Source organism: Rhinolophus sinicus, linkage group LG05 (assembly GCF_036562045.2).
Source record: "Rhinolophus sinicus isolate RSC01 linkage group LG05, ASM3656204v1, whole genome shotgun sequence".
Classification (NCBI taxonomy): domain Eukaryota; kingdom Metazoa; phylum Chordata; class Mammalia; order Chiroptera; family Rhinolophidae; genus Rhinolophus; species Rhinolophus sinicus.
In genome coordinates this window covers 171,456,088-172,020,058 of record NC_133755.1, presented here as the reverse complement: position 1 = coordinate 172,020,058, position 563,971 = coordinate 171,456,088, and the positions used below count along the sequence as shown (strand labels likewise).

Sequence of the window (563,971 nt, the reverse complement as noted above, 5' to 3'; positions counted from 1 at the left end):
ATTTTATATACATATATATATTTAGAAGAAGTGAAGTACAGCACTAGGAATAGAGGCAGTGGAAACGTAACGGCTGTGTGCGATCTCAGAGGGGTAGTAGATGGGTGGTGGGGGGTTATCACTGAGTGAGGGATATAAATGATAAATGTTTAAATATTACATTGTATTGTACACCTAAAACTAATAAAAAGGTAAAAAAATAAATAGAAAATAACTAATTATTTCCCATTTATTATTCTTTGATTGATTGATTGATTGATTCCTAACCCTTTATTCATGTACCATAAATAAGGACATATAAGAAAAAACTATCTTGATTTTAGCACAAACACTCTAATGACTCTTGTGTTTTCTTCTCAAAAACTATTTGGAAATAAAATCTCTTAAATTGGAGAGGATCTTAGGATCTAGCAACCTTCTTTTCAGCCCTAATGAGGAAGCTTTAATTTTTTGTCTTCAGAGTAGATCTTCTATGTCTCCTGTTAAATGCTGCTTTCCACAAGTGGTCCTCTGAGTGAGTAGCTTTTATTGTTAGGCATCTTTTCTTTACATAGAGATAAACTCTTGCCTTAGAACTTTCTCTATCATGGAATCCTAAATATTGAAGTTTTGCTAGAATTAGTACAATTTTTGATGTTGACAATTTGTGCAACAGAAAGTAAGTATGTGATTGGGTCATCCTGGCTTGTTGCAACCTCTGCACATAAACATCATGGACAGCTGCAAGAGCTGCAGTGAGTCAGGCTGGAGGAAGCCATGACACGTGGAAACCTGCAGTGCTATGCTGTAGAAATAGCTCCATGGAGACACAAAAATAAAAATTTTTACTTCAGAGATTCATTTTCTAAAATAAAACTCAATAAAATGAACTCACCTGTCATTTCCAGCAATGGTATTTGGCAAGATGTCAGTTTTTCTTAGTGTTAGTAAAGCTTCATCACGATCAATTGCTCCTTCAAATGGTGTGCTGTAACCCAACATGTTAATTAAAAGACAATAGAAGTAGAACACATCCCTTTCTCAGAAGACATCTGATTTTGCAATCATTTGAAACAGACACTGAAAATCTTGTGAAGTACCACCCATTAAAAAATGTGGATAGAATAATTGACAATGGCTTCTATGGTTTATGAGAGTATTAATAGTAAAATTTTGGTTTATTCCTTAATATAGATGTCATACAACTTTTACAAGCTGTGTGTCCTACGCATAAGAGCTACTCAGTTCAACCCTATCTGAGCATTCAGCAAATACACGTCCTCTGTGATGTCTTTGGTTTGCAAAGTTAAATCCTATAAGAATAAAGATTTTATATAATACAGAAACTTTGAAGCATTTTTACTATTCCATATGAAAACTGCAAGCAATTTGCATATTTCTTGATGTTTAGTATCATTTGGCTCAAACATTTCTTGAGAGCTGGATATTAACTGCTTGTATTTCTCTAAATTTCTAAAATTTATCTCAAAATTCAACTTGGTGTTACACATTTCTTTGTATTGATCAATTCCAAAAAATCCATCTTTCAATAGTTACGCAGGTTCAATGAATTTCGTGAGCCTTCAGGTTTCTAATCGTATGTATTAAGAATCATATTGACATGATGGGGAAAATTTACATAATATATCAACCAAATATTTAAATAAATAATACAAATATTTTAAAAAGTGAGTTGTTCAATATAACAGAAAGGAAATTGTCTTTTAGATAAACATGGAATGTTCAACTGAATTGAAAGAGTACTTACTTCAGAAAAGGTGCTTCGAAAAGAGGCCAAGCCAGCATTTGTGAGAAGAGCACGCTGAAAAGAGTCAGGCGCACAAGGAGCTGGGGCTTCCTTCGGGTTTCCATCTCTGCACCGCAGAAGGGAGAGAGTCACATCAGGTTTTTCAACCACAATGTCTCCAGACAGGTAATTCTTTTTTTTTAATTTATTGAGGTAACATTTGTTAATAACATTATGTGAGTTTCAGGTGTCCCATTCTCTAACACATCATTTATATATTCTGTGCTCACTACCCAAAGTCTAGTCTCAGTCTGTCACCATATATTTCACCCCTTTACCCCTCTTCATCCTCCCCCACGTCCTTTAGCCTCTGGTAACCATCATACTGCTGCCTACGTCTATGACTTTCCTTTTATTCTTGTCCATTTGTTGCTTCTGTTTTATGTCCCACATATGAGTAAAATCTTATGGTTCTGGTCCTTTCCTCTCTGACTCTTTTCACTGAGCATGATACTCGCAAGATCCAACCATGTTGTCCAAAATGGCACTATTTCATCATTTTTTATGGCAGAGTAGTATTCCACTTTTTATATGTACCGCTACTTCTTTATCCAATCAACTCTTGAAAGACAGTTAGATCGTTTCTATGTGTTGGCCACCGTTAGTAATGCTGCAATGAACTTACGGGTACATACATCTTTACAAACAAGTGTTGTCAATTTTTCGGGGTAGATACACAGGAATCCTGAGTGTCTAGCAGAAGTTTCTAAAGCTTCTTGGAAGTTTGGGAAATAACTTGCAAGATTTATTTCATCTTATAGGAACAGTTAAAGGCAGTATGATTCCTTTTTAAATCAAGTGGATTTCTCTTGGTGACAAGTGCTTGAATAAAAATTGGGATTTTTTTCAACAGCTGCCGATCTCTCACCAGGCACATAGTTGGCTCAAGTACATACTGAATGCCACATTCATATGGAACTAGGAGGAATACAATGGAACATATCCTGATTGCAGAGTCATCGCATTCAAGTTTAGTACGTTTTCTAACAGTTTCAAAAAACGGATTGTACTTCTCCTTTAAGTTTTGCATCTGATAATATAAAACTGGGGTTTGTCTATTAGCACACAAATTGTATTTTATATACATTTATTTTTCTGCTTTTAATTGTAGATGTTACTGGGAACCTATTTCCTTACATATGGGTTTGAACAATTTTACTAAATTAGTAGTGAAAATCAATACCAAGAAATCACTGACCCACATATTACCATTGAAATAATTTTTGTCACCAAAAGTAAAATATATTTAAAATAGAATATACTTTATACATCTAACCCACATACACATTATATTTCCAAATAATTTATAGGTATAAACTTAAAAATTCAAGGTCTCTTTCTCTGTCTATAAAAATCATGGCATTTCAACTTAAAGTGAAAAATAAATGTTCTCTAGATTTATATAAACAACAAATGACATAGAAAGAACAGCACTTAAAAAATGAGTGTAAACTTCTAAAGTAAATGTACCCAAAGATCTCTTCAGTCAAAAATTTATATTCAAGCAAAAAGAAAAAATATATATACTTGAATGTATGACTTAAAAAAAAAACAGTCAGCATTGACTAAAAGAGCAAGCAGGTTAACTATCTGCAAACACAAATAATTCAGGAAACCCCTTCACATGTGGGGCATGAGACATTTCTCTACTTACCAGCCAACCTGAAAGCTTGTCTTTGGTTCCACCAGTTTTCTGCCCTCAAAGCTGGACCAGAACCTCGTCCTGGTAAGGGTTGGTATTATTGCCAGCAGCTGCTTTGCACTCTACCCTGACCAGCATTTCAAGGCCCCTCATTTTATAGGGTTGTGCTTAGGGCTGAGCAATCACAAAGCTCTCTGAAATACGTCACAGCTGTGCTCTCACGGGATGAATAGGACTAGAGGTTCTTGTTCAATTGTCCTTATATCTGATTTATATATTTATAGTGAGTGACTTAAGATGTAACAGATAAAGAGGAGAGTTTCTCTTCTTTAAATAACAAAAGGTACTAAGTTTCATGTGAAATGTTTTAATCTTTAATCAGCAATAATGATACAGGAGAATGAATAATGTTATAGCCAGGACACTGGGCTTCCTTCAGAAAATAAGAACGTTATGTAAAGGAATAGATTTAGAAAGCAACAAATACTTATGTCCATGATGCTTACAAGTATAGAATTCTTCTTTATTATAAAACATGAAATATCCTTATGCTTTGTGGGGACAGAACCCCAGAGAGTAGTTTACAGGCTCTCGGCCTCACGTGAAGGGGTACTGGCTCAGGTTTTGAATGGCCATCGGCTGTGGCTGATTGGCCGTCGGCTGTGGCCGGTTAGCCAATTGGCCGCTGGTATAACTGCTGTGGCTACGAAGGACTGCCGAGGAGCCGAGCAGAGCCGAGCAGAGCCGAGCAGAGCCGAAGAGAGCGGAAGAGGAGAGCCGAGAGAGAGGAACAGAGGAGAGAGTGGAGAAGAGTCGTCGGTCGGTCGGTTGGCGGAAAAGCGGCCAGCAGGTCTGCGTCCGGTGGGCCCAGCCTCCAGTGAGACCGTGGTGGTATGGCTCCCCTACCTATGGCTCCGTGGGTGTTTTTTTTCAGCCTCACCATATCCTGCGTTCTTGTGTGGGGAGCGGGAGCAGAGACCCCGCAGGCCGCCCCGCCTGAAAGATGGCGGGGCGAGAAGGCCTCCCCACGACAAATGGTGCAGCGAGCAGGGTCTCCCGCGCAGTGAGCAGGGTCTCCCCCACGACATGCCTTTTTTATTTTTATGCCGTTCATTTAGATCCTGATTCATGTCATCGTTCTTGAGATCTATCCTAATTTTAAAATCCTCTAGAAGGAATTTTCCATCTTTCTGTCCTTAATTCCTCTACGTAGAAACTAACCCAGTATGAGTTTCAAAGAGTCTCAGAGCTTGTGCAACATGACACGGATGTCAAAAGCAGGAGGAGCACGAGTTAGAATATCACCTTTCCCGATACACAGTCACACACACAATCTCTGTGACTCAAAAGGAAATTGCCAGACTTCTACCTCAAGGGGATTCGAAGCATATTCCTATTTAGAGTTTATACCCATCATTGTTGTAAGTCCTTGTACTGCGCAGTGATTTAGTTTCTCCCCCACTGCAGAACACACGCCCACACCCACAACCACAGCAACTTTGAACGTTTCCAGCTCAATCACCTGACACGTGGTCACAAAGAACTAGTTGGAAAGCATTTATAGAAATGAAGTATTTATCAAACCTCAGTATAGAGTACTGAGCTTTGATAAATACCTAATTTCTACTGGTAGACTTTGGTTTTTTTTTCACTTTGGCATGTTTTATTTTTCTTTATTTTTTATTAGTTTCATGTGTGAAAAACAACATCATAGTTAGACTTTTACAGCACTCACACATTTATAACCCCCCTCCCCCAATCTACTACCCCTCTGATATAGCCGTTACAATTCCATTGACTGTATTCCCTATGCTGTACTCTACATCCCATGACATTATACCAAGGGTGCCAAAAAAAGGTATACACATAACTTGTATTCATCTTTTGCTATCGGTATATAATATGAATATTACAATTTTAGTACAGGTTTTTTGTCCTTTCTTCATATGTCTGTACATTTTTTGGCACCCTCTGTGTGTGTGTGTGTGTATTTAATTATAGATGATACCCCTTGTTATTAAGCTTCAGCTTCAGGTATGCAGTGCAGTGCTCAGACATCTACACACTCCATGAAGTGGTCTCCCTAATAAGACAAATGCCCATCAGACCCCCTACAAATTTTTACAATATTATTGATTATATTCCCCAAACTGTCTTTCGTATCCCCATGCCTGTACTGTGATTACTATTTTGAACTTTAGATCCCTTTATGTTCTCCAGCCATCCCCACCCCCTCACCCCCGATTTAGCAACCCTCAGGTTTTTTCCCCTATATCTATGAGTCTATTTCTGGTTTGTGTGTTCACTCCTTCTGTTCTTTATATTCCACATAAAGTGAGAACATATAGTATTTATCTTTCTCTGTCAGACTTATTTCATTTAGCATAATATTCTCTAGGTCCATCCAAGTCATTGCAAATGGTAATACTTCATTCTTCTTTATGGCCGAGTAATACTCCATTGAATAAGTGTACCACAATTTCTTTACCAATCCTGTATCAATGGGTATTTCAGTTGTTTATATATCTTGGCTGTTGTGAATAGCACTGCAATAAACGTATTTGTCATGTTGATGATTACCATTCTAACTGGGGTGAGGTTATACCTCATTGTGGTTTTTATTTGCATTTCTTTGATGATTAGTGATGTTGAGCATTTTTTCATATGTGTATTTGCCATTTGTATGTCCTCTTTGGAGAAATTTCTCTACAGGTCCTCTGCCCATTTTTCCATTGGGTTGTTTCTTTGTTTTTTTGTTGAGTTGTATGAGTTCATAGTATATTTTGGATAGTAGTCCCTTATCAGAGGTACTGTTCGCAAAAATCTTCTCCCATTCAGTTGGTTGTCTCTTTATTTAAACCTTCTTTTTCATAATTTTGAGCATTGATTTTACTATGTTCATTTATTTTTCTTTTATAATGATTAGTTCAATCACCTTTTTTTTTCTAATGCTACAATTGTGCATTAATATTTTTCTTTATTCTACTTTCAATTCTCTTCTAGAGATGATAAGGTGTAACATCCAAACCATATGTCTTCTCAAGCTCATTAATTAAACTGAATATCACAAGCACCAATTGTTTTAATCTTGGGCTATTTGAGAATTTTTGATAATGAGTGGTAGAAGTTTCACATTTTGCAAAAATAGAAAAAAATCTTAAAATTCATGTAGAACCACGAAAGACCAATAAAGCCAAAGTGATCTTATAAAACAACAAAGCTGGAGTCATTACACGCCCTGATTTCAAAATAAATTACAAAGTTACAGTAATTAAAACAGAATGGTACTAGCATAAAGATAGATCAATAGACCAATAGAAAAAAATAGAGATCCCACAAATAATAAGTACGCAGTTAAGTGATGATTGAAAAAGGTAACAATGGCAACAGATCATCTCTTGAACTAATGGTGTTGGGAAAATTGAATATCCACATGCAAAGTTTAGAAATGATATTGGAATACCTATTTACACCATACAAAAAATCTGCTCAAAATGGATTATAGACTTAAATAAGACCTTGAAGTGTAAAATCCCAGGAAGATTATATAGGGGAAGACCTTCTTGACATGAGATGGCAATGATTTTCCGAATATAACACAAAAATCACAGGCATCAAAAGCATTAATAGAGAAGTGGGACTCCATCAAACTAAAAAGCTATTTCAGATTAACAGATAGAAAAGCAACCTATAGAATTGTAACCAAATCCAAGTTTATATTCCCAGCAAACAACAAAACCAAAACTGAAGCAAGGGGTATGCAACAAAGAAAAGAGTTGAGTTCCGGAGTCATCAAAATGAGGAGAAAGGAGGAAAACTCAAATCCAGTCTTCCCAAAACAGGAAAGATATGGGGTTTAAGGGGTTCGAAGGGCAAATTCACGTGCAAAGGGAGAGCTATTGATTCTCAATCTGATAGGGGAAGTGAGTGATTTGAGGTGGAGGGCAGGTCCCCAGGATTCCTGAGTCACTTCTGAGTTGCCTTGGCATCTAAGAAGGCATCTCCTGTGAGTGTAGACTTCTTGGAGCCTGAGGTTCTTCCTTCCTGTTATCTTTACATTCGGCCAGTCTCCTGATTCCTGCAGAACAAAGTGATACTACCTTTCAATCACTCAAGCATAGCTTTGTTATCTATCATTATATTTTCTGGAACTGACCTTTGCTTGCAAAAGCACATTAACTAGGATTACACCAAAAAACCCAAAGCCTTCACTGGAATTAAGAACAAAGTTTCTACATTTTTATCCTTAACTTTAAATTTTAACCTTTTAGCTAAAATGTGTACTCAGAAGAAGAGAAAATTTTGCAAACTATATATCTGAAAGGGGTTAATTTTCAAAATATAACCACTATATCTGAAACACCACAGATACACAACACACACACACACACACCCCACAGAAAGTGTGAACCTTCTCAAAAAGTGGAATTTACATTTACACCTACAATTCTCTGAATTAATATGATCCACAAAAGATTATATCAACACAAATTTGTCATATTGTTATTCAGTTTCCAAATATTTTTCTAGTTAGAAACAACTTGGCAGTCACATCCCACAATTTGGTAAAACACAAACAATTTAAGAAATAAAATGTTTATTTTTCATTTTTTTAAATTATAGTGTTTCATCTTAATGTTTTAAAATAACATTACTATAATTGCCCCTGCATGGAACCAGCTTATGCTATCAATTATAATTGACCATTTTGCTTTAACTCTGAAGGTATATTTTCAAGTTAACACTCCTCTAATTAGCTACATAAAGTGGAAATGGGAATGTTCTCAGTTCTATTCCATTACTCTTCACAACATGCACACAATTTCAGACTTACCCTTCTTTGATAAATTCTCGTTTTTGACACATGCCTGCTGCTCAAAACCTGTATCTCATTCATCTCTACTCAACTTTACAAGAATATGACTGAAGTTTCTTTATCTGTATATTTAGGTAAGAAGAAAATGTCTGTGGAGTATACGACGTCTGACACTTAAATTCTTGTACTTGTCAGCATGCCCTTGCATTGGCAGCACTGTACAAACCACTTGGTCAGGTTTCATAACGTTGGCATATCAATGTCTCACAGCTGTTTGTATTTATGGGTGGTGGTGTCTTGCTGAGTGATGTTCATTATTGTTATGTGCTTTGTGTGCCATTGTGAGAACTTCTGAGCTTGAATTAGAGCAAAGAACAAACGTTAAATTTATTGTTAAACTTGGCAAGAGTGGAAGTGAAATCAGGAACATGTAAGTCCAAGTTTATGGGAATAACTCCATGAAGAAAACGACAGTGTACAAATGGATTAAATGGTTTTCTAAGGGGAGAGCATACGTCACTGATGAAGACAGGTTAGGATGCCCAGTAACAGGCAGAACTGATGAAAACATTGCAAAAGTTCTTGGAATTGTGCTTCAAAACCATCGGGTGATTGTGATAAACATAGCAGACCAAGGAAACATCCATGGAGAAACAGTTAGGAAAATCTTAACTGAAAATCTTGGCATGAGAAAGCTGTGTGCAAAAATGGTCCCAAAGGATCCTTTTCATCATGACAATGCACCAGCTCATGTGACACTGTATGTGAGAGATTTTATAGACAGTACACAAGTAACTGTATTGGAACTCCCTCCTTACTCACCTGATCTGACTTCCAATGACTTGTTTCTTTACCCGAAGATAAAGGAAATATTGAGCGGAAACCATTTTGATGACATTCAGGACATCAAGGGTAGTTCGACATCAGATCTGAGCCCATTCCAGAAAAAGAGCTCCAAAATTGCTTTAAAGTCTGGACTAGGTGCTGGTGTCGGGGCACAGCTTCCCAAGGGGAGTACTTTGAAGGTGAACATAATGATATTCAGCAATGAGGTGTGTAGCACTTTTCTAGGATGAGTTCACGACCTTAATTGTCAGACCTTGTAAACTGCGAGTAATGGCACATGTATTTCCTTAGAAGTTAAGTTACAATATATGCAATGGGAACTTATAGCTCAAAGAGTCTAGGTTTTGTTACCATAAATGTAATTAAAATGTCAATTAAGAAATATAGCTTAAAAAGTTTGACCTGTGTGTCGAAGGCCTAACGGAAAGAAAATCAAAGAGACAAAAAAGAAATCTTGGGAAATAAACGCGTATATGAATTTTCTGTCACTGGAACAAATGAGGTTAACATGTGGGTAAGACAAGAAGCAGAGAGACATGCCCTGGTGTGTGAAGCCACAAGTCTATAGGCAACAGAAGAACCCAAGAGAAAGAAGCAAAATTATGAAACCAGAGCGAGTGTCGAAGAAAGAGAGAGAGAAAAAAAAAGCACATTGTGTGGGGCAAAATGAGAAAAGTTAAAGTATGAAAGGAGACTCGTCTGGCTGGAGACTTACATTACATGAGGCAAAAGAGAAGCAACAAGGAAATGTTTTCTCTCTAATAATGGAGGAGAGAAAGCTGTCAAAAGAGGATTATGAAAAGACAGATTCTTTTCATGTGTCTTTTCCCCTCTCTCTCCTTTCAAACAAGTGCACCTGCTCTCAGTTAACCAGAGAAGATACCATTTGAGATGGAGCCTGAAACAAGAATAGGCAAATACATAATTGGAGTGTAGTTTTCTAAAATCTATATCTACTAAAATGTGTGGCTACAAGGGCTCAGGAATTCACAGATATTATTATAGAATTGTCCGTCTCTTATCTTTGAGATAGCCTGTAGAATAGAGTTTCTGTATCTGAAAACCAGAAACAGTGTGGTGTGTGTTCATTTAATATTAAGACAATATATGTTAATATATAGTTGTTACTTACATAAACACAGAAGAAAATATGTAACTGCATATTAGATTGGATAGATTCAATTTAATTCTTACAAAGATGTTACAAAACTAAGTATTGGAATTTATCACCCCCAAAAGCTGTAAATATAAAATTGGTTAGGCTATCAGGAAACATTTTAAGAGTTAATTTGCCATGTTAGTAACTGATTATCAAGGAGCGTTTTGTGCCTTTCACAAGAGAATATGGTCTCAAACTGACAAATTCAACAAATTATTAATAATTAGATATTCTAGAACAGTTCAGATGCTGTAGAATATGCATTTATTGAGGACTGAAATAGGCATGTAGCCAGATCTCACAAGAAGTATAATGTAGGAAAAGTAAAAATGACTTTTCTGATATTTCTTTGATTATGTTCTCCCATTGAGGTTCTCCTTTCTCTTACTCTCAAACTTCTGTTTATCAGATAGAAGTCTTCTTGTTTTGATTAGCCGTGACTCATTTTTTATTTTTAAATTATCTCTAATACTGTAGGTAATTTGTTTGATTTTAATACAACATTTCTGTTAAATTTTATTTTCACTTAGGCAATTTTACAGTCTAAGAGCATTTTCTTTACTGTTCCTGCATCAAATCCGTGTTTTACTTATGCAATATTTTCAGATTATCTTTAAGACTTTGTTTTTATTCTTTGCCATTTCTTTTTCAGCCATATTCTTTTTTTTTTTAAAGTTGGCCCTTTCTTCAAGTTTTCCTCAAATACCTGGAGATCCTTGATTGTTCACTCATATTCAATATTTCTAATAGAACCTGCAACCATTAACTTTGGTCTGTTTGGAAAATTTATAAACGAAAGAAGAAAAAAAAGGAAGGAAAGGAGGAAAGAAGGAAAAGAAAACAGAGAAAAGAGAAACTAGAATGTCTGAGGTCACTGTCTGTAGACAGTTATTGGTGGTCGTTTTCTTTTTAGGCTGTGCTGGAAGGGAGCCATTGTAACGATGGCTTCCCATCTCATTCGCAAAGAGAAGCAAAGCTTTGCTCTGACCTGTGATTTAACATGCAGTCCCGTTCCTTAAAACTTCTCTGACGTTCTCTCTTACAATGTACTTTAATAATTCTCCATTCAGTCAAATTGACCTCCTCTCTGTTCCTTATAATATTAGGTAAGTCCCAAGCTCAGGGCTTTTGCATGTGGAATTCCTTCTGTCTAGAATGATCTTCCCATGGATACTCGAAGGTCATTCTTTCTGGGCTTTTGTTTTCAAGTACACCTTATGGTGAGGCCTACTCTTGGACCTCCATCTTAAATTTGAAACCTTTTGTTTTTTAACACTTAATACCTTCTTTCTGTGCAATAATTTCTGTCCTCAGAACTCATTATTTTCCAACAGAATATGTATTTTCCGTAACTATTTTCTTCTCATCCGTTTCCTTCAATGCAATGTAAGCTCTATGCAGACAGAATTTTGCATGTGTTTTGTTCAGTGTTGTATCACCAGAATATAGAACAGTGCTGAGCACATAGTAGTTTCCTTATAAATACTTGTTTACAAAACCAGTATGTGATTTTTACTTTTCACAGCAGCAGCATATAAATTTGTGAACGAAGACGTCTTCCTTGGAACACTTTTTTTACTTGTATTACAAAACTGCACACTTTCTTATTTCTATCCTTTCACTTGCTCTTTCTTTCATTTATTTTACCCCATTTTTGCTTAATATCCCAGCCTATTAACGATGAAGAACCTCAGAGTGATGGGCTGAACTGTGTCCCCCCAAATTGAATTGCTGAACTGCTAAAACCGAGTACCTCAGAATGTGGCCTTATTTAGAGATAGGTGATTTTTTACAGAGGAAACCGAGTAGATATGGTCATTAGCATGGGCCCTGATCCATTATGCCAGGTTTCCTCCTGAAAAGGGGAAATTGGAGACACACACACATACATACATGCAAACTCACGCCAACAGGGACAACAACATGTGAAGTTTAAGGCAGAGCGTAGTGATGCTTCCACAGGTCAAGAATTCCCAGCAAAGTACCAGAAGCCAGGGAGTGGCATGGGTCAGATAGTCCTTCTCAGTCGTCAGAAGGGTAAAACATGGATTTTGGACATCTACTTCCGAACTGAGAGAAAATAACTTCTGAAGTTTAAGCCCCCATTCTGTGGTCCTTTGTTGTGGCAGCCGAGTGAATGAACCTACCCAGGGATCATGTGTTGAGATGCTTTGTCAGCTACAATTGGTCCTTTGGTAATTTAATGATTGTACCTTTAAATCTCATTATATACTGAAGTCTCCCAACTGTGTCTTCAACACAGCATCTCCTCAGGACTCCTCAGGTGTGTCTCCAACCCTATTCAGCATTGGCTTAGAAATCTCCAAATCTGAACTCCTCATCTTGTGGTGGAAGCTCCTTCCTCCCATCGTGTTCATCCTTCAAGTTGCTCGGGTGATTTACCTGGAAACATTCTGGACCTTGCTCTTTCATATCCTCAATCTATAAGCAAATTATGTCTCAAGACGTATTCAGACTCTACTGCTCCCCACCTGCACTGTCTGTGCCCTGGTAGCCACCGTCGTGTTTCACCTGATTCGTGGCAGTAGGCTCCTCGTTTCTGTCCGTGTTTCCATCCCTAGCACCCCTCCAGGCTTTCACCCTATTCCCAATGTAGCAGCCTGAATGACCCTATATAATAGAATTCAGATAATGTCACAGCCTGTCCCAAACTCTGTACCATCTCCTCATCTCAGGCCTCAAGTCCTTCCATAGCCTGTGAGGCCCCACAGGTCTGGCCCTTGGTGACGTCTCTCACCTCATCTCCTGCTCAGCCCTTTCCAGTGCACACGGCTCCGGCCGCACTGCCCTCCTTGCTGTCTAGATACACCAGGACCATTCCTTGCCGGGACTTGCTGTTCCCTCTGCCCAGAACCCAACTCTCAGATATCTACATGGCACATCAGAGGCATTCAATATACAGTTCTTGAAAGTATAGGAAAGAAGTTGAAAAGCATTTACATTAATACAATCAGATAAAGTTGTTTAGATGGACACTCAAATTGCACTACTGCTATGCCCCCATTGGATCTTTATAAATTCCCTTTGTGTAAATTACGTCTGGAGGTTTTCTATTTTCACTGCAACGCTTTGTATAGAAAAGTCACTTAAATGTTTAATATTTTGTAAATCAGGTATTTAAAAAACTATTAGTCTACTTCACCTCAACATGTGTACACCACTTTGCAATTACTTGTAGTTCTACTCTCCTTAAGTAGACATCTTTTCTAATTGTAGAAAAGGAAAGAAGCAATGCTTTGCTTTGTGATGATATTGATTCTTCGTTAATGGTTGGGCTCTTTCTGACTCCCACTACTCTATCATTTCTTTAAGCTTTCTTTGTAAGAATTCAAGATGCATAGCTTGAGCTCTGAAAAGAAAACACCCCCACATAAAAATATGTTTCGCTGGTTTTATATTAATAGAACCACCATTTTTGTCAGGGCACATAAAACAAACACTAAACAAAAGATTCCCTGGCCTCCTTTGCAAATGACTGTCACCATAAGACTATGTTCTCCTCAAGGGGATGTTACCATAAGATATCAGGTGTTGCCATGCAGCAGCCTATCCATCTGTCTCCTTGTACCTGCTGCCCCCAAAGAAAGGAGAGTCTGTGAGACGGATCCTTTCAGGGTCTTTGCTTCCCTTTTGTGCTTATACCTTATGTCTCCCCGTTTGGCCATAGAAAGATGGCTGGTCAGCCAATGAAGAATAAGATTCCCCATGGTGGGGGACATCTTAAGCCAGGCGCAGTCAAGTGGGACCAACAGGAGAATTCAAGGGGTTCATAGAGGTGGGCACAGACCCCCCACCTTCCCCAGGCTAAGGAAAACCTCAGCCTCTGTGGCTACATTCCTTCCCAAAACCTGCAAGGGAAGAGATTCAATGATGTGCTCTCCATCTATTCATATGCATGTAGGTTTTGTCCCTTGGGGAAGTACACACATCCTGAGACTTATGGTTCAGCTGCCTGCAGGCAAGTGTGATTGGCTTGGATCAGTTTCCTATTATGATGTGTGGGATTCACAGATCTTGAGATTGACAAGCTTTATCTCCTTTACTTCCCCACCTAACTAATAAAAGCTAGTGCTGGCCTGTGCTCAGTCCTTGAGGCTGCACATAGCTTAGCCCAGCTTAAACTCTATTCATGGCTACTGCCTTTTCTTAACCCTGCGCTGCCCTCCTCGCTCCCCACAACTCTCATCGCGCAGGATGAGACAATCAGCCAAACGGTACATCAGCCATGTACTCCTTCCTTTCTTTTTTCTTTTTATCTTTTTTTCCCTGTCTCTTCTTCCACCTGCTCCAAAAATGCAGATATGATGGCTGGAACTCCAGCTGCAACTTTGGATCATGAGGAGAAGGGCCGTGCCCTAGGAGATGATAGGTGACCTGCAAGGGGTTTAGATTTCTGAGGACTTCATGGAACTGAACCATCATACTATCCCTTGACATTTTATCTTTTGCCCAGTTTGAGAGAGGAATTTCTCTCTCACGTAAGTCTCTGTTTTTTAGAATGAGCACATAATAAAACATTCAAATAGTCCTACTTTACATATTATAAAAACTATCTAGTGCCTACACCTTTAGTGCTAAAACAAGGTACCTTCATAGCCTTTAAATTAATGATACATTAGAAAGTGTGTGCAATGACAATCAAAGGTCTTTATTTTCTACATATAATTTCATGGAATCATTTTAGGAAAACAGTTGTGTCTCCAAATAGACCTTCATTGATGGTAATTTGAAAGCATTCTTTGGCTGATTATGGCAAAACACAAAATATTACTGAAAAACAAATGCTCCATGGAGTTTACATTCTACACATTCTTAACATATCATGAAAGAAATGTCCAGTGTCAGAAGCAGAGGCCATTCTCTTTCATTGCAACACTACATCAGAAGAGAGCCTTTGGCAGTTAGAGATCCAAATTTGAGAGACTGTTAATCCCATTCAAAAGAGTTTGCCTGCTAATAGGGGAATGCATAACATTTTTGAAACTCTTTTTTGAAGAAATAATTTTTGTTTTTTTTATATTTTCTTAGACAATTTGAGGTTCATTTAACACAGCATTCCATCTGCTTAATATTCAAATTTGGAGACACTGATTATGTGCTCCACTCTTATGAATAGTTAAGTACACTTTATAAATAAACACATCAATGTTTCTCTATGACTACCCTTCTATAAAGCCTCGTATAATTGGAATTAACTTGGTGTTCACTTGTCATTAAGTACATCTTTGTTAGAAAAGATACACAGCCTCTGGAATCCCAGGATTTTCATGAGTTAAAGGCAATTTTAAGAACTCTTAAATAATATTTGCAATGTAAGCAACAGTTATCACCTTGGAATAAAATGAGGCACAACATGAAACATACAGCACTTTATTTGTTATGATTTGAAGGCATTTCTTGAATTACTTAGGTAGAAATCAAAGTATCATTACTTCACCTAATCATTTTTCTTCAAAAATTCTGAAAAAGAAAGAATTGGTATGTAAGTATAAAAATATTTTTTTTAGCATATTAGTTTCATTCATTCTCCACTCACTTGATACACACCAGTTTCTCTTTGCCCCTTGTCAATAGCCTGTGACAGGAGATTGTATTCTGTGTTATCAAAAAGGTGTCTTCAAAAAGAGTGTTTGTCACAAATGGAACTGCAATGTGAAGGGACTCTAAGGTTACTCATTAATAGTTACCCATTTGTACTTTTCACAAATGGTTGACCCACAAGTTTTTCTGTCAAAATAATTTCTCCAATGCTACCCATTCAGAAAGAAACAGAAACAATGGAGGATGCAATCTCATAAATGATGAAATAACTTTAGAAAAATTGAGTGATGTATCCTCCTTTATATTTTAGTATGTATTGTATTTCTTAACTTAATGGAGAAGATTTCTTCTTATAAACAGTTTTTCAAGAAGCTATGTGAGATTAACTTTTTTTGTTTTGAGCAAAGGTACTTGTTTGTCTGAATATACTTTTATAATAATGAGTGGGGGGGTACAGAGCCCCTGACCTTGTATCTCTGTTAGAGGTGATTGAGTAATCAGTGGACAGAAGCAACCAATGGTGCAGGTGTCTTTCCAGACACCCTGTCCACTCTTGAGCACTCTCATGAAAACCTGAGATATTTGCTCCAGGAACTGAAGAAAGACCATTAATTGTCTTCAGTCTCAGCTCATGCAGTTTAATCTCTTTGACCAAGTCAGACCTAGTTGGAGTCCTGCCTACCTTCATGTTTTACAAATAAAATTTTTATATAACCCACCCATTCCCTTTCATTTTATGTACTATCTTTGGCAGCTCTCACGCTGTTACAGATGAGCTCTGTAGTTGTAATGGAAACTGTATAGGCCACAAAGCCAAAAATATTTACTGCATAGCCTTTAAAGAAAAGTGTTGCCAACCTCTGATACAGTGATGACTAAGCACTTGCAAAGTCTCGTGAACCTTTTTTATGGGCTAATGTCAACCTTAAAGCAGGTCAGGTTAGAATTATGTCTTGTATTCCTGTACCTCTTTTTTTTTTTTAAATTAAATTTATTGGGGTGACAATTGTTAGTAAAATTACATAGATTTCAGGTGTACAATTCTGTATTACATCATCTATAAATCCCATTGTGTGTTCACCACCCAGAGTCAGTTCTCCTTCCGTCACCATATATTCGATCCCCCTTACCCTCATCTCCCACCCCCCACCTCCCACCCCCCTTACCCTCTGGCTGTACCTCTTAAAACCACTGTGATAACAAGTTTATCAATTAAGAAATGGGGGGGAAAAAAAAACTGATTGCATTGTCTCTTCTCAAAACACATTTTACAATAACTGCTATTGGAGTCATAGTACCTTCATTCACTTTATAGGTGAAACCTAAATTGGACTTTTCTGCAGGAAGTTTACCGTATTTCAGGAATACAATTAGACCCAGAGTACCTTTGTGTTTTCACAATAATGAGTCATACTGTAATTTGGTCATATTTCCTGTACTTCAGTGAGGTGCTAGCAGTCAATTGTGGGACTAAATCTTCAATAATAAAAACAGCATGGCTGGATTCCCCAAAGAAAGCCAGGGTTTCTCATTAATGTGAGTCAGTGTCTTCTGAGTTATAACTTGACAGAAGGATAGGAATACATCCATGCAAACTCAACAAAACCAAACTGTTTCCTCCTTCTTAGCTTTCTCTCTTAGGTGATCACCAGCCTGCATGAATCCTTTTAAGCTGTCTACTGGCTTGGGGTTCTCTTCAGGCAGAAGTATCCTTCTCACATGAGGTCTCATTGTGAGAACTCTAGTATTTCTTCCTAAGTGACTCTTCCCTACTTAACATAACTGAATGATTGCTGTAAGAATAAAATACGAACACACACATATACCCACCCCTGGGGAGTTTTTCCATGTATCTTTCTTCCATTTATCTTTCTGTGCATTTCTGAATAGTCTGGCTCATTCCTGCCAACCAGAAAGAGACATTGTGCATGTTAAGGCTCTTAGAAGACAAAGCATCTAAAGAAGATATAATGTGTGACCTATGTTATTATCTGTGCTCTATAAAGTGCTCTGGGGGCTAAATATTGATCTTTGAGGTTAGCTTTTATCTATCAATTGTTCTTCAGCTTTAAAGTAGCTATAACAGTTCGACACAATTATAATTGGGGGTGGGGGGAAGACAGTCATCTTGTCTGAACTCACCCATCCAGGATTGTGCTTAGTACTCATCATCTAAACAAAAATAATTGGAATAAAAAGAGAGATCACCCCACTTCCTGTTATTGTTCTCCAATATCTATGTTTAAATGTCAGCACTTTTGACAAAACCTGTTTCCAAATTCAGACTAGATACCTCTACACTCATAATTTTTAACTCTAAAGTCACAGTAGAATCAGCTGGGGAGCCCTAGAAAATACCAACGCCTGGAACCATACCACTAGAGGCACTAATTTCCTGGCCAGACATCAGTATTTTAACAATTCTCCAGGGAGTCTAAAGGCAGCCAAGGTTGAAAATTACCGCTCACAGAGTGTAGATAGATAGTGAGGCAGAGAGATAGATAAGTGTCCATTATGTAGCTTCTATTTTGAAAGTCATTTATAATTTCTCGTTTTACCAAGTTGTCTCTTTTTTTACCTAGCACGACGAATGTTCTCCAAGAGTGGCCTCAGAGCCTTTTGCTTTTCAATAAGTTCAATTCGGTCAGTGAACGTATCATCTGCGTGACGTTTGGTCGTACCATTGTCCTCTGAGATGTTATCGCTGTGAAATGTGAGGAAACAGAAATCAGAGAAGTTTAACAAGAAATGGTATATATAACAAAGTTCCAAATATTTTGGTGTCAGATAAAAAGGAATTCCAACACCCAACTCATTTTCTTTCACAACAATTCTAAAAGAAAAATATACCTAAACCTAAAAATAGAGGAACCAGGAATAATCCAACACATTTTGGCATTCTCTGGGAATGTGTTAAACCACATTCTGTAGTACATGATCAAATACTTAATAAAATATTAGAAATGGGTGAATATTTGAAGTTCTTTTCTGCCATTAGGAGGAAATTTCTTTAAAAATAAGTGCATTTAAAAAAAGCTTTTCTCCTAAATTGTATCTAGTAAATATTCAGCTATTGTCCAGTGAAAGAGAATCTTCCAAAGCTTGGTTTGAGCAAGAATTTAAAAAACAAGTACTATGGTTAACCCTAAAATTTGCTTCAGTTTATACTATGTCTTATTTTTACTGTGTCTACTTCAATTTGATTGCAGGATTCACAAATGATTGCTCTTTACAAAAATAAGTTTGTCTGAACCAGTGAGTATGATATTACTAGAAAGCCTGATTTTATAATGCATGGGCCTTGTATATTTCATTGAAGAATATGCATTAATTTTTACCTAAATTGAATATTATCAAGAGTTATCAATTTGGAACAAAGGAAATAAATTGTGATCAGTGCAAATATAATTTGTTGATTAAACAATCATAACATGTTTGGAAAAAATAATAAATTCTCTTTACCTATCTCCTTTTGCAATAAAGGATTCAGCGTTTCTTTTGGCAGAAAGTTGTCCCAAGAGTCTTTTATAGTCACTGGTTAAAATTTCTTCAGTGTGTCTGGCATTCCTAAAATAAGGAAGAAAGTATAACCATTATTTTAAAAAGGTTTTTCTCCATATTGTTTTGGCTCAATGAATAAGAGAGAAACTAACCACCAGCTTATTATGAAAGTTTCTTGTGAAAACTTAAGTCCAGAAGGATTTCTTAAAATCCTAAAAAAATAGATTTTTTAGTGATTTATATCAAAACATTTTCCATATTTCTGTCCCAAAATGTTGAAGAATTAAAGTAATAAGCTTTTTTAGAGTTATACCTCATTGTAAAAGCTCATTGATAGAATCTTTCAAACTAAACCTTCTCTGATATATATTGGTGTGAGAAATAGAACATGTTTAAATTAGTTCTTGCCTGATCATGCACTATACACCTGAAGCTGAAGCTGAAGAATAATGAATGTCAACTACAATTTTATATACATATATATATTTAGAAGAAGTGAAGTACAGCACTAGGAATAGAGGCAGTGGAAACGTAACGGCTGTGTGCGATCTCAGAGGGGTAGTAGATGGGTGGTGGGGGGTTATCACTGAGTGAGGGATATAAATAATAAATGTTTAACTATTACATTGTATTGTACACCTGAAACTAATAAAAAAGTAAAAAAAATAAATGGAAAATAATTAAATTATTTCCTATTTTTAATCTTTGATTGATTGATTGATTCCTAACCCTTTATTCATGTACCCTAAATAAGGACATATAAGAAAAAACTATCCTGATTTTAGCACAAACACTCTAATGACTTTTGTCTTTTCTTCTCAAAAACTATTTGGAAATAAAATCTCTTAAATTGGAGAGGATCTTAGGATCTATCAACCTTCTTTTCAGCCCTAATGAGGAAGCTTTAATTTTTTGTCTTCAGTATAGACCTTCTCTGTCTCCTGTTAAATGCTGCTTTTCACAAGTGTTTCTCTGAGTGAGTAGCGTTTATTATTAGGCATCTTTTCTTTACATAGAGATAAACTCTTGCCTTAGAACTTCCTGTATCATGGAATCCTAAATATTGAAGTTTTACTAGAATTAGTACAATTTTTTTTTTTTTTAATTGGGGAAGGGGAACAGGACTTTATTGAGGAACAGTGTGTATTTTCAGGCCTTTTTTCCAAGTCAAGTTGTTGTCTTTTCAATCTTAGTTGTGGAGGGTGCAGTTCAGCTCGAGGTCCAGTTGCCGTTTTCTAGTTGCAGGGGGCGCAGCCCACCATCCCTTGCGGGAGTCGAACCGGCAACCTTGCGGTTGAGAGGACGCGCTCCAACCAACTGAGCCATCAGTGAGCTCAGCCACAGCTCAGCTCAAGGTGCCGTTTTCAATTTTAGTTGCAGGGAGCGCTACCCACCATCCCTTGCAAGGAGTTGAACGGAAAACCTTGTGGTTGAGCCCACTGGCCCATGTGGGAATCGAACCAGGAGCCTTCAGAGTTAGGAGCATGGAGCTCTAACCGCCTGAGTCACCGGGCCGGCCTGAATTAGTACAATTTTTGATATTGACAATTTGTGCAACAGAATGTAATGAGTGATGGCTCATCCTGGCCTGTTGCTACCTCTGCACATGAACATCATGGATAGCTGCAAGAGCTGCAGTAAGTCAGGCTGGAGGAAGCCATGACACGTGGAAACCTGCAGTGTTATGCTGTAGGAATAGCTTCATGGAGACACAAAAATAAAAATTTATACTTCAGAGATACATTTTTTAAAGTAAAACTCAATAAAATGAACTCACCTGTCATTTCCAGCAAAAGTATTTGGCAAGATGTCAGTTTTTCTTAGTGTTAGTAAAGCTTCATTACGATCAATTGCTCCTTCAAATGGTGTGCTGTAACCCAACATGTTAATTAAAAGACAATAGAAGTAGAACACATCCCTTTCTCAGAAGACATCTGATTTTACAATCATTTGAAATAGACACTCAAAATCTTGTGAAGTACCACCCATTAAAAAATGTGGATAGAATAATTGACAATGGCTTCTATGGCTTATGAGAGTATTAATAGTAAAATTTTGGTTTATTCCTTAATATAGATGTCATACAACTTTTACAAGCTGTGTGTCCTAGGCATAAGAGCTACACAGTTCAACCCTATCTGAGCATTCAGCAAATACATGTCCTCCATGATGTCTTCGCTTTGCAAAGTTAAATCCTATAAGAAGAAAGATTTTATATAGAAACTTTGAAGCATTTTTACTATTCCATATGAAAACTGCAAGCAATTTGCATATTTCTTGATGTTTAGTATCATTTGGCTCAAACATTTCTTGAGAGCTGGATATTAACTGCTTGTATTTCTCTAAATTTCTAAAATTTACCTCAAAATTCAACTTGGTGTTATACATTTCTTTGTATTGATCAATTCCAAAGAATCCATCTTTGAATAGTTATGCAGGTTCAATGAATTTTGTGAGCCTTCAGGTTTCTAATCGTATGTATTAACAATCATCTTGACATGATGGGGAAAATTTACATAACATATCAACCAGATATTTAAATAAATAATACAAATATTTTAAAAAGTGAGTTGTTCAATATAACAGAAAGGAAATTGTCTTTTAGATAAACATGGAATGTTCAAATGAATTGAAAGAGAACTTACTTCAGAAAAGGTGCTTCGAAAAGAGGCCAAGCCAGCATTTGTGAGAAGAGCACGCTGAAAAGAGTCAGGCGCACAAGGAGCTGGGGCTTCCTTCGGGTTTCCATCTCTGCACCGCAGAAGGGAGAGAGTCACATCAGATTTTTCAACCACAATGTCTCCAGACAGGTAATTCTTTTCTTTTTTTTTTCAATTTATTGATGTAACATTGGTTAATAGCATCATGTAAGTTTCAGGTGTCCAATTCTCTAAGATGTCACCCTTATACTGAATTGTGTGCTCACAACCTAAAATCTAGTCTCAGTCTGTCACCATATATTTGACCCCTTGCCCCATGTTCATCCGCACCCCACGCCCTTTAGCCTCTGGTAACCACATACTGCTGCCTACGTCTATGACTTTGCTTGTTTTCCTTGTCCATTTGTTGCTTCTGTTTTATGTCCCACATATGAGTGAAATCTTATGGTTCTGGTCCTTTCCTCTTTGACTCTTTTCACTGAGCATGATACTCTCAAGATCCAACCATGTTGTCCAAAATGGCACTATTTCATCATTTTTTATGGCAGAGTAGTAGTCCACTGTTTATATGTACCAGTACTTCTTTATCCAATCAACTCTTGAAAGATAGTTAGATCTTTCTATGTGTTGGCCACCATTAGTAATGCTGCAATGAACTTACGGGTACATACATCTTTACAAACAAGTGTTTTCAATTTTTCGGGGCAGATACACAGGAATCCTGAGTGTCTAGCAGAAGTTTCTAAAGCTTCTTGCAAGTTTGGGAAATAACTTGCAAGATTTATTTCATCTTATAAGAACAGCTAAAGGCAGTATGATTCCTTTTTAAATCAAGTGGATTTCTCTTGGTGACAAGTGCTTGAATAAAAATTAAGAATTTTTTCAACAGTTGCCGATCTCTCACCAGGCACATAGTTGGCTCAAGTACATACTGAATGCCACATTCATATGGAACTAGGAGGAATACAATGGAACATATCCTGATTACAGAGTCATAGCATTCAAGTTTAGTACGTTTTCTAACAGTTTCGAAAAACGGATTGTACTTCTCCTCTAGGTTTTGCATCTGATAATATAAAACTGGGGTTTGTCTATTAGCATAAAAATTGTATTTTATATACATTTATTTTTCTGCTTTTAATTGTAGATGTTACTGGGAACCTATTTCCTTACATATGGGTTTGAACAATTTTACTAAATTAGTAGTGAAAATCAATACCAAGAAATCACTGACCCACATATTACCATTGAAATAATTTTTGTCACCAAAAGTAAAATGTATTTAAAATAGAATATACTTTATACATCTAATCCACATACACATTATATTTCCAAATAATTTCTAGGTAGACACTTAAAAATTCAAGGTCTCTTTCTCTGTCTATAAAAATCATGGCATTTCAACTTAAAGTGAAAAATAAATGTTCTATAGATTTATATAAACAACAAATGTCAGAAAGAACAGCACTTATACCACGAGTGTAGACTTCTAAAGTAAATGTACCCAAGAATCACTTCAGTCAAAATTTATATTCAAGCAAAAAGAAAAAATACATATACTTGAATGCATTACTTAAAAAAAAAAAAAAGTCAGCATTGACTAAAAGAGCAAGCAGGGAAAGTATCTGCCAACACAAATAATTCAGGAAACCCCTTCACATGTGGGCATGAGACATTTCTCTACTTACCAGCCAACCGGAAAGCTTGTCTTTGGTTCCACCAGTTCTCTGCCCTCAAAGCTGAACCAGAACCTCGTCCTGGCTAAGGGTTGGTATTATTGCCAGCAGCTGCTTAGCACTCTACCCTGACCAGCATTTCAAGGTCCTTCATTTTATAGGGTTGTGCTTAGGGCTGAGCAATCACAAAGCTCTCTGAAATACGTCACAGCTGTGCTCCCCCAGGATGAATAGGACTAGAGGTTCTTGTTCAATTGTCCTTATATCTGATTTATATATTTATAGTGAGTGACTTACGATGTAACAGATAAAGAGGAGAGTTTCTCTTCTTTAAATAACAAAAGGTACTAAGTTTCATGTGAAATGTTTTAATCTTTAATCAGCAATAATGATACAGGAGAATGAATAATGTTATACCCAGGACACTGGGCTTCCTTCAGAAAATAAGAATTTTACGTTCATGAATAGATTCAGAAATCAACAAATACTTATGTCCATGATCTGTAGAAATGTATAATTCTCATTAATTACAAAGCATCAATTCTTCTAATTCCTGTTTTTGTTTTTATGCCGTTCATGTAGATCCTGATTCATGTCATCTTTCTTGAGCTCTATCCTAATTTTAGAAGCATCTAGAAGTAATTTTCCATCTTTCTGTTATTAAATACTTCTATGTTGAAACTAACCCATTATGAGTTTCAAAAATGGTTGGATATCATATGACATTCACACTGATGTAAAACATAGGAGTACTGCTATAGAAAAATCACAATTTCCAATGCACTTTTGCAGACACAATCTCAAATGATTTAAAAACTAAATTACCACACTGTCTATCTCAAGGGGATTCAAATTTTATTCCTATTTAGAACTTATACCCATCATTGTTATAAGTCCTTCTTTGAACTATGCAGAGTGATTTTGTTCCTCCCCCATTCCAGAACACACTCCACAGCAGCTTTTGAAGATTTACAACTCAATCACTTGACATGTGATAGCAAAGAACAAGTTGGAAAGCATTTATAGAGTATGTGCTTGGATAAATAATTTCTATTCGTGGGCTTTTAACTCAAAGTAGTTTACTTAGCATACATTCATCCAGAGTTTAAGTGGCAAATGCAGCCACTTGGAAAACTCTATGGACAACAGCGAAATGCCATCTTTCCTTTTATGTTTTCAAATTTCCAGTGTGTGTATTCTTTTACATGTTTGTTTGTAAGTTCTTTAAGGGACAACAGCTCTAAAGCCCCTTTCTTCTACAATAAAATCTTAGTATCCATTTGATTCATTCAAAGTCAGACTGATCCAGTAAAGGAATATCCTGCTAGGTTTAGTCATATTTTCTAATTCCATTACAAGAAAAATTAAATGAATTAAATTTCAAAATATCTGGAAATTTGTTTTCCAGTTGACAGCTCTGACTTAAGCCAGAGTTCCTGTGGCTTAATTCCAGGAAATCTTTTTTCACCAGAGTATTACAAACTAGAAGTTGGAATGTTTCTCATATGGAATTTTTTTAGCCTTAGCTCTTCACCACCCAATTCTCAGCGAAGCAATTTTACTTAAGAACAGCAACAGTGAGGTAAGTTGGTGGAGAGCACAGAAAAATGAATGCTAAATAATAAGCGAAATCCCCCCCCAAAAAAAAGACATAAAAGTTGATTATTATTTGGTGTAAAGAGGCCTGTAGTAATCCCTAAAACTAGCTACAGTAGATTTTTCCAATGGTAAAGGCTGTTTCTCTCATTTTAATAATAAAAGACCAAACTAAAGAGAAATAATTCAATTTATTACCAGATAAAAAGAAACTAAAGAACTGTATTCTTTCCTATGAACTTAAACTAGAAAGCAAAATTGAATTTGAAAATGAGATCATAGCACCATCTGCAGGTTCAAAGTCTTAATTCACAGAACTTTTTTTGAAATGTGTTTCTTTGTTTTCTATCAAGGAAATGGACGCAAATCAAAGTTCCTTTAACCAGATAAAGTATGGATGGTTTCAGAAAAACAAACAAGGGAAAAAATACTCTAAATTGATCCTGAATACTTTAGTATAAAACTCGTTAAATACAAATGTGAACTTTCTGTTTAAATCTGCTTTTTTCTTACTTTGACATATCTTTCAATAATTTTCCCCATCTTTAGCAAAACTTATTTTCTCCCTAACACTTTTCAGTCAAGTGATGTTTATAAGAACATCATTTGTTCACACAGTTAGAACAAATCTCCAAGAACCTTCTTGTACAGATAAGTTAGCCAATGTCCAGAAAGTTGATGTAATGCTTGCAAGGTCACGCTTGTGGTTAATTACAAATATGATATTGAAAGCTAGGTCTTCTGCTCTTCATTTAGCTTTTTTTCCATTAAGAACTGATGATATTCTCAAGATCCATCCATGTTGTCACAAATGGCATTATTTCATCTTCCCTTATGGCAGTATAGTATTCCACTGTGTATTTATACCACATCTTCTTTATCCATTCATCTATTGAAGGACACTTTGGTGTCTCCATGTCTCGGCCACTGTAAATAAAGCTACAGTGATGCTAAGTGAAATCAGTCAGACAGAAAAAGTCGAGAACCATATGATTTCACTGATATGTGGGATACGCAACTTACAACAACAAAAGTACAAGACAAGCAAATAAAGAAATAAAAACTCATAGGCACAGACAAGAAGTTTAGTGGTTACCAGAAGGTAAGGGGGAGGGGTGGTAGATGAGGGTAAACGTCATCAAATATGTAGTGATGGAAGGAGAACTGACTCTGGGTGGTGAACACACAATGTAATGTATAGATGATGTTAACAGAATTGCTATTATAGATTTAATGCTGCAGAGGTGCTCTCCTGCCTCCTTGTGTGACAGCATTGTCACCTTACTCAGCCTAACTCACACTCAGCCTATCCTCTCTCTGCCAGGTTCATCCTGAGGAGGCAGGTGTAGATCAGAGGTCTGCAAACTGCTGGCTTGAGCCACATCTGGCTCAACTCTCTGGTTTTTACATCTCTCAGGCTAAGAAGGAAGTCTATATTTTTTCAAAGACTGAAAAACATCAGAAGAGAAATAATATTTTGTGACATTTGAAAATGATATGAAAGTTAAATGTCAGTGTCCATAGGTAAAGTTTTATTGAAACATCAGATATGTATCGTCTATGGCTGCTTTTGTGCTTCAATGGCCAAGTTGAGTAGTTGCGCAGGGATTACAGTCCACAAAGCCTAAAATGCTTCCTTTACTAGTTGGCCCCTCACAGAAATGTTTTGTCAGTGTCTGGTCTAGAGCCTCCCATTTGGGAAGGTACTTAAGTCATGTTTACCCTAATATTCTTAAGTTCTATAACTTTCAGAAACTTGTATTAGGAAATATATGCATATTTGTGCAATGTTAATATAAACTATGTATAAATAATGATTGTTTCATAATGATTAACTCAATCTCCCTTTTTTCCTCAAGCTACAATTATGTTTTTATATTTTTCTTTTTATTATTTTTAATTCTCTTCTAGAGAAAATAAGGTGTAACTTCAAAGCCGTATGTCTTCTCACAGCTCATTAACTAAATTCCAGAATCTGAAACACCAGTTATTTTGATCTTTAAACAAACTTTTGTTTATTATTTTAGAATGATATTCTTAAATTTACTGTAGTTATTTAAACTCATCAGCAGCACTACTTCTCCTTATAGAACCCATATTTTACTGTTATTAATCAATAACCATGCACTTTAGTGATTTTTCTTCCATGACAAGAACATGGTTTCAACAAATATCATCAAAGATGCTTGTTTTCCCTTGGTCTGTAATCTAATCGGATAGTTAATATACGCGTATCACTCAGTTTTGTGGTTCTGAATAATATCTCTGTATATTGTACAGAAAAAAATCTTGGATGGATAATTGTCTGAGATCTTATACTTCCAAAAATACCATTCTATTGTTTTACATACAAATGACACATTGCTGAGTGTTTAGGTTAAGGTCTTTTTTCCTTTTAGTTACCAGACCATGCAATGACATTGATATTTGTAATGAGGTTCAAAGAGGTCCCGATTTTAATGCCATTGAAAGCAAGTTTTCTTTGCATGATGGCTGGAGGAAATTTTTACCCTTAAAGTTTAAAAATGTCGCCAGACTATGTGTAAGTGCTGACTTCTTATGACTGATTTTGATTGCAATATCAAAGACACTCCGCATATCCAATGGTATTATTTTGTAGTGTACATCGTGACTTTGACTATAAAACCTTTTTCATATTCTGTTTTCTTTCTTGGTAATTCCTATTATTTGCATGTTAACTTCCCATATTGTATCATTCATACTTGTCATTTTTCAATCTCATTCTCTTCATCTGTTATTTTCATTCGTATTTGTTATTTTATCATTTTCCTATCCATTTTGATACAATTGATTCTTCTATATCCTGCTTCCAATAGAAATCTTACTTGTTCTCTTACAAAAATAATTGTAATCTCTTCTTATAGCTGTGATGCTTTGTTTTATTTCCCTAAAAATACCCGTTGCCCTAAAATACTGTACCTTGTAAACTGGATCTATTTCTAGGGTAAATATTTGGTCCACGGTTTTTCTTCCTTCTTTCTTTTCTTTGCTTCAGAATTATCACATTGCTCTAGAATATTTATTTCTGACTTCTTTATGATTCATTTAAAAATCGGATCAATTTAAGAGGAAAAGGCAACATGGGCCCTTGCTTCCAAATTCTCTTTGGTCAAATAACAACAGAATGCGCTTCCGCCTCATCCCCTACATTCCTTGTCAGGGTCTGATTTTTCAGTAGTATATTTTAGAGCGTACATTACCAAAATCATTCTAATGCAGAAAGAAGTTAACAAGCATATCCCTTAAATTCAGAATTGAGGAATACAGTTATTTACCCTCTACCATTACTTTAAATAAAGTGCTTCTCCAAGGTATTACATTAGAACAGAAGAAATAGAGGCATTGCTTTGACCAATGAAAGCACAAAAGACTTTCAAATTCAGAGGATAATTTTGGATTAACACTTAGTAAAATAAGTAATAATGTCTGGTGTCTGTTTCCTTACAGTTTTTACTTAAAGTTTGTGTGACTTGATTTCATATATATATATATATATATATATATATATATATATATGAATTTATATATCTATAAATATATATATATGATTTCATAAATATATATACATATATATATATATATATATATATATATATATATATATATAGTTAGTTAGTTAATGCTTTAATTTTTCTGGCAATTATTTTTCTGTGTAGTATGAGGTAGGGATTGAAAAATAATTGTTCCCATACATTTATTAAGTATTCCATCTACTGACCTGAAATCTCACCTTCATTATGTGGCATTTAATGCATGTATATTTGGCTTACTTTCTGAATTTTATTCTATTAATCCTTCTATTCAGTTACTGGTATTTCACCATTTTAAATACTGATGCTCTGTAATACATTTTTTATTATTCCCTTGGTAAATCTTGGAGAGGTAAGAATTTTTACAAAAGTATTGGTATTTTGAAATATCAGTTTTGTTGTGTTTGGGAGAGCACATTCATTTTACCAGGTGTGACAATTAGGTTTGTGAACTTGTCACTGTGTGCTTATATTGGCAACACTGTACCAGCAGCTCGGTAAGGTTTCAAAACCTTGGTATATCAGGGTCTCACAGCTGTATTCATGTTGACATGTAGTGGTGTCTTGCTGAGTGACATGCTTTATTGTTGTTGTGAATTTTGTGTTTGTTAATTGGATTGATTGTCTTTTTGTTGTTGAGTTGTATGAGTTTCTTATATATTTTAGATATTAGCCCCTTATCAGAGGCATTGTTTGCAAATATCTTCTCCCATTCAGTTGGCTGCCTGTTTTGTTTATGGGGTTTTTTGCTGTGCAGAAGATGTTCAGTTTGATATAGTCCCATTGATTTATTTTAGCTTTTACTTCACTTGTCTTGAGGTCAAATTCATAAAATCCTCTTTGAACCTAAGGTCCATTAATTTAGCACCTATGCTTTCTTCTATGCAGTTAATTGTTCAGGTATTATGTTTAGGTCTTTGATCCACTTTGAGTTAATTTTGGTCTAGTTTCATTCTTTTGCACGTGGTTTTCCAATTTTCCCAGCACCATTTATTGAAGATTCTTTTCTCCATTGTATGTTTTTGGCTACTTTGTCAAAAATTATCTGTCCGTATTTATGTGGGTCTATTTCTGGGTTTTTTATTCTATTCCATTGGTCTGCGTGTCAGTTTTTTCCACCAATACCATGCTATTTTGATTATTGTTGCCCTGTAGTACAAGCTGACATCAGGGAATGTGATACCTTCAGCATTATTCTTTCTTAAGGTTGCTTTGGCTATTTGGGTCTTTTGTGATTCCATAAAAATCTGATGATTTTTTTTTTATATTTCTTTTAAAAATGCCATTTGGATTTTGATGAGGAATGCATTAAATCTGTATATTGCCTTGGGTAATATGGCTATTTGAACTAAGTTGATTCTTCCAATCCATGAACTCGAAATATCTTTCCATTTCTTTGTGTCTTCTTCAATTTCTTTTAAAAGTGTGTTACAGTTTTCAGTGTATTGGTAATTCACATCCTTTGTTAAGTTTGTTCCTAGGTATTTTATTCTTTTTGTTGCAATTGCAAAAGGAATTTTCTTTTTTAATTTCTTTTTCTGAGATTTCATTGTTAGTATATAGGAATGCAATAGATTTTTGTACATTGATAAAGCCAGCAACTTTACTGTATTTGTTTATTGTTTCTAATAGCTTTTTGGTGGAGTCCTTGGGATTTTCTATATAAAGAATCATGTCATCTGTAAAAAGCGACGATTTAACTTCTTCATTTCTAATTTGGATGCCTTTTATTTCTTTCTCTTGCCTGATTACTCTGGCAAGGACTTCCAACACTATGTTGAATAGCAAAGGGGATGGGGGACAGCCCTGTCGTGTTCCTGAACATAGGGTGAAGGGCTTCAGTTTTTTGCTGTTAATTGTGATATTAGCTGAGGGCTTATCATATATGGCCATTATTATGTTAAGTTGTTTCCTTCTATAACCATTTTATTAAGTGTTTTAGTCATAAATAATGTCATATATCTTTCAAATGCTTTTTCTATATCTATTGATATAATCATATGATTTTTACCTTTAATTTTGTTTATGTGATGTATCACATTGATCAATTTGCGTATGTTGAACCATGCTTGTGTCTCTGGGATGAATCCTACTTGATCAAGATTCATCTTTATAATCTTTTTAATGCATTGTTGCATTCGATTTGCTAGAATTTTGTTTAGCATTTTTGCATCTCTATTCGTCAGAGACATTGGTCTGTAATTTCCTTTTATGTGTGTTATCCTTACCAGGTTTTGGTATCAAGGTAATGTTGGCCTCAAAAAATCAATTAGAAAGTATTGCCTCTTCTTCAATTTTTTGGAAGAATTTGAGGAGGATAAGTGTTAGATCCTCTTTGAATGTTTGGTAGAATTCACTAGTGAAGCCATCTGGTCCCGGACTTTTGCTTTTGGGAAGGTTTTGGATGACTCATTCAATTTCCTTAATGTTGATCGGTCTGTTTAGATTTTCCAGTTCTTCGTGATTCAGCCTAGGGCGGGTATATGTTTCTAGGAACTTGTCCATTTTTTCTAGGTTATTGATTTGGTGGCATATAGTCCTTCATAGTATTCTTGGATGATCCTTTGTATTTCTGTGGCATCCATGGTAACTTCTCTGCTTTCATTTCTGGTTTCATTTATTTGTGTCTTTTCTCTTTTTATTTTAGTGAGTTTAGCCAAGGGTTTGTCAATTTTGTTAATCTTTTCAAAGAACCAGTTCTTTGTTGCATTAATTTTTTCTATTGTCTTTTTGTTCTCTATTTCATTTAGTTCTGCTCTGATTTTTATTATTTCCTTCCTTCTGCTGATTTTGGGTTTCATTTCTTTCTTCTTTTTCTAGTTCTTTAAGTTGTAATATTATGTTATTTATCTGGGATTTTTCTTGTTTGTTGAGAGAGGCCTGTAATGATATAAATTTCCCTCTTATTACTGCTTCTGCTACATCCCAATAATTTTGATAGGATGTATTTTCATTCTAATTTGTTTCTATGTATCTTTTGATCACTCCTCTTATTTATTCTTTGACCTAGTTGTTCTTTAAAAGCATGTCATTTAATCTCCACATATTTATGGTTTTTCCTGCTTTCTTTTTTGCAATTGATAGCCAGTTTCAAAGTCTTGTGATCAGAGAATATGCTTGGTATGATTTTAATCTTCTTAAATTTGCTGAGGTTAGTTTTATGTCCCATAATGTGGGACATAATTCTATCCTTCAGAATGTTCCATGTGCGCTAGAAAAGAATGCATAGTCTGATGTTCTATGGTGAAGTGCTCTATAAATGTCAGTTATGTCTATTTGACTAATGTGTCATTTATGGCTTATATTTCCTTATTTATTTTCTGTTTGGATGATCTATCCATAGATGACAATGATGTATTTAGGTCCCCTACTATAATATAATTGTATTTTGGCCACTTTCTCCCTTTAGTTCTGTTAACAGTTGCACTGTATATTTCGGTGCTCCCTGATTGGGAGAATATATATTGATGAGTATTATATTTTCTTGTTTTATTGTCCTCTTTAGAATTATGAAATGTTTGTCTTTGTCTCTTATTTCCTTTTTTATCCTGAAGTCTGTTTCATCTGATATAAGTATGAATAACCTGCTCTTCTCTGAATACCATTTGCTTGGAGTACCAATTTCCACCTTCCATTTTGAGTCTATATTTGTCCTTGTAGCTGAGATGCATCTCTTGGAGGCAGCATATGGTTGGATTTTGTTTTTTGATCCAATCTGCTACTCTGTGCCTTCTTATTGGTGGGTTCAGTTCATTTACATTTAGGATGATTATTGATCTGTGAGGATGTCCTATTACTCTATCTCTGGTTTTCTGGTGGCTCAGTGTCTCCATTTTGTTTGTTTGTTTGTTTGTTTTTGTTTTGTTTCCCTTGTTGCTACTGTCTGTTATTTCAGTGTGGTGGTATTCTATGAGTTTTCCTCTATTTCTTCTTTTTTATGTTACATATTTCAGTTCTGGAATTATTTTTTTGAGTGGTTAATATTAAGTTTATGTAAAAGAAAGTTTCATGTTTATAGTAGTCTTTTTTCTTTGGCATACTTCTTATCTCTATTTCCCTTTGCAGGTTCAGACCTTTACTCTCTCCCTTTTCATGTTTTTGTTGTCACTCATTATCCCTACTTATGTTATGAGTTGATTTCTGAGTTGCAGTAGCAAGCTGTCTTTTTCCTTTTTTTTTAATGTTTTTTCTTTCTTTTTCTTCTTTACCCTTTATGTTATGTTTAAGTGTGAAAGCCCTATTTTGTGGAGGGGTTGCCATTTCCTGCTTTTGTCTGTCTGTTTGTAATACTACTCATGGTTTTGTATTCTTTTGATTTTTTTATTTCCAGTCAAATATCCTCCCTCAGTTTTTCTTATAATGCCAGTTGTACGTTAGAAAATTCCCTCAGCTTCTTTATGTCTGGAAAGATCTTTATTCCTCCTTCATATCTAAAGGATATCTTTGCTGGATATATTATTCTTGGCTCATAATTTCTCTCTTTCAATAGTTTAAATATTTGATTCCACTCTCTTCTGGCTTGTAGAGTTTCTGCTGACAAATCTGATAATAATCTAATGGACTTTCCTTTGTAGGTTACTGTCTTCTTTTCCCTGGCTGCCTTGAGGATTCTTTTTTTGTCTTAATTTTTGACACTTTCAATACAATGTGCCTTGGAAAAGGACTGTTGGGATTGAGGTAATTAGAAGTTCAGTTTGGTTCTCGGGTTCGAGGATCCAGTTCTTTCCACAAGTTTGGGAAGTTCTCATTAACTGATTAATGGCAACTATCAACCCATAGTTGTCTTGATCGTACAGTTCCTTCCCTTTTGCTGAAATTAGTTGCACTGTGAGTTGAGTCTGTGGCTACAGGACTGATGCTGAAGTTCTCAGGGTTGTAGATATTTTATTCTGTAATCTGATACTGCTACCATTTCTTCTGGGCCCGCTTCTAACACTGGGAGGATGTAGGTGGGGCAAGCTCTGGGAGGGTGGAAGGGAGGCAGCCAGGCCCCATGTCCTTGTTTTCTGTTTTCTGGTTGGCAGTGAGGGCTTAAACCACAGTTCTCACCAGAGATCTCTGTCCCAAACACTGGGTTCAGCTATTTATGTGCTGATCCCTCAGGCAGGACTGTGGGCTGCAGCCTGGATTCCTCCCTCTCTGGAGACCACAGAGTAGCTCAGCCTACATCCTGTGGCCCTGTGGCCTGCACTTTCTCTGCACTTTCCCATTCCTTCCTCCCCTGCTTGCCCAATTTGCTGAACTTCAGATGATTCGATGCGCAGGTCTCTTATATGTGCTTGTGTGCTGTGTAGGGAATCCTTTGTTGAATCACAGCTGTTCAATTTGTTGTTACTTCCAGGAGAGATTTCAAGAAGCCACTGCTCATGCCGCCATTTCTGTGATGTCACGTCAGAAATCAAATTCTTAAAAACTCTATTATAGCTTAAAATTATTTCAAGTGTTATTATTAAAGAGAACGAAAATTAAAAGTAGTAATCCTCAAGTGAATTCTGTAAGTAACTTGGAGATAAAATATTAGTTGTCCTACCTCATGAGAATCAAATATTATGTGATATTGAATTTTGTAATTATGTTGCGTATAACTTTTCATTTTATATTTCCTTTAATATTATATCACCAACAGTTTTCCAAGTCACTGCAAAGTCTTTAATGTGGTGATTCCACATATGATTCTGCGTGGTAAACATATAATATTTCAGATGTTTTGTTTATCATTGTAAATACTATGGATTTCTTTCTGATTACTACATTTTACTTCTCTTGATTTCTTTCTTTAGAGTAGATTCCCAGGAGTGGTATTGCTGAGCTAAAGGTCATGGGCAAGGTTTCTTTTATTTCCAAATTTTGTTCAATAAGGCAACCACAGGAGAGTACAAACACATTGGCTAGGGAAGGATGAGCATGGGTCTAGAGGGAGGAGATAGAAAAGTGTTCATTGAGTGAAGATGAACTGGGAAGGGGGCAAGAAAAAAAGAAGGGTACACACAGGAGTTATAAAGAGAAAGAGAAGTCTTCACAATTTTGCTTTGGGCTAGCCTTGCCATGAGCTTTCTTTCTCTAGTGTATTAGTTCATAACTTGTATTCATACCAGGAATAAGACAGGGATCACACAACTTATGATAGAAAGAAATAAAATTTTAAGTTGAAAAAAAATGGACAATGATCAAAGAAAATCACAAAGCTTTGGAATTTTCAGGAATCTTCTGATTTGAAGGGATTGTACAAGTCATTTACACTGAAATTTCCCTAAAGCATAACATTACTTAGGCCATTATTGAGGTATGGAAAATGAGATCAAAGGAACTTCAGTAATTTGTCCATGGTTACAAATGACAGAACAGGAACAGGAACCAGGAACTAAGGTCTCTGTCATGTAAATCCTGCATTCTCTTCTTTACACCATGTTCTAAATGATTCTCCCCTAGTAAGCATCCATAGAGTTATTGTTTCTGCCTCAATTGGATTAAATTCAAGAGCAAGGACTCTCAAAAAAGACTGAAAAATAATAATTTAAGAAGTATGAGAAGGCATGGGAGAATGGTGTCCTAGATTCCAAAAACGGAGATTTGAGAGAGTATGAGATTATTCAGTACCATATGCTGAAGAGTGATCAGTACCATATGCTGGGTTGAGAATGGATTTTCACTAATAGATTTAGATGGTATTTCACTTTTGGGCTGTCCCTGATAAATTAGAACAGTAACAGGTTTTTTTTGTTGTTGTTGTTTCTTTTTCTTTTTTGGTATGAAGGAACAAAAGCAATACTGGAAACACTTGAAGGATAGATGTGTTCAAAGAAAAGATGAGAGAAGGTAGAGATGACTCTTACATGGAAATTTAGTCATGAGGGTAGGGAGGCAGATAATGTTGTTTAAGGAGGAGTTTGGGTTTCTTGAAAATTTTTTTTTTTTTCATTTTATTTAGCATGTCAGTGATTACCTCCCTCTTTGAGATTTTTAAGGAGTTTTTATTAATGGCTTAATTAAACACAGGCATTTTCGTTTTTGCATAGAGCATTATAGACTTGGAGAATTGTAGCACTGTTACGCATAGAAGTGTAACAATTTCCAAAATGATTCTTTAATGAAAGCACTTTAATGAAGGCATTCTTTAATGAATGGGACTTCAGTGGTCCCACTGAATGGCTTCAGTGCTGGAGGGACAATATTTGGGAATTGGAGCTCTACTACACCTATTCATAAGCCAGAAACTACACACAATTATCCATCCTCTTAATTTCCTTATTTTTATTGCCACATTTTTATTTGTTTCTCAAATCACACATAAATGTATTAATGGTTCTATATTAAAAATTGCTTCTGTGCTAAAGATTATGCTGGCACTGAGTAGGGAGGAAACATGTAGGTAGAATTATGGGAGTTCAAGATATTATTGTATAGGATTTCTGGTCAAGATGGTGGAGTAGGAAAAGACTATACTTGCCTCCTCTCATGACCACATCAAAATTACAACTAAACTACCGAATAGCTATCATTGAGAATTGCCTAAAGTCTAGCTCAAGCATACCAACATTCAGATTATAGTGGTACCAGAAGGAGAAGAGAGAGGGGAAGGAATTAAAAACCTATTTGAAGTAAACCTATTTGAAGAAATAATGATGGAAAACTTTCCTAACCTGGTGAAGGAAATAAATATACAAGCCCAGGATGTGCAGAGAGTCCCAAACAAAATGAATGCAAAGAGGCCCACACCAAGATATATCATAAGTAAAATTCCAAAGGTTAAAGACACAAAATCTTAAAAACAGCAAGAGAAAAGCAGTTAGTTACCTACAAGGGAGCTTCCATAAGAGTAACAGCTAATTTCTCAACATAAGCTTTGTAGGCCAAAAGGGATTGGCAGGAAATATTCAATGTGATGGAAAGCAAGGACCTACAACCAATATCACTATACCCAGCAAGGCTGTCATTTAGAATCAAAGGACCAGTAAAGAGCTTCCCACACAAGAAAAGGCTAAAGGAGTTCATCACCACCAAACCAATATTATAAGAAATGTTAGAGGGACTTCTAGAAGAAGAATAAATAGAAAGAGGAGGAGGAAGAGAAGAAAAAGAAGAAAGAGGAAGAAGGAGAAGAAGAAGAAGAAGAAGAAGAAGAAGAAGAAGAAGAAGAAGAAGAAGAAGAAGAAGAAGAAGAAAGAAATTGCAATAATTACATATATAGCAACAATTACTTTAAATGGAAATGGATTAAATGTCCTAATCAAATGATATGGTGGCTGAATGGATAAGAAAACAAGACCCTTATGTATGCTGCCTACAAGAGACTCACTTCAGATGGAAAGATGCACACAGAATGAAAGTAAAGGGATGGGAAAAGATATTTGATAAAAATGGAAATTAAAAACAAACAAACAAACAAACAACACTGGGGTAGCAATACTATGCCAGACAAAATAGACTTTACAACAAAGGCTATAACAAGAGACAAAGAAGGACGTAGTAATCTCACTTCTGGATATTTATCTGAAGAAACCCAAAACACTACTTCAAAGGGGCATGTGCATCCATAAGTTCATTACAGCATTATTTACAATAGCCAAGATATGGAGGCAGCCTGGGTGACCATCAATGGATAAATGGATAAAGAGGTAGTGGAAATGCACATTGGGACAGCCACTATGGAAAACAGTATGGAGCTTCCTTGAAAATTTAAGAATGGAATTATCATACCACTCAACAATTCCTCTTCTGAGTATATACCCAAAAATATTTTAAAACACTTCTCCATAAAGATATGTACCCCTATGTTCATTGCAGCATTATTCACGGTGGCCAAGACATGGAAACAACTAAGGTGTCCTTCAGTAGAGGATTAGATAAAGAAGATATGGTATATATTCAAAGGAATATTTCTCAGCCATAAAAAAAGATAAAACACTGCCATTTATGACACATAGATGGATCCTGAGGTTATCATGCAAGTGAAATAAGTCAGGCAGAAAAAGTCGAGAACCATATGACTTCACTCATATGTGGGATATAAAACTGAAAGCAACAAATGAGCAAGACAAAAAACAAAAACTTATAGACACAAGCAACAGAGGGTAAGGGGGTGGGAAGTGGTAAAAGAGGGTAAATGGGTCAAATATATGGTGATGGAAGGAGAATTGACTCTGGGTGATGAACACATAATGCAATATATAGATGATGTATTATAGAATTGTACACTTGAAACCTATATAATTTTACTAACCAATGTCATGCCAATAAACTTAATAAAAACAAAAATGTTAAATAAAAATAAAGAGGTGGTATATGCATGTAATACAATGGAATATTAGTCAGCCATAAAACAGGATAAAATTTTGCCATCTGTAACAACATGGATGAACCTATAGAGTATTGTGCTGAATGGAGTAAGTTAGAGAGAGAAAGACAAATGCCATATTATTTCACTTATATGTGAAACCTAAAGAACAAAATAAACAAATGAAGAAGAAACAAACGCATAGATACCAAGAACAACTTGAGGGTTGCCTGATGGGAGGAGGGTTGGGGGAATGGGTGTAAAAGGGGAAGGGAGAAAGAAGTACAAATTGACAGTTACAAAATAGTCAGGGGGATGTAGGGTACAGTATAACAATATAGTCAATAATATTGTAATCACTATGTGTGGCATCAGATGGTTACTAATGTATCGGGGTTATATAGATGTCGAATCACTATGTTTACACCTGAAATGATTATAATATCTTATGTCAACTGTAATTGAAAAATAATAAAGTACGTATTTAATAAAAAGATGCTATTGTCTATCTCTGAAGACACACCAAAAAAAGCTGCAGAGCTTAGCAATTTAAAACATGTAAAACCACAGTGTTCAGTAGGAAACATCATATTCTTTATCCATAGAGATTAAATTAGCTACAAGTTCAGATAAAAGGGCCAGAAATGAAGGCTGCAGCAAATTACATACCCAAGAGAGTAAACATAATAGACCCTAGAAAGAGAATCTTATTGCAGAAACAATGTCAGAGGAATAGAAAAGAAAGACAGAATGCAGGCTATTGAATATTACTTAGATCTTAAGTATGACATCCTTCAGGATGTTTATGTGACTAGAGACACATCCTGCCTGGAAATGCATATATTTTAATATATAATAAAAAATAAAGTATGTTGTTTAACTTTCTAAGATTGTGGAATGACAGTTTGGTCCTTGACTGGAGGGAGAGCAAGATGATAAACTGGTTTTCTCTGAGGGATTAAACAGATGTAAATCCAACGCAGAGTAATCGAAAAGAAAAAAAAAATCTGCCATGTGTAAATGACAATGGCATCTTTTGGCGTTGAATATATGGTGTAGGCCACCAACTTGCCAGCTCTCTCATTAAATTTAAACCTCACAGGCAGCACCTTCTGAGTAAAATGTGTCTCTGTGAGAGGAGGGAACCCGTTTCCACCCCTCATTGAGCAGGACAGGTCTGGTGTATGTCTCCTGCACACTGGCGTGCGTGTTGCTAGCTTTGCAGGCAAAGGGAAACACTTCAGAAAACTCATGCTGTTTCTCCAATTAATTTATTTCACGTTGTCTGTGCTTAGATTCTTAAGAAAGAAAAAAATATATACCATGTGTTCTTTAAACCACATTTCTTAATGTAATTTGCCAAATCACCCCAGCGAGTAAGGGACATACATGTTTCCTTGTTTCTTGTTCTGATTTTTAATTTAGATTTATAGATCGAAGATGCTGGTCTTAGGTGGTGGTGTGAGTGGGGTGACAGGTTAGTTTTGTATCAGGCTTGAGGAATGCCACGTAGTTAAGAAACATCCCTAAGACCCTATAAACCCCAGAGTGAGTAATAAATAAAAAGGCTTATCTTTTTTGAATCCTCTAGAGAACTATAGCAAAACAAACATAAGATTTGTTGTCATTTCTGAATCATCTAAGCCTGAAATGAAGTAATTCCCTTTATCTTGAGAATTCTCTTGAATACGGACCCATTTAGCATCTACAAAGTCTGCATTTTTAACTCATGCATCATACTCCTTAGACAAGGGAAATAATCTTTTATTTGAGGAAGTACTTTGTTTTTTTTATTTTGTTTTGTTTTTTCTTGCCAGTTGAAGCAAGTCCTTGTTAGAAGAGACTAAAGCTTGGTGCTAAAACTCACATCTGAATTTCCTGTTATCAAACAGATAGCACCATCAAACAGGACTCAGGTTCAAAACTGAGAATATCTCAGAATGAGATTCTCTGGGTGAGAATATGAAAAGCTGATAGCAACAAATGAGCAAGAAACACAAATAAACAAAAACTCACAGATACAGACAATAGTTTAGTGGTTACCAGACAGTAAGGGAGGAGGGGGGAGATCGAAGAGTGAAAAGGGGTCAAATATATGAAGTTTGACAATTAAGTTCATGAACTCATCCTAAGAAAAGTGCTACATACCTCATTGCTGAATATCACCATGGTCACCTTTGAAGTACTCCCCTTGGGAAGCTATGCACTGATACCAGTGCCTAGTCCACCCCTCAAAGCAATTTTGGAACTCTTTTCTGGAATGGCCATCAGAGCTGTCGTCGTATTACCACTGATATCTGAATGTCATCAAAATGTCTTCCTTTCAATATTTCCTTTATTTTTCAGTAAAGAAAGAAGTCATTGGGGGTCATATCAGGTGAGCAGGGAGGGTGTTCCAATACAGTTATTTGTTCACTGGCTAAAAACTCCCTCACAGACAGTGCCATGTGAGGTGGTACATTGTCGTGATGCAAGAGCCATGAATTGTTGGCAAAAAGTTCAGGTTGTTTTCATCTTTTTCATGCAGCATTTTCAGCAATTCCAAATAGTAAACTTGGTTAACTGTTTGTCTAGTTAGTACAAATTCATAATGAATCTTCCCTCTGATATCAAGAAAGGTTAGCAATATTACTGCAATAAGTTCGCGAACTTAATTGTCAGTCTGTATGGTTATCAAAGGAGAACTGACTCTGGGTGGTGAACACACAATGCAATATACAGATGATGTATTATAGAATTGTACACTTGACACGTATGTAGTTTTACTAACCAATATCACCCCAATATACTTAATAAATATTTTAAAAATACAGTAGATTATTTCAGTAAGTTCTCAGGAAATATTGTGTCTCTCATTAAATGTCCCATTCTGAATGGAAATCTGAAAACAATTGGGCCCTGTCAAGGCTGAGGGACTGCACCAAGAATTCACTTCTTCTTCACTAGTTCCACAGACATATCTAAAAACAAACAAACAAACAAACTCAAATGAAAAACAGAAGCTCAAAAACTGTCCCTAAACCCCACGTGCACCTCCGGCCACCATCCTATGTCTGATTGTGTGCTTGACACCCAAGCGTCTTGAAAGTGAATTTGTCCTCAGTGTCTGGTATGTGCTCATAGCCTTAGCAACTCTGAGGGAAGCAGGGGATATTACACTCATCACCAAGCATTGCTCTAGACTTTTAAACCTACTATGAATCCTTAAAAATATTTTTCTTTAGAAAAAAAAAAGGCATATGCCTAATTTTATTAATAGGGAATACATTTTAAAGGCCCAAGACCAAAAGATGACACAAATTGAAGCTCCATTTCTTTAGAACAAGAGAAATTCTCTATTTTGAGATGAGTAATATTTTCTGCCTTTATTTTTCCACCATGAACTGGAGAAGACACAAAGGGTTCTGCTTAGAGCCCTATGTTTGTGACTTAGCTGGCACCCGGAAATGGCATTCATCTATGAAAGAAGCTAGTTACTGCCCAATTAGTTCACTCACATTTGTGATAGGGATGGAGAATTTAAAATGGTTACCCTAACATGTTATAAACAGAATCTGTGCAATGAGACTCGAATAGCAGAAATTTCATTGTGTTGGGTCATCAAATTTGAGCCCCGAGAAGATAAAAGTTTGAAGTAGTAAGATATGGAATCATTTTTTTTACAACTTCTCAAAAGTAATTGTGTCTAAAGGTTTCTCACTCTCAACCCAGCACTCTTTCCTGCTTTTCCATAGTTAAGTGATTTGATAATCACTACTTGTACTTTTCTTTCCACCGTGTTCATTAACCCAGGTTACTTTTATCAGAAAAAACAAACCTTAAGTGATTTCATATATATATATATATCTTTACAGTATTGTTGAGCATTTAACTTGTACAATTTCAATTACATTTATTCCCTCTTTTTGGCAATTAAAATAATGTAGAATATATTTAACATATGTAGTCTGTTATGGTAAGTACAATATATTGATCAATCCATTTTCAATATAGGTTTATATATATGAATATATAATATAATGAACAAGGTATAATGGACATTGTGGGTATTCTATGACACTTGTCCCTTTGAGAAGTCAGCATCAGTGGGAAGGAAAAACTCTTCATTTTGGAACAGAAGCATCTTACTGTTGACAGTAGTGGGGGCTTTGAAGTCTATTAAAAAGTCTCTAATAGTAAAATAATAATATCAACTTTATTTTATGTTTACTCAAGTTACCAGTTAAGTGACTGAAAATGAGCTAGTGCATTGAGCAAATATTTGCATGTATTATTCTTTTCCAATTAAATAACTTCACCCATTGTATCAATCTTGAGTATTTACTCAATGAGACATTAGTTGACGACTCTCTGATCTTTGAAATACAGGTAAGTTTGCCTTGACTTCTTCTCCACCCAATGTATGCCCTTTAAAAGTCTAAAGTTCCCCTAAAATTTCTGTGAATTCTACTAGAGTGGGAGTTGATGACACATAAAATGTATGTGCACCTTGGGCTTCAAACACCTGCACTGATCAAGTTAATTCAAAGCATGAGTCATCTGACCATCTCAGAAGCTCTGTCTCTGGGCAACATATTGATTCAAACAAAATTTATCTTAATACTGCTGTCTATGACCCCTCCCTCTAAACTATTCTTTGGATCTTTGGACATAGAATAGGCATTGCAATAATTTGATAGAGGAGGAGGGAGAAATGGTCAACGTTGCAATACATTAACATAGTTACTGTAGTTCTTAAAAGTCCTTTAATTGCCCCAACTCGGAGTGTTGTGTTCTTCCTGTAACTCTCCAAATAGTGCCCAGATCCATGACTTCTTTCTCTTCCTGCTGCTCTTTTCTCTCTCTCATTTTCTCCCTTTCTCAAAGTATTTAAACAAAAACAACATGGATGGATCTCGAGATCATTATGTTAAGCAAAATAAGTCAGACAGAAAAAGTCGAGAACCATGTGATTTCACTGATATGTGGGATATAAAACTGAAAACAGCAAAGGAACAGGACAAACAAATAAAGAAACAAAAATTCATAGACACAGACAACAGTTTAGTGATTAACAGAGGGTAAGGAGGGGTAGATGAGGTGGTAGTTGAGGGTAAACGAGATCAAATATATGGTGATGGAAGGAGAACTGACTCTGGGTGGTGAACACACAATGTGATATATAGATGATGTATTACAGAATTGTACACTTGAAACCTATATAACTTTACTAACCATTGTCACCCCAATAAACTTTAATTTAAAAAAAGAAAAAAAAACCATAAAAACGAACCACTCTGCTATAAAGCAGTTTGCCCATTTCTCATGTTGCCTTGATTCCTAATCATACCTAGGCTTAGGTCTCATCTTTTACCAAAATTGTTCTGGGCATTCACCTATACAGAGAGTGCTACTTCTCTCAAAATAATTTATATGACAAATAATGAAGTTGTAAAAATTTCACCAGCAAATCCTCCTTTTCCATCCCCCTTCTTATAAAAAGATCAACTCTCTGGGTAATATTAGAGTTTTCCAAAATGAGATGGTGAGCATACAATTTCCCCATATTCTTTAGTTTGTGAGTGAATAGCTTATTAGTAAGAGCCTGTTCCAAACATTACCTTATGAGATATATGGCTGTTCATTTCATTTGGATTTAACAAGATATAAGGGATGGTAATTGTATATGAAGAATTGGTTAAAAAGTAAAATACATCACTACACGTTATTCACAAAGTTCATACACCCAGAATTTATTCTTTATTCAATATAGATGGCCGATTTTTACTAAGCCTATTTTTAATTATGACTCTCTCTCATGGACAGAAATGATTCCTTCTATATTCATATCACTTCCCTATGGTTCATAGCTATCCTTTATGCTGGACATAAGCAGACTACTGAATCACAGTTCAAACTAGAGTGCTCAGACAGACAAACCTACAAGATATTGTCTTATCTAGAGACATAAAAATGATATCTTCATGTGGCTCTTTGATCGTCATCAACCAGGACTCAAGAAGTAACGGCTTGTGTTTTTCTGTTAAGATATAATAGAGAAACTTTGCTAATGGTTAAAGACCTGTGAAAGAAAAGCCAAAGATGGTGAGAGCAAAACAATAATAATGGGTCTGGGACGTCAAAAAGAGCAATAAAAGGAGGATGTGGCTATGACAGATGAGACACTAGATAAATTTATGAAATTATAGAATGCATAATTGTTAAAAGAATATATAAAGTTAAGAACATAAAAACTTGCCAACAGTTGCTATATGAGTAGTGTTTAAAAGTACAATTTGAGAGAAGGTGGCTTGGTTTTCCCTTCTGGCCCCAGCAGTTATAAGCAGGGTGATTTGGGGCAGCTTAAGTTACCTCTCAGCGACTCAGTTTCTTCATCTATATAATGGGGACAATAATAAGATCTTCCTTATAGATGAAATCAGTAATGCAAATAATTAAGCAAGAACTTAGACATATGAAAAAATTTTCAACATCACTAATTATCAGAGAATTGCAAATAAAAACCACAATGAGACATCACTTCACACCAGTTAGACTGGCTATCATCAACAAGACAAATAATAACAAGTGTTGGAGAGGCTGTGAAGAAAAAGGAACCCTCATACACTGTTGGTGGGAATGCAGATTGGTGCAGCCGCTATGGAAGGCAGTGTGGAGGTTCCTCAAAAAATTAGGATTACAATTGCTATATGACCCAGCAATCCCTCTCCTGGATATCTACCCCCCAAAAAATCTGAAAACATTTATCCATGAAGATATATGTGCTCCTATGTTCATTTCAGATGTATTTACTGTGGCCAAGACATGAAAATAACCAAAGTGTCCTTTGATAGATGATTGGGTAAAGAAGATGTGTGATATATACACAATGGAATACTATTCTGCCATACGAAAAGATGAAATACTGCCATTTGCAACAACATGGATGGAACTTGAGATTATTATGCTAAGCGAAATAAGTCAGACAGAAAAAGTAGAGAACTATCTGATTTCACCATATGTGGGATATAAAACTGAAAACAACAAAGGAATAAGACAATCAAATGAAGAAACAAAAACTCATAGACAATAGTTTAGTGGTTACCAGAGGTTAAGGGTGAGGAGAGTAGTAGATGAGGGTAAAGAGGATCAAATATATGGTGATGGAAGGAGAACTGCCTCTGGGTGGTGAACACACAATGGGATTTATAGATGATGTATTACAGAATTGTACACCTGAAACCTATGTAACTTTACTAACCATTGTCACCCCAATAGACTTTAATTAAAAAGAAAAAAGAACAAAAAAAAAGAGAACTTGGAACAAAGAAGAGCTTGAAAAATATTGTTATTATTCTGGCACCAATAATGAAAATGTAGCCAGATTATACAATTATGCATCTTATGTGTATAGTTTCCTTTTGTTTGGTTTTATCAGGAATACAATTAACCACAGGGAACTAGTGGTTTCACATCGCTGTCTTAGAGCCTCTAAAACAGGCACTATTGTTGTTCAAATGGAATTTCTACACACTTCTAGCAGAAACACTGATTTCCCTGCCATACCTAACTTCTGTGATCAGTTAATTTGCTTCATTCACAGGCCCTAGAAGAGAATTTCTCTTTGAAAAGTCTGTTTTTCCTGTTCCTGTCAACACATGCAGGTGAAGTTCTTTAGCTCCTTTAGTGTATGCGGTCTTTCCTCCCTTGTGTAGACCCAGAACTTCCCAGGAGTGTCGTGTGGATATTTAACCCTGTTTGTCTCTCTGCTGGCTATGAGGAGAGGAGAGGGCAGATCCACAGTAAGACAACCATTAATTGTTTTGTGAAATGTCTCACCTGTGATCTCTGCATGGCTTTCAATAAAAGGCCCAGGGGGGAATCCTGAGGTTCAAGGTCATCAAGAGCGACATCGTCATAAATGTCAGATCCTGCTTCTTCCTTGTCAGAGCCAGGCTTTGGCGTAGGACAACAATCTAAGTTCAGAAGTAAGTCCCCTTCGAACATTTGTCATTTTTCCCATTAGATAAAGTACCTGGTCTCCAGGTCTGTTTGCCACCCGTCTGCAAGAGATGAGAGTTTCTGTCAGTGCAAGTAAGGCTCCTCCTAACTGTCACACTTGAGGTTGTGGGTTAGTATACCTGAGCCTGTCCTCTTTAATACACCAGTGGCATTTATCCAATTCTATAGTCTTTAGTTATTAGTTATTAACTTGAAGTTCTCAAATGTTAGCAACATTTCACTAGCCAGGCCACCTCCTTCCATCTCTTTCCTGGCACAGTTCACCACAAGTGAAGTATTGGTAATTCCTCTGTTGTAGTGTGTCGTCACTATCAAAAGTCTGCCTTCCGTGAGGGATGGTGCCCTGATTGCCATTTGGCCTATGAGTTGGTCCACTTCCAGAATTCCATTCTTAGAATCTGCTTCCCAGGTCCACTTCTTATACCAACTGTCTTGGGTAGAATTTCCTCAAGTCAAACCCTGAGACAGATATCCTTACAAGAGTGATGTGTAGAAGAATATTCTAGGAGGAAGGGACTAAAGGAAGTAGGGTAGGAAGAAAGCTGAGAAAGGAGGTAATGTTGGCTAGAAATGGTCTTCAGTCTATCTGTTGCCATGAAGGGCTTTAAAATGGGACTCATACCCTAGAGTTGGCTCAATCTTATCACAAAGGATCTGGTCTTTTGTCCTCTTGGATTCATCAGTCATTAACCTCTGGCTGTCTTCTGAGAGCAAGGAGTAGTGACCAGTTAGTAGAGGCAGCACCCACTCAGCCGAGGGCAACTCTCAAGCAATGGGTGCAACAGTGAGGTGAGTAGCCAACCATCACAGCAACTGGAAGATGGGTAATGGACTAGTGATCTGGTGGGTCCCAATAGCATCATTACAGATTCCATGGTGCCGACCCCAAGCTACTCCAGTCTTCATTGATTTCCCCCAGCTCATAACTCCCCTACCCTTGTAGTCCGTTCTTCACAGGTTGTTTAAATGGGTGCATTTCACTATGCATATCAATAATTTTATATATGATACTCGATTCACCCAACTCTATTTCTTGGCATTTGAGGGGCAAGACTTGGGTAATGCATTTGATTTTTCTCACAGTTTAAGTCATAGTGTGAACCAAGGGGTTGAAACATAATTCACACTCAGTGATTAGTGGAGTTGACAGAGAACCTATGGTGTATAATTGTTAATTGTATGCTTCTTTTAAGCATATAATACATGCTTTACTGATTAGAGACCAACAAAAACTGAATGAAATTAAAAGAAATTGAAAATTAAAATTCAATTGAAAAACATGACTGAATAATGGAAATTCTATATTGATAAGGATCAATCATTTCACACAGTAGATAAAATATTTGAAGAAGTGACACCAAAACAAATATCCATTGGGTAAACTGTAAAACATAAAGGGTAAAAGACATTATATTTTTAAAATTCTGAAAACACTATGTCTTATAATTGCTTGCATTTGCTTAAGATAAGCAGGATTTTTCCTTGTGTTGAACAAAAGATAGGAAAGTAAAATGATTACTCTCTTTTTAAAGAAAGCAAACAGAAATGGAGAATCATCCAGAATATATGAGTCAATTTTGGTAGAGAATGCTAATGTTCTAAAAGACTCAGAAATTAGCACACCTCTACACTAGAATAGGTACTATTCAACATAATAGAAGGGGAACATTGTAAATACAATCATGTAATTCATAAGTGCTTCTCATTTGACCTTTTAAACAGTTAAATATTTTAGACATTGAGGCAAATCTTCAATGAGACTCAAATGCATTATTTAGGTGAGCAGGTGTTTGTTTCTGTAGTCATTTAAAAACCTCTCAGTGTAGAAACAAAGGAAATGTGTTTGGCTCACAAAGAACAGTTTTAACCACCACTACCATAGTGTAATCACATAAATATGATTTTCTTTAGCTGTTGCCTTTCCAAACCCCAATTCTATGTGTTCCTATCTCAGTCCTCAAGGTAAGAAATTGAAGTGAAAATAGAAAGTGATTTTCTGTTTCAGTATCTCTAAGACACTGGGCAGAAGCGGCAGAGGCCACACAGCAAAATAGTACTATCAGTAAAGAGTTTCATGCATATTTGCAAAGAACACAGCATGGCTTCAGTATATGAAGGTCCCAGGAAGTCAGAGCCAATTTTGTCACATGAAGACTTTAGTTGAGCAGCAGCGGTCAGCTTCAGCAGACAGTGGCTACACTCCAGTGGGCACAACCTGCCCATGGCCCCACTATAAGGTTAAGAGAAGTGAATGGAGAGCTCACATGAGATATTTCCCAGGGTTTCCACAAAAATCTTAGAAGCAAGACTGCAAATAATCCCTAGAGACCCAGAGATTTTCCAAATACTAGAGTCTATATCAATTAGGCTTTTCTGTTTGGAAACTAGTGACTCAGGTAATGCAACAGAAAAGAAACCCATCAGAGCAACGAGGTGGGATGTGGGGGCGGGTACCTCACAAAATCAAGTGGAATACAGGAGAACTGGGCAGGAACAAGTACACCTCTGACTTAGAGACTGTGTTTAACAGGACATTACACTGTATACAATGGGCAAAAAAAAATTCTCCCAAAGCGATATTGAGGTGTTATTCTAATATTAGGCATATGTTGGTGGCGATAGTGGGAAGGTATTAGAACCACTGAAGTTTAGTTAATTGTTAGCACATTTAAAATAAATTCACATGGAACACCAAAGAAAAAGTTACAAAGGTTAGAGCCCACAGTGACCAAAGGGTGGGAAATGAAGTCAATGAAAGGGAAAGATAGGGGAGGCAGAGCAAAACGGATTATAAGTGGGGAGAAAAAAAAAAACAGAACTGGAAACCAGTTTTTTCAAGCTCCTAAATACCAATGTGATATATTTGAGCATAGGGACCAGGTTTTATTCATATTTATTTTCAGAGATTACTTCTGCACAATTATATAGTACATAGAAAGTTCTACAAATTTGTGCTGAATTAATGGTGAATAAATGAATAAGTGAATAAATAAATGAGTAAATGGATGGATGGATGGATGGATGGATGGATAAATGAATAGAAGATAGGTAAATAAAAATGCTAATTTTGATGAAATCCAACAATCTTCCAATAGAAACAGATGAAAGTACTAGGTTAGGATGTCCCCGTTAGAGCAGAGATCTAATAGTTAAGGTGGCGCCATTAGGTTAGCTACAAGGCAACTTGTTGAGCACACTTCAATTCCTAAGATGTCTTTTAGAAATTGTAAGAAATCAGTTTTTCTTCAATTCTGTGCTCTCACAAAACACAGTTGGTCAGCCTCAAACAACATGTGTTATTGAGGAGTCATGATTTCAGTGACATGGCTTTGGAAAATGACCCAAAAGACATCCACATCCTTTCGTCTTCTAAAATCATCCATAATTGGTGTCCAGACTCTGTTGCTATCCTCTCCCCCAGAAGGATTTCCAGAATTATAGCTAGATAACCTCATAAAAGCATTCAAAATACCCCTAAATTTTGACAGGAAATGGAAAATTGACCCACTTCCTTCATGGAAATCTTGGTGAAATTGCCACAACTCAGCAAGGATCATTATTATGTTTTAAGTGTTCTATTAGAAGATTTGCTATTTTGGGAAAGGAAAAGAGAAAGACTGCAATAACTAATCCTATGTAATGAAAATCTTTGGAGTCAGATTGTGTGATTTTGAGTCTTATAGCAAAGTTATACTTGTTACCTTTTAAAAAATCTATGCAATTCTGGCTTCATCTCAGCTTGTGGTTTTTAATGTGACATTTTCAACAGACCAACTAGAATGATTTTTTTTTTTAAATATAATATACATAATGATTTTTAGCATCCATTTGTAAGTACCTCTTTCACTGCTCTTCAGGAAATTGTTACATCTTGGCTTAAGTAAGGCTAACGGGAATATTGTGAGCATTAATTGAAAACATAGTTAATAGTAATTAAAAAAAAAACTAACATTATTGCACACTCGTTATATTCCAGGAGCCATGCTTATGCCCTGAGACTCAACAAAATGCTATCCATTTCTGTGGGGACCTATGTGTTTCAGGTATCAGTCTGCAATCTAGAAAAGGTGACATTAAATAATTCCTTAAGATTTTCTTCTATATTTTTGAACTGTTGCACGCTATGGTTCAGCACATGCTATGTGCCACATGTATATATTTCTAAGATCCTCACAACACTTTTGAAGCACATAACTTGAAAGTAGCTTCATGACATATAATAACAGGTAAGCCTAACATTTTAGTGAGTATCAGTAATCTGATTTCTAGGTTTGTCAGAAAGCCCATGATTATAGAGATACAACAGGACTGAGGAGGTGCCTTGGGCCAAAGTGGGAGGCAGTGGGTAGAGGAGACTATCTGATTGATGCTCTTTGGCAAATGTGTACACCCCTGCTTAACTTTGCAGTGTATGTGACCACAGTCCAACCCTCTAATACTGACATTACTCTCTATATGATTTTGTGGTGCATGTGTCCAGGATCCAAAACATCAGTGAGCTGTCTTGGACGGGTGATGTAAGAAAGTGAGCTGAATTACCTCCTGCTGCTAGAAAGCCAGAGAAGTCAGATCTAGGCATGGATATTCCAACAGCACCTATAGATAACAGATGGAGCCACAGGTTTCCATGAGAGATTCTTCCCCCACAGACACTCCTAAGTGGGTGCTGGCACTCTCTCACCACCATCAAGCCTTAAGAAATTGTGTGACAACCCCTAACACAGATCACAGGGCTCTAACTCATTTCCTATCATGCTGCAATTCCTCTGGCAATGTCTGCTGCAGCCATCCCAGCCTTTCTTATTTTCTTACTTCTTTCTCCAACCTTTATCTATCCCTATTCTCAGAGGCTCTCCAATAGTTCATCCGTCACCCTGGAAGTTGCCCTACTTTTTGAATTAGGTCTGCTAAAGAAAAAAATTCAACAAAGTAAATTTGAAGATATAGTTGGGTGGTACACTAACATTTGCATTTCTCTCTTCTCTTCCCTTCTCTTTCTCTTTCTTCTTACCTTTCTTCCGCAAATATTTACTGGACAACTATATGCCACTTTTCCAGGCCCTGGGGATACACTAGTAAACGAAACAGATTTTTTAAAAATATTGCTATCATAGAGCTTGATTCTACTTCAGCTCTCCTCTCCTTTCTTCTTTTCTAGAATCATATTTTAGAGATAGAATTGGGGTTTTTGGTGGGCGTGACAGTTAAGAATCTTAGTTCCAAAGCAATTAAAACACAAATAAATGACTTCTACATATCAGCTTAGTGCTGGGCCTAAAGAATTCCTTTAAATTTCCCCAAGTTTTGTCTAAACATTCATCATCACTCATGAAGACATGTCTCAAACTCTCAGGGATAATTGAGAAAAACTGCATTAAAGAATAGGATAATGGTTAAGATCATGGGATTTTAAATAAAATTCAAAATGAGCTCTGTTATACCCTGCTGTGTGACCCAGGGGAAACAATTACAGGATGTGCCTGGTAGGGTGTGTCTCTAGGCAGCCTGTAGGCTCTGGGCTCTAGAGTTGGAGACAAAAACACAGTGTAAGATGGAGAACCTAACAACAAATCATTTCATAATATACATTGTGGCCTCAGCTTCACTTATGCTGTCCACTGGGGGAGGGAGGGAGGGAAGGGAAGTGAAACATCTATTTTTTTTTAAAAGTTTTTTTTTTTTTTTTAATTTTTTAGGCTCTTTTAATTGCATGTGAATTAACATTAGGCCTACCTCCATGCAAGTCAACTAAAATCACCTAAATTCCCAACAACATTAAATTGTTATGTTGACAACATTGTAAGTGCTTACTAGCATAGAGGATGCACTGGAAATTTTTAAAAAAATATTTCATTGGGGAAGGGGAACAGGACTTTATTGGGGAACAGTGTGTATATCCAGGACTTTTTTGCAAGTCAAGTTGTTGTCCCTTCAATCCCAGCCGTGGAGGGCGCAGCTCAGCTCCAGGTCCAGTTGCCGTTGTTAGTTGCAGGGAGAGCTGTCTACCATCCCTTGCAGGAGTCGAGGAATCAAATCGGCAACCTTGTGGTTGAGAGCCCCTGCTCCAACCAACTGAGCTATCCGGGAGATCAGTGGCAGCTCAGCTCAAGGCGCCCTGCTCTATCTTAGTTGCAGGGGGTGGAGCCCACCATCACTTGCAGGAGTCGAGGAATCGAACCAGCAACCTTGTGGTTGAGAGCCCACTGGCTCATATGGGAATTGAACCAGCAGCCTTCAGTGTTAGGAGCACGGAGCTCCAACCACCTGAGCCACCGGGCCGGCCCTGGAAATTTTAATGAGTATGTTGCAAGTCATGAGTGTGATTAACAAATTCCATGAACATTTGAGAGTATAAATACTTATGATATGCAATATTTATGTTCCCTTTAGGCATCATTATGTATTCCTATGTAAGTAATTTTATAACCCATATATCTAGAAAGGATCAAAGATATTCAAATGTGTTTATGCTTAATTTAATTCAAAATATTTATATTATATTTATTCTCAAACTTACAAATAAGGATTATATGAAACTAATTACCAGAACAAAAAATATTAAATATAATTCTTTAAAATAGAGATTGGCTTCAAATATTACATGATAACTTTGTAAGTACACACTGTAAAAATATATACATGAGTTTACATAAAATTTGAAACTATTAACTTTTCTATATGTAATTATAACTGATCTTAATTCACTAATTTGCTATTAAAAAAAACACTTTAAACAATGTATTGAATTAAGTACTAAGCACTGTGCATTCACAAAGGAAACAATATCTCCCCCTCAAACAAGGAAAATAATAAAGTAATGTATATGTAACTGGAAGAGCAGATTAATCTGTACAAGAACCTTCAGGGAATAAAGTTAAAGAGTATGTGAATTTTATGTTTATTGTTATTAGCTCTTTCCAGTTCGAGGATAATACAAACAGAGCTGCTAAGAACATTCTTGCCCATATCTGGTGGTAGACATGTGCAAAAGTTTATTTTTATTGTCTTCTTTCCCTTTCGAGGGTTTATAGTACCAAGTTGAATAGAAATAATCACTTTGAGCATCTCTGCCATGTTCTTAATTTTATTTTACTATTATTTTTTATTTTTGCCAAAATGTATTAAGTGCTACCCACCATGCAGTGTATAGCTACATAGCATATCAATTAGGCATCATGACAATTTTGATACAGATACCTTAATAAGTTTCATTTTTTGACATTCAATATCATTTTATGTTAACATCAGGTGTACAGCCTAGTGATTAGACATTTATATAATTTAAGAAGTGATCCCCCTGACTAGTCTAGTACCCACCTAACACTATGCGTAGTTATTACCATATTATTTACTATATTCCCTGTGCTTTACATCCCCATGACTATTTGGTAACTACCAATTTGCATTTATTAATCCCTTTACCTCTTTCATCCTACCCCCCAACCCCTCCCAACTATCACCCCAATAGATCTAGTACCCATCTGAAACCCTATATAGTTATTACAATATTACTGACTGTATCCCTATGCTGTACCCTACTTCCCCATAACTACTTTTTAACAACCAATTTGTACTTAATCCCTTCCCCACATCCCCAACCCCCTCCCATCTGGCTACCATCAAAATGTTTCCTGTATCTATGAGTTTATTTCTGTTTTGTTTGTTAATTTTGTTCTTAGATTCCAAATATTAGCAAAATCACATGGCATCTGTCTTTCTCTGTCTGCAATACTCCACTTAGCACAACACCCTCCAGGTCCATCCATGCTGCTGCAGATGACAAGAACCTATTCCCTTCCTAGGCCGAGCAATATTCCATTGTACATATGTACCACCTTCGCTTTATTCTTCCATTGGCAGACAACCAGGCTGCCTCCAATCTTAGCCATTGTAAACAATGCTGCAATGAATATATGGATAGACATGTCCCCTCAAAGTAACTTGGGTTTCTTCGGATAAATACCCTGAAGTGGGATTACTGGGTCCTTCATTGTACCTTCTTGTAGCCTTTGTTTTAAAGTCTCTTTTGTTTAGTATGAATATTACCACCTATTTTTTCATTTCCATTTTTATGAAATATCTTTTTCCATCCCTTTACTTTTTGTCTGTATGTGTGTCTTTCATTTTGAGGTGAGTCTCTTGTAGGCAGCATACGTAAGGGTTTTGTTTTATTATACATTCAGCCATCCAATATCTTTTGAGTGGAGCATTTCGTCCATTTGCATTGAAAGTACTCGTTGATAGATATGTAGTTATTGCTATTTTATTATTCATAATTTTGACTTTTTTCCATCTTAAAGAAGTCCCTCTAAGATTCCTTGTAATACTGGTTTGGTGATGATGAACTCCTTTAGCTTTTTCTTGTCTGGGAAGCTCTTTATCTGTCCTTCGATTTTAAATGATAGCCTTGCTGGCTATCATTAGCAGTCTTGGTTGTGGGGCCTTGCTTTTCATCACATTGAATATTTTGTGCTAATCCCTTCTGGCCTGCAAAGTTTTGGTTGAGGAATCAGTTGACAGTCTTATGGGAACTCCCTTATAAGTTACTAGTTGCCTTTCTCTTGTTGCTTTTAGGATTCTTTCTTTGTCTTTCACCTTTGTCATTTTAATTATAATGTGTCTTGGTGTGGGTGTGTTTGGATTCATCTTGTTTGTGATTCTGTGCTTCCTGGGCTTGTATGTCTATTTCCTTTGCCTGGTTAGGAAAGAGTTCAGTTATTGTTTCTTCAAATAGTTTCTCAATCCCTTGCTTTCTCTCTTCTTCTGGTACCCCTGTGATGCAAATGTTGTTACACTTGATGTTGTCCCAGAAATCTCTTAAACTATCCTCATTTTTGTTTTTTTGTTTTTTTTGATTCTTTTGTTATTTTTGCTGTTCCAATTGGGTGTTGTATACTAACTTGTCTTCCAAATTGCTGGTTCATTCCTCTGCTTCACCAAATCTGTTGATGTTACCTTGTAGTACATTCTTCATTTTAGTTATTGTATACTTCACTTCTGACTGGTTCTTTTTTATGCTTTCTTTGTCCTTTTTATGCTTCCAATCCCTTTGTTGAAGTTCTTACTAAGCTCCTTGAGCATCCTTATAAACATTGTTTTGCACTCTGTCTCTCGTAGGTTGCTTGTCTCCATTTCGTTTAGTTCTTTTCCTGGATTTTCCTCCTGTTCTTTCATTTTAGATGTATTTCTTTGTGTCCTCATTTTGGCTGCCTCTCTGTGTTTCTCTGTGTTAGGTAGATCTGCTTTGTCTCCCAGCCTTAGCTGGGTGGCCTTATGTAGTAGGTGTCCTGTGGGGCCCAGTGGCAGTCTCCCTGGTCACCTGAACCAGGAGCTACCAGAGTGTCCCCATGTGTGGGCTGTGTGAGCTCTCCTGTTATAGTTGAGCCTTGATTGCTATTGGCATGTCAGTGGGTGGGACTGACCCTCAGGCTGACTGGCAGTGGGGTTTGACCTCGTCCACAGCTTATGGGCTGCTGTGTAAGGGACTTATGTCATGGAGCGGGATTCACCACAGCGGACTCTGGTGCCTGTTGAAACTGCAATTTGTGTGTGCCGCTTTTCGGGCTAATCAGGCAGTGATCTGCTGTGGCCTAAAGCCAACTTCCAAGTGTGTTTGTTCTGGGCACTCTTGGGAGGGGCTCCAGTGCAGGCCCAGGTCAGCGACTGCTGTGACTGGCCAGGGGCTACCTGCTAGGAGATACAAAGTGATCTGCAGTTGTTTGTTGACTGTGTTACAGATGGAGACACTTGGGAGAGGCCAAGCTGCAAACCAAGGATGGCTGCCACCAGTACCATGCCTGGGGTAGCTCCACAAAATGTCAGGACATCCAGAGGCCTGCTGCCACCTGCCAGTTCTCTTAAGGTTCAGCCTGTGATAAAGCCTCATGCAGTATGCGAGTTAAGTGAGACAGGGTCTCAGGGAGTCACTAGAGTGAGAAGAGTTGTGGTCAACAGGTAAACGTAGATTCTGGTTTGGTGCCAGTACTGGGCCTGGAGCTACTCAACAAAAGTATCAGAGCACACCGAGCAGTCACTGCCTGCCTGGGGCTCTCGGACTCCAATAGTTTTCCAAGAAAGAGTGCAATGAGGGAGGTGCTAGCTGCTTGCAGAGAAAGTGCCTCCAGCTGTGTGCAAATTAGGTGAGATGGGGTCTCAGCTGAGTCAACAGGGCAAAGCAGCAGAGCTCACCAGGCCAATCAGATTGAGATTTGGCCTGAGGAGGTGGGCTCAACATAGGAAAGGTGGTGCCTGCTTGTCGGTTGGCTGTGCAGAAAGAGTATCCCTCACAGGGAAAACGCTGACTGTCCTTCACTCCTCCCTCTGAAGCTTCAGTCTGCCCCCTGTATGTCTCTGAGGCACCCCGAGTCACCGTCCCTCCGCTGGAGCCCAAGGTGAGTGCCTGTGAGCGAGTGACTACATGCCGGCTCTTCAAGAGGACGTTTGGGTTTCCCACAGGTTTCCAGCCCACCTGAACAAGCAGAATCCCCACTGTTTTTCATAGCCAGATGTTGTGGGGACTCTTCTTCCTGGCACCAATACTCTGAGCTGGGGAGTCTGGTGTGGGCCTCCAGGGGGAACCTCCGTGACCAAGATGTCCCTCCTGATCTCAACCACCACAGGGAGGTTTGGGTCTGTTCCGTGTCTCAACCCCCCTATAAGTCGTGATGTGGCTGCTTCTTTATATTTTTAGTTATAGGACTTCTGTTTGGCTAGACCTCAGATGGTTCTCCAGGTTGATTTTTCCATAATTTAGTTGTAATTTTAATGTGCTCACAGAGGGATGCAGGCACAGTCTTACTCTATTCTGCCATCATGGATGTCTCTGACATGTTCTTACTTTTTGAAAAGGATACTTCTAATGTCTTCCCATTGAGAATGATGTACTGTGGGTTTTCAGCATATAACTTTTACCAAATTACATATTTCTATTTTGTTAAATTCTTAAAATTATAAATGGGTACTGGAAATTATCAAATGCTTATGGGATCTATTATACGGTTTTAGGTGCTTTGACCTGTTAATGTGGTGCATGGCATTTTTAGGTTAATATTATAACATTGTTCCATTCCTGGTATAAACCCAGCTTAATCAATTTGTGTTACCCCTTCTTACATACAGATGGATTTGGTTTGCTAATATTTTATTTGGGATTTTGCATTTATGTTCATGAGTGATATTGGTCTATTATTGTGTTCCGTTATGTGCTTTTTATCTAATTTTCTTACCAGAAGTAATGACTTCATAAATGAATTGAGTAGTGGAAGTTTTTGTTATAGTCTCTGGAAATTTATTTAAGACAGGAGTGATCTTTCCTTTGAGTGTTTGGTGGAATGAAAATCTGCAATACCTTGGGTCTGGGGTTTCCTTTATGAAATTATATTTGTCTTAGTCATCTGGGGCTGCCACAGCAAGAACCATAAAATAATAGGTCACTTAAACAACATAAATTTATTTTCTCACTGTTCTGAAGGATAGAAGTCCAAGATGAAGGTGCCAGCATGGTTGGTTTTTGATGAGCCCTCTTCCTCACTTGTAGACAGCTTTCTTGCTGTGTCCTCACATGGCAGAAAAAAGAAAAAGCCATCTCTCTGAAATATCTTCTTATAAGGGCACCAATCCTATCATGAGGGCCCCACCCTTATGACCTCATCTAACCCTAAATTACCTCCCCAAGTCCCAGTCTCCAAACACCATCACAGTGGGGATTAGAGCTTCAACATATGATTTACTTTTTGAGGGGTACACAAACTTTCAGTCCATAACAATGTTTAAAAAGGATTTTAATTTCCTTAATAATTATAAGGCCATTTGTTCTATTTCTACATTAATATGTTTTGGAAAATTATACTTTCTAGTAATCTGTCCATTATGCCTATGGTTTCAAATTTATTGGCATAGAAGATGCTCTTCCTATTTTCTTCTTATATGTTTAATCACTTTTCTATGTGCAATTGGTTTCTCCTTTGCATGCCTAGTATTTTGTACATGACTTTGTACTTATTTCTTCTTTTCTGGATTAGTATTGCCAGAGATTTTAGACAGGAATTTAGTTCTTTTCAGAAAAAAAGAACTAAACATAATAGGAAAACTGGATAAATTCAATGTCATCAAAATTAATAGTATCTGTCCATGAAATGACAATGTTTTGGAAAAGGATAGGCAAGCTTCAGACTCAGGACAATTATTTGCTATACATATATCCTCCAAAAATACTTACATCCAGAATATATATTCCTATAAATCAATAATAAAAAGTCAAAAAATGCAAAAAAAAAAAAATATGGGCTAAATACCTGAATAAACACTTCACAAAAGAATATATAAGGATAAACAAAAAGCACACACAAAAAAGGTATTCACATTATTAGTCATCAGGAAAATGCCTTTTAGAGTTACCCTACCATGGTCTGTCCTGTTTCTTTCATTAACTCTGATTTTTCAACTACATCTTTCTCTTCAATTTCAATTATGCCTTGAAAGTATAATTATAATTTATTGTATGCTTATTCCTTATATAATGTCAGTATAGAATTCTGGACTAACCCTATGACCTAAATTTGGCCCAAAGTCTTGGTGTGTTTGACCAATAACATGCTTTGTAAGAAAAATTCTGTAAACTCCTTTATATAGGATCTTCTGTCTCCAATAGATCAAAATTCCCACCAGTCTCTATACTATAATAGTATGTGAATTCTCATATGTGAAGATCAGACAATTAAGTTCGTGAACTTTTCACCATGTAAGCAAACTGGGGAAAGTTCGCAAACTTGATTGTCCAATCTTCGTATTTATTTTAACTATCTGACCCTTGAAATCACTTGAATTTGAGACCCTTAATGTTTTAGGACTGAATTTTCTCAGCACTTACTTAGATCTGGCTGATGGTTTCCTTCAGGCAATGGTAAATTTATAAGGTGGGAACTGGAAAGAATGATTCTGTCTTTGCAAAGGTTTGAGGTTCCAAGGGCCTTCTCGCTGAGGCCTACCAATAGGAGAGGGGGCAGGAAGGACTCCAGAGGTTCATAAGCTTCCCTCAGAGCAGGACAATCTGAGAGAACTAGTCAATCCTCCTGCACTGTGAGAAGGTAGCCATTCTATTCAAACTCCTGAGATCACTCAGAAGGCAGTAGGGCTGACTTATCTAATTCAGAGGAGAGTAAGAATGTGGGTGAGATGTTATCCCCACAATTTGCCCCATTCCCACAAACCTGACCCCGAAGTTGAGCTTTGCCTCAGTCTCACCTCTACTTGACTATGCAGACAAGCCATTCAGGTACTGTTTATAGACTATATCCCTTCTAATCAACAGATATGGGAAACATTTCATGGAATTCTATATTCTTGTGTAGCCTCAGAGAGTAGTAGGTAGAGGCAGGAAGACTGCAGTGATTGTGAGAATTCAATTATTGTCAAATTTCCCCAAATCCTTTTAATTCTCTGATATCCCCTCTTATTGGTCCACAGCTTTGTGTCTTTGTTTTATTTTCTTTTGTTTCTTTGAAACACTCTCATTAAATGTCTGAGACGATCAACAAAGTTAACTCGTTCACACTTTGTTTTGTTGGAACAGGGAATTTGGAATCTGAAATGGTCTTGGTACACAGTGCTATTGATGAGAACACTGGGTTTGACTATATATTAAAGCATGTGTTTAAAATAATTTTAATGTATGATTTACCACATATTTCCTATATAATTTCTTTGTTTTAATTTTGGCTCTAGTGATAATTGTGGCTCTAGTAATAATTTTGGCTCTAGTATTAATTTGGGTCTAGTAATAATTCATGAATTAAAATGAGTTCATTATAATGAGATAAAGCAGGATGAACTCATGTTGAATAATCACAAATTCCCAAGCATTTTTCTGTGCTCTGAATCATGGTTAGAATCTGAGACTGGTTTCCTTTTTATCTGAGATGAATTATGCATTTCACACGTGAATTACTTTCACTGATAATTTTCTTTTCCCAAAATCCTATTCTGTTATTTCTTTGCCAGCATTTCAGGAATAATAAGTGAGAGATATATATGGAAAATCTAAGTATAGAATAGAGATCCATTTTTGTGAACGCTTGTAGCTGTGTTTCAGGAAATAATAAATGCTGAGAGTCAATATTTGCTAGGTGTTAGTTAAACTGAAGCCAGGATCAGCTATTTCTGTCTCTGAGTTGATCTATGAGTGGTAAGAATAAGCAAGGGATCTTTGCAGTTAAACGTGGGGCAGCAATGGATTGTTGACCAAAGCTGAGGCAGGCCCTTGAGGCCATTCAACTCCCTTCTGGGCAGAAGTTCTGGCCCAGTGTTGGCAAAAGGACCAGAGAAAGGTCACCGCACCGAGAGACCAAACAGAAGCCCTGCCTCTGGCAGCTCCGAACTGCAGAATGGCCCTGGGGAGGGAGCCCTGCTGCAAACAGGCTCCCACTGTAGTACCCTCAGTGTTTGATTCCTGGCAAAGTTCACCTTGCTTTGGGCCTGCCAGCAGCTGGAGACGTGCAGTGCTGTTTCTAAGCATTCATTTCAGTGTCCTGAAGCTAAAGTTATTCTCGTGCATTCCAGGTGGGAGACTGATGTCCTCACGAATCCTTGATTCAGTGGTGACCTGGCTCCATTCTTTCTTGTAGTATCCCAAACCTTAAGCAGGTGAAAATGGAGAAGGTGCTAAAATTGTGTCCACCCATGAATCACATGCTGACATGACGTGCAGGCACGTAGGTTGCTCTGCTGCATTGTTCTCCGTGGTTCTGGGACAGGCCTGGCTCTCAGTTCTATTCTGATACTTCATCTTCACAGTCAGACTGGTCCTTCATTGTCAAACCCAAGAATGAGTTCCTGGTTGCCAGTGAGGACAGATAGGGACATCAGAAGGTATAGAACGTTCCTAAGCATTCATCTTCACACTCCAAAGCCATTCCATCACATGGGCTAGCACTTTCCCAACACTGGGAAGACCAAGGAACAATTGCATGTGTTATTGGCTTGTCACCCACCCCTTTAGAGTTGTTTTCCTTCTCATAGTAGGAACTAGAGGAAGAATCAGCAATTAGCATTTTGCTTGTCACAAACGCACAGTGAGTAATGACACTGATTTTCTAGTTTATTCAATTGCTAAGGGGTGGAAGGTGTTGGTCACCTGGATGTTACCCACTGAGAAACAGTCTCTCCTGTTTAGCCCCTGACATTAGTACCCCACTGAGAGCCAGGGGCTAAGAACACATTTGCTATTTCTGCTGTATTATTTGTTCCAATACAGCTGCTATCATGGGTCCTTATGTGTTACTTCCCAAAAGAAAGTATGAACCTTGGCAAAAATTCAAATTTACCTTTTCACCTTCAATTCACTGAATTAATATAATCCATAAAGATTATATATATACAAATTTGTCATAATGTTATTCAGTTTCCAAACATTTTTCCAGTTAGAAACAACTTGGCAGTTATATCCCACAGTTGAGTAAACAACATTCAATTTGAGAATAAAATACTTATATTTCATTTTTAAAAAATCATTATATCATTTCAGCAAAATGTTTTAAAATAACATTACTGTAATAGCTCCTACATGGACCCCAACTTTTGCTATCACCTATTATTTTTCATCTTGCTTTTACTTTGCAGGTATATTTTCAGGCTAACACCCCTCTAATCAGCTACTTAACCCTAAAATGGGAATTTTCTCACTTCTGTTCCATTAATTTTATCTTCATTACCTGCACACAATTTCAGACTTACTCTTATTTGATGAATTATCTTTTTTGACATATACCTGCTGCTCCAAACCTCTATCTCATTCATCTCTACTCAAGTTTACAAGAATAAGATGGAAGTTTCTTTATCTGTATATTAAGGTAAGGAGAAAATGTCTTTGAAATAAAAACTAAGAGTAATGCCACAATTATTTCCTTAGATGTAAGTTATTTCCATTACATTCAATGGCAACTTCTAGCTCAAAGATTCTAGGTTTTTTAACCAGAAAGATAATTAAAACGTTAATTAAGAAATATAGCTTAACGAGTGTGACCTGTGTGTCTAAGGCCTAATAGGAAGAAAATCAAAGACAGAAAGAAATCTTGGGAGATGGACACGTATAGGAATTTTCTGCCACTGGAACAAATGAGGTTAACATGCGGGTAAGACAAGAAGCAGAGAGACATGCCCTGGTGCGTGAAGCCACAAGTCTATAGGCAACAGAAGAGCCAGAGAGAAAGAAGCAAAATTATGAAACCAGGGCGAGTGTCCAAGGAGGAGAAAAAGAAAGAGCACAATTGTGTGGGGTAAAAATGAGAAAAGTTAAAGTATGAAAGGAGATGCATCTTGCAGGAGACTTGCAATTACATGAGGCAAAAGAGAAAGAATAAGGAAATGTTTTCTCTCTGATAGTGGAGGAGAGAAAGCTGTCAACAGAGGATTGTGAAAACGCAGATGCTTTTCATGTCTTTTCCCCTCTCTGTCCTTTCAAACAATTGCAGCTGCTATCAGTTAACCAGAGAGGGCACCATTTGAGTTTGGAGCCCGAAACAAGAATAGGCAAATAAATAATTGGAGTGTAGTTTTCTAAAATCTAGATCTACTGAAATGTGTGGCTCCAAGAGTCTGAGGAATTCACAGATATTATTATAGAATTGTTAGTCTCTCTTTGCGATACCCCATAGAATGGAGTCTGTATCTGAAACTCTTATTCCCCTTTATCTTTTCATACCTTTTAAAAATATTTCAATTACAGTTTACATTCATTATTATTTATATTAATTTCAGATTTATAGCATAGTGGTTAGACATTTATATAATTGAAGAAGTGATCCCCCTGACTAGTCTAGTATCCACATGGCACTATACATATTTATTATCATATCATTGATTATATTCCTATAGTTTACATCCCTGTGCCTATTTTATAACTATCAATTTGTATTTCTTAATCCCTTTATCTTTTTCTCTCACCCCCAACTCCCCTCCCATCTTGCAACCATCAAAATGTTCTCTGTATCTATGAATTTATTTCTATTTACTTTATTTTGTTCTTTAGTTTCCAATTATAAATGAAATCATATGACATTTGCCTTTCACTGTCTAACTTACTACACTCAGCACAATACCCTATAGGTCTGTCCATTGTCACCCATGGCAAGATTCCATTATTTCTAATGGCTGAGTAATATTCCAGTATATATATATATATATATATATATATATATATATATATATATATATATATATCACCTCTGCCTTATACATTCATCCATTCAGGTTGCCTTCGTATCTTGGCTTATGTAAATAATGCTACAGTGAACGTGTGGATGAACACATCCTCTCAAAGTAGCATTTTCGGTTTCTTTGGCTACATACCCAGAAATTGGATTACTGGGTCCTTCTTTGTCTCTTCTTATAGCCTTTTTTTTGAAATCTATTTTGTCTGGTATAAGTATTGCTTTTTTTTTTTCTTTCCCGTTTTCATGGAGTAAGTTTTTCCGTCCCTTTACTTTCAACCTCTGTGTGTCTTTTGATCTGAAGTGATTCTTTGGTAGGCAGCATATGTAAGGGTCTTGTTTTCTTATTCATTCAGCCACCCAATGAATTTTGACTGAAGCATTCAATCCATTTCCATTTAAAATAATTGTTGATATGTAGTTATTACAATTTTATTATTTATGTTTTTGATTTTTTATATATATATTTTTTTGTCTTAAAGACGTTCCTCTAAGATTCCTTGTGATGCTAGTTTAGTGGTGATGAACTCCTTTAGTTTTTTTGTTGTCTGGGAAGCTCTTTATCTGTCCTTCGATTCTAAATGATAGCTTTGCTGGGTAGAGTAATTTTGGTTGTAGGTCCTGACTTTTCACCACTTTGAATATTTCAGGCCAATCCCTTTTGGCCTGCAAACTTTCTGTTGAGAAATCAGCTGACAGTTTTATGGGAGCTCCCTTGTAGGTAACTAACTGCTTTTCTCTTGCTGCTTTTAAGATTCTTTCTTTGTCTTTAACCTTTGGCATTTTAATTTTGATGTGTCTTGTTGTGGGCCTCTTTGGGTTCATCTTGTTTGGGACTCTGAGTTTTTTGAGCTTGTATAGCCATTTCCTTCACCAAGTTAGGAACGTTTTCCATCATTATTTCTTCAAATAGGTTTCAATTCCTTGCTCTCTCTCTCTTCTTCTTCTGGTACCCCAATCATGAGAATGTTGGTACACTTGATATTATCCCAGACAGCCCTTAAATTGACCTCACTTTTTTGGATTCTTTTTTCTTTTTGTTGTCTGAATGGGTGTTTTTTGCTGCTTTATCTTCTAAATAGCTGATTCTGTCCTCTACTTCACCTAATCTACTGTTTATTCCCTGGAATGTATTCTTCATTTCAGTTATTGTCTTCTTTATTTCTGACCGCTTTTTTTAAAATATGTTTTCTATCTCCATTTTATGTTTCCTATCTCTTTGTCAAAGTTCTTCCTGAGCTCCCTGAGCATTTTTATATCCAGTGTTTTCAACTCTGCATGTGGTAGATTGCTTGTCTCAATTTTGTTTAGTTTTTGTTCTGGAGCTTTGTTCTATTCTTTTATTTGGGATATGTTTCTTTGTTTTTCCATTTTGGCTTCCTTCCTGTGTTTGTTTCTATGTAGGGCTGCTATGTCTCCCTGTCTTAGTAGAGTGACCATATGTAGTAGGTGTGTTGTGAGGCTCAATGGCACAGTCTCTCTTATCACCAGAGCTGGGTGCCTCAGGTGTGTCCCTTGTATGGGTTGTGTGTGCCTTCCTGTTGTAGTTTAGCCTTGGTTGCTGTTTGCACATCAATGGGCAGGATTGACCCTCAGGCTGATTCATTGTGAGGACTGGCCATGACCATAGTGGAGGAGCTGTTGTGCAGGGGCTGACCTTGCAAAGCAAGATTCATTTTAATGGGGCTCTGGTGCCTGCTCACTCTGCCCTTTGGGCCTGTCATCCTTGGAGGTAGCCAGGTGAGTCTCCAGCTTGCTTTCAAGATGGCCATTGGGTGCCAGTCCCGGGGCTTCCTGGGAGGGGCCCTGCTGCAGGCCAAGTTCAGCCACAGCCTGTGCCCTGCCCTGGGCCAGCTGCCATGAGCCACAAAGCAATCCAGAGGTGGGCACCACCTGAGCTGTGCTTGGATGGGGCCTTGAGAAGCCAACCTGTGAACCAAGGCCAATTGTCACTAGTACTGGGTTTAGGGCTGCTCAGCCAGAGGTATGGGACACACTGAAGGCACATGCTGCTTGTTTGGTTTTGGTCAACCTTTGAGAGACTTCAGCAAAGTCTGCAGCCTGAGAAAAGGCAGGCAGTTTGTACTAGAAAGCCACTGGAAGCAGCTTGAGTGTGCCCGAAAGTTGGGTGGGTATGGTCTCAAATCACCTGGGCATGGTGAACAAAAAGTGTTAGCCAGCTTGATGGAGACTCAGATATGGCAGTTGCTTACAGCTACACACTGGGAGTGGGGAAGGCTCCACAAAGAAACAATGGCTTTTGCCAGCTTCTCCATCAGGGAGAAAGCTGCCCCACCAGCCCTCACACTGAGGCCAGACAACTCACTTCCTCACCATATGCCCCTGTCACTTTTTGAGCTGCTGCCCCACTGCTGGAGCTCAGAGCCAGTGATTCTGTGGGTGAGTAAGTCTGTGTATGGTCCCTTTTTAGAGGAGCACCTGGGAGTGCAGCTGACCTCCAGTTCACTCAGCCAAAAACTCCAATGGTTTTCACAACCAGACATTATGGGAACTTTTCTCCAAGGCACTAGAACCCTAGTGTTGTGCTGGGATACCTTGCTCTTTTCTGGATGACTCAAAGCCAAGCTATCCCTACTAATTTTTAAAGGTAACATGTGAGTGTGAAACCAGCCCATTCCGCAACTCTACCCCTCCTACTAGTCTTGAGGTGGCTTCTTCTTTGTGTCCTTAGTTGTAGGGCTTTGGTTCAGCAAGATTTCAGGTCATTGTCAATGATGGTTGTTCTGTGGTTTAGTTGTAATTGACATGGTCATGAGAGAAGGTAAGCACATTTACCTACTCCATCATCTTGACCAAATATCCCTCTGTCCATTCTAAAATTGGATTGTTTGTTCTTTTGTTGTTGAGTTGTATGAGCTCTTCATATATTTTGCATATTAGCCCATTATCGGGGTGTTATTTGAAAATACTTTCTCCCATTAAGTTGTTTGCCTGTTTGTTTTGTTGATGGTTTCTTTTGTTGTATAGAAGCTTTTCAGTCTGATATAGTCTCATTCATTTATTTTTGCTTTTACTTCCCTGGTCCTTGAGGTCAAATTTATAAAATCCTTTCTAAACCCAATGTCCATAAGTGTAGTACCTATGCTTTCTTCTGCACAATTTATTGTTTCAGGTATTATAAGCAATCCCTATCGAAATCCCAATGGTATTTTTTAAAGAAATAGAACAAAAAAAAAAATCATCAAATTTGTATGGAATCACAAAAGATCCCAAACAACTAAACAAATTCTAAGAAAAAAAGAATATGGTTGAAGCTATCATACTCCCTGACTTAAATTATACTGTAAAGTGATGGTAATCAAAGCAGCATGGTATTGGCAGAATAACAGACACACTAACCAATGGAACAGAATTAAGAGACCAGAAATAAACCCACATATATATGGGCAGATTATTTTCAACAAAGTAGCCAAAAGCATACAGTGGATAAAAGAAAATCTGTTCAATAAATGGTGGTGGGAAAATTGGAAAGACATGTGCAAAAGAATGGAACTAGTTTGCTATCTGTCACCATATATGAAAATTAACTCAAAATGGGTCAAAGACCTAAACTATTTCATTTTTTAAAACTTTTGCACATCTCCAATATCTCCTCCCTTTCCATACTTTCAGCTATTTCCCAGATAAAGACATAATCAAAGGCATCATTTTATCAGTTCCTAACCCCTCATCTATCCATTCAAACCCCTTGGTCTCCAACACTCTGCCTGTTACTTTGGTTGACAAGTGCTTGTCCCATGCAAATTTTAACCTCTCTACTGGTGTATCATCCATTTCCTTTGTCCTCTCAAGGACATGTCTCAAACAAAATCTCCCTTTACTTACAGCATCACCATAGTTTCCTCTCTTGGACCTTTCCCTTCAGCATACAAACATGCTTTTGGTATTTATCCCACATAAAAACAAATTACTCGGTCTCTCTTTCCCCACCAGACCCCTTTTCTTCACTCACCTAGGCAGGACAATACCTCAAGGACTTGTCAATATTTATAATATAGATAACTCCTTCCCTGTTCTCTTAAACCCATTCCAACCAAGCTTTCAGCCACATTACTCCACCAATACTATTATTATGAAGGTCACTAATAGCAATAAATTCTGTTAATGATTCCACCTCATTAAAAACAAAACCAAAGTTTTGCTAAGACCTATGATGTAATATGTGGCCTGGTTCCTCATAACTTCTCTGATATTCTCTCCTATGTCATATCTTAATCATTCTCCCATCATCCAAATTCACTTCCTTTCTATTCCTCAAAATACTAGGTAAGCCCCAACCTCCGGAGTTTTGCATCTGGAGTTCCTTCTCTCTGATCTTTCCATAGAGATTCATAGCTGATTTCTTTTAGGGTTTTTCTCAAATTCGCCATCTTGTGAAGCCTATCCTGGAAATCTCATCTAGAATTGCAACCTTTTGGTTAAACACTTAATTTCCTCTTTCTATGCATTAATTTGTCTTCTTAGTGCTTATTACTTTCTAACTTAATATGAATTGTCCTTAAGTATTTTTTTTGTTGTTGTTGTTGTTATCCATTTCTCTCATTAGAATGTAAGCTCCATGTGGGCAGGATTTTGGTCTCTTTTGGTCACTGTTGTATCATCAGAACCCAGAACAGTGCTGGGCATGTGGTAGCTTCCTTATAAATACTTGTTTAAAAATACCAATAAGTGATTCATATTTACACAGCAGCAGCACGTAAATTTGTTAATGATGCCTTCTTTCATGAAAAACTTCCTTTACTTGTTTTCAAGAACTACACACTTTCTATTTTTCTACCATTTCACTATCTTCTTTCACTCTTTTTTACCCTATTTGTTCCACAACATCCCAACTATTAATGTTGGAGAGCCTCAGTGTGTAGGCTGAACTGTATCCCCTGAAATTCATATGAACCAGTACCTCAGAATGTGATCTTTTTGGGGGATAAGGTCTTTACAGGGGTACCTGAGTTAGAATGAGGTCATTAGCATGGGCGCTAATCAAGTCTAACAGGTGGCCTCCTGAAAGAAGAAAATACAAGCATGCACACACACAAACAGGGGCAACATCATGTGAAGAACAAGACACAGATCATGGTGATGCTTCCACAAGTGAAGGATTTCCAGCAAAGTACTAGAAGCCAGTGAGGGGCATGGGTCAGATGGTCCTTCACAGTCATCGGAAAGGGAGAACCTTGATTTCAGTGACCTGTCTCAAAAACTGAAAGAAAATAATTTATGTTTAAGCCCCCCATTCAGTGATCCTTTGTTATGGCAGCCCAGAGATCTTCTACTGAGATTTATTTTCAGCCCTTTTGGTCTCTTGGTGATCTCATGATTGTGCCTTTAAATCTCATATATATACTGAAGTCTCCCAACTGTTTGTCTTCAGCACAGCATCTCCTCAGGACTCCTCAGGTGTGTCTCCAACTCTATTCAGCATCAGCTTTCAAATGTCCAAATCTGAACTCCTCATCCTGTGCTGGAAGCTCCTTCCTCCCATCTTGTCCATCCTTCAAGTTGCTCAGGTGATTTACCTGGGAAACATTCTGGACTTTGCTGTTTCATATCCTCAATCTATAAGCAAATAATGTGACTCACTCTCAAGACATATTCAGATTCCACTGCTCCCCACCTGCGCTGTCTGTGCCCTGGTAGCCACCGTCGTGTTTCACCTGATTCGTGGCAGTAGCCTCCTCGTTTGTCTCCGTGTTTCCATCCCTAGCACCCCTCCAGCCCTTCACCCTATTCCCAATATAGCAGCCTGAATGACCCTATAAAAAAGAGTTTAGAGAATGTCACATTCTTGTCCCAAACTCCGTACCATCTCCTCATCTCAGTCCTCGACTCTTCCATAGCCTGTGAGGCCCCACGAGGTCTGGTCATTGGTGACGTCTCTCACCTCATCTCCTGCTCAGCCATTTCCAGTGCACACGGCTCCGGCTGACTGCCCTCCTTGCTGTCTAGATACGCCGTGACCCTTTCTCATTGGAACTTGCTGTTCCCTCTGCCCAGAATCCAACTCTCAGATATCTACATTGCATATCAGAGGCATTGAATACATAGTTCTTGAAAGAATAGAAAGTCATTGAAAAGCATTTATATAAATTAAATGAAATATAATTCTTCAGATTCACAATCAAACTGCACTACTACTATGACCCCATTTGATCTTTTTTTTAACTTATTGGGGTGACAATTGTTAGTAAAATTACATAGTTTTCAGGTGTACAATTCTGTATTACATCATCTATAAATCCCATTGTGTGTTCACCACCCAGAGTCAGTTCTCCTTCCATCACCATATATTTTATCTCCCTTACCCTCATCTCCCATCCCCCACCGCCCTTACCCTCTGGTAACCACTAAACTATTGTCTGTGTCTATGAGTTTTTGTTTCTCATTTGTTTGTCTTGTTCTTTTCTTGTTTTTGGTTTATATACCACATATCAGTGAAATCACATGGTTCTCCGCTTTTTCTGTCTGACTTATTTCGCTCAGCATTACACTCTCAAGATCCATCCATGTTGTCACAAATGTTCCTATATCATCTTTTCTTACCGCTGAATAGTATTCCATTGTGTATATATACCACAAGTTCTTTATCCATTCATCTATCGAAGGACATTTTGGTTGTTTCCATGTTTTGGCCACCGTAAACAAAGCTGCAATGAACATTGGAGCACACGTGTCTTTATATATAAATGTTTTCAGATTTTTTGGGTAGATACCCAGGAGAGGGATTGCTGGGTTATATGGTAATTATATTCGTAATTTTTTGAGGAACCTCCACACTGCTTTCCATAGCGGCTGCACCAATCTGCATTCCCACCAACAGTGTATGAGGGTTCCTTTTTCTCCACAGCCTCTCCAACACTTGTTACTATTTGTCTTGTTGATGATAGCCATTCTGACTGGGGTGAGGTGATATCTCACTGTGGTTTTTATCTGCATTTCTCTGATGATTAGTGATGTTGAACATTTTTTCATATGTCAATTTGCCATCTGTATGTCCTCTTTGGAGAAATGTCTCTTCAGGTCCTGTGCCCATTTTTCAATTGGGTTGTTTGTTTTTTTGTTGTTGAGTTTCATGAGATCGTTGTATATTTTGGATACTAGCCCCTTATTGGAGGCACTGTTTGCAAAAATCTTCTCCTATTCAGTTGGTTTCCTCTTTATTTTGTCGATGGTTTCTTTTGCTGTGCAGAAGCTTTTAAGTTTCATACAGTCCCATTCATTTACTTTAACTTTTACTTCCATTGCCTTTGGAGTCAAATTCATAAAATGCTCTTTGAACCCAAGGCCCATAAGTTTAGTACCTATATTTTCTTCTATGCAGTTTACTGTGTCAGGTCTTATACTTAAGTCTTTGATCCATTTTCAATTAATTTTGGTACCTGGTGACAGACAGCAGTCCAGTTTCATTCTTTTGCACGTGGCTATCCAATTCTGCCAGCACCATTTATTGAAGAGGCTGTCTTTCCTCTATTGTATGTTTTTAGCTTCTTTGTCAAAAATTATCTGTCCATACTTATGTGGTTTTATTTCTGGGTTCTCAATTCTATTCCATTGGTCTATGTGTCTGTTTTTCTGCCAATATCATGCTCTTTTGATTATTGTAGCCCCGTAGTACAAGCTAAAGTCAGGGAGTGTTATACCTCCAGCATTGTTCTTTTCTCTTAAGATTGCTTTGGCTATCCGGGGTCTTTTGTGGTTCCAAACAAATCTGATGATTTTTTGTTCTATTTCTTTAAAAAATGACATTGGGATTTTGATGGGGATTGCATTGAATCTGCATATTGCTTTGGGTAATATGGCCATTTTAACTATGTTGATTCTTCCAATCCATGAGCACGGACTATCTTTCCATTTCTTTGTGTCTTCTTCAATTTCTTTCAAAAATGTCTTATAGTTTTCAGCATATAGGTCCTTCACATCCTTGGTTAAGTTTATTCCTAGATATTTTGTTATTTTTGCTGCAATTGCAAAAGGAATTGTTTTTTGTATTCTTTTTCTGAGATTTCATTGTTAGTATATAGGAATGCAATGGACTTTTGTACATTGATTTTGTAGCGAGCAACTTTACTGTATTCGTTGATTGTTTCTAAATTTCTTGCATGTAAATAACATCTGGAAGTTTTCAGTTTTCACTGCAGTGCTTTGCATAACAAAGTCACTTAAATATTTAATAACTTGTGAAGTCAGATATGAAATAAAGCTATAATTAGTCCAATTATACCTCAACTTGTGTAAACTGCTGTGCAATTATTTGTAGCTCTAGATTAGTCTTTCCTTATATAGCCATTTTTTGTAACTGTAGCGAAGGAAAGTGATCAAAGCTTTCTCTTGTGATGATATTGATTCTTCAGTAATGGTTAGGATTTTTCTGATTCCCACTTTTTCTATCATTTCTTTAAGCCTTCTTGGTAAGTATTTAAGATCCACAGACTAAGATTTAAAAAAAAAATATACCACCACATAAGTTTAGTGTTAATCTTGTTTTATATTAACAGTACCACAGTTTATGACTGGGTACATGGAAAATACACACACACACATACAGACACACACACACACACAGAACACACGCACAAACACAAACATTCACCAGCTTTGTTTTCAAGTGACTGTGATCAGTCAATTAGCTGTGCAATAGATGTTCTAGTCAGGGGGTGTTAGCATAAGATGACAGTTAAAAGAACCAGCATGCAGTCTTTACTTCCTTTTTTTCATGACCCTTTTTTCATTCTGCTCTCTAGACTGCAGGTATGATGGCTGGAACTCTAGCTGAAATTTTGGATGAGGAGAAGGGCCACACCATAGAAGATGAAAGGTAACCTGGAAGGGTTTTAGATTTCTGAGGGCTTCATGGAACACAACCATTATAGTAACTGCTGACTTTTTATGTCTGGCCTTATGTTAGGAAGAAAATTATATCTTATTTAAGTCACCGTATTTTAGAACTCACCCGACATCCGACACAGTCCTACTTTAAACATCATAAAAACTTTCTGGTGCTTGTAAATTTAGAGATGAAACAACCTACTTCCGCATCATTTAAAAGAATCAGACAATAGAAAGTGTTTGCAATGATAATCAAAGTCTTTATTTTCTATATTTAATTTCTTACAATCATTTTAGGAAAATAGTTGTGTCTCCAAGTGTATGTTCACTGATGGAAGCTGCTACGATCAAAGCGTTCTTTGAGTGATTATTGAAAAAAAAATATTACTGAAAACAAATGCTCCACTCAGTTTACATTCTACACATACTTAACACAGCATAAAAGAAAGATCCAGTGTCAGAAGCAGAGGCCATTCTCCTTCATTGAAACACTACCTCAGAAGAGAGTCTTTGGCAATAAGAGATTTAAATTTGAGAGACTGTTAATCCCATTGAAAATAAAGCTTGCCTTGTGATGTGGGAATACATAACATTTTTAAAAACATCTTTTTAATGAATGTATTTTTTATTTTGTTGGAATTCTCATAGAAATTTTCAGGTTTGATTAATACAGCATTCCATCTGCTTAACATTCAAATTTGGACACACTGATTATCTGCTCCACTCTTCTGAATAGTTAAGTGTGCTCTATGAATAAACACATCAATTATGTTCTATTACTACCCTTCCATAAAGCCTCATATAATTGGAATTAACCTAGTATTTTCTTATCACTAAATATATTTTTGTTAGAAAGGATACACAGCATATGAAATTACAGGATTTTCACTATTTAAAGACAAATTTAAGAACTATCAAATAATATTTGCAATATTAACATCACAGTTATTACATTAGAATAAATAAATCACACCATTCACAACAGAGTATTTTATTTGGTGTTAATATTGAAGATGTTTCTTGAATTACTTATGTAGAACTCAAAATATAATTACTTCACCTAATCATTGTTCTTCGAAAATTCTGAAAAAGAAAAAATTGTTATATAAGTGTAAAAATATTTTTATTTATAGCATGTTAGTTTCATTCATTCTCCACTCACTTGATACACACCAGTTTCTCTTTGCCCCCTGTCAACAATCTGTGTTAGATTGTGTTGTGTAATATCAGGAGGGCATCTTCCAAAGGACTGTTTGTCACAAATGGAACTGCAATGTGAAGGGGCTCTCTGGTTAGTCATTAACAATCACCCATTTGTAATTTTCACAGGTGATTGACTCACAAGGTTTTCTGTCAAAATAGTTTATCCAGTCCTACCCATTCAAAAAAGAAACACAACAAAAAATGGAGGATGGAATCTCATAAATGATCAAACAACTTAAAAATCCTGTGTGATTTATCCTTCTTTATGTCTTAGTGTGCATTGTATTTCTTAATTTAGTGGAGAGGACTTCTTCTTATAAACTTTTTATTTAAAGAAGCTACATGGGATTGACTTTCTTTTTTGAGCGAAGGGACTCATTTCTCTGAAATATCCTTTTTATAATAATGGATATTTATCTTTTATCTCTGTTAGAGGTGAAGGGTAATCAGTGGACAGAAGCAACCAGTGGTGCACGTGTCCTCCCAGACACCCTGTCCACTCTTGAGCACTCTCATGAAAACCTGAGATATTTGCTGGAGCAACTGAAACTTGAATTGTCTTCAAGCTTGGGTCTATTTTAATCTCCTTGACCTAGTCACGGTTGCAGTCCAACACAAACCTTCACCTTTTACAAATAAAATTTTATTTGTAAAACAGCCACTCCTATCATTTACATATTATCTTGGCTTTGATGCTACAATAGCAGATGTGAGTACTTGTAATGTAAACCACAGAGCCCACAAACCCAAAAATATTTATTCCATAGACATTAGAGAAAAATTTTGTCAACCTCTCATATAATTATAATACAAAATTTATTTAAGCATTTACCTAGTATTATAAATATATTTTTATAAGCTAATGTAAACATTAAATACTCAGGAGAGAAATATGCCTTGTATCCATTTGCACATAAAAGCAACTGTGATAAGAAGTTTATTACTTAACAAAGCAAGAAACCTAGTCATGTTTTCTCTTCTCAATAATTATTTTACAGTGAATATTATTGAGGTCATAGTACCACATTCACTTTATAGGTAAAATAACCTAAATTGGACTTTTGCTCTAGGAAGTTTGCTATATTTCAAGGAATACAATTAGACCCAGAGTGATGTGGTATTTTCACAATAGCAAGCCATGCTGTAATTTGGTGGTATTTCCTGTACTTCAGTGAGGTACTAGCCATGAATTGTGGGACTAAATCTTCAATTAATAAAAGCAGCATGGCTGGATTCTCCAAAGAAAGCCAGTGTTTATCATTAGTATGAGTCAGTCTCCTTTGTGTTGTATCTCAATAGAAGGATAGGAATGCATCTTAGTAAAGTAGGAGATACCAAACTGTTCACTTATCGTGAGCTCTCTTGTTGCGTGATCAGAATCATTTTTAGGTGTATACTGGCTTGGGGTTCTCTTCAGGTAGAAGTATCCTACTTAGATGCGGTCTTATTGTGAGAACTCTAAGATGTGTCTTACCAAATTACTCTTATCTACTTAAATAATTGGATGCTTGCTATAAGAACATAGTAAGAATACACAGATATACCCACCACTGGGAAGTTGTCACCAGCTTTGCGTAAAGAACTTTTTCATCATTTTTCTAAATCTTCAAGAAAATCAGGAGATTCTCCCTCAGTGCTGAAGACCAGAAAAAGAAAATTGTTCATGTTCAGGCTCTTAGATGAGAAAACATCTAAGGAAATAATAATCCGTGACCTAAACTATCATTTGTCCTATGTAAAGTGCTCTGGAGACTAAAAAAAAAATAAAAAATGATCTTTTAGGTTAGTTATTACGCATGAATTATTCTTAAAGTGCCTAAAATTCTTCTTGCACAATTAGCATCTGGTGAGCAAAGAGAGACATCCTGTCTGACCTCACCCAACCAAAATTGTCCTTAATACCATCAAACCAAAATAATTGGAATAAAAGGAGAGATCACCCCACTTGCTGTTATTGTTCTCCAATATCAAACAGCTCAGAGAGATACATTTACCAGAATCTGAGAAGACAAAAGAACCCATGGCTTAGTTTAGTAAAATAAGGTTTTGCATATGCACATAAAGGGAGTTCCATGTGATACCAAATTGCTAATTGAATGTGCTTTACCTATTTTAAAAATTGATGCTTTTGATAAAACTTGTTTCCAGATTTAGACTAGAATTCATCATTTTTAACCCTGGAGGCACAACAGAATCAACTGGGGAGCCCTAGAAAATACCAATGTCTAGAGCCATACCTCTAGAGGCACTAATTTCCTGGCAATGAGTTTTGGGTAAGGCCAGACATCAGTATTTTAACAATTCTCCAGGGGAGTCTAATGGCAGCCAAGGTTGAAAATTACTGCTTCAGAATGTAGATAGAGAGATAAGTCTTCATTTGTAGCTTCTCTTTTGAAAGTAATTTATAATTTCTCATTTTAACAAGGTTTCTGTTTCTTTACCTCCTCTTTCCATTCAGAATGGAGTTCAAGTATTTCTTTACAGCCATTTGTTTTCGAAGGCGGGTATAATTGTCAGTGAAAACTGCATCCGAGTGGCGTTTGATTAGTCCCAGATCCTCTGAGATGTTATTGCTAAGAAGTGTGAGCAAAGAGAAACCGAAAAGTTTTAACAAGTAATTATAAATATGCCAAAGTTCCCAATTTCTTGGAGTCAGATAAAAAGGAATTCCAACACCCACCTCATTTTCTATCACAATAATACTAAAGGAAAAATACACCTAAACCTAAAAATTGGGGAGTAAGGTATAATTCAACACATTTTGGCAATTTCTGGGAGTGTCTTAACACACATTCGGTACTAACTGAGCAAATAATTTATTTAAAAAACATATAAAGGGAGAATATTTGAAGTTGTATTCTGCCATTGAGAAGAAAAGTTCACTAGAAATAAATGAGTCTTTAGAATCTATGCCACCTGCATAGTGCCATCCAAATATTCAGCTATTTGTCATTTAAAGAAAGAATCTTCTGATTCTTGGTTTGTGCAGGAAGTTAAAACATAAGTACTACGGTTAACCCTAAAATTTGCTTTAGTTTATACTATGTCTTATTTTTTACTGTCTCTAGTTCAATTTGATGGTGGATTTACAAACAATTGCTATTTACTAAAATAAGTGTGTCTGAACTAGTGAGTATGCTATTACTAGAAAGCCTTATTTCCTAATGCATGGGCCTTGTATATTTTTTGAAGAATATAAATTATATTTTAACTGAAATGAATATTATCAAGAGTCATCAATTTGGAACAAAGTAAATAAATTGTTAACAGTGAAAATATATTTTATATTATTGTTAACAATGAAAATACAGATTAAATAAGCATAATATGTTTGATAAAAATCATAAATTCTCTTTACCTATCTGGTTTTCCAACAAGGGCCTCAAGGTATTTTTTGGCAGAAAGTTGACCCAAGAGTTTACTAAAGTCATTAGTGAGAAATCCATCAGCATATCTGGCATTCCTAAAATGAGGAAAAAAGAATAACCATTGTTTGGAAAATAGTTTTCTAAAATAGTTAAGCCAATTACATTAAGCCAATAACTTTGGCTTAATGAAGAAGAAAGAAACTCATCAGCTTATTATGAAAGCTTCTTATGCAAACCTAACTCAAAAGAAGGTTTCCTAACAACCTAATAAAAGCTATTTTCTTGTCGCTTATATCAAGATATATTCTATATTTTTAGTCCAAAATGTTGAAAAATTAAAGAAATTGGCTTTTGGTGAAGTATATCTCAATATTAAAAACCTTCCCTGATAAAATCTATAAAACTCATCCTTCTCTAAAAAATATTGGTGGGAGAAATATACTTAAATTAGTATGTGTGTAACGTATGTATGTATGTGTGTATGTATGTATTATACTTTATTTCTCCTACCTTCCATAAAATAGTTGCAGAGGGAAAATATCCTGATTTGTAGTGAAACCTCTATTATACCTTTTGCTATTCTTCTGCCAAAATATCTGGAAGCAAAATCTCTTAAATTGGAGAGGCACTTAGGGCCTGTCAAATAACTTTTCTGTCCTAATGAGGAAGCTTTTATACTTTGCCTTCAGTATAGAGCTACTCTGTCCTTAAATGCTACTCTTGACAAATGTGTTTGTGAATAAGTAGCTTTTATTATTAGGCATCTTTTCTTTACATAGATATGAAACTCTTGCCTCAGAACTTCCTCTATCATGGAATCCTAAATGCTGAAGTTTTACTAGAATCGATACAATCTTGATGTTGACAGTTTGTGTAACAGAAAGTAAGTGAGTGATGGCTCATCCTGGCTTGCTGCTACCTCTGCACATGAACGTCATGGACAGCTGCAAGAGCTGCAGTAAGTCAGACTGGAGGAAGCCATGACAGGTGGAAACCTACAGTGCTATGCTGCAGGAATAGCTTCATGGAGACGCAAAAATGAAACATTTATACTTCAGAGATACATTTTCTAAAATAAAACTCAATTAACATTAACTCACTTGTCATTTTCAGCAAATGCATTTGGCAAGACGTCAGTGTCTGCTTTTAATGAAGTTTGGTCAAGTTCATTTGCTCCTTCAAATGGTATTCTGTCACCCATGGAAAAAGACAGTAGAAGTAGAATACATTCCTTTCTCAGAAGACAGTGCTTATATTTTACAATAATTTGAAATAAGACACTCAAAATCTTGGAAAGTATCACCCATTTTAAAAATATGGATAGCATAATTGACAATAGCGTTTATGGTTTATGAAAGTATTAAGAGTAAAATTTTGTTTATCCTATAATATACATGCCATACAACTTTCACAAGTTGTATGCCCTAAGCGTAAGAGGTACTAATTCAATCCTATGTGAACATTAAGTGAAGTACGTGTCCTCCGTAATGTTTTCGCTTTACAAAGTTAAATCCTACAAGAAGAAAGATTTTTATACAAAATAGAAACTTGGAAAATTTTGAATGTTCTAGGTGAGAACTGGAAGCAATTTGTATATTTGTTGATGTTTAGCATCATTTGGCTCAAATTTTTCTCGGTAGCTGAGTATTAACTGCTTTTCTTTCTCTAGGTTCCCGAATTTTACTTCAAAGATTTACCTTAGTCTGATAGGTTTCTTTGCATTGAACAAGTCCAAAGAATCTATCCATCTCTGAATAGTTACTCAAGTTCAATGAATTTTATGGACCTTTTGGTTTCTATTCTTATATATTAATATATTTTAATAAGGACTGAATAATGCTTCACTGAAAGACTAAGAATAGTCATGCATATACATGGAATATGACTATATGAATGCATACACATTTTGAACACAAGCTCACTGTTAAAATTATGTTCATGTGTGTGTATTTTCTCTTTTATGGTAAACCTCCAAGGAATATATTGGCTCCTGGGCTTTTGTGTGTCTTTTGGTGATTTGGTAGTTGGTATTCAGTAACAAATAACCCTCTTTGAGTATGAAGACTAGTGATCAATGCAAACTTTAGTATTTTTATCATTGTTCACCTGTGGTGATATAACCATTCAGACAGAATCATTCTGTTTAGTTATCAAAGCAACATAGATCTGGCTTTAAGCAGACTTCATGCAGAAAAGTAATGGCTAAGAAATTATTCATTCTATTGAGCATATGTCTACCTTGAGCAAAGAATCAGGAATGGGAAAATAGCGATGAAATAATTATTTTACTCTGAAATATCGTGGTGCTTATAAACCAGAAGGACAAATCAAACTAATTTAGTTTTCATTTACTGTTTATTTCTTTGCCATGAATTTATTTTGTCTCAGATAAAGCTTTAAATAGAAGTTGTGTTATGATTTATGAATTTTAAATTTGAAGTACATCATAGGGAACAGTACACTAAGGATTTTGCATTAAAGCCAAGTACATTAAAAGTCACTCATTGGGTCAGGGTGTCTCAGTAGATCAATTATCCCATGATTTTTAATATTGGCAAATCGATTCTGCCTAGATTGAATCCAACACAATTTTGTACATGTTTCATTAATCAACTACTAATCTTATGATTATTTACTGATTGATCATGAAAATGAACTAGAATGATGTTGACAACTAAACACCTGTTTTCCATCAGAAACTATCTGAACTGAGATGACACGGGATAAACCTCATTACTTGTCTAAAACTGGTTTTGGATGAATAGAAAGCCAAATCCTCCTTCTGCCTTGTTTGGAAACGTAACCTCCCCTCTCTGTAATACTAGTCATTGACTCTGTCTCTCATTCCTGAGAGCCAATTCTTAGACTCAGAATAATCATGTTGACCTGATACTGAAAAAACTTGCTTAACACATCAACCAAATACTTAACTAAATAAATAATACACAATTTTTAAAAATTGTTTTATCCAAAATAATAGAAAGGAAATTCTCATTAGCTGAAGATGGATTGTTCAACTGTTTGAATTGAAAGAGAACTTACCTCAAAGAAGGTGCTTCGAAAAGAGGCCATGCCAGCATTTGTGAGAAGAGCACGCTGAAGAGTATCAGGCGTACAAAAAGCTGGGGCTTCCCTCTGGATTCCATTTCTGAACCTCGGAAGGGAGAGAGTCACATCAGATTTTCTAAACACGATGTCACCAGCAAGGGAATTCTGAGTGTCTAGTAGTAATTTCTGAAGGCTCTTGCAGAGTTTGGAAAAAGTAATTTTCATCTTATAGAAAGCGTTAAACAGCAATGTGAACACTTTTTAAATCAAGACGATTTCCTTGGTGACAGATACTTGAATAAAACAGAATCCTTTTCAACTGCTGCCAACTTTCCTAGGCACATAGTTGTTCTAAGTAAATACAGAATGCCACACTCTCATAGTGCTGGGAAAACCCTAGAGACCATTTCCTCATAGTAGAGTTGTGCTATTCAAGTGTACTATCTTTTCTAACTAAAGAAATATCTTCAAAAAACTAATTGTTTCTTCTATTTCAAGTTTTTGTGTCTGATTAATATAAAGCTAGGGTATCATACATTGAATAATGTGTGTGTATATATGTATATATAAATGTGTATATATATATCAGTTTAAAATTATTTCATATAAGCATTTATTTTTCCTCTTTTAATTGTAAATATTACTGTGAACTTGTTTATTTATGCCTGAGTTTGAACAACTTACCCTAATTAATAGTAAAAGTCAATACCAAAAAATCATTGAATCACATATTACCATTGAAATAGTTTTTTGTTACAAAAAGAATTACATGTTAAAAACAAAGTTTGTGTTTTTTACATTTAATCCACTTACACATTATATTTCAAAATAGTTTCTAGATAGAAACTTAGGAGTTCAAGGTCTTTTTCTCTATGTCACATGTTGGTTATGTAAACCTAAAATAACAGCACTTAAAAAAAATGTTAAAAACTTCAAAAACAAATGTACCCACTGAACCCTTCAGTCAAAAATTAATATACAAGCAAAAAACAAACAAACAAATAAACAAAAAACCCACCACTTTAGTGCATTATTAAAAAAAAAAAACAGAATTGAGTAAAAGCAAGCAGGGAAAGCATCTTTGAACCAAATGAATTCAGAAAATGCATTCGTATGTGAGAAGTTGAGGCATTTCTACACTTACCAGGTAAATTGAGAAATTTGTCTTTTTGTTGTTATAAAGGAAGAATGCTGTAAAAATATTTTCAAGAGAGAAAAAAATTAATATGCCCAGAGAAAAGTTCCAGAGGCAGGAAGAGATAAAAAGAAGAAGGGTTAAATTTTCACTTACCTCGCCTAGGAGTAATCCTGCAAGGCTTTCTGTTCAGGGGAATACTGGAGCTGTCTCAGGTGCTGAAGTCCTGTGAGGCCGAGAAAGGCTCCACCAGTTCTCTGCCCTTAGAGCTGAACCAGAACTTGGTCCTGGCTAGGGATTGGTATTATTGCCAGCAGCTGCTTTGCACTCTACCCTGACCAGCATTTCAAAGCCCCTCATTTTATAGGGCTCGTGCTTAGGGCTGAGCAATCACAAAGCTCTCTGAAACACGTCACAGCTGTACTCCCACGGGATGAATAGGACTAGAAGTTCTTGTTTAATTGTTATTATATCCGATTTATATAAATATATAGTGAATAACTTCAAGATGTAAAAGAGAGGAAATTTACTTTCTTTAAACAAAAACAGATACCAAGTTTAATGTGAAATATTTTAATCTTTATTTAGCAGTAATAAAATAAAAGAATGATTAATGTTATAGCCAGGGTCACTGGGGTTCTTCAGAAAATAAGAAATTCATTTGCAGAAATAGATTCAGAAAACAACAAACACTTATGTTCATAATGCTTGCAAATGTATAATTCTCTTTTATTACAAAGCATCAATTCTCCTAAAATCTTCTTTTTACTTTTATGCTCTCTGTGTTGGTCCTGGTTTATGTCATCTTTTTGAGACCTACCATAATTTTAAAAACATCTAGAAAACATTTTTCATCTTTCCATTATTTTATTTCCTTTGTGTGGAAACTAATCCCAGTATAAGAGCTTCAAAAAGGCTCGGAGCTCATGTAACATGGATACTGATGGAAAAGTAGAAGGAATACTGTTGTAGAATATCACCGTTCCCAACACACACTCACATACACAATCTCAAAAACAAAATGATCAGACTTCTGCATCAAGGCAATTGTATTTCTCTTCCCTTTCCAAAATTATACCCATTTTTAAAAGTCCTTGTACTATGCAGAGTGATTTTGTTTCTTCCCCATTCCTAAACACACTCCCATACCCACAGCACCTTTTGAAGATTTCCAACTCAGTTGACAGGTGGTCGCAAAAAACAAGTTGGAAAGCATTTATAGAGTACCGAGCTTTAATAACTGCTTAAAGTTATTAAAGTTATCTGTTTCTCAGTTTTTTACTCAAAGTAGCTTACTTAGCATACGTTCCATCCAGAGTTTAAGCTACAAATGCCACCACATGGAAAACTCTATGGACAACAAAGTAAAATGTCATCTTTCCTTTTATTTTTTCAAATTTTCCATGTGTGTATTCTTTTGCATGTGTTTATAAGCCCCTCTAGGGACAATGGCTCTAAAGACTATTTCTTTCTTCTACTTTGAAATTTTAGTATCTATTTGCTTCATTCAAAGTCAGACTGATCCAGTAAAAGAATATCCTGCTAGGCTTAGTCATATTTTCTAATCCCGTTACAAGAAAAATTAAATGAATTAAATTTCAAAATGTCTGGAAATTTGTTTCCCAGTTGACAGCTCTGACTTAAGCCAGAGTTCCTGTGGCTTAATTCCAGGAAATCTTTTTTTTTTTTTCCACCTGATTATTACAAACTAGATGTTGAAAATGTTCTCATATGAATTTTATTTTTTATCTTTAGCTCTTCATCACCCAAATCTCAGTGAAGAAATTTTATTTAAGAGCAGCAACAGCAAAGTAAGTTGGTTCAACATCACAGAAAAATGGATGCTAAATAATAAACACAAAAAACCCAAAAGAAAAAAAACATAAAAGTTTATTATTATTTGGTCTAATAAATCACTTACCATTTCCAAAGAGTAAATAGATACAGGAGATTTTTCCAAAGGTAAAGACAGTTTTTTCCCATAATAGTAAAATGCATAACTAAAGAGAAATAATTATTTTTTTTTTACTTCTGGATACAAAGTAACTAAAAAACTGCATTTTTCCTATGAATTTAAACTAGAAAGCAAAACTGAATTTTAAAATGGAATCGTAGCACCATCTGCAGGTTCAAAATTTTAATTCACAGATATTGTATTTTATTTTATTTTTTATTAGTATAAGACCCTAGGTCTTTTTCAAGTTTTTTATTACATTTATTGAGGTGGCATTGGTTAGTAAAAGTATATAGGTTTAATGTGTGCATTTCTATAATATATCATCTATATGTTGCATTGTGTGTTCACCAACCAGACTCAGTTCTTCCATTGCCACATATTTGAACCCTTTTCCCTTTTCTACCACAGCCTCCAATAACCACTCAACACTTATCTGTGACTATGAGTTTTTGTTTGTTTGTTTATCTTGTCTGTTTGTCAATTTTGATTTTTATATCCTACATGTAAATGAAATCATATGGTTCTTAACTTTTTTCTGTCTGACTTATTTCACTTAGCATGATAATGTCAAGATCGATCCATGTTGTTGCAAAGGGCAGTATTTCATCTTTTCTTATGGCCACTATTCCATTGTATATATGTACCGCATTCCATTTATCCAATTATCTATCAAAGGACACTTTGGTTGTTTCCATCTTGGAGCCACTGTGAATAATGCTACAGTGAACATAGGGGAACATATATCTTTATGGATAAATGTTTTTAGATTTTTGAGGTAGATACCCAGAAGAGGGATTACTGGATTGTATGGTAATTCTATTTTTAATTTTTTGAGGAACCTCCATACTCTTTTCCATAGTGGCTGTACCAATTTACATTCCTACCAGCAGTGTATAAGTGTTCCTTTTAGTCCGCAACCTCTCTAACAGTTGTTATTATTTATCTTGTTGATAATAGCCATTTTAAAGATGTGAAGTGGTATCTATGTGTGTTTTTGATTTGCAATTCTCTAATAGCTACTGAAGTTGAGCAATTTTTCACAGATCTGTTGGCCTTTTGTATGTCTTCTTGGGAGAAGTGTTTGTTTAGGACCTCTGGCCATTTTTTAATTGAATTTTTTGTTTTTTGTTTTTGAGTTGTATGAGTTCTTTATATATTTTGGATATTAGCCCCTTACCAAATGTGTTGTTTGCAAATATCTTCTCCCATTCAGTTGGTTGCCTCTCTGTTTTGTGGATGACCTTAGTTGCTGTGCAGATGCTTTTTAGTTTGTGGGATATAGTCCCATTCATTTATTTTTGCTTTTATTCCCCTTGCCTTTGAGGTGAAATTCATAAAATCCTCCGTGAACCCAAGGTCTGTATGTTTAGTACCTATACTTTATTCTATGCAAGCTATTGTTTCAGGTTTTATGTTTAGGTGTTTAATCCGTTTTGAGTTAGTTTTGGTGTGTAGTGACAGATAGCAGTCTAGTTTAATTCATTTGCATGTGGTTTTCCAATTTTCCCAGCATTGTTTATTGAAAGACTTTTTTTTCTATCTATTGTATGCATTTGTCTCCTTTCTCAAAAGTTATCTGCCCATATATATGTGGGTTTATTTCTAAGTTTCCAGTTCAATTCCATTGGTCTGTGTGTCAGTTTTAATGCCAGTACCATGTTGTTTTACTTATTGTATAATTTCCAGTCAGGGAATGTGATACTTCTAACCTTTTTCTTTTTTCTCAGGATTGCTTTGGCTATTCAGGGTCTTTTGTGATTCCGTACAAATCTGATGATTTTTTTGTTCTATTTCTTTAAAAACTGCCATTGGAATTTTGATAAGGGATTACATTAAATCTGCATATTGCTTTGGGAAATATGGCTGTTTTAACTATGTTGATTCTTCCAACCCATGAACACAGAATATCTTTCCATTTCTTTGTGGCTTCTTCACTTTCTTTTAATAATGTCTTATAGTTTTCAGTGTATAGTTCCTTCACATCCTTTGTTAAGTTTATTCCTAGATGTTTTATTCTTTTTGTTGCAATTGCAAAAGGAATTATTTTCTTCAATTTTTCCTGAAATTTCATTGTTAGTATATAGGAATTCAATGGATTTTTGTACGTTGACTGTGTAGCCAGCAACTTTACTGTATTCGTTTATTTTTTCTAATAGTTTTTGGTGGAGTCTTTAGAATTTTCTATATAAAGAATCATGTCATCTGTGAAAAGTGACAATTCGACTTCAACATTCCCAATTTGGATGCCTTTTATTTATTTATCTTGCCTGATTGCTCCTGGTAGGACTTCCAATATTTTTTTGATTATCAGTGGTGACAAGAGACATGCCTGTCTTCTTTTTGATTGTAGAGGAAAAGAAAAGTGTTTCAATCATAAATGGATGTTGTATCTTGTCAAATGCTTTTTCTTAGCTATTGATATGATCATATAGTTTTTATCCTTTATTTTGTTTATGTGGTATATCACAGTGAGAGATTTGGACATATTGAACTATTGGGTGCCTCTGAAATGAACCCCACTTGATTATGATATATGTTTTTAATGTATGATCCAAAAATATGGTGAATGTTTAAATAAAAAAATCTTACAATAAAAGACATATTGCCATTAATCCCCCTCAAAGTAACTCCCCTTCTCTTCAAACACACTTATCCCATTGTTCTTGCCACCTTCTGAAGCAGTTCTGGAAGTCCTCTTTCGTGAGTGTCTTTAGTTGTGCTATTGTGGCTGCTTTAATGTCCTGAATCGATTCAAAACGTTTACCTTTCATGGTCATTTTGACTTTGGAGAAGAGCAAGAAGTTGCACGGTGCCAGATCTGGTGAATAAGCAGGATGAGGACACACCACAATGTTTTTATTTGACAGAAATTGCCATATACCAGAAGTGATGTGTGACATGGATCATTGTAATGATGAAGGATGAAGACACTCACAAAGAGTGTCTTTACTGTAATTACTTTTTAAAATTTAAACATACACCATATCTAATGCTCAGACCTCACATTGTTGTATTTGATTTGCTAATATTTTTGCTTAGGATTTTTGCATCTGTATTCATTAGAGGTATTGGTCTGCAGTGTTTTTTTTTGTGTGTGTTATCCTTACCAGGTTTTGGTTTTAGGTTAATGTTGGCCTCATAAAATGAGTTAGAAAGTATTGCCTGTTCTTCAACTATTTGGAAGAGTTTGAGGAGGACGGGTATTAAGTCGTCTTTGGTAGAATTCACTAAAAGTGTGTTTTGTCTATTTTATTTCATGGAAAATGATGCAAATCAGACATCCTTTAACCAAACAAACTATAGATACTTCCAGGAGAAAAAAAAAAAACACATAAGAAAAAACATGTAGTTGATTTAATCCTGAATGCTTTACTATAAAACTCAGTAAATACAAGTATGAATTTATTGCTTACATCTGCTTTTTTCCTATTTTGACATATTTTTCAAAAATATTCCTACTTCTTTAGCAAAACTTATTTTTTACCTTAAGGCTTCGGAGCAGAGTGGTATTTGTAAGAACTATCATTCATTTATACAGACAGAGAAAGAAAACTGGAATTCTAGACTAAAACATACTGAATATAGGGAAGTCAGGTGGAAAGGGTTTTGAGCTCAGGAGACAGGCAGAAACCCAGATTCACCCTGTTTTCCTCAGTGCAAGAGCTAAGAGAGGGTCCCTATCGCTATTATAGATGAAATGCTGCAGAGGTGCTCTCCTGCCTCCTTGTGTGACAGCATTGTCACCTTACCCAGCCTAACTCACACTCGGCCTATCCTCTCTCTGCCAGGCTCATCCTGAGGGGGTAGGTGTAGATCAGAAGTCTGCAAAATGCTTGGCTTGAGCCACATCTGGATCAACTCTCTGGTTTTTACATGACTCAAGCTAAGAAGGGAGTCTATATTTTTTTAAAGACTGAAAAACATTAGAAGAGAACTAATATTTTGTGACATGTGAAAATGAGATGTCACTGTCCATAAGTAAAGTTTTACTGAAACATGGAAATGCTTATCAGATATCTATCGTCTATGGCTGCTTTGGTGTGGCAATGGCCAAGATGAATAGTTGTGCAGGGATTACAGCCTGTGAAGCCTAAAATGCTTCCTTTACTAGTTGGCCCTTCACAGTAATGCTTTGTCAGTGTCTGGTCTAGAGCCTCCCATTTGGGAAGGTACTTAAGAAGTCATGTTTATTTCAATCTTATTAAGTCCTATAGCTTTCAAATACATGCATTTTTACATATATGAGGTCTGACAATTAAGTTCCTGAACTTGTTGCAACGATGTTGCTAACTTTTTCTTGATATAAGAGAGATTATTCATTATGAATTTGTACCAACTGGACAAACAGTTAACCAACTTTACTATTTTAAAGAGCTGAAAAGGCTGCATGAAAAAGTTAGACAAAAACGAACTGAACTTTTTGCTAACAATTCATAGCTCTTGCATCACAACAATGCACCAGCTCGCATGGCACTGTCTGTGAGGGAGTTTTTAGCCAGTAAACAAATAACTGTATTGGAACACCCTCCCTACTCACCTGATCTGGCCCCCAATGACTTCTTTCTTTACCCAAAGATAAAGGAAATATCAAAAGGAAGACGTTTTAATGACATTCAGGACATCAAGTGTAATATGATGACATCTCTGATGGCCATTCCAGAAAAAGAGTTCTAAAATTGCTTTGAAAGGTGGACTAGGCGCTGGCTTTGGTGCATGGCTTCCCAAGGGAGTACTTTGAATGTGACCATAGTGATATTCAGCAATGAGGTATGTAGCATTTTTTTCTAGGATGAGTTTGTGAACTTACTTGTCAGACCTCGTATGTGGTTTTAGCATTAAACTATGTGCAAATAATACAATATATGCATATGTTTGTAATATATATACATATATACATGTATACATACATGTATACATTTAATATCATAAGTGTATACATATATATATATATGTATATATACAATATTTGTCTGGGATGGTAAAAAGAATCAAAAGTATGATATATTTAAATATTACATATTATACTTTTAATCCTTTCTACTTAGAAAATTTGGATTTCGTTCCATTATTCTTTTATTCTCATATTGATGATATAATGAAAATAATTTTATAATAAGGTCAATTTTTCATTTAAAATCACCTACTATGTTTCATTCTGCACTTTAAAAATGTGTTAATGAATGATAAGAAATTAGACACATAATGATTTAAATGACATAACTGACAACAATCTTTCCCTTAGTTCCAGAACCCAATCACCTCTCCCACTTACTGATGCTGAAATTTAATAGAAAATTATTCCTTTGTTTCAGAATTTTCTTGTTTTAACCAAATGAATGTAGAAAGAATATGTATTAAATTCTGTGAATTATTTATACATTATCTTAGGGTTATATTTATCAGATAATTTTATGACAGTAGATTTTAGAGGAAAAGCTGTAGAGAAATCACCAGAGCATATATTTCTGGGGTACAGGAGCTTTAAAATAAGTTGTTAAAGATTTAAGAACAAATGTCATCAACTTTACAATGTCATCTGTCATTGTCGTTCATGCACCTTGACACACACACACGTACCATACACACATTCAATGTAAACAGGTTTTAACTGGATGACGTCCACTAGTTCCGGATCAGAACACATCACTTCAACAAGGAGAGGGAGAGTTGTCTTTGGAGAAAATGGAAATGATGATATCCAGTTAATGGATTTTTACCTTGAAGAACGCTGAAGTCTACATGTGAGAGTGAAAGAGTTCGCAAGAATGTTTACTGAGAGAATTCTCATGTCTGCTGCCCCACTGAGTCCATTCAACCTGGACCAGGGAAGAGCTTCTGAGATGGGGAAGAGAAAAAGTTATTAGATGGGAAGAAGGCAACCGTCTGCCCCTAAGTTAGTGGGAGTTTATGGTAGGGCTGAAGGGATGATGGCAGAGCCTTACCCTATTAATCTTGGGGACTAAACAGTAAAGGCTACCTTGTCATATTTCTCATCTGATTTCCAACAGCCAACAATAAACAAACAGTCTTAGCCCTGGTAAAGGAGGAAGTAGATAAACCTGAAGGACAATATATCCCCATCACCTTCCTTGGGAAGCCCCTAAGTGCCCTCCAGGGAGTAAAGAATAGAAAGAGCGTTCCTATCTTTAACCAAGGGCCAGACCTTGCCCTGGACCAGAGGAAACTGCACATCTCAGTGGATGACAGCATGGCCCAGAGCATCTCCTGAGGACCCACAGGCAGCCTCCCAGGTATCATGTTGTTATATACACTTTAAGAAGCTTAGATGATGCTCTGAGGAAAAGAGGGGGGCAGCAAATCCTGAAGTGACAGAATTGAACCATTATTGTGTTTACCCAGGAATGACTAGGAATATATTTTCTGTGGAATGGAGGATCCAGATAGAAGTTGAGTTGGAGAAAAGTTTTAAAACTAGAATTGTGCATTATGCTATGTGGCTTGTGAGAATCCGTTTTTGCTATTGCTCTACAAATGACCTTGAGTTTTCTGTGCTCATACTTTGCCTAGGAGGAGCCTTTGCAGGACCGTGTATTCTACTTAGTATCAGATTCAATATATAAGTGACTATGAGATAGAGGCCTGGTAACTTGGAGACTCATCTGAGAAAAAGACCTGCTTTACGTCTTCCTCCAACTACTCTGTCCTTCATCGTTCTAGCTGGTCCCCAGACTTGGCATCTGGTTTCCTCCTTAGGCTTTCTCAGCCCATTCCTTGGCCTTCAGGCTCTCAGCATTTCTGTTTTGTTTGAACTAAGTCCTCTATGACCTGCCAGTACAAGTGAGTTTTACTTGCTCTCAGGACAGACCTGAACCCACAGGTTGGAAACCCAGGAGACCTCCTCTAGTTGACTATCCCCCAGGTGCCTCTTTAGAGCTTCTCTCTTCTCTTCTTCACTCTGCTTGTTTCCCCCTAGATTCTCACCTCCAGATCCATCATGCCCTGTGGTCCCCTGGTTTCTGTTTGGACTTAGGCAATGGGAAGAGTGTCAGGAAATTAAAGGGACCAGAGATTAAAGGAAAGACAGTTCTCATATTTATTCCCATGGACTATGTTTTGGAAGAGGCTACATTCCTCCTCCAAGACTGAGATTCTGTAGTTGGCTTGTCAACTGCAGCCTTAGAAGTGCCAACTCTTCCTGCTGAGGCTAGTCCCTGGGTCCTTTACCACCTCATTTGTTCTTTTTTTTTTTCTTTTGCCCCTTCTTCCGCCCCCCTTCCCCCCCATTCTGGTTCAAGCAGTTGTTTCTCAGTCTAATTGTGGAGGACACAGCTCCCTAGCCCATGCTGGTATTATGAGCTTTGCACTCTCCCAGCTGAGCCAGTCAGTCGCCGGTCATCAGTCAGTAGCTCACAGCAGCTCACGCCAGCTGCCAATCACTCATGATGGCTGTTGGCCACTCATGGCGGCACATGGCAGCCCGTGGCAGCTCACGCCAAACTCCAGCTATTCATGGCAGCCCAGCTCCAGGGAGAGCTGTTGTTCACAGTCTTAGCTGTAGAGGGCGCAGGTCACTGGCCCATGTGGGAATCAAACCAGCGACTTCGGCATTAGGAGCACAGCGTTCCAATCACCTGAGCCACCGGCCAGGCCTGGTTCTTAACATCTTTATTAAACTCTTCTCCATTAACTTTTGGGGGAGATATTTGTGACCTGCTGAGTCCCCACCTGGAGCACTCCCACTACTGCACGTGAACTCACATTTGCAAGAATATCTGGAGACATTTAATTTTAAGATTCAATAGCTTTCGAAGGGCTGCTCCTTTCTAAAGTTTTAATACTTTTAATTCAATTTGGGAGATTCCTTAGAATAATCAATGTGGAAACTTGGAGATAGGTCACTCTAGCCTTGAGCAGGTCTGTCAGAGGGTGAGCAATTAGTATTTGAAGAGTTTGGCTGAAACACACATATACTAGAAGCCCATTCAGACCCCTGATGCCACTCAAGTCCCTCCAGGAAAAGAGGCTGGATTCACTGCTAACACATGGCAGGCAGAAAGGTCAACGTGCTGCCAGAAGCCAAACATCAAATCCTGACAGAGGTCTTTGCAGGGAGTAGCAGAACGGACCTGGGGAAGGAGAAGCTGGGCAACCTTGGCCTCCACCTCTCCAGGTCTCCTGGTGCCGCATTCTCAGGAAAGAAAACGTCACTGTCTAGGAAGCAGGAGCTGTGGCTATTTGATAAGCTCTGTTTTTTTCTTAGTCATCTTTCTAATATCCTGTATCTGTACTCATTTTACTTCCTAGTCTCTTCCTAGACTGAGAGACTGATACCCTCTTTGACTCACAAAAGCCGTATGTTTAGCTGGAAATAATGTAAGGTAATTTAGTCCTACATCTTCATTTTGAGGCATTATAACAATCAATTGTCCAACAAGGCAAGTGACTTCCAATGAGTAGCAGAGCTGGGATTGGGACACTTTTTTCTCTCTCCAAGTTCACTGACATGTTGCTGGATTGTGAAGCCAGCAAATCTGCAACCCACAGAATGGAGAAAGTGCCTTAAACCAAAGTGAAAAGAAACAGAGAGGATGAGGGTGTGAATACCTGACTGTTGTGATCTTATGGGGTTCCCACAGACACTTGAGTATGTGTATTGATGGTATTAATAGACAGTGACATCCGGTGATTTCCATTTGTTTGGACATAGTTCTTGTGCCAAATAATAACCAAATGAAACTGTGTTGAGTCATATGAGAATTGCTTCCCAGGTGTACACTGGTCACTTTATGGCTCCAGGGCCTCTAGAAACAGCAGGCAGAGAGAGAGAGAAAGCCAATCCCTCCCCGTTCTTTTATCGTAACAGTTCTGAGCTTAAATATTAGATAGAAAGAAACTCTTTCATTTCACTTTTTATTTTATTTAGGGACACAGAGTTGAAAAGCTAAACAGTGTCTCTGATCTCAGGTAGAGTAAAAAACAAATAAAAATACAGGCATTGAATAAATGATTATAAGATGGGTTGACCCAAGAAGTACTACAGTGTATTATGAAAGCTGGAGGAGGTTTTTCTGAGGAAGGTATATCAAAGCTGAGATTTGTTGAATGAGTGAAACTTGGCTTAAAATATATATATACACACATATGTATGTACATATGTATGTATATATATACATATATACATATATACATATATACATATATATTTTTAGATAGATAGAGATATATAGATATATTTTTCTCTACTGTTATATATATGTATATATACATATACATGTATATATATGTGTGTGTGTATATATATATATATATATATATATATATATATATATATATATATATATATATATATGTTATGGAAGAATATCCCAGTTATAGCAAGTGAAAGAAAGAAAGAAAGAAAGAAAGAAAGAAAGAGAAAGAAAGGAAGGAAGGAAGGAAGGAAGGAAGGAAGAAAGGAGTTTGAGAAGGCCTGGAGGTGTGGCATAAGTGAGAAATTGATGCAGGGCCTCATCCTAAGGGAAGGAAAGCCAGTAAGTGGGGGCATGAGGTGAGCTGGTATGTGTTTTTAAAGGATCACTCTGTCCTCCATATCCCGTAACTATATATATATATATATATATATATATATATATATATATATATATATATATATATCAAGTTATAGTTGACATACGGAATCTGGAGTACAGCATAGGTAATAGAGACAATGGAATTGTAATAGATATATATGATGTCAGAGGAGCAATAGATTGTGAGGGCTGAGATGTCTAACTAGTACATTGTTTTGTACACCTGAAACTAATAAAAAAAGACCACTCTGGCTGCTCTACAGAGTACAGGGCAAGTACTGCATGCAGAAGGGCAATATATTAGTGATAAAGACTAGCATTCCAGGTCCAGAGGACGTGAAAGCAGATTTTCTCCCTCAGGATGAGATCTTTGACATATACTTCAAGTCACAGAATGCGAGGAAAATACAAGCCAACTTGATGCTGCCTCCCAGTGCACAGTAGGAGTACAAGGGGAGACGCTTCAGTCAGAAAGGGGATTCAGTTCAGGCTGAGTTCAGTGTGGGCTAAGGGGATAGTCACTGGGCTGAGTGGTGGGCGTGCTCCTGCACCCTCTCACCCCAGAGAGCTGGGTCCTTTGTCTCGTACAGAACTTTCCTTACCAGGTGCACAGGCTCTGCCTAGGCCTGTGTGTGCTGGACAGTTAGCCATTCTCTGCTCCTTTTCCCACAACCAGCTGGGTGGGTCTCTTACTCTTTTCCAGGTGGCAAGGCATGAAGGGGGGGCAGCTCATTGACCTGAGGGTGAGGGGCAGTCAATGGTCGCAGTGGCCAGATTGACCTGCGGGTGATGGACACTCAGCAGTCGGACTGGCTGGCTGGTCAGTGTCAGAGCCCCCTGGGCAAGAACAGCTCCCCAGTCCTCAAAGGCTCACATCTAACAGGGCGTCACTCATGTACGTTTGTTTCACAGTCATGGAACAGGTGTTTATGTTCAAACTGCTCTATTTCAGTCAAACTGCATTAGCAGCTTTGATAACTGATGCTTGTAGGATTTGAATATTATATTGAACAGTTTTCTAAAACACAGAGAGAAAATTTGAAGACAACGGTATTTTGTGGTAGTGAGTCTGTGTGGATGGGAGTTGCCTAAAAGGGCCTAGGCCACTGGGTAGTTTTCCCAGTAACCCCTCTCAGAGCAACCACTTAGCCGGTGGTGCAGGTGAGAACGTCATGGAGGCTTTTGTAAGGTGGTGGCACTGGATGGGTTACGTCATGACTGGAAATAGAGGAGACAGAAGAGAACCCAGGAGGTTTCTCAGATTTCTAGCTTGAACCGTCTGCGTGCTGGTGGCCTCCAATAAAATATGGAACAAGGAGAAGGAACTGATTGGTTCTTGGTGAGGTTAGGTGGGGAGAATGAAGATTACAAATTTAGTCTTGGACATGCTGAGTTTAAGGAGCTGTAAGTCACGTGGTACAAATGGAGGGTAAATGCGAGGATATATGGAATGGGAGTTCAAAAGAAAAATATGAGCAGGAGATACATCAGATTCAGCAACTTGAGTGAGGTAATTAGATTAGATGACTAGATTAGTAATCTAAGGGGGTAGATTAGATTACTAAGGAGAAAATGCAGAGAGAAGCAAGAGGAGAGATCTGCATAGAAGCCTGAGGCAGTCTGTGATTTATCACTAGGTGTAGGACAAGTGAAAATAAGACTGTTCATGATGTAGGATAAAAAACAAAGAATATGGGATTTAATGGAAGCTACTTTTTTTAAGATGATCAATAATATTGACTATTTCCAAGAGTTCAAATTAGAAACTTTAGATAAAATTTTTGGACACAGAGACATACATTTTGCAAGCAATTTATCTTAATATATTGTTCCAGGAAATTGCATTGCTCAAAGCCAGGCAGTCTGTGAGTGATTTATTGAACTTTTCCTTTGTAATGTTCATGATAAGTTTTTTTTTTTTTTATATTACACCTGCTTTAAAAATATTCACATTTAACTTTGTAACCCACTACATAAAGTTTTGGGGGTTTTAAAATTAATTCATTTGGATTATACCCAACATTATTTTCTAAAAAAATCTTTATGTTTCCCAGGAATTCTCCCTAGGCTTACCTCCCAGTATATATGAAGTAGGTTTCTCTACCAATTAGTTTTAAACCAGTGCCTCAACTTTCATAAGAGGAGGTCAAGCCTTCCCTCGTGAGCTGCTCATACAACATGTGTTCTCTTTCTTTAGTGGACATAATATTTTTCATTGTGAGAAGTAGGTCAAGGGAACAACCTAAAAACTGACCAGATATACTTTTGAAAAGCTCATTAAGAAAAAGCTATTCGTAATGGACACACAGCCTCTTTATTTCTATAAATTTGTGGTTCTCAATCTTTTCTGAAGTTAAGGTCCTTCTGATACGAGTTACAAACCCTGTCCTCTGATAAACCCGTCCACGCCCATGCAGGTCCAATTGTGTACACAGTGTGAACGATTCCTAGAACTCTTCTTTCAAAGTTTATTTATCAAATCCATTTGGGTTCTCGAAACTGATTGAAAAGATTTGTTCAAGATACTCCAAACATCTCCCAAGGTCACTGAGGAGCTGCTTACCTCGGTAACACTGTGGCATTTGCCCCAAAAGGTTTATTTTCATTGATTATTTTTTGATGATGACAACTGCGTAAGTTAAGACACATGCCCGTACAAACTCCTTGCTGTAATTATCCTTAGTGTATTGTCGAGGGCTTTGTTCATTACATCACACAGGATCCTGTTTAGGATAAACTTCAAATCAGAAATTACTGTGCTTCTCCTGGAAAAATGATTTGCCTTTATTTTATGAGTGCTCTGCATCATCTGTCTGTTTATATTCCTTTCTTCAAATTTACAGTTAGAAAGCTAAGAGACAAATCTGTGGCCCTTTGCTGATAAGTGTTTAGGATGTAAGACTGTTTGTGAGCGCTAACTTCATTACTGGCTCCACTTGACTTCTTCTGGGCTGTAACTTTATCATCGATGTCTTATTGGTGTTATCTATTTAGAAACCCTTTCATAAATTCTGTATAACAATTCAAAGAAGGCGGAAAGATGGAATAAAGGAATGCAAGGAAAAAAAGTTTTTTATTTTTTAAGGATGGCGGCTCTCACAGTGGCCCGTGTGGGGATCAAACCGGCAACCGTGGTGTCATTAGTACCACACTCTAACCACCCTAAAAAAAACCTTTTTTAAATGCTATATTCCCTTGCATTCAATTTCTTTCAAAGAAAGCAATACATTAAATATTTAACTCTAATATATACTTTAAAGTTTAATAAGACTTTAAAATTTTTAAATTAAAACTGAAAAAAGTAATAAAAATCATTTTGTTAATCCATGTGTTCCATTGGTGGCTACAAAGTCTCAATTACCAAAACTTTTTTTTTTTTACTATAAAACATTTAATTTGTTTTTTATTATTGAAACTTTCAAATATATGAAAGAGTTAGAGAAAATGGTATCCTGAACACTCGTGAAGCCTTCACCTGGATTTTAAAATGGTCAATATTCTGCCATATTTGCTTCTCTCATTTTTCTTCTGTTAAAGTATTTTAGAGTAAATACCAGGCATAAAAGACGCAATGAATTCTTACCCTATACGAAGTCAATATGAAAGGGCATACAGACAAAATTTTTTTGTAAACCAGAAAACAGAGAAATCCACATAACTAAATGACATATTCACAGTGACTAGCACACATGACTTAGGGGATAAGCATATATTTGTAGGAAGCAAAACAAAGCTTTCACGAGATGATTAGATGAATTTAGGTTGTTTCTGCATCTGTCATGTGGCAAATGAAAACACATCGTGTTCCGTGTCACCCATTTTAGACACATATAATGATGCTATTACAAATGTAGTCCCATCATTACTGAAGGCAACTGACACGATGCTGGTGGGTACCAATGGAACCGGCACAGTTGCTTTTTGTTAAATGAATCCCAAATATTTACAAATCCATCAGAACCACCTGTGGCAAATGTATTGGAGATGGTGTGAAGGGAAATGGCGTTGGCTGGGTGAATATGCTCAAAATTATTGTCTTTGAGTCTATGACACTTGAACACATGCTTCGTCTTTTGTACCTCTGAGGTTGGGTCCAAGTATCCAACTGCCTCTCAACCTTCTGTAGAGCTTAGTACATAACCCTGCTTGTTTGGAAATGCTCGTAGGCAGCCAGGTTGGGACTTCAGGCTGGACTCCTAGCGCTGCTGCTCGTAGCCCATGTTCCCTGAGTTCCACATGAAAGTTTCGGCCTGCCAGACGCTGAAAGCATCTACTATACCTTTTCAGGCTGAGAGAAGGTCCCAGCATCACAAGAAGTTCTGTGATCCCACAGTGAACTGTCTAATCCCAACTCCCAGTAACCATCATATTCACTTCTGGACAACATTCACCACATCTGATGGGACATCATGAGTTCCCACAAGATTCTTGATCAGTGTTCAAATCATGCATTTCCGATTGATGGTCTAATCCCCCACTCCAGGCACGCATTGGGTTGTAGAACGCACTGTCCAGGACAGGGCCCTTTTGTTGGTCCTTGGGCCACAAGGAATTGGCTGGCACATTGTGGAGATGCCTGGATGTGTTCCAGGAGGAGTCCTAAAGCAACTGGTGTTGTGGCCGAGCTTCACTGAGGAGATGCCATCCTCAGGTGGCTGGTTCAGCTGGAACATATTAGAACCAATCAGCTCAGCCGCCTCTCAGAAGCAGCTTTCTCACACTGGCTGCCTTCTTGCTTCCATCAGCAATTAAAATGTCACCTCTATGTATTTTAGTATGCATCTCTGAAAACTAAACTTGTTTCTACATAATCACAATAACATTTTTCCTAACAAAATGCATGATACTCTCCTAATATCACCAATTACCTAGTTTATCTTCAAATTTCCCAGTTATCCTACCCCCCAAAATACGTTTTATAACTGTCAAAACTTCTTAACCTTAGAATGTACGAGCTAAGCATACTCAGAGTTCCTCTTCACCTCAAATTAGCCATTTTGTTTCCCTCTAGATGCCAACATGCATGGGTATAGCTAAATGGTTAGTAAACATGAAATGATTCAATTGATCATATTGTGATCCCATTCAGTAGCAAGAGTTAACTGTAGACTGTTTAAATGATTAATAAAAATTATCCTCTAGGGTAATTTCAGCTTTCAATGTTACTATAAAATAAAGTGTCATTTATTATGAAATATCCAAAGGTTCCATTAATTTAAAATAATATGCATTAATTTTTTAAAAATAGGCTTACTGTACCAAAAACTTAGTAATTTACAGTGTTTATAACTTTGAAATAAAGTAAAGCTTCTCTTCCAGTTCTTTCAACAATGCTAAACAGTGTTACTCTTTTAATATTTGATTATGTTCTCTGCCCCCCTTTTAAAAAACTGGATTCTGTGTTAATAATTTACACCAGGCCTTGTATAATTTTCTGTTCCTATTGAGCATAGTCTTAACTCTTTCATGTGCTTTAGAAATATTAGAGATAAATTTCCTTTTAAAAATTTTCTTTCAGCAGCATTACCTCATAAGCAATTGCCTAATTTTATAAAGCATCTGTATATCAGGGATCTGGCAAATGTTTTATTTTTAAAAACAAATTTCCAGTAAATTCAGTTTTCAGTTTACACTTATGAAGTCAAAATGTCAACATGACTCAAAAACAATACATTAAATTGCAAGTGAACTTTACAGATTTGATTTGGTAAAGATAGCACAAGATTCAATGAGACCGTGTGTCTACAGTGTGCCTGAGTGAGCAGTCAGAGGACGTTCAGGAAGATAACGTCAAAGGCCAGACCCACATCACTTATGCAAAGATCTTGCGGTGGAATTAACTTAATAGAATGAAACTTTTTTTTTTTTCCCAAAAAAAAAAAAAATGTCAAAGCATGTGGGGAATCTTACTGCAGTATCTTCTGCAATGAGAATTTTAGTAAGGAATAAACTGTGGAAAAGCATGCACTTAGGAATAAGGCAGAGGAAAAATAAGTCACTACACACAGGTTCCGTCTTCTATTTCTACCCCGAATGAATACCACTTATGACTTTTCCCCTCTCGTCAGTTTCTGGTCAATGGAAGTTTCTGGACAAAGGTTAAAATTATGTCAAGCAACACATTTATTCTTGATGTTTCTTACACACGAGCATCTCTCCACTCCAAGACCTTTTGGAAGGGGTTTGAACAACAAATTCTACACTTGTCCAGGAGCAATAAATTTAATGAAGTAGAAGATTTATTCTGGGGAGTTGGACGGCTGAAAGCCTTGGAATATATGATCCAGATTTTGAAACTGAGATACAACGTGGCAGTCTTTAAGCCATCAGTTGGCATTCCACATTCAGTTCTTACAAGAAATACATAGTCGAGGAAGGGGAAGCCATTAAGACCAGCTAACTCCTTCCAAAGGATGGTGCTGACTCCCACCTGGCATTTCACGTCACAAGAAAAGCAGAACCAGGACAAGTCACGATGGTATTCTGGCAAAAGACTGATGGGTTTTGTTTCTAATTTTTAGGAACTATGCACTTTACGCCAGTCGATTTTTACAGCAAAATTATCTAAACACCAAGATGTCAATACAAAGAGGCATTTCTGGAGTGATGGAACAAGGAACTCTGAAAATGATGTCCTTTATGAAAATAATGTAAACACTGGGATAAAAAAAATGTAATATTTTCAGTACTCTGGAAATAAAGCAAAGACTTGCAACAACCCAAGGAGCATTTATTTAAGAAAAACAACTGAATAAACAGTGGGCCATGTGGCATTTATCTTACCTATTCTCAGATCCTTCTTGGCAGTTCCACAGTAGCCTTGAAAATCATCAGCTTTGCAACCGCAGTATCTGTGAAAACTAGCAGCCTGATAGTCACTGGAGAAGTCAAAATGGGTTTTATTGGGGAAAAACACAGCGGGATAGTAATTAGAGTGACAAAAGCATATTTTATTCGGGGGGAGGAGTATGGAAATAGAGGAAAAGAGACCTCAGTATAAAAATGGGCTCAATTCTCAACAGTAAGGGAAAGTGGGAATTTATAGCCAAGGAACAGAGTGGGTGTCAGTGGATGGAAAATTACTAAGAGTAAACATTAGGGGTAAAGGAGGAATTCTGAGTAAACTGGCCTCACAAGATTCTTACCAAAGCAGGCCAGGGAGATCAGACATCACCTGAGGAGACGGTGAAGGACAAGAAATTTGGTTAGATATTAAGAGTGACTATGCCTGACCACTGCACAGTACACCTGAAGCTGAACAATATTGTATGTCAACTACAATTTTTATATATATATATATATTCATGGGATGTGGAGTACAGCCTAGGGAATAGAGTCAATGTAATTGTAATCGATGTATATGTCAGAATGGCAATAGATTGAGGGAGGGTTATCATTTTGTGAGTGGTGTAAATGTCTAACTATTACATTGTTTCGTACACCTAAAACTAATTTTTTAAAAAAGAGTGATCACACAGCAAGGGTAGAGGATTGTGGGTAAACTTACTTAACAGGATTATTGCTAAACTGGACAATACAAAGACAAACATGAAGGCTTAAAAGCCATGGCCTAGTTGAGAGGAGAGTTTAAGGGAGCAGAGCAGAGTTTGGTCAAGGAAAGAATCTTTGTCACTTAAGAGCTTCTCAAAACGCCCCATGCCCAGAGAATAGTAATGATTTGACCTCACTGGTAGCTCCCCGAAAGCTCCATTCACAGGGTGTGCCTGTATACTGCCTCATTCAGAGCTCACTCAACCCTAACCCAAGCTCTAACCCTGAGCCTAACCCTAACCCTAACACTAACCCTAATCCTATCCCTAACCACTGTCTGGCTCTTTGCATCAATTAGGGACAACTCTGAAATGCCATCATAGCTCTCTCCACAGGATTAGTTGGGGCCTGTATTGGAAATACCACTCATTTTAACCTCTTCTCAGCTATCCTGTTCCCTCACTCATTCACAGCTATTCACTCCTGAATCTCCCCAACTCTGTCAAAATTTCTGCCCACAAATCACTAGTTCAGAGTCTGTTTCCAAGGGACCCCAACTTAAAATAGAAGTATTGATAATGCCAGAGAGAGAAAGGGTATTTGAAGCAGTAAGATCATTAAGAAGACAAAGGGAATGGAATTAAATGCACAAGTGGAATCTTGATGGAAAAAAGAGATTTTTTTTTTTTTTTTTCCATTTTGATAAGCAGGTTGGAGGGGATAGGGACAGGTGGGGGATCTTTGACTGAAAGTCATAATAAGACTGTGACAAATGGAAGAATTGTTCCATTAAGAAAGTTATGATACTGGGAGTATGTGCTGGCCAACCAAGTCAAATATGTGTCCCCTACAAGTGGAATTCAAGAGCAGAAAAATAAATCAGAAAGGGCTGGAAACCAGAGAGCTAGATAGGTATGGGGAAAACAACGAAATTCGCTCTCTGTCTTCCCACTCCAATAATCTTTTCTTTCTTTCTTTTTTTTTTTTTTTTTTTCTGATAATCTGCTTTCCTTTCTCTCTTCCTACTTTGTTTATTTACCCTGGCCAAATTTATACTACCCATTTCACCTTTTATTTCCCCATGACCTCTGGTTCTAACTCCTGTTTTATAATTTATAATTCCTCTTTGATATCTGCTTGGCTGTAGGTCACCAGACTTTTCTGTATGAGCATTTGCAGAATATGATCAATGTCAGAGTTTAGAGATTTGGGTTGATTTTTGTTTCAGGGACAGTAAGCATGTTAAATTTGCATTCAGCCCCCTCTGATTGTAAGTTTAAATCCCAACTCATCTCATCAATCAAAACATGACAGGACAACCTCCAGGTCAAGAGTCCATTCTTAGTCCAATGAAGCTGTTAAATAAGTTTGGGTTTGGGGGTAGGGTTGTTTTGTATGCTGTCTACTCAGTGGGGACTTTGTTTTAATAATCCTAAGGCACCTGAGTAGTAAGTTATCATATGAAATTTTATAACAGTTAGAATTACTTTCCTAGGTTAAATACTTATAATCCTCAAATAATGTTCTCATTTTACATTTACATGGCTAAAGTACATTTCAGAAAAAATATATTTCCAAGGACATACTGGCCGTTTTATCTCTTAATTTTGAAAATTAGCTGGTCCTTTGTGCTTTTCCATTGAGATACTAATCTTTCACAGTAAAACATTCAATCTACATGAAGGCTAACTTAGTGAGCAAATATTACTTACCTTCATGATTTGTCTTTTAGTAGTGTTTAATAGCACCCCTCCCACCCCAAAGTAATGTTTTACCATTTTTCTTTATTTTTTAAAAATAGCTTTACAGAGACTCCCACCTCTAGACACAATAGATAAAAGGGATAAGATTTACCCTCTGACCACAAACAAACTATAAAACTGAACGTACTGGGCAACAGGCAGCATGTGAGTTTGATAACAGAAAGAAGGAAAACAAATGATGTAAGCCCTACAATCACATCAGATTTCCTTTTGAGGACACTTCCCAGAGCAGGGGAGGAACGCAAGCTGGGCACAGGAGTCTTACAGAGTTGAGGAGAGAATTCAGAGGTAAGGGGGCTGAGAGAGCTGCCCCTTGTGGCTACAAAGTTATTACACGGCAGGAACAAACTAGATCAAAACTCTTTCTGACTTGGGGGGTGAATAAATATTATAAAACATTAAAAATCGATTAAGTTGAATTCATCAAAATGGAGAAATTGTGTTCTTTGAAATGCACATGAACAAAATGAAAAAGCAAGCCAAATTTGGGAGAAAACATTTTCCAATACACATATATAATAAAGCACTTTTATGTAGATGACACAAAGAGCTCTCAAATTTCTATAATAAGATAGCACAGTTTTTAAAAAGTGGCACAATATTTGAGAAGATACTTTACCAAAAAAATACTACACAAATGACCAATAAGCACAATAAATGTTGCAGAGAAACGTTACACAATAAACGTTGCAGAGAATCAGAAAAATGTTAGTTAAAACAAAAATGAGATAACACAATAAATTACCAGAATGGCTGAAAAGAAAAAGGAGAAGGAGAAGAGGAAGAAAAGTATTGATGAGAACATGGAATAAGTGGAATTCTCATATTGCTAGTGGAAATTTAAAATGGTACAGCAATTTTGGAAAATAATTTAGCAATTTCTTACAGAGTTAAACATAGACCTCTGATACAAGCCAACAGTGCTGTTCTGAGATATTTATCCAAGAGAAATCAAAACATAGGCCTTGTATTCATTTCTTATGGTTGCTATAACAAATTCCCACAAACATGGTGGCTTGTTACAACAGAAATGTATTCTCTCACAGATGAGGAGGCCAAAAGTTGAAAATCTTATTACTGGGCTGAAAAAAAAGTGCTCACAGGGCTGCTTTTCCTCCAGAAGTTCTAGGAGACAATCCATCCTTTGCCTCTTCCAGGTTCTGGTGGCTGCTGGCATTCCTCAGCTTGTGGTAGCATCACTCCAATATTCAAGGCCAGCATCTTCAAATCTTTTTCTGCTCTGTCTTCACATTCCCTTCTCTTTCCTGTGTGTGTGTGTGTGTGTGTGTGTGTGTGTGTGTGTGTGTGTATTGAGAGAGAGAGAGAGAGAGAGAGAGAGAACCCTCTCTGCCTTTCCTTTTTTAAAAATTTATTTCCAACTACAACTCACATATGTTATGTTAGTTTGGGTGTAAAGCATAGTGACCAGATATTTCTATACCTTACAAAGTGATCACCCCGATAAGTTTAGTACCCATCTGAAACCATACATAGTTATTAAAATATTGTTGATTGTATTTCCTATATTCCCTAAGCTGTGCTTTACATCCCCGTGACCATTTTTACAACTGGCAGTTTGTACTTCTTAATGCTTTCATCCTTGCTTCCCAACCCCCTCTCATTTGCTGACCATCAATTTGTTCTCTGTACCTAAGAGTTTGTTTCTGTTTTGTTTGTTTATTTATTTGCTTTTTGAGATTCTACATATAAAATGCAATATGTTTTATTGTAATTAATCAAATCTCAGTGAAGTTGACTTCAAATATAGATTTTACATAAATAAGATTTGTTCATTTAAAAAAATTAAACTTCAAAATTAAAAAAGAATCTGATCTCCCACTACCCAAATTCACTTATGATATTTATCCATTTTTATTGCATGCTTTTATTTCATTTTAATGTTTACATGTCTTATCCGTTTTGAATTTATTTTAATATGAGTAAGAGATTTTTTTTACCTATGGCCATCCAGTTTCCCCAAAAATATTTGTTGTATAATCAATTTTTCTCAATTATTAAAAATTCCACTTTCATTATAACTAATTTTCCACATGTAACTACTTCTATTTCTGTATTGTTTATTCTGTTCAGCCACTTTGTACACTTTCCTTTGATTTTTTGCATTATTTTAAAATTATTTTAGCTTTAATAATATTTTGATATCCAGTAGTCCAAGTCTTTTCTCATTACTCTTCTTTCTCAGAATTTTGAAGACTTTGTTTCTGCACTTTTATTTCCATATGACTTTCTATCTTCATCTAAATTAAAAGGCAAAAAAAATATGACAGGATTCTGACTAAAATAGCTTTGAACATATTATTTTTTTTAGGTATAAAATGTCTTAAAATACCGAGGCTTCTTATCCATAAATAAAGCACATCTTCCACATATATCCAATATTCTTTTGTATCCCTCATGATGTCTGTAGTTTGTTTTATAAAGATATTTCTAGTGCTTTGTTACTTGCTACCTAAGGCTCAAAGTAATGTATACCCTCATTGGGATTATGCTTTTTAATATTGTAAAGTAATACACTTTATCCTAGTTCACGTTTCATCTTGAATTCAACTTTTTCTGATATTGATAATAGGTATACTCTAATATACCTTTGCCTAGGATTTTACTTTCAACTTTTCTGAATCACTTCATTTTAGGCAAGATTTACAATTGGCTTAATATTGAAATTTTTTTTGTCCACTAGAAGTGTGCTATTTGTGTGTGTTTATATCCCTTGTGTTTATTTTTGTAAAGAATGAAATTTATTTTATTTTAATTATGACATTTTACGCTTTTGTTTTTTACTTTTCATTGTTATTTCCTTTCTTCTCTATCATGTACTACACAATCTACTCTTTATTTGTTTACATACATTTTTTTCCTAAGATAGATACTCTATATTTAATTTTTGTAGCAGTTGCTAATATGATTTCTCACAATATGATTATACCCATATTTCTCAATTTATCAGCTTCAGAAATAAAGCAGTATGTGTTAAATACCTGCTTAGTTATAAACCTTTTTGGTGAATTCTAATCTAACTCAATGTGGTTTACATAAAAATGGGAATTTATCAGAAAGCTATTATAGTATCTATCTAGTGGGATCCAAGAATGATTTCACTGCTCATGCCATAGAAAGGAGAGGGATGTAAGTAGCTTTCAGGAGCTCCTGGGACTACGAATTGCAAAGCTATTGGCAATTCCATGTTGTTTTGTTTTGTCTTGTTTTATTTTGTTTTGTTTTGTTTTGTGCTTCTCTTTGTGTATCAGTTTAATTTATTTCTTACCATATGGGAAAAAATAGCTTTTCAATTTTATTTCTTACAGTTAAGCCATCTGAGAGATATTGGTTTGACTTCCTCGGGTTCTCTACTACAAAGGGTCACCAGATTTGCCTAATCAGATAACCCTCTCCTGGACCAACGGATGAGGTTACATTTGATGCAGTGATTGTTCCAGCCATTATCACATGGGTAGGTAGTCACGGGAGGCCATGTGGTATTCAGAATGGCAGGGTTTTTGGCAGACAAAACAGTGTGTCCTATACTCTCAAGATGGGAAAACTATCTCTCTTTTGCCCCCATCACCCAGTAACTTAGGAGTTGTGGAAATTTCTGGCTTTATTTTTCCCCTAGTACCTGATCAACATTCTGTTTTATGTTAAATAAAAAAAGAAAAGATGCATAACGTGTAGAGAGAAGCAAACATAAGAGACAGAGAGAAAGATGCTTGGTATTTGAATCCACGATTGCAGTCTATTTTGTTTGCTTCTTAAGCCTGGCTCCCTCCCTTTTGGAGTCTCCTGCAGAAACTATGATCATCTGACATCTGAAAGGGTCACTGTGGAAAGCTAATACAGGGAAAGCTCTACCCAAATCTCTGATACCCAACTACAGTGTGGTTGAATCTCCACCTTATTTTTGCAGTGTCTTCATCTACCATCACAATCTTGCCAGAGAGTTTAACAAATGTAAAACACAGTGCTTTGTGATGCTAATAAATCAGCCTCTACTTGCCCTAAAAGTAGGTACTTCTGTAGATAGATCTCCAGCTTTTTTCTTGTGGTTTTCATATGTTGCTAGGGCTCTTTTTCTTAATTTAAGAAAATTTATTTCTGTTTCAAGACATGAATGTGTTAGGTAAAGTCCCAAATAAACCAATAGGCCTTCCTAGCGATATCGCTCCATCTATAAGGTAATCCACATCAAAGAAAGATGTTTTAGAGAGGAACAAATTACATGTATATATTTCTCTGAAGGTATAAAGACAGTTTGTCTTCAGACTTCAACAGCCTCTGATAGAAAGCCTGTTAAAGGAAAAAATGGCACTTCTGGGCAAAGTAACTTTTGAGCTCTGTCAAATCTGTCCATTAGTGACTCTTTGAAGTAGCGTGGGCTTAACCTTTCCAACAGCCTGCTCATGTTCCAGTGCTTATCTTTCCAGATTTAGTATTTACATTGCCTATTGGAGTTTTCTCCATTTATCTGATTTGCTGCAATATCATATGTGTCACTGAGCTGGAAAGTGCATGCTGTCTTGGTGTCCCTTGTGAATCTTAACAGATATCTACTATATCTTGTTCCTATTCTTTGTGGATTTTTTTTTTTTTTTTTTAAGAAAGCAAGAAAAGGTTTATTGAAAGTTAGGCAACGAGGATGCCCATGGCAGTCTGAGGATTCTTAATAGGAGCTTTCAGTTTCCCTTACTTTCAATGCACATAGCATTTGCCTTTCTATTTCAGATTTTTATGTCCATTTTCACTAGTGAATTTCATAATGTCTCTCTCGTAATGATTTTCCCGTACGAGTTCTGTATGTAAAGATCGTTAACTGTTTGTCATGCATTTTGTCAGTATTCTCTGTCTTTGAACAAACATCTTAGGCTGCTCCACAATACCCTGAATACCTTTACTCTGGGACTCCCATGACCACCTGGCTATTTGGTTTCTGTTACTTACTAGCTGCCAGCCCGAGTTCCGCCTATCTTATTGTGGCCATTAATACAATTTAACTTGCAGTCATCCCACGGTCGGCTTTTAGCTAAGCTGGGGCTTACCTAGAAAGCTTGATTTTTTTTCTATGGACCTTATTTATTCATGGAGCTCCCGTACTCTGGAAATCCCACAATTCATAAAAGTCTCTATTTCTGCATTTGGTTTTCAGGAGTCTCAAAGTGAAGGCTACAACTTGCAAGGACTCCTGGCTGCAGTGACACACACTAGCCCTGAAGTGCTAGCTCCTGTTGGTCAGGCACTGTGGAACTAAGGTCTATCCTTTCCACAACATACCTTACAAGAGCCACCATGGATGCAAGTGGGCTTACATGACTGCTCTCTATTTGACTTAGATGATCAGAGAGGGCAGAAATCTGTTCTTTATTCATGGCTTTACCTCTTGGAATCACTCTAAAGCTATGGCTACAATTCTCAGAGCTCTTCATTAACTGTAGAGTCTGAACCACAGAGTCAGAAATAGCAAGCATTTTACTACCACAAAGCTGAGACTGCTTACTTTCCAAATCAGATTAGGCAAATGTCTTTTGCCTTCCTGTATTTTACCTGCATAGGGACACACCTACAGTGTGTGAGGCTCTGGGTAAATACTTTTTTGCAGGGCCCTATCTTGTTTTAACACATTGCTTAAAAATGTTGTACGAAGTTCTTGGGCACATGTGAGGGACAGTGATTTTTCCACAAATATTTTAAATAAGTTGAAAAGAAGTACTTGAGTGGTTGTTTATCATCCAATTAATGCACATGAAGATTCTTCATTCTCAGTGACCCCAAATCAGCACATTAGCATCACTCTCGTTGTCCAAAATGTGATCCCACGAAAGAAATATGCCCGAATCAACAGAAGGTGTCTGATTGCCAGGCTATCCTCCTGTAATGCCACCCCACCATGAAAACCCAAGAAGCCCCATAAATAAGAGCTGTGGAGCTCCTTGGACATCTGGTGAACCCCACACAAGGGATAGAGGATCAAAGAGCACCCTAGAGGGAAGAAACATGGACCAGGTCCTACTGGGTTCTGGTCCAGGCTCAGGGCACCCTAGCCAGACGGCTAGTCCTACACACTAAGTTGTGATTTAGAAAATTTCAAGGAAGGTATTCCAAAGTCTGGGGCCTCTGGCAACCTGGAGCAGGGATCCACTTGCTTGGGTCAGGGCAGAACTATCCCAGTATATACATGCTAAGGGTCTATTTCTCATCACCTGCTCCTTGAACTGGTTTGCAGGTTAATTTCTTTCAAGTTGTAGAGTCATAAAAATATACAAGTCACCGTAAGTAATGGGAGTTTATTAAAAGGCTGCTGCAACTTCATAAGTTATATAAATGTCTAACCACTATGCTTTATACCTGAAACTAATATAATATTGAATGTCAACTATAATTGAAAAATTATTATTTTTTTAGTTTTCAAAAGCATGCTGCAGCATTTCTGCCCCAGATCTCTGCTGTTTTAGTGTCACTTTCCCCCTTGTGGCTGCTGGCAATTCTCCTATACTCTTTCCTCATCCCAACCTACGTCAGCCCAAACCAGGAAATCTAATTTGGTCAGTTGCTCACCATCTGATATGGAATGTTCTGGTCCCGTTACGCCTGGCTAGTAGAACAGTATTGGTCTCCCAAAAAGGCCATCGCCGTTTTCCTCAATAGAAACTGTGCATCAATCAAGTATTAGGAGGCTTCAGGATCTGTCCAGTGCAAAGTTCTTGATATGTTTTATCAGACTGTCTTCCAAAAGGGCAGCCCCAATTTACCTTGCCACCAGAAACGTGTGAGAGCACTCCTTTCTTAGTATATTTGTCAATGACGAAGAGACTCATTCTTTTATAAATGGTCAGCTAAGGTGGTAGACAGAAATGCTAGGGTATTGTTTAAATGTATTGTGTGATTTCTTAATAGTAATACTAGTTATCGCATCATATACTCTTTCATCAGTTAAATTTTCTACTTGTGAATTATTTGTTTTGTTCCTTTACTCCTTTGTCAACTCAGAACTGAGTGTCTTCATGTCTATTTCTGTGCGCTAATCATAATTTAAAGATAGTGGCCATTTGTTACTATGGTGCATCTTTTCTTATCTCCTCCTCTCTCTCTCCCTCGTCTTATTTTCCTTCTCCTGCCCCCTTCCTCGCCCTCTATTTTCTCCTTCCTGTTTTTTTCCTCTCATTTTAAAACTATGGATTAGTTTATCTTTTGATGAACATAATTTCAGAATTTTTCAAATAATCAAAACTATTAATATTTGTCTTTGTAATTTTTCCATCCTTTTGGCTCTTAAATAGAGTTCCTTTTATAATTTATAGGTTTCCTAACATTTAAAATGTCTCTAGTTTTAATATTTCTTTGACTTAAAATGTTTATTTTAACACATAGATCAGAAGGAGCAAAATGGGTAAAGGTGGTCAAAAAATACAAATATCCAGTTATAAAATAAATAAGCCCTGGAGATGTAATTACAACATGGTGACTATAGTTAAAAATTCTATATTGTATATTAGAAAGTTGCTAAGAGAATAGAACTTAAAAGTTCTCATCATAAAAAAAAATTGTAGCTATGTAAGGTGATGAATACAAACTAGACTTATGGTGATCATTTTGAAATATATACATACATCAAATTATTATGTTGTACACCTGAAACTAATACAATGGTATATATCAAATATATCTCAATAAAAAAGTTTATTCTCCAAACAGTTAATTAAATAATCTTAGAATTATTTGTTCATATAGTGAAGTAAGAACCTATATTAAAGCTTTTTAATAAATAAGTTATTTTACATCTCTATTAATGCAATGACAAATTCTGTTCCATTTATTTGTGACGTCACCCTTTTTCTTTCATACATTTTTATATAAAATAGTGTTTGTGTCTCAGAAACAGAGAATGGAATAGACTTTATTAAAATGCCAAAGTAAATGGAAGATATTCACAGATTACTCAACAAATAACCTATGTCTCAAAAGTGACATCAGTTTAACTTTATTTCATAATCAAGGAAACATTTCAAATAAAAAATATAACTAAAAAAGTCTCCAGTTTTTGCTTTAATTTCACATTTTATATGTTGCACAATATTTACAAGAGGGAGGAGACAATAATTCTAAAAGATGACTAAATTCACCAGAAGATTTCTGCTTTTATTTTCTAATTTGTGAGACAGAAATCAGTTTTTATTCCCAATATAAAATCTAGATAAAACCCATAAACTTTGCTTACTTCCCATGTTAAACATTAAGGATTTCATACAAGCAAAAGATAGTCTTGTTACTAAGTTAATGATCTCCTGAAATCTTAAAAACAACTTAAAACAAATTGGTTATCCTGTGAGCCTTTTTGTTTTTCTCTTTTCTTTTTCCTTCCTCCTTCCTTCCTTCCTTCCTTCCTTCTTTGCTTCCTTTCCTTCTTTCTTTCATTCATTCTTTTTTTCTTTCTTCCTGGTATATTGTATTAGAGAGCATCTATCTATAGACATCATTAAGAATAATTACAATAATTATCCTTGAGGGATAATAAAAAATATAAGTAAATAGAAATAAGGAAAGAAAATGCTCTACAAAATCTCTGTTATATAAAAATTATTACATTCTTGAGCCATATTCAGACAGTATTAGCTGGGACCACTGCATTGCAGAAAGTAAAATAAGAATACTTTTTTTTTTTTCACTGAAAATCCTAATCTTCAGAAAAACAAAGAGCAACATAAGCTAAATATTTACCATGTCAGAAATAAACCACAGGACTTTTGCGTCATTATCCAGTGAACTTGTGTCCTTAAATGAAAAAAGGATCGTTAGGCATTTGGGTCACTGAAGCTCTTTGGTACCCACATTTGGGGAATGTACCTTTCATTAAAAGGATGGCCATTTGTGGAAGTGGACTCCTTATACAACTGCACCAAGGACCATGTAGCATGGTTTAATCATTGTACAAAGACACGTCACAGAATCTGAGGGGGAAAATCATAGAGATACAAATGAGGGATGATGCCTAATGAGTCAATCCAGGAAAGAATGTTCTTCATGGCGGTAACATCTATTTCTATGACAAACTTAGTCCCCACTGACCCTTACTTATTTGTCTATGAATTTAAAGAGTAAGGTCCCTAGGTAAAGTGCTTTCCCAGTTGCTAGATTTAAATCTAAAAAGTAGAATTTACCCCTTAAGAAAAATGTAAGCTCAGTGTTAAAGTTTGTTTTTAGGTCAAATGTGTTGGATTTACAGTTGTTGCTTTTCTAACAACATAACGACAGTGAAGAAAAGTAAAATTATCATGTTAGTAAATCCAAGGATTCTGCCTCAGTGATGTGGATAACTGTTCTTAGGCAAAGCACAAAACTCTGTGTTAAATTTGAAGCATCTTGTAATGTAGCTTCCTTTTCTTTATTCCCATACGTCTCAAAAATGAGTGGAATCAAGAAACTTCAGAATCTTCTATTTTCTGTCATTTTGTGCCCACATAATCCATTAAAAATCCAAATTGTAAAATGGTTCACTTTTCATTCTAAAGAAGGTGAAATCAAAATTCCTTTGGACAGAAAAAAAAATTTAAGTTACACTGATTTTTTTCCCCCTTTATAATCACATTGGATAATGAAGATTAGAAACTGCAAATACCTTGTCTTTATTTTAATCTAAAATATATATGCTATATCACTGCTGATTCTTAGATTAGAATCACTACCTTTAATAATCCTTACATTGAATACAAAATATATAAATATACAACTATTTGAGAAAATATTACTTTTTTTGTGAGACAAGGAAAAATGTGATCAAAGAAAATATGTTTTACATCGTAATGTCCAACTTGCATGAGCATATTTCACCTTGGGAACTCATCAGTCATGTGTCCTCAAAATTCTGTTTAGTCTATTTAGACTATCCCTTCAAGAACAGACAAAATAAAAAAGAAACAAATTAAAAATGAAAGCACCCTACTCAGGAATCTGGGAATGCCTTCATGATCAACTCATAGGGAGGTGGGGGCGGTGGTGAAAAGCCAGCTCGAAGACTGTTACTGGACCAGTGGAAATCAGGACGGCTCAGGCTACGAGTAGTGTCGATGGTGGAAGAGGTACTGGAAGAAGGAAGCGTCATCAGCTGACTGTCAGTTTCCACAGGAAGTGGTGGACTTTGCAGAAATGGGTGGAAAGTTGAAGCTCTGAAGCTTGATTTTCTTGGAAAAGAATTTCCTTGTTCCAGGGAAGCTTGTCGCTGGAAAGTGAGACTGGCCAGGCTGAGGTTGCTTCGACGTTCACAGCCACTGTGGCGGTAAAAGCCAGTCCTGTTTAGGCCGTGAGTGTAAGAAGACCTAGACCGCCGACTTGAACTCCACTGTGAGATGCGGGCACTGGCTCTTCTTCGAGACAGACATACAAGCAGAGCCCAGATAAATCCTCCAATGACAAGCCCAATTGCCATGGACACTGTGAAGGATATTATAAGCTCATCTGAAACAAACAAACAAAAACAAACAAACAAAAAATAGGTAATTTGATTTGTAAATAGGGACTCAACTGAAAACACAGGGCAGAGTACAAAAAGTAACTATGACATGAAACACATGATTCATTTAAATAGTTTTTAAGTTAGGGAAATAGAAGATGGTACTAGGTGGATGTGAATAAATAGAAAGTGTTTGTTTCCATTTATTTAAACAAAAAGACATAAAATAGTATTTTCAGCTGTAGCACTCCATGTTGCTTACATTATTTTATTAATTTTAAGAAATCAGTAATAAAAATAGTCTCAGTTTTTTAAAAAGGCCACTATTTGGCTTATAAAATTTTTATAAGGTTGCAAATGTAGTCCAGAAATTATTTTGATATGAGTTACTGTAGTAACTAATGTGCCAAAAATGATAAAGAATTTCGTAATCATATTGACTGTGTATTTTCCTTTGTCTCTGCTCATCAAACTAACTGATGTCTCCCACCTGCGGGCTTCATGATGTCTCACTTCCTGTGCTCATTCTGAGACAGGAAGTGCTGGGGCAGAACCACCTGGTGGGCTGACTGATTTATGTTAGATTTCCTGAAATTCTCGACTGTCACATATTTCTGACTCATTGATGGCATGACCTATGCAGACTACTGGCCTCTTTCTTGGTCCCCAAGTTCTAGTTCATGCTGCTGTCATGCCCTTGTTTTGATAATAAAATTCCTGTCCTCTGAATTTCCACAGAATCTCTGCTCTACATTAGTATCCTTCAATTCACTGAACTTGTATTTGTTCAGATTTCCTGTTCTGGTGAGGGAGATCTATTTTGAGTACTTGGATAGAGATCCATTTTGAGTATTTGGATAGAGACTCAAGATCCATTTTGAGTATTGCCTTTTGGATAGAGACTCCTAAATTTCATTAACAAAAATTGGTTACTGTTAAATAGAGGGGTAAGCTATCTTATCTGATTATCTAAGGATTCTGTATTGAGAGAGTCATGACTAGAAATTAGCTAATTGGAGTGTTGAGACGGGGTAATAAACAAACAAAACAAGGAGGGGCTGAAAATGCTTTGAAGTTCCTCCCATGAAGAGGTAGAATCTGTTTCCCTACCCTGTGAATCTGGGCTGGCTTCATGACTTGCTTTCACCAATGGAATGTTATGGAAATGATTCTGTGCAAGTCTGAGCCTCCAGAGGCCTTTCAGCTCCCACCACTCTACTCTTGGGAATCCTGCAATTGTTAGCATATGTACAAATCTAAGCAGGCCTGTTGGTTGGTGAGAGATATATGGCTCAGTTAACCCTATTGCCCCGTCCAAGAGCCTGGTAATTTTCAAACATGAAAGGGATCACCTAGATAATTCAGATGCTACTCAACACCAAAACTGAGTGTGACACATGAGCAAAAATCAACAGAAAACCCATTAAGCTGATCCTGGCCCAAACTGCCAACCCACAGAATTGTGAACTAAAATAAATGATCATTTTAAGTCACTGTGTTTTGAGATGAATTATTACACAACAAGAGCTAATTGATTCAGGATTCCCAACTCATCTCTATCTCTAACATGTTGTGTGATTTTTAGGTAATTTGTTTAGACTCATTGATTTTTATTATTTTAAACGGAGTTATTTTATGATTGCCATGGTGTTTTTTTTTTTCCAGTTTATTGTTGTAATCTATGACAATATATAGAAAATCTATAATCCAGAAAAAAAAAAAAAGCCAATGTTAATAGGTACCTAAGAATAATTATTACTTCTTAATTTTAGCATATATTTAGTATATTTCCACCTTTTATTTTCACATTTATCTCCTATTGAAAGACTATATTTTTGGGTTTTGCTTTCACAGTTATCTCTACAAATGTTTATATCAAAGTCTTCTAAGACAATTTTTTATATCAAATCTAAACAGTACATTTTCATAATAGGAAGATGACTGCTGAATTACAAGATGATTTAGGAAAAATTTGTTAGACCCAGTATTGTTCTTACAAAATGTGTCTCACAAAAATAATATTGAGTCATGTCCATAACATTCAATCTCTTGAGATAAGGATTTCATTGAGTTAGGCTCTATCTGGCAAAAGCAAATAAAGTCAAAACATGAAATTAGCCTTTTTAGTAATACAGTAAAATTCCAGATTAATTTCTAACTATCAGTGCCTCAAATATTTGGAACCTAAAAGAGAAGTTACAGGAATTCAGGATTGCCAAGGCATTGGCAGCAATGTAAATCAGAATTTCCTGACATTTCCTCCAAAAAAGAATAGAGAACAACAAAATTCACAAATAAAACTATACAAAAATCCTTGCCTTCAACATAATTAGAAGACAAAGAACATGCAATTTCAAGTTACCTAAAAAATGAACAGATTAAACACAGATACAGATACCAATACATTTTCTCCCAGGCTTCTACCACAAGCTTTCATGGAGAGGGAAGGCAATTCTGGAAAAACTGAAAATAATGAAAAGGTAGTCTGGTTCCTGAGCACACTTACTATAGGAAAGGCACTTTCAAGTACATATGGGAAACAATGAGGAGGCAGTCTTAGAAGCAATCCCTCCCTGAGGAAGAAGAGGGTAAAGAATCTAGTACCAAAAGATCACATCTCTCATATGATTCCATTTACATGAAATGTCCAGAACAGACAGAACTATGGAGATAGAAAGTAAATTAATGATTGTCTAGGACTAAGGGAGAGGTAGGAGGGAATGGGACTCACTGCTACGGGAACCAGATTTCTTTTTGAAGGACAGAATGTTCTCAGATTAGATTGTAGTGAAGGTCACGCAACTCTGTGACGATAATAAAGACCATTTCATTGTACCCTTTAAGTGGGTGAATTATAGGACATGTGGATTATATCTCAATAAAGCTATTTAAAAACAAGAAAGAAAGAAAAGGAGAGGTGTTTTTCGGAAGTCACACAATGAAGGAGAAAAGAGGGACGAGCAAGGGGGAAATTTAGGATCCTTCAAGACAGAAGAAAATTAAAAACAGTCAAATAACTCTCAATCCCACTTCCACGTCCACACTCTAAAAATAAAAATCAACCAGTACAAACACCATACTTTGTCATACTGAGGAAAGGAGAAATCTAGAATGATTCCCAGGATTCTGGTGTGGGCAGCCAAGGGAGAATTCCAGATTTGATAGCCTGTTATGAACAAAAATACTTGGGAAATTGTGGTAAAGCAATATTATGTATTCTGTAGTCATACTTCCCTGAATCAACAGCCTCCGCAGGAGAATTTTGAATATCAATCACTTCAGATATCGATAGAATCAGAGATACGGGGTTTTGGCTAAAACAAACTCAAAAATGCCTTGGCTCAAACTTCTTATTGTCTTGATATTGAAAGAATCTAAGGTTTGTGTGGTATAACTAACATTTGATTTATTTTGATAATTGAAGACTGACCACTAGCACTGGTCAGGGGACTATTGCTTTCACTCATGTGGGACATAAACCGAGAAGACAGATACTCAGGTTCCCAAAGTATATGCCCTTGCTTTTGTGGATAAGCTTATGTAACCACTAGGGCCTGACTGAGGAACCTAAATATCTCAGGATATAAGCAGGTGTAGTAAATGAGACCAAAGAGATACATTCACTTTATTTCAACTAAGTGGAGATGAAAACCAGGATCTCGAAGCAGATTCAGTTACCCAACAAAAGTATTTGAAGGTTCCAAGAGCTCCTGTACATGGTCTCAATGTATCTATTTCCCCTTTAAACCTTCCTATAACTGTCTCTTCTGACAAATGTTCCCAGTGGTTTATCTATCGTAATAAATAACATCAGGTTCAAATTCAGGAAAATAATTAGAAACTTAAAAAGTATAGGATCAAAAGAAAATAAGTTCTTGTCTATTAAAGTGATTGAGAAAACTAACAAAGACAACCAAAATACATGGAGTCAGACGTACATTTATGTGCCAGATGACTGTTTGATTTCCAAAATATTGTTCTGATATAAGAAAACAAGGGTCATTTCCGAACTCCAGTAGACGAGTTGTTAAAGAATATGTTCCACCACCAAAAGATTCTTAAATGACAAATTTTTGTGACACTAAAACTAGAATTATATTCCCAGGAGAATAAATAAATAGATTTTAAATGATTATTCTCTATGGCCTGATAATATCTCTATCTGACACTGTAAATCTAGTGTCTGTGCCCAACATTTAGGGAAATGGCAAGCAGAATAGAAAATTATGACTCAAAATATATGATTATGATAAATAAAATCATATTATACAGATGTCTGAAAAGGATTAAATTATAAATTTTAAATGTATGTGGGAATTATGAGAATAATATATACACATTAATAATAAATTTTGAATGAATATAAAATAAGGTAAGAAAGAGTTACAGATGTTACAAAATTACATAGAAAAAAATATTATAGTGCCTTGGATATGGATTTGCTTAATCTTTGTTGTTCAATTGAGTGCACATGCCATGAAAATGACATCCCTATCCATAAATTCAGTTAAATATCTATTTTAGAAATAATTGCACTAATTCTTATGTCCTTGTTACATGTGCAGAATGTTTTAATAGTTACAAATGATAATAACATAAGACTCTCTCTAGGACTTCCTGAAAAATATGGTAAAAAGCTTATCTATCTTGTTAAGCTCCCTTAAATACAAACTGCAAAAATAAGTGTGGAAATGCAGAAAAGCAACAAGAAAGAAAGGTCAAGAGTCACAGTTATAATAGCCTGCTCCAAAGTGGTCTTCCATAGGATTCTTTTTGTTTAAAGGGAATGATTTTTCTGACCCAAACTGTAGAATCCAGAAAAAAACATGTAATAAACACAACGTCTATTGGCTATACAGCTTTAAATTTTCACATGTAGAATTCAATTCTGGTCGACTTCTGACAATAAATTTCAGGAGCCTTTCTTAAAAACCTACTACTATAAAAGCAAATGTACCTGAAAAAATACATTTGTTCAGATATTCTTTTTTTGAGGACAGTTTGTCTTATTTCTCAACAATCTTAGGGAAAGAAAAATGAGCCATAAGTTTATTTCGTATAATTACAGTATAATGCAACTAATGAGAAGAAACAATTGCTTTTTAAAAATGCAGCTATTCCTTGGAAGGCAAAAGAAATAAACTCTAAAATCAGTAAAGTATGGCATATAAATTAGGTATTGTTATCCTAACTTGTAACATGTATCGATACAACTCACAAGGGCCTGACGGCCCGTAAGTCCCCAATGAGCGATGACGATTATTATAATGCTTGCACAACTTACCCACGTCGTTTGGTCTACCTTGGCCTAATGACAACAGTCACTGTACTACCTTCCAATTCTGAGATTCTAATATTGAATCTGGGTTTTAGTAAAGCTACTCAATACCTCAAATTCTTTCTATCAGTATTAAAATTTAGTAGAGGTCACCATCTAGTGGCCTTCAGTTGAACTGTTCCAATATCTGAAAAGTGATTTTTTGACAACAGAACGTTCACAAAATCCTTTGTAATTTTAAGAATCATAAACTTAGCTATGACCCAAGCAGGCTATGCTGTCCCTGGTGCCCTACAATATAAAGGAGAATGGTTCTGGCAATAAGATGTAGGCAAAAGGTTTTTAGAGAGAATAATATTTAGGGCAAAGAAAACTTCATTAATTCCAAGAATTTAAACAAAGAGTAAGTATTTTCTATGTGTAATTCATCTGCCAGAAAATCCCAATGTGTTCCATTTTCACAATACCTGTATATCCAGAATTCAACTTCTTACTAACTACTCTGCCACCTCCCTGGTCCAAGTGACATCATCTTTGACCTGGAATATGGCCATGGCCTTCTCTCTGGTCTTCCTGTTTCTATCCTTGCAGGAAGATAGGATAGGAATCTATCCTATTCTCCCCGAATACACTCTATTCTCAATATAGTAGCCAGACTGAACCTTTGAAAATGTAATCTCAAATCGCATCACTTTTCTGTTCTAAACCCTCTGTTTCTTGAATAAAAGCAAACTCCTAAAGATGGCCTTAAAGTTCCAACATGAGCTGTTACTATTTATCTGCGCTCATTTCCACTGTCCTGCTGCTCAGTGAACTCTGTCTACACTGCCTTCTTTGCCAGTCCTTAAACACTCCAGACGTGCTCCTGACTTAGGGCCATGCACTAATTGTAACTTACTCCTGAAGTCCTTTCCCCAGCTACCTGTATGGATAATTTCAGGGTTTTGATCCTATGTCCACTGCCATGTGAAATGCACCTAAAACCACATTTAGAGGAAAATGTATAGCTCTAGATGCATGCATTTAAAAAGAAGAAAGTATGAAAAATCAGTGATTTAAGCTTCCGTATCAACAAGCTTGCAAAAGACAACTAAATAAAACATAAGTAGAATACAGTAAATAAGAGAACACAGAATTTTATGACAGATAAAAAGCGACACACAAAAATGAAAGAAAAAGTGAGAACCAAATGTGGTTTCCAAAAATAATAATAAAGATTGATAAACTACTGATTGGAATGACCATGAAGGGAAGGAGGAAAGGGGGTTGGGGGGCAGGAAAGCGAGAGAGAGAGAGAGAGAGAGAGAGAGAGAGAGAGAGAGAGAGAATGAATTACCACCCAATATCAAGAACAAAGAAGATAACACTAAAACAGATTATGTAGGCATTTGAAACATGAAAATAAAATTCCAAGTAAGCTTTTGCAGACTACACTTATACATTAAAATACTCTGTATACTAGAAGTAAATTATTGGGAAATGTAATTATGATATTATAATAGCATCATTAATCATAGACTAAATATACACTGAATTCTTTAAATACTTTTGTGTATTTGAACATTGTCATAGTAATATATTGGAAAAAACATATGAGAGAGTATTATGAATAACTTTAAGATAATATATTTGGAAATTTAATTCAAATTGGCAAATTCCTGGAAAACACAAATTACCCTAAATTATAGAAAAATCAATAGAATATTTGAGTAGTCCACTATTGTTAAAGAAATTGACTCTGTCATTTGAAACGTTCCTATTAAACATACTACTGATAATTACACTGTTGAATTTTTTCAAACATTTAGAAATAAACAAGGACTATCTTACACAAACTTTAGCAGATAATAGAAAACCAGGGAACCCTTCCCAGCCTGTTTTAGGAGACTTGCATGACATTGACATCAAAACCTGACAAGGCTGTTGCAAGACAAGACTGTTACAGGCAAATTTGTCTCATGAACATAGATGCAGAAGTTTAAGGTCAGGGACTTATTAAATGAGATAGCTTTCTAAGCTCCCCCCACCCCTACTGAGTCACAGTTTCTGAACATGGAGTCCAGTGAGAAATGAAATTTCAAGAGTCTCTCTGCATAATTCAGAGGCAGCACTTTTAAAGGCAAGCCTTTGCAGATACTTACTTTTCAAACTTTCCAGTTAACTGAAATAAGAGAAATAATTAGTAGGCAGTTAACATGCAATAATGCATAGATGTCCAAGAGTTTTCAAATACAAGTTAAAGATAGGCATTTGAAATACGCAGTATTTGCTTGGTGCTCAGGAAGCAGGAATCCAGAGACCATCATTGTGATGTATGTCCAGCCCATAAGCTCGCTCCCTCCTGACTCCTCTAGGAAAACCCTACCCCCATCTGCTAGGGTATCTCTAGGAGCCATGGTTATTCTGGAGGAAGACGAATCAGATTGTGAGACTTTAACAAAGGTTTTCTCTCCTTGACAGCACCTGACTCTCCAGCAAATCAATTCACAATTATTTTGGAGAGGATTAGTGTTGTTAGAAAAAGTCGCTGTTCAGAATTACTAACTGTATTGTTAAGTGTATACAATAGATGATAATCTTGAAAACTGATTGTTTACTGCAATCATGAGGCATTTTGAAAGAGACAAGAGTGTTTTATTTGTTACTGTTTGTTATTGTTTCAAAATGCTAAGAGCCTACAGGACTCAACAAGATATCTTTTTACCTGAAACAGTATTGGAAGGTATAAACTGCTGCCTATAAGTCATGTCTTAGTCAACTCAGGCTGCTGTAACAAAATACCATAGACTGGGTGACTTAAACAACAAACATTTATTTCTCACAGTTCTGGAGGCTAAAAAGTTCAAGACCAAGATGTCAGCATGGTCAGGTTCTGGGGAGAGCCTACCTTCTGGCTTGCAGATGACTACCTTCCCACCATGTCATCACATGGCCTTTCCTCTGTGCATGTGTGGAGAGGGAGAGGGGGCAAGGTCTGTCCCTCTTCCTATAAGGCCACTAATCCCATCAATGAGTGTCCCACCCTCCCTCATGACCTAATCTAAGCCTAATTACCTCCCAAAGGCCCCATCTCGAAACACAGTCACATTGCAGGTTCAAGCTTCAACATGTGACTGGGGAGTGGGAAACAGACATTCGGTCCATAACTCGTCAGGGTCAGAGGACGAGTTTTGGGAAAACAAGGAGAAAAGCTAAAAGTATGTGACCAGTAAAGTTTTTGGAGAAGAAACCATCATTCCATCCCTGCCTGTGATGAGCTACAGATCAATTTAGGGAATCCCAGAGAACTGGTGCTTGTTGGCAGCTTCTTTGAGTCCAGATGAGGAAGATGGCAAGCCCCCTGAGAAACCCTGGGTGCCTGAAGAGCAGAGAAGGAGTCAGGGTCGGGGTGGATGCTAGTACATCCAGGTCTAAGGCACCTGACACACTTTAGGAAGCTCCAATGTTAGGAAGCTCCCTCAGCTCCAGGTTATAGGAGAGCAGTCATGATTTTCTGAGGCAGATGGAAGAGCTAGTAGACCAGAGGGGCCTTAAAGAAAGCAAAAACCATGCTGTTAGCAAAATCTGCATAGACCACATAGCCTGATTTTTTTACAAGCCTTCAGCAGTGGAGGCAAGAAGGAAAAAGGGCAACGCCCCCACAGCAATGAGAAACGTTAGTATATGTCAGCAGGGGCCAGAACTTGACCAAGAACCAAAGGTCCTCTCCTTCCAGAACCCTGATAGTACATGATCCCTCCCCCCACACTCCATTTCCTTTCCAACCTTAGAGAAAAAGTCTTAGGGAAGAGGAAAGTGGGGAGACCTAATTTCATGAAATTGAGAACTATTGTGTTAAACGAGTTCGAACTTTTACATTGCCGATCAAAATTTTACACAAATCTTTCTCAAGCCATTCCCTTCTCTACAAACATGGCTTGTATGTATTTGTGCAGATTTGCTGATCACATTTCACCTGAACTCCCTGAAATGCTCGTTTTGCCTTATTTGTATCCTAGCACCTAACACATTGCCTATCATATAATGGGTAGCCAGTCAGTGCATCTGAGTAAACAAATGAACTGAATAGATAAATACACGAGTGAATGAGTTAGTGAGTGAATGAAGGAAAAATGAATGACTAAAATGTCTTTCCCGATTTGAATCTTATCTGACCTTCTAGGAACAGATTACAGCCCTCATTTTTTTTTTTTTTTTTTTCAAAGAAGGATTTAGGGACCATTTCTGGTCTAGTTTTGAAAATCCATAATATATTATCAATCATTGACATTTTACGATATGTTATCTTGTGTTATTCCATAACAATACAGGCACTTGTTTGCATATATATGGGCACATAATCTCCTCCCAGAGGGTAATCTTCTTGAGGACAGACGTTGTTGGAGAGGATTCATCGAGATGAACACGCAAGTTGCTGAGCCAATAATGCTAGCCAAAGACATACACAATGCTAACCAAAAGAGAAAACCCACGTGGTAAGGCAGGACGTATAGCCACAGCTACCATGTGTCTTCTTTAGGACTCTAAGGACCAAAAGGGTAATCAAGTTTAAGGATACTTCTCTATTTCACAGCAGGGTGCAGCAAACTCACAGGTTATGTTTCCTGCTGCTTTCATGGGGAATGTTTACAGTGAAGGGAAATGCATGAAAGACAGCAAAAGATACAAGGTGGTCTTCAGTTGTGTTGTCACTCCCAAGCAGATTTTGCTGCCCACCCTTGCCCGAATTACTTTAATGCTGGCAAGTTTAGTACGTTTTCATGGGTGATTACTATGAAAATGCTAGCCATCATGATTGGTAATAACCTGCTATCACTACCTTAATTTTTAGCATTCAGTAAAGTAAACCAAGAGAATTATATTTGGAGAACAACATTTTATGCAGCTTAAGTATGTTAAGTTTGGGAAAATGATACAATTCAATATATAAGTTTTATTTTTCTAAGCTAGTCTTTAATTCTCTGAATTCAAAGTGCCAAGCAGACAATTGATTTTGGAAGCAATAGACAATGCATTGCACTACACTTCACAAGATTTTCAAAATAATATGTTTGGGAAGTCAGTGATCAAAATAGATATCAATTTAGATACAAATAAAAAATAAAAATAAAAAGATGGACATTTATATTTTAGAAAATTTTATATATGTTTACATTTTTGCATTTTACACTGAATATTTTTCACTTCAGAAGAAATAATGTGACTTTTCAGATGTTTTTCCCAATCATCAAACATTGTATCTGCTCAGCACATTTGTGCTGGTTTTGTCAATGCTTGTCAATATAATGCTCCCCTTCCAGGTTTTCATTATTTTTATCTATTTTTCTGTTGTAGTCACATACTAAGACAAACAAACACGAGGAACTATCTTTGGAATGGTAACTTTGAATTCTTTCTCAAGAACGGATTTCCATATTAAAAATAAACCTATCAGTTTTAAGATTGGTAACTGGACTCCAATTAAACATTTGCTCTCACTGGATCAAGTTTATTTCGTGACTATCATCCCTGTTTTAGTGGATAATGATTTCCTTAAGTGAACCTGAAATTTAGCTTTTAATGGTCTGAAAAAAATAGATTTGGCTTTTGTAGCTGAATGTTTGCAATAAGAGTCACTTTACTTTTGAATACCTTTATATAGCTACTTATTTTTGTAATGATAAGTTTAGGGTAAACACACACTAGCTGTTTTTCAGCACGTGTGTAGCCCATTCACTTTCTCTGTAAATGAGGAAACTAAGAAGTATTGTAACCAGTATGTATAATTAGACATCTACAAGTCAAAACCTTACTATCTGTTGGTGTCTCCCTAGATTAATTTATTACCAAGCCATCCTTTTCGATATGCAAGCATAATTTATTTTCTTCTTCTTAATTTTGTTATATAATTAGATTAGAATGTTCACTAATATCTCTCCTTTTCAAACACGAAGCAAACATAAATGGTTGATGGTAAAAAAGAATTAATTCTTTTCATATAACTTTCTGTGATGGTGGATAAGTAGGTGAGGCTGTTAAAACAGTCCGCCAGGGCTGCTTCCTTTTCACCTCACGGTTCCCAGATGTCCCCTTGAATCACATCAGAAAGTCTGAAATAGTTCTCTCAGAGGATGAAAAACTTGTTCTGGACTAGTAAGTATGAATACTGATCTCTTCAAAAGCTCCATTTCTGGATGTAACGCAAATTGCCTTTATTTTTAAAAATTCCCTGAACCCCAGAGTACATGTCAGTGTCCTTCTTCCTTGTACCTTTAGCCTTGAACAACTGGTAATTTGGGCCTCCATCCTGCTGCCAATGCTTGACTAGTACCTCTGTCTGAATTCAGTCAAGAAGTCCTTTTGTGTTCTTTGTTTTTCGGCCCGTGATAGGCTTTCTTTGGATTGTTATATGTGATATTATCTCCACGCAACTTTCTCTATTACAGTTTTTTCCTCTAATTTCATGATATGATTCCTTATTTCATCTATGTTATCATACTCCTTAAGTATAGATTTGTCATTTAGATTCACTCAGGAAATTAAAGAGTATAACATTGACAATGTAAGTTCAAATAACCTCTATAGAAATTATTGGTTTCATTAAATAAAATACATCATCTATAACCTTAAAACAAACAAAACTTAATTTTCCAACAAAATTCACATTAACATATTCCAAAAAGCAATTACTTTCACCTTATTATTTCCTCATTTTTATTCTTATTATTATCTAATTATATCTTGTAACACCAGCCCACATCTGTATTTGTTGCCCAGATTCTTCTTGAGTGTCTTCATAGCCCACTTTAAAGACATTTTATGGGAATATATTTGTTATAATCAATCTATAAAAACACAGTTTACAGCAAACAAAATGTCTCAGAGATATCCAATCTTTTAGTAAATAATGCAGGCCATGTCTCTGCATCCTCATTTTACATTAAAAGCAGTTAAAGAAAATATCTTACCCCAAAAGTTTTCTGGCAATGAACTCCCTGAACTTGCTGTGTTATTAGCCATAATATCCACAAGAAATAGAAGAGAGAGAAGAAAAAAAGAAAGAAAGAAAGAAAAGCCAGTATATCCAAAAGAAGCACTTTGTTTCTATGTCTTTGTGGTTCAGCAGAAGAATACTAATTTTCACACAACCCCTCATATACGTGTGTTTGCATAAAAGGAAACAAGTGTATCATGTTTCCTGCTTTTATACTCAAATTAGCAACTGTTTTTCTTATCTTGGAATTCCACATGGTTCCTGAGACACAGAACAATTTCCTTCTCGTCATTTCCTCAGCTAAATTACAGAATACACTCCTCTTGGCAACGTCCAAACGGCTCTTGGGATAAGGGACTTTTTTCTCTTGTCCTTTCCCCATCTCCTACTGACATACAGAAGAACATTCCAAACTCTCAGCTACAGCATTTTGGGTTAAATTTGTGTAGGATAGAGAACTAGACTGCTTTCCAACGTTTGAAAATTCTATTTACATAGCAAGTTACGGAGCGGAAAAGCTCTTCAGAAATCCATCTTCTGTTCAAGTACAATTAATTTTGATACCTATTCTTTATAAATCTCAGTTACTCATTAAAATTCTTAACATGGCTCTTGCTCTATGTGGCACATTAGTTTAGAAATGTTACTTCCTTCATTTTATAAATATTTATCTAAAATGTAATTTATATTTAATTTTTTAAATTAAAATTGTTATTTAAACATGAAAACTAGAGTTTTGACAGTGAGGGAACCCATTAAAATCAAGTAGGAGAAACACAAAGGCAGACATTTGATTCTACAGAATTTTAAATGCTGTAGCATAGAGTACAATGGTCACAGGAATTTTTTCCTTATGGAGCGGTCTTAGAGCCGTGCTGACTTTGGTACTGTACATGAAAGTATGACAACAATTTTACTAAGCAGAGAGTAGGAAGCAAGGTAGAAAGCACAACATAAACAAAAGACAGGAATTATAATTATTCCCCGTGAGGATATTCCAGCCATGACGATAGGGTATGGAAAGTGTGGCTATAGGAAAGAATTATATGAGACTTTTCAGGAGATGTAGGTTAGTTAAAATTTCAAGTTTGTTTTTTTTTTTTTTTCTGCAAGATTTATTAGGTTAGACTCGATCTTCTGAGCATTGGGAAGTTATTGGAAGTAGGAGTAACTGTGCCAAAATACCCTTAATAACTACACTAAACTGTATTCAGAAATCTGGTTTCCTCAATCTGAATAACTCTAGCATTAACTCTTGTATAACTTGCATTCACTCTGTCATTAGAATTTAATTTAGCATGAAGCAGTAATCATCTTTGTCAAGGAACATACTCCTGAGTAGCTGTCAGAAAATCTGAAAAAATGAATATGAACTTTTTACAATATTAATTTTTGCAGTCCTAATTCTCTAAAAACTAGGTTGTTTCTGTTCACTCTCTTAACATTGCTAGATTTACATTAACTGTAAGTGTACTGGAAATTAAAATATAGATGACCTCAAGGAGAGTAATAGAATGTTACAGAAAATATAGACATCATTGAGCAAATGTGAAGACTTACCTCTATAATATTCTTGCTAAGGTTTGTTTTCCATATAATCAAGTAAATAAAATACTCATATTATTGCTTAAGGAAAGTTAAAAAATGGGGGCTCACATTTTAGAAGTTGCCTGTAGTTTTTAATATTTCTGGACAAAATTTGTAGAAGTAGAAATTTTAAAAACCATCTTATTTCTGAAAAAAATATAATGTGGATAAAAGTATATTGAAATACTTCTAAATTCTTCTAGAAACGTGGAATAGGATTCTTCAATTACTATAGGTATTTTAAAATACTCTTTTGGTTGTGTTACAGGCTACCCGATTCAATAAATGCTACTTTCACAAACTGATACATTTTATTTTAAAAATTATGTGGATTGCATTTGCCTTAAAATAACAAACTAAATGAGTAGAATAGATGAGTCTGTCTTTGTCAAAACTGGCTTCTGTGCAGAAACACAGCTCGTTCCATCTCAGGGCTGGGATAAAGGCTGAGACTTCCTTTCTTTGTTTCATATTTAATCATCCAGATTTTCTCCCAACATATTTTCACTTTTGCAGATGGTCAGAACCCAATCAAAACCCTGAAGAAAAATTGTTTCCTATCAATTTATGATCCAGGAATAGTCTTCTTTTCTGTTAACAGTGTGTTGATAGCATTAGTTCTTATCTGTGTACGTAATTTGCTTGGTAAGGATTCGCACTGTTCTTTGGCAGAGATCCATGTAAATGAATTTATGTCTGTGTGATTTTCGAGTCTCATGACTTATAATGCCAAAACAGGAAGTGAATTTTTATCTTTATAGAAATGTTAGGTCTGCTTTTCTACTGTTCATTATTTCACAAGTTGGGTCTTTAGATGTGGATTCTCCTGTAGTCATAAAATATGTGTAGAGGTTTGTTCTTCCTTCAGGTAGTCACAGGACTCACTCCCTCCCTTCATCCAGGTCTTTACCTTATCACCAAACATTCCATAAGCGCCTTGTCTAAAGTGTTCCCACTGAACCATTCTCTCTCTTCTGACCCTGCATTATCAGTTTCTTCAGAGCACCTATCACTCCCTGACATTATGCTATACATGTTTTTGCCTTTTTTTTTTTTTTTTTGGTCTCTTCCATGAGAAGTTAAGTCCCGTGAGGAGAGGAACTTTATTCATCAACAAGCTCTTAATAAATATTTGTTCAGTAAGGAATAAAATAATTCCAAGGAATCTGAAGATGAAAGTATATAAAACATTCCAAGTCAGGTTAATAAAACATGTCACTTATCACTTAATAACAAAAGTTAAAAGTATCTATTAATAGGCATTCAATATTTTTAAAGTTTGAGTTATAACTTGATATAGTCAAAGAATACAGAAGAACACTGTCACACTTAAGAGAAGATAGACATTTGACTTTAAACTTGCTTTTTTTAACTTTATCTTTTAAAACTATCAAGGGTTTTATTCTTCCTCATATTAAATTGATCCAAGCAATTTACTTAAACTGAGAATAACCTCAGAACATATAAGAATTGCCTACAAAAAATAAAACTTTAAATCTTTAAAATTTTTTTTTAAAACCCAGTTTTTAAAAATTAACTTGGGAGATAAAGTAAAATGTAAACATTTTAACATATGCCTTTCTTCTTCTTTTTTCACATGGTGTGGGAGTTGGTCTTCTTTTTCCTTTCTCCCTAAATTCATTCCGTGTGGTAGAAGGATGACAAAACTAAGAAAGACCAAAAACAGAAGTCAGGTTATGTTGCTAGGATTTAGATTTTACAAATTGTAGTGCAGATAACAATCATTTCCTGGGGTTCGGGGGTAGTAGTTTTCCTAAGTATTACTAAATAAGCGTCTGAATGTCTGAGTGAGGCTGTGGTGAGTGACAGTCAGACTAGAGGGAGGTCACTAGCAGGTGAACAGTGAGAGGCAGAGCCCTGCACTTGGCGTGGTAGAAGAGAGGCAAGAGGGAAGCAGCCAAGAGCAGGTCAGAGAGAACCCAGCCTAAGAAGGACTTAGCACACTGTTGTTGGTTCTGAGATGTAGGTGCTATGTGCAAGGGGACACCTCAGCTGACAGCCAGCAAGGAAGTGGGGAGCTCAGCCCCGCATCCACCGAGAACTGAATTCAGCCAACAACCTAAATGAGCTTGGAAGCAGATTCTCTCGAGAACCTCCCTTTGTAAAGGGTGCATGTCTGTTGACATCTTGATTTCAGTCCGAAGAGACCTGGAACAGAGACATTGGTTGAACCACATTGTGACTAGGCTTCTGACCCTGGGAACAGATTATTTCCAAAGGAACTCAGTTCCTCTAAAAACTGAGCTGACATGGTAACAATAGAAAACAGAAGACAGTGGAATAGTTGTCTTCAAAGTTCTGAGAGAAAAAAATAAACTGTCTACCTATAGGCAGCTGAGTGCACAGTGAACCTGTAATTTCAAGGATAAAAGTGAAATACAAACATTTTCTGGAAAACAAATGTTGAGTGATTTTATTATCCTAAGTTAATTACTAAAGAATTAAGCTCAGAAGGAAGGAAAATTATTCTAGAGAGGACATGCTATGTAAAAAAAAAAAAAAAGGTCCATCCAAATATTTATATCATGAAAATGATTACAAGTTCTAAATTGTTGCAATAATAAAAAAAAAATCAGGACAAAAACTAAAGCCTGTAGGAAAATACAGTTTATAAAAAGTACAAAATGAGCTAAAGTATTCAGGTGGCTTAATTATTCAGAAAGAATATAAAGACACGATTAAGTATAGAAAGAAGAAAAGAATGAAACTTCCTTAACCTGAAATATAGTATGAATTAAAAACAAATTCATCAAACGTAATAATCATTGAAGAAATATTAAAACATTCCCTTGATAATTTATCTAAAACATTCTTTTTTAACAACAAAACAGTGGCCCACTCTCCCCATTTGTATTCAACATTGCACTGCACAGCCTTGCTAGTACAATGGGAAAAATAAATAAATATACAATGTAGATGGATTGGAAAGATAAAAATGAAACTGTAATTTGTTGTAGATTATGTGATTATCTACATTGTCACAAACAGCATGAAATGTACAAAGGAAAGAAGTCATTACTGGCAACAAAATATAGCAAATAAAAAATATAACCAAAAAATGTACAAGATTCAGGTGGAAAATAATTTTGTTGAAGGACATGAAAGGAAACTTTTAAAATGTAGTGATATAATAAATAATATGTTCATGAATGGGGGTGGGACGTTCAATACTGAAAAGATATCAACTGTCTTCAACATATTTTTTGTAATTCATAAAAATATCTTAACAGTATTTTTTAAGAAATTTGGCAAGTTGATTCTAATATATATACATGAAAAATCGAAGGGACAAAAAAGCCAGCACACTTAAAGAAAACAAACAAACAAACAACTAGGTTAGGGGACTTACAGATATTGTGACTTATTAGAATGTTGTAGTATTCAGGACAGCATAGTTTTGATTCCAGGGTAAATGAGCAGACAAATGATGCAGAATAAAGAATCCAGAAATGGATCCAGGACAAATCTACCATCCGTGAAAGGTGGTCTGTTCAGAAAACCATGCTGTTGTTTAACTGACTATCCACATGGGAAAAATGGGTTCCTAATATGCACCATGCAAAAATAATACCTCCTGACTGATACTTTTAGAAAACAAAATAGGGAAGAACTTGTTAAACAAAACACACCAAAAAACACAAACTGAAAAGAAAAGATTGAATGTATTAGAATAAAGAACTAATGTCTATCAAAAAACTTCAGGAAAAAAATAAAACTACAAGCCACAAACTGACATAGAAATTTAATTGAGTTTGCATATTGATTTTATGTCTAGTAAACTTTTGTAAGGGTCTTATTATTTCTAGTAATTTGTCAACAGATTCTTGTGAATTTTGTATATAAACAATTACTCCATTAGCAAATTATTATAGTTTTATTTTTATATTTCCAAAGGCATTGTAGTACATAATGGAATGCCATATGTCAGGTGCAAGTTACAGTAATTCTTTCCTTACCTTGGAAGCCACAGGTCTCACTGTAGGAAGATTGAGGAAATTGCTACTATATACACCTGCCACACATTACAGGTTGTGTGCTTCAATAAAGCATATTAGGACTCTGCTCTATTTGATAGATTCTGAATCAAAGACCAGCTCAACTCTGGAAACCAGGGGAGGGACCATGATTTTTCAGTGGCAGTTACAATCCAAGAGATTAAACTGTTAAACTATGAAGATCAAGAAGAGTGATAATGTTACTGAATAAAACACCAACGATCTAAAAATAAGCAGTTTTCTTATATACCAAAAAACCAATAGAAAATGTTATAGAATATAGTCATCTTAATGAAAAAATCTACAAAATTCTTAAGGATATGCTTAATAAGAATTGTACACTATCTATTACGGAAATTGTAAAATTGAATTCGTTTATAAAAGAAAACAAATATAGGGACAGAAACACCATGCTCCTGGAATAGGAAGACCAAATAATATAAATCTATCAGTTTCTTCCAGTATATTCTTGGTATACTAAATACTGATGCACAATATATATTTTAAAAGATCTTATTAACAACATTTATTTATTGGATTTGATCAGCCCCTTCTAAAATTCTTACAGAAGAGTAAATGTGCAAGAATGTATAAATGAATATATACTTAGACATATAGTTATCTTTAAAGATCCATTTTACAGAACTATATCCACAGTTCACTGGCCTTTATTTTATTTCTATCTTCTGGCTCTAATCATAATTTTAAAAGTCCTTTATATTGTTGATGGCCATAGATTTGTAAATCTCATTTTGTATTTTTTACATTCCTACAAATAAATACAATAGTCCCATATATCTTTTCCTATTTTACACATTTCTCTTAAAATATATATTTCCATTCCACTTGTAATGCAAATGAGTCTCCTACCACTTTTCTACGTTTTCTTTTTCCTGACTCAAAGTCAGCTCTATTTTTCATAAAACTGTTTCTCATCCTTTTTCTAAATTTTATAGCAATTTTAGTCAAGTGTAAAATTACCTGATTGAATATTCTTTAAATGCCTCCTAATATTGAGTTTTCCTTCTTAGACTATGATGCATGTTGTGTACCTCCCTCATAGTTTTAAAATCTTATACCATCCCTCTAGGCATAAAAGTTATTTAATAATTATTAGTATTATACTTACCTAGCATGCTCAATAGTTGATATGATGCATGACTTACTAATTAACTGTTTTAATCATTAGATATCAATTAATCTAATAAAATTCAATTTTTATTTAAAAATGATACTAGTAATTCACTATTATGCATTATCATAATATAACAAAATATTTCATGACTATTTAATAATGCATAATGTTTGTTGATAATTTTTAGGTATATTGATTATATCCTTATTCATAATTTGAAAGCTATTGAGTGAAATATTAGAGCAAACTTTGAAAATGTATTAAACTTCGGAACAAAAACTTTATTTAAAATAATTTTATTTCACAATGTACTTTGTATACTCCATACTTCCATAAATGGGTTCCATATGCTAAAAATTGTTTATACGACCTGTTTCTCTGAGTAATTACATATCTTTCACAGAACGAGAGCCAAGGAAAGAGTGGGTTGGACTGATAATTCTAAGGATACCCTTGCATTTTACTACTTTTCTGCTTTTTGGAGGGGGTGGTGGTCTTAGGGTCAGGATAGTGTTGGCCATACTCATCCCTGCGTGGTACTCTTCATCATCACTCTGTGCTTGCTAGTGTACTTTTGTTTCTTTGCACCTCTGTTATTATTTCATCTTTATTATTCCCTTTCATCTTCATTCACCACTCCTATTTCCTTCCCTCCAACAACCGTTCCATGTGTTACCTAGCTATCATTTATTTGAATGGATCCTTATAAAACATACAGTGTTTGAGTGTATAGATTTTAATAAGATGCATTTGCTTTAGACCTTATTCTATTTTTTTACCTTTTTACTCATAACACTATGTTTTTACATCCTACCCATTTTGCTGTATGCAGCAAAACTGGAAACAACTGAAATGTACTTCAGCAGATAAACAGTCAAACAAACTATAGAGTCTCCATCGCATAGAATACTATCCAGCAAAAAAAGAAAAAGAGCAAATCATTGCTACACAGAAAACCTTGGATGAATATTGAGGAAACTATACTGAGTGGAAAAAAGCTAATCCTGAAAGGTTGCATGCTATTTGATTCCACTTACAAAGCAACCTTAAGATGACAAAAATCACTCATATATAGAGAGACAATAGATTAGTAGTTGTCAGGGGTTAACAATGGAGGTTGGGGGTGGGATGGAAGTAGGTGTGGTTATATAAGGGTAACAGGAGGCATTTTTGTGGTGATGGAACTGTTCTGTATCTTGACTGTGGTGGTGGATAAAGGAACCTACATATGTGATAAAATGGCAAAGAAATAAACACACACACACACACACACACACACACACACACACACACACACACGAATGTATGTAAAACTGGGAAAATGTAAGTAAGATCAATGGATTGTATCAGTGTCAGGTCCTGGCTGTGATGTTGTGCTGTAGTTTTGCAAGAGGTTCTATTAGAAGATTCTAGAAGAAGGGTACAAACAGCTATATTATTTCTTACAGCTGCTTGTGAATCTACAATTCTTTCAAAATGAAAATCTTAAAAATAAGGAGGGGAGTGTGTATAGTCACAACAAACAGGAATACATGATTGGATTGAGGAAAAGAAATTTTAACACATCCTGAAAGATTGAAATGAATTATAGAAGCAGTGACTAACAAAATAGGGGAAAAGACAAAGCAGAAGGACTCTAGGAAATGAGTCTCTGCCTTGACAAACCTCAGAGAATCTTGGGACATGAAAATGCCTAGTTTGAGTAAAAGTATGAGACATGTTGGGATAAAAATAAGAAAATCAATTATAAGTAAGTACACTTTGCAGTCCACTGCTCCTTCCCCCCACAAGTCTCCACCCTAAGAAGAATACCTGACACCAGATAAGCAGGTCTTCCCCACACCACTTCCACAGCCCCACTCCTGCATCACCACTCTCCATTCCTCCCTCCGCCCACAAGTGATTTCCTTTCTAAAAAGTTTCTGCAAACTTTCTGGGGAAAGGTAGAACACCTCGTCTGGGAGTCCATGTTTCAGAACAAAGCTTGCAAATTCTAGCATTTACAGGATTTCACAGAGGAACAGCTATCTCCCCCTCTACCCCTGGGAAAGCAAAGGATTTATCTGTAAAATGGGGATTCTAATATCTGGCACATATGGTTATGGTAAAAACTAAATGAGAGAATGGATAATTTTACAATATGTGATAGGCTATCCAAAGTTGGTTAATAAAAATACAACAATAATAAATACAACAATAATAACAGTTTTTAATGTGTCAAATTAATTAAACAAGGAGGGCATTAGAATGAGGTGACTTTAATGCCATAGTAACCTATGTAAACAAATAAAAATCTAAGCTTATAAATGCCTCAAGGTTATGAAATCAAAACCTTAAGACAACCAATCACAAACAACAAACTAGGCTTTTCCAAATAAGCCAAATGTGTAAACTACAGCCAATCAAATAATTTTCTTGCTTTGCTGCTACCTCTTCTCTGTAAAAGTCTTTACTCCAGCTCCTATTGGTGGGGCAAGGCACTCCTAACCACTTCCGGTTTAGCGCTGCCCAATTTGAATTAATGTTTGCTCAAATACTCTTAAAATTTATAATACATTCCAGTTTGTCTTTTAACAAATAAACCTAAGGAGAATTGGTGTCAGAAATGTCCAAACCTGTAGAGAATTTTTATAAATTTATTTGATCCAAAACTGATGACAATTTCCAGGAAGCAAGATCTCAAAGGCTCCAGAAAAGAACAGTTGTGAAGTTTCTTTATGCATCTGAAATGAAGGAGAGAATTTAAGGAAGATTAGATGAAGGTGGAAGAAAGAAATGTGGGGATTGCATTACAGGATAGTTAACAAAATTCTGTGCTCTCTTGAGGGTGGTTCCACCTTTGAAGTGTATTACTTCTGGCATTTCAAAGACGTGTTAAGGTACGGTGGGTGTCTCCCCGAAAATAAGGCCTAACTGGAAAATAAGCCCTAGCATGATTTTTCAGGATGACATCCCTTGAACATAAGCCCTAATGCATCATTTGGAGCAAAAATTAATATAAGACACAGTCTTATTTTGGGGGAAACACTGTAGACACACAAGAACAATGGACATGACTTGCTTAAGGCAAAGAGAAACCTTTTCCTAGAGAAGCTATATTCCCGGGACATGACTTCTCACCTAGACCTTCCCAGTTAGGAATTTATGGTCAGGTCGCCTTGTGAAGTTACTTTTTGTAGAGCCCCTTTTTCATGCACAGGAGGAAAGTGCAAAATGGACAGGGGACTGAAGATTGCAGGTGGAGCTGGGGGAAGGGTGTAGCTCTAGGATTTTCTTCTCAAGGAGGCACCTGGCGGTCTTCCCCTTCTGCCCTGATTCAGGTTTCACTTGGCCATAAAACACTTCATGGTCTCACTCCCCACTAGAACTCACAGAAGATCACCTGCCCAAATTCTTTCTGTTCTTATCTGTTATGACATCAAAGAAGTTGTTAAATGAGTCAGTCAACTCATTCCATCTCTCATACGCATATTTGAAACATGGAAATGACTGCAGAGTGAGGCGGGCACGCATTCTCTTTGCTTGTCCCCTTCCATAACCTCCTCCTCCCAGGACCCAGGCCCTCGTCTAGACTTTCTTGGCAACATTCTGGCAGGAAAGGAGTCACATTGCAACCTTGGCCAAATCATTTCACTACAATGAACTTATTTCCTAACCTGTGAAATGAGAGCCAACCATTTAACCTAAAGCCAGTACAGCAAAACTCCGTTAGCCTGAAAATCTGATATTACAGTGTAGTCAGTTGCCGAATGCCAGAAGGATTGTACGGCATAACACTGCAATGGGAAAGCATGGACACTGCCATTTTGTCTTTCAAATCATTTCTAATTTGGTAGAATAGAAATTGCATTTTCTCTCGCCTGCCATGTGTTGAAGGCATTGTACTCCCTGGTTTGTTTGCCTAGTGACTTCCTTCTTTTACTCCTGCCACTCTTGCCTCTGTCTTTCCGTCTCTGAATTTAAATGTCTTCACGTGTAATTGAGGTAATAATAATACTCATGCCATAGAACAGAGAAGTGATTTGATGAAAAGACTCATGTAAAGCATTTAGACCCTAGGTCAGTACATGGTAACTATAATTAGTGCCTGATCTATACAAAACCCTATTATTAATGCTTAATAAAATGAACTTGGATTAGGAAATTTCTAAGAGCTATTCTAGGTATTATTTTAGCTAGTTTTATGGGGATTCTTTCCTAATTATAGTGAGCTCTCATAATGAGTTCTCATTTTCTTTTTTTTAATGTCAGGCTATTAATCTGAGGAGATAAAGTTAAAATGAAATAGTAGTAGTGCACTTCAACAAGGACTAAAATGGTATATTAAATATGTAGATATATATATTTTTTAGAAATTATACTTAAATAAAATAACTAAAAAATTAAAAGACCCATAGAAATAAAAAGTGGAAACAGAAAAAAGAAGAAAATATTTTCAGTGTATATTAAATCTTGAACATTATTTCTTACATTAGAACAGTGACATGATTTTACACTTACGAAAAATTTAAAACGAATTTTTCCTTGAAGAATGTACTTCAATAATAAAGGAGAAAGATAGTTTCATTTTCCTATAGCTGGAAAACAAAAATTTCTTTCACATCTACATGTCTCAACGGAATTTATGACATATGGAAGCTCGTGGCTAACCAGCTCAAATAAATTGTCCAGTTTCAAAACATTCTGAATAGTGTTCTGTACCAAATGTACGTTTTGGTTATAAGTAAAATGATGTCAAAATTTTTAAATGGTATTATTATATTAAGATAAATATAATACTCTAAATAACTTTTTTTCTTCTGACTTTTTCTTTCATCAGCCTTTTCCCCTATGTCTTACAGGTCATTACAATTTTGAGAGCAGACAGCAAGCTAGCTCTGGAGTAGTTGTTTTTAATTCTTATTAAAGACTCATTTCCTCTTACGTGGTCTACACCCTAAGAGAAGAATTTCAGGGGAGGAGATAATAGAGAATTGTCCTTGAAAATCTATGTATAATCAGTGGAGTTGTATTCCACTGGGAGTGATTTTTTTTTTTTTTCAATCATGCGTTTACACTAGTGGATAACAAATTCCCACCCATCCAAAGGGCTCAATATCAAAACACTTTCATCTTGTAACTGAGATCATGTTATATTCTCTAACATAGAAACTTTTGCTTGGAACAACTCTGTTTATTATTGTAAACTGACTTGGCCCTTATCAAAATAATTGTAGGTGTATCATATGCAGGCAATAGATATACTCCCAAAAAGATAATGATAATATCTTTTTAATGAAAATAGAGAGTTGATTATTAAAGGAACTTTAAAGGATTATTTTTGGTAAAATGGTGATTCTTTTTTACAATATAAAAAACTAAAATACTAAGTGATATTTTAAAAACAAGGCATATATGTATGATGTGGGTCCATATTATATCTTTACATAATTATATGTTTTTATTATTCCAAACAAATTTCATTTTATGTTTTATTTTGTTAAACAAATATATATTGTGAAGAATGTCTTTTTAAAAATTTATGTGACTAACAACTTACCTCTCATACATTAAAAGTTTAGGTACATAAATTACATGACATAGGGGTGATAGTCCACAGTGTAGAAGATACGACCTCAGCCTCTTTGCACCTTAAATACTAAATGCATGAGAACAAAGCATACAGAGAACATAAGTGATGCTAAGGAGCAAAAAAAAGTAAACTGTGAATTAGCAGTGTTAAAGCAAACATTTACATTACACACTGAAGCTAATTAAGTCCCAACTAAAGAAAAAGTGTTAACTTTTGTCGTTGTTTTTGTCTTTCACATAAATTTTATTAAATTTATCGAGATGACATTGGCTAGTAAGATTACATAGGTTTCAAGTGTACAAGTCTATAATACATAATTTATATATTGCATTGTGTGTTCACCATCCCGAGTCAGTTCTCCTTCCATTACTATATACTATTTGACCCCCTTTACTTTCTTCTACCTCCTCTACTTCCCCCCTCACCCTCTAGTAACCACTAAACTGTTGTCTGTGTCTGAGTTTTTGTTTCTTTGTTTGTCTTGTTTGTTGGTTGCTTTCAGATTTATACCCTCCATGAGTGAAGTCATATGGTTCCAACTTTTTCTGACTTATTTCACTCAGCACAATAATCTCAAGATCCATCCATGTTGTTCCAAATGACAGTATTTCATCTTTTCTTATGGCTAAGTAATATTCCATTGTATATATGTACCACATGTTCTTTATCCAATCATCTATCGAAGGACACTTTAGTTGTTTCCATGTCTTGGCCACTATGAATAATGCTGCAGTGAACATTGGGATACATATATCTTTACAGATAAATATTTTCAGATTTGAGGAGTAGATACCAAGAAGAGGGATTGCTGGGTCATATGGTAATTCTATTCTTAATTTTTTTAGGAATCTCCATATTATTTTCCATAGTGGCTATGTCAGTTCACATTCCCACCAGCAGTGTCTGAGAGTTTCTTTTATCTCCACAGCCTCTCTAACATTTCTTATTACTTGACTTGTTGATAATAGCCATTCTAACAGGTGTGAGGTGGTATCTCATTGTGGTTTTTATTTCTAATTCCCTAATAGCTATTGAAGTTGAGCAATTTTTCATATATCTGTTGGCCATTTGTATGTCTTCTTGGGAGAAGTGTCTATTCAGGACCTCTGGCCATTTTTTAATTGAATTCTTTGTGGTGTTTTTTGTTTGTTTGTTTTTTATTGAGTTGTATGAGTTCTTTATATATTTTGGATATTAGCCCCTTATCAGACGTGTTGTTTGTAAATACCTTCTCCCATGCGGTTGGTTGCCTCTTACTTTGTTGATGGTATCTTTTGCTGTGCAGAAGCTTTTTAGTTTGATATAGTCCCGTTCATTTATTTTTGCTTTTACTTCCCTTGCCTTTGAGGTCAAACTCATAAAATCCTTATGGACCCGGAACCCAAGATCTATAAGTTTAACACTTATGCTTTCTTCTTTGCAATTTATAGTTTCAGGTCTTATGTTAAGCTCTCTGATCCATTTGAGTCAGTTTTGGTATATGGTGACAGATAGCAGTGTAGTTTCATTCTTCTGCACATGGTTTCCAATTTTCCCAGCACCATTTATTGAAGAGCTTTTTTTCCCTCCAATGTGTGTTTCAGGCTTTTTTGTTGAAAGTGATCTGCCCATGTATATGTGGGTTTATTTCTTGGTTCTAGTTCTGTTCCATTGGCCTGTGTATGTCTGTTTTTCTACCAATAACCATGTTATTTTTTATTATTGTCATTTTGTAGTTTAATTTGAAGTCAAGGACTTTGTACTTCCAGCCTTGTTCTTTTTTCTCAGATTTGCTTTGGCTATTTGGAGTCTTTTGTGATTCCATCCAAATTGGGTGATTTTTTTGTTCTATTTCTTGAAAAAATGCCATAGGGACTTTGATGGGGATTGCATTAAATCTGCATAATGTTTTGGGTATTATGGCCATTTTAACAATGTTGATTCTTCCAATCCATGAACAGGGACTATCTTTCCATTTCTTTGTGTCACAATCGTGACAAGGGACAACTGTCTTGTTTCTGACTTTAGAGGAAAAGCTTTCAGTTTTCTACCATTAAGTAAGATATTAGCTGAGGGTTTGTCGTATATGGCCTTTATTATGTTGAGGTACTTTCCTTCTATATCCATTTTATTAAGTGTTTTAATCGTAAATAGATGTATCTTTTCAAATGCTTTTCTGCATCTATTGATTTTTATATGATTTTTATCCTTTATTGATTTATATGGTGTATCACATTGTTTGATTTGTATATGTTGAACCATCTGTATGCTTCTGGAATGTACCCCACTTGAGTGTGATGTATAGTCTTTTTAATGCATTGTTGTATTTGATTGGCTAGTATTTTGTTCAGGATTTTTGCATCATATTTATCAGAGATACTGGTCTACAGTTTTCTTTTTCTGTGTTATCCTTATCGGGTTTTGGTATCAGGGTGATTTTGGCCTCATAAAATAAGGTAGGAAGTATTGCCTCTTCTTCGATTTTTTGGAAGAGTTTCAGTAGGACAGGTATTAGATCCTCTTTGAGTGTTTGGTAGAATTCACCAGTGAAGCCATCTGGTCCTTTTGCTTTTGGGGAGGTTTTGGATGTCTGATTCGATCTTTTTCTTTACTGTTGATCTGTCTATTTGGGTTTTCCAGTTCTTCCTGATTCAGTCTAGGAAGGATGGATATATATATAGCCATTAACAAATGTATACACATTTTAAGAAAGGAAAAAAATATTAAAATTGTAATACTCAATATATACCAATAACAAAAGATGAATACAAGTCACATTTGACTTCTGCAATTACAAGAGGTGCTCAAAGTGGTTACCATCAGCGTCCAGACACTTCTGATTATGGTGAACTACTGCTTGAGCAACGTTGACCAAAGTGTCCACTTGTATACATTTTTTTCGCAACCCCTTAGTATGTGTCCATTTCTTGGTATATATTTGTCCATTTCTTCTAGGTTATTGAATTTGGTGGCATATAGCCCTTCATAGTATTAGTTTATGATCCTTTGTATTTCTATGGTATCTGTGGTAATTTCTCCTCATTCATTTCTGATTTTGTTTATTTGTGTCTTTTCTCTTTTTTTCCTTAGTGAGTCTTGCCAGGGATTTGTCAATTTTATTCAACTTTTCAAAGAATCAGCTCTTTGTTGCATTAATTTTTATTCTATTGTCTTTTTATTCCTATTTCTTTTAATCCTGCTCCCATTTTCATTATTTTCTGCCTTCTGTTGACTTTGGGTTTCATTTCTTCCTCTCTGTCTATTTCTTTAAGATGTAATGTTAGGTTGTTTATTTGGGATTTTTCTTGTTTCTTGACATAGGCCTGTAATGACATAAATTTCCCTCTTAATACTGCTTTCGCAGCATCCCAATAATTTTGATACGATCTATTTTCATTTTCATTTGTTTCTATGCATGTTTTGAGGTCTCCTTTTATTTCTTTTTTGACCCAGTTGTTCTTCAATAGCGTGCTTTTAAGTCTCCACATGTCTGTTTTTTTCCTCTCTGTTTTTGTAGTTGATCTCCAATTTCAAGGCATTGTGGCTGGAGAAAGTGTTGTTTTTAACATTCTTTGAAAAGAAGCTAAGCAAGAACAAAGATATATAATGATGCCATAATATTTTTCTCAGAAATTAACATTTAGAAGTAATTTCCACTAACACTCATTACCATGATTATAATCAAAGATGCAAATAATTTATTTTGCCCTTCTCACAGCGATTTTAAGGTTGCCCAATAGAACAGAAGACCTTAAAGCTGGCAAGTTATGCTGTAAACTGGGACACTAGGAAACAATTACATAAAAGCTTGTACATTATACAGCCACACTTATCCCATATGATAGCCACATTTGAGTATTTAAAATTAAATGTATATTAATTAAGATTAAATTAAATTAGCAATTCATTTTGTCAGTCACACTAGTCACATTTCACATCCTCAAGCTAGATGTGGCTGGTGGCTGCCGCATTGGGCACCACAGATGTAGATTCCTTCATCACAGAAAGATTTATTGGACAGTGCTGTCTAATAACCACCAAATTTGGAAAAGACTTCTATGAAAATATAGATTATTTTCACGTCTTTGGAGTTATTCAAATTATATAAAGTAGTGATGAGATAGTAGAACTATGCTCCTATAGTGTTAAAAGGTTATACAATCTCCTGAGAAATTTTCCTCGGATAATTCTGGGTTCTAATCTTACCTCTGCTGAGTGACCTTGGACAAATTACTTCTAGTTTTTGAGTCTTAGTACCTTGACTTGAAAAATAGGGTAACATAATGCTTACCTCATACGTAATTTATAAATATTAGAAATAATGTATGGAAAGTGCTTTCTATAGTTCCTGTCACATAGTAGGTATTCAAGTATGGTAGTTGTTCTTATTAATTAACAAATAGAAAGAGAGTAAACTGTTAATGATCATACAAAAATCTCATACTTTTGAATAAAGTATGAGTCTTTATTTGTTAGAAAAATTACCTTATAAGGCCTCAGTTCATTTCAGAAGCTTCGCACCAAATGTTTGAGATTATGGGAATCATGACATAGGGAGGAAATGACCAAGCCAGGACAGGAAAATATATACCCATAAAGGAATCAGGGAGTCAGGAAGAGGATAATGAGAAAATAAAGTGGTAAACAGGAGAACAGGGAGAGATAGTACAAAAAGACAGGAACAGACATATGAGTGTAGGAAAAGTCAAACTAATCTCAGATGAAGTTTCTGCTGGAAATATACCAGAAAGAAGTGTAAAGCACAATGACATAATCAAATCAGGAAGAAAAATTCATTTCTCACTACAAGGCTACGAGGAAACAGCTTTTCTATTAAACTAATTTTCCAGTGCTAGAGAGGCAAATATGTGCAAAAGATTCAAGAGAAAAAAAGATGGCAAAACTGCGAATGACACAACCGTCTACTTCTGGTGTGCTTTATAACCTTAAGTAAGTCACTCTAAGCTATTGGGCCACTGTTTTGTAATATACAAACAGCATAGGGTGGACTAGATGGTATTTAATCCCTCCAGATTCTGTATATAATATTTATGGTAAGTCATTTGCCTCTCTGACAAACAAAATTTTAATCTTCTGAGATTATTCCTCAAAAAGAGGCATCACAGAAAATATACATGGCCCAGTTACCGGGGTAGCATATGTAAAAAATAACACGTTACATGTCTCTATGACCAAACCTTCAATAATAGAGAAGAAAGGAGTGAAAAGGATAAATTTTCAAAGGTAGAGAGGGCTATCCGGCATGGTCTGTATACTCCATGGGGAAAAACATGAGTTGACTGAAATTAAACTGGACACTGGAAGAGATAGGATGTTTGGAAGAAGAGGAAAATTACCCCTTTCATAGAAGACTGGAGATTTTCAACACCCGGAAGCTGTAGGAATATGTTGGATGAAACAAGATGCAAGGTGAAGAAAGAACTTAGAAAATTGTAAGATAGTTCAGAGGCCTCAGCATCAGTAATGAATTTCCATTGGATCCTGAAATGTAGAGTCAAGACTTTAAAAAGACAGTAACTAAATCTATTATTGTTACTGAACATACATACACTGAATCCCTATATTGTGCCATAAATAGTGTTAGTTACTGGGGGTATAATGATGAACAAAAAAAAAAAAAAATCACAATCCCAGCCCCTTCAACTTAAAAACCATCTATGTCTAAAATTAGGTAATTTTATTTGTCACAATTTATATTGTTAATTTAATAAATACATATATTCGTACTGATGAAAACATTAGTGTAGAAAAGTCAGCCATGTTACGGGTCTATTGTAAAACCTCATACACCATGTGATTAAGTCCTGCCAGTAGCTGATGAAACTCACCAGAAGATGGCAATACACAGCTCTGTACTTCTGCCATTAAAGTTGCAGCAGCAGATAAATGAAGACTGCTTATATTGAGGCTGTAACAACTCCATTATAATTGCAAAGGTGCTTTTCATTTTAGTCATCATGCTAAATATATTTTGATTACCACATAGTATAGATGTTGTCAGTTTTCTAGGTTTTATTGGTGATCAGGTAACTTAAAAAGTGCAATGTTATGAAAACCTCAGATCTGAAAGGCCGATAGGAAGATACCCTTTCATGTCCTTTCTCTCTTTATCCTTTTCCTATTTTCAACAATGTACCCAGCAAGATTCATGAACATAAAATTGAATTATCATACCAAAATTAGTTTTGTTTTACATTTGAATCCTTGGCCTTAAAATGTATTTATTGTATTATAAAAATTTTCAAGTATGTTTTATTTTTCCTTAAAGGAAATTCAAGCTTTTACCTTCATCAGTGATACAAAATAGGTTTTGTTCTCTACACTCGAGACAAAAATATTTCAGTTACTTGCTCTATTTTTTTTAATGGAACCAGCTAAACATTCAACTGTCCACTTTAAATTCAATTGGGTTATACTTATGTGGGTATAACACTAGTAATTTAACATTATGAATGAGTCAGTCACATTTATAAAAAGATGAGAGAAACTTGCCATCTATTCAAGCAAAATCATCAATCTAGAAATCTAAAAGTGGTTGAAAAATAAAGAATTCAATTTAATTCCAGCTGATGCTATGGATGTTTAGAGTTAAACCTCTGATACCAAGGAGGACACTACAAGACCTCTGACAAAAAAGGAGAACTCTAGAAGTTTGCTCTTCAAGGGCATGAAGAATACATTACAGTTGTCACTACTAATAGGACAAACAGGCTGTTGGTCAAAAATAAATGCACGAAGTTTCAGGTCAAAAATAAATGCACGAAGTTTCAGTTTTTAGGAATTGAAAAAGACCAACTAGTTAAACAATACTTGTAGCATTCTCTCTTAAACTTATCACTAAAATCTTTAAGAATAAAAAAAGCCAAAATTGTAGGACTAAGTTTTAAACAGCTTCCAAAATCTAGAAGGAATTTTATTAACTGTAAAATTGGTGGAACTGGATAAGAAATGAAATCAGTGAGCAAACTCTGTTCTGCCACACTAAAAATAAAGCCTTAGTCTCCCTTCTGTACTAATAGAAACTCTCCCTTTGGGAAGAATTGGAAAAAAAAAAAAAAAATCAACCATGCATTAATAATGGAAGTGATTATAATAATAATGGGAAGAAAATTTACAGGTTTGAAAAAACTCAGCTAGGTAGATCAAAAGTGTATATTTTTACTATTTGCAACCCAGATGTCCTGATTTTTATTACTGTGGTATATATCCTTAGCTTATTAAGAGTAATATTCTGTATCTTGATGGTCTGCCAACACCATCTCTAAGTAGCAACAAAAACCCTGTCTCTTTCATGGTTTCCCCTCCACAAATATTTCCAGGAAACTTTTTTTTTCAATTATAATCTGAATCCATAAATCTTGGCAAATTTGATGAGCAGTCTTTCTCATTCCCCTTAAAGAAGAGCTAATAAATCAAATAATATAAGTTTAACTAAATTAAATATATAAGCATAAATACTCATTAAATTATACAATTAAATTATGTTGATGTGAATGGGGAAGGGAAGGGAAGGAAGAAAGAGAAAATATACTAAATATACATTGCTCATAATTAAGAATCAATTGATACTGTCTAAATATATAGAGCATGTGAAGATACTAAATTTAGACTAAATATAGGTATAAAGGCAAATACTAAAACAAAAGTACAAAGCTATCAAATTAGCAAATGAATCACATATACATGAAAAGAAAAGAAAACCAAGCTATATAATGAAATATATTAACACAAACACACAGAGAAAACAAGAAGCATAACAAACTATGATGACAGAATTAACATTAAACATATCTACTAATGTCATATCAAGAAACACAAATGAACTAAACTCATCCAGTAATAAAAAAGACTTTCTGATTGGCTCTCAAAGAAAAACTCAACTTTGCTATGTACATCTAAAATAGAATGACTTTGAAAGTTTGAAATATTTTTATGTTAAGATTTAAAAATTTCAGGTACATCACAACAAGAACAACCACAAAAATAACAGGTCACACTCTGAATATCAGATAGAGTAAATGAAAGCAAAAATAACCCAAAAAACATTTAAAAAGATATTTCAATTTTTTTTAAATTATAGAATATATATGCACAATAAAGTTCAAATAGCTAGGGATATTTATCAACTAACATAGCATCAAAATTCATTAAGCCAAATGTAAACTACAGGATATAAAAAGGAAATAGAAACCTGTTAGACATGCAAGTTTTAATCTACCTTTTGTATCAGTTTGGGTCCAGTCAAGAGGCAGAAACTCACAAGTTATTTTAACAGAGAGAATTTAATTTAAAGAATCTTTACCTGTGTATTGTTAAGATCATCTCTCAGAAACGAGATGGACTCCCACCCAAAATTTGGTTCAAATGTCAGACTAATGATGCTACACACACACACACACACACACACACACACACACACAACAAGATATAAAGGTTTTATTATTTACATAATGAGGTTTTTCTCAGGAGAGCAAGACAACCCTCCCAGGCCCCAAAAGGCTTGAAAGAACAGGGATAGGAGACAGGCTTGGGATCTTTATTGTGGTCAGAGAGTGGAGTGGGGCCACACTGAGGGTTCCCATATTGGCAGGGGCTTGTGTGGTTTAAATTTCCCACAGGAAGCAGTTGGCTTTCTTATCAATTTGCCAGGTTAAAGTAAAAGAGAGGGGTGATAACCATCAAAATATACGCAGTCAGGCTCTTTATTACTGTATTTAAAAACTGAATGGCCAAATAGACCCCAAGGAATTATAGGGATGGCAACTTAGCGAAGCAGTTACCACCCCCAGAGCTGGAGAAGCAAAAGGAGCAGGTTGGAGTGATTAAACTTAGATACTTCAAAGAAGACTCCACCAAACTGAAACTGAGACTCCAAGTAGGGTGCCCTGCTTGGCTGGTGCTGGTATCTCTAAGCTTGGTCAGGGGTCCCATGGGGATAGTACCAAAACCTCTAAAAAAGTAAGTAAGAACATGCTAGGTCTCAGTGCCCTGGAATTTCTGAACTCTGATGGTACAGTCCAAAGGGGTAGAGGGCTTACTATTGTGATGGGAATAGGAAGTTTCAATGGCTTTCGTCTGATCCTTCCTACAAAAATGGCCCTTTCTCCATAGGTCAGAGAGCCAAAGTGGGGTTCTGCCAGTTGCTTTATATGTCTATTCCAATTATGCATTCCAGAAATGGAGAACTACGCACAGATGGATCAATGAACCATTGTGATTTAAACCTGGGACAAAACGCTATTTTTCATCAGACCACCACAAGCCCTCACTTTGATTGGGTGGAACAAAATAGCATTTTGAATCCTTAGACATTAACAGCAATTTAGACCTAAAGTCCACTAATCCCTGAAAAGCCAGGATATTTCCTTTTTCCCCAGCACACAGTCACTCTAGTGAATGACTTGGGGGAAGATTTACAGTACAATCTTGTGCCAGATGTGCAACATTCTTCCTCAGAAGAATTTTACTTCCCCTTCTCAAGAGGTTCTGAGTATGGTAATTGGCTTCTAGGAAACCAGACTTGGAGAATTTTTTTCTGTGATTTGGATCTAGTACATTTAGGTAGGCTGTCAGTCTATTCCAATCCTAAGGTCGCTGTGATCAAGTAGCCACCCCCAGATTCCTTCAGGACAAATGTGCTGGTATTTTGAAACCATTGCTGGTATTGTTGCCCATTAAGGGAAGGTCCCACCTTGTCCAGGAGCAGCCACGGTCTCTGCTTCTCCACTGTCTGCAGTGAAACCAACAACTCCATTTCTGACCATCATGTCCAGTCACCAGAGAGGGGCCATCACAGCTTTTCAAGGATGCTGCTGTTCCCCTTGCAAACATAGTTCTCAATGCCTTAGTGAAGGCTCCTCCTGTGTTGTGTCAGGGGCATTTAGGCGTCTCAGCCTGGTTAAATGTAAGCCATCATTGAGTCCATTTTTTTTATCAACCAACCAACTAAATTCTTAAAGAAAAGTTGCAGCATTATTTATGTTAACTACTTCAAGTAGTGTTTAAGAACCTTTCGTAAAACAATAAAATGTCATACGCCAAACATCTCTAGGAAGTCAGTTAGATCAGTACCAGACTCATAAATATTTTGAAGATCTGATTTTGCCCCTTGTTCATTTAATATGTTGAAGTCAAACAGTAAATACTGTACTTTCCGCACACATAATTCTCTTCTTACAAACAAGCAACAACAACAAAAATATAAGCACTATCAGAAATACAATGTTCCTATGAGATCACAAATCTGAGTGTGGGATAGTGAGTTTGAAACTTCTATGTTAGCTGGTGAGCCTATCTCAATCCATGATAGATCAAGGGGCAAAAAATAGCAAGGTAGATTAGTTTCCCAGGGCAGATGTAACAAATCCCCACTAACTGGGTGGCTTAACACAACAGAACTAATTCATTCTCTCACAGCTCTCGAGGTCGGAAGTCCAAAATCGAGGTGACAGCAGTGTTAGTTCCTTCTGAAATCTCTGAGGGAGAATCTATTCCATGCCTTTCTACCAGCTTCTGGCAGCTGCCAGCCACCTTTGGCCTTCCCTAGCTTGTAGATACATTGTTCCCAGCTCTGCCTTTATCTTCATGCACCTTCTCTATATTTCTGTGTCTTCTCCCCGTCTTATAAAGACACTTGTCATTCTATTTAGGGCCCAACTGGATAATATAGGATAATCTCATCTCCAGATCCTAAATGTGTACATCTGCAAAAACCCTTTTTTTCCCAAATAAGTTCACAAGTTCACATTCACATGTACAAGTGACATTTTTCTTTTTTTGGTGGTGGTGGTGGGGGGATACATGCAGGGGATCACCATTCAACCAGTGCGTGAGGATAGTAGAGTTCTATATTAGGTAGGGTAAGTAACTCAGTAAATCAAAATAAGTAATAGTTAACAATATTTTCTTCTTAAAATGTAATCATGCTAGTGCCAATTCTGTCATGAGGATGTGAGTTCATTGCAGCTCATCCCTTCTGCTAAATACAACTAAAAATTCTGGTAATATAACCCCTACTTAAGTACCAACCACCTGAAAACCAACCATATGAAAAATACTGAAAAAAAGATTTAAAAAAAAGAGAAAAAAAACAGAGAGGAAGAAATAGAAAACAAACAATAAAATGGCAGACTTAAATCTAACTATATGAGTAATTGCATTCAATGTTAATGACATAAATACTGCCAATAAAAATATACTGTAAGCCACTTTTGTCATTTAAAATTTTCTAGTAGCTACATTAAAAAATAAAAAGAGAAACCCTTATATCAAAAATATTATTGTTTCAATGTGCAGTAAATATAAAAAATAATAAAACATCCCTTTGGTGGGGGAGGGACTATATTTAAAAACCAGTATGTATTTTGCACTTAAAGCACATATCAATTCAGACTAGGCATGTTTCAAATGCTCAATAGCTACATGTAGCTAGTAGCTACTATACTGGACAGCAAAGCTCTAAACATATCAATTAAAATGGAGATCCACAGAGTGGATAAAAAAATAAGGACTTGTTTGCTGACAGTATCTTTAAAAAGTTAAAAGCATACCTACAATATGACAAAAAAATTCCAATCCTAGGTATTTACCCAAGAGTAAGTGAAACATACATCCACCAAAGACTTTTACAAGAATAGCCTTAGCAGCTTTATTTGTAATCGCTCACACTGGAAACAGCCCAGAAGTCTATAAACTGGTGAATGGATAAACAAATTGTGATATATTCATATACCGTAGTAGTGTACTACTCAGCAATAAAAGGAAACAAGCTATTGGTACGAACAACAATGTAAATGAATCTCAAAATCACTACGTTGTGTATAAGAAGTCAGGCAATAAAGGCTATGTGTGGTATGATTCCATTTCCATCAAACTCTAGAAAATGCAAACTGACTCATAATGACTAAAAGTAGACCAGTGGTTGCCTAGGGAGGGAAGGATGGATTACAAAGGGGCACGAGGCATATTTTGGGAGTAATGGAAATATTTTTTACCTTGATTTACATATTCATATGTCAAAACTGACGAAAGTAAACATGTTAAATATGAAGAATTTATCATATTTCAATTATACCTCAAGTAACTTTTTAAATTAATAAATAAGTAATAAAACTAGAAATAGATAGCGGACCAGAAATCAATATGCCCTACCCCCTGACAATTTAAAAATGTTCTTAAATAACGATTCTGTCAGAGTAAAGAAAAACTACATGACGATTACAGAGATCTGAAGAACAATAATTATTATAGAAATAATAACGACCACTGGAATTAATTAGAACACCAAGTATTTACTTCAAAAATTGGAAAATAAGAGCAAAGAACTAAGCATTTATTCTACTTTCCCTGAACAAATTTTGAGTAACCCTAGCTGAAAAAGCTAAGGTTTTTTTACAGACGTTTCCCAACTACAAAAATGTAGAAGAAATGATAGAGTTTTTCTTTTAATCACCATTTTATAATGCCCAATGAAATAATTAACTATGCAAAGATCATCACTGAGTAGGACCACAAAAAAATAGATCAAAAGGGAACATTGCAATAAAAGTATTGGGCTATTGTCACCTGAGCTCACTGATCAATTTTAGCATCACAAAAAGAACAGCTAGATGTCATGTGTCTCCTAACAGGAGGTGATGTCAATGCCCTATAGCATTGGGGGGAAAAAAATTTTTAAATGCTAATTTAAAAAAAAATTAGTTTCAGGTGTACAAAGCAACACAATAGTTAGACATTTACACCCCTTACAAAGAGGTAACTTTCCCTCCCCCAAGCTACTACCCCTGACAACTTATATAACTGTTACAATACCATTGACTAGCTTCCTTATAGCCCCCTCCTGTGACTATATACCGTATTTCCCCCAAAGTAAGAACGGATTTATATTAATTTTTGCTCCAAAAGACACATTAGGGCGTATTTTCAGGGGTGTCTTATTTTTTCACGTAGAACAATCTACATTTATTCAAATACAGTCATGTCATCTTCTTCTGGAACATCGTTATATCGTACTAAAAGAGTCCATCTGGCTGATGATGTTAACTGGGGCTTATTTTGGGGGTAGAATTTATTATTGGGGAAACTGTGTGTGTGTATGTATATATAATTATATATATGTATAATTATAGTTGACATATAATATTATTCTACTTCAGCTTTGGTTGTGCAACACATTGGTCATGCATCTCCACAATCTACACAATCTATGAGGTGATCTCTTTGATAAGTCCAGTGCCCCTCTGGCACCCTACATAATCTTTACAACATTATTGATTATATTCCCCATTCTGTATTTCATATCCCCATGACTATATTGTGTCTAATAATTCACTCTTTCTAGTCCTTTCACCTTCTTCCCCATCCTCCCCTCTCATCTAGCAGCCAACAGTATTTTTTTCTGTATCTCTGAGTCTATTTCTGTTTTATTTGCTCATTTATGCTGTTCTTAAGATTCCACATATAAGTGAGGGCATATGGTATTTGTCTTTCTCAATCTGACTTATTTCAGCATAATATTGTCAAGGTCCATCCATGTTGTTACAAATGGTAAGATTTCATTCTTTTTATAGCTGAATAATGCTCCAGTATATAAATATACCACAGTTTCTTTATCCAATCATGTATCATTGGGCATTTCAGTTTCCATATCTTGGCTGAATAGCAATGCAATAAACATAGGGGTGGATATATTTTTTCAAATTAGTGTTTTGGATTTCTTTGGACAGGTACCCAGGAGTGGAATTGCTAGACCAGAGGGTTGTTCCATTTTCAAATTTTTGAAGTACTTCCATACTGTTTTCCATAGTGGCTGCACCAATCTGCAATCCACCAACAGTGCACGAGAGTTCCCTTTTCTGCACATCCTCACCAGCACTTATTATTTGTTGATTTATTGATGATAGCCATTTTGACTGGGGTGAGGTGGTATCTCATTGTGGTTTTTATTTGCATTTCTCTAATGATTAGTGATGTTGAGTATTTTCTCATATGTTTGTTGGCCATCTGTATGTCCTCTTTAGAGAAATGTCTCTTCTTCTCCTCTGCCCATTTTTTAATAAGTTCGTTTGATTTTTTGGTATTGAGTTGTACGAGTTTTTTATAAATTTTGGATATTAATCCCTTATCAGATGTATCATTGGCAAATATCTTCTCCCACTTGGTAGGATGTCATTTTGTTTAATTGGTGGTTTCCTTTGCTGTGAAAAATCTTTTTAGTTTGATGTAGTCCCAGATCTTTATTTTTTCTTTTGCTTTCCTTGCCCCAGGAGATATATCAGTAAAAATATTACTAAAGGTAATGTCTGTGAATTTACTTCCTATATTTCCTTCTAGGAGTTTTATGGTTTCAGATCTTACATTTAATTCTTTAACCCATTTTGAATTTATTCTTGTATATGGTGTAAGAATTTGATCCAGTTTCATTTTTTTTGCATGTATCTATCCAGTTTTCCCAGCATCATTTATTAAATAAACTATCTTTACCCCAATGTAAATTCTTGCTTCCATTGTCATAGATTAAATGATCACATAGGTATGAATTTATTGCTGGGCTCTCTATTCTGTTCCATTGATCTGTATCTGTTTTTATACCAATACTATGCTGTTTTAATTACTATAGCCTTGTAGTATGATTTGATGTCGGGTAGCGTGATACTGCCAACTTTGTTCTTATTTCTCAAGTATGTTGTGGCTATTTGAGGTCTTTTATGATTCCATATAAATTTTAGTAATTATTGTTCTAGCTATGTGAAAAATGTCATTGGTAATTTGATAGAGATTGCATTGAATTTATATGTTGCCTTTGGTAGTATGGACATTTTAATTGTATTAATTCTTCCTATCCATGAGTATGGTATAGGTTTCCATTTATTTGTATATTTTTTTAATTTCTCTCTTCAGTGTCATAATTTTTTGAGTACAGGTCTTTAACTTCCTTGGTTAAATTTATTCCTAAATGTTTTATTGTTTTTCTGGCAATTGTAAACAGGATTTTTTAAAAAAAATTTCTCCTTCTGATAGTTTGTTATTGGTGTATACAAATGCAATGGATTTCTGAATATTAATTTTGTATCCTGCTACTTTACTAAATTTATTTAGTTCTAATAGTTTTTTTGGTGGAATCTTTGGGATGATATAATCTGCATATAATGACAATTTTACTTTCTCCTTTCCAATTTGGATGCCTTTTATTTCATTTTCTTGCCTGATTGCTGTGGCTAGAACTTTCAGTACTATATTGAATAAAAGTAGTGAAAGTGGGCAGCCTTGTCTTGTTCCTGATTTTAAGAGCAATGCTTTTAGCTTTAAAAATATGGAACACTTCATGAATTTGCAGGTGCCATGCTAATCTTCTCTGTATCACTCCAATTTTAGTATGTGTGCTGCAGAAGTGAGCACAGCATTGAAAAATTCTTAAGAAAGTGTGCCTCCATTTAATCAAAACTTTACAACTTCCATTTACATAAACTATGACACCGTGAAGAAGCAAAGAGATAAACCCAAAATGTCAGGCATCATGCAACATCTTGATGTCTTGCATGATGCCAAGACAACTGACACAGTTTTAGTAAGAAATGGTGGGAAAAGTAAGGGTAGGAGAGTGGGACGGCAAGTGCTGTAGATACAGATAGACTTAAGAGATTTAACAACTAAGTGCTAAGTGTGGACCATGTTTAAATTCTGAGTTAACAGAAAAGAAAAGAAAAATCACTGTAGAAAGCATTTTGGGGACAATTGTGAACATTAAATGTAGATTGAGATGCATCAAAGAACTATTGTTAATTTTGTGATTGATAATAGTACTGCAGTCATGTAAGAAAATGTCATGTTTTTTTTGAGATGTGTACTGAATGTGTAAGAATGAAATAACCTGAAATCTAAGATTTGCCTTAGAATACTTTATCAAAGGAAAAATGTTTAAAATGTTTGATAAAAAATACAGCAAAATCTTATAGATTCTTAACATTAAGTGATGGATATGTGGGAATTATATGCATTTTTGTATTTGTTTAAAATTTTTTATAATAAAATGTATTAAGTGACAAATAGTGTCTTGTTAATATAGCAGAAAAGAAGCATCTGGTTCAAGATAGCAAACAGTGCAGGCATTTGCCTCCCATCCGTTCTGACACTCCAATGAAATAAAAGAATAAAAGCACAAAAAAAAGGAATAGCCACAAAATGAGAGAGAGATTGGACAGAATATCTTTTAGTGTAGAAAAGACACAACAGATTTCTGCAAGACTGGGGGGGATATGTTTAGGAATGAAACCAGCAAAAAAAGTCACTTCAAGAATATGCTCTGTGGTTTCTATAAACTAGGTCCCTCAGGGGGGTTCGTGCTTAACACCAGAAAGGGGATGGAACTAAGGCTGAAAAAAAAAAAGTTAATTCAAAGATCTGTGTGTGTAGCACAAAGGCACCAGGTGGCACTCCTATACTTTTTTTCCATCTCACTGTGCATATATAGGTCCTAACTAGGAGACTGTCTGTCCCAGCTTGCCTCAGGCTGAAGGGAGGTGGGGAGAAAGAAGGTGCAGCAAACCTCATGACTCTCCTGAGGAACTTTCTAGAGGAAGCTGCAGCTGGCTTCTAGTGTCAGTGTTGGTGCCCAAAAGCAAAGTTCTCCTCAGTCTGGTCATTGAGTAACCTGCAACTGCTCAGTCACTCAGAGAGAAGATGCCTGTTGGATTACAGCCCCCCCTTCTCCGCACAGAACTCTCAGTCAGAATTATTGATCAGAAAAAGAGTAGCAAGAATAAAGGACACTTATAAAAGCAGGAAAAAAAAGGAAAAAGAAAAAAAGTAAAGAAAACCCACACCAGCTCTCTGCCCTCCTCTTGCTTAAGCATAAATAGCCAAGGATTGTCAGCTGCATGAGAACTGGCAGCATAGGAGGGAAGAACCAACATAAGGAAACAAACAAGCAAAAACTGTGATCAGAGGTAACCAACATAATGAGGAAGCTGGATTAGTATTCTGAGAGAGATTTAAAAATTTATTAGATCCATAAATAAAAACAGAATGGTATAAAATGCATAATATATGAATGTTTAAAGATTAAAATTATGATTGTTAACATAAAAATTAAAGACTAAAAATTGTGTCAGATAATCTTCCAGGATATATATTAAAAAGAAACGTTTTTAAAAATGAAAGCAGAGTTAGGAGACACTGGGAGCCAATCAGAAGTTCCAACATTCTATGAATGTTCTCCCAGAAAAAGAGAACAAAGATAAAGTAGTTGTCAATTTTTTTTTACAGTGGAAAAGAATGTCTTAATAATAAGAAAGATGCAATCTTTTTAAAAAGCCATAGCTAGGTACATAATTTTATTGAAATTTCAGAATGTTGAAGAACAAGAAAAGATTTTAAATAGTATTTAAAAGAAAAATTAACACCTACAAAGAAAAGAGGCTCAAACTAAGAATCAAGCTTCATTAGATTTCTCTTTCATGACACCAAAATCTTTAAGACAATCTGTTTTTTTAACAACTGCCCAAAAATGTATCTAAGCCTTCTTTTTTATAATATTCTACCTGGGTTCCCTCACTCCTAAGTTTATATTAACCTATTCATATTTTAATCAGTACCACTTTGAGGAACTGAGATCGAAAAGCACATCACACAGTTTCTAAAGTAGTATTCTTTTATTTGTATTATGTTTCCCTCCTTCAAAATAAATAAACTTTAAAATTATCTCTTCACATGTACACTGCTAAACAATAATGTGGACAAAATGATTCTTAGGAACAATAACTGAGACCTAAGAAGAAATAACATAAATGGGAGCAGAGAAGAAGGTTAACCAGAAAAAACAGATGCACTAGTAAACAGACAAAGCAATCAAAAGAAAAAGATTGCAATGCCTGAAAATGTAAGAAGTGGGACAGAAAAGGGCACAGTCACAGTGACATGAAAGATTGTTTCCTGGAATTGTCTTACAGAATATACCTAGTGGAGAATGTCAGAATTTCTGCTATAGTAGCAATTTGGAGGAGATTGGAAGTAGGGAAAGAAATAGGGGTGGAGGTGTTATCTAGAGAGACTAAATGAAGGACAAAGTGAAAGAGGCAAATATTTTTGTTTCAAGACATCATTCTTCTTGTCACTCAGTTGCAATACTTGTGATTTATCACTGACTCCTCTCTTGGCCTATATATTCAATCAATTGCTCAGTCACTGTAGCTTTTACCTATGAAATGTCTTTTACATCCATTTCTTTTCTTTTCCACTATGATCACCTTAGTTCAGATGCCAATTTCCTCCTACTTAGAAACTTAGAATGATATTCTTGACTCTGATTTTATACCCCTTTGTTATTGACTAAATTGTGTCTCTCTAAAATTCCTATGTTGAAGCCCTAAACACTGTCACAGTATTTGGAGATTGGACTTTTAAAGAGCTAATTAAACTTAAATGAGGGTCATAAGAGCGAGGCCCTAATCCAATATGATTGGTGTCCTTATAAGAAGAGGAAGAGACACCAGGGATGAGTGTGCATGTGAGGACACAGTGAGAGGCAGTTGTCTGCAAGCCAAGGAGAGAGACCTCAGTAGAAACCAATCTTGGTCTTAGACTTCCGGCCTCCAGAATTATGAGAAAATGCATTGTTGTTTAAGCCACCCAGTCTGTGGTGTATTGTTAGGGCAGCCCTAACAGACTAACATACCCTCACAGTGAAGGTGGATGAAACTTTTTAAAATGCAACACTCACTGTTACTCTCCTCTTCACAAATCATTAATGATTTCCCATAGAGATTTCTCACCTTCCTCTTTAAAGGTATTCTTCCTGGATTTACCTTTCACCATTCCCATGTTTGAACAAAATATGACTCCCCATCATTTCTACACATGCCAAATAATGTTTGCTTCCATGCCTTTCCCAGTCTGTTTCTCTACCTGGGAATGTACTTCTCTCCAAACTCATCAGTGTCAGGAGTAGCAGGACCCTGATCTCAAGAATTCCCAGAATTTCAGGTGTTACTTGCCCCGTAAGAATGGCCCACTTCTAATTTCAGACCTGTTAGAACTCAAATATTTGGAAACAGTCTGCTGGTCTTCACATCCTAATGATTTTTCTATCTCTATGAGCCACATCCAGTCTGTCAGTAAATCTTATCATCTTTCACTTCAAAATACATTCAGAATCTGATCATTCTCACCAGCCACCTTGTCACCACCATGGTCCAATTTACCCGCAATCATCTCTCACTTGTGTTAGTGCAGTGGCCTCCTAATGGGCTTTCCTGCTTGTGCCTTTGATAATGCAGGCTACTAACAACAGAGTAGCCAGAGTTTTCTTAAAATACATAAAGTTACATAAATTCTTGTGCTCAGGACTCTCCAGGATATTCCCACATCACCCAGAGGAACAGTGAATTCTCTATAATGGCTTACCAGGACTAAAAGATCTGTCCTCCACTACTACTCGCTATTGCTCTGACCTCATCTCTTATGATGCTCCCCATCAGCACTCTATCCACTCCAGCTTCCTTCCTATTCCTCAAATAGAATAGGAAGTTTTCAACCTCAGGGCCTTTGCACTTGCTCTCTGCTTTTCCCAGATATCCCTATTGTTTCTTCATTTACTTCCTTCGGGACTTTCCTTAAAAGTTACATTTTCAGTGCTGTCTTCCATGGTCATACTAACTAAAATTTCAGCCATTTCCTGGACACATCTTTTGTCTTTTCTCCGCTTTATTATTTTGTTTCTATCAGAGCTATCGTTATCCAATATAGTCTGCTTATTCTCTGCTTTCCTTCCTAGAAGATAGATTTCATGAAAGCAAGGATGTTTTCTGTTTTGTTCACTGATCCAATCAGCACAAAGAACTTGCATAATAGGCACTCAGCAAGTACCTACTGGGTGGATGGATGGATGGATGGATGGATGGATGGATGGATGGATGTCCTGAGCCCTAACGCTGTTTATCTTCCTGGATTTTTTTGGTCTAGTTTATTATTCCATGCTTGGGCCCTGTCATGACACATGAAGGGTGGAGCAATACCCCAGCCACCTGAATCACTTAAAGCGAGCTCTAGATGGCGATAGAAATACGGTCCACTGGCCCTACAACCACAACAGCTGTCACACTGGTAGTCATCTTGGGACACATTGTAGTTCTGTGCTTCGAGAGGCAAAATGAATTTTTATGTCCATTTGAGGCATTGTTGGTTGCCAGATTTATCTTAGAACAGAGACAGAGGAACTGTATAAACTGTGCTCAAAGATATTCAGGGGTGAAAACTTTGGGGTTTAACATATCCTACTGTCAAGAAATTCTTCTTTTGTTTCATCTAAATGTCTCATGCTAATAGTAAATTCATTTTCTCTTTTTTTATTTCAGAAAAGACAGGGAATAGGAGGTCTCTATCGCTCACATGATAATCTTTTGTGTCCAAAATACTTTTGCCTAAAAAGCATTCCTAGAAGTTAAACAATATGTCCCATCAATTTGCTAATATGCTTTCTATAGCTATTGATATAGATGATGACAATAAATATGTCATTAAGATAAATAGAGACCATGTTTCCAGTCATTGGGCCACCCATATACATACATGTGCTTTTACAAGTATTCCAAAGAGGCTTTGTATTCTTTTTGGAATAGAAGGTGTTGCCCTAGGTATCTTAAGAGTTCTTACTAAAATTACTGAGCAAAACACTTCTGGTCTGCAGGAAACACAGGCAGGCTGTCTCCCAGGTTTTATTATCCCTTCCCACCTTCCTCACTGTATGCAAATTTTGATTCAGATTCTGTGCAGAATGCATTCCATTTGTCCTCCTGGCTCCATTCTCCACCGTTTTCCACTCTGGCTCTCCCCAGGAAGGATGACCAGTATGGTCACATCAGCAGGGTTCCTGCATCCTCAGCCTTCTGGTTTGGTTTGTGCAATTGAGACCGCCAGTAGAAACAAGAATGTAAGATTATTAATCCGTCTGTCTTGCTCCCAATTTCCTCTGAAGTTACCTTTGTTCCTAATGGGTCACTGCTCATTTCAACATCCTGTTCTCCATAGGACTTCTCTTCCAGGTTCTAGGAGCTTCTCTGTTGCCTTTTCCTTTGGGCCCAGGACTGGTGATGGCTTTGCTGTCGCTCTGTCCAAGTTCCTATGCTGTACCTGACGGTTCTACTGCACCTCATCCACACCTTTGTAATTTGGCCCTTTGAATGAAACAACACCAAAACAAATACATCTCACCTCAAATTTCCCTAATCTAGTGTGTGTTACTTCTGTTTCTTTTTGGGACTCTGACAAATACAGATATCTATACCTTGCTTACTTTAACCATTTGCTTCGGGAAAATATTATGTTAAGTTTAACATCTGGAATGAGTCCTGATTGGCTGAAGCCAATGAGAACATTTTATTTTTTTGGCCACAGTGATTGGTTGGATGGACGGTATTGGCTATAACCTAAGCTAGTGCAATTTGGGTAAATTTTAGGACTTTTGCCTGGAAATATTAGATGCAAGTTCTTTCTTTCTCAGTGAGTAAGCCAAGAAGTATATAGCCCAATTTTTGCTAGTAGCTCTCCTACAGCCATAAGAAGAATCGGCTTTAGAATGAAGCCAACATATGGGCAGCAGAACAGAAAGGAAAAGGAAGAAACCAAATCCTCGACGGAAACTTTGGGTGAATCCTGAAACCTAGCCTTTCAGACTTTCCTGAGCTAATACATCTTCATTATTGTTTTTGCCAATTTCAGCTGGCTTTTCTGCTGCTTGCATCATAATGAGTCTGAGTAACATGTTTACACAGAGACTTAATTCTGATGATTTCTCACAAATTTTCCAGCTGGAAATAGGTATGGATAGTGAAATAAACCAGGAAGGAGCAATGCGCAAATAAGGATCTCTTCCTTCCTGAGAGACTTCTTGAAGTATTTCCAAGTGGCCAATAAAACTGTGTGTACCAGCGAGCTCATTCAGCCATTCTGGAACACTCTTTGTAGGAATCCAATTAAGAAATTCTTCAGTCTACATGGTCTCTTTCTCTTGAAAACTTATCTACAACCTGATGTCATTACTGGCACAGTTGTCTTATAAACAAAAGCTCAGTTCCAAACAGAATTTAGGAGAGTCTTTATACACAAATGAGCCAGAGGGGTGGTGGCCTATGAAATTAATTTTTCAAATATCTAGAAAAGGTTAAAATCCTTTAAAAAAGAGAGAAATGAGGATAGATAAAGTGTAGATGACATTAATATATGATGAAGAACAAAGAAAAGATTCCATATGCCTAGACTATGATACAAACCCAGGGAACTATGAAAAGAAAAAAAAAGAAAACACAAAATCTCAGACGTGCACTTATCAGGGGATTTCAGAGATGTTTACTTATCAGGAACCATTTCAGGCATACAACTTATATCCAGATAGCCAAAGTGCAATTGGCAAAAGTGCTTTGGAGTAGTTACAAAACTGTGAACCTAGAAGAAAAGATAGAATTAACAGCTGAAGAGAAAAAAAAATCTGATTCTATCACTTCACATCATGAAACATGGGGTTATCCTGTGTTGAAATTTGTTACCCAAATCTTCAGCACATGTGGATCCCATCAAAGATACACATGTGCTGAAGATTTGGGTAACAAATTTCCAGTGGGTTTGATAATAACATCACAATATAATTGATGCTCTGTAGAATTCCGTAAGGTATATAGTAAGATTGGTATATTATTCATTCATTTATTCAACAAGTATTTACTGAGTATATTTTATATGTCTGTTTTAAAAGCTGGAAATGTAAGAGTCGACAAAATGCAAAACTATGTGCCCTCCTGGGGTTTACACTCCAGAAGTAGACAGAAAATAAACTAATGAGGAAGAAGAATATATACAATGCTGGCATTAAGTGCTGGAGAAAACAATAGAGAACGATCAAAAGTTCAAGGTAGAGTGGAGGGTATTTTAAATTTTTATATATTATAAGAAAGGTGTCCCTGAGAAGGTGATATTCAACAAAATACTTGAAAAAAAGGGAGTCAACGCTGTGAATAATTTTCAGAATTGAATTCTTAACATAACGAATATTATATGAAAAGGCCCTGAATAAGGAACTTACCTAGTAACCATCAGGGCCATGAAGGAGTGCTTTGCGGCTGCTATGCAGTGAGCAAAGGGAGGAATTGTGGTGGAGACTAGAGAACTAGTGGGGAGGTGGGGTCAGTCATGTCAGGCCAATAGATCATAAAGGGACTAGTGTATGATGGAATGCTGTTGGCAGTTTTGAACGAAGGAGTGACAGCACCTGATTTGTGTTATAACAGGATTTGTCTGGCTACTATATAAAGAATAGCCTGAAGTCAAGAGACGATGGTCCAGGGTGGTAGCAGTGGAGCTAATGAGTAATGGTATATACATACATATACGTATGTGTGTATGTGTGTGTGTGTGTGTGTCTGTATTTTAACCTAGAGAAAACTTTCAAGAATATTACACAGAATACCCATACATATTTCAACCAGATTCATTGAATATTTACATTTTCCCCCATTTACTTTTGGTAAATATCCCCCTCTATCTTTTGTCACATTATTTTTTCTGAAGCATTTGAGAATATATTGGAGACACTATATCCTACTATTACTAAATATTTCAGAGTTTCTACTCCAAGAACAAGGACATTCTATAGATACATTTTTAAGGCAGAATTAACATGATTTGCTGATTGAGTAAAGATGAGAAATTAGAAAAAGAATTGTCAAGTGTGACACTAAAACTTGAGCATGAACAATGAAGAAGTATGAAGTTACCAGTAACTGATGTGAAAAAGACAGAGATAGGGGCAAGTTTGGAAATGAAGATCACAAATTCAGACATTTTGTTTTGTTTTGTTTTTTGTTTTTTTGTGTTTTGTTTTGTTTTGTTTTTTGGTACCTTTTAAGGCTCCCAGTGGAAATCCCAGTAAGAAGTCCTGGATTTCCAGGTCTAGAGTTCAGGAGAGAGGTCTGGGCTAGAGATTTAAATTTGGGGGTTTATAGCATATACATGATATTTAACACCATGAAATTGAATAAGATCCTCTAGGAATTCATGCAGCTGGAAGATAGAAATACTCCAAAGATAGAGTTCTTAGTCCTCCAAAGACTAGAAGTTGAGGAGGTAAGAAGGAAGCAGCAAAGAAGACCAAGTGTGTGGTGGGTTCAGAAGGCAGTGAGGAAAGCATTTTAAGAAGGAAAGAGGAAATAAAGGTTGGCAAATGGTTCTAACAGATCAAGATAGAGTCAGGGACAGGATCATTAAATGTAGTAAAGAAGAAATCGTTGGTGACTAAAAGAAGGTGGAGTGCTAGGGTGAAAACTTTACTACAGTGAGTTCAAGAGCAAGTGAGAGGAGATAAATTGCCAACAGTAAGTATAGCCAAGTCTTCGAAGGACTGTTGCTTGAAAGTAAAGACAGAAATAGGGAAGTTCAGGTGGTGACCAAGAGAGTTTTGTTTTGTTTTTAATATGTGATACAGAGCAGCATTTTACATGTTGATAAGAATGAACGAGGAAAGAGAAAAGAAACGAATTATTGTGAGAAGAGAGGAAAATATTGTTGGCAAGAAGCATGAATTGATTATGTAAGTGGAGGAGTTAGCCTTAGCTAGGAGTTTGAAGAGTTCATTCGTAAAAATAGAAGCAAGTTTGATTATATATGACACAGATGCAAAAAGTGCAGAGAGTGGTAGTGAGAGCTTATAGAAATTATCTTTTGATTGCTTAAAATTTTCAAAGAGAGGCTGCACAATTTAGGTGGTGATGTAACTTATGAACACAATTTATCAACATAAGTAAGCAAATTTCCATTTCCTACAACTGTAGTCTATGAATTAAATCAACAGTACCATATTTTAGATATTCTGAAATGAATACTGAATTCAGCAAATAAACAGAGGGAGTGGCCAGTTAGCTCAGTTGGTTAGAGAGTGGTGCTGGTAGCACCGAGGTTGCCAGTTTGATCCCCACATGGGCCTCTGCCAGCTGAGCCCTCCTTAGAAAAGAAGGAAGGGAAGAAGGAAGGAAGGAAGGAAGGAAGGAAGGAAGGAAGGAAGGAAGGAAGGAAGGAAGGAAGGAAGGAAGGAAGGAAGGAAAGAAAGAAAGGAAGAAAGAGAAAAGAAAAATTGGCTTCAAGCAAATAAATGGAAACTTTATACTTGGCATTGAATGAAATCCCAACACTTTGCATTCAATAACTCAGGAAGAACTCACTCAACTAAAAAACTCATAACATCTTGATTCTTTGTAGCAAAAGCAAGAGACAATGCATAAATGCAAATAAATGTACATGATACCTTTAAAAAATGTTCAAGGGAAATAGGAAAAAAAAAGGTTAGCAGATGAAAATTCAAATGTGGGAATAGATGTTGGAAGTTTGGAGAAACAAGAAAAAGTATGAAATTTGTTTAAGCAAGTGGGAGAGTGTATTGATTAGGGAAACAGAGTGTTCCGAGGCCTTTGACTTAGGGACCATGAATGCAAAGACCAGTTAGCATGTCTGCATTTTTCTCCAGGCATGTTCAGCCATGTGAACGCAGGCACAAAGTCAGCGGAATTGAATTTAACAAAGTATGTGGTTTAGCCAAGTGTGTATGACAATCAGAGGAAAGGTGGTGGAGGAAAGGTAAATGCAAGGGGGTGAATATAAATGATTATACATAGAATTTGAACCAGCTTCAGAGGAATAACTACAAAAGGGATGATGAACAACAGCAAAAATGGTCGGCTCAATAGTCAGCCAGCTGCCCCATATGGTCAATGCAGCTAATACACTACATACACGGAGGGTACCCCTTCTCAGTGGGTGCCGTTCATATTTGAAGTTTATGATTTGTTTCTTTATCATAATAATTTTTGGCAGAATGTACTCACATGTCTTGTTTTATTTTAAAAAAATGGTTTATTATAAGTTTCCAAAAGGTGGAATTGAAGTGTCTTGAAGAACAGCACCATCTCTAATTCAAAGGCATTGTAAGGGCTGGCAGTGGTCCTGCCCGTGGATATAAGGTCCTGTTCAGCTGAGGGATTATTTGAATTGGAGCACTAGAGGGAGTGGGCTGCCAACAAAAGAGAAAGTGGACAAAGAGTGGGGTGTTAACAAGATTATCGTTACCAATAATTGTCATTAACAATAATGACAAGGTCAAGATGATCATGCGAGTGGAGGGCTGAAGTACGGGAGGGACAACAGTGATCTAAGAACAGTTTCTGAAGGAACCATGGGGAGAAATTGCCAAGGAAATTACACTAGGGAATTAATGATATCATCTTAAAATTCATCAGTAATTCTAAATGCTTTGTGTTCTTTTTTAAATACCAGGGGTGCCAAAAAAATGTATACAAGGGGGCACTTTGGTCAATGTTGCTCAAGCAGTAGTTGGTTGTAATCAGAAGAGTCTGGACGCTGATGGTAACCACTTTGAGCACCTCTTGCAATTGCAGAAGTCAACCGTGACTCGTATTCATCTTTTGTTATTGGTATATGTTGAGTATTACAATTTTAATACTAAAAGAAAAAGTTTTAAAAGTTTTAAAAGTTTTCTTTTAAAAAAGAAAGTTTTCCTTTCTTAAAATATATATACATTTTTTGGCACCTTCTGTAGTCTTAAAATCCTTTTTAAAACTCTAAAACAGTATTAATATGAGCATTAAAATAGATTAAAAAGACTCAACATTTTAAACTGGAATTTCTGTGTGTTTTAATTAAAATAAATAATAAAATAATTTGCACTATTCTGTTCACCGCAAGTCTGTGTTTATACTGAATACTGTTTGTTGGCAAATAGTGTTTATTCACAACCCATTCAATGCTGTCTCCTGTATCCCAGGGGCTGCAAGTCTGGGGATTATGTTTGCCAGGCTCCCTTTCCTGGACATTTGCATTCTATCAATGCTCTCACTTGAGATTTGGAAGTCAAAGGGGAGTTCCACAGGTGAAGAGTGATGGATCACCAGAGCAAGAGACCTGCGATACTGCTGGCCCCTCGCTACAGTTACTTGACCTCTGGGTGGCAGCAGCAAGTTGTTGAGTTCTCTGCAGCCGTATTACTTCAAAGCTAAAGGTAACCACACCAATGGTCACTTCTTTAGTTTACCAACAAAGAACCTAAATTATTATATCAAATCCTCAACTTGTTTTGATTTTTCTTTAATAAATCTTGAATGACAGACTATTTCATGCCAAGACTGGTTCCAGATATTCAACGATGGGAATCTCACATTGGCTAGTTGGCTTGGTTGGGTTTGCACGCAGAGAGGACCTCATTCGGATGTAAAATAGAATTCTAAAGAGACATGTTACTTAAACTAACAGTTACTTAAATAAACACCTATGGCTGCCTAAAATTAAGGGTTTATTGAAGACAAGAATTTAGGAGACCAAGATGGCTATTACTGTGGAATAGAAAAAAGAACTAAAAGGACTCTGGGGTGTGTCAGCTACTTCCGATCACCCTGCAATACAGACTATAAAGAAGGAAAATGACAAGCTCAGGAACTTTGCAGTCCTGGATCAAGGCATGCTCAGAGACCCAGAGAGCGTCTAGGGTCCCCATTTTGCAGCCACATTGTTGATACAGCCAAAAATTGGACCTATGTTCTGTTGCTGCAGGTTGCAAATTTACAATGCAAGATGATTTCAAAGACTTTCTAGGCCCCTTATGTAAAAGTTTAGGCCTTTACTGGAAAAGAGTGAGCCCTGAGAATTGGGAAGGGGTCATTTTGAAAAATTTCGGTGAATCTTAGTACTTTGAATCACAAATACTTCAGAGATTTCCTTACCAAGAGAAGTAAACCCCTCCTTCCATCTGTCCTTCTTCCTAATTTGCAGGCTATGATGACCCTGCCAGAAGCAATTACTGAGAAAGAGACTGCCAATCACTTAGAACCCAACCAGACAATTACTGACTGCATGAAGAACTTGACTGAAACAAAGCCCCTCTATCTTTCAAAAGTAAGAGAGCCATTTTGTTTAGAGTGTCCCTGCACTGTGTATAGAAGTTTGCTTTCAAGGGACTAAGGCAGGAAGGAGGAAGAAGAGACCCACGTGTGGGGTAGCACATGTGCTCATGCCATAAAGATGCACCTCTGGTACGACACTGGGGTTAATCCTTTTGCTAAACCAGCAACATGGCAAAATTGCGCCATAGTATGAACACAATTACGTAACAGATAAGTAATAGAAATATAAATGATTCGTGCTGATTTCATCTGGGCGCTATGACTCTTGTTTTACAAATATAATGAACACAATGATGCAGGCATTGGGGTAAAACTGAACTGATACGACTGTGATTTTTTTTTTTTTTTTTGCTGTTAAAGCACAGAGGGTGAATTGGGCGGCCCAGCTGCCATGATGTATGAGAATAGGATTCTATATAAACTGAGAAAGTTTGAAGAGAAGACCCACGAGGGGGACAGGACTCGGGTTTAGTAGGGGAGGAAATTGGAGCACTGCCTTAGTCTCTGTCTCTCAGCTTGTGATGGCCCCGTGATTACATTTTGCTGTTCTCAGGAATTGGTGTCCCAGCCCAATCAACCTATTGCAAAATGAAGTACGGACTGTTTCCCTTGATTTGCCAACTTCAGAAACACCTAGAATAATAATAAAAATAACCATAACTATAATAATGTTACTTATAATGCACTTACTGACCACATGCAAGGCACTGCCAGGTACAAAGTGCTTCCCACACATTCGCTCATTTAGTCCCCACAACAGCCCTATGAGTGAGCTTTATGGTTATAATCCTGAATTACAGGTTTGTGAAATCTGAACTTGTGAGAGGTTAAATGACTAGCTTAAAATCAGTCAGGTAGTTAATGATGCAGCTTTGACTCTAACCTGAGCCTCTCTGGCTTCAACACCCAAGACCTTAACATCTATATTCTTCTGACTTCCTTTTGCCACACCTGGCCTTATGTCCTATATGTTCTGTTTATTATATATCTCTCAAATCCAACCACTTTCCCCACCAGCAACCCTCTAATAATGAATGCTATGATCTTTCTAAAGGATTACTGTAGCAGCCTCTTAACTGGTCCACTTTTACCCATTTGGCCCCACTTCTAATCTGTTATCCACATTACAATCAAAGGGAAAATGTCACAACATAAACTCGAATCATGTTGCACAGTCTACTGAAAGCACTTTAAAGGTTTCATGTAAAGATCCATCTCCTCAGGCCAGTTTTTAAGGCCTGCACAGTCTGCCCTTCCCCCATTTGGGGCCTCATGGGGTCCATTGTTCCCTGAAGCTCCTGTCCCCTCCCTTGCTTTCTCTTCTGCAGTCTTCCTCAGCTCCTCAAATGTGCCCTGCACTTTTCTTCCATAGAGCCTTTGCTCATGCTTTCCCCCGGTCTGGAGTGCAATTCCAGACCCCCACCCTACTGCTCTGTCACCTACTTAATGCCACTCTTTCTGAAGACCACAGTTCAAATGGCACTTCCTTAGTAACGTGTTTCTAATCTCTAAATTAATTCCTACCATTGAAAGGTCTCATAACATTAGCTTTTTCTTGGAGGTTGAGGTTTTATGATTATGTGCGTGGTACTTTGATGGATGTATGCCTTCCTGGTCACACGGTAAGCTCTATGAAGGCAGGAACTAGATCGGGTTGGTGCTTCCCACTGTAGTCCCAAGGCTTAGGATAATATTGGGTACATGGTAGGTTTCCAAACAATAGTTGCTGATTAAATGAAGGTATAACACACTTTCCTGGAGAGAATGAAAAAGACAAGCCTTTTCCAAGTCTGTAATGTGCTTCACTCCTCTGTGGAGGGTAAAGTTTTGCTGAGAGTGGACGTCCAGCTCATCGGGCAGCCAGTGCCAGCCAGACAACCCTAGGCGCCTACCTGTTGGAGGCTGGGAGAACAGCCACGAGGTCTACTTAAGGCATCTCAGTTGCTGGGAGGAATGTTTCAGGTTCACAAATATAAGTGGCTCAGGTCTCCAGCAAGTCAACCTAAGGAAGCAATTGCTTAGCGTACCTTCCTCCCCGCCCCTGAACAGCCTTAAGGTGAAGTGGTTATCTGAAAGTAAAGACTAAGAGGAAGAACAGCGTCCAATCCTTTCTTCCTCAGCGATAGGCCCAGACGTTTGGATCCCAGGCCGGTGGCCACCCAGACAGAGGATGCGATCTATTAGGTTGGTGCACGAGTAACTGCGGTTTAAAAGGTTCAAAATAATTGCAAAACCCACAATTACTTGTGCACCAACCTAATAGGTGACTAGGCTCTGGTGGGTTATCTCCACAAGGAGCTCTGGGCACCCGTAATGAGTGTAGCCCTAAGGCAGAGGCAGAGGCAAGATATGCATTGGGACTGATCCCAAATACTGCCCTCCCCAGGCCCAGCTTCTTGCTCTAACAAGTTTTACAATTAGAGATGGGCTCTTGGGTCTCTAAAAAAATTACACACAAGGAAAAATAACACATCAGATTGGTTTACCAGAGTTGTTTCAGATCTAGTCATGCCACTTAACTATGGAGATTTGTTCTGAGAAATGCATCATTAGCCGATTTCGTCATTGTGTGACTATCACAGAGTGCACTTACATAAACCTAGATGGTATAACCTACTACTCATAGGTGCACACCTAGGATATATGGTACAGACTATTGCTCCTGGGCTACAAGCATGTGATTGTACAAAACACAAGATTAAATCATGCACAAGAGAAAAGGATTCATTCAAGAGTCTCGGTAAACACGAGCTGTATGAAGTGGCTGCTGGCCGAACACAGCATACTGTGTTACAGCAAACTTTATATATATATATATACATATATATGTATATATATGTGTATATATATTTATGTATATATACGTATATACATGTATATATACATATATATGTATATCTTGTATATATATGAAGAGAGAGACTACAATCTAACATAATGGTAAAAAGTAGTGTGGTAAATACATAAACCAGTAACATAGTAGTTTATTATCATTATCAAGTATTATGAACCACACATAGTTGTATATACTATACTCCGGGTTACAGGACGGGCAGCACAGTAGGGTTTTTTTACAGCAGCGTCACCACAGACAGGGAAGGTGTGGCACTGAGACATTATTACGGCTGCAGCCTCACTAGGCAATAGGAATTTTTCAGCTCCATTATAATCTTATGGGCCCACAGCATATGTGCCGTCTGTTGACCAAAACATCATTATACAGCACACGACTGTGAGTACTTTGATGGGATTCAGGGGAAAGAGAATTTGAAGAAAAAACAAAGCTACATAGTGGAGTGTTGGCAGGGGATGAGGGAAAGAGAAATGTCCTCCGTTGCGTAAGCCAGTCCTTCCATTCAGCAAATTTAGAGACTAGAAAACTGTTTTGTTCAAATTGAAAATTCGAGGGGGTAATTATTAAGATTCTTGCAACATAGTTTCAATTATTTTAGCTGCCTTAATCCTGTTGGGCTTCATTGTTGATGAAAAGAGACTATGTTTGACTCTGCTTGGAAACCATAAAACCACAACAAAATAATTCTCCGGAAACCTACTAGGGCAACACCAGGATGGGTCTCTTCTGTACCACGAGAAGGACTAGTGATAAAAGACTCAAATAGATGCAAATAGTGAAGCTGAAGAAACTGAAGGTGATTCTTCAGCAGCATCTTAATGATTAATCAAGAATAAATATGATTAAGATATCCAGCGATCTAAGCTTCACAAACAACAATAACAAAACCCCGTGGAGCCTGCCCAGTCTCCCTAAAATTATTTGCTACTGATTTGACAGTCAAAAGGTCAGCAGTTGTGATCTTTTTTAAAGTCGATGGAAAAGGAGCCGGTGGAATGTCCTCACTGAACTGCATCACTTCCTTCCTGGGACCATCAGGGCACCTCCCCAGCCTTTCAAGATAGGTTCTGCTCAAAAGGTCAACCTGGCGGTGGAAACCTCAGGAAAAGTTAGCGGCCAGTGCAGCTCATCTCCTCGCTGGGGCTCTCGGCCATTTCTTTCTTCCTCGACCCCCGGGAGGTGAACCCCGTGGAAAGGCTCGCCAAGAGGGTGGGTCACAGCAGGGGCTTTGCTGCTGCGGAGAAACGCCAGAGGCCGTGCATCTCCAGGAGGTACGGGAAGCCTGCGAGAGAGACTCCAGGCCCCCGCCCCCGGCTCTTCCACAGACCAGCGCATCCTGGAGCCTGGCGCGGGGCGTGGGGAGCCGGCAGGGGAGGGGTGTGGCGGCCTAGAGGTAGTGCCCGGCCCCTGCTGGGGGACTGAACCGGCCACCCGACCTTCCCCTGGGAAAGGAGCAGTACTGCGGGGGGTGGGGGGAGCAGGAGGCCTAGAACTCCGGGGTGCAGCGGGGAGGAGGACCCGTTTGCCGAGGGGAGGGAAGAATCGCTGAGCAGCTGGACGCGGGAGTGAAAGAGTGTGCGGGCGAGCCCGGGGGAGCGCGGCTGCGGATGGGCCGCCGGCTGAGAGCCAGCCGGGCTTGTTGTACTCTGTAACCAGGGCGGCCCGGCTCCCCGCAGCGCAACCGCGCGGGGGCTCCGGGAGACCGCCGCCAGCGGTTCGCTCGCGGCACTGCCTGGAACCTGTGCGAGCCGGAGCCGGAGAGATAGAGAGAGAGAAGGTAAAAGGGAAGGAGGGAGGGTGAAGCAGGGGAGAGAGAACGAGAATGTGGGTGCAAGCCGAACAAATTACAGACGCATTGTAAGCAAGTTTGTAGTTGCATACTCTGGTTGTGAGTGCTTAATGGGAGGGAGGGGGCAGTGATGGTGATGGTGGCATGTGTACGCGTGGTACTCTTGGATGAGGGGATACGGAGGTGGGCAGCGCGCTCCTGGCAGCTTGTACGTAGCTATCCCTATTAATATCCCTCTCCTCTGGCTTGTCATTTCCGCTTGTGGCACGTCCCTTGGGCTCCAATGGTGCAGAAGCAAAAGGCAGCCACCCTCTTATTGTGATGGTCGGCACTGTTGCTACTATCAGATGGGAGATGTCGGGCGTTGAACACATTCTAGGAGCCTCCCTTCCTCCAACCCCACTATTTTAGGAAGGGCTGGGGGGAGGGGAAGGGGATTAGGTAGCACAGCACAGGGCTGGAAGCTTGAGCGGAGGCCGGGGCTTCAGACTCTCCTCAGCTGTCACCTAGCAAAAGCTTCCAGGCGGAGGAGCTTACGCTAGAGGGCAAGATAACTTTCATCTCCTTTCCAGAAAGACACGTTTCAGACAGCGATTTTGCTTTGCTACCGGAGGAGTTCTGTGAAACGGTGCTTCACAGGGTGGCAGGTGCACGGTGAAGGGCAGGAAGAATACTGCGAAATAAAGCAGGCGGCAGCTGCAAAGCAAAGAAAACCCTTTGGGTTCCTTGTGCTGCTTGGGTAACAGCATGGATGCTACAAGTTCAGGACCTCTTCCATAAACAGAGTCAGGTCCAGCCCAGCGAGAAACCAGCTGTGAAATCGACCTTAGCATCCTGGAATCCTGGAATGTTCATTTCTGAGCTTTGCAGTTTGGGGGTGGGCGTGGGGGCGCGGGGGAGACGTGGAGTACCTGCAGTTTTTCTGTGAACGTTAAGAAAGTTCAAATGAATGATTCTCCTTTTTAGTGCCTGTTGTTTTCTTCATCTGAGAGCCACTGTCCTAAAAGAAAGCATTTGTATACAGAAGCCAGACCTCCAAGAGAAAGTGTAATAATTTTCCATTAAACAGAGGTTGTTAATGTGGCCCACATCTGCATAAAATGCTGATTTAATCATGAGTCATGAGGATGGTTCTTTGGGAGGCTTGCTGTTCCCCAAGATGAAAAAGATTAGTGGTACAGATAAAACGTTCCTGACATCACCAGAACAGTGTAATAAAACACGTATCTAATTTTGTGTGTGTTTTGAATCTGTTCATTACTTTGTGGCAAATGTAGAATAAAAAGTACCATATCAAGGCTAACTTAATATATTTCATGCAGAAGATAAAGCCACATCTTGACTGACTCAGATAATATTGTTAGCCTTGGAATATACGTGTTCAGCCTTGTACATTACAGCCTCCTTTTTGTCTTTCCTAACTAATGCTTTTTCACAGTGGTTTATTCCTGCCATCATTGCCCTCGTATAAAGAGTTCTTTTCAAATGATTCCTTCCTAAAGGAGCAGGGATCTGGGAAAGGTAGTTTACCACTGAAAAAATTTCCAGAATTGCTTATGTTAAATGTGTAAGTTGCTACCCTAGGATCTACTCTCTGGTAATTATGCAACAGCTCTTGGAAATAAGAGGAGGTGTAAACGAAACTGGATGTAAGAGGCCCATGACTGGGCTAGGTTGGTAGAATTTTCTTGGGTGGCTCCAGCCCTAGATGTTGCAGCCACACCCTGTGGCCTGAAGGTGACAAGCATGTAGAAAGGAGCTAAGACGCCCCTGTGAGGAAACCTGCATTTCTCCTTCTCTTCATTTTATTAAAAGTGTCCATCCTGTCAGACTAATCCAACCAGACCTCATGGTTGGCAAGAAGTGCAATACTATGTAACCAAGTTGGGAGGCAGGTAGCTGATATGTTTGGGCATGATTAAGGCTTCAAGTTCACCAAAAATAGTTGAATTTAACATTTAGTATCTTTCATACCAGTCAGCTCTGTACTTTGTCTTTTGATTACTTGTTCATATTTGTAGACCAATTCTTATTTGTTACCCTGTATAATTCATAATAGTGAATAATTACCAGCACTATTCACTGGTACCCCATACATATACATTAGGAGTATATTTATATTAACTCCAAGATGTCCCTCTTCTTCCCTTTAGCCATCCTCCATCTTTCTACACTTTAGCCATCTTAATTATTTTTAAATTAGTTAGTACTATTATTAAAGGGTGACTAGAGAAAAACAATAATTAAATTTACAATTAGACACTTATGTGACTTATTCCAGCAAAGGGTTTAGATAGAAGGGGGTCAAAATGTATTAATTGGCTTTTAAATTTTTGTTTAATAGATTTTAATAGGAGTGCTCTTCTTGGGAATATTTAGCCATCTGATTAAGTAATCTCCATGCTTCATATTTATATTCTAGCAAAGTACCATGAATCAGTTCATGTTTGAGGGTGTCAGTTCATCTTTTTCAGTTAGAAATGAGCCATATCATCTCTGATTGTTGCACAGTTTGGAATTTTCTGCTGGAGCTTATTCATACCAAACCATTTAGTTGCATTGCTTTAAGATGTGCTCCTGTGGCCTAGGAGTGTTTCTTCTAGTGTTTTTCTGAGTGTATTCTTTTTTTAGGAGCACAAACAAGAAAGCTGCTGCAGTAGCCAGTTGTCTACTCTGCTTGGAGACTGGGAATGCTGTGTTGTGATGATTCAGTCCTGTGCTTTTCACAGGTGTTGGTGTTAAGATGAGTATATTGTTCAGAAGGGAGAATCCCAAGTAGCAGATAGTCTAAACTCCCTCTGTATCCTGCACAATAAATGCAGCAGATGGTTATTGACTGGGCATCCAGCTTGTTTCCACAGTATTCTAGGTTTCCGCATTACAATACTCACTCTACTTTGTAGTCATATATATATATATATATAATCATCTCCCCCTTTGGTACATCAGCTCTAAGGGGGGCTTATCTGTCTTATTCACTGCTACTTACTCACTACTATTGTCAAATAGTGGCTCAATGCATTTTGGCTGTGTTAAATAATAAATACGGAATCTTACCGCTCTGCTAGGTGTGGTACTTAGCCTCATTGTAATCTTAGTTCCTTCCCCTGGAAGGATTTGGAGATGGTGCTGGGACTGCTAATTGAAACACAACCCACCAATGCCTACTGAATTCCCTCTTTCCATCCCAATATTGTTCCCCCCCCTCCCTCCTGTACTCCCCCCCCCCCACAATATTCTTTCGAATTTCCCTGGGACTAGTGATCTCTTTGATGGTGCTGGACCTACTTCTGATGTTCGGGTTCTATAAGCCATGCCCACAACCAGAACACTGCTAGGTAATTAGTCAGTTCAAGGAGTGAACCTCCCGATCGCAGAACCTTATGCCAGTAGTTGTTTTAGGTGTTACTTGTGCTGCCATTGGAACTAGAAAGCACACTTGAGAGCATCTCTTCATTGTAGGCTAGTCTATCATATTGCAGGTGGAGAAATCAAGGCCAGTGGAAGGAAAATGGGAACCAGCTAATTAAAGAAACTACTACAGGCCAAACAATCTGCTAGGAAAGTTATGTATTGATGGTTTTAAATTTAATTTACACAGGATAAAATTGAACGTATTAGCACAAAATTGCTTCACTTCACAAATGAAGAAGCAAGTGCTCTGAAAAGTTCACTTTTCTTAAGTTCCCATGGACAGAAAGAGACAGAATAGGACGCAACCCCATGTCTTCCTTAGTCCACGGCGCGTGCATTTTCTGGTATCTTACTCCCCGTGACAGGTAGTTGTTGAGGACCTCCATACATAGGAGCAGTTCCAAATCACCCAGCCAAGTCTAGAACTCATATCTTCTAATTCCCATTCTCCTTTTATTATCTTTGTTTTATTAATATGAAATTTCTCATGAAATCATATGTCTTCTTAAAGTATCAGTAAAAAACGCTATCATAATTTCACAAAAGAGGAAATATGTGTACACATGCAAAATATGTTATCTATGTCTAAAGAAGGAAGGATATTGCACTAACTTCTTTTGCAGTGGGGAGGAAGTGGTGTTCTGGGGGTTGTCTCATCGAGCCAAAGTATTATGAACTTGATTCAATAAAACAAAAATATGTATTGAGAATTAGGATGTGCTCAGGGATATACTTGGTATCATTGGATGGGACGTCAATGCAATAAAACAAATGTACAATCTCTATGGCTACAAAGCATTCCCAGTCTAGCTAAGACAAAAAATGTCTTAGAGTGAGATGAGACTAATAATGGTGACAAATATAAAACAAGTCATACTTAGAGTAGTATAGACAACAAGTGCTGGAGGAATTGAGGGAAAATAATGCGGAATGTGTGGTGGTATGTTTAGAAATGGCTAAAAGAGGGTGTGGGCCCCGGGCTCGGTATTTAGGGATCCTTTGGATTTGTTCCGCTGAGAGTGTGTGTCAGAGGGGCTCTGTAATGGTGCAGTGAAGAATTGTTCAGCAAGGATATGAAGATTTGAAGTGAAAAGTTTGAGAAATAAAACATACTCACCCTGTCTACTACTGAGCTCGGTTGATGGCACCGTGTCCTATACAACCTTAAGTCAGAATCCTGAGAGTGGTCAGAGATACCCCTGACTGCCCCACTTCCCACTTCCTATTGGCCCTTCCAGACCAGTCACCAAGTTCTGCATATTTTGCCTCCCGAAGGTTTTTTGAATTTTACCCTCCACTCACTATACAGTTTTAGTCTCTTGCCATATCCCACCCGGACTTCTGAGATACCTTCTAACTGATCTTCCTGAATCTTCTAGTCTTGTCTTCCTCAGATATGCCCTTCAAAACTGTAGCTAAAATAATCTAAGTCACTTCCAGCTTAAAATCTCTTAGTCATTTCCCGTAATTCTCTAGGAGACAAGAGAATTAGGACCAAGCTTCTGAACATAGACATGGGGCCCTAACCATCTGGCTGCTAACTCCTTCTTCAATCTCAGGTCTAGAATGTCACCCCGTAGAGTTCTTCACTTGGTAGTTCTATATAGAATCTAACATCTAACTCTTGGCAGTTCCACACAGAATCATGTTGTTTCTTAGCATCCATACCTTTGTGCGAGCTATTCATTCTGCCTGGAATGTGCCTTTCATATTTTTCACCTGACTAACTCTAACTCATTTACCAAGGCCCAGTTCAGGACATTCTCCAGAATCTCCAGGTTGGTTTAGTGCCCATTCTTTGTATCCCCCATCTCTATATTTGCACTGACCCATGATATTGTTATATTATCTTTTCTGTATTGTATCTTCCACTGTGTTTTAAGCTCGTCAAAAAATAAAGTCTATGTCATATTCATATTAGTACCCCCAGCATTGAGCTCTGACACTCAGAATGTATTAGTTATACTGTAGAAGTAAGACTGGATATATAAGCTGACATTGGACACAGCATAGAAATTCTGAGTTTAATGTGGTATCAAAAGAGGGAGGGAGGAAAATGGGAGGGAGAGAGATAGATATTTCAGGATTAACCTATTGTGTAACATGAATGTGAGCTAGAAGAGGGTAGAAACATGGTGATTTTTAATGCAGTGACTTACAAAAATCACTTTTAATCCCATAATTCTTTTTTTTAAAGATTTTATTGGGGAAGGGGAACAGGACTTTATTGCGGAACAGTGTGTATTTCCAGGACTTTTTTCCAAGTCAAGTTGTTGTCCTTTCAATCTTAGTTGTGGAGGGTGCCGTTCAGCTTCAAGTTGTTGTCCTTTCAGTCTTAGTTGTGGAAGGTGCAGCTCAGCACCAGGTCCAGTTGCCATTGCTAGTTGCAGGGGGCACAGCCCACCATCCCTTGTGGGAGTCGAACTGGCAAACTTGTGGTTGAGAGGACGCACTCCAACCAACTGAGCCATCCGGGAGCTCAGTGGCAGCTCAGCTCAAGGTGCCGTGTTCAATCTTAGTTGCAGGGGGTGCTGCCCACCATCCCTTGCGGGACTCGAGGAGTTGAACCAGCAACCTTGTGGTTGAGAGCCCACTGGCCCATGTGGGAATCGAACTGGCAGCCTTCGGAGTTAGGAGCACAGAGCTCCAACCACCGGAGCCACCGGCTGGCCCCCTAATCCCATAATTCTTGATTGATGGTGGGGGCCCTGTCTTAATCATCTGTGAACTCCAGTGCTGAGCAGGGCCTGGTGTGGAGGAGTGGAATTAAAATGACTTCCTTCCTTTGTAGATGGATGGATGGATGGATGGATGGATGGATGGATGGATGGATGGGTGGATGATAGATAGATAGATAGATAGATAGATAGATAGATAGATAGATAGATAGGCAAATTTCAGAAAATTATATTCTTGCATTTGGAGAACTAACTTTCTGACAGCTTAGAGCTATTTGTAATATCCCTCAGGCATTTCTCATTGTCTATTAGTCTTCAAATTAAGGTAGCTTTTGTGTGTGGGCAGGTGGAATGTTTTTCCCCAGGAGATGAAGGCTGCTACTGGGCACATGATTACAGCACAGCTCTAGGCCTTGATGCATGACAGACCTCCCCATGGGTCATTATTTCTCCTCTGAGAATCACTTGGAGGGCCACCCACTGAGAGTCCCCTCTCCAGCCCAGAAGCTGCCACATATTGGGTCTTACTTCTAGTAGGTACCCTTGCAAGTAATTTAGAGAAGTCTGCCTCTGCCTTCTTACCAATTAATGCTATTCACTGCACCTGCCCTGGGGTCCTAACTTCATAAGTGGCCAGTACACCCTTTCTTGCCCCAATACACCTTTTTGATGCTTTTTAACACAGAGTGGGAGCAGTGTGCAATGTTTTCAAAATGGTAGTCTGAAAAAGATACTACCATCAACTTTGTATTTATACATTCTAATCAGAAACCATTATATACTAGTATTAACAATGACATCTTAAAATCAATTGTAATTTGTAATTTACTACTTAGCCAATTCCTTCATAAATAATTCTGTTGGTGTGACCATACATTCAGCTTTTAATATCATTTTTGATAACACTCTTACACTCCTCTTATTTTCTTTTTTCCTTTTGGGAGGTAGACCATTCCACGTATGTGTGTTGTGCTTTCATCAGAGTTTTGCTTTTATCATTCTTCCCTGCATCCCCACCCCATTCTTTTACTGCACCTTTCTTCATCAGAACCCAGAGATGGGTGTGAACTGTAATAACATATCACTGTCACATAGGTCCCCTTAGTTTGGCCTATTGGTTAAGTTTCTTTCTGTGGGTGCATCTTGCACCCTCCTCTTCTTTCTGTCATTAATGATCCTACTGTGTTTCCCTGAAAATAAGACCTAGCTGGACCATCAGCTCTAATGCGTCTTTTGGAGCAAAAATTAATATAAGACTCAGTCTTATTTTAATATAAGACTGGGTCTTTAGTATGCTATAATGTAATATAATACAATATAATATAAATATAATATAATATCAGGTATAATATAATATAATATATAATATAAGACCGAGTCCTATATTAATTTTTGCTCCAAAAGACGCATTAGAGCTGACGGTTCGACTAGGTTTTATTTTCGGGGAAACACAGTATTTGTGGCAAGATCTTCTCTTCAGCTAAACCTAGGGTTAGGAAATCCTTATTCAAAGTCTTGACATGTCTCAATGTCAAGATTTCATCAACTGCTTTCTTATCTCTTTTCCCCCTCCCCCAGTCCATAAGGATGAACTAAACTTGACCAAAGCAGAGAATTCAGGAAGAGGTTAGAAAGAAAATGCTTGTCTGCTTAACCCGTTCTTAGCCCAGCCTTACAACTTAGAGTCTTTCTGTATGGGGAAGAATAAAGCTAACTCAAATACATTCTGTCTTCTAAAAATCAGAATATTTGAAACTCAAAGTTTTAGAATGAAGTAGTTTTACATTTATATGTTTTAATTCATTGAATTTTTATTAGGAGCTAAGATTTGATCTCATTCCTGGAAAGTGTACAAGCAAAACAGCGCAACATGTGTGCAGAGCAGGGTAACACAGCATAAGTAAGAGAACCTGTGAGTATTGAGAAATAGACTCAGTGTTTTGGGTGTAAGTACTTTCACTTTCATAGATGAATGGAGAAAGTTTGTAGTTTAAAAAGAAAACATGGACTAAAAGTGAACATTTCTTCTTTTAGCAACCGATTTTATTGTATAAGTCTCGGGTATATATTTATTATCTATCAATTGTCCTAAGAAATGCCTAGTATTTGCGTAGTACTTTATAAGTACTTTTAACATTAATAGTTTCACTTGGTAATAAATCATCTATTTAAAGTAAATAGAAATACTTCTTCTTTTAGCACTGTGGTGAGCTAGATACAATATATATATATATATATATATATATATATATATATATATATATATATATATATATATATATTATATAGTACCTTTTCTGTTTGGTTTTCAGGTTCCTGAGTTCATTGAAGAGGATAGTCTTAAACCAAAAGAAGACAAAGCGCAGGCGGTTCCATCTTTGGGAGGGCCATCTCTTGGCTCACTGCTGCAAGTGCCTGGGATCTGTTTTTGACTCCAGAGATCAAGTTCAAATATGTTTTCTAGAGTGGCCTAGTGCTGCACTGCCTTGGTTGAGAAGTCTCTGGTGCTGGTTTTATACTACAGGAAAGACCATGGCAACCTCCAGGACAGCCTCTCGGGCGCCTCGGGACATTGCCAACGTGATGCAAAGGCTGCAAGGTAAGGGACAAACGTCAGTCTTTTTTTTTTTAATACACTTGAAATACCAATTTACTTCAGAATCTTTTCAATTTGCTTGCCTTTTTATGCAGTTTTATGAAACTACAACAAGGAAGAGCAAAACAATGTCTTTTATCTCAGAGTTTTCAAACTAGTCCATGCTATTTTAAGATTCTGTTTTCTTTATGTAGAAACAAAGAAAAAAAAATCAAAGACAAAGCTCTTGTTTTGGTTTTGTGTCTATGTAGTGTGACCTGAATGGTTATTCCATGTCCAGTGGGAATTCAGAGTTATCGCCAAACTGTCCTTCAAAAACCAATGACAATACAACACTGTGACAGTGCCCTGATAAGGTTATCATGACAATGGTGGACAAATAACTATATGCTCTTGTCAAATAAGTAAATCAGTGGCTTACTTATCCCAACAAGAAAGCCCTTAGAGACATAGAAAGTCTTTAAGCAAAATGAGGCAAAGAGGCCCTAAGGGGTGAAATGATGTGACAAGATTAATGGTTAGTGACAGAGTATGGACTGGAACCACACCCCTAAACAGTGCTCTTGCTCTAAAAGCAAACTGTGTTTTAGAAGACAATTAACTGTGAAATGCTATGGCAACTCATAAATGAATTCCTGTCACTTGTCTTTATACACACACACACACACACACACACACACACACACACACGCCTTGAACCATAAAAATATTGCTTCTCTGTCATAATCCCCATACCACTTCTCCCTGGCTTCAAATGTATATCTTTGGGATATAAAAATATCCAAATCACTGTGTCTAATGGGAATTAACAGAGATGTGTTCTGGTCTTTGTCAAAAGAGCTTAAACATAATGCTATAGTTTGGGCTTTAGGTTTTCTAGATTCTCCAGCAAGTGATCAGTGTGGTTTTGTACCACAGCCATCATATTAATCTGTCACAACCCTACTTCTCTTGCTTACAGTGGATTGGATGTACATGGCAGTAATTTCCAGTTAAGTACTACTCTTGATTTTCAGATACAGACAAAACTCTTAAATCTGGATATTTATAGCCGAGGACATGCTCCCAGCTTAGAAAAATCAGGAGATGAGTGGACCTGGGAGTTTGTCCACCTGACCCGAAACCACTGATTTGAAGCCCTTGCAGTCACGTGAGCCCCACTCATGTTTATCTGCCTGGGCAGATGTGTTGTGCAAGGGGTGCTTGTTTCACATTTATTGTTGAAAGATCCCACTTGAAATGCCCAAAAGAGCCTGCTTAGACAAAAAAATAGATCCTTGCTGAATATGCTGCGTACTCTTAAACCTCCTCCACAGGCTGGAAAGCCTTTGATTGGATCTGCCCAGTGCCAGGGAGCTCCAGTTTAAATTGTGCATCTTTCCTTGGGGAGGTGGAACACTGACCTTGGAGTTCCGTGCCTCTGTGTCTGTCTTGGCTGTTTGCCTGGGTACAAATTACTGAAACATTTTGTGCTTCAGTGACCTCATTTACAGAGTGATGGAAAGGAAACCTACAGGTCCCTTGCAAAACTGTGGGGAAGATAATTAGGTAATAACGCAGGTTTTCCTTGGAGTCTATTAAATGCGAAAATTCTCTGGATGAGACATATATTGAAATAAAGGGAAATGCTAAAGAGTAAATTTGAAAAAAAAAAAAACTTAATTCAGAATCAGATTATGGTCCTGCAAACCCTTTGTTTTTTATTCTTATTTTTCTTTGAATGACAATTCTTTCATTAAGGTGATGGTTGGGGTGAAAGCAGAGGAAAGAATACTGATGCTCAGTGTTTTATTTCATATATCGTGTATTCTTCCCTCTGCTTTCACCCCAACCATCACCTTAATGAAAGAATTGTCATATATATATATATAGTGGTAGATGTATAATTGGTTTTTATTGCGAGGTATCTGGAGTGGGGAGAAGCAGTGGAGGACCCCCACACCCATCCCACACTCGGCCTGGGACAGTGGCTGTCCTATTACCCACCTATGCGTTTAGGAATGCAACTTGCAAAATCTAGGCTGTTCTCACCCTCCTTAGCCCTCTCAGGACTGTTGTCATGCTCAGTGACATAATAGCTGAAAGGTGCTTAAAAAACTATAAACACTGATATGGTGAGCTCTTCAAATAGTCATGGAAGAAAAGTGGCTGAGAAGGCACAGGCCTGATAATTTGCTGCAAGTTTTTCTAGTCATGCCGATTTGGGGAAGATATTCTGAGCTGTGTAAAACTAGTAATTTTATTACATAATGAAGAGACTCTCCTGACTGTATTCATTAATTATTTTTATCTTTATCATAAAAGAAAGCGTTATAACGTGTCACAAGGGTACCTGACAAATTTAGAATAAACCTTACAATTGAGAAGACGATAAAATTCCCGAGCATTAGATATTTATCATTAGCTTTTAACATCAACTCCTTCGTACATATAGTGGTTTATTCATGGCCACAAAATGTAAGGCCTGCACTGCCACGGGATGCAACATACATAGCCTGCATCAGTGAAAGCCAAACAAAAAGGCTGGGAGTAAAGGGAATTTGGCGGGTATGTCTGTTAACGCACTGACCTGCTGGGTTAACTGCTGATTCAGCGGGGAGGGTGCATGTCTCCCCCTCCTCTTGGTTCTCATTGTGCATCGTACTGATGCTTTGAACTGCAGCAAGAGTCCACTCTCTGGACAGATGAGACCTGGCTTCTGTCAAGGGTACTTAGTAATCCTGCTTGTCTGCTGGAACCTCCAAAGGTGACCAAGTTCCTAATAAACGCAGGGTTACGTTATTGCCCGGATAATTAAGACAAATAAACTTATTTGAGGGAAAATAATTTTCGATTAACTTAAAGGTTGCTATTTTCAAAGTTCAAATCCTTAAGAACATTCTTCTAGAATTTACTTTTCTTTGCCTGGATAGATAATCCGAGTAACAAGTATTTTTACCCCTTCTTGGGTTTTATTGTCATATCAGGTCCATGTATCACTAATAAAAAGCACATAGCTTTGAATAATGGCAACTTGGCCTTTACTCTCTATCTTATTTAGTTTACAACCCTAATTGGTGACTGTTTTTCTGTTTTTGATTTTTTTATTTGTAGTGCTAGGAAATTAAAGCACACACACAGATTGCTACATAATTGAGCTGCTACTGTAGCCGTTCAATATTTCACCTTTGCCAATATTTGTGCTTATCTGAGCATAATGTTTAGGCTGGGATCCTGAATTATGGATGAGCAGACAGACTGCAGTGCAGTTTCATTTGATCTTAAGAATAATGAATGTTTCTGTAACTTTCATCAATTTAAATATAACCTTAAAGGCAAATACAGGACAATAGTATAATACAAGGGTATTAAAATTTTAAATGCACATAACTAGAATACGCATTTTCTACCCTTAAAGGCCAAAGAGAGCCATTTAACAGATGGCTTATGGAGCCACTTTATAGTCACATCTGAAAAAATGAATGCCTGAACTCTTCAGATTATAATTTTTTTTAAGGTAGTGACAAGAGTTTAAAGGCTCTTTGTAATTTTTCATACCGTGTTTCCCTGAAAATATGACCTAGCTGGACAATCAGCTCTACTGCATCTTTTGGAGCAAAAATTAATATAAGACCTGTTATTATATTATATTATATTATATTATATTATATTATATTATATTATACTATATAGACCGAGTCTTACAGTAAAACAAGACCAGGTATTATATTAATTATATTATATTATGTTATGTTATGTTACGTTACGTTATGTTACGTTACATTACATTACATTATATTATGTTATGTTATATTATATGACCCAGTCTTATATTATAGTAAAATAAGACCGGGTCTTATATGAATTTTTCCTTGGAGCTGATTGTCTGGCCAGGTCTTATTTTCGGGGAAACCCGGTAGTGCTTCTACATAACATTTGCCTAAAAATGATTTGTTGACTGACTTTTATGAGATCTATTTTTTTCATTTGAAGATAACCTACTAAACTTTAAGGATTTTTAAATTCACGTATCAGTGTTGGTTATTGTAAGACATGGTGGCATCAGTGTAATCTTCTAGAGCAAGTGGTCAATTGCAGAGAAGATTCAAATGGGCGGGTTACGGTGTCATATAGAGATGGAGGAATGAAAAAGGAGGAAAATTGACTGCAAGGTCACACTTCAATTTGTAAAACTTGTGAATAAATTCAAAGAGAAACGAAAGAGAAAAAGAGAAACATTTACTCTTGGAGTTGTAGCTATGAAATTTGCAAACTGATCAGTGAAACATAATCATAACCTCCCCTAAAAATTTTAAACTTTTTGCTTTAACATAGTATTTCCAGAAATCCATAACACTGTAAAAGAAAACCTCAGAGTAGCCAAAAATTTGACTGAAAAATAGAATAACTAATAGTAAATAATTAATGAAAATGCAATTTTCTTTTAGTTTAACACCAAATAAGCATTAGGAAAGGGTTTGCCATCTTGTGGCAAACGATTCTCATTTCTTATAGTGCCTAGATAAAGTTTTATAGTTTATTACTCTTACTTAATGACTCTTCTTATTAAACCACAAAACAATGACAAAAATCCATTTATTGTATTCAGGCTGAACTTCTCCTTTTGGTTTAATCTCTTTCTTTCTACAATACTTGTTGTGTGACAGTATCTCGAATTTAAATACAACACAGTGGTCAACAGAAAATGATGATCATGTATTTATATTTTGGAACATCATAGTTAAATATTTGATGAATAAATGGGTCAATCACAATCTCTAAATTAATGAATTGAAGATGAAATTAGTTAAGACGCAAAAGCAAAGGGAGAAACCAGTTAAATTGGATATCCTACTTTGTTTACTCTCTTTGAAAAATAATTTTACCTGAATGTTTAAATTCAAAATTGATTTTTGACCACAAAATTACTTGAAAGATACACATCCAGTCTGAACGGGTGACTGTGTTGACTTTTCATATGTATGTATTGTTTTTGTAACTATAATGCTTTAAATGCATTTTTTCCCTTCATACAGTATATTATATGAACTCTTTTCAGTGTATCAAAGAGTTTACATTTGTCTAATGCCCTATCCTCCAGCCCCTTCTGTTTGCAGAGCCATTTTATCCAACATGCATTATGGAGAAAGTGCCTGAGGCCTTCAGGATCTTTAAGGGTCTGCAAAAATATTGGCTCTCAAAGAGAAAAAGAAAATTGCTAAATCTGAATTAACAAAGGTTTACAAATGCTAAAATTATGTCAACAGGTAAAGTGTAAATCACATTAATTCAAAGGTTACATGTATTTAATATGGAGAGTGGGTACCCTTGGTTGCACTTGCTATATTGTGTGGCAGGCCTCTAAAAGTAAGAGGGTCTCATCTACCACCTTCCTCCCCCCTTACCCTCTGCTAACCACTAAACTATTGTCTGCATCTATGAGTTTTTTTCTTTGTTTGTCTTGTTCCTTTGTTGCTTTCAGTTTTATATCCCAATATCAGTGAAATTGGGGTCAAGTATATGGTGACAGAAGGAGAATTGACTCTGGGTGGTGAACACACACAATGTGATATATAGATGATGTATTACAGAATTGTACACCTGAAACCTATGTAACTTCATTAACCATTGTCACCCCAATAAACTTTAATTTAAAGAAAAAGAAATAAACATACAAAAATAAAAAGTAAATAAATTAATTAATTAAATTTAGAGGGTGTAAGGCCTACAAATAAACATACAGCATTCTTACACATTGTCTCCAAATTCATTTCTTTTAACAAACTACTTTAATTTTGTCTCTCTTATGATGAAAACCTTCCTTTACTCTTGACCTCCCTGATAAAATCCCCACTTCTTGGCTTGACTTCCCTATTCTGACTCCATCTTAATTATCTAGCATTTGTCTCCTCTTGCTCCCCTACCTAACCCTAGATATCTGCCTAATGACACTACTGGCAGTGCCCTGGAGATGACCTGACTCTTCTGTCTCCTTCTGGGGCACTTTCAGGAATGAGCTCTATTGAATGTTTCTAACACTCCACTTACCTTCAAGACCCAACTTAAATACTGCCTCCTCAATGAAGGCTTTCTTGCCGATATAATCGGAAGTTCTCTCCTTTCTGTCTAACTTCCTTTAGCACTTAATAGCCCTGTTATGACAGTCACTTAGTATTGCTTTGTATTATGTTACATCTCTGTGTCTACTCCACCCACTCTGAGTATAAACACATTGAAAGTGGAAATTGGGTCAAATTCACATCAATGCCCTACATACTGACAAACATAGTGCATTTTACAATGCGGATACTTCGTACATTTTATAATGTGGATACTTTGTTGAATGAATATAATACATTTAATATGATATAGATTTTCAATGGTAGAAGCCAGGAGACCAGAAGAGAGATCATTTTGACAAGAGATAAGAGTGACTTGGACTAGATATTAAACAGTGGATAGGGAGAGAAATGGTAAAAATCTAAATGTATTTTCAAAGTAAAGCTAAAATAATTAGCTCATGGATCAGATGTGGTGTATGAGAGAGAAGAATGGAAGTTGGCCCTTTCATTCTTCATTTTGAAATGAGAAAAGATGAAAGACTGTTGGAAACAGAGTTGAGGAGGAAAATCAAGAGCTTTTTGGGGGCATGTTACATTTTAGATGCCTGGTGAACATCCAAACATCCAAAAAAGTGATTGAGTCTATACTCGTATGACTGTAAGACCGAAGGAGAGGCCCAGCTGGAAAAAAAACATGTGGGAATCCTAAGTACACAGTATTTAAAGCTGTGGGATTGGTTGACACCACCTAGGAAACAGGACAGATAGGAAAGAGAGGAGGTTTGAGAAGTAGAATGTGCAACACTGGAGGTGGGAGCATGAGGCATGTCCCACATAGGAGACCAAGAAGCTGTGGCTTCTGTGGGAAGAAGAAAGAAGAGAAAAGGAAGATCTGGAAGCCAAGGGAAGAAAGAGTTCAAGGAGGGAGTGATTAATTGTATCAATACTAACGTTCTTTTTATCTTCATGTTTCTAAGTGTTTATAGTATACTTGTATTAAGATTATGGGTTTTTTTTAATATATAAATATCAGGCCTGCATGTGCATATAGTTCAAAATCATTTCTGGGCGAATACAAGAATAGAGAGTTGGAAGGTTCTTGGAAGTTAACTGGATAAGAGCAGTTCCTTAAGAATTTATTAACTATAATTCTGTACTTTATGAAGAGCCCAATCAAAGATGTATCCTAAGGATAAAAAGTCTCTCCCTCAGAACTTAATCAGTTCACCATGGAGTTGGGGGCCCCCCGCTGTGAACTGACAGGTGGTCCTCATGAGAATGGTGCTGCCATTGATGTCATTAGGGACACTTGTGTGTGACTGCTGCATCTCAGTGCCTTCCTTCCTTGGGCAACTCCTCCCCTCATAAATCTTTACTTGTACCACTTGACATTATTTTTCTAGATTTCTTTTTTTTATATATAACAAAACTAATAACATTTCCCTTGTGTTTTGGAAAAAATGTTTTTGGAGTCAGTGTCACCTATTTCCACTGCTTTGTTCATTGTTTAATTAGCTCCTCTAGGACACAGTTTCTTGAAAAGAAAATAGAAAGTATGACTTTATAGGTGTTTGGATTATCTGAAACATTGTGAGCACTCTTTCCATCAACACTAGGATGAAACCCTTCTCAAAAGTACTGTAACTGGAGAACTACATTGGCGTTTAGGAAAACTCTTTCACTGAGCTGGTGACTATTTAATCCGGCCTGTGTTGGATCAGACTTGGGGCCTTGGGTTATCCTCTGTAAGGAGGATGAAGACCACAGGTGCCCATGAACTTCAGTGTTCCATTACTGTGTAGTTTAGGTTAATAGATACCTTTATTGGGAAAAAATAATAGTAGACTTTAAATTTCATATGATAAATCCCTCACATAGTATCTTAAGAAACTTACAAAAACAATTCACATGCCAGGTCATTACAATATTTTTCTCTTTTCTTTCGAATTGGGGATGATGAGAATATTGACGCATTCTTTATGTGGTAATCACACCTAAATACATAGTGCCTGATTTTGTCTGATGCTCTGTATTTCAATTAAGCAAATATTAATCATAGGTATTCAGTTAATCATGTACTCATTTAAATAGTTGAGAAATTATCATATAAGAATATATGCAGGGCCGGCCTGGTGGCTCAGGCGGTTAGAGCTCCATGCTCCTAACTCCGAAGGCTGCCGGTTCGATTCCCACATGGGCCAGTGGGCTCTCAACCACAAGGTTGCCAGTTCAATTCCTCGATTCCCACAAGGGATCGTGGGCAGCGCCCCCTGCAACTAAGATTGAACACGGCACCTTGAGCTGACCTGCCTTGCAGATGGCTCAGTTGGTTGGAGCACGGGCTCTCAACCACAAGGTTGCCAGTTTGATTCCTCGAGTCCCACAAGAGGTGGTGGGCTGCGCCCCTTGCAACTAGAAAAAACGGCAACTGGACCTGTAGCTGAGCTGTGCCCTCCACAACTAAGATTGAAAGGACAACAACTTGACTTGGAAAAAAGGCCTGAAAAAACACACTGTTCCCCAATAAAGTCCTGTTCCCCTTCCCCAATAAAATCTTAAAAAAGAAAAAAAAAAAGAATATACGCAGTTTTTCCATAATGCTGCGGATGGGCAAATCATAATTTTCTGTTTGTTTCTACTCAAATAAATGAATGGAAATATCTGGGAGAAGATGATATTGGCAACTGCCTCAGCCAGGATCAGGGTCAAATGATTTACACAAGATTTTCAATTCCTTGATTTAGTGAAGTTTGCTTCAGTAGTTTTTAAATGGTTTCTATGGTAACTTATGCTCTTTTTCCCCATTGTTCACAATGACCTGTTGGACAAGAAACAAACAATTCCTTCCTCTACTGATATTAATCTTTCATGTTTAGTAAACACTGGTCTCCACCCAAGTTTAGAAAAACATGCTTACCTCGAGTTATATAGTCTATTCTTTTGCTTCCTTTTCCCCTACATTTGGCAGCAACATTGTCCATATAACACTTTGAATCCCTTGTATCTGTTTACTCTTTATTGTACTGTTGACTTATTTACTGATTTGGAAAGAATTTTGTGATTCTCAAGACTTGTCTTGTTTTTTCTGTTGTTGGTCTTATTGATGTATTTATTATTTTATGAGCCATAAGTTCATTTTGCCAAGAAATACACTAATTACATATTCATGGCCTATAGTTTTAGTTCCTCTGCTTTTCTGAGTGTTCTCACTCAGATTATCTCATTTTATCCAATTGTGGTTGGTGTATCTATTGATTCAATATTGAACAGAAAAATATGGAATTCTTACCCAGCAACCTGGGTGTTAAACTAGACTGTACCTGGATATTGTAACAAGAGAGATCTTTCAAAATACAACTCCCATTCTGTCTCTTTCCTTGTTACAATAAAGCATCATAGCATTCAAGATAAACTCTTTATGCACAGAGGATTTTTGTTGTCTGGCTCCTATTAATTTTCCTACCTTCCTTTCTGATCACCTTTCTTAGATTATGGTGTTCCAATCACCCTGAGCCTCTTCTAGTTCCCCTCAAGCTAACTTTGATCTGACTTCCATGTCTTTGCATGTTCTCTCCCCTCAGTGCCCTCCCTTCGCCCCTCCACTCCTTTCCTTTCTCTGTTGTATTTACCTGGGCTTCTTCTCAGGTCCAACACTCAACTTACTGTCTCCTCTGTGAAGGCTTTTCCAGTACCACCAGCCAAAGTCAAAGGATCCCTCATTTGTACTCTACTTTCAATGTGCTTCTATTACAGTATTGATTATTTCAATCTATACTGGTTTGTTTCTTTCTCTCCGTGTCCGATTAGAATGTTAGAACCTTGAGGGGAGACGTCTTGTATTATTCAGTTTTATCCAGTACTGAACAAAACCCTGACATTTCATAGCTACTCAGTTCATTCAGTTGTACATTCTTAACATTTAACAAATATTTTTTAAGCATCTACTGCGTACAAAGCAATTCCTCTGACTACAGATGTAAACATGATATAGAGAATTCCTATCCTCATGAGCTGTAGTCTACTGGAGTGACATGATAATGAACAAGGAATTTATAAACTGGGTGATAGATATGATGATGGGTAAATATATGTTTGGTGAATAAATTAAATTTCTACAAAAACATGCAGTTGTAATTAAGTAAATTGACCAGGATAGCAGACAGTTTAATGGTCTAAATTATTTCCATATGATCGTTTACTCTGCCTGTGTTAAAAACACCTTACTCTTACAAGCCCAGGTCTATAGTTTTATACAAGGTGGTATGGTTATTTAGATTGGAAGGGGACTTGTAGTTCATAATTTAATGTTCTTATTTTGCAGATGAAATAACAGAGCTCTACAGAAGTGAAGTGATAAGCCAAGGTCATAGGCAGATATCTGAGGAATTCTAGTCTCTGAGAGAATTGAGGGGTAACTTGATATTCACACACACGTGCATATTCTTTCAAGGTCATTCTTTTGCATACTGTCTAATGATCACTGGATAATTATTGCTAAGAGGCAAGACTGGCTATATAATTTTCAGGGCCCAACACAGGGTGACAATATGGTGTCCCCTGTTTAACAGTTCTTAAGGATAATGAACACGCAGCAGAGCATTAAGCCATATGTGGGGTCCCTCTGAGTGCAGGGCCCCGTGTAGCATGCAAGTCCTGCTCTTTCAGCTCTTTTCTAAGTTAAAAAGTCAGCACTGGTAGGAGATGAGACGTTGGAGGACTTGAGATCCTCAGGACTTCAAGGCCATCACAAGAGAAATAAAGAGGTAGAAAAGGACAAAGAGGAGGAGAAGAAGAAAAACATCTAAGAAAGCCATTCGCTATCTCAAAATTGTATCTGGAATCAATCTCGTATGAAAGGCACGCAAGAGGAGGGGTCTGTCCCATGCTCATCTCAACACCCTCTTGAGCAGACCCCTAAGGTAACCCTGAACACTAGAAGTGCTGAGTCCGTTGCTCTGTGGGTTCGACACCCTGGGGGCCTGGGAGCCTTCCCTTCTCTTTCTGTGTTCAACATAACATCACAAAAACAAATTCGTGGCCACTTAGGAAATTGCAGGTTGCCTGTACATTTCATCAAAAGGAGAGATCATTTTTAATATTAATTATTTAATATCTAGTTTTCCACTCAAAACCTTGAGGTCATACTGAATAATCATGATGAGAGGCTAGCAATTACTTTTCTTATTTCTGGATCTATCCATGCTAATTATATCCCTTTAATTCCTCTGTCCCTACAATTAGTAGCACTATAATCAAATTTGTAAGAAATAGGATGTACGCATACATCATACAAAAAGATTTGGTGGAAATTTCCATCTCTTGACTTTATTTTATTCAGTGAAGTTGTGAAAACCCCTAAAGAGTGCATTGCTTTTGTGTTTACAAGTCAAAAGGCATGAAAACATTTAGCTGTGAAAGCATTGCCAAGTTCATGAGTCTCAGAGAGTAAGAATCAGAAATTCTGAGGTCATTTCGCTTTCAAATGTTATGATATTTCTTCATTTACATAACTAAAGTGTCTGTTTTCCATGAAATACACATGTCTCACCTTTGTGATAAAATGGCTTCTTTTCAAAATAATAATTCCCTATCACAATAATAATCAGACAAATAATGAAGAAAGGTTATTTCTGATAATAATAATAACTATTATTATTATTATTATTATTATTATTATTATTAGTTTCAGGTGTACAAAACAATGTACTAGTTAGACATTTGTACCCCTCACAAAGTGATAACACCCCTGCCCCAATCTACTTCCCCTCTGACATCATATGTAGCTGTTATTGTTCCACTGACTCTATTCCTTATGCTGTACTCCACTTCCTGTATCTATATATATATATATTATATTTGACATTCCATGTTATTCAGCTTCAACTTCAAGTGTACACTGCAGTGGTCTGGCACCTACACTGTCCATGAATTAGTCTCCCTAATAAGACAAGTGTCCATCAGATACCCTATAAAATCTTTCAAATTAGTGTTTTGGATTTCTCTGGATAGATACCTTGGAGTGGAATTGCTGGGTCATTAGGTAGTTCCATTTTCAGATTTTTGAGATACCTCCATACTGATTTCCATAGCAGCTGCACCAATCTGCAATCCCACCAACAGTGCAGGAGGGTTCCCTTTTCTCCACATCCTCGCCAGCACCTGTTGTTTGTTGATTTATTGATGATAGCCATTCTGACTAGAGTGAGGTGGTATCTCATTGCGGTTTTTATTTGCATTTATCTAATAATTAGTTACGTTGAGCATTTTTTCATGTCTGTTTATCATCTGTATGTCCTCTTTAGAAAAATGTCTCTTCATATCCTCTGCCCATTTTTTAATTGGGTTGTTTGTTATTTTGATGTTGAGTTGAACAAGTGTCTTAATAAATTTTGGATATTAACCCCTTATTTCTGATTTATTTTCAAGCTTTGCCTATTTTCTTCTTTTGATACTTTGTACTTTTAAAAAGAATAGTTTCATGATGATATTTTGAGTTTTGGAGATACTTTTATAAGTTTAATATGATGACAGCAATAGTCCCATAAAACTTCACTAAATATCCGTAATATTTGGAAGATGGCTAGTTATATTAAAAATCCAACTTTAGCTGTTTAATGTTACCCATAAAAAAATTTGCAGTTTTTAGATTTCCTAGGTGACAATGAATAATTGAAATCTAAGTGTTCTGAAAGACTTATAGAATCCCATAATTTTTGAGAGAAAAATCTTAAAAGATCAACTTGCATAACTCTGATTTTTAAAGATGAACAATTGAGATTCCTAAAGATTAAATGACTTGTACAACGTTATACATTTAGTTGATGTAAAATAAAACTAGAACTTACATTATCCGACTCTCTTTAGAATTATGAAATTTTCGGGATTTTTCTCTTCATGGTAAAATTATATAAGCATTGCTTTCTTAGCTCTGTTCTGAGTTGAAAAGCAAGGTTGATAGTGTGTGCTTAGTTTATATAAAATTATTTGCTTTGTATTTACTTCTAATTAGAGCACTTATTACAAATAATTGGAGCTGTTGGGGGCATAGCCAATGTCTTTTCTGACTTTGCAGAATATGATAAATGTTCACTAAATATTTGTTGAATGGATGTCAGGTTAGTAAATTCACCTCCTCTACAGTGTGTTTTAAGGAGAGCTAGAGACATAAAAATGAGAGAGAGAGAGAGATAGAGAGAGAGAAATCTTTAGCTCATCACTTCACATTTTAACTATTGCTTCAGTAGGGCCGTTGTACAATTTTCTCCATAGGTATTGCTTACTTGCTGTAGTCACTTGAACTAGCAAATATTAACTATGAGGCTATCACTTAAAAAATAATACTGTTCGCAAGGACATGTTTTCTTCTGAAAACTTAGTCATACCAATGATTCGTTTCTGCATTTGTGTGATCTTTCGCTTGTGAAATTCAGTAATGAGTGGCAGTTCAGTCGATATTCCATTACTACAACAAATACAAATTGCGCACTTCCTATGTTCCAGATACTGTGTTAACCATAAAGGATCTAACCCTGAAACTGAAAGTGGTGTCCTGGCCCTTCAGGGACTTCAAAACTAGTGACCAGTCTGCAACCATGGCTGAAGAACTTTGCAATCAGTCAGTCTGGACAGGGGGCAGAAGACTCTTTGGAAATAGGTTGGGATTCCTCCTGGGCGAACACTAGGCAGCCCTAGGAGCTTCCCTGGCTTCTGCTAGCTTGTCTTCTGGCCCTTCCTCACATGAATTCTCACGCCAGGGAATTAGGCCACGTTCTGACAGAACTGCCAATGAGCGCCATTTTCTGCCCCACTCCAGAACAGGCCTTTGGGTTGTAGACAACAAACAAGTGGCTCCTTTCCTCTCAGGGCTCCCAGCCACAGGTTGTGAAGATGGAGGGTAGAAGGATGCACAATTCCTTCCTCACCAGGCATCCGTGGTGTATGTATGTCACAGAGTTTCCATGTGAACCTAGTCTTCATGATACTAGGGAAGCTGTCTTTCCTTCCACGTCCAAGACATTTAGGAATAGTAATTGTTAATTATTACTTTCCTGGAATTCATTTTTAACTTTCATTTTGGGAACGTATGGACTACTTGAATAACAGACTCTGCTTATTTTATTTAAAACCAAGCATTGCTCCAATGAACATATATAGCTCCAAGAATCCTTTTAAAAAATAAAAACCTTTTTAAATTTGTAAAAGCCCAAGCCTTAATGGCAACTATAAAATTGTCTTTAAACATCTGCATTTAGAAAAGTAAAATTGTTCCTATGCACCAAACTATAAAAAGAGTCTTTCTGCCTTGAAAGCTATGTGTGGTTTCCATCTGTAATTGGTTTTAATTAGCTCAGTTATTGATGCCTCAGAAATAGAGTTTTATAAGGGAAATGCTGAATCAGCCTTAAACACAGACCACTGGACTGAGTGCTGTAATGCTTTCCTTCTTGGTATAGTTGCTTCGGAACCAACTACACATTACTGTGGGCTTTTATATGTCTGATAAAGACTACTTCCTGTTATCCAAAATAGCTTCTAATGTGGGCCAGATTATTGATGCAGAACATTGGACACTCCCTGTACATTTCAAGGACAATCCGTACTTTGAAGTACCAAGTAGCTTTTGTTTTGGTTTAGGAGAGGATACATGAGTCCATTTCTTTATTTCTCCAGTGATTGTTATCTGTTTAATAATTTAACACAGAAAATGTGATGCCTAGAAAATATGGAGATTTTATCATTAGCTTTTTAGCCACATGAGCTAAAATAAATAAGTCCAAGTGGAAAACTAGTAAGATTTCTGTACTTGAAGGAAAAATAGTCTTCAAAACTATAGTGATTATTTTTAGCATTCTATCAGTGAGATTAACCAAAAATTAGATAGTTTTCTAAATGTTTTCCCCAAATTTAAGTAGCTTAATTCTTCCAGATTATACAATACTATGTTTCTTAAAATTCAACCAACATAGAAAAGTGTAAAGAACAAAGTCATAATCTTTCCAATACCACTACATAAATAGATGACATACATAGACAGTTGATAAATAAACAGTTGACAGATAAATAGATAAATAGACAGATAGATAATAGATAAATAAATAGTTGATAGATACTAAATAATAGATAGATAGATAGATAGATAGATAGATAGATAGATAGATAGATCGATAGATAGATGTTAGCATTATGGTGGATATGCTTTCAGGTGCTTTTCAATGTACATACTTATAAATGAGGAAAAATGGGTTTACACTATGAGTGCTGTTTTATTCTCTGCGAATGTTTTTAATGGAGCAATATATTGTACACAGCTTCACACATCAATAAATATAAGTCTATGATGGCTTTGAATGGTTGAGTAACATTCTATTTTAGATATGCGCCATTGATGGTTTAACTAATCCGCTCGTGTCTAGTTTTTCACTATTATAGATAAGATTGATAATCTTTTAACATAGGATGCTTTTCTTTCTATATCGAATTTTACTTTAAGAAACACAGACTAACTGACCATGAAATAGTTGATGCCTTTTAAGAATCAGTTTTATAATCATCTTAATGGACGAGTTTCCAAAAGAATAAGCTCGTGAAAGTCTAGTAATCATTATCAGTGACTTAAAAGTTTGAAGATAAGTTAGTATAAATTTCCCACTGTTATGGAATATTTTTAAAGGAAGTCACCAAACCTTTCCTGCAGATACAGTTAAACCATCTAACCCATCCACACTTACTGGAAAGGGAAATTCTGAGAGGAGAGTTATGTCAGGAGCTGATGCCTCCTTTCCTTTGATCAGGCTGATTCCCATGAGGCTAAAGGCAGAGCTGTCAGAAGCATTTCATTTAAAATGACACCAACATTTTTACAAAATAACACTGCCTGTGTTATAACAAAGCTCAATTTAGTCCTTGTATTGCAGAATATAACATTGAAATCAAGGATGCAAGTCAAAGAAATCTCTAACTCCGATATAATGTGTAGTCTATTGAGGTACTGGAATTTTATTTTCCTCTTCCTTGAATCACCCAGACAACTGTCTCAGCTCTCATTTCTATGTTGACAGTGGGAGTAAGAAGTTGTGAGAATTCATGAAAGTAATAGGCACCAAGATGCTGAAGTCTTGCCTCATGTCCCTGGCAATAATTATTTCACCTGCAGAGTAGTTATTGGTACTTTAGTCTGATATACACAGATCCTCTTCCCTGGCTGGCTCCTGCCAGGCCTCTGCTGCTGCCGCTTCTTCATTCTGACCTGTCTTGTATTTATTCCTATTTTGTTCCTCGCTCATGGTAAATGGCCACAAAGAAGGTGCCTCTCCCTCCAAGTTAGCTCGGATAGTAGGACTCACTTAGTCTCTGTCTCCTTCCTCCCTCCCTCCCTCCCATACGTCTCTCTCTCTCTCCCTGAGTAGTACCTACTCAAAACTTGATAGGTATTAACAAAAAAATAAAACAGCGCTGGGCCTGGCTTAGATCATGAGTAATCTTTATTACCTACTTGTTCCCCAAAGGATTGAAAATAACAAAAAATACACCCAGATGCAGTCTGTTTTTCAGTGATGATGTGAGTAATTTTGGCCTGTGGAATGTATCAATTAACACTGCCTTCCTTCTTCACTTAGTGCAGCTATGTCCCAGTTTTGCTCAAGCTGAGAGTTGAAGAAGTTGGGATGGTGCTGGAATGGAGACTGGGGAAGATCCACTAAGTGTCTTATCTCTAAGCCATTGAACACCAGAATTGGGCATCTATTGAAGGGGCAGAAGTACTGGACCAAAATGAGTGGGAATCGAGGGGAAAGACAATCCAGGACAAGGAGCAACTGGGTAGACAAACTGAGTGGCTGCTGAACACCTGAGATGAATTTCCAAAGCATGTGTAGCTTTCTACACACAGCCTGTGACTGACTGCAGAGGAGTCAGTACGGAATCAGTAAGGAGCAGATACCCCCCTCACTCATCTTCTAGGTGTTTTCACATTGCTAATGCTTAGATCTCATCATGCCAACCATTTCTCTCAGTGCTGTTTAAATTCTATTCCTACTGGAACTACTGCTCAATCTAGTGACTCTCAAATAATTTCAGATCATGATTTGTAATCTTTTCTGCAGGTGGCCAGCATGCCCCTCTGCCCACGGCTTGCACTTCATTTCTGCTCCTACAGCTATTCAGCAGGCTGTTTCCTGCTGGGTCCTTTGTCCATGTCCTGCTGCAGTTTTCTCATCTGGCCGAGGCTCTTGTCTTCCACTTGCATCATTTATCTCTCACCAGGGGTCTCAGTGACGTTGACTGTTGAAAGTCAACCTTAACCTATTGCTCTCTTTTCTTCAACCTGTCTAAAATGGATTGTTTAGCCCGTGGTTAAGGATGACTACCCAGTGAAAGAAACCCCAGTTTCTTCAGTTAACTCTGTTTCTCGCTAGGTCTTCTATTGGTCATGGTCTTGACAAGTGGCACCATCACCCATAAATCCTGTCTCTAGATAATCATCAAATGCTTGTCTTTTTCCTGTTTTTAGGCATTTAACTCCCTGTTGAACTTCTACCAATGTTCCTGCTTTTTGTATAAACGAGTACTCCCTAGCTTGGTGTAAATCATTAGAATATACCCTGTACTCAGGTCAATGAACAAGGCTTCCTTACATTAGACCTCTTCAGACCACCTCAGATCAATGTTATTCTCATTCTCAAGTTCTCTTTGGTGTCATCCTAGCTTTGGAAGGTGATCTTCCCAAATTTTCTGATTTTAGGCTTGTAAGGCTGTGGGAAAAAAAAAAAAAGAGAGAGAGGAATCATAGCATAGTTTCCATCAAGAGGAAAATTATTTGTCCATACCCTCACTGGGCATTTAGCTCCTTATTGAAATACCATTTGTGCCATGGCTATATATAAGTAAGAGCTTTTTAATTTCACGGTGCACAAATTTATATTCAGAATTTCTGAGAACTTTACAGATTACATTTTTTTTTCCTTTATGAAATAAAGAGCCATCTAGGGGAAAATTGTCTTCCAGTAATTCCAACTCCTTCCCATCTCTCAATTTTTCTGAAAATCGAGGAGAATTTAGACTGCCTGAGGGTAAAGCCAAGAAGAAGGAAGCTGATCGTAAGAGATGGAGCTAAAATAATGTCACGAGTTAGAAGAAAAATACACAGACAGATTTTCAGCAGAACCATTTGTTTCTTTTATGAATTATTTTCCAGCAGACAAACACTTCTACTACAAGGGAGAAAGTTACCTGGCTATTACTCACCCTAAAATTCTGCATCCAATTCTCCATGTAAGATAAAGGAGACACTGGGAAGATATTTCTGGGTTTTTTTGTTTGTTTGTTTGTTTGTTTGTTTTTATTAGGAAACTTTTTTTTACACAATTATCATCATTAGCTAGCCATTTAAATAAAAATTATTGCTTAGATGGTATATTTCATACCATTGTGTTTAAAAGAAAGCTATGCTAAGGTGACATTTGTTTGGACTATGAGTTCCTTCTCACCTAGGTGCTGGCAGCTGTTCCTTGTCACCTCTAGCCATCTGTTGTCTTGTTTTGTCACCTTGTCTAAGGTTTTTGCTACATAAGATCTATCTTCTTACTGTCAAACTGTTCATCTTTATTATTATATGTGAAGTTTCGGGGCTTATCAACTCCTATATTTAACATATTGGTCAGTCCTGGCTCATATTACTGGGCTTTGCTGGCTCTTGCCACTATTGAAAGGGAGACATTTCAAATAAATCACTGAATCTTTTCAAGTCCCACATTACTTTGGGGTTCAACCCAACTATGACTCTTCATCGTCCAAGTAGTTCTCGTGTCTCCACTTACCTTGTCTTTCACTTTTTACCTATCACGTATCATTCCCTGTATTTAATATTCGTCTGTTGACTAGTAGTGCCTTATCAGCGTGCTTGTATCTGACCCTCTATGCTATAGGACAGATATACAATTTAACACTTGCCGTTGCTTTTTTAGGCTAAGCAGACAATAAAAGACATAGTGGTGTAAACAAAATAATATTCCTGAATGCACTTGACTTAAGTAAACCTTACCAATGGATTTTAATTCTTACCATAGACAAGCAGTAGAAATTTAGTTATATAAATGCTTATTTTTATAATCAGTAGTTGGAGAATTCTTGCCAAAGGAGTTGACCAAGCCTCCTACAACTTTTTGCAGTTTATTCATCTTTATGTGCAAATTAAGAGAAAAAACACTGGTATATCTGGTCGTAGTAGGTAATGTCCAGAACACTAATTTCAAGATGCCTGTCAATGTGACATTTAAAAAAAAATCTACCTTCCACCTGAAACAAACAAACAAACAAAAAAATAGGAACTTGTTTGACCTGGTGAATTAAACTCTGCATCACAATAAATAAATAAATAAATAAATAAATAAATAAATAAATAAATAATTTGCATAGTCAAAAAATAAATAGACTATCTCCATGTGCTTTATGGGAAAACATCATGTACCTCAACACCCAAATGTCTGTTGGTTTACTAACATACCTAGAACCTCCCAGAGTAGTGTCTTGAAACAAAATCCATTCTTTCATACTCAGTTTGATGAAAGTACTCCATGACTTATTCTTTTAGGAAACAAAGATATTTTTAGTTCTTTGATCTGAAAGTGTCACCCATGTAGGATTGCTCAGTAGTCAAGAGAGGAAGTGGGAGGAGTTCTGGAAAGTATGTGGGTGTGTGATAACCTAATGCCATCAGATAAGAAGATCCAAATAGGACTGAGAACAGCAGTTCTTCCTCTGTATTCCAAGCACTTACTAGAGCAACCCACAGTGATGTTTCCTTTGGCGGGCTTGTCGAGCATCTATTAGCCAGTGGTTCTCCAGTCTAGAATTTATGACAGTGTGAGGCACTCACAAGGGCTTGGACTTAGTGCTTTAAGTAAATTCAGAATATTATTTTTTTCTCTCCTGTGAATTTTTATTATTGAAATTATTAAAGAAACAGTAAGCTTTCCTGGACTGTGTTGCTTACTTATAAATTCCATATGAAGGTTGGAAATCACATCCTTATGTTGGTGCTCATTTTAATTTTTGAACATTGAGAAAGACTTGGAGGAGCCCTCTGATCTCTTACAGAAGAGAATGACTTCACTTGAAATTACTAATTATTCTACTCCTCTCTGTGACACAGATGAGCAACAGCAAAACATCTGGGTTAATAGAGAAAAACAACTGGCTGAAAAATAACACTGTTAATTATGTCATACAGGGTTCTTGGTGGCCAGTGTGTTATCTGTCTGATATAGATCAAGTATTGAATGTACAGGAGTATGTAGGTATTACTGATGCTGAGTCTACCTGTTCCTTTTTCTGCATAAGAGCAGATTTACCCAGACTCCCAGAAGCAGTTACTAGCTACCGTGTTTCCCAAAAATAAGACCTCGCTTGACAATCAGCTCTAATGCATCTTTTGGAGCAAAAATTAATATAAGACCTAGTCTTATTTTATTATAAGACCATGTATATATAATATAATATAACATAACATAACACAATATAATATAAGTTTGTGAAAAACATAATATAATATGTTTGTGAAAAAAAGTATACCATGTCCAAATTACGAGTATACCCTGTTATTTTGAAAATCCTGAAGCTGAAACCATATCTATTTTTAAGGAGATATTGCTAAACAGACCATTGAGTTTGTGAAAAATTGAGCATTGTGATTTAATTAATTAAACTGTTTACAGAAGAATGGTTTTGATATGTTAAGGTGTATATTAAGTTTCTGCATCTGAGCTTCCAAAGCATGAGTTTTTTCCTTCCTAAGCCGCAGGAAGTATTTCCTCTCTCTTACCTTGTTTAGCTGTAATAAAAGGGCAGTGCATTTATTACCACTTCATCAGCTCAGTGATTCTGCTACTAGCTTAAGAGGGAGCTCATGGATCAATTCCTAGTCTCTGAAAAAAAAGAAGAAAAACATACATATATAAAACAATCATCATCATATTAAAAGTATTAATAAATGATACTCAATACCACAGTTACCATACAGACTATGAAAGAAAAAAGGAGTTTTTCTAAAGAAAAACTTTCCATTTGACTATAATGTATACCACATAATCAAGCCTGTGTTTTGATTTTTTTCCCTTATGAATACATTCATAATAGTTACAGCCAAAGAAAAAGTCCTCATATGTGGTTATTTTCTCATTAGACATGCATTGTACAATTGGATAATAGTCAGCATGGTCTCTGGAAATTATGCTCCCTCATTCTGAGAACAACAGGTATCTGGGCTACTGAATTAAATCTAATTCAACAGGTATTTATCTTGCATTTGCTAAACCATATACATTTCTTATGGTAGAAAGTCTGAGGCAAAGAGGAAAATGCTTTAGGGAGTTTAACTTACTGTCAGATGCACGTCTCTTTGATGTTTAAAGATAAATTTGCCTACATATGCTTCAAGGGAAAACATCATGTTGCTCAAAACTCAAATGTCTGTTGGTTTACTAAAATATCTAGAGCCCCCCAGAGCCGTGCCTGAAAATAAAATCCACCATTTCACATTTGAGTTAAGAAAAATCATCCATGTTATTGAAGATTTAAAGAAGACGGTAAAAGTGGTTTTATTGAACTTTGTTTTATCTACCAGTTTGACACCCACATTCCCCATGGACATATGGAAGCACTCACGTTCCTGGCACAGAGGTAGGAAGTTTTTTCCTGTGTCCTGCTCTGTGCCATCATAGAGAACCAGTCCTTTCTGAAATACAGCAGTAAGTGAGAAAGTCTGTCATGCCACATTTACTGAAGGCTGTCAAATTCAACAAGAAGGGAAGATAATACAAAAGAAGATCTCTTTTCAATTAATTTTTAAGATGATATGAGTAAAACAATCCAATAAAAGTCATGCTTCCTGTACCCTTTCTTTTACTCTACGTATACGTGACACCTCGAGTGTAACTAAACAGTTAACACTTCCAGTCTCCATATATAGTGCAAGGCTTAAAGAAATAAGGATAATAGAAAGGGAACTGAGTTAAAACTATAGCCATAACATTTCAAAAATGAGAAAATAATTTTAAAAAACCTCATCATTCAAATTTGGCTTTTAGGTGTATATTGACAGTTCTTCTCTAAGAAAGTTCCAGCCAAGGAACACAGATGGTGGGGGCAGGGAGTGTTTTTTTTCTTCTTCTTCTTCTTAATTATCCTTTGCTCCAGGTACACCTTTCTGGGAGAGACTCACAAGCAATAGTGAAAGACCCTGTTGGATCAGCTCAGCTCTCCAGCTGTGATGGCCTTAATTAGAACAGCCAGCACAGCCTCAGTTCCTATATACAAGTCCCCAATTATTACTCAAGATATATAGGATATTTGAATTATAAAAGCATAGAATTTTACAACTGGATGAGACTGTGGAGGTCATGGATCCAACAGCAGCATCTTATAGGTGAGGCAACTGTGGCCTTGAAGTTTCATGCTTTGTAAAGCCTGAACCCTGGGTTAGCCACTGTTATCACACCCCTTTTATAAAGTTTCCAGAATTCCCACTAGGGGCAGATATAGAGCCAAGTACGTTTTCCCACAACAGCTCTGTTAACAAATTTCTGTCCCAGTGTTTCCAAATTCAGAAAAGAATCTATAGTTTCTGGCAAGGCAGTTTGGAATAGCTTGCAGTAGCATTTTTAAGTATTATGATAAAAAGTGATCAGCGATTGCTCATGTATTCATTCACTAACCATTTAATAAACCTCTACAATGCTACTTGAGATAGGGTTGTGAATGAAGGCGTATGAAGAGTAACATGAACAAGAAGAATGGAGCCTTGATGGAGAAGAACATTCCAGGTCTTGTGTAAACAACAAGCATAGAGCTCTGTGGAACACATTTGGCCAATATATCAGGGCTTAGAGGATGAGGTGTGGAATCAAGTGTTGTGCTTTGGAAGTGTTCACTTTGAGATGTTATGAGACATCCAGTTAGGAGATGTTGAGACACTGGTTTTATCAAACAGGCTGGAGCTCAGGGGAGAATTCAAGATGGGGGATTGATGTCTGTGATTCTGGAGCATATAGCTGACATTTATTTGGATGAGATTTCCTGAAGGAAGATTGTCAATAGAGAAGAAAGGGACCATTGCTCACTTGGTCCTCCCAATGTTTGTAGTGCAGCAAAAGGAGAGGAGATACCAATGGAGACCAGAAAGGAGGGTAAAAAAAAAACCCAAAAAACAGAACAAAGCAAAACAAAACAGGAGAAGAGGGTGATTTGGAATCCAAGTGAATAGTTTTAAGAATGAGAGGATAACTAGCAAAGCCAGTGCAGTGAGAGATCATGTTAACATGGGACCTGAGAATTAGGCTTGGGGTTTGTTGAGCTGAAGGTGTGACACTGTCAAGAGTGTGTCCATTGAAATGTGGAGGATGGCAGTAGGCTCAAGAGAAACTGGAAAGAAGAGGAAGTGGATGTATTAGAAGTTCCTTGGAAGAGTTTACAGTACAAAAGGGGAGGAAAATTGATGGTAGCTGGAGGGAGACATGAAATCAATGGAGGTATTTATTTTAATGAACTGTCTTTAGATGTTTTACATGAACTTACTGCAAAAGTTGATAATTTAAAATATTTGACCCTGTTTGCTCTAAATTGAGTTTCATGTAGCACCAAACACAAAGAAGTTTCCTGAAGGTTTCATAGATTCTTGGATATCAAGTTTAGAATAAATCCTAATAGTGGAATAGTCTGACCTCTTCTCAGACCAACATCCCTGCTGGTGAGGCAGCTCACTCCATATCTGGACAAACCTAACAGTCACAGCCAAGTTCTTTGTGTGTACCAAACAGAAATCTGCATTCTTGTTGTTTCATTCACGCATCCTAGTTTTATCCCATTGGGCCACACAAACCTCTGTGTCATCGTACACGTGAGGTGACCTTGGTCTCCTCAGTTCTTCTCTCTTACAGGCCAACACTCCCATTCCCCATCTACTCTTTGTATGATGTGATTTCCAATCCCTTTGCTAATCTGACGACTACTGCTTTCCAGTGGTCCACAGCCCTGTAAAACAGCATAACCAGCAGATTTTGTGGAACTTCACTTCTTCCCTTGACAATGACTCCTCTATTCAGACATGGCAGCCTCTCCAGAATCCAAGTGAATAGAAATTGAGCAGAATGGGTAAAAATGACTATTCTCTTGACTATTATCTTGGTAAAAAGAAGTTAATGAGAAGTAGGGGGGTGCATGTCAGTGGAGAGTTTGGTTTAGGGGAGCGGTCACCGTTGTCTTGTCCTCACCTTAGTAATTGGAGAGCCCTTGTTTGTGGAGTCCCGTGTTACGTATGTGCTGAGAGCACATCTGAGTGTGTTACTTAGTGAGCTCACATAATTTTCAGAACCCTATAAGCAGACATCTCTATCCCTGTTTAATAAATAAGAAAATAAAGGCCTATAAACTCTAAATAAATTGTCCAAAATCACATGGTTTCCAAGTGGCAGCATTGGCATTAAAAACAAAATCTGTCTGACCTCAGAGTCTTTCTTGATCTGGGTACTTCTCAATATACTCAGATTCCTGGAACACTTTGGATGTTTTCTTCTCTCTGTGGTTCTTTAAGATTTGTCATTTCATTACATTATCCTTTTTATTATACTATGCTCTTCATTGTATTATACCCTTCAAATGTTTTATTTTCTAAACTATTTCATTTTATTTCTCTGTTGAGTACCTTCTCTGGGTCTCATGCTATTCAAGGGCCTGTAGAAGATGCTAAGATGGAAAGAAACTCAACTCCTACCCCTAAGAGGTTGATAGTTCTGTGGAGATAATAACATAAATGCACAAATGATTATATAAGGCAAAAGATGATGGGTAATCGTGAAGAGAGACACTAATAATTTCTCTAGCCTCTAGATCTCTGTGTAGAGGTGGGGAGGACATTATCAAATGGAGGACCTTGACATTCTTCCTGTAAAACCATGATGTCAGATGAGTTTCAGAGGATGAGTGAATGAGATTGTTCATAGGAGGGCATATCTCACATCTGGGGAACAGCATAATCAATGGTGTAGAGGTGGGCAACCTTAAGATAAGTCAAGGACATCTTGTAATTTAGTTCAGCTGGAGTAAAGGATGCATGTTAGAGATTAATAACAGACAAGTTAGTAAAGCCAGGACCATATGTCAAAGGTGTGATTAGTGTTTTGCACCTGGAAGGTATCATACAGGATTTTATTTTTTTTAAAGAGAATCATTTCAGAACATACAGGTGGCTCATAGTTTTTTGGTTTTTATTTGTGTGTGTGTGTTTGTGTGCACACTTGTGTATTTAAAAGAAATGACATTTGTAATTATAATTATTTTTGCTTTAACACTATACAAAAAACATTATATATATATATATATATATATATATATATATAATTTTGCATAGTGTTAAGGAAAATGTAATATACTATGACCTGTTTGGAATATCACCAGAAAAAATAGATTTTGCCCCATCAATTTCTTAACTGAAATTTTCTTATCATCTGAGTTGTTGTTTTGTCATATCTTCAGGTTTCATCGATTGAACACAGTTTACAAAGTTTTTGGTAATAAAAAAATAAATGAAAATTTTAAGGGCAAGTGGGTTCTGTTTCTCCTGTTAAGTGAAGTATGCTTTTATATGTTGAGACTATACTTTCATACTAGCAAATACACAAAAAAGCTGGTAAAATATGAAAGATTGTGTCTAAGAAAACATACTTGATTCAACTGAGATTTGCTAAATCTTGTATTTCATTTTCAGTAACTATTTCAAATGCATAACTAATTCATATTTAGTTGACAGTCACACTGTATTGTCACACTGGTCCTTTGCTGGACCCCTAAAGTCTCTGAGGACTGCATATGTGATTCTTGCTTAACTCATAGCTGTCCAGTATTAATGGTGGTATGAATAGATGGAGAAGATGTTAACTGCCAACTTCTCAGACAATAAGTCCCCAATGAGTTCTAGTTCTGTACCTTTCAAATTGTAATTTATGCCACGGACCTCTCTCTGTTTAGACCTATTTATTACCAAAACTCATTTCTGTGATTTTCTGTTGAGAGGATGAAAAATTTTCACATTAATGGGTTTTTATTTAAAGCCTGTAAAATCTAAGAATTTAAAATAAGCTAGATTTATATTGAATTTCCTGGTAGAAAAAAATGGTTTTCTGAGATTACTAGTAGCCTTTCTTGATAACCAAAACTATTCATAGAATATTTCTTTATTGCACATTTCTTCAATAATCCCATAAAATGGCTAACAAATACCCATGATCTCTAAAAAGGCAGGATTGAGAAAAAAGCACTTAAAACTCTGGGCTTTCCTAGTTTTGCTTTTGCAATGACCATCTGAGTAACTACTTACTACAAGGCTGTAGATGCATACGCCACTGTCTCAGAAGTTGCTGTTAGTGCTGGATGCTCCCAGGGCCCAGCTGGAGGAGTCTTTTCAGGGCAGTGGTCTCCTCAGGCCAATGTGGATGCAGAGTAGGGAGGGAAGAAAGTGAGCTGTCACCTGGGGAGCAGCTTTAAAATGTGCATGTCTCCCTTTTCCCTCCTAATATTTATCAGAACTGCAAGGGGAGGAAGCAGAGGCATGCGTGTTTTGGAAAAACTCCTCTGGAAAGTCTGATAAAATCCATTCCTCCCTCCTCCCCAGTCACTACCATCCATAATGTAGGGGAAGCTTGGCTCTCTGAGAGGATTCTTTTTCTTTCTCTTGACCTTGCTTGTCCTAGAACCCAGTCAAGCCCTTGCCGGGCCTCTCATTGGCTGTCCAATGTGAATCTACTCAGGCAGTGAAACCATAAAACAGTCTCCACAGAAAATCCTGTACAATAGTACCTGCCTTTCTGTGTGAAATTCTATCACTGATCATTTTAGTCTTAGAATATTTTACACATTGTCAATGTCCTCTATATGTAAATTATCTATTTAATCCACTACAGAGTAAGACTCTTCCAGGCACAGATCATATAATACACTTCTTTGTCCGTACAGCCTAGCATGGAGCCCCAACATTGCAGTTGTTTTAAAGTTTCTGTGGTTTTTGTTGTTGACATTGATATTGTTTTATTCTCTACTGTCTTCCTTAGCACTCATTCTGGTCTGAGACCTCTGTTTCTGATGATGACATAGGCAGTTGGTAGTCACTGATGTGTCTTGAAGACCAGCTAGACTTTTGAAATCTATAGGTTCTCAGACAAAGAATAAAGGTGAAATGTTTTTTTAAAATGTGAGGCATTTACGCCTAAGATACATGACCAATAAAACATTGTTATCATCATTCTTAAACAAAACATATACAAGCCCAAGGCAGGCATTAACCTCTTTTATTGAGGTGACCATCCACCTGATTCTAAATTGATGTATTATCCTCATAATCTTAATTCATCATAGTTGAGTTGTATGTGGCATAAAAGGAATTTTCCACCAGACAATAAGTCTGACCTAAATTCATTCCAATGATTACAAATGACAACCCTGGATTCTCAACTAAATGAGAACTAAAGGGAATGGGAGCATAGCAGACTGCCTGCTACCGAGTCCCAGTTTAGCATCTTACACATCCAGTAAGAGAGGTGTTCTAATCTCTCACAGCAATATTTCTACAACAGATCCTGTACGAGAGAGGATGTGGGCAGGAAAAAGAGAAGATGTTAAATGAGAGGAAGTTGCTAAAGAGACTGAGTTCCTTTTATGCTTATTTCTGCCTGAGCAGTTCATCCCATGAAAGGAGCCCTCGTTAGTACCTTTTTCATTAGTCGACAAGCATCCTCTGCTTTTCTGCTACTCATTATTTAGTGTGGTTGAATTGGATTGGGTCCAATCCTGGTTTTTCAGAAATGTTCCTTCTTTTCAGTGATAGCTATTACACTGAACATTTGTAATAACCTAAATATCTAAAAGTAGAAGATTTGTTAGCTAAGTAAGTATAATTATTCAATGGAACCATGGACAGCCTTTAGAGTAACGGTGTAGGAGTTCAGGTAAAAAAAGACTGTGAATAAGGATATTTTTATTTTGTATTTATCCCTGAGACTTATCAAAAACAACAAAAAAGAATAAAAACATAATGGAAAAAAACAACTGTAACAAATTTGAAAATAGTCATAATCCAACCCTCCCCCACCCAAGAAAAAGTCTGCCAAATACTAGTGACATTTGAACCAGTGTAAGTGAAGGACATTGAGAATGCCTCCAGAGCTCACACGGCCTCGGGCATCTCTAAAAGTGTCATGGTCCTGAACTAATCCTTGACAAAGATTCCAAGACTGATGCCATCGCAAGCCTGGCCTGTAGATAAAGAAAAACGTTCTTACACAGACCTGTTTCCTCACTGTAGCACCTCAGAGAATTAGGTCTGGAGAAAGAAACAGAGAGATACATTTATTTTCTCTGACCTAGAATAAATGGAATGTAATAGTTTGTTAAAGTAGGAATATACCATCAAATGGGGTTTCCTTTAAGTACGTAGGGATAATTCAATATTATGAATGCTATTAATACAACTTATATTAATAATTAACTCAAAGGAGAAAAACCATATACTCATCCAAATGTAAAATAAATTATATGAAATTTGTACTTAATTCTGATTTTTAAAATATTGTCATAGTGTGTCACCATCAGGCCTTACAAATTTTAGAAACATTATTCCACTAAAGTCAGCAGTCACATACCAGTCAAGGCAATCAGACAAGAATAAAATTTGAAGTGATATATGGTAAACTTATTAATTACATCAATATGAATGTAATATGACTGAAAAACACAAAAGAATCAATAGAAAAACTGTTAAGGGCAGTAAGAAAATTTAGTAAAATGGCAGATTTCGAGTGCTGAAAATTTATATGAAGAAAAATTTGAACACCGTTTAAGGAATACATAAAAGAGGATTTGACTACATTGAAAGACATATCCTTTCTTGGAAAAGAAAACTCACTGTAAAGATGTCAGAGCTCCTTAAATTAATCTAAACTTGCACTCTCAAGCAAGATATTAGCAAGATTTTTTTTTTTTAATTTGAATCAATCAAACTGATTATATTCTTTTGGAAAAACACACATTATGTAATATCCGGGGAAAAAAATCTGCAAAAGGAGCTGTGAGAGAAAACCAATTCTATCAGATGTTGGAATATATTTAACAACCACAGTAATTTGGACAGACATATTCTTAGAGCAGAATATATAGTCCAGAATAAGCCCACAGATGGAAGAGATGGATAGTCAATAAGTCATTTGGAAGCAGTTGGATGACCTTGGAGAACAGGGGAGGAACCATCTGACTTGTTACCTCGCATATGCACAAGCGCACACACTCATGCACACACACACACACAATTTCAAGTGGACCAAAGATTTAAATACATTTATTTGAAATTGACATTTTATAAACCAACACCACTTGATTATTGGAGATTTTACGTGTTTCAATGCAAATTTAAAAACATGAAACCACAAAATTAAAAGAAATTACACAGGTTTTTTGTTGTTGTTTTTGTTGTTCTCTTTTATAATCTAGTAGAGGGGAAATCCTTTCTTAGCTTGTCAAGAACCAAAGAGGGATTGATTTGTAGATTTCAGTATGAAAGAATATCTGCATAACTATAACTAAACAAAAAGCAAATTAAAAATGTATATACTTTTGTAATTACATTAATTATATCATTTGTAATAGATGAAGGTCTTTATAAACCAGTGAGAAAAAGAAAATCAAAGAGTAGAAAATAGGCAAAGAACATTAAAAAAGAATGTTGCATTTAGGTAACATTCCTCTAAGTAATAAAGATGCATATAAATGTTGAGTCAGTAGTTTTGCTTCTAGGATTTTATCCCATGGATCTACTTGCATTTGTATGCAAAAGTAGGTTCCAGAGTTGTTGATTGCAGCATTTTTGGTAAATATACTCTGCATGTATGTGTGTCTGTGTGTGTGTGTATTTTAAACCTAGATACATCCTAAGCTTCCCTATAGGGAACTCTTTACAAATAGTAAAATGCTTTCATGCAATGAAATATTATTTATCTATTTTAAAAATTAGGAAAATACATAGTGAAATGTGAAGATGTGGAAACATATATATACTTTTGTCCCAGAAGTTGGCTCTGCATAGGTAAGAGTGTGTGAGCATCTATAAATATTAACTTGTTATATTAAACGTTACGTTAAAAAGGTAAGGATAACCAAGAAGCTATTAACATTTATTGACATCAAGATAAATTAAGTAAAAAAGTTAAAGTATAACATGATCCTACTTTGGTCTCATTTTCTCTCTTTCTCTCTGTCTCTCTCTCGCATTTATTGAAACTGTGTGCCAGGCACTATTTTCAGTGCACTACATGGGTTATCTTATTTAAACCTCACAACAACCCCAAAGAAAGGTTTTATAATTATGTCCTTAGTTTAGCCAATGAGGATATTGAGGCATTGAGTTTAGTAACTTGTGAAGGATGGCAGAGCTGGTGGACGGCAGAACTGGTGCATGCCAGAGCCGGGATTCAAAACCAGGCAGTCTGGCTTCAGAGTTTATGTTCATAACCTTTAGGCAATAATGCTTTCCTATATATACATGCACAGAAATCCATCACACAAAAAAATGTTTGGAAGAGTATAGCTTTATAATCTCTGGGTAAGATAGTATATTTTTTCCTTGTAATTTTTCTGTATATATTGTTCTACAATGCATGTGCATTTTTGCATGAGATTTTTAATAGGGTGTTTTTATTTAAATTATAAATACTTGTATGTAAATTATACACTCTGTGACTGTTATACAATTTTACTGTGCTACTACTACTTTCCTTTCTTTTTTTCTTTCCCTTCCTTCCTTCCTTCCTTCCTTCCTTCCTTCCTTCCTTCCTTCCTTCCTTCCTTCCTTCCTTCCTTCCTTCCTTTCTTTCTTTTTTAATAAGGCATAATATTCTGTTGGATACTATAAAAATCTAATACACATAGGCCTGCCTTGTCCTCTAGTGGTGAAATCTAGCATCTTACCTGGCAGTTTCAGATTTAATACTCTCCACTAAGAAAGATACCAGGTGAACGCTTTTGTCAGCATTCCATTGTACCTTTTATCGGTCTGTTTTCTTAGGAAAAAGCTGTGCAAGAGGCAGCAGTCTTTCTACTAAGAGCCTCTGGGAATGGTTTTGCTTGTTTGTTTCAGGCTGATTTTTATCCTCACTGAAAATTTAAACAGCCTGTGTCAAGTTCCATTTTCTCATTTTAGGTTTCCTGTTACCGTTTTTTTTTTTTTCTTGTTGCGCTCTACTTCTGATTATTTTAAAACTACTGATTTTAATTTTGAGAATCAGTGGGCTACTAAGATCTAGCTTTGTTTCATGTTCATACTGCTTTTCAAGGCTCATGGACTTTTCCTCCTGTCCCCATCTCCCAGGATCAGGGGGTCGGCACAGGGTCACTGTTAAGAATGCAGGCTTTGTGGCCAGACTGCTGGCCTTTCCTCTGCTGCTTAGTTATACAGCTTGGATACCTCTCTCTGCCTTTGTTTGGCCATCTATAACATGGGTACTATAAAGATAGACTTCTTGGTTTGTTGTGAGGAGTCAGTTTATCCATGTCAAGAGCCTAGAACACGTCATCAGTGCGTTCAATCAATGTTAGCTATTGCATTAAATAGACACTTATGTAAATTCAGTTGCGTCCATTGAACATGAAAGGGTTGGGAGAAAGAGAATGGAAATTTATCCGGACAGTGAAAGTGATTCCACCTGTCTTTTCTCTGGCTCTGAAACAAGTTTGAGAACGAGGTGGGAATCCAGAGCCCTGTCTTCCCTCAGTCAGCCTCAGCACTCATTTGCTTCTCAGTGCAGGCAGCTCACCTTCCTGACTACAATTCTAGGCTTAAAGATACGCAATTTTCATATTGAGATGGAATTTGCCTTCGTCTGACTGTTTTTGAACTATACAATTGGCAGTTTCATGTGGTTTAACCTATTAGTTATGAAGTGCTGGAAAATTCTTAAATTTTGCCTCACTTCAGAATTCAATTACTAAGAAAGATAAGGCATCATGTATATTTTTTAATCACTGCTTTTTTTGGGGGGGAGTATATTTTCTGTTTTTCTCCTTCCCTGTTTGGATATGTCTATTTTTGAAGCAATTTTCAGTAGTGGAAATATGTTTTTGGCGACTCCTGGACTCAAACCCATCCCTGCTTCTTTCCTCATTGCCCCAGGATTCATATATTGTCTACTACACCCACATCTCCTCTCAGGAAAGTACCTAATAAATTCAGTCATGCAGAGGAGCAAATGACAAATAAGGCCCCGTGCTCTCCTGTAAGAGATGTGCAGATTTCAGTTGCATCATCCTTTTCAAGAAGGGCATGAATGAGGACTTATAGGCAGAGAGGCTCTACTGAGTCACTAAAAGCTTTCATGGGGTTGGGGGCTTGACAGTAGGGATTTGAGGAAGAAGAATTCCCGGAACCTGTAAGAACAGATATGGCCTGCGTCCCAGACTCTGGAGGTAGGGAGTTCCCTGTTTCTCCAGTTTTTCTGATGGAGACTTTAAGACCACATGTTAGGATTGTTGTAATAAAATAGATAACATTTATCAATATCTTATTGTCCTACATAATCCTCACAATAACCTTGGGAAGCTGGTGGACACTCTTAACTTTTTTTGGAAATGGGGAAATGGAGACTTGAAGCATTGAGGTAACGCAACTAGTAATGGCAGAGATATCGCTACAAAGTCTACAAGGATGGGTGGGGTGTGAAAAAGAGAATGTTGATTGTGATGGCCTTACAGGCACCTCCCCTCTGAGCTTCTTTGATTTTCAGTTGGGACCCCTGAGGCCAGGAAGTACTAGAACCCTGCCTCACAGTGGAGGGTCACTGTCAGTAAGGATAATTCATAATATAGTTTAAATGCATTCCCTTTTAGTGCAAAATAACTTTAGTTGGTAAATATATTATTAGAGAGCAGCCTATTTATTGTTCTTTATCAATAAAACAATGGTAGATGTATAAAATCTATAACACTTCAAAAGTCCTATACTCTAATAAGAGTGCTATTAATAATTTAATTCTAATAGCACTTTATGATTTTGTCCATACTTATAGCCAAATGCTAGGTATAATAATCTGATTTTAAAAATGACATAAAATATTGAATAATTGCAACCTTTCGCAAAGTAATTAAAAATATGAAATAAAGTTTCCTTGCAGACTTATGAATATCAGCAAATGTTGAAAAGGCCACAATATATGTGGCTAGGAGTGTTTGAAGTGCAAGGAACTGATATAATACAACTGTGCTAAAAAGGAACTAAAACCTTTGTTTTATGGCCTATTAATAATTATATAAATAATGTCATTATTTATTTTGCCAAAAAGAAGTATAATTTTCTAGAATTAATAAATAAAAACCAGGTTCTTATTAGAGCAGTCACAACTTTAAATTATAGCTTGTGGTACATTATTTGTGAATCAAGAGACCCATTTACTATTATAAAATTGTACACTTGAAATCGATATAATTTTATTCACCAATGTCATCCCCAATAAATGTAATAAATTTAAAAAAACCAATAACAATTTACATTTCAAAAACCCTTTGAAACTAGACATTAACAGAATAAATTATCACAAGGTCATATAACTTGATTTTCCTGCTGAGGTAACTTCATATTTGCAACTGTTCAGGACTGCCATAGTTATAAATTTGATCTTTCGCTTTAAAATTTAATTCCACATGTATGTGTGCATGCATGTTCATGTATGTGTGCATGCACATGTGTGTGTCGCACACACATACATCTTTAAGCATTTTTGTGGAGTGAGCAGGGCTAGCTATGTGGAAAAATAAATATTGATATTACCAATACAAGGAAGGTTGTGAGAACTAGAAAGTGTTGAAGACAAGGTGCTACAGATTCTGAGAGGAGGAAAGAGAGCTTGCAGGTATGATGATATCACGGGACGCCTTGCTTTTGAATTAGGCACCACAGAGGAGGAGAATTTTCAGCAGAAGCGGCAGAGGAGCCGAAGGTATCTGAGGTGGCAAGGCCAACTTGAACATTGAGCAAAGACGGGGTGGGGAGGCACTGGAGAGACAAGTGCAGGCTGTGTTTAGAAAGTATGGAAAGGATACAGTTTGGCAGAAGCAAACACAAAACAGTACAACCAGGCCTATGTGGGTTATTGGTGACATGACCGGAAAGTAGGTTGAGGCCAGACTGGAAAAAGTTTGGAGTCCTGGGATATGGTGTAAGAACCCTGCTAGGCACTGGTAACCCACTTTAAGGTGGCAAGGGAATGATGTTATCAGAGTTATGCTCTGAAAAATTCATCCAGTGTTAGTGAGTAGTGTACATCAGAGGGCAGAGTGGCTGGAGTCCGGCGAGAAGAGCGCAGATGCGTAAGAATCAGCTGGGAGCGTGTGCAAAAATACCAAGCCTACGTCCTATCAGGAGTGACTGAGTCAGTGAGACCGGAGGGACCCAGATGCTGCCATGTCAACAAGGGCCCCAAATGACTCTTAGGTACACAGGGCAGGATGTACCCTTTAAGAAACACTAGGAAGAGCCGAGGGGTGATTGACTAAAACTGGAATGGGAGTGGCCTGAGGATAGAAGGAGTGAAAGCCATTGAAGGTGACTAAGGTTGAGAATCAGGTAGGAAGAGAGGCTAACCTCTGTTATAGTTAGTAGGTCACACATTGATTGTATGTTTACACGGGTGTTTTCCCACCCCACAGTTCCAAAGGATGCAGTGGGCACTCAATAAACATTTGTGGAATGACACCAGTCTTTGTGGGCTCAGGGACGCCTGTGTAGCTCTGGCCTCTCTCTCAGGGAACAGGGAGGTCACTCTGTTTGAGGCCTTGGTTGCACCTCGTGGCTGGTGACAGACAGGGAACAGTCTCGAGCTCACCCCTGTCCCCTGGCCCAGCAGGTGCCACCTCACACCTGTGCCCATAAACGCACTAGCCCACCAGGGCCGTCTACGGTGTAGCCTGCTCCAGCTGGCCAGGAGTTGAATTTGTGTTCAGTGCTAAGTCAGGGGACATGCAGTTCTGTGCACACACGTTCCTGAGGCTTGATTAGCTCTGCAAGGGTAGGTTTTAGTAATAAAGTTTACTCAGTGGACAAAAATTGGTCAATGGAGAAAGTAAATGGTTTAAAAGCCAAGTAAAAAGCCACATTACAGGTGTTGAAGTTGCCCCACCTTTCGTGCCTCAGGAATTTGGACAGGCCTCAGGCAGGACTGCTTATCTGGGTCCCCAGGGCCGGGTCCTCAGCTAGAAGACTTGGATGTTGGGGCTGGAATCATCTTGACGCCCTCTGACCACATCTGGCAGCTGCTTCTGGCTCTTGGCTGAGACCTTAGCTGGAACGCCTGCATGTGGCTTCTCCATCGGGCCTGCGTGTCCTCTAAACCTAGTAGCTGAGTTCCAAGGGCAAGTGACCCGAGAGACAGCCAGTCAGAGCCCTGTTTGTCTTAAAGACCCAGCCTCAGAAATCTCAGAGCATCACTTTGACACATCTTTCTTGTCACAGCAGTCCCCAAAGCCCACCCAATTTCACGAGGAGGGAAAATAGTCTCGACCTCCTCATGGAGTAGCAAGGAGCGGTAGTAGCAAGGTTCCAGAAGTGTGTGTAGGATCAGACAGTGCTGTGGTCTTTTTCAGTAACACAATCCTTCACAGCATGATTTTAAAAAAGTCCTTATGTTACTAAATTTAACCAGTGGAGACTGTTTAATGAGAAGCAGCAGGTAAAGTATCATTATACTTCTAGATTTACATTTCTTGATGTCAAGGGTACAAAGTCAAGTGTCTTCTGAAATAAATTAGAATATTAAAGGAATATGTTTCCAAAGACTTCATAGAGTTTTAAGTGGATAAGCTGGAAATAAAACGTGGCTCTTACTGTTAAAACAATATTAATAAACTAAACAGAGAAGTGACTGTGATACAAAGTATTATTTAGATGACTTCATAGAAGATATATGCAGAGTAATTAGAGGTCAAAATTCTTAATTATGAAAGTTAGCAGGAAAGCACGGTTAGCGACGTCACAGGGTTAACCAGCCTTAGACTCTGCAAAGTAGGAAACCTTGAAATCAAAGTCAGAATATTGTAATTGAAGAATGCAAAATTTTACATTTCATGAATTTAACAAAAGAAAAACAGTTTGCTATTGTTTTGCTGCTGATGATGGGAAAGAACGGTTTGTGCCGTCTAGATTTGTATAGTTGATGGAAAGAATGACCCTTTACAAACAAATATACAGACATACAGAGACTCACACATATACCCCCACACCCACACAAACACTGTGTCACATTACAGTACAGACAGGGAAAGGAAATGCAGGAAGTAAAGATGATGTGGGGCTTGTTCCAAGAACTGTTTGCTTTTGGTATTTGCTTTCCAAGTGGGGCCTAGGAGATGCTATAAGTCTGCTTGTAAGTAGGGAAGATATGGTGTAGTAAACAAGCAAATTATTTTATTGCCGTATTTCTTGTGAAGCTAAAACAAAACCAAAAAGCCTTCAAGTCTATGATAATGGGGAGATGTGATACCAGGGACTGTAGCTCTTCACTCCTGTGAAAAATTACCATAATGATTAGAAACATTTTACTGTTAGAAATGTTTTGATTGAAAATACCACAACTCTGTCATATCTAGACTCAGTTGTTTTCATGGGTCCAGGTGAATTTTCTTTACCAGCATCAGGATACTCAGCTCTTGCAAAGTATGTGGTGGTTGTGTCTGTATTTCCACCTGCAAACATGGCTGTAGCTTAGCCGAGTAACTTCTCGAAGGCCCGGCACTAATTGTAACTCCTAATAAATTTATTCGTATTATTGAACCATCTGCAACAGGTTTTATTCTTGGTAAAGAATAGAAAACACTTCATTAGCTCCAGCGATTGTGGGGGTAGGCTTCCTATCCAAAGCTTGATTTAATTTAAGGAGAAGACAAGAAAATCCCTTTTTATTGAATGAACAATTAGGATTGTCTGACAATTGAAAGCTAGCATTTTATACATTCCTTAATTTATTTTTAAAAAACCCTTTTTATGTAAAAATTATTAGTGTAAAACATACTCACTGTGGCTTACCAACTGTTTTCCATAGATCTTTTGTTAATGCTCAATCATTAATTCAAATTGAATCCCCATTTCCTCAGTTTGCTTTGAGGGCTACCTACTCTTCTTTAGTCTAATGGATTCAGTGGGATTAGATCTGAGGAATCCCAGACAAAGCTGGATTTTTCCACTGATCTTTGACAGCCAGATTTGGGAGATTGTAAAATAATTTTCATACTTCCTCTAGCTAATTTTAATAGAAAGGTCAAGAATCTGGCTATCTGTTCCTATACCTGCTGTGACCCAAGTATCTTGCCAAGGTTTTGAAAGTACATTGGTCTGTGAGTCATTGTCTCGCTTGGAAATACCTGTGTCTTTTGGGATGACCCAGCATTCTGTAGTAATGATTCTTTAGTTACTTACCTCTGACAAATTTAGGAATGTATACTTTAGAAGTTATTTTGATGGAAAAATGACGAGGTTTAGAGACGTGAACACACCAAGCTGCAAAGGATTAGTCATTAAGAACCTTGAGTATAGTATACTCTTGGAAATGGATTTATTAAAACAAACAAACCAAACTGTATGTGAGAGTGTTGTCCAATGTGCATTCAAAAATCAAGACTATAGGGTGGGCTGGTGTTTCTGCCACAAACGACTACTCATCAGTTCTCCCAAATGTACTTCTGAGCTGTAATGCTGTAACGTTTGCCAGTCTGGATCACTGGAGAATCTGCTATACGTACACGTTTTATTTATTGTGGATATATCCTAAAGCTATAAAATGTGAATATATGCCAATAACTGCATGAAGCAAACAGCTAATGTGAATTAGATTTAGCATTAGTAAAGAAAGATGCGTTGGTATGTATTTTTTTTTTTTTTTTTTAAGAAAAGAAACCACAGCAGGAACAATTTATTGGTTGACTGAATGGTTACCAGAAAGACATGCATGGACATGTTTGCTGATTAGTCAAGGTTGGCTTTGTTCTTCTTTGGCAGATTATGTAATAGTCCTTTCCCAGAACATTACTGATAATGCTGCGAGGATTATAAGAGAAACTTTGTTTAAACTGAATATTTTTAAAGAAGTTATATTCACATTGAGTTGCTAAGATGGAAGGTAATAATAATAATGACATTTACAACAGATTAATTGCCTACTATGTTCCAGGCACTGTGCTGTGTGTGTGTTATACATATATGGCCCAATTAACTCCCCAGCAACCCTATGAGGTAGCTGGTATTAGTGTCCCCATTTTAGACCTAAGGAAACTGATGCACAGCAAGGTTAGGAGACTTGCTCAAACTCACACAGCTAGTCACACAGCTAGTTCACTGAATGAACTTAGGTCATTCAGATGAAGGCTGAACTATATTGAAATGCAGTATCACTGTGCTCTTGAATGTTATCAGCAATCAACATAATTACATTATCATACAAATATTTTAAGGATCTAAAGCACTGGTTTTTAAACTTCAGTTTGGATCAGAATTGCATGAGGAGTATGTCCAAAGCAAACCTCTAAGCCTTAAACAACTCTCTAGATGTCACCTACAAATATAGCTATGTAGCTGGTGGATTTTGTCCCTCTTGTTCATTTTCCCCCCTATTTCGAGGCTCAAATTGTAATGACAAACAGGTATCAGTGTCCACTGTCACAGGGTGGAATCAGGAGATTCTTACATGCCTGATGAAGGCTTTTCTAATGGTGAGGAAATGACTCAAAGCTTGGATGCACAGCACTGTTTTTAGCTGTTTTGGGTGGTGAGGGGGGCGGTAAACTTAAAATATATTCTATGGCTCCACTGAGGGAACAGAACTTCAGCGATAGTCTGCTTTATTTGAAAAGGAATCTGGTCTGTTCCTTAGTCATGGAAATTTGCCTTCTAGGATAAATGTTATTTTAAGATAGTAAGGTGTTATTACCATAATTCGTTTGATAATCTTAATCAGATTAAAAAAAAATATATATATATATATATTGAGCTGTTTCTCTAATTTAGGATACTGGGGTCATGGACTTTTAAGGGGAAATCTCAGCAAGTCCTACAGTGAAATTATAATACATGAGAGTCCCAGGGTTATATGTGCAGCATTTCTTGAGGGTGTTTTCTCAAAGCTTCCTGAACATGTATTCCCATATTCAAAATTAGAGAATGCCAGTTTGGGGCTATCTAAAGCAAAGAGAGCTGTGAGAAATGGAGTCCAACTTACTTTTTCATTCTTTCTCTCTAGCTTCTCTCCCTAGGGACCTAAACCACCTCTGAGGTTTCACCCTTTGCAAAGTATTTCTTTCTCATTCCTCCTCTTCTTTTCCATTTCTGGAAGCTATTCAGCAAGGTGTTGTCTAATTAGAGCAATTGACAGTGAGGTGTGAATAGCAATAGACCTGCCCTCCCCAGTAGGTGTTTACATTCCTGAAATGTTTGTTAGACTTCTTACACTAAGTAACTCCCTGCTCCAGAATTTGTGGCTGAGAGGTGTTCTCTGCTGGTATGCTTTCCTTGCCTACCCTAGGAAGCCAAATAACCAGGAAAACACACCAACACAACATCACCCATTTAACACAGAACACCCATGAGCAAGATTCGTGGCATCAGTTTTATCTTAGAGTTTTTGGCATTACATGACTTAATTCTCTGTACCTCTGCTCTGGCCCTGCTTAAGTGATTCTTCATCACGTAACAGTAAGTGAGTCTCCCTTGTGGAAAGACTTTCTATAGCTAATCTTTCCAACTGTGCAGGAAAGACATTTGGGGTATCTGACCGTGATAGTGTTATCTCTGACTTTCTAAGACTAACTGGTTTTGTGACATTGGGACGGTCACAGACCCTGTTTCCTAACCCATACAAAGTTTTCTAACTCTAGAATTCTGTGAGTCCCTTATTCTATTTGCTTTGAAGCTCTTCCAATCTGAAGAATTTCTCTAGTAAGACATGACATGAGCAGTTTTACGAGAAGCAAGACATCTACTACAGTAAATTGTTTCAACAGCTAAGTAGAGTGTTGTGCATTTTGGATACAAATAATTAATGGACCACAACTTCAGCCAGTGTAGTGAGGACCACGGGGTAGAATGAACATCCGTTGACAAAACTGGAAAAATATAAACATACTTTAGTTTGTAGAAATGTCAGTCTACGTAGATTGCAATAAAAATTACTTTGGTTTTCATAGTTATTACAGTAAAATGTTAAGTATTATGAAATAACAATAGAAATATCACCCAGACGCCTTAAAGAATGTCATTAAAGATGTGGACATTTTATTTATAGAAATATTGATTTCTACTCACCTTCTCAAATGCTTAAGGCAAAAGTCCAGTGCAAGATTGTGGCTTTGAAGATTTCCCTCACCTACCCCCCTATCAGGAAGTGACTAGAAATAGTTTTGTCATTGTACTTCCAAATATGATCATTGCTTTGAAGGGCATTGTGAAAATGTGGGATGATGCACAAACTAGCATTTTTTTAAAAAATTCATTTAGAACAAGTTAGTTGCGTGTAGCAAATAAGCAAGAGACAATTTAACGTTGAGTCATTGTTACTCTTTCCTTTTTAAATTATTTGACAAAAGAAAATGCTGATATTCTCTCTACCAGAGAAAACGCCCCTTCTTTCATAGTAATTGGTCCAATACAAATACAGCTATTAGACCATTTTCTTTTTAAGATGTTTTCTTTCTTCCTTCCACGTGGGCACTTTACAGTCACAGATTTTGCAAACAAGTTAAATAACACTGTTTTTCATAAGAAGGTAACATGTGTGCTCTCTTCCTCCTTTTGTTAGGGCAAAAAGTATATACATATATAAATTAAATATATTCTCCCCTTCATCCTGCCGCTGTTATGAAATGCTTCTAAAGGACTGTTGGTATGTATAGTAGCTCTAACCTCCCGGGTGCTGCAGGATTCATACACACATGTATATGCTCCATTCTTTAAGGAATCTCTTGGATTTTTGTTGTTGTTTATACACATTGTGTTTTTCTTTTTTTCCTTGATTTTGTTTTTCTAAAGGCCCAGATTCAACAGATGGACTAGTTCTTAGCTAGAGCTCATTGCCAAGGCTGTTGTGTAAAACTGCAAGACTAGTAGTAGTGGGTACCTTGTTTCCAGTTCTTAAGCAATCATACAAGACATAAGCCCAACATTTCCAAAGGAACCTCAGAGCTGTACACCTTGGAAGGTGAAGTTTACTGGTTACATATTGAAACTAAGTCACTGAGACAAATTGTCAATTGAAAAAAAAAATCTCTATTTCTGTGTCAGTCAGAAAGAAATCAGATAAAAATCGAATGACAGAAGCAATTTGATTTCTGAGTGGAGTCCCTTCCCTTCTCCCAGCTTTCCAGCCAATGTGATGGGTTCACTCCTTTCTGAGACCTGACAGGGTTCTCCTAGGAATCCCTCCATATTGGGCCAGGTTAGGGGTAGGAGTTTGGTTTTCTTTCTTTTCCGTGATATAGGCAACAAAGGACAGATTTCTTGCTATAACAGTAGCGACTGAACCTTCCTAAATGCCTCTCTGTGTGAATTTTAGGAGGAAATGAATCCCATTGGTTCAATTGCCTTTGATTGTAGAACAATTGGACAGTCTGTGAGGCTGTCTTCCTGGTGGGAGCAGGTGGCACACACCATCCATCCCAAATTTGTTTCGGGTAAAAGACCAGGACCCAGGACCGTTCCTTCTGCTTTGAGGAGAGACTAGATTCAAGATGGTCTCAGTGCTTCCCATTTCTAGTGATGACAAGACTGGACCTTGCCAAAAGGTTCAAGTCGGCCACTTTGTTCAACAACCTCTTTGTTTTTCGTGGGCCTCAGGGGCTTCCCCTGTGTGAACCCAAGGCACACGTAACACTTGGTTATTCTGTTCACATGAAAGAAGCTGAAAATAATATACAGAGATGGAAGAGCACACATTTGGCATGTGCTAGAGTAAATGTTTTATAGGCAGATATTCAAAGATTTCTGAAAGTGTAACAAAAGATATTTTAATGTTTTGAATGATCAAATATCTATGCAATATAGTGGAATAATTAATACTTTAACTTTAATATTAGTATGCTTAGTCTTGAGCAAGAGTAGCTAAAAATAGAGAGAAAAATATAAGACTGGTTTTCACCTGTTTTGTTGTGACTTCATGATAATTTGTTTAGTTATTATTAACAACTAAATAATTGAAGGACTCAATGAAGTTGTCAGACAGGGTCTCGACAACACTGAACTAATTACTAAACTTGCACATTTTGTTTTCAAATTATTTCAGTAACTGAATTGTAAATCAGAAGAGCGCCTATTAATAGACTGAAATCACTAGGAATTCATCTTGATGACAGGCCACAATTCTATTTGGATCACCTGTAAATTAATAAAGGGTTATTTATTTCATCAAAATAGGGCCTCAGCCATATTTCCAAAGCTATTTTATTAGCATCGAAAGTCCAACAAACACAGCTTTGCTATCAAAGAGTGGAGTTTTACATTTCCAGATTGCTTTAGGCTGAGCAGAAGCATTTACACTTCTAGTGTTATCACCAAGAAGATCTGTGAATTAAGTATGTGTGGCCCTCAATCCTCAGAGTATTTGAGAATATTCTGGATGCAGCCTGTGACTATTCTTTCTTCTTCCTCTCTTCTATTCTCATCATTCCTAAAGCTGTTTGCTTACCTACATTCCTTTGACAGATACACGAATGTACTTGTCATTTTTGATAGTGTAATTATTGATATTTTAAAAAATCAATTGTTTCCCTTCGTAAATAAGAAATCACGTAATTTTAATTTTTAGTTCACAATAGGTCTAAATTATATACTAAGCACCGTTTTGTGTGCCTTTCAGATATTAACTCATGTCACCCTCCTAACAGCCTTGTGAGGCCATTGTCATTATTATCCCCATTTTACAGATGAGGAAACTGAGAGATGGAGCGTCTGGGTAACTTGCCCAGGAGGTGAAGCTGGAACTGAAACCCAGGCCTTTGGGATCCAAGCCATTCAGCACTAGAGCTTTATAGAGATTATGACACATAAGGTGATTCCCACACTGGATTCTCTTTATAAATCACTTAAGAGTCTTGTGAAGGAAGGTTGCTGATCTGATTCTGTAGGTCTGGGATGAACTGGGGAATTTACATTTCTAACAAATTCCCAGCTGATGCTGATTCTGCTGGTCCAGGTGCTTTGAGGACCACTGATCTAGCCATTATATTGAGACCATGAGAAATAAATAGCTAGCTTACTAATCTTCCTTAAACAATTGAAAATATTGGCTTTCAAAAATAGGAAGTTTTTGGCATTTAAAATCTCTCTTTGTTTAAAAATTATCCCTGGATTTGATGCTTATCTCACTGTTTTAATTTCTATTTTTAATTTAAATAGTTTCAAACCTTATTTCATATTTTTAAAGCCATTTTGTGAATTGCTGTTTCATAGCTTTACTTAACAATGTGGAAGGTCTTAAGGTTTTTCTCATTGATTTGGCTTTAAACATTTTAGCTATTATGTTTGGCAGATATTCCCCCCATATACTCTTTGTCTTTAATTACATTTATAATTCGTTGGGTGTGCACCTTTTAATTTTTATGCAATGAAATCTATCCTTCTCTCGTTTTTTAGGCCTAGCATGTCTTTCTTCATTAGATAAATGTAGATATTTATCAAATTGTCAGGTATTTGTTCTAGTTACTTTATTTACTTTAATTCCCTAAACTACTTGGAATTTATTTTGGTGTGAAATGAGGCTCTAAATTGATTTTTCTACTTTAATTTACCCCGTGGTTTTGTCTAAAACAGGGGTGTCCAAACTGCAGCCCGCGGGCCAACTGCGGCCCATGATCCATTTTTTATTGGCCTGCAGCAAATTCCAAAACTATATTTAGTTTACTTAAATAAACCAGGTGAGGCAATACGTGCTTCACCTCGAGTGAGTGGCCCAGCTGTTTGTGTATTTTACCACATATGGCCTTTGGTGAAAAACGTTGAAAAAAGTTTGGACAGCCCTGGTCTAAACCATTCATTAAATAATCTTCCTCATTTCTGGTTAGATAGACCAGGGACTCTTTTTGAACTATGTATTCCTTTCCATTCTGTAGTTTCTTCCTTCCCTATCACACTGCTTTAATTAAATTAGCTTCCTGTTGTGTTTCATTTTGGTTGTATTAAAATATAATTAAATTAAAAATGTGATTATGTTGGATTTTAATATTTGGTATGGTGAGCCCCCTGCTTCTTCTCTCATCGTGTTTTTTTGTTTGTTTGTTTGTTTGTTTGTTTGTTTTTGAGAACTAAGATTATCTTTGTAAGGGAGCTAGATCTCCCTCATTTTTTCAGAAAGCACATTAGAAGCTGTATTTTTTGACACCTTAACAGAAATCACTGTCTCCTTGGATTTTTCATAAAAGTCTATAAATTCAAATTTACTATTATAATAACTGTTTTGCATTGGGATAGCAGGAGAGTTTCAGAGTAACGGTATCATGACAGAAGAAAAAAATATTCTTTTAATTTTCTCTATTGCGTTTGCTTCAGGCGATGGTAGAAGGAGTCAATGGTAAGAATGGAGACAAAGAATTCAATGGAAGCATATGAACAATCCATTATATGTAGCTCACGATGAGCTTGTAGAACAACTCACCAATAAAGACCTTTGCTATTAAAGGAAAATATGAGTAGTGGAGGATAGAGAAAAAAAGAATGTACAATTTTATGTTATCGTAAGAAAGGAAAATCAATTTCATTATTGAACAGTTAGCATGGTTTGGTTAATATTTAAAATCAGGGACACTTTACAGTGTCCCCAAATACTAAGAGTTTGTGGATTGTTTTCCTACCCTGGAAGTTACATCCTTAAATGATGAAACTCCCTCTTATAACTGTAGTCATTTGTGAAACTAACATTTTCGTCAGGCCAACCTCTATGTGGATAATCCTATAAAGACACCTTGCTGAAGGTGAGCCTGTGGTTTCTCTTCCTGCCTGATGTCCATTTGGCAGCCACACTCTTGATAATTCCACTAAGCCTTATCCTAGAAGACCGTGAATCTGAGATGTCCTGCCAAAATGCTATCTTAACCATCCTTTCAATATAATTTGAAAGGTGGTGGATTGGACTCAAACTGCCTCTAAATCCATATTTTAGTGCTCTTGCCTCTTCCTGGGTCCCCTTTGTACCTCCTCCCTATCACACTTCTTTGTTGTTGCTATTTTTTAACTGGGATATTTTTTTTCTCCATGTTGGTAGTGTTTCTTCCTGAAAAGAAACAATATTGCCCTTGACAGTGCAAACTGAAAATAACAGGGAAGGTCATGCTGGGTGCTTGTGCTGGCTTGAGAAGAGAAAACATTTTATTCTTAGATAAGTCAGCACCTTCATCTTGTTTCACTCCTTCCTTGGCCTTTCTTTCTTATCTCCATGGGGGAGATCCTTCACTCTGGGTTCCCACAAGCACCACAGGTTCAACCTCTTGGAGACATAAAATGAAACTGAGGCTGCTATATTTGCCTGATGCTTCTTCCCCTAACACATACACACACACACACACACACACACACACACACACACACACGCTGTACTGTTGGAGGGAGACAGTTTCCCAAGGTGTAAAGGGACTAGGTTTACAAAGAGGTTAGATTCCGATCTGTATCTTCCTCTTTTCTCCCAGTTCACCTTTGCCTCATCCCCCCCAAATCCAACATACTTAGTCAGTGCCTTGCCCGTAATTTATGTGCAATAAATCTCTGTTAAAGCCAATTAAGAAACTCGGTCCTCCTCGAGAACTACAAATCCTCTTTAATCTAATTCTTCATCCCCACGTTTCCTTACCCTTAGTACTGAATGGCTGTTTTACCAAATGGAAATAAGGCTTGAAGGAGAAATTTGAAAAAAAAAAGAAAAAAGACCTCCTACCTGTTTATAAATCCATTGTAAGTCATCTCCACTGTATTGCTTTTCTTCCATTCCTTAGAAGTATGTCCTTCCTTAGAGGTGCCTTTTACAAATTTCTTTCAGCAAGGGAAGTATCTGAGTACGTGGAGGTTTTAAGTGATAGAAAGTTTAGCCACGTTTGACTCTTGCCTGGATCTTGAGTGAATACAAGTGAGAATTTCAAGAATAATTATGTTGAAGATTCAATGTTGAATATATTTGGTGGGGAGAAGCATACAAATAATAGAGGATAAAAAAAAATAAATTGTGCCGATAATCACCAAATGGTGCCATGAAGTCCACACTTTGCACTGACTTTTCACTGCGACGACACATGCCATTTGAAGGTTAAGCCTTGAGGGTGAGTAGAAAGCACAGGGCCTGCTCTCAAGGCTGCAAGATGACTTCATTCGCAATAATTAATTAACTTAGTTGCTGACCTTGAACATGGCAAGATAAAGAAAACCTAATGGCTTAGATGTGCTTAATAAGTACATGCTAGAATGTCAAGTTTCACACGAAGCCCCGATTCTTAGTGTTTAGAAGTAGGTGGAGGCAAAAGAAACCACATAAATAAATACGAGGTTTCCCCTGGCTTGCAGAACCTTCTTCGCTTTCCTGCCTTTGTTAAATGCACATTCTAGTAATAAAAGAAAGCCATGGTCTGTTCTTTTCGCCTTGCACAAATTATTTCTTGTCGTCGTGTATAACAATACCTAACACTTATCAGTGAATAAATGCTATGCATTAAGCTTTGGACAAACACTTATGTAAAATAGCTAATTTAATTTTTACAGTGATTCTATGAGGCTTGTGTTATTTGCATCTCCGTTTTACAAATAAGTCAACGGAGGCATAACATGGCTTAGTCACCTTTGTAAGGCCTCACGGTGAATGTTGAGTGTGGGATTCCAGGTCAGGCTTGTTGCACTGCCCGAGCTTCAGATTTACTTCTGAAGACATTAATTGCTCCATTTCTGCCTCTGCTCAACAGCAGGGTTCTGTTTTCTTCAATAGGTCTCCGTAATAGTTAACATTCTTTAGAAACAAACTTGTGAGGGTTAACACAGTTTGTATTGCAACAAACATTCCTTACTCTAAATGGGCTATAATAACGAAAACAATCCTGTTATAATTTTGTTGTGGTGTCATTTTAACAGGCCTGAGTATGGATGGCTACAACTGATTTCTATTTTGCCATGAAATCCCAGCTCAAGGAATTATTTTATTCTAGCTCGGAGAGACCCACAAGTCTATAAACATGTCTTACTTGGAGATCTAGTCTTAAATTTCTCAGGAAGCATAACATGGAACTTTTAAAATGCTCTTTGCGAATTCGTATACCTGCATTTGTTTGTCTTTTGTATGGCTTTTTCTTCAACTGATATTTTATGTACTTAAATAATGTAAAACCTCTCCAATATTGTTGGCACATATATTTTTAAAAAGTGGTGTGATTTCCTTGGCAACTTGCTATAATGTGTATTTCAAATATGGCAATTATAATTTTTAATGTGTGTGTCATAGTGTTGGACATTTGGAAGAAATGCCACATGTCTAAAGAACAAATTAGAAATAAAATTATATCTTGTATAGATATAAATGTGAGAAATTTAAATGTCATTGTAATATTGGTCTAAAAAGGATTCATTTAATTTCTTTCTCCCAAATCCTAAAATTAAAACTGTACACATATAAGAGTGTCTAAGTATGTAATTTGGGACTTTTAATAATTTGAGTGATTTTTTTTCAAGGAAAAACACCCCTAAAAGTTATTAAGATTTTAACATAGTAAGAATGCCGGAATTCCTAAATATTGACTGAACAAGGTGTCATTTTTTTTCCCCCCAGAAAATGCATCTGAAGCAGTTTTTATAAATCAATGTGAAAACTGTCTTTGTGGAAATGCTGGCATTGGGGAGCCGTGCATTTGGTCAGTAAGCAGGGGGTACGACTCAGGAATGAGAGAAGAATAATATGCTTTTACAGAGGGGTTGCTATAGGGATACTTTGAGGAGAGTGCTGCTGGGAGAGTTGGAAGTTCCCTTGGTGAAAGCAGTGTTTGGTTTAGATACTGCTTGAATTAGGACAACTTCCAAAATTCACTATAATTGGTGGGATATGAGAAAAACAAACTTCAGGACTCCTGGTGTGATAAAAGGTACTTTTGTTGTTGTCTCTGTGTGTGTGTGTGTGTGTGTGTGTGTGTGTGTGTGTGTGTGTGTCTGTGTGTACATACTTCTGGTATAATTCCAATCTGACTCCCTGATATAACAAAATTAGAACTACGTAGAGTAGATTTTAAAATAGCTCTAAGTTTAAAATTGTTTATTCCTGTTAATATTTTATCTGAACCTAACGCTAGTAGAAATGAAATGAATAGTAGTGATTTATGCTCATGATTTCGGAAAAGCTAAAACCGATATTTATGGTAAAATCTTGAATAGTGAAAATGTACTAGGAATGCTAAGATAAAAACCAAATTTTAAGACATAAATTTAGATGATTGGTATTTAGGTATTTTTAAGAAATGGTTTCTAAAATTTAAGACATCAGTGCACAATGGCTGCCTTTTATGACAGAGCTGAATATCTTCCTGAAATGAATGAGCAAATATACCCTTGAAGCCTGAATCTCCGGTCAAAAATTTATTATAGTCTCTTAATGACTTAATTTTCCTTTTACTTCGATAATTGTTGTTTTAAAATTCAAAATTTTAAAGCGCATTGACTTATTTCATATCTTTATGTGATTATAATGCAATTATTTTGTCTTATCTTTAATTTTATTGTTTTCAAACGTCTCATAAAATGTGAGGATGACTCAGAATTTCACCTCTTCCCACTATGTTTAGATAGAAGTTGGTAACCAAATGCCCTTTAGTTTGTTTCTGGCATCACAATAATTTTCCTTTTTCATCAATAACCCCCAAAACATAATTAGGTAGCTGAGTCATTTTCCTTGCTAGGAAATAAATGTATATGTGGTAGCAAGTCTTATGCTCATGTTGGCTATGCAGAATATAGTGATAACAAGTTTGCTCTTGATATAGACTGGTGATTTCCAAAGCTTTGTATAAATGTACCATGCATTCTTATAGCTGATTGAAATTTGGGATCTTGTGTTTGGTTATATATAAAAACACCCAAATCTTATATATTTGTATGCATTTATCACACTATATATTTCCTTTATTTATATATTTACATCATTATAAGTAACTTTTATTTAGTTCTGATTGTTCTGAGTTTCCATGACACAATTCAGTTGAAATAATGTACTTAGATTTGACTAATTTGAAATACTGCGAGGTGGGGTGGAGAAAGAGAACAGAAAACCTACTTTCCTCAGGATATAATTTAAACAATCATATAACAATCAAAGTTACTGTACTATAGTATATTATATATAACATGTATATATCTCTATATCTATGTCTGTATATCTATCTATCTATCTATCTATCTATCTATCTATCTATCTATCTATTTTTTCCTCAAGGATGTAATTAAAATATCCATATCAAAAAATTGCAATATTCTCTTTTTAAATTGGGAGTCTGCATTCTGCTTATTACCTCTTCCTAAGATTTCTCATCATACTGCCTCTTTACCTCACTTCCCATCTGTGCACTTATGGAAGTCAAGTCTTCCTTTTTTCTAGATGTCTTAAACTCAATTACCTTCAGGTGATTTGAGAAACAGCGGATTTAAGGAGCTAGAGCGTAGTGGGTCTGTGGAAAACTGGGTAATGTTATGTCGCACCCCAAAAGCATTCAAATTAAAGTGTTCTCTCAGAATGTTGCTGATGAAAGAAAACACACTGTCGGTCCATTTCCTGCCTATGCGCCAATATTGGCAACTCCTGTTTTGGCTTTGTGTGGGCTCCTGGCCAATGGTATTTAAGAGCTGAAAGAACAGCATCATTTGCAGGGGAAGGAATCAAACAGGATGGATGCTAACAAGGATGCCAGGCAGAGGCCAGAACTAGGTAGGGGTTGCGGAGTCGTCTGCTTGGACACGTAGAGAAGTGCCTTAGATAGGCAGGCGAGATGGCAGACTCGCAGAACCAAGCTCGGTTGGTTGCACTGAGAAAGCATGTGAGTTAGTGAGGAACCATTCAAACTGGTGGAAGGAATAAGACGTCTGAGGCGATTTGGAGACTCCATGAAATTGGCTGCCTCGCAAAAGATGAGGTCTGTACCCATTCTTTGCACTTTCTTCTTTGCTGCCACACTTCTGATCCAGTCCTCAGAAAAGTGAAACAGTGGGCCTTGGGAATAGTGTCCATTTTGAAAAAAATGGAGAAGGCAGCATCCCCTGGTAACAAAGGGTTTGACTCTGGTGTCAGATAATAGGAGCAAATGTTGACTCCTCCATATGCGGTGTGTCTAACATGACACGGAAACAGATGGGAGCTGCTGTTCTCCTTGTTGTTTGAAAGGAGCCAGTTCTTCAGATTGGTAGTTAGCATTGTAGCTGATATAGCACATACTGTGGGGTGCAGACCAAGTCCTGCCCTTCAGTTCTGGGGCCCTCTTTCCGCAGCTTCCCAGAGTGTTGCCTGCTGAAGGCACACAGCTGAGCCCCTCCCCAAGAAGTGTCCTGGACCCAAGGGATCTGCCTCCTCCTAGTTACGCCCCCTCCCTAGGGCAGCCCATATCCAGTGAGTCGTCATTGCCTGGAGACAAACTTCTGGCCCTTGCCTCAGTTTAGGACATCTCTGAAAGACCATCTCAGCTTCCGAAACACAATTGCATCTCAGTTCAAGATCTTCCTCTGCCCAATCCTGCCTCCTTCACACCCTTACAATGTTTCTGAGAGCACATCCCAAAAAACCCTCCTGCTGAAAAAATTCTTTCTAGAGTTGGTCCCTGTTGGCCTGGCCTACGATACATGATAATAACATGGCAAATGCAAATATAGAGATACAGAAAGGAAAATTATTCTGTGGATTCGTGTGTGAGCCAACTTTCACAAACATCTGGTTAGATTCTATTTCCCATTCTGTGGAGGGTGCTGGAGTAGAGGTGAGGTGGGCTGAGAATGAGGGATGGAAAAGGTTGGAGGACTGAAGACAGGAGGTCAAGGTGTCACGGGGGAGGAGAATTCCTTATAGCTCACAGCCCAGGAAGATGGTGGAACGTACGTGGTATAGCGTGGAGGGGCTCTGTCTATTGGCTGCATTCTAGACAAATGGTTGCTAACATGGCATAGGGGGACAAAGGGTCAGCAGGGCTTAGTTTGGTTTTGGCACTTACTTGCTGAGACACTTTATTTCTGAAACTGGGTTGCTTCATCTATGGTTGGGGATAATATCAGTGTTGACTATTTCTAGGGTTTGGTAAAGATCGGGTGAATATATGTATATATATATATATATATATATTTATATTTATATACATACATGTATATATTCTGGAAGCCACAATGGGCAAGCTGGAGGTGAGGGTGGAGTGAAGTGATTGAAGGCACAGGCTTTGGAGAGACCCAGAGCTGTGCTCTCCTGCTGAGTGTCTGTGTAGCCTGAGGCAAGTTGATTAATCCTGATAGCGCCCCCCCTTTCTTTTTTTTTAATTTATTTTTAAAATTTATTGGGGTGACAATTGTTAGTAAAATTACATAGATTTCAGGTGTACAATTCTGTATTACAAGCCCCCCGTTTCTTACATATAAAATCGAGGGGTGCAGAGGGATATTTCCTCATAGGGTTCTTGCACAGTTTAAATTAGATAATATGTGTAATAATGTATGCAACATGACTGCCAGATGATAAATCCTAAATAGATGATAGTCATTATTATTATTAAAAATAAACTTAAAAATGATACATTACCCTACAAATAAGCTTGAACATGTAGATTTGGGCTAACACCCAGGAAATCCATTTGTGCCTCTCGTCCCCTGCTGTCTCATGTGGGAGTTCCTGCAACAGGCACGGTGGTCATAGCTTCTGTGAGCCAGTGTATCTTTCTTTACTAGGAAGGTCACTGATGTCACCCCCGCCCCAGGCCTAAAGCAATGGAAAGTACCACACCATCTGGTGCTCTGTGCGTGATTCAACACCGAACACAGGTCTTCCGAGTGGCTAATTGAACTTTATGTGCTGGTTGAATTTGTTTTCTACTGGGCTTTCCAGCATCTGCTCCTCCAACTCTGTGATTTGACCTTGCTTTTCAGTTTTACTCTTTTAAGTTATTTTTATCATTTCATCTCCATTTCAAATTGAGGAATTTCAGTGTTAAAATGGTAACTCTCTTTACATCTGCTTAAGAGGACATACAGTATAAAAGATTTCTACTTATGTATGGATGAAAATAATAGAGAGAAAAGGGAAACTGAGAACACAGGGTGAGAATAAGAAATAAAATACATAATTCTAAAACATGCGATAGTAATCCTCACCCTGCTTGAGACAAAGGGCAATAATTTAATGAACAAACAAGCAAACAACTGAATTTTGAAGGCAGTAGCTGAGGAAAAGTCATGTTTATTTGGGAGAACTATATATTTTTTAAAAGTCTACGCTAAATATTAGATATCAAATATATGAACATTGTGATCAACTACTCTCCTCTCTTCCCTACCCAAAAGAAAACACTGTATTTTGATTGAGTCAAAGAACTAGTATTATTAGGTTGGTGCAAAAGTAATTACGGTTTAAAAGGTTAAAAATACTTGCAAAAACTGCAACTACTTTTGCAGCAACCTAATACAAGTTCATGTTTAAAAAGTGGTTGTATGAAGATGGTACTTCAGGACATTTTCAATATCTGCTTTCCTTCTGCTGTTCTGTTGCTGAGCGCTCACGACAGGAAAAGATCTCAAAGTTGCAAAAGATAACTTTTCTTGCAAAACCAGGAGACGTGCCATTTTTTACAACAGGGAGCCACATGTGGCAATTTCGTCCAGTGCCGGCTTGAAGCTCTCCTGAGGGCGTCTGTGTTCTCTGATTGAAAATAATGCTGTATGAAGGAGATCATTTTCCTCCCTTTTCCTCCATCATTCACCTTGATACGTAATTTATTAGAAAAAACCATAAATGTAGAAGCAGCATTTTCTCCTAGCTTCTATCCTAGCCAGTGGTATGGGTTGGCTTTCATTTTCTGCATTGTCATGTTGCCTTTAATGTCCTACCTGTGGCCTTTTCTCCCCCACTCATTTGTTCCATGGTACTGCTGGTTCTTTCTTTCTGCTGCTGCACAGAACTTGGGCTGTGGTGCACTTCGTTTTGATTCCTGTCCTTCCTACTGTGAAGAGCCACACCCACCCTCTCACGTTGCATCCAAAGCTGGTCAGTCGGGGGCTGGCACACAGGAGGGGCACAGCAGCATTTATTAAACAAGTGGATCAAATAATCAGCAAATGATTGAGGTGGACATTAGATTAGAGAAGTCAGACTTCCTAAATTCTGGTCATGGTTCTGTAAGTCTCTTGCTTTTAGTCCAGTTTCTGGCATATTTCTTAACCCTCACCATGCTTCATTTCCCTATTAACATCTGGGCTCCTGAGACCTCCAGTCTCCTTGGCCAGGCTACTTTTGTAACCGGGACCAAAGGAGAACTATACATGAAAACATGAATTCAAATTTTGTAAAGACATAAGGTACCTTCATTAATTCACTATGTGATCATTTTCTTTCTCCATGTTTATGTCCACAAATAAAGGAAGAAAAATGTGACAGGGAAAAGAAAAGTTCTGCCCAAACTTTTCAAATGTATTATCTTTATTTAGAACTACAAGGAAGGTACTAAAGGAAGCCACTGGTATGGGTTGCCATAACGAGCGCTGCCGTTTTCACTCTCTCATTATATTTATTGCTTCTCTTCTCTTCCTTATAGTTATTCTTCTTCTGCAGAGCACACCTTGTTCATTGCACTTTTTTATAGTACACACAGTCCTTCATGCAAAAGTCTAAGGGCCCGGTTTTGTAATCAAATTCAGAATCTTTTGGACTTTTAGGAATACATGGTGGGCACACCACATGTTATGTATCACCTCCAATCAGCAGTTGTAATCAGAGACGTTGATATTTCTACAGAGAAAAATATGACTTTTAATGTTAAATGAGATAAAGAAAAATTATAAACAGCCTCTTCTCAATTCTCTTTTTTCTCAACAAATGATTTTACTACAAATTTATGAAACTGAGGCCTGTTCAGGGGCCTAAGGCTGACGCGTCTGTTACCTCCTCTCTCCCATACCCCTCTACATGCCTCATTAAAATTTTTCATTTGAAGATATCATTTCCCCTGTCGTATTTATAGAGAGGAAGCCACTGCCTGGGCCACTGCCTGTCACATTTTCTGATCCATATGTCCTTATAAAACCAGCCATATTTAACTGCCTTCCAACCAAATACATTAAAATCTCTAAACGTTCATTCATTCATTCATTCATTCATTCATTCATAATTGGCTGACTATATGTGCTATATACCTTTCCTGGTCTAATAGTGATAAAATTAAAATGTTCTAAGGAATAGCTCAGACTATATTTTTAACTAACAATAACCAACTGAAGCTGATCAGCTATTTTTTTATAGGTTTGAAATGTTTTTAAAAAGTTTTAGACTAATAAAACAAACCAAGCACAATATCAGGATATACACACCCTCTCCCCACCCACCCATTCCCTTACCACCTAAGACCTAATGTTTCAGATTTCAATGACAGAGTATCTCAGACATCATAGGATTTTTCATTCACATTGGAAAAATCATGTAATTTCTATGTAACCTTTCAGCAAATGTAGACTTACTGCATTTTGGTACTTCTTAAATAGATATATCCCAGGGCAAGAGATTTTTGCCTAAATAAGTATATAACCTATGGGAACAACCCAATATGATAATGACTTTTGGAGTAGTTAATTGGACAATGATAATTCAATTGAAACACAGACAAATTTTTTCAAATGTTTGTACTAGTTTATTCTCATTGTCAAAAAAAAAAAGCAAATGGCGTAGTTTAGGCCAATGATTTTAAACTGGGGTAATTTTTCCCCAGCAGAAATTTGGCAATGTCTAGAGATATTTTTGATTGTCACAACTTGCGGTGGTGGAGAAAAGTGGGATGCTACTAGCATCTAATGGTTAGAGGCCAAGAATGCTGTTAAACATCCTATAGTACCTAGGACAGCCTCTCATGACAAAGAATTATCCTCCCCAAAATGTCAATAGTATTGAGGTTGAGAAACTCTAATGTGAGAACTGAGATAATTATATTCTTCTCATTCCTTGTGCCTTAGATTTTAAGTGAGATGGTACACAATTTTGCAAATGTGACTTTAATGAAACAGGGCTGTTTTAATCTGGCCATTGGTTTCACATACAATTTCAAAAATCTTAAGAGCAGTATGCCTTTACTGACATTTGCTTGGAAAAAGAAAAAATCAAAACAGTGATTAGAGTAGTCAACACAGGCAAAACTCCCTAAAAATTATGTTTACTCATCTTTTCCCTCAAGCCCACTTTTCAAGTAGCTCTTGGATCTTCACTCCTCCTCTCTTCTCTGTCCTCTCCCGTTAATCTATACACATCTGATCAGGACATCAAAGGACCAGGTGATGGACCCAATCAAGCAAGCCTAGAATGTTCCATTGTAGAAGACAGAGTGAGGGGCAGGAGGAAGACCAAGACATCAAAATGTGTGTGTGTGTGTGTGTGTGTGTGTGTGTGTGTGTGTGTGTGTATTTGTCACACAACTAAATGCCTTTGTTCAGTTAGTTTTTACTGTGTAACAAACCACTGCAAAACTTTGTGGCTTAAAACAAGCAGTCTATTAATTCTCAAAATCTCTGGGTTGGGTGGTTAGTTCTCAGGAAAATATAGATGGTTTTCTAAGGACACATATATAAGACAATGTGCCAGACAGCAGGTTAGTGTCTGGGGATACCTGGATGGGGAAAATGCTTTCTTACCTCAAGGAATTTGTAATCAGGTATGTATGGGGACATGGGAAAGAGGAGATAACAGATGCATCACCCTTGAAGCCTGAGACAGGTCTCAATTTGCTGGCTTTACCTGAGGTGAGGTTGCAGAAGAGCTGAGCTAGTAGGTTCAAAATAACCTCAGCCATGTGTCTGGCAGTTAGTTCTGGCTATGGAAAGGGCATCTCAGTTCTTCTTCACATGGCCTCTCATCTTCCTGCTTTCCTGGTGGCGTGAGGACAGGCATCCAGGGCAGCTAAAAAAGAAACCGCAAGATTTCTTAAGGCCTAGAATAAGGTGACATCAAGTTGTTTCTGTTACATTATTGATCAAAGCAAGTACAATACAGGATCAGATTCAAGGAGAGGGGCAGTCAATTCCTCTCCTGCTGGGAGGAAGGACAAACTCACGTTGCAAAGGAAGATGCATATTCAGAGGAGGATTTTGTGGCTGTAGTTTAAAATGTGTTCTTTGGTCACTATTATTTATACCTTTCTACATCAAAATACATATATCTCCTCTCAAGACATCAAAAGTCCCATTTAATTATGTCATCAAGCTCCAAGTTCAGTTTCATGTGATCTGTACCTGGTCCAGATACAGATGTGGCTCCTCCACTGTAATTTCTCTCAATCTCCAGACTTGGAAACTTAGAAGAGAGGTAACTTATCCCTATTCACCCAACGTACAATGATGAGACAGGGGCAGGGCCCTTGTAATAGGTGCGTCTGCCCAAAGAAGGGAGGAATGGAAAGAAGATAACCATCATGGTCCAATGTCATTCTGACATCCAGCCTGGCACATACGTTCCTTTAATCCAGGGATACAGGACATTCCCTGTCTTTTTTATAAGAAGGGGCTCATGTTTGTGGCTGATACTTTTCTTAGCCTTCTTTCTAGCCCCCTTCTTCCTTTTTTCTCATTCTTAAGTGGCCTGATCCTTTAGTGAAAGCTGGTAGAGTTTCTGCTTAACAAATTTGTTGGCTTCCTAAAGGTCTGCTTGTAGTTCATTCTGTGTCCCCCCCCAAACCCATAGTTTGAAACAAACTTTGGACCACTTGTGTAGCTGCTATGGGCAGTGCTCTAAAGATTCTTAGAAGTGGGTTTGTCTAGCTGAGAAGACTGTTAGGCGCTACCTAAAATCTTTCAGCGTTCTTAACAATGGGTTTTACAGTTACATCTTTGATTACTGTTACCTTGAGTATATTTTTTACTTCGTAGATCTTTTTCCGAGAGAGACTAGAAATGACAAACCGTCATATTTTCCAATCTACACTATCATAGGCCTTCTATGTTTCCTCTAAAATCTGCTTGCAAATTAAACTTTCTTCTTTGGTTCATCTCTCTCTTGCAGTAACTTGTGAGAAAAGCCAATTGCCACTTCCATCCGTCTGCAGGGAAATCTCTGTAGCCAAATACAGAAGTTCAAGTTACTGCAGATGCAGAATATATAATATACATGGCAGTTCCCTCACTGCTCTTTCAGCCTCCACTAACAGTTTCCTCGTGTCCTTCCAGTCTCCTTCTCCACCAGGTCCTAAGGACAACACCACATGCTGTAGGTTTTTGTTAAAGCAGCACGACACGCCCAGTAGCAATTTCTGTTTCCGTTAGGCTTTGCTAAACCACCAACAAAACTTAGCAGCTTAAAGCAGTAACACATTATGGTTTCTCATGTTCCTGTGGGTGGGCTGTTTCCTCTGCTCATTATGTGGCTGCATTCAGCTGGAACATCAGCAGGGCTGTCTGTTGGTGCTGGCTCTCACCTGGGGGGGCCTCAGTTCTCCTCCAAATGACTTCTTTCCTCTAGGATGCCAGACCTGCTTCCTAATGTGATGGTCTCTGAGTAGATCTCCAAGACAGCCAAAATGGAACCTCAAGGCCTCTTATGGCCCAGCCCCGGAAGTCACACATAATCTTTTTGGTAAGAAGGGGCTCGTGTTTGTGGCTGACACTTTTCTTAGCCTTCTTCCTAGTCCCCTTCTTCCATTTTCATCATTCTTAACCGGCCTGACCCTTTAGTGAAAGCTACATTCTGACAGGTGGCGCAGCAAAGTCCCATTGCACAGGGTGCGCTGACCAGGATGGGAGGAATTTGGGGGCATATTTTACCATCAGCCTCGGCCTGGTCCTATAGATTTCTTTTCATCTATGTGTTTAATTTAAAAACCTAAACATTGGATAATTATAAGCTGTTTATTTCATTATGCTGAACTGTTTAATTATGTTGAAATATTTCATATACCTTAGACACTACGCACATACAACAAAATTAGTGGTGAGTTTAGTAACTGTATCTCTATACTGGGACCATATAATTCTGATCCCAAAACAAATCCTTTGACTTAGGTCATCAGATTGTGGCTGTTATTTGGTTAATAACAATTACATTGTAACCTTATGTTGTTGTTTTTTTCTTTTGTGGCCACATCATTTTGTTGTGTCAAGAAATTCAATCTACATATTTCTGAGTTTAAATTCCATTCTAACTTTTGTATTGAGATGAATCCAACTAACAAAAATGATGAAAAAACTTACCTTATTCAATACAAGTAGGAACAATTTAATTTTAAATGTATGATTTGTTTAAATTGACATTGACATTTTCAGGTCATTGAAATCCATAAGAGTTTTATTTAAGCCATCATTGTCATTAAAGCATCTAAAGAATATAATGATAACCTGCCAAATACAAAAAAGTTAATCATCACCTATTTACAAGCTATGAAGGTACCAATACATGATACCCTAATGTTTTTGTCAGAGAGATGGCAATTTCAGGTAACATCTCTAGCTATTTACTTAAATAATCTTTCTTCTTGGTATTTCTGTAGTCAAGATGACATTGAATTTGGTATTATGTTCTTCACGATTGTTCATGATTCTGATAAAAATATACATCTTCATGTGCACACCCACATATGAAATGCTATTTTTCTCAGAAATAAATTTTTATAGAAGAATTTGTTAAATATATTGAAATATGTTAATTTTAATTACTGTTGGCATGTTCCAAAATACCATCTGGTCAAAGGATATTGGCATGCATTTTAAATTTTAAAATTTAGTAACGCTATTAAAAAACTAGAGACCATAGGATTCTGTCACAGTTTTACGTAATAGATTACATGTAGTAAATTCATACATATGGTAAAATGAAAATACAATTAACATGGTTCTAGGCAAAAATTTTCAGGATTGATTGCAAGGGCTCCATAACCCAGACCGCCTTTTATGGTGGCCTCTGTGCTTCCAGGTGCATATGTCAGTCACCTGGGGAAAACCACAGATGTTCCAAATCAGCAAGTCACTGTTAATTATGACTCATCAGGAGGAAAACTGTTGACTATAGTCTGATGTGACAGTTTCTTAATGGTCAAATTTAATCACCCTTTTTTCAGTTGGGCCTCATTTTCTGCATGTGTCGGGCATCTTGTTGTGAAATGTCAAAATACTGAGGAAATGTAGAAACAAGGCAAAGTAATACAGAAATTAAACGTCAGAGCCAGTTCCCTTAATCTTTCTCTCATTTCTAGAGAGGGATATTGCCTTGCAATTTGGGAATTATTTCTTATAGCAACATTAACCCATGTTTATGCCATGTTTATGCATTAGCCTTCCTATATAGACATTTCTCAAGGCCAAGCAGCTTCTACCTTGTAAGGTCTGTAGGACCAGCCGCTTTTGACCAGCAGAACCAGTGATGACAGCCTTAAGGGTGAAGGACCTAGAGAACTTCCATAACTAGTTTCCCCCACACCCAACACATACACTCAGACTGGCCTTTTGAAAGGAATCAAAATTCAAGGTATAGAAGAGGAAGGGGGTTTGAACTGCATGGATCAAAACCTGCCCTTAAATCAGAGCCCATTACAGGTTCCATCTGAGAACACCCACCTCATACTCTGGCTTCTCGAGCCCCAACTCTCCTCTGTGCTGATGCTGTTCTCTTACCTGGCCCTTTCATGTTGCATTTGCAGTGGGCTTGAATTCTCATAATCTCTCCTCTCGAATTTGCTACTTCTGTCTTTCCTTTCTTGATCAGTGGCATCATTATCCAGTTGCCTAAGATAGAAAGCCCCCATACCTCCTTGTCTCTCTACTTCCTTTTGATTCTACTGCTGATAGTTCCCTTGCAGCCGTCTATGCATCTCATCTCTGTTGGTGCTGCCCTAGAACAGAATTCATGACCTTTAATGGAGTGCTCCCAAATAGTCTCCCTGTTCCCAGCCTCTTCTCCCTTCAGTTAAACCTCTACACTGCCATCAGAATATATGTGTATTTCTGTGCCTCAGGTCTCATATAATTATTCCTTTGTCTTGTCCAAAACCACTGATGAATCCCTGTCATCCATAGGACAGAGACCAAACTCCTTGGCAGGTTATTCAGAGGTTTTAATAACCTGGTTCTTGCTCATTTTGCAGGTTCACCTCAGGTCCCTTCTCAAGCCTTCTTCACCTTATAATCCAGCCAAAACACACCATGCTTTTAGAAGGCTGCCTCCTTTTCCTACAAAGTTTTCCACTTATCTGCTGACATTGGACTTAATGGCACCTCCTTTTTTAGCTTCTCTGGACCTTCAAGCCTGTTTCATTACCTTATAGGAGAATTATTTGTCCCTGTATTTATGCCCCCTCAGCACTTTATATGTTCCTCCGTTACAATAGCTGACACATTGCTAGGGTTTACGTAACTATCTCTTCCATGGTATTACCAGTTGCTTAAGGCAAGGCCTATTTCTTAGCCTCCAGCACTTCCTTAGGAGATTCCTCCATTCATTTCTTTATTAAGCATCTACTGTGCAGTAGTGAATTAAGACAGTGATGGATAAGTCAGACGTGGCCCCTGCCATCTGATCTACAACTTATATTCTAGTGGTAGAAATGAAATGGCATCCAGAAGATGATGGTGTCTTGATGGAGATGAGATATTCAGGAAGTAAAATCGATAGCAATTCCTTATTGATTCAGTGCAGGAGATGAGGAAAAGAAAGAGCCAAGGATGACCTTTGGGTGACTGGCTGAAGAACTGTGTGGATCTTAGTTTCCATTAATACAAATTAGAGAATAAAACCTAAAAACAGCATCAACTTTTTGTTCTCTGTGATTCTTCGAACTAGGGGACTGAGTTTACTTGTGGGATATAGGCAAACTTTACTGTGTTTAGAACTAACATACATGTTCAGAAAAATGTCTAAATGAATTTTTACAATTTTAGTAGAAACATGAAGCATGCATATATATGAACACTTGGCAAGACTACTTCATGTTTTTCTGAAAAGCTGGAATTAGAACAATCACTAATAAGATTAACTATTAAATATATTAAATAATAGTCCTTTAAATACAACCACATACGCACAAGGAGAACTTTATAAACCTATACCATGTTAGGTAAGTAGCATTATAAAGTAGTATTACTCATAGTAGGTTTTTTTTTTAGGCGATGTTGTAGACATTTATTGCACAGTTCATATTACTTCCACAATTTAAGTATTTAATGCTGTTGGTATCAGATTTAATTACCAAATTCTGGACTAAATTATTCAGATTTTTATATCAACAATGAGGATTTACTGACGTGATGAGTTTTAGGAATTTTTTTTTCTTTTGGGGAAATAGTAAATAAAATCAGAAAATATTTACTTACAATTTGGTTGACTGTGTCTCATGATATAAAAATTAGATTGCTAGGACCCAGTAAAATCTGCTTTTGCAGCCATAAAAGCAAAACAGAAGAGAATTTGACATTTATATATATACAAAAATGTTACCAAAATCATAATTTGAGTTTTCTAAAAGAAGACCTTTGAAGCTAAAGTCTAAATATAAACTCAGAGATTTATCATCAGATGGAACTGTTACAATAGCAGTAGTATTTCATTGAAGGCGTTAGTAGTAGAAATATAGCAATTTAAAATCAGGAAGTAATATATTATCAGTAGATTATATGCCTAAATTTATGACTCTGTACACTAACATTATGCTAATTTATTTTAAGATTTTAGAACATTGACGTCTTATGATATTTATAAAACAGCCTATAATCTCAAATTTAATTTAAAACTTTACAAGCACTGTAATTGTATCTATTGATTATTTTAGACTTAGAATTGGATTTTCTGTATTATGAAGGTCTGAATTCCATCAAATCTCGCTTCATTAGTTAAGGTCATGCTGTTGCTATATGACTTTCTTTACAGAACCTAAAGATTTTAGGTCAAAGTCAAATTGATTTAACTATGAATCTGTCATTTTGGTGTGATTAGTATTTGATATGACTAATAGAGTAATTCTATACCATCTTTGGACTGAAGTAGTGATATAGGAACAGGACACGTGTTGCATAAACTTGACTCTGGCACTGGGTGACTTTGGCAAAAAGGCTTAACTTCTATATACCTTAGTTTTATTTGTAAAATAGGCATTGTAATACTTCCTGCTTGTATATTTGTTATAAGAATTAAATAAGTTATATGATATGTAATAACTAATTAAAATAATTAAATTGCAATGTGATCTATATAGAGAGATAGAGACGGAGATAGAAATACCAGTGCTTGATACATAGGAAGTGTTGCCTATTATTATACTGGTTTGTTTTTGGTGTGTACTTGAAAGTAAAAATAAAAGCACATGCTTAAAATACATTAGAAATAGTGACATTCTGTAAATTTTATGGATATATCCCAAATTTTTCCAAATTAAAAAGTTTTGTTATTAATTTTCTTCATTAACATTTATTTGTCACATTTTAGGCACTGGGAAGAAAGTTAGTGTCCTCATGGAGTTTATGTTCTAGTAGGAAGTCAGGTGTCTGAGCTGAAGCCCAGGACTGCTCAGCTCTTGAGATGTAGATTTGAGCATCATTCCTCAAGGGGTGAGGAATTGAAACTATATCTTGTTCATATGTGTTCCTCACAACGTTTAGTCTAGTATTTTATAAGCATTTGACATTCAGTGGAGGTCTGTGGAATGAATAGAATTTACTCTTTCTCTGAACGGTGTCACACTGGCCTTCATCTCTGTCTGCCTCTAATTAAAACCTTCCTGGACCTTCCCTCTTTTCCTTCCAATATTAGTTTTTTCTTGTTGCATAACAAATTACCACAACCTTAGCAATGCAAAACAACATTCATTTACTATCTCCAAACTTCTGTGAGTCAGGAGTCCATGCATCTTCTGCTCAAGGTCTCAAATATCAGCACTCAAGATGTCAGCTGGGCTGCATTCTCATCCGGATACTGAACTAGGGAAGAATCCATTTTTAGAAGTCAGCTAAGATGGAGTCCTACATAAAGGGACATAGTCACAGGTGTGGGGATCCTTCACCTTTGCCATATTCTGTTGATTAAAAGCACGTGACAGTTCTGCCTGCAGTCTGCCTTCACAAAGGTGGGACTCCAACAGGTGGAATCTTTGGAGGTTACCCTAGAAAGCGTTTGCCCCTCTCCACATCCGAGGGAAGTCCCTGTAACGCCTCATCCAGACGGCTCTATCTTATCGCATTACCGTATAGCGCTCTGCTGTACGTACCCGGTCTGTCTCCTCCTTTATATACTTCATTGTGGACACGGTTGCCTGTTCATCTCTCTGCATCCCTTTGCGTTTAGCATAAAACCTCACATTAGTTGGTCTCAGTGAACTTTTTTCAAACAGCTTTATCAAGGTACAACTAACTCACAGCGAACTTTCAATAAGTGAATGAAGGTGAACATAGGGCTAACATATTGCAAATTTTAAAGCAAATAGTTCATAATTTTTAAAGGAATAGTCTAATTGATTAATAATATACTTGGAGTTGTACTGCCTTTTCCTTCATGACAATCATTGGTGAAATGAATTAGAAGATAAAAATAATGATTACTTCTACAGCTGTGTAATACAAACTTTTTTCATGATAAACTTTCATGACATGCTGTGTTATCTAATTAGATTTTTTTTTTTCTTCTAGATGAACAAGAGATAGTACAAAAACGCACTTTCACAAAATGGATCAACTCTCATCTGGCCAAGGTAAAGGAAACTACCCAGAGTTCTGTGTTTACTTAGTTGGAGCCAATAAATCATGAAATGTGCAGTATAAAGGAATGCTGCTGTCACTGTTGTCACTATTACTAATCAGGGATATTGACTCCTATCAGTTTAAATGTCACCTACGTGTAGCATTTGCTCACATGTCGCACTAAAGACAAGAAAGTCACTTCACTTGTTCTAGCTATCTGTTTTCTTCAAGAAAACAGATAGCTAGAACTAGAGAAGTGACTTTATGTCAGTTCCATGAATTGTGATGCATTACGAGTATTTCATTCAAAACTGTTTCTTCTGTACTGAGAATGTGTGTAGTGTATGGAAAGGAGTATCAGTGCTGGATTTTCATTTGTGTGGCTGTTTCGATTTGGAACAGAAAGAAGCAAGGAGTGGTCTGCCCTGAGCCAAGGGTTTTTATCTGAGGAGATCATGTCTCCGCTCATAGTGCTTTTGAGGGAAAAGTAACTGTGGTGGCAGGACACTAAAAAGACTAATTATTCTGAGATTATCCATATTGACATGAGGTTGTATCAGGTGACTGTATTTGTACATTGTAATGACTTTGAACATAAGTACTAATATAAAACAAATTCCAATATAGCTACATTACAATAAAACTATCTCTTGTAATGCTGATGAAAAAATATGCAAAGCCCCACATTTTGCATTTGTAAACCTTCATGCAGACGATGAGACAGTTGTCTGAGTGCAGGTAAAGGACCCTTTGTCTGCGAGTACGCCCATAGTGCACAAGGCCAAACCCTACGGGCAGTTTGGATCAGGGACTTTTCCAACACCTCTCTTATAGTTCAGAAGCAAGTGAAGCTTGGCAATGTATTTTCCATTGTGCAAATTAACTGCTTACCTACTATGTGTCTCTGCTAGGCTTTGGCGACAAGAAAAAAGTTCGTAGGACACTCTCCCAGGCCTTGAGAAGCTCACGATCCAACACAAACAGAAGGGTAGAACCATGTGTTTATATAAGTGACAAGCTGGCATTCTCTCTCCTATAATCTTTTTCCAAAAGTGCTTGAGGAGAAGGGAATTCTCTGGCTCAGTGGCTGCACCAGATCGTACCGTGTCCCTTCACCAGTGCTCCAAGAATGTTAGCAGTTTCCTTTGTAGGCCTCCTCCAGGCCCAGCCCCCTACCTTCCCTGGTTTTCTTGTCTTTAGTGCTTCAGAATCTGAAATCTCAGCACTTCTCCAGAACCTGTAGCAAGGTGAAGTTCACCGTGTCTTAAATTACTTTGTACTGTTTCATATTTCACCTTCCCAACACCATTGTAAAGTCCTTAAGGCATATTCTGCTTGGTGGAATTTCTTTATAGATGCTAATAGCTCTAACACAGTGCTGAGTACCATGCAGAGGTGTTTAATAAGACGACAACAGCAAAGAGCTTTTATCTTTTCTTATTTTGTTAGAATAACAAGACATTGCTGGGGGGAAAAAGTAAGGATGCATTTCTGGCACAGTGCCAAGTGCTTAACGCAGGTTATTTTATAGCGTTCATCTTCATAAATTAGTGCCACTGAGATTTTGATCCAGATATATGAAGTCCATGTGTTGCCTTACTTTGCACATTTTTGCATCGATAGTATCATTTTGAAAGAGCCAGAGAATTATTACCTTTACCACGGCTCCATTATACGGTCATCTTAATGTGATAGAAGTTTTTTTGTTCTATTTTTTCTTCCCTGTACTTGTGATTTTTGAATGTTTGTTTATTTATTTTTTTATTTCTTGGGTCATCTTGAAAACTGAAAACTGAAGCAGACCTATGATACCTACACTTGTTATTCTGAACTTATTTATACTGATATTGTAGTGTCTTGCCAATGATAGCCCAAACCCACAAATTCATTGGAGATCATTTTCCTTTTCTGACTCCCTTATATTTGGGAAATATTCTGAAAATCAAATCTGACCCCATTACTGTCCTTTGGCAGGTGAAAGTTTAGGATAGCTATCGATTAATGTTTATGTCTGCTTCTGTCCCAGCGGTGGGTCACGTGATCCCTGCTCGTCCCTCTCTCTTCCCCATCCTTTGCCCACCTCCATCCCAATCTGAGTTTCTATTCCCAGCCCTACTTCTTTCTCATTCTCCCATCCCTGTGCCATCTCTATGTCTCCCATCCTCCCTCCTCCTGCATTACACCCCCACCCAACTTTTCTGTTTCTGTCTCCATCTCCCCATCCCCGTCTTACTCCTCATTTCCAGCTCTGTTTCTATCTGTACCCATGCAACCTGCACGTCCTAGGCTTCCCAGTCTTATTGAGGTCATAGTTACATATACACGCAAATTAAAACGGAAGCATGCACTTCCCTCCCCTCTGCAGTGTGCTCATTTACTTCTGAGAATGATAATACCTCACTTGCCACAGAAACAAGGTCAATTCCATGTCTTTGATCCAACCTCTAGACCATGACATTGTGTCACTTTTCCTGCTGTCTCTGTGAGAAAGCTTGCCCCCAAAGTCATTCTGTGATGTCTGTGATGCCAGAGTGTGATTGCTCCCATCACTCTGGCACCCTGTGTACATGACAACAAGCCCATGTGTGCATATCTGCGCACAGGCACACACACACAGACACAGACACACACACACACACACAGACTCACACACACACACACACACAGACACACAGACACTAGGCTCCACAGAAGCCTAGCTGTCATGCCCAGAGTCTCACGAAATCTCTATCATGAAAACAGCTTCTTAAACTTTTGGGCTTTGGCTCCTGATCACGTATCAGCAACATACAGCTATCTCCCCCGACAATAGAGCAGGCCCAAAGCCATGCTTAGAATAAAAACATTTCTCACTAAAGATAATCCACAAAGAAACAACTTGATCTGTTTCAGGGTATTTCCTTACCCTCCAGAGCTTCTTTTCGCTTATTAAATAAACCAAGGCCAATGGTTTATCTTATAACTAAGAAGCAGTCTGCCCCAAGGATGGAGCCATAATTGCTTTTGACTTTGAAAGGATCTGGTGTCCTATAATTTATTAGGTATAATTGAGACTGGTTTGGTGTGTTGTTTGTGTGTTTGTTTACTTTGCCTAGTAAATAAATACTCAACCAGTTTAAACCCAGTATTAGTCAGCTTGGGTTGCTGAAACAAAATGGAGCACTTAAACAATAAACATTCATTTCTCACAGTTCTGGAGTCTGGAAGGCCAAGAAGAAGGTGCCAACTGATTCCATTTCTGTGAGAGTCCTTTTCCTGTCTGTGTCCGAGAGAGAGAGAGAGAGAGAGAGAGAGAGAGAGAGAATGAACTCTGGTCTCTTCCTCTTTTTATAAGGCCACTAACCCCATCATGGGGTCATTACCTCAGGCCTCTTCTACACCTAATTACTTCACAAAGGCCCCACTTCCAAATATCAGCACATTAGGTGTTAAGGCACAACATGTGGGGAAACACAAACATTCAGTACATGACAGGGCCCAAATTCCTTCTGAAGTCTGGCTTGAAGCACATGAGAATTTCTTCCAAACCTATAAGCTAGGGACAGAAACTCAAACCTGGAGTGATGGCAGTAACATACGTCTCTCCTTTTTCATAGCAAATGTTTCCTGGTATGGTCGTGAATCCCTCTTGTACATTACTTATGCTTCGGCATTTTTTCAGATAATCTCACAACCAAACTATTGAAAAGAGTTAAAATACATTTTGTTCCTGTGTATTTTTTTTCCTACTATTTTCTGTTGGAATCTACCAATAAAGGTCAGAAAATGACACATGTCAAATTTTTTTTTTATTCTGGTACTCAAGATACTAGTATATCTTAATTCACCTATAACTTACGCTATGTAATGTGACAAGTTATTTTATCTCTAATAATAACAATGGAGAAAAGTGTTAAATTGGCAGAAAAAGATGTTTCAAGTTTTTTTCTAGAATGCAAGTTATAAATGTTTTGCAGGCTCTCTATTGTTTGAGAGCTTTTGTACAACAGTCATTGGAATTTTTGTGGATTTAAACTAGAATGATAAACCATTTCATCCTAAATTCTATGATAATGTCTTGCTACTTCAATGCCTTCTTTAAAATTTTTAAGCAAATTAAAAACACTTGTGTTTTAAAGGTCAATTTAAAAGTTTAGAAAGTTTATATCTGTTTAGATATAAACATTTAGAAAGTTTATATCTGTTTTCTCAAAAATCTTCTTTGGAAATTGACCATTTCCAAAAATAGCCTTAATAATAGGTTGTGGCAGTTTTAAGAACTGGGATATTGAATTGAGAAGCAGAAAAATAATCCTTCTGCTTAAGATCGTTCAATCTTGCCTGCATTGGGAGATGTTCAAAACATGCTTCACAGAGATGAATTTGGGGAGGGTTTTTAATGGGAGATTTTCATTTACATTTTGGGTCTCTTTGTTCAGTTGAAAATTAACAAACCGTTTACTTATAATTAAGTAAAACAATAAACTCTTTTACTGATGACATTTCATTCTACTGCAACAATTCTTTATAAATATTATGACAGCCCTATGAAGCGATATGGTGCAAATAAGAGAGCAATCTGTTTTAAAAAAATATGCTTTTCTGAAGACAAAAATCTTATTAAAAGTAGGGTAAAGAACCCTACAATTTTCTGTGTTTTTCTTTGTGTGTGTGTGTGTGTGTCACTTTTAGTACATGGTTGTAGATTATTCAAATTTGTGGATGTAATTATCAGATCATTTTTCAATATTTGCTTTGTTTTCAAATTGAAATTTTTATGCTCTGCAATTATATGAAACATTGCAAATCACAAATTGTCAATATAATGTTGTTTAACAATAACAAAAATTAGTGGGTTGTATTTATTTCATACACCTGATAACTCAGTAATGAGGCTTCCTATTTAGATATGAACCCTATAATTTCCTTCCTTTTCAAGAAGAAACCTGCATCTTTCTATGGTTTGTTTTGTCAGTGAAAGAAGGTGGAGTATTTCTTTTTTTATTTGCTCGATGTTGATTTTCGGTAATGGTTTTCCGAAGCTACGTCCTCATTCAGTCCTAGCGTGTCATCACTCATTGCTAAAAATATTTCTACATCTCAGGGATGCTGTTTGTTGAACTCTTACCATGTGCCAATTACTATCCTTAGCAATTTTATCTTGTATTTAATTCTCATAAAAATAGTGACATATAAGATGATTTCACCATTTTATAGATTATAAAGCTGAAGGTTAGAGTTAATTAATAATCTTAAAGTCGTATAACAAGTAGGTGAAAAACCAGATTTCAATCCCAGGACGCTTAAGCTTGGGTACTAACCATTGTGTTCATGCAACAAGTCCTTTCAAGCCCCTATTGTTTAGTAAGTGCTAGGTGTTGTAAGTGGTAGGTGTGGTGAATACAGTGGTGAACACAGACTGACCCAGCACACAGCATCACGAAAATGACAGTCTAGGAGAAGAGACAATGACATTGAAGTGTTTGTGGTGAATCCCACGAGAAGGGAAGTACAGGATGTCAGGGGACACATGGCAAACACAACCAACCACATAGCTCATTGGAAGGAGGGCATCAGAAGAGGCTTTCACAGGAAAGAACATTCAAGCTGGTGCCTGAGAAATGTCTTGGGATTGAGTCGGTGAAGGAACAAATGTGTTCCAAGTTGAGAGGTGAGAAAGACCCTGGTACAGTAAAGGAAATGCAAGTTCAGAATGCCTGAAAATGTGGGCTCTGAGAGCGGGTTGGCAACAGAGAAAAGTGAGGATTGGTTAAAGGTCAATCATGAAGAGAATTTGGTAGTTGTGTTATGGGCAGTGACACACATTAAAGAAAGAATCTTAGGCAGAAAAATGAAATGATCGCTCTGGCCCTAAACCTCTCAATCTTTTTCTCCCTCTGTTTTTCTCTCCCTCTCCTTCTTCTTCTCCCTCTCCCTGTCTTTCTCCATCTCTGTCTTTCTCACTTACATTAGAACAGAACGGAGTAAGATTGGAGGTAGAGTGAGCTTACAGTAAGTCAGATGAGCGGTGAAGGCAGTTTGGACTAAAGTACTGGTGGGGAATGGAGAAAAGCTGATAGACTGGAAGAGGTTTAGGGGAGGACTAGGTAATTATTGGAATCTTGGAGGAGAATGCATTCAAGAATGACTTCTAGAATTTGAGCAAATGATTAAGATCATTACAGAGACAGAGCATACAACAGGCTTGGGGAAAAGCTAATAAGTTTAGTTTTAGAGAAATTATTTGATAGAAACCCATTTGATTTGGCAGTGAAGAAGTTGTTGGCCACCAATGGGAGTGGCTATGCCATAGAAGGCATCAGACTCCCACAAACGAATGGGTACCCGAGAGGTAAGGATGTTAGGACACTGAGTGTACATTCCATGTTCATGAGAGAGAGTATAGCTACAGCAGAACGGGATCTGGTAAGAGAGAATGTTTGAAAGGAATGATCAAGAATGAGTAGCAAGGAAGAGGCTGAAAAAGAAGGAAAATAAGGTTATTATGAAGACACAAAGCTCCCGAGGAGACAGGGTGGGGGAGAAATCAAGAGTGCGTGTGGGGGATCTAGGTTGTACCAGATGGGAGACCAGAGTGGGAATAGAAAAGATGAGTATGGATGTGCCTAAATTTGGGATGAGGGAAAGAGGAAGAAAAAGGAGGGGTGGACTTGAATTTGAGGGGATGCCTGCCTGATAGCTACATGTTTTTAAGGTCTAACAGAATAGTCTGCATTTTTGAGGTAGGATAATCTAACTCATGTTAGAATTCTAACTCATGTTGAATAAACATTCTACAAAATGACAGTTAAAAGGATGTTAGTTCTTTAACATTTTAAAATATATTTATCTTAGCAAATTCCTAAATTTTATGAAAGATCTGTAGGTTATTGTAATTATATAATGCCACCTTGGCCCCCAAAGGGAACAATTTAAAGATGTGCTTCCCAAAAAAAAATCCATAAGAAGTTTAATTTTTAATTAGAAAAAAATAGTTTAAGTAATCTTGACATTAACATTAATTTTACTCTGTGATCACCTACTTGTAGTTTCACATTTTCTCTCACTTTGTTAAATAGAATAGAATGATTTATTTGTATTTAAACACCCTTGATTCAATCTTTATAATATGAGGCTGTGAAATAAATATATAGTTTGGCAATAAGTCCCTTGGGGGGAAAACTGGATCTTAAATAGCCATTGTTTAGTGTTTCTATAAGTGGAGCTTCTCTTTGTTTTTACGCAACAAACAGTCCTTTCTCCATTGGCCAGCCTTAGATCTCTGGGGCTATTAAGGACAGACACTGCACGTTTTCAATACTGTGATTTTTGGTTGACCTCAGACATGATATGAGCATTTCCTCACTTTTAGAAGAACTTTAAAAAAAATTATAAAACATTAATTATGTTCTGTATGAGTTTGCTAAAGGCTGCCATAACAAAGTACCACATACCAAGCGGCTTAAAATGAGAAATGTATTATTTCACAGTTCTTGAGACTTGAAACGCTAGGTAGAATCCTTCCTTGCCTCTTCCTAGCTTCTGGTCGTGGCTTGCATTACTTGACATTCCTTGGTTTGCATTAGTCCAATCCCTGCCTCTGGGCCTATCTGTGTCTTTGTCCAAATTTCTCCTTTATATAAGAACACTAGGCTTGTTGGATTTGGCCCCATCATGATGACGTCATTTTAACTTGATTACCTCTCTAAAGATTCTATTTCCAAATGGGATCACATTCTGAGTCCTGAGGGGGTTAAAACTTTCACATATCTTAGGGTGGAAGGGACAATTCAACCCATAATATAAGGACACATTTTGTTTCAATACCAAGTTAGATTCATACACTTCTTTAAAAGGAACACTTCTGATTTTCCATTTTTTTAATATTCCATTCTAATAATGACTTTGATTGACATCTTCATAGACATGAAATATCACTTTAGGGACTGCTTTGTTATTCTTCAGTTGTCTTTGCACCAACAGTGCTAAAAGATAACGTGGAAACACTTTCAGAATCGAATTTTACTCCCATCTGTTTCCTGTATATAGTTTGGTGGGACTATTCATGAACTAAGATGACGAGGAACAGCAGCAAAGAGGAAAAGGTAAATGTAAGGATTCACCCCAGAAATCATCGTTCAGTTGTTTTTCTAAAGCTACTTTAGTTTGACAGTCCTAAGGAGACTGATAAATTAGTTATTTCCAAATATGTAACTAAAAGATTACAAAAGACAGCCATCATTTCAAAATGAATAGTATTATGTCTATATTAATTTATTAGTAGAATGTATTAATTTATTGGTAACATAGATATAGATCTACAAAGTGTATGGAGACTTTTAAACATTTTGATAATATTTGTCAAATTTCCTTATTTTAGAAACATATGTATTTGTACATTCATTCAATAAATATTTTAACATGATGTTTAGAAGCTTGGCAGTATTCTAGGTACTGAGAATGTAGCAATGAGCAAAACAGAAAAAATATTCTCTGCATTATGGCACTTATATCCTAATGGGGCAGATGAACAATAAAGGAGGCAAATAAGCAGTTCTGTTGAGGGTAAACTGAAGAAGGTCCAGCACAGGAAGGAGTTAAGTTCAAAGGTTGTTGAAGTCCTCCAGGCAAGAGACATATGTCTTGAACCAAGATAGAGCAGTGGAAGTAGTAAGTTGGATTCTGAATGAGTTTTGAAAATGAAGCCAAAATGATTTGTTGATGGATCAGCTATGAGGTATGAGCAAAAGAGAGGGGTGAAAAATAACCCCAACTTTGTACTGAATAAAACAGCTAACTTGAGGACTCTGTTTCTTTTATACCTACTACAGAGTGAAAAGAATTTTATTACACGTGAAAGTTGTTAAGAGCAGAGTTTTTCAAGCAGATTTAAAGTTGTGCTGGAGGGCAGTTATTGCCTTTGGGATGTTTATTTGGAATTGGATTAAGTAATTAAGGAAGTGGAAATGGTTATGCTATCTGTCATAGGAAACAAAAGAGTGGGAACTGTCTTCTCACTTTTGCCAAGTAGAGGTGGAAAATAAGTCACAATAGTTCCTTTATAAAGGGAGAGACAGAAAAAAAAAAACAGATTACACATAAAAGTTTTAAATTACTTCTTTTTTCTGGAGATATTGGGAAAATCGAATTCAATTTTCTGAATAAAATGAAAAAAATCTTACAGACTTTGAATTAATTGTATTTGGCCACTGTCAGTGGTTATAATCATGATTTTACCGATCTGGTTCGAGGCTACTTTGGCATTTTTAGACATTTTAGTGCCATGGGCTCTTTGCCAACCTTTGGGGAGGTAACTTGCTCCGCATCTGCTGGTCAACCCCTCTTCCCTTCCCACTCTTCTCTCTGTTCCTGTTGTTTATCTTGTTGCTCCCACCCGTCAGCTATCCATCAGAGCCTGCAAATATTCCAGACTGGTCCTGGGGTGGGATTTTTCCCCATACACTGTTTCTCAGCCTGTGTAATAATTCCCACCTAAAACTTATATAAAGCAGAGGTAGTGGTGTGTCTGGCTATAGAAGGGATGACCATTGTATGTACAGAAGTTTCCAGGTGCCCAGAATATACCTTGAGAATCAGTCCTTGCCTTGGGAACACTTTACACACTATTTGGGAGTTATCTCAGGCTATTTTCTGGAGTAGAGTTATCTGTGCTGTGTGCTATCGCTTTAGACCTCTTCTAGTTCAGTATCACTAGATATCTGGTATCACTAGATATCCAGCAACCACAAATTTTAAACCCTAGGATATATATTTAGTATTTTAAAGTAAACTGCTATAGCTGTTGTGTGTGTGTGTGTGTGCGATACTATGTTTTGAGAGCTTTTTCCCCAGGAGGAAAAAGCATTTAGGAAGACTGCCCAATTGTTCTGAGACTAAAAGTATTGATGGTAAATGGGAACCTGGGTTGGTCCTGGCACTGGATAGGTGATTTTTATCCTTTCCTTTGGGAAAGACCAAATCATTCATACTGTAAATCTCCTTGATAGTTATGTTTATTACTAAGGGACTCAGATTCTAGCAGATGTGCAGATATCTGCTTATAAAGTGATGGTGTGCCAATAATGTTTCAAAGTAGAGCTGTACTCTTCCATGTTACTGATTTTAATCTGACGCCCAAAGCATCTTTCACTTTGATTGATGTGTGTATGATTCCCCTATAGACGCAAAGTTAAAAATGATAAAAATATTTTTAGTCCATTAACATTTTTATAATTTTGAAGCTATCGGCATATATTTGTTCATGCAAAATGGCTCTAGTCTTTTTATCTATTTACTTATTTAATTTTAAAATTTTGGGTGTATGTGCTTGTTTATCAATAACCCTAAGCTATTGAACCCTATTCATTTACCAATATCGGTTGGTCAGAAAGTTATTAAACATTTTCTCACATGAAATGCAATCAGGTTCCCATGAAAATGTACATTCATCAATAAGGAATGAATGAATTCATCACTGGTCATGTACACGAATCTTATCAGGGAGTGGGAGTGGAAAGGCACTGAAATGTAAACTGTTACACTCAGAACAGTGTTTACAAAATAATCACAAAATAAACACACATATCAGTTGTGCTTTATTTTCTTGCAAGTGACAGAACTTGATTGCAGATGACTTAACCCAGAAGTGAAATCTATGAACAAATACTGGGTGCCTCGGGGTGTGGAAGGAAACGCTGACTGGGCAGGAAAAGGTTAATTCTGTAGGCCTGGGTTGCTGGAACCCTGTACATTCCAAATAAAGACTTGTCTTTGGGAGTGGTGCTTGACTGGCTCCTAGGAGATAACCTCTGGGCACCTGGAATGTTCCGTGTGGTAGGAGTATGCTGTATGCCTGAGGCCTTGGGCCGAGCTGTGCCACTTCCATAAGATCAGTTGATCTTGACAATGTGTTTTATGGTGAACACCTGCTTTTGCTGGAGGACTCAGGATGGGGAAGGGCTGGAGGCTGAGTACCTGAGATCAGCTGTGCAAGCGCTCCATGCCTACATGCCTAACGACAGACTCCAGATGAAAACCCTGTCACCAAGGCTCGGGTGAGCTTCCCTGGTTGGCAACACTTGACACGCACCATTACACACGTGGCTGGGATAACTAAGCCTGTCGCTGTGCAATTCCTCTGAGAGGAAACAGATCACCCACCTCCGGAAGCTCGCACATGGTTTATCCTGGACTCAACTCCATGTTTGCTTTACCTTTGCTGATTGTAACCTCTGTCCTTTCACTGTAATAAAGTAACAATGAGTATAGCAGCCTTTCTGAGTCCTGTTAGTCCTTCTAGTGAGTCACAGCTGAAGATGGTCTTGGGGAGCCCTGATGCACCGACTAACCCAGGCTTGAGAAAGAAAAAGGCAGAGGGGCTCTTGGGGCCTCGGCAGCAGGACGTGCTGACACGTGTCCTTAGGTCATTGCCGTGACCACTGGCTTCAGCCATCTTCTGAATCAAAGCAGAGAACATGCTGGGCCCAGCTCAGGTTGCTCACACAGCAAAAGATAAGTAGCAAACGTGACTGCTGGGGGACACGGTGTGAGTCGGGCTGACTTGTGTCTATGTCAGTATATATTCATATGCATGACACTTCTAATATTTGTTAATATTTTTTTGTGTGTCTAGTAGAGTGGCAGGCACATCAGCTGATTAGTTAATATTTTTATGTTGATATTAATAAAAATCACATTTATAGTTTTGTGTATTCAGAAAAAAATTAACAATCTTTATACTACGCTTCCTGTCTCACAAGGTGGCTCAAAGTATAATAAACCTGGGCTCAAATCTAGTCACTTACTTGGGTTGTGACCTAGGCCAATGGTTTAACCTCTGTGACATTCAGACTCCTTGCTTTTAAAGAGGGGGTGACAGTCCTGTATGTGGTGGTTATGAATATTAAATGAAATAACATGTATAAGCCCTCAGCACAGTGCTTGGCACATTGAGATGTTCAAAAATATATTATTCATTCTTCCTTCCCTTCTTCTCCTTCTTTCCTTCCCTTTTTCATCCCTACTAAAACATCTACTCAATTAGAATGTATAAACATCTAAGCCATGGAAACATCTAGTAAATACTGGAATTTGCATATGTAGTTCTATAATAGTGACCATTTTCTCATATCTACTTCTTGCACCAACATTTTAAAATTCATATATAATTTTTAAGTGTGAGAGAGTTCTGAAATTTTAATTTCGTGCCACATAGTTATGTCTGATGTCGTTATTTTTTTCATCAAAATTATTCTCTTAATCTTTTTTCCCCTAAGTTATGTAATTGCTTCTAGGGAAATAAAATCAACATGTGGCTTAGTAAACATGGTCATCCCTCGATGAGTAAAGTGATGAAAATAGATGGGGGATAAGGGTTAAATATCTGCGAGTGCTTGTAGACTAGTAAAGTGACACAAGTGACTCACACATACACAATGTTAGAGAGTGGATTATTTTCCCAAAATACAGGAACTAGTAAAAATTATATCAAAGATCCCTGTTCATTCTCATATTTCATAAAGTTCAAGGACAAACATTGGATCATTTGTAAGTCTTAAGAGAAAGGGAATGAATTTCATTACATGTCATTAAAGGGACTGCATAGCAAAAATAAAAGGACAGGAAAATAAAGAGAGAAAAGTGCTCTGTGATTCGGTTCCACTCATGAGTTAACTATTAAGAATATAGCCAGGCACAGAGGCATGTTCATTTTCCCTGAGTTTCCAAAGACTTTTAGAGGCTAGGCAGTCCTCTTAGAGTCAGAACTTAGGGTTTAAACATAGTTTGAGGAGAGCTTCTAGAAGGAGGTAGCTACAGAAGTGAAGTACCTCTTTCTCTTTTTCTTCTCTCCCATCTTCATCCCCTCTCCTCTCACCCAGTTAGGAGTTTCCATTCTTCAAACCACCTCAGACTTGGCATGAATATCTGTAGAATATCTAAATGTGATTGACAGGGCCAAGGAGAATATAATTTTTCCAAATACTGTACAAAAAAGAACTGTTATAGTTTTATGTTAATTAAAAAAAAAGATAACTGTGGCCTTGGAAAGTGCCTTATAGATTTCTATCTAGTGCTTGAAACTGCAAAATTGGTGAGCAACAAAACCACATTATTTTTATTTTCCATTAAGTCAGGTTCCAATAAATCAGCCTCCTTTCTAACTCTTCGTTTTGGTCTCCAGGACCATGACCTGAATCCTACCAAAGTAATCAGATTGGTGCCATAAGTGTTCATATATGTGACAAGAGAGACCTTTTAGCTTCAAGGTTTTCTATTAAAATGTTGCTCCGAAAAATAAGTGTTACGCAGTCACAATAGTAAAGGTCTTCTCTAGTTGGTCATCTACTATATGTAAATGATACTTTGTGCAAAATGGGATAGAAAAATGTGTTTAATCATTACTAGGACATTTTTATTGGTGTAATTTTTGATAAATGAAGGTTTGACTGTATTGTTTTTTTGTTTTTTTGTTTTTCTTTGGGGGTTTCACACAATGTTTACATCGTGGGCAATTGGATAGAGCTTGTAGAAATATAAATGTCGTTGTCTAGTATGCATTTTTATAAGCTCTTTGCAGTAAGATTGTCCAGAGGTTTATTTTCTTCCTCTTTTACTGGTTTCAGTATTAAAATAAGAATGATTACATAATGCTAGAACCTGTCATTCAGTGTGTTAAAAATATACCTGTATATTACAGATATAAGTGGACATATACATTTTTATTTTAAAGAGAAATATTTTCTCCCAGTTTCTATTGTGTGTGTCAATAGCCATCAGACTGTATCTCTTTGCTTTGTATAGAAAGACACTCATGGAAAAATTTTCAGAAGCAACTCGTATTTCCTATAAAAAGAGAAATTTTTGCATCATGCTCTTATTTACATGTATCTTCCTAAGATTCCAAAAGGTATTTGTAAATATCCTTGTTGAGTATTTTTCAGTCACTATCTGCATACTTACTGACAACTAGTGCTAAGCCCTGTGTCTGGTATTAAGTATATAAAGATGTATCTGACTTCTTCCTTGTGCTCAAGAAGCCCCATGATCTGAGTTCCTGAGGGCACAGATTTGTAAATAACTATAATGGAATGTGATCCTTGTGATCTCAACAGTGTACTTAGGATGGAAGAAGTAAATAATTCTGGTTGGATAACTGAAAAAGATTACATATGAGCTGAGTAATGACAACTGACCAGAAATTTGCTACGGGGAAAAAGAGGAAAATGAAACTGTTCTAGATGTCTGTGTTCAAAACCATCTATTCTTCTCCACGCACAGACTAAGAAACTCATTCATTCCTCCAACAAGTATTTAAAGAGTTCCTACTGGGAACAAGACTTTAAGAAACAAGACACTTCTATGTGTGTGTTGTGTTGCAGCCTGTGATTGTTTAGAACCTGGAGACCATTTTTCTTTGCCCCTAGTATGTACCACATTTAAAGTTCCTTTAAGATGGGCATAGTGCCTACAGAGACTTTTTTTTTTTTTGAGAAGATTATATTCATTCATTCAATGAGTCGTCAGTCAGTCAGCCAACAATAGACATTGAGAGCCTGCCGTGCACTCAACAATGTTTAGGAAAGAACACTTATGTGAAAGGAAGGATTCAAGAGTTGTGTGCTTCCAGACAAAATTTTCTAAACAGAGGAGTCAGGATTGAGTTTGGTGAATGGCCACAGTTAGAAAGAAAGGAGAACGAGAAGGGAAAGAGGCCTGCAAACCAGGCAGGCTGAGCAAAGAGGTTTGGGGAGGAACAGATCAAGGAGATTGTGGCACCACCAAGGCCCAGTGCAGAGAGGCCAGTGGGCTCCTGCTCATGTGAAGGCCACTCCCAGGATCACTGTACCGGTGCAGCTGGAGGGAGCCGGAAGCAGGTGGAACATCAGGAGAGACACAGGAGGAGGAACAGGACAGGCAGAAGTGGGGTCAAGAGAAAATGTTCCTCAAAGTAGCAGAGAGCTGTGTATGTTTAAGGGCAAAATGGACATATGGACGCAACATTGGTGCCCAATGTTTTGGAATATTTATTATATCGTAAAAATTCTTTGTCTTATTTAATTTTCTTTATGTATTTTCAGGTTAATAAAATATATGAAGAACTTTTTGTATTTGTACACTGAACGTATCCCATATTTATGAACTTTTTTCTCATTGTTCCACTGTATTTACATTATAAGATACAAATGGACATTTGCAATAATAGACCATATTTCTAATGATTACATAAAGCACACACAATAATTTTGATTTTTATTGCACCGAATAGTTTTCATTGTAAAGGCTCATTTTATTCTGAATAATTTTATTTATATGCTTAGAATAAAAAGGCACTATTACATTTTTGCTCTCTAAATAATAAGCAGTGTCAATAGTAAAATTTAAAAGTGATTACAAATGAAAACTGTTATTTTTGAACATGTATTTCACAGCATGAGAACAAAATGTATTCAGTTGTTCATTTTATAAAGAGAGAAAAATGCACTTAAAATTAGAACTCTACCATTTCAGAGACTATAATTCATGCAGTCCTAAGAGAAATATAAATGCTTCATAGCAGTGGGTAGAGAAAAAAGGCACATTTCAATAACACATTTGGTGATTAAATGTCTCTACATAGAATTGTTATTTTTTAAGATAATTGAAAGTCAGGAATCCAGTCTCAGGCCTTTAACATGTTTTCAGAATCAGGAAACTATAGAACTTGAACCCAGGTGATAAATAGAAAAATGCCTTACTCTGTGAGAAATCTGAGGACACCTACCCCCCACTGACCATCAATATTAGTATAATTACTACTTTCTTCTGAGCCAAGATAGACCTTAATTCAAGGTTGGATGAACCCCAGTATGTTAGGTATCTTAATGACCTTCATAAAAAATAAAAGACCCTCCATGAATTGAAAGTTGGCCTTGCTGCCAAATACTATTCAGCAGTAAGAAAAGAAGAAATAGGACCATTTGTGACAACATGGATGGATCTTGAGGGTTTAATGCTAAGCGAAATAAGTCAGACAGAAAAAGCAGAGAACCATATGATTTCACTGATATGATATGTGGTATATAAACCAAAAACAACAAAAGAACAAGACAAACAAATGAGAAACAAAAACTCATAGACACAGACAATAGTTCAGTGGTTACCAGAGGGTAAGGGGGGATGGGGTGGGAGATGAGGGTAAGGGGGATCAAATATATGGTGATGGAAGGAGAACTGACTCTGGGTGGTTGGTAAACACACAATGGGATTTATAGATGATATAATACAGAATTGTACACCTGAAATCTATGTAACTTTACTAACAATTGTCACCCCAATAAACTTTAATTAAAAAAAAAGAAAAAAAAAAAACAATTTTGAGAAATTAAAAAAAAAAAAAAGAAGAAGAAAGAAAGTGGGCCTTGATTTATTTTCCTAGTAGTGGCAATGGATTTGCATTGATCAGTCTGTACTCTTGCACTTATGATCCCCTGGGTTCAATGTCACACTGTGAGAGGTTTCCTAGATTGCCCAGGCTGTGAAACAGAACATAGCCAGCCTACCCACCAAAGATGAAATCTGTACCCTTGGCTATGCTAACAGTGCTGCCACAGCAGGTCCGGAGCCAGGGAGGGTACCTGGGAGAGAATGTCCTATGGAAATGTGGCACCTGGTTAAGGCCCGGTAATGTGCTCACTCAGAGTGAAGCTGGAAAGTTGATCACGTTTCTCTGGGGCACCTCCTGCTCCCCTTTTAGGTCCTGCTTTCCTGTCTCCCTTATCTTTTACATTGATAGTGCCCTCTTTTTTTTGCCTATCTCACACCATCCCACCCTTGTCAAAAATCCCTTTCTAGAAAGATGCTGGTAATATGTATTTATGAAAGCCTAAGTGTCAGGTCTCCTGAGGTTTTTGAATGTTAAATTTATCTCCAAAGGATTGTTTTTCCGCTTACAGCTATCAAAAGGTAATTGCCGATCATATCCAAAATAAATCATTGAGGTATTTTAGAAATTTCTCCCACAAATTTCACAATGAATAGCAGAGGTACGACAGAGAGAAGCAGTTTTTGCACTTATTAATTAATTTATTTTTATTTTATTTTATAGCGGAAACCCCCAATGGTGGTAGAAGATCTTTTTGAAGACATGAAAGATGGTGTGAAGCTGCTTGCTCTCTTAGAGGTCCTATCTGGGCAGAAACTGGTAAGAATTTTTCTGGGACCAGACTTGTCAAATTGTTCCCATTTGGAATTAGCACTTGTGGAGTTAGGAACATAAAGGACTCTGCCCATACAGGCGAAAGTTCTTCCCTTTTGTCGTCAGTAAAACACAGGAAACACTAGATTGTGGGTCACTTCTGGGAGCAAGGAATACATTTCCTGTCTTATTCCCGCACACCTTCAGTAGATTGAAAACACTGTGTGTAGTAGTAGCAACCTTAGAAGTAAGCTAAGAACTTCGTTGGTAATCATCATGGTAAATAATGCACGTGTAGGGTGTCCAGGAAACTTAGCTAAAACTAACATCTACCTCGCTTTAAGTGTTTGCTTTCCATTTGGAAAGGATTGTTGGTTCATACCTGTGTATTTATATAGTTGTTTGTTGAAAATTAAGCTTGAGATGAACATGGCACTTTTTTTGTACGCTTGGGGACATCCTCCATCATCAGTCATTTGTAACAGGAACAGCATGTTCAGAATTGTTTGTTTTTATGTGCAGCGGAACCAGCAGAGTAAAAAACATTGACAGTGACTATAAAAAATGTTTTTCTACATCATCCAAATGATAAAATATTTATTTTTTATGGATTACTATCATTTTTTAAATTTCAAAGTGGTAGAGAAGTAAGTAGTGTGCAAACATAAACTATTTATAAATGATGTTTAGCAGAATCTGTGGTTACCAGAGAGTAAGGCATTGCAGGTGGCAGTAACGGTAAAGGAAGTTAAATATACAGTGATGGAAAGAAAATTGACTTTGGATGGTGAACACACATGCAATACATAGGTGATGTATTATAGAATTGTACACTTGAAACCTACATAATTTTATTTACCAATGTCACCCCAGTAAATATAATAAAATTTTTAAAAATTAAGAAAAAGGTATTGAACTTCAATAATAAATGGAGCTCAGGAAATAGTCTTCAGAATGTTGTCTAACACACTAGACACAGGGTCCAAAATTGGGAATACTTATTTTCTTCTTTATTTCATCTTGACAAGAGCTATACAATCATTATTACTTGAATAACTTATTTTTTAAGTGTTTTTGCCTGAACCTAAATTTCAGTTAATTTTGTGTAGGGAGCCCTAAAAATAACTCTCGTAAAAGGGTTGTTTGTTGAAAAATACAAACTGATAATCATTTTGTGTAAGTCGTTTATCTAATCTGATTAATATTGTAACAGAGGCTTTCTGTGCCCCAGATGTCATTTCAGCTCAGGTCTGATTTCAGCCATGGCAGTGGTGGACATCACCTCTACATTCAACTCTAGCACTGGGAGCATATCTGTGGAATTCTCCCCTCAGGGCTTATCAAAGCCACACATTTCACAAGGCAGCCCTCAAATGTAGGCGAGTTAATAGTCCCAATGGACACCCAACCAGTAGAAATGAGAGTCCATCAACAGTGTTCTAGTCTGTCATTTGTAGGTGGGTCAATTCTGAGATGTATTTTATACATCTCATAGAGAGCCTTGTGGGATTCTCAGGGGGATGGAGCCCCAGTTGCCCACAGTGGAGAGCATGAATAGTGCACCCTTTATTGGCTTTTCCCCTCCCCTGTTTCGCTTTCCACGCATTCTCATTTCTGCTACCTGGGATCATCTCCCCAGTAAACTACACACACTCAAGTCCTTGTCTCAAGCTCTGCTTTGGTGAAATCAAACAAGATACATGTGAACAGCCAATGTGGAATATACAGACATGTACATGAACTAAATAAACTGGATTAGCAGTAGGATATAGGAATAATTGAACTGAAGTAAATACTCCATTGATTGCCAGATATAACCAGTCATCTTCATTTGTCCTCCTGAATTAAGCTATTTCCTAGAAGGCGGAAGGAGCCTCCATTACAATTCAAATGGGTGTATTTAAGAAGTGTATTATTCTGTGTCAATATAATTCTGCCATTGTACTTGGCCAACAGTATACAGACACCTCCATGGGCATTTAAGTGATAATCTAAATGATTCTAGCAAAAGTTTATATTTTGATATAAGAATCCCACTTCTGTATAAATGCCCTACTCATTCAGACGTACATGTAGTTCGAATTATAAGATCTTAAAGCTAGGACCAATTTCAGGAATAATCTCAGCATTCTCATTTAACAGGTAGGGAAACAGACATAGAAGTACAGTTTCCGATTTCACTGTTATTATTTATTCATATTGAGCCCTTCGAGATTCTGAATTACATAAATGAATTACTCTGAAATTATAAATAAGCCTTGGGACTCTTTATTTAAATTTTGAACATGTATACATTATGGTTCAGGACCACGTGAAAATGAAAAGTGTCATTTAGAGGAATGAGTATCCTAGGCTTTTAGAGCTTTCAAAGGGAAAATGTGGGCAAGAGCATTTTCCACAGGACCATTAATACTGTTCAGGAAATTTATAATTATCTTAGAGATAGAACTCGATTAGGACTATTATACTTACATCACAGTTCGTATAGCCCAGGACTCTGGCTCTGACCATGACCTTCTAGGAAATGTTTCCAAATGGCTTAGTATTCCCTTGGGCACCAGCAACTCAGGGTAAGGGCGGAACCTCAATATCCTTGGTCTCTTTAATACTTGGTCCAGTATTCTGTACAGGAAACTTAAGTCTCAAAAGATGAATACAGTGATACCCTCTTGTCTATGATTTTATTTAAGGTCCTAGGGAATTTTTAAATGATTATTCTTGAATTTCTCTACATCCCTTGATTATTATTTACAGAACATTTACTCTTCAAATCAACGAGTGCTTGTATGTTTTTAATGACACATAAACATAGGAACACTAAATTTATTTTTACACTTAACATTTGGTAAGAATGTAAAGAGAATTACTATTGAAAAATTAGAAGTAATAGAAGTAATATGAATAGAATTTAAGAAATGCAGAGCAACTTATTTCTCATCCATTTTGTTAAACTTCTGTACAGTATTTTTAAAACTCTAACACTTTTCATTCAAGAGGATCCTAACAATCCATTTAAAAGTGCACAGTGGGCCCTCTTAGGAAATCAGATCATCAAAGACCCCTTCACATTCACCAGGTAGCTTTATTAGTAATCATATATTTAGAGTAGAAGTCAAGTCTGCAACTGGGTTTGGCATCATATAAGTGACTACCTATCCATCTAACATTTGTGGAGTTCTGTTATGGATAAGGCACTACCTTATCCCCTCTAAGGAAAGCAAAGACGCGTGAGTTATGATCAGTATCCTCAAAGAGCTAGTAGCCTAGTAGAAAGGATCATTGTATTCGTTAAGGCAGGTTAAGTTGTGTAAAATGGATGCAGTTATGAGACGGGATGATACAATAGGTGTTTATAACTTGCTTACTTAGCCAGGATAAATCCAAAGAAGAAAGGCAGAGAGAAAGTATTTTCCCTACTAGATATCAGGTCTTACAATGAGACTATGTCACTTAAGACAGTGTGGTATTGGTACAGCAGTGGATACCAATCCAGTAAAGTCTAGAAACAGACGAACACGTGAAATGGAACTTTAGGGGATGTCAGTTCTGACGGGGGCAAAAGACAAAAAGAAAGTATTCAATAAGTGGAACAGAAAAATAGTTTATCCTAACAGAAAAAAGATGACCTTGGATCCTTATCTCATGGCCTATACAAAAAAAAAAAAAAAAAATGGAGTAAGACCTAATGGCAAAAACACTTTAAACTCTTAGAGGAAAATATAGATAAATAGCTCTAAGACATCAGGATAGGGAAAAATCGTAAGGCACAAAATATTGACTGTAAAATATTGCTACATTTGACTAATATTAACCTTAGAAATGTTTTTAAATCAAAACCTTCCAAGAGTCTGACTAAAGAAATTAAAAATTGGTCAAAGATATTCACAATATGTGTTGTGAAAGGGTTAAGAAAAGATTATATCAAGAATATATAAAGTACATCTTCAAAATAATGAGGACAAACAGCCCCTTTAAAGGGAAACTTGGGCAAGAGATGCAAAAAGGCAAAAGGAAGCATTACTAAAGAAAGGAGGAAGAGCTGTTTATGTGGTTGTTGATCAAATGAAGCACCAATGAAGACCATAATGAAAGACCATGTTACAGACATTCAATAGAAAAAAAATTAATATCTGTCAAAATCAAATGTTGGACAGGATATGCATCCATAGGATTATATTTGTATTGCTGATAAGAGTGAAAAGTAGTGCAAACACTTTGGGAGAGTTTGGCATTACTTTGAAGTTCAAAAGTCACATTGACTCTGATGCAGCAATTCTATTCTTAGATATGCATCCAGGAGAAACTCTTTATGCTTGTCCTAAAGGTGGGATGTTGAATAATGATCTAGCAGCATAGGTCACAATAGACATAATCTGAAAGTGACCCAGATTCACATCAAAAGGAGAGTAGACCAATGGCACATAATATAGCTGTCAAAAGGAATGAAATACATTGACAGACAACAATGTGGATGGATCTTAGGAATAAAATATGTGGAAACTTAAGCCTCAAAAGATTAATACGGTGATGTCCTTTATATAAAGTTAAAAACTAAAATAAATATTATTTTAAGAACGCATATTCATAAAATGAATTTATATAAAGAGGAAAGCATTGGGTTTGATTTAGTATGATGGTTGCCATGGATATAGGAAGACAGATGGATGGATGAATGGTGGTGGTATTGAGGGGTACGGCTTTCATATTTAATTTCCGGGTCCTAGCTTTGTTTTAGTTGGCAGGTTCATAGGTGTTTTTTACATTAAGATAGGTACTTAACTCAATAAATTAGTGAGCCATACATGGACCAACGATGGTACTATGTCATTCATGTATAACATGTTCCCAAGTAATGATAAAAATAAAAAAAATTAGAAATCCATTTTCTGTTTAAATATATGTTTCAAATCATATCATACAGATTATTACCTGGTACACAATTAACTGGAAAGTAAAAGATACCTGATTATGAGCTTTAATGGGAGATTAACTAGTCCTGGTGTCACAGAGAAGAGAGCATTTTACTAGTTATGTGACTGTGGAGAAACTATTTCACCTCAAGTATCCATTTGGTTCCTGTAGATGTAAAGGAGGCTAATGCCATCTACTTCATTGAAATTATTTTAAGTTTTACAATTAACATTCCACATGGCACATAGAAAGCACGTCATAAATTGTAGTAATGCAAACACAGGTAACCAGAACATACTATTACGTGAATAACATTTTGATTCTTGCAGTCCTACTTTTTAACCTTAGCTCATATGCTCCATTTATTTTTGGTCATATGCACTGAGAAATGTTACTAATATTGTCAATAATCTTTCATGTTAGTATAACTGAAAAAACAAATGGTGAGTGACCAAGCGTACTGTTTTTAAGACTGCATTTTTCTAGAGCAGTTTTAAATTTACAACAAAATTAAGAGAAAAGTACAGAGATTTCCCATACCAACCCTGCCCTCGCACATGCAGCAGGAGTATTTTTCACATAAATACTTCCTCACTTACAGGAGTGAGAGTCTCAATAGACAACACAGGAATTTGATGAATTTGTGCTCTAAGACATGCAGAAACCTGAAAGGCAAAAGCATCAACAGATACGTTGAGAATGGGTGCCTTTTATTGAGTAAATTAGTACGTTTTCAAGGTGCTATGTGGATGATGCTCCTTTATGTATCTGCTAACATTTGTAGAAATTGAGTAATGCTGGTTGTTCCTGAATATCCTTCAAGTCTATTTTAACACACTAATAGATTGTGTAACTACCGTCCTGACGTGTGTGTTTGGGTCTATTCCTATGGTCCCTCTGTAGCCGTGTGAACAAGGACGGCGTCTGAAGCGAATCCACGCTGTGGCCAACATCGGCACGGCACTGAAGTTCCTTGAAGGAAGAAAGGTAAGGGCAACCGCACTGAAACACTATCAGAAGGGGTTGTGGGCGTACTGACATTATCAGTATTGACTGTGGAGTCAAAACTCTGCCTGTAATTTATACGGCATGCACTTGCAATGCTATTGTGAAATAATTATACATTTACAGAAAAGTGGCAAAAAAGGGGGACAGAGATTTCAAGTCCGTAGTTCACCCAGCTTCCTCTAATGTTCAGAACTTACACACAGTGCATGTATGTATGTACAATTCTCCAACTAGGGAAATTAAAATTGATATGATACTAGTAACCAAAGAACAGACATTAGTCTCCTCTCATCCATTTCCCTTCAGTGTCTTCTTTCTGTTCCAGGATCCAATGAGTAACACAACTTGCATTTGCTCGTTGTAGCTCTTTCGCTGTCTTCCTTCTTTCCTTGTCTGTCATAACTTTGGCACTTTCGGTAACTGCTGGCCAGTTATTTTGGAGAATGCCTCTCAGTTTGGGTTTGTATGATGCTTTCTCATGATTATGTTGAGGTTATGCATATGTGGCAAGAATCCAAGGAAATGGTGTATTCTTTTCAGTGCATCCTATTTTGCATGTAGGATCCTGACACGTCTTACTGCTGGTGATGTTCATTTTGGTCACTTGGTAAGCTCATCCACTGTGTTTTTTATGGTAAAATTATTATTTTTGCTTTATAATTGAGAAATAACTTAGGGGACATAACTGAGATCCTGCTAATATTCGGTTTCTTCTCAAACTTTGTTCACTGATGTTAGCATTGATTCCCTTCAGTAATTGTTTCTGTGCTGTTTGCCTTATGGCGATTTTGTATTTCCCTCATTCCACCTACATGCATTAATGGGAATTGTTCTGTAAGAAAAGGTGTCCTTTCTCTCCCCCCATTTATTTGTTTTTTCAATTATTTATTTCGGCATAGACTCATGGATATTTATTTTATTCTATAAGTGTAAATTATTATTATTATTATTATTATTTTTACATTGTTGTTCAAATGGTTCCAGTTTTGGCCATTAAAAGTTTCTTCAGGCTGGCCCCTGCTTATCTTGTATTTTCTCTGCCCCAGTCCTGGAATCAACCACTTCTCTAAGGAGGCTTTGTTCGTTTTATTAGCAAATGGCATTTAGAAACAAATATTTGGGTGCTATGTGTGTCCATTACTACTGAGGTTTCATTGCTCCTAAGCCCTCTCAACAGACAGATCTAGAAAATATGTTTACAAACCTGGGGGCCTCTCTCTCTCCCTCTTCCCGCCACCCCCCCCCCCCATAGCTTCTCCTATACATGTGTGTATAAGCCATTAGTTCAAGCTGATGCTTCTGATTTCAGTCTAACACCACAAGGCTATTCTAGCTCTCCATGCTTGTTTGTTTCTTTCTGTCTTACAGTGAAAATCTGTCTTTAATCTACACTATACTCAATTGCTTTTCAGCTCTAGTGTGCAGCACATAAAATAGTTTTGGAATTGATAACCCATACCCCTATGAGAAACAGATTTGCTAACTGGAGAACAGTATTTGTGTGCAATTCTTTTGGTCCTTAGCATTATAATATCCAGCCAAAAGACTGTTTTCCAAATGTATTTACGTTACTTCTGTTCTTCCCATCCCTTTTAGTGTGATTATGTTATTCATTTGAAATAGAGTTAGGTAACAGAATTATATTCCATTTGGGTAACCCCCCACCCCACCCCCCCACACACACACCTTCTAACTGAATACTTTTTTGGGGGAAATGAGGCATTCCTGTGATTCTAAGAGTAAAAGTTGGAGAAGTGCCACTCCGCCTTCATCCTTGCTGCTCCATTATCATTTCCTTCTCTGTCACTCCCTTTCATATTTCTAGGTAACCAGTCTCTTAGTTTCTCATTTCTTTAGCACAGATGTGCAGATGTATTTTCATATACCACCTCTTTCTTACATGAAGGGTTAACAACTATAGATACACTCTTGCACTTTGCGTTTTTCACTTAACATATCCTGGAAATCATCCAAATCAGTTCCTGGAGCTCTTCCTCACTCATCTTCACAGCTGCCTAGCATTCTGTTGTCTGGATATGTCAGTTTATTTAACCATTCTCTTGTGAATGAGCATTTAGGTTGTTTCTAATATTATTCAAATAGAAACAATGATGGAATTAATAACTGCATACCTACTTTCATATTGTTGGAAGGGAATTTTCTGGATAAATTCCTAGAGGTGTGATTGCTGGGTCAAAAAAGTAGGTGTGAATGAAGTTTTGTTAGGTTAGGTTTTGCCATATTTCCCTCCAAGATGGTTATACCAATCCCTTTAGATTTAACCTTTTCTAATTTGTCAGAATTCAGAAAGTATGTGTTTTGCAGTACCAAAACCAGCTTTATAAATGGATATCCAGATATTTCTGGAAAATAAAATGATCAGTTATTTATTTCTTTGTTTATATGCACTAAACTAATTCATGTACTTCACAATTGCATAATTAAATACTCTCTATAAGACAGAAACTCTGGAAAATACAGAATTAAAGAAAACTTAAAGAGTCTAGCTTTTAAATAATTTACAACTTGATAAATTCACTTGGTAGTAGAGTGAATCTGTATAAAGTTCAGTCAGTTCTCTAGAATATAAAAATAAAATTCCCCTTATTAGTTAATAGATTGGAGAAAAAAATGAATAACCTAATCTCTGAAAGGTATTGTTTGTAAAGAGGATCTGTTTTCACAGAAGACTTGTTTGCATAAGGTCCATTTTCACAGAACAATCCTAAGTAATATTTTTTTATAAGGTAGATTTTAAATATTATATTGACTAAGGGCAGAAGGTAATGCATTTGAATCTCAGAACAAAATCCAAAGCATTTCCCTTCCGTCTGTATCCACAAATCCCTAATCTCTTTTAATTAAAAAAAAAAATCTACCTGAAATATGTAGTTTGGACTACTCTTTCTTGCATTTCTTTCTCTGTAAACTCACAAAATAATTGACTACAGGAAGATATGTGTTTTTGAAGGCTTTTTGTTGCCCTCCCTCTTACTGTTTATTTTTCTTCTTTACAATTTAAGAACTTATTCTCAAACATAGGATCAAGAACCTGTCTTTGATCTTTGTACTTACTTTGTCCTCCAGTTTGATTTCTTCTTTAGATAATTAAAATGTATTTAGTCCTTGGATTCTTGCTTGATTTAAGGAATAACGAAGGCACTCCTCACTCAAGTTTTACTAGAGAAAATGCTAGCATTGTGTTTATTTTCCACTTGTTTACAGGGTTATTGAAAAAAGCATAGATTAGTATCTAATAAGATTTATGTATGTGTGACTGATGAATAGATCCATCACCACATCCACAAGTTTTTCTCTCCAATGTGGAATCAGGTGGATCCTTCCAAACAGTAATACAAGAGACCTCCCCGTCCATCTTTCCTAAAACTTGCCATAGTGCAGACACAAAGGACATAAATTTAGATTCCTATGAATTCCAGAAAGGTGATCTAAAAGATGAAGTGAGTGAGAGACTTACCATTGTAAGAGGAGGATTGAGCAGTGCAGGCCTGTCTTGAAGAAGGAAGCAAATACTCATCTTGTTCCAACTAGAGTTACCCCCAATGAAATGCCAGCACAACAATCCCAGGTTTTCCTACTGAACAAGAAAGCCAGTAATCTGGATTATTATTAAAATCTATTTATTTAATATATTTCAGTTATTTATTAGATAATTCAGGGAGTCGGCTACCGGTATTGCTGTTTAGAATGGTTCACTTGACATGCCATCAGAGAAAGCAACTAGTATAGAGTGGTGATGCCTCTATTCATTAGATTTTCCAATTTATCAAGAAAAACTGGTAATCTGGATTTTTTAATTGCATTTAAAAAAATGTATCCCCAAATAATTTGAATATTTTTTGGAAACATCTGTGGGCCTTGTATTAGTCTGCTATGGTTACCATAATAGAATACCACAGAGTAGGTGGCTTAAACAACAGGAATTTATTTTCTCATGGTTCTAGAGGCTGGAAATCCAAGATCAAGGTGCCAGCAGGGTTGGTTTCTTCCTGTCTTCGTGGCTTACAGACAGCCACTTTCTCTCTGGGTCTTCATAGGACCTTTCCTGTGTGCGTGTGGAGAGAGACAGCCCCTGTGTCTCTTTCTCTTCATATAAGGACACCAGTCCTATTGGATCAGGGCCCCACCCTTACAACCTCCTTTAACCTCGAGGCCCGACCTCCAAATAAAGTCACATTGTGGGTCAGGGCTTCAACATGTAAATTTTGGGGACATGCAATTCAGTCCATGCAGGCCTCTGGCTTGCAAAATCAAAATTTTCCAGGTAACGTGAACCAAGTACAATTGTCTAATCCAGGATTCTGAAACACTATATGCATCAGACTCACCTAGAGGTCTTGCTAAAATAGATTCTTGGGCTGCACGCCCTTAATTCCTGGGTCAGCAGGTCTGGGGTGAGGTCTCGCCTTCTGCATTCGTAACAAGGTCCCAGGTGATATGTTTGCTATTGCTCCAAGGAGCTCACTTTGAGAACCAGTGGTCCAATACCCTTCTGCTCTGATTTTATCCATCAATGTGATTCCATCCTCTTTTTGGCTTCTGGAAATGTTTCAGTCTCTTTGGATAACTCTCTATTGCCCCTCTAGCCTATTAACAACTTATTATAGGTTTGATAGGATTTTGTAAGGGAAAGAAGATTTAAAGAAACAAACAAACAAACAAAACACAAAAAAAAAAAAAAAAAAAAAAATCCTGTGCTCCACAAATCCACTGTAGAACACACAGTTTTTAGGAGAGAAAATAATTATGGAAAACACTTTTCTTCACAAGTTGAGCAAAAGATCGTTAGGTTCTATAATAAGTTGAATATGTTAACTTCATAGTACAATTAGAGCTGGGCTGGGGTAGGAAATTCAACTTATATTCAACGAGATTTTTTAAAAGAATGATATATAAGGAAAGGGAAATAATGTGTCCTCCGTGAAATGCAAGTCTCCCTCCGTATCTATGGGGGATTGGTTCCAAGACCCTGCAGATACCAAAATCTAAGGCTGCTCGAGTTCCTCATATAAAATGGCGCTGTATTTGCATATAAGCTCTTCACCTCCTCCAACATACTTTAAATTATCTCTAGGCTACTTAAAATACCTAATACAATGTAAATACTAAGTATATAGTTGTTACACTGTATTGTTTAAGGAATAATGACAAGAAAAAAATCTGTACATGTTCAGTGCAAACACAACCATCCTAGGCCTAGCTACATAGTACACATTGGCAACAATGTAACTTTTTAAGAGTATTTTTGATCTGCAGTTGGAACCTGAGGATACAGAGGGCCAACTGTAATCTTATGGTTATTAGGATATATTATAAATTTGTGGTCTATGGATTCTAAAATGGATATGGAGAAAATTCTGGAGAAGTTTTAAAACAGAGTAATCAAAATGATTATAAAGATTGTAGGAGCATTTTCTCAATCCATTGAGATTTTGCTTCCCAGCAATTGTCATCAGTTTGGCTCAAATAAACTCTTATAAGCTTTCAAAAAAAAAAAAGAAAGAAAGAAAAAAAAAGATTGCAATAGATTCTGTCATAAAGGTTAAAGAAATTTGATGTTCTTTATTTTTCGCAAACATATATTATATGTCTTACACTATGCTAGGTTTAAAACAAGTAGACACATACACTTATAATCTATGGCAGTTCTCAATTTTTCCTGTCTTTGAACATAATGAATGAACATTACCAGTGAGACAAAATCCCATAGATGACCTCAAGTTATTTCCAGTAATTTTTGTGCTAGCTTTTACACTGCCCTTATTGATAAATAACTAGTAAATTTAAATGAATTACCTCAAGCGTAAAGTATTTGCAGGGTGATTTTGCATCTGATAAATTTTTCTTAAAGTAAACCATTGACAAACTTCTGAACTTTATTATTATTAATAACACACCTCATGAAATCGTGGCTGAGAATGATTGAGCTAGAAGTTTAAGGAGTACTTTATTACTTTTTTTGTATTAAGGGATCATGACAATGATGAGCAGTTGTTAATTCTATAGAGATCGACTGAGATAAAATCCATCTTATTTGGACTTTGGAAATACCTTTTTTAATAGTTGGGAAGGCATTGAAATGAATAATTGAGAACAACTGTAGATAGATTAACATCTGTCCTGAATACTTCGTAGTTATCAGTGCCCAAAGTCGGAACCTGAAGCCTAACAGTCTCTTTTTCTTGACAATTTCTTGGCTTTCCTTTGTCTTTAAAATGTATTCCCCAAATCATGCTCTACATTTACTACCAACATTTTTTTTCACTTTGAACAAATAACGCTGATGTTGAAAGATTATTTATGTGTGTATATCATCTTCTCCCTTTGTTTTTCATGTCAGTCCATGTACAGAGGATCACCGGTTAGTATAAAATTAGAAATTTTAACTCCTGACTTTTATAGGTAGAAGAGAGCATAAGTTTCATTCTATTTGGTAACAAACTTCAAAGTAAGTGCATCTTCTTAAACTATTCACGGTTTCTCTTAAGTTGCAGTGACTTTCTGAATGCAAGGAATAACTTTTTTTTTTTTTTTTCTGTATGGCATTTTGTTGGTAATTATTTGCATGATGTCATGTTTTTTTTCAACTTTAAACATGTTTTTGAAATTCATTTTATAGTTATTTTTATTGTGTGCACCTAATGAACACTCCTAAAATTTCCACTGAAACCATGTGCTTTTTGTTTTTATGACTTACCCTACCACTGTACAAGTGTGACCAAGTTTGTTGATGTCTAATAAAGTGCTCGTTATTCCATAATTAAGTGGGTTATAATTTTCCAGTATATTACTACCACAGTTTTTTTTTTTTTTTTAACAGATTAAATTAGTTAACATTAACTCCACTGATATAGCTGATGGCCGACCCTCAATTGTTCTCGGACTGATGTGGACTATTATTCTATATTTCCAGGTATTGTGGTACAGCTCCCTTTTCAGTTGATATAATGTAATGGAGGGAAGGAGTGGGTGGACATTTTAATGATGCAGTCACTTGTCATACCTGTGGGGTTGATCCTTGAGCTGGCAGAAATGTGACCTTCACACATCCATTGTCCTTTGGTAGCAGAATTTCCTTTTCTTCCCTGTAAACGTATTATAGATAGAACTCCCCGAACAACTCTGGTAAAAGTACCCAGTCTGTTAAAGGGCAGGACACAGTGAAGATGAAATGGTGGTATCAGAAGTTGAGAAAATTTTTCTTTGTTCTCTGGAGGGGAGCAGTTCCACGCTCCTGCTAGATACTAAGGGGAGAAATTAAGTTGCTGTTCCATTCAGAATAGTGGTTCTGGACATTAGGGTTTTTTTTGTTGTTGTTTGCTTGTTTGTTTTAAAAGACTGCATTTTTTAGAGCAGTTGTAAATTCCCAGCAAAATTGACTGGAAGGTACAGAGATTTCCCACGTACCCCCAGCACCCACACATGCATAGCCTCCCGCTTAACCCATCAGAGCGGTTTATTTGTTCCAATTAATGAACCTACAGTGACACTTCATCCTCACTCAAAGTCCATAGTTTACATTAGGCTTCACTTTTGGTGGTGTACTTTCTATGAGTTTGGATAACCATTAGGCTCTATTTATTAATCCGTGCATGTATTTAACGAGTGTTTATTACTACGCATAAGGTACAGTTTTAGATGCAGCAGGGAGTACAAAGCAGAGTTAAGACTCAATCCTGCCCCTTAAAAGCTGACATCTTGTCAGTGGTGTTAAGGCTGTGAAGATAAACCGGTTTTAGTTGGAAAAGTGGAACATCTGAAAGAAGAACAAAGATGATTGTTACCTTTGTGCTGACTGTTGACGCACAGATTGAGGAGCTGACAAGCAACTTGCCCCAGCTGCAGCCCTTGTCCAGCAGCACGTCCTCCGTGGACAGCACCGTCAGCTCGGAGACTGCCAGCCCCCCCAGTAAACGGAAGGTGGCCACCAAGATCCAAGGAAATGCTAAGAAGGCTTTGTTGAAGTGGGTTCAGTACACCGCAGCCAAGTAAGTACCAAGAATTTGCTTACATTTGAAACGCTTGACTTTGAGTCATCAGTTTATGACTGAGTGCGTCCTCCAGTGGCTGCAAAACGTGAGGAGACATTTGCATGAATGGCTTTGCGTTGGGTCATGTTTCACTCTTTCCTTGAATTAAAAGATAAACACAAATCATTACTAAAGCTCTAGGAAAATGTTGCCATGAAACCTATTCCTTCTTGATGCATGTCATTGGGCCTGTGTAACTCAGTTGTTTAATCCCTATACTTTGATGAGCCGCATGAGGGCTAATTCTGTTTGTCGTTGTTTGGACTTACGCTCCTGTTAAATCACCTTTACACAGATAAATCTGAGGTTTAAACTTAATATTTCCTTCATAAGACTATTTAGTTCTATTTAATGATAGTGTGAACTAGGGTCCACATTTGGAAATAGTAATTATATTTGTTTTTGTTTCCTGAGACTTTCTAGCAATTTTAGTTTTTTAAAATTTTTCCTTTGTTTTTATCTTTTATCTGGAATGTAAATTCCTTTGTCAACTCCAGCTTTATGAACAGATAATTTGCTCCTAGTTTTGTTTCCTTCTGTTACATTAATAGGTATAATAAATTTATATGTGGTTACATTTATGTGATAATGGTGGATACAAAAGTACTACTTTCAAAAAGTATCTTTTCATAGCAATTTCAATAGAGTTTTTAATTGATCATACCCGTATTTTGTGGCAAGATGTGGTCAGTGGTAAGAGCTCTTCACATAGAAAGTGTGCTTTTCAATTATTTTTCTAAATGACCTGTAAGTCATTCACTTTCAATTTTTTTTTTGTATGCCTACATATAATATGACTCTTACTCTCTACTTCTGGAAAATAGTTGTAAACAAGTACTTACCATTATAAAATATTGAGACGCTGAGCATAGGGAGTTCTATTTTTAAAGTGTTTGAGGAACAAAAACAAGGAGAGAAAAAAGTAAACATAAAGAAGATGGAATTAATGTTACTAATGTAGATAGTTTTAATTTTCATAGTGTGTGGGTGTTTCTCTAATTTGGGGTATATTTTTTTTTTTTATTCAAGTTCACTCAAAAATATTTCTGAAAGCAAAGCTTTTGGCTCTTCAGAAACTGTAATCAAAATTAAATGAAAAGCCCTTCCTACATTGCTGGTGTGCTGTTTGCATTCCATCTACAGCAGTGTTACTAGTCTCTTTTGCAGTTTAACTGGGCAAGAAACATGCTGGGTAGGAAGAGACAGGTGACCACACACTATGACATTTGTCATGAGGCTATCACAATAAAAGTTTCTAATAAAGTAATATTTTCTTGTCCATTGTTTCACACATCATTACATTAACTGAAAATAAATTGAGTTTCATGTAACATTATAATAGCTTGAAGTAAAATTCAGATTTAATGCTGTGGGAGTTTTCCTGCATTAGTTTTGTTTCACACATGGTGTGAGGGGTTTCAAAGATGTGCAGGGGTCAAATGATAATTAAAGTCATTTCTACAACTTGTATATTTGTAACATCAGTGGAAGTTGTATGTTACTTATCTGTATAAATGTCCAGATTCATGGACTCAAGAGTTCTCGACCCATCAGCATATCAATGAGATACATTAGCTGCATAAATTGTAGAGATTTGGGGAGATGACTGTTTTCTGCCATAAAAGTGCTGTAATGAACATGTCATACCATTATGCTACTGAATTATTGATAATTTTTCTCAAAGCTGCTTTTTACACTATCCCAGGCTGCATTTTTCAGGCAATTTCTTACTTGACATGGATACAAGATTTGAGAATCTGTACCCATTTTAGTATATGACGTGTTCTAAAATGATAATCTGTGAGAGTCTGTAGTCTGAAGGTTTATCAGTTTGGAAAAGACTAAAGATGGTGAGAAAGGATAAAACATCCAGTAAACACCAGACAAATTGTCAGAGTTTATTCACTGTTTTCATATAAAATTTCTAAATATTTGGGAAGTAATTCAAAAAATAGCTTCAGCCATACAGGATAGTTATGTTCCCCCTCTTTCTGTCTTTTTCTTTTCTTTTCTTTTTTAACCAATTTCTTCTATCAGTATGTAGTGTCAAAAATAAAAGCGTTCGTTACAGCATATCTGACATTTGCATACCTTATTTTCAAATGGCTGAGAAGAACAATTGTATCTTAGGATAAAAATTAACAGGATAACCAAACAAATGAAGATACGTACCTCAGATCCCTTTAAAATAAGTTAAAGTTAATTTGAAGTAGAGGGCAGAAATGTCTATAAACAGAACATACTTCATCACTTCTTTAAGTGCTGTGTCTAAGTTTCTTTGATTTTGTATCAAAGATTCTTAAATGAGAGGTTTGGACTAGAATTAAAACTTTTAGGACTGTCACCAGTACTTTGATCTAAAACAAAACAGTGTAGGAGCACACGTGTGTGTGTGTGTGTGTGTGTGTGTGTGTGTGTATTCAAGGAATACAGAAGAAGAAAATGTACTGATGTTTTAAATTATTCCAACATAGTAAGTATATAGGAAAACATTTTATATGTTTATTTTTGAAAATGTCTAAGACAATAAACAAGTTCAAGGAAAATCAGAAAATGTGAATTACATGATGAATATTTATTAGCTAATTGTTTATTTACATCCCACCTTATTTTGTTAAAAAATAATTTGAGGTAGCTTTAGAGACTGTGAATACAAAAATAGTTATAATGAGGAAATGTGGGCAAAGAGGAAATTTAGGTAGAAAAGTAAGATGATGCCAGAAGCAAATGTATAAATGAACACATAACAGGAACATACTGCTCAAACTGGATGGATTTTGGCCAGTACGTCAGATGTTGGCTGAAAAAATGTATATTTGTACTACCAAAGACAGGAACTCTAAAAGAGCTAAAAAAAAAAAGATACTCAAGGTTACTTTACAAATACTAAAGTATTACACAATTGTTTTTTCAATGTTTATTTATGAAGCCAGTGATTAGATCCAACGATGGTCTTTTTAGGACAATGTATTTTATGCAAACTGAATGTACATTGGTAAAACATAAAGTGAATCTTGTTTACTGAGGTAAAAATCTAAGGGCACTTACCAACTTTCTATATTAATCAGTTTATCATTCAGACATATTGTATCTTACAGTTCATGGAAATTTTGAAAATATAGGGGAAAAGAAAAAGAATTGAGTGATGTTATTTCTGCTGTAATGAGACTGATTTTTTAAAAAGAAACTACTAGAATATTTTATCCATTGAATGTTACCTAATTAATGGATCACCTTTAAAGGCTCTAGACTTAAGGGATGTTGCCGCTGCTCAAAGGTATCTTTACTCTTTTGGGAACTATCTTTACAGTCGACAAGTTACATGTAGAAAAAAATTACTCATGTGAGTTGCCTCACCTCTGTTTTCAGCAATAAACTATTACTACTAACTTGAATCACTTTAACTATTGTAACTGGCTTTGAGTTAATCAAACCCCCCCCAAAAAAACAAATACTTGCCGCCAGTGCAATACCCTCAAGGCAATTAAAAAAAAAAGAGTTTATAAAACAATTTGATCTGTGGGGGAACTGGAGTCATTTGGCTCCTTTCTGACTGATGTGCAGATATGACCAACATCCATCTGCATTTGTTCATTTTAATGCATTTGATATAAATCAGACACAATAGACAAAGTTTATTATCTATTATGTCCGTCATAACCTGTGTGTGTATAACAGCTTACTCATCATTATCATTAACAATATGTTTGGTATTTTATCCAAAAAATATACAATGATGAATTATTATCATTTTTGGTGTTTTTCTAATTTTTCCTTTTTTAAAAATTTAGCTAGACAGTTTTCTCGGAATTGATTTCCTTTTAAAATGTGCTTTAAATTGAATATCTCAATTACTGAAAATTTTAATATAAAAAACTGTAAGTATGGAACCAGAATTTCTACATCTTATCTTCTTACCATCTAAACATATTGTTTTGTTTAAATGTTCTCAAAACTGGTTAAGTGATATAGCTAACTGCACTTCATTCATTGCGGGAAAGGATTGGACTCTGCATGAGGCCTTGAGGAAAATGCCTATCATCTCTTAGGAATGTGACATGATTTTATCTTTTTTTCACATGAAGGCAGACTGGAATAGAAGTGAAAGATTTTGGGCGGAGTTGGAGAAGTGGGGTTGCCTTTCACTCAGTCATCCATGCTATCCGACCAGAGCTAGTGGATTTGGAAAGGGTGAAAGGGAGATCTAACCGAGAAAACCTGGAAGAAGCTTTCACTATTGCTGAGACAGAACTGGGGATCCCCAGATTACTAGATCCCGAAGGTATGTTGAGTAACTGTTGGTTTATATGTCTTACACCCAGTAGGTTTATATATCTTACACCCAGTAGGATTATATGTCTTTCACCCAGTAGGTTTCTATGTCTTATACCCAGTAGGTTTATAGGTCTCACACCCAGTAGGTTTATAGGTCTCACATCCAGTAGGTTTTTATGTCTTACACCCAGAAATTGCAGATGACTTTCAAGACTCTATTAGAGGCCAGAACACTTGAGAGAAACACACACAAAATAATACCTTCCTGCACTGATTTTCTTTTGGAAAAAATATTTGCCTCTGTATTCGGGAGCAAAATATAGCTCGCTCTGAACAGCACTTGGACATAGGTGGTCAGCTAGGTGAACTGTACTTATTCACTATACATGTGGGTGGAATGAAAGTTTTAGAGGTGTGTGTTTGGGCATGGGATAAAGGAATTACTCTATTTGTGTAACAGGGAAGAAATAAAAGATTATTGGTAATAATGTCAGATCATAGCTTTAAAATGTCAGTCATTAAATACTTACAAATGATGATAATCATCCAGTGTTTTGGTGTCAATCAAGAAAACTACACAAATGATTGACTCATATTTTCCATTCCACTGTAAGACTGTGAATTTTAAGATTTTCTGGACATGGAATTAACTCTTTCAACCTTCAAAGTACAATATTGATGCCTTTAATAAACTTTATGAAACTAAGTCATTATTTTGAAATGAAAGGGTCAAAGGGAATTTTCCAGATGTCACAGATAATTTATTTGGCTGTTATGGAAATGTTTGTTAGTGAATACAGAAATGTAAATACCATGTAAATGAATTATATTTCAGAATGAACATTTCTAGCTCTAAAACAGTGTCTAGGTGGAGACACTTGTATTTCCAAGACAAGTTACAGGTGGACCCTAGTTAGTCTCTTCTGAGATAGGGGAGCAGCCTGGTGATCCCTAGCAATTTTAGGAACCTGCTTAGGGCTCCCAGATTCAGTAGGATAACCAAGGCTTTCCACTTTGTTTCTGCACAAAAAGACCCAATAGTATCCATCACACTTACTCAGCTCAAGGGGAAAGCCACACACATGTCCCAGTCAGCGCTCAACTTCAGAGGATGCAGCAGAGATGGACTTTTTCCTAGAGTGGGATGAGAGGAGAGTGTAAATGGTTCTTTCATATGCACTACACTAGAAGATCTTACTATTTTCTTTGATTATCAGAAAGTGAGATTGCCCAAATCCAAGGCTATCCCAGATATAAGGTGATCCTTGATTTTCCTAATGAAAACTTCCTATCAAAAAGTGATTTAGTCAAATTTAGTGTATGAACTTTTAGGGATATAGATTAAATAAACCCATGTCTATTATAATTATTTTATGATATAGTTACACATGTGCTTAAAAGCACGTCCTATGTTCAATCAGCTATTAAATGTTGCTTTTCTTTCCACTTTTCACGTTTCATCAAGTTTCACTCATTCTTCACATGCATCTTCCATGTCAACAGTCTGTCATTTCCAAAATCATCTTTGAGTCATCTAACAAATTCCAGAATACATTATCTTTTCTTGCTTTTGTGTTTTTTGAGTTGCAGCATTTTTTAGGTCCTGTATTGGTCGTCCTTAGAAATTATATCTCAAAGCACAAGGAACATTACAAAATATTAGGGCAGATTGTATATTTTTATTTAGATTTTTTGTTTGTTTTGTTTTATTTTTTGCACTGTAGGTACATATTTTATATTGGTAATCTCCAAAATGTAATCGCTTTTTTCATTGCCTTTAAAAGGGATATTTCAAAGTCTTTTTTACAGAATTCAATACTTTTTATTTATGTAGTCTTACCCCGTGTATAATTATTAAATTTTTATAAATATATTTGCCTGATTTTTAGTGGTTTTATGAGGTAAACTTCTATAAACTTCAAATGACAATGATTGAAATGTTTTCAGACTCTGTGTCTCCGTGACAAAGTACTTCATCGCACAAAATACAGTAATTTAGAGAGAATGCTCCACAATGCAGAGGTTTTCTAAGGAATTGAATATAAGGCATCTTCCTCTTTGCTAAAGCAAAATTTGTGCTGGTTTGGGGGTATCCATGTTTGACCACGTGTAGTTGTACAAGCTATGTAGGCACTTGTCATTCAGTTCCACACCTGTGTTTTAAATACTACCCCAATTCTGGAATTTATGTATTATTTGTATTGTATTAACTAGACAGAATGTCTGCATAATCACATATCTTAGATTGCTGATCAATTAATATGGAGATTTAAATGAAACCAGTACTACTTTCCTCAAAGCTCTTAGTTAAAATGTGTCATCTTTATGAATCATAAAATGTCCATGTTCTATCGTCCAGACTACATTTGTTTCTCCTCCCCACCCCCAAAATCTCTACATAGTAGTTCCATTTTTCTTCTCCATTTAGGACAGTGTCTTTTGGTATATTTGCTAGGTTTCAAAGCTTGTATTATTATAATCTAATTAATGCTAATTGATTTATTCATGTTTGGTTTTGCTGTTCCAGATGTTGATGTGGATAAGCCAGATGAGAAGTCTATTATGACCTATGTAGCCCAGTTTCTGAAACAATACCCTGACATACACAATACAGGCCCTGATGGGCAAGAGAATGACGTAAGTATTTGCTTTTTTCTTCAAGTATCGATAGTGCTCGCAATGATAGTGACCAATTTTTAAGCATGCTATTTTCAAAATATTAAATTGCAATGCACTTTAATATGAGAGCAACTGACTAAAAAGTAGGTATTACCAACTGGGGAGGTGAACAGAGGAAGAGACTTCCCTGATTTGTATGTTGGATATGACATAGAAAACATTACTACTGATAAATGCTGGATATATATAACACTGATGGATTAAAATTGAGGAAAGATGACAGTGTTGGGAAACCCCATTTTAGATCACTTTATATCCATTACATCATTTGCACATCTAGTCTGGAGTCCCTTGTTCTGCTAAATCTGATGAAATCTAATTTTGACTATTTGATTTTGTTATGTAAGTTGCTTTTCACGGCAAACATATGGAAGTAAGGCAATCTTGTAAAAGTTCTAATTATTCACTGTGATTACATTTTTAAGCCTTTAATAGTTTAAATAACATTTATATTTTTCATACTGCTCAAATGGCATTGTTCATTGTCATAAAGGAAGAAAAACAAAACTTAGGAAAAAAAGGAAAAGAAAATTAGCTGTATTTGGCCCTTGAGAGAGAACCTATCCTAGAAAAATATATGTTGGTGTGAGTTCCCAACATTTTTCTGTGTACATGTAGATACACGTACTTTAACAAAAGTAGAATCATAGTGTATATACAATTTATAATTTTCTTTTTCCATTACATTATACAAAACTTCTTCCATGTCATTCCTTCCAGGTCATCATACAGATGTACAGTAATTTACTTATCTAATTGTTGAAAATTTTTTATTTTTTGCTATTATAAACAATGCTTCTATGAACAATTTTGTAATAAGGCATTGTTTTACAATTTTTTCTTAGGAATGTATTTCCTAGGCTAAAGAACATATAGATTTTTAATGCTTTTTGAAATGATTTTTCACATACCTTGTAGGAGAGTTTGTCCCATTTTATATTCTAATCAATGCACCAGAATGCCCATTTTCCCTGTCTTTAACAGCAACGACTAGTACCATTCTCCTAATTTGTTAAAAGTAGCATTTGTTTATTATATAGAAAGATGGATTTCCTGCTGATGTTATAATCAATTATAAGACAAAATGACATCAGGGAAGGTAATAAATGGAATTTTCAAAGTGTGTTGAAAACGATCTCTCTGTCTTCATTGCTTAGGTCACATCTAGAATTTTTTAGAGTAGTTTGAGATTATAATGAAGAGCAACAAGAAAAGCAGAAATTTTTAAAATGTATTTTCTAAATAAACTGAGAAACAGATTTCAGGAAGTAAAAGGTCAGGGGAACAAGCCCAAATGTTTCAAATAGGAAAAAGCATTGCACTAATCGAAATCAGTGACTTCATAAAAGAATTCAGCGAAACAACAATGACTGGTGTTTCCTAGGTTGCTTGAATGAAGCTAATCTAGCATTCGATAGAACTGTACTAGTTTCTTAAAAACTGTAATTTCAGGAAGGCTTTTCTGTTCCTTGCCAGGATTTAGGCACAAACATTGAGCACCTGAGTAACTTATCTACAGACAGCAAACTAAATATTTGTAAAAAGCACTGCAGAAGGCAAAAGTACAGACTCTCAGTGCAAATCCTAGCACAGATGGAGGCACATGCTTTAAAGCCATTTGGGGAATTTCTGGGTTTTGCAAGTGTAATCAGGCATGGATGTGGCTGTGTGAAGAAGAAACTCTAAAGAAAGCATATTAGACTTAAGGCAGCATAGAGAAGGGCAGCTTCCCATCTGATTTTCACATGTGATGTCTTTATAGTACCCAATTGGATTTATTTCCGATCGCATTTCTGAGTTTGCACTATTTTAATTTCTCTGACAATCATCTCTACAGATGAGTACATGCTGTGGCTGAAAAAGTCTGAGAAACAAAGGGGATGATTTCATTAATGCTCACAAGTGAGAATTTAATGCAAAAACCCTTAGAGATTTGAAACACAAATACTCCTGATATAAGCTTGTTAATGGACTTTACTAAAGAGGCTTTATCATGAAGAGATTAATCTCATCTAGAAAATAAATTCTTATTGTTCTTTTAAAAATCCCCTCTATCCCATCCCTAAAAAGTGAATGGCGTATGATTTCAAAAATTAATTTTGAGGAAAATGCATATAAGCTTTGCGCTTTTTAAACATGACATTTATAATATAGGACATAACCATCTAAAATGACTATTTTGTGTAAGAAAAAAAATTATGTTTTTTGTGATGTAGGGCTTATGTTTGTTTAATGGAGCTAAATGGCCACCTTAATGCTGTCTAATGAATCTTTAAGATTTTTTTTAAACTATGCATATTGGGGTTATGGGGGCCATTACTCAGTATTTGTTTACTTTTATTTGTCTATTAGTTCTTTTAATTCATTTTTTAAAATACTGGCATCCACGTATCTACCAGGCTTCCATTTTTTGGTGCATTTGATTTCTATGTCCTCTTTATGAATTTATTTAAATTAGATATTTTATACATACCATTTTAAATCTAAATTTCTTATTAGAAATAAACATACTATGCTTTTCTTACTTCAACCAATAAAACAGATAAAGAAACCTTTTTCTCTAAAGTAGTAAAAAATCAAGTAGACCTGTTGACCCATCTCCCTCCCCCATTAAGCGTTCAGTTATTAAGTTCACTCATTCTTTCTCCCATTGCAACAAATATTACTGACTGCTTCCAGAAGCACAGTGCAGTCTTAATTGCTATGAGCATATAGAAATGCATATTACAAGTGTATTTATAGAGAAAAATATGAATCCATATATCTCGTTATATTATTCTTTTAAAATGTTTACTATTTCAAAACATTGGTAAGACATATATATTGCCACATACAATTATTATAAGTTAAAATAAAAACATCAAATGCCAAAATATTACATTGCCTCTTTGGATTCAAACATTTTGATACTTTCAAAAATTATGAAAACATCTTAAAATAGCAGTAGCCTTAAAATTATTGTCTATTTATTTATAGACAGATGCTTCTCCATTGTTTTTTTCTTCTTGTTCCCAATAAAATTTTTGTCCCTGATTTAAATTATTTTTCTATACGTTATCTTTTCATATTATTAGGAAATATTTCCAGATTTCCCACATTTTGCACATTCTGTCCAAAATCTTAAGGTAAGATTTAAGTAACCTTGAATTAGTTACCCCTTTCAAACATCCTACATTCCGTAGCTTGTTCGCCATTCCTTTGCATGTGTTTGCCTTAATACACACATTTTTAATACTTTAATTTTGTTATTTCCTTTTCTTTTCTATTAGAACAAATAACTTATATGTTATTAAATGTTACTTAGAGTCTAAGTGACTCTTATGGGCTTCCCCACTAATCTTTAATTATAAGATGACATCAGTTAATTTCTCTCTAATAACATTTAATAGCACTAATAAAGGAGAATTTGCAATGACTGTTGGGTTTTTTTTTTTGTTTTTGTTTTTTTTGTACATGACATTGAAAATAAAACTAAAATTAGAGATTTATTTTTACATTTTAAATAGTTAAGCAGGAAGTCATTACTTGAAAAAAGGTAAGTATTCAGTTAATTTATCATCCTGAGTTTAATCACATCTTTCTGCTTAATATTGGGTCACATGGTTTAGTAAAGTTTATGACACGTGGTAAATACTCAAAAATATTTGTGGAATTAATGATTATGAATTCTTTCCCATATTCAAGTTATCCTGTACTTCAGTTTTCCCATCTTTCTTTATATTCTGTCAGTCCTGAATGAAGGATCTATCAACACTATAAGCTTTATGCCAATAATGCAATAAAAAAGTCAGAAGTAACTAATTTCATATGAAATATCAAATTTTATTTCAGGTAGACCAAGAGCATTTCGTTCCTCTGAGCTCATAAGACTGTGTCATTCGTGCTTTTATGGGCATGAAAGTGAACTGATAATAAGATCCGTGGCTTGCTCACGGTCACTGTTCATTCAGAAGAGCCATCCTGGGAGGACCTGAAGCTTTGGAATCTTGGGCTCCCGTTCCATTTCTTTCTCTAATTAACTGTGTTACCAATCAGTCATTTTTTACACAGTTATATATTGAGTGACACTGGGTGCCAGTCACTGTGTTAGGCTGGAGTAAAAAAAATACCTAAAGGGTTTTTATATGGGGGAGATGGAAGAGACAGTGAAGTGGATGATACAATATAGTGCATTTGGAGCTCAGGTTGTTACAAGATCATAGAGAAGTGTTCTCAAAAGGGGGTCCCTAGACCAGCAACATCAGAGTCGCCTGGACACGTGTTAGAAATGCAAGTTCTCAACCTCCATCCTAGGTTGGCTGAGCCAGAAAGTTTGAGAGTGGGCTCTAGCAATCTGTGTTTTTCACATGCTCTCCAGGCAATTCCAGTGCACCCTAAGGTTTGAGAACCACTAGTATAGACTTCTGGGTTAGAAAAAAACTTCTGGGTCAGAGAAGGTTGTGTCTGAGCTGAGCTCTGAGGGGTGCATTATCCAGGGGAAAATATTCCAGGCAGAAGAGGGTTGGCTTTGCAAAACTGCAAAGTGAGAGAGAGCATGGAAACATGATAGTATTGTGTGCCGATATCTGTACTGGGTGTGTTACACACTTATCTTTGTTGCCCCGCCCCGCAAGCCATGGAAAGGGTATGTGATGACTCCTCAGATGATGGTATAACAGTAGAGAGGTTAAAAACAAAACACACAAAAGAGATGTGCCCAAGGTCCCAGAGCTAATACATGCTAGAACCAGAATTTGTGACAAGTTTTGCCTGCCTGTATAGCCAACACTCTTTCGACTCTGCCACTTCACCTGTCAACAGAGACGATTTTGTCTCTGTCATGGCTGTGATCACCGAGTGAGCTGCTGTAGTTGAAAGCTATTATAAGTGCCAAAAGATCATGTTAAATATATTTATGATTAATTTGGCATTCCTACCAGATAAGGAATCTTGATGAAAAATTAGGACATTTTCACTAATTCGATGGTAGGATTGCTTTTGTTATTATTTGTGGAAACAGCATGTAAATCTGCTTTTTCTTAATTTTTTTTTTTTTATTTCTGAGATGAGAGTGGTGACCTGGATACATTCATTCAGCATATAATTTAGTAACTACCTTATAGGTGCCATGTTGCCAGGGTCTCGAAATACCACATTGAACAAGATAATTGTGTTTTATGTTCACATGGAGCTAGTAACACTGAATAGTATTTTTCAATAATATACACAAGTAGTCCAATATTACTGTGACTGTAGCTCCTTGAATTTGGTCAAAATTAATCTCATCTGGAATAGTCCTCTGGGTAACCAATGGCATTGGATTATGTCACTACTCTCATTCCAGCCATGGCTCGGAGTACTTGTTTTTTTGTTTTTTTTGGCTTTTGTTTTTTGTACTTAGGACATTCCTGTCTTGCAGACATTTTTTTAATTAAATTAGTGTTTCTTGAGAAAAAAAATAAAGCTAATTTCAGTATTCAGAGACAATTGCAGTATTTTTATAGAATTAACTCTTGTTTTTAGCTCTCCAAAAGGGGTGAGAATAGAGAGAGAGAAAATTTTTCAGAGACAATTGACACCTATTAAACATTAAGTCTATTCCAGGATCAGTCAGGTATTAATCAGTAATTAAATAAATGCACAGTTACTAATAAAATTGTAACATCTGCTGATTTCTAGAGAGAAAACAGGCTAATTTTGAAGGAAACAAAAGTTTGGATAGAACAATTTGAAAGAGACTTGACAAGGGCACAGATGATGGAATCAAATTTGCAGGACAAATATCAGGTAATGTATGGAAAAGAAATTTCAGTTTTTCAAAAGGCTTTCGTGAATAAGATTCTTGTATGTCATTCAATCTATGTTTAATCTTTCAAATAATACTAATGAAAAAAGTCTTTAAAGAAATAATATGTATTATCTTAAGCTTGCATGTAATTTTGTAATTGTATTTCTATGTAAATAAGTAGTTTTAAATCGCATATGTCCATACTGTAAATAGAGCCCCGAGGATTCATGATTTCCAGAATTCAGAGTCTTATAAATGACCCAGAACACAAACATCTAGTTATTGTTTTTGTAGAACTCATGATTTTGTAGATGTCACATAACAATAAAAAATCCACCAAAAAAATGACTTCAGTGCCAAATTAAAAATTACTGTAGAATAAGTTGAATTTAATAAAGGATTGCATTATGAATATTTGGAGTGGGCCCATTAAAGGGATCAGTTTCTCCTGTGACCTACCTAGTTCAACCCTATTGAATTCAAGTTGAGGCCAGGGTTGTTTTGTTGTTGATTCCCCCAGTTTCATTACACTGTTATTAAATGGATTTTGGCTTCCAATTTCACTTCCAAGACACAAAATTATATAATGGGTTTTCCCACTAAATTGTGATTTATTCTATGCAGCATTGACATTTCCCCCCCTATTTAAAATAGCTTTGTATTTTAGCGGCAAAACTGTGAGGTGTGATCAAACAATATGGTAAATGTTTAAACAACCAAAAAATTATTACAGTAAAAGACACATTGCCATTAATCCCTCTCACTTCAAACACACTTATGCCATCATTCTTGCTACTTTCTGAAGCAGTTCTTTCTTGAGTGTCTTTAGTTGCACTGTCGTGACGGCCTTGGTGTCCTGAATCGATTCAAAATGTTTTCTTTTCACAGTCATTTTGACTTCGGGGAAGAGCCAGAAGTCCCATGGTGCCAGATCCTATGAATAAGGTGGATGAGGACACACTGTAATGTTTTTATTTGATAGAAATTGCAATACTAGAAGTGATGTGTGACATGGAACATTGTCATTCATGATGGAGGATGATTGATGGCACACTTTAAAACACACCTTCTCTTAATCATAGCTCACACCCTACTGACTGCACCGAACAAGTTGAAACTTGTCGCACACTGTTACTAAGGTTCGATGCGCCACTTCCCATATTGAAAATCCTAACCTTCCCATTGTAGGGCACTCGGCAGCAGCATCCACTGTATTTTGTGATCCCAATGGGAAGTCTCTGTGTCACACATCACTTCTGGTATGGCAATTTCTGTCAAATGAAAACATTATGGTGTGTCCTCATTTACCTTATTCACCGGATCTGGCACTGTGCCACTTCCGGCTCTTCCCCAAAGTCAAAATGATTCAGGACATCGAGGCAGCCATGACAGTGCAACTAAAGACACTCACGAAAGAGAACTTCCAGAACTGCTTCAGAAAGTGGCAAGAATGATGGCATAAGTGTGTTTGAAGGGAGGGGGAGTATTTAGAGGTGTCTTTTAATGTAATAATTTTTTCTAATTTAAACATTTACCATATTTTTTTATCACAGCTCATATAATATATTTTAGACTATATTATATTTCAATCATTCTTTGCTACAAAAAAAAAGGTACCATGATGTGAGCAATTCAACATGGCAAACAATATAAGATTTAGCTATTACATTAGTGTGTATTTCATATAATTATATTTATAAAGTGTGCCTGAATGTAGATGGGTAGTGCCATCAATATTATATTTGATGAACTTGACAAAGTGGTAAATATGCGCTTACATTATCATGCTTTTTTGCTTGATATGCAATATAATATTTTTCCCAAAAAGTATAATTTTCTGGGATGAGCTATATTAAAAAATTATTAAACCAAGAAACTGATAATAGAAATGCAAGGACAGAATGAATATACTTAGTCTGTTAGTGAGTTTCAGTTTTAGCATAGATTGTCAAAAAATAAATTGTCAGTTATAAAGTCGCATGTTGTGCAGATGTTAGTTTATAAAAAGGGAACTAAAAGGATTAGAAAAATACAAAACAGAAACACTCCTTTCAGGCCAAATATGATCACTAGTTTCTTAAAATAGGGTTAGAGACCATCTGAAATCTGAATATAGGGAACACATGGGTTTACTGTGTCATCAACATTTTCTGTTTCTACTTATCACTCAATAGTGTACTTCCCAGTTTTTACATTCATAGAATTCTGTGAAATAAAATTGAAGATTGACTTTATATTTTGGCATTTTTAATTACATTAAGTTAGAGGGACTAGGAGGTAACTGTGGTAAAATGTTTATTCACCATCTCCCCCCAGTGTTCTTCATGTGGATTTACATGTTTGTCTGCTCTGAGACTTAGACATTCTTTTAGATGTGTTATCTGTTAGCTTCTGTAGGGCCATTCTCATGTTCTTTACCATAACTGCACATATTCGTGGTATTTTCAATTCATATTTAAACATGGCGTCATATTTTAGGAGTGTTAATTTAATATGAAATGTAGAAGTATTGTCAGGGGAGATAGTATGTAGGCAGCACTTAGCATGGGGCGGGCTATTTGTCAGGCTTGATGAATGGCAGCTGCTGTTAGTATCATGACTGTTATTATTATCATAAACAAAATATATTGAGCGTTATCCAAATATGAAGGATTGTTATTTAGGAAATGTGGTTTCCTTTGCTTTTGCTTTTTTTGAGTCACTGCCATCTTGGTTGCTGTTTTTCCCCTTTTAGTCCTTTAAGCACTTCAGAGTTCAGTATGAAATAAAAAGGAAACAGATTGAACAGTTACTGCAACCATTGCATAGAGACGGCAAATTGACACTTGACCAAGCCTTGGTAAAACAGTCCTGGGATCGAGTGTCCTCCAGGGTAAGTTCTCCCGTGGTTAATTTCCTTCGAGCTTACGTGACCTACTCAAGACTATTTTCCATCGTCCTTTCCTGCACAGTGATGTCGCATCAGGTGCTCCTGCCTCTGTCTGAAGCAGGAAAGACTTGACTGTGGGAGAATCTTTGCCCTCTCTTCAAGTTTTCTTTTTAAGTTAAGGGAAGTTCTTCTTCCACGACATTTTCCCTGACTTTCCTGCCCGCACATGATGTCACTGTTGACAGGGTGATAGCTTGAAATCCTGGAAGACCATCTGGGTTCCTTCCCCCTTTACACAAATTAATTCTGGGTTGTTTAGGAGTGGAGCCTCCACAACTTCTGCACAATCCATAACCATGGTTCATCAGTAGTTAATGATCTTCCTATATTTTCATTCATTTTTATAGTCTTTAAACTTGCCTTGTTATCTGGTCTTTCATGAACCTGAAGGAACCATGAAACTTCAATATTAATACTTTGCAAACTTAAAGACCAAGATTTCAAAACCGCTGAAATTTCTATCACTAGTGGGAATATTTGCCTTGAAATTACCGTTTTCTTCATTTTTATGATCTGTTTTTTTTTTCCCATAAACTCTATCAAAAGATAGAGTTTCCAAGCATCCAAATCCATCCTACCTGGCATTTCAATAAGCTGGGGAAACGGTGCTTAAAAATTGAATAAAGTGGAAGAAGTGGAGAGATGGTTAGAGAATTATATTATTACAGAAAGAATCCTGAACACTCGTCTTCCTCCAGAGATGTCTAGATGACCCTGATTTTTCTGGACCTTTTCTTATGATGCAGGAGGTTTTAAGGGAAACATCTCCTGCATCCTTGAGCATGTCAGCAAACTCAGTCCCTTCCCTTGCAGCAAAAGCCAAACCGAAAGTCAGTGGGTGCTTTATGCGATTCCTGTAAGAAGAAAATGGCTTTTAAGTTCTCCATAATATCCTTCCATGTGTAAGATGTATTTTAGAGTTTGCTCAAAATTTGCTTGTCACTGTATTTCCTCCCCATTCTCAAAGCACAAAATTCAGAACACAGATCATTTTTATCTGAAATTTATTAAATTAACCTGAAATTATTAACTTAAAGCCTTATATAGGCTTTGGAATCATTTGCGGGAATTTTAGGAACTGACTTCTGTATTACAGATATTTTGTTTTTCTACTTTTGTATTTCAGCTCTTTGATTGGCATATACAGCTTGATAAATCTCTTCCAGCACCTCTGGGCACTATAGGTGCTTGGTTATACAGAGCAGAGGTGGCCCTGAGAGAGGAAATAACCATTCAGCAGGTCCATGAGGAAACAGCCAACACAATACAGAGGAAACGTGAGCAACATAAGGTAAAACTTCTGGTCAGAAAACCTTCCAGCATAACAGTCCCAGTGTGCTCTGGATATGTGGCCTATTTAGAACTTGCAGGGACATGGCCTTCCAGGCATCTGTTCATACTGACTCAGAGATGTCACACCTTCTTAGAAGTTCTCAGATCTACTTCCCTCTCCTGTACTTGTTAATGACAGCTCCAATAAATTTATTTCCTGAGGTATTTTCCAGTAGCTCTTTGATATTCTTTTAATCTGCAGTTATCTTTCTTAGTTCTGTTGTTATACATTATTTTTCAAACCATAAGCCCACAGACAGTATGTACTTGCATAGTAATGTGATCAACTATTGGCTCCAGACCTCATTCCTGCTTCCATTCTCAAAGGAAGGCAAGGCAAGTCGCCAGCTTCTTGTGTTCTGGTGCTATGAGGTGGGGTGGGGAGGGGGCACTGATGGTCTTAACAAGTGGAGGGATTAGGCCTTGATGACGTCTTAGTCATTTGTGACTTTTTCAGTTTACTGCATAAAGTCTACTATACTTCCTCTGTGTATTTTGTGACAGGTCAGACCTAACTAAAATTGCTATTTTTTCATAAACATCACATTAACACCATCCTGCATTTTGTGCAATTGAATTTGTGTATCTGTTTAACTGTCTCATGGGGGTTTGCTATATATGTGGAAACTAAATTGACAGGCAGAGATTTCTACTCCTGACCACACATGGGCAATTTATAGCTCATATATATTTTCTGCCAAATTATTGATATTTTTAAAGCTATCCCAAGGAAGTAGACTGTTGTATGTTCCGGACTAGATTATAAAGCAAATTCATGACAGATTTCATTTCCTGTCCCTTTGGGATCTTATTTTTGGAACTAGAGATACAGGGAGGCCATGCAAATTCAACTCCTGGCCCTTTCAGCTCAACTCCCTCAGCCCAGACTCACTCATCAAGCAAGACTGATGACAAGATTTTGTGATCTTAGACAATCAGTCAGGGTCCATCCTGCATTTATTCTTGGCCCTTCTTCATTTATAACCACTTTCGGTTTTGCTGATTATTTCTGAGCTTAGCCTCTTTCCTCTCCATCACCCTCAACACATGCAAAGCACAACAGAACTCCCTAGAATCTGCCTTTCAGATGAGAACATGACTTTGGAGTCTGCTCCTGGGCCATATCCATGCTGAGATTCCCAGTATATTAAAAACAGGGGAAAATGCTAGAACAGGGCTACACAAATAATGCCACTTTAACATTTGCAATTCACCATAATGTTTCATACAAACGAAATCACCTTAGCGTTTTAAATCAAATGAAGACTGTATAATGATGATGGGCTGGATGTGTCAACTCAGTAGATGTGCACCGTAGAGGGCCTACTATGTGTCAGGTTTGGCACTGGGGAAACTGGTTAGGGTGTCTCCAGTGTAGAGGTTTGAGAAACAGCATGTGTTTGTTGTTTATCTAACAGACCTAAATCCTACTGAAATATTCCACCATAGAGAAAAAATGTCCTATGATATTAACTGCGCTATTTACTAGGCAATAAGATTTAGCAGACATAGTAATTCATGGTACACACTAGGCAGCAACAGCCCCTCATGGAGAATGCATTTTAAATTGGACGGCACACATGCTGTCAGTGATGCTATGATTCCAGGCTCCTCCCGACTCTTCTGACTCCCTGGAGAGAGGGACTCCGTGCCAGCCACAAAGTGTGCAGCCAGAACCATCTCCGCCAAAGTGCAGTAAACAACCATAAAAGCCAGAAATGAAGTGGAGCGGGGAGAGGAAAGGGGAAGGAGTCAGAGACGATGGTTATCTGAGACTGAAAACCAGAAAGGACTGTACTAAGAGCTAGGGGATACAATGAGGAGACCACAGGGAGTGAGCAAAGGCAGGCAGGGGCTAAGATGAAGTTCAAGGCAAATCTCCAGAGTGATCTGTTTACTAGGTAGGAACTTTTAGTAGGTCTGGGCACCAGGACTTAAAGTAGTAGAGTCATATAACAGTGCAATTGTCAATGATAAGACCAATTCTCATTCATTCAAAATATATTTATTAGTTGCCTATAATAAGCTAAGGTTTGGTGATGTGAGAAATGTGAATGATGGTTAAGATAACTAAAATTCTAGGTTTCCTCAATAGCAGAAAAATCAGCCTATCTATTTGGTATCAGTTACTCTGCTCTGATATATTGGGCTCACTTGAAAATGCAAACAACCGATAAACATGTAATATAGGACTCATCAATACATGAGCAAGAATGTTTGAGAATATTATCTCTCCATCCCAATCTAAAAGTAATTATGGCGTGTGCCACGAAAACTTAAATATGCTACCAAGACCTAGAATTCTTGATTTTCTGCATTCTTTACATCTTTTTTTTAAATATACCACATGACAATTTTTCATTACTTAGTACATAAGCAGTTTTCAAAAATTGAATTCAGATAAATTTTAAAATACAATTTTTCAAGGAGTTCACTTTATGAGTGGTTCTACCAGTGTTTTTTACTATTTTTTTTTTTAAATTAATTTACATGTATGTGGAAGCACATTTATTCTGGAAAACAAAGTGCCCCTCTATTATCTCTTCTATTTTTCAGATACCCTAATGCTCAGTTATCTAGAAAGATAGCAATAATCATAGCTAAGTATAATTGAGATTTTAGCCACGTTTCAATACTAAGTACTTAATTTTGCTGAGCACATGACATTCAGGGTGTGAAATAGATATTATTACTCTCATTTTTCAAATAAGTAAACTTTAGGCACAAAAAGGTTATCTGGCTTGCCAAAGGTCACATAGCTGATAATCCAAGTTGTTTTAAGCACCAGACTTCAAATGTGCTCACAAAACTGTTGCATATAATACATGTAGAGTGATTTAGCCTCCTCGTAGTATTGCTTTGACAAAGTAAGTTTGTCAGTCTGAAGGAATAATGAGAATAGTCACCAGACTACCTATCCTTACAGCAGGCATCCACCTTACCTAGATCACTTTCCTTTCTTTCCTGGAGATTTTATTTCCTGGATGACAACACATGCCATTATTCTTAATACCTTCACTAATCCATAGATGATCTTTCCATTATCCTGGCCTCTCAGTTTCTTGACCTCCTTTCTCCCAGTGATCCTGTTCTTCACCCCACCCTGGCCACTAACTTTGCACAGGCAAAGACCAGCACTTGTCATCACCAGGAATTGAAACCTCACCAGTCTCTTCCTCAAGCACCTCTGGCCAGGCAAAACTTGCCCCATTACCAAGTCTTCATTTCCTCTGTGCCCTGCAATCCATTGATCCTATGGCCATTTTACTGCTTTGCATCCTCTTCGTGCCATCAGTTCCCTTTGTATTCTGCTTAAATTCAATACTCAGTCATTAAAAGCACCCCTTGTCTATACCCTAACCACCTTGTCCAGATCTCTCTTTGTTCTACTCTCCTGGCTAAAACACAACCCTAGTTAAAGCCAACTCTCCGCCTACTTCCTGCCCACACACATATAGCTGACTGTGGCTAGAGAAAAACACTCTCCCAGGCACAGTGACTAACCCAAGTGGGCCCTGAATGCAGCCTGACACTCCAAAGGCATTTCCCAGCCAGCTCCATTCCCTCTGCATCTTGGGGACAACTATTTCCTACCTTGTCTCTTCAATCCTTCCACACCTCCTCCCCCAACCTTACTCCTAGCTGATGGCACTTCCTATTTCTCTGAGAAAACAGAAGCAATCAAAAAAGAATTTCCACAAGCTCCCACGACCACATCAACCCACATACATGCATCTGTGCCTGCAGACTCCGTCTTCACTTCTGTTACTATGGGTGAACCATCTGTGCTCTGAGTGAAGGCCAACCCCTCCACATGTGCACTAGATGCCATCCTCCCATCTCTTTTCCAGGCGACAATTCCTGTAGTTCTTCCATTCTTTATTGTTTTCTGTTTTTGTTTTCTCTCTCTCTCTCTCTGCTGGATTTTCCCCATCCACGTTCAGTATGCTGTTATTTCTCTCATGTTAAAACAGTGTCTTTCTTACCCGTATTTCCCCTTCCAGCTGTCTGTTTCCCCCCTTTCCTCTTACAACAGCAAAGCTCTTTGAAGGCGTTGTCTATGCTTCATTTGGTTTCAAAATTCTCCTTTCCCATTCTTTCTGGAACCGTTCCAATCAAGTGTTCCTTAGCCACGCTCTCCATCTCAAGAGGGGTTCTCCTGGATCCCCTCTCAGTCCTCATCTTACATCCCCCATCAGAATCACTTTGCATAGTTATTCTTTCATCTTTGAAACACTTTCTTTATTTGGTTTCCTAGTTTTCTTTCTGCTCCTCTAGCTATGCCTTTCTAGTCGTTCTACAAATATGTATTATGTGATTTCTATGTGCAAAGCGATGTCCTAGGCATTTGTGATGCACCTTATAAGCAAAACAGACAAAAATCCCTACTCTTATGTAACGTATCTTCTAGTGGGAGGAGGATGATGAGAAATAATAAACATAATAAGTAAATGTTAGATTAGAAAGTAAAAGGACAGGAAGTATGAGGTGGTGTTGCAGTTTGAGTAGGGTAATCAATGAAACTCCCTGAAAAGATGACATCAAACAAGCATCTTCCCACCTCAAGGCCATTGTCTGTGCCATCATTCTGGAATGTTCTCTCCCCTTGATCTGAAACATTCTCCCACTGATATTCCCATTATATTATTCTTCATCTCCTTTGAACCTTTATTGAAATGTTACCTCTCAGCCAACACTGTCTTGGCCACGTCTTTAAAATTACAACTCCATATCCCCTTCCCTCTTCAATTTTTCTCTTTAGCATTTATCTTCATCTTAACTGCTATTTTAATTATTTATTGTATTTATTGCTTGACATCCTGCACTGTTATGTCACCTATGTAAGAGCAAGAATTATGTTTGTTTTTTGACTCTTGTATCCCCAGCTCCTAAGAATGGTTTTAGAAATATTCAGGCTTCCAAATTTTTAATTGGGCCAGTATTCTCCATTCATACTTTCTAAGAATTTGTCCACTTTACTAAGTTTCCAAAATCATTGGCACAAGATATAAAGTTGTTCAAAAACTTTCTTCTATTTTTTGGTAATTTTTCTGTGCCTAAATAGTAAAGCCCCTATTTTTACCTAATATTGTTTCATTGCACCTTCTCACTTCCCTTAATTGCACTTTTGGCATTGTTGATTTTCTCTGGCATGTCCTAACCATCTTTGGCCATCCACTTTCTTACCAGAGGAATGGTATTATCACTTTTTCAACAGTATCACTCTGGCTGCTGTGTGAGACTAGATGCTATTAGGGAAAGAAGGGTAGGAGCCAGTGAACCAGCCTCAATAATCTCAGTAATCCAAGTAGACTGGCAAGAATCAGGGTGGGAGTCGTATAGATGAGGAGAAGTGGTCAGATTCTGAATATATTTTGAGGACAGAGCAAAGAGAATTTTCAGCATTAGGTATTGATTGTGAAGGAAGGGGAATCATACATGGCACTGATTTTGGGACTAAACAACTAGAAAATGGAGTTTTCACAAGGAGAAACAATGAAGCAAGTTTGGGGAGAAAGATCAGAGGTTCAGTTGGGGAATGAGACTTTTTCGCATTCAAGTGGAATACGACGTGGGACTAGAAGAAAAGAAACAGGAGCTCAGGACAAGAGGATAAACTGGAGATAAATATTCAGAATCATTGGCATATACAGGGATGTTTAAAGCTCTAAGACTAGAGAAATTCAACAAGGAAGGATAGACAGAGAAGAGAAAAGGGTCAGAACCGAGCCCCGAGGGAACCCAATATTAAGAGATCAAAGAATAAAGATGAACCAGCCAAAGACCGTGAGAAAGAACAGTCAGTGCAGTAGGCAGGAATCCAGCTACTGTGCTGTCTGGGAAACAAAAGGCAGCAGTATATCAGGATAGAGTATTTTCAGTAGAATGGCTAATGATCTTTTTAAAATGCAGTTCAGTTCATTTCATCTCTCTACTCAAAACTCCCTACTGGCTTCCATCTACTCAAAATAAACACAAAAATTCTTACAAAGACCCATGAGGCCCACAGATGAGCAGCCCTTTCCCTCCTGTTTCCTCCATCACCCCTAACCTGCTATCCCAATTGTCCCCTTTGGTCCATCTCAGTCCCTGGGAGAGAGAGGTATGCTGTTGACTCCAACAGCCACGCAGATTTGTCAGTTTCTCCTTGTAGTTTCCTAAGTTTTGCTTTATATATTTATATGCTTACCAGGTATGTTCAAGTTCAGAATTAATATATCTTCCAGTAAATTGAAAGTTTCATCATTCAGCAGTTAACTTACAATGATTTCCGTTATGAAATCTAATACCAATATACTTATCCTAGTTTCCTTTGATTAGTATTTGCCGGGCATGTTGTTTCCTATTCTATTCATTTCAACCTATTCCTGTTCTTAATGTGTAGATGTATCTCTTGTAAGAAACAGATGGTCATGTTTTATTTGGTTCTGTTTTATCTGGTTGATCTGACAATCTCTGCCTTTTAACTAGTGGATTTATAGTGTATTCACATTTATTTATAATTACTGATAAACTTGAATTTGTTGCTACTGTCTGAGTCTGCTCCTTATTTATTCTACTTCCTTCACCACCCCCTGCCCCCACCTTCTTGCTATTTATAAGTTGATTGAGGGGTTTTTGTTTGTTTGTTCATTTACTCGCCTATTTTTCTTATTCTATGTTTTACCCTCTACTTGTCTGAACATTATCAACTCTAGTTTAATAGTATGTTTGCCCTTGGAATTATACTATAGATTCTTAACAAAATTGAAAGTTAAGGCGTATCTTCACCTCCTCTTAATCAATATAAAGAATTAACACTTTAACCAGATTATTCTCTTCCTAACATGCAAGCTGTTGTTGTCAAGTATTAAATTACTCATATTTTTCTAACACTATACATTTGTCGTTTCTGCTGATTCTCACAAATAGTGACTTGTTTCGTGTGCTTGGCGATTTTTGCTTTCCTCCCCCTGTATTTACATTTGCTACCAAGCAGGCCCACACCTGCCCTCTTTGAGGGTTCTGACTAAATGCAGGAGTCTCCGTTTCAGTGTTCTCACTTTATTCAAGTTCCAAGACAAAATCTCCTGCAGCAAAGCTATAGGTATTTGCTTGGAACGATCAGCTTTTTCAATTTGTTTTTGCTCACAGCTCTGTGACCCGGTTCAGGGTCCTGAACGGGAGACTTAAAAGATTTCACTTACTTCCCGTGAGCTCACCAGTGAATTAAAGTCATATGCTGTGCTCAGCATCTGGCTGTTGTACATTGAGACGGTCTTCCCAGAGAACCTAGCGACGTCATGCCAGCTGTAGGTTCTTTTATCATATGTTTGAAACTGTTTTTGTTTGTTGTGATATCTTGTCAAGATTTTTTCAATGAAGTAGATACTTAAAAGTACAATAGGGAAAGCTTCTTAGAAGGCAGCTGAACATTTGGGTATTCCAGTACAGGCACACATCGCCACCCATGCAGTAACATATAGTCACACAGCACATCAGAGCTGCATGTGGTGGTGGCCCTAGTTGGCTCTGCAGTCCCTTGGAGGAGTCCCAGCCAAGGTCATTTGCTGTAAAAATGTGTCTGGATGTTATAAAGGAGGCAGAGAACAACTAAAGCACTCACAGTCAGTAGCTGCTCTAGGAGAGTCCTCTGTGCTCTTAACCAGCTTGGCTGCCTGTAGTGCCCTCTTTCTGGGCAAGAGTGGCTTGTGAATATCTGTGCAGTTACTTCGAGATTAAAAGCAGCTCAAAGCATAGTTCATAGTAAAATGTATCAGGATAGAAATAGTTTGGCCCTGGCTTTTTCTACAATGTAAAAATGAATCCCACCCAAATTAATTTCACTTACATAAGCAAATACATATGCCTTGAACATTTTAATTTATGAGAGCCTTCATTTCCTACCCCCCCCCCATCAAGTGTTTCTCTTACAGCTGTGGGCTGTTTTTTGCTTCTATTTTCTCCAATTAATCCACTAAATCTTGGTGTGAGAGGAACAATATTAATTTAAATGTATCATTCTGGTGGGCTAATGTGTCTTACTTGTTAGCAAGTGTCGAGTATGTATCCTGCTATTGAGAAACAAATTAAACTGTAGAAAATATGGCATGAATCTCCTCTCCCTTCTCTCTTTCTTTGTTTCTATGTGAGAAATTGGCTAGGACTTGTGATATTCATGTAAGTCTAAGTCTATATAAATAAGTCTGTTGACAGTGAGAAGCTCAGAAAACAAATCAAGGGAGATTCAAATGAATCTAACTAAATGATTCAAATTATGGAGCTCTACATAGCCTACAAAGAATATTTATAAACATCACACATGATATCTTTGGGACATTCCTGTGCTTGATTGAAATGTTCTAAACATAAGGGTATTCTCTTAATTTATTGTAATATAATTGACTTACTTTGGACGACAAACAAATATCGCTATGCTAGCTTGCGTGCATTCAAAACAAAAAGAGTCTAATATTTTTACCATTAAAGGGTTAAATTAGTTATGCAATTAGTTATGCTTAGTTTGAAGCTTTTAAAAATCAGCATATCTGAAATTCAAGGAAGGAGAGAAATACCAAATCATTTTATAGCAGTAATTGCATTTTCCTTTGGACCATGTACCTTTAAAATGTGTGAATGCATTGCTGTGCAAGTGTCATGTGTGTTTAAAGATGCCATAATTATTAGATGTGGCTCTAGCACAGGGCTCCTGTATAAGGTACAAGCTTTTGATAGTCACCAAACTGCATATGGATGTGGCAGCAGGATGAAATTGTTGAATACATTGACTCATCGGTACAGGCTGAAAATTATGCTTCTTAGCCTCCTGTGAACATGTTTCCTTTTTTTTTTTAAATTGTATCTTAGGATCTGCTTCAAAACACAGATGCCCACAAAAGAGCCTTCCATGAAATCTATCGGACCAGGTCTGTCAACGGGATCCCAGTGCCACCTGATCAATTAGAGGACATGGCCGAGAGGTAAGAGAATGCCTGGTTTTAAATGAAGTCTCTTTTTAAAATGCTCTGTGGATGCTTTTTCCATTTCTTTTCTTTTTAATGAATTGATTCTTTTTTTTTTTTTTTTTTTTGTACAGAAAGGCTTACATTGGTACAATAAAACTGGGCTCCCGTAGCATAGGCTTAAGAATGCCAACATTCTAATATAGTGTTAATTAAAAAGAGTAACTTGAATGTACCCAGAGCCGGGAAATCACAAAAATGGTTTCTTCAGAGGCTGTGTTTTTATTCAGCACTGTGAGGAACATTATGTAATATTTCAAAAACAGCTTATAAAAGAAACCGATGAGAGATGTGTTGGCAGGAGAAAGAACTCAATCAAAGACTTCAGTCAATCATGATTTGCCTTTAAACCCAGAGCTAGAAGAGGAATTGGATCTCCAGGTAGTGACTGGTCAGCCCGAGTTGACAAGACCTGGTACCTGCATCCTATTTAACACTGACGTGTAACAGGTTAAGTAATCTCTGTTCTGTTACTATTAGTTACATTCTGGAAACTCTGTGTTTTATTTCTAGGTTTCATTTTGTGTCCTCCACGTCAGAACTACACTTAATGAAAATGGAATTTCTGGAATTAAAGTACCGTCTGCTCTCACTGCTGGTTCTTGCAGAATCAAAGCTGAAGTCTTGGATCATCAAGTACGGGAGGAGAGAGTCTGTGGAGCTGCTTCTGCAAAGCTACATTGTAAGTCTCCCAGGTGCCGTCATAGAGATGAGGGGACCCTTACGTTTAGACTTTAACACCTACCAGTCGATTTACCACTGGCATTTTAATCTTGAATTTAAACATGAAGGTGCCAGTGTGTTAAATGCGTTTGATATGTTTGTGAGCTTTCCACAACAATCTGAAATATGCACTTGCATTCTTTGGAAGTATAGGAGGTTTCACTGCATGAATCACACTGAGCCACTGAGACTGACTTTATCGCTTAAAAAAAAAAGTTTTTGCATTGTATATACCCATGACTGTGATTGTGATCTCACTATGGAAACAGAGTTAATGTGCTTAAACATTATCTTCATGTCTTTAAAATCCAATCATGAGTAGTTTAGAACAATGGAGAATTGAATTGTCCTAAGCTGTTTTTTTTTTAGGTTAGGTCCAGCATGTCTTTTTTATGGCTCTCCCCTGAGTTTCATTGATTTTTATGTGTATCCAGGAAGAGTAAAATTTTGACTATAAACCTCTGTAACAATTTAATTTTTAAAGATTATCTTTTATTGTGGGCTACCTATATATATGTACATATGTACATAGAATAGTAGCCCTGTATTAATGAATGGATTAATATTAATGAAGGTTGTTCTGTAAGTAGCAGTTTTAATTTATGTGTAATCAGGAAATTATAATTACTAAAGACAGTTTATTTATCTTATTTAAACATGCATCTCCCCAAAATTTATTAGCAATACAAATTTACTTGCAAAATCACTGTTAATAGGGCATCTCAGTTCTGTATTGTTCCATTTACGTTTAATCACAAATTCTAAATGATAAATTAATGAATTTAAAATATAAGCCCACTGTGACCTGACTAGTCACAGTGACTTTGTAACAGGTATTGAGACCATGTCTCTACTGAAGCATCCTAGAACCACAATATATTTTGCTACATTTTAATTTTATTTTCTAAGTGATAAATGAATAACATGCATTTGAAAAAAAAATTAACAGGTTTACAACAAAATCTTTCTCTAGATTTACTACAATTGTCTCAAAAACAATTGTCCAAAAATGTGAAGTCTGTTATATGGCCCCTTATTCATGTTCAATTATTTTGGAAAGTAGTGAAAAATCCATTTTTTTTAAGTTCAAGTAATTACATTAGTCTTTTAAATATTAAGTACAAATATTAATTTATATTTGGGGGCTTAGTCATATCAAATGATACACTCTGAGCTCAGTAGGTAATTATGCAGGATCCATCTTTGTTCTTGCTATTTAAGGACGGCCAATCAGATGGAAATGCTTAATGGGACTGTTGTGCCAGGTTCATGTTCCAACACAATGATATTAGTAATTCACTTTGAACTTCTCAAATAAAGGATATGTACATAGAGAGTCGTTACTACTGATAAAAAAGCAGTGCTTTCTGCCTACTCCATAAAGTAAAGAGAAGTTCACCAAACCGTTAATTTTAAACTGCTTCTTAGATCAAAATTATATGTAAAATTGCTACTTACCCAACAAAGATAGCAGCTGTTAATGAACATTTCCTAATAGTCTTATCCCCTGGTGAAAAAATACCTATTTATCATTCATGCTTCTTTTCCAACAAGGGTTTTAAGGTATTTCTTGTTTAATAGTTTGAATAACTGTGGCGTATTGAATGTTTCACACATGCCACGTGTTTTGCATGTGTGACCTCATCCCAGTGGTGACCCTGGGGTCTGTGTATTGTCAGTGTTTCATTGTGGCCAAGGAGTCCTTGAGCGCTCTAGTCACAGGCTCTTTGTGGCACAGTTGGTAAGAAGTGGAGTCACAGTTTGAATCCACATCTTTCTGACTTAAAAGCCCTTGTTCTTAAGTACTGAAGTTCACCATCTGACAAAATTAACTGTGAAAAAAGATTTGTTTTTTTAAGCTGAAAAGACCAAATCACTAAAGCAATCTGTTGTAGATTAGTGATTAAAGAATGTAGCTCACATAAATTTGTTAGTTCCATTTAATGTTGGTCCATATTTGATAATATTTTACATGTCCATTCTGTACCCCATAAGTTGCTATTATTTCTGTTGTAGGCAGCCTGGCATCAGGGTGGGGAGGGTGAGGTGAAGGAGATTAAGGAAGCCTGGCCTCCAGTCACAGAGAAGTGTTTTGAATCATGGCTATTTAGAACCCATGTGACTTTATAAGTAACTTAATTTCTAGAAAACTTAATCTTTCCTTAGTTAATAATAATAATATAGAATAATAGGGATTTTTCTAAGGAACAAAGACTGACACATACTATTTTTCTTCCATCTCGTACCCCGTAGAGCCTCTCTCATCCTTTTGGATTTTTCGGGTAAATCACTCTCTTTAGAACAGACTATTTCAAAGAGTGTGAACACTTTCAAATGAAATCATAAATCAGTTTCTTAAATGCAATTTTTTTCCTTGGTTTCTATAAAAAAGAAATTGTAATGAGCCATATGCTGCTACATCATCTAATAACCGAAGTAATATTCAGGATGTATCATGATCATCTTTTCCTTAGACTGAATTCTCAATTTGATTTATTCATCTGAAAAAAAAACAGACTTTTTTTTTAAGTGTTAGAGAATTAGAGAATATGCTTCCTACTACTTCTTGTATAAGGTGTTCAGGTACATAGCTGATAAGTACTTGAGGAATTCTTGGACAATGCTTCACAATACTTGTTGACTAACTTAGGCCACATGTTACTGTTGGGAGGTCACATACTGTAATGTAAATCAGAATCTGATTGGTTCTCACTGTCGGAATTGTTCTTGATGTGACCACGTCAGTGAACACAGCCTTCAATTTTACTATGGAAGAAATAGAGTCACCTTTCATTCTGTTTTTTCACATACAAGAAAAGAAGAGCTCTTGGAATTGTGGGCTATGTGAATGTGACATAAGTAATACGAACATTTATTATTTGTAATTGTTTTATTAATGTGCATAGGCAATTCTGATGAAACCATTCCTCAAAGTTGATTTTTAAAATCTTAAATTATCTGGTTTAACTCCATTTAAGTGAAATGGATGAGATTTTAATTTATAATATCTATATTTATCTTGTGAGAGTAGAAATACAGTCTTTTCTACTGAGATTGTGAATTTAGTGGTATAGAGAGGTATCTTATTTTTCTTGAAGTACCACCAACTTTAAAAGTCTTTTGACTAACATGGCTTATTTGTTGAAGTTGAGAGCCAAATGGAAGTCTTATTTTGAAAGAAATAAACTAATCCTGTTACTATTATTTTAAACATGCATTTGTGTTTACTTTTCATTCTGAGAGATTGTGTCTAGATAGCTCACAGTCCAAAGGAGATTTAGTAGTCTTTCTGCTAAAGTGATTCTAATAGACAAAATAATTCATGTTACTAAACGGATTTACTCAATATTAAAAAAAAAAAAAAGAGCCAAAATAAATGAAACAATGAAAAATTAAAGTCAAAGATAAGGCGTCTTCCTTTAAAAATTAATTGCTTCGTTTACCTCATAGAAAAGCTCAGAAATGCTTTAATGAATCCCTGTAGTATTTATAATATTCTTAAAACATCCATTTCCCCTTGGACCAAAAATTAAACTTGGAAATAAACTTTTCTCTCTTCTTCATTTATCATTAATTTGTAACGTAGTCTAGCAAAAACATATTTAAGCCTTTCTGTTGCATACACGCACTATTTCCTATTTCTTTGACACTTAGAACAATTGTATTTTGCCATTAGTGTCTTAAAATTTGTGCCCAAACTAAATGGAGATTATTTTTTAAAACTTTCCCAGGTATATTTATCTCTTCAGTTTCTTACAGTGTCTTGAACATTAGGTATAATTTTCCATTTTTGATTGAATCAGGACTTGCTTGTTCGGTTAAATTACTCAAAATTTGAATTGCAATAAATTACTCTGCCCCCAGTTAGGGAGCAAGGCGAGGTTAATGAAGTAGGCCATAAGACTAAATAATGAATTGACCAGACTATTATGGGCTTATTTTATCCTCACAGAAAAATAATGAAGCCCATTAAAGTTACTGAATAAAGTATTTATTATGGAACCCCTCATTCCAGGTAACTAACAGCTTTCTCTCTTCACTATTTCCCTGTAGAATAAATAGCTAACATATAAGTAAATGCTTTATACACATAAAATAATATGAAATATATTATTATGTAAATTTTAAATGTTATCTTGAAATATGATGAACATTTATTAATAAAATTGAGGGATTCCTACGACATTGCTATATGAATAATTTTGCATCTGCACACAAGGATTTTGCATCTCCATATCAAGCATTCATCAGCATACTTATTCAGGACTTTAGCTGGTTTTTGAAGGCTAATTTTGCATTTTATAATAACACTTATCAAGTGTTTTAGTGGGTTCAAATCATAAGAACTATGCTATTAAAAGAAATTAAAGCACTTTTGGTGATATGTTGTTACCAATAATTACATTAATTTTCTACTTTAGAGAAGTAGGGATAATTTTTGAAACAGGAGTTATTTCACATTTCTTGGAATTAGCAGTAATAAAATTTTTTGTGTTCTCAATTTTGCAGTGTCCATTTGCTGATAGCGACTCTATTACATATGTAAATTACATTCCAATATAGATATAGACATGTCTTATCTGTAGTTTTTATACTAGGAAATAGAATCTGGACATCATAGATGACATGCATGCGAAGTGTGATTATTTAACATTTTCCTACTTGTAAACATTTTTGTACTTACTGTGTATTTTAAGGAAAGTGTTTGTGCTGTGTGCCATTTATTTATAATGACGTTCCCAGAGCCATCATTCACAAGGATTACTGTTCAAAGAGCAACAGAATCACACTGACAAAACACAGTGGGATACTTGATTGTGTTTTTCCAAATTTAGTGCTTTCTAAATGTTAGCCCAGGTTCTTTGGAGAAACTTCTAAACACAAACCCTTGGGTGGAGAAGAAATAGAATATTTTCTCAATTGAAGGGTGAGTTAGAATTAAAAGTGGAAACAATTCAGTTTGCAGAATAATCAAGTTATTTATGGCAATTGAATTTGATATTTTTAAGAAGAGCAAGGTTGAGCTTCGTAAATTTGGGTAGCATAACCACATACTGAAGAAAGCTGACTGGCATTTCTACATAAGCAATATTTGTTGTCTTCTAACCATTCCCCCTTTTCTAGTCTTTTATAGAAAACAGCAAGTTCTTTGAGCAATATGAAGTGACATACCAGATCTTGAAACAGACAGCTGAGATGTACGTCAAAGCTGATGGTTCAGGTAAAACTCCTGAAAGAATTTGTTGCAGTGTTGAATACAGTAAAATTTAGAACCTACAGGTTTCTGTATGATCAAATCACTTTTTCTCTGCGGAATCTTTGTGTGACCATGCCATTGGCCTGGAGAGTACATACTGGATTCACTCCCACTGACATTGTGTAATATTTAACCTGCACAGTCATACCCGTGTGTGTGTGTGTGTGTGTGTGTGTGTGTGTGTGTGTACGTGTCTGTCTGTGTATGATTTTCTGAGAGCAAAATAGCATTCATTTCCTAAATTGCAATGAACTATAGCATTCGTGATTGATACTGTGTATGTGTTCATCTATTTGAGTGTATATAAAATGTGAACAAATCCATATCTTGCCATGTATAATGCACTCCTATGTATAACGTGCACCCACAAATTTGGCCCAAACTTTCAGAGAAATGGAATTAGTCCTACTCATGTACTTTAATGCCCATCCTTATTTTCCCCTCGCAAATCTGGGCAAAAAAGGGTCATTATACACCACAAAATACAGTATATGCCATTTATTGCATCCCATTTATCAGGAATTTTAAATACATTATCATCTTTAATCTTTATAAATACCTGTGAATAAAACGTATTCCCAGCACTAACTGAATGAAATTCTAACATTGCATCTGTTACACTTATAATCTAAAGAAAAAAATGAAAGGCCTTAGAAAAAAGGTATGGTGGATTTAAAATATAAAATAAGGATTGCAATTTGTTTTATCTGTTTTAGTGGAAGAAGCTGAGAGTGTGATGAAATTCATGAATGAAACCACTGCCCAGTGGAGGAACCTCTCAGTAGAAGTTAGAAGTGTGAGGAGCATGCTGGAAGAAGTAATTGCTAACTGGGATCGATACGGAAATACTGTGGCTAGTCTTCAGGCCTGGCTAGAGGATGCTGAAAAAATGCTAAATCAATCAGAACATGCCAAAAAGGTAAGATGCCTTCTTACAAAAGGAAATGAGCACATGTACATTTAATTTGACTAAGCAATGTCACCCCAATAAACTTAATTTTAAAAAATAAAAAAATAAAAGTATAGGAGTGGTAAAAAAATAATAAATAAGAGAATTTCACAACATAGTTGTCTAGGGAATGTTACATATTTGCAGATTTGACTCAAGAATTCTGACTTTGCCTGAAAAGTTGCACTTTCAGGTTATTAAATTATTTTAAACTAAGAAATACACTGTTTTATAAAAGTTATGTTAGAACAGTTCCTTGTCCGGTTCCATGTTTGATTTTGCATTCTGAAGAACAGTAACTGATGGAGGGACGGCCAAACCCAGTGGGCAGCAGAGGGCGCTATACTCACAATAAGGTCTGGACGTGCTTGAAAGGGCATGTCCAAGGCACCAGCCTCTGGATTTCCTAATTTAAGCAGAAAATAGCTTTGGCTAACATAGTACTTAATCTGTGTAATAGCATTCACCGGTTGAACAGATGGATCACCACACTTTTGTCTCTTTGGGTGTTCATTTTTGGATTTTAGCAACTCTAAGTCAAGAGTGTCGTTCTGAGTAGGAATGATTTTACCCCCTCCCCCATTAGTTATGTATGTTTGTGTGCAAAAGTTACTGTTTAATGTCACTTACATTAAAAATAACATGAAATGGACTTATTTCTGTATATATACTTCTTAATAGGAGCCTGACATTTTCCCTTTTATATGTAAAAGATATTAAAATGCCGGGCTGCCATTAAGGAATACAGTACATACATAAGAATTGCTGCTTGCCATCCACGGTTGTTTCATCTGTTATTGTGTAATACAATTAGATGTATACTTTAAAAAATGTCTTACTATTTTATGCTTCATTTAGGTTAAATATTCTTGTGTAGCTGACAGTGACAAGAATTGTATACCCATACAGATTTTGGCTTTTCCGATTAGACCAGCCGTGCCCTAGTAGATCCCTTAATGTGTTAATTTCATCCAAGGAAACATAACCGCCAGAAACAGAAGTGTTCTCATCTATTTATGGAGGAAGTACTCCCACACATAGCTTATGAAGTGGATTTTGAATTATCTTTTGTTATCCCTGGTTTTTACTGTGGTGTACGTACACATACACACATGCACTTAACTTGAAATCAGGTAGAAAGTGCTTCATTGCCCACTGTGTAACCTTAAAAAAACACAAGGAAGGATGTTACTGTTTTCAGTGTTCTTGGCCCAGATATTTAATTTTTTAAAATTTTCCTGTGATGATTTTTCTCTATGATTGTCAATTATCTTGGATGTACTATATTCAGGTTTTAAAATCAAAAGTAACAGGTCAAAAGTTTGTTTACAGTTTCTTTAAGGAAGCTATATCTTTTCCTGAAATAGTATGTCTTTTATATGACTCTGGCACTGGTATTTACTAGCCTGAAAATTATGGACAAGTCCATATGCTCACAGAAATTCAGTTTTTTCACCTGTAAAATAGGAATAACAGTAAATGTCTGTTTTGTTTTGTCATCAGCAAAAGATATGGCATAGATGTTCTTATAAAAAGTCATAGCATTTCCAGTTCAGATTTTTGAACCTCTTCGTTAACAATTAGCATTTTGAAAGAGATTTAAGGTTTACCTTAAAATTTGCACGAATTTTAGAACAAAGATATTTCTCTTAGTCTGGTCTTTTCAGATCCTTTATTAAATTTGGTTTATGGTTTACAATAGTGTGCATTGTTTATTGTTTAGGATTTTTTCCGAAATTTGCCTCATTGGATACAGCAACACACTGCCATGAACGATGCTGGCAATTTTCTAATTGAAACATGTGATGAGCTGGTTTCCCGTGATGTTAAACAGCAATTATTACTGCTAAATGGGCGATGGAGGGAGTTGTTTATGGAAGTCAAGCAAGTATGTCTTTCAAATCTATATATGCTTAGAACGTGCATGTGTTGTATATGTGATAAATAGTCGATTTAGAGACCACTTTATTATTACAGCACCAGGCTTATTAAGGCAGAGTACAGATGTGTTTAGAACTGCTATGTTTATATTTGATCCTTTCATCTTTCCCATTTAAAATGGAGGGACATTACAGCAATGCATAGTTTGATTAAGGATCATATTGCCACATGGGTCCTATGTATATGGAACAATTCATGTTTCAAGTTGTAATTCTTCACTTCTGTGCTAGTTCCTTTTTTCCTTTCACAGTAATTGGATTTACTTCAAGTGTATCTAAAATAAGAATAGAGAATTAGAGTCTTTCTTACCACATAACAATTCCAGAGAGTCTGGAGAAGTAAAAGTTACAGGCTCCCAGAATCTTGGCTTAACGATTTTCAGTGTTGCCCTCCTCCCTTTTTTCAACAGTATGCTCGAGCTGATGAGATGGACAGAATGAAGAAAGAATACACAGACTGTATTACTATCCTGTCTGATTTTGCAACTGAAGCCCAGAGGAAACTTTCTGAACCTGTAGAAGTCTCTTTTATTAATGTCAAGTTATTAATTCAAGATTTGGAGGTGAGGCAATGCGATTTCTGGACCATAAAGAGAGAAATCTATTTTATTATGAAAGTAAAGATCAGTGAGTTATTCAGGTCATTGCAAAGCTCTTTCTATATCTCTCTGGCATCGTTTTTGACATGTGTGAATATCCTGACTTGCAACTCAAAAATTTTTTTAAATTGTTAACAAATGAAAAATCTATTTGAATTTTTTAATGATAAGTGTTGACCATAAAGTAACTTCAAAATAGTTTTTTTGTTTTTGTTTGTTTGTTTGTTTTTAATTTGGAGAGATTTTTTTTTTTTTTCTCTACAACCAAATTATAAAGCGCTGGGAGAAAACAGGAGACCTTCATAGATAGCACTTCTACCTAAATACTTCTAACAATAAAGGATCTACTAAGTGAATGGTGCTATTTACATATTTTGAATACACTACAGCTCTCAAAATGAAGTAGTGAAAGAATATTTAATGACATGGAAAACTTTTCCAATATACTATTAAGTGAGATAAGCAAAAATAGTATCATCCTTTTTTTTTTTTCTTCATAAAAATGAAAAATGGGTTTAAACACAGAATAAACATTAATAAAATACAATGATGGGATAGTGGTTCTGGTTATCACTGTGTGAGAGGACTTTAAGTAATTTAATTTTATCCTATTAGCTCTTATTTATAAATTTTATGCAATGATAGTATGTTACTGTTTAAAGAAAAAATAGATTGTTTAATTTTTAAAGTCAGAGGAATTGCCCCAAATTGTTAACGCATATTTACCTGATATAATGTTTACATACTACATTGACACATATATGTTAAAAATGTAGAGATTACTTCAGTTTATCTTTATGTTAATTTACAGATTTATGGTTACTTTTAAAGGAAAGCTTTTATTTATTGATACGATATTACCAACATGTATTAGTAATGATGAAAGCAATAACTGGGATCTCCAAAAGATTATTATAAGTATAAAATCTTATACATTACATATTGATTTTTGTCCAGCCTTCTGGAAAATCCTGAAAGTCAAAGGAAATGTACTGTGCATTAATTTAGCTGATTCAATTATCCAATGCAGGATATCGAGCAAAGGGTTCCTGTGATGGATGCTCAATATAAGATAATCACAAAGACAGCACACCTCGTTTCCAAAGAGAGCTCCCAAGAAGAAGCTAATGAAATGTTTGCGACCATGTCTGGACTCAAAGAGCAGCTAACCAAGGTGGGAAAATACTTTAATGCACAATAAACCACTGCCTTCTGCTGGCCTTACACCTCCTCTGTCACCCATTTGCTTATTAACAGATCGTGCTTCTGCTTTTTATTGCGATTTTGACATAGTAACTTTTGTCATGAGTTTAAAATGAAACTGTGGGGCTGATACCAAGTATTACCTCTGTTAATTTAGACGTACTAGTAGCTGTATTTTAATAGAAAGATAAGCCTCTTCAGGGAGACAGGAGGCCAATTAAAAGTGGTGAACCATAGAGCAAGGTAGAAGAAGAGGAGAGGGGAGTAGGAAGACAACAGATATTAAATAAGAAAGAATTCCCCAGTGCCCTTTTATTGAGATTTACTTGATATGCCTTCACTCTAAGAGTATTTATTATATTTTCTGCTTGCATTGCTACAAAGCAGTGGAAATTCTGCCTTCTTCAACTCATGGAACTCACCAAAGAGTTAAAATACAGACGGTGCCAAAAAAAATGTATACACATTTGAAGAAAGGAAAAAAGACTATATTAAAACTGTAATACTCAATATATACCAATAACAAAAGATGAATACAAGTTATGTGTATACATTCTTTTGGCACCCCCGGTATATACATTTATGCCACTTTTGTGCAGGGGACTCAAAAAATATCAAACATTAGCCATAAACATTTTCTATTCTATTTAGGGATTTTCCTTAAGACCTTTGAAAGTTCCACTGGGATTTTTTTTTTAATCTATCTAAAATTGAAATTTATGAAGATGGTATTGTTTGCCCAGCCCATTTAGATTGGGTAACTAATTCATGCTAAAAGAAAGGAGTGATTATATAAATGAATAGAAAACATTTGTAACGAAGAATTGGGAAACAGGAAGAGAAGGCAGAAAAACCTGCTAATTAGGAGAAAAAAGGTAAAAAGAGAATAACCTATATGAGATCAGCAGTGGAGAATTAATGAAAAAGATGAATATATGAGAAAGGTGAAAATAGGAAGACTTAGACATCATTAAAAAAAGGAGAAAAAAATATTGCTTCTCGGCCTTTTGGCTAAGATCAAGTTTAAAAACAGGAGGAAATTTATCTAACTGGCATATATTAGAATGTTAATTTTTAATTCTTTTTATTTTAACATTCAAGTTAAGATTATAAACATTGGGCACAATTCAAGGTCAACATTACCAATGTGGTAACCTTCAAGCAGCTTTCAGAGCTATGTCTTGAACTTGCACATTTAGCCTAGACCAGGTATAATGATTTAGGGCGATGTCTGAGAAAGCAAATTGCACCTTTGGACACATCTCAGTCATTATGTTTTTTGTTACTGTTGCTTCAGATATAGCATCTTGGTAGGTTTTCTACCATATCCAGGAAAGATTTATAAAGCACACTAATGTTTATACATGTTAGCAGATTCTCTTCATTTTCTTCAGAATAATGTTAGTCAAACCTTGTTGCAATGGATCAGAAACTTCCTTTTGGCAATGTGTCCGAGAGCATGAGAATATTTACAATTTCAGGGAAAAGAAAAAAAAGAATGATCTCCTAACAAGAACTCAATTTCCTTTTTTCGGTTCCCAAATGTTTTCATCATACTTTGGGAGCAATTTGAAGTGACATGAGTGGGACAGGAAGTTCATGGAGAACTGTGTGGTCCTGGAATCGAGCATAAAGGTGACAAGACAGACACGTTAGGGCTCCCTTAATCTCCAGGAACCATTGGCTTCATCCTGAAAGCAAAGCTAATACAGGTGTATTGAGTAACACCATTTTTTAAAAGACAATTAGAAGATGAGGGCTGACTGGTTTAGACTAGGGAGATGTCCCCAAGTGTAGGAACCTTTGTGAATGAACTGGTATATGATACGAGTGGCGGGATGAATATGATGTCGATAGAGAGGGAGGAGCTAAGCATGGAGCTTCGGGTGGGGGTGGGGGCAGGTAAGCAAGCACAAGGCCTGTCGGGGAGGAATGAGTCAACAAGTAGTAGAGGTCTTGAAATAGTAAGTATAGAGTAATAGAGGTCTTGACAATAAAGTTGCAAGGCACAGGTTAGTCTAGATAATGTAATTCGTAACTATTTTATGTTAGATTTCGAGGCCGAAGTGAAGATGGATGGCACAGGTTATAAAGTGGAACTCGATGAAGTGGAATCTGGTTCCGTAACAACATCACTTAGATGGGGAAGTGCTATGGACGACTGAGATGAATTTTCATTAGAAAACTCTGTGGCATTTATTTATCTCAGTGGTAGACCTAATAGTATTGTTTTTTTACATCAAAATTTAGCAATGCATAGGACATATCATTCAACAAATGTCTTTGGAGAGCTGTAAGCACAAAACGACCTTGTCACTAAAGAAAATATTTCTGAGAGCTGTGGACACTGTCCTGAGCTTGTGGCACTTCATGGCCTTTAATAGAATTTTTGTCTTTATATTTTTATTATTATTGTTATTTATTTATGTATGTATTTATTGTCTTTGTATTTTTAAAGGTCAAAGAACGTTACTCCCCTCTCCTTTATGAGTCTCAACAACTGTCAGTACCATTGGAGGAATTAGAAAAGCAGATGACGTTCTTTTATGACTCACTTGGGAAAATCAATGAAATTATAACAGTTCTTGAGCATGAGGCACAATCTAGTGCTCTTTTTAAACAAAAACATCAGGTAAGAAAAAGTCCCTTTTAGGAGACATAGTTTTTTTTAAAGCATGTGTCATAAGGCTGAAGAAGTGCTTAAAGTGGTAGAAATCCCATTAGGACAAGAAAACAGAATGCATAGTACTGGCAACACAAAACGAAAACACATCTTGTCCAAAGATGAAAGCCCTGTCTACTACAGATAAAATAAAAATTGTATCTAGCTAGCTAGCTATCAAGTTTATATATAGACAAAAGATTTTATAATTTTAAATTTTATATATTTAGATACATATAAAAATAGGTAACTGAATGCTATTTCTATCCAGTGTTTATAATCGGTGTCTTATGAGATCTTTTCTTTGACTCTAGAGACCTTTGCCTCTACACAACCATAAAATTCTGGAAATGTGTTTGGAGTGATAATTATTTTCATTTGTCTCATTTTTAGTTAGAGTATCTGTATGCAGAACAGCCTTCTGCTGAGTGTTGCAGCTAATTGACTTATTTAGCTGGTTTATTATAAATGAACCAATCCATCAGAGGAGGCTGAAACTAATGGGCAAAATGCAGTTTGCCACTGCATTAACTGAAATAGATTCATGGAGGGAAGGTAGTATCACTCAGTGGAAAGAGCAGAGAGGATCTGAAGTGAGTCACACAGATATTCAGATCTTAGGTCTGATATCACCAATTACAACGCCTTGATTAGCTTTTATTTCTTCACCTTAAAATGGAGATGGTAATACCTAAGTTGAGAGCATGTTGTGGAGATTACATTACATATTCTCCTATGTGACTAGCACATAAGAGCACATGATATATGCTCTATAACTGGTAGCAATTATTATTATTATTGATTAAAAAGACACAAGGATTAAACCACCAAACCCTATTCTAATGGGTTCTGATCATATTGGATGAAGACTGTTTTTCATTTTGACTCATAGTGCTATTTCTTACATTCCCAATTGCCATAAATTGCTATCAAAGAATCCTTCTACAATGAAAATGTTTAATATTTTAATCATAAATATGAATGACATTTAATAATATATTTTTATGTTACTCTCTTACCTCCTAAATCTTCATAAGGAAAAAAAAGATGTCCTTATTCTGTTTTGCCAAAACAAAACAAAAACCCTGCTCTTAATATTTATATTTAAATTATCAAAACTGGTATCCAAATGAGCCCTTTTGAAATATTTTTCCAAAGCAATTGAGGATTTTGAAATGCAAATGATGTGAATTCAAGTCAAAAAAATACTGTCTGTCCTGGGTCGGGATGGATAATTTCCATGCTGTCAGCTGCAGAAATTGCTATGATGCTAGGTTATGAATCAGAGGTGAAAAGGTGGATGTCACCACTGCTTCTCATCCTGCAAATGTGTGACAATTACAAGTCCTCCCAGGCCAATTGTTCTGCTGCTCCTGGGGTAGGATCTGGGGGCCATCATTTATTAATGAGGTTGATAGCTTGTGAACCTTAGGAATTCAAATGCTGTATATTTTAGGATACACAAATAATATATAATCTTCTGTGTCTGACTCAGCAAAGTATTAGGTTGGTGCAAAAGTAATTGCGGTTTTTGCAATTATTTTTAACCTTTTAAACCACAATTGCTTTTGCACCAACCTAATGTAAAGTGCATTGGTGTTAAATCTAGTCAGATTAAAAGCTGATATGTAGGCTGACTTCACTATTGATCACTCAGTAAACTACAGGCCTATTGGTTGGGGAAATGCAGGCACTAAGCAACAATTCTGATGCTCTGTCATTCTCATAATGTTAATGAAATGTCATGAAATATTTAAAAATCTCAACAACAACAAAAAGTGACATTTAAATGCCTTATATAAAAACCCCCGACTTCAATGATTGCTTAAAATTCCAAAAAGAAACACTTCTCTGTATTTTGATTTTACTTATTGATGGTTAAAAGTCTCAAAACTATATAATGCTGTTCTCATTATTTTCTAATGGTTATGCTCTTTCTTTCTCTCTCTTTTAAATACTATTGTTGTGGGTTTCCTTTCTTTGCAGGAACTGTTAGCTTGTCAAGAAAGCTGTAAGAAAAGCATGACGCAAATTGAAAAAGGCAGTCAAAGTGTTCAGAAGTTTGTGACTTCAAGTAATGTGTTAAAGCATTTTGATCAGACGAAGCTGCAGAGACAGATCTCAGAAGTTCATATAGCCTTTCAGGTAAGGTCTCTCCCCGCTTTAGAGATGTGAGCGAGGGAACATGAGAAGGACACCTAATCACCATGGTTCATGGTTTACTCTTGCCAAATACCTCACCTTCTGGTGTTTGGAAACCAATAATTTTACTTCTTCTTTCTCTAATAGTTATTCATATTAAAAGGGGTTGATTATTCTCATCACAATGAAATGTATTCTTTGCAAGTATTTTTTTAAAGAATTGGGTAAAAGGGATCAAATATACGGTGACGGAAGGAGAACTGACTCTGGGTGGTGAACACAGAACATGATATATAGCTGATGTATTACAGAATTGTACACTTGAAACCTATGTAACTTTGCTAACAATTGCCACCCCAATAAAATTTAATTTAAAAAACACACAAAAAACAGTACTTTCAATAATGCGAAAGCAGCGTCATGTTATGATTATTTTTTAAATCAAGAACATGGTGAAGAAAACTGGAGATTGGAAGAAACATGTGGAAACCAACAGCCGCCTGATGAAGAAATTTGAGGAGTCTCGAGCAGAGTTGGAAAAGGTGCTACGGATGGCGCAGGAGAGCCTGGAGGAAAAGGGGAATCCAGAAGACCTCCTGAGGAGACACACTGTGAGTTTATCCCTAGAGCTCTATCCTCTTGGAATCAAGGTTTTAGAATTGCTCACTGGTCTTCCAGAATATTCTACCAAATTTGAAAACTGCAATTTTTTTTTTCCTAAAGATTAAAAAGTACTAGTTAAATTTCAGATGTGGTGGAGTCTAACTCATAATTTTAGATGATTATAGTTCATTTCTGGGGTGGGGGGAAGAAATAGTAGTTATCTGGAAGGTTTCAATGGCTAAGAGGCTTGTTTAGAGGCATGACTACTTCACTGTACAGTGCCTTTTATTCTGCCCAACACTCTTAACCACTTTGTCCCTCTCCATGTCAGGAGTTTTTCAGTCAGCTGGATCAGAGGGTGCTCAATGCTTTCCTGAAAGCTTGTGACGAACTCACAGACATTCTCCCTGAGCAGGAACAGCAGGGCCTGCAGGAAGCCGTCAGAAAGCTCCACAAACAGTGGAAGGTGAGTCAGGACATAATGGGAACATAGTATCATGGATGATGGGAGAGAGCAGGAGGGTGTTAAGGTTCAACTGAAAGAGAAATTTAGAAGTTCAAGGAAAGTCACCATAGCTACTTCTTCCATTAAAAAAGCAAAACAAAACAAAGAAAAACAAACAAACAAGAACAACAAAATACTGACCTTGAATACAGCTTGATAAAATATGATAGAATTTTGTTATTTCTATTGTTTAGTAACAACAATTTTATCATATACTTAAGAGCACTATTTTGCTTTCCTGGTTTTCTTTGTATTTGCCGGGTGGTGAATGAAAAGGGTGTTGAACTTACTCAGCAATATTTAGTGAATGCTTCTCATCTGAGTAAATTATGTTAGCTATACTACTAAACATATACCTTACATAATTTATACGTATACATATTTTATGTTCTCAAGGATTTTACCATCTAGTTTAGACTGTAATGATCTAAAGCAAATATAAATAGGGGTTAGGGAAAGTAAAAGAGACTAAAAGGGGTCAAATATATGGTGATGGAAAGAGATTTGACTTTGGGTGGTGAACACACAATGCAGTATATAGGTGATGTATTCTAGAACTATACACTTGAAACCTCTATAGTTTTACTAACCAATGTCACCCCAATAAATTTAATAAAAATTAAAAATCTATCTATCTATCTATCTATCTATCTATCTATCTATCTATATATATATATATATATGTAAACAATAATTATTGGTTAAGGATTCATTGATGAACAGAATATAACCCTTTTCGCCAAAGAGCCTGGAGTCTGGTAGGAAAGATGATTGGTCATGAATAATAAAAGTATAACATATAATAAGTCCAGAAAAGTGTAAGTAATATATTTAGAAAAGCTTTGAAGGAGGAGGGCCCACTTGGAAATTGGCAACAAGCAAATCAAGTTATTTAGCTCTAAGCTACGACATTAAGAAACAAAGATTTGGGGGTGGGTGTGAGGGTGAAATTATAGCAACTGGAAGAGTGAAAGCATGAGAGGGCAAGTGGGGTACGAAGGGTCCATTCCGCGGAATCAGACTTGAGGGTCTTGCGCTGGGTTTGTCACATGGAAGCCTCTTTGGAGTCTGCATGGGGCGTGGGGCTGGCGGGAACAGTTGCAATATAATGGAGACCCACAGAAGTCTGTCCTCCCCCAGCCAGATGGGAGGAAGCCTTCTCTGGCAACAAGTTAACAAGTGCGATTATGAGGTAATATCAAGTGGCAAATTTCATACGCATTATATGAAGGAGTCATACAATACATAACTACCAGGTTGTGTTACTTTCTGTATTTTTTTTTCAATCTCAATAACATAGGCTAAAAAATCAGCCCTATACATAGAAAAGCAGTTAAGGAAATAACGCTTTTACTTCCTAAATTTGAAAATTTAAAAAAAACAAAAACAGATTTTTAAAGAAATCCAAGCTTTTTAAGGTATCTTTGAGTCTTAATATATCATAAATGTATTAAGGAATACAATCTACAGTTGAAGGTTGTATTTTGTTTTACACACACACACACACACACACACACAATTAAGTTCTCCAGGATATAATGTGTCCTAGTCTTTCCATAGCCCTAACTCATTTTGCTCATCAGTTATCTTAGTATTTTATTTTAAAGGTAATCTTTTAAATATTATAGGATACAAGTTGGCTAAAACTAATAAATTCTTGGACTAAAGATAATGATGAAGCTTATGCTTACATCAAAAAGGGACATAAAAAGTTTCATGTTGTTTGAGTGCTGGCTTGCTTGTTGTCTCAGTGTTGTCTCTTTCTAAGGGAAAGAGGACATGGCAGGCGGTTGGCAGCTGTGGGCTGTGTAATCCTGCGGTTTTTACTACTAAGGTTTCCTTGTATCCCCTCTTTCTGTAATGGGCATAATATCTTTCCTTCCTACCTCCCAGGATTGCTGACAAAATTAAAAGGGACACATGCTGGGGAGAGGGTATGTGGCATCAGTGTGTGATTTATGTCTAGAGTCATATCTTGCTTTTTCTACTTAGGAACATAAAATAGGAACATTAATACCACATGGGCCATTGTCAAAATTAAATAGAATATTCGCTGTGGAAACACCTAACCCACAGGCTGAGAGGATTCGCTGTGGTCCCGGTACTTGGAAAAGTCCGAAGCACAGAGGCCAGATGCAGACGATAGTGATGATATCAATTGGCCCCAAAGGGAATATTTTATAGCTTTTGCCCCTTCGATTGGGAATGTTCATAATCAGGAATGGTATCATACTTTTCCAACTCTTCCTACGGAATGTAGGATCTTCAAGGAGAAGCCCCATATCACTTGCTTCACCTGAAGATTGGTGTGGAGAAGAACAGATTCCTGGCATGTGTCAAAGAATGCAGAACTGAGCTGGATCGAGAGACCAAGTTGGTGCCCCAGGAAGGCAGTGAGAAGATTATTAAAGAGCACAGGGTATGTCTCGTGGGCATGCGAAGTCACATTGTCACTTAAAGGCTATCACTGAGACTTTGGTTTGCCTTCATATACTAAATAGCTTAATGACTTTACATTGATACTCTAAATGGAAGCTTCCTTTGGTTTCTCTATGAAAACATGAAAGTATTGTATGGTTTCTCACATGGATTACATAAATGTTTATTGCTCATTAGATTTTCTTCAGTGAAAAAGGTCCTCATCATCTCTGTGAGAAAATATTGCAACTCATTGAAGAACTGTGTCTGAAACTCCCAGTCCGGGACCCAGTAAGGAACACACCTGAAACCTGTTACACGACCCTCAAAGAGCTCAGAGCTGCCATTGACAGCACCTACGCGAAGCTCGTGGGAGACCCAGACAAGTGGAAGGACTACACTAGCAGGTACTCTTGGAATTATTCCCAGAGAAGGACCTACATAGTCTATCTTAATTGTGTTAATTCAATGATTATTACAAAAAGGAAAGGGCATACATCTCATCTTGTGCGATAAATAAAACCAGATTGTATGATTTTGCCCATGTTCTTATATAAAAATGCTTCATTCGATGAAAAGAAAGAGTTTCAGTCAGAAACAGTGAAGCACTTTATTTCCAAATGACCCGGATGTGACCTTTTTGAGGCAGAATTAGTTAATCCCTTTCTCTTGAATTTCCTCATATCCCCAAAAGGGGACTTCTGACTCTTAGGTTTCTGTGTCGCTCTGGCGGGTACATGGGAGGCCAGAGCTGAAGTGGTATCTTCCTCACGCCCAGGTACTCAGGCCCCGAACACATCTTTGTCCTAAGCAGCTCTACCTGTTCCACGTGACTGGGCACAGAAGTGGCCACCTTTGCCCTGCGCTTTACGTTCCGTTAAGGAAGTTTCCAGAAAAATTGCTAATCAATTTGCTAATCACTTGATTAAGTTTCCATGGATGAATTCAAAATAGAAAATGGGTTCTAACCATCTGATATGGTCTCCCTTTAATAAGAAAACACCTGTGTTATTTTAGAATTTCTGAGTTCTCATCTTGGATATCTGCAAAGGAGACACAATTGAAGGGGATTACGAGTGAGGCCGTTAATACTGCCAACCATGGAGAGGTTAAACGGGCTGTAGAGGTAAGTTCTGGGCCATGTTTTGTTACTGAAAAATTTCCATTAATAAAAAAATCATGATAGACAATCTCACTGATGTCTTTTTTTTTCTATAAAAATTAAGTTCCTGAATATTAATCTTAATTTTAAAATTAATCTTAAAAATAAATCTCCTTGTGTTACTGTGGAGAACCACAGGGATTTGTTTCTACTGAATCGTTGTTGGCTTTAGATTTAGTCATGCTCAGTGGTGCATCTATGCATCTTTAGCTAATGGAAAATCATGAGAGGAAAATTACATGCATGGGTATATAACACAGCAGGACTTAAAACCAGTCATAGAAAATAAGAACACTAGTTTTTTTAAAAAAACATTTCAGCCCTTCAAAAGCCAGGTCACAGAAAATGAGGGATTTGGGCAAGGTCTCTAAGCATCCTCTCTATGTCACATTCAGCCTACATGGGATCAGCTCCTGTGAGCTTGGGGACAGCTTGATAATCCAGTCATGACAGAGTATCAGACCGAAACCGGTTTGCACTCTGTGAATGGCATACAAAAACTGTCTCCCTCTTCGATTGGCTCTTAGTTTTGTAGACTCACAGTGTTGTAAAAATTCTTTATCGTTCAGTCTTTTGAAACCTTGCACGTCACATAGTTGCTATTACCGAAAATATTTTTGCTTTCTATTCCTGTCCTCTAAATTTCATTTTTCCATTAAAACTATAATCCCTTTCATTGTAAGAGGTGCTCAATAATATCAAGCTACAGCAATAGAAGGGTATCTGTAGTTGCTATTGGTTGCTATTTTAATACACACAAAAAAAATTCTCCTCTTAGAATGGAAAGATCACTTGCTTCTTGAGCCAACCGTGTTCTGGCTACTGTGTGTTTACCCTGTAAGACCTTCTGTAGCAGCAGGTGAGGTTGGAGACTGCTGCCCTCATGATCCCAGAAAAGGTGTAGGAAGGAGAAGATGCCTCAGTTGCCTTTCCTTTGGTCCTCAGTCCTACAAGGGCTGAGGTCCCAGAGTCTTTCTGGCATTGTCTTGGCCAGCAAGCCCTCCCTTTCTGGACTGGAGCTTTGCTTCCTGATGGTGCATATTTCCCTCTCAGGGATACTGACTTCTAAAAGCTAACAAAAATGAGGCACACAATGTGAATTAATGAAGTTAAATAAATCAAGGAGGCATTTATAAATAATGTTCAACAAGTAAACTCTTCAGTAAATCAGCTAACTGAAAAAGGACTCTATTATTCTTTTCTCAAAAAATACCATGTTCCTTCCAGCTCACAGAAAGATAACAAAGAATATTATAATTCCCAATTTTGGTATCACACATTCTTTCATAGTATTTTTAGAAGAGTCTTTGTTATGATGAAGGGAATATCTATAAATATCTAACCATGTAATTATGAAGACAATTTTCTTTGGTATAGTGAGTACTGATTTTACACATAGGGTATTGGCATTGGGGAAACCTTTCTTTCTAGCACTTGTAGACTGCTGTTAAAGATCTGAACAAAGCGGAATAAGCCGGCACTCTGTTGGCAAATGAACGTCCGGCATTCCTACCTCCACCTTACATACCATCTTTGGTTGAGTCCTTTCTTGCTGGAAACTTATGATTCACAATTGTATTTTGTTCATCAAAAGTGTTTTTTCATTCCAGGAGATAAGAAATGATGTTTCCAAAAAAGGCGAGACTCTCAGCTGGCTGAAATCCAGGCTTAAAATTTTGATTGAAGTTTCTTCTGAAAAAGAAGCCCAAAAGCAAGGAGATGAGCTGGCAAAATTATCTGGTTCCTTCAAGGCTCTCGTAGCTTTGTTGTCAGAGGTATACTATTTACTTACACTCTATAAACAGTCCATTCTGGGTGAGGAATCTGGAAGGTTCTTGTTCTTTTGGTTGTAATTTAACAAGTAATTCTATAAAGAAATTTTCATCAAAATAGAGTAGTTGATATTTATATGAATATTGGTGGGGAAGATGAGTAGGATGTTTGCATTATGGTCTGTGCCACTATTGGATAGGTTAGTTCAGGATAATGATCTATATCTGAAGTAAAAAGCTTATCAGACCCATGCTTTTTACTCTTACTAAAAGCATGATTTCCTGGTCAGTTTATGGTATGTCATGGAGGTTAAGAACTCAGGCTTGAGACTCAAACAAACCCAGAGTTAGAGTTTAACTCTGACACCCCACTTCATGTGTAACCTTGAGCTTGTCATTATGAACCTTGGACTTGTCATATAATATCTCTGGACCTGGATTTTCTTACTTGTAAAATAGGGCTAAAAATATGCCAAAAGAAGGTGTCAAGAATGGAATGCAGAGGGTAAGGGGGGTGGGAGGTGGGGGGTGGGAGATAAGGGTAAGGGGGATCGAATATATGGTGACGGAAGGAGAACTGACTCTGGGTGATGAACACACAATGGGATTTATAGATGATGTAATACAGAATTGTACACCTGAAATCTATGTAATTTTACTAACAATTGTCACCCCAATAAATTTAATAATAAAAAAAAAGAATGGAATGCAGTATTATACAGTGTCTGGAACAGAGTAAATTCACAACTGATCAGTAGGAATAATAAAATATTCAGTATTTAGTCTGTAGGCCAGCAAAATCCTTTTAGACAAGATCTACTTATTTTAAACTTCTTGATAAGCATTTTAGTGTTTATATTCCTTTATAGATTAAAATGTACAAAACCATCTACTTCACTTTTGGTAGGGCCCCTTCCAGCCTCTGTGAGGATACTTTTACCAGGTTGTTGTGTAAGTCTAAGGAGTTTGTATGTGGGAAGCTAATGTAAAAATGTAAAGTAGAATGGACAGTTATCAGTATTTCTTGAAGTCATTAATAAACTTGTAAGAAATAATGATCAATTAATTGGATGACTACAAAGTTTGCTGCTTCTTAAAGATCTGGAAGTCTCTCTAGCTGTCCCTAATCTAATAGTTTGAGTGTCAGTTAATCTTTTATACTTTTAATTCCTGTAGATCTGCTTGAGAATCTAGCAGTGAATTTACATAAGCCAAAAATACTTCGAATTGCTGTGATTTTTAGTTTTATGTGATAATTTTGATACATAACACACAGTCTTCTTTGACAAATTGAAAACAGCGATAGGATTAATCAAATTTTAGAACATAAGCTATTCCAATTCTTTGCTGATCCATCTTTCATAGCAATAGTCAAGTTGAGTTAGTTGCTACTACCATACTTTAAGTGACATTCTGCTATTCTTCTTCTCTGCACTTTCATTGGCCAAGAAGGAAACGATTAAAATAAGGATAACATTACAAAAAGTAAATATACATGCAGATGATCTTTGATCCAAAACTTAACAAATAGTTTTAGTTACAACAATACATTAACTTATATTTTGTTTTACACACACATACACACACACAAATACAACTACATTGGCAGCCTTTAAAATTAGAAATTATTAGTCACCTTAACATTTTACCAAGGCCATTTGTTTGCTTTATCTTTCAAGTACTCTCATGACACTGCCCATGGAACTTATAGCAACATCTACCTCTAACAAACGCAGACATTAATTCATTGCAAACTCATTTACCTTAAACTTCTGTATAATTTATATTAATATTAATACCCTTGTTTGTTACTGAATATTCTGTTCTTGTGAAGATTTATATAAAAAGATGAATGTGACACATTCGGACCTTCCTTTGATTATAATCCATTTAGTATTTAATATTGAACACAAGGTATTTTCAACTGTCCAGTGTAAGAAAAAAGACAGTGAATTTAAAATATGTAATGAAGAGTCACTTCTTTCAACAGAACTGTGATTTACTGAGATCTGGAGAATGTAGTTTTCATAGGGTCTTATTTCTGTTTGGAGAACAGCATGCTCCAAGTTACCCTGGACAAACTCAAAGCAGAAGAGGGTCAAAAAAAAAATCATAAGAGAAAGAGAAACAGAAGGCTTCTGTGGAAGACAAATGATACAATGTCAAAATGATTATCTTAGTGAAGGTGGAGGTGGATGGGCAGTGAAAACAAAAGATGGTGGCAAACTAAAATAGAGGGAGCAGAAATTACAAACCAAAGCTGAAAACTGAGGGAAATGACAAGGAAAAGAATCCACTAAGAACCACAAAATTAGAAATTATATGGATATTTTGTGTGGAAATATTGGAAGTACATTTTCAACAAATACCCTTTTATTCTTCTTTTTCCTCTATACAGATTTTTTTTTCCTTATTTACTTTAAATAGGATAGTCTCAACTGTCTTACAACACACTTTTTTTGTAAACTAGATTTTAGTCATGAGATAGTAATTAAAGTGATCCAGGAGACAATAGATACAATATACACAGGTTCATTATTCAGCCTTGCTTGCCAGGTCCAGTGGGTTTTCAGTGTGGCACATAGCACTGTATCAAATGAGGCTTGCAACTCCCATAAGTGGCCATGCAGTTTAAAATAAAGAAACCTCAAAAATATGTGAAAGAATAAGTTAGAGATTTGTGCATATATTTCAAATTGTTGAGAAAAACTTACACATAGTCTTTAAATATGTAAGATTACGTGAGCATATGTTTCATAATTTTTCTCATGAAAACCTAGGTTGAAAAGATGTTAAGCAACTTCGGAGACTGTGTCCAATACAAAGAAATCGTCAAAAATTCCCTTGAAGAGTTAATTTCTGGTTCTAAAGAAGTCCAGGAGCAAGCTGAGAAGATACTGGACACTGAAAATCTGTTCGAAGCGCAGCAGTTACTTCTTCATCACCAGGTAGAATGCCTCGTTTCCCAGGGCATTTATACAAAGTTTATTAGTTAGTGGTGGAACCAGCGAGAAAAATAGTATATCCACTGGGTGAGGGCAAAGGAAAGGGGGTGGTGGTGCAGGAAGGAACCTAGCTGAATGGTTAAAAGAACTTGGCACTTCTGCTCTCTTGGTTCAATATTTCAGAAGCGCCTGCCAGATAAATGCTTAGCCTGAGTGATTTGATATCAAGACGTTCAAGATACATTGTGGAGGGAAAGTTGATTTAGCTACCAAAACCTTCATAAAACTGGCTAAATTGTCCTTTTCATAACAGAGATATGAAGCGTAAATTGTTTCATATTTGCGATCAGTATTCTTTTGTATTTATGTTAAAATATTGCTTTATGACTTAGAATGCATGTTAGTTTGGGAAATTATAACTTACATGAACTACCAGACCTTTCAGGGGAGTATGCTCTTATGAAGGATTAGAACTGGAAGAAAAGAAATCCTGGTACATACATTGGTAATAAAAATTTGAATCAACTTCACTTGTCAAACTCAGTATAAAGGGAAGTATAATTCAAATAAAATATTTTAATGACAAAATTCTAGCTAACGTAATGTATAGCAAAATGCTAGCTAATTTTATATATAATAATATAAAAAAATTGAAGTTGCATTAAAAGTATATGTAAAGTAGCTGATTCTATGCTTTATATATTTACTTAATAATTATAAAAAGTCTGTGAGTACAAAAAATTAATGCTTGGTGTTACATTGTTCTCAATCATTGTGAAAGTGATGTTTGGGGTTTCAATTTACTTCAAGTCAGAGAAATATGAGATTGCAGATATTTACATTAATATTTTAAAACTCTTCACATTTCTTGGATCAGCTGCTTGGTTACATGTGTATTTACTTTGTGAAAATTCATGAATTGTACACTTAAGATTTGAATACCATTCTGTTTGTGCATTATACTTCAATAAAAAAGGTTATTTTAAAACGTAACTTTCCTCAGATATCTCAGCAGATTAATCATTCTGAATATACCTGGGAATTAAATGTCATAATATTAGCATTTATACAGCATACATGATTTTTAAAAAAGGGAGTTAGTACTTTGTGTTTTTAGGTAGAAGATAATTATTTTAGGATAATCATGTCAAATGAATAGCTTTACTAGGTTCTTTCTAGAGTATTGCATAAAATGCTAAATATTGTCTAAATTTGCATACAGGACCTAATTATTTATGTTGCTTACCATTAAAAACCTAAAACATTTAGAAATAATATCCATCTTTGACTACAGAGTCCCCACTGCCATTTTAACTGTTCATGTTAACTTTAAAATACAGTTTGGGCCCACGCTGTGTGAGGTTGTACCTTTTGAACCTCTGCTGAAGTGTGGGTGTTTATGTCCCTGCGTAGCCACTTACATGGTAACATTCATGTCCATCTGTTGAACAATGCTTCCAGCAAAAGACAAAGAGGATCGCTGCAAAAAAAAGGGGTGTGCAACAGCAAATTATGCAGGCTCAGCAAGGAGAAGGTGGGCTGCCGGGCCAAGTCCGGGAGGAGCTGCAGAAGCTGGAGAGCACCCTGGACAGCATGGAGCACAACAGGGAGAAGCAGGAACGACGCATCCAGGTAGGAGATGGGAAATCAAGGGCTGTGTTGACTTCCGGGTCATGGGTCACATCTCATATTAGCGAATGCTACCCTTTGTGTCTGCTACAGATGCTCCACAATTGTGTTAAATAATTACATTTTAACCACCACATCAGCCTAATGAGGAGGGTTTTGGAATTAGCGAGTTTTGCAAGTGTGGATGTGTAAAAAGAAAGAGTTTGAAGACTTTACCCAAAGTCACAGAGTGGTGATCCATAATAAAGCCAAGATTTTAATTCACCCTTACCTGAATCCACAGATTTGCATTGGATCATTTCATTTTTTGAGGTAGTCTAGCAGCCACACGGTTATGCTTTATTGTGATCTTGACATATCACCAGAAGAAAAGTTATTGAATTTTGAAACTTGCTCAGTGCCCACACCCCTTCTTTCTTTCTCTCCATTCTCTCTCTCCCTCTCCCTTTCATCTGTGTGTGTGCGTGTGTGCGTGTGTGTGTGAGACAGAGAGAGAGAGAGAGAGAGAGAGAGAGAGAGAGAGAGAGAGAGAGAGAGAGAAACTGGGAGGCTTTCTTTTCCTTTGTCCCTTATCTACATTTTAAGTAATATCGTTAGATTCATAAGACGTTACAGCTGATGGAAAACTCATGGTCCTAGTCCACACATCCTGTTTTTGCAGATGGATTGAGACTCACAAGGGAAATTCTTGTAGAAGCCATTAAGATTATTTTTATTCAGTATAATGGTGTAAAATTTGTCAGAGTTAACTGGAAGTTGGCAGCCTGACAAAGAATGGAAATGCAAATAATATCTTATGACACACTTTGATAATTCATAACATTATATTTTTGTTTTGTTTTTCAAATTTAGGTCACATTAAGAAAATGGGAGCGATTTGAAACAAACAAAGAGACAGTGGTCAGATACCTTTTTCAAACAGGTTCCAGCCATGAGCGTTTCTTGAGTTTTAGCAGTTTGGAAAGTTTATCTTCAGAATTGGAACAGACAAAGGTATACAAGTAACATCATAGAGTCCCTTGATACTGATTATTCAGAAGAAAAATTGTGTTTCTACTCTCTTATTACTATTAATTATTATAAGTGTGCATTTAATCAGTAATTATTTATTGATCATACATTCTTCAACATACTGGTCAAGTTTCTCTGGGGAATGAAGAAATAATATTTAAACATCAATAACTAAGATAAACTTTTCATTAAAGTGGGAAATTGTTCCCTAATCAATGAATGCATTTAAAAATAAATCTTCTGAAGGCAATCATATTTTTACATGAACCTGATAAGACATAGAAAAACTGAGTTTGGGCAGACAATGAGCATTCTTGTGATGGAAATGGCATAAAGTATAGAAGTGTTAGATACGGAGATTCTATGTTGTAAAGCAGAAAAATAGAAGTACGGTCCTAAAGGAAAGTTGTATCACAAAGACTCCTGAAGGCCTACAGCATTAGTCTCTAGGCAACATGGAGCCCATAAAGGTTTTTAAGAAAGAGATCCATGTAATCAGAGTTGTACTTTAGAGAGATGAGTTTTAAGTAGGTGTAGAAAATTGAAAGGTGGAAAGACTGGAGTCATGGGATCCAATTAGAAAATTATTTCATGTGTACATTATTATAGACATGAAGTACAATAATGGGGACAGATGCAAGAGACAGAGTGAAGGAGAAAAGGATGGTACCCAAGGTTCTGAGCCTGACAGAGACAGTGGGAATGAGGCGGGAACTTAAAGGAGTAGCTGTTAGTGGGGAAAGATAGTCAACTCTGTTTTGGCCGTATTGAGTTTGAGGCTGTGGTGGGATATCCAAGAGGTAATATTGAGTATGTATACTTGCTGAGCTCTAGCCTGTTTGCTAAATACCTTGGACACTCAGAGCAGACTAATAAATTTGTACAAAGCATTTAGAGAGCTGTACGTGTTGTTTTGGTTCCTATTGCCATATTTTAGGTTTATAAAAAGACTGAATTAGTATAGAAATGTATTAGCCAAAGTATAAGAAGGAAAACTCTTACATTCATCTTTTCATAGCTTTTAGCAAGTAAAACCCTGTGCTTCTGTTTTCTTACCAATGATCAGCTTCACTGTCTCTCATACTGCTAATTTTCTTATTATTTCACCTATTATTCACTCACTGTGTAATTTGAAGTTTTATAAGGCCACAGAATCTTTCAATTCTGTATGATTTTCATCAGCCATTTAAATAGGACATTATATTTAAATTTTATTTATTTTATATATTAAAAATATATCAGATTTTTAAAAAAATATAAAAACAACTGTATTTATTGGTTTAATTATCTTCTGGGGGATCCGCCCAGGTTCCATGCAGGGTTTCTGACACCCTGTGGTTATAATCTCTTTGAACTAGTTTATCAGCTATAGATGAAGCAAACATAACCTTTTTAGTCTTAGTAGTAAATATTTTCCAATAATACTGGATTAAATATTTTCCAATAATATTAGCCAATAACCTTGCATACTTTGGGATTGATTTAAGAACGTGAGCTAAAATTTATTGAACATAAACTATATGCTGGCCTAATCCTTTGGTTTTATCATCTTCTTTAATCCCCGAAACAATCCTAAAATATAGGTATCATTGTTAATTCTGTTGTATAAATGAGGAAATACAAGGTACATAGTTGTTAATGAACATATCCAAGATTTTAGGATTACTGACTGGTAAGGTTGGGATTCCAGACCAAGAGGGCAGAGTCCAGAACCCAAGCCCTTATCTACTATATTATATTTTCAATATAAAACTGAGGCACTTTACTAATTGTTTACATACGTTGCTGCACAAGCACATGTAATTTAGAATCATTGTTCTCTATTTCTTTGCTCAGTTGACATTGTTAATACAGCCTCCATTCCAGCTGTAGCCCTTGAGTGCTTGTGTGAAGGAACTTGAGTGCTTTCTGTCAGCCAGTGTGTGGTAGAGTGCTCATAGCAATGTCATGTGGAATCTTCACAACAAGGCTTTGCTGATGAAGAAATGAAAATTCAGAGAAGTATGTGGCTCAGGATTGCACAGCTAGTGAAGGACAGAGCCTGGTTTCAACTCCAGACCTATCTGATTCCAGAGTCTCTTATTTCCTCCTGCACCCTGCAGCTACTCATATGTCGTCCTCTTAGGACTGAAAGAGAAAGCCTTACCAGGGTATTCTATTTTTGCTTAACTGGTTGTTTTTTTTATAATTAACGTCATTCTGTTCTTTGGATTCCTCTGCATTGTGCTTGCCCCATACGTAGCTCCCACAAAAGGCTCTAAGATTGAAAGTATGTATTTTCAACCATACTCTAGTTTGCCAATGTATTTTTCCTTGGTTCTGGGAAACACTAAGGGAAGAAAAAAATACTATTTTATACTTCTCTTTCTATTCATGGAATTATGAGAGATTCACAGTCTTCAACATTCAATCTACAATGACTGTAAGTTCATATATTTAGCAAGAATGGGTATTTACAATCACAAAATTTAAAGTTGTGACATTAGCAAATACTGCGTTTTAGAATATTATAAATCTCTCTACCGTAAGGAAGCTGTACTTACTTGTTTTTATTCTCTCAAAGTGCAGGGTATTTCTCTGTAATGTCAATATATCTGTGAGGACAGTAAGTCTTTCAAACCTGAAGATAATAGTATTATGTAGTAACTCTACCTTCGATGGCAGTATGTAATAATTCTAGAAGATGCTCTGTGGGAAAAGGTGGCTATTAGAAGTCTGACTTTTAAAAATTATTTACATTGGATTTCTGCGTTGCCTATTTAGGTGAGGGAAGTTTATGATCAAAATTTAAATCTTCAGTAAAATTCTCTTACATGAGAAGAAATGAGACACTAAGTTAATTTTTTTCTCTCAAGGTTATCCCTTGGTTTACTTTTCTAATGCAGTATATTTACCTGACAAAATTCAGGTAACAGCTAAAATTTACCAGTGTCTCAAATATATTAATTTTTTATTTAAAGTACTTCACTATTATTAAAAATCAGTTTGTGAACTTATTAAACTACTTTATCCTCAATTTTACTTGGGGGGCATTAAAAACCAAAAAAAGCAAAAAACGGTAATAGATATCTTCCAGAGTGCCAGGCACTTAAAAATGAAATTGCTAATGAAACGCTAACAGTAACCTTACAAGAAAAGCATCACTCTCTGCATTTTATTTGAAAGAGTCAGAGCCTGAAAAGTATTTCTCCAAAGACAAACAATTAGTAATTAGCAAATCCAGGATTCTAGTCCAAGTCTGACTGATGCAAAACTTGCCTTCTTTCCATTACATAGAATACGGATACATAGTAAATAAGGTTTAACAGCATTAAGATCAGATTATACCTCTTTTCAGAGAACTAGTTAACAAAATGTTTCTTTATAGTAAATATCAGTGATATTCTGTATGGACTAAGATACTTAATTAAATAAACAGAGTTATATTCACTGCCCTTGAAGTCTATTATTTCTATGATTGAAAAACTCAGTCACTATGGTCATTGCCTGAACTGGCCTGCAATAAACTAACATGTAGATATATGAATAAGTTAATTATTATAATGCAACTCAAAATTCTAAACAATAAACCCAACAAACCAGGAAACAATGGAAAGATATTGTTGTTAGAATTTTTGGATAACTATAAAAGTAGATATCTGGTTGTGTATATAAAATGCAAGAATTTAGCAAAGTTTATTTTGGCCAGAATGAAAATACATCTTATTTTTATTACTCAAAATATTATATAATAATATTCATACATGTATGAATCTATTTATCCATTGATTCTGGGGGAGAGACTCTGTAGTATGTATATGCAATTTGTTTGAGGGAAGAGTTGAATGGAAGATGCCTTCCTAACAATTAAAATATCTTTTTCTAGGAGTTTTCTAAACGAACAGAAGGTATTGCAGTCCAGGCTGAGAATCTTGTGAAGGAAGCTTCCGAGATACCACTCGGGCCCAAGAATAAGCAGCTGCTTCAACAACAGGCCAAATCAATCAAAGAACAAGTCAAAAAATTAGAAGATACACTTGAAGAAGAGTATGTGCTTGACCAGTCCTAAACTTTCTTCTCTGAGATAAAGTTTCATATGGTCTTCCCTGTATATTGTATTCAAAACATTCTTTTAAAATCTCAAAGTGTCTGTGTATTTCAGCATGTGTTGGGGAAGCAACTCACAATTCGAAAGAAAGTATCACCAATACAGGAGCCACCATCTATAGCAGACCAGAAAAAAATAAGGAATGTGGTTTTTGCATCATAAATTGATTCTGTTCATGAGAAAGCCATATTTATTAAACTCTGTGGCCTTAGTACACTGGAGCGGGAATCTCAAAAAAAGAACCAATATTGAAAATAATTTTTTACTGTATTATTCTTTTGTCACCAGTTAGAGGGAAGAGAAGATATTCTGGCTGTATAGATTCTAGGCCTAAATATCTATGATATGGACCAAATGTCTTCATCTCCAAGAAGCTCCCAAAGCTGTTTACAGTGCCTCCATATTCAAATTGTCACTGATTGCTATTCTATTTCTAAAAATTAACTTAAAAAATCTGTTTTACTTTTAAATATTTAAAATGTTTATCTAAAAAGAAAGAACAGTTTCACCGATGGTATCCTTTTATGAACAAAATATACCCCCAAGATTTGGGAAGGAATAAACATATGAGGATATAGCCAATGTTCCTAAAAATAATATGGCTGAGCCTTTCTATTTCAGAGGTTAGTTAGTGGCAAATTGCTGACACATATTATTAAGGTACAGGATGTAATTTCTAAGATGGATTTTTAACATGTAAAATTTGTTTTTAATGCTATTAACACCTTGAAATCAACTTTGTATGTTTGCCTAGACTTTAAAGTTTGTTAAATAATTTATTTAAAGGAAATTATGACTCTAAATGTTGAGCACTTTGTATTAACTATTATCCATCAAGGTATGGAAATAGTAAAGCTTAGAGTTTATTAGAAAGGAAGCTACTTTGTGAGGACATCCATTTAAACCTTTACTTCATTTCAAAACTCACAATATTGCACCGCTTGCGTTACGGGTACTGATGAAAACATTAGGCACAGTTGAGACTGCAATATTATTGAATTTGACAATCAATGATGCCATTGTGTTTTTCCTGATGTCTCCAAGTGCCTTTTGGTAAACAGGGAAATTCTTTCACCTTTTTATTTATTTATTTTTAACCAAAGGACTTACAAGTTCAATGATATAGTAGATGTTTCTTACTCTTTTTCTAAACTGAAAGCCATAATCACATGGTTATATACACCTAGCCGATACAAACTGGAAATCCCTAGTTAAATTTTGTTCACTTAGATTTATTACAAATAAAGCCCAAATTGTCTAGAAGCAGTTAGGGTGCTCATACACAAGGATTATAAAAGTATTTGGTAATCAAGACTGAACAGGCATCTAAGGATTGCTGAAATTGTTATAGATTATAGACTTAAAGCTTAGCTCTAATGATAGAAACAGTTCCTGCATGGCAGCGTGAAATCCAGATCACCTACTCTATCTTAATTTGTAAAGATGTATTTTATAAAGGTCTTTGAGATAAAGCATCAGTGCCGTATCTCTCCTCTAAGAGTAAGAGGGCCATGTGCACAAAAGTGGGACTGCTAAAAAACTGTGTGCACTGGACTCTATGCAGGTAATTGATTTAAGTAAGTCTTGACAACTACTGGTCATGCACAGAATTTAACTAGATTATATCTGTATTTGAACCTCTTTGGACCCAGCAATATTTAACTCAAAGCACAGTTCCATTCATCACATGGTGTAGACGCTACATCATTAAATGTTCATATCAGAGGAGCTAGGAAGATGAGAACGCAGATCAAATGTGCATTTTTTCCTGTTCTAATAGTTTAAACTTTGATATGGTCATAAATGTCTTGACTGTTTTTTAACGTGTAGATTTAAAGGAAAATGTATTGCTGTTCACTATTAAAATACTGCATTTTATTTACATAATTTGGTTAATTTTAGTATTAAAACCATGGAAATGGTGAAAAACAAGTGGGATCATTTTGGCAATAATTTTGAGACCCTGTCCATCTGGATAACTGAGAAAGAAAAAGAACTCAATGCCTTGGAAACTTCGTCATCTGCCATGGACATGCAAATCAACCAAATTAAGGTGACCTGCTCACATGTTGTTACATTTGTAATCCATGTCTAGCTCTTAAACACTCCTATCGTACATTTCCTCAAATACTATTCAGCCCAGGGCAAACCTTTCATTGCTCTGTGATCCTATTAAAATTAAATGTACACAGAATGCTGAGCTAAGAGGTCTTGATTGATACTGGGCAACAGTTTATAGATGGAATTGTGTATTAATATTGTCTGACTTATGCATTCCAAGTCAATATTATGTGCAATATCATTAAAGTGTTTTTATGGTTACATTATTCTTTTCCTTGATTTTGAATTAACCCCATTGGAGTACTCTGTTTATTCATTTATAGAACATGAAATGTATTCATCATCTACAACTGTACTTTATGGAATTATCCCAAATGTCTAGTTCAAGTATTAGCGGTATTTACCCTCACAAACCACAAGGAGGAGAAATTACTTTCTTTAGGTGAGGCCATCGGAGCCCAGTGCTCCAATTCTTACATTTATGACAACCTTGGGGGCATGCACTGAGATGCTCTGATACGTTAGCTCCCCCAGCTCTAAAATAACCGTATGCATAGACTATCATTGTTCACTTCATTCAAAGAGTTTTAGGGAAAATGGGCTGAAAGAAATGAATTGTGAATGTTCATCTCTTTTTTGATATACAGCTTTTACACATTTTCAAAATTCAGCCACTTCTTTTTTCTAGCTCAGCTCATTGTATTGGAATGTGAAAACCCTCTGCCATTTCATTGGGTTAAATATAGTAAAATAAATACCAAGGTGAAGGAACATTTCATATTATGACTCAGAATAAATTATCCATGTGCATGGTGGGAGGGTGCAATGTTGCTTAGCTAAGGTGACATGCTGTGCAGATTGTCCTGATTTATCACAGGACAACTGAGGTGACATGGAATCTGGTATTCACAGTCCACTCATGCCTGCTGTGGTATACTAGGACAGACAAGCCAAGCTATTAAAGCATCTTCATGAAATAGGCTTTTTCTTTACAACTGTTTTAAAAAGTTGTCGTTTAATCATTTTCATGAAATTCTAAGAAAACAAAGAATTCCACACTTAGTTTTGTCTCAAAAATTTCCTTTCAAAAATTTTGACATACACTTTTTAATTTGTTTATCCTCTCTACTAATTCATTTCACTAATATTTAAACCTTAATTTCAGGATTTCTGAAATATATCAATGACCATATACTGTCACATTGTCACTCTTTAGGGAACAAAATGCGTATGTACTTTATTTTGAAATATATAAGCATTGAATTGTGGATATTCAATTGTAGATATCCATGCGATCAGACAAGAAATACATTTAATATTCCAACATGGCATTTTGAAAATGATCTAAAAATATGTTAAATGAATATGAATAGCAGGAAAAGCACATTTGCTAGAAATAAGCAAAACCAGGTGGAAGACACTTTACCATGGAACTTGGGCTAACAGGTTCACATCTAGTTCCAAAGAGTAGACTACACTATAGAAAATATTGAAACTATGGTAGTACTTATAATGTTTCCAATTTAAAACAATCTTAGGATGAAATTAATTAACAACATTTGCATTGGTGTGAAAATATTTTTCTATAAGCCTGTTTTTGTTCTTCATTACATACTATTCCAAATTGACTCATTTCTTATTCCTAATTGATAATTTGTAAGTCATAACAACATATACTGGGTTCATCTTCCACCTTCTCTATTTGGATTTAAAAAATTTGGCCACAGTACTACAATATGATTATATAGTTTGCATTTATGAATTTTTTGATGACATGAATTACTCTAAGAACTTTGATCATAACTAAGATTCTTTCACTGAGGTATTGTAAGCACCTAGAACAATTATTGGTACATAGGAGATACACAACATATACCTGTTGAATTTATGAGTGGTTTTTCTAAAAAATATGATTTTAAAAACAGCAAAATGTGAAGGAAGCTTGTATTAATGCTCAAACAATAAGTATCTATCATAGATATCACTGTAATCATACATATGAAAAATAAAAATAAATAAGTGATACGTTGGCACTAATCTGATGTAAGTTACCTCTGATTTTCTCAACTAGACAGAAGTTATTTCTGATGATGTTATCTAGTCAGAAGTCATACATTTATTTTTTTTCCTAAGGTAACAGTATTTTCCATTTAGATTACTTGAAACTTAGACTTGTCTGAATATTGGCTTTATTTTGATTGGACAATTTGGCTCCTTTCCTCAGAGAAATCATTTTCATTCTCTTGTACATGAACAAGCCGGCATGTTTATGAGAGAAACACCCCACACACACATGCACACACATCCATAGTGGTTTTCAGTACTTTTCATGTGTTGGCTAATATATAAAATGTTCTCCTGCCCCCAATGGAAATTATAGCAAGTAGGCTCTTTACTGTAGAGCCTCACGAATAAAGCTAATGAATCCACAGCTAACGAATAAAGCAGTGGTCACAGAGTGGGGCCCAGACATCACCTGGGAAGTTTTTAGAAAAGTAAAGTCTTGGTCCCACCGTAGACCCACTGAGTCTGAGTCCCTGAAGATGGGGGCCAGATGATCTTCATGTATCTCAAATTTGGAAATCACTGGGATAAAAAATAGATAATGGATTTAAAGATGCTGGGTTTAGTGAGGTATGAGTGGCATCTGAAAAACTTAGTTTGGTAAAATATGAAATACTCAACTACATTTTAGGAAATTTACATTAATGTCAATATTAGCATTCCAATGAGTTATTGAAACACTTCTCCCCAGGTTAGTTAGTTAAAATGCTTGATTCATGGGGTAAGCAGGGAATTCTCTGCACTTTCAGATACTTTAAGAGTTCCAGGGATATCTCCCTGCTTCCTTCACTGCAAGCAGGAGTAGCTATTTCTCTTTATTCTCTATCCAGAGCCATGGCCACCATGTGTATATTTTTCAGACATTGTCTGCATATCTATCCTCCACAAATGAGGTCAGGAAACACATGGTATTTTTTCGTAGCTGTTCTCTAACGGTCCAAGTATGTTGAAATGTCAGTTCTTTCTCTTTCTGCAAATAATTATATCATTTTGGGAAAGCAAACTTGCTCAGCCTACATTGTCATGTTTCTTGTTTTAAATATTAGGTCATAATTCAGGAAACAGAAAATAAGGTCAGCAGCATTACAGGACTAGAAGAAGAAGCTCAGTCTTTTGCCCAATTTATTACCACTGGAGAATCTGCTCGCATCAAAGCCAAGTTGACACAAATAAGAAGATATTGGGAGGAACTCCGAGAGCATGGACAGTGTCTGGAAGGAACAATCCTGGGACATTTATCTCAGCAGCAAAAGTTTGAAGATAATCTTAGAAAGGTAAACAATGGTCCATGCATACTAAAAGTACCTATTTCACATTGCATTTATAGTTAAATTCACTAACTAGTCCAGAAATAGAGGAATAAGGAAAAGACACATTGGCCAGTTATTTACCAAATTGTCAATGATGCCTGCGTTTATAGTTATTTATATGGTACATTTTTGAAGGAATATAAAAATGTCATATATTGTGTTCAGATAGGCATTAAAATGTATATTCCTTTCAAAGAATAAGATACATTCATTTTAGATTTTTAAAAAAATATGTTTTATCAACACATTGAACGTTATCCCAAAAAAGATAGGCATGGTGCTTCCTCAGTAACATTTTCTGCCTTAATATATATTTTTCCTACCATTATTTTTATATTTTATCAATGTTTTAGATCCAGCAATCTGTATCTGAATTTGAAGATAAACTTGCTTATCCAATTAAAATATGTTCTTCAGCTACAGAAACATACAAAGCTCTCCAAGAACATATGGTAAGAGTATGATTCAACATTTCTGCTTACTTATCAACTCAGAAATTTGATAATTCCTGCTTGAAAAGAAAACATAGTAAATATTTTACAAGAATTAAAATTTAAAAGATTTTTTGTTGAGAAATGATATTGATCAAGCATATTTACTTCATATAACATAAGAAATGTAAGTATGCAAATAAGTTTTCATTAAAAATGTATGTTAAAGAAGCATTCATTGAAAATATATTTCTCTCAATTAGAACATGTAACTTTATCAGAGTATAGCTTTAATCAACCCTGTTATCTCTTGCCCACATTACAAAACTTAAATGAGCAGAAAAAAATATGTGCATAGCAGATTTCAGATTTTAACCCACTACACTCAGATGTGCAAAGAATATGTCCACACTAACCTTTTCCCAGTGATCAGCATTTTTGATCCCTGAACTGGTGACCACTGGGAGATGCTTTGCAAAGGAACAAACAGATGCTTTTGGCAGAACTTACGGGAAGGAGCAAAGGAAGAGAATCAGGGCCAAAGAAATACTAAAGAGAAACATATGTTAATTAATAAATGAAAATATATATGTTATCCCTACTATCTATGCTTGTGTGCGCACAATATACTTAAATGCAGAGAATTGGGTTGCAGTGGTACAAAGCAAATGGTTGACAAAGGCCCATCTGGAAAGGGGAGTGGAATTTATATTACTGGAATGCTTATAATAAGAATGCATTTTATTGTTACTTAGGTAATTTTAAAAATACCCCCCAAAATGAGAAAAAGTAGGAAAATTGGATTAGATGGAATTATTTTCATAGCAACTAACTTAATAATTGGGTATTAGAGAGGATAATATCCTGTTTTTTCTAATATTTAGATTTCTAAAGCAGATTATTTTCCCTAGCTTGATTTTCTGATCTGTAAAATGGGGATAGTGAAAGAACATAACTGTTAAGACTCTAATGAAGATTAAGTGAGTTAATATATGTACTGTCCATAACGCAGTACCTGCCACATTCCGAGGCACCCTTATTATTATTATCATTGATTCCTGATAGCAGCTATGTCAGCCATGATTCTTCCCCTATATATCTTATAGAGATTATTGCATGTTACATACAGCTCTTGTAAATTAGGAATAGAGGATTTTGTTTGTTTGTTTCTGTTTTTGTTTTAAATACTCCCATTTGGCATCATATGAATACTAATTTTTCACAAATGATCTGGCTTAAGGGAAGGTGGAAATTATTCAGGCATACGGCCACACAATTTTATTTTGGGAATAGTCCCTCCACTTTCAGTTTTGATTTCTGCATTTATGAAGTAACTTTTGCATCACTTTCATTATGTCTCGCTAGACATTTTGTAGTACCATTGCTATTTATTAGGACTGAGGGAAAACTTTGGGTGAGAATGGATCTCAAAGGAAAACGTCAGTCTCCTTTCTTGATGCAATGCTTTTATTGCACTCCTTTTGTCATCTCATCAGGATCTTTGTCAGGCCTTGGAGTCGCTGAATAGCTCAATGGCCACCCTCTCGGCCAGCGCCCAGAAGGTTGCTAACAAAGGCTCCTCTGTCCAGGAGGCTGCAGCCCTGCAGCAAAGATACGAGGGGATGCTGAGTCAGGCCAAGGAGAGACAGACTGTCCTGGAGCATCTGCTGGCCACCTGGCAGAGGTGAGCAGCCTTCCTTCTGCAGTCGGCTGCATGGGGTTCAATGCCACTCTTAAATAGGAAATTCTGGGCCAACTGTTCTCTAAGTGATGGGAAACAATCATCTCAGATGTACAACATGTCAAGTCATGAGTCTAATACGAGAAGATCTTAATCTTTATTAGAAGATGAAAATCCCTAAGTTAAGGGTGGTAGCCTTCCCTATTATGCAGATACAGACACATGTGCAAGAACATATACAAACATAAAAGAAGTGTTTGGTTTTTTTACCTGTACATCTGGGAATAAGAAAATCAATGCTGTATTTTTTGTAACAGTTAGTGTTGGACCCTCCAACTTCAGAAAGATATAGTTTCCTAGTCTGATAAATTTGAATATGTTTCCTGTCTCTGCTTTCTTTAGGCTAGAGAAAGAACTATCAACATTTCTGACCTGGTTAGAGCGGTGCGAAGCTATAGCCAGCTCCCCAGAAATGGACATTTCTGCAGACAGAGTCAAAGTGGAGAGTGAACTTCAATTAATACAGGCAAGCTGAAGGAAGTGTGGTTGCATTATAAAAACAAAAGCAAAAACAAAACCCTTTATCCAACTTAATGTCTCACTTTGGTTTTGTGATCCCAAAAGGAAGAGCTACAGAGACCTGAAAGACAGAGTAGTGGTGAACATTGCGATGATCAATGTCCGTGATGCATTAGAAAATCCTATAATACAATGTCTGGCATTTGAATACAAATTATCTGGCAGGCCAGCAGAGGGAGGAGTGAGTGGAAATATGCACAAAACCGTGTGGACTATCAGTGCACAATTTTTGAAGCTGGGTATAGGTATATTCTTTCTACTATATGAATTTTTGGTAATAAAAATATTTTTTTTTAGAAAGAAAGAAGGGATATAATATAGAAAGAAGACACAGTAGTGATTATTTTTAAGCAATGAATCTCCCCAAAATTCCTTGTCAGAAACCTCCAGTGACTGTCCTGTCCTGAGGATAAAGAGCAATCCTCAGTCTGCAATCCAGTGTGTCTTTCTATAAATATACTGTGAGGTGTTCTAAGAGGGGAAACCACAGCTCCTTTTCTGAAAAATGACACAAAGCTCCCTGGCCATTTAAAACTGCATTCTTCATGTATCTATATAGAAAATAAGCGCTATATGAGTTAGGGGAATGAGAGCAAGCTGCAGGCTTCTTTTACTCCCACATCCAGGCCCTGCATCAGCCAAGGTGCCTCCCCACTGTGGTCTGAACATTCCTTGTACATTCATATCTCCTGTCCTTCTGGCCTTTGTTCTACACAGGCTAAGTCCCAATTCTGCGTTCTGGTCTTTCCTGTCATCCATAGACTGTGTATTCCTTCCTCTGATACCTTTAGCAAATTTGTTTGCATCATATATGTGGTCTCATTAGAGCAGGGAAAGAAAACATTTTGACAAGCATCTACTTTGTGACACGCTACAACTCTCATCCCTGTTAACACCATATTATTTTGTTAGCTATCTATATGAGTGTTTATCTCTTATTAGGTAGGAACCACAACTTGTGTGCTCCACTCACAGCACCGAAGAGATCCATTACCTAATTAAATTTAAAAAATAAGTACTCCTGTTTCAGGAAAGTAAAATAAAGAGCCCTTACGTTACCCCCTTTGGCCTAATATAGTCTCTAAACTGAGAGGAAGACCATGTTCCTGTTACCTAGAATTGTGTCTCTGTTAAATACACATCGTTTCTCGTTAGTAATAGTTTCTCTGTGATTTCTCTTTACCTGCCTATTCAGTTTCCACATCGTGAAAGAAATTCTACAGCTTCTAAATTTGCCTAAATGAATATAATGCAGACTCTTGAAAACTAATGCAGGTTTTCAGTAACATTTTTGATGTTGCCTTAAAGGTTTAGTGGATCCAATCTCATTGAAGTAATAAAAGCTCTCTTTAGCCTGATCCCAATGACTTCCATTTTGCAAGATTTCAAAACCTTCGGGCAACAACCATTTGTATCATGTGGTCCTGTGATCCTTCCTTGTCAATCACGTTGAGATGAGATCTATAATATATTCTGTTTTTCTCAGGCACTGCAAAATGAAGTTGTATCCCAGGCCTCCATCTACAGTAACCTTTTGCAGTTGAAGGAATCGCTGTTCTCAGTGGCCTCCAAAGAGGATGTGACAATGATGAAAGTACATTTGGAGCAGTTGGATGAGAGATGGAGACGACTGCCCCAGACAATAAACAAAAGGTTGGGTATAAAAAAAAAATTCCAATGTTGTTTGTTTTTTATGGTAAGCATATAAATTAAGAAAGAAAAGTTTGGTTTACTTTTATTTAAACCAACTGTCCAGGGGATAATTATGGAAGGGAATAAATCTACTTCGTTTGCCGTATTAAAAATCAAAGCATTCAAAAATTAGCATTTCTGGTGAACCTCAGTTCAAACTTTTAGTCTCATAATCAGGGCAAATGATCAAATGAGCTGAAATAATATTGAAGAGAATAGATTTGCTCGTATGTGTATTATTTATTGCTTAAGCTGTTTGTGTACAGGAGAATAATGATAGCTCAAATTTTGCCTCACATATGTCTCAACAGAGGATATGTGTATATCATTCCAATACAGACCTTTGTAGAGAGCAAGAGAAATTGTTATTATGTTAAATGGGGGCACAAATGAATTCAATCCTAATGGACTAGATGATTAACAATTGACATCTAATACGCCAAAAACACACTTTTGCCTTAAATTGGTATTGATTATCCATGTCATCTTGAATAAGGCATTTAACTTTTCTAGTCACATTTTTAATTCACTTGTTCAGCAAATGTTTACTGAGTTTCTACACTGAGTAGAGCAGCCCTCTATGTGCTGGGGATAGCAACAGTAAACAGTTCCGCTCTCTACTTCTTGAAGCTAGTATTTATTCTGTTGTTTATTCAACCAATCAGTGAATGTTTATTGGGTACACCTGCTGAATACCAAACACCATATTAAATACTGGAGCCATAAAAATAAATAAAACCTGAGCCCAAGTATTTTACAGATAAGCATGGGGACAACAAGAAAACCAATGAGAGAGAGAGATGAGCACAGAATATTATAGGAACAAAAAGAATGGACTCTTGAATGGGTTCAGAAAAGGCTGACAGAAGGATTTGGTGCCAACTCTTGAAAAATGAGTACCTTTCTGTAAACTAGAAAAGAATCTGCTCTCTGCCTCTCTTATAGAGGGAAAATAAAGGGCTTTTAACGTGATCCAAATGTGTGAAAATATTCAAAATATAAAAAACTTAAACTTTGGATGTAAACCATTGTGATGAATATTAATATTTATTAAGGTATTATTCTTAATGCCAGTTTTGGATGCTGACCTCAGATCAATTATTGTTAATCAATCTAATTCATTTATTATACAAGCAATGATTGCTCCCTAACCACATCCTCTCTAGGGGCTAGGGATATGGTAGTAAGCGAGGCAGGAAAAGTGCTGCCTCTCACTGCGTGAGAGGAGGATAAACATATAATTAAACAAATGAATGAATGAGACTGTTTCAGTGGTGTTCAGTCATGTAAAGACAACAAAAGACAGTAACATGGCAGGAAGTGGTGTAACTTCAGACTGGGTGGCCAAGCAAAGCCTCTCAGGGGACATGGCATCTGATTAAGATCTGAATGGTGTGCAGGAAGCAAACTCATGTTCTGGGGGCAACTTCTGGGGGCAGAGAGAACAAACAGGGCAAAGGCTCTGAGGCAGGAATGAGCTGGGGTGTCGGGGAGCAGAGGTCAGGGGCAGTGTCAGCAGTGCTGTATCAGATGAGGTCAGAGAAGTCGATCACTCACAGACCACAGCAAGGAATTGTGAGTTTTGCCTTCCTATGAGCCACAGGAAACTGCTCCCGTGTTTCAGCGTGCAGAGAATGCTAGGATTACATTAAAATCAAGCTGTTCTCTAGAAAGTGGGTTATAGCGAGGCATTGGTAGCAGGAAGGAGACCAGATTTGGAGGCAGTTGTTGCAGGGTAGGCAAGAGATGAGGAGATTTAGACCAGGGTGTAGACATGGAGAAAAGAGCATAAAATATCCTGTGGTGGGGTGTAGATAGGATACACACAGATCAGACGTTGTGGTAAAGAAATGGAGGGAGGAAGGATCACGCCAACGACCATCTTGGTGGACAGTGGCAATATTAATTGAGTCGGGGAACATTGTGAGAGAAAGAAGGGTTAGAAGTAGAAAACTTCAAGAGTTCTGGTGTATTCATGTATGACCACATCACTTGTGCCCTTGGTTAAGCTTATTCCAAAAGCATATCAACTCTGTCTGTTCAGCTGTGGGCCGTTTTAACTTGAACACCTTTCTCTGCCTAGGATTAATTTTCTTCAGTCTGTGGTCGCTGAACACCAGCAGTTTGATGAACTGCTGCTTTCCTTTTCTGTCTGGATTAAGCTGTTTCTCAGTGAATTACAAAGTACTTCTGAGATAAGTGTAACGGACCATCAAGCAGCTCTCACTCGGCACAAGGTAACATTCATTCTTTTAAGATGGAAGAATTTACTCATAAAAGAGAGCTCTTGAACAATAAGAGGATGAAACATTAAAAACAAAATGCTTGCCAGCAATTTAACTTTGTGTTCCTTTATAAATGTCTTCATAAATGAGCGTATAGGTCCAGGCAATGTGTGATGCAGGTATGTTAAGCAGATAAAGCCACTTCAGATAAAATAGGCAACCACCATAAGAGACCATTTCTTCAAAGTGAAGCAAATGATTTCCAGGGTAGAGTGATGAGAATGTTCATTTTTAAACTTCACAGTTGGTGTTGTTCCAATGCTGAAAACTAATACTGAATCCCAATGCTTTAACTGTATAGTTTTTTTCTGAATTACTATTTAACTTGAAAGTTATTTAAAATTTATGATCTATTTTCCTTATTTTTAAATTATGCATAATATCTATCCTGGCATTAAAAAAAAGTGTAAAAATAGGATATTGATCAAGTATTGGAATAGGTGGAAATAAGATATGTAATCTTATAAGAATATCTAATAATAAAACATTTAGTTTTTATTGAGCACTCACTCTATGCAGGACTTGGTAATTGGTTTTACCCAAAGGAAAAGTGATTCCTCATACATATCTTCATGACCTCAGGTGGTTTTACAACTTGGAGCAAGATGCCCACCGAAGTTTGGCTCCTACCCTGGAAAAGAGACTAGGAGATAGAGGCGCCATCCTCCTTTATGGTTACATTTCACAGGGTTGACTACCAGGCTTTAGTGAAAGATATTCTTGGGTTGTAAAACTGTCCAGAGGCTTTTAAAAAGATTTACACCTCAAAGGGTCAGAGAATGCCTTTGTAAGTTTTCTAAAGTAAATGCTCAAAGAAGCCCTCTGAAGTTTAGTAGTTCAGCTGAGGGAAATATTAAGGCCATTGTGGTCAAGATTCAAATAGGTGATAGCATCTCTTTAACGGGAAGCAGGTTGAGATTGCTAGCTATTCTCTAATAGATTTTAAACATGATTTATTGTGAACTAGTTAAACTTCCTATACAACAGTCTTACCCGGTGAATCTACATTTCTTTAAGGAGAAGGCAGCTAAAACTTGTACAGAGTTTCATCTGCCTTACCCACTGCATCTGAAGACATGCTAATGTCCATCTACACCAGGGGTGTCGAAACTTTTTTCAATGTTTTTCACCAAGGGCCATATGCGGTAAAATACACAAACAGTCGGGCCACTCACTCGAGGTTAAGTACGTATTGCCTCACCTGGTTTATTTAAGTAAACTAAATATATTTTTGGAATTTGCTGAGGGCCAATTAACAATGGATTGCGGGCTGCAGTTGGCCCGCGGGCTGCAGTTTGGACACCCCTGCTCTACACTTATACCCCTTCACTACAAGCTCTGTTAGAATTAGCATTTTATACATAAAATGTGTATATTATACATATATATATGTATAATACATAGAGAGTTATATATATTTTAAAATCTTACACATTATCTGTTTCTTTTAACTACATGTACTATAACTATAACTTTTAACTATATGCATATATATCTTTTAAAATCTTTAAAATATATATATAAATAAGTATATATATGTATGTATATATGTATATATATATATATATATATATATAGAGAGAGAGAGAGAGAGAGAGAGAGAGACAGACAGACAGAGAGAGAGAGAGAGAGAGAGAACCAAAAAATATATACACATTTTAAGAAAGGAAAACTGTATTACAATTGTAATACTCAGTGTATACCGATAACAAAAGATGAATACAAGTCATGTTTGACATCTGCAGTTACAAGAGATGCTCAGAATGGTTACCATCAGTGTCCAGACACTTCTGATTACAACGAACTACTGCTTGCGTAACGTTGACCAAAGTGTCCACTTACATACCTTTTTTGGCACCCCCAATATATATGTGTGTGTGTGTGTATGTGTGTGTGTGTGTGTGTGTGTGTGAAATTTCTTTCAACTATTTCTATTCACAAAGAAATCTTTTCCAGGGAATGAATTAGTTCCAAATCAGAGTTGTGTTTTATATGAAATATATAGATGAGCAAAACAAGGAATTTTAAGAATGTTTCTAAATGATTCACCGTAGATGGGCTTTAAATACTATACCTCCATTGCATTTAAAATGGATCTTGGCATCCCCAATTCTGTAATATAACCGAGTCATAAGCCAGAGTGTATCTGAGGAACCAATAACTCTCTCTTCCTTTCCAGGACCACGTGTCAGAAATAGAGAACAAAAAGGGGGAATTGCAAAGTCTGCAGGATCACCTCGCAAAACTGAGTGCCCTGGGTCGAGCCGAGGACCTTCACCTCCTCCAGGGCAAAGCAGAGGACTGCTTCCAGCTGTTTGAAGAGGCCAGCCAGGTGATAGAGAGGCGGCAGCTTGCCCTGTCCCAGTTGGGCAGATTCTTACAGAACCATGTATCTCTGTCGGAGGCTCTCCACCAGCTGAGGCAAACGGTGGAAGCAACCAACAGTATGAACAAGAAACAGACTGATATATTAGAAAAGGACCTAACTGATGCTATTCAAGATGTTAAAACATTAGAATCTACTGCCATCAGTCTTGATGGCATTCTTGCCAAAGCCCAATACCATCTTAAAAGTGGAAGTTCTGAGCAAAGGACTTCCTGCAGAACTACAGCTGATCATCTCTGTTTTGAATTAGAGAGTATCCAGAATCTTCTGGGAACGAAGCAGAGTGAGGCAGATGCCCTGGCCATATTGAAAAAAGCATTCCAAGACCAGAAAGAAGAGTTGCTGAAAAGCATAGAGGACATTGAAGAAAGGGCTGACAAAGAACGATTGAAAGAACCCACCCGACAAGCCCTTCAACTGAGGTAACAGGAAATTGTCTTGAGGCCAGTTGTCTCATTTATGGTTTTTTTGTTCTGGAATTAACTCTGGTGCAAAACTTTGATAGTACCATATTTAGCACTTCTCTCTTTTTGTATTTTTAGGATAAAATGAATGACTAATTTGATGCTTAACAAGTTCTAAAATTTCTTCCGTCTTCTTAAGGATTTTCCTAAGGGCTATGTATAAGCCACTCTGAGATCTTATTTACAATAAAGTATATAGATCATATTATCTATTTCTAAGCAATTTTTAACTGATAAGAGAAGGGACTCGTCTTCTGTAACAAGAATAAAGACAGACCGGGCAGCTGGTTAGCTCAGTTGGTTAGAGTGCTGTGCTCTTAACAAGGTTGCCAGTTCGATCCCCGCATGGGCCACAGTGAACACCCTCCAGAACTAGATTGAAACAAGTACTTGATTTGGACTTGATGAGTCCTAGAAAAACACACTTAAATAAATAAAAGTTTAAAAATTGAAGAAAAAAAAAAGAAGAAGAAGAAGAAAGACAGAGTGATTTAAGTAGACCTGCGGTTCTGGTGGTAAAATTGGGATTCCTCTCTGGTGGCACAGCTATCCATGTATGTGTTTTATGGAGAGAAACTATTCTTTCACTACCTTTAGTAACATAACATTTTAATTCACAGGTTGAGAGTCTTTAATCAGTTAGAAGATGAATTGAATTCGCATGAGCATGAGCTATGTTGGTTGAAAGACAAAGCTAAGCAAATTGCTCAGAAAGATGTAGTCTTTGCCCCTGAAGTCGACAGGGAGATAAACCGCTTAGAAGTCACCTGGGATGATACCAAAAAACTAATTCATGAAAAGTAAGTCAAACACTTCTCAGTGTTTGTTTTTAACTTCTACCTATTTTGTGACATTCTGCCGTTGTCTGTTGATTTTGTGCAATCAAAAATTGAGTATCTTTTGCCATGTTTTAGTATTGTGTCTCTTCAGTAATAATAAAAATTGAGTCCTACGAAACTTTATTGAGGAAGTTGCATTGAGATAACAATTGCATGTGAAAGTCAATGCTTAAAAGCAGTTGTCAGCGATTACTAAGTGCTGCCATGAGAGTCTTAATCTCTGATTTCTCTTTTCATTTTTTTTTGTACTTGTTTGTAATTGCGATATGACTTACATACAGTAACGTAAAATTCACCCTTTAAAATGTACACCCTTAAACTGAATGAGTTTGTCAAAGTCATACAGTTGAGTAACGTTTACAACTATTGAATTGCACACTAACAATTATACCACCTGAAAACAATCTCTTCATGTATCACTGTCCTCAGTCCCCCTCCCTTACGCCCACTCTCTGGCAGCCATTGATCAGTTCTCTGTCTCTATAGTGTTTCGTTTTCAAAATCACATACAAGTGGATTCTTTCCAGTTTGGACGATTATAAATAAAGCATGTATAAGCACTCACGTTCAATTTTGTGAGTGTGTGTGTGTGTGTGTGTGTGTGTGTACATAAGTTTTTATTTAACTTGAATAAATTCCTAAAAGAGGAATTGTGGGTTGTATGGTGTGTGTTTAGCTTTATAAGAATTGTCTCAGTAGTGGTACTGTTTTGTATTCACACTCGCTATGTATGAGATGCCCAATTGTTCCACATCATTTCCAGCACTTAATGTCAAGTTTCTGTTTACTTGTTTGACGTTATAATAGATGTGTAGAGATATCTCATTGTTTTAAATTTGTATTTCCCTGATGTCTAATGGTCTTGAGCCTATTTTGGTATGTTATTTGCCATCTACTGGGGGTGCCAAAAAATATATATTCACATGACTTGTATTCATCTTTTGTTATCGGTATATATTGAGTATTACAATTTTAATAGTTTTTTTTTTCCCTTTCTTAAACTGTGTATACATTGTTTGAGGTACCCTCTGTATATATCTTGGTCAAATCGGTTTGTTCAAAGTGCCAAATTTTTTTGGATTGTATATTTTCTTATTGAGGTTCTTTTTATATCAATAGACCCCCAACCAAAATACCAGCAGAGTTTTCTGTACAAATTGTAAAGAAAAGGACCAAGAATGGTATAATTTTGAAAAAGAATTGAATTTACACTACCTGGTTATAGTGTGGTGTTGACTAAAAGGTAAACATAGAGACCAATGGAACATATGGAACATCTAGAAATAGACCCACGCATACATGCTCTATTCAGTTTTGACAAAGGCAATTCGATGGAGAAAGGATAGTCTTTTCAACCAATAGTCCTGGAACAATTGGTTATCTATATGCAATAAAAAATAATATCTTGCGTGACAAAAGGCCTTTTAAGCAAAATTGAGAACACATTGTATACTATAGACTATCAATGTAGGCTTTTGTTCATTTAACCATGTTGCACAAACTTTATTCCATGTTATTAAACTTTCTCTGAAATTGTGCTTTATTAGAGATTGCACAGTGTTCACCTATAAGAATGCATTAGAATTTATTCAATCATTGGCCTACTTTTAACATTTGAGTTATTTCTGGTTTTTCTCCTATTATAAATAATGGTGTGAAGAATATCATTTTACCTAAATCTTTGTGTATACCTCTTTCTTTGGAAAAGTTCCTGGAAGTAGAATTGCTTGTTCAAAGGCATTTGGTGACATCTACATAAGTCTGAGTTGTCAAGAACATATATTGAATATCTGCTTGTCTTTTTGTTTTAATGGCTGTGTGCTTTCTTCATTTGTGAGAAAATTTTGGACATTAGAATTAAGACTGACCAGCATTCTTTTGAACTCAGTAGGTAAAAATATGGTTTTCTCTTGATTCAAGCATCTGTCTATGAATATAAGTTATGTGTCAGGTCCAGTTGTAGGGAACTCTTCCCTTTCCTGATATACGACAATAAATGATATGTTTTCTTTAATCATTACAGCCAAGGTCAATGCTGTGGACTTATTGACTTAATGAGAGAATATCAGAACTTTAAGTCAGCTGTATGTAAAATCTTAGAAAATGCCAGCAATGTGATTGTAACAAGAACTACAATCAAAGATGAGGAAGACCTTAAATGGGCTTTATCCAAGGTGATAATTTGAAATGTGTTTATTTTAATAGAATACTTTAGTAGAGCTTTTTTTTTTTTACTCATAATGCTTTCTCTATACATACCTTGTCAGTATATTTAGATGTAGATAATTCACGCTAACAAGCTCAATTTTTTTTTTTTTTTTAGGAATACTGATACCCTAGGATTCTAGCAATTCAAGAATATTATACACACACACACATATATATATATATATATATATATATATATATATATATATATATACACATATGTGGTTTATTAATATCACTGGTTTCTACACAAGGTCATCCATGAATTAAACGTCTTAGAGGCAAATGGTTTTGAATGTCTGACTTATCGTTGATGATGTTATTAATTAAGGAAACATTTATGTCTACAGCATGAAGCTGCCAGGAATGAAATGTGTAATAAACAGAAAGAATTGGATAACTTTACCAGTAAAGGAAAACAGTTGTTATCTGAGCTGAAAAAAATTCACAGCACTGATTTCATCTTGGTGAAAACAGACCTGGAGAACACTGTAGACAAATGGCTGGATGTAAGTTCATCACCTGGGACTCCATGAACAGTTTAAATGGTCACACTTATGAATCCCATTTGTGGGCAAAAAATTATTCAGGGATGTGAATTCCATTTTTAACTTTCCATGCTAAATGCAAATATGATTTTCTGAAGAAAAATCGTGTTCACATGATGTTTAGAAATAATAAAAAAATTATTTGCTTATTGGAGACTTTCTAAAATTTTACTTGATAGCTTCAATTATAACACATATATAACTTGTTTTTCTTCTCAAAACTCTGGAATTATGCATAAAAATAAAAGAATAATTTATAAACATCCTACAGAATATTAAACCATAATGTACAATAATTTAAAGTAATAAGACTGTTATTTTGCATTGAGAAACGTTGGCTTTGTAGTTTACACCCTTGGTTTTTAGTTCTTACTCTGTCATTTACTAGCTGTGTGATCAGAGGACATGTTACTTGATCTCTCTGGAACTCTGCACCTCTGTCACATATTTTACATTGTTTTCCAGCTCAAAAATCCAGTGATTTTGTTGACCCCTGATTTTTCAATATCTGAACTTAGGTTCAGAAGTTTAACCTATAGTGGGTTTCCTTCCTTAAGCTAAATTACTTAAGTTAAACATTGATATTTGTACACTACAATCAAATAATTTGGGGACTTCAGAAAACCTTATATTCCTCCTCTTTTAAAAGGACATTCTTATTAAGGGAAGACTATTAACCAATAATTCTTTTATTAATAGCATGCCAAGTTGGTTGCTCTCCTATGTATTTACTTATTCTATAAATATGTTCAAGTCTAATTATGCCCATTTTTATATCTCAGTATTACAAATAAAGGGGCATATTGTGTTACTTTCAAAAATAAACACAGTTCTGCCCTGGATGGACCCCTATCCTGTAGAATTCAAACTCAGAGTGAGTTATATTATAGTAGGATCTAATAGACCTGTTGTTAGTTTCCCAATTTACAAATGAAAGTTAAATGTCTCAGAAATTCAGTCAGCTCTCCCAACAACAAAAACAAACCATGTAATATTTACCAGTTACTTGAATCAGATGCACTAGTTAGCTTGCCATAATTTTTGTAAAACTTTGCTTTTCAGTCAGAATATAATTTTCTGATTAAGGAAGCATTGACATTTTTAGTATGTTAGTGGGCAGAGAGCATCTTAAAGCCTCAGACTATTAGTGATATGAATTACATTTTTCTGTCCTAGGTATCAGAGAGAATTGAGGAAAACATGGATAAGCTGAGGGTAAGCCTGTCTATTTGGGCTGATGTACTCTCAAGCAAAGAAGAGATCGAAGGATGGTCAAACAATTCTGTTCCACAGCTGGCTGAAAGTATCAGCAACTTAAATAACAGCCTGAAAGCAGAAGAATTTCTAAAAGAATTTGAGGTAAATTGACTACACTTTCATATGTGAGCTTGTGGTATATCATTGACCAGCATAGGAAAATGCTGTGTCCTTTTCTTAAAGTTCATTCTTCATTTCGAGACCTATGTGACTGTAACAAAATTCTTCACTACCTTTTGCTGTTTACTTGAAAGTGAATAGGCTATGGATAAGAGGTTTTCTGCATTTTTATCACTTTTTAGTTTGGGCTCTTAAAGTATTAATGGAAAAGTAAAAGCTCATAAAATTTATAATTTTTGCCATTCATCTGAGAATATGGCATCTTCCTACTGGAAAACCTAATCAAAAGTGTTTATAATTCATTGACATTTAGCATCTATTTTTTTCTTCATCCAAACAAAGTATTCACTGAGTAGTTACCATGTGCTAAACACTTATGTTTAGTGCTGGATTCTTCCACTTCCTTTTCAGAAATGGAATGAATGGAGATTGGAGTGTCACAGGCTTCCACAGAAAGTGGCCTTTTAAAATTCTAGTCACCAATTTGTTTTAAACTCCTTTTATTCCCGTTTCTTGCATTCATTTATTCAGTCACTCATCAAATTCTTAATGAGCACCTGAAATATGTCAGGCAGCATCTTAGACAAGAATGCGAGTATAATAGTAAAAGAGGTGACATTCCTACCCACATGGTATTTACATCATTTACATTACAATATCTCTTATATATAAAATGTCAAGGAGTAATTGGGCTATGATGAGGAATGAAGCAAGGTAAGGGGAAATAGAGCGACAAGGGCTAACCTGTCTCACAGAACATATAACTGACTGTACTCTGGGGAAGGCAGAAACTGCTCAGCATCATATGCTTGGTGCCCAGCACCAGCCCAGCACACATACATGAACAGGTGGATGACTATCATCTGAAATAATATAGTTGAGTCATCTGTATTGCCTAAGCTACCCAACTGTCTTTGATGCAAAGAACATTCTAGAAATTGTTTCTATTTCTAAGGACAAACAGAAGTAGAGGAAATTATGCAGACTAAAAGTACAGTCAGGGCAGGATATCACCATTTCTTTAGTTATTATCTTTGACGTTCAATTAGCATCACAGGTCCAACAGTGGCGTGGGGTGGAATAGTGCCTGTGCCTCCTCGCAAAAGTCCATTATTACATGTTTAGGAATTTTGTGAGCCAGTGTTAAATGCAACCATTATTAAAAATTAAATTGTAAATCAATTTACAATGAAATAAATTATATTAAAAATTAGGGTAATGAATGCTCAAAACATATCACTTCCTAATTATTATCCTCTGGCTACTGTTCCGTAGGCTCTTGAGTTACTGACATTTATTATATCTGCATGCTGGAAATATTGTAGACTGGTGTGCTGCTGTGCCACTTCCAACTCCACATGCAGTGACATCATGTTGTAACTCAACATGTTGGCAAATACTACAAATCAAGGCCTGTTTTTTTGGAGAGCCAGTTGTTAAACCCACATACATACAGTCCTACTACTGACCTCTGGGACCCCTAGAGCCAGTGGGTATCAGCCCCACGTTCAGGATATCCAGGTTCAGTCACTCACAGACATGGGTGTTTAGGTCACTGACTGTCTGTGTGGTACGCCAGCTAATAAAACCAGTGACCTAGATTCAGCCCATGCCCACCAATGTCACTGACACTGTGCAGGAAATTAAGTGTAGGTGTGTAGGTGCGATGCTTAATTGTCCAGCCTGCTTCTGGAAAAGGCCAGTGGGCCTGACAGTTAGTTCATCACATCTTACTGGGTAAGTAAATTACTTTCTGAGTTGGAGACATCAGGAGGTTTGTTACTGTCCACAAAACACCAAAATACGATATTTAAGTTGAAAGGGATACTTTATTAAATGTTCCTTTGTGGCCCCAAGTAACTAATGAAATTTATAAGTGTCTAATTTGCTTAGTAATGTTTCTTTGATTATTTTTCTTCTTTTTGTGTTAGTGTTAGTGCAAAAAAAGGGACAAAATATTAGATGTCAATTTTTTAATTAACCTGATTTTTGTTTTAACATCCTTTACATTTTTATTTGAAAGATTTCTTATGTATTACTTACATCAGCAGTAATTAGGCATTCCTCATGTGTGTTTGCTTTGAAAGGCTTCCTCAAGAGTTTAATGCTGCCATAGTAACCAGTGATATTAATGCTAATGAATAAATGACAGTTAGCTATTGAAAGTCCTCACTGACTCAAGACGTTTGGTTAGCGTTTAATTTTTTCCAAGAGGTTTTTTTTAATTTTTTTATTTTTGTCCCAATAAAAGAGGGTGGGAAGAACATTCTGCATACTTCCTCACATCCCAAGTGAAAGTTAATAGTGACATTTTCCCACATTCATAAATAATCATAACAATCAGAAAATGAAATGAAATAGATTTTTTTTACCCTGTCTTAAAGATGGAACATTTTGACAGTTACCTCTTGAAATTATTAAATGCCAAATATAACCTGTCAATGTTTGAATTAGTTATGCTGTTTTCCTTTGTCTTTTATCTTGGCAGTCTGAAGTTAAAAACAAAGCCTTGAAATTGGAAGAACTTCATTCCAAAGTTATTGATCTAAAAGAATTAACTAAAAATCCAGAAACACCACCAGATCTTCAGGTAAGCACTCAATCGGGTTTGTAATGATTACTATACACTAGACTCTCTCTGTCTCAAAAAAAGCATTTATATTTTTTATGTATTTATATATTAAAATGCATACGTATGTACAGATATGCATTCTCATTGTTATAATCATCATAATTCCAAGAAAATACATGGACCTTATCATAAATGGTGGTTAAAATATTAACCTTTTTAGAACTCCTTGTGTTAGTATTAATAACATGTTTTCAACTCAAATATTAAAATGAGGTTCGTTCTCTTTTTCCTTACTAAATTTTGGAAGTAGAGTCATCCAACTTGCTTCATGGACCATTTTATGTCTAGACAGGAACAGAGACCATACTTATAAATGTTGATATCCTCATTGATATTTTTCTAATTCATCTACTCGGTGTTTGGGTTTGGAGGGATCACCACTGCAAATCTCCTTTCAAGGCCCATTAGGTGGCACAAATGCACAGGAACCAGGCGGTAGGCAGGGTAGAGGTCTGAGCAGTAACCTGGGTTACTTTAGTGCTAGTGCCCTCGTTGCCTCCAGATGGTGGGTCTGCTCTGGCGGCCAGCACTGTAGGCTCTGGGCTAAAGAAACTGCAGCGTTACTTTCACCTATTTGTTGCTGCCCTCATCGATTTTCTCTGCATTTTCTTTCTTCATTTGTGCCTTTGTCCTTTTTTTTTCTACTGTTTCTCATTAACCAATCACTCTTGTTTGGTCAACTATGCTGCTCTGACCTAAGATTGTGTTCCCAACAGTTAGCATCATCGGTGGGTGATACACATGTACCAGAATGTTAGAATTTCACCCGACACAAGAAGAGGCAGAAGGGATGCTCATCATACAAAACTGAGAGGCAGTGCGTATGTGTGGCACCTCTTCTGAGGGTCTAAATGGACAACAGCTGGACTTTTGCAGAAGCTAGAGGCAGGGTGTTGGTAGAGAGCTCCTGTTTTACTCTGGTTTCTCACACATATACACACCTAGGCATACTCAAAGGTGTAGGGGTGACTGTATCTTACTTCTAAATAGGGAGAAGGGTTTTAGTAGTACCATCTGGAGAACATGACAATGCCTCCTGCAGTTGGCAAACATAGGAATCTAATATCTAACTCCCTCAGAGATACCTTAACATTGGGAGACAGGCTTGCTAGTTGCTGATGTGTTTGCCAAAGGACAAATGATTTTTTGGAGTGGCCTGCATCTCAGAGTCATTTGGGGTGAATGTCAGAGTGTGACCTCAGGCACAGAAGTGAATTATGAGAGGAAAGGAAAGAAGAGAGCATCCATGTGTGATGTCTCAGGTTATCTAAGAAGGTTTTCTGGGGGATGAGAGGCCTCAGGGGCAAGAAGTTCAAGAGATGCCCTCAGGCTGCAGGAGAAAGTGAAGACCAGACAGAGGTGCATTGCTGGCATCTAGAGAGCCTCACTGGGAGGTCGCAGCACTGAGGGGAGCCTCAGAAAAACCCACAAAGGCCTGTGAAAGGAGACAATGTGAACTGTTACCTGGCCTAGAAAGCACAGATTCCACTCCTCTCATCAACCTGCTCACTGCCTGAGCAAACCTGCAGGGCTCAGAGCTGTGCAACATGGGGGAAGTGAAGAAACAGGGAAGGAGGCGCTTGGCCCCTTTCTCCACTATGGGCTTCCTGTTTGCAGCAGATGTGAGTTGTGGGGAGTGGGGGAGACGTAAGAAAAAAGCCTTAACTTTAAGTTCAAATTTTTGATTATTTAACGGGGCTGGATGTTTTAATTGTGGAATTGAAACTGTGTATAATTTATCATGATTATAAGGACTTTTATTATCTGCTGGTCCAGAGATATCAATGGCCCTCCAGAAATAACTAATCCAGGAAGAGAGAACTAAACATTCCTGAACGTTTAAAAGTAGAAGACAAAAAGAAAAGTGCTTTCCGACGAAATCCTATAGCGGTATTTGTTCCAAGTAGTGGCTACATCACAGCGAAAATGTGTGAGCGTTTCCCAGGCAGAATGAAGAGCAGGTTTTTGGTCACCTCCCAGGTCGCTCTGCAAAGTCTAGCTCTGTTTTTGAAATACAGTCTCGTATATTCCCTGGAACTTCAAACTGCCACTTAGCATCCCACGTTAACTGTAATCCTTACTCTTTCCATTTTCTCATCACTTAAAATGTTTGGCAGCTTGTACCCACTGATTTTCCTTCTTAGAAAAATTGAATGAGCATCCACAGTTAGGCTTATGTGTTTTTCGTTAAGCTACACATCAACGGAATTCCTAGGAAATGAGGGTCTGGTAGTCATAGATTTTAATGAAATCTTACTTTATGTGTAGTTTATAGAAGCAGACTTAAGGCAGAAACTGGAGCATGCCAAAGAACTTACTGAAGAAGCAAAAGGAACCTTGAAAGATTTCACTGCTCAGAGTACACAAGTGGAGAAATTTATTAATGACGTAACAACCTGGCTGACAAAATTAGAAGAATCCTTAATGAACGGTGCCCAAAGTGAGACCTGTGAAGGGCTGAAGAAAGGAAAGGTAGGTAACCAACTATCATTAAGTGTTTACATGTCAGTGGAAATATCAGTTCACCTGTTTTGTGGTGACTATTAATATAATCAAAATATGCATATAACCTTTGCTCTCATTTACCCATATTAACACCAGACACAGCAAAGTAAGTAACAGGTGAAGAGTTGAATGCAAAATGAATAATCTGAAAACTGACTGCATGCATTGCTGTAGAGTCTGCTCATAGGCTATACTTTATTATTATTGTTGTTATTATTTTTAGTAAGAGGGTGGCATCTGTAGAATTGTTGAATGCCCTTGAATTTTCAAATGTACCAACTAGTTTTTTTGTTTTTTAAGATTTTTTATTGGGGAAGGGGAACAGGACTTTATTGGGGAACAGTGTGTACTTCCAGGCCTTTTATCCAAGTCAAGTTGTTGTCCTTTCAATCTTAATTGTGGAGGGTGCAGCTCAGCTCCAGGTCCAGTTGCCGTTGCTAGTTGCAGGGGCTGCAGCCCACCATCCCTTGCGGGAGTCGAGGAATCAAACTGGCGACCCGTGTGATTGAGAGCCTGCGCTCCAACCAACTGAGCCATCTGGGAGGCAGCTTAGCTCAAGGTGCCGGGTTCAATCTTAGTTGCAGGGGGTGGAGCCCACCATCCCTTACAGGACTTGAGAAGTTGAACCTGCAACCTTGTGGTTGAGAGCGTACTGGCTCATGTGGGAATCGAACTGGCAGCCTTCGGAGTTAGGTGCATGGAGCTAACCGCCTGAGCCATCGGGCCGGCCTCTACCAAACAGTTTTTCTTTTTTTTTTTTTTGTCAGTATGATTGCTTTCATCTAGAGAAGGACATATTAAAAAAAAAACACACACAGTTGAGAAAACATCCCACTTTCATGTCATCTGTCCATTTTCATAGGTGACATTCCTGATTAACTCTCTGTAAAGCTTGTGAGTTGAGTCGACTTTTCAACATATGTGATCTTTTCTCTTTTAGTATATTTTCTGACTGTACTTTAGACTAAGGACATACATTTTTAAATTAAATACTGGTGCTTTTGGTGTGGCCTATGACCCTGAAACAAGGCCCTAATAGCCCACTGAAGAATGTGAAATTAGCAGAGTGATTCCAGTAATAGTTTCTAATCAACTCACTAAACCTAAGCTCATGGGCTGGAATCTGTAAGGATCTATTCAATTTGTTTGAAATCCTACACTATAACTCAAATCCTAGCTACCTCTTAATAGCTGTTTGTAGTTGTTACCTAGGAGAGCTGGACAAATTCTCAAAGAATCAACACAGATCACACACACACACACACACACACACAAAATCACACGAAAGTGTCCAGATTACTGAATGGATTTCAACAGCATCAATTTTCAAGACAAGTCCCATAGTGGAATAGATGGAATATTTCTCTTGAATGTGATGAATATCCTCATGGCATACTTTTATTCCATAGGAAATACAAAAAGAACTTCAAAGTCAGCAAAGAAACATCAGCTCCACCCAAGAAAATCTCAATAGTTTGTGCCGCAAATACCATTCAGCTGAGCTGGAGAGCCTGGGCAGCGCCATGACTGGGCTGATAAAGAAACATGAAGCTGTGAGCCAGTTGTGCTCCAAAACACAGGCCAGCCTCCAGGATTGTCTGGAAAAACACTTCAATGGTGAGCTCTGGCAGGCCTTAGCATGAATAGTTTGTTTATAAGAAAGAACCCAAACCAAATGCTGCATAGAAACTGCCAGCATAAGTTTGCAAAACTTTCCAGAAGAATATCACTTTAAATTCATTTGTGCACTAAGATTTGGGCAGTGGAAGTGTTATGCTTGGGCTTTCTCCCTAAGCAGAATTTTTTCTCTTTCTCCCTAATAAAGTAATAGTCCACTATTGACAATTCTGAATTTCATCTAGATTGTCTGCATATGGCTCATTTGTGTGCAAAATTACATCCAGTGCTATGACGAAGTGACAGCAAGTGTGAATATTAGGAGAGGCCAGGAAACACAGCAGCCATATAACACAGGAAATTGCCAATTGTATGTCCCACAGGCCTGAGCCAGTGCTCTGATGTAGATGCATAATGACTCTATGTCAGCTTGGTGGACCGAAGAGATGATTCCTCCTTTTGCCACAAAAATGGCTTTAACACCCTAGAGCCTTTCTCCCCTTGTACTCTGACATATTTAGGCAATTAATTGTCTTTCTTTACCAAAAGAAAGAAGCATAAGGGGAAAACAGACATTTTTAGGAATACAAGTTTCTTTTTCAGTCTTTTCTCCAAGATAATTTCTCAGTGCTACCATGAATAGTCATGGTTGTAGATCATGCTGTGTCATAGTCTATATTATTATTATTATTTTCTTTTTGGAATATTCGGTAAGGCAAGCTGCTATGGACTAAAGGCCAGAACTAATTCACTGTGGTCGTCCTGGGAGCTCATTCAATATTTTTGGATGTATTTCTCATTTTCCTTACTTTCAAAAGAGTCTATGCAGGAATTCCAGGAGTGGTTTTCTGGAATAAAAGCAGCAGCAAAAGAATCATCAGACCGAACTGGTGACAGCAGAGTCCTAGAGGCAAAGCTCCATGACCTTCAGGTACCAAAGCTGGCATTGCTTTTTCTTCTTCTCCAAATTGCCATTTGAGTCAGACCTAAATCGTCTCTTTTTCCAAATCTTATTTTATTCAAACTTTTCTTCTTCCTTATGAGAATTCAATTCCTTGAGTCATAAGGAGCTAGGCAACATGAAAAGGAAATTGAAACAGTAAGTTATAGCTACAGAATTTCTCGATCTCTTTTCTCTCTCTTTTAGCCTATTAGTCATTCTTTGGAACTTACTCAAAACTAAAGTTAACTTTAATTTCTATAGCAGTGAAAGCATAAATAATTACATCTATTTTACGTTACTATTATGGAGGAGTTTTTAAAAGAAGACATCACAAGTTTTTTAATAGCCCGTCGTCTAAATTTGGAGCTCAGATATATTCAAATTAAAGCAATAGATAGTATAGATGTTACGGGTTTTACTGATTACGAAAAATGTATGAATTCAGGGAAGAGAAGGCCATAGTGAAGTTAAGAAATGATTAATGGAAGACTGGTTTAAATTGAGTTTTGGCGAAATTTCTCAAGCAGCTAATCTGAGCAAAGCACTGTGCTAAGTATTGTAAAAATAAATTTTAAAAAATTAATGGGAACATGAGGATTTTGTGGCCTCATGGGTGATGACAATTGTGTATTAATAGATAACACATTAGCAGTCAGGGTAGGAAGATCCTTATGATAAAGGAAACTAGTTTTGCAGGAGCCAGGGTGAATTCAGATGTGGAATTGTGTCTCTTGAAGGCTTGAGATGCAGTGGAACTCCACAAGAAAAGTCTGAGTACCAATTGCACGTGCTACCTGGAACTCAGATACGAGGCCATGCTAGAACAGCAGTTCTGGGGTTCTTTTGCTCTGTGGAAGCCATGCCCATGCTTAAGATCTTCCAAGGAAGAGGTGCATACCAAGAAAAGAAGGGATCTGAAGTCAGGATATTACGTGCAGGGTGGGTGAGCGGAGAGGGCAGGCAGTTAGGTGGTTAGAAGATGGCACACTCACCAGGTAAAGAGCTGAGGCTTGGACTGGGTTGATATGGGGAGAATGGGGACAAACTGAGAATAAGACCTGGATGAGAACATCCTCCTTTCCAGCCGGACAATGTTCACAGTTTGTCCCCAGGGGTTTCAATGTCTGACTGGCACTGTCCTCAATTATGAGCCTTCAGTATATCCAATTGTAACCCTCATTCCCACTCCAGGCTTCTTAAAGGCTTTCTTCCTTTAGACTCTGTTTTCCTTCTCTTGCTCTACTCTCTCAGAATTGTAATTAATGTTCCCATGCACCAGGCTCTCTGAATAATAGCAAATATTTTATATTACCTTTATTTCCTGAAACAGAACGTTTTGGACTCAGTCAGCGATGGGCAAAGCAAGCTTGATGCTGTAACTCAAGAAGGACAAACTTTGTATGCACATTTGTCTAAACAGATTGTCAGTAGCATTCAGGAACAAATTACAAAAGCTAATGAAGAGTTTCAAGCATTTCTGAAACAATGCCTTAAAGACAAACAGGCTCTTCAAGACTGTGCTTTAGAACTTGGGAGGTAGGTTATTTTGATATGGGTCGATTTCATCATGCACGGAATATGTTTTCAAAGACCGAGAGAAAAGAGCCATTGTGAATAAACGAATAATCTTTGAAAGTGTGAGTTTAAAGTATAATAAGCTTTGACTTTAAGTACCGGTTCATACGAGGACAATGATTGATTGCTTGGACCCTGATGATATCATTTTACTGTATTTTCTACATAGAAAAAGAAAGGAATTATATTCACTGCTAGTCATTGTAAATGACATAAATGCATGCTTTTTTTTTTTTTTTTTTTGGTCTATTGAACTAAATCAAGCTATTGGAGCTCTGACACCCAGGTTTTAAGTTATCTAAGTCTTTTCCTTTTGTCTACTTCTGCTGGATCATTTCATGGCAAAAAGCACCTATTGGATACATGTGAATCAAGATTACAATCAGGAAACTATGTCAACATGGCTGACTATCAAATTAGAAAGAGAAAACGAAACTCATTACTAGGAAGGAAAAAGATGTCATTATAACCCAAACAACTCTCTGGTGCTGGAATAATTTGCCTGACTCTTGTCCATATTTCTCAGAGAACTTCCCCGGTTTTCAAAACTTAGAGACCCTGTCCCGTATTCAAATCCCATAGGATGCAAAGGCATAGAGATGACTTTCCCTTTTTCTCCCAGCGCTTCCACAGCCTCACTTATCCATGGGCCCCAATTCGGGGTCTTTGTAGTTTAGACCCAAAGTCAAGTACGTGTTGACATGGGAATCTTGCTGGTAATTACCATCCATGATTGATGACCAGGTAATGAATTCTCCAAGAAAGGGTGATTCTTTTTGGCTTGGATCTCAAGAGAAATTTCCATGACTTGTCATTTTGTTACTGAAATAAGTGAAAATTCACTGGGCTTCTTGTAGAGTTTTCTTCCATACTTGAAAATTCATGCGCTCTTAAAATGCCATAGATATTGTGACCTCAGATATTAGAATTTATTTATTACAATGAGCCCATAAGCATTTCTCTAAGGTGTTTTCCTTTACTTTAGCTTTGAGGATCAGCACAGAAAACTGAACTTATGGATCCGTGAAATGGAGGAAAGGTTCAGTACAGAAAACTTAGGAGAGAGTAAACAGCACATTCCTGAGAAGAAAAATGAAGTCCATAAAGTTGAAATGTTTCTGGGAGAACTACTGGCTGCCAGGTACGGTGCTGAAACGGAATGGTCCTTTCCCTCCAAACTAGTTTATGTTTGTCTAGTTGGTTACTTATTGGGTTTGGTTGTTAGTGGGTTGGCTGGTTAGTTGTTGGTAGTTGTGTATGTTTCTATCCTTGAATGTCTAGAATACAAGTGATTGTGCCGTATTTTCGATAGCAATGCGGTATTCTGGAGAGAGCATAGGCATAGAAGGAAGGAGCTGGTCTGCATCCCGTTTCCTCCTTCCTTTGCTCAACAGATTGGACAGGCCACTAATTTCCTATATTTCTTGATATTAGTCTTTAAGCGTTGTGATGGTGATGATGGTGATGATAACAATGATCAGAGGTTATTATAAGGATATGGGTGATTAAAAGATACTCTTCATTTACAAAAATAATGCCGTAGATCCCAATTTCTGTGTAATCTTTATACAAGTACACACCGCCCTCCAGTCCTATTTACAATCTACCTCATCCTCATAATATTCTTAGTGAAAAAGAAGGTGTGACTATTAAGCCCCAACTGTCTTGGAGGTGCCTCTTCTCCACTGGAATATGTGTCTCTTCATTGCTTCCCAACTGAGCAAATGATTCTGGCTTCTTTCCCAGGCCAAGTTCTCTGGCCTGACCTCCAGGGCTTTGCTCCCTAAATTCATGCTCCACCCCTGGCATTTTCAGTTTGCTTCATTGGAACTCTTCCATTGCAAGATGGAACACTTTCCAATTTGACCCACAACTCCGTAACTGTCCTCTTAAGGAGCAGATGCACTCGTGTGTGAAGCTGCAAGGCTAACTGCCGGCCTGCTTAATCAGAGAAATGAGCAACATTGATCAACTGAGTAAAAATTGCCTAATTCAGATTACACTTATCCTGTTTCCTCCAAGTCCTCTGTCTGGTCAGACATGCTGAGTAGTCCTTCTCTTTAAAAACAAACCTGTAAGCGAATGCACAAACAGAACCCACACTGAAAAGTATTGTTGGTGTGCTAGTTTGATGACTATTATAAAATTGCCCTGGAATGGTTTGGTCCCACCTCTGTGAGCTCTTAACATGGGATAAATGTTTTGTTGACTCTATGCCCCCCACCCCCTATGGTGAGTTTCTCAGGGCCAGGGGCCATTGGGTCATTAGCATCTTTATATCACCATTGTCCGCTATAGTGCCACAAAAATAGAAAATATTTGCTGCATTAACAGAAAAACATTATTCTAACAATATAATTTTCTGAAAGTTATACTATACTTTATTTACTTTTAAAACCTTGACTTTTGTCTAGCTACAACATAACATGGCCAGACTTACTTCTTTCTTCCTTCCAAATTTTTTAAATGACTTTACATATTCTTCGTGAACTGTTACTCTCTAATATTCCAGGACCAGATGCTAAGAGTCCTTAAGTGTGTTTGCTCCCAGGTTCCTTCGATCTGGCTGCTTCTGTCACTTGTTTGCTCCTCCCAGTCCTCTATAGTTTTGTTTTTGTTTGTTTGTTGATTTATTCGTTTTTTGTTTTCATCATCATATTTCCAGTACTTCACATATCTTGGGGAGAATCCCCTATATATATATTTTTTAAGTACCCAAGACTTGAGAATTCTTGAATATTTATCATCTATTAAGCAATTCTTCTTGTAACAAGTGATATCTGTTGTCTTGAATTATTATTTAACTCACATTATTGCTTAAGCCACTTTGTTGTCTCACCAGATTACAAGAATAAAAAGTTATTTTAGAGTATATGACATTGTATAAGTGTTACATATCTCACAAAAGCTGTTTAGGATGCTATTTACATAGTCACTGCTCAGAAAAAAGAATTGAGGCATTGAAGGAGACAGACTTCCCATCCTTTTCTTAGTACTCACCACAGTTTGTGTTCAGACATCTGCACCTTCCCTTCTGGTATCCCGGACAATTTCTGATAGATGTGCTGATCTGAATTCAGAACCTGTAAAACAGGATGAAGCCAACCCAGCCACACAGAATTACATTTTCACTTGAGCTGATTAACATAACTCCAACCTGAGATGAGCAAGGAACCTGAGGTATAAGGACACCCTTAATAAGCACTCATAAAATTGCCTTTTTAAAAGATTTTTCTTTGTGTTGTTTTTTTTTTTTTGCATTTTATCTCTGCCAAACATTGTGTTCGGTCCTGGGGACATGAGATGAATGTAATCAAAAGGCTTCTAGAAAGTGAAAGCCTTGTGGATTGAGACAGACAGGCAGGGTGTAGGAGGTGGCAGAGCAATCCAGGGCAGAAGGTACACAGAGGAGACCTGTGCTCTCCACCCTCCCTGGAGTCACCACGATGCTGCCCAGGGATGTGACACCTGCACTGAGCTTGAGGGGCAGCTAGGGAAGAAGTGGGGGTGAGCAGAAGGGTTTTCACAAAGGAGGACCCTCCGCGTGTTTATAAAACAGCAGAGTGTCGGGGAAACTTCAGCGAGCTGTTCATGATGAGGGCATTAACTAGGAATGGAGAGATGCTGGAGAAAGCCTGGAGAGGCAGGCCTGGGCCGTTCTCTGAGGTGAATTCCTGGTAATAATACACTGGGCTTGGATCCAGGCACAGCACGGAGTGAATCATATCCCCAGATGTATGTTGACTACATTTGGGGAAACCTAAGAGAATCGGGTGGCCGGTGCAATCCGGGATCTTCATTTTCAAGGCATGTCAGCTGTGAGCTCTTGTCTGGTTACTGCTCCAATGTCAACAACCATTTGTCACGCCCTCCCCTGAGCTCCAGACTGTCGGAGTTAATTTTTTTTTTTTTTTTTCTGTTTTCTTTAGAGAGTCTCTCGATAAGCTTTCCCAGAGAGGGCAGCTTCTCAGTGAAGAAGGCCACGGTGCTGGGAAAGAAGGGCGCCTGTGCTCCCAGCTGCTCACGAACTACCAGAACTTACTCAGAATGACCAAAGAGAAACTCCGCAGCTGCCAGCTGGCCCTGCAGGAGCACGAAGCGCTGGAGGAAGCCCTGCAGAGCATGTGGTCCTGGGTGAAAGACGCTCAAGATAAACTGTCCTGTGCAGAGAGCACGATTGGAAGCAAAGACATCTTGGAAAAACGGCTGGTGCAAATACAGGTACGCGTGGCACTGGCTAGACACCAACAGTTTCCGAAGACTAATTTCCTGAGATTCACAAGTGTTTGAGTTGGCGCGTGATCATTCCATGGGCCTCCAAATGAGGGTTAGGTGAACAAAATGGAGAAACTGGGCAAAAAGGATTTAGAGTGGTCATTTTCCCCCTTTGTAGAGGAATATTTTTGTTTTAATACTTTTAAAATATTTTCTTTAATTTTATTTAGTAAATATTCAGCAAATGTTATGAAATAAATACCTCCTTTACTCCAAGCACTATGTAAGCTGCTGGGCATGTAAAGATAAAAAATAATCCTTGCTTTCTAGGAGTGCAAATCAGTGGGAAAGACGAACCTGTAAGTTGTTAGTTGCAGTGTGACATGTATGTAGGGGCCGTAATTGAAGCAAACAGAGGTGTGTTGAAAGCGCAAAGGAGACCACCTACACAGACGATAGTCACTGAAGGGAACCTTGAAAGACAAGAATTAGCTAGGCAATGAAAACTAGGGAACTATAGATTTTCAACAAGTGCATCTTCATTTTCAAACTAATTTCTTTCTACTCTGAAACTAAATTTGAGTAGTTACAATGTCTAGGCTAGTGACCCAAAATTTTACAAGAATTTAAATTGGAGTTAATCTTTGACTTCTGGCCTCTCGGATACCTAATATTTAAGTCAAGTATTATATTGCAGTAGGGTCTAGAGTTTGTGGTTGTTGCTGTTCTCATTTTAAGGTAAGGAAGGTATTCCCTACCTTGATTCTCATGGGAAACATAACTGTTTTCAAAAATATCCGAAGGCTTTAATATTTCTCCTGACATATGTTCACTCTTCCTTCGTAGGATATTCTTCTGATGAAAGGTGAAGGGGAAGTTAAGTTGAATATGGCCATCGGCAAAGGGGAACAGGCCTTGAGAAGCAGCACCACAGAAGGCCAGAAGGCGATTCAGGCTCAGCTGCAGACCCTGACGGATGTGTGGGCTAACATCATGAGCTCCTCCATCCGTGCTCAGAGGTACAAAGCGTATTTTTAGTGTTCCTTTGTCTAAATGACACCAGGTGGCTCAGTAAAATGATGGAGCAGTGCTGAGGGTATCCTGTGGTAGAGTTATCAAGCGTATGATGTTAGCTAATTGCATGCATGCCTGTCTTTGTAACGGCAGACTGGTTTTGTTTGTTTGTTTCCTTGGTGTGTGTGTGTGTGTGTGTGTGTGTGTGAGAGAGAGAGAGAGAGAGAGAGAGAGAGAGAGAGAGAGAGATTTACATCTCCCCTAATATCTTTCATGGGATCTTTCACACAACATGAGCTCAGTAAAACACTCCTTTCAATTCATCAAAGCAAGGATATATGGTCTTTAATAACTTGAAAATGTTTTTGCTTTTTAAAGGAACATCAGGGAAATTAAGTTGTTGGCAGCTGTTGAGCTTAAGTATAAATCTTTTTCTCAACCCAAAGTAATAATATCACCCACATTGGGTTGTGGCAATGTGTGGGAGTTTTCGATTATCACAGGGATGGGGGCATCCCATGGAGGCCAAGAGAGCTAACCTCCTTCAGTGCGTGGGACCTTCTCACACATGGAACAGTCAGCCCACCCAAGATGTCTGTTGAGCCCCTGTACAGCCCGTGTAGGGAAGCACGGCACCTGATGAGAATGTAGAGAAGACACTGATTGTTATACCAGGTATCAGTGTTGCTGCTACATTTGTGAGTTGAAGATTTTCATCTCCCTCCCTCTTCTTAGAGCATCCACAAATAATCTGGCTGGCTTGTTGGCCTAATGACCTTCAGTCAGAACAGTATTAAATTACATTCCAGGAGCCATATTCTGAAGGTTAGATCACCAAAAAAGTGTGTGCTCAATATGATCATAATAAATAATAGATAAATAAAAGATTAAAGTTCATCACAGAACAAAACAAAACACGCTGCAATTACCCACTGCAATGTAAACAATGAACCATGGTTTCAACTAAAATTTGGAAGGTGGTTTTATTTTCTTCCTTAATATGGAGCTCACAGAGTGACTGCCAAAGTCAGCAGGACGTTGAATCTTGGTAATAACTCATATCAGTAAAGAAAAAAAAAAATCAGATCTTATGGTTCTATTTTCTATATGACAGACCAAACTTCCCAATGCTGGGCAATAGGCCAGCTTCATAAGTGAGCAGGAATATGGGTGAATATTTTTCAGATGTTGGAATAAAATATGAAATATAAAAAGTAGATTCAAATCTTTGATTCTCCTCTTCAGCAAGACTTTAAAATTGACAACTACATATTGAGCAGTAGCAGTGTTCAAATCGTTGGGCTAAAACAATGAAACAAAACAAAGTATGTTTTGCCCTCTAAGTGCTCAGCAGGGAGGGTAGGGTACATTCCAGAAACTCTCTGACTCAGATGGTGTTACTAAGACACTGTGGGACTGTAGAAGAACACAGGGCCTGGGTGGCTAATGGGGAGGTGAGCTTGATTTGGACTTTCTAGAAAATTCTCTGAGGAAAGGATAAGCCTTCAGGCGTGTATGATGAGCTTTCTATGGATGCAAAAGAGAATTTGAGCAAATGCCAAAAGTACGTTTCCTGCAGATATAACTCCAGGATCATAGGATTTTATGCAAAGGAGGCTAGGAGGGGTTGCTGAAGATGAGTCTAGAACAGTTTGTAACAACAATGAGCTGCAATCTGGAAGGGCCGTGTGTGATGAGTTTGTCCGTGCTAAGTGGGGACAAACAATGGATACCCAGGATATGCAACCCCCAAAGCAGCAGCCAATGATACATATCTGTGGAGAATGTCACACAGAAAATGAAATAAAATCCAGGGATCTAATCAGATGCAGAGAATGTGGATACAGACTAATGTACGAGAAAAGGACAAAAAGATTGGTGGGTTTTGATGCTCAGTAAAACATGAAATTCAGAGGAATATCTTTGTATTCAGATTTGCTGTTAATGTTGTATAGCTTTTGATTGGTGTACTCACCTTTATGAATACAATTATATACACATGATTCATTTTAAAAACCATATTGTATTTAGGTATCTATTAATAGTTTTTATAAAAAAATTATTTTTTGTTCAATTGAAAAAAAAGAATAGTTTGTAAAGCTGAATGCTTTAAAATGTGAAAATGCCAGCCTGGAGAGCCTTTTACTTGACTATCAGGAGAGCTATTTACTTGACTATTATATCTGTGACTATATTTCTTATAAATACATTAAGCATTCATTCCTTCATATATTTAACACTAAACATTTTATATTGTGTGTGTGTATATATATGTGTGTATATAGATAGATAGATGATAGATAGATAGATAGATAGATAGATAGATAGATAGATAGATGATAGATAGATATCCATCCCTAACTGAAAATCAATCGAATGATATTATTTACCCAGGAAGAATACCCTAAATTTTAAATTCCTGTCAAATAATTGCATCTAACTTTAATAAGATAAACTGAGCCCAAGAAAATTAAGAACTGATATACATTGAACAAAATTTAATTGATGCTCCAGTGCTAATTCTTAACAACATAACATATAAATTTGCCTGTTTCTTTAGGACAATTAGCATTTGGAAGACAAATCTCCAGATGCGTATATGCCTGCAATATCTTCCTTAAATTTTGACATAGACTCACTTTCATTTGAAGAGCATGTGTTGTGGGTCAGAGAAGTAGTGTTTCTCCTTGCACTTAAAAGCACTGTTTCACCAATTACAATAGCATTTAATAGGATAGCTTACATGGATGCAATTTCCTCATTTGGTTTTCACTAGAGATGTCAAAATAACTTACTTTTATAATATGTGACATTAATTCTAGCACTTTAGAGTCTGTGATTAGCCAATGGAATGACTACCTAGAGTGGAAAAACCAGTTGGAGCAGTGGATGGAATCAGTGGATCGAAAAGTAGAACATCCCTTGAAACTGCAACCAGGCCTGAAAGAGAAGTTTTCCCTCCTGGACCACTTTCAGTCCATCGTATCTGAGGGAGAAGATCATGCCAGAGCCCTGCACCGCCTCAGCGCTAAATCCAGGGAGCTCTACCAGAAGACCGAGGATGAGTCTTTCAAGGAAACAGCTCAAGAGGAACTGAAAACACAGTTTAATGATATAATGACAGTTGCCAAGGTTAGTGCTTTATATTAAAGAAAAATCTTCAAGGCTCAGGTAAAGAGGACACTATAGGTTGAATTATTGGGGAGTTGGCTGCTCTAAAACTATTTGTACATTTCATGGACAAATTTTATGTAAAGATAATTTCTAACCTATGGATGCCCATGAATTTTTCTCTTTCTGCAATCTTAATTTTTATTTTGGTAATGATTAAGAGCTATGACTCTGGAGTCAAAAGGACCTAAATCTGAGTTCTGGTTTGGAAACTTTTTCGGTGTGTGACTTTGGGCACATTTAACCTCTGTAATCTCTGTAAGTGTCCTTTCCTATAAAATTGTGATAATAATAGTAGCTACATCATGGAACTGTTGTGAGGGTGAAAGGAGCAAATGCATTTAGCATGCTGAGCAGAATGCTTTACAACAAAACCAACACAAATAAATTCTTACATAATAAGAATCATTATTGTCATAATTATTATTAAGTGGATGATTAGTGAGGATGTTATTCAACATTCATTAAGCATAGATTTTTATGCAAAGCTAGACAAAAGTACAATTACAGGAAAATTGGTTGTTTCCTCAAAGTCTTTCAGTCTAAGATTTGATATTTTTAAAGATATTAAACATACAGAAAATCTAAGAGTAAGTATGAAATTTTCTGAAATCATTAAGAGACCCATATCATACTTATTGTCTTATCTGATTTCATATTCTCAATAGCGACTCCTGTTAAAGTAGTTTTTCCTTTATTCACTAGGAGAAAATGAGGAAAGTGGAAGAGATTGTGAAGGACCATCTAATGTATTTAGATGCAGTCCAAGAATTCACAGATTGGCTCCATTCAGCAAAGGAAGAACTTCACCGGTGGTCAGACATGTCTGGAGATTCATCAGCCGCCCAGAAAAAACTGACTAAAATTAAGGTCAGGAAAGAACAGCTATTATAAGCTCAGTATTTCATTGGTTCTTGAGTCTGACATACCTGTGATAAAGATTCTATGGATAAGATTCTGTTACTGAAAATGTTTCTGACCTGTTTTCTATTTGCTGGTGTTTATTACCTTGCACCTCATGATTTCTAAACATAAGCAAGAGGAAAAATAGGAATTGAAAACATTTTATTGGAACGCTGTCCACGTGTGCTTCTGCATGCCAATGTGCTTATTGCTGTCGCGTGACTACAAAATATATACCATCTTGATGGGCTGACAAAACCAATACTGTTTTCCAGCACAGTGAAAAATAAGTCTATATAGTAACTTAGTTAAACATTTTTGAAAGATAACTTAGAAACATACTGCCAGATGTTTTATTCTGCTTTCCTAGCCAATAGTATAACAGCATAATGGAACACAATACTTTAAAGGAAATTAAAATTATCGCCTATAAGGGCAACTTAAAGCATAGACGTTCACACCACTGAGAAAGTTGGAGATCTTAGTGTCTTCTAGTTATTTCGAATTGCTTGAATAGTACATTGCAATAATCCACCCACCATGGGAAATAATAGATTTTTATCTAAAAATTAATGATGAAATCCTCAGTGGTTGTTTTAGATGAGGAAATGTTGGGTGTCAAGAGTGTAACTGAGGTCAAGAATTTGAGACTGAAATTGTGTTCTGATCCCCAGAGATCAGAACGTAAAAATCATAAAAACGATAGTTGATGTTAACTGTAATAACTACATTTTTGAATATTTACTTCTAAGTGCTTATCATATTTAAATCTTACCATGACCACGAGGTCATGAGATCATCACATAAAGGCACTTTTTAAAGTTTTTATTATCTGTGTGCCACTTCAAGATACTTCTTTGACACATTTCTCAGTAATATTTTAATTTATTCATCCATCCATTCATTCCTTTTGCCAGTGCTGTGCATCTGTCAGGGAACTCACCATGTATTAGGGAACGATGGTGCACAAAACGATGTTTATAAAATAATATACTAAGTGTCATGACAGCTCACTAGACTTTTAGAGTTCAGGCATTTGAATAAAAAACGCAGCCCTGCATCCTGCCTCTACTGATTCTTTAGCTGTGTCTTTGGGCAACTCACTTGATGTCCTCAAGCTTCAACTTCTTAATTGTCAAAATAATAATAACCATAGTACCTGCCTCATAAAGTAGTTTTGAGGACTACATTAGATCACACACATCAAACATTTATTATCATGCTTGACACATAGAACACATTCAATGAGAAAATTCAATGGATTTGGTAAATGAGTGATTTAATTGGCTATGGAGCAACAATGTGCGAAAAGTCAAGGGTGATGGTTAAGATGTTACCTAGAGTCAATAAGCCTTTGTCCATCTGCGTAAAACAAGTACAGGCAGAGGAGCTGGATTACAGAGGACGAAAGATGAGGAATTCAGTTGTGAACTGTGGAGTTTGAACTGGCCAGGTAGTGGTATCTAGGAAGCTATTGAATGTTCAAGTCTGAATTTCAGGTTAGGAAGCTGGATTGAAGACACAGAGGTGGACTGATCAGTTTTTGAATCATTTGTAGTTGAAGCCACCAGAGCGAATGACAGCAAGACCTATCTGTAAAGCAGACAGAACAATGGGTACAGGACCAAAACTATCCATATTTAAGGGGCCATAAAAGAGGATTTGAAAGGGAGAGGGAAAAAAGAGAGGAGAAATAGTAACAAGAGGAGGACCAGGAAGGTGGGGTTCTACCAAAGCCCCTGGCGGAGGAGGGGTCACCATCAGAGAAGCAGCAAGGGGCAGTCATTAAGAGGAATCAAAGAATGACCACTGAACTTGGCGGTTAGGCTGTTTGGCAACCACAGATTGCCATTTCCACAGCCAGGAGAGGTGAGAGACCGGATCACAGGGATTTGGAGTAGGGTGGGACAGGAGACAGCAAGGAGGGACTAATGGTTTAAAATCACGATGTTAGGAGATAAGATCATTCCTTTTCAAGGTTGCTGCCTGGGTTGCCAAATGCTCTTTTTTTTGAAATACATTTATAAAATACTTTAAAAATATGTAGGACATGTAGAAGTTGCTGGCAGAAAGAAATTGGAATTTGAGAAGGAAAAAGAGAAGCCTCTCAGAAGTCCAGGGCAGGCCTGACTGGAGGTTGTGTGTGGGTGAAGAGCAGCCATGGAGGAAATAAATAAGCACCTCCTCTACCCTTCAGTGTCATCCCTGCCGAGGATCCCCCGGGGTGACCACCGAGAATAGTCAACTTCAAAGCCAAATATGTATGGGTATGTGTGTACATATGTGGAATGTGCATATCGTATGTTAAAGAATTTACATACAAGACAAGGAAAAAACATGTCAAAGGTATTTCAAAGCACTTTACAATGATGTTGTCCTTATTTAAAATCGGGATGAGTGTAGTCAGTGATCACAAATAATGAAATGCCCCATTTTCATGCCAAAGAAAACTAGGATCGTGCATTAGAGAGTATATTGGAAAACGGAGTTTTGACAGTTAATATTCTCTGAACTCCAAATTGGAAATCACCCATAAAAGCAAATTATAAGCATTTAAATCTAATAGACATAGCTCTTCTTTAAAAGTTTTGATTTTTCTTCATCAAGTCACTGCTTACGCTAGGCACTGATAAATCAGGAAGGTTTTTAGAATCCTGCTGCTGAGGAAAGTGTGAATATGTATATAAAATGCTAACTATTTGGACTATTATTTAACTAAATACTTCTAAATGATCTGTACTAAAATGTGACTCTCTTGTATGTAATGGTATAAGATATATTTGTTTCAAGCTAATCTAATAAAATGTGAACTATATTATATAGAATAGTCAAGATAATTTATGTTTAACATAATTTAGTAAGCATGCTTCATACCCCGATTTTTTCTATACCTATTAATTTGTAATTGATTTATTTTTTGAAGTTTTTTCCTAATAATCATCTTTCCCTAGTATTTAATCCAGGAGTGAAGTCATAATTTTGTATTATTAATAAAATCCTGTCTGGAGCAATAGATTATATAAATATATAAATACCAGATGATAAACTCAGTGAGAGAAATTTCAGTAAAGAAATCTAATGTCAAAGAAATGCTCCTATTTTACCTAATTAGCAACACTTTGTAATTGTATCTTGTCCTTTAGAGTATTTGTGTGTGTTAAGCCAAAAACGTTATAGCTAAATTGTTAAATTTCTAGTGAGCTTTTAAAAAAGTAAAAGTAATAGAAATAAATGAACCCGGTCTAAAGGTTAGTAATGACTTTGAACTTTTGATTAAGCATGTCTGTGAATTATTCATTTTAGTTACTGTAAAGATGTCTACTTAAGGAAGTGAAATATTTGAAATTGAGCGGGGCTTATGCTTTCGTTGTGGCAATTTGGCATGATTCCCAGTAGAATGGAGGTGTGATTGAAAACTACCATCTTGTGGAAGATGGTGAAAAGGGGGTGGAGACCAAGAGGAGAGCACAGCCCTGCCGCAATCCTTGCCCATTTGCCCATAAATTTAGGGAGAACTATGGATTTGCATATTTCTAGGAGGAATACACCACTGGCACTATCAAAACAGTTTCACATATTCAAACAATGCCTGATTTCAGGAAACCTGTTTTGTCTTTTTCAGGATGCTGCGGATTCCTCAGCTTCTTTTGCCACAAGCCTGGGCTCTCGGGATGGCAATTCTCTGTCATTATAACTTAGGGGTGGGCGGGCGCATTGATTCTGGTTCCCTGGGGCACGCTTGCTAAAACTTCATAGCAGGACAGGGTCCCCCTCTGTACACATTTGGAAACTTGCTGTGACTCACCGCCTCCTCGGTTACCATGGTGATATTCCATTACAGGAGCTGATGGATTCCAGAGAGATTGGAGCAAGCCGCCTAAGCAGAGTGGAGTCGCTGGCCCCTGCAGTGAAACAGAACACAACTGCCAGTGGGAGTGAGCTCATGGATACGGAGATGCAGGCCCTGCGTGCGGACTGGAAGCAGTGGGAAGACAGCGTATTCCAAACGCAGACCAGTTTGCAGGCCCTGGTTAGCCAAATGGCCCTGTCGGAGCAGGAGTTCTCAGGCCAAGTGGCCCAACTCGAGCAGGCCCTGGAACAGTTCAGTACCCTTCTGACAACGTGGGCTCAGCAGTTAAGTCTCCTGGAAGGCAAGAACACAGATAAGGAGATAGTGGAATGCTGGCAGAAGGGACGAGTAAGTTGGCTTCCTGTTTTCTATTGGTGGTTATGCTGAAATTTGTGTTTGGTTCTCCTTGGTGCTAAAAAGAATCCTTGCTAACTAAAAAAAAACCACATTTCTTCTCAGAAGAAATAAGTATTTCTAATTAATCTGATCTGTTTCCTTGTCTCATAAATCAAGTTATCAAAAGAAAGACAGAGGAGAGAAGAAGTTATTGTTTACCACAAAAAAAACAGTTATTGTTAGTGGAAGCATTCGACTTTCATTCTTAACGGTGTAAGAGTTTGTAATATTGTATTCAGCCATTCAGTCTGAGCAAAATGGCCTGTGGGTAGAGGCAGGCATAAATAGACCAGAGTCGTAGCTGTTTTCCTGCCAGTGAATTATTTCCAACAATTCAGTGATTGAATTTATAGCTTTGAAAGAAACATTTGGTAATCACAATTAATAGTTTTCACCAGGGTTAATTCGCCTATGTGTAGTTTTGACAGCTGTGCTTGAATTAACCCGTTCACAGAACTCCAATGTCATGCTCATGCGTTGCCTTCGGACATTTTTTTTTTTTTTTTTTAACTAATGGCAGCTCTTTCAGAATGAAAGGAAAAGAAAGCATAAAAGGGGTAGTGAAGAACAGGCAGCAGCTTAAAATTATCTTTCTTTCTTTACTGTTAAATGGTATCTTGGAAAGACTCGGTATTTGCAGTTTAATAATGCTCTGAGTCGTGGATATCCTTAAAAGGAAGTTTTAGTAAACTTCTCTGTTTCTATTTATGTTAGAAACATTTCAAAATAGCTCCAGCCAGTAGGAAAATCTTGTAGTATTTCCAACATTGTCTTGTTTTAAATCACGTATTTGAAACAAATATAGCACACCACAAAAGAACGTTTTATAATCATCTATTTATGCTACTTTATTTATAATGTTTCTAGGTTTTTTTTTGTTTTTTTTTCTGATGCCCAGCCTGTCCTTTAGGCTTAAGCACTAGAATAAAGTGTAGAAAGCGGTTCTGTAAATCTAGGACAAGGAAGATGGTAATTGTTTCATGTGGTCAATATTATTCACTCGGATGTCAAAAAAAAATCAGTTAGAACGTTTTAGTCCTTTTTTTGTTTCCCTTCCTTTCCCTTCCATAAATATGAGTGAATTGTTTCAAAAGAAAGATGTGGTGCTATTTAAATTATATTACTATTCTGAGCTATCATCATTTTTTATATTGATACTATTAGTGAAAATAATAGGAGAGGCCTACAAAAAGGCACATGATAGTGCAAAAGTAAATTGAAGTGTTTAACTGTACTGACAATTCAAAGATGACCCCCTGGCTTAGATCTATTTCCAGATTTGGCTCCAGTGCTAATTCTTTTGATGGCAATATACTACATAACCTCCAAACACTTAGATTTTCTCTTATTCCGAATAATGTTATTTTACCTAAAAGTGGCGATCATGAAAAAAAAAGAAATGGTAATTATTTGACAGGATAAAGGTGTTAGTTAATGCTTTGGTCATGATAATCATTTTGCAATATAGAAATGCACCAAATCAACACGACATATCATATACTTGAAACTCACAACAATGTGTCAATTCTATCTCAATAAAGCTGGGAAATTTAATTTTTTTTTTAAATGGAGATAATTCTTCAATTACAATGAATGCATAGGAAAAGTTTTACAGAATAATGGATTTGCCAGGGTTCTTGTGGCTTGTTTCACTGTTAGGAGAGGCTTGTCATTGATAATCATTATAATCATCAGCCTTCACAAGTGTTTACTTTCTCTTCTGCAATTAAATACCGATACTCAAGAAAAATTTTTAAAAATCTATAAAGAATTTTTAAAAACCTATAATTCAGTATCTATAAATTATGTGAAATCATGTTGCAAAAAATTTTGTTCACTGTGTTTACAAAGCTCCTGTCTCCGAATATGGGCTATTAGTGTGGAAAATTTAGCAATTTTCTTAACCTGCATAACCTCTAAAGAAAAAAAAAATGTGTTCTAGGACTTAACTGAAACAAAAGTATATAACCTGATATTTATATGATGAAAGATTCTAATAATATGCTTTGATTTACGATAAAGTTATAGAATTTTTTTTTTTTTTTTAGTGTAAAATTTTGGTCAAAGCTTTTCATTTTTGATAGCACCTAATTTATAAATATATAAATCTCTGGGGTTTTTTTTAAATTTACTTCTTTAGTACATGATAAGTTTCTTTGGTTCTTAAAATGTTCTACCTTAAATAAAAGATTCAGTATGATGTAAAACAGTAGTTATTAGTTTAACATTTGGCGTTTCAGAGAGAAACTTTCTAAGTATTATTTATGAATTTTGTAAATAAAAAATATTTTAGATACCCCTACCCCCTAACACTAAGCTAAATTAAGAACTTTAAAGCCAAGAGAACACCATCCTTCTTCTCAGTCACAGTCTAGGTGGAAAGACCAACAAGTTCAAAAACAGTGGGAACACTAGACTGCAATGAGTACCAACTAGGTGCTGTGTGTCCTGAAGTGTAAAGTCACTGGGAGCGGGGAAAGAGGGCAGAAAATCCTTAGGGAAGTCATCATCTGAGCTGCGTCTAGAGGTATGGTTACAAATTGACCGGATCTGTGAGGTGGGGGAACAGCCCCAAGATACAAAATTACTGAGGAATGAGAACACACAGAAGAGAAAACTAGAGAAACAGGATTCAAATTGAGAGGATATGGTGCTGTTCTACAAAGAAATGACAAAGATGATGGGGGCTGTAAGAGTCAAGGTGCAGAGGTAACTGCTTAAAAGAGCTATCTAAGACAAGAATAGAGCACACCTCTGTATCTCTTGCTAAAGTGAGACGGGAAATGGGTGAGGCCCAGGGATGCTCAGTTTTCTGATTCAGAACAGTGGGGGAACAGTGGTGCCATTTACTAGCATGAGGAATGCAACACAGACCGGGTTTGTTGAGAGGTGTGGTTTTCCTACAAATCTAGGCCATGTCTTGATAAATATCTCTGGGAATAAAAATAGTAACAGCAACAGCTCTCTGAGTAGTTATTCACCTTCTTGTCCCTCCTCTTTAATTATTTATAATTATTATTATTTTTCACCTTGGTGATACCATTATCTACACAGTCCCATTGAAATATTTGGGAGTCGTTTACCTACCTGCTGATTTCACTTATTAGGCGCTTAGTGTGCAAAGAATTGTGCAAGTATTTGACATCAATGCTCTCATTTGCTTCTTATGACCATCCTTGTGTAATTCAGTGGACCATAGCCTTGATTTCAGAAGTGTACTTGCCAAGGCTCAAGGCTTTATTTTGGATTAAATATTCACAGAATTTTAATTTTTCACATGTCGCTCTTACCCATTTTATTATGAGGTTTTCAAATACAAGAATCATACTTTTAATCATTTTGGTAGTCCCTAAATCCAGCAAAATGAGGGACACATGGCAGACGTTTAGCAAGTATTTGATGACTGTATGAATGAAACTATGACGGGAATGAATTACTACTTAAATCAGACTTGTGGATTATAAGAATTTCTAATGTGAAAGTTAATTGTATATACCACATAAAATCAGTCTCTCTCTCACTCTCTCTCAACCAAAATAAGCATTGTTTTACTTTGAAATGATTTCTCATTATCTTTAAATAACATACATATCTTCTGGTGGCCTAGTCAGACTATTTTTAAAGAATTTAGACTATTTTTTGTTGTTGTTGTTTTCTAATTCTTCTTTAAGTTATTTGACCACTTGATCATTCCACTACTTGGCAACGTTTCCAGCAGGAGTGCCTATCCAAGTCTAGAAAAGGATATAAATTAGTCAAATGCTCATACTTGGCATGGGGTGTCCTGAAAACAGGCCTCATTTGTTTACTGACCCCCTGTGTTGGCTCTTCCCTCACTAATAAGTTATAATATGATTTATGCATGTATAGTATAAAGATGTGGAAATTTCCCAATTTAAATGCTTTCTCCTCTGTCTTGTTATTTCCTAATAGGAAATACTGGAAGCTCTACAAAAAGCAGAGCCTAAAACAGAGGATCTCAAGTGCCAGCTGAATGAACTGTGTCGATTTTCCCGAGATCTGAGTACATACAGTGGGAAAGTTACTGGCTTGATTAAAGAATATAATTGGTAAGCATGGACCTTATTGGTACTCAAACTATTTTCATACAAATAAAAAGCTAGAGGTTTGTTTATTTGAAGATGTGATTTCAATATTAATCTAAATTAATCATTAAATACATTACTAAGTGACAAGTGCCTACTCTAAGAATTGTTGATTCTATCAAACATTATTTTAATCTCCTTTGTCTTTTTTTCTCCCTTCCATTCAATGTTTCAAATCATGGTTTTAGTCTGTGTTTGCAAGCATCCAAAAGCTGTCAGAATAAAGAACAGATTTTACAGCAAAGATTTCGAAGAGCCTTCAAGGATTTCCAGCAGTGGTTGGTTAATGCAAAAATCACTACCGCCAAATGTTTTGATATACCTCAAAATATTAGTGAAGTTTCAACAAGTCTTCAGAAAATACAGGTGAGAGCGTTATTAATTCTAGTAATGGAACTTAAGTGGATTAAAAAGGTTCCTGTAAATCGTTTTATGAGCATATTAAAGTTTAGCTAAAGAACTCAAATTTCAGATAGATCCCTATTTGGGACAACTATTGTATATGAAGACAAACTAGTCCATTCATATAAATGCATGCTATTTTTACATATTAATATGGCGTTAGGAAATAATAAAAGTCCTGACAAGTATTTTGCCTGAGCACTGTAAGCAGAGTTTGTCATTTAATTTTCACAGGAACCATATCATGTGCATAGGATCCTTATTCCCAGTGTGCAGATAGGATAAAAGAATCTTAGTCACTTAATATATAAAATAAAAATTGTTAATTGTTTCTCTGTGATTTTGAGAAATAAGTAGAAAAATCAGTGTATTTTAAAGCACAGAGCATTTTATTATGCCTAATCTTACATTTTTTCTTTTTAGGAATTTTCATCAGAAAGTGAAAACGGACAGCACAAGCTAAACATGATGCTATCTAAAGGAGAACTTCTGAGTACTCTGTTGACCGAAGAGAAAGCGAATGGTATCCAGGCCAAAATTGCAACTGCAAAAGAAGACTGGAAAAATTTTCATTCAAATCTCCACCAGAAGGAATCTACCCTGGAGGTATGATTTAGCCAGCTACGTGGACACATTCTGTGTTGTTTGCTGTTGTTAGTTAAACCACATTTTCAGTATATCCAGGACCCCTCGTCGATGATGCTGGCCATCCCACTCTGCATATAAATGGATAACTTGATTAAGAAAACAGCTCAATGCTAGATATGTGAGCCTCACTGAGGAATTAAGTAGCTTCTTGCATAGTAGGGGCTATTATCATGGACCATTAGGAACCACTGGTTTTACTTTTAAGCATATATCACTTAATCTTTCATTTGAATTCCCTTAATTTTGGAAGTTGTTCTAGGAGAATGAACCGAAATATCCATGTGAGGCTGCAAAATGCTATGGGTGAGAAGGAATATTATAACTAATGCCGATATCAAATCCTCAGTTTATATGAGTTAAGTATGCAAAGAGACAAAGGCTTTATAATTTCTTTTTATTTATTCATTTCAACTTGAGTTGAATTTATTGTAATCATAATGTAATTACTGCCACACCCAAGTGTTTTTTTTCTTTGTGAAATCATCTATTTGTGTATCAACTCTTCTCTTGGAGTAAAATTTAGATGTATGGAGAATTTTTTTTTCCTTTTAAAACAACCCTTCCTGGCAAAATAGATAATTTCATTATGACCATAATTAATGCAGGATGGAAAAAATAATAGAGAATTAATAATAGAAAGCAAAAATGTGTGTTTCCTCAATTCTTTTCTAACCCGAGACCATTGTATTTCTCCTTTGTGATGGTAGCTGTTCTTCCATGGCAGGCATGCTCCGTTTAATAGAGTGATAACCATTGTGCAGTGGCTAGAAATTTACTCTTAACCCTGGAGGGATCATGAGTGCAACGTGATCTGAGGTCTGAAGCATCTGCTATTAAATATAGTGCATCTAGCATTGACAGCAAGATTATCAAGTTCAAGAGATGTCCAGGAGTAGATGGATAGGTCAGGATGCCTGCCTTTCTTTCCTTCCTTCCTTCCTTCCTTCCTTCCTTCCTTCCTTCCTTCCTTCCTTCCTTCCTTCTTTCCTTCCTATTAGTAAAACACATATAATAATGCCTTTTGTGTGCCAGGAATGACGTTAGGAATACAAACGAGTTAGTTTTTTCCCTTTCCTCAGGGAACTCACTTTCTAGAGAGGGAAACTATATAAAGAAATTATTGCAATATCATGCAGGTGTGATCAAGGTACGGTGGTCACTCAAAGAACACAACTAACTCTATTTGGAGAAGTCAAAGTTTTCCAGAGAACTAACATTTTAACTGAAGCTCGGAAGCTAATCATTCTTTCTATTTGCAAAGGCTGATGTGCGTTCAGGTAGAAGGAATTGAATGTGCTGGTCCTGGGTGTACTGAATGCCAACAGTCAGTGGGTGGAGGCTTTGAGAAGTTTAACATCCACAGGGAGTTTGGGGGGAAGAGCAACAAAAATAAGACTGGGGGTGAAGATTAGGGCCAGATAGTGAAGTGTTTCATGTGTTAAGCAAATTGACCTGGACTCTAGACCAGGGTTCCTTATCTGAACCCCCAGAACAGTGTTTGTTTTATCAATTTTCCCAAGGATAGAGCATAACCCACACCATTCTAGATGCATAGGGGAGAGGTTAATTCATACAATGGATGCTTTAGGAGACCAGGGCTTCATTCTCTCTCAAAATCCTGATTGAGAAAGGCTGAGTGAGGAACCTACAAGTCTTTAAGCTGGAGATAAACATGTCAACTGTCTAACCACAGCATAGATTACCATGGCGAATAGTAAGTAGCTGTAAGACCAGAGAAAACTTTCACGAAAGTCCCAGATAAGAGAAGTGAGGGCCTGAATCAAGCAAATGATAATAGAGAATGTAGTGCTAAGGTAAAACATAACAGATTTTGGTAAATAATTTGATGAAGAGCACGAGGAAGAAGGAGAAGTTAGGTTTGAATCCTTAGTTTCTAGTTTGAAAGATGGCATGACGGTGATGCCATTAACTGAGGCATGAATATAGTGGGTGGTTTTGGAGGGGATTGCAAAAATTAATTCAGTTTAATCTGTGTTAAATTTGATGTGTCTGCAAGACATTCAGTGGGTAATGGCCTGGAAAGTAGCGGTTAAAATGAGTGCAAAGCTCAAGAAAGATGGTAGAGCTATAATGACAGTCGGGGTGAACATTTACCAGAGGCGGGCTCTGTTGTAGGCACTTAACACATATTAATGCATTTAATCCTCCTCACCAGTCTCTGAGGTAGGCATTCTCTTATTTCTATTTTGTGGATGAGGACATTAAGGCAAAGGTGGTTAAATAGTCTGTCACGTTCTTACAGCTAGTAAGTGATGGAGATGAGGTTCAAAGCCAGACACTCTGACTTCAACTGTTGTATAAATACATTCTGTAAGTGTAGGCGTTTGTTGGTGGTCACTGAGGTCATGGGAGGAGTAGCTGGGAATCCTGCAGAATGAACATTTAGGGGGAGGCCTACACACCCCGATAGACAGGAAGTAGATGGGGAATGCTGGGGGCTGCTTGACTTAGTATCACGCTGTCTTTCTTCCTGTTCCCCAGGCCCCTTGCTCATACCCTGTGACTTCATTCCTTAGACCAGGAACCTAACTTTTTTGTATTATATTTCTGACTGAACCCATAATACTCTGTTCCTCAGTCCCATCTCTTTGTAGAATTAAATTGTGAATCACGGCCCCCAATTTGCTTTTCAGTGGCCCCACGAGACTCCAGTAGCAAGGAGATGGAAACACCTTGAATTTATTAATTTATTTAGTTATTCAACAAATATTTTTTGAGCACTTCCCATTTGCCATGGACTTTTCTAGGTGCTGGGTATACAGCAGAGAATAAAACAGAACAGAACCCCTGCCCTCATGAAGCTTAAATGTGAGTCGACTACTCCAGGAACATGCTTAGCGTCTTACATTTGGGAAGCACTTTTAAGTTTCCAAAGCTTTCCCATTGCTACCTATCTCCCTAAGAGGTGACGACGGCAGGCCCGACTATCCCCACATTGCAGACAGTGCAGACACCCTGGATGAGATACAGATGGAACCTGGAGCGATTCTCCCTCAGGCTCCTGCCGTCCTTGCCACTTAGATTTTCAAACTCACCTTTGTGGACTTGGTTTTTGACAATACTATCTGAAGCTCTGATTAATTTAAAAGCCTTTAGTTGGTCACATGGTAACATAGATTTCAAATTCACTTTAATCTAGCACTTTTGTAAGTAATAGACAGTGGATATGGACAACTTTGTGCTAAACTGAAATGTCAGCCTAGAAAACTTTATCAAATGCGTTTGAGTGGTTATTCATACCTACAAGGTATCCATGAAAGTAGTTACGACATTCTTGTGTAATAAACACAGACCACGACTTGATATTTCTTGTATCTTTACATATCAGAATACACAAATTATTTATTAAAAATATAGTAAGCATGTAAAACAGATGCTCTTACCTCGTCATTAATCCAAATTGACAAAATGTTTGCTAATATTTATTTATATTCCTGCAAGGTACCATGGTGTGGCCCAGGAAGGGTCAGACACAGGCCCTCTCCCGTCATGGAGTCTATAACCTAGCTGTGGCGATGAGGCAGCCTGCAGCAGATGAAAATCCACAATGCAGCTCAGTCTACGATAAAGTGTATAGTGACTGGTATAAACAACAAACAAGATAGACGTTGAGAAGTGGGTGTGAGCTCTAGGTGGGCTGGATAATTAGGGAAAAGTTCATTTTTTTAAGAAGTAGGTGCCGTACAAAGCTCTTGAAGAATGTTAGAAATTATACAAATGCCAAGGTGGAAGATGGAAAGTTCCAGACATTGGGAACAGGGAAAGAAGGGGAATGTGGGCAATGGGGCCAGACTGAATGCCAGGTGAAGGACTTTGGACCTGCTATTAAAATTTGTGTGTGTCTGTATCTCACACCCTCTAAACCCTCATAGAATCTAAAGATCCAAATGAAGGACTTCGAAGTAAGTGCTGAGCCTATACAGGCCTGGCTGAGTAAAACTGAGAAGACGGTACATGAAAGCAGCAACCGCCTGTATGATCTGCCAGCCAAGAGGAGAGAGCAGCAGAAGCTCCAGGTGATAAGATGCTGGGCCCTCATGGCCACCTCTGTATCCCCAGCTCATATACAATGTGCAATTCAGGTGCCTGGAGTTAGATGATGCTATCCCGAGATACAGTGTACCCTTGCCCTATTTCTGACAGATTCTGTTTCCCAGCTTTCCTTTGAAGTACATTTGTTTCCGTCTTATAGTCTCTACTGTGTGTAGCTTGGAAATAATAAAGCCGTCCGGGGACACCTATGCTCGCCCATGTTGATTTCCGTGTTCTTAGGGCCAAAGCTTCGTCCGCGATGTGCTTTTCCCCAGCCTCTTAATAGTAACGTGCTTGTGCTTTTTCAGTCTGTCCTTGAGGAAATAAACTGCTACGAGCCTCAGCTCAACAGGCTAAAAGAGAAAGCTCAGCAGCTGTGGGAAGGACAAGCTGCCAGCAGGAGCTTTATGCACAGAGTGTCGCAGCTGTCTGCTCAGTATCTAGCGCTAAGCAATTTAACCAAGGTAACGCCTGCCATGTGCTGTGTGTGAGTGTGGTACCAATGTCACAAATCAGGAGTCTCAGTAGGGCTGTGCAGGGTGGCTGGCCTGACAAGCCCAGGTCAGGATAAGGCGTGTAAGTCTATTCCCAGCCTCGTGATCTGAGACCATGGTGTGCACTGTCATCGAAATGTGGCTGTGGGAACAGAGCAAAGAAGCCTTCAAACACTGATCGGACTTCCAATTTCTTCTATTGCACAAAATATCCCCTTTCACATTGAATTGGCATGTTCTCAGGAGCTTTTATTTTGAAGACTCAAAACATAAACACAAGGCAAAATTCAGTGTCAGGTCTAAGGAATCTCAGATTGAATTACTTTAGAAAAATGTGAATTCAAAGCAGCTTAAATTTTAGCGGACTGGATATAATGCATGTCAGGTCATTTTTTTAAGTGTGTCTAAATTCTTTATACTCATTACATAGTCATCAAGGATGTGTTGACTGAGAGATTCAGTTCAGTCAACAGAGCAGAGCTCAAAACTGACAATGATTCATTTAACTAGTTAAATTTCTTTTCTAACAGCTCATACAAAAAGTCAGTGGGATTTTCACTACGACCTTACTTAGGCCATGCAGCTGGTGTGATACAGACCAATCCTGGACTTTGTGGGGCAAGCCTGCTTTGACTTTTATGTGGCTTGTAACATTTGTTCCGTATATTTGTATTTTGCATTTCGGATCTTAGAATGTAGGGAACCTACTGTAGTTTAGTCTCGTCTTTCCATTGGCTTCACCTAGTTCAGTGTAGACTTACCTCTGGTCTGCTCACTTGGGTCCTCAAAGAAACATTGTTGAGACAGTCTCACTACTATAGGTCTTGGAGCAAATAGTCCATTTTTCCTAAGAATAAGTTACTTTTGTTTGTCTTTAGAAATCTGGCACGTATTGAAAATTGGAAGGAATTAAGGACAATTTTCTATTCCTGTATATTCATTTAGCTATCCACAATCAATAGATGTTTGAATGCTTTTAGGGCTGTAAGACACATTCATCAATCTTCACTGTGTTGGAAATGACTTGTAATTAATAAACAAAATCACTTATGGCCCCCAGTTTTAAAATTTAGAGATACTGCAAAATCTCAGATAATTATTTTTTGGAACTCTGGCTAACAGTATAGGTCATGTGGTACAGTTGAGCCAAATGTGTTACGTTAAAGCAAGAAATGACTTTAGTTTCCCAGACAAGGTATAAGGAAGAAATTTGACAGATTCTGAAAAAAAAAGTCATAGTTGTCATAAAGAAGAATAGCAACTAAGTTGAGGGGCAGTAAATTATAATTGCAAATTGTAATTTTTTCTGCTTTGTGACCCAATCATTCTCCTAATTTTACTCTTTAGAAAGAGTTCACACGGCTCACAGGTTAATTGCAGACCTTAGTCATATCTGTGCAGCCTTGGAACCTATGGCCCATCACAGTTACTTGACCCAAATGGTGAGCTTTACAAGTTGTTAGCATCAGGCCGTGAAGTGTCTGTGGAAAACCATGTCTGTCATTTCCAGGAGAAAGTGTCAAGACTGGATAGGATCGTGGCAGAGCATAATCAGTTCTCCCTCGGGATTAAAGACCTGCAAGACTGGATGACAGACGCAATTCACATGCTGGATTCCTACTGCCACCCGACGTCTGATAAAAGTGTGCTGGACAGCAGGATGCTAAAGCTTGAGGTGTGCATTTTAAGGGAAATAGCTCTAACTTACATAATTTTATTTTTCTCAAAATTTCTCAAGTCTCCATCTGCCTGGTGTTTGTCAACCTGTCTCCACAGGAAATCATTGATGGCTCTGTTTGTGTAAGGTGGGCATGCCTAAGCATCCCTGAATCGTTTGGAACACCTAAATGCTTTGTAAAAAATAAAATAATCACCCAAATATGATTGCTTGCTTGATAGCTGGTTAAGAGGCTAGTTTCAGATCACATCACTGACACATTTATTCTGAGAAAATATTTCAATGCAACATTTTATGGGGAAGAATGTTTTGCGTCATGTTCAATCCACTTGCCTGCCTATTGTCATGTAGTCAGTTCTTCTCCCATCCTGAGATGTTAGTTCTATTTTCCATTTCTGGTAAAATAATGCTTCTGCATTCATTCATCTCTCATTCATTTACTAGATGTGTTCTAGGAGATTGTCACTCTGTCTTGATACCAGGAATTCAAAAATGAATACACTATGGTCAGTCTTTGTCCTCCGAGATTTCATTCTGAGGCTGGAGGTTGAAACACAGAGGCCCATAGGAGCAGATAGGGTTAGACTTTCGGTGTTTTAGGCACACAGAGTGGAGCCATGCCGGAGGGTTGGGGTTGAGAGTTGGAGGGGGTTTCTCAGAACCTGATACCTAAACCGAGATTTGAGAATGGTGTCACATGAGCAAAAGCCAGAGTAAACTAATAGCAGGGTGTGTGAGAAATTGCCAGTGGTCCCTTCTTGCCGCAGCCAAGACGAGTGGCAGTGAATGGCTGAAGCCAGATCTGCAGAGGTTGGCCAGGTCCAGATTAGGGAGAGACATGAAGCTGTGCCTTTTTGGGGGCACCACCAGTTTATGACTTTGATTCAAATGTCCTTCGTATACAAAAAAGATGAGTGCTTATAAAGAACTTGAAATATATAAATTATTCTATAAAATAAATTATATTTCTTTCAGTTTGTTAGGCTCGAGGCCTTAACATTTGTAAAGTTCTCCATTCTGTGAACTTGAGACTTGATGAATTCTACAGTAGTTTATTTTTCTCTTATTAAACACCAGTAAAATAAAATGTCAGTGGAAGGAAGGGATTATTCAGAGAAGGATGGAGACCTGCAAATCCAAGGCCACTTAGAGACCCAGGGGTGACTGATGATTGTTTACTGGCACTTAGCCACACGGGACTCCCCCACTCTCCACTGTCCACGGCTCAACACAATTGCTTATCATTCTGCAACCCTCAGGAGCTCTGAAATATTTAAAGCCAGAAATGGTCAACATGCAAATGACAAAGGACTTCTGTATTGGCTTTTACAGGCTCTATTATCCGTGAAACAGGAAAAAGAGATCCAGATGAAAATGATAGTGACCAGAGGCGAATCCGTCCTTCAGAGCACCTGCCCAGAGGGCATGGCTGCTATTCAGCAGCAGCTGCAGAGTGTGAAGGATATGTGGGTTTCCCTTCTGTCTGCAGGGATCCGTTGTAAAAGGTGAGAGAAACTAAAGCCTACTACTGGGAGGCCATTACACAGGATCGATATAACCGGTCAGTAACAGACTGTCCCTGGGGCTGGTTCGTTCTCTCTCTCTCCCTCCCTCCCTCCCTCCCTCCCTCCCTTTTCTTTTTCTTATTAGAACAAAAGAAACTGGCAGATACATTGTTGCATTTAGGTTGACCTGCAATATTATGCCTTGTTTCATATAACTACATGCTTAGCTTATTGTTTTCACTGTTTAAAAAATCAAAACAGAAATAAACATTTCATCATGGAAAGCTATATTAGTTAAAACCAAGTAGTTTCCTTGGGAGGTAACCCCAGGAAATACCAGTAAGGGATGGGAAAGAGAGATGAGGAAGGGAAGGCAGCCAATAAAGGACATGTAATCAAACCAGTTACGACAGTGGGCAGCTGAAGCTGAAGCCTGCTGGGCAGTGCTGGGAGCCAGTGCGGAACATGTGTTTCGGAGTTGCCCTGCCCCTGAGTAGAGCAGCTGGAGAATTTGTAAATAAACTCCCAGTGAGTCAGGAAGGCAGTTTGGGGCTGCCCCTGGGGGGCCCCAATCCCTGGCACTTCTTGCTATACTACACTGAAGCTGAGAGGGCACCCGGGGCCAGAGAATGTCCTCAGGCCGAGAGGGTATGAGGCTGGCAATCGGAAGTCCAGTTGGCAGTGGCTGAAGTGGCGTGGTGCAAGGGTACACATGGATGGAGCAGAGTGTCTGCCACAAAATCACCCAAAGTATGGCAGTAAAATTAGGCACAAGTCATCAGTGGAGTTAAAAATGCAACCTCTGTATTGAGAGCAGGAAGCACTTAATTTATCTGTAAGAGAAATACTCAGGTTTTAATAATTAGATCAATTCAGAATATGTCGCCCTATTTTTCCATTGTAATTCTCTGGTTTCCAATCTCATGCAAGACAGTTACCCTAGTTGTTCTTGCTTGCGTCCTCCTTCCTTCTTGTATTGATGTCTTTTTTCCTCTCCTCTAAAAGTTCTGCCCATGTTGGTGGACTTAAATATTGATTCTCTCCTTGACCAGAATCTTGCTCGGCTCCATAAAAACCTCACTCAGGGGCTCTCTTCCGTGTTTGCCCTCAAGCCCGTCCCAGTGTCTCCTGTGACCTGGTTACTGACTCCAGGTTTCATATCCAGCCCCACTTTTCTGCCTGTTGGCCTGGGCTAAGCTGTGCCTGGCTTCCTGAGGCCATACTTGCCAGGGACCCAGATTGATAAGCCCTGGCCACGCAGCCCAACCCAGCCTACCCCATCCTGGTCTGGGTGGGCTTCCTGGGGGTGGAGTGGACAGAGCAGCCTGATGGATAGGATTGGCCTGAGGAGGCTTCTCACTGTGGACTGCTGTCCTTTCATCTACCTTTCAGTCATCTCGAAGGAGCCCTTTCTAAGTGGACGAGTTACCAGGATGATGTCCGACAGTTTTCCAATTGGATGGACAGTGTGGAAGCCAGCTTAAATGAGTCCGAAAGGCCGTCTGCGGAGCTGCGGGAGAAAACAGCCGCTCTTGGAAAAGCCAAGGTGAGAGCGGGATTTCAGATTGCAGTTGTTGTCCAGCGGGTTCCTTCAGATGCCACAGGCATGAGAAAATGTGGTTACCTGTATAAGACAGGGTTCTACACAGAAGAAAACTGTTCGGGACTTGTATCGTAATTTGGAATGGCTTCTGAAACTGGACTTTGCTTTGTGCCTGTTTTATTAGTGAGTGAAAATGTTCTCTTCTAGGAAAACCTCAATGATCCATCTTTTATGGTACAGACCATTTAAAATTTGGCAACTTGTAATATCTTTTAATATCTTCACCCTGCTCATCATTAGGAAGTAAAAATGCTTTCTTCTTATTATGTTCTTTTGTATTTCTACTTGTCTGCATTTTTCATGATGCTCATATTAATACAATACTACATGTAAAGATTTTTAATTGGATAGATAGATGATAGCTAGCTAGCTAGCTAGCTAGATAGATAGATAGATGACAGATATAGGGGGATGTGTTTGTAAATCTTTTTTATTGATAGTATTCCAACATTAAAATACACACACATACACATACTCTCACACACACATACACACACACACACACACACACACACACACAAATTCCTAACTCCTACCTTGGCTCCTGTCTCCATCTACTGTTATCATTATGTAAAGGTGAATGTCATATAAAGGTAAATGTCATATAAAGGTGAATGTCTCACTTCCTTGCTTACGAGCCCCATTGACTTTCCCTTGTCTGCAGTATCATACCAATCTCCCCCACTGCATTTGGAAGAATTTTAATAATCTCTTTGGCCATCCGCATTTCCTTCACCTTCCCACCTTCTTCCCACCCATGCTCTAGCCTTACTGAATTTCTCACTATTTCCTGAATGTGCCAGAATCTTTTAAAATCCTATGAGTTTGCAGAATCTCTTACATTTTCACTGAAGGCCCTCCCTCAGCCTCTGCTCCTGGCAACCTAGGAATTAATTCAGAAGTCATTTTTGCTATGATACCACCACCATGCTAGGCTTAATTACTTCTTCTGTTCTTGTTCATATCTCTTAACTATATAGAATATATGTTTACATATCTCTTTCCCTCAGTGGGTAAGCAGGCTTACTTTTCCTTATATCCTATGTACTTGGCTCTCTGATGCAGAGCAAATGCTGCGTAAAAGTTTTCTGAATGACTAAATGGCCTTGTGTGACCTACGCCAAATCACTTAACATTTCTGGGTCTCATTTATACATCTGAAAATACAGTCGTAATTGTCTGCCTCATAGGATTGTTACAATGATTAATTGCCTAATTAGGTTATTGATCTATTCAGTAAATATTTATTGAGAACTTGGTACATGTAGGCATTGTCCCAGATTCCAGGTGAATAAAACAGACAAGTGTTGTGTGTTGGTAGGAACACATATGCTCATCAGTAAATGCCTGAGTAAATCATTTTACAGTTGGCTATAAATCCTATGAAGAAAAAAAGTGGCATGCTGTAATTTGGACAGGGTTCATATAAATGCTTGGGGTCAAGAGGAGGACAGGAAAGGTCTCTCTGGAACAGCAAACATGTGGACTGCACCCTAAGGAATTTAGTGCAGAGAAATTAGTCTCTGCACTGGGAAAAGAGCCATGCAGGTATAATAGTCAGTCCCTCAGGCCCTGAAGAGGGAGGGAACTAAGAGAAAGGCTGTGTATTGCTGGAGCAAGAATAAACGGGGGAGGGTGCTTCTAGAAGTGAGTTGGCAGAGGTGTCAGGGCCCAGATCATGCATTGCCATGTCTGCTAGCCTGAGGGTTTTCCCTTTGATCCTGACAGTACTGGGATGACGATATTTTAAGCTAGGGAATGACATGATTCCATTTATAATCTTAGAACCTTTTATCACTCAGGCTGCTATGTGGACTATGGAAAAAGGGACGGGGCAAACTTAGTGTCAGGGACTCTGTCTCGCAGGATATTACAGAAGCCTAAAAAAATAAATAAATAAAGAAGAAAAAAGAAAATGAAAGCAGCATGGGCCAGTGAGTTTACCGGAGATATTAGGACAAATGCCAGGATACAGTGAGGAGATAGAACTGACAGGATTTCATCATGGATGGGATGACAGAGAGTGGGGAGAAAGGGTGACTTTCAGTGTTCTAAACTGATCATTTGGCTGGGACATGGTGGCATTTTCTGTTTGAAAAAAGACTGAAGGGGAAGGGCATTCGGTGGGGGCTGGGGGAGAATGGGAATGGAGTGGAGATTTGGCGGCAAATTGTGTTTGAAATATCCAAGTCGATTAAAATGATTATCTCCGAGAAAGTTCTGGGCCAGATATCAAATACACACACACACACACACACACACACACACACACACACACACACACATCTATAAAGAGAGATGGATGGATCTATCTACAAATAGATAATCTGAGATCACTTGTCAACTATACAGTTAGAGAAAATATCTTAATATCAGTATCATTGCTATGACAGTGTATGTGTTAACTCCTTTATTATCTTTTAAAATGTTCTCTAGTTATTAAATGAAGAAGTGCTGAGTCACAGCAGCTTGCTGGAGACCATTGAAATGAAGGGGGCTGGCATGACGGAACACTATGTTACCCAGTTAGAATTCCAGGATCTACAGGAACGATACAGAGCAATCCAGGAGAGGGCCAAGGTATGGTGAACCGTGTTCTGTGCAGACTCACTGAAATGGGAGTGTTTGGAGCTGTGCTTGTTTAAAGACTCATTTCTTTGGGGATATAAATTTTCACAAAAAATATTTTCACAGATGTATGAAAACAGAACAAAATGATATAGCAGATAGCAAGTAGCACAATGAATTTTAATACTTTAAATATACTGCTGGCGAAACCAAACAAAAACCTTCAAATAATGTCAGCACATTAAAATTACTAAAGGAAAATGTTTCTCAATTAAAAATACATAGAAATTTACCAATGTAAGAAAAATTTTGGACAGCTTCATAATGAAGACGCACAAATGCCTTAATATTTCTGGTACTGATTGTTCTCTAAGGCAGAAAATCGTCATCAATAATATCATTCTTCAGTTAGGCCTCACAAAGAAAATAAAAGTAACTTTTCAAAGCACATCCTACTTTATTAGACAAAGTACATGGAAAAATAAATCTATAATGAGTTCAAATCATGATGTACGGCGCCATGTAAGGATTTAACTTTATAAACAACAGTACATTTTTATGACACGTAAATTTAGTTCATTTTTTTGGTATGTCAATGTTACATTTCCTAAGAAATTCAGAGATTGGGAAGTTAATTCCACAAAGTGATCTGTAAAACTTCTTTAAATCCTTATATTATGTTTTTATATTTTTACAAGTATCCTGAAGCTTCATTCTTCTAGGAAACTGTTCATATTCCAATGATTTAATAATCATGCTTTTCTAAAATCTCAAAAGTGAATTCTTACAGTGTGTTGAAACTGCATGTAGTAATGCATTCCCACTTTCATCATCTTAAATGCTCATAATAGGATGCAGTAACAAAGTCTGAAAAACTAGTTCGCCTGCACCAAGAGTATCAGAGAGACCTAAAGGCATTTGAAGTTTGGCTGGGGCAAGAACAAGAAAAGCTTGAACGATATTCAGTTCTTGAAGGTGATATCCATACTCATGAAACAACATTGCGGGATCTTCAGGTAAATTTTATTTTATATTAAAACAAAGGAGTTTTCATTCTAAATATGGAATTATTCTTTTAAGCGAAGGGAAGTTAACATGACCTTGAATCCTATCACTAGTTGGCACGCATTAAATGAAACCCTAGTAAGGTCTGATCTAGAGTGTTCTGGGACCTCTTTAGTATATGCTAGTTGAAATCATTTGGTAGGTAATTTAGATTCAGCAGGACTGGGACTTGTGGAATTTGTTCCGCTTCTACGGTGGCCTCTGACAGGAATGGCTAGTGGTCTAATTTATGGTGTTGACTGCCCCCTGCCTGTTGCTCCTTAAATGACTCACTTAGATATGGGACATGGCAGCAGGAGTCAATAGAATGTGACACTCCGTAAAATTACACTAGTGGCACCATTTTGGGCCATCTGGCTTCGACCAAAACCTCCACATTGCTGAGTACATAGGTCCAGGTTCAGGGTCCTAGAAGCAGGAATTAGAGGAGCTAGAAAAAGTGCTGGTGCTCAACAGATAAGCAGGCCGTGATTGAGACAAGATGGCAGACCCCGTGGGGAAAGGGGTTCTAACTCAATTACTTATTTACTCATTCAGCATTTGTTGACTACCTAATACAGTGCAGACACTGCAGGTAAAGAAGATTAAAGCATTATTCCTGCCCTCAAGGAATTTGCATTCTAGTGAGAATAGTAGACCCATTGGTAGATCATTATAAACAATATGATAAGGACAATAATAGACTAATACAAAGGATCTTATGGGAGCATCAGAGAGGCCCTTAGTTTTTCTGAGTGAAATAGGCAGGGGTCAGGAAGTGCCCCAAGAAGGGACGGCCAAGTGTACACAGTGGGGAATGGAGAAAGACCAATGAGACAACTCCATGGCCCATCAGCAATGTGCTGGAACTTACTGACGTGCTGTCAGCCCTCATTAGAATTGGTTTAGGATTAGGCAAGATGCACCTACAGCTTTGACAAGGTAGAAAAAGCAGGGACTAAGATGGTTATAAAATTTCTGGCTATTGTCTCAGAGACTGTTGTATAATGGCAGGAGTATACGTTGAGTTTAGGAAGTTTGGACTCGGATTCTTCGTGGGACCTGACATTAGGTGACTTCAGGCAAGAGAGAACCTCTCTGATTCAGTTTTCTCCTTAGAGTTGTTTATAAGAAAGGGTTAAATGAGATGGGGAAAAAATGTTACTTAAGTGATGGTCCATTCATGAAATAAATATAGAGTAGAAGTTAGAAGGGACATAACTTCATTAGCTTATTTAAGGATCGCATCCATTCTTTTTTAAAAATAGTAGGATACTCTGGCCCACCAGATTTAGCTATCGTAGTCTATTTTCATAGAGTTGACTTTGTTTTTGCTAAATCACCCCTCTCAGCCCTTCACTCCAGACGCTCTTGGCAAGCAAATGCCGAGCTCTCTAGGCTTCTGTGTGGGAGCCGGGCCAACACATTACTTGTCCTAGCAGATGTTTCTCTTGTTCCGGTCAGAAGAAAACGTTCCACTTCAGTCAATAGTCATGTGGTCCAACCCTAACTCCAGCCTCTCACTTCGCCATGCGTTAATTCTTACAGTCTCATTTTGAGTCATCACAAATGTTCAAAGGAGATGACAATGGAGGAAAAAGGTGGTAAAAAATCGTGGTGTGTCGATTCAGAATCCTGGTGTCCTACAACACGCTGAGTGGGGTGGGGATCGCCCAGCAGTGTGGACCACATTCACAAATGATTTGTGTAAACTGAAGGCCTAATTTAGGTCATTGAACATACAGATTTTTAAAATACTGGACCATTTTTCCCTTCAGAATGAAAAGTTGAAATGTGGGTCATAAAAGAATTTATATAATACAGTGATGATTTGTATAATAGAGGTAATAGTTACAAAATATAGAAAGGGGCACATATTGGGAAGATTAATAAAGTAGGGCAAAGGTCAGTACACAACCGCCCAGAGCCTCATGCCTGTATTTTAAATAGTTTATTGGAACACAGCCACACCCATTATGTACCATCTGTGGCTACTTCAAGCTACAATGACCAAGTTAAGTACTTGCAGCAAAGACAGCATGGCCCACAAAGCTTAAAATATTTACTATCTAGCCCTTTACTGGAAAAGTTTGACAACCCCTGAATTAAAGAAGGAGATTGTACAAAATTAACTCCTAAACATTGTTAATAATTTTGGAATACAAGTTCTGTGCTTGTAGCCATTTTGATGAATATTTGCCATATATATTATTCTTCTCTTCTATTTACAACATGATCACGTTACAGCAAGTGACCTTGAAGTGACTTCATAGCTGAGGAAAAAAATATATCCATTATTTTGAATCATATGAGATTACTAGTTTTGTGGGTAAAAATAGTCAGCTATCCACCATTTCAAATTGTTTGAACTGGTATTAAAGATTTCTTTATAATACTGTATTTTAACTAAATATGTTGGTACTTTTAACACTCTTGGAGGGTTTTGACTTGGTTCCTTTCGATTTTAGTTTATCAGATCAAGTAACTGGATTTATTTAACATAAGAAATACGAATATTTCTTATGTTAAATAAACTGTTTTTAATATTGTTTTGACAATATCTTTAAGGCTATGAGTTTTTCTATGAATTATAGTTTATTCTCTTCAAGACTTTTCATACTAGATTTGTAAGGTAAATCTTTGGGTCTTATGTTTTGGTGGAGGGAAATGTATTTTTACCTCGGAGCATCTGGTTGGCAGGCATGAGAATTCAACCTCCCAGGTTTGTATGCCTTTATTACTCTCTGGCCAACTTTTCTTGGCCATCACATTTCTCAAAGCACAACTTTGGCAGGGTCCCTCCTTAGGAAAAAGAGGCTCCATTGTTTCTTTCTCAACTACACGTGTAGCACTGATCCCATTCAATGTCAAAGCAAGAAGCCTTAGGCTCTTTAAGCAGCGTATGAGCCATAAAAGGCCTAGGTTATTTAAAGAAAAAAAAAATAGCCCTTTAATCACCAGGGTTTTTGCCTATAAGCTGAAAAGTCAAATTTCAGAAACTTTTTCTAAGATTGGGACAAATATTACTATGTGTGTGTTATTTGTGTATGTACGAGTATGCATATGTCTTGATTGTTTTAATAGGAAATATTTGTGACTCTGTCCTGGCTTGGGAAACACTATTCAGTATCAGTACCCGTTGTTTTGCATAAGACAGAATAAAATCATTCTTTTCTAATATGCAGTTTGAGCTGGCACAGTTGGCTTGGGTGAGACATGATAACCTGTGCAGGTGTGAAATATGAATGAGGTATGACAGTCATACCCTTCTCCTGCAGGAGCTGCAGGTACACTGCGCTGAGGGACAGGCCCTGCTGAATTCAGTGCTGCACACCAGAGAGGACGTGATCCCGTCGGGCATCCCCCAGACGGAGGATCGGGCTTTAGAGTCTGTCCGGCAGGACTGGCACGCTTACCAGCAGAGACTGACCGAGACCCGGACTCAATTCAACAATGTGGTCAATAAACTGAGACTGATGGAGCAAAAGTTTCAGCAGGTAGATGAATGGCTAAACACACTGGAGAAGAAAGTGAGTCTCAGGACTGAACGTCAGTCTAACCGGGCAGCCAAGGAGACACAGTTACATCAGATGAAGGTACAACCAGTTCAAATACCTGATCTTGGTAAAAGTCGTAGTTGCCTTGTATAGTTGGTTTCGTTCAAATATTTAGGAACTTTTTCTGTCGAAGGTTTATATTTTGCAAAATCATTTTCTGCTCAAAAAGAAATTTAACATAAATTACAATGGCCCATTCTAACAGCAATTATTAATAGAATCTTAAATTAGTCTTTAATAAAATATAATTTAATGAAATATTTTATATTTTCTTCCCATACCTTATTACCTTGCTTTGTAAAGATACATGAATACTAGTATTGCAATCATTTAAGTCTGTGTTTCTAATTTGAAATTGCTCTAATATCATGCATTGAAATAATATGTGACATTTAGTTGTATTCTAATTTTTATGCAAATTCAATGCACATGATCAAAACAATGCTTAAGCCTTTAGAATTTCTTTTCATTATTCATCTAGTTTAAAATTTATCTAAGTGTAACAAGATATAAAAATTTACGTCATTCTGTTTTAAAAGTTTTGAACTGAAATGTAATATATACAGAAAACTACTCAGGTTCATAAAAAGGGCAGTTTTTATCATGTTATTGTAATACAGTTTTTCATGAAGTTTATATATGACACATTTTAAAAAAATTATATCTCAGAATAAATATATTCTAAACATACTGGAATTACTTGCTGTTAAGACAGTTATATCTATATACAATTATATATATATATTTTTAACTGAAGTGTAATATATATATAGGAAAGTGCCCAAATCAGAAGTGTACAGTTTTTAATCACATTGTTGTAATACAATTTTTTATGAAGGTTAAACATATTTTTCAAACTTATATGTCAGAATAAATATGTTCTAAACTTACAGTGAAATCATTTCCTATTAAGAAGATATGTGTGTGTGTTGTGTCTGTGTGTCTGTGTGTGTGCATAGCATGTTTCCCCAAAAATAAGACCTAACTAGACCATCAGCTCTAATGCATCTTTTGGAGCAAAAATTAACATAAGACCCAGTATTGTATTATATTATATTATATTATATTATATTATATTATATTATATTACATTACATTATATTATATTATATTATAGACCTAGTCTTATGTTAATTGAAATAAGACCGGGTCTTATATTAATTTTTGCTCCAAAAGACGCATTAGAGCTGATGATCTGGCTAGGTTTTATTTTCGGGGAAGTACAGTCTATATATTTGTCTTACTCAAGAATGCCTAAGATTAAACCTTTCCCTGCAATATTTACATCATTTCAGAAGTGGCACGAAGAAATCACCACATACAGAGATGAAGTGGAGGAAGTGGGAGCAAGAGCCCAGGAGATCCTGGATGAGCGTCGCGTGAGCAGCCGGATGGGCTGCCAGGCCACACAGCTGACTTCCAGATACCAGGCCCTCCTTCTCCACGTGCTGGTGAGAGGGCCGGCAGTGCTGGTTACAGCCCCACGAACTTCCCAAGCCAAAATACTCTTCCTTTCATTCACTCCCAGGGAAGATCCATAGTTTTCAAGAAAGGCGATGGCATAGGTCTTTAATTCACTGTTCAATATTGTGTCTTCTTTCAAAGGAACAAATAAAATCCCTGGAGGAAGAGATTCAGAGTCTGGAGGAATCCGAATTATCCCTAAGTTCCTATGCTGATTGGTACAGCTCCACTCATAAAAACTTCAAGAATGTGGCTGCCAAAATTGACAAAGTAGATAAAGTGATGATGGGGAAAAAGATGAGGACGTTGGAGGTAGGCGTGTAAACATCAGACTTGTCTCCCCTGCTTTCTTTCCATTCTCCTGCTAGATGTTGGGAGCACACGGGCTCATCCCTGCCTGGTAGGACTGGTGGCCCTTGGCTCATCATTTCTCTTCAAATACTAAGCTCTAATCTCTTTAAGGCCCAAAGCAGGCTTTCATTTATTGGTGATGTGATATCGTCTGAATGACTTAGACATTGACTGCTCACAAAATTCTTAACTAAATTCCAGTTTAACACTTAAAAATTAAGACAAAAAGTTGTATCTCAAATCCATGGCACTGCGCGTTAAGAGAATTTTAACTCAGATCTTTAGGAACATAGCTGAGGATGAGAGAAACATCAAGTTCTGTCTTAAGTCTCTGATTTGGAAATGATATATTGATCATTGAAGTGAAGGAGAAAAAAAAAAAAAAAGGATCCCTGATTCCTGGCAGGTTAAATCTCTTTATACACTTCAAAAGCATAGGAAATAGGTGGACTTGAAAATGGGGCTTGAAAGCCTTTTCTTTAAAAGGAAAGAAATAAGATTAACTCAGTATTTGCTTCCTACTTACTCTCATTCTCAGGGTTTACTAAAAGACATGGAGAGAGGCCACAGTTTGCTTAAATCAGCCCGGGAGAAAGCAGAGAGGGCCCTTACATACTTGGAAGACGGCGACGCAGAGGCTTTAAGGAAAGAGATCCATGATCACATGGAGCAGTTGAAGGGACTGACCAGCACTGTTCGGAGAGAGCACATGACTCTGGAAAAAGGCCTTCATTTGGCAAAGGAATTCTCAGACAAATATAAAGCACTAACTCAGTGGATAGCAGAATACCGAGAAACCCTACACGTTCCGGAAGAAGCCAAAATGGAATTATATGAGAAAAAAGCTCAGTTATCTAAATACAAGGTAGTTTGTTGTTACTCACTGGCAAATGTATTAATCCCATGGGGACTAAATGGGAGGGAGGTGATTCTTAGTGTGTGTCACCTTTGGTGGGTGCTGGAAAAACGTCAGTAATGTGTCTCTTCTACTGGGCGTGAGTGGTGTAGATTTATTTGGCTACATACACTACCTTGACGTTATATGTCCATCCAGGAATCATGTTTTCCTGATATTCAAATAGTATCCAAAAATGGAGATCTGTTCTCACAGTGCGATCTAGGCACATGAATCCTCCAGATAAATCTTCCTAGCACCAGAACCTCACACCGATAGATGGTTCTCTATTTCATGTAGTCTTCCCTTCATCTTTGGGTACCCAAGGCCTATAAGCTGAGCTATGGTAAATTGAAAATGAGATACCCTAATTGTAAGAAAAGAGGTTCTAATTAGCCAACTGTAGCTAAACATCTTAGAAATTAATTTTTCAAAGAATAAATGGTGCTGTGAATATAGCTAGCTATACATGATATCTAGATGTTCCCTGCTCACATATTTGAAACAGTTATCGAAGATTCTATGTAGAATAATTTGTGTTCTAAATTTGCCCTGAGTGATTAAGTGATAGTCTCCAAGAATTAATTTGTTGGCTTACCTCAGAGCTTTCCCTGTTGGAAGCTGTTGGAAGCTTTTTCCTTCTCCAGCTAATATGTCTATTCCCATCTATGCCTTTTCTACCAAGTCTGACAGCATGTCTTTGCAAGTACCATGTAAGAATTACAACCGTTTCTTTTTTGTTTGTTTTTTCCACTCACTCCTTGATATATTTAAATAGTGCTGTGAGCCTGTACAGCTGGCTCACAGTCCTGTGGCAGCTGGAATGAATTTCCCTAACTTCACATGCACGTCATGCTGCCGTTAACTTCAGGAACTCAGCATAAAAAGATAGTGCCCCACTCCCTTTATCTTGTGCTATTTTTTTTTCTCTGCTGAAAGAAATAAGGTGGAAGCCAAACTATGTTGAATTTAGCCAAATGAAATTATTTTCCATACTTTCCTCTCCACATATGAAGGAATGCTGGGTGTGTTCCTCTGTATTTCAGAACCATATTTGCCATAAAACATCATTCTCTCTTTAATGTTTTACATTTGTTGATTTATAAAATGTATGTCAAATCTTTATTTGAAGAAGATGACCTCACCTGTGCCACAGGCACATGTACATATTCAGGTTGGTCACACAGCTGAGCTGGCTCTCTGTTTTTCTTTGTAATTCAAGTCACTTCAACAAATGGTGCTGTCCCATGAGCCATCAGTAAAATCGGTGCGAGAGAAAGGTGAGGCTCTTCTGGACCTGGTACAGGACGCTACTTTAAAGGACAAAATAGATAAGCTTCAGAGTGACTATCAGGAACTCTGCACTGCGGGAAAGGTAAGCACATAGCAGAAATTTGACAAAAATGTATTTATTTGCCCCAAAGGGGATTCTGACTCCTCTTTCTCTGTGAGAAAAATTCAAGGGCTGGACTGGGTCAGTAATTTTCCTTCTTGTCAGGTAGGCATTTTAAATGGCATGATGACTCTTTTCTGTTTCTTTTTTTGTTTGTTTGTTTTTCTCTGCTCTTAGTAATTTTCTGATATATGTAACTCTGCCTACCCTAGGGTTGCCCTGGGTTTCTAAAAAAGATAAAACAGTTTTGAGTAAATGTGTGGCTTGAAATCACCTCTAACGGGCACCTGGCTTCACAGGAACACGTGTGTAGTCTGGAGGGGAAAGTCAAGGACCATGAAGATTACAACAGTGAGCTCCAAGAAGTAGAAAAGTGGCTTCTGCAGATGTCAGGCAGGCTCGTGACGCCCGACCTCATGGAGGCGAGCAGCCTAGAGACAATCACCCAGCAACTGGCCCATCACAAGGTACACCTGGTCTCTAAAGAGCAGCAGCATACAGATAGCTTTAACACGGGCCATGCCTGTGAGTGTGCACGCGTGCATGTGTATGCGTGTTTGTGCGCACATGTGAGTGTGTTGTGCGTGTTTGTGCGCACATGTGAGTGTATGTGTGTGTGTGTGTGTGTGTGTGTATGCATGCGCAGCTCTGGATTATAATGACTATGCAAGTGTTCAGCTCTGAGTCCTGATGCTGTCTTACAACAATTGAATTCAAGAGTTAAGTGAATCCACCATAGCTGAATCCTGGCATTCAACTGTGAACACACTGTAGCATTTTTTCCCAGCCAGCAGGTTTTTCGTTTATTGCAGAATTTAATCTTTATGGAGTAACTTAGCAAAGAAAGAGATTGTCTTTAATATAGAAAAAGTGCAGCCCAAGACAGGATACAGGAATAGTGATCAGAAAGTCTGGACTGCAGCCAGAGTCTCTCCTTCCTACCTGGGGAAACTTAACCTTTCCGAGCCTCCTCCTTTTTCTCCTCTGTGAAGGGTGGAAATGATACCAACCCCACCACACACTGTAGCTGTTGTGGTCATCGCAGGAGACGTCTGTCAGTAGTTTGTAAACTACAGGTGACAGTACTGATGTGAGATGTTCTTATCTTTATTAATATGTCTTATTAGTAATTATATATGCCAGATGACAGATGTCATATATGGTCATGATTTTATGCAGCAATTGTGGTGACCTTTTAGAAAACTGAATTTTAGTCATGATGTGCTTAATATCTAGTAATATGTCAGGAAAGCCAGGGAACCTCTCTGGGCTTCAGGATTCCCATCTGTAGGAGAATTTTATTCATCAAATATGAATAGCAGAGTAACTACATGATATAGTCTATTAGACACCTGAGGAAATACCCTCAATAGCCTCATGATGTAGTGATTCTATTCCAATTTGAAGACAAAGTGGTTCTTTTCCATAATGTGCATATAATAACCTGTAACCCAGCACCATTGGAGAAAGTGTTGGACCCAGGGCTGCTGAGGGACCACCAGGTTTCCTTAGATATACTGATGTGTTAACCCTGGAAACCTTTGTAGGAATGTGTCACTTATCATTAGAAAAATTCAAGGGCTGGTCTGGGTCAGTAATTTTCCTTCTTGTCAGGTAGGCAGTCCTTCTTATCACACAGCAGTAAGGAAATGAAAATCGGATTTGAAAAAATTAGTTCCTCCTGTCTAAGTGACCGTTGATAATCCTCGCTAGAGAACACATGTGGGGATAGTGGTATGGATGATGTCAGGCAGAGTGAGGGCCAAAGCCTGAGGGCTCTGCCTTTAGTTGTATGACCTTGATTGTATTACATAACCTGTCTGTGCTTCAGTTTCCTCACCTGTAAAACAATGATAATAATACACATTTTTTCAGGATTTATACCGTGGGTGCCATAAAATGTATACAGATTTTAAGAGATGTTATCTATGCTCAGACAGTCGTTCGCTGTCATTAGAAGTGTCTGGATGCTGATGGTAACCACTTTGAGCACCTCTTGTAATTGCAGAAGTCAGACATGACTTGTATTCATTTTTATTGTCGGTATATATTGAGCATTACAACTAATACAGATTTTTCCTTTCTTAAAATGTATACATGTTTTTGACACCCTCTATATATAGCTCCTGGACTACCGCAGTTACTTAATAAATGGCAAATGTTATTTTTGTTAATATAAATATTATTAAATGTAAATTAGATATTATATAAATTAATAATCAGATGTTAGATTATCACATAAATCAGACATTGTATTATTAGATAGATTTGATACTAATAAATTAGATTAACTAGTAATTAGATTATTTTAGATCTAAATTATACCAAAATTATAATTTATAGAGCTGAAAAATATATGAACATCCTTTTTCTGATAATAATGTCATGGAGCAGATATCTCTCTAACTGAGATCAGCCATGAAGTCACTCTCGTCTTAAAGGTTGCTTCATCAGCCCTGCGTAACTTAATTTATTAAACTCATTAACTTCCTGTTGGAGTATCCCTGAATACATGCATTTTTGTTTTCTCATTTGCTATATGATAACCAAGACAAACTGCAAAACTCTTTCAAAAACATCATTAAACAGTTAAAGTATTCATGTTAATATTTCTGTTTGGTAAACAGGATATTTAAACACTGAAAATGAAAATGGAATTATGAGAACTCTGTGTGTGTTTCATTTTTGTAGGCAATGATGGAAGAAATTGCTGGTTTTGAAGACCGTTTGAACAACCTTAAAATTAAAGGCGACAATTTGATCAGCCAATGCGTAGAACACCTCCAAGGAAAACTTAAACAAAATGTTTACACGCATCTGCAGGGCACGAAGGATAGTTACTCAGCCATCTGCAGTACAGCTCAGAGGGTGAGTGACACTGGGACATTCTAGAATGATGGTGAATTAAGGAGAACAGCTGTGCAATCTAGAGGGATTTAAAATAGTTTTGACACTTCAGTCTTTGGGATAGTTTTGGTGTCTGTCCAGGCAGGAAATAACATAGATTTCGGTCTCTGTGTGAACACAGAACTAAGATGTCAGACATTTGACTGATGTGACAAAATGGTGAATTTTCAGACATTCTGTTTTACCCAATCACTTTATTCCATGATTGATTATAAAATCTTTTAAAAATTTTGTTTGTTTTTATTTGCACACCATTATTGCTTCTTTCTAATTTGCCATTTATTCTATAACACCAAAATAAGTTTATTCTGTGATGTTCACAACAATTATTTTCTTTTTAACTCTATGCAGCCTGTGTTCTACTCTAATTTAATATTTTTATGTCTCCATATGGAAATTGAGAAAAGGAATAAGTACCAATTTTGAGTTGTACTTTAATGGGTTTATTTCTATTAAAATGGAATCCTTAATGTTATAAAAATAAGTCTAAAATGGGTAAGAATCATGCTTTTAACAAAAATTAAGTACAGTTAGTGAATTGCTTCTTACTATTCTAGAACTTTTAAATGGCACTGCAAAATGTTCATGATTTTTGTTACTGGGCTGGCCGGTGAGAACTGGAGAGCCTGGTCTGTGTTCATCATGATAATAAATAAGTAAAAAATTGCTGGGTGACATTAGTTGACTCCCTAGACTTGGAAATTTACTTTCAAAATGTTAGTGGAAAAGAGGAACAAAGTAATCTAACAAATAATTGTAGATGATGACAAAGAAGGAAAGGGAGTGAGTCAAGGAAAAAAAGTGGCGTGGAGCTTTCTGGTGAGGTCATTTGTTCACTCATTCAATAGAGGCTTATGGGATACTGACTTTGTAGTGGGTGTTTTCTCTGCATTAAGGATACAATATACACTTTTTAAGAAACATTGGTAAATGTTTAAAAGACAAATATTTAAAAATAAAATTTTAAGAGCAGCTCAAACTCTAAGAATAGAGTCAGACCTCATAATAAAAATTTGCAAAAATGATAAAGAGAACAAAATACTTTCTTTGTTTTTGCTTGTAATAATAATAGATAAGGGCTAGTCCCAATATCAGATGAAAATGATTAATTTAATAGATGACACAGAAAAGCAGAATTCAATTATTACTTTTCTTATCTCAATAATGAAAGAAAAGCCAATCTGATTTCATAGCTTTCTTTTTATCTTTTTTTTTTAATGGAATAATTTGCTCAGGAAACATCGTAGGTATGTTTCAAAGAAATACATAGTAGTTTCTCAATCCATCTTTATTGGTATAATGAAAATTGGTTGGCTGATTAAAGATTGGTTAATTGGATAGACATATTGGAAAATGTTTGAAATATTATTGTCCTGGAACATAGCCTCTAAGATGAAATGAGGGCATTGAATTCTCACCTCTGCTATTTTATAATTTGCTTATAATTTGAACCATTCCTAAAGCAGAAGCATTTCAGTTAGAGAAATATTGGTTATCTTTTCATGAGATGGCATTTTATTTTTACTTTTATAGTTTTCAGCTTAAACAAAAAGTACAATATTTATACCATAATGGGGAAACTGCAAAAACTCTGATTTGTATTTGATTTACTTCAATAATTGTATGTATTCTAACATTCTTCTCCAGTGACACTAACCCTGCCCACATCTCTTTCCCTAACCAGGATATTACATTGTAATGTGTGGGTTGAGAAGTTATAAACTGGGGATGGCAGTTGTGTTTTGCAATGTTTTGGAACATATGCAAACTCTGTAGACATGTGTATGGTGTTCGGGAGCCCTGGGGGAAAGATCCATTTGAGTGGACATGTGGACGTGTTTCTTTGATCCGAGTGATGTTTATCTAGATATAAAACAGCTCTCACAACTGCAGTGTGATTGTGTTGTTTCAGGTGTACCAGAGTTTGGAACATGAACTTCAGAGGCATGTTAGTCGACAAGACACTCTGCAGCAGTGCCAGGCCTGGCTTTCCACGGTCCAACCGGATTTAAATCCAAGCCCACATCCACCTCTTAGCAGGGCAGAAGCCGTTAAGCAGGTGGTAGACTCTGGAAAGTTTATGTTATGTGATTCATTCAGACATGCAATGAAAACGTATTAAGTACCTATCATATGCCAACTGTGCTGGCTGCGGGGCTTACCTCATTTGATTGTGCTTCCCTGTATTGTGCTTTGCAGCTATTGCAGGTTTTTTTCCCCGCAAATTGAAGGTTTGGGGCAACCACCAGCAAAAAGAGTGTGACCCACTGAAGGCTAAGATGATGATGAGCCTATTTTAGTAATGTTTTTAATGAAGGTATATACCTTGTTTTTTAGACACAATGCTATCATAGTACACTTAATTGACTACAATATCGTGTAAACATAGCTTTATATGCACTGAGAAAGCAAAAAAATTGTGAGACTTGCTTTATTGAGATACTCACCTTACCCGACCCACGATACCCCCGAGGTATGCCTGCATGAATAAGGTCTGAGCTTGAAGCTTGTGGTTGGCTTGTTTGGATATGTGACTAGAGAATTCCACTACTGACATCCTGACAACTTCAGGTGGTGTCAGACTGGGGTCAGGCTTTGATAGGCTGCAGTTGCAATTTGGTCATGGACCCAGGATGCATTGTGTGTCCCCAGTACCTCCCACTGGGTTAACAATAAATATATTATAATATGTTCCCCACTACCAGAAGAAAATGTCACCCTGATTTGATTCCATTAAGAGTGCCAAATATTTTTATAAGGCACAGCATGAGAATCTGGGGGAGTGGGAAACAGTCCTGTCAGATTTACCCTTGAAATTGATTTTAGCAAAGATCTTTTGCAACTGTTTTGTCACCGACAATCTGTAAGTTGTTCCCAATGCTTTTGGAATCAGATCAACTGTATAAATCTTAAATTGTTATTCTTGTTAAATATATTTATAAGATAAAAAGAAAAATCTGATATCTTATGCTCTTCTCATTTCCCAAAGCTGTTTGGGCTTTCTCTGGGTCACAGGTACATAATGCGGTGCTTTGGCAAACTCAGACCTTATTGATACAGGATTACTTCTGAGATATCATAGATTTCGTAAAGTAGACATGGCAATAGAGCAAGCCCCACAAATATTTTGGTTTCTCAGTTCATATAAAATTTTTGTTTACACTATACTATATTAAGTGAGCCATAGTATTATATCTTTAAAAAATGTGTATACCTTAATTATAAAATACTTTATTGCTAAAATATGCTAACCATCATCTCAGCCTGGTTAATGACTAGTGATAACTGATACTGACTGGAAGTGAAATACCAGTCAGTTTGCACACTGAATACAAATGTAGGTGCTACTTTTGACTCAATGGGAAATTGGTCTGTATTTATTCCATCTACACAAGCAGTGTGTAGCAATCCATACAGTTCTGAGGAAAAGATACTAAGGTAGGAGTGAAAAAATTAGTCTTCCTATTGACCATGATTTTGGAAAATCACCTAATATATCTGTAGATGAACTTTATCCTATACAACTTGCAGCAATACCACCTTCCCAAAACCACTTCTCACCACCTCCACCATCCACCACCCTCCATTAGGCAAGCAGCACTGCTCCTCTGATTCCTGCAGTAGCCTCACAACTGGTCACCTGTTTCCATCACAGCCTGTCCCTCTCATAAGAATATAAGCTCCATGGAAACAAAGGTTTTATTTTGTGTATGGCTTTATGCCCCGTATCTAAAACAGGGCCTACATATCTATCTTCAAAGAAGCATGTTTGCTGAGTTTCTGTGTGTAGATTACAGATGTACCCAGAGAAGCCTTTTTTGGACAATGGAGAGGGACGAGCACTATGCCCTTTCTGCAGAGAAAAGGAGCCTGGCCATCTGCATTTTTGCCAAACTCCAATGAAGCCTACAAATGCACAATGACCTTTACCTTCATGTCTCCAGAATATGTAAAAACATGCTAAGAAGTAGCCAGAGTAGGTTAAAGATTCTTTCTCTGAAATGGAGAACAAGTTACAATGTGAACATTCAATCAGGAAAAACCGTAGAAGTTTCTTGGGTGTTTCCCTTTCCCAGACCATATGTATAGACTTCTTTCATTACAATGAGAAGCAACTGGTGGACAAATGGAGACAGTGCTGGTATGTTTTTAATTCTTCCTGCCAGTCACTAATATATGTCATTTGTGAGGGTTGTAAATACTGAACATAGCAAGACTATTTTTGAAATGTCAACAAAATATTATAAATGGTACAAAGATTTGCTGTCTAAATATAGCTTGCATCTGTTTCACTCTGACAAATGTTTTTCCTTTTTCAGGTCAAACACTTCAGAGCTTTGCAGGAGCAAGCAAGGACCTACTTAGATCTCCTTTGCTCCATGTGTGACTTGTCAAACTCTTCAGTGAAAACCACAGCAAAAGACATTCAACAAACAGAGCAAATGGTAAAAAAAAAAAAAAAAAAAATCTAATACAACATTGGATTTGTCTGTTTTATTATATTATCTTGCTTGAATGTTAGATGTGAAAGAAAATCTCTCTTCTTGGATTTTTCTTACTGTAATGCTCCTACAGCCATTATAATAAATAGCTATTTGAATTTCAATGAAGTCACAGAAAAATAAGTACACTCTGATACTGACACCATTGAGTTAGAACTGAAACATGTAATCGCATTGATCTGCTCGTCCTTAGTGCCCCTTTCCTCTTTTGTTTTTAATTACCATTTTCTCTTCCTCTCCCTATTTTTCTCCTTATTTTGGGGTTTTTCTTCCCTCCTTTTTCATCTTTTTCTTTAGGTAATTCTTAATATGAAAGGGATTCCTGATCCTTGATTTATGTTAGGGATGGCAAAGAGCATGCCATCCCTCATGACCCGTCTAATCCCTTGGCAGTGGCTGAGCGTGGTGTTCAGGATTCTGAAGCTGTCTCTGGGCTCAGTGGAAAAAGTGTGATGAGTCTGCAGTACCTACGCACTGCAGACAGATGGCAGCATAGGGTGACGTGTTTGCCACAGCTACCTTGCACTCTAATGCAAAGCATTTGGGTTCACAATTTAAACATAAGACTTGGTTTTGGTGTTTAATTAATTTAATATCCACAAAATAGTTAAATAATCTAAAGAAAAAACTGGTGAAGAATTAAAATAAGTTAATGTAGATATTAAATAATAAAAATGTAGTTTTTTTCACTTTTACGTTATCAAAGCAAATATCTTTAAATCTTTATGAAAAATGACATAATTCATTTATTTACAGATGTGATTTATTGAAATAAATTACATGGTTTCAAAAACCAGTGAAGTATGTCTAAAAATATATCCAACACATTAAAAACTTGGTGTTTTATTAGGCCTATCAACAAATGTACAGTAAAGAGCAATACAAGTCTTTCCTAGTTAACGGAAGACCAAATTCAGGAGTCACTCAAACAGATATGTTTACTGAAATGCCCAATGTGAAAAACCATTAGGGCAGTTTTTGACCTAATAAATTGTTACAAACTTCTTAGAGCGTCACAATACTGATTGAAATCATATGGCATGTCCTAGACATTTAAAGTCTGTAGAAAACATGAATATAAAAGGAAAATCTGCTTTTCCTTGAAGCAAATAAGGAATTCTTTCTGTATTTGTCACAGTGTGTGTGTGTGTGTGTGTGTGTGTGTGCGTGTGTGCACACGTGTGTGCACAAGCTTGCATGTGTGTTGGCCTGTGTACGTGGACAGGCTGAAGAACTGCATCTCTCATCCATTGGACATAAATGTTTCTATCTATTGCTGCTAACTTTGCCTCTGTGTTTTCTCAAGATTGAACAAAGGCTTGCCCACGCACAGACCTTAACTCAGGGCTGGGAAGAGATCAAGCACATGAAGGCTGAGCTCTGGATTTACCTCCAGGACGCCGATCAGCAACTGCAGAATCTGAAGAGGAGGCACTCAGAACTGGAGCTCAATATTGCACAGAACATGCTTTCCCAAGTTAAGGTAGGAATTAATGGGTCTCCAGGTGAGACAAAGAAGACCAAGATGGGCGTGCGTCAGTCCATCCTTAAACATCAGTACAGCTATTTAAGGAGTAAGATAGATTCAGAACCATCTTTCTTTGGTGCCAGGAAAGGACAGATCTGAAAGGAAATATTCAGAGATTTTGGGGGGAACTCCAATTGGCCAGTTGTATGAAAGGACGTTCACTCTGCATTTTGTTCTTGAGCAAGACAGTTGTGGTTTAGTTGACAGAACCGGGAGACTCCGTCACTAAATAAACACAAATATTTTTCATCACAATATTTCATCTAAAACTGTAAAAGTGTAAGTGTACTAATTAATGAAAATATAAAATGTGGACTAATATATAATGAATTTAACATGTAATATAAATAATTTAGACTATAGGTATAGTTTTATACATAATGGAAAATTATTATAAGTATGTTAACTTAATTGGAAGTTATATCAGATTTTTACCAAACTTTAAAATTTTTTTCTCCGTGAGAGTGAGCCATTTATAGTTTCTACTGGAATATTTGCATATGCGTAAAAAAAGAAGATGATAAAAAAAGAGATGACATAAATTTTATTTTTTCCTCAAAAGCACACACTTGAAACATATTTAGGAAACTAAGGCTGCACTTTAGGAAAACATATTAATTGCTTTCCTTAGTGACTGTATATTGTTTCATGTTTATCAGTTTTTCCTTATACTTTTCAAAGTGATACAATAAAAGAAAATACCACAGTTACCCTTTGATTCTTATAAACTTGGAAATTTATATTCACAAAGAGGTATGATGATTTTTAGATTTTCTCTTTGTCCCTGATGAGCCATTCCTTATATATTCTTCAGTTATTTAAAGTCTTTCGACATAGTACATCTATGCTTCACTCTATATGTATTTGGGGAGTTTTAGTACATGTTCCTTATCTTGTCGTTGTTGTTATCCTTTAGGATTTTGTTAAGAAACTACAGTGCAAACAGGCATCAGTCACCACTGTTACAGAAAAGGTGAATCAGTTAACCAAGAAGCAGGAGTCTCCTGAACACAAGGAAATCAGTCACTTAAATGACCAGTGGCTAGATCTGTGCCATCAGGCTAACAATCTGTGCTCGCAAAGGGAAGAGGATCTTCAGAGAACAAGAGATTACCATGACTGTATGAATGTTGTCGAAGTCTTCTTGGAAAAATTTACTACAGAATGGGATAACTTAGCCAGGTAAGTGAGTCACCAAATCTTAAGCCAGAAATGCCTTAATTTCTATACAATGCAAAATGTCTTTCTTACATTTTTAACATCTATTGCCTCTCGTGATTAATATTGATAAAACACTGTTAAGAAACTATGTGGATATAGAGTTATGGTTTTCCTTGCTCAATATTCAGTAACTGATCGGTAAAAGGAAAATGTTTGAAAATAGTACCGTTTTTCTCTGTGGCCTCAAAGAATATTCCAGAGACCGTTATTCTGTGACCTCAACAAATATCACAAGAATATGTCAAGTTTGGTTTAATTACCAATTGTGGAACTATCCTATCCTCTATGAATTCATGAAATAAATCTTTCTTGAATCTATATGTTCCATGGGTTTCTTAGCAACTCTGTAAAGTAATTCAATCCAGTTTTGTCTTGCATTTGTTGGTGGTTTTCCAGAAGTCAGTGAACAGACCAAACTCAATGAATATGTGTCCTTTGTAATTTTATAATGATTGAGTTCCTCTTAGCTTTTTCTTTGAAAAATAAGAATTCACCCCCCACATATACATGCACTGGGTCTTGATAAGGAAATCTTTCTATACTTCTGCTCACTATAATTATAAAAGTCTGTACTTCTTCTGCCCAAATTTATTGATTTGCAGCAACTAAAACTGAACATCAAAACACAATTCTAGATATAGGTAAATCAAGTGGTTTTTTGTAGAGGGTACACTATTTTATGGTTTAATTACAGAACTTTTCCTTAATGCTTAACATTTTACTGGTCTTCAGGGTAAATCCAGTCAAAAACCCATATCAGAAAAAGCCCATGTTTCAGGCCTTCACTAGGAACCTCTATCAGTGGCCTCAGGCACCTCAGAATGAACACGCCCCAAACAGAACTCCCATGTGCCTCCCAATCCTGTTTCTCATACTTTGAACTGGTCATTCTGTAAATGGAAGAGACTGTAAGAGTCCATTTTCTCATGTGTTTTGTAGTCAAAGGGATGAGAATTCTTTGCATTTTACAGTTATTTTTAAAGATTTCTAACGACAAATAAAAAATGTCTCAGTATACAAATGAGTAGCTAACAGAGTCATTGGCTATATCTTGTGAATTGTAGTACCTAACACTTCTATTGTTGCCTAAAGATCCTTCTCACAGGAAAGCACATGTATCATGGGTCACTTATTAATGTCTTTAAGTGCCATTTTCAAGACTACAGTCAATCAGTGCTTCTCAATGTTGAGTGTTTGCACAGTTATGGGGGGCTTGCTGATACGCGGATCCTGCTCAGTTTAGAGGGGCAGAGGAAGAAGCTAAAATTATGTGTTAGATGTGTTGGGATGGCAGCAGGGGCCGGAAGAAGCATAGAGAAGTATCTAGGCAATTTGTTTTGGTTCAACTTCTGATATAGAAACACGTGGGCCCTGGATTCCATAATCATCACAGCACCTGTGTCAATAAACCATGAACTGAGCTACTCTAAGCTGAGAACATCCACTTAAAGGAAATGGTGAAATGTAATAGAACAGGGTGCGAACAAACATGGCTACTGAGTTGGCTAACCCTTTTATGTCTTTCACTTATTTATAGGTCCGATGCCGAGAGCACAGCTGTCCACCTGGAGGCTTTGAAAACGTTAGCCTTGGCATTGCAGGAGAGGAAGCAAGCCATTGAAGATCTGAAAGAGAAAAAGCAGAACATGATAGAGCATCTAAACTTAGATGACAGAGAACTCGTCAAAGAACAGACGAGTCACCTTGAACAGCGTTGGTTTCAGCTGGAGGACCTCGTTAAACGGAAAATTCAAGTGTCAGTCACCAACTTGGAGGAGTTGAATGTGGTGCAGGCCAGGTTCCAGGAGCTGATGGAGTGGGCGGAAGAGCAACAGCCCAACATTGCTGAGGCCCTCAAGCAGAGCCCCCCGCCTGATATGACCCAGAACCTTCTCATGGATCACCTCACCATGTGCAGTGAACTGGAGGCCAAACAGATGCTCCTGAAATCACTCACCAAGGACGCTGACCGGGTGATGGCTGACCTGGGCCTGAATGAGCGGCAGGTGATCCAGAAGGCGCTCTCGGATGCACAAAGGCATGTGAATTGTCTCAGCGACTTAGTGGGCCAGAGACGAAAGTACTTAAACAAGACCCTATCCGAGAAAACCCAGTTTCTCATGGCAGTGTTCCAGGCAACCAGCCAAATTCAGCAACATGAGCGGAAGATCATGTTTCGAGAGCATATCTGCCTGTTGCCGGATGATGTGAGCAAACAAGTGAAAACATGTAAGAGTGCACAAGCCAGCCTCAAGACGTACCAGAATGAGGTCACTGGACTTTGGGTCCAGGGTCGGGAACTAATAAAAGGAGCCACTGAGCAGGAAAAGAGTGAGGTCCTGGGGAAGCTTCAGGAATTGCAGAGTGTCTACGACACAGTTTTGCAGAAGTGCAGCCATCGGCTACAAGAACTGGAGAAAAGTTTAGTTTCTAGGAAGCATTTTAAGGAAGATTTTGATAAAGCTTGTCACTGGCTAAAACAAGCAGATATTGTTACGTTTCCTGAAATCAACCTAATGAATGACAGCCCTGAGCTCCATACACAACTGGCCAAATACCAACACATTCTCGAGCAATCTCCAGAATATGAAAATCTCCTACTGATGCTGCAGAGAACCGGGCAGGCCATATTACTTTCGCTGAATGAAGTCGATCATTCCTACCTCAGTGAAAAGCTGAACGCTCTGCCCCTACAGTTTAATGTCATCGTCGCCTTGGCAAAAGACAAGTTCTACAAAGTCCAAGAGACAATTCTTGCTCGGAAAGAATATGCTTCCTTGATTGAGTTAACAACCCAGTCTCTAAGTGAACTCCAAGACCAGTTCTTAAAGATGAGCCAAGTCCCCACCGACCTGGTCGTTGAAGAGGCTCTGTCCCTTCGGGATGGCTACCAAGCTCTTCTGGAAGAGGTGGCAGGCCTCGGGGAAGCAGTGGACGAACTGAACCAGAAGAAAGAAAGTTTTCGTAGCACCGGTCAGCCTTGGCAGCCAGACAAGATGCGTCACCTCGTCACCTCGTACCACAGGCTGAAGCGACAAACAGAACAGAGGGTTAGCTTATTAGAAGACACGACCAGTGCTTATCAAGAGCACGAGAAGATGTGCCACCAGCTACAGAGTCAACTGGAGGCTGTGAAAAGAGAGCAGTCTGAAGTCAACGAGGAGACGCTTCCTGCAGAGGAGAAGCTCAAATTGTATCACTCACTGGCAGGAAGCCTTCAGGACTCAGCAATTCTACTAAAGCGAGTGACTGTGCACCTTGAAGGGCTTGTTCCACACCTTGATCCCTCTGCTTATGAGAAAGCCAAGCATCGGATCCAATCCTGGCAGGAGGAGGTAAAGCTGCTGACCTCTGCCATCGGCGCTACAGTGACAGAGTGTGAGAACCGCATGGTGCAGAGGATAGACTTCCAGACCGAGCTGAGCCGCTCCCTGGACTGGCTGAGGAGCGTGAAGGCAGAACTGAGTGGGCCGCTGTGCCTGGACCCGAACCTACGGGACATCCAGGAGGAGATCAGAAAGGTCCAAATTCATCAGGAAGAGATACAGTCTAGCCTGAGGATCGTGAATGCCCTGAGCAACAGGGAGAAGGAGAAATTCGCGAAAGCCAAGGAGCTGATTTCTGCCGATTTACAATGTACCCTCACTGAACTCTCAGAGCTGGATGGGAATGTTCAGGAAGCTTTACGCACCAGACAGGTGGGTGTAATACTCATGCAACTTCTCTTTTCTTCTCTTCACTCTGCTTATTTGTAAACATGTGTGAGAAATCTCTTGGTTTTTGTTTTCTTTTGGTTAGAATTGCTTCCTTAAATGTTTCTTTTTTGATACTTCGTAGGTAGCTTCATGTTCAGCAGTGACTGGACAGGATGTTTTTATTGTTCATGCACATGCTATCCATTCATGTGATTACCATGTTGACACGTTAGTTATAATACAGTAACCTCAGCTGTATCTCACCTTTAGGAGAGATAGTAAAGCATATAGCACTAACAGAATTAATGCCATAGTATTACAATTATTTAGTTAGCAATGAATAATTAGTGATGACTTTTTTAAATAATGTGAAACCTGGCATTTCTAAGATTAGCACTGGATGAAGACTCTCCAAATGGAGAGAGGCAGGGGGATGAAACAGCCCCCACCCTGATGCCATCCGTGTTGTTTTCTGGGATCTCCATAAGTTGCCCCATCTCTTCACCCCTTCCTCAGGGAAGAGTGCTTCATGTTCTCTGTAGTGTAGTACCACAGAAGCAAGGCTAGAATATTCATCATGACTTTACTTGGAGATAACAAAGGAATGAGAGCATGCATGGAACATGGGGGTACAGATATCTCTTTAAGATAATGACTTTGTTTCCTTTGGATAAATACTGAGAAGTGGGATCGCTGAATCATATGGCAGGTCTTTGTAATTTCTTCAGGAACTTCTATACTGTTTTCCATAGTGGCTGCACCAGTTTACATTCCTACTGATGTTATTATACTTCTAACCAACTGAGCCATTATTTCACTTTGGTAAATATTCAGTCTGCCACATATTACTAAGCAATATATATATATATATACATATATATATATATATACACACACATACATACATATATATATATACATATATATATGTGTGTACTTGGAGATAAGATATATATATGTGTGTGTGTATATATATATATATATATACATGTGTATATGTTATATATATATGTGTATATGTTATATATATTAGAGACAGAGGAAAGTTTCAGAACTCGTCAAGATACCACTATAAATTTCTATTTCATTTCTGTCTTTGTTTAGTTATTGTAACGATAATAATAGAATTATAACAAGATTAGCAGAAGGAAAAATAAAGGATAATAATGGATGATACCCAAAAAAGTCCACCAGCTTCTCAATTCACTGATATGCGTGCATCTATGGGACAGAGGACTGGGAAAGAAATGGAAAAATTAAACTATTTCCTACAAACACGTTGCAATGGATGAGTTGATTGTGTTTTCAATTACTGTTTTACAGGCTACCTTGACTCAGGTGTACAGTCAATGCCAAAGGTACTATCAAGTGTTCCAAGCAGCTGACGACTGGCTGGAGGACGCCCATGAAATGGTACAGCTGGCAGGCAGTGGCCTCGATGTGGAGAGTGCAGAGGAGAGTCTCAAAAGCCACCTGGAATTTTTTTGTGCAGAGGATCAGTTCCAGAGTAATCTGGAGGAGCTCAAAGACCTGGTAGCCAACCTGGACCCATTCATCAAACTAACTGGAAAAGAAGACCTAGCACAGAGAATGTCCTCCCTGGAACAGAAGAGCCAGAGGCTAATCCAGGAATCACACATCCAACGGGATCTCTTGCAGAGGTATTGACTTGTTTTAATCTTTACATTCTATCAAAACAATGCATTTTGAAATGACTTTTCACACGGAAAACAGGAATATACTAATGATGTACATTAGCATGTAAATTCATTCTTCTCTAAGTATCATTAGACCTATTAACATCAGAGCTCTGCATAGACATATGTGATTTGATGTTGTTGATTGACTTTTGTTGGACTTTTTCAAGGTGTGCAGTTCAATGGCAGGATTATCAGAAAGCAAGGGAAGAGGTTATCGAATTGATGAATGATGCAGAAAAGAAATTGTCTGAATTTTCTTTATTGAAGACATCTTCTAGTCATGAAGCGGAAGAAAAATTGTCCGAACACAAGGTGAGTTCACTGTTGTTTTCAATGCCCTTTCATTGCAATTGTAATGGGTCTTTGTACTCTGATAGTTTCAGAATCAGGCCAATAAATCTTCATTTCTACCTGGGTTCCTTAAATATGAGAAAGATACATATAGCCATGTTTCATAGCAAGTTTAACTTAATTAAATCTGTCTTTTTATATTTTATTTTTAGGATTTCTGTTGGAAATGCATACTTAAGTTTAAAAGGAGACATTCAGAACAATTGTTTCTGATAAAGTGTACTTTCTGGTGATAAATTAGATTATTCAGATAATAGCTGAATCTCCATCTATTGCAGCAATAGATGAAAGACTACAACATCCTTAAATAGTAAATTCAGTTCACTAACATTTTTGCTGCTTTTTTAAAAATTGGAGAATGTCGTCTCAAGCAGCAAATAAACTTTTGTTTTTAATAAATAAATATTGACCTTACCTCTTTAAAAAATCCAAGCCTAACTCAATTAATAATTCAGTATAAAAGTAAGAGTCACCAGAGGAAAATGAATATATCTAGGAATGTTTCCTTTTGCAGGTAATTTTGGGCTTTACCCAAATCCGTAGAACTTTTGAAAAAAAAATCTCTCCCACAACCTCTCTTTTTCTCCCCCAACCCCAGGCTTTAGTGTCAGTAGTTAACTCTTTCCATGAGAAAATTGTGGCCCTCGAGGATAAAACTTCACTGTTGGAAAAATCTGGAAATGAGGCCAGCAAAGCAACCATAGGCAGGTCGATGACTACAGTCTGGCAGCGCTGGGCACGTCTCCGTGCTGTGGCCCAAGACCAGGAGAAGATCCTGGAAGATGCAGTGGACGAGTGGAAGAACTTGAACACAAAGGTGACTTCCATTATGGATGGGCTCAAATTATTGTTTCCTCGCTGATGAAAGTGCATTTTGAAAACAGTATTTTGATCTTTTTTATTTTCTTTGAAATAAGCATTGTGGCAATAAAGAGCCTCTTTTTTTCATGTCTATTTCAATGAAAACCAAATTGTGAAACAAAATACAATAGGCAATGCACAATGTAGTCCTAAGTTAGGGCCCTATTATTTTAATAAGAAAACCAAGGAATTAAATTTTGAAAAGAGGACAAACCCACTTTCCTCCATTTGCTAAACTCTTAGTGAAACTTTCTTACCTGGCCCTGAAAAACTACCCAATACTTTTTCTTTGCTTGGAATGAGCAGGAATTTAACTCATTTCCCAAATCCTATATTTAATGTCTTTCATCTTTTAAGTAGGGTTCAATGTTTTAAGCCCCATCTTCCTTTATAACTCAGAGACACATTCACGTTAACTTAAATGTTGGGAAGAATTTTTCATTTGTCTTTTAGTTTAAAAATAAAAGTGAAAAATAAAACTTTTTCTATGTTATGCAGTCTCTGATTGCCCTGATATTATTCTGACATTAAAGCTTTAAGCCCAGGACTATAGAGATGGTCTTTCCTTTCACGTTAAGATTGTTCGGGGTTTAGTTTCCTGAAATTTAGAGTTTGCACCATCATCTTTAACATGCTTCAATGCATTAGTGTAAAATGTAGCATGTTTTGAACTTCATAATATGTACATTTCCTCATCAGGTTAAAAAAGCCACTGAAATGATTGACCAGTTGCAAGATAAATTACCCGGAAGTTCAGCGGAGAAAGCCTCAAAAGCAGAACTCTTAACTCTTCTTGAATGTCATGACACATTCGTCTTGGAGCTGGAACAGCAGCAGTCGACCTTAGGCATGCTGAGACAACAAGCACTAAGCATGCTCCCAGAGGGGACCATACCATCTCCTGGAGAAGAGCCACCCATCGTGCAGGAAATCACAGAGATGCAGGATCTGTGCCTGAAGTAATTACATATCTTCTCTCACTCTGTTACTAAACTTGGCCATGACCCAAAGGGATAAATGTGGTATTAGAGACTGGGGATGCTCCATCATTCTGCCTGAAAATGGGGGTGTCTGTTCCCATCACCCATGCTTTTCATTTTTCTTGGCTCTTCAATTATTTGTCTACCAGACACACATCTAGCAGTATTTAGAAATACAGGGAGGACCTGAACAGATTCAGTCTGTACCTTCATGCTATTTACACGTACAAACAGCAGAGATGGGCAACTAAAGAAGCCATTTAGGTAAAGCATGGAAAGGGGGCTAAAGGGGCACAAAGCAGAAGCAACTACGCTAGGGAAGCAATCAAGGAAGGCCTCCTTCAGAAGGGGTGTTGAAGCCAAAGACAGCGCCGGCTTGACTGGAGCAGTGAGGTGGGCGGAGAGCTTTGCAAATGGGAATAGCACGTAAGGAAGCTTGAAAGCACATCCCTTTCAGGGAGCTGTTGGGTGAAATGGAGTTTGAAAGGTAAACAGTTGAGAGCTATTTAGAACCTCGTTTTGAAAAAGCTTGATAACTCATTGGCTAAATTGGATGACAAAGAGATTGGGGCAAGGATGATACCGAAGTCCGGGTGCGTAAGCCATTTACTGGTAGTGAACTTAGTAGATAGAGGAAGTAAAACTTAATATAATTAGCCTGATTCATATACTGGGCCAGAGAAGAAATGTCAATAGATAATTTAACTCCCACATTGGCCAATATTATTCACGCATATCCTATATTCAACACTTTCACTTCTAGGTGAATTCAGGATCATCTGACTCCACTTATTTAAACTTTTTAACCAAATTTATGTCAATTCAAATAAAGACTTGTAATTTGGATGTTGAACATTATTAATTGTAAAATTTCCAAATCTTGATTCTTTATTAAAAGACTGGTTTCTAATAGCCATAAATATTCCCATTGCACATTACTTTTAAATGCTGATGATTCTGTACCTTTTGAGTAGATTTCCAAAGAGGAAATAAACAAGCAAGCTATGTCCAGGTTACTTTAGACAGGAAAATTAATTACAGTTTAGTGACACAGGAGTGTATCAATCCTTAATTTTCTAGGGATAAGTCATTCACTCCAAATGATGTATATTCTTCTATTATACTTGAACCGAACTTAAGGGTTACTGAAAATTACCTGACAGGTTTGAGGAAATGTGTTTACTTGCAAAAAAGATATGAGGTTTTACCTTTTTTAATGTCTGTTTTTGGTAACATAATGCTGTGTATTAGAGGGTTCTTTTCGTTTCAAATTCACTTCTGTTTCTCCCTTTAATATTTCTGAAGCATGCAGGAGAAAGTGAAGAACAATGGAAAGGTGATAAAGCAAGAGCTGAAGGATCGAGAAGTGGTGGAGACTCAAATCAATTCTGTGAAATCTTGGGTTCAGGAAACAAAGGAATATCTGGGGAATCCAACAATAGAGATAGATGCTCAACTTGAAGAACTTCAGGTACAAAGCTCTCCTCATTTCCTAGACCCATCACTTAAAAAAAAAAAATTACCTTGATTTTAATCAGACACATTTGTTTATATTCAACAAACTATTGAATTAAAAATTTTCAGAAATGTGTTCTATAAAGGCTTTTAGTATTATATCATGGGATTTTTGTTTGTTCTTTATAAAGTGGTCATGTTTCTTACTCAGAGACTGAAAAAAATTTGGTTTTTCTTAAGGTGTTTCTCTAATTCCACACGAATCATATATTGATGAACAATACATCGTCTTGTCTCTGTACCCATGAAAATGTCCTTAGGCTCCCAGAAATTTCTTGTTTTGATCTTTTCTACAGATTCTCCTAACAGAAGCGACAAATCACCGACAGAACATTGAGAAAGTGGCCGCAGAACAGAAAAACAAGTACCTGGGTCTTTATACTATATTACCCGCTGACCTCTCCCTTCAGTTAGCTGAGGTGGCAGCAGACCTAGGAACTATTCATGATCAGGTAAACCTACGCTCAAGAAGAGTGCCTTTCCGTTATTTTTTTCAGAGGCTCAATATTCTTGTAAGGGAGTTTTTGATTTTCATAATTATATCTTCATGGAAGCAGAGTAAAAAAACAGTTCAGCATAAAACAATAATATTAAATTAGAAATCTTATTTGTAGGCAAAAGAAAAACACCACATCAGATAATCATAGATATAAACAATGTCATACAGTTAAAGATAACTTACCTGATTTCCCTCATCTTTTTCTAAAAAAAAAAAAAAAAAAAAAAAAAAAAAAAATCTTAAAGAAACAACAAAAAATAAGCTATATATCAATGTGTTCAACAAATATTATTTAGTACCCAGTCTGCCAGACACTCTCCTGTTATTTCAGCCTTTCATTTATATAAACAAAACATTTATTTCCCATTTTCTCTTTAGCATTTTATTATAAGCAAAAGTATGAATGTTATCAAATCAAACCAAAGCCATTAGAAACTTATAAATGTTAACTGTTCTTTTTCAACTTCTTTCCATTGGATGTGCTTAATGCTTTTGTGCCACACTATACACATGTAATTGGGAAGTCAGAAAAAGTTACCATATCATTAACAGCTACTTATGAAAAGGTAGCTGGAAACAACTTTGTGTGCCTCCGGTTATCTGGAAGTGTTTTCTGTTTTATGAAGAAAAAGGCTCAGAGAAGTCTGTGTGCTCGAGGTCACAAAGTTAGTATACAGAGAAAAAAATAGGATTCAGACTCAAATATCTACACTGCCATCTATGGACATTCTGTAAACATTTGATGAGCGAATCACTGTACGTTCATTGTTTGTTCCTTTGCTGAAACAGCAGAGGAAGAGGTTTAGTGCTTGCATGAAGATAGAGGGAAGTAAGGCTCCATGAAGCCATGAGCATTTATTTGTAACTGCATGAGGCTGGTTGGACAAAGTGCAGCAATGCCAAAGCAGCAGCCACTACCTGAAAGCTGTCGTCAATATCTCCAGATTAACGTTTTTAGGATCTATTACCCAATTTTAACCAGGGTTGGTTTTGTTGTTCTTGTTGACTATTTAGATCCAGGACAAAGTAAAAGAAGTTGAACAGAACAAGGCCACCAGCCAGGAGTTCAGCCGGCAAATTCAGAAGATAGCCAAAGATCTCACAACTATTCTGACTAAGCTGAGGGCAAAGACAGATAATTTAGTTCAAGCTCAAACTGATCAAAAGGTAAGGAAAGACAAGTGCAAACAAAAGAGGTGCTACTGAATAAATTCGATATTTGGGGGAGTTAGTTTATTTTGGGGTTATAGAAAAAAAAAGCTTTCTTGATTAGCAAGCTTCATTCAAATCAAATAATAAAGACGTGCCATAAAGTCATTTTATAAATATAATAAGTGTAAATCTACTTCCATGGTGTAATTTACCATCATAACTGAACTGTATTTATAAACATAGATACATGGGTGTGTAAAAGGGAGTGTAAAAGAACTACATAATGATCTAGGAATACAAATATTTCAATTCCAAAATGAAGGATGTTCTCGGTAGTTGAATCTGTTCTCACTCTTTGGATAAGTGACTAATCCTTTTCGGGTGGGGCAGAAGGAAAATGTTAGGTCTCTCAACCTCATGGGAAACAAACACCGGGTTGCAAAACATCCTGCTCTGCCTTTCCAACCGAAGAAACAGAAATGACCTGGTCATGGTAGAATTCTTCTTAATAGTATTTGGCTTCTACAAAAATCATTAAAAATATCATCCTTCTGATCTTAGAAAAGCTGGAGCAATTCATTTTCTACAGTCTAATGTCCTGTCATTTTGATGACCATCTAGGTGCTGGGAGAGGAATTAGCTGCCTGTAATTTAAAGTTAATGGAGCTAGATGAAGCAGTACAAAAATTCTCGGAGCAGAATGACCTGCTGGGTAAGCCCCTGGCCAAGAAGATAGGAAAGCTAACTGAACTTCACCAGCAGACCATCAGGCAGGCAGAGAGTCGGTTCTCCAGGCTCAGTCAGGTAAGTTTTCCAGGCCAGTCATCAAAATCCTCTGAGGCAGACAGTCTAGGTCCTGTTTTGCTCTTTTGAAAATAAATAAAAAGATAATATTGATAATGATGACAGTAATTTAAGAGTAACTTACTTCATACCACACCTGTATTCCTAAGAATTAGACATAAATCTGTCTTTATTTTATATCAAACCATATTAGAAATTCATTGACAAAGGTCATATAAATGTACTTTTGGGGTGAATGTTTTATGAACTAGGGAAGTATTTTGTAAAATGAGTATTCATCTAAATACAAATCAGTTTGTGTGAATTCAAATATCTTAAAGTGAGGTAGAGATAGAGACAGAGATAGAGATACATAAATATATGTAATAGCTATTATTTACTTAATAGGTTCAAATCATACATCCATCATCATTGTTGACTATAGACTCAACTTTTGCTAATTGATTATGTATTTATTTCTGTAACAAGGGACAAGTTAAATTAGAATTTGGCAACCAATGAATTACAATATTGAAAGCTGGCCAGCCATAACCCCACCAGACCTCTTTACTCAGCAAGGGTGGAGTGTGGCAGGAAGGTGGCATAGAAGGGATCTAAATAGATGAATAAGAGATGAGACTAGAGAATTTTTTCAAAAAGACAGGTTAGTCAAACATATTAAGAACTTGGACTTTATTCTAAAGTCACTAGGAAGTCCTTGAAATATTTTTAATAATAACATGATTTTTCATGATACCTTTGGTGAATGAAAAGGGGTGGGTAGGTTCTATGGAAATTAACTTCACAGGGCAATCTGATCACAAATTCCTAACTGGACTAGTCATGGTGGGTAGTCCGTCGTCCCAGGCCTCTAACTTCTTTAGTGAGAGGTTTTGAGCCAGCCCTGTCCATTGTTCTTATGCATCTGGGTTAACACACCTTTGAAATAAACCGAAACCACCCTCTAGAGAGCACATAATCTTGTTGACTATCATATAATCCAATCCCCACCTTGCTTTCTCCCACCTCCATGTAATCTTCGTTAGTCCCTCCTTAATTTCAAAAGCATAAAAGAAACTGTAAAACTGTTGTTGTTCTCCAGAGCATTTAAGATCTTGCTCCCCAGTGTACGTCATCAGTTTGGCTCAAATAAACTCATACAAATTCTCTACAGGTTTGGACATTTCTTATGTTGACACTTTCAATATCAGATATTATAATGATCAACCCCTGGGATTATTGTATCCAAAGAGAGATAGAAAACTGATTTCTAGCTCAAGATGCAGAGGTTACATTTGTTATCTGAATGCTAATGATTTTTCAGGCAGCATCACGTTTAGAAGAATACAATGAAATGCTTGAATTAATTTTGAAGTGGATTGACAAAGCTAAAGTCTTGGTGCACGGAAAGATTGCATGGAATTCTGCAAGACAACTTCGGGAGCAATACATTTCACATCAGGTAACTTTGGGAAAAATAGTTTTCAAAGAGTAACTAAGAGAGTAATTTCATTTAACTGGCTAGACTGATAGAAGATTTAGAGGGCCATGATGTAAAATTATTGTAGGTACCCGATAAAAAACTTCCCTTTCCCAAGACCAAAGATAATCAGTCCTTTTTCTGCAGCTTCTTGGAAACAGTTATATGCAGGGATATGGTGGAAACTTCTTCCACGTGAAGAGATGTAGTGACATGTAAGAAGATTATGTAGGCTCCAGACTCAGCCTGATGGGAAAATCAAGCTCTGCCAGTCAGGGCTGTATGGTTTGGAGCAAACTACTTGGCCTCTCTGAATTCAGTCTTCTCATCAATAAGAGAGAGATGTAAATGATTTACATTGCAGAATTATTATGAGAATCATCAAATGGTTTAATGTGCACACATCAAGCCCATCACCTGGCATGTGGGTGGGTGCTCACCGAGAGCTCCCATACCTCCTCCGTCAGCCTGACGCCAGGCTGCAGAACGAAGGCGTCAGCTGGCGGCCATGAGCTGGCTGCACTACTTCATTTCCTCTGAAGTTTTCTCTCAGTCATGTCATCCAGGATATTATGTCATCCTTTGATAACGTAGGCTTGAATTAGATAGGGATACCTAATAGCCCTGTATCTTGCAATAAAATACAGAATGATTTTTACTTATGTTACATGGATATCCTTGAGTATTTTAAATTTTCTGTCTCTTTTATTCTGATTTATGTATACTCATATCTTTTAAATCCATTTCCTTTTCCATTCCATTCCATTTCACAGGGCTCTAGATCAAAGCCTCATTTTCTCCTTCTTGGGGTGCTTCACCAGGCTTCTAATTGATTTTTCCGTATCCACAATCTTTCTTCTTTAATCAATCTCTCACACTTCTCTCAAGAAATCTTCCTTGAACAACTCCAGTCTTCTATTTCAGGATATGCTTATATATTAACAGACAAGACTTAAGTTACAACTGGTTGTTAGCAATGAAAAAAATAAATATTCAACTTCATTAGAAATCTGGGAATGCAAATTTAAAAGAGAGCGTGTTACACCATTCTTTAAAAGTTCATATCCAAGGAAGTGAGAGCTCTCGAACATTGCTGGGAACTTGGTAGAATCTCTGAAAAACAATTGGCAAAATGTATCATGCTCATCAATAAGTTCCCACTCTGTAGTCAAACTGTAGAAAACATTTTATGCAGTATTAATAACTACAGTGGAATTTTAAAGAAAACTTAAATATCAACTTATTTTTCTGATTAAATTTTTGGATATATGTAGTGGAATATAATATAGTCTTTATAATGACCACAAAGACTATTTCTTTAAAGTAGCTCTTATGCTCATTTACGTATTCAACAAACATTTATAGAGTATTTTCCAAAGCTAGGAATTTTGTTAGGCATTTGGAATACAAAGAATATTCCAGTCACTGCCCCCCAGGGAGTTGATAATTAAAGAGAGGAAGGAGCTAGAGAGACGGATCTGGACAATTACAACACGCTATGATAAGAGGAGGGATTGAGGTGCTGAAGGACCCACAGGAGGGCTTTCCACCCAGACTGCCCGGGTTTGAGAGGAAGGATAGGGAAGCCTTCTTCAGAAAAGGTGATGCTGGGCTGACTCCCAAAGGGCAGGCCGCCAACTTGCGTGGAATGCGTTTTAGACAAAAACACGTGTTGAAATCCCAGCAGTAAGAGTGAGGGGTGCTCTGTTTGGTCTGGGGTGCAGTCTGGGGAGGAGGTCTGGAGGAGGGCTGAAAGAGGTGTAAGATAAGAATATAGAGAGAGTGAAGAAAAGGACAGATCATGAAAGTCTGTTAAGAACTTGGACTTGATCCTAATGTCACTCTGAAGCATTTGATAGATATTCTGCAGGCAAGTGTCATGCACAGACTTGTATTTTCAGAAAGATAACTTTGTAGCCTCTGGAAAACAGGTTGATGAAGAGAAGGTGGTTTCAGTTTCCCAGTAGAAAATGGCAAGGCCTTTCTTTGGAGGCTGAGAGAAGAAAATAGCAGGGGTATTACTGAACTAGAATTCCGGCCCCAGAGACTGGATGTGGGTGAAAAGTGGGGAGAAACCAAGGATGATACCCAGGTGTGTTTGACTTGGGCAGCTAGCTGGGTTGAGTGCTTTGAGGGCCACAGGAGGACAGATACCAGGTATCCGTGGTTATGTCACACAGACACTTAGGAGAGAACTCAACCTGGACACAGTTTCGGGGAGTTCTCCTATGCCTGCCATAATAATTAAAGCTGCCAGAGTTTATCCAAAAACAGTACACACAGAGAAAAATACATGTGTTCTAATGTCAAGTGAAAAAGAAAGATGGAAAATTTTAGGTATGTTATGATCTCAATTACCTAAAAATATACCCAAATGTAGCAGCAGTTGTAGCTTACTTAAAGTTATCCCTGAGGTATGGGATTATGGAATATTTTACGTATATATATAAAATGTTCATTGTGAGAAAACAATGTGCTTCATTTTTAAAATTAAGTCTCTGCTGACTAAGAATAATGTCCCACCTCCCATGTCTCCTCCTTACACATCACACACCCCAGTCAATGCGCATTTTATGCTCACTCCCTCTGTACTTTGCTTATGCTGCTCCCTCAGCATGAAATGTCTTTCCTCTTCCTTCCTCAGCTGCCAAAATGCAGATGTCTTTCTGACTCAGCTCAGATGTGACTCTTCCAGGCAGCCCTCTCCCAGCCTTCCTGCAACTAGCATTTCTTTCAGCCTGCCTTCTCTTTCACTCTACTTGTGTAGCGCAGATTTTAGGATTACTGATCCACTCGTATCAGTCCCAATTGATGATGCCATCCTGAATGACGAGGGCTGTGTTTCATTCCTCTTGGTGTCCTAAGGGAGCTGCTGCCCCTTTGTCTTACTTAAAGCCAGTGAGCAAAGGTGTTATGTTTGTTTGTAACGCTCTTGTCTTACTCTCAGTTCTTAGCTCAATATCAGCTTAGATCTTAGGTATAGATTATGTGATCTGGAAAGCATCTCTATCATTTGAATACGAATGAGAAGAGGAAGTCCAGGGACCTGATGAAACTGTCCTAGGTGTCAGAACCTCGCCACTGCTGGAACACTCATGCCCTGCCCCTCACCAGGGTGTAGCTTGGCGTGGTGGGCAGAGCCTACGCCTTACAGTCTGACACTTAATAACATGTGACCTCAGTACATTGTTTACGGTTTCTGAACTTTGATTTCTTTTTCTGTGAAATGGGGATAACTGTAGGTGGACAGCAGGCACAGGGCTGCGAAAGTTAAACACAGTAAGACACACAGAGCCACACAGGGCATGTGGGAAGTGTAAGTTACATCTCCCTACTCCCTTCCCAGTCTGATGGCCTTTACACCACACCGTGTTGATTACCTGTGCCTCTGCCTACCTGTCAGTGTCATGAATATGGATAATTCATTCTAGGCCCTGCTAGAAGAATCTGAAGAAATTCACAGTGATCTGGAAGCAATGACTGAGAAGTTACAGTACCTTGCTAGTGTGTACTGTACAGAAAAAATGTCTCAGCAAGTGGCAGAACTGGGGCGAGAGACAGAGGAATTACGGCAGATGATCAAAATTCGTTTGCAGAATCTCCAAGATGCCGCCAAGGTAAATAATAATAATAATAATGATAATAATGATTTAAATCGAAAAGTCCATCGTTAAAAAAACAATGGTGGTTTTATAGTGGGACACAGTACACACCTCTGAAGGGCCTTCTTCACCTCGACTTTGGACTTCAAGTGCTTACATGCCAACATGCACGTTGCTTTCATTCTGCAGGATATGAAAAAATTTGAAACCGAGCTAAAAAACTTACAAGCTGCTTTGGAGCAAGCCCAGGCAACCCTGACTTCTCCAGAAGTGGGACGTCTTAGTCTCAAGGAGCAGCTCTGTCATCGACAGGTAAGCAAACATCAGTCAGCGGAAATGAGCGAGGACCTATGTTGAAAAAAGAGGAGAGTTAGGAAAAATGACTTCTAAACTCAGTGATAGTCTTGGCACCATATGCATTATTTAAAAAAAATTATATTCCTTGGAAAGTGTTTATCACGACAGACACAGAGCTGTAATTTAGTGTCTCTGGCTGATGAGATAAGCTCTTCAATATAAAATTTTTAACGTATGAACTCTCCCTTCAGCATTTGCTGTCTGAGATGGAGTCACTCAAGCCGAAGGTCCACGCGGTGCAGATGTGCCAGAGCGCACTCCGGGTCCCCGAGGACGTGGTGACCAGCTTGCCACTCTGCCAGGCGGCTGTGCAGCTGCAGGAGGAGGCCAGCCGGCTGCAGCACACGGCCATCCAGCAGTGCAATGTTATGCAGGCACGTGCAGCCTGCCCACCTCGTCTGCAGGCTGTCCCCACGCCCGCAGAGCAACAGCACATGAGTCACGGGCTTCTTTTCTTAGCAGTGTGTGGGCTCAGCCATCAAAACACACCCAGGGCACTAAATTTGACAGATTGTTGTGGTTATATAAAATAAGGAGATGAAATGCTATTATTTGGATCACCCCAAAAGCCTGGGGAAAGCTCTATAAAAAAACATCCGTTGCTGAAAACTATCTTTCAGCGATACTTTTTTTTTTTTTATAAAGAACACCGCGTAGAGGTGAATTTTTTATTCAAGTGTGTATTTTTATCTCTTATTCATCTGAGAAGCATCTAGAACCTGGGCATATGACTTTACTGCTAGCATACACTACAGATATTTTCTTTTCTTTTTTTATATTGATGCACTGAATGCATTTTCTTGCCTGAGAGGTCTACACCCAAGTGTGACTTTCACTCTCCTCACCTAATAAGACAAAAATCATTGACTAGGAAGAAATAACACTATTTATTTCTTATCTCTTCAACTCATGTTTTACCGTCTTTATCCAAAAATTGCATCCCTGTCCTCTCACTAAATCACCAATGCCCTATGTGGTCAATTATCCTTGCTCCTTACATTACCTTGTAATTTATTAGACGATAAATTCCTGAGGACAGAAATCATCCTGAATTCATTTTTGTATCTCCTACACCAACACCTACCAAGTGCCTTATATATATACAGAGGGTGCCAAAAATATTTTAAGACAGGAAAACTGTATTAAAATAGTAATACTCAATATATACCAATAACAAAAGATGAATACAAGTCACGTTTGACTTCTGCAATTACAAGAGGTGCTCAGAGTGGTTACCATCAGTGTCCAGACACTTGATTATGGCGAACTACTGCTTGAGCAATGTCAAAGTGTCCACTTGTATACATTTTTTTGGCACCCTGGTATTCAGTATTTCTTAGGTGGAAAATGAAATAATCACGTTTTTCCTCCTGCTGCCTACCATGTTCTGACCATGACATTGCCACCTTCAGGATAGTAGACAGAGGATTTAGCCATTTAACTACTTTGAGTCCAAGAATAATCTTGGCAAAATATTTTAGAGAGAAGGCTCTGAGGATCTGAATCATCTAGAGTTTTCACCCATCCTCTCTTTATTCCCTAGACACACATGTAAACAGGAGTTAACACTAGAATTGGGCAGACAGCAGCACAGACTCAGGTACACAGTTATTGATACAGAAAGAAAATCATGTGTTTGTTTGTTTATTTTCAAAGGAGGCTGTGGTACAATACGAACAGTATGAGCAGGAAATGCAGCACCTTCAGGAGCTGATAGAAGGAGCTCACAGAGAGATTGAGGATAAGCCCGTGGCCACCAGTAACATCCAGGAGCTGCAAGCCCAGATCTCTCGGCACGAGGTAAGAGGGCGATGTGAGCGAATGTCGAGGGCAGGACACTGGCTTAATTCGAGGATGCGATTGGTTTCTAGTGAATGAAAGAGGAAGGTTGTCCCTGTCCGGCACATATGTGTGCCGTTCTTGGGGAGCATCGTTGGCGGTCTCTCCACTGTGAAGGCCACGTTTGCTGATCTTTTCCAAGACCCAGTAGCATGAGTCTCCTCCTTGATTCCAAAACCTCTTTCCACGTCATTCATGGTGTATCTCAGCAGGGACTCACTGACTGTCTTCTGCACCTGTATTCTCACAGTGAATACCCCCAAACACAGTCTACACCTGTATTTAAAGCCGACAAGAAACCGCGGTGCTCAGGCTTGCTGCTTTGATCGCCCTCTTTAAAAAGAAGGGATATTTCATGTGAAAAAGAAATCATTTGCTCTTTCAAATAGTGGTTATTTTGGCTCCTTTCACCAAAATCAGAGAATGGTCCATGCTGTTTGTTTGTCTGATTTCCAGATTGTGGCTGTTAGTAGCTTCCCTATTTTCGAATGTGCCTCCTTCCTTGTGCCTTTGGCATCTTCATGACCTTAGGACTTGGATACCCCTTTTGCAGACCTGTTCTCAGAGATCATATATAGACTTTGAGTGTTTGAGCCCAAAGACACTTAGCATTGAAATTCCTTTCCTGACATGTCAAGTCCTGTAGAGGTCACATTTACTGTTTCCCTTGGGGGCTGGCTCATAGCATCATGAATTTTGGTAAGTGACTCAGGGTGGGGAGGTGTCTTATTTATCTGTGCCACGGATGGACATTTAGTTTATATTTCCATTTGTTCTATTTTAACTTTGTTATCATAAAAGCGTCGAACTGTTTCCAAACCAAATATTATAGTGAGGGTCTTAGCTGATTCAATTGTTGACTTTTAACAATGGAAAATCTTACCACCCCACCCTCCAAATGCAATTCTTTAATATCTTGACACAGCCAATGCATCAATCACTTACATTTACATATAATTCACAAAATAGTGTCAATAAATATCCTACCTACATTTACTCCTATACTATAGATATAGATATCATTTGTTAACTATTTGTTTCTCTTATGCCATTGAATAAATGAAAATGTCTTGCAAATATTTGAAACTACTGTTTATATAACTCATACATTAGACTAAATATTATAAATTTATTTTGAAGCTATTTTAAATCCCATTTTGCAAGATCCATAATCTGATTGTAACCTTTTCTAAAATAGTACAGAAAATATTTTTTAAGATCTTCTCTTGAATTACAATTATTATTACCACAGTTTTTTGTTTTATTTTTTAGAAACAATTTACAAAGCTTTTACACTATGCTTTATAACAACACTGTGAGGTAAGGATTTTTTTTTAAATCATCTGCATTTTACTAATCAGAAAACAGAAACTGATTTTTTGGATGACTTCCTGAGCTCCCAAATCTAGTAACTGAAAGAAACTAGATTCTAATCTAGAGTCTTTGGCTCCAAATTGCATGATTTTTCACTGTAGCAGGAGCAAAGTGGGCTCTCTCACTGCACAAAAGAGAATGAGGGTCCAGAAAAATAAGTGACTTGCCCAGTGTCATAGAGCCGGCACTCAGACTGTCTTTCTGGCTCCTCTTGAGGGACCTGTTCATTTTGTCACGTTCTCCTCCCAGTTCTAAATATCAGTATAGACATTTGTTAGTGTTGTCATGTGATTTAGAAGGCATTTTCACATCAAAAATGACATAGTCCTGTGAGAGGCTCATTGTATATGTGAAACAAACACCGGAAGGAAAGTGCTGAGTAGAGAAAGCCTGATTTATGATAACATAAGAATTTGGAAGAATGCTTTTTCCTGTGTTTTCAATCTGTGTTTAATAGAAGTTCAGTCTTGAGGTGAGTCTCATTTCCTTATGGATGACTTTAGCTCGTAAAAATAACTGATAATATATTCATTTCTGGGGAAGTCCCATTTTTTTTCCCTGTGATTTTTTAAAAATTTTGCATTTAGTTTGACAAAATTATCCTGCCACTTTGAAATCAAAGGAGAGAATCCTCAGATGTCTTTGCTTTCTGCCTGGTCCTGAGCGCACAAAGCTTTCCTCAGAGTGGCCACTGTACCTGAAATTCCCACCTCTGTGCCCTCCTTTACAGTCATTTTCAGAAATACTCAGTAAAAAATAAACAATGCATATGCTTCCTGAGAATAGGGAACATGTAAACCCAACAGTGCTCCATTTTAATTGAGCAGATTTGAACACCAACCCACAAAGTTAATGGGACATAGGCAGGTTTATTCTTACAGAAGAAAGTTCTAGAGAGCTATTTCTCCAAGGGAGTCACATGGGATACTATATAACGCAGATTCTCATAAGCCTAGTAAATCAAAACCGTTTGATTTGGAGACCAGAATTGCATTTTTAAAAAACAACCCACAATAATGTTGACACTCCTATTTAGGGAATGGGTGCTTGCTGTCAGCGTGGGCATGTGTTAGCAGGGTACTGTGGGCACAAAGGTAGAAGGACTAAGACTGACTCTACTCCCATCTGCCCCGCTGGGGCAAGCCTCGTAAGAAGGCTACTCATTTGTCCTATGGAAACAGCATTCAAGGAGTCCAGTGAGTTGGTAGATGTCTTCTGTATGTGCATGTTAACTGATTATTAATAGAGTACCCTCGTGTTAGGCACTAGACCAGATAGTGGAGATAGCTATTTCATCACTATTTTAAAACTCCGTTAGGTTTAATTAAGTATCTAGCAGCCCTAAAATGTAAAGAGGTAATTTCTACTTTTTAAACCCTTGCTTTAAAAATCCCTGTACTCTTCTAGAAGTTAAGAAGACAGGCTGCTGACTGAGTTCTGCTGGCCTGTTTTCCTTTCCATTCCGTCAGTGTTGCATAGGAGGGGAGAAACAAAAATGACAACAATAGCAAAATGGTACATGTGTATGTATAATACACATACCCACATACAGATATACACATCCATAAACATATGCACACACATATGTAATTTTGTAATTGTTGTGGTTTTGTTTCTGAATGTCAAGTTCAAGGCTCTAGTTTGAATGTCAGTGTCTTTAAAATGATAGTATACACACACTCAATTGAAAGACTGACCATTAATGTCATTGTCATAAAATGTGTTCTGTACAAACACTAAATGACAACTTTTCAGGCAAAGGAACTAAACAAAAGGAATAGAAAAAAGTAATGGTTTTGTACTTTCAAGATTAATGTTTTAGAATATACGTCACTATTTTTTAAAGGTGTTTACATTTTTAAGTAAGAAAGTATAACTTTAATACTTTAGAATTACCATTTTAAATTATTACTTTAGAACTTCAGTGTTTTAGAATTTTTAAGAGCTATGTGCTGTCTAGAATATGTTTTCCATAAGCTCTTGGTAAAAGTTTGAAAACCTCTACTCTCAAGGCAACTTTTTTAACAACAGATGAATTTAAAATCCATTAAATTTGAATTGAACAAGTTCTAAGTTCTGGTTGGAAGCATCAGAGACATTTGAGGCTGGATGGAGTACATGAAGGAAAATTTGATGAAAAGTACAAAATTCTGTGTTGGGAGTAATCTGCATAAAAATTAGGGTGTCATATGTTATATTCAGTTTATCAACAAAAACAACTCCCAAGATCACAGGCATGATAAGCAGTTTAGTTTGTGACCCCGTCTGCAACAATTGACTGCTCTGTTTGATATATTCAGTATGGTAAGAGCTGAGCATTGCATTTTTTTGTAGTTTTAGTTATCACATGACCTAATTTCCATGGCATGAACCATCTGGCAATTTCAGATTCTTTAGGCATTTTAAAGAAAGTTGCCGGCTCTTCACGTTACCTAAATGCCTGCTTCCACACGCAGCATCCCCCTCGGATTCGAGTCCCCTAGGCGGCGGCCTTGTTTCTCCTGCCCCAGCACGGTGCTCTCAGCACCTCTTCCGGCCCCACTGCGCTGTGGTCTGGCTCGGAGTGCAATGCAGGCAGGCTGGCTCCTTCGCGGAGCCCACATCCTGCCTCCCCGCGGCTGCCGCTGCTGCCGTCTGGCACAGCGCTGTGATTTCATTGGCCAGCCCCCGAGGAAGATGAACGCTACTTGCTCTGTTTCCTTTTGATGCTGCTCTGACACACAGGGGTGGGAAAATGTTTCCTCAGGAGCTGGCTCAGAAAATCAAGGGCTACCAGGAGCAGATCGCCTCTTTGAACTCCAAGTGCAAGATGCTGACGATGAAAGCCAAGCATGCCACCATGCTGCTGACTGTGACCGAGGTGGAGGGGCTGACGGAGGGGACAGAGGACCTGGACCGGGAGCTCCTCCCCGCGACCTCGGCCCACCCCTCTGTGGTCATGGTAAGTGAGGATCAAGGCTAGGTTTGCCGGCACCGCGCCCTCTCCTTGACTGTACCCTGGCTCCTGGCTCCAGGTTCCCTCTCTGTGGTTTACTTTTGGGATCATTGGTAGGTCTGGCCGATTAGAACTGAGGAACAGCCTACTTATTAACTCTGCTACATTGGGGCCAAGACCCATCTTCGACACTGTAAACAATGACAGTTGAAATGAAGTTATTTGCCTGAGATTACTGAATTACTTAACATGTCAAAGGTCGGGCCTGCATTTGTTTATAATTTAGCAATAATACTGAGAGGCTCTGGGGGGCGAAAAAAATTCTTTTGCACAGTTTCCTAGTTTTCTGGGGGTTGAGAGAATAATGCTACATACTATGTTGTTGTTTTCCAAGCTAAAAACCTCACTGACTATATATGTGTATTAAGTTGTATAACTGTTTAATAAAATGTAGAAGAAAAGCTGTTGTTAGAAAAATTTAAAAATGGAAGATCCAAAGTTTAGCTTTGGATTGAAATAAATAAGTTCCATTAATTTCTGTCTGCAACATTACTTCCCCATCATTTTGCATGTAAAATGCATTATTTATTTTGGTAACTCAGTGTATATTTTCCAAACATATGTGATGTGCAGGGATAATATATCACCTTAATTGGATTCTTATGGCAATATATTACTTTGGGTGCACCTAACTTCCTAGAATATTTGGATTTCTAGATGTCCATGAAAAAACAAGCGTTATTTCATAGACCTTCCCCTCATTTGTACAATTCATGATTTTACCAGTTATTTATAAAGACGCAAACAATCAAGAAAAGGAAAATAATTTAAACAAATATTTATTCTACAACAAAACTTTTTCATATGATATGCACCCCCGATTCCCATTTGTTTAACAAATGGTTCCTAGCATATTCACTTAAACAAAACTTTTAAATACTAACACAGAATTTGTATGTATATGTATCTCAGTAATTATAACCTTGGTTTTATAAATTATCTCTGTTTTGACCTGTGTGTGACCAGGTCTTTTGTTAACATAGCTAACTGATCTTTATGTCCTTTGGACTACATTTTATGTGACAGATGACTGCAGGTCGCTGTCACACTTTGCTGTCACCTGTCACTGAAGAATCTGGGGAGGAGGGAACCAACAGTGAGATTTCCTCTCCACCTGCCTGTCGTTCCCCTTCACCTGTGGCTAATACAGACGCTTCTGTTAACCAGGTACCACCCACTTGGCATTCCCCTAGCTAGATCTCTGGAGGGATGCAGGACTCCATTCTCTGTTTTTATCACACTGCAGGTGTGAATTGTAAACTTTGAAGGAAGTCACACCATTGGGGATGATAGTTGCACAAGCTCTGATTGTCATGTGATACCACGACTGGCTTTTTACACCTCCTCATTAGGGCTCCTGACAATGAGATGAGCGAAAACGAGGTCACGGAAATTATAGCTGGAGGAGGCCCTGTTTTAAGGCATCATAGGTTTATTTTCCAACAGCCATCTGTAATGAAGTCCTGCATCCTAACAGAAAATGAAGTGTTTGCATCACCGCTGTAAAATAACGTGATTCTGTTGCTGTTGCAACATGCAGTGAACAGTGTTGACACGTACTGGCTCAGATTTCAGAGACAGAAAACTTCTGTTTATCATATCATACCTTTTCTTGATTTACTAATGGTCATCCAATTTAAAGGGCTGGCTTCCTGTGTGGTGTGTGTGTGTGTGTGTGTGTGTGTGTGTACACACACATATACATACATGTATACATACATGTATGTATATACACATACACACACTCGTATATGTATATACACATATATACATATATACATATATATGTAGATTCGCATTTTCTCACTTATCTTTCAATAATCTTAATTTTTTTCTTATAAAATAGGAATAATGATTTGTTGTTATGAGATGCCTTTTAGCATCCATTATATTAAAATAGTTACACCAAATTAAATGTCAAAAAGTTTTCATGAAAAATATTAGATAGAAATAAAAAGATGCTTTTACAATAATCAAAAAATTAACACATGTTAAATAATACTCTTTGCTTCATTTAGCCAAAATAACTAAAAATTGTTTTTAATTATGTTACTATGAAATTATGTAAATGTTGAAAGAGGTTGAGCTGTATTATCAAGGAAGAAGCATTAAACAGAGCCAGTGTTCTATAAACTCTACTACAAATCTATCATACTATTTTTATTTTAAAGCAGAAGCATTCTAAGTAGGATTTCTCTGAGAAAGAGAGCCCCGTCTTCCCCCCCTCAAAAATTGATGAAAACTTTAGATAAAATAATTCTCTTGGTAAAAATCTATATAGCTCCAGGGCAGTCATCTATTTATCCATTCATCACATGTGTTCCGAACACCCGCTTGTCATGAAATCTTGTGCTGGGTCCCAAAGATGCAAGAAAGGAGAAGATAGCTGTGTTCTCTGCCCTCAAGACCGTTAAAGAGAGAGAGAGAGGGCTTGGGAGGAATAATAACAAAAGTGATCAGGTGATATTAAAAAAACAACAGAAAAGGAGAAGTTCGGGGTGCTCTGGAGAAGTTGGGAAACTGTTCTCCAAATTCTGATTTTAAAATACGTATTACTCATTCTTTAACAATGTTCTTCCCTGCGGTCACAGATGTTATTAGAATCAGAGAAATATGGCTATAGTAGGCTGTTTATTGTCTGGGAAAAGTTTATGCCTAACGTTCTTAAAATTTTCCAATTGAACAATAAACACTGACTGACTTTGAGACTAACACTGAGGGAAGAAGATCCCTTTTCTAAAATTCTAAGTCTCGATGCTACTTCTTATAAAGTATCTTTCAATGTACATGTGAAAGTACCCTATAAATAATGAAATATGCAAATGTTTTTATTATGATTACTTTAACTGTCAAGCTCAGTCAAATCCCAAAATTATACGTGAGATTATGCTTTGTTTAAATCCCATTTTGACAATCCTCCCCCATCACAGGAAAACATCAGTTAAATCATATTGTTAACCTAACATACTTATATGTGGTACTACAATTTTTTTTTAAGTCTTTGTTTAGTGTATGTTAGGCAGCTATACTGTGAGGAAGCTGTTAAAATGCAAAAGTATTATACTTGATGTTGCTCAAACAAATGGACCCATTGTTGTGGCCACATGTTCTTTATACACTAGTATAAGTCAGAGGAAAATGAACAAATACTACACCATGACTAGTGATGCATTGGGTTTACAAAATTTTCCTTGAAACTGAGGAGGACATTTAGAATCCCCATAAGGTCCAGTTTTTAGTCTCAAAACACTGTACAGAATGTGCACAGCTGTTTCAAGGAGCAGCCAAATAGAGCTGCTTTATAAAATCGCAGCTGTTAAAAAACAGGTTTTGTGCTTGCTGCTTCTGTAAGTAGATCTCCCTTATATAACTAACTGATCCCCCAGTCAGTGTGATCTGTCTCTGACAGCAGCTATTAGCTGAAATGTGGTAAGAATTTCGCTTACTTGAGGGTAGAAATAGTGAAGCAGCCCCAGAATTTGCTGCAGGCTTCTTCATTCCTTCAGAAGCAAGCCAAGACTTCAGTTCCTGGGAAGAGTTGAGGCAAGTCGAGGTTTGGAACGGGCGATGGTGTAATGGGTAGAGTGCTGGGCTCAGAACGAGGTCCAGCTCTTCTTCCTCTGAGCTGAGTGTAGCTGGAAAGTCCCTCAGTCCCCTCATTTGTAATGGGAAGCAATGCTTCTCAATTCACAGAATTGTGAAACATTTTTAAATGCGATATTAACATAAAATTAGGCTTTTGACTGGAAAGTGCTAATTAAATAGTAGCTATCGTTTTCCAAATTGATTTACTTAGGAATCTACGTGATAACAACTCTCCAGCTTAGGCACATAAGCAATGAGAGACGTAATTCTAGGAGTGATTCCTCACTATGCCAAATATTTAGTAGTTGCTCATAGGACTGATTGGTTTATTTTATTGAATCTCTGTAGTCCTCAAATAGATCAAAATTACTCATCTACGAAAGGTGATATATTTTCAAATCCTTTTAAGAAACCAAGAGTTGTCATTTCAGATTTGGCAGGCCTGAGCCATACACATACGTACAAGCACTCACACACAGAAGAGCCTAAAAAAAAAAAGGATTTTTAAGTGACACGTTTATTTTATTCTAGCTCTTTTAAGGCCTTCTTTATTTATAATAGAGGAATTAAAAATGTTTATAACATTCAAGGCGACTTTTGCTTCCTTGTGGACAATAAATAAATGTATATCAAATAATAGATTTTAAAGAAGTACTTTTACATGTATGATTCATTATGGACATAGATGTCTGCCTGTTATTTGCCAAACACTCCGTGTTATCAGGATCAAAGACTAAAGACACATCTGTGGTCTTTGTGGAGCTCACAGTCTGTATGAGAGCAGGCCAGAAATTACAATAGACTGGGACAAGTGCTGTGACAGTGGGAAACTCTGAGTGTTAAGGGAGGACACAGAGAACGCACTGAAACCAGGCTGGTGTTTAGTATTGCTCAAGAATGGCAACCTTTAGCTCTGAGACAAGAGTCCAAGTTAGGCAGCTGGAGTGCACTGGCGTGATGTGAAGTGTTTCAGGCAGAAGGAGCCATGTATAGGAAGGTGTGGGGGCCGAAGGAAGATGACCCATCAAGACATGTGCAAATAATGCCAGGATAATGGGACAAACACGGATTTGGAGGAGGAGGAGGGAGAGAAAAGAAGCTCAGAGCGATGCAGGAAACACATCACGAAGGGCCTTGAATGCCACACAAAAGAATATCACCTTTATCCAGAAGCTAATAGTTAACCATTGAGGGAATTATCTAGACGCTGTGTACAGAAGTGAGTTTTAGAACAGATCATTCTGGATCAATGTGGACAGGAGAATGGAGTGGACAAATTCAGAGCCAGAAAGGCCCTGGGACAGGAGTTCCACGTGTGATGTAAATGAGAGAAGCAGCAGGGGACTGGGACAGTACCTCTGCAGGTAAACGAGGCCCTTTCTCCTGTGGAATTACTGTAGCCACGTGGACACAGAGTCCAGCCTCACCTACCTGCAGGTTTGCAAGAGAAGCTGGGAATCTGGATTCTTAGGAAATCTCCCCGTCTCAGTGAAGAGAAATTTAAAACAATGTGAAACACCGTATGAGCCAAGCTAACTGTATACAGGCCAGAGGCAGCCTGCAGGCTGCCACTTGGCCACCTGGGAATTAGGAAGTTGGTGCTGTAATGAGAACTTGAACCAATGCTCTGGCAAGGTCATGTGTCTGTAGAACTGCATCCTTACATAAGCAGTGGGTGTGAGGGCGAGAAGAAAGAGAGAATAAATTCCAAGTTTATAAATTAGGTGAAAGATAGATAATACTTTTTTTTTTCCCCCCTAAATCCATTTTTCATCCTGGATTTTTTTTTTTTAATATTGAGTTGAAAAAGACTGTGGGATACACATGTACAACTGCATTGTGTGAGTCGAGAAATTATAAATTTACCACTGTTTAAGAATGAGTGGAGAAAACAAACTACAAATGAGTAAGATCAATTGACTGAAGAGCTGGGAAGGGAACAGAGGAATTAAAGGGAAAGCGTTTCCGAAAAGCGATGGCCAGTGACATTGAATGCTACTGAGAAATCAAGCAAGAGAAAGGCTGGAAAACAATCATTTTTTAGAGGAGAGCCACTGATGACCCAGCAAGAGCAATTTCAGTGGAGTCATTAGGATTGAAGCCCACTTGGGTATTTAGAAGTGGATTGAGGGTGAGAAAGTGAATATATCAAGTGTAAACTCCTATTTTCAGACACTGGATTATGAAGTAACAGGGAGAAAACGAAGCAATGGTGATTACACATGTGTGTTACAAACGTGTGATGATCCATCATGTTATGGTTTGTGGAATGTTCTAATATGTGATAACCTGCAAGAAAAAAAAACACGAAAGAAAAAGTGTGTGTAGGTGTTTTCAGATGGAAAAGATTTGACTCCATTTATATGCCGAGGAGAAAACCAATAGAGAGGGAGAGGGAAGAAGATATTAATGGACCAAGGTGGAAGGAATTCTGGGAGTAGGTGGGAGGAAGCAAGGAAACTGGTGAGCATAAGGGAAAGGTGAGTCTGAATATAGACAGACTTTTGGAAATTTAAGTTCAGGAGTATCTCTGTGATGGCTCTAATTGTGTGTCTGTATGTATGTGTATGTGTTTATGCGAGCACGTGTACACTTGCTCTCTAGAAAGTAAAATTGAGTCCTGGTTAGGGTTTTTCAAGGGAGAAGCAGAGCTTGAAGGGGCACAGGAAACAGAAGTATTGGCAAAAGAAGGATTTAAGTAACTTTAGAAGGGCGCATACACTTGGAGTGGACCTATTCAGTGATGACAGGCTATCATGTTCAAGGGTGTAGAGGACTGAAGTAGGGCAGAAGTGGGTGAGGATGCATGAACTGAGCTTATCAAGGACTCGCAAATACCAAAGTAATCTACGCAAGATGGTGACAGGGCTAGGGATGAAGAGGAACCCATCTCCATGTTCCAATGGCATCAATGAATGTTAGAGACTTATCTGGAAGCCTCAGCAACAACAATAGCAAAATAGGTAAAAGGTCTCATGGCCCTTCAAATGTGACTTCGTTTCATCCTCGGAAGCACCCAGTGTTGTGCAGATGAGGGAAGCGATGCGTGAGATGTGAGTGACTTGCTCCAATTATATAGCTGCTTAGGAGGAGGATTTCAACTGGGAGCTCAGGTGTCCTGACTTCTCAGGTGTCAGACTCCTGTCTGAACTTGTTCTGCTGCACGAACCTGCTTCTGCCCTCGTACAGACCCCCAAACACCAGGCCCCCTCCTGTGTTACCTTGGTTTCGTCAACAGTGCAACTGCAAAAGTAGTGAGCTTTATATTAGCTATTCCCAGAATATTAACATTAGTCCCCAATTCAATTTATATTAATATACAGATAAATAACTATAGAAACAGTTAAAAAAAATGAACTATATGTCTTGGTAGATTCCATCATCAATGCTACTAAAACGTGTGATATTACTTATAACCCAAGAAATAAAACTAATTCAAAAGCCTGGTTTTTCGTTATTCACTTTGATTATTTTTAGTGCACCTCCAGGAATTGGTTAAAAGGAAAACCTTTTTATTATTTATTTCTTACAGTAGTTTTAACTTCCCGATTACATTTTTCCCTTATTTAATATTAAAATATTTAAATTAATTTCTGTGAATAGTGAACTCTCAAATATTGAAGATCTGGCTATCTCTGAAAAAATGACTTTCTACAGATTTAATTTTATTTAAAGCAAGTATACTTAAAATTATTAAAAACTTTAATCAATACATTAAACAACATTTTAGGTAATGTTTAAAAAGGTCATTTAGATTCTCTCACTTTTTTTTTTTTTTTTGCTGTTGTAGGTAATCAGTCTTTAAACATCTGTACCGCTTAAATCCTTTGTATTTCCATTTTACCATATATAAAATAAGAATGAGTTTTGGCAACTTGAAATATTGGTAAATTTGTTCATTTTTTTAAAAAAGTATAAACTGAAATTCTAAAGCAACTATAATATGCTTTAATATGATCTTTAAATTCCTCCTGTCACAAGAATTTACTACAACTTTGTAGCCGCTGGGCAAGGTAGGAATCCTGAACCTTTTCCCCACACGACAGCACCCAGAGAGCATCTGAACCTAAACTCTATCTTGCCCTTGACTCCAATGCCGTGCTTTGCACCCACAGGATATTGCTTATTACCAAGCCTTGTCTGCTGAGAGGTTGCAGACGGATGCCGCAAGGATTCACCCCAACATGTGGTCATCCCAGGAGTTCTACGAACCAGGATTGGAGCCATCTGCGACTGCCAAACTGGATGACCTGCAGCGTTCTTGGGAAACCTTAAAGAATGTGGTAAGTCTTTGAAACGTGAAATTGTTGAAGCCCACCCAACATTACCTTAGTGGTTGTCTTATGCAATACACGTATAGAGTTTACACATCCTGTACACGGTTGAATACCCTTCCGTTGGGCCACAGAGGTAAAGCAGTGAGGAAAGAAATGTCATAATCTAGAAGATAATGGGCTAGCGAACATTTGGTAACGTCCCCTTTCTTCTTCAGATCAGTGAAAAGCAGCGCACACTCTACGAAGCTTTGGAACGCCAACAAAAGTACCAGGACTCCCTCCAGTCCATCTCCACAAAAATGGAGGCTGTCGAGATGAAACTCAGTGAGCATCTAGAACCTGGCAGGAGTCCAGAGAGCCAGATGGCTGAACATCAGGTAAAAATAGCTATGACTTCAGTTTCCTGCATGATTAAATAGGGGCACTCTTGTGACTGACTGGTCATGGGTCAAGCATGCGTTGGGGACAGCAGACTGACAATTTTTTTTTACTGCATCAGGTTGTTACAGAGTAAACAAGGTTCCATATGGTGGTTGTTTCCACTACTGCTTCAGGGAGGGACCTAGGAAGGGAAGAAAGAAATTCAGACCTTGAATCTAATTAAAGAAAACTACATGCATGGATGTTGCTTTCTTCCTTTTAGTACACAAAGTATATTTCCTTATAGCTGCCACGTTATTTTTATTTTGTTGCAAACAGTTGTTGTAAGAATAAAATATACTCCCTTAGCCCCCCAGTCCCCCCACACACACACCTGGTCTTCCTTCCCTCAGTGTTGTTTTAAGAAATGTAGCCAGTGTGTGCCCAGCACCTCCCCGTTATCACTTAAGAACTCTCAGCCTTCAGTGGGCAAAGAAGCAGTTCAAGAATACGGGGTTCTACATTATAATGGTCGGCTTGTCCCTGACTTGAATCGTTTTTTAAAAGGCATGTAAACGAGGCAGAGCATAGGTTTGCATGAGAAGCAGATGTGATTACATCAATCTAACTCAGAAAAATATTGCTATAAATGCATTGATTTAAAGTGCATGATAAGAAGTACATATATTAATATCTGGTTAATCCTCTAGCAATATTATTAGGTATTGTACTCTTAACATACAATCAGGTCTAACTGAGGTGCAAAGGTACTGAGGCGTGCATTCACCTAAATATTCAGTCACCATGATACGGGGGTATGTTACTTGTCCCTAACCAGAACTCAGAGACATGTGACCATCCTATAAAAGGCGGAAGAGAAGAAAGATATTTTTAGATGCAAATTAAGAGATATAAAAGCGTGATGTGATATGTGTGTCTTTCAAGTACTGGGAAGTTTATCAGCTTTAAGAGTGAAACTCTGTACTTTATCTTTCCCCTGCTTTACATTTCTGTTGTTTTGGAACCCAGGATAACCTTGGAATACATTGCTTGATCATATGTGTAGTCTAAGATAAAATCGCGTTCTTTTACTGTATAACACAAAAATAAGCATGCTTCATCTAGCAATGGCATGTTGGGAAATAGTGATTTCAGGTTTTTGACACTTTTGAACCTTTGTAAGATAGAGATCAAAATGCATAGCATCTATTTTAGGCCTTATTTTGATAAAACTTCCTTCTACGGGTCTTGATGCTGTCCCAAAGTCACCCATCGTCAGTCTGGTTTGGGGAGAATGCTATAAAAATATAAAATTAAAATTAGCCTCTGTTCACCTAGACCAAACCAATCATGAGAGCAGTCCGGACTTACGTGACTATTTCGATGTAGTTTTCTTCTAAGCACCACAATCCAGTTTTCTAATTGTCAACAGCCGCCTCGCTGTCATCTGAAGGGGTGGTCCACGTTGCCCTGTCTCTTCCCACCCCCACCACCTATGTGTGCTTCATTGTCCCTGGAGGGGCAGGAGAACTTCCCTCCATCCCATTATGGCTCCCTTTGAGCATCCAAAAGGAATCTGGCATAAATTATCCAAAGGCTGGAATAGAGTGCATCTGAGTGTCACTCACTCAGATTATCAAGAGCCCATGTTCCTGGAGAGGATTTACGTAGTTTGACTGTCTCCTCTCCAATCACCTCTGTCTTAGTTCAAGGCTCATCATTCTTGTGTCCCAGGTGACTGACCGCAGCTTCACTGGGTCCCACAGGATTTGGGAGCTCCATGAACATGGGATCCTGGTGATCAGCCAGACAGGCTGGAGTTCCTACCTGAAAATGCAAATTAGCCCCCGTCACCACCACCAGCGCCGTCTCTCAGTCATTACCGAAAACACTCACAAGCTGAATGTAAAGCAAACTATTGTTTTGTTCAAGGGATTTCATGGAGAAAACTCAAAATTGCACATTAGTACTAAGTATTAGAAATTAGAAGTGAATCTGTGACTTTTCTTGTCATTAAGGCTGACGACCTGACTTGCGTTCCTTTCTAAGTTGGGAGTGGTGTCACTAAGTTACAGTAGTGAGGAGATGTAGCTAATTCAATGATTACCTGTTATTTGCACTTAACAATTCCATGAATGCTCTAATGAGAGGGAAAGGAAATATAAATAATGTATACTTTCTCATGTAACCACAAATCTAACATTTTCCATCTGACCTACTTTGGCTAACTTTTGCTGCCTGTACCTAAGTTCTACAAATTCTGGGACAGAGCCACCCACATGAAAAATTAAGGGTATCACAATGTCTAAATCTGTTCTTAGCTTCTGGAATGGTGCTTTAAAAATTCCAAGCACTATTGTAGAATTACTGTTCTAAATTTCAACTGAACGTGGGTGAGATGGTCCAGTATGCTTTTTATATTTCCTAAAAAATTAGTAGAAATGCTTCAAGTGTTATTCCCCAGCACTTTCTTAGAAGTATTCAATTTCTTTAAAGAGCTAACCAGTTTCCTACATTTTTCCTTTAAACACTTGTCCAGATCTACTGAATTTGGGTGGAGTGCAGTGCCTTTCCTGTTGTCCTCTAAATTGTACAATAGACTTAATTTAACACATTGATGCGATTCGTAAGCTGATTTGTGGCTGTTCTTCTTCTGAGTGTTAAACCCTCTATAATGCCGACCTCCACTATCACGGGCAGCTAATGCTTTGTGGGTGTGTGTTGTCTTCTCCCTGCTCCAAGCTCAGTGATGATATGTAGTAGGCAGAACTCTGAGGTTATTTTGTTTTGTTTTTGTGTTTTTATATGTGTAACAATCCAACGTTTGAACCAAACTGTACTGATAGTTCTGAAAGTCCCAGTGAAATTCATGTTTACCTTTGGTGTTGAACCAAGCACGTTCTCCCCAGAGTGAGTCATTTTATTTATTTATTTATTTATTTATTTATTTATTTATTTATTTATTTGTTATTAGTTTCAGGTGTACAAAGCAATGTAGCACACATTTACACCCCTCACGAAGTGATTAACTCTCCTCCCAATCTACTGTCCCTCTGACATGCTGTATAGCTGTTTACAGTGCCATTGACTATATTTCCCATGCTGTACTTTACATCCCGTGACCACACACACACACACACACACACACACACACACACAGCAGGTGCCAATGTATACGTATTTTAAGAAAGGAAAAAACTGTATTAAAATTGTAATACTCAATATGTACCAATAACAAAAGATGAATACAAGTCACATTTGACATCTGCAATTATACGAGGTGCTCAAAGTAGTTACTTTCAGCATAATTTTAGTACAGTTTTTTTTGTTTTTTTTTTCTTAAAATGTGTCTACATTTTTTTGGCACCCTCTGTGTGTGTGTGTGTGTGTGTGTGTGTGTGTGTGTTTAATTATAGTTGACATTCAATATTATTCTACTTCAGCTTCAGGTGTATAGCACATTGGACACAGTCTATGAAGTGATCCCCCTGATAAGTCCATTGCCCATCTGGCACCCTACATAATCTTTACAACATTATTGATTATATTCCCATACTGTGTTTCACATACCCATGACTGTATTGTGATTACAAATTTGCACTTTCTAATCCCTTCACCTTCGCCCCCTTCCACAACCCCCTCTCATCTAGCAAGTGAGTCATTTTAGAGAAGCTCAAGGTACTTCTCTAAACCACGTAAGTGGCATGCACACGCCCTCCTTATAACCACAAGTCAGAAACCCAAAGACGTACAGTTCATCTTCCTCTCGTTATTTCTGAGTCAGATGTTGTAGGGAAGCAGCTGACCACCAGCTGAGACAGAGTTATGGGTGAAGATGTATTTGACTGCTGGACTTTTTTTTTTTTTAATTGAAGTAAAATTCACATCACAGAATTAACCATTTTGAAGGGTACAATGGTGCGGCACTTAGTACTTTCACAATTTCGTACAGCTACCCCCTCTATCTGGTTTCAAAAACCTTTTCATCACTGCAAAAGAAAACCCCATCCCCAGTAAGCTTGTCTGCTGGATCTTGAAGTTAAACACTACAGCTGTCTTCCAAAAGTATCCCCTCTGCCTTGAGAGTAAACTGAAGCATGAATAGAGAGGCTTGACTGTAACTGGATGGAAATGAACAGTTCTAGAATCTTTTATTTCCTAATTCTTTCACTGCTTACTTCACAACATGCAGAGAGCTGTTTTAGAACGTTGTGAGTTGGAAACGGAAACCGGTGACATCACTGTATATTTAATTGGTCAAATCCACTGAAATCAAATGAGGAGGCTTTTTCCTGATTGCTTCATGATTCATATACATGTTTCCTCTGTAATGAATTCAACTAGATGTGCTGAGTACCTCCTATGTGCACAGCTGAAATTGACAAACTTTTTCATTAATATATGATTAAAAACCATTCCTAGCGGGTAGAGTGAATTACCAACACACTGTACAACAAAACAAAACAAAAACAGTGTGATTGTGGGCTACAGTGGGGGGGAAATAGATAAAAGGAGACTCTAGCAGGTCTTTTGGGAAATACAGATTTTGAAAATTTGGAACAGCGACAGGCCTGGGTAGAGGGCACTGTAAATGTAAACATGTGAGGAAAAGCACAGCAGAGAGAATGAGAATGAACGTGGTGTGAAATAGCAAGGGGCTCCTCTTGTTTCTACAGACGATCAGTGCAGAAAAATGAGGTCAGTGTAGTTATGGAGAGCCTTTAAGTGAAACAGACCAAATCACATGAATTTTATACTTTTGGCAATTAGGTATATACCAAAAATGATTATAAAGTAGTAGGAAATACTTTTCTGGGCAAAAAGTATTTTGAATGTATAACAAACAAGATCAATCTGTGATTTCGTTACAATCCCATTAAAATATCCCAGTAAATTCTTTGGTGGAGATTGACAAGCTAATTCTAAGCTATATTGCGAATATATGAAAAGATATACTACATTGGAAAGGGAAAGGCCAAGAATAGCTGAGACAACCCTGAAGAAGATGAATAATGTTGAAGGATGTATCCTAGCAGAGTGAGACTTACAAAGCTACAGTAATTATGAGAGTGTGGTATTGACACTGATAGACACATGAGCCAACGAAACAGAATTAGAAGCTAGAAGCACGGTCACATCTACAAACACACTTGGCTTATGTCAAAAATTATACTGCAAAACACTGAATAAAAAAATCATTTTTAATAAATCACGCAGGGTCAATTGGATATCCATGTAAAAAAATTGACCCCCTACCTACACTAGACACAAAAACTAAGTTCAGGTGGGTCTAACTGAAGGTGGAAAAAAGAAATTTAAAACAGAGTTGCTCAAACTATCTGTAATGAATAATCTTTTAAAATGTTTTTTAAATTTCTAATCCACTTTAGTAAAATAAAATAAAATATTGCTTGTGTATCATGTCAATGCCAAGTTGCTATAAAATTTCTTAACATTTACCCACAATATCTTTACCTTGTCATGAACTGATAACAGACATTTGTCGACTAATACCACTTCCTGGACTTTGAATATATCATTCTTCTAGAAGATAACATGTAAGAATATATTCATGATCTTGGGGTAGGGCATAAGACACCAAAAGTCCTGACTGTTCCAATGGAGGAAAATGCTGGTATATTAGACTACAGTAAAATTAAGAACTTCTGTTTATCAAAGGACACCGTTAAGTAAGTCTTTCCCAATGAAGGGACACCCACTTCACAAAATAGAGCAGATATTTGCAATATACATACACAGCCACAGGAAACAAAGGCATTCCTATCCAGAATAAATGAACAACTCCACACATCAATATGAAAAGCAAAGACTCCAATAGAAAATGGGCAAAAGATTTTTTAGCAGGCAGTCACAAAATAAGATATCCAGATGGCCAACAAGCCTAGAAGGAAGTGGGCAACCCTGTTAGTCATCAGGGAAACGGCAAATTAAAACTACAATGAGATTACCACACTGAATTTACTAGAAAGGCTTAAATGGAAAAGATCCACAAATCACCGTGTGACCCTGGGACATGCCCCAATGACGAAAATGGTCAGCTCTTTCTACCTGCAACAGCAGGAGTGACTTTCACAATCTGGGTGTGAAAGAAGCCAGACACAAGGTAGTGCATCAGGTGTGAGTCCATTTACATAGATAGAGCTCCAAAACAGGCAAGAGTAACCTGACGTTTCCAAGCCAACACCAGGGTAGTCTCTGGGCAGGAGAGGTAGTGACAGGGAGGACGGGGCCCAGAAGGCTTGTGGCGTCCTGACAGTGTTGTGTTCCTTGACCTGGGTGTCAGGAGCATGCGTATGTGTGGTTTGTAAGCATTCATAAGTTCACAGCGACAGTTTGTGCACTTGTCTAGGTGTATAGAGTAATGTCAATATAATAGTTTATTTAAAAAATCAGTTAACCATGATTATACTTGATATTGGGGAAAGAGAAGGGTTTTTTGTTGTTTTGTTTTTAAAATATTCATTGGGAGGCCACTCTGAGACGGTGCTGTACGTACAGTGAAACAGTCGTGTGGAAGAGGTGGGAATCATGCCCATAAGGGGCTCACTGGAAACTGAAATATCGGCAAATAGAAAGCCCGTGTGTCTGTGCTTGAAGTCACAGTTGCCCCTCCCGCAGGAAGGCTTGTTTTTCTAATACACCATTTAAATCGTAAATAAGAATTTCTCCTGTCAAGATTTCAGCTAAAGAGCAAATCGTAAAATATGAAAAATGAGAAATAAACGCCATGTATAATTGTGATAGATGTTAATCAGGAAAACAGGGTGCTATTTTCCAGAAATTGCAGAGGCTACTGGCGTAACTAACGAAGGCAGGATGAAGTGAGCTAAAGGGGACTGTGGCAGGAGAGGCAGGCCGGGCTGAGACCGGTGCAAGTACGGCCAGCAGCTTGGATTTTATTGTAGAGGCAATGAGCCACGAGATTTTAAAGCAGCGGAGTGAGAGGACCTGATTTACCTTTATAAATGTTCCCTCTAATTACTTTGTGAAGAGTACTCTGGAGAGACAAGAGTCTGTAAGTAGGCCAGTCCAGCAGTAGACCATTAGAGCAATTCAGGTAAGAGATTTGGCTCTCACTTAGGGTAGGGGCAGAGGAGACCTACAGATACACACGATATATTTTGGAGATAAAAGCAATCGGATTTGGTGTTGGATTGGATTTGGCAAGTGAAGGAAAGTGGGAATAATGACTCCTAGGTCTGGAGGTGGAGCAAGGAGGAGAAGAGTGGTGCCTTTTCCTGAAGTGGGGAGGACGTGGTGGGGGAGACAGGCTTTATATAGAATAGGAGATACCCGTGCAACATGTGAGTGGAATATGCAAGCCTGACATTTAGGGCAGATGTCTGGGTTAGGGATATACCTTTGGATGTGTTCAGCATTAGAAGGCTTCAAAGCCTTAGGACTGATGACATCACCTGCGAGGGACTGTGAAGAGACTTCAAATTTTAGAGTTGGGAGCAAAGGAGAAAAATGAGGACCAGATGATGACCTAGGAACAGGTGACAGATTTCTCCCGTCTTGTGTAAATTTTCAATTAAAATGCATCGCTTGTCTCAAACTTAGGGCCATTTGGAGTGGGAAAAGTCATGTTGAGAAAGAAAGCGATGAATTTTATTTTCAACATAGAATTGTTGACTCAGACGTAATTGAGCGTATGCCTCTTGGACTGTAGACGAGCCTGTTGAAAACCAGAAAGTTCAATTCACTTGTTCAACTTCATTTAAGTTAGTGACAAAACGGTTTTGAAATCAGAAATTTTCCGACATTTAGTCTGCTACTTTCATTGTGAAACTTAAGTTAGCAGGCCCCCTGTTTGCTGGTTAAATGACTTCAAGTGAAATGTTTTCGCTAATCTCAACGGATGTGAGACTTGGGCTGTAGTGATAGGATTTCTCAGTCCCAAAAAATCCATACGTGAGAGTGATTGCAGTCTTTCCTGCAGGCTCTGATGGATGAGATTCTCATGCTTCAAGATGAAATCAGTGACCTCCAGGCATCTCTCGCAGAGGAGCTGGTGTCCAAGTCCCCAGAGTGCGACCCCGCGGAACAGCTGGCCCTACAGTCCACGCTCACCGTCTTAGCAGAGCGTATGTCCACCATCAAGATGAAAGCATCAGGGAAACGTCAGCTGTTGGAGGTAACAAGGAACTCTGAAGATGCCCCTCACGTCCCCCTTAACTCTTATCATTGTGCTGACAAGTATCTGGGTTACTTATGTGACCTCCATTTATATTGTTTCCCCACTCTTATGAAGCTGGATTTGAGTCTCCAGGAGGGTCTCGTGGACAGAGCACTGAGTCAGTGTGTAGCCATGAATGCGTCTTTTCACCCCTTTCTGCCTCATTTCAGCATGAAAAAATGAGCATGTGGAAAGCCTTGTGAAGAAGAATTGTAGGTTTGCACAATGGTTTGCTATGTTGAACTGAGAGTATTTTATGAACACTATTTCTAATGCTGTGAAGAATAAATCCTTAATTTCTGCTAGCCGGTTCACGCACACTGACTCATCAAAAATTGTTCTTGCAATTCCAGTTCTCATGTTACTTAACTTTAATACAGACGGTGCCAAAAAAATGTATACATTTTAAGAAAGGAAAATGTATTGAGTATTAACTCAATATATACCAATAACAAAAAGTGAATACAAGTCATGTTTGACTTCTGTGATTATAAGAGGTGCTCAAAGTGGTTACCATCAGCATAATTTTAATACAGTATTCCTTTCTTAAAATGTGTACACATTTTTTTTGGCATCCATGTATTATTTAATACAGAGAAATATTTTGGTAATAACTTACGTGTTAAAAATAAGTTCTTTTCCTTTTTCTTTGTTCTCTTATAACTCGTGGCCCTAAACATATATAATGTTAAGTTGGAAACTCCTTCAGTGTGTCTGTCTCCTTGTATCTCCAGGGTCTATAGCGGCTTCCCAGAGATATAATCAGTTCTCAATACATTTCTTATTATATGAACTTAATATTATTTTATTTAGCTGCTGGTTATAGTGTAATTCAATTAACCATGGTCCTTTTGTTGGGTGTATAGGCTCTTTCTAGTTTTACCTATTATAAGATTAGTCAAATCATATGTTTGTCTATTTCTTGTTTGGGATAAATCTAAAATCAATGCATCTGCTCTATTTAATCTCTATTTTAAAAGTTTATTTTTCAAAAGTTTAATTTTAAAAATAAGAAATTATTTATAAACTAATTTTTAAAGTATTTAGAGTACCTTAAGAATTAAATTTTTAATTTATTAATCTTGTCCTGAGTTACTCTATGAAACCCTTGTGGAGTTTCAAATTAAAGTGATGGGCCTAGATTTCTTTTTTATGTGAATTATTTGCCATCGCTGAAAAGAACCCAGAGGTCTAGCCAAAAAATTTGAATTTCTGTCTTCACTCAAGAAACTAGTAACAATGGGCCACCACTTCTTGCAGGAAATCAATTGCCTGAACCTGCATGATGCTGCCTTTTTTCGGTGGACCCTCTGTTCTTCAGTTTGTCGCAGTCCCCACCCCTCCCTACAGTTTCCCCAACATTGAGGTCAAGCACCTATTGCCATCTACTGACTGTCTGAGGCCATTGTTTTGTTCTAATCCTTGATCAATTTCCATCCATTCACATTATCTTCCTGGTCCTGCAGGTATGTTACGTAAGAGCCCTTAAATGCTAGGTGCACATTAGAATCATTGGAGAAGCTTTTAAAAAAAAATACTGATTTTGAGACTCACCTCCAGAAATTCTGATTTGTTGTTCTGGTACGTGGCCTAGGCATAAGTTTTTTTGTTTGTTTGTTTGGGGTTTTTTTTTTAATTTTTTAATTAAGTTTCACAGTTTATTCTGATGTGCCGCCGGGCTGAGAACCACAGCTCTATTGTGTGGAATCCTACTGATTTTACCCTAGGGTGATCCATGTTACCTTCTACTTAATTCGTTAGGAGAAGTTAAATGATCAGCTGGAGGAACAGAGACAGGAGCAGGCTCTGCAGAGGTATCGCTCTGAGGTCGACGAGCTGGACCACTGGCTCTTAACCACCAAGGCCACCCTGGACCTTGCACTGGGTACACCCAAGGAGCCCATGGACATGGAGGCCCAGCTGGTGGACTGCCAGGTATACAAACGTCTCAAAGGAATGTGTCAAATCACAAAGCACATTTTTAAACGTAAAAACATACAGTTAGAATAATGGTTAAAAGGCTTGGTATGGGTATATGGTTTTTCACAACCCATGTACTTTACATATTTAGAGAGTAGGAAAACAATACCTTATGAAAGCTTAAATGAAATTCAAACATGAACTTAGTCTTTTGAAAAATTTTACCAATAGTTTCTAATCTTTAGAACATCTTCAACTTTCTAAGGGACATTTTTAAAAGACTATAGATACCAAAACATGTAGTGTGTATATTTGGTGACTAATAAGAAATACAAAGCCAATGAGAATTAGTATCAGTAAATCAGACTGTGGACAAATACAACAGAAGGTGCTCCATTGCAATGTTGGTTCTAATTCTAATATTTTGTGGAAAACCTAGAAAAACTGTCAGTCATAGAAGGATAGATTGAACATGGGAAGGTTGTCTTTCGGAGCAGAAAATTTCCTTCCTCTGATGTGTGGTCTCTAGGAATTAATGTAAGAGGTAATAGCATTACGGTTTTTATTGTCACATAATTTTCTTACCTCTTGGTTATGGAAATTTTCAAACTCACATACAAGTCTAGAGACTAACTAATGAACTCCCATGTACCAATCATCAAATTTCAATATTAAATTGTTTGGGCAACTTACCTATATGTATTCAAGGCATCATTATTCTCTGCCTTAATGGTCAACAATAGGTCAAAAGAAAAATCAGAAGAAGAAAAAATGAATATAAGACACATGCTAGTGTTTTCTATTCTTTATATCATCTTTTCTAAAGTTTCTTCCTGAAAAGAGACATCTATTTTTAGCATTTCCTTCTAGCACTTGAAATCACCACATGCACTAGAATTTTAAAATGTTTCATCAGTACTCCCACTGCTCCCTTTTGCATATCTCTATTTTTATAGTCATGTATAAAGTCCATAATTCAGATAATATATTTCAGGACTTTTACAGAGTATTGAAATATTTTGATAATAATTTTAGAAACTAGAAGCATATGGCATCACACAAGTTTACAGCAGTTCCTTGGTCAATTCAAATCTAGTATTTAAGCCAGTTGTATAATTCTAAGTGTGGCTCTTACACAGTATGAGGGCCACATTATGATTTTTGGGACCCTGAGCACTTTGCTTCCATGGGCCCCTTCCCCTATAAAAATACTAAAAATTATATTTTTATTTTATAACTGCTTTGGTACAAAAACTAATATAATCCAGGGTAGAGTCATGATTATTATATTCACTTTTTCTTCATATTTTAAAAGAAATTACAATCAAGACATGTTCTTGGACCTCCCAAAATATTATGGACCCTCAATACTATGCCAGCTGTACCTAATGGAAAATTCATCCCTGTACAAAATTACATTAATTTCTCGGAAATAATCCTTAGGATATCATCCTTTAAACCTCATTTCATTAAAAATTTTATACTTCCATTTCGTTTTTTGGTTCAAAACTATATTCTTAAAAGTTTATGGCGGGAATTCTGATTTTGAACAGGGAAATAAATGTCTTTTCTTATTAATAAATTACTTGATTGAAAATTAATTGATAGATTAGAAATTACATTTCAAAGAGTTCAGAATTAAGGAATATAAAAACAGAACAATTTCTGTAGAAAAGAAAATGGGTATTATTTGTTCTGCTAGATTTTTGTTTGGTTTTGGTTTAAGTCTTGCCGTGGATGAAGAGAAACTATTTTGCTTCTTCTGGATTAGTTTCCATTTTAGAAGAAACCCAGCAGCACTAGAGAGTGGTGACAGAAAGTAAAGTAAAATTCTTAGGGAAACTTGCAGAAATGTAAGGTTAAAAATACATCATATAAGAAACAAAAATAAATAAAAATCAAGAAATAAAAGCAGTACTCAAAAAAAAAAAAAAAGAAAGAAAGAAAGAAACCAAAGAAGCAATGTTTTGAAAGAGAATCCTTTTTACATGGACAAGGGTTATCATGTGACATCTTTACTGTTATCAGCTATAAGCATTACAATCTAACAGTAAAATAATGAAATAATTGTAAAAATGGGATAATATTAAGGGATGGTCTTTTCTGCTTATCTAGGGGTTATACAAAATGGGCTTTCCATGTGCTTTTCCAATATGTCTTTTGTTCTATAATATCTAATCTTAAATAAGAGAAAAATTAAGAAGCTCAAGGAATTTTTAAAAATCTATGCACTACTCTTTCAGGCTGTAGGCAAACTAGGAAAAAACAAAACAAAACCCACAAAGACATGTTCTTTGGATGAAAGACTGAAGCAAGTGTTGTGTTCTGCTGTGAGAAACGGTCTTTGCAGAGCGGGTGTGTGATTTCATCCTTATTTCTGTCACCCCAGAACATGCTGGTGGAAATAGAGCAGAAGGTGGTAGCCCTGTCAGAGCTCTCCGTCCACAGTGAAAACCTGCTGCTGGAGGGCAAGGCCCACACGAAGGACGAGGCTGAGCAGCTGGCTGCGAAGCTGAGAACCCTCAAGGGAAGCCTTGTGGAGCTGCAGAGAGCCCTGCACGACAAGCAGCTCAACATCCAGGTGAGGGCGCCAGCCAGCGGCAGCGAGGCAGGGCTGCTGGGGCAGCCGGATACTGTGCCTTACTGGCGTGCCTTTCTGAGCCTGGGCTATATAAAGAAAAGGCGGGGAATGGTGCACACTTATATACGCACCTGCTTTATGCAACCTTGGGCATCGATTTTCAAATAGGTTTTATAAGGACTATTTAAATCCATTGATGGGACGATTGCAGTGTAGGAAAAGAAAAGAAATGAAAATGAATACCCAAATCTAGCAAATACATAGTATTTAAAAATATTTAAACATAGGTCATAGATTAAGATGTCCTATGCCATTTTTACATTTTTCTTTTATTTCTCTTCTATTCTACTTTTCAGGTATACTCAGAGTTTTTTATTTAGTGTCCACAACTTTAATCTTGTCACATATGTCAGGTGAAATGAAGCTTTTTACTATCATGTAGTGACCTTAATATTTCCTGATAGTGATTTTTGTTTTATATTACTAGAGCTTTTGGGGGATAATATTTGCCTAGTATTATTTTAACTTTCCTCTGATCTCACCTTTCTGTGTCCTTATGTTTTAGATTTGCTTCTTTTAATGAACATTTAGCTATATTTTGTTGGTTTGAAACACTTTATCTAATCAGAAAATCTCTAACTTTTAAAGGGTGGGTTTAGTCCACTTAAATTTATTGTTATGACTGACACGTTCAGACTTCTATCATCTTTCTTTTAGTTTTCTATTTTTTGCCTGCTCTTTCTATTATCCTTTCTCCTTTTAACCTTGTTTTAAATGGTTGCATGCTTTTCGTTCTTTTTACCTTCTTTTTTTTTTTTACCATGCATACCTAAAGTTCTAAATTTATATCTTAATCTCCCTCCAGATCAATATAAGGGCTTTAAAATACTTTTATTCAGATTTCTCCCCTGCACCTTTCATACTGTTGTTGTCCAGTATTTTTATTTTGTTCTTTTTTAATCCCTACAAATTAGATGTTACTATTATTATCCTATGCAAAAAATAAGCAAATATTTATTGAGAATCTACTATGTGCCAGCTACTACTCTATATGATAGAGTGAAGGAGTATGGGAAACAATTGTCTATCTGAATACACATTTTTATATTTACATCTGTATATTCCTGTCTTCCAAGGATTATGGTTGAGAGAAACAGATAATAAGTAACATTAAAAAGCATTATTATCTACTAGGTTAGAAGATGGTAAGAGCTATAGGTAAGAAGCCATAGGCAGGTAGATAGGGAAAGGTGGGGCTGGGCAAATTTATCGCCTTAAACAGGGGAACCACAGAAGCCATCCTAAGGTTATATTTGAAGGTGTGGACCAAGTTGCCATGAAGGGAGAGAGTTCTAGGCAAAGGGGAAAGCAAGTGCAAAGGCTCCCAGGTGGGATCATACCTGGGATGCTCAAGGAGGCTAGTGTGGCTGGAGTGGAGTGAGCAAGAGGACAGTGGTAGCAAATGAGGCCAGACAGGTAATATGGGGCCCCGGGTTCAAAGGCATCATTGTAGGCATCATATGGACTTTGGCTTTTGCCCTGGGGAAGATAAGAAACCACTGGAGTATTTGGGAGCAGAGGAATGTCAAGAACAGATTTTAACCACTGAAGGGGGTCTGGGTGGAAGCTGAGAAACCAGTTGGAAGGCATAGAGTAGAGGTGGAGAGTGGTGACGAGAACTTCTCAGATTCTGGATAGTTGAGAAGATGAAAACTATCCAAGGAATAGATTTGGGGGGAGAAAGAATAGTTAGGTCAGTAGTTTAATTTTGGACAGGTTACATTTGAGATGCCTATTAAATGTCAAGTAGTGGTAGAAATTCAGGGGAGAGACCGCCACTGAGCCTGTAGACGGTCCTTAAGGGCATGAGACTGGATGAGATCACCAGGGAGTGAGGAGAGAGAAAGAAGACCAAGGTCCTAGAACCAAGCCCTGCAACACTCCAGTGTTAAGAGTTTGGAAGACATGGAAGAGCCCACAAAAAAGAGAGACCTGTGATGTGGGGGGAAGACTGAGGTTTTGGTTCCCAGAAGGCACTTGAAGACAAGTGAGGTAACATGAGGACTGAGACCTGACCACCTGGTTTACCCACATGTGAGTCTTCCATGACCTCAGCCACAGCTGTTTCAATGGAGGCCAAAGACACTCTGAAATGGAAGTGAGAATGGGAGCAGAGGTGTGGAGAGGAGCCGTGCAGGTAACGCAGGAGTTCCGCTGTAAAGGGGAGCAGAGGAATGGGATAAGCCACACAAAGTGGGTCAAGAAAAATTTGTTTCCTTTTAAGACAAGAAGAATGATGACATTTTTCCATGTAGATGGAAATAACTCAGTAGAGGAGAAGTTGATATAACAGAAGTGAGATTGCAAGAACCGTTTTCTTGTGTAGGAGGGAGGAAATGGGATCAAAGGGGAGGGTGTGATCTTAGAACTGCAGTGTTAGGAGGGAAGAAGACACCTGTATTTGAGGACAGAAGCTGGGAGGGGCAGGGCACAAATATCGAGGTGGAAACCTAATGTAAGTTCACCGTGATTACATCTGTTATCTCAGTGTAATGATGATTTTTTTCAGTCTAAACTACATATTTTCAGTTCTTTGCTAATTTTACGATTCTGTGATCTGAAACATCAAACCTAATTAACAGACAACTATTAGAAGCAATGGAAAAATTTAGTAAGATGACTGACTTATTAAAAAGATAAAATAGAGAATCAAAAAACAAGTTGGAAAAATAGTGTATAATAATTTTCCGTCTATAATACCAATGAAGTATAAAATATTTGGAATTCTAAGAAATAACATTTAAAAACTTAATTGAAAATACAAAATAAAGTAAAAAAAAATGGAGAGCTAAATTTTATTCTTAGATAAGACTACAATATTTTAAAAATGTCAATTCTTCCTTTACTAATACATAAGTTTAAGTTATCCTCAACTATATATGAGTATTTTTGGAGTGTAACAAAATAATACTAGGTTTATTATATGGACTAAAGTAAACATGAAATGACCATAAAATTCTGAAAATGAAGACTTAAAAGGAGCTAATGAGTCTTACATCAAAACACAGTATTATAATAATTAAAATATTCCTGTGTTGGTGCAAGAAGTGGATGAACAAAAAATTAAACAGAATACATATTCCAGAAGGAAGCTGCAGTATATAAGGGAATTTGATAAACATTTAATGTAGCAGTTCAAATCAGTGGATAAAATACGACTCAATGCAAATAATAATAAGCTAATAGGCAAACCACTTGAAATAACATGACCTGGACTTTCTGTCTCATTCTTTATAGAAAAAAGATGTATCGCAGATGGATCAAAGATTTAAATGTAAAGATTAAACTTGAAAAGTTCTGGATATATGGGTATATATTTTTTAAAACCTTAAGATGGGAAGGACATTTGCTACTAAACCCAAAACCCAGAATTTCCGTTTGTTTAAAAATACTACACAAAAATGAAAAAGTTTTGTATGACCAAAAAAATATTAACCAAATTAAAAGACATGGACAAATAGGAAAGAAACTATGCAATTCACATGACAAGTAATAAATTCCCTTAATTTCCACAAATATTTTGTAAATCAATAAGAAAAGGTCACCTAATAGAAATATGGGCAAAAAATATGAAGAGATAATTTAAAGGGAAAAAATACAAATGGCCAATAAACATATGAAAAGATATTTTGAAGTCACTATTGGAGAAATAAATGCAAATAAAGACAAATTACAGATTTTCACCTTAAATTTGCATACTTTACAGCGCACGTGCAATCTGACTTTATGAATTAAAACAAAAAGAAAAGTCTTAAAAATATGAAAATTGCACAAAACTAGGATGGTTTCCTAACTGTAGAATTACACAATAACTCACTTGGTTTTGTTAAGAGGTGTTATCTAATGCATAATGACACCCCCTCTCCATACCCCCATACCCCATGGTGGTATGTGAATAAACAATCTCTAAAGAAACCAAAGAGAAAGACTTCAAGGTTTCTATCTGGAATAGCTCTCCTTTCCTTTATAAAGCTTCAGGTGTGCCCCACCCTGAGGCGGGTTGGAATGGAAGGGACTACCTAATACACAGGCACAGGGAGGGCTTAAACTGGGTGGGGACACAAATTCCAAGCCCTCGGGGCCTGGGAAGGGACTGACGCAGGCCCAGTCAGAACCCTGGCAAGCTGGTCCCCTGTCGGATAAACAGCTCCTACTCAGCCCCAGCTATTGTCATACAGAAATTCACGGGCACCACAACTAGATCATTCAGAGGAAGGAATTTTGGATTTCTATCTAAAATCTCCCAATTTTTAAACATTGACATTTACTTCTAAAATTTTAAAATAATTTGTGTGCCAAACAAAGCATATCTAGCAGCCGACTTGGTTCTTGGGCCATCACTTTGGAACTGCTGTTCTTAAGCCTCCCCACCCAGTTATTAACTAGGTGACCTGGGGTGAGATCCTTGAACTTCCCTTACCTTTCTTACAAATCAGTTTTCTCATCTGTAAAATAGGGATAATGAGAGTATTTGACTAAAAAAAAAAATCCTGAGGATTTTAATGCAAGTAATGCTCGCTGTAAGTGCTCAAATCACAGAACGTGTAATAATTAATAACAACAGCTAACAGTTTGCAGATCACATTCTTTGGGAGGGAAGGAACTCCTGACATGCTTGAAGGCGAGGTTTGAGCCTGGTCACGGCTGGCCTTAGCACACTGACCGCCCCTGTGGTTCTCACACACCACAGATTGCGCCTATGGCCCTGGAGATTTTTCAGAATTTCCAAACTCCTGATTCTGCCTGCAGGGATAAGCTTTCCTGAGGATACTGTTGGGTAAATACAGGAAAATGTGGTAGTGTTTTACTGCATTGAAACTGATCATTGTTTGTTTTTAAAATATTTATAAATCCCATTATCTTTCATCTTTAATGAGTTTCCAGCATATAAAATATTGATTTTTTAAAAATAATTAGAACTTTTGGAGGGGATTATTTTTCCAACTGTAGGACTAAACAGTTTATATTAGAATATATGTTTATATAATATTACTGTTGCAATGAAAAGTTTCATTTCCCTTCGTGTAGAAAATTCAGAGTTGATCTGAAATGAACTAACATTAATTGGGAGGGAAAAAATCTTCCACTGAATATAGATGACATACATGTCCATGAGGTCGTGCCCCTCTATTGGGGTTTGCAGGATTCAGGAGGCTGGAATCCCTTCCTAAGTTGTGTATGGCCAGAAGCACATCCATTCTCAGTGGTACTTATCTGTAAAACGGTCCTATCTATTGAGGCCATTCTTTTTAAATAATCAGACTTCTACTCTTATTAATGAATAACCAATTCCTTTAGTTTCCTCCCAAATAGATTCCTTCTTTATATGAAGAGACAGACTTACTGGCATAAAATAATATCTCTTGAGTTATATCTTCATAAAAGTTTAGGTCATTTTCATGCAGTATTATCCATCCAGGGAAAAGAGAGTTAGCCCTATATAAATAATGAAAAGCTCCATAAAGAAATGTTTTATGTAATGTTTAGCACTCCCCAATCCTCACTAATCTTCCAAAGAATGTTCCTGGCAAAAGTGGTTACTGTTCTCGTATTTCCAACCTAAACAGCTTATGTAGCTCCACCCACCAAGGATTCTGGGGACCGGATTCTGGGGGAAGAAGTCACTTTGCTTCCTATTCCCTAGAGAGGAGAGAAAACTGTTGTCAGACCTCAGAGAAAGTAATTACCATTATTTTATTCCTTGTGTCAGTGCCTTCTCATCCTCAAGGGACAAGGGATGAAATCTGAGCTGGATTCTTAATCCTTTTTTGCTTCCTGTGGTCCAAGTATAATGTTGCATGATGACTAAATCGGTCGGAGAAAAATTTACTCACTGAAAAACCACCCTAATCACCTAGAGAGTACATGCTAGGCATCTGCTTTAGATGTTGCATAATTTATTTTTCTCTAAAGCTGTGGATTCAGTCCAATATGACTCGCTTCCTTAGACTTCAAGTCTTCGAATCTGAGTATGTATCTGTGCATGTAAATGTGGGTAAGCGGTCCTTACGACCTAACATCGCAGTTGTCTTTTTTCCAAGCACACATATTATGTGGGGAACTTGAAAGAAAAGCTCTCAGACAGACCGTAGTAATCTGCCTGGAAGGGTGAGGTGGTGCCCTGAGAAGTTGCCACATGAGTCTTCAGGATGGGCTCTGGAAACAAACCTTTGCTGACAGCAGAGCAGAGAGGAAGTGATTGGATCCCATAGACGACGGTCAGAAGGTTGTGGCCATGGCCACTGTTTCATCAGCTGGAACAGCTCTGGCGCAGAACAACTTTCAGTCTCGTACACTAATTTCTTTGGGGTCATTCTCTACAAGCCCTGTTAACCTGCTATTTCGTCCTTAGCAGAAAATCCAGCATCTCTCAGAGCTTATTCTGGGTAGATGGTGTGTTTTCAGATGGGAGAGAATCTGTTTCATGTAGAAATTTATGGGTGTCAGTCCTGGAAGAGTGTCCACCCACTCTACACCTCCCACTTTCAGGAAAATCGCTGTTTTTCTGGGAGAGGCATCCCTGGAGGACTAGGTAATATCCTGAGCTGGGTGTCACTAACCACCCATTCTGAAGGTCCTGCGAAATGCAGATAGCATATTTCAGATCCGTGGCACCCCCATCACTCTACCTACACCACATTCTCTTGCGGGGAGTCTGGGTCATCAAGGAAAGGAAGTACCTGTGAGCTAAGATGGCTCAGAATCTGGGAGAGGATTATATATAATACTACCCTGTAAATTTCACTGTTTCCTTCTGTTCATTTAGCTTCAAGCACTGTTACCAATGTTGCAAAGTTCATCATCTCAAACATTTTAAAATCTAATTATGAGATTCTACTGAATAAGACAGAAGGGCAAACCGACCCTGTCTAACTCCCTATAATAGTGTGAAATTCTTAAACTAGGAGAAACAGAATGGTCCCTTTGGGCAGTCAGGCCAGATGAGCTGGAGTGGCTGGATCCCATTCCACGGTCAGATTCAGCAGAGAAGAACCAAGGGATGGGAGGATGGGAGGATGGGACCAGCAGCTCTGAACCTGGACAACAGGGCGACTCCTCTGTGGCAACAACCTACAGAATGTCCCTCTTCTCTGCCCCACGTGCTCCAGCCATACCGGCCCCCTCACTGCTCTTGCTCTCTGTGACATGCTGTGCTGCTTTTTCCTTTCGGGCTTTGCTCCTGCTGATCCCTAGGCCTGGCAGGCCCTCCCTCCCCCTACACCTTTTCCAGGCTTGCAGTTTCTCATTATTCAGTACTCAAAGCAATTGTCACCTCTGAAGATGCCTTCTCTGGACAGCCTAAGAAAGGTTTCACCTTCACTTTCTATCCCGTTTCCTGTTCTTTGTAGCTCTTACCACCATCTCTCCTATCTTGCTGGTTTATTGTCTGTCTCTCCAGCAGGGCCCTTGTCTGGTTCCTCCTTCGCAAAATACCCCCAGTGCTAGAACAGTGACGGACAGACAGTGGGTGCTTCATAAGTATTTAGTGAATGAGTTATATTAAAATTGTATAATCGATCCTTTGACATACACACATACAGAGGGTGCCAAAAGAATGTATACCATCTTAAGAAAGGAAAACGGTATTAAAATTGTAATACTCAATATATACCGATAACAAAAGATGAATACAAGTCACGTTTGACTTCTGCAATTACAAGAGGGGCTCAAAGTGGTTACCATCAGCGTCCAGACACTTCTGATTGTGGCAAACTACTGCTTGAGCAACGTTGACCAAAGTGTCCACTTGTCTACATTTTTTTGGCACCATTGGCATGTGAGTAGAGAGGCTGTCATTCAGAACTAATTCCATTCTGATATGCAATACTTTAGGGCCATTTAAATTCCAGCAGAACAATCAAACAGGAAGGATAAATTCCTGCCCAGGAAATAAATAATTTTGTCTTTCTCCTTTAGTCGACCTTTATTGAAGCCAGCAGTGGCAGCAGATGGCAGTGAGGTCTGGTCCTGGTGGTGATAGTACAGGAAGTGAGAGCTAGAATTACTATGTTCTTGTGGAAGAAAATCGGGAATAATATCTGGTGACCACATCAGTCAGCTAAAAAGCCTCGCCTCTAAATAGGCAGTTTTCTCACTCAAACATTTCTGAGTATAATCATCTATTGACTGTTCGTCCTCCTGCAAATGCCATAAATTCGATGGGTTTTGTGTTACCATTTTTTTTTTTTTAATTTATTAAATGTGGTTTCATACCCAAATGGGGCCACTCTGGTATTACACAGACCACACTAACGTACTCAGTGCTCTGTTTTGGTTAAGGTTTTCCTGTGGGTAGTATGACTCTTGATTTCTGCCTCATTAAAAGCAGGGTACGGCCCAAGAAAAGGAGGAGAGCGATGCGGACCTAAGCGCCACTCAGAGCCCCGGTGTCCAGGAATGGCTGGCCCAAGCTCGCACCACGTGGGCCCACCAGCGCCAGAGCAGTCTCCAGCACCAAAAAGTAAAGCACTTCCTACCTCTCTCTAGCAGGTCCGCTAAGCAAACACCTTGAGAGAAATGTTTTAGAAGGCCAAGTTACTGCTGCAGTAAAGACAGAGTACCCCTTTAGCTTCTCTTTGGACACAAGCAAGTCCTGGCTAAGTGTTTCAACGTACTGACCTGTGACCCCTGGGACGATAGGTCATTTTAAAGTCTATTCTTAAGAAAAGCTTTCCAAATAATGTAACAATTAAATCTGCCTTATCAAGGTTACCTACTCTATTTTCAGGCCTGCCCCACCTGGAGTCTATTTTATATAACACAAACGTCTGGGAGGCCTCTGAGAATTGGTTAAATTCTGAGTTACATTTTTTTTTAAGAAATGTAATTTCAAGTAGCTACCATCACAAAATAGGATTGGAAATTATTGCCTAGTGAAACAAATGAGCTTTGAATGAGAATGATTTGGATAAGAATAAGAACAATTTCTCATTGATCACTCAACTTTTTGTATAGGGCATATTAAAATGCTTTACTTTTTCAAAGAGTAAAAGGCATTTATCATAAATAATGAAAGAGTGACACTGAATCTATTGATAATCCGATTTATGGAGTAAGTGAGGAATTAAGAGAGCTACTTGCTCTGGAGGATCCATCTTAGCTAGAACAAGGCAATATTGGTTTTGAAAAGTCGAAGTGCATTTTGTACCACTGGAGGGCACCATTGCCCAGCAAAATTTTTATTTTTCATTCCCCCCACCATCACCACCACCAATATTTTTTGGGTATCTCTTTATCAAAGCCAAGAAATCTAGAGTGCTTTGGAAAGATGTTTGTGCATTTACCTAAACCACACCTTTTTACATTTTTAAATTTAATATGCAAACTTAAAAACTTACTATAAGACTTCTCTGGTAATTTTATAGACATAGAACCATGGTTGTATATGACATTCACAAAGTATCAATGGTTTCCATTTGTCCTTTTTCTTGAGCAGGAGTTGGAACAGGAATTAGCAGAGCAGAAGAGTCTCCTCCGGTCGGTAGCCAGTCGTGGAGAGGAAATTCTAACCCAGCACTCAGCAGCAGAGACCTCTGGTGGTGTTGGGTACGTTTCGAAACACTTTATCTCTTCTTGTGACTGTTTTCCTGACATTGGAAGCAATGTAAACATCTCACTCAAAATTTTGTTTTAAACATCTGCAAAAATTTAATCATCTTGTTTTGCCTTTATGGTATTACATTTACTTGCATTTTGAACGTTTTGTGAGTATGGTGATTAATTATGATGGCTAGCTTGTTTGCCCTCTTTCCAGTATGCTCAGTATATCTATCCAGAGAATATACTGAGCAGTTCACTCTTTGAAGTCAAATAAGAAATGCATATAAAGTTGGATCCATGATGTTTCTAACTGAATATCTAATTGCAAAACCTGTCCCTACAAGAGCTTATCTTCCCCTAGCACCCTTCTAAAAACTGAATATATGTGCCTACTAAATGTCTTGCTTTTTCTTGATCTGTTTCTGTAATTTCTACATGCAAAGTCTTTGAGCCTCGAGTCCTGATTTGGAGTGGAGACTGAAAGTCACATACACAGAAATGTGAAGTGTTAAAGACAGAAGTAGGGAAGTGGAGAATCTTCCAGTTGAAGATTTGGTTTAAAGGTTGGAAGGAAAAGGCACTGCAGCAGAGCAGAAGTAACCCTGTCGTTTGGGTCAGGTCTGGGTTGTATTCGAGTTCTATAGCTCTCACCATGGAAAGGTGACTCAGCTCTGAGCCTCAGTTTGCTCATCTGTAGAATCAGAATAAAGATTGACTACCTTCGTCACAGAAGGGCTGCGAAAGCTGTGAATGTCAACCGAGGGGATAGATAGAAAAACTTTCTTCAAAATTAAAACATTGGGAAAAAAGTTTCAGTGAAAGCTCGGTGTTCACGGATTGCTGAAGGTTGCAGTTTAGTGGTATCCTTTGGCAACCGTAAGATGGTGAATAACTTGAACTGCATTAACTCTAGTGTTCGCATTTCTGAACGTTTATTGGGAGGAAATACATACTATGAAGATAATTTTTGTAATATCATTTGTGATACCAAATAGTTGGAAAGATAGACATGCCCATTAGTATTAAAAAGCCTAAGAAAAAATGTATGCATATATAATCGTAACCAAAAATTACATAACAGTATCAGAAAATGTATGTGATACTAAGTAAAAATGTAATACGAAATTGAATGTGTAGTATACATATACATGTAAGTAAGAACCAGACTAGAATGTAGAGTATCAAAACTAGCTTTGGAAAGGACATATTTGGAGATTTTTCTTTTATTTATTTATTTTTTCAGTTTAATCAATGCTGACATAGGTTGTTGACATAGGACATCAGTGTTGACTATATACATATATATATCTATATGATGATGGGGTGTGTGTGTGTGTGTGTGTGTGTGTGTGTGTGTGTGTGTGTGTGTTTAGGAATTTCAAGGGCAAAATGATAGAGAGAAACAAAACTAAAAGGCAAGTGCAATAGACATATTATGACAAGATATTTAGGAAATACAAAGGCATTCAAGAAAAGAAAAACAAAATAAGAAACAGCAAAAATATTGATACAACTAATAAATATCAATGTAAAAGAATCGGAATGGATACTACTATGACATCTATAGTCAGGAATTCCATTAAAATAACCCTAAATCTGTAAAACTTGTGCTAAAATAGAACGGGTTTTTAAAAAAAATCTCTGTTGTCCATCAGGCTTTAAAATGCTGTTAAGGCCGTAAATATGTGTCTGTATAAATCCGAAATGACAAATGCTGTTCCTGTTCTTTCCATGCTGACGCTGAGTCCAGACTTGCTTTCACTTTGCATCTTCTGTTCTGTTTCCAATTCTTCTCAGATGTTTATTCATTCCTCATAGTTTTCTGAATATTTTTGCCTAACTATTTTTACAAAGAACCATTCACACATTGTCTCTTCATCACAAAGAGAAGCAGTAGGAATCTTCTGCAACTTTATTACCATGCATTTTTCTTTTCTTTTCTTTTTTTTTTTTTTTTCATTCCTGGCCCTTAGCTTTGGAAAGGACTCAGATGAAAGGCAAACAACCTCAAATTACTCTTACAAATATCGAAATACTTGTAAGAGCAATTTGCTCTGTGATACTTTCTATACAAGATTCACCTTAAACACTGCTTATAAATTCTTTAATTTTTACACAAATTCTTTAGAAAAGTCACCTTTAAATCTAGTTAATTACAATTCCACCATGTCTTTCAAGCCAATGCATAATTATACAAAGTAACAACCAAGCCCAAGTTAAGCAATATCCAGAAGCCATATATGTATATTATATATGCAATACATACATGTAATATATATGTAATGTAGATATATATTATATATCTATTAAACTTTACATTCAGTCTTTAATGTATTAGCTGATATTCTAAAACTATCAGTTGTGAATTGGTTTATATAAGAAAACCCCTGTGGGAGGAGCATAACTTGCTTTAAGGGTACAAATGTAATATATGAAAAATAAGGACTATGTGACATATAGGAGGGTTGATGGAGGGGTAATTCCAAGATTTCCAAGGAAACAACTGGAAATTGATATAAATATCAAAGGGAAAGAAGAATATTTTTCATGGGAAATGAAAGGCTGTGATCTAATTTAAGACTGATATGCTGGTGATATTTTATATGTGTCAATGCTTAAATATATGAGTAGAGATATTAAATATCCCCGGTTTTAAACTAAATTGTTATGCCAACATAAATGAAGTAAAAGTGATGAATTATAAGTTCACTACCACAAAAGACAGGACAGTAAAGAAATTTAGTTTCATAAATACTTACTGTTTTTTATTGAAAAAGTTGTTTTGAAAAAAAACTCACAGAAAAGTCCAGAGACTAGCATAACAAAATTGGAAGTGTCAGTTTTATTTTGGCTTTTTTTTTCACGCAACATTACTTTTTTAGGTCAATCCATGGTGATACACATTGATCTAGTTCTTTCATTGTCACTGCTTAACAGTATTTTATCTTGGGAACATAATTTAGTCATCCCTTTTCTTATTGTTGGGCATTTACATTGTTGCCATTTCTTTTTTTATGATTCCCAGCATTGTTGAACTTAACCTTCTTAATATGTCTCTAATTGCACAAGCGGAATAGATTCTCTAAGTTATATCCTAGAAATAGAATTCTTGTATCACAGGCTTATAGGTAGTTTTCAAGGCTTACTTTCAACAGACTTACCTAAAGAAACTATTGTATTCAATTATTCTGAAAAGAATTGGCTTTGGGGTAGAGTGTAGTGTTATCCTGCTAAAGAACTTCAAATTTTTTTCCCACTCAAGCAAAAAGTTCTATCAAAATAATGATTACTGTTTAATATATTTTTCACATGTTGTGGTTCGAGTTAGGACTTCAAAACTCCTGATAAGTTAGGATCTATTGGAACTTGGGTCCCCTAGATTCATTTTATTACCATTATCATTATCATTGGGCCCCACTTACTGAGTGGCTGCCATTTGCCAGATAGGGCTATGGGCATTATGCATATAGTCTCTTAGTTTAATTCTCATAATTCCGTAAAATAAATCCTGTCTTCATTGTAAAGATGAGAAAATGGAGGCTTAGAGAAATGAAGCTAATTATTCAGAGTCCAGAAATCTAATGTGCTGGATCCAGGGATTCAAACTCAGATGTGTCTCACCCTTACAGCCATTGTCTTTCTCAGCTGCCACACGGCTGCCTGTCTTTAAGGATGATGTGCCATCCCTTCCTTCCATGTTCTGGGCTCCCATTATGTCCTGCCACCTGGCCAGTAGTATTTTCTTTCGACTCAGAGTAAAAACACTAAGTAGCATTTTTACTGGTTTTGAATTAAGTCATGGGCTATTTGTCAAAGGGAACTACTAATCCATACACTTTCTGATTCCAAAAGTTACGATTATTTATATCTTTAATACTGAGGTGTTGTCAATGTATATTTTAATTATTCTTGTGCTCTTGGTTTAATTATGAGTAGGAATATATTTGTTTTATAGTTGGGCTCAAATGTTCTACTGTAATTTACAGTTTTAAAGTGTAAACTAAAAATTAAAGTAATCTGGTTCTAATTTTAGAAGCCAGATCTAAACTGTAGAGGCCAGTTACCTAAAACTTACCACCTTTTTGCACACATTGTAAACTTATTTATTCTTCTAATAGCGAAAAACCTGATGTGTTATCCCAGGAGTTGGGGATGGAAGGGGAGAAATCACCTGCTGATGACCAGATGAGAATGAAGTGGGAAAGCCTACATCAAGAATTTAGTACCAAGCAGAAACTTCTACAGGATGTTCTGGAACAGGAACAAGAGCAAGTGGTATCAAACATTTTGCTTTTATATATTAACTAATATGAAAGATGTACAGCTTTGCTAAGAATATAACTGTGCAATAATCTATATTTTCATTATCAAATGAAACAAATCATTCTTCCTACATTTTTTTAACAAGACTGTTTCACATTTCCCCTAATAATTATAAATTTATATGTGAGAATTTATGTGATTCCTAGATACGATTTTCCTCAGAGATGATTAATATCTGAGTATTCATTAGCATAAATCACTAAATTTCAAGTGTCCCCCCTCTATTCACAACTTGGAAAATTATGGATGTAAATCAAAGGTATAGGAGTACACATCTAAGACAAAAGAAATGCCACAAATCTGGAACAAAATTGTCAAGTTATCTTTATTTTCCATTGCTACTTCCAGTATTTCATAGTTTCAGAAGATCTTAGTGAGAAACTGTTGGGACCTCAGTGGGTCTAAAAGGAAGGGAAAGCTAGTAGGACCCGTCTGTGGGCTGGTTCCCAAGATGGGCAAGTATTGTGTGATGTTGGACTCATTCATCAGGCAAGCCAAATCCAGTGGAATTGACTATAACAACAGAAGGTTCCAGGCAGATAATGGCTGTTGGTTCACTAAGCAGAAGCCAGAGAGTCAGAGGAATCGACCGCTTGGAGAGCTAGTGAATGATGCTGACCCACAGGCAAGCCTGTGATGCTTATTGCAGCCATGGCCCAGCAGGATTTTGAAGCTAGAAACCTCGCCCTGGCTCCTGGGCCAGCAGTGCTCATCTGGGCCACTCCATGACAGTCGTATTAACAGAGTAAATTCTAGGATTTTACTGTGGGTCTGAGGAGGCCATTGTCCTCGTTGCTCTGGCCAGGACTAGTTTAGAGGCTGGAAGAGGCTGAACCCAAAGGTGAAGGGCATCAGTACATGCAGTGCATCTGAGGAGGAAAAAGCAGGAGCTGAACAAAGCAGATGCAGCTTGCCAGGACGGCCTGAAAGGAGGTGGTCTCAAGGCTTGAATGTGTCCGCTCATCTATGGGGAACCGTGCCGAAGTCCCTCCAGAGCCATTCATTTTGATCTCGTTTTACAAAATCGTGTGGCATGCCACACTTTCTCACTCCCCTTCTCTGGCTAGGAACCTCCTTTGCCACTGTCCGCAAGAATTGTCCCAGCTCTGGGGAATATAAAGCACTGTATTCCTGGAGGCAGTTGTCCCAGCATCATACTCACCCTGACAAATGGTGCTCTAGCCTTTTGCATGGACCTGCTGCCTATTTGAATGAATCCTTCTTCACACCCCGATCAAACATTCCTCAGACTCAGCTTGGACTCTTGATTTCTGATGTAGATCTCCGGGACTTGACTGCTAGCTCACCTGCATGTTGTTGTGTGTCCCCATTCCTTTGACTGTAAGGGATATGTGCAGCCCTACTTCAGGGACCGCAGTCTTTTCTGACTGTCCTAAAAGTCAGATAAATCTGGGCTATTTCTCGTAATATCCCATGCTTACATATTCGCCATTTATTAAATGCCCAATCCCTGGGTTCCCCCTGTAGTCCATTCACCTTAAAACACCTGTATGATCCATCCAGCACTGCAGACCTCCTGGATGTTTCACTATTACCTGCTCTTTGCTTGAAGAGCTCCCTTTTCTCCCAGTCAGTGCCATGTCCACACCCTGGAGTCCCCAACGTAGGCTTACACGCAAAAAAACTTGTCCTATGACCACTGACATTGCCACATGATATCGGGACTGTTAAAAAGTTTAGGTTCACCTTGATATCTCACTTTCCTGTGGAATTAGAAATGGAAAGCACTGAATGTTCTTTATTTTGTGACATTTTGGCAGATGAGTGCTTTCTTTCAGGATTCACTGGTCACTTGTACAAAGGGCCTCCTAGGCTGTTTTCTTCTCTTTGGTGTGAAGAGGTGAAAAAAGGCAAGGAAGAAGCAGTTTGGCTGTGAGAGTCTCCGAGAAGAAAAGGAATGGTCATTTAATGAACATATTTTTGGGAAGTCGCTATAGTGTGTACACTGTAGGTTTTAAGATGATGGATTTTAAAGAGCGGCTAGGTGGTGGACATTCCAGCTATAGGGGGAATGAGCCTGGCATGTCAGAGGATAGTGAGTAATCAGCCTGGAAGGTCAGGTGACGATGAGATGTTCTAAAAAAAAGTGTAGGAAACTGAATTTGACTGGACCCATGATTAAAAGTTTGAGTGCTGGGCTGTATCATCGTCCTCATTGGGGAGACCCTGTGAGTGCCTACCAGGGTGTGGGGTAGGTAAGTGAATGAGGAAAGAAAAAGCCTCAGTCTAGGTCTGGTGTTTAGGATGGATTATTTCATCACGGAGAGTGCTGACACCAAGAAGACAAGCTGAGAGAAAGGTTATGATGAGATTTCAGGCATTTTTCCCACCACTTTTTTTGGTCCATCAGTGGAAACCTTGTCTTTGCTGAATCTGATTCCCGTGTTTAGTGGACATACTGTGTTGTAGAGGTCCTATTTCTCTAGAAGAGGTTTTCATCAGGACAGATGTTCCAGTATCTGCTTCAATGTGTGCAATTCTAAATGAGAAAACCTGAACATCGTACATGAGCTCTTAAATAAACTGCCCCTCTTTGCCTGCAGCTCTACAGCAGGCCAAACCGGCTCCTGTCTGGCATGCCGTTGTACAGAGGGGAAGGACAGGCCCAAGATAAGTCTGCAGTGACGTCTTTGCTGGATGGATTGAACCAGGTCTTTGAGGAGGTTTCATCCCAGGTAAGGCTGCGCGCTGGGTTTGCTCCTGGGTCCTGGTCTCCATGAACTTGTCCGCCCCTGGGCATGAACTGTTTAGCCCATCCCTAGTCAATAGCCCTGAAAGGCAGATCCATTGGACCCCAGAGTCTTGTCCTGGTATTTTTCTTTGATTTCTCAAAACACTGTAATGAATTCCTGTCCCTCTCTCCCCCCCCCCCCCCCAGGGTGGAGGGACAAAGAGTCAGAACACTCACTTGGAACAGAAGTTATATGATGGGGTCTCAGCCACCTCCACTTGGCTGGATGATGTGGAACAATGTATATTTGTTGCCACAGCACTTTTGCCAGAAGAAACAGAGACTTGCCTCTTCAACCAAGAGGTGAGTTTGGCAGCTCGTGTCTGTGAGTGTATGACATTGTGCTTGACTTTCTGTGAGGAAAAGACTTGATTTGTATATGGAGTCATGGATCTAACCATTGAAATGTCTTTCTCTTTTATCAACCCTAGACTCTTGCCAAAGATATTAAAGAAATGTCTGAAGAAATGGATAAGAACAAGAACTTGTTTTCCCAAGCATTTCCAGAGAATGGTGATAATCGTGATGTTATTGAGGACACTTTGGGGTGTCTTTTGGGAAGGTTATCCTTGCTGGACTCAGTAGTAAATCAACGATGTCATCAAATGAAGGAAAGACTTCAACAAATATTAAATTTCCAGGTAAAATGCTATCAATAGATGTTTGACCATTCTTCAGCCGTATTCAGTCATAAGCAGGGTGTCTTATTGAGGTATGCTATAGACCTTTTTTTTTCTCAAACGTACAATAAAAAGGAAGAACATTACAAGAAAACAAGGCAATTGAACTTGAAGATTAGAAAACTAGGAGTTTTATGCTCCGAGAGATGAAGGGTTGAGAAAACCAGCCAACCAAACTAAGGGCTGAATAGAACTTTAAATTCAACCACTAAGAGTCATGTTTATGGTATATTATAATTACAACTTCCAGTTGATAATAGTGGAGTTTAAAATATATGACCAGAGACCCATGTGGGAAGGACTGTTGATACTGAATGAACCCTAGACTCCAGTATCCAGGCCCATTGAAAGTGACTGTGGACTAATGTGTTCCACCTGTGTTAAAATATATTGTACAACTTATCCAATCCTGATTCCTCAGAGTTACTCCTTTTAGCCCCAGACTACAGTTCGGTTGCCAACTGAATCATTGTGTGCTTATGAAACTTTTCCTATGAGTGTAAGTTTCAGCAAATGCAAAAGCTGCTGATAAACTTTTAGTGTTGATTCTCATTCCTAATAAAAAGTGCCCTTTGGGTGTACTTAAGTTTTAATTGAATTTTATTTTTAACAGACATAGACGTTTTCTAAAATAGATACATATAATTAAGGCCACGAATTTGATGTCAACATTTTGATGTGCCTAAAAAGAAAATACTGTAAATGTTAAATAAATGTAGCATTAGCCCAGAAACATGGAATTTTCTAGATATTTATCTAGAGGGACACATTATCACTGCCTTCCAGTAGTTTGTGATCTGAAAACTACAAAGTGAAATTATCACAAACGTTTGTGTGTCATTTTTTTATTCAAAAAAATGTCCACATGTACTACTGTCTTTAATCTTTGCAACATCCCTAACCATTGTTCTAATATTCATTTTGCAAAGTCAGAAGAGCAAAAATGAAGAACAGAGTCTCCGAAGCCAACCCTCCTGGGTTCAAAGTCTGGCTTTGTCACCTACTGCTATATAATCGTATCTGCTCCCCTGAGCCTTAGAGTCCACAACTATTAAACCACACTTACATTAATTGCCTCATAGGGATTTGTGAGACTAAAATGGTTAAACTGTATAAAATACTTGAACAGTGTCTGAAACATAGTAAGTGCTCAGCAAGGTTTTTTTCTTTTTATATATATTATTGTTGTTGGTATTAATAGTAGTACTTATTATAACCAATGAGGACCTGAAACCAATGGAAAGGTTCAATTACTTCTCCAAGGTTATTGAACTATTGAGAACTAAAGCCAAGATTTGATTCAAAGAATATTTTTGTAATTCGTATTGTGAGGCTGATGGAAGGGGAGATGGAGAATAGTAGACCTGTTCAAGGTATATTTTGAAGGCAGAATCAATAGGAGAGCATGTGTTGATGGCTGGGATATGGGAATGAGAGCAGGGGGACAGCTGAGCAATTCCAGGAACTCTGAGTTGAGCATCTGAGGGGCGTTGGCTGACAGAGAAGGCTGGTGGGTAGCAGTGCCACCGACCAAAGGGCAAGATGGGTCGCTGGCAGTACCAGTGGCTGAGCAAGGATATGGGGTAGAATTAAGACATCATATAAATAGTCATTGTAGACATTTGGGTATGCAAGCCTGTGGCTAGAGGAATGATGTGAGCTGGATATTTGCATTTGTATCTGTTATGTTGAGTAGCATAAGAGAAAGGAATGAGCATTTCACTTGGAGTCAAGAAAAGCTGGGGTGATTACTTGGGTATTTTGTTTTGGATGCAAAATCTGATGGCATGTACATGTGTACATGGTATGTCTAAAATCAGCAAAACTGTTGTACAACTTATATAAACGGTTTCATTACTCTGAAATCCATCTTGCATGAAACAAGGCACTGAGTTTTAATAGCATTCTAATCTATCAGCCATGAATGAGGTGGGTTAAAAGTGCAAATGTGTTTATCACTCGGAGGCATATTTTCCTTTTTCAAATTGCCTTTACTATGCTAGTGTCTTTAGTACATTGACATTTTTATTGGTGATTAGAGTCAGTGAGAGTAAAATGTGAACTAAGCATGAATACTCCAGAACTTATTTTGTGTAGAGGACCCAGTGTAACACATGTAATCATGAAATTCTCTTTAAATCATGTTCTCTATTTTTCTTTTACCATCCGTTTTCTACGTGTAGGTGGCCAGCTCCTGAACAAAAACTGATATTTTAAAATGTTTGTGCTCCAATTTAATTGAGAGAAACAATCCCAGTATTAAGTAGTTAAAGGTCACGTCCCAAACCATTTTAATTCACTTTGCACCGGACACCTGGTATGCTATATCAGTGCTCAATAGTTACTGGACTGGTATGGCTTCATTTTCCACTGAACCTTTGAGTATTAGCTTTTGCCGAACCGCTAACATTACCCTATACCCAACAGATGATCTGGAAAAATGCATAGATGTTATACAGATGTATATAATCCACATGGAATCATAAAATTAACTATCTACTATTCTGTATTTTAGAAATTTTTCACCCATAGACTTAATTGACCCCAAATAGATTTCCTGGACATTTCTATAGTTGAGCATTTTAAGTTATTTTAAAAATGAAAAATGAAAGACTTCCTTATTGAGAGAGGCAGCACAAAGGATTTTAAAACTTGAAACTTTTTGTGGACCTGTTTCTCAAACAGCTAGAATCCTGCCTCTTTAATGTTCTACAAGTAATTCCAGTGACTGTAAGAAAAAAAAATTGTAATGTCTGTTATGTACATAATATATAGATACCCTAATTATCCTGCTGTGTCACAAGTGTAGTCATAAGAAATAGTTTAAATTTTCATTTTTAAGAAGCTACCAACATCCGTATGGTTATCAGCACCTCTTAAAGTCTTTTATTTAGTAATTTTTAAATCAAACACGTTCTCTGCTTTACTGTCTTGTCAGTGTCTTCCAGTAATTACTGTCGCTTCTAAAAATGTGAACTCTGTTTTCTGTTCCCTTGACTCGAATATAACTAAGATAGAAAACAGGCTATTAAAAATGTAAAGATGATGTACAGGAAATACATACACACTCTATTTCTAGCCCATGTTATGTTATTTACAGTTATCTACACATTTACATTAACTGAAGAAATGCTGTTCTACGTATAAGTAGATGCAAGCATTTCTTATGAATCTGTTCAAATGAATGGAAAATATCTTTTTGTACATACAGATGCACAGCTCTGAGGGCACACATGGCCTCATCCTGCATACAGTTGTGTAATACAAACATCATAACTCATAAGCAAAACCCTTGCTTCTGGCACCATTTGTCCAGAGCTGTTATTACATTTTCCTATTTAGTCTGCAACTAGGCTTACAGCTTAGTTTGGGTTTCGGTTAGTGACAGTTATTGCCTCTCAGGATCATATGCTTTTTTTTACTAATTTTATGGTCTAATTTTATTTTCTAATTTTATTTCTTTTTTTAAAAAAATTTCACTGCCTAATCCACTCTCTGTTTAGCTTTTTAGCCTTGCATTTTGTATAATAATGCTCTCACACAACCTTAAAGATGTTTCTTCTTCCTCGGTGTGATTATCCTTCTTCCCATGAGACAGAGAGCATTTTTAAGCACTTTAATTTAGCCTAAGTATTCAAAAGTGTGAAAGGCATCAATTTCAACATGGCTACATCTATTCAAATCTTTTTTGTTTGTTTGTTTCGATTAGTTTATAATGCTTGAAACCCCGATGACGTTCCTAAATGTTAATGTTTTTCCCATCAATTGAACATACATTCCATGCTTTTAAATGCTGTGTGATTCTAAGACGTGTCTGTCTCTTTCAAAAGGTTGGGCAGTTAAAGATACTGTTGAAGTCCGTGCATGACCAATGGGGCCATCACAAAATGGCCTCTGACGAGATAAACAGTTGTCTCATGGAGGCCAGATATTCTCTTTCCCGGTTTCGTCTGCTGACCGGCTCTTTAGAAGCTGTGCAAGTTCAGGTAGACAGTCTTCAGGTAAGGAATGAATTGAACCCACCCTTAACATGCTTTTTAATATGAGAGAAAAAAAAAAGCCAAAATAGCAAATGTGGACGTTAACATCCTACAATACTGCTGTATATTGTTTCCACTTAATTATTTTTTTAAATATTGAAAATTAATTTTACCTGCTATATTTGTTACTCATTCAGACTTGCCTGTGGATGCTGAATTCTGGATTAGCTGATATATAATTAAGTGATTTAAAAAATTCTATCATGTAAATATGCATGTGAATGTATTTTATAAAATGATTTTATAGCTTAATCAACCTCCTTGATCCACTGTTGCTGCCTTTTGTATCTTCCCTTTCTCTTTTTCTCCTGTTTCTCCAAAGATATTCTAAGGGATTAAAAAGAAAACAAAGAGAAAAATAGCAAAAGTGGTACATTTTTTAAACTACTAAGTGATTTTCATTTAGCCTAATATAAATGGTCTATCTAATGTGTACACGTAATCCTCTTTTTCTAGCACTTTCTCTTTGGTTTCCTGTGTGTCCATTATCATTGTATTCACCCAGAATGACATCGCTGCTGTTTGACTTAAACACAGCACTCCATCTCAGGTCACTGTCCTCAAATTAGCTGCTGCCCTCACCCCCCTGCACACCTGGGCACTGGGTACTCTCACCTGTCACTGCTCTTTGTCCCTGGCTAAATAATGTAGACTATAGGATGGGCAGAGCAGGCCCTTGAGAGATGGGATGCCAGCAAGAGCCCAGCATGTACCCTCCTTAACCTCAGTCCACGTCCCTGGCTTGGCAATCAAAGTTTATGTGTTGCTGACCTCATACACAGTTTCTGAAGGGAATGCCTTTTCTGGGGGTATTGGGCAGGATGGAGGAAGGATAAAATGAGTATATATATAATTTCTTTAAACCTTAAATATTGTTGCAGATACTAAGAATCATTAAAACTTATTTTTAGAATAGTAAGTTTGGAAACACACTATATAACTTTCAGGAAGTGAAAAGCACGTTTTAAATTAGCCTGTTCTATGTTTAACACCTGCAAATACTGTCTAAGGATATGAAAGAATTCAGATCCTTTTCTTCGCACATTTTGATTTGAAGGCAATCGGATATCGGTGTTAAATAGCATTGGGTTTTTGTAGCCTACTTCACCTGTGGAGTTTTACTAAGAACTGAGTCTATCACTTCAGCAGTATTTCCAGGGAAATAGCATTCTTCAAATTTCTTCACTGGTCCTCGGTAGAAGACTCTGCCCATCTAATAAATACTCTTTGCAAGGAAGAACATCCCCAATAGAACTCAGAAGAGCCATGACTTCTTAAAGTCTAACTATCAGGAGTTTCTGATAGAACAACTCAGTACATAATGAAACAGAGACCTGGGTTTTGACTTGAGCAGCAAAGAGAACCACAGCGTGAGAGATTTCATGCATCCCACTACCATAGCATCCTATGACAATGGATAAGAACACCCGATGTGAGCTTTTCCTGCAGAATTCCAGATGCCACTATAAGAAGGCTTAATTGTTAAGAATCCCTTCTCACATCCATAAAAACAAAATTGTAAAAAGAAGAGGTGATTATCTAAAGAAAGCTTATAACACATTGGAGGAAAGTCATGGCTTATGTATTCGTATGTGCATATTTATGAAAACATCTATAAATTACTTTTAAACTTGTTTATTAGAATTTAGATCCTGTCATTTTTATCTGTGACATGTTTCTTTGGGCAGAATCTTCAAGATGATCTAGAAAAACAGGAAAAGAGCTTACAGAAATTTGGCTCTATCACCAACCAACTATTAAAAGAATGTCACCCACCTGTGACAGAAACTCTTACCAATACATTAAAGGAAGTCAATATGAGGTAAGAAGCATGTTAATTTTACACTGTTATGAATTCTATCACATCCATACTATAAATAATGACACAATAAAAACTTCCTAACATTTCGAAGTTGAGCTTTATAGATTCTATTCTATTGATGCTTTAATATTTCACAAAATGATTTTAATGACAAATAAATGCAGTGAAGATATTTAGAAAGAAATTAGAACTGCTATATACCCAACGATTGACCTCATTCCTCGTATCTACCCTTGAAAGGAGTGTGAAATGTTATGTTTTATGCTGTTAAATAGAAATGAGACACCCTTGCATTATTTCCAAATTCACATAAATCAGGATCATGAAAACTAAGATAGTAAGTCACAGCTCCCAGACTTTGGTGAGAGGTGGTCATCTACCCATGAGTGTTGGCTGTTGTCTCCAGATGGAATAACTTGCTGGAAGAGATTGCTGAGCAGCTGCACTCCAGCAAAGCCCTGCTGCAGCTTTGGCAGAGATACAAGGACTACTCCAAGCAGTGTGCTTCCACAGTCCAGCAGCACGAGGCTCGAGCCGACGAGCTCTTGAAGGCAGCCACTAACAAGGACATCGCTGATGAAGAAGTGGCTACATGGATTCAAGATTGCCACGTATGTTCAGGAACTGGCGTGTTTTCCCAGCATGCCTTTCTCAGACTTCCCCAGTTTAGCAGGGCTAGTGCTATGTGTGTAAGCTTTTGCTACGTCTCAGTGTGTGAAACAAGTTACCCCCAAATCATTGTTCTAAGTAGCAAAGAGCACGCTAGGTTTTCAGAACACATGTTATCAGATTTAAAAGGCCCCTCCCATTGTTTCATTTTTAAGATGAGTTGTTTTCCTGTTTTTCCTAGTAGAATAAAATCCATGTGAGTGATTTAGGCTATCTTTTTACAGAGATGTTCAGTTTATGAAATGACCATATGGAGAATAATGTTATATCTTTTAAATAGCCAATGTTAAGGGTATCGTCCATTTAGGTTCATTATCTTTTATGTAAGCATCAACATAATTTCTTCTGTGAATTGAATGGTAGAAAGAAGTCTTTCTCTCCTGATTTATGGGTATACTTCTTTTTAATTGCTTTTTAGTATTTCTCTTTTTCACGGTATCTGCCAATAACCTACTTAAGATTTTCGGGAACAGTTCTCTTGTTTCAACCATTGCGTGGTTCTTACCATTTGTCCTTATTTGTCTTTATTTCAGTGAATATATTTCAAATATCTTCTTATAAACTTTCGGATTCAGTTTGTTAGAGTTAGGCAAGTTATAAAAAGCATATAAATAAAAGTGTAAGCTATTCCATTACCTTCATATAAATAATAATCACTTTAAAGCTTTAATATTTATGGTGAAGATAATTCCCTGCTTCTTCTCCTTCCACATACAGTTTATCCTTACAAGATATTTTCCTTTTCAATTTTCAGTTCTCCTGTGTTGAGATATACCTGTTTCAGAGTGTAGTGCTCCAAACTGTTTTCGTGAATTTGTCTGCTGTCTGTATCAAGGTTAAAGTAGCCCTTTGCTCTTCCTCCTCTCACAGTAGTCCCTGCTTAGGCATAGCAGGCTCTGCTCTGTCTGCCATGTCTGTTGGGGCACCAGCAACAAATAGAAGAATCAGTCATTTGTGTCTCTTAGCGGTACATGGAAATGAGAAACAGATAATTTTCATTGGCTTATAATTGTTAGTATATAAGAGGGTCCCATAAAAAGTGGCAGGAAGAGATGCCATGGAAAATAATGGAGGTACAGCCTACCTGCTCATCAGAACCATGGCTAGGGTTCTATACCCCATACTGAAATAGGAGGGTGTATCCATCATAACCCGTACAATGCGACCACCCACACATACAGACGATACTGTTGACAAACTCATCCTTGCGTCTATAATATTAAGTAGAAAAAAGGAAAAATGTAGCACACTGTTTTCAATTTGATATCAATTCTGTGAAGAAGCAGGAAAAAACTGCCAACACCGTTCCAGTTATTGACTCTACTTGTAGATGTTTTTTCTTGCTTATGTATGTTTTTCTGCATTCCCCAATGTCCTACAATGAACCTACGGGGCTTTTATTATAAGAATGGTAAATGTATTCTTTAAAATGTTAATACACATACATATTTTTAAAAATTGGATAAAGTCTTGATTATTTTTTCAGCCGGTCAAGATTATTTAGTGTAGTAACTCGACAAATAAGAGTTGAGTGTTTCTAATGTGTGGCCATTTACTGATTTTTTTATAATCAGGAGTACACTTAACATGTTGTTTCACGATGGATATATTTTCACTTTCTATAGGACCTCCTCAAAGGACTGGGGACAGTTAAGGATTCCCTTTTTGTTCTCCGTGAGCTGGGAGAGCAACTCAAGCAACAAGTGGATGCTTCAGCAGCGTCAGCCATTCAATCTGATCAACTCTCTTTGAGTCAACACTTATGTGCCCTAGAACAGGCTCTTTGCAAACAGCAGACTATGTTACAGGTACAGAGCTCGCATTCAATGTGTATTATGATTGGGTGTTCTATAACGTCTGGGCATACACACAGGAAAAGAAGAAATTTCCATCATTGAGACAATGCCTCCTTCAAGACCAAAGAACTAAAAATTAAACACACTTGGAAGTGCCAGTGGGAACAAGGGAAGGTGGCAGTCTTACATTGTTCTTTACAGTGTAATTTTTCCCCAAACCAATGCCTCCTTCTGTGGTACTAAGATATGTGCAATTAATGAACACTAAGTGGGTTTAATATTAACAGTCATGCTTATATAAGAAGTTTTTGCAAGAACCAGAATATGTTTTTGTTTGATAATATATTTTAAAAGTGACTCTAATTGGTTAATTAATGGTACATAGAAATGATTCTAAGTATTAGAAAAATTATATTAATAAACAGAAAGAAATTAAGTCATCATAGCCTTGTTTCTTTAGGAACGGCATCTTGAAAATGGCAATTTGACATAAGGATATGAAAAATAATTTCATTATTCACTTGCCCTTTCATTAGATTTCTAAATACCAACTTTCTTTTGTAATAAAAAAAGGCTGGAGTTCTTGACTATGAAACCTTCACCAAGAGTTTAGAAGCTTTGGAGGCCTGGATAATAGAAGCTGAAGAAATACTACAAGGGCAGGACCCTAGCCACTCTTCTGACCTCTTAACCATCCAGGAAAGGATGGAAGAACTTAAGGTAAGTGGGTTGAAATCCTAGTCCCAGATCTTCTATCTTCCATCCTCAAAGGAAAACTCCAAACTCCTGACATAGGCCTACGTTTTATTTTGAGCTCCCAAGGAAATTCCTGCCAGCTCTGCTTTCCTGCTCTCCTGAGACGAATGAGCTGTGTGCTGGGAGCGTGGCCAGGTGCAGTCCTAGGGTAACACCTCACGCCTCCTCTTTCCTACTTTTAGTCCCTCCCCATGCCCAGCCCATCACCTCCTTCACAGTTCTTGTGATCGGACACCTCCCGTCTCCATCTCTACCATCATCCACTCCTAATTCAAGCCACCGCTCACTCTCTCGGACCACCGCAACAGCCTCCATGGAGCTCCCAGCAGCCATCCCTCTCCCTCCAAGCCAGAGCTGCCAGACGAATTTTTTTTCTATTTATTTCCCAATTACAGTTGACGTACAGTATTATATTAGTTTCAGGTGTACAACATAGTGATTAGACATTTATATAACTTACGCAGTGATCAACTCAGTAAGTCTAGTACCCATCTGACACCACGTCATGGTATTATGTAATTGGGAAATATTTTAAGTATTCAGTAAAGTAAATAAGCAATACAACAGATATGCAGATTTTATTGTATCACTCCTCTGCCTAAAGCCCTTTGGGTTCCATTGCTCTCAGGATAAATCTCAGTGTGGGGTATCAGGCGCAGCGTAACCTGGCTTCTGCCTTCCCAAGGGTCTCGTCTTCACCACTGTCCATCTCCTCCTCCAGCCACTAGGGGGCCACATCGGTTCCTAGTGTCTGTGTGCGGGATGTTTCCCCTTTCTGCCATTCTTTTTTTGTCCCCACTATCTCCCTCTGACCAAAAGCAATAAACTCCTGGTCATTTTGTTCAGTGTCACTCTCTTAGGAAAGCTTCCACTTCTGTCCATATTCAGGCTCTCCAGTGACAGACACACTTTCAGAGCACACTATTCTTTTTCGTCAATGTTTTCGATACCATTTAATTATGCTCTTGTGATAGGTGACGACTGTTGTTCTCTCTGTTATTGGAATAGTATCTTTCTCTCTGAAAGCACCATGAGAAGGACTGTGTTGTGTCAGTTTTGTTCACTGCTGATGTCTACCCATGGCAATCTTGCCATCAAATAGTTATGCTTTTGGCTTTAACAATTGGAAAGCTTTATTCTTTCTTTAGGGTAATGAGTTATTTGCAGAACATGCAAAGAGAAAACACGCAGCTGAAGGTGTCCTCACATTTTTTTTGTCCTGTAGCCAGGTCCCTAGATGGAGTTACGAATGCCCACAGGGAAAACAAACCAGGCAGCTTTGTCCTGTGTTTGAAGAGATCTAAAAGCATATACGGCTTTCTCAGTTGAGTCTCATGAACTTTAGGGTGAAGCTCTTAAGACATCATGTGTAGAATTCAAAACTCAAGTGGGATTGTATTCTGTCTAGCAAGGACCCAACAACTCGTTTCCTTAGCTCTATCACTTACTAACTGGGAGACCCTGCACAATTTACTTAAAGATTCTGGGCCTCTTTTTCCTCATTGTAAAGTGGAGATAGTAGTGCAGTACCTTACGGGATTGTTTTGAGGATAAAATGAGTTACTGTATTACCTGTAAAGCTCTTATAATAAGTGCTCAATAATGTTAACTGTTACTATTGTAACTATTATTATTATTATTAAATAACGAAGGAACCGATTAGCATGGATAAAAGAAGTCTGAAGGGTAAGAATTAAGCCTCTTCAGTCATCAGAATGTTTTTATTCTTTATCAGTTCTACCAAGCATGACTTAGGAGTAAATAAATCAAATAATACATGTAAACCACTAAATGTTCCATAAAAGATACTGAGTAGCTGTCGCCACAATAGCAGCAGCAGCAGAAGCTAATTAGGACATGTAGCTTTTGTTTTTTACAGCTCTGGTGATTGCAAACAAGTAGCCTAGAAATACTCAAGAGATTACCAGCCAGACTCTTTCTGAAATCCAAAGTTCACGGTGTACTTTGAAAGCACTCTGCCTTTTCTTTTTTTAAAATTAAATTTATTGGATGACATTGATTAATAAAATTATACAGGTCTCAAGGGTACAATTCTATAATATATCATCTGTATATTGCATTGTGTGTTCACCACCCAAAGTCAATTCTCCTTCCGTCAGCATATATTTGATCCCCTTTACCCTCATCTACCATCCCCCGTCCCCACTTACTCTCCGGTAACCATTAAACTGTAGTCTGTGTCTATGAGTTTCTGTTTGTCTTGTTTGTTTGCTGCTTTTAGTTTTATATCCCACATATGAGTGAAGTCATATGGTTCTCTGACTTACGTTGCTTAGCATGATAATCTCAAGATCCAGCCCTATGGTCGCAAATGGCACTATTTCATCTTTTCTTGTGGCGAGTAATATTCTATTGTATGTACATACCACATCTTCTTTATCCATCCCTCCACCTGTGGTGCTAAACCTGCTTTTAAATCTTGCTTTCAGGGGCAGATGTTAAAATTCAGCAGCATGGCGCCAGATTTAGACCGTCTGAATGAGCTTGGCTATAGGCTACCCCTGAATGATAAAGAAATCAAAAGGATGCAGAGTCTGAACCGGCACTGGTCTCTGATCTCCTCTCAGACTACAGAAAGATTCAGGTAGAGTTACCAAGAGATGTTTTGCCCGCTCTGATATACCAGTACAAATAAGTTAATGATTTGTGTACATTTATAAAGGCTTGGTGTTCCCAATGATACTCACAAAATTTGAACTCAAAATAAGAAACTCAAATTGCGAAGTGGTTTTCCATGTTTAATGTACTCAGTACTGTTTTACTCAAAAAATAATAAACTCTTTTACGTAAGACTATGTTAAAGATACAAACATAATCTGATCTTTTTTTTTAAATTACCATTTTGAACTTTTATCTTTTCCTTCAATTTTCTCTTTTTAAATTTTACTACCCAACACGAAAGTTTTGTGGTGGTCAAATTAAAATTGGAGGCAGAAAAAAAAAATGGATGCAGAAAATATTTAAGCTAGTTTTATATGCTAAAGATACAAGAATAAGCAACAACATAAGCACTATTCTTTTCACTTTGTTCTGTCAGTAAGCTGCAGTCATTTTTGCTACAACATCAGACTTTCTTGGAAAAATGTGAAACATGGATGGAGTTTCTGGTTCAAACGGAGCAAAAATTAGCAGTAGAGATTTCAGGAAATTATCAGCATCTTTTGGAACAGCAGAGAGCACATGAGGTAAGTTATGTCAGCAGATTTGGGACAATAAAATAGTTTAAGCCTCTGGAGATACTGCAGAATGCCATGTGGAGGAATTAAAGTGTTGTATCTTGTGCCAAATGTGCTCAAATGCATGCACTGGTTTTGCCTTCTTTTTTAAGCTTGAGACTTTGATAGCTTAATTACAAAAATGTGGTCCAGTTCTTTGCTCCATAAGCATGTGTCAGGCTTTACCACCCTGCAGTGGATAATGCCAAACTGTGGTCATAGTCTACTTATGGGATGGGGAAGGGGAAGCAGAGAGGCACTGCAGAAGGAGTGTAGAAAGTGACTCAGTTTTCAAATTGAGTTGCAGACTACATTAATATTGCCAGGGCTATTTGCTAAAAAGATTATGCTTTGATCAAAAGTCTTCGACAAATTAAAACTGTGTGCTCTTTAAAAAGCATATATGCATTTTATACTAGGAAATCAAGTACCAGACATCTCCAAGTGTACCTCTTGGTCAAACTGCATTATAATCATTTCTCAAGAAACATTAAGAGAGAACTAGATACAAAAAGCAAATTAATTAATTTGCTGGTACTCTCCATATTCTGTTTACTGGTGTAACTAAATTATTCTATGTACTTAGGAAAAATATGCAAGTGGAGAGACAGAATTTACCTAAAAGCAGAGAAAAAAGCTTAATGCACAACTTAAAAGAGAATAAAACTAATTTTAAAGCACTTTGTTTAAATTTTAAAAGTAGAGAATTTAAATAGTATGAGTAAGGTATTTTTAAGTTCAGTTTTATCGAGTTGACTGATGATAAAATAAAAGACAACGAATCAAAACTACAATGAGATATCACTTCACACCCACTACAATGAAAAAGATAACAAGTGTTGATGAGGATGTGGAGAAATTGGAATCCTCACACGTTGCTTCTGGGAATATAAAATGGTGACGTGTTTTTGGAAAATAGTTTGGCCGTTTCTCAAAAAGTTTAACGTAGAGTTACCATGTGACCCAGTAATTCTACTACTAGGTATGTACCCAGGAGAAATGAAAATATATGTCCACACATATACCTGTGTGGACAAAATTTTGTACCAGAATATTGTTTGTAGTGACATTACTCATAATAGCCAAAAAGTGGAAGCAACCCAAATATCCACCGACTGATGAATAAATAAATAAAATGCGATATATCCATACATTGGAACACTATTCAGCAATAAAAAGAAATACAGTACTTCTGTATACTGTAACGTGTCAGCCTTGAAAACGTTATGCTACATGGAAAGAAGCCAGTCACAAAAGATTGTACATTGCATGGTTCCATTTAGATGAAATGTCCAGAGTAGGCAAATCCATAGAGACAGAGAATAGATTAGCTGGCTGGGGGATTGAGAGGAAATGGGGAGTGATTGTTAATGAGTATGGAATTCTTTTTGTGGTAATGAAATTGGTCTAAAACTGATAGTGGAATTGGTTGCACAACTCTGAAATATAATAAATATCATTAAATTATACACTTGAAATAGGTGAATTGTATGGTATGTGAATTATATTTCAGTAAAGCTGTTTGAACAACAATGGGAATAATTTCTTTCTTGAATTTTTTTAGTGGTGAAATAATTTTATTAATCAAATTAAATTGAAAAATACTAAGTTTAAAAAAATGTGTTTTTTTCCCATTCTTCAACTTTTTCAAAGGTCTTAAGCTGATCTCTATCTGAAAATGGACCATGTTCTGCATACAAAAGAAACAAGAATACAAATTATGTGTTAACTAACTTTATAGGTGATTTTGAAAGAAAGGAAGGGAATATAATTCCACTTTTAGTCGGTTTTAGTAAACAAAAATTAAACTTTACTTTTAAGTACATCTTAAATGATGGTTTAAAAATACGTTATTCCTATACTGCAGGACATGCTACATGTCCTGATTGCACTGGAGATATTTTTCATAACTTGGCTTAAACCAAAAATTTTGGAAACTTATTAGAGAACTGGTCATTAAAATTAGGAACTCTAAAGCATGTTCTTCTTTTTTTAAAAATCATAGTTGTTTCAAGCGGAGATGTTCAGCCGTCAACAAATTTTGCACTCGATCATCACTGATGGGCAGCATCTTCTAGAACAAGGTCAAGTTGATGACAGGTAGGATCTTTGATATACTATTATGAAGAAAGGTTCCAGTAAATTAGTCATTTTCTTTTTAATGAGCAGATTAGAGGGCATATATCCAATCTTCCGAAGGCAATTGTGCTGCAATAAAGCCTCAGTAATTGGAGGAAAGGCTTATCTGAATCTCCGAAATGACAGAGTATTGAATCTTTTTCAAAGAACTGCTATTCTATTATATGAAGGACATAGAGTACTTGAAAATCACCTAGCCAACCTTTGCTAATCGTCTGTAGGAGACTCGGATTAATAAATAGATCAGAATGAGTTGTATCAATGATGCATCACGGTTTGTAAACAGATGTTTCTAATATTCTCATATGATTACAGAAATGTTATTCCTAAAAGGAACATAGAGATCACTAGACCATCCCTCTTACTTATACATGAAAACTCAAGGTCCCGAAATGTGAACATATTTGACCAAGGTCACGGAACTGCGTAGCAGAGAATCAAGCCTAGAACTTGGGTATCTGGTTTTCAGTCAGGACAGGCCTGCTCTCCCACACCAAGACCATTCCACCAGATTTGAAAATGGTGTGCTACCTAAGTCAGATTACACTCACCCTGAGATCCTGCTTCCTCTTCGTTTACTTAGCAGATTCTCTCTTTACTAAAAATGCAAAGGTAACACCTAGCTCCTCTTTAGATTTGTGGTATGTGAATTGATGATTCCTATATCTACATAGGAACGATATTGACTCTATCCTGTCTACTTTCTGTGGTGATACTTGCACTATAAACCTCACTTATTTTATTACATATATATACATATATATCTTATTACATATGTATACATATATATCTTATTACATATATATACATATATATATATATATATATATATCTTTCCTATATTTAGGACCAGTAGTTGTGATTATAATTAACTTAGTATTATTTTTTAAATAGAAAATAAATTATTATTTTTATTAAGGGGTTTTTAATGTTTTGGAAGCAACTTCAGTTTTAAGTGGATATTTCTTTGGACAGACATGAAAGATTTTCATGGTTAAGCCTGGAACAGCAAAATATGATACCATATTTATTTTATTCTAAGTAAGCCAAATTTAATGTGAACTTTACAGAGAATTTAAGGCCTTCAAAATAAGACAAATTCAGATGCAATTAACTTATCTTTTGCTTCATCCTCCCTTAGCCAACTCTATAACAATATTGTAAAAGTTTGAGTCATTAAGTGAAATAAAATTTAAAATTCACACACAAGCCAATAGCTATTAAATTTTAAATGTTAACAGTTAGAAATGAAAACATGAAGGTTGGACCCGAGGATAATTTTGAACGTTGCAAGTGAAGAAAACACTCAGATTAGAGCATGTCGACAGTAGGAAGGCCCTAGATCATGAATGTATTGTCTTTTAAAAGTTCTACAAATTGAGGATGAAGACTCAAAGAGATCGTGGATGGTTACCTGATAGGGAAAGCAATTTGCAGGGTACTTTTCATGTCACATTCTCAAGTCCTGGAGTTCTACTTTTTCAGAGAGGAGAGATGCTTATAGCTTTTAGGGAAATCTCAAACCTAATTCATCACATTTGGTTCTACTGTAATTAGATTATAAATACCAGAAATTTTCTTTCAAAAACAGAAGAACTAGTACAATGTTTAGTTACAAAATCAAAGTTTATAGTGGCCCTAGATACAGCTATCAAGAATATCAGAGTCCAGGGTCGTTTGTCCAATTCAGATTTGAAGCTACCCTCAAGAGGCAAAAATAGCATATCTAAGGAAGAAAAGCGAAACTAATATAATAGAGGAAAAGCAAGGAGTGTACACACTAGTATTGAAATGTATGGAACAGTATAATTGATAAAGAAACTCATTCTCTTTGATACTGGACAAATCAGTTCTAGAGCCACAAGTTGAATGTTAAAGAAAACTTGGTAAAGAACTACCAACATTTGTGAAAGGTAGAAAACACAGAGGTAGGAAAGACAAATTTAAAAAATCTGAGATTATTTAGCTGAAAATCGAGAAAGCTTAAGCAACATTTCATATCTGTAGGCATATGGATAACCTTTATACAGACAGTGACGACTAGATCGTTTTCATTTTTCTAAGAACAAAGCGAAGTGGGTTTAAAATTTAGATTAACATGTGGAATAATTTGCTAAAGATTAGGGCTATTTATTGTGAGGGAATATTGAGAGTTTATGGAGTACAGTTTTCAAAAAAATTGTTTTAATAACATAATTTTATTGAAGTGTCTCATGATGATAGCTAAATAACTCAGTTTTGTTCATCCAAAGTGGCTTATAATTCTAGCTGAAGACAGGGTTATAAATAGGCTTCGCTCCTCATTTTTTCCTGCTGTAGGACTCACAAGATGCTGTCACAGGCTGCATACATTGCTATGCATGTGCTCAGGGGTTGGGGCCATTCATTCCCACTGCAACTACTGCCCTATGTGCCTTCCCCTCATGCACTCAGGGAGAGAGTAAGTGACCCTGAACGTATAGATGTGCCTTCAACCTGTGCTGACACATGAGAGCACTCACCATTTGCAAACACCGATAGTTTCACTATTACTGATTTTGAAAATTACCTGCAATAATAGACCTGATAACAGACCATGGCACGCTATTTGAAAACCTCTGCCCTACATCACTTCTCAGTGCTTTCAGTCGTCAGGTGTGTATGCGTTGGTTGATAATGTGACCTCATCCAGGATAACAGTATTTTTCCCTGTGTCATTACTTCTTCACCAGAGATGAGTTCAGCTCGAAATTGATACTTCTCAGTAATCAGTGGCAGGGAGTGATTCGCAGGGCCCAGCAAAGGAGAGGTATCATTGACAGCCAGATCCGCCAGTGGCAACGCTATAGGGAGATGGCAGAAAAGCTCCGTAAATGGTTGGTTGAAGTGTCCTATCTACCCGTGAGTGGTCTCGGAAGTGTCCCAATACCACTGCAACAAGCAAGGACCCTCTTCGATGAAGTGCAGGTGAGGTGCAAAACGCGCTGCTTTGAAACCTCTTCTGCATTTTCACTGCACACTTTACCCTAGCCTCAGTTCTTCAGAAGGATTCTGGAGTGACATTGGAACGGGGACAAACATTGTTCGCAAATGTCAACAGAAACAGAGAAAATACTTGCATTCCAAAGCCCATATTTAATGATGACAGTGTGGTAAGTGCCAGCCTCTCTGGCTCCCTCCACTTCACACACCCAGGCCTCCCAGCAGCTCCTTGAATCCCAGCGTGGATGGGAAGGCAATGACAAGGGAAGCAAAACTCCGCACTGATTATGCATATTTCACTCGTGCACAATTTAAACGTGTCACTGAAGTATTCCAGAGAAGGTAAAAGGCTCAACCCTGTCTGTCCATTCTTGGTCTAGCCTCTTACTTTCACCAGCCTGGGAATTTAGGACTCCAGCCTCTCAGACGGATACCTCCTTGTGTTCTTATCAGCCCTTCCCAGTATATTCCATGGGTTCCTCTTCCTTTGAAAGTCATTATTGTTGCTTTTTTCCCTCTCCTCACTTCTCTGGGAAACCTCATCTACACACATGGTTGCAACTAGCCCCTACCAGCACAGAAGGGCCAAATGGGTGTCTTCCAGTCACATTCACCTCCTGAGTGTTCGACTCAAATATTCAACTGCCTTTTGGATTTGCATCTATAATGCATCACAGACATAATATACTCTGTGGGTTCCAACAAAGCCTGGACCAACTTCTCATCAGTCTGTTCTCCATCAGTCTGTTTCCCATGTCCCCAGTTCCTGGAAATGTCATCACCGGCTATCTGGTCTATCACTCAGGAAACCCAGAATCATTTTATAGCTATCCTCTTCTTTTTCCTCAAGTTTCCATCCCGACTGCCACTGCCTTGGGTTAGATGCTCATGACCTTTTGCCTAGATAGACAATAGCTTTCTAACTTGTCTTAGTGTATCTAGTACATACCCTTCTTCCATTGCATTTTCTACCCCACTGCTGAATGCTTCCATGCAAACATCCCTTCCCTGCTTATTCTTCTTCTGCGAGTCTCATTCACTTTATTATAAAAATCAAATTCCTGTGCAAGATGTGGCTTTGCCTCATCTCCTGCTGCTCTCCTGCATGTACCTTCTATTCCTTCCAGCCACTGAAATCTGCATCTAATGTCCCGAATTCATCATTTTTATCTTGTACAGTGAATTTGCCCATCTTCATTTCTCTGCGAGGAAGTTGTCCTCTCCCTGACTCCTGGCCCTCATATGACACAAGGTCCCTCTTAATCTGGCCATGTTCATATATCTTTCAAAACTCATGAAGCCTTTACCACTTTGAGGAAGCCTCTCTGTGTACCCCAAATGGGTTAGCTACGTGAGCCATGGTCTTTCTTTGAATTAGGTTGTTTATATTAAACATGCATCACAAATGTTTTCTGCAAGAGACATAAAAAGATCATAATAAAACTTTAAAAACAAGCAAACAAAAACACCCATCTGTAAGAACATGTTCCATGTCTTACAGAGCAGTTTTCCTATTGCATCATGAGTTCATTGAACGTGGGGACAGACACTAGGCCTTCCCCTGTTGAATTCTTATTCATTTACACATTGTTGCATTTGTGCACAAATGACTAGCTCAGTAAATGCTTGTTAGAGAAAAGAGGGCATGCTATGTGTGCAAAACTGTAGAGTCATTTAAAAATACTTATAATAGGGAAACGGGGAAGAGAAGAAGGAGAAAGTAAAAATCCACGTTTCCTTTTAGTTCAAAGAAAAAGTGTTCCTGCGACAACAAGGCAGCTACATCCTGACGGTGGAGGCGGGCAAGCAGCTCCTGATCTCTGCCGACAGTGGGGCGGAGGCCGCCTTGCAGTCTGAACTCTCGGAAATCCAAGAGAAGTGGAAAACTGCCAGCGTGTGTCTGGAGGAGCAGAAGAAAACCCTGTCCTTCTTGTTGAAAGTAAGCCCAGCTCTTTCCTCCTATAGATGTACTGCTGTTGAAAAACTCCTTTAATAGTTGTGCTGCTTCCGCCCATTGTTATCCTGCAAATCAGATAATCTAAAGGTCAAGAAGTGATGCCCTGCAGTATTTGGATCCCCTGTGTTTTATTGAAGACCTCGTCATTGTCTTACAGAAACTGAAAAAGTTTTCCAATTTTGCCATTTGTCATTTAGGAAAATCCCCCAACAAAGGAGTTTTAAGTCTAATAAGACCGTCCAACTGACGAATTCTGGTTAATGGCCGGTGCTAAGCCAGGGGCCATGTGATGACTGTATAAATCTAGACAGGAATGCAAAGAATAGATTCCACTCCCGAACCTAAGACTCTAAAGTGGTTTTCAAGATTGATATCTCTCATTTTGTAGCCGCGGAAAAAGCTATCCAAGAAGGTACTCTTGATTTGATCTGAGCTTATCCAAGCGTGTTGCTGTCTGCGGGAGGTGTATTAACCCTGTAGTTGGGTACTGATAGCACACTGATCACGCAGCACATTTAGGGAAATCTAGATTTATCCAGACCTCCCACAATATGCTTTTCTCTCTCACTTTCCAAATCCATATATAATACATAATTAAATCAGCAGTTTTCAAAAGGTCATGGGCTCTAAACTCAGATAAATCCAAGTTAACACCATAATAAACCAAGTAACTTGGTTGACTCAACCTAAGTGTCAGTTTCCTGATCTGTAGAGTGGGTATGGTTACATCTCCTTCACACAGCAGTGTGAGGATTTAATGAAATAATGACGGTAAATCAGGTTGCACAATAATTATCATTGTTGCTATTATTCTCATTTTAAAAAGTAAACAGCTAAATACTAAAGTTTTATATATGTCCATAATCACGAACACTTTAATGAGATTATCCATTAAATTTGGCCTGTCACTTTTTTGGAATCAAAGGTAATAACTAAAGTTAATGGAATACATTTTGCTGTTTTAAAATGTTTAAAGTATGCACACCCATTGGGATCATTCTATTAAATATTATTTAATAATATATTACCTTGTGTCTAAGAATGCCGCTAAATATCTGTTAACTATTATTTCCACAGCGTGATTCATCAGTAATACAATATGTCTGACCCTTTTCATTTTTGCTTTCAGGAAAGGATTAAAAACATTGTAACTCATTCTGTAGAGGACATGAGAACATGTTAATCATGCACTTTTTCTTTATTTGTGATGTGATTATTGGACACATTCCTAGGACTTCTAAGACGAGCCGGCTGAGTCACTGCATTTGCTTTTCTTGTCAGTCTGTGGGTGTGTAAAATATCCACTTTGATAGGTGTTTGTAGACCATGACATTTAGTTATTTTCTTATAATTAATGTAGTGAAACTGGTTATAGCTTCAAAATGTAAGCCATCTTTGGAAAGGGAAATCCCTCTTCTCTTGTTAAAGTTTATTTTATTTTGAGTCATATACAAGGTCCTATTTGCCTAAGGAGTTTATGAAGCGAAATTCTAATGTTTATACAGGCTCATTTTATTATATCATTTCCCCTTAAGTATAATATGATGCCTATCGATATTTAGCTCTTAATTCAATACTCTGCATAAATATGCCAAAAAAAGTCATTGTACTTCTATGCCCTGCATGTTTACCTGCTTCACTATTGCCTCTCAATTTTGTTACAAAAAATAAGACGCTGACCTTTTCTCTTCTAGATCAGTGAACATTTATTGACTGTAGGTTGATAGATTTTAGAGTGTGTGATGATTTAATTCAGAATACTGTTCAATTTAAACAGAAAGAGGACCTTTCTGTCTACTCTCACTGTGCTTAGCATTGATGAACGAAGTGTAGCCTGGAAACACAGAGATATTTTAATGAAGGGAACGGACAATTCTGCCCAAGGTAGACAATTTTTTTGTAGTGTTTTTGGTTTTGTTTTATATTATTTTCTGGTGAGTGGGACGAGGGAATGTGGTTATGCAGTTTAGGAAGTTCCCTGAAGAAATTTAAAAGAAAAATTAGAATCTTGAGCCAAATTCTTAGTTCAATTAGCATGCAGAATGCATTTTGAGTAGGGAGGTACTTTAGTCATCACTTCTTAAAGAAGACTATTGTAGCAAAGAGCACCTATGAGTTGCTGTGTTAAAAATAAGGCACCAGAAGATAAGACAGGAGAACCCAGACAAGAAAACACCAGTAATGATGGAAGAGATCATGTAAAGAAAAATGCAGCATGATGTGGCATCGTGCAAAAGCAACTCTAGTTGTTTTTCTTTGGAGCTTAATAATTTAAGTCGTGGGAAGTGGCCACTGGGGAATGGTTGTTGTGGAGAAGGTGGCCAGGAATGGGGATTAATAAACAAAATTAAGGAGGTTCATTTTTAATTTGCATGGGCACTAAGACACCAAATATGAGTTAATTTGTAGGTAGAGTGCTATAAAGAATCAAGCTGCCATTATGGTTAAATGTAGTTTTTTTCTTTTACTTTTTTTTTTTTTTAATTACAAAAGAAATACATCTGTCTGGTTTTTAAAAAAAATCAGGTAATAATTTAAGTATGTAAAGTGAGAAATGAAATTTCTCCTATACCACCACCGAAACCATATTAACTTCTCCAGAGGTAACCATTGTTGCCAGTTTGGTATGTAACCTTCCAAAATATAACCACATGGTGTACGTTTTCTTTTGTCAGTGTGTAGAGAGCGACCACATTCCATAATGCCACTCTACGACTGCCCCATCTTCATCTTCAGAGTACTTATCAGTACTTGGCATACTAGATGCATATTTTAAAATATTACATTATCATCATCTTCTTCCACTTATTGATTTGTTTGGGTTTTTATATATTACATATTTAACCCTTTATTACATATGTTTCTGCACTAGCAAGATAAAGCCAGTCAAATACCATGCTTTTTCTAGTTGTGTGTTTCCGCTTCTGTAACAATTCAATGTATGTACCTCATATTATATGCATATTGAATTGAATCAGGGTTATATTATTTTTGCATTCATCTCACTTCTCTCACACATATTTTTATCCTGAATGTGATCCATATCCCCTTTCTTATTTCCTATAGAGCATTTGAGATGGTGTACACCAGGGGTGTCCAAACTGCGGCCGGCAGGCCAACTGCAGCCCGCAATCCATTTTTAATTGGCCCGCAGCAAATTCCAAAAATATATTTAGTTTACTTAAATAAACCAGGTGAAGCAATGCGTACTTTACCTCAAGTGAGTGGCCCGGCTATTTGTGTATTTTACCGCATATGGCCCTTGGTGAAAAACATTGCAAAAAGTTTGGACACCCCTGGTGTAGACATTGGAATCATTATGGGTGGGGTTAGGAAAGATGCACAAAGCAGTGATTATCCTCTCACCTCTGCAGATTGATTCAGATTCAGATAACATTTGTGATTACCTGTAATATTCTGGACATTGCAGTTGGTGCCTTGACATCCATAGCTTTCTCCAGCAACTGTAAGCTGTATTATTCCATCAGAAAACCCGAGAGAGCACATTCCCTGCTGAAAATCACATAGGTAATAAGTAGGAGCCAGCTTAGAACCCAGCTCTTCTGTCACTGCCCACCACGACTGTGGATGTGGACAGGACTTTATATCAGTGAACTTAAATTCTCAATGTAACTTTAAGTCTTCCTCTGGAAATTAAGAAGACTGTTTTACTTTTGTTCCAATGAACTACAAAAAAAAAATTCTTGAAATTTCTTTCTCCTCCCATTTTAGGACTGGGAAAAATGTGAGAATGGCATAGCTGAATCTCTGGAGAAACTACGGACTTTCAAAAAGAAGCTTTCCCAACCTCTACCGGATCACCACGAAGAGCTCCATGCAGAGCAAATGCGTTGCAAGGTAAACGGCTGGAGTGAGCTTTTAACTGTCACCTACCCGTGTGCTACAGCTGTAATTATGCCTTTGAAAGTGTAATCTAGTCCATCTCCTATGGCCATGCAAGTTCCTGGTATATTGCAATAAAAGCAATCTTTTCACAGCATCCTCACTGGAGAGTCGTTCTAGCAGAAGAGTCCCATTTACAGCTAGGAGAGTGAGGAGGGGCAGCCTGGAAATTCTGCAGACAGTGGCCCTGGAGGAACACACCTGCCCTCCACACTCTACTGTAAGGAAAACAGGAACTGTAGATAGCTCATCTCAGTTACTGCACAGAGCCTCCATCCTTTAGTTACTCATGGCTCCAACTACTTAAAGGTTATGAACAACACCTCACATCACACTTGGAAGCAAATCAGTAGTTAATGCACACCGTTCCCTGCATCATAAACTCGCTGGGACCAACATGACTTAGTTGCTTCAGGCTTTGGTCCAGTCACAGCTGTAGGGCCATGTGGGGTGACTGAAGAGCAGTTCTCTGTGGAGCAATATGCAGATCAAATCAACACTACCTTTAACCTTTTCCCCCCAAATTACACATGTCCTTGTGTTTCCATTCATTTGCAAATTATTGCACTTGAGTAATTTTGTTTAAAACTTCCCACATACTCAAATGATTTGGATTGTAATCAGTTCTCTGCTTCACTTTGGCTAAGAAGGTAAGCATTTAAGAAAGATCAATTCTTAGATAAGTCTAGGAATCATCAAAAGTGTGGATATCAGCATATTTCTTTGATATTAAAATTTTAAAATATTATTTGATACTTGAAAGAGGAAGATTTAGGAAAAATCAAAGGTACTATAGTTTACATCATGGATGGCGAGTGAAATATTGAAGTATAAATTCAGAAGTATGCAGAGATTAAAAAGCGCTGTTTCAAGCCTGTGATTATAAATTTGTAACAAATGATTCAAGAAAACGTCCAATAAACAAGAATGGCATTTATTAGGCCAGTCCTGTGTGCCAGTGCCGATATCAGTGTTACCTCAGATGGCATGAACACAACTCATGAGGATAATCTGCTATTTCCCTTTTACAGTTATGCAAACCGAAGCTTCTAGAAGTTTAATAACTTTTCAAAGTTAGTAAATGTCAAAGTTGCCACAATCCAAAGGCTTTATTTTTACCACCTGGACTCCTCTAATGGAGTCTGTAAGTCTGAAAGAGTCGGTTTCTGGCGGTGGTGGTGGTGGTACTTTTTTAATCCATACACCAAATCTGATGTTTGAGTTGGGGTTAGAAATTGTTTAAAAAAAGCAGAAAACCTTTACATTGGTATGGTAATTTAATATGTCTATGCATATAACCAGAAACGCTACATATTTAATATACCTGGATGGTTTGGTCTTTTAGCCAAAAGCTGTTACCATGGGACCTCATCTCCCAGAATACACAACAGTTACAAGCATGACCTGCTATTAAGTTTGGAGATGAAAAGGGTGCATTTTGGTTCAGTTTTCTGCTACTCTTTACCCAAACCACCCTTAGCTGCAAAACAAAACAATTACCTGGAAAATTCAGGCTGAAACCTTGTTTGCCTAAATTGCCTGGGAAGTTAGCCTCAGACAGTACCGTTAATTGCCTTTCCCTTTGGAAACTTGCCTCCTGTGTGAAGAGACAAAAAGAGAGGGGAAAAGCCATGTGAAATAGTCTATTTATGCACTAAATTAGCTGAAATCTGAAAACCTCAAGAACTGGCAAAAAGCATGAATTGCAAAATCTGTTCAAACATTAAACAAACTAATGTTAACTCGTTCAAATATTGTTTTATGAATTTTCTTCTTAAATTATTTGATAAAGATCGGAAGACAGATATTTTTACAGTTACTTAAAGAAATCTCTGCTTCTGCCGAAAATGCATTCAGCCCATTAATTTAAATTGAGTAATAACATCAACAGATCTTTTCAGCTGTTACATTGTAAGTCTGTATCACAGAATGTAGCCATTCATAGTGTTTGAATGAAGGTTCAATATAGGAGTCTGAGGTTTTCAAAAAGTATTTCATTCATATGATCAGTAACGCGGGACAAAAACAAATGATGGGTTCCGAGTTTACAAAGTTGGTTTAAATTAAAGAAGCTCAGGGAAGTGATGAAACTCCAACGTAGAAAAGACAATCAAAGACGATCAATGAAATGGTAAATAGATGGAAGGAAGGTTCTGTAAGCAACCTGGTGTTTTATGAGGGGAACTTGGCAAATTATCAAATTATGTAGGAAGCAAATAAGTAGAGACCAAGTTAGATGTTCAAACAGAGTGGGCTGGAAAGGTAATTGTATCAAGAAGGTTATTCCAAATACACTTCAGAAATGTTGATGGGTATTCAAGTTTGTGTGTTCAATCTAGGAACTGGAAAATGCAGTGGGGAGCTGGACAGAGGACTTGGCACAGCTGACACTGCTGAAGAACAGCCTTTGTACCTACATCAGTGCCGATGACATCTCCATCCTGAACGAGCGTGTGGAGCTTCTGCAAAGACAGTGGGAAGAACTATGCCGCCAGGTGAGACCAATGCTGGACTCAGCATTCGCTCAGGAAGGTGGGACTCTGGGAGATGATTTGGAAGGTCAATGACTTGAGCCACATTGGGACCCACCTCCTAGCTCTGTGCACAGAGGGAGGACTCTGTGGTTATTACAAAAACGTTTCAGAAGAATACAATTATGTCTTACCATTATAGCTGAGATGCAGTCAAACTGGATTTTTTTTGCTTTCTCTTTCACTGGCTGGCATAATACTTTTAAGAGGAAACATAATTTTGTGGTTCACGGATGTGGTTTTGTTAGGTAGATACAGTGCTAGGTAGGTGGTCTCTTTCTTACTTTACACATGTGAAAAACAATAGTTTTATTTGCCATTTTGAATAATACTGTGGAGCTGGTTTTGTACATGGCACATTCATTGTTGCTGTTGATTTACCATGGTTGTTTTTAATAATTCATGGTTCACAGCATTTTTGGTCATACTTCCTTCATTTGTTAAGTACCTTCTATCTGCTCAATACCTTCAAAGAGATGCAGATTGGGTTTGATGGAAATGAAAGGAAAAGATTGGTGGGAAGGTAATGAGAAGGCATCCGAGGCAAAAGGAATCCCATTGATTAAAGCCCCACAAGTGAAGCTCTGAGTGTGCCCTTGAGCTCATTCCCTCCAGGAAGCAGGGGCCCTGAGTGTCACGTTGCTTCCTGTACCTGGTCGCCTTGCCTGGCACACAATAGGCTGTGATGCATATTTGTTACATGAATCAGTCACATTAATTATTGTGAGTTTCACAAGCTATAGTAAGGGTCGCTATTATCAAGTTTACGGTTGAGCTGAAATGAAAATCGGTCCTGAAAAATCTACACAGTGGAGAAGAAAACTGGGTATAAACAAGTTAGAACACTGTATAAAGATATAAGCCAAGTAAGGGCCGTGTGGACTGCAGAGGACAAAGAAAATGCTTGTTGAAGAGGATAAATCTGGGACTGAGTGCTGAGATGAGGCGTGGAAGCATCTGATTAGTGCGGAGGAGTCAGGCAGGTGTGTTGGACAGGGTTGCCGCTGGAGTAAAGGCACGGGAGGGGAGCAGGCAGAGGGCCTGGCTGGGAGAAGCAGGTGTGGGAAGGACCAGGAAGGAGCTTCCCTCTGGAGGGGGCCTATTTGTGTGTCCCATTTCAGGACAAGTATGCTTTCCTAGAGATCTCTTCTCTCCCCTCCTCCCCACGTTCTCCAAGGCAGGGTTGCTTCTCTTTATGTTTAAGAAAACATGAAACAGAGTTTTAGAGGCTCATAGCCTCTTGAGTCATGTGACATCAGTGAGAAATTTGTCGTTAGGTAAATTTTTCTGTGTGTGTTTAGGTTAAGACCCAGGTGTTTCTCAGGCCATGAGCCAGAGGAGAACTCTGGCACGCCCTTGGGAAATATGTGAAAAATTTCCTACGAATATATACTGTACTGTTAAAAGGGAGAAACGTAAGAGGTGATTTTCCTAAACATACTGACGAACAGACTTTAAAGTTAGTCACCTTTCACAGAGCACCACAATCTCCGTGAAGACAATGAGAAACTCACGTGGAGCGTGATCATGTTCATCTCAATATGTTCTCCTTTTCTGAATTCTTCCATCTAAAACCAATACATAACTGCTCAGTAAATTATACACGTTTTTGAACATAAGGATGTTTTCATGGCGTTTCATATAAACAAAAGATACATTGGTGGTGCACATAATTGAAAACGATCCCAGCAGTGTTCGGGTATGTTTATGAGCTGTATTCATTTGTGTTTCTTAACATTTAGAAAAGTCCAGCACTACTTGCTGGCAATACTTTTCAGCATATTATGTGAAATGTATTGGATTAGATCCATTTCTCCTGCTAACTGATGTCTGTAAAGCATTCAGAGAGGTAGCACTTTCTTGGTTCCTATTGGCTCCTATTTCCTTCCCAAACCCGCCATGAACTGTTCTACCCCAAGACTTGCTCAGGCCATTCTTCCTGCCCAGACTGACTATTCCTTCCCATCTGATTCTGACGCATCCTCTTCCAAATTCCACAGCCCCCGTGATGCTCAGACCTCAGTGTTTCTCTGCTCCTTTGAGTTCCTTTTCCCTTTCAGTCTGTGCCATCATGGGTCAGTTCATTGTTCCTTTCTTCTTTTTTTAACGGCTGTGACTTGATTTCAAGACTATGAATTCCTTGAGGACAAAGATCATTTGTTTTTATCTCCAGTGCGTAGAACAGCTAAACGTTTATGTGTACTGTTAATAATTTAGACAATACTTTGGGACATGTGTTTTATGTCTTCAGATGTATGTTCCTCTAAATGTAAAATAATGACAAGTTTTCTGAATATTTTGGAACTTAAGAAGATTATTATTATGCAACACTTTTTTAGGTAGGAAGCTGGAACTGTATAAAAATATTATGAGATACAAAAGGTACACATTTCCAGTTACAAGACAAATAAATTCTAGGGATCTAACGTATAGCACGGCGAATACAGTTAGTAGGACTGTATTATATCCTTGAAAGTTACTAAGAGAGTAGATCTTAAATGTTCTAACCACAAAAGAAAAAGGTAATTATGTGAGATGATAGGTGTGTTAACTAATCTTGTGGTAATTATTTCTCAATATATGCCTGTATCAAATCATCACATTGTACACCTCTAACTTACACAATGTCATATGTCAATTATATCTCAATAAAACTGGATAAAGAAAAAAGGAAATATATAAATATATATATAGAGAGAGAGGGAGAAAGAGAGAGAGAGAGAGAGAGAGAGAGAGAGAGAGAGGCAATAGTCTGTTTGGAAATACAGTTTGAAAACTGCTGTTGATCATATGATGTGCTGTGAAGAGATTAATCCCTCACACCTGTGAGTGGCCTAAGATTAAAGTAAAAAAAGAAGCAAATTGATATAAAATATATAATGTTCCTAGAATATTTCTCTATTGAGTGTCTTAAGGCATGAAGCTAAAGCGTACTTCTCTGCCATCACTTCAACCTAAGAAAGATGATTTAAACCAGGAAGAGTTTAGTCCTGGGTCACACTGAAGGTGCCAGGATACAACTCTAAGGAGGAACATAGACTAGTTACGAGTTCTTGAGCTAGTGTTTCCGGAGAAATTCGATCAAGTATGAAACCACAAAAGGAAACGGGCTTGTGCCTATGTCTCATTTTAAAAGTTACAAGCTTTAATTAAGCATGGCACCCTCCCTCTGCTAAAGAGCAAGTGGCCTGTTCATGTTCCCATCGATAGTTGACGACAAGGCAGGAGGAACGGGGACGCAGATGAGAATGAGGAAGACGTGCTGTAAGTAAACTTGGCAGAGCAGAGTTAATGTGTAAAAGTTCCTCTTTGCACATGTGCACCCCACCCCTCACCCAGTGGTTTGTTGTGCCTGTGTGAATGAAACCATAGCTTATGTTTGCTTTTATCCCTGTTTTGGTTTGTAGATCTGTGTGTAATTCTAGTTGAGATATAAATATATCATCATTGTAATTGCTCAGTGGTTTTCAAATTGTCACGGTAAAAATATTTGAAGTAGGAAAGGATGTGTTTCCTGTTCAGCTGCCTCACACTCCGGAGGCTTTAGCCAGTAGTCGTCAGCTGTTGGCAATGCGGTGAGGTTAGACCCTTGAGAAAACGTAAATATGTGCTAAGCTGATAAATAATGCGAGAGTTTCAACTGAATCCAAAGAGAGATGGTAGTGTTCCCTTATCATACAGCCTACATGTTAGTTTCAAAAACCAAAAGGAAAATGCTGTCCCCATTATGAATTGAAATCTTTTGAAAAGCTTTTGGCGCCAGAATACAACCAGTGCTTGTAGTCTACCTGTTTCCCTTTTGTCTCTTGCTCTATGCAGGCAAATGCAAGCAACACTTCCGTGACGTGTGTTAAAACAGGAGAGATGCACATAGCATTCCAAAAACATGTACCCACATTTTAAGAAAGGGAAAAACTGTAAGGGGGATCAAATATAGGGTGATGGAAGGAGAACTGACTCTGGGTGGTAAACACACAATGGGATTTATAGATGATGTAATACAGAATTGTACACCTGAAATCTATGTGATTTTACTAACAATTGTCACCCCAATAAATTTAAAAAAAAAAGAATGGGAAAAACTGTATTAATTGTCATACTCAATATATACCGATAACAAAAGATGAATACAAGTCATGTTTGACTTCTGCAATGACAAGAGGTGCTCAAAGTGGTTACCATCAGCGTCCAGACACTTCTGGGTACCACGAACTACTGCTTGAGCATAGATAACATCTCTTAAAAAGTGTATACATTTTTTTGGCACCCCCGGTATTTACCGGTCAGTTTCTTAAATTATTTTTCTTGTTTGTTTTGTATCGTGAGTGTACTGTATTCCAGTACATAGGACAAGGCAAACAATAAACATTTATTTAATGAGTTTTGGAACTGATGAAAGATTAATTTACAAATGAAGAAAGTAAGGCTTGCAGAAGATGAATAATTTTGCCCCAGTGATATCATTAGTAAGTGATGAAGACTGTTTTTGAATCTCACCTGCCTCTGGATATTTGACCATCATGTTATATGATAACCTCTGTCAAAGGCTCCAGCTTTGCTGGTCCTATCTCATACTGACTATAAACAGATGCCTCAAACGTGCCAACCTTCTCTCTCCTTGTCTCTGGAATGGGGATAATAATACCTACCTCTCAAAGAAATAGATACTGTGTTTTCTATTATGTGGTCATCTTTCCTGCAGGTGATAAGAAAAGCCCTAGAATTCATTCTTGTCCATGACCAAGATTTGGGAGAAGAGGGAAGAGCTACACATAGCAAGACCCGTTAATCTTAAGTCTCAAGGGCAGGAGTTTCTAGTCTCTTCTTGGAAAATGGTTGCTTTGAGACGTCTCAATTAGGAAACTATAGTTTCAGCTTGCACATCGTTGCACTAGAACTTAAACTATTGGCTGCGCTCCTGACTCTCATGATCTGTGAATGGAAAGGAAAAAGTCACATCCACCAGAAAATTCAAAGTCTCAGAGGTGCTGCGGATCAAACTGCTGTCCACCATGCTGTCCGAGTTCTGGAGGAAAGGGGTTCGAGAAGGAAGAAATGTGCTCTTATCACCTGCACTGTCCTGGAGTAGTGTAGCATGGCTGAAATTTGTCTCCCAAACTTTTTAACCTGTGTGTTCTCAGCCTTTTCCATTCCTGTCAGTATCCACCCACCCCAGGTAAACTCACTGCTCTTTGGCTGTTCTTTTACTTTATTTGCTAAAAGTGGCAACGAGCCTATAATATCTACACAGAACCAACTGTAGTGTGAAGCTAGATTGTTCAGAATGTGAAATGAGTGAACGAACCTGAACTGAGTGAACATACCTGTGGCTCTTGGGGAGGAAACTACAGGGTTCAAGGTCTCCCGCCTGTCTGTCATAGCTTCTTGTTGGGAAACCTTTGTGCGGACAGCAGTGCCCCAGGGAACAATACCTTAAGGGATGCACTGCTACTCATAGTGGTCCACCCAACAGAGTTTGTTGACTGTTTCCCTCGGGGGATGAGTTCCTTGCTGACGATCCTCTTGCATTTTCTCTCGTTTTAAACTTTTCAGCTCTCCCTGAGGCGGCAGCAAGTAAGCGAGAGATTGAATGAATGGGCCGTCTTCAGTGAGAAGAACAAGGAGCTCTGTGAGTGGCTGACTCAGATGGAAAGCAAAGTGTCCCAAAATGGAGACGTTCTCATTGAAGAAATGATAGAGAAGCTCAAGAAGGTACGGGGTGCCTGCCTACACATGTTTACTCTTGCTAATGCTTGGGCGTACTTTTAATAGGTACAGAGAGGGCCTTGCTCGTAATTACATTCCTGCCAAAGGAGCTCGCTAGTATAAAAGTTTTTTTTTTCCTTTTTAATATAAAATAAACTTGCATGGAAAGGCCTCCTTTACTTTAAAAACACCGATAATATTTTCTATTTGTGATGAAATAGATTCTCTGCTGATAGATAATATTCAATATTTGGGGGTTTTAGTTACCTATTTAGTGGGAATCATTTACGTGTATTAGTTTTTTTGTGTGTTTTTATTTCTGTTGTTAGAAAGGTAACAGCACTAGAGAAGAACTGAAAAAAATTCTTTATAAAATATGATTAATAGTCACAAGACTGAGGACTTTCCTGCGAATTTTGGCTTCATGTTATTTTCAAGTTATGTGTGATTATTTAAGTATTTTATGTATTCCTATGGATCCAGAACATTTTTATGTCTATATAGAGCTGATCAAATTTACTAGTATTTAAAAATATTATTGAATTTTAGTGGTATTTCCACATTGTTTTGAGCAATCTTTTAAATTTTATTTTAATTTTTTCTCATTCGCACATATCTGATGTACAATGTGTTTTCCCCATTTTCTTGGTCATTATCTGTCTATAGTGGGAGTCCCAGTTTCACGGGGACGGGAACTTTGTCCCTTTTGTTCATTGCTGTATCTCCTTCACCCAGAGCACTGCCAAGTTCTCATAAGTGCTCAGTCAAGATTTATTGAATAAATGAGTTATAGTTCTATTCACTCTGAAAGGAAATGTAAGCAGTTATTAGGAAAAATTATATTAATCCATGTAAATACATAGAGAAAAGAAAATACTCCAAAGCCAACATGTAATATTAATAACTTACTTTATAGGTCTCCGCATAACATTGCGAATTGTAAAGATAAGCATCTGTATGTTTGATATCGTAAAACTTTCAAATGTGGGCTGTGATGATATAGATTTCATTTTAGCATCTGTTAAGAGCTCTGCACTTTGCTAGTTTCTGGGTCTCAGAGAATGTTCCACTACACACGATTAATGTACTGTAGGTAGTATAGTGAGATTTGCTATAGAATACATCTTGGCTAAATGTATCTGTAGTCTCATTGGTTTTCTTCATGAAATGTAAGGTACCTAGTTTAGGGGCATGGATAAAACTGTCTCGAGTGAAATACAGTCATAATTGAAAATTTTGAAAACCTTTAGTTTGTCACAGATAATTTCATTACAGTATTTGACACCCTGTTAGGAATTATCTTGAAAATATTAACTACGCTATTTTGTATATAACATAAGTTATGGGATTTAAAAAGAAGTCTCTTGTGCTGCCTCTTTTGTAAAAAGAAACTAACACCAAGGAGTGGTAATTTTGACAACTTGGAAAAGAGCAATTAATGTTGCTGTCTACTGGCATTAGCACTTAAAAACATTTTAATCTAAAAGTCAATGCAAGAGGACTATTATACTGTAACTGCTATTTTAGGCTTGGAGTAATTCCTTTGCAATAAACATTTCTCCATAAAATTATCTCAAACTTGTGGTGAAATATTATAACTGTTAAAAAGTACATCCAATGTAGTGGTCTTTGAATCCCATTTTGTTGAAGTAACATAAAGAGGAGGGTAAGCGAGGGTACCGGGACTGAGGAGAACACTAAATACTGGAATAGAATAAAACTTCACTGGCTCTTCTCTTTCTTTGGCGCCTTTTTTTGCTTAGGTAAATGACTTGAGAGGTAGCCCTGTTACCACAAACATTAGAGCAAGAAAAGGTTAGTCTTCACATATTGTTTTCCTGAGATAATATTTGCTGCACAATAATAACTTGAGCCAAAAAAATGAAAAGGTTGATTTGAAAGATTGGGTCCTGTCACTATGGCAGGAGAGTAAGCGAACCATTGATTAGGGGGTACAGGTAGAGGGGATATGTCCTTTCATCGTCACTTTAATCATACCATTTAGTGGCCTGTCCCTTGCAGTACACCATAAGGAGTCTGATCTGCTTATCCACAACAATCTTTAAGAAGAGCTAGTGCAGAAATTGGGTAAATGAAGAAGGTTAGAGACCCATTGATTCTCTAAGATTAATGGTCATTATTCTTGAGAATTAATTTGCCATTGATTTATGTGTTGTAAAATATTGATATTGTTTAGAGGATATCTCTTTAAAATAAAGGTACTCTTAAAACATCCTGTACAAATTACAATTGATATATATACACGTATATACGTTTATGCATATATATATATATATATATATATATATATATCGCACACACACACATACACATGTTTAAGTTCCTTGGCAGCTATTTGTATAAGGATTGATTCTAAATATAACATCAGGTTGGTGATTTCAGTAATAAGGTATAATTTTCCATCATTAAAATCCCTCCAGTTGTATCTTTTGTATCTATGTATATATTTTTATTGTTTTTTAATGCCCGCTTTATGTAAATAGAAAGCAACCCCCATTCCCTATAGAACATCTCTATAAAAATTCAATCGGAACTCTGCATCCATGAAAATAAAGGTTCCAGTAAGTCTTGGATGCATGGACAGATATCCACGTAGCGTGCCTCATGCCCAAACATTTCAAAGCAATAGAAAACTATCATTATCATGTTGTTAGTAGAACTGGTCTGAATGTATCAAGAATATGCTTTCTGACCTCTGTGATTGCTATTTATCTTGCAGGATTATCAAGAGGAAATTGCTATTGCCCAAGAGAACAAAATACAGCTCCAACAAATGGGAGAACGACTTGCTAGAGCCAGCCATGAAAGCAAAGCCTCTGAGATTGAATACAAGCTCGGAAAGGTCAATGACCGGTGGCAGCATCTGCTGGATCTCATGGCAGCCAGGTAAGAAAGGACCCTCGTCCATAGATACATGTGCAGAATTTTAAAGCATTCAGTCCACCTTTCATTTCAGCTAAAGATAATCCAGGAAATCTCTCTCTGTTCTCTCTCCCACCATTTTAGTTCATGTTTTTCTCATAAATGTTACTTTCATTAACTTTCAAATTCTCCTTATTTCATACATTTAGTGTTTGCATTTATCTCAAAGAAAGTCATATCCAAACAAAATTCACTCCTGAAAGAAAATTCTTTATTTTGGGCCTTTATGAGTATTCAACCACCTGTAAGGAAGAAAGTTAAACTACCAACCATTATCATGGAGGGTGTTTTTGTCTGCAGTAGCCAAAAAACAAAAGTTATACCATTCCTACTATACATCTGGTTAACAAGGAATAAAGCTAATCATTGCCACTCTGCTTAGCTGTAAAAATAATCTGCTCCATTATAGTAATTGTAATTTTGTGCTTAGCTTTTAATGATAACTGTAAGTGTCTGCCTCCTATATGAGAGGAATATTACATTCAATTTCTATTGCAGAAAGGCAGGGTGAGTAAAAGATAAAATCAAACAGAAAAAAATATAGAAGGGTCTTTACCAGCACATAAAAGTCTGATGTGATTGAATGAGGCACTATGTTATTTGATATAAAAAGAGGGAGAGACTTAAGTAAATGCTTTATTTTAGGTGAACTTTTTTTCATGTTGGAACGTAGGCTCCATGAGGGCAGGCATCTTTGTTCATCCTGTTCACTATATAGCACAAACACCATGAACAGTGCCTGGACGCAATTTGGTATCAATGAATGAATGAATGAATTAATTAATTACTTGAATATTTGAATGGATATTCTTCTTTGTGGCAGTTAGAAGTGTGGAATATCACAAATGTTTCTGATCCATAGCCATTTTGGAGCTATCCCCCAACATGCTTTTTGACCTGGGTTCCTTTCCTTAGCCGTGCTGTGTAAAGGTGAATATGAAATAGTGCCTTTTGAATTCCATGTGCTCACAAAAAACTCATGTGGGCATGACAATTCCCTATGTTAGTTTTTGAAACATTTAGTATACGTTTTTTTGTATAAGGGTGTTATTAAAGAGGATCTAATTTAAGAAGAAGGTGAAATTATAATTTATTTTCTTTTAATGAAACAGAAATGGAATAAATATTTAGTGTTTTCAAAATGTTTAACAATAACACTATAATAGCTAACATTTATTGAACCCTCAGTTTGTGCCAGTGACGATACTGCAGGCTTCATATGTACCTTCTCGTGTGTTGTTCACAACACCTTTTGAAGTGGGCGTTATTATTATACCCATTTTCCTGATGCAGAGGCTGAGGCTTAGGTTTGACCATGGTCACGCCTGTGCTGAGTCCACAACCCATGCTCTGTAGCACTGTGCTCTCCTCTCTGCCACACATGACATCCTTGTCTCTGTCCTAGAGAATGCAGTTTACTAAAAAATTAGGTTCTGCTATTTATTTCAACAATCTGATTTCCCTGTCTTTTGTGTGTGAAGTACTGGCAATGTGGCAGTGACTGAGAGATTTGGGGGTTACAAAGACAGAGGCCCATTTCCTCAAGGAGTTCATAGTGTGAATACAGACATGCAAAGAAATCAAGTAAAATGACAAGCTAGACGCTCTAGCAATGATACGATAAAAGATGGAAGCATATGTATGGTTCAATTTCAACTACTCTAAGTTTTTAGGCGTATGTAGGTTTTAGAATCCCAATGCTATGTTTGGGATTCTCAGTTGCTGATAACAATATCTTATTTCAGAAGGAGAAATTAAAGCCTCTTTTACTAAAAATACCCTTCTTAGGGAAGCCACTCTCTTGGTAAACATCATCAGACTCTTTTCTGTCTGGTTGTTCAAGTGAGACTTTTCTAGATGTTATTTAGTTTATTGTTTCCAAAAGACACATTAATAAACTCAAATCAATTCAATATTTATAACGTACACACACAAGAGTCACTAGAATGCTCATATGTTTCTACTTGTGTGGAGTCTCATCATACACAGATATAACTCCCGTGGAATACTTTTGTGTATATGGTGTCCATTTCTAATTGCCTCCTTCCAAAGGGGACCAGATGATGTGCTGACCAATCCTTTATCTTGGAGTTCAATGCCACACTGTATTCATAGTCTCCGTGAAGCCTCTTCTAAATGACCCTCTGTCATCACATTTGCTTTCCATTTACTGGTTCATCAGAGTTTCACTCGTGCACACACTAGATGACCATCTCCACACCCTTCTTCCACTATGACCTGCCAGCTGCAGTACTCAGTTTCAATGATTCAGTCTCATTCACCACTCTTCCCTCCTGTAATGTTTTTTCACACTGATTCATTAAAATAGAATATAACCAAGTTATACCTTTTGATATTTCTATGTGCTTTGGTGCTCTGGTGGGAATGGAGACATTATCTTTGAAAATGATTGTATTTTCAGGAGATCAACTTCCCAGCCAGATAACAGAAACATGATGTGTGTGTGTGTGTGTGTGTGAGAGAGAGAGAGAGAGAGAGAGAGAGAGATTCGCTGATGATAATCGTATCACTGCATACAAATAGAATGCATAGTTGTGAGTCAGCTTCCTATCACTTAGACCATCCTGACAACAAAATATGTTTTGCATTCAATTTTTAAACCATCACCAAGCACTGTCAGTTTTTTAGGGCAACAAAATGTGCTCAATTACTTATAGAGCTCAATAAATAACGTTCTAGTATCCTTTCCATGCTTTCTAGACCTGCTCAGTCCAGGACAGCAGTCACTTAGCTACATGTGACTATTTAAATTAAGTGAAATGGAATACAATTAAATTGCAGTTTAATTTTAATTATAATCAGTTGCACTGGCTACATTTCCAATGTTCAGTAACCACATGAGGATGGTGGCTACCTTATTAGACTCTGCAGATTCAGAATATTTTCATCATCCCAGAAAAATAAGCCTGGACAATTGAAAGCATTTCTGAGCCCTTGGTTTTCATTAAGTGTCAACATAAGAAACAGGCATCACTGTAATTTCTATAAAACTCTCTTCAAGGATTCTGGCTTTCATTTTTTTCAGGGAACCATATGCAAAAACCCTCATAACTTTTCTAGAGCTCACAAGGAACAGAAAATCTGTCTTTTAGCATTAGTTTTCAATGCTTCTTATAATAGATGACGCGTTATTGAACATTTCCCATCTTAGGATCTAGGTGAGTTAGTCTCAAGTTGTTTGCTCTGATGTAATGACTTAAAAAAATAACTAGACAGTCTAAAATAAGTATATTCTTCCATCTAACAAACCTAAATCGCCATCACCAAAATAAAAGTGCACTTTATTTGACTCTTTTTTTCAGTAACAGCTTTATTGAGATATAATTCACATACCGTACAACTCATCTGTCAAAAGTGTACAATTTAGTGATTTTTAGTATATTTACAGAGGTCTGCATTCATCACCACAATCATTTTTAGAACATTTTCATCACCGCCAAGTAAAAACCCCATTACCCATTAGCAATCACTTTTCCCCCCTCCATCCTCCCTCCTTCCCCACCCTCCAGCCCCAGGCAACCACTAATCCACTTTCTGTCCCTTTAGATTTAACCTATTCTGGACAGTTCAGATACACCTACGTGGAATCATACACTATGTGGTGTTCTGTGACTGGTTGCTTTTAACCTGTGTATCTGTTATCATTCCCTTAAACATTGAATAGGAGTAAAAATAAATATAATTTCTAAAAAACTATTGAATGCCTCCCGTGTATGAACTGTTGCATGCTGCTACAGGGCCCAGGTTGGCAAACTCTCTGCACAGGACCAGATAGTAGAGATTTTCGGCTCCATGGGCCATATGGTCCCTGCAGAAACCCCTGTGCTGTTATATCTCAAAAGCAGCCATAGCAAATACTTAAGCAGCAAAGTGAGGCTGCGTTCCCATGCTACGTTCCCGTAACATGTGTTTACCAAAACAGGTGGTCAGCCATAATTTGCTGCCGCAGGCTCTCTGATATAAAGACGAAAAAGAAAATGGTCCCGAACCAAGTAAGGGTGATAAAACAAGTATGCAGGTGACTCCTCACCCCGGGGTCTTCCTATGGTATCTTCACACTCACTCCCCTGTCCCCCACCCCACCTGTCCTGGCCAGCTCCTAACCATTCATGTTCTTTCTTTAATCCAGAATAGATCAGATTCTTCTTACCTGCTCACTAGGCTTCCTGTACTTCCTCATAGCATATCCCTTGACTGTAATAAATATCTTGCATGATCAGTTGATTCAAGTTTATTTTCTCTAGGAAAATATAAGTGTATATCTAACTTGAGCAGCACCAGCGCAATCCCAGAACAGTTCTTTGCACGTAGTGGTCACTCCAGTAGTTGTTGAGTATCTCCAATCTACAACATAAGATGAAAAGTGTCATTCGTGCCAAGAGGAATAAAGCAGGTGTAGGGCTTCAGCTGCCTGAGTTATAATGTGTTTCCGCTTCACCTACACTGCAGTGTTAGGCATGTTACTTATCTTCTTAGGACCTCAGTCACCACATGTGTGAAAGGGTATTAGGATTAAATAAGATAGTGCCTGAAAACCACTTAGCATAGTGAGATGCTCAATAAACGTCAGCTCCTATCCAAGAGGGAATTTAGAGGCTCTTCTCTTGTGGTAGGTAAACAGCATGTGCAGTGCAGAAAGGTTTTGTGCAGTTGTAGCAGCTGCCTCAGACACGGTTTCAGTCTAACAGAGTTCTCCCTGCACCAGAAGAAAAAGACTTCATTGTTGGAATTTATGGCTGGTATTGCCTTCATGGTACTCAGCTCAGAGATGTCTGACCAAAATCAGGAATGCAGTGATGTAGCCAGCATGGGAACAGCACAGAAGTAATCATGAGTCCTGAGGTTAGTCCACCCTGTTCCGGCTGTGTGACCTAGGGATTACTGCATAACCTCTCTGAGTCCCACGTTCCTCATTTTCAAAATGTTCATTAAAATAACTGCCATTTCTCCAAAGAGGAATGTCATAGTTTTAATATTCCATGATTTATCCAGCATTTTCCATATTGATGGACATAAATATTATTGCCATTTTTTGCTATTACCATAACTGTGTCTTTAAAGCCTTGTCCTGCCTTATATTTATAGTTCAATGGATTAAATATATTATGCTAATGATAATGAGCATGTAAAAAAATTTAACCCATGAGGAAAACTAAATAAAGTACAAAGGAATTAAACTAAGAAAATAATGGCAGTAGAAAATTTAAAGATCTCAAGTTTTTTTCAGTGTCAGTCATAATCAAGTAAGAATAAATTTGCTTACAATTATAGATTCGTGACCAATATATGCCTTTAACCAAAACTTATGTTTACATTCCTGATTGATAAAAATAACAGAGAAGTGGTTGCTTTTATTTTTAAAAAATCACAATAGGATATCTTTAAATGGCAAGATTTGAAAAATAATTTTATTTATAATTAAGTTTTGTGGAGTATATGTCTTATGTAAAATACATTTGCTGCTTTTACAAAGAAAATGTGTTTCTCTTTTAAAAGCAATCAACTCACACAACCAGAACCAAATGTTTTTGGTTGCAATTCATTATATATGCCTTTTAAAAAGAACTTAGCGAACACTCATTATTTATTTATTTGTAATTTATTTGCATGTATGTGTACTTTACTCCAAATAGTATTTTAGTTGCAATTCATTTTATATGCCTTTTGAAGAGAACTTAGCAAACACTCATTATTTATTTATTTGTAACTTATTTGCGTGTATGTATACTTTACTCCAAATAGTATTTAAAGCAGCCAGCACTAGTCACGTTGTATTAAATTATCAGTAATTAATCATTTGGGAGTTTATTTTCTTTAAAAGCTTAAATTATGAATTTAATATAGACTCAGTGCAGAAAATTTGGGAACTCTTGAAATTCACAAAAGAAAAAGTTACCTGAAATTCCACCAAGCAAATGAACAGATACTTTTTTTTTATCGTCTTAAAATGCACGTGTTATTTTTGTCACTTTGCCTGATTATGTTTAAAAGGACAAAGGCTTTGAAAATGTAAGGGGAGAATAACACTTCTTCATTATTTTTCATGCTCAAATAGTCTATTCAAAGGTAAAGGCCAAGCACTTTCCCACAGAGTATCTTTTCCATCCCACCTTCCCAGACCACCCCTAAGACTCCTACTTACACCACTTAGCTGGGATATGAAACTGAAGAAAAAAACAAGTTGCTCCTTTTTGCTACTGCAGTTGGCTGTACTTGTGAAGGTTCTGGTTGTTTGCATTTGGGTGATTTATCATTTTCAAATATCCTGTCCCAGTTAACAAATAGCCCACAAGAAAAGTAGACTGTCCTTCCAGAGCGACGGAGAGTCTGCAGCCCGTCTTATTTTTGATTTCCTTCTTTCTTTAGACCTGGAGCCTCTCCCTCCTTGCAGATTACCCAGAGCCTCTTCCCCTTCTTACATGCAGGGCCTGCATTCCAGGAGATCAAGCCTGGCACATGTTAATGAATGTAGGTTTTATTTAGAAACATGACCACTTGTCACTGCTCAGTGTCGTATTATCAGGCAGAGACTAACCAACATTTGTCTAGAGTGAGCAATTTCATACTTCCATATACAGACAAGGGGAAACTTTCATCCCCACGCAGGATTTAGCCTTTTGCTCTGCAGGCCTAATTTTTGCAAGTGGAAAACTTCATGGTGGTGGCGGAAAATCTTTGTGCTTTGAGGATGGCAGAGGACGGCTGTGTGGACGCAGATCTTCCAGATTGTAACTGCGATGTCACAAGGCAGGCATCTCCTTGAGTTTCTTCCGTTGTGCATAGCTTTCATGTTACGTGGGGCTTATAGGGTGGATGCTGGAGCTTTACTCCATAATTGTTTCTGCCAATGTTAAGTGGAGATGATTGGGGTTAGGACATTGTTGGCCGTGGACTCCTAAGAGTTATTTGTTGGTTTGTTTTCTTGTCCCCCTACTGGGCATGTGGAGCTGGATGAAAAGGTTAATGGACTTGGTTATGGCTTGGTGTTCCAGTTGTCTCTAGACTGTACGCGTCATCCAAGGGGTATGGCTACAGTAGAGAGCCTGAGACACAGGAAGGAGATTCAGAAAAAGATCCAGTAAAAAGATCCAGTGAGTCCATCACTGCTATTTAAAGGATGGGCTCCTGATGAGATTGAAATTCAGCCTTAGCCAGTTCACAACTTTGTAACTGAAAGCTTTTCTTTTATTAAATAAAAATCGACTCATGTTTGAAGGAACGAGACGGTTTTGTGTGTGAGAGAAAGTTGTTTCTGTTTAGATTTGTCAGTAAGTGTTGGTCACTGACTAGTATAAAGATTTTAAAACATATATCCAAAGTGTAGAAGTTTATGTCTAAAGTAGTAACTTAGTGCATTATGCAAATGTTTATTTCATGATTTTTTTCTAGTTAGAATAATATTGTTTCAAGAATTTTCTTTTTTTAAACTATGTTTCTTGTGCTATAACATCTCCCCCCAAATAAATTTCTGCTAACAAATCGAATTTACTGATGGTACTTTTGGTTCTATTTATTTAGAATGTAATTTTTGTTTGTTTGTTTTGGTTTTCTGGATCTACTAAATTAGTTAGAAGGAAGGTAATGATAGATAGATACATAGATACATAGATAGATAAATAGATACATAGATACATAGATACATAGATAATATATGTGTATATGATATATATTATACATAATATGTATGTGTATATGTATATATTCATGTGACAATGTTAAGAATTAAGAAGCTGGATGACTGGATTTAGTAGTAGAGTCCTTCCCCCGAAAGGTCAGTGCCTATAACGCATGTTGGGCTGTAAGGAGAACCATCAGCTGCAGAGACTTACAGGTTTAACCGGCTTGCTAGACTTACCCAGCCTTGTGATTCCTGTAAACATCTATTTTGAATTATAATTCTGGATGCTACCAAAAGGAGTGTTGCTCAAAGTTCTTATAATGATAGATAAATAAAAATATTGTGACACTTTATCCAAGGATTTCTTTTAAAGAAGTAATGAGAAAAATACGGAACATTTCTGTTAAAAAAAAATACTCCTTGTCCTGAAAATATTAAGTTAAAAAATCTCAGAGGCGATGTATGGAGGCTTTCCTAACCGCTTCCCTCAGCTCACATCTGCTCCCCCTACCCCAACACACACACACATGTATTTGCCGTCAAATACACTTTTTTAAAAAAAATGAGAAAAGAGAAACACTGAAACGTTCACCCCATTGGCTTTACTAAGATTTACATATTTGAAAGAGGAACCTGTTGCTGATGGATATATGAACAAGTATTTCCATGTCACGATGCCCTTGACACATTGCACACTGACTGCTCTGACTGTTGGAGCTCATTCAATACTAGACCAAATAACTAGCCCTGCAGATTATTTGGCTAGTGTAGACAGTATCCAATGGAACAGTGTTTACTCACATCCCTTTGTGCCTGGGGTCCTTTGGTGATTTTTGTGAGTAAATTTTGAACCAAGAAAAATAAATGAATTTTAGCACTTGACAAATAGACCATTTGCAGATGTTGGACCTGGAGGAAAATTTAAGGATACATTTAATACCAACTAACTGATACCAAATAAATTTTAAGATAAATTAAATTATGTTAACTGAGTAAAAATACTTTACTTGGAATACTAACTATTAATGTTTAAAAGGCATTTCAATAGTGCTCAACTTTGTGCAAGGCTTACTTAGTATGGCAGGGGAAAAGGAAACCCAAAAATGGAAATTCATGGTGCCAGCTTTCCAAGGAACTTGCCATGGGGGAGAGGAAATTGTGCATTAATAATACAAGAGAGTTCAAATAAGGGTAAGGAGGAAGCAAGCATTGAGGTACTCATCCAGCCTCTGGCTTTAAACAAAACCCTGATGACATTATGAGGCTGCTATAAAACCCCATCCCAAAGGATAGTCCACACTCAGATCTCACCAAATCTGGAGACAGGAAGCGGGTCACATGGAAGAGGTTCCCTAGAGGACATTCTGACTGGGGTAGAACCGGGACACACATCCCAGCGCAATGAGCCATTCTTCGGTCCTGGTCCAGTGGGTTTACAGGGTGTAGACTGGGGCCCACTGAAGCAGGATGGCCAGGACCATGTTAAACGCCGAGCCCACGCTCTGGTCATTGGTGGGATGTGCACTCTGAGCTTGGCACCCAGTAGCCATTCTCTACCTATCGTTCACTGACTGACGCTCAAATGTCAGTACTGTCATATACAAGAGAAAGGTGAATGGATTGTATGGCAAAGTTCTTGGCATTATGGTTCAAGGCCAATACCTTGAAATGCCCTGGGGACAGGGTACAAGTTATATTTATGAAACTGATTAGCGAAGTCTTATCTTGAAAGGAATTATGACTCATGATAAACATATGGCAGCACATGCTTTCCATTCCCTGATCAATGGACTACGTTGTGGAATACAAACATAATTTTTAAGTACACATTTTTTTTAAAACAAGAAGGTAATGGATCCTTTACGTACTGAAACATTAGTCAAATATAGGTACTACTATTATTATTATTAATGAACTATAGGCATTATTAAAAACTGACCATACTGGAAATCCTTTTAAAAGCATTTGTATGACAAAGAGGGAAAGTGACTGTGTTCTGACTAGATTTCTGTCTCTCAAGTGAGAGAGAAGCATTGATTTATAGAAACTGCAATAGATGTGGTGATATCAGTCTTCTGCAATTAAACATACATAAAAATGCTCAAAATGCTTTGGCTATGAGGCATTTTGTTCACAGCAGTGGCTGTTGACCACAGAAGCCCATCAGTCAGCTGGGGAGGAGTGTGGGGGGAGGCGGGAAGAGGGTGAGCAGTTGGCATGTGACCCTGTGACAGTCCTATGTCGCTGGAGACTCACCTCTTTCCTCTTTGAAAGTAGTAGACTTGAGAACTGCTTGATGACGCTGCGTGCAAGTTGTCAGTCTTCGAGAACTTTCTATTGCAGATCTCTGCCTTCAAATATATCACCTCCCCAGAATTTTAAGTCATGTTGCTCTTGACATTTTTTTTTTAAAGCAGGTACCCGTGTAATTGAACTAAGTTAACGCCTCAGAGATTGGAGTATTGTGCTTATCTGCTGTGCAGCTACATTATGAGCAGTGTCAGTAAGGTGACCACATATCCTGAGCCAAAAGGCAGCACGTGTGGTCTGAAAGCAAAACTGTATGTTAAATAAGGGCTGTACTAGAAAGCATTGACCGTGTGCATATCATCCCCACCACCTTTCATTCTGGAGCCATCTGTGCAAACGCAGCCATGACAGGCCCTCACCAGGAGTCCGATAATGGGATTGTCCCGCTATTTCTTGATAATAATAGAGTTGAGAGATACTGTGTGACCCTCCCAAACTCCTGCTCGCGCCCTGCCCTCACTTGGGAAAGAAACACCTTTCAAAACTGTGTATCTATCCCTGCCCTGTGCCTTTCACTGTCTCCTCTGCCTCCTTTTTCCATTATCTGTATTTGTCTGTAATTTCTCTCCTCCTTTTCTTCTGTCTTTGGCATCTTCTTCATGATTCCTTATTTTCTGCCTAAAAACATTCTAAAACTATTCCAAATATTAAACCATATTAAACAAAACAAATCAATGTCTTGTGGTAACCAGATCCTTCTACAGGATCCATACCATATTTATGCAACCTTCACTGCCTACTTTCTTGAAATAAGTAACAACACTCCCTTACCCTAAGTATATTTCTCAACCCAAATGCAATCTATTTTCTGTTTCCACAGCTCTTGATGAACTACTTGTTAAAAATGCAAATCCCCTGGCCACAAGCACAGAGTTTCTGACTCAGTAGGTCTGGGTTGGGATCTAGGAATCTACGTTTGTAAGAGCCAAGCCAGACGAACCTGATAGAGGAGGCATTTGGCTCACACTTTGACCAATACTTCTTGTTTTTTCTTTGAATATATTTGACATATGACACTGTGCAAATTTAAGGTATACAGCATGCTACTTTGATACATTTGTATTTTGTAATATGATTGCCATTGTAGTGATATCTATCATGTCACATAATTATGGCACAATATGCTTGGCTGTATTTATTACACTGTGTATTAGATCTTTACAGATTATGTAATACTTGTTGTAAGTTTGTACCCTTAAACAATGTACAATCTTATCACCGAACCAAGTTTCCTTCTTGAAACTTCTCCTGCCTTTTAGTTTCATGGTTCACCTCTTTCCTTCCTGATTAGCTTTTCGTCATCTGTGATACCTCCTTCTTTAACGAGCCTTTTAAAATTCACTCTTCGTGGTCCATACCCTTTCACAGGGTTTCAACTCTATGCCAACAGGACCTAAACCAATGCAATCGACTCTGTCCTCTCCTCTGGACCTAAGAACTACATTCCCATACATGTTACCTGACCCTTCCGACTCATTGTATCCCAAACGTAATGCACCATGAATCCCAAGGACTCACTCCTCAGCTCAGGAGGCGGCCACATCCATCTAGCCACCCAGCTGGAAAGCATCATGTTAACTCCTCTGCCTCACGTCATGCCAATTCGTGAATTTAGCAACCCAGTCCTCGCCTCTATTCACACTGTTCCCCAAGTGTAGGCTTTCACGGAAGCTGTTGGGACTGTTGTGTTTGCTTCTTTAGTGGGCTCTCACAACAGCCTCACTTCAGACTTACATCCTCAAAATCAGAACTGATCTTATTACTCCTTTGCTAATAAATCTTAGCAACATTCCTCTTTATCTTTAAAACTGCATCCAAACCCATTATTGTGTCCCTACAGGATCTTTATAATCTTACTCGTCTGCCCATCAGTCTTGTCTCTTCTTCATCTCCCTTCTGCTCCTCTTCCCCGTCCTCTCCATCCCCAATCTCCTTGGCATTACAACACTTTGCTTTCAGAATCTCTGCTTTTCTTCTTTATGTTTGCTAGTCCAGAAATATTCTGCTTGGCTTTTATCCAGCTTTCAAGATGCAGCACAAATGTTATTTCTTCACTTGCCCTGCTTCATGAGAGCCTAAACTCCCTCAGTGTCCAGGGTGAAACTGTTGTCGTGACTGTATTTCCATCATCTAGCACCATGACTGCCTAGCGCCATAAATGTTTGTAGAAGGAATAAAGACGTGAACAATGGTGAACGGATGAATGAATGATTACCTGAGTGATGGCCAGAGAATTGACCACTCCTTATTTATTAGTCAGAGATTTGATTCGTTTCTTTAGTTCTTACGACACTGTGTTACATTTCATTTTTTGTAAGTCCAGATTTCCAGTTAGACTGGATGTTTCATTAGGAAAACAAGTCTTGCTTATTTTGTCTGCCCAGCATCTTACACATAAGGTTATTACACATAAGGTTCTTATACATAAGGTTATTACACACGATTGTTACATAAATAGCAGTCTTAAACAAATGGGTTTGTACACCTTCCTGGAAAGAATAAGAAAACATTTTTTAAGCATGCTATGTAGTAAATAATGGACTGAAACAAGTAGAGGAGTGGGTAATGATCTGCCTTACGTCTGCCCTTGGCCTTACACTCTAACAGGTCCTCAGTTACCTTTCCTGTTAACTGGCTTTGGTAAAACTCAGGTTGTGAAGTGCAGTGATCACTCCCTGATAGATTACCTTAAGTGAGCTTTCTCCTTTGGACTGAGTTTCTGCCACAGGGGTGCTGAAATATGTCCCACTGGGGCTGAAATGATCAAAACTGTGGATTTATTATCTGTTGGGGGACAAATCATAGGAAATGTTCATTTTTTCTCCCAGGTACTCTTCCTGGCAGTGTAGTTAGTATGAGGTTTCTGTCCCAGTTATCTGATTACAGCTGTGTTGAGTATAACCGGATCTGATATGTATGGACTATTTCCCATGTACCCTGCATCACTTGACTCTTAAGTCTCACTCATCCTCCTACTCATCTCCATTCCATAGCGAGGAAACAGAGACACAGGAAGGTCGTGCCACTGCCCAAAGTCACCCAGCCAGGAGGTGGCTGAGCCAGGATGCACCTTGGCTTTGGGCACTTTGGGTTGAGACCCAGCGCTCGCCTCTGCTCAGGAGGGAAATGTGAGTGGGGCCCCGCATTGAAGTTGATGTCTCCCCTCTGCCCACAGGGTGAAGAAGCTGAAGGAGACACTGGTCGCTGTGCAGCAGCTGGATAAGAACATGAGCGGCCTGAGGACGTGGCTGGCTCACATCGAGTCAGAGCTGGCCAAGCCGATAGTGTACGACTCCTGTGACTCAGAAGAAATACAGAGAAAGCTGAACGAGCAGCAGGTAATGCTCAGAACAGTTGAAGAAGGGAGAAAAGCCTCCTGACTGTCTGTCCTGCTGGCTGGGATAGAGGGGTGGGTGTGAGATGGTGGGTTGTGGTGGAAAATCAGGAGGACGCTAGGCAGGTTTAGAGGCAAAGGGAGGCCTTGGCGGGCGAGACGTTTTGGGTAAATGGGTTCCCGGTCACCGCAGAGCTGACTCTTAAGAAGACAGGCCATCTTAGGGTGAATGTTGTTGGTCCACCAAGAAACCATCTTAAGCTGGTAGGCGAGGTTGGGCTGCAATGATGTACCTAAAACTGGCTGACAGTTTTGTTTACTTATTTGTGGATCACTAGCCCACTACCATAGACTTAGAAAACAGCCTCCCCAACCCCTGCATTTAGTAGTGTTTGGAGAAAGATTACAGTGCATACTTAGAGATTTTAGAGTCTCAAATAATTGTGTTTTGCAAGGAGGTTGCATCCCCTGCAGACCCCACACTGTAATTTCACCTTCATGTGCGTAGCAAAGACAGCACGTTGCACTGGCACACAATACACAACCCAACAAAGCGAAAGAGGGTGGCCCTCAAAAATGCACACAGAGGGGATTTTCACCTCCCACTCCCCTTGCTTATTTTTACTAAACATAGCAGACTCCAGTTGTCAGTACTAAACACCATAAATCCCCTGGAGAGGTACTGCTACTGCATGCCTTTCAATTGCCCTTGAAAATTCTCTCCACACTCTGGTGACTTTCATTATATTTAAGCCATGATAGCCAAGTTGCTTTACTTAAAAAATGTTTCAAAAAATATAAACAGACCTGTTTCTGCAATCCTATGAAAAAAGTTCCTATACTTACTTTCTTTTACAAACATTTAAACCAATGGCAATAAGTATTAAATACATTTTTGGGGTGTTGGGTTTACTTTGATATTTAAATTAGCATTTCTTTTTTTTTAAAAAATTGTTAGCAGGATATTTTTTAAATTTTGTAAGATTAAAACACACTGATGGACTCTCTGATATCTGAATTCTGATATTGAACTGTGGGGTCCTGGTTGGCCTCCAGTTTCCCAAATTCTCCTGGAGAACATGGTAATGATATCTACATCTGAGAAGAGGTAAAATCTAATGGCCCATATTGTAATTTAGTGAATGTAAGACAATCAAAACAGTGTCTACTTAAACATGGCAAATTGATCATTTGCATTTATAGCCCCACCCACTACTAAAACCCCAATACAAATAATACCAAAGGTGAAGAAAAGGTCAAAATTCACAACAGGAGCAAAGAGAACAGGAGACAAGATGATGGTGATGACAGACATCCAACAGAATTTTGGAAGACAGAAAGTGGATAGATGAACAGTGATGGTGTTAGCAGACGGAGGATGGAGAAAGCTGACTCATGCCACAACGTGGCTCAGGAAGTGGAGATATCAAGTCTGTGGGGCTTTAAAATGGAAGATTGCTTGGAAGTTTGCATAAGGAGCGGTTACACTGCAGAGCCACCCCTCTAAGCCCAGCTAGTCAAACAACTCTGCTTTGTTTTCTCCAGAAGAAGACCAGAGGATTAGTCTCTAAAGCAGGCAGACCAGCAGACCAGAGGGACTTTGTACCTTTTTTTCAAAATAAGTTTCTTTTTGCAAAATTTTGGGGTCAGGGATCAAGACTAAATCCTAGAGCAACATAAAACTTTTTGGTTCTCCAGGAGTCCTAGCAGAATTAGAAATACCTTCCAGTGCATGAAATAGAGCTTGGGGGTTGTTTAACAAAGGACACCATCGAGGGTTGAGCCATTATATTAAAAATAGAGAGATTAAGTGAAAGGCTCTGTATGAAAGGGTGCGACTCCCACGACCCTGCACCAGCTCCCGTGGTGTCACTAGCCAGGTTTATGCTGCAGCCAAGATTTATGCAGGAGCGTCACAATCCAATTCAGTTATTCCTTAGAAGTCCTTCCAGGAAGAATAAAGAAAATGGAGAGGAAGAAATGATCAAAGTAGTCATATAAAAGTAGTAACATAAAAGATGTCTAAAATTTAGAAATCAAGAGATAGCAACAACAGAAACATGTTACTTAGAAATAGTATAGAAGTGAAAACCAGAGAACAGAGCTATAAGAAATGGAAATGGTTGTTTCAGGGCACTACTTGTTGAAAGCTTCATAGTAGTTTTGACTTTTAAATATATTAATATATGTTCACATTGCCTTTTAATTACATTTTAAATTAAAGTTTAAAAGTAAACCGTATACCAGTGGTTAAAAGTAAAACTTCTGGGGTTTAATCCTGGCTTCGCCATTTTTCTACATGACCCAGGGCAAAGTAATTGAACTATTTTAACCCCCAAATTCCTATGTATAGAATATATAAGAATCCCTTACATACAGAATCAGAGTTTATGGCTCATAGTGTTTGTGAAAATTAACAAGAAAACGCTTAACGCAGCACCTAGCACAAAGTGCTACATTTTATTTTAATCAAACCATATTTACTACATTTTCCTTTGTGGAAAATGTTTGACCATGATGCTGTAAAAATTGTAGCATTTGGGATACATGTTGTAAAAGACAGCCAAAAAATAATCTGTCTCTAAAGGGGGAAAATTCTGACAAACATATTTGAACAGACAGGTTAAATTGAAAAGAAATGCATTTCCTTCCATTTCCCTATGTGAAATTTCTGAATGTTTCTCTTGCCAATGTACTTAATTATTATAGACTTAATTAGGCAGAACTATATATAGACTTGGCATGGCTTCAGAGAACATTTTGTCAAATTTCTCCATGTTATAGCTGAAGAAGAATAAATACAGAGACACTATGTGACAATTCAAGACAATTACCAATGGAGGTTAAAGCTAAGACTAAAATCTTTATCCGTAGCAGGGCACTTATATAGAATTATAAAACCCCTCAAGCTTTATTTCACATCTTGATTTTACCAAAAACTTTTGAGCAGAAGCAAAAGGGGATTTTTCTCCAATATTTACTGTGAGAACTTGGTCAAGCTTCTGGAGGTAAATCTCACAAAACTGTGCCCCTCACCCCCATGACTGGGTCCCCTGGGATTTTTTAACTCTCAGAGTTGTCCACGCTGCACCTTCAGCCGTCCATCAAGTACCGTCCTGGTTTTCATACCCAGCACTGGTTCTCACACTGTCTCCTCACAGGCCCTCTGCCCCGAGATAGAATTAAAAGTATATGGAGGAGTGATGTCACCAAGATGGCAGCAGAGGTTGTTTTTAACTTAAGTCCCCCTCACAAGAAGACCAACAAGCAACTATCCATAAAGAAGACACACCATTGTGAAAATCCCCGAATCCGGGAGTGTAACTAAAGCATTGCCCTGGACCACAGAGACCAGGAGGGTAGAATTAGAAGGGTAACAGGAGTGGATGCACGCTGACCACATTGCCCTCCTCCAGCTGGTACAACATTGTACCAACAGCATTGCACAGAGAGGGCTCCTTGGACCTGTGGTTTTTCCAATGGGAAAAGAGAGCCCAAGGTGGTCATCCAGCTTCCCCAGCATTGTGGGACATTTCCCAGGAGGCTCACTTGGGTCTCACCTGATAGGGATCACTAGGGAATCTGTGGGGCTCAACCACTGGGGATCAGCTAGAAATGGAGATGAGGGGTGGGGCTTATGCAGCCAGCACTCAGATCTTGGCAGACTGCATTCCTGCTTGCAGCTACACCCAAGCAGGGATCCCAGCCAGCCTCTCTGCCTATCAGCAGAGCCCAGCCAGTGACCCCAGTTGGCCTCAGAGCTCAGTTGGCAGTTCTGCCTGATTTGGGTCTGCAGACAACAGACAGCAGGCCATACTGGCCTCGGAGTCCTTCCTGCCACCTTGCCTGGGCAGGGAAATCAATTCCCAGCCCTGCCCAACAGCTGAGCATAGCTTCTATCCGGCCCCACTGGGAAGCCCAGCCAGAGAACCAGGGCAGCCGTGGAGTCCATTCAGTAGCCCTTCTTGGGCAGGGACCCAAGCCAGCAGTCTTCTTGACTGTTGAGCATAGCCTCTGGCCCCAGGGAGCCTGAACAGTGACCCTGGGCAGCCTCAGAGCCCAAGCTGCAAGCCCACCCAGCCATGGAGCCCAGCCTACAACCCCATTCAACAGTGGAGTCCAACCTAGGACCTCGTCTGATTACTGAACACAGTCTGCAACCTTGCCCAGTCATGGAGCCCAGCCAGTGGCCCTGCCCAATCACCTAGCATAGCCTACAGTCCCACCTGACAAGAAAGCCTGGACAGTGACCCAGGTTGACCATGAAGCACAATCTCTAGCCCCACCTACTACAGCTAGAGGACCCTCTTGACCAGAGAGCCTGGCCAGAAACCTTGCCCAACAGGGGAACACAGCCAGTGGCCTACCTGATGGTGAAGCCCAGATTATAGCCTCATCAAATCCAGGGCACAGCCTGTAGCCCTGCATGCTCACAGAGCACAGCCTGATGTCCCGTCCAACTGCAAAGCCTGCCTGTGGCCCACCCGAACAGAGTCCAGCCAGCAGTATTATCTGGTCTAGGAGCACAACCTAAGACCCCACCCATCTGTAGCCCTGCTCAGTCACAGAGTCCAACCAGTGGCACTGCCCTGCCAAGGAATACTGCCTGTGACTTTGCCCAACCAGAGGTGATTGCAGAGCCCAACAGTGACACCACATCCCCACCTCACAACACGGAACCTTTTCCAGGATAGATTATATGTTAGGCCACTCAGTAAGTCTCAACAAATTCAAGAAAGTAGAAATTATATCAAGTATCTTTTCTAACCACAATGATATGAATGTAGAAATCAATAATAGGAAGAAAGATGGAAAATTTACAAATACTTGGAGATTAAACAACACACTTATGAACAACCAATGGGTCAAAGAAGAAATCAAAGGGAAATGAAAAAATATCTTTAGACAAACAGAAAAGGAACTACAATGCATCAAAACTTACAGGATGCAGCAAAAGCAGTTCTAGAAGAGTAGTTTATGGCAATAAATGCCTACGTTAAGGCATTTACGTAAAGTTACGTAAACAACTTAACTTTACACCTTCAGAAACTAGAAAAAGATGGAAAAACTAAGCCCAAAGTTGGCAGAAGGAAGGAAATAATAAAAATTAGAACAGAAATAAATGAAATAGAGAATAGGAGAACAGTAGAAAAGATTCACAAAACTGAGTGGTTCTTTGAAATGGTAAACAAAATTGGCAAACATTTAGCTAAACTAACCATAAAAAAAAGAGATAGGTTCCAAATGAATAAAAATTATAAAAGAAAGTGGAGACATTACAAGAAATACAAAGGATTATAAGAGACTGCAGTGAACAATTATATGCCAACAAATTGGGCAACCTAAAAGAAATGGATAAATTCCTAAAAACATACAACCTACCAAGACTGAATTATGAAGAAATAGAAAATCTGAAGAGATCAATAATGAATAAAGAGGTTGAGTCAGTAATCAAAAAGCTCTCATCCCTCCACACCCCCCCAAAAATATTCAAGACCAGATGTTTTCACAGGTAAAATTTACCAAACAGTTAAAGCCAATCCTTCACATTCTTAAAAAAAGAAAAAAAAAATTAAGGAGAAGGAAACACTCTTAAACTCATTTTATCAGACTAGAATTACCCTGATACCACAGAGAGATAAGGATAACACAAGAAAAATATAGGCTAATATCCCTAATGAATATACATGCAATAATCCTCAACAAAGTACTAGCAAACCAAATTTAACATCACATTAAAAGGATCATACACCATGGTCAAGTTAGATTCATCCCTGGGATACAAGAATGGTTCAATATATCAAGTCAATTAATGTGATACATCACATTACTAGAATGAAAGATAAAAATCATATGATCATATCAATGGATACAGAAAAGCATTTGACAAAATTTAAATGACAAAAACCCCCACAACTTAGGTATAGAAGGAATATACCTCAACATAATAAAGAACAAATATGACAAGTTCACAGGTAACATCACACTCAATGGTGAAAGTTTGAAATTTTTTTCTCTAAGATTAAAAACAAGATAAGTGTACCCACTCTCACCAATCCTATTAAATGTGGTACTGGGAGTCCTAGCCAGAAAAATCAAGTAAGAAAAAGAAATGAATGGCATCTAAATCAGAAAGATGTGAAATTGTCTCTGTTTTCAGATGACATGAGCTTATATGTATAAAATCCTAAAGTCTCCACCAAAAAACTGTGAAAACTAATAAACAAATTCAGTAAAGTAAGATACAAATTCACTGTACAAAAATCAGTTGCATTTCTATAGACTAACAATGAATTATCTGAAAAAGAAACAAAGAAAACAATCCCATTTACAATAGCATCAAAAACAATAAAATACTTAGAAATAAATTTAACCAAGGAAGTGAAAGAGCTGTACACTGAAAACTTTAAGATACTGAGGAAAAGACATTGCAGAAGACACAAATAAATGGAAAGAAATCTCATGTTCATGGATTGGAAGAATTAATATTGTTAAAATGTGCATGTAACCAAAGCCATCCAGAGATTTAGTGCAACCCCTATCAAGATTCCAAGGGCACTTTTTACAGAAATAGAACAAATAATACTAATATTTGTTTGGAACCACAAAAGACCCCAAATATCTGCAGCAATCCTGAGAAAGAAAAATAAAGCCTGATTTTAAACTATATTGCAAAGCTATAGTAATCAAAACAGTATGATACTGGCATAAAGCCAGACAGGTACACCAATGGAACAGAATCAAAAGCCAAGAAATAAATCCATGCATATAAGTCAACTAATATTTGACAAAGGAACCAAGAATACTCAATGGGGAAAGGAGAATTTCTTCAAAAATAATGTTAGGAAAACTGGATATTCAAATGGAAAAGGATGAAACTGGACCCTTATCTTACACCACACACAAAAATAAACTTGAAATGGATTAAAGACTTAAATGTAAGACCTGAAACCATAAAACTCCTAGAAGAAAATACAGGGAAAAGCTCCTTGACATTGGTCTCGTCAATGATTTTTTTAGATACTAAACCAAAAGCACAACCACAAAAATAAGTAAATAAATTAAAAAGTGAGACTAAAACTGAAAAAAGCTACTAAAAGATTCTGTACAACAAAAATAATGCTCAACCAAATGAAAAGGCAACATACAGAATGGAAGAAAATATTTGCAAACCACATATCGAGGTTAATATAGAAAACAAATAAGAAAGTCATACAACTCAATAATATAATCATCATCATCATCATCGTCATCATCATCAACATCCAATTAAAAATGGGCAAAGGACCTGAACAGACATTTTTCCAAAAAAGATATTCAAATTGTCAACAGGTATGTGAAAACATGCTCAATATCACTAATTGTGGAAATGCAAATCAAAACTACAATGAGATATCACTTGTGAGAATGGCTACTATCAAAAGGAAAAGCTATAATAATTACTGGCAAGGATGTGAAGAAAAGGGAAGCCTTGTGCACTGTTGATGGGAATGTAAATTGATACATCCACTATGGAAGACATTCTGGAGGTTCCTCAAAAAAATTAAACAAAGAACTATTATATAATCCAGCAAGTCCACTTCTGAGTATATATCCTAAGGAAATGAAATCACAGTCTTCAAGAGGTATCTCCACCCCCATGTTTATTGCAGCCTTGTTTACAATAGGAAACAGCCTAAGTATCGATTAATGGATAAATGAAAGAAAATGCGATAAATACATAGATACATAGATAGAAAGATAGAAAGATAGATAGATAGATAGATAGATAGATAGATAGATAGATAGATAGATAGATAGATAGACAGACAGATAGATAGACAATGGAATGTTTTTAAGCCATAAAAAAGAAGGAAATACTGCCACTTCTGACAATATGGATAAACTTTAAGCTCATTATGCTAAGAGAAATGTCAGACAGAGAAAATGTAATACTGTATGGTCTCACTTAGATGTGGAATCTAAAAAAAAGGAAAACAAAAACAAAAAACCTCATAGAACAAAGAATAGATTAGAGGTTGCCAGAGGTGGAGGTGGGGGTGGTAGTGGACTGGGCGGTTGATAAAAGTGCTCAAAGGGCACTAACTTCCAGTTTTAAGATGAATAAGTTCTAGAGATGTGAGATACAGCGTGGTGACTATAGTTAACAATACTGTGGCATATATTTGAAAGTTGCTAAGGGAGTAAATCTTAAAAGTGCTCAACAGACAGACACACACATACACACACACACAAATTGTAAGTGTGAGGTGATGCATGTTTACTAAACTGGTTATCATTTCACAATATATGCATGTGTCAAATTATCACATTGTACACCTTAAACTAACAGTGTTCTGTATCAATTATATGTCAGTAAAGCTGGGAAAAAACTTTTGAGTACTTGGGGAAAATTCAATTAAAATACTATAACTTTTTTTTTTTAATTATTTTTATTTTTTTATTTTTTCTTTAAATTAAAGTGTATTGGGGCGACTATTGTTAGTAAAGTTACATAGATTTCAGCTGTACAATTCTGTAATACATTATTTATATCTCACATTGTGTGTTCACCACCCACTATAACCTTTTTAAATGCATGGATTATGTTCATATACCAAACACTTCTTCCAAATGTATATCCTTATACAAGATTCACTTTAAGACTTAAAATTTACTTGGTTATCTCATTCACAGAAGTGTTCATCTTTATCTTTTAGCAAATATTGAGTTCAGTTTCTGTAATATTTTATTTTATATTTTTTAGACCAGAAATTTTCATAACTTTCACATACCTGAAAGAGGTTATGCAAGAGATTTGAAAGGACTGTTTAGTGAAATAAGAATATTTTGATAGAATTATCTTTTTGTGTCTAGTTTATGAAATCTCCAAAAATTAATCAAAAGCACTGTTATTACACTCAACAATAAGCTAACATTTGTATAGATGGCACTGGAACATAATATCAAGGGGGAAAATAGGAGGAAGAATATATGCGTACTTACAAGAATATAAATCCCAGCTCTCTGAATAGGTTGAGGAATTATTAGAACAAGAGGAAAGCTAGGCAAATTGAAGAAGTTTTTCAAAGTAAAGGAAAATACGTTAAGGACCTTGGTAAATAGGGAAAGCAAAAAAAAAAAAAAAAGATACTGGTAGGCTTTACTTCTAATAATCAGATACTTGGAGTAAATTGAGTTGAAATGCAATAGAAAAAATAATGTACATTTTGTACTTACATCCTGTGCAGTTAATAGAGCTCTGGAGAAATTCAATGCCTTGTTTATCGTCATCATCTTTCTGTTTCTGTCCTACATTTAAAATTGCTCACTGAGGAAGCTGCTGACAACTATGCCATCATACACAACAGAGAACCTAAGTCCCTTAAACCACCCTATCTTGTAACAATGGTGGAATGAACTATTTAAAACAGTTTTCAGATCTCTGGAGATCAAATCCCAGTTCTTCAGTGCCAGCTTTCAAGGAGCACGTGTCTTCCTTTGATTGATTGACTGATCGATGGATGGATGGATGGATGGATGGATGGATGGATGGATGGATGGATGGATGGATTGGAATGGAAATGATATACTGTGAAGTAGAGTCTGGGGCAAAATTTATTTTCCCATCAGTAATTGTATTCTTAATATAGTTAATTCATCTCTTTCACTTGTTCAGTTTATATTCTGGCATTGCTCACATAGCTGAAATATTTCCAGATTCATTTGCTCGTGCTTTCGAGTTTGCTGTATTTCATAAATGAAGTTGATGAAACCTCATGCATGGAAGGAAGTGAAATATTTGTTGAGGTTTTTGCCTAATCATTTGTCGGTCAACAAAGACTGGTGCAGTTTCTCCCTTCTGTATACAAGTATTGGAATAAAGCGTGTCTCATTCCCCGCAGGAGCTTCAGAGAGACATAGAGAAACACAGCACTGGCGTGGCCTCCGTCCTCAACCTGTGTGAGGTCCTCCTGCATGATTGTGACGCGTGTGCCACAGACGCCGAGTGTGATTCCATCCAGCAAGCTACACGGAACTTGGACCGGCGATGGAGGAATATCTGTGCTATGTCCATGGAAAGAAGGCTCAAGTAAGCTAGGATGTTCACACAGTTGGGAGAGAAGAGGGACCAAAAAGAAAAAAAAAAATTCCCAAAGTATGCATGGTTCACAATTTCCTTTTGGTCACAATGTCAAAAAATAGCCTTAGTTTCCCAAACTTGTTGTCATCTACATTTAGTTGGGAAAATAAGTAGATATAAAGATAATACATCAATATAACAAGGCAAGCTAAGCCTGACCTAACAGTTTCAATATAATTTAGAAAAATATGCCTTTGCTGAACAAGGGTAATGTTATAGAATTGATGGTTGAAAAGTAACATACTTCTGTTAAAAATGAAATAATAAATCAAAGGGCTCATCCATAAGCCCTTGAAATTCAAGGCTGTCAAAAATAGTGATGTATTAGAAAATTATCATAATTATTTAAGGCACATAATCTTTGGGCTTCTCCGGGGAGCTCTTGAAAAGTTAATATTTGTCTCGCTGTCATTTTTTTATTTTGATGAGGGTGAGTTTGATGTTGGAATAAAATGGATTTTCAAACCTTGTTTTATTTCAGCAAAACCTTGATGTGAGTGTGCCCTGCAAACATGGTGTTGCACTTCTAAGCTTTCCACCTATGCAGAGCAGTTCGCATTAGTGCTTATAATGCGCAATTTTACTAATTCCAAATCCAGAGCTGCAGGATATGAAAGAAAAAAAAAAACACAGCTGTTTCATTTTAGCTCAAACAGTTGTCTCTTTTTCACGCTTGCCAAACTTGGCTCAAGGCACCGGTATTGTTTGGCGCAACAGTTGCTTTGTTGGGCACTTGTAATCCTGTTGCAGGCATCACACAGGGTTCTGGAGCATAGAAGGTCTCAAACAACCAGATTCTGTTCTTTCATTTTCTGTCTCAGAATTGAAGAGACGTGGCGATTGTGGCAGAAGTTTCTGGATGACTACTCCCGATTTGAAGATTGGCTCAAGATTTCAGAAAGGACAGCTGCCTTCCCCAGCTCTTCCGGGGTGCTCTATACAGTTGCCAAGGAAGAACTAAAGAAATTTGAGGTGATTTATAATTCCAAATATTTAATCCTTATTTTGCTATGAGAATTGCCAGCTAGTAGTTGGTGACCCAAGATATAAACTAACTGTCCACCCACACGTGTTTTTGTTCAAGTAGCTGGGTAATGGCTTTGTGGTGATCTTTATTATTACCTCATAAGTAGGCAAAGAAGTGAAGAAAAGAGGTTTTTATCAAGAATTACAGATACAGTAAAAATGATGAAGAGAAATTCTATTAGGAAAAAAGACCTGTGATTCCCCAGAAAACATCTTGGCATTCTTTTTATTTCGCATTTCTTCACAATGAACCATCTAAGATTAAAATATGATGATTTTCCATACTATCAAAATCTGTCTTCCAAATATATTTTCTTGATTGAGTTTTACCTTCTTGGAGCATAGATAGATATATTTTTTAAATCATCGATAAAACAGAGCTGGTTCCAGAATGGAATAAAACATTTTAATCATAAGCCATTTCTAATTATAAATGAAAAGCCGTGCCGTTCTTGAGTGATGAAGTCTTTTCAATTTCATAGAGACAGTAATAGCAGCAGTATAATCATACTCCTAAGAACAGGAATCATTCAACAAGTGATTCCAGTTCCTTGCCTGTTTATGCCATCTCGAGTCTGCCCTATCACTGTGGTAGGATAACACTCGACTTCTCAGCTGCCTCTCATTTTCACAGAGGACCTGGCATAGCCTAAAGTTGCCTATTTTTTAATTTGAAGTTAGTTTTCCCATCATTTCCCACTAATAGGCAGACGTGTGTACTCAGACATATTGACAGCAGATAATTCTGATGCACATGCCTTATAAGAATCATTCTTGGTTACTAATTTTACCCCAAGTTCCCTGAGATGTTTAACAATCAAACTAAAAATCCAACCAAATCCAGCTGCATTCATTTTTAACCTTGCAACATCAGTTAACCAGACACTTATTGAATCCTATAAATATGAAGTTTGGGTTTTGTTCTTATGGGGTTTGAAATCTGCGAGTCATAAATGGGCTGCTATATGAATCTATAAAAATGTTTAAAAACGATGTGAAATAAACAAAGAGTTATTCTGACATCTGAATACGGATTTATATGTAACTACACCACTAAATTACAGGAAAAAAAGAAATGTTTCCTATCTAAAAGTCTTTTCCTTGAGAAACTTCTAGTTTTAAACCCATAATACACTCTGCAGCAGAGAGCAGGTCACCCCAGTATGAACCAATGCCAGCGAAATGTTCATGCATTGCATCTTAGTATCCTCAGCTTCTGAAAGGTTAAAAACTTCTATAATTGGCTTATGCTACAAGCATTATGTAAGATCCTTTTTGATGCTATTTTAGATGGAGATTTTATGGCAAAGTTTAGCCCTGTAGTAAGCTCCTATAATGAGTGATTTTTATCATATGTCTTGTAGTGAATTTTCTTGCGAGACAGAAATAAATCACAAAAACAAAACTTGGTTTGAGGGAAGCCTTTGCCTGTTCCACTGCTTGAATATTGGGACAGAATATTGTGCCACCACCTGTGGTGTCTGCCATCACTCCAGTGGGAAAACGTAGTCAGTTACTTCCAGTAACAGCACAAGCCCAACTTTCCCTACCACTTCCCTTTGGCGGGAAATAATTCAAAGTTTTATAGAACAGAAGATTGAGTTTACTAGGATGGAGGCTCGTAAAGCAACTCTCAGGAGGAAGAACGTTTCCGGCAGAGCTGCGGCAGGATCTGAACAGTGTGATCAGCCAAAGGAAGCGGAACTTTGGCATTTGGACGAGCACAGTCCAACTAACGATACAATTTTCCGTCTAAGGACAAAATGAAAATCAGTCATAAGTCAGACACACGAGTCTGGAAAAAAAAAACACTTCATTTTTTTTTTGGCCAAATGATTCTTGTGCTAGGTCTATCCTATATTGCAGGGAGGAAGAGGAAAGTATTTTACCTTTAGAAACTCTAAACTGTGCATTGGGTAACCTGAAAAGTAAATAGACACTGCTGTGTAAGGTCCTCTATCAGCTCTAACATGTTTTATAAAAACTGAGTAACTCATGGGAGCACCACCAAAAAACAAACCAAAAAAAAGCACGTTCAAAACTTTTTTCTCAGTTAGCTTACTTGTATTTTACTAAATGGCTTTTCTTGGAAGTTCCTAATAGCTTACATGTAAAGGACTTTCTGCAAAAGATACTTTTAATTTTTTAAATGAATACCAGAATTGAAGCAGTTTCTGGATTTTTTAGAACATTACATATTTTACAAATAAAGAGACAGTTCTATTATAGATCTCTTTTGTCAGTATTGACACCGGAAATTTTGAACATTTCAAACTCACATTTCAGCACATGTAAATATTTTTGTAATCAGTTTGTTTTATGTGAAAAAAAATTTTTCTGGCTGGTAGTGTCTTAAAAGTTATGTTAAATATGTGTAAATTCTATGTGTATAAATATATATTTTATTAATATATGTATGTGTTATATATATATAATGTATTTGTATATATACATATATTTATTAGTATTTACCATTTTTTATATTTTTGTTTGATCCGCTCCCTTTCCCTAAGCTGCACTGATCACTTTGTTTTGCTTTAACAAGGGGAAGTCAGGACTTATTAGAAGTTGTCCCTTCCCTGTCTGTGAAAGTATGGTTCACATTCTCCCTCACACTCCAGTGTGAAGCCCAGGCCCCCTGTGGAGAGCCCTTCGCCCCCTCACCTATATGCTTCTCTGTGGTCCTAGGCTTTCCAGCGACAGGTGCACGAAAGCCTGACCCAGCTGGAACTGATCAACAAGCAGTACCGCCGCCTGGCCAGAGAGAACCGCACCGACTCTGCCTGTAGCCTAAAGCAGATGGTGCACGAAGGCAACCAGAGATGGGACAACCTGCAAAAGCGCGTCACCTCCATCTTGCGCAGGCTCAAGGTCTTTCTTATGCCTCCTCCGATGCTTAAAGGCCCAGGGGACAGGGTGGAGCCATTTGAACACAATGTTAAGAACTAATCTCAGTGATTTTCTAAGATTGGGATGGCAAGAGGGGTATCCAGGGTTAATTTATGTGGTAAAGGGTTCCAGGGTTGTCATTGCTCATTGAGAAAATGACTTTCCAGAAGAATTTAGGGATTGGCGGTGCCACCTCAGTAGGTGTATGTGGGACTGTTTTTTGTTGTTGTTGTTGTTTTTCATTTTTGTGATTTTCTTTTCATGTCTAGCATTTCATTGGCCAGCGTGAGGAGTTTGAGACAGCACGGGACAGCATTCTGGTGTGGCTGACAGAGATGGATTTGCAGCTCACTAACATTGAGCATTTTTCCGAGTGTGATGTTCAAGCTAAAATAAAGCAACTCAAGGTAATAAATTAGTGATTCTTCACATTATCAGTGTGAAGAAAGTCTGAAAAGGAAGGGATTTGTAGGTCTTTTTGTCAAGAACATAGTAAAAGAGCTCCTCTTTTTTAAAAAACATTAGGTCTTTTTGTCAAGAACATAGTAAAAGAACTCCTCTTTTTTAAAAAACATTAGTTCTTCTCGATTGAAAAAAATTCAAATAATATTAAAAATGAAATAAAGTGCACTACCCATAGATAACTACCATTAACATATATATTTTTAATTATTAAATTGATAGCCATGGTTTTAGGGGTCTTCTTTTTGGGTTGTTGTTTTTGGTTGTTGTTTTTTTTTGTTTTTTCTGATTTTTTTTCTAGCACCTTCAAAGAGTTTCTTTGACCTCCATGTTCCAGAGAAATATGACTTTCTCCTATTGGGATTTCATTCTATATTCTTAGATGCCTAAAATTAATTAAATATATTTTGTATGTTTCAATATATGATGCAACCACAGTGGCTGATTGGTCATTTAAACAGGAGGGAGATAAAGTACATTAGATAGAAGAATTCTTGAAATAGAAGCATGTTTAACAACTTGAATAATTTGCAAGGCAGCTTATGAAATTTTCTTCTCAAGATCGGTAGATTGACTTAGAAAGAAAAATCATGACTTAAAAAAACCTTAGGTATTTATAATCAAACAAGAAAATTACCCTCAATCTTAGGTTCTCAGGATGAAAAATCATAATATACTTAAACTGGTATTCTGCCCAACCCCTCTCTCCATACCATCCCCTGAATGCTGACTTTCCCAAGACATTTCATAGGCCGAGCAATATTTAAAACCTTTGGCAGGAAATTTCTACTAAGTGGTAGTTGAATCTTTTCCTTTTCGAATCTGGCAGGGTTATAAACGTATTACCTCCCTCTCTTCTCCCCTTGCAGTCTTTTCATTATTGGACAATTTCAATTATTCCAGAGTTTCTTCTTGTACTGAATTAAAATTTATCCCCTGAAACTTGTCTCCAGTAGCTTAACTCTTTTGAACTATATAAAACTAGTCTAAATGATCCTCCAGAATTCCTTATTTTTCAAATTATATTCAACTTTCCTGCTTATGTTCCAAAACAATAAAATAATTATCTGAGAAGAACTTATGACCTTATCATTTGCTTGGTATGATCAAGAAATCTAAAAACATTCAATATATTCTTTAAAGTGTTAAATTTATTTCAGCGGCACTGTAATGATTACAGTTTCATCAGGAGTAACTAGTGCAATCAACTTTATGAGGATTTGAATGTCTTTTCCTGTGATTTTTCTACCTACCCTGCCCATGGTAGTAAATTTTATTAGCCAAAGTCTCCTTTCTGGTCTTGGAATTCTAACACTTCCATTTCCGACTCCTGATTGAAAATTTCCGTGTTTTACTTTGTAAAGCAATAAATTCTTGGCCTGTTATTGTAAACGGTAAATTCAACATCCCCTGTGTCGTTTTCCTAAGTAGGTATCTTATAATTATTCCATGTCTATGTGAGCACTAAAAATGACATGAGACTTCTTCTGCTTCCCTAGGCCTTCCAGCAGGAAATTTCCTTGAACCACAATAAGATCGAGCAGATAATCGCCCAAGGAGAACAGCTGATAGAAAAGAGCGAGCCTTTGGACGCAGCCATCATTGAGGAAGAGCTGGATGAGCTCCGGCGCTACTGCCAGGAGGTCTTCGGGCGTGTGGAACGATACCACAAGAAACTGATCCGCCTGCCAGTATGTCACCTTCAGTCTTCCTTGCCATTGAATCTAAAGAGGATTAATTATGTGGCATTAGGTAGCCTTGTATGGTGGGTAAGAGCCCAGACTCTGGAGCCAGAATGCCTGGGTTCCAGTCCCAGCTCTGACCTGCGTTCGCTACGTAACCTCGGGCAAGTTACTTCAGGTCTCTTGCTTTGGTTTCCTCAACTGTAAAGCTGGTTCGATAGCAGTAACTATTGTAGAAACAATTGCTTGGGGCATGAAATGAGCTCATTTGGAGCTCAATAGGTATCTTATAATTGTTAAGTGTCTGAACAATTTGGAGAGATAGATAGATAGATAGATAGATAGATAGATAGATAGATATTGATATTGATATTGATATTGATATTGATATAGATATATGTAGAGAGAGAGAAATCAGAAGAGTACTTGGCGCATTATAGGAGGTAAAGAAGCTTCTAGAAGAAACAAGGAGATGAACGTGAGCAATGTAAATAGTTGCTCCATTGATGAGGTTGTTTAGTTGAACTTTTTTTTCTCTTCCATTTCCCTAGTTGCTACCATAATCACATCTCTTTGTGGGGATATTATTATTAGAATATTTGGAATCTTCTGTGATAAAACATATTTTGTATCTGGGTTATAAGTCTTAAAAGTCCAGCTAAGTAAGGTTTCATGAGTGATTTCCTTATGTTTCTGATACATGCCAGTGTGTACCTGTTGTGTTGTAGACGTGGGACTAGGTCGCCTTTATATTATCTTATCCAATCTTATACCAGTTCTTTGAAGTAGGTTTTAATATTATTTCCATTTTACCAATGATGAAACTGAGGCTTCTGTAGGTTAACTTATGAGACATTTTTAAAAGTGATCAGAAAATTTTTATTCATTTGATGATAGGAAGTTGAAAACTTATCCCCACTGAGGTAGGAATGTGAGCCAGATAAGGTTCATTGCCAACATTTGGTGAGAGGCAGAACCAGAAGTGGCAAGGGGATCGTCAGCTTGCCGCAGTAACACTTGCCTTGACCGCATTTCTAGCTCCCAGATGATGAGCATGACCTCTCTGACCGGGAGCTGGAACTGGAGGACTGTGCACCTCTCTCGGACCTCCACTGGCATGACACCTCTGCGGACAGTGTGCTCTCCCCTCAGCCTTCCTCCAATCCCTCCCTTTCACTCGCCCAGCCCCTCCGGAGCGAGCGGTCGGGACGAGACACTCCTGCCAGTGTGGATTCCATCCCGCTGGAGTGGGACCATGACTATGACCTCAGCCGCGACCTGGAGTCCGCTGTGTCCAGAACTCTGCCCTCTGAGGATGAAGAGGGTCAGGAAGACAAAGATTTCTACCTCAGGGGAGCTGTTGGCTTATCAGGTAGGAAAGAGCTCTTCCTGTATGCCAGCTTGAAAGAAAACAAAAGGGAATGGATATTGTACTGGAAACAAGTAAGCGCAGCAGAATATTTTTTCTTTCTTCTCCCGTTAGGGGAAATTGTACAGACGGGAACAATTGGATATTCATGTGATTATCAAATACCAAATTTGGCATGGCCACTGATTTATCCCTTATATACTTATGTTCTCACTATGTGATAAACGCTTGGCTAAGTACTGGGGCACACAGTTCCTTTCCTTCTCAAAGAGCCTACACTCTAGTGTGGAACACAGACAATGAATAAGACATGTTTGGCACTATATTGGGCACGTGGTGATCCAAAAGCACCACCAAGGGACGACTGACCAGACCTTTGAGGAAAGGTTCTAGAGCAGGGACCCTTGAGTCGAGACCGGAAGAATGAGTGAGGCAATCAGGTGGACCCAGCAACGTTCAGAGGAGGAAAGGAGAGGGCTCCTGTCCCAGCCTTATGATTACCCACAGTGCTTTGGAGCACCTGACGTTTGTCCAGAACGACAAGGCTGTAGATTGGGAAACATGGAATGGGTTGGGAAGAGACTGTAGAAAGGCAAATCAGGACCTGGTCATAAAGCAGCCTGTTTACATGGAGAAGAGTGTGGCTCTTTTCCTGAAGGTAATGGGGAACCATAGCAGGGCTCTAAGAAGGGAGGTGATGTGATCAGAGGGATATTGTCAAAGGACCTGTCTGGATACAAGGTAGAGGGGAGCACATTGGGAGGAAAAGAGTCCAGACGGAAATATTCATGATCAAGGATAGAGGAAGGGTGGTGGCCTGAACTAAAGAAGCAGCATAGGAAATACAGAGAATGGAAGCGATGTGAGACATCTTCAGTGTCCTCCATAAGTGACCATTGATGGAACTGGGATTGAGGCAGTTTTCTGGCTTGGGCATGTTGGTGACAGACGTGACTGCTCTCATTACTATTTCGTCTTTACAGTACAGTCTTAACAGTCAGGCATTTGGCACCTAAAGCAGCACTGTGCAGTGTGTAGCCACTCGCCACAGTGTGTCTGTTGAGCAGTAATGTGTGACTGTGAAACGAGACTTGCTGTGTCAAACTTACTTACATGATCATACATGAATTTCGAAGAGTTACACAAGAAAGAATGTAAAATATCAATAATATTTAGGTGGATTACATGTTATAATTTGGATAGATTCGTTTGGTAAAACAAAGTATGAAAATTATTTTCATCTGTTTCTTATTTTTTGATGTGGTTCTCAGAACCTTTAAAATTACGTATGTGGCTCCCATTACTTCTGTCAGCCTGCTCCAGTGCTGCTCAAGAGTCTGACTGTCTAGATCCCCACGTTGTCACTTGCTAGCTGTTGAAACTTTGATAAGTAACTTAATTCCTCTGGACCTCAGCTTTTTTGTCAATAAAATGGGAATAATACCACCCTGCTCCCCATAGGGTTGCTGTGAGGGTAAATGAGCGTTTAAAACAGCTCCTGGCTCATAAAACACTTTCAGCCAGTGTGAGCCCTTATTAGGGTCCACTTGAGGACACCTGTGGTGAGCACATGCTCTGTGTGCTCTGAGCCATCTGTCTCCAATGACTAACTTCCTTTTTTTTACCTAGGAAAGTTGTTTTCCTGCCACAAGGGAATCAATGTCAACTTATCCGTCAACTTAGACTGTGCTCTTTTTGCAGATGTAATGATCCCCGAAAGTCCTGAGGCCTATGTAAAACTCACAGAAAGTGCCATCAGAAATACCTCTGGTAGGCAGCAAAAGCCGGAGCGACCCTCTCTCCTCACCTGTAACAAGCTCTTCTCTTAGCACATCTCCTGGGCCTCTCACAGCTCTGTGGCACAAGCATGTGAAGGCAGAACCTTCCTCTCACTGCTGTACTAGGGGAAAAACAAACAAACAAACGAAAAACACATTTGGTTGATCCACACCAACAATAAGATTTCAATGATCAAGTGCCATGGAATAACTTCTCAGTGTGTTAAGTGGTAATCAGTCTCACTAAGAATAGACTTATCATGTCCATTAACAGCAGAAAATAGGAGACGGGAGCCCTGGTAATCAGTGTTGGTGCCCTAGCGCCCTACTTGATTGTAGCAGCTCTGACTTCATGACTTTGATGGGTCACTGACCGCTCCCTGGCTAGAGAGTCAGGTCTCGGAGCTCCTGTCCAAATCCACCGGCCTGCGTGTATGACCTAGGGCCCGCCACTCACCCTCCTGAGCTCAGACGTCACATGTTATACAAGGAATGAGACCAGATGTTCAGCTCTAAAAATACTTATACATTTATTTGATAAGTCTTACCCTATAAAATAATTTAAAATGAAAAATGTATTCCACAGTATCTTAAGACTTAGATTTTCCTTTAGGCACAGAACGATTTCTAAAACAAGAATTGAAAGAAAAATGAAAACAGTTTTGCTTAATGTTGCACTAGACAAATTGTATGTAGTTCAGTGTCAGTAACTTAGAGACAGGTGGAGAGATCAGGGTTTGAACCCAGTAGAATGGTATTGAATTGCAGGATTATTAGTTAACACTTAAGTTTTAAAGGAAAACAAATGAACAGGAAGCAATGTAGCATCAATGAAATAATGACTGCCTGAGTAATTCCCAGTGAGAGAACTCTTCCATGTGTATTTAGAAGACCTGTCTTCAAAAAAAAAAAAAAAAAATCTTCATAAAGCTTACTAATATTTGTTCTGCTTTCACCCTGTGCTAGCTTCATTCTGATGATAAATGTGCTTAGCAGTTCAAAGACTACCACACACACACACACACACACACACACACACACACACACATTTTGCTAAACGTTGTTACATCTCTGAAAGAAGAAAGAGCCCGCAGTTCTAGGCTATAAGTAAGAGCATGCACAGATGTAAATGCTAACATCTTAGCTTTCTCCTGGTTGTGTTTCAGATTTTAAACAAAAGTGAGTCATGGCTAGTTTGGTGTTTCCATACACATGTATCCTGAACTAGTCTTTTCTTATTTAACTTGAAGTCATGCCTTATGTGAAAGCCGCAGCCACCTGGCACCTCAGTGGCACTATCTTCTAAGATGCAAAAAGAAAGAATCAGAGGGCATATCTTTTTCTACTTCCTAAGTGACTGCGGAGAGAGCCTGAGACGTAACTGCCTCCCAGTTGTTGGGGAGCAGAAGGCAGCACCTTGGGTTTTCAGGAAGGCCTTCCACAGTTTACAACACACAGATTCTCAGGGGATCAGCTGCAAGAGGGAGCTGACGTACAAGCTGTTGGTACCTACTGCAATATCCAGTTGGCTAGGACTCTTAGTCAAATACATTCATTGGTCTGATCATTTAAACTTCTAACCCACAGGCACGTTAATACTAAACTTGCTTTATAATTACCCCCACACATGCCATTTCTGTACAGCTTTACTGAAATAATTTCTTAAACTTCCATGCATGTCAAGCTTGCAAAACTTGTAAAAATTCTTATGGTTGACAATGCAGGGGACCCCAGCACCTTAGAGTCACAGATCCGACAACTGGACAAAGCCCTAGATGACAGCCGCTTTCAGATGCAGCAAACTGAAAATATCATTCGCAGCAAAACTCCCACAGGGCCGGAGCTAGACGCCAGCTACAGAGGCTACGTGAGTATCCTGACCTCCAGAATCCGGACAAGTACTTGGAAATCAGTGTGTGTCAAGGAACAGCGTGTCTGGGGCTCTCCAAACACCAGGCTTGAACTCACGAGCGTGAATGTGCAAAACAAAGCCCTGTTAGCACGTTACCTTTTGAGTCAAAGCGCACTGTGCTCGGGCCCAATAACCTATTGTAATAACCAGCCTGTTCCTTTAAACAGAGAACTTAGTGAGATCAGTTTAATTGAAAGCAACAAAATGCTTTAGCTCCTGCAAATGATTAGGCATTTTTCCCAAATTCAGCTAAGAATTTTGAGACCACAGTTGTCCTCAGGGCAGCAGATTTTAGCTACTAGATGACTAACACGGAATCTTTTTAGTTCTTTTCCTGGGTTTATTGATTCACTGAGTGGCCTTGGGAATATTTTTATCATGCTTCTTCTGGAAAAAATAATTCCAGCAAGAGGGATATATGGGAAAGATGGCGAGAGATTGTGTATATTACCACGTCTTTTTTTAAAGCTTTTTGTGAAGTATATAATGACTTTAGTTGCTCTGCTCAACTTACCGACCACATAATTTTCCCCAGAGAACTACCTATTTTCCTACACATATTTAAGCAAGAGAATTTGAAAATAAATCTCTTCCATGCCTCGTATCTTCTTTTCACATACAAAAGACTGCCAAGTAAAAGGAAAAAACAACTAGTTACCTTAAGTCTAATGACAACTCACACCTCCTGTTTTCTGAAACCAGAGAAGAGAAGCGTACTGGTTATATATGCCAATGTGCATAACCCCATGATTCTAGAAGAGAGATCAAGTGTGAGTTTATTTCCTGTCCAACTTGTCCTGTTCTACTGACTTCTATTATAGCAAAATGTCTTTCTCAAAATAGTATAGCATTTCCTGATGACCATGCTGACATCACTGAGATTATACTCAACCTCAATCAAAAGTAATCAGTCACTTAATAGCATTGTGATTTGTTAAAAGCTTTGACAGATAACTTTATGGTCAGTATAGCAGGGGTGCTGAAATGATTTGTTCTTTTAATAGTGTGCGTGATATAAAATATGGAGTTGGAAGCTTTTCCTTCTATGTGAGAATGTATTCCCTTAATGCCTATTCAACAACGCTTAAGTTTTCTCATGAAACAGCTGGCTTTACTATTTATTCCTTTATGCTTTTAAGTACTTTAATTATTTAATGCAAAAAAATGTTCCATTGAGATTTGTGGTAATACGGTTGTTCCCACATTTCAGTTTAAGAAAGAGGGAGCAACTTGCCAAAAAATTGTATGTTTTAATGCCAGCTGAGGGCTCTGAGTTTTAAATCCCAGATGGATTTAGTCTGTCTTGACTCGTAAATGTAAAAGAAATTTTGAGGACTTCTCATGCAAAACCACATACGCGAAGTATATCCTCAAGGCATTGCTTTATGTATATATGAAGGTGTCACATATTTGAGAAGCATGTTTTTGAACTTGACCTTTTTTCACTCTTTTATTTTTTTAAATTTTGTATAATGCTAAGTGTATTATGTTTATTTTTGGCATTTTGTTTTGTTTTATTGGCATTCAGTATTATTTTATATTAATTTCAGATGTACAGTCTAGTGGTTAGAAATTTATATTAAAAACTTGACCTTGTTTTGGCAGAGTGGCACAAAGAAGTAAAACACAGCCACTGTCCTTTTTGAGGAACCACAAAGACATTTTCCCCAGAAGCTCTTGCATGCGTGAGAATGTGAGAATTTTGTTTTCTGTGTCTAAACAGATGAAACTGCTGGCTGAATGCAGTGGCAGTATAGACTCCGTGAAGAGGCTGGAACACAAGCTGAGGGAGGAAGAAGAGAATTTCCCTGGCTTTGTTAACCTGAATAGCACTGAAACCCAGACAGCTGGTGAGTACTGCTCAATTTGAGACACAGTGAAAGGGAAGATTCTGAAACACGTTGCTGCCCCCAAGTTTCACTTGTGTCGCTTACCTCTTTGTTCACTGTAGTGTCCTGAAACTTCTCTCTATGACGTCCTGTGACAGAAGAGAGAAGTGAAAAGCATCACTTTTCTTTTTTTTTTTCCATGTAGCATTTATTTTAATGCACTGTCTCCAGCATACGCTATATGTATGCTCTCGGAGTTCTAGAAGAAACCAAGAGTTGAATGTTATCTTCATAAAGCTCTTTATAGTGGTAAACCCTATGTAGCTTTTTTTTTCATTCTCTGTATCCTTCAGAACGCAGATAGGAAAAACACAGCCATGACGTTATTTACAGCTGACAACAATATAAATGCCCAGTGGAATTACTTTTCTCTCCGTTGCTATTTAACCACTGAGGCATGTTTCAAGCATTTCCTAAACAGTGTGTGGCGAGAAAATGTGTTGCTATGCTGTACCTGTCATGTCTTGCCAGGTGTGATTGACCGATGGGAGCTCATACAGGCTCAGGCCCTGAGCAAGGAGCTGAGAATGAAACAGAACCTCCAGAAGTGGCAGCAGTTCAACTCCGACCTGAACAACATCTGCACCTGGCTGGGGGAGACGGAGGAGGAGCTGGAGCAGCTCCAGCGCCTGGAGCTCAGCACCGACATCCAGCCCATCGAGCTCCAAATAAAAAAGCTCAAGGTAGCTGTTCTCGCCCTTTCCCAAAGCAGCCCGACAGAAAGCTGCCACGCGGAACGCCTGGTCCGATGAGGCCACCAGCTCTAGCAGTTCTGCTGTGACACAGCAGCAGAGAACTTTGCAACATAATGGGACACGAGTGCTCTCCTTTCCCTCAGCCATCCCCAATCAGAGTGTTTATAGAGAAGGTTTAGAAGGGCAGAAAGATGGACCACGTTGGAGAACTAGCTCCCATGTAAATAATCATGTGACATAATGAACTGGGACTTCCAAAGTGACCAATTAAAATTTCATGAACCATCCAGGTACCCCTGGGACCTATTTAACCTCTTTTCAGGGAAATAGAGATATTACCAGGTTCCTACAAGTCTATATCTCGAGCTGGAGAGGAATCCTCTCCAAGACAATCTGTGCGAGTTTGTGGAGACCTAATTGAAATCATTTAACATTCTAGAGTCAGCAGAACTTCTGAAATAGTCTATGGTAATGGCAGAAGCAATTTTCAGTGTAATGAATAACACAAAACAAAACTGTGGAATAATTGTGCTAAAACACCTGGCATTTACCCGTATGGATTTAATACACAAGCGTTTAATACACAAACTTCCTTGAACGCTCACTCTCGGTATCTTAGAAATCCCCCTTAGCCCAGCTCTTGAGATGTATCAATATGCAGAGACTTTTGTAAGCCTGCTGTGATGGAGAGCTCCGTGTCTTTGTACTCGCGCCTCTGGTTCTGTCTTTTTGTCTGGGGAACCTCAAGATGTACTCTTCCTCAGAACGGAGCTACCCAGGCTCTCCAGGCTCAAGGATTACACACATTGTTTCTGCGTTTCTCTGGTTTCAGCGTATGCTACTTCTTTGGGGGTAATGTTTCTGCAGCTTGCTTTGGTGGTGGTTGTGCTTTAAATTTTCAAATAGAGAAATAAGCCTTCTCCACAGACGTTCAAACGTCTTCTTTAGAGGAGCCTTTGCACCAGCCCCATCAGTTTCAGCATGAAGCATCAGATGGGAGAGGCAATTCACATTATCTGGATTATAAAATGCATTTTTCTCTAGAGTACTTAAATTACTTTAGTTCCTCTCTGGGAAAGTGTAAGGCAGTGTTGCATTAAAACCACATTTCTTTCCTTCTTTCTTTCTTTCTTTCTTTCTTTCTTTCTTTCTTTCTTTCTTTCTTTCTTTCTTTCTTTCTTTCTTTCTTTCTTTTTTTTTTTAAGATTTTATTGGGGAAGGGGAACAGGATGAAGCAGATGCTGGCCAGAGCCTGAGACCTAAGCAAGTGATTAGGGTGGAGAGTGAGACCTTGACTCTCAGGCTGTGTAATGAGAAAAAGCCACCATCCTCTGCCCCCCTTCCTGATAACCCTGTCTGTTTTCTGAGGATAAATCAGTGGAATAACCAAGTATCCTTCCATAATATCTTTTGATCTTATTCTGTCTCTGTGGTTGGATCTACATTACAGCATGTTAAGAATCTACTGAAAAGTGAAAAATTAAGACAAGTTGGAAACCTCACAGAAATAGTGAGAAATGATAAGGCAATATATAGCCTGGGTAGCTGTGATTTGCAGCATCACTCACCCTAACTTGATCTGGGGATGTTTAAACAGTACCCAGCTATTCAATTATTGATACGGAATCATGTGCTCGAGTTCTTGGAATTCAGTTTTAGATTTGGGGGACATGTACAAAGTAAAAAATCAGTTGCCTGTTTTCATTTGCTGTTTTGGGTTTTTTTGTTTGTCTTTTGTTTTTTTGTTTGTTGTTGTGTGTGTAGTCAAACTAAATTGGTTAGCTGATAAAACCCCCAATCCATACCCTTTACCATCACAAGAAGGTGGCCTGGGACGCAGGTAGTGTTCTCAGCCTGCGGCCACTACCTGTGCCTGTGGAGTCAGAACAGTGGGAGGCAGGGCCCCGGCAGGATCTGCTTTCTTATCAAGCTTCCCATTTCATTCTTTTGCAGAAAACCTCAGGTATCATTGGTCTAGTGAAGCGGGATTCTTACACTAGAACAAATAGCACATTTCCAACTGCTCAGAATTACTGGAGCCAGGTTTTGTTTTGTTTTGTTGAACTCCCAATGCTCGGGGTTGAGTTGCTCATACTCCTTAGTTTGTTGCACAGGGTTATGGTTAGTTCCTGAAAAATTCCTCTTAATTTCATTTATTTATTCTTCCCCCACACACACACACACTGGTTTTTAATCCTCATTCCTCAAACCCATGGCAACCATTCTGAAATGTGTAATGAGTATTCTTTGTTCATATGTATTCACGAAAAAAGGTAGATTTGTGTGTGTGCACATGTATTTTAAATTTTGTAAATGCTATTGTGTTGCACATATCATTCTGTGGCTGACTCTTTGGCTCTATGCCGTGTTTTGTTAAGATCTCTTCATGTTGTCAAGGGCATATCTCATCCATTTCGTTTGACTCCAGTGTGGTTCTCAGTGATGGGAACCCACTGTATCTTATCAAACTATCCTGTTAAGGCCAGTTTTAGTTAATGGATCTTTTTATTGGGGTGAAGCATTTCCAAATGTCTTAGACTATTTTTTTGAATGTTCTCATTGTTATGTTCCTTGTGTGGTTGTTCTCCTTTCTCTTTTCAGGAGCTCCAGAAAGCTGTGGACCACCGCAAAGCCATCATCCTCTCCATCAATCTGTGCAGCTCTGAGTTCACCCAGACTGGCAGTGAGGACAGCCGGCACCTGCAGGACCGCTTGTCCCAGATGAACGCGCGCTGGGACCGGGTGTGCTCTCTGCTGGAGGACTGGCGGGGCCTGCTCCAGAATGCCCTGATGCAGTGTCAGGTCCGTGGGCTGTAGGCAGGCCGTGCTCCAGAGTCAAGCATTGCCAGGGTAGCTGGGGCTGTGACTTGATCTATCAAGGTCACTAGACGAATGTGGTTACTCCCCAAAGTCAAAGCGTGAGATAAGTTTGTGACCAAACTTTTCATTTTACTGGAGAACTTGTACATGTGAACAATAGTTCGAATCAGCTCAACCCCATCTACCTCGCTACCAAGAGACTATTCCCACACATTTATCTCAGTCCTACGATTCCTTCTTTGCCTCATTCATTTATGTCACTCATTCATTCAACAGACATTTACTGAGCACAGAAGAAGACACTTCTTGAACCACAAAGTGAGCGTCACACATACTTACTCATTCATTCACAGCTCATTGGCACTGTGTGGCAGACCCTGCACAAAGAAGTCAGGGTACAGCACAGCCTCTACTCTTGGTGAAGACAGACAATACGAATGCAATTCAATGGTCAGCCAAGGTCCTTGCAGAGGATAAGAAAAGTAACTGAGAAAAGTCACTTTGGGAGGCTGCTCAGGGAGCTTCTAGGGGTCTTTGGGCTGACACTAGGAGGCTGTTTCCAGGAAGGAGAGAGAGCAAATGGAAAGTCCCAGCTGCAGGAAAGGAATTAGTGTCTTTAAGTGCAAAAAAAGAGGCCAGTGTGATCAGCACGTAGTGACAGAGGCAGGGAGTGATAAGGAAGTGTGGGAAGGTGGTCAGGAACCAGATCGTGCAGGGCTTATAAGTCCTGGCCAGGTGTTTGGATTGTAGTCTAAGGATGAAGGGAAGCCCTTGCAGGATGTGAAGCCTGCGTTCCAGGTTTATGTGTGCCCAAGAGTAATAGCTCGTTGAAATCAGGTACCCGAGCTGTTGTTTCACCCCCACATCCACTCCTGGCACAGTGCCTTCCACACAGGAGATCTTCAGGAAGTATACATGGAATAACTGAATCAACAATTGGATGAGTGAAGGAGATAGGCAATTGGAGTTAGGCCTGAAAAGATGGGAAGATTTGAGGACAAGGTGAAGTGAGGGGAACAGAGTTTCTTCCTTCCAAACTATGTAATAGCCCTAGAAATTAAGTATTTTGAGTCAATTTTCCTTATGTCTAAATTTTCCCTCAAGTAATATAAACTTGATGCTTTTGGTAAGAATGTGATAAATACAACAGTGCTCATGCCTGCCTCAGAAAGGAGTTGTATATATGATCTTAAAACCAACATGTCTCTTGCAATGGTGGCAGTTGTAAAGAATGGGAATTTACACTGTGAGGGGAAGAAAGGTATATTATTCAAGATGATTTCATGCTCCATTTTTTTTGGCCTAGGATTTTCATGAGATGAGTCATGGTTTGCTTCTCATGCTAGAGAACATTGACAGAAGGAAAAATGAAATTGTTCCTATCGATTCTACCCTCGATGCAGAGATACTCCAGGACCATCACAAACAGCTTATGGTAAGATGTGTGAACTCTGGCAGCCTCTGGTTATTTTTGGCAGCGATCCATTTCATTTACCGAAAATGAATGGAGGTGGTAATAGTTTTTCTTACCTTTTGAGTGATAGTCTCTAACTTGTTCTTTCTTTGCGCCTTATCGTTTCCAATGTTTTGCGAAGCTGACGTATGCATAGAAGATGACATCTACTAGCTTTAAAATCTGGTTCTAACGTCATTGCTCAACTGTAGAAATTGTAGGTGTTCTTCATCTTAATTAGCTTGTGTTATTAAAACAGGTCTTTGGTGAATTATACTTATCTTTCATTTAAACTGTATTTGTTACATCTATGTCCCAAAAGTATATCGGGTGGTTTATAATGAGGGGATATTAAAAGAGAAAGAGAGCTCTAAGGCTTCTTAACAGGAATTAAGTGTACCAAGTTCAACAGTAACCTTAGCACCAAGTTTTCTGAAAGTGAAGACAAAAAGGGAAATGTGATGAGAGTTAAATCATTTTAATCTGCGGGAAAAAAAACCCATTCTCAAGGCGCAAGAGACTTTTCCTAGCACTAAGTTCAAAAGGAAACTTGCAGCATTTCTGTATGAATTCTTATACAAGGAACTTTGGACAACATAACATACAGTGTACTTAAGTGATTTTTATAGAGGATAAAGAAGCATATTTGAGTTCCATTAGTAGAAAATGACTTGCATTTTGTAGCTTTCCATATTTTCAACATGTTATTTCTTAACGTTTAACACTCACTAACCTAACCAACAGAATTGGTAGCTTTTAATTCAGTACCATAAAGATCTTAGAAACTGAAAGGAAATAGCTATGCTACTGCATTTTCACTAAACTTTTGACCTGAGACTGTAAGTTGTGCGTGACAAATCACCCATGTATCTTTTTAAAAATTTTGAACAGATACCAGAATATACCTAGAAATACTTGAGGTTTGCTGTATTTATGATAATGCCTTACTTTTCTCTTTAAAAGAATATCTTATGTCTCGTTTACATAATACTTTATATTTTAAGTACATTCACATATATTCACTATTTTGAACCTTTCCAATAATACTGTAGACCAGGTAGGAAGTAGTATCATCATTTTACCAAATGAGAAAACTGAGACCAGAAAGTTTCCCGGGTCTTCTAGAATGTTTTTTTGGTAGAGACAGGATTAGAGCACAGATCCCTGATCCCCGAATGCCATGGACTGCTGCTTCCTTCCTTGTGTGAGCACAGCGTCCTGCTCAGGTATAATTGCCCACTAAGTTAAAGGTACAACGTTCTGCATTGTGGAACTCTCTCCAATTATCAAAAGTTCTTAGAAAAATATTTCTTGTTATGTACACAGCAAATAAGGCATGAGCTACTGGAATCCCAACTCAAAGTGGCCTCACTGCAAGACATGTCTTGCCAACTGCTGGTGAATGCTGAAGGCACAGACTGTTTAGAAGCCAAAGAAAAAGTGCATGTGATTGGAAATCGGCTCAAAGTTCTCTTGAAGGAGGTCAGTCGTCACATCAAGGAGCTGGAAAGGTTATTAGACATGTCAAGCAGTCAGCAGGTAAGCTCTACACAGACATCATTGTGTAGCATTTCTTACAGGATCCCAGAGAAGCGTCATCTGTATCTGTTTTAGAAAGTCTTTGAATATAGTTCTTGTCAGAATAGAATGTCCACTCTCAGTCACTGCTCTTACAAGTCCTGTCTCAAAATAACAAAGCGACTCATAAACTTTTATAATAACACACTGTTTTTGATCCTTTTACACCCAAAGACCTCCTGTAATTTATTACTTATTACTACCACTGTTGTGGCATTTGATTTTACCTTGTTTATTTAAGAATTTGCATATTTTCAGTAACGTAGCTGTGGTACATCACAACCAATCATTGCATATGAGTTTTGTATTCAAACCCTAGGAGGTTGAATTCTCCTGACATAAACAGCAAATAATTCATAGAAAATGTTTCCTGCTCATTTTTAATTTTTTTTCTAAAATCTACTGCATCATGGCAGTAATATTGCTTTTGAGAAATGCATTTGCAAGTGCAGAGATGATTGGTCAAACTTCATTCAATTGTGAAATCCTGTTATGAACACACAAACACATTGTCCTCCTATAAGAATGCAAAAGAACAACCTACTCCAAGTAATAGCGGTGCCAGAAACAGTATAGTTTCTCTGGTGCTAAAATGCAGGCTCCTGAGTGACTACTGTCTTTTGTTTTTAACTTAAATGATTTGATTTCTCTCTGGCTTGAGCAACCTGCCGCTCTAAGGTAAATTTCTTTACTTCCGCCACTTCAACTCAACCACATCCATGTCCCTAAAAATAATAAAACTACAAGTGACACAGCAATAACAAACCTAGAGTTGTATTTTCCAAAAGGGACAAACTTGTATCCAGGAAAGCTCAATACACTAGAAGAATTAGGTTCCACTTTTCTTCTAGTTGTCTGATTCTATTTTTCCCAAGGAAGGGTTTGATTTTTCTGGGGAGTAGATGGAAATGAGATGTGTACTACAGGGCCTCATGGCTCTGGGCATGGAGTTGTCAAAAGAATCTGTTCCCCATGTAGGATTTGTCTTCCTGGTCCTCTGCTGATGAACTGGACACCTCAGAATCTGTGAGTCCTACGTCAGGAAGAAGCACCCCAAACAGACAGAGAACGGTAACTTTCCACTGGTCATTCTCAATTGGCCCATGGGAGGGAACACTGAGGAGTGACAGTGTTTGTACCTACCAGCATCCACAGCTCTTCCCCCACACCCTGACAAAGCAGGTGTCCCCAAACAGAAGAGGTGGTCACACAGGGACAGTCAAGCGCTGTTTCCTCGGCCCTGCCATGTGCCCTTCCCACTGCACTCAGGAACAGAAAAGAGCAGTTCTTTTTTTTGAAAGAATCAACATGTATGTGGTTGGCATTCAGGGAGACACATTATTTTTCTTGCTCCAAGGGCCATCTCTAGAATGGTGTTCCCTTGTCCCTTTGGTGGCTCCTCCCTTCAAACCACCACCGCCATCGTCCACCTGAAAAAACAGGCTCCACTTAAAAGGGTGCCTCAGTCAGAGGTGGATAAAACTGTGAGTGTCTCATGAGGCCATTGAATTGATAAGTGGAGGTTCTCAAGCAAAGAAGCTCCTGAGTGGTCCTGAAGGTTTTCAGTGACTGCGCTGCCCCCAAAATGGCAACAGCTTAAGGCGACTCATCCACGGGCCTGTGGGGGCTGCCTCACCGGCACACAAAAGACAAATTTGTCCCCTGCTACCCTCTATACTTTGATTTCTCTGTGTAATTAGAAGCTTGTTTTTTTTTCTGTTTTGTTATTTTTTTGTCCAGCTTTATGATTATATTCATTTTTATTATCGTTCTGTTTTCCTTAGTTTTTAGAAGTATTGATTTTATTTATATTTTTTTTGTGATAAACACTTAAGTTCTATGCTGATAAATGTTATGATACTTTTTTTAGGATTGTTTTTTACTGCATTCACTAGTTTCCTGTAGATCCTAGTTTAAGAATGTGAAGGAAGACTGGCTTTTCGATTCAAATTTTAGCCTTTATTTAACTTGAGTATTTAACTGGTTGGGTCTTCGTCACCCTACAATGAATAATTTCATATTACCATTGTTATTTATATCTATTAAGAATTATAATACTGTTTCAGTGCTCCAGAAGATGGAAAAAAGATATGATGTGGCATGGTGTATTGAGCTTTATTTTTATTGTGAGTAAAGGAGAGATTCTTGGCTACCGTAGAGTCCCTTGTGTTTCTACCATGAAAAGTGGGGGAAAATATACCCACTGGCGTGTGGACTCTGAACCATAATTTATGTTTCCTCAATGACTAATAGCATAGATACAAATTTATTTCATTTCTCCCACAAAAGAAAAGCCAGTTTCCTTAATTCATGGGTACTGATCCTTTCGTTTGATTTATTTTTCCTTTGCCGCACTTGTAGTTTAATTTTCATCAGTAGCTTGTCCTTATTTGCCTGGACTGAACATCCTTCTTTCTTTACCCCTGTTCATTGCAAACAGCCACGAGGCAAACGTAGTGTCTCACAGCCTGGACCCTCTGTCAACAGTCCACACATCAGGTACCTTATTCTCCTGGTTTCCACACTGTTCTAGAACTGCAAGAGGATGATGAAAATTGTCCATGATTTCGGTAGACCCATCTCGGGTTTGCCTCAGGGTAGTTGAGAAGTTACTCATTTCAGTATGCACCCTTTTCTAATAAATTGGAAGAGACTTTACTAAGTGGAAAGCACAAGTAAATCTCAGAGCATAAAATATTTGGACCCCACCAAACTTTTGTTTAACAGTACATAGGCCATCTGGTCCTTTTGATCACATGGACGTCTGTGTGCCCATAGGATTCGATACAACTGAGGGCACAGCTATTTGGGTCATGGCAGACTTTTATCATCCTCTTTCCTTCTAGATTTTACAATAAGGCAAGTAATCAATCAGTGAATGATTTTACCATTCCCAGATCCCACAAATCTGAATAAAATATACTAACATCCCCAGCTTTTTATTTTATTTTCATGTTTTATCCAGATTGTGGGTTTGGGATTCTCAAAATGGCAAGTCCTAATTTGGTATTATTTAAAATTTCTCTCAGCACCTTCTCTCTTCTGCTTCCCCCACCATTCCTCTTCAGCCAGCACACTCAGTCACTCACCTTCCTGACACTTGGCAAGCTCTTTCACTCTGGAAGCAAGAGCAGCCCGTGCTCCTGCCCGGCCGCCTCCGGGGCCCCCCTCACCACTGCCATGCTGTGCTTCACGCCTGGCTTCCAGCAGCCCCTCGTTTCTGCCGTTAGCGGTGTTTTGCCTTCTCTGTTGTTGGTGTGATGTCTGTGCAACCCTGCCCCTTCACTAATCAGTTCCTGTTTCCCCAGACAACTGTCTAAAAATGAAAACACTACCCTCGGAGCTGATTTTTCATTCCAGTCCCAAGCAGTTCACTGTTAAAAGTAGTTTGCCCTGCTGGAAATGTATCACCACTGAGCTGGAATCCTATTCCTGGAAGGAGGGTCGGGGGTGAGGGAGTGTATTAGCCACCGTAAACAACCCCTGAGTAATAGGTGTAGTTTTCCAGCTGTGTGCTGAAGGCACTGCCTATTTCCTTTGGTCATTCCCACTCAGCTGAAGTAACGCAGAACATAATTTGATGTGCTTTCTGGTTTTAAGCTTCCCTTTACTATGTTTTGTTTTGTTTAATTGTTTTCTTTCCCTTTGGTTTGGTTTGAAGACAATTTTTGGGGGGTAGGGAGGGTTGGTCCATGACAAAATATCAATAATGAAATACGAGTGGAGAAAAACTCATAGGGATTTTTGAAGATAACGATGGACGTCTACAGGTGCTCTGATGTTTTTTCAGCCCCTACAAGAAAATAAGAAAAGCAATCGTACTATAGACACATCATTGTTTTATATGGTCTGCCTTCTCCCCATAAATTGTCGATGTACCACGAGCAGACATGAGGAATATTCCCATAGCATTCCTTTTCAGATACCAGATATCAATTCTCTGGTTGACATAAATGATGGTAATAAAAAGGGGGAAAGGTCTCACGCTGTTATGCACCACCAATCGCAACCACTTTTGGGGTTTTCAAATATTGCACTGGTTTGTTACCCAATTCTTCCAGGCAGCCGCACAGGTTTTCTGAAAATGTCAAAGATATTGTTTTTTAAGGCAGCGAGCGTTTCAACATGTCTCCTCCTAGGGCTTTGCAGCTGCGACAGCTGCATTCTCACTGTGATGTCCCCAGGCGCCTTTCAGCTCTGCTCTGTCCAGCGCTGTCTGTTAACATCTTTCTGAGCACACAGCACAATGTTTACTCTGCTACTTAGAGGGCTTGGATACAAACGATCTTTGCCTGAATGGCAAACTTCATCAAACACCTTGGCAGACAGGTTGTGGTTGAACATTCCTGGACTCCTTAACTCCTTGGCACCTCTGTTTGGGGTGCACCCAACCCTGACAATGAAATGCAGCGTGCTGGGAAAGAATTCACTTCACTCACAATCCAGGCTGTCACGGTGTTCCCTCATCCTGAGACTTGAGACTACCTTGTGTTTGATCTTGCACTGGTCCAGCAAATTTGAAAGGTTATTGCAGAAGCACAAACGGTTTCGAATGTTGACCCCGGCAATCTGCAATAGGAAAATATTAGGCATGTAGTCTTCCTGAGAGAGGAAAGAAGCTGAGTTGGGAGAAACTGGGTATTAATTTGGAGGGAGGGATTCTTTTTGTTGTTTAAAGTCAGATATTAATAACATCAGTTGCTTGCTTGCTATATATTTCAGGTTGATATTATGGTCACTGTTCTGTGTCTTCTTACATAAGATGCTAAGTCTACATATGGATAGGCCCTGGCCCTGCACAATTAATACAATATTGTTCTTGCCATTAAAAGACCCGAATGTGTTAGAATCTAGATTTACCCTAAATCAATTACAAGAAGCTCCCCAAGACTCCTTAAAATTATAAACATTTGAAAAGAGTCTGTGCAAGCACTTACAATAACTATTCATAATTTTTTAGATTAAGTATATTTAAGAAACACACTTTTTGAAGCAATGTTTATCAGGTCCACCTGGTACTTTTCTTCTCCTTTCGACTTAAAATTTTCTGGCCTGATCTCCAGTGACTCTTTAAAAGGAAGTGCAGTAGGTTTTATTGCATGTACAGCAAGCTTCACTGTAAACACTAGTCAGTTTCTTGTGGAATTTTTTTCTTCAAGGCTTTGCTTCCAGACTCCGCTCTGAGGATTGATTTATTCAAAGCATTCAAAGAGCATCAGCCTAAAGCAATCTTGCTTCTACGTTAGGCCAGTCGTATAGGGCTGAGGACAGCTATAGGGTAAGGCCCCAATTTGTTGCTTTTATAATATTTGAAGTACGCATTCCCAGTGTTTCCCAAGAACAATCAGGCACTTTGGGAAATGCATCACATCTCTGAAGCACTGCTAGTAAATCAGGAATGGTTCCCTGGGAGAAAAGACTAAATCCAGCCAACTCTGAAGAGTAGGAGTCAGCACACCCTTGCTTTAATAACACAGATAATAATAAGTTGCTGACATTTATTCAGCACTTCATGTGGTTCTAATCACCATGCCAAGCATTGTATATCTGTTACCTCATTTCACCTTCACAACATCCCCATAACATGGCTAAGTCCCTAGTTTTACAGACAAGGACCTTGGGATTTGAGGCATGAAGATTTAAGATTTGAACCCAGGTCTACCTGACTCTGGGTAGATCCCAGCTTGTTAACCACCCTACTCTAGCGAAGGCTGTTAGTGGGTGGAATACTTTAAACAACAATTCCAGGGCTTAGGCTACCACAGGCTGCCTGAGATAGCTGAGGACCAGCCAGAATGTTCATTCTGGAATAAGAGAAGACTGAAACCCAAACGGATTCTGGAAATTTGTGTTCAGAACCACATATCCAGGGAACAAAAACTGATCACACAAGACCAGGCAACAAGATCACAGACAACCTAGATATTCGCGCACAATAAATCCCTGTTTCTATACTGACAAGTGTTAGCTAACAAGTCACAAAATGAATTGCAAGTTTCTTTTCACTTGTGCTTCAATGATGTATGTACAGAATTAACCCATTTTATTCTCCTTCATTGTGTTACATTTTTCAGATAAGTCGCACTCTAGGCACACAACTCGGCTTCTCACGTCTCTTGGTCATACTTTTTTGGTCAGGCTTTTTGTGTGGTGTGTTGTTATACTGCTCTCTCCCTACCGTCTTCCTTCTCTCACAACTATATGTATTTTAGGAAAGAGGTGAAACAACTCCTGGGCAATTGTTTACCCAGAAATTTGAATGAGTGAGGGAAGTGAGAAAGATAATAACAAATGTTTGCTTATGAGAATAAGCACATTTTTGCTGGGCAGAATTATCTGAAATATCTCTATTGATTAAATTCTTTGAATAAGGTTACACATTTAATTTTTCCTTTATAAAAACAATTTCCATGGCATCTGTTTATGTAATAAGTCCATTGGAGTGTGATGAGTGACTAGTCAATACATTATCGTTGCCCTTTCCCTTGTCAAATTTCCCAGGACTCTTGAAACTGAGGTGATTTTAGGTCAACAGACACACATTAAAAGTACCTTTTTTACCCTGGTATCATTAACCTGTTGATACTAGAAGCTCCAAAACTTTGGGCATGTTGAAATCCTGGTTATTGCACCATGGGGGTCGCATTTTTCCCAGTAGACAAATTGGTCATTTCCAAGAGCAGTCAACTGCATGGCAGCTCACTAAGCACTCTGTGTTCTCTTCCTCCCTGTCCCAGCCCATTACTTGTCCTTGGGTAGGCATTCTTCAACATGAGAAGGCACGTGCTAATTAACTTTTAATAAGGAATGCTCTGATGCTGTTAAATGTGCCATGTCCTTCAACAGACTCCATTATAACATAGGAACCCATATTCCCATGATGATGATCTTTCTAGTTGTTCTCAGAAGTCAAAGGGCACCCTGTGTTTTGATCTTGATCTTTGGCTTAATTGTTCAAAGAAGCTAATCATTGACAAACAAGGGCTATTCAGCACTGTCAGTCAGATTGTATTATCAATTTTATGCATAAATCTACCCATCACTAATGTCCTTAAATGTTTCCTAAAGAGAAGTCGGAAATCTCTCATTTTATTTAAATATCGAACAGTGAAGAAACACGGAGCTCTCTTTTGTGCTCCTGTTAGAACTCATCCAGTGACAGGTGGTGAGTGTTGTTTGCCAGGGAATAGGGTAAGGGAAAGAGAAAGATACTGTGAAGAAAATTCAACCCAGAGTTCACGGGCAACTAGCCCATCATTTCTAAGTCACTTTAAGGCAAACCATTGAGTTCATAACCCATCAGGACCCAAATGATTTTAGGATATCAATGCCCCCCTCCTCTTTGCAAATGAGAAACTGGAGGCCAGACCAGAGACACTAAATTACTTGCCCGAGACTGTGCAGCTGTCTCAAAACAAAATGCCCACTTGTCCATGTCCTGCATTGAGGATCTGGGCAACACTGTGAAGCCTTCTGATTAAAGACATTGATTTTCCACATGAGGAAACCACTCACTTCCAAATATTTTAGGATACAAGTACTGTCTTCTTTGCTTCTACATGTGAGATATCTGTGACATAATATGCCCTGGGTGACCTTCATTCATGTCACCAAACAAAATATGTTCTGGAGTGTGTGGCAGGCAGGCACTTTGGAACCCTGACTGTCCATTAGATCTCTTCCTTTAATTGTGGGATTTGGGGCGAGTCATTTACCTTCTCTATAGAGTCTCTGTTCTGAAAGTTAAAATCCCAGGGTTAAAATCTTAATGTTGCCACCTGCAAGCTTATGTATAATCTTGGACTGGTTACTTCACCTCTCAGCCTCTTTTGCATCCTCTATAGAATGAAGGTAATAAGTACACTGAGGACTATTGTGGGGATTACATGCGAGGACCCAAGATAAATGCAAAGTGTGTTGCCTAGTAATTAGAATGAAATGTTAACTAAGCAATTCATCTAGGAGATGGGTTATATACTCTCTAAGGCCTCCTCTCAACACGAATATTTTATAATTGGGTATCTCAAGAAGTTCCCATTTTACCCTTCCACTAATAAGTATGTGATGTACTTTTTTTATGCTCTACTCTATGTCACGAAATAGACAACTCTTCCTAGTCAGCTCATTACAGAGTAACTCCTCCGTCTTAGCATGAGGGCAGCTAATCACTTTCACCACTAGATGGTGATTGAAGGCTTGTGGCCTCTCAATTGGTAGACTATTTACACTGACTAGATGTAAAATGTATAAAACATGGAATTTCCAAATTGGAAGACCATCTAGTCTAACTTTAATGGGTTGAAGAAAAGGTTGGCACTTATAGGTGAAGTGAGTTTTTTAATGTTATACAGTCATTACCGTGTTTCCCCGAAAATAAGACCTAGCCAGACCGTCAGCTCTAATGCATCTATTGGAGCAAAAATTAATATAAGACCGAGTATATATTATATTATATTATATTATATTATATTATATTATATTATTATTATACTATATTACATTACATTATATTACATTATATTATACTATATTAAAGACCCGGTCTTATTTTGCTATAATATACTGTAGTAAAAAAGACTGGGTCTCATATTAATTTTTGCTCCAAAAGTCACATTAGAGCTGATGGTCTGGCTAGGTCTTATTTTCGGGGAATCATGGTAGTTGTGTCTTCAGAAAAGAAACAGTCCCAACTTCAGCCAGTGATTTGTTTTGTTTTTTTCATTACACTGTAAGAACTGTACTAGAAACCCAGTGTAATACATGGATGCTTGGGGCTTCCAGAGGACCAGTCTGTTTATCTTCCATATTTCTTGTATGGTTTTAATAAAAGAGTTTGAGTGGTCCAGCTAGAAACTTAATGTTTTCTTATGAGAAAAACGTATAGAGTGACCAATACAGTTTTCATACCTTCCTATTTCTCCAATGCCCTTAACCCTGGTGATATTACTACCTTTAGGGAATTTGTACTGGGGTAGGGGAATGTGTCTCATAGGTACACCCATTCTTTTTGCTACTGCAGTATTGTGTGTGTGTGTGTGTGTGTGTGTGTGTGCAAATGCCTCTTGTCAATAACATTTCTTTCTTCATCTTTTCCACTGGTAACCAAACAAAACATGAAGGGATGCTCACAAAGAGAAAACGGTGACACCCCACCCGGAACCTACTTCCATATTCAATATTTCATAGGCAGCCTTTGTTACGAAATCTGAAATCCATGCTTAGTCTCGTATGCACTTTAGTAGATAGGAAGAGAGACATAGATAGGAACACTTGGAACTTTGAGTAGAAGGAGCCTGCAAGGAGACAATATGTCCTCCTCAGAAAAGGAGTATCTGTTTCCCAACGTCACAGAGCTAATGAAAGACAGGATCAGCCCAGAATGTGTGTCATTCAACACCCGTGTTCTGTACACTGACCCCACTGCCTTTCTTGTTCATACAGCCTTGGAACCCACTAATGTCAGGGCCACATGCTGACGCAGTGCAAGATGAAACCAGGGTGTACTCGAAGGTTAACTAAGCCTTATGGGTCTGTGCAAAAGGACTGCGGCTGTCTTATCCTTGCTGCATGGATTTTGGCAGCAGCTAACTTTGCCTAACCACGCTCCTGCTAATCTTAAACCAAAGATGAACTGTATCGAACATCCACATCTTAATTATCCCGGATCTATTTAATTTATGTGGTGGAAAATGTGTAGAGCAGTTATCTTTTTTGATGGAAAATATTTTACCAAATTAAGGGGTAGAATTTGAACTCAATTAGTTACCTTTAATTGACTGGCTGAATGTTAATTTTTTATCAGTACGGTTTCCAAACAACTCTTCACGGGGTGGTGGGGAGATGACCTGGGCAAGCTGTGGGAGTCTGGCAGCTAAAGGCCAGGTTGGGTTGTGTTTGGCATGGTCCTTTAGCTTCCAGGAAGGTGAGAGAGCTAAAAGCAGCACCCGTCTAACATTTGAGGTATTTGAGTTCTGTCAATTCTTCTCTCAGGTCCATAAAAAGTGGCTCCGATTCCTCCCTTTCTGAGGCGCGGCCAGCACGGTCCGGCCGGGCTTTCCTCTTCCGAGTGCTCCGAGCGGCTCTTCCACTTCAGCTTCTCCTGCTGCTCCTGATCGGGCTCGCCTGCCTTGTACCCATGTCAGAGGAAGACTACAGCTGTGCCCTCTCCAACAATTTTGCCCGGTCATTCCACCCCATGCTCAGATACACAAATGGCCCTCCTCCCCTCTGAGCGAAGCAGATGTTATCTGCAGCAGCACTGGGAGCCTAAGGATTTGGCCAAAAGCAATCCCAAACTAGCAAAAAGAGGACCCGAGTCCTGGCAAATGCCCTCAGTGTGGCAGCTTTCGCTGTCCTCCATGTCCCATGTATGCAAATATGGCTTCAGAGGCAGATGATACACAATGACAGGAGGAGAGCAAATAGAAGACAGAAGGTTTGGAGGAAATATTGCTTGAAACTCTGAGCCTCAGTACTAAAGAGACTAAGAACCTGCAACGTTCCCTGGACACGTGAATCCTGGGCCTTTGGCCCATTCTATGCACATCTGGGCAGCTTTCCCGTGGTGCTGCTCCATCCATTCAATAAATGACGCTACCTGAGCGCCATGTTAGTATCAAGCAATCTACCAATCAACCAGTACTGAAGAGATTTTAGAACCTTGTAACATACAATTTTTAAGAGCTTATTGGCATCTTCCTTTTTACCTTGTTTTCCTTTTGGGCATGATAGTCTAATCTTTGCTTTAGAAGCACAAGCTGTAAATTTGAAAGGCACTTTTTTTTTTAAAGTATAAAGAAAAACTGGATGCCTGGATGTAATAAGATCATAGAAGGCTTTATGTGACAAAAAAAAAAGTTGAATGTTATAGTAAAAAGAAGATATTTATGTATGTACAGTTTGCTAAAGCCAACTTTTGTTTGTATTGATTTCTTTGCATTTATTAGAGATACTATAAAATATTTTGTCTGTGCTTTTCTTTTCCTCCCCTAAAGAAATTACTCTAAATTTCCCTATTAAGTAGGCACTTATCAGAATGCAACCTAAATTATATTTTTTGCAGAATGAATGAAACTGAAATGTAAGTACATTTGAAAGAAAAACGGTGATTAGAGTTAGTGCCTAGTTAGACGCAGAGAACTCTGGATGATTCCCCTCTCTCTCCTCCGTCCACAGCCAGTCTATCTCCTCAACTCTTGTTTCCCACCATCTTTCATACTCTCCTCTTCTTTCTATTCCCTTTGCACAATTGGAAGCACCTCCTCTGATCTCCCAACCGAGGCCCCTCCCAAAGGTACACAGCAGCCATATGAATTTTCTTAAAGCACTCTTTTGTTCAGCTCCCTTCTTTGTTCCAAAACTGTCTATTGTTTTTCATTGTCTACCAGAAGAAACACAATTTTAATCTATCATTCAAGTCCACTTGCAGTAAGATTTGATTCTGCCTCTCCGATCTTGCCAACTAGTGGCCCTTATGAAACTGCTTGGTGCTCATGGCAATCTAATCCATTATTTAATCATTAGAGGGGGAGGATTTATATAAAACCCAGGTTTCAGGCTTCTCTTTAAAATAGAAAGTTTTGGTGGTTGGGGCACATATTCCTGACTGACAGTAATTGCTGGAACGATGTGGCTGCTGTTTCCTGAACTGTAGGAAGAGACAGATTTTACATCTGCCTTTATATCCTATCAACCTCTGTTATCACCTGTACTAGCCGAATTCCGGTAGGTATTTAATTCACAAGTCCTGCTGTAAATCAAGAATTTAAAGCACACTGAGGTGCTCACAATTAACTGAAACTGCATTCTTTAGTTTCCGTGATGCTTGTAGCCTGGGCACCTTCTCTTGAGTCCTGAGGTTTTACGATTCCTGGACTCACTGTGGACATTCTAATTCAGTCTCTGGTGGTACGGCCTGGGTGCTTGCATCTTCAACAGATGCCTGAGGTGGTTTTAGTCCTACTCACTGTTGAAAAGCACCACTCTGTACCTTCTTAGCTCCGTCTTTTTGTTCTCACTACTCCTTTCCTCCCTCGTAAGACTTGGCTCACAAGCCACCTCCTCCTGGAAGACTTTCCTGGTTCCTGTAGAACTGTATTTAAGACTTCCTTCTTCTGAATTTTCCTCAGCTGGTATTTCTATCATACTTATTCAGCTTTATACTTGTCAGGTTATTCCTCTCTTATTTCCCCTGGAATCCCATGCAAGAGACAGATTCGAGTTTTGTTCTTTTCTAAAGAACACAAGCCTGTGCAAACCTTCTTACCATCCTATCGAGCAGGGGTGGAGATTGGAGTTGCAGGGTTCCCTGCGCCCTCATCTGAGATGGGTAACTCTTCAGACCTCGTTCTTCCCTCGCTTCCCTCCACATACCTGGAAGTCATGGTCTTGATTTGAGAGCAGTCAGGCCCTTCAAGAGACTTGTGTTGCTACTACTAGGGAACTCATGCAATGAGACTTTAGTCACGTGAAATGCTAGACACTTCAGAGCCGTTTCTTCCCCACATTGCAATCAACTGGCACCTCCCCTCCCTGAAGAATCAAATGTTAAGTGCAACTGAGAAAAAAAAATTAGTTTTGATTAAGAAAAATCTTAACATCGAGTCCCATTTCTGCCTTTCTAAAAATCCTCCCCTGAACACCCATTGAGATGTATGACATGCATTTCTATTAACTTTTTTGAAGACTTAGAAAAAGAGAACATTGGAAGACAACAGAAGTAGGAAGCCCCAGTGAGCGTAAGCATTGAAGACATGAGATGATGTCTTTCCCCAGATGATAATGTGACCAGTCTAGCAAGGACCAAGGCAGCCACTGAAACTAGGATTTCTGCCCAGAGCCCTCACAACCCTATATGCCTACTGAGGGAGGGACACAGAATCGTAGTGGGAGAATTCTCACCTGTGCCAGCAGCTACCCTGGCAGAGAGAGAGAGAGAGAGAGAGAGAGAGAGAGAGAGAGAGAGAGAGAGAGAGAGAGATTATGTTCAACAAAGGCTTCGTGGACAAGGTGGGACTTTGAAAGAACATTAAGGGGATAAATGGACGCTGATGGCTGTTAAAGAGGCTCTCGTTTCTGGAGTAGTACTGTCCGGAGATCTGCACGTAGAGATTGATGTCCCAAGAGATTAGGGTGTGGAGAGCGCAAAAAGATGATCAACTGACCAGAAAAGGTAGGATTAATAACATTTTGGTAATGAGATTTGCACAAGCAAACAAGAAATGTTAGCAAAGGTGAGGAAAGAAAAAATCCATAAAGCTAAGAATGAGAAATAAAGGATGAGATACCAAAGTTAGTGACATAAGAAGAAATCTTACAAGGAGTGGAAGATTTGGGGAAAAACTCTGCCTGGGAAGGGAGCAGGAATGTTGCCTCCTAGAAAATGGGGTGGCAGGAACAACTTCCCTGATTTGTGTCAGAAGGGAGAAGAGACACCTTCAAAAGGCTTGGATGGGAAACTCAGCGAGCTGAGGACTGAGATTTACTGTAAAAAGGCAGGTTGGGGGATAATTGATTTGCAACCTATGCCCGGGGCCAATTATTAAGAAATTAAAGCTACAACGTTTTATTCGCAAGCCACATAAGAGCTGAGAGCACCCCAACAGTGGGTCCTCTGCCCCCCGCCCACCAGTCCCCATCACCATCACCAAACATAGTCGTGGGGAGTTCTGCAGAAATGAAACATCCTGAGTAAGCACGTGTGCTGAATAGGTCCAGAAACACCTGGGCAGAGCGGCATCTGTTCACCTGAGAAGTATTTACTGAATGCCCACTACAGGGCAGGAACTGCTCCAAACTTCTCGGGAGTCAAGTCTCAGCGAGGACCTCATCACTCCTTGTTGAATTACCTGTTAAAAACATTCCTCCCTGGGTGTTTGACAGACCGAAGAATCCGTAGTTTCCTCCACCAGACTTGGCATGAAGGCAAATGAGACTAGAGAGGAACCAAATAGAAATAATTTCTAATTTAGGCGAGAAAAAGGAGATTAAGTCTATTAGCTCTGTCATAATTTTCTGTCAGCAAATTTCCTTTCTTTCTTCTTTGTCACCTGGTTTATGTTATAGTGGGATGTGTTTTTGAAGAGCATGGATGTTAGTCTGTGGAAATGGAGGCCGGTGGAATGGTTTACGAGCATAGAGGCAATTTTCAGCTTAGTCATATGCAGCACCAACACGTTAATTTGGGTGATGAGAGGAGGTGTTTTACCAAGAGTGGTCATTTCAATTTTAGATTTAATAACATATTGTGGTAATTGTGGCTTATTGTCATACCTGAAGTAACCCAGAAACAGTGACACAAAAGGAATGACTTTTATTCATCAGTTCCTGGCTTCTCACTCACTAACTTCTCCCTCAGGATTTTAAAATATCCACCAGGAATCCATTAGGGAATACCACAGAGGGGTCTCAATTTAGGGGAGACCCCTCATCCAGATGAGGAAATGAAAGAACTGGCTGAATTGGGGCTATTTCCTGCAGCCTCTGCTAAGCAGCCTTCTCTGCAGGGCAGCCGAGGGCTTAAATGAAAGGCGAATCCTGTTCCAGTTTGTAGGGAAGATGGCGGGAACCGGATGTATTCATCTGAACTCTGTGGTGAGGAAGGAGCACCTTGGAAGGCTAAGGAAGTTGGAAAGTTGTAACACATGCTGTAGCACATGCTGAACGATGAGGAACATTTTATCTGGAAAGCCAAGGAAGCCAGTTGGGACTTGGACATAAATCTTTCTGAAATATGAAGGTCACAGTAAAAATGAATCAGCCTTGCAATTTTTTTTAACCTGTTACCTAATACAGGAGCATAACTGAATTTGAAAACCCCAGTTATACTCATTCAATAGCCAAGATATGGAAGCAACCAAGGTGACCATCAATAGACAATGGAATAAAGAAGAGTGGTACATATATACAGTGGAATATTACTAGGCCATAAAAAAGAATGAACTCTTAGCATTTTCAACAACATGGATGGACATAGAGGGTATTATGCTAAGTGAAATATGTCAGACAGAGAGAGAGAAATACCATATGATCTTATATGTGGAATCTAAAGATCAAAATAAATTAACAAACAAAACAGAAACAGACTGGTAGATGCAGGGAACAAGCTGATGGTTGCCAGAAGGAAGGGGGGTTGAGGGGTGGGGTGAAAAAGATGAAGGCATTAAGAAGTACAAATTGGTAGGTACACAATAGTCATGGGGATGTAAATTATAGCATAAGGAATATAGTTAATAATATTGTAATAACTATGTATGGGGCCAGAAGGGTAATAGACTAGTCAGGGGAATCACTTCATAAATTACAGAAATGTCTAACCACTATGCTGTACACCTAAAGTTAGTATTTGAATGTCAACTCTAATTGAAAGATTTTAAGCGGGGGAGAAGGTGAAAGAGAATAAGAGGTTCAAATTTCTGGGTAGAAAACAAATAAGTCACGGGGATGTAATGTACAGCATAGGGAATACAGTCAATAATACTGTGATAGTGTGGTACAGTGTCAGATGGCTACTGGACTTACCATGGTGATCACTTCTTTAGGTCTAAATGTTGAATAACTATGGTACATACCTGAAACTAATATTATATTAGTTTCGGTTTTTGCAATTGTAACCTTTTAAACTGCAATTACTTCTGCACCAACCTAATGTGTTAGCTATATTTTAATGGAAATCTTTAAAAAAAATAAAAATAAAATTACCATATGATCCAGCAAAAAAAAAAAAAAAGGAAAAGAAGAAAAGAAAATCCCTATTATAGCAGAAGGAATTCCTTTGTAAGCTATGCCACAGATGACTGCATTTGATGCCATAGGTGGTGGAGAAGCAATCCCAATCTC

The 563,971-nt window shown here is 37.4% G+C and overlaps 3 protein-coding genes and 3 pseudogenes across 6 annotated transcripts; 2 read left to right on the top strand and 4 right to left on the bottom strand.

Annotated features, from left to right (window-relative positions):
* Positions 1-72,352: 72,352 nt before the first annotated feature.
* On the bottom strand, positions 72,353-81,208 carry VIP (vasoactive intestinal peptide). Of its 4 annotated transcripts, none has more exons than XM_019735405.2 (8): positions 81,029-81,208; positions 80,882-80,928; positions 79,732-79,843; positions 77,790-77,879; positions 76,680-76,784; positions 75,763-75,894; positions 74,870-74,957; positions 72,353-73,201 (listed from the first exon to the last, which is right to left on the bottom strand). In XM_019735405.2, the coding sequence occupies exons 3-7, from the start codon at positions 79,833-79,835 to the stop codon at positions 74,912-74,914; spliced, it is 477 nt and encodes a 158-aa protein (XP_019590964.1). In that variant the 5' UTR covers positions 79,836-79,843; positions 80,882-80,928; positions 81,029-81,208; the 3' UTR covers positions 72,353-73,201; positions 74,870-74,911. The 4 variants fall into 4 exon arrangements, with proteins under 4 accessions (XP_019590964.1, XP_019590966.1, XP_019590968.1 ...); XM_019735409.2 differs by having other exon boundaries at positions 73,064-73,201; positions 79,732-79,837; positions 81,029-81,167; XM_019735407.2 differs by lacking the exon at positions 80,882-80,928.
* Positions 81,209-96,136: 14,928 nt separating this feature from the next.
* On the bottom strand, positions 96,137-101,568 carry LOC109449310 (mitotic checkpoint protein BUB3; annotated as a pseudogene).
* Positions 101,569-111,420: 9,852 nt separating this feature from the next.
* On the bottom strand, positions 111,421-124,482 carry MYCT1 (MYC target 1). Its single transcript, XM_019735403.2, is given in 3 exon segments — positions 111,421-112,074; positions 124,295-124,397; positions 124,399-124,482. Coding segments are annotated over 3 exon segments (699 nt in total). The 3' UTR covers positions 111,421-111,562.
* Positions 124,483-151,934: 27,452 nt separating this feature from the next.
* LOC141571946 (U6 spliceosomal RNA) lies at positions 151,935-152,026 on the bottom strand (annotated as a pseudogene).
* A 16,938-nt stretch (positions 152,027-168,964) lies between these two features.
* Positions 168,965-559,095, top strand: SYNE1 (spectrin repeat containing nuclear envelope protein 1). The gene is made up of 135 exons (XM_074333963.1): positions 168,965-169,208; positions 177,625-177,911; positions 241,827-241,888; positions 258,940-259,035; positions 264,844-264,927; positions 271,310-271,330; positions 271,790-271,882; positions 272,779-272,957; positions 277,085-277,281; positions 279,802-279,911; positions 283,028-283,078; positions 285,612-285,719; positions 288,455-288,592; positions 289,776-289,940; positions 298,829-298,941; positions 299,497-299,665; positions 304,831-304,927; positions 305,680-305,882; positions 307,636-307,800; positions 308,263-308,415; positions 309,482-309,625; positions 312,113-312,286; positions 314,303-314,461; positions 314,905-315,069; positions 315,393-315,527; positions 317,827-317,985; positions 318,183-318,391; positions 319,002-319,110; positions 320,757-320,921; positions 323,699-323,866; positions 325,325-325,495; positions 326,345-326,485; positions 330,369-330,529; positions 332,493-332,643; positions 335,762-335,989; positions 336,379-336,477; positions 337,953-338,140; positions 338,540-338,663; positions 340,203-340,369; positions 342,492-342,645; positions 344,873-345,501; positions 346,164-346,343; positions 348,406-348,556; positions 348,941-349,099; positions 350,315-350,497; positions 353,004-353,105; positions 355,416-355,619; positions 357,062-357,269; positions 358,088-358,200; positions 359,543-359,748; positions 360,773-360,928; positions 363,717-364,008; positions 364,849-365,021; positions 367,839-368,148; positions 368,893-369,057; positions 372,932-373,288; positions 377,270-377,406; positions 377,631-377,808; positions 378,268-378,450; positions 382,386-382,529; positions 382,854-383,009; positions 384,550-384,714; positions 386,050-386,222; positions 387,615-387,768; positions 390,262-390,405; positions 391,245-391,409; positions 394,716-395,033; positions 396,290-396,445; positions 396,600-396,770; positions 397,348-397,674; positions 398,927-399,079; positions 399,397-399,564; positions 401,789-401,965; positions 403,917-404,063; positions 406,324-406,449; positions 407,813-407,989; positions 408,951-409,216; positions 410,793-412,953; positions 414,274-414,611; positions 414,818-414,962; positions 415,600-415,818; positions 416,562-416,821; positions 418,148-418,313; positions 418,654-418,809; positions 419,871-420,023; positions 420,630-420,812; positions 422,116-422,253; positions 425,703-425,888; positions 426,063-426,185; positions 426,422-426,604; positions 427,887-428,030; positions 432,190-432,384; positions 433,465-433,605; positions 440,139-440,306; positions 440,516-440,677; positions 448,624-448,818; positions 450,622-450,795; positions 453,170-453,361; positions 461,751-461,882; positions 462,858-462,967; positions 467,080-467,236; positions 469,849-469,980; positions 470,184-470,339; positions 470,468-470,677; positions 474,463-474,717; positions 476,445-476,578; positions 476,985-477,189; positions 478,873-479,055; positions 479,617-479,763; positions 482,250-482,404; positions 482,858-483,005; positions 485,041-485,135; positions 487,886-488,120; positions 489,880-490,074; positions 493,825-493,950; positions 496,335-496,490; positions 502,080-502,238; positions 504,973-505,139; positions 518,300-518,462; positions 528,343-528,530; positions 529,403-529,553; positions 532,296-532,478; positions 532,766-532,903; positions 534,458-534,649; positions 535,679-536,012; positions 537,711-537,779; positions 539,512-539,654; positions 541,423-541,549; positions 542,060-542,271; positions 544,885-545,085; positions 546,410-546,538; positions 547,883-548,095; positions 549,113-549,205; positions 550,575-550,633; positions 558,125-559,095. Exons 2-135 carry the CDS (start codon positions 177,845-177,847, stop codon positions 558,363-558,365), a joined length of 24,690 nt encoding a protein of 8,229 aa, XP_074190064.1. The 5' UTR covers positions 168,965-169,208; positions 177,625-177,844; the 3' UTR covers positions 558,366-559,095.
* LOC141571915 (DNA-directed RNA polymerases I, II, and III subunit RPABC4 pseudogene) lies at positions 366,409-367,086 on the top strand (annotated as a pseudogene).
* Positions 559,096-563,971: the final 4,876 nt, after the last annotated feature.

Bases quoted from the DNA above. Each gene is read 5' to 3' on its own strand.
- VIP (XM_019735405.2), bottom strand. From the start codon at position 79,835: ATGGAATCCAGAGGGAAGCCCCAGCTTTTTGTACGCCTGATACTCTTC. The intron at 76,785-77,789 runs GTGAGTTAATGT...TCCTCATTTTAG, and splicing joins GCATTTGCTGAAAATGACAA to GAATGCCAGATATGCTGATG. The intron at 75,895-76,679 runs GTAAAGAGAATT...CACACTTCTTAG, and splicing joins CTTGTTGGAAAACCAGATAG to CAATAACATCTCAGAGGATC.
- SYNE1 (XM_074333963.1), top strand. From the start codon at position 177,845: ATGGCAACCTCCAGGACAGCCTCTCGGGCGCCTCGGGACATTGCCAAC. The intron at 399,565-401,788 runs GTACACCTGGTC...TCATTTTTGTAG, and splicing joins AGCAACTGGCCCATCACAAG to GCAATGATGGAAGAAATTGC. The intron at 420,813-422,115 runs GTAAGTTTTCCA...ATGATTTTTCAG, and splicing joins GGTTCTCCAGGCTCAGTCAG to GCAGCATCACGTTTAGAAGA.